Source organism: Sturnira hondurensis, unplaced genomic scaffold (assembly GCF_014824575.4).
Source record: "Sturnira hondurensis isolate 20B ecotype Veracruz unplaced genomic scaffold, ASM1482457v3 Scaffold0006496, whole genome shotgun sequence".
Taxonomy (NCBI): domain Eukaryota; kingdom Metazoa; phylum Chordata; class Mammalia; order Chiroptera; family Phyllostomidae; genus Sturnira; species Sturnira hondurensis.
The window spans coordinates 22,452,478-23,029,193 of NW_028079127.1; the positions used below are offsets into that span (position 1 = coordinate 22,452,478).

General features: G+C 38.7%; 3 protein-coding genes, 1 long non-coding RNA gene, 4 other non-coding genes and 2 pseudogenes across 24 annotated transcripts; 4 read left to right on the forward strand and 6 right to left on the reverse strand.

The window, feature by feature from the left end:
* Positions 1 to 328: 328 nt before the first annotated feature.
* On the reverse strand, positions 329 to 178,216 carry EPB41L5 (erythrocyte membrane protein band 4.1 like 5). 9 transcript variants are annotated; one of them, XM_037049873.1, is made up of 26 exons: positions 178,057 to 178,216; positions 175,866 to 175,949; positions 169,329 to 169,516; positions 155,672 to 155,776; positions 136,920 to 136,962; positions 135,881 to 135,959; positions 134,682 to 134,726; positions 134,450 to 134,502; positions 132,663 to 132,783; positions 132,437 to 132,524; positions 131,583 to 131,671; positions 127,924 to 127,993; positions 118,669 to 118,838; positions 117,562 to 117,668; positions 116,197 to 116,224; positions 100,266 to 100,299; positions 99,880 to 99,995; positions 63,067 to 63,230; positions 50,146 to 50,243; positions 43,349 to 43,477; positions 37,691 to 37,755; positions 29,344 to 29,434; positions 27,502 to 27,576; positions 12,610 to 12,651; positions 12,124 to 12,254; positions 329 to 5,057 (listed from the first exon to the last, which is right to left on the reverse strand). In XM_037049873.1, the coding sequence occupies exons 3-26, from the start codon at positions 169,506 to 169,508 to the stop codon at positions 4,991 to 4,993; spliced, it is 2,190 nt and encodes a 729-aa protein (XP_036905768.1). In that variant the 5' UTR covers positions 169,509 to 169,516; positions 175,866 to 175,949; positions 178,057 to 178,216; the 3' UTR covers positions 329 to 4,990. The 9 variants fall into 9 exon arrangements, with proteins under 9 accessions (XP_036905768.1, XP_036905769.1, XP_036905766.1 ...); XM_037049874.1 differs by lacking the exon at positions 175,866 to 175,949 and having other exon boundaries at positions 12,124 to 12,251; XM_037049871.1 differs by lacking the exon at positions 175,866 to 175,949.
* On the forward strand, positions 31,456 to 33,547 carry LOC118989570 (heat shock cognate 71 kDa protein-like; annotated as a pseudogene).
* On the forward strand, positions 168,454 to 168,637 carry LOC118989664 (U2 spliceosomal RNA). The gene has a single exon (XR_005067044.1). It is a non-coding gene; the product is annotated as a U2 spliceosomal RNA (small nuclear RNA).
* Positions 178,217 to 188,854: 10,638 nt separating the features above from the next.
* On the reverse strand, positions 188,855 to 461,656 carry PTPN4 (protein tyrosine phosphatase non-receptor type 4). Of its 3 annotated transcripts, none has more exons than XM_037049881.1 (28): positions 461,572 to 461,653; positions 461,270 to 461,399; positions 422,189 to 422,343; positions 360,784 to 360,891; positions 330,452 to 330,494; positions 330,274 to 330,352; positions 325,561 to 325,605; positions 325,252 to 325,304; positions 324,537 to 324,657; positions 317,614 to 317,701; positions 303,299 to 303,387; positions 285,700 to 285,763; positions 277,943 to 278,115; positions 262,517 to 262,585; positions 256,029 to 256,154; positions 253,199 to 253,357; positions 245,294 to 245,453; positions 238,878 to 238,961; positions 238,729 to 238,785; positions 232,895 to 233,051; positions 229,268 to 229,434; positions 228,382 to 228,472; positions 228,241 to 228,302; positions 223,646 to 223,792; positions 207,652 to 207,780; positions 204,386 to 204,534; positions 203,469 to 203,604; positions 188,855 to 196,943 (listed from the first exon to the last, which is right to left on the reverse strand). In XM_037049881.1, the coding sequence occupies exons 2-28, from the start codon at positions 461,313 to 461,315 to the stop codon at positions 196,857 to 196,859; spliced, it is 2,844 nt and encodes a 947-aa protein (XP_036905776.1). In that variant the 5' UTR covers positions 461,316 to 461,399; positions 461,572 to 461,653; the 3' UTR covers positions 188,855 to 196,856. The 3 variants fall into 3 exon arrangements, with proteins under 3 accessions (XP_036905776.1, XP_036905775.1, XP_036905777.1); XM_037049880.1 differs by having other exon boundaries at positions 330,274 to 330,373; XM_037049882.1 differs by lacking the exon at positions 461,270 to 461,399 and having other exon boundaries at positions 330,274 to 330,373; positions 461,572 to 461,656.
* On the forward strand, positions 323,665 to 323,767 carry LOC118989676 (U6 spliceosomal RNA). Its single transcript, XR_005067053.1, has one exon. It is a non-coding gene; the product is annotated as a U6 spliceosomal RNA (small nuclear RNA).
* LOC118989670 (U6 spliceosomal RNA) lies at positions 330,111 to 330,217 on the reverse strand. Its single transcript, XR_005067047.1, has one exon. It is a non-coding gene; the product is annotated as a U6 spliceosomal RNA (small nuclear RNA).
* On the reverse strand, positions 336,836 to 336,941 carry LOC118989679 (U6 spliceosomal RNA). The gene has a single exon (XR_005067055.1). It is a non-coding gene; the product is annotated as a U6 spliceosomal RNA (small nuclear RNA).
* On the forward strand, positions 415,830 to 434,063 carry LOC118989544 (uncharacterized). The gene is made up of 3 exons (XR_005067021.1): positions 415,830 to 415,903; positions 428,654 to 428,658; positions 434,051 to 434,063. It is a non-coding gene; the product is annotated as an uncharacterized LOC118989544 (long non-coding RNA).
* Positions 461,657 to 466,218: 4,562 nt separating the features above from the next.
* Positions 466,219 to 466,992, reverse strand: LOC118989654 (40S ribosomal protein S6-like; annotated as a pseudogene).
* Positions 466,993 to 519,998: 53,006 nt separating this feature from the next.
* TMEM177 (transmembrane protein 177) lies at positions 519,999 to 551,892 on the reverse strand. Of its 7 annotated transcripts, none has more exons than XR_005067024.1 (5): positions 544,386 to 544,453; positions 538,967 to 539,032; positions 527,905 to 528,050; positions 524,160 to 524,277; positions 519,999 to 520,699 (listed from the first exon to the last, which is right to left on the reverse strand). XR_005067024.1 is itself a non-coding variant. In XM_037049884.1 (2 exons), exon 2 carries the CDS (start codon positions 544,443 to 544,445, stop codon positions 543,510 to 543,512), a length of 936 nt encoding a protein of 311 aa, XP_036905779.1. In that variant the 5' UTR covers positions 544,446 to 544,467; positions 551,888 to 551,892; the 3' UTR covers positions 543,196 to 543,509. The 7 variants fall into 7 exon arrangements, 2 of the variants coding, with proteins under 2 accessions (XP_036905779.1, XP_036905778.1); XR_005067023.1 differs by lacking the exons at positions 538,967 to 539,032; positions 544,386 to 544,453 and adding exons at positions 534,976 to 535,036; positions 537,122 to 538,861; XR_005067025.1 differs by lacking the exons at positions 538,967 to 539,032; positions 544,386 to 544,453 and adding an exon at positions 546,007 to 546,042 and having other exon boundaries at positions 520,000 to 520,699.
* Between the last annotated feature and the right edge of the window lie 24,824 nt (positions 551,893 to 576,716).

Here is a 576,716-nt window from a genome sequence, read left to right on the forward strand (position 1 = left end):
GAGGCACAGCTTTGTTAAACACTGATCTAGTCTCAGGGCTATTAAGTTGTAGAAATATGTGTCTACTGTTCCACGCTGCTCCTGGGAATCGCCACTGTGACCTCCAGGATATGCTACGTATAACCAATGAGGTTCTTAAACTGCCAAATGCCTCTATTCCCAAGTTCACACCAAACATACTAAAATGAATACCCCAAACCATGGTGCTACTTCTGTTCACTCCTTCATCTATCTTCCTATTAACAGCAACTCTGATCTAATAGTTCTGTTGAGAGAAAATGGCCAACATATTGGTATTACACTTCCAAGAAACAGAGATGTCTCATAAAAATGTGTTTCAAAAAAGCTTTATTGTAGACACAGCTACAGCTGTAACTCTAGCATACAAACACACAGTTCAGTGCAGTACTTCTAATATATAAATCTGTGGACACAATGAGTGAACAGTGCACTTGATGTAAAAATAAATTACACTTTAAAAGCTACTGCAAAGCTTTACACATATAAAAAGTAAACCCAAAGTGGTTAGTGAGGTCCTAATTACTGTCTCTCCTATCCAGATATGAAGATAAAAAGAGCCAAGGATCTGTGATAAGATGCCTCTCAGGTAAAGGAAAATCCTCAGAAGTGACTGACTGTCTCAAGCAATGTGATAAAGGGACCTATGATCCTGTCTTAGAACTGAAAACAGTCACAGCTCTACCAACATGATAGCACAGCAGAGTTCAGCTCAGGGTGTGTTTGTATAATCGTAACAAATTTCCTTATCCTGGCTAAGAGTATGAAAATATTCCAACTTTCTTCTGATCATTCAAGAACCGGAGTGTTTCAAGTTTTGAGGGGAGGAAAAGGACACATTATACGGAAATACATGTACATTCTTTAGTGTACAGAAGATTCCAGTTTTCTCAGCAATTAAAAGGCTAAGGGCAAGATGAATGAGAAACTGATGACTCCTCGCAAAGACCTTCAGAGCTGGAGGCCCACGACTACATGTTGTTCATGTGTGAGGGAAGACCCAGCATCTAGAAATGTCAGGTGCCCCAAAAGGCAGATGATGCTGAAGAATGCATGTGAATAACTCCCCGACTCCCAGGCAGCCACTCCACCAACCTACAAAGCTTGAGATCAGGAATCAGCACCTATTTTTGTAAATGAAATGTCTCTGGAGCTCAGCCATGCTCAGACATTTTCCGTTGCTTCAGCTACTTCTGCACCAGAGCAGAGTGAATTGTAAAATGTTAACCACCCCTGCTTTCTACAAGAACGTTCTTAGAGCAAGAACGTTCCCTGACCCTTGCTCTAAATGAGAAGACAAGAACTTTGTTACTCAAGACCCTCACCTGTAGAAAAATATCAAAGATTTGTAAGTGACTGCCAAATACTTCTGCTCCAACAAGATTCCTGGCGTGACACTTGTGCTTTCATTCTGAGGCTCATCTAAAAGAGAAGGCAGGGGGCCCGTTTTAGTCCGAACTGAGAAGCACACAGGGATAAGCGGTCATGATGCAGCCACACCCAGGGCTTTCATCCTGAATTGTCCACAGAACAACTGGGTTTGTGCAAAAGAAGACAAAAAGTTAGCAGACTGCAAGGAATATTATATTTCTAAAAAGAATTTTTCTTAAAACAATATAAATATTTTAGGAAAGCTGCCAGTCTAAATGTATCAAGATCAAAGGAACCTAATAATTTCTTTGTTCAGTAGTTTCCAGGAAGGCAGGAATGAAAGAGCCGTGAGCCCTCCTTTGTGCACAAAGGCGATACTCCCAACAATTAGTAAGAAACAGGATCTTCTCTTCTTCGAGTTCTGAAGAAGAGTCTAGGGCAGAAAGCTGAAACCTACCAATTACACCACCAGGACAACTACCCCCCACCCCAGGGCTGTAGAGTGGACTGCTCTGCGGTCCATGTCCTTCCTGCTCTGCCAGGCCTGGCTGTGGCAGAGCACTCGGTGAGTGTTCCCAGAGCCACTAGAAAGCAGTGACAGCAACACCTCACAGACCAATGAAGCAATGGCCAAGAGAACAAAAGTACTACCACTTTCTAAGTGCCTGCCTAAAATCCACTCCTAATCACAGGTTATTTATTCTTAATGAGTTACCAGAGTCACACTGTTATTCTTAATCAGTTACCAGTAGTGGAAAATCTGGGAAGAAAGTAACCATTGAGTCGTTGAGTCTGTGGCTAAAGCAGCCTTGCGTGATTTTTTGTGATTTGGGTGTTACCTCAGCTATAAATCACCTCCAAGCTGCCTTCCACTTGAGGAATTTGAACAGCTTTCTAGCTGGAGTGTTCAAGCAAGTTGCTGTTCTTACTCTTTTCAAAGATGTTCTCCATACTCCAACTGAATTAAACGTTGCCATTATTTCTTTTTACCTACATATATTGTGCTATTGAATGAGAACCTCATCTAGATACAGAAAAACTACCTGCCCAACTCAGTCATTTTGAACAGGAAGTAGGGCTCTTTTCCTCACCTGAGGATCAGACCTTTAATTCATCAGGTGATATACATGTGCAGTGGGTTGTAACCTTTTGGAATGAGGCTCTATGCCCGGAAGGTCAGCCTGTAAAGCCACCACAGCTGTCCCTCTTCCCACTTCAGTGTAACCAGCCTGCCCTCTTAGCCAGCATTATGTCAAAGCCCTCTCTGCTGGCATCCTGTACTGACGCACTGGCGCTTCCCTCTCCTCGGAGACAGACTTCTCCCCCCACCCCCACACATTCACAGATATCCCCAGTCCTCCGCCCCCCTTCCCATTCTCCAGTAAGCAGAACAGGATGAGCTTCACAGCAGCTCTGGGATGACAGGAACAGCAGATATGACAGGAAAGGCATAGCTGATCTGTCAGGGCTAATTCATCATTCAAGTGTTCACTTCTATGTTTACCACTTCATGTCAGGACATGAGACCAAATTTCCTCTTAGCTTGAGATTCACATGAATTGTAAGAAAGCTCCTATCAATATTTGGACTGGCAAGAGTACAGGTACTTGAAGACACAAGGTCATAGAATATTTTCAACAATTTAATTTCTAAATTTTAAAAAGTTTAAAATGAGGATGGTCTTACTATCTACATTGGATAGAAAATTTAGGCCTTCCAAGCTAGTAATGCCTTAGGTCGTTCTGTAGTTAAAATTACAACGTAAACCTTTCAGTACATCCAAGGTTGTCAGCACACTGAAAATTTGATGTCCAGTCCAGTATATCCTGGGCCAAGCCCCTTGTTGTAAGTATCACTTGCAGGTGCAAGAAAATTTGTTTACAATGAAGAACTGACAAGAGCTCCACCAATGAAATCCACAAGCCTGGCATAATGGCTAAGGGGAGGCAGCCAGCAAGAAGTGCCAACTTTCTTCCCTTCAGCAAAAATGCTTTGTGTAAAAGTGGTTTCCAGTCTCTACAGCTCCCTGGGAAACAGCGCAGATCAAAATTCCAGATCAAAATTTCCAATTAGATGCTGCTGTGTGCTTGCCTGAGCACATGAATAGCTCAGGAAAGTCCAAACCATGAGTTTTAAAGATCATAAACTCTGTTCTTTTATGCTGAGCAGCACAAATTAGCACTTAATTACATATATTTCACAGGGTAGAAAACTAAAAAACAAATTCCAGGAGGTATAGTTTAACATTAGTCCTTGACAACCGGGATTAACAATGACATTACCAACATGGTTTCCACATCATCCTCATTCCCAACAGCAACTTAAGTTTGTGTTATGCATTCTAAGATTTAAAGCTAAACAGTGTTTTTCTGGGTGTTGGAACTTCATGTGGTTATTTTTACACTTTTCTTTATTTTCTATAATGGGCATGCACCACTTTAACATCCCGAATTGTTTTGTACAAACCAAAAGAGACAAGGAAATTCTAGAGGACTTTTTAAAAACTAACATAAAATTCCTAATGTGGGATGTGAGTTCTTTCAATATGTAGTATATATTTTAGACATGGTATGTGTTTAAGAAACAAAATTCCCCATGCCCTGATTACCTATTTCTGTCCTGGTATGTTTTGTTTCACTTTCTTCAATTTGTAATCTCTAAACTTAGTTTATATTAAAAGGAAATGGAGCTTATGTCCCCACAGGCACCTGCATGGAGCAGTGACAGCCCAGGGAGAGCTGTGCCGCTCCTCCATCACCTGTCTGTGAGGGCTGCACTCACCACCTGGCTCAGGAAGAGGTCTGGGGGCCTGAAGGTCAATGCCCCAGGGTTTCCTTAGTCTACTCTACCCCTCTGGGCTGAACAGTTAGAGAAAATGTGTGTTGTGCACAACAGTGCTTTCTGCAGGAAGGCAGAGCTAAAAACGACGGGCACTTGATTGCTCTGTAGCTCTTCTCAAGGTATATCTTATCTTAATGTAAACTGGGAGTACTAAGAAAGCAGATCCAGTAAGAATTCAAAAGTATGGGCAACATTTGAAAACCCTCTAGTGTTCTAAATTTCTTTTTAATATTGTGATAACTGTAAAAAAAGCTAGCACTTCATCTACCCACATAATATCCTCATTAACTTCCTGAATACTTTATTTCCAGTTAACACACAGAAAAGCGCAATTTTTCCATCAGGTTAATAACCCTCACCCTGATACCAGAGAGAGAAGTAACTTTGATACCGGTGACTGCTGCATTACGAGGCTTTATGAACAATTACAACCACTAGGTGGAGCCAAGAGTTTGAGGGAGAACCACAGGGAACGTAATTCCCTTGTTTCAGGAATTTAAAACATCAATAAAATTAAAGAAAGCAAAAGACCAGATATCCTCATTTGGGAAAATATGCAGTGTAATTAAACCCTTCCAGTAGGACAGAAATGTAGCTTTTTTTTTTTTTATGGAACTGAAGTCAAATCTAGGCAAACTTTTTTTAGGAGACAAGTAAAGGGCAACCTCCTGAATCCAATACATTCAGCAGAAATTGATTTCTGGAGAAACTGCTGGAGGGAGCTAAACATTCCAGTTACAGGAAAGGAGGAGGCAATCCCTTAGAGCTCAGTTGTCAGTAAACACTTCTGCTTCAGGATGGGTTCTTCAGCTAAAGTTGGAGCAGAGCTGAAAGAAGAGAATGAATTATTCAATTAAACCATTTGAGATACAAATAACATGCATTTCTTCCCAAGTGCCACATACAACATGATGAGAGTAAATTACAAACCTAAGTGACTATGTTGTAATACCTAATTTAGCAGTGAGGTATTCCACAGAAGGGAATTTTTCTAGATAACTGATGCATATTTCATCCTGAAGTAAAATTTAATGATATTAATTTCCCTTACTTGCTCGAATAAAATATACCAGCCAGACACTTAACCAGTTCTTAATGAGTCAGAATTATTACAAATATCAAGAACAGTACTGTGCTGAGCATGGCAGCAACCTGCTCAGGAAATACCAACTGTGCTGTTCCGTGCTTCTTTACGTCTCAGATGGCTGTGTCTCCATCCCTACACAGTTAATAACTTTTGTTAGAACTATGAGAAAAAAAAAAGTATATGGGCTTTGCATGAGGGCTCAAGAGTCTCTGCTGTAAGTGAAGAGCATGAATTTAGGCACAAGGATGTAACAAAAAAAACTTAATATCAAAACATAAGGTACAAAGGACATATAGGTGACCCCTGAACAATGCAGAGGTTAGGGGTGCCAACCCCCATGCAGTTGAAAATCTGTATATAACTTTTGACTAGCCCCCAAACCACTATAACCTCTCAGTATTTATGATTGGTTCCAGGACCCCCATGAACACCAAAATTCCACGGATGCTCAAGTCCTTTGCATAAAATACTATAGAACAATGCATACAGTTGGCACTATGCATCTGTGGATTCTCAACTGCAGAAGGAAAATGCTGTTTACCATCTGCAGTTGGTTGAATTTGTGGATGTGAAACTCAGAAATATGGTTGGCTGACAGTATATTTATTTTTAAAATCTGCACATAAGTAGACTAGTACAATTCAAACGCATGTTGTTCAAGGGTCCATTGTAGTTTTAAATATCAAAAGGAAGCAGCAGTCACTTACATCACTCTCTCTGTTCCTACTCCTTAGAGATGAACACTTTCAACTGTATAGTTTAGATATAAAACTCTAGGTGAAAAATGATTTTCCTCCAGAATTCTGAAGGCATTGCTCCATTATCTTCTAGCCTTCAATTAAGTCTGCTGTCTTTCTGATTTCCTATCCTTTGTATGGTACTCTACCCCACCCTCAGAGGACTTACGTCCTGTGTGAACTTTGACATTCTGAAATTTTATGATGTTCCTTGGTCTATTTTTATTCTCATTGCATCCGTTATTCTCAGTTATGAAAATAACTGAGAATACACACCAGTTATTCTCTATTTTAAACAGTGGGCCTGTTTAAAACTCAAGTACTTTTGTTATAGAAAATCTTGATTCCTTTGCTTGACAATTTTCTCACTTTCATTTATTCTGTTCTTCCTTCTGTATCTTTGATGACTCATACATTGGATTTCCAAGACCAATCTTCCAATTTTCTTTTCTCTTGCAGTTTTCATTTTTTTCTACTTTTTGGTATATTTCTTCAATCTTATCTTCCATGTATTTTTTGGATTTTATTTTTAACATGATTTATAATTTCTAAGAATACTTTGGTTTCTGTTCCTTTTCTTTCAGATTTCCTGTTATTGTTGCATGGATGCAGTATCTTTTCCCTAACGATACTATCATTTTGTGAACTTTCATTTCCTAATTTCTTTTTCATTTAGTTTACCTGTTTTGGTCTTTCCTCAAACATCTGATAATCTTTGCCTCCTGTCACATTTAAGAGGGAAGCGCTGGGATGCTGTTTGGAAACTACTGATATGGGCAAAACTGATAAACCAATGGGCTTCCAGGTAGATTAGGCAGATTTCATGGCAATTCCATCAGGGGATCCACAAACAGCCTTGTGGGCTTTTTCTCTTTGGTTGTCCAGTTTCTCTAAAAATACCCCTTTTAAGTTCTCATCTGAGAAATTTCTACTTAGCCAAAGACACTCTGGAAGCTGAACAAAGAAGGAAGGTTGAATGTCTCACCTTTCAGTGTGTGAACTTTGAGTTTATATTCCTGTTTTGAGTTCAGGGCCTTATTATAAAAAGAAACACCCTAACTCAGAGCCTCTCTGGCCCAGTACCTCCAGAGGGAATACTCAGAATCATACTAACATGGGTAGATGGGGGAGGGGGAGTGTTTATTTTTTTCACATTTTAAAAATTGTTGTTCAAGTCAGTTGTCTCCATTTTCCCCTCTGCACTCCCCTGATCCCAGGCATCCACTCATCCCACCCTTGATCCTAACCCCTTTGGCTTTGTCTATGTGTCCTTTAAACATGCTCCTGACAAATGTTCCCCCCATTATCCCCTCCCACCTCCCCTCTGGTTACTGTCAGATTGTTCTTAATTTCAATGGCTTTGGCTATATTTTGCTTGCCTGTTTGTTTTGTTGATTAGTTTCCACTTGTAGGTGAGATCATATGGTATTTGTCTTTCACTGCCTGGCTTATTTCACTTAGCACAATGCTCTCCAGATCTATCCATGCTGTCATGAAGGGTAGGAGCTCCTTCTTCCTTCCTGCTGCATAGTATTCCATCATGTAAATGTACCACAGTTTTTGATCCATTCATTTTCTGATGTGCACTTAGGTTGCTTCTAGCATTTGGCTATTGTAAATTGTGCTGCTATGGACATTGGGGTACCCAGGTTCTTTTGAATTGGTGTTTCAGGGTTCTTAGAGTAAAATCCCAGCAGTGGAATTGCTGAGTAAAAAGCAGTTCTATTTTTAGTTTTCTGAGGCAATTCCACACTGTTTTCCACAGTGGATACACCAGTCTGCAGTCCCACCAACAGCGTGCTAGGGTTCCCTTTTCTCCACATCATCTTCAACACTTGTTGTTTGTTGATTTGTTTATGATGTGGTTTGTCTTTTATATTTGATAAATTTTATTTTCAGATTTTTAAACTGTAAAATTTACATGCAAGTATAACATGTTATATAATATATCTCCCATATAACTAAGTTGAAGAAATAGATATTATTAGTGCCAGAAACACCCTACCAAGCACCCAATTCCCTACTGTATACCTCTCTGGATTTGGCCCTTCTCCTGACAGCTGTCCTATCCAAAACACAATTATAGCTTTTGTGATAATCACTGAGTCCAATTTTTCTTTGTGGCAAATGCTATGCTGAAATGAGTGTGCAGCAGATTTCAGCAAAAGCTGTCTTAGAGCCTCACCTGGGAATCTCCTACCTCACCCTTAGCTGTCCCTCTCCACCTTAATGACAGATAACATAATAGTAAAGCATTAAAGGAAAAGAAAAATCAATGTAAAAACAAATATAAATTCTAAAGGATAGAACTGTAACATTTTTATCTAACAAAGACTTCATTAAAAACCATAATAAGGAGGACTTCCGCTAAGATGGAGGCATAGGTGGAAACACTGTGCCTTTTCCCACAACCAAGTTTGAATACAACTAAGGTTTGGAGAACAAAGACACAGCCAAAGAACAGAAAATTGAATTATACGGAAGTGCGACTGCAACTAACCGTGCATCTGGGACGGTAAGAAGGGCCGAGCCAGCAGGGGAGCAGGGTCAGGCAGGAAGGATCCCCCGACCTAGGCACGCAAGTGACCCGGACCCAGTCAGGGTGCGGGGCAGACTGACTGCGGTCGCACATTCGCACAAAGTGAGATGGACCACGCAGGGCCCAGGGGGCGAGGGCTGACGGTGGTGGCACACTCACGTGCAGTGAGACGAAACCCGAGGGCCCCGGTGATGTTGGCAGCTGCCACACCTGTGGCGGCAGCAGCGGGAGGCGGCAGACAGGACGCCATTGTTCCTCTTTGACCCCGCCCCCACATACAGCATCACAACCCAGCAACTGAGTTGCCCTGCTCTGGTGAACACCTAGGGTTCTGATCCTGCTACGGAACAGGCACGAACAGCCCAAAAGATGGCGCAAGAAGAACTCAAAGTCCCAGAGCCTATAACTCTCAGCAACTGAGAAATTGCCAGCCTCTCAGAAGCACAATTCAAGACACTGTTTATCAGGATTCTAACAGAACTGGTTGATTATAGTCACAAATTAGAGGAACATATGAAGGCTAAACTAATTGAAATGAAGGGAGATGTTCAGGAAACCAATAGCAATGGAAAGGAAACTGGGACTCAAATCAATGGAATGGACCAGAAGGAAGAACAAAACATCCAACCAGAAAGGAATGAAGAAACGAGAATTCAAAAAAATGAGGAGAGGCTTAGGAACCTCCGGGACATCTTTAAACGTTCCAACATCCGAATTAAAGGGGTACCAGAAGGGGAAGAGAAAGAGCAACAAGTGGAAAAGTTATTTGAACAAATAATAAAGAAGAACTTCCCCAAATGGGCAAAGAAAATAGAAAATCCAGGAAGCTCAGAGAATCCCAAAGAAGTTGGGCCCAAGAAGGAACACACCAAGGCACATCATAATTACATTAGCCAAGACCAAAATGAAGGAGAGAATCCTAGAAGCAGCAAGAGATAAGGGGACAGTTACCTACAGAGGAGAACCCATCAGACTGTCAGCGGATTTCTCAAAAGAGACCTTACAGGCAAGAAGGGGCTGGAAAGAAGTATTCCAAGTCATGAAATCCAAAGACTTACAGCCAAGATTGCTTTATCCAGCAAAACTTTCATTTAGAATGGAAGGACAGATAAAGTGCTTCTCACATAAGATCAAATTCAAGGAGCTCATCATCACCAAGCCCTTACTATATGAAATGCTAAAGGGACTTATATAGGAAAAAGAAGATGAAAATATGAACAGTGAAAGGACAGCAAACTCGCAGTTATTAACAACCACACCTAAAACAAAAGCAAACCAAGAGGACAGCTAGATCAGGAGCGGAACCATAGAAATGAAGAACACATGGAGGGCTAGCAACAGGGGAGTGGGAGGAGGAGAAGAGGGGAGAAGGTATAGAAAATAGCATAGATGGTAGGTAGAAAATAGATAGTGGGGGAGGGCAAGAATAGTCGGGGAAATATAGAATCTAAAGAACTTGAGACACGTGGTTATAAACTAAGGGGGGAGAATGGTGGGGGAGGGAGTGTGCTGGTGGAGGGGAATGAAGGCGGGGAATAGAACAACTGTAATGGTATAATCAATAAAATATATTTTTAAAAAACCATAATAAGGTCTACTTCATAATTTTATAGAAAATTATGTTACTGACAAAAAAGAGAAAACTGTTCTAGTAAAAGAGAAAAAGAATTATTAGGCTGAATTAAGGAAGAGTTGACATTATTTCATTAATAGATTCCATTTTATTTTTTCTACTAACAGATGCCTAAAAACTGCAATTGAAAAAATTTCCTGAGTTCTAGCTAAGATGGAGGTGTAAGGTAGAAACCCTTCACTTCCTCGCACAACCAAAAGGATAACAACCAATCTAAAATCAATAAACAGCCAGAAGTGCCAGAACATGAAATTGAATGGAATTCCAACCACCAAGGAATGAGAGAAACAGTCAATCAGACCAATCAGACCAACCAGATGGATGGAGAGAACCTGCAGCAAGGTGACAGACCTCAGGGGTGGGGCTGGCTGAACAGGAAACAGACTCAGAGCTGACTGTGGATTATGACAGGGGTTGCCACTGTGGGAAAAATTCCCAGTCTCACACAAGGGTTCATTGGAAAGTGGGGCTAGAGTAGAGCAAGTAAGTTGCATTGTTCCCTCTCTGGCCCCTCCCCCACAGACAGTGCCTCAGCACAGCACAGCAAGGAAGATTGCCCTGCCCTGGTGAATACCTAGGGCCCCACTCCCTTACAATTTAACAGGTGTGCTGAGGCAAAGGAATAAGGCCCAAATGAAAGAACAGAGCAAAACTCCAAAAAGAGAGCTAAATGATGAAGTGATAGCCAACCTATCTGATGGAGAGTTCAAAGCCTTGGTAATCAATATGCTTAAAGAACTGATATGCTCACAAAACTGTCTGAACCTGGTTGCAAAATGGAAGAACAAATGCAGGATACTCGACGTGAAATAAAGCAAAATATTCAGGGAACCAACAGTGACAGGAAGGAAGCCAGAACTCAAATCAATGATTTGGAACACAAGGAAGAAATAAACATCCAACTGGAACAGAAAAGAAACAAGAATTCAAAAAAAATGAAGAGAAGCTTAGGAACCTCTAGGACAACTTTAAATGTTCCAATATCTGAATTATAGGGGTGCCAGAAGGAGAAGAACAACAGCAAGAAATTGAAAACTTACTTGAGCAAATAATGAAGAACTTCCCCAATCTGGAAAAGGAAACAGACTTCCAGGAAGCCCAGGAAACCCAGAGAGTCCCAAAGAAGTTGGACCCAAAGAAGAACACACCAAGGCACATCATCATTAAGTTACCCAAGATTAAAGACAAAGAATCTTGAAAGCAGCAAGAGTAAAGGAGACAGTTACCTAGAAAGGACTGTCCGTAGACTATCAGCCAATTTCGCAAAAGAAACCTTATAGGCAAGAAAGGGCTGGAAAGAGGTATTCAAAGTCCTAAAAGGCAAGGACCTATATCCAAGACTTTCTCTATACAGCAAAGCTATCCTTTAGAATGGAAGGGCAGATAAAGTGCTTCTCAGATAAGGTCAAGTTAAAAGAGTTCATCATCACCAAGCTCTTATTATATGAAATGTTAAAGGGACTTATCTAAGAAGTTGAAGAGATAAAAAACTATGAACAGTAAAATGACAACAAAATCACAACTATCAATAACTGAACCTAAAACAACAACAATAATAACAGCAAAAACAAATACTAAGCAAACAACTAGAACAGGAACAGAATCAGAGAAACGGGACATCACATGGAAGGTTTTCAGTGGGGAAGGGGAGGAAAAGAATAGAGGGGGGAAGGTACAGGGTATAAGAAGCATAGTTGGTAGACATAAAATAGACAGGGAGAGGTTAAGAATGGTATAGGAAACAGAGAACTCAAAGAACTTACATGTATAACCCATGAACATGAACTAAGGGGAGGAGGGATGCTGGAAGGTTAAGGGATACAGGACAGATGGGGGATAAATAGGGAAAAACTATAAAGCATAATCAATAAAATACACTTAAAAAAAAGTACCTCACCTGGTCACAGCATCCACCAAGAATGGTGCTGGGGGAGAGATCAGCAAGATTCCATCTCTATTACCATGTCCTTCACTCTCCACCAAGGACGGTCCATTTCCTGTGAGTCCATTAGAAAGGACACCACTCTGCTGAGGGAGACATACAACATGTGAGTAGAGGTGACAATACTTATCCAAGGGCCAGCACTTCAGTACTATGTCTGTCATCTTCCCTAATGAGTATGGTAATAAGGAAGATGATATTGATCATCATTATTGTTTTGGTTTGTGTTTAACCATCCTTCCCCTTAGATTTTTGTTTTTACTTTTGTCATCATCTGTAAGCATTTAAAACAGAAAAGTTAAATCACTAGTTTGAAGCCATTAAATCAGTTAAGAGAACTTTGAAAACAACCCCTTGTTTTTAAAGAAATACAAGAGCCTGATAATCCTTTAGGCCTCACTCTGAAAGGGTAACCAACAGAAAATTACAATATCAACTTACTGGCACAATCCACCGGGGTGTGATCTTGGATGCTGAAGGAACCTAAAATAAATTTTATATGTGTATTTATTTTTAGGGAACACTTGAGTTATTTTCATAATTATACTCATCACCCTTTCATCTACTATGAAATGCACTGACGGAGATAGTTCTTAACAGTTCCTTTGAGCTGACAGGAGCTTAATCCAAGAATCTTTCCTACAACACAGATACCATACCTCACCATTTAAAAGACTCAAAATTTTGAGGATCTCTTTAATCTAAAAATTTACTACTTCAAGAACGTTACTACTTTTAGTTCATTTATTTTTAATTATTTTATTGTTGCTCAGTTACAGTGTCTGCATTTACCCCTCACCCCAGCCAAACCCACCTCCCTCCCTTGCTTTCACCCCACCCACTGGTTTTGTCCATGTGTCCTTTAAACATGCTCCTGACAACCATTCCCCCATTATCCCTTACCTCCTCCTCTCTGTATACTGTCAGATTGTACTTAATTTCAATGTCTCTGGTTATATTTTGCTTGCTTTTTTCTTTTGTTGATTAGGTTCCACTTAAAGGTGAAATCATAGGGTATTTGTCCCTCACTGCATGGATTATTTTGCTTAGCATAATGCTCCCCAGTTACATCCACACTGTTGTAAGGGTAGAAGCTCCTTTCTCTCTGCTGCATAGTATTCTACTGTGTAAATGTACCACAGTTTTCTGATCTGCTCATTTACTGATGGGCACTTAGGCTGCACCCAGCACTTGGCTATTGTAAATTGTGCTGCTATGGACATTGGGATGCACAGGTTCTTTTGCAGTGGTGTTTCAGGGCTCTTAGGACCCAGCAGTGGAACTGTGGGGTCAAAAGTTAGTTCCATTTTTAGTTTTCTGAGGAAATTCCATACTGTTTTCCACAGTGGCTACACCAGTCTGCATTCCTACCAACAGTGCACTAGGGTTCCCTTTTCTCCACATCCTCTCCAATACATGCTTGTTGCTTTGTATATGATTGGCATTCTGACTGGTGTGAATGGTATTTCATTGTGGTTTTAATTTGCATCTCTCTGATGGCTAATGATGCTGAGCATCTTTTCATATGTCTCTGGGCCCTCTGTATGCCCTCCTTGGAGAAGTGTCTGTTCAAGTCTTTTGCCCATTTTCTAATAGGGTTTTTTTTTTCTTCATGGAGTGGAACCATGTGAGTTTTTCTTTTTTTTTTGGAGATCAAACCCTTGCCTGAGGTATCATTAGCACATATGCTTTCCCATATAGTTGGTTCTCTTTTCATTTTAATACTGTTTTCTATAGCCACGCAGAAGCCTTTTAATTTGATGAGATCCCATTTGTTTATTCTTTCCTTTATGTCCCTTGCTGTAGAGGACATATCAGTGAAGATGTTGCTATGTAGAATGTCTGAAATTTTCCTGCCTATATTTTCCTCTAGGACTTTTATGGTGTCACAACGTACATTTAAGTCTTTTATCCATCTTAAATTTACTTTTGTGTATGGTATAAATTGGTGATTAAGTGTCATTTATATTTCATTGTTTTAATTTAATATTTTTCAAGTACAGTTTTCTGTCTATTACTCCCATCCCATCCCACCCCTTTGGTCCCCCCCCTCCCTCCCATTTCCACCCTTCTCAGTTGTTGTCCATGTATTCTTTATATATGTTCCTCTAAATCCCTCCCCTATTTCCCCTTCCCTCTCCCCTCTGGTCACTGTCAGCCTGTTCTCTATTTCAGTGTCTTTGGTTATTTTTTGCTTGCTTGTTTTTTTTGTTGTTTAGCTTCCTGTTAAAGGTGAGATCACATGGTATTTCTCCTTCAACTCCTGGCTTATTTCACTCAGCATAATGCTTTCCAGTTCCATCCATGCTGTTGCAAAAGGTAGGAGCTCCTTCTTTCTTTCTGCAGCATAAAATTCCATTGTGTAAATGTACCATAGTTTTTTGATCCATTCATTTACTGACGGGCACCTAGGTTGCTTCCAACTCTTGGCTATTGTAAATTGTGCTGCTATGAACATTGGGATGCATATGTTCTTTGGGACTGGTGTTTTAGGGTTCTTAGGATACAATCCTAGCAGTGGAATTGCTGGGTCAAAAGGCAGGTCCAATTTTAGTTTTCTGAGAAAATTTCATACTGTTTTCCATAATGGTTGTACCAGTCTGCAATCCCACCAACAGTGGACCAGAGTCCCCTTTTCCCAACACCCTCTCTAGCATTTGTTGTCTATTGCTTTGTTTATGATAGCCATTCTCACCAGTGTAAAGTGGTATCTCATTGTGGTTTTAATTTGCATCTCTCTGATAGCTAGTGATATTGAGCATCTTTTCATGTGTCTCTGGATCCTCTGTATGTCCTCCTTGCAGAAGTGTCTGTTCAAGTCCTTTCCCCATTTTTTAATTGGGTTAGTTGTCTTCTTAGAGTGAAGTCGTGTGAGTTCTTTGTATATTTTGGAGATTAAACCTTTGTCTGAGGTATCATTGGCAAATATGTTTTCCCATACAGTTGGTTGTCTTTTTATTTTAATGCTGTTTTCTTTAGCTGCGCAGAAGCTTTTTATTTTGATGAGATCCCATTTGTTTATTCTTTCCTTTATAGTCCTTGCTCTAGGGGACATATCAGTAAAAATGTTGCTGCGTGAAATATCTGAGATTTTCCTGCCAATGTTCTCCTCTAGGACTTTAATGGTGTCATGGCTTATATTTAAGTCTTTTATCCACCTTGAATTTATTTTGGTGTATGATGTAAGTTGGTGCTCGAGTTTCATTTTTTTGCATGTAGCTGTCCAGTTCTCCCAACACCATTTGTTGAAGAGGCTATCTTTACCCCATTTTATGATACTGCCCCCTTTGTCGAATATTAATTGACTGTAGAGATTTGGGTTTATTTCTGGGCTCTCTATTCTGTTCCATTGGTCTATGTGCCTGTTTTTATGCCAGTACCAGGCTGTTTTGATTACAGTGGCCTTGTAATACAGTTTGATATCAGGTATTGTGATCCCTCCTACTTTGTTCTTCTTTCTTAACATTGCAGCTGCTATTCGGGGTCTTTTATGGTTCCAGATAAATTTTTGAAGTGTTTGTTCTATGTCTGTGAAATATGCCATTGGTACTTTAATAGGTATTGCATTGAATCTGTAAATTGCTTTGGGTAGTATGGACATTTTGATGATGTTAATTCTTCCAATCCATGAACACGGTATACGTCTCCATTTGTTTGTGTCTTCCTTGATTTCTGTCTTCAGTGTTGTGTAATTTTCTGCATACAGGTCTTTAACCTCCTTGGTTAGATTTATTCCCAGATATTTTATTTTTCTTTTTGCTATATCAAATGGGATTTTTTTCTTGATTTCTGCTTCTGCTGATTCATTGTTAGTATACAGAAATGCCTTTGATTTCTGGATATTGACTTTGTATCCCGCTGTTTTGCCAAATTCATTTATTAGTTCCAGCAATTTTTTGGTAGAGTCTATAGGATTTTCCATGTACACTATCATGTCATCTGCAAACAGTGACAGTTTTGTTTCCTCCTTTCCGATTTGGATGCCTTTTATTTCCTTTTCTTGTCTGATTGCTGTGGCTAGAACTTCCAATACTATATTAAATAGAAGTGGTGAAAGTGGACAACCTTGTCTTGTTCCTGATCTTAGTGGAAAAGCTTTCAGTTTTTGCCCATTCAGTATGATGTTGGCTGTAGGTCTTTCATATATGGCCTTTATTATATTGAGGAATGCTCCCTCTATTCCCACTTTGCTGAGTACCTTTATCATAAATGGGTGTTGTACCTTATCAAAAGCTTTTTCCGCGTCTATTGATATGACCATGTGGTTTTTGTCCTTGCTTTTGTTTATGTGGTGTATTACATTTACTGATTTGCGGATATTGAACCATCCTTGCATCCCTGGGATGAATCCCACTTGGTCATGGTGTATGATCTTTTTGATGTATTGTTGGATGCGATTTGCCAATATTTTGTTGAGGATTTTAGCATCTATGTTCATCAGTGATATTGGCCTAAAGTTTTCTTTCTTTGTTGTGTCTCTATCTGGTTTTGGAATTAGGATAATGCTCGCTTCATAAAAAGAGTTTGGGAGTTTCCCATCATTTTGGATTTTTTGGAATAGTCTGTGAAGAATAGGGGTTAGCTCTTCCTTAAACGCTTTGTAGAATTCTCCTGTGAAACCATCTGGTCCGGGGCTTTTGTGTGATGGGAGTTTTTTGATTACTGCTTCAATTTCATTTGCTGTTATTGGTCTGTTCAGGCTTTCTACTTCTTCTTCATTGAGTTTTGGAAGATTATATTTTTCTAGAAATTTGTCCATTTCACCTAGGTTTTCAAATTTCTTGGCATACAGTTCTTCATAGTAATTCCTTACAATCCCTTCTATTTCTGTGGTATCAGTTGTAATCTCTCCTCTTTCATTTCTGATTGTGTTTATTTGTGTCCTCTCTCTTCTTTTCTTAATGAGCCTACTTAAAGGCTTGTCTATTTTGTTTATCTTTTCAAAAAACCAACTCTTGGATTCATTGATCCTTAGAATTGTGCTTTTAGTCTCTATGTCATTTAATTCTGCTCTGATCTTGGTTATTTCCTTCCTTGTACTTGCTCTGGGCTGTCTTTGTTGTTGTTCTTCGAGTTCTTGCAGGCGTCGGGTTAGGTTGTTTGTTTGAAATGTTTCTATTTTCTTTAGGTAAGCCTGTATTGCTATGAACTTCCCTCTCAGGACTGCCTTGGCCGTGTCCCATAAGTTTTGGGTTGTTGTGAGTTCATTTTCATTTGTTTCCAGAAACTTTTTGATTTCTTCCCTAATTTCAATCTTGACCCATTCGTTGTTTAATAGCATACCATTCAGTCTCCATGATTTTGGGTGTTTTGGGTTTTTTCCTTTGGGGTTGGTTTCTAATTTCAGTCCCTTGTGGTCAGAGAAAATGCTTGGTATGATTTCAATTTTCTTGAATTTGTTGAGGCTCATTTTGTGTCCTATCATGTGGTCTATCTTTGAAAATGTTCCATGTGCATTTGAAAAGAATGTGTATTTAGCTTCTTTGGGATGAAGCGCTCTATATATATCAGTCAAGTCCATTTCATCTAGGGTGTTGTTTAGTGCAGCTATATCTTTGTTGATATTTTGTTTGGAAGATCTGTCCATTTTTGACAGTGGGGTGTTAAAATCCCCTACTATAATTGTGTTGCTGTCAATATCTTTCTTGAAGTCTTCTAGGATTTTTCTTATATATTTGGGTGCTCCTATGTTGGGTGCATATATATTTATGATGTTAATGTCTTCGTGCTGGATTCTTCCCTTGAGCAATATGAAGTGACCTTCTGGGTCTCTCTTTATGGCCCTTTTTTTGAAGTCTATTTTGTCTGATATTAGAATTGCTACCCCGGCTTTTTTTTCTTGTCCATTTGCTTGGAAAATTTGTTTCCAGCCTTTCACTTTTAGTCTGTGATGGTCTTTTGTCCTGAGGTGGGTCTCCTGTAGGCAGCATATGTGTGGGTCATGCTTTCTTATCCATTCAGCTATTCTATGTCTTTTGATTGGAGCATTTAATCCATTTACATTTAAGGTTATTATTGATAGGTACTTATTCATTGCCATTTTTGTACCACAGTTCCTCTCTGTCTCTCTCTTTTCCTTCCTTTCCTTAAAGCAGTCCTTTTAATATTTCTTGTAGAGCTGGTTTGGTGGAGGTGTATTCTTTTAGACTTCTTTTGTCTTGGAAGCTCTTTACTTGGCCTTCTATCTTGATTGAGAGCCTTGCTGGGTAAAGTAGCCTTGGTTGTAGGCCTCTGGTTCTCATTACTTGAAATATTTCTTGCCATTCTCTTCTTGCTTGGAGTGTTTCCATTGAGAAGTCAGTAGCCAACCTTATTGGGGCTCCCTTGTATGTTACTTCCTTTTTCTCCCTTGCTGCCTTTAAGATTCTCTCTTTGTCTTGGAATTTTGCCATTTTCATTGTGATGTGTCTTGCAGTGGGGCTCTTTGGGTTCCTCTTGAATGGGACTCTCTGTGATTCCTGGATTCTTGTCACGTTTTCTCTCATCAAATTAGGAAAATTTTCCATCATTACTCTTTCAAATAGGTTTTCTCTCCCTTGTTCTTCTCCTTCTCCTTCTGGTATTCCTATTATTCAGATATTGTTACGTTTCATATTATCTTGCATTTCTCTTAGTCCCTCTTCATCCTTTTTGAGCCTCTTTTCCCTTTCTTGCTCTTTCTGGGAGATTCTTTCTACTGTGTCCTCCAACTCGCTGATCCGATCTTCTGCCTCATTGATCCTGCTTTTCATTCCTTCTACTGTGTTCTTCAGTTCCAAAATTGTATTCTTCATTTCCTCTTGGCCTTTGCTGATAGTTTCTATTTCCTTTTTCATGTTGATATAGTTTGTGGAGAGCTCATTGTTGCTCCCCTCTAGTTTCTGGTAGCTCCCCTCTAGTTTCTGGTAGCTCATTGTGAGCTCTTTGAATTTCCTGATAACAAGTGCTTTGAATTCAATATCTGATAGCTGACTTGCCTCTCTTTCATCTGAGATTTTTTCTGAGACTTCCACCTTTTCTTTCATTTGGGCATTGTTTCTTTGTCCTCCCATTGTTCACAAGAGTCTTCTTGTTAGCTTCAGCTTCTTAAATTGATCTGTTCTGACTCCCCAGGTTTATGGTGTGAACTTCTGTGGCAGAATACCTGTGAAATTCAGTGGTGCAGTCTCCTGCCGGTATCTTGATGTTCTCTGCTTCCACCTACTCCTTTCTTTGTGTGTGTGTGTGACAGCCGGCCCGCCGTCTTCGCAGACACGTCCAGCTCCTAAGGTCCTCCTAGGCGCTTAAGTTTCATTTTTTTTTGCATGTAGCTGTCCAGTTCTCCCAACACCATTTGTTGAAAAGGCTGTCTTTACTCCATTTTATGTTATTGCCCCCTTTGTTGAATATTAATTGACTGTAGAGACTGGGGTTTATTTCTGGGCTCTCTGTTCTGTTCCATTGGTCTATGTGTCTGTTCTTATGCCTGTACCAGGCTGTTCTGATTATAGTGGCCTTGTAATCAGTTTGGTATCAGGAATTGTGATCCCCCCTACTTTGTTCTTCTTTCTCAAAATTGCTGAAGCTATTCAGGGTCATTTATAGTTCCATAATTTTTGAAGTGTTTGTTCTATATCTGTGAAATATACTATTGGTACTTTAATGGGGATTCCCTTGAATCTATAAATTTCTTTGGGTAGTATGCATATTTTGATGATGCTACTTCTTCCAATCCATGAGCATGGTACATCCTTCCATTTATTTGTGTCCTCCTTAATTCAATGTGGTGTAGTTTCCAGAGTACAGGTCTTTTACCTCCTTGGTTAGGTTTATCCTAGCTACTTTAGTTTTATTTTTGTTATAGCCAATGAGATTTTTTCCCTGATTCCTGTTTCTGATATTTCATGGTTGGTGTACAAAAATGTCTTTGATTTCTGAATATTGACTTTGTATCCTGCTGTTTTGCCAAATTCACTTATTAGGTCAAGTGGGTTTTTTGTGGAGTCTATAGAATTTTCTATGCACACTATCATGTCATCTACAAACAATGACAGTTTTGCTTCTTCTTTTTCAATTTAAGCGGCTTTAATTTCTTTTCTTGTCTGATTGCTGTAGCCAGGACTTCCAACACTATGTTGAATAGAAGTGGTGAAAGTGGGCATCCTTGTCTTGTTCCTGATCTTAGTGGGAAAACTGTTAAGTTTTTGCCCATTGAGTATGATGTTGGCTGTAGGTCTCTCATACATGGCCTTTATTATATTGAGGAATGCTCCCTCTATACCCACTATGCTGAGTGTTTTTATCATGAATAGGTGTTGTACCTTATCAAATGCTTTTTCTGCATCTAAGGATATAACCATGTGATTTTTGTCTTTGCTTTTGTTTATGTTGTGTATTACATTTATTGATTTACGAATATTGTACCATCCTTGCATCCCTGGGATGAATCCCACTTGGTCATGGTATATGATCTTTTTAATGTATTGTTGGATGTGATTGCCAATATTTTGTTGAGGATTTTAGTGTCTATATTCATTAGTGATATTGGCCTGAAGTTTTCTCTCCTTGTTGTGTCTTTATATGGTTTTGGGATTAGGATGATTCTGGCTTCATAAAAATAGTTTGGGAGTCTTCCATCTTCTCGAATTTTTTGGAATAATCTGTGAAGGATAAGGGTCAGCCCATCTTAAATGCTCTGTAGAATTCTCCTGTGAAACTGTCCAGTCAGAGCTTTTGTGTGGTCTCAGGAGGTTTTTGATTACTGCTTCAATTTCATTTACTGTTATTGGTCTTTCCAGGCTTTCTGCATCTTCTTCATTGAGTTTTGGAAGATTATATTTTTCTAGAAATCTGTCCATTTCACCTAGGTCTTCAAATTACTTGGCACAGAGTTCTTCATAGTAATTTCTTAGAATCCTTTGTATTTCTGTGGTATCAGTTATAATTTCTTCTCTTTTGCTTCTGATTGTGTTTATTTGGGTCCCCTCTCTCTCTTTTTCTTTGAAGGCTTGTTGGTTTTGTTTATCTTTTCAAAATACCAGCTCCTGGATTTCTTGATCCTTAGAATTGTGCTTTTAGTCTCTATGTCATTTAATTCTGCTCTGATCCTGGTCATTTCCTTCCTTCTACTTGCTCTGGGCTGTCTTTGTTGTTGTCTTCAAGTTCTTGTAGGTGTGGGGTTAGGTTGTTCATTTGAAATGTTTCTATTTTTTTTTTTAGGTAGGCCTGTATAGCTAGGAACTTTACTGTCTTCACTATGTCCCATAAGTTTCGGGTTGTTGTTAGTTCATTTTCATTTGTTTTCAGAGACTTTTTGATTTCTTCCTTGATCTCATCTTGATCCATTCATTGTTTAATAGCATACTATTTAATCTTCATGAGTTTGAATATTTTTGAGTTTTTCTTTTGGGGTTGGTTTCTAGTTTCAGTCCCTTGTGGTCAGAGAAAATGCTTGTTGATATGATTTCAATTTTCTTGAATTTGTTGAGGCCTGTTTTGTGTCCCATCATGTGATCTATCTTTAAAAATGTTCCATGTGCATTTGAAAACAATGTGTATTTTGCATCTTTGGGATGAAAGACTCTCTCTATATTAGTTAAGTCCATTTGTTCAATGACACAATATCTCTGTTGATATTTTGTTTGGAAGATCTATCCATTTTTGACAGTGAGGTGTTGAAATCCCCTACTATAATTGTGTTGCTGTCAATATCTTTCTTGAAGTCCTCCAAGGTATTCTTTATGTATTTGGGTGCATATATATTTACGATATTTTTGTCTTTTCAATGGATTCTTCCCTTGAGTATTATGAAGTGACCTTCCGGGTCTCTTTTTATGGCCCTTGTTTTGAAATCTGTTTTATCTGATATGAGTATTGCTATCTTGACTTTTTTTCTTGTCCATTTGCTTGGAAGATTTGTTTCTAGCCCTTCACTTTCAGTCTGCGTAAATATTTTTTTCCGAGGTGGGTCTCAGGTGTAGGTCATGATTTCTTATCCATTCAGCTATTCTATGTCTTTTGATTGGAGCATTTAATCCATTTATGTTAAAGGTTATTATTGATAGGTACTTATTCATTGCCATTGTAATTCCTTCACACCTGTGTTCCTCTCTCTTACACTGTCTTTCTTCCTTTCGTTAAAGCAGACCCTTAAGCATCTCTTGCAGTGCTGATTTGGAGGAGGTGTATTCTTTGAGTCTTCCTTTGTCTGGGAAACTCCTTATTTCGCCTTCCATTTTTTTTATTTTTTTAATATATTTTATTTATTTATTTTCAGAGAGAGGGGAAGGGAAGGAGAGAGGGAGAGAAATATAAATGTGTGGTTGCCTCTCATGTGTCCCCCACTGGGAACTGGCCTGCAACCCAGGCATGTGCCCTGACTGGGAATCGAACCGTGATCCTTTGCTTCACAGGCCCGCGCTCGATCCACTGAGCTACACCAGCCAGGGCTGGCCTTCCATTTTAATTGAGAGACTTGCTGGATACAGGAGTCTTGGTTGCAGGCCTTTGGTTTTCATTACCTGGAATATTCCTTGTAATCTCTTCTGGCTTGGAGTGTTTCCATTGAGGAGTCAGCTGTTAGCCTTATTGGGGCTTCATTGTATGTTACTTCCTGCTTCTCCTTTGCTGCCTTCAAAATTCTCTGTCTTGGAATTTTGCCATTTAATTATCATGTGTCTTGAAGTGGGCCTCTGTGGGTTCCTTTTGATTGGGATTCTCTGTGATTCCTGGATTTGTGTGACCTTTTAATCTCATAAAATTAGGAAATTTTCCATCATTACTTTATGAAACAGGTTTCCTATCCCTTGTTCTTCTTCTTCTGGTATCCCTATAATATGGATATTATTCTGTTTCACGTTGTCTTGCATTTCCCTTACCACCTCTTTGTTCTTTGAGTCTCTTTTCCTTTTCTTGACCTTTCAGGGTGTTTTTTTCTACGTTGTCCTCCAGCTTGCTGATTCAATCCTCTCCTTTATCTAGACTGCTTTTGATTCCTTCTCCTGTGTTCTTCAAATTAGAAGTTATATTCTTCATTACCTCTTGGTCCTTGTTGATAGTTTCTATTTCCTTTTTCTTGTTGATATAGTTTGCAGTGAGTTCATTGTAGTTTCCCTACAGTTTTCCATCATTCTCTGTGAGCTCATTGAGCTTCCTGAAAACCATTGCTTTGAACTCAGTATCTGATAGCTGACTTGCCTCTATTTCATTTAGCATTCTTTATGAGGTTTCCTTCTTTCCCTTCATTTGAGGGTTGTTTCTTTGTCTTCCCATTGTTTGTGAGACTCTTCTTGCTAGCCTCTTAAATTAATCTGTTCTGACTCCCGGGGTTTATGGTGTGAACTTCTATGATAGAAGACCTGTGAGATTCACTAGTGCAGTCTCCTTGATCTCCTGAGCTTGCTGGTCTTGGGCTGTTGTTTATGTTGGCTCTCTGTATATCTTTGGGTTTTGATTGCTGTTGGTGGGTCCTTCCCTCCAGCTGCTTAACTGAGGGTCACTCCATCCCATCTTGTATTCTATTGTGCAGGTGTGGACAAGTTGTGTTGAAAGTGGTTCTTCTGTCTGTATGAGGTTTTGAGGCTTCTCTCTTGCTATTGTTCAGTTGTTTGTTTTGGGTAATTTCTCCACCATTCAGTTGTATTTCCAGATCAGTCCTGGATGGAGGTTAGTGTGGCTTCCACTTGCTCCTTAACCTTCTTCTGTTGTTATCTGTTGTTGGTTCCTTTGTTAGTGGGTTTTTTCTTCCATCAGGTGTACTGGTGTTCACAGCTCCAACCTACTTTATGCCCATCCTGCTCCCAGCTTGGTAGCAATTTGAGGACAGTGGCATGTGGTTCTCTGTATGGGACTCTGGGTCTCCAGTTACAGAGAGAGAGAGCAGACCTTGCTCTCTAAGTACTGAATGTGTTGGTTTTGACCAGTCTGGGGCTGTCTCTACTTTCAGTTCATTTAATAGAACTTTTCCCCACTGTAGCATCAATTTAACATTTTATTTTCTGAAATTTTAGTTAATCACAAATCATAGCCTTCTTAGTAGGATTCTGAAGAATGAGTTGTTACAAATCAAAATGAATAAAACAAAACATACATAGGAAAAAACATCTGTTTACATATGTTTATGTGTATAGATAACAGCAATAAGAACACCATGTTGGTCCTGCTTCATAGGGCCCTTTTTAGATTCATTTTAGTGTTTAATTTTCTAGATCTTTTATTTGTAGAATTATAAGCTAATAAATTCCTCAATTTCATGGAAACTTAGACTAGACTTTGCACTGATAGTCTTAATAGTGTTCTGATTAAAAAATCAATATAAATCCAGATCTTAATAAGTTGGGTAATCATCAGCGGAATACAATTCCAAAGCATGGTTTCCCAAATAATATTAGGAAATGAACTTTTACCACAAGACATAAAAGAGAAAGAGAGAAAAGAAAACAAACAAACAAAAAATAGTTTGGCAGACATAGGTCCTATAATTACCATACTTAAAGTAAACATAAGTGGATTAAACTCAATCAGAGAATGCAGACTCTCAAAAATATTTGAAAACAAGATCCAGCAAAATATTGTTCACAAAAGGTCCATTTTAAACCAACAAATCCAGAAAGATTAAAAATAAAAAGACAGAAAACTATATAGAAGGGAATACAAACTTAAAAGAAAGCTAGGGAATTTGGACTTCCAGCCAAGATGGAGGAGTAGGTAAGAGACACACTGTGCCTCCTCACACAAGCAAAATAAGCACATCAAAAATTTAGAAACAAAAAAGCAACCAGTACTGAAAGAAAACTGAACTGTATGGAAGTCTGACAACCAAGGAGTTAAAGTACACACATTCATCCAGATTGGTAGGACTGGTAGGAGTTGGGTGGCTGTGAGGAGACGGGTCGCTGCAAAAAATGCAGTGGCTGGCGAACCCCAGGCCCAAGGCAGCAGCTGGCGAACCCTGAGCACCTGGGGTAAGTATGGTAAATCAGCAGTGGGAATACCCAGCAAGGTGGTGGATTGTGGAACATGGCGCAGTGTGCAAGGTGGCTGGTGGACTATGTGGTCCCACATTCCTATGCCGATAAACCAGGCAAAACTGGGGAGAGAGATAGACCACACAACTCAGGGCTCCAGTGCGGGGAAATAAAGCCTCAAAACACCAATTAAAAACACCTGTGGGAGTCTCTTCAGTCTCACAAGAGAATTTGTTGGAGAGACTCACAGGGTCCTAGAATGTACACAAACCTACCTACATGAGAATCAGTACCAGAAGGGCCCAGTTTGCTTGGAGGAAGTGGTGGATGGGACTGAAATCTGGCAGAGAGAGGAGCAAGCACTGTTGCTCCTTCTCGGACCCTTGCCCCACATACAGTGTCACAACCCAGCAACTGAGGTGCCCTGCTCTGGTGAACACCTAAGGCTCTGCCCCTCACTACATAACAGGCACAAGAGACAAAAAAAAATGGCCTGAATGAAAGAACAGATGAAAGCTCAAAAAAAAAAAAATACAACTAAGCGATAAAGAGATAGCCAACCTATCAGGTACACAGTTTAAAGCACTGGTGATCAGAATGCTCACAAAATTGGCTGAATTTGGTTGCAAATTAGGTGAAAAAATGAAGGCTACACTAAGTGAAATGAAGGAAAACACACAGGGAAACAATAGTGATGGGAAGGAAACTGGGACTCAAATCAATGGAATGGGCCAGAAAGAAGAAACATCCAAACAGAAATGAATGAAGAAACAAGAATTAAAAAAATTGAGGAGAGGCTTAGGAACCTCCAGGACATCTTTAAACGTTCCAACATCTGGATTATAAGAGTACCAGAAGGGGAAGAGGAAAAATAACAAGTGGAAAAGTTATTTGAACAAATAATAAAGGAGAACTTCCCTAATCTGGCAAGGGAAATAGACTTCCAGGTACTCTAGGAAGCTCAGAGAGTCCCAAAGAAGTTGGACCCAAGGAGGAACACGCCAAGGCATATCATAATTACATTAGCCAAAATTAAAATGAAGGAGAGAATCCTAGAAGCAGCAAGAGAAAAGGAGACAGTCACCTACAAAGGAGTTCCCATCAGACTCTCAGTGGATTTCTCAAAAGAGACCTTACAGGCAAGAAGGGGCTGGAAAGAAGTATTCCAAGTCATGAAAAGCAAGGACCTACATCCAAGATTGCTGTATCCAGCAAAGATTTCATTTAGAATGGAAGGACAGATCAAGTGCTTCTCAGATAAGGTCAAATTCAAGGAGTTCATCATCACCAAGCCCTTATTCTATGAAATGTTAAAGGGACTTATCTAAGAAAAAGAAAATAAAAAATATGAACAGTAAAATGACAACACACTTAGTTATTAACAATTGAACCTAAAATAAAACAAAAAAAGAAAAAAACCAAAAAATGAACTAAGCAAACTACAACAGGAACAGAATTACAGAAATGGAAATCACATGGAAGGTTATCAGCAGGGAGGAGGAAAGGAGAGAATGGGGGAAAAGGTATAAGGAATAAGAAGCATAAGTTGTAGATACAAAATAGACAGGGGTAGGTTAAGAATAGTGTAGGATATATAGAAGCCAAAGAACTCATATGTATCAAAACCACAATTGATATCCCTTCCCCCCAACTCTCAACCTGTTCAAATGGGTTAAAATTCTAAATGTGAAAGATGTAATAAAATTATAGCTAATATAGAAAAACAGAAAGTTTCTTGGGCCCCATCCTACACTTACCAAATCAGAAACTTTGAGGGTAGAGTCTAGCAATAGAGTCTGCAGGTGATTCTATTCCATATCCAAGCTTGAGAACTAAGGTTCTAAGCAAACATCCAGCATCATAAAAAGTACCATCTGTACTTCCAAGCCTTTGGAATGATACCTAGTTCCTACAGGAATTCTTGTCATACTATTCATAAGGCACTAAATGAGTTATCTGTATACCTTTCATCCAACAAGGTTTTAAGTCTCAGGGGGAAAGGAATTATTGTATTATGGTCACAGTACTGTACATACTATCTCCCATACTGCAGCAATGATTAATATGTTCAATGCCACCCATTCTTATGCTCCCAGCTTTCTGTAAATTTTTTAAAAAATTAAACACGTCCTTACTGTCTTAACTCTTTTGAAGCTGGTTTCTCACCACATTTCCTGTTATTTACAGTATAGTGCTGAATTACAAATAGGCTTATTGTGTGACACTGCAGAGTGCCACACACATTCGAACTGGCAGAATTTTACAGCACAGAAGGCGATGCTAAGTGGTTACTGAAATATGAGCTCTTAAGTAAGAGACAAAAATTGTAAAAAAGGCAAAAACTGGAATATAGTGGCAACATTTTCAAAACAGAAATTCCTTTCCATTTGCTCTTTTAAAGCATATTTACCTGAGGTGTGACTGTATGGTCAATTAGGTTCTCAGTTAAAGATAAAAGCAAAGCATCCAATTCATCTGCAGCATCCTATGAAGACAAAATATATATAGTTGTTAAATGACCCACTAATCAATCATCAGACAAATTTTTTCCACATCCCTTCAATTTATAATTCTGACGCAGGTTTAACTGGTGTTAAACTTTAAACAAACAGGGACATCCAGGAATCATGGTTATTGATAATCCATATGGTTATCCATAATTATGGATTCTACTTTTGCTTGTAGGGAAACCTAGACTACAATCAGAATGTTAAAAAGCTAGCTGTTATGTGAATTTGCAGATACTATTCCTTTTGGTGAGACAAAACTTGGGTAGGGTTAAGAGTATCAGGCTCTTAAACTAGTAGAGGTAGAAAGTTCAGCACAGGAGACAGGTGAATAAGGAGATGCTTCCTCTTTTCTCTTTTTTTTTTTTATATAAAGGAGATGCTTCTTTATCCAGATGCATGGGAGCTTCACTGTTTGAAAAAGAGGACAACATGAACTTCTCCCATAAACTTTAATGAACACATTTGTTTAATTATTATTTGAGGCACTTTATGGAAGATGTAGTTCTGTACTGCAGAGTGTGTGTGCACATGTGCATGTGTGTATGTGTGTTGTTTGTAGGGACAGAAAGAACTTTAAAAGTACAAAAGATAAAATTCCAATCTGGAAATAAGGGACATAAGTATCTAAGGTATAGTAAATAACAAAAAAGGCCTTTCATTTATACAATTCCATTTTTATCTACCCACTTTCAGGCCATGGTGAATTTCCTGTTCATGTTTCAATATTCAATTTTAATCACAAAATGGAAAAAGTTGTTCTCTCTTTTCTTCATCTCCCTCCTCCTATCCCATGCCTCCCACCGTGTGGCCTGAGTGAGTGAACCAAAACAGCTTGTGCAGACTTCTACCACAATGTATTAAAATTCTCCCTCCCAGTGGACTATAAGCAAAAAGAAAAACATGTTTCATTCGATTTTAATTTCCAAAGCCTAGCATGATGTCTAGTATATATTACATATGCACAAATCTTTTAACTAAATGTCCTTCTCTACTCCAAAAAGTCTTAGGTTCCACCTAACATTTTCAGTGATCAATAAAAGGTATCACTATATCTGTTTAGAATTCTAATGAGCAGAAAGGAAGCTCCTGGTTGTTTCATTTTTTAACCCCAAATTCTGAAAAATCATACACCTCAATGATAACTAGACTATTTTAGGATAGTGGGAAGAATCTATTGATTTCTACTTTTTTCTTTTTTGAAATAGTTGGTAAATTTCTACAATAAATGTTCTTATGCAATAAAAAAGCATGTTCATTTACAAGAACAATTTTTCATTTAACTCACAAATTAAAACATTCACTTGGCAGTGAACTAGGTTCTATGATGTCTGAACTGGTGAGGGTGTGGCAGCTCTGATGAGCTGGTTACACTGCAACATAATGACAAGTTGCTGCTATTTCAGAAAGTTTATTCTGAATAATTAGTGTCTACTATGTGTCATGTACAGTTTGAGACACTAGGGAAGCACTGCCAGCATCTCCCCCGCCAAAAAACCAAATAAACAAACAAAGGCCACCCCAAACCCAAAACAACAAATAATAGAAAAACTGGAGAAAAATCCCTGACATCTTATTGTGAGGGATTTGACAATAGGATTCTCCCTAAAGAATTCAGGCTCAATGCTTTTCTCATGACTCAAGTTCTGGTGTGAATCAGAAATCACCAGATGTCCATGGTTGTACTACAGGATTCAATTCAGTATGGTCTTTGGGGAAACCTTAAAAAGTAAAAGTGTTGTTACCTTTAGAACAGAACCACTTCCTGCAGGTGTCGTGTGCACTGGAGTAAAAGAATCTTCAGGGAGGGGCATATGATTCTCGTTTAATATGGAACTGGGAAGAAAATATAAATTCATATCATGATGACCTATATGGGTATAGGCATTATTTTCAAAGAAAGGGTTTGGGAAAGAAGTATAACAAATTCATTGGGAGAATAAGAAATTATAATTTGTGAGGAGCATGATAGCAGTCAAGGTCATACTAATATGCTTCTGTTAAACCCTTTCCCACCCACCACACAACAGTTTCAAATCCAGGTTAGACTCACTCACAGATCAATCAAAGTGTAGGCTACCTTCCCTCCTAAATCTCACTGAAACGACAAAAAAGATTTATCTTGAAAAGAAAGGCAGTTATACAAAAAAGACAGATCAACAGATTAATTTTTAAAAACTGTTACCAAAGACACGAATGAGAAAGCTCAATGGAAGAGAAATTATACAGAATACCTGAGATATGGGAGAACTGTTAGGAAATCATAAGGAGAAGCCCCCATTTAAGGACACAGGTTGGAGACCTCTGCTGAGAAGGAAGCAACACCTAGAATGCTCTGTTACAACAGGACCGGCCAGGGGAGAGGATGCCAAAGAATATGTTACTGGTAGGCGCGGTAGTAATGACAAGGGGGTCTAACCCAGATAAGAACACGAATAGGAGAAATCTTACAGACAGATTAAATACCAGGGAGAAAGGGGGGAAATGTACAGCCAAAGGTCATCATCCAGTAGGAAATCCCAGTCCTCTCCAGTATCACTGAAAAGTATGCAAACAACAGGAGCACTTCTGTCCAATCCTAGATTGGAAAAGTCAGACATAATTAGTGAAGTGAAAGCTAGGACTGTTGCATCCATAACACTGAGGCAAATAACGGCAAAGAGATAAAAAGAAAGAAGGAATAGTTATGAGAAACACAGAAGATATTTCAACTAATGGATATTCAAAATATAATGGCTTATGATTTTCCAGAACTGAAAAAAGACACAGGTCTTCAGATTGAAAATACCAACAAGAATTTTAAAAATAAATCTATTCTTGGGCATACAGTAATGAAAATGCAGAACGTCAAGAATAAGAAGTAAAATCTAAAGGCTACCAAGGAGAAAAAATGACTGTGCTTTGGAAAGAAGAAACAGTTCAGACAAAAGGAGTTGATGTAAGAAAGAGCGGGCATCAAAAGAGTGAAGTATGTTTTACAATGAATTCTCTCAACTCTTGGACAAAAGATTAGTCCCAAGTAGTTTGCACTGTTGCCAAACATGGAAGGAAGCAGAGGAAAAGTGTCTGCATCCATTCTGCTCCTAGGTACAAACCTTAAATAATCCTCATAACAGCCCTTGCCAGTGTGGCTCAGTTAGTTGGAGCATTGTGCAGCAACTGAAGGGTTGCAGTGCAGGTTCAATTCCCAGTCAGGGCACATACCTAGGTTGTGGGTTCAATCTCTGGTCTGGGTGCAGATAATCCCCAGTCCAGTATTGTACAGGAGGCAGCCAATTGATGCTTCTCTCTCAAATTGATGTTTCTCTCTCTCTTCCTCTCTCCCTAAAAGTAATTTTAAAAATGTCCTTGGGTGAGGATAAAAAAAATCCTCCTAATACGTGTGTATACAGAGGAGCACACACAATGTTAACTTGGAACAAACATCTGTCCACCAACAAAAGAATGAATAAAGTGTGCCAATGAATTAAGTGTCATCACTCATGTAATGGCAGTTAATATGAACGACCAGAGATAATTTTTAAAAACACAAATATGTAAAAACCCCCACTGAATTGTGCACTTTAAGTGGGTGAATGGCATAGTATTTGAATTATATATCCATAAAACTGTTACTAAAAAAAAAGATCTGAATAGACATTTCTTCAAAGAAGAAAAGATATTTAACATTTTTAGTCCTTAGGTAAATGAAAATCAAAACTTCAAGGAGACACCACTTCATATTCACTAGAATAAATATGATTTTAAAAGTGGAGAATAATAAGCATTGGCGAGGAAATGGAGAAACTGGACCCCTCATACATTGCTGGTGGGAATGGAAAATGTAGCTGTTTTGGAAGACAGTTTGGCAGTTCCTCAGAACATTAAACAGTCATCACATGATTCAGCAATACACCTCCTGGGTATATATTAAAGAGAACTCAATGTGGGGATAGATGTTCCATTCAATCTGGGCCTTTGCAAGCCCTGTGTGCACTGAAGCAACCATGTTTAACGGACCTGCAGTTGGCGTTGACCTTGGCACCACCTACTCTTCCATGGGTGTCTTCTAGCATGGAAAAGTGGAAATAATTGCTAACAATCAGGGAAAATGAACCACTCCAAGTTATGTCATTTTACTGATACTGGATGATTGAATCAGTGATGCTGCAAAGAATCAAGTTGCAATGAATCCCACCAACATGGTTTTTTGATGCCAAAAGCTTGATTTGACAATGTCATTGTCCAATCTGACATGAAGCACTGGCCCTTCATGGTGGTGAATGATGCTGGCAGGCCCAAGATCCAAGTAGAATAGAAAGGAGAGACAAAAAGTTTCTGTCCGTAAGAGGTGCCATCTATGGTTTTGACAGAGATGAAATCACGGTAGCCTACCTTGGAATGACTGTTACCAATGCTGTCATCACAGTACCTGCCTACTTCAATGACTCAGCATAAGGCTACCAAAGATGTTGGAACTATTGCTGGTCTCAATGTACTTAGAATCATCGATGAGCCAACTGCCACTCTTGTTGCTTACAGCTTAGACAAAAAGGTTGGAGCAGGACTGGAAAGAAACATGATGTTTGACTTGGGAGGTGGTACTCTCGACGTTTCAGTTCTCACAACTGAAGATGGAATCTTTGAGGTTAAATCTGCAGCCAAGAACACTCCAGTGGAGAAGACTTTGACAGTGTCTTCTCCACGAAATGGTCAACTATTTTATTGCAGAGTTCAAGGGCAAGCATAAGGGAGACATCAGTGAGAACAAGAGGGCTGTTCATTGCCTCTGTACTGCTTGTGAACGTGCTAAGTGTACTCTCTCTTCTAGCAGCCAGACCAGTATTGAGATTGCCTCACTCTATGAAAGTATCAACTTCTATACTTTATCACTTCATGCCTGATTCGAAGAACTGAATGCTGACCTTTTCCATGGCACCCAGGACCATGTAGAGAAAGCCCTTCAGGATGCCAAGCTTGACAAGTCCTAGGCCCATGATGTTGTCCTCATGGATGATTCTACCTGTATCCCTAAGATTCAGAAACTCCTACAGGACTTCTCTCATGGAAAATAGTTGAATAAGAGCATCAGCACTGATGAGACAGTTGCTTATGGTGCAGCTGTCCAGGCAGCCACCCTCTCTGGAGACAAATCCAAAAATGCTAAAGATTTGCTGCTCTTGAATGTCACTCCTCTTTCCCTTGGCGTGGAGACTGTTGGTGGAGTCACGACTGTCCTCGTCAAGTGCAACAGTATCAATCCTACCAAGCACACACAGATCTTCACTACCTTCTCTGACAACCAGCCTAGTGAGCGTGCCATGACCAAGGATAACAACTTGCTTGGTAAGTTTGAATTCACAGGCATACCTTGTGCACCCTGCAGTGTTCCTCAGATTGAAGTCACTTTTAATACTGATGCCAATGGCATCCTCAATGTCTCTGCTGTGGATAAGAGTACAGGAAAAGAGAACAAGATTACCATCACTGATGACAAGGGGCATCTGAGCAAGGAGGACATTGATCTCATGGTCCATGAAGCTGAGAAGTACAAAGCTGAAGGTGAGAAGCAGCGGAACAAGGTGTCTTCCAAGGTTTTCCAAGAATTCACTTGAATCCTATGCATTCAACATGAAGGCAACTGTTGGAGATGAAAAACTTCAAGGCAAGATTGATGATAAGGGCAAACAGAAGATTCTTGTATGCAGTTAAATCAACTGGCTTGATAAGAACCAGACTACAAAAAATGAAGAATTTGAACATCAGCAGAAAGGGCTGGAAAAAGTCTGCAACTCCACCAGTACCAAGCTGTATGAGAATGCAGAAGGAACCCCAGGAGAAATGCAGGGGGTGGCGCATCCTAGTGGTGGATCCCCTCTATCTGATGATGCCTGCTCTGGTTCACCACAGAAGAGGCTGATGAAGCCAACCTTAAGCACAGACTTAGCATTGTTCCACACAAAACACTGAAAGTATCAAATTTGTAGCAAATTCCATGCCAGTTTTAGAAGTTGAGCTGCTGTATAGTAAATAACCTAGCATTCTTAATCCCTGAACAATGACTACACGCTCAGGAAAAAGAAATAATGCACTTTATAAGCACTGTATAATAAAGTAAAAAATGGGATGTTTTAAATAAAACTAAAATTGGCACCACAAAAAAAAGAGAACTGGATGGGAGTAATAGACAGAAAACTGTACTTGAAAAATAATTAAATAAAAAAATTGGAAAAAAAAAAGAGAACTGAATGCATGTCTATAAAAATTCTTTATTTTTTACTTATTTTTATATATGTGATTGATTATGTTATTACAGTTGTTCCAACTTTTCACACATTGCCCTCCTCCACCCAGCACCCCTCACTCCCTCAGGCAGTCCTACCACCATTTTTCATGTCCATGGGTCATGTGTATAAGTTCTTAGGCTATTCCATTTCCTATACTGTACTTTACATCCCCATGGCTATTCTGTAACTATTTGTACTTCTTTTTAAAAAAATATATTTTATTGATTATGCTATTACAGTTGTCCTATTCCTCCTTTCATTCCCCTCCACCCTGCACACCCCTCCCTGACCAATTCTCCCCTTTCATTTATGTCCATGTGTCACAAGTTCTTTGGATTCTATATTTCCCACACTATTCTTGCCCTCCTCCCCATCTACTTTCTACCTACCATCTACCTTCTCCCCTGCCTCTCCTCCTCCCACTCCCCTGTTGCTAACCCTCCATGTGTTCTTCATTTCTATGGTTCCACTCCTGATCTGGCTGTCCTCTTAGTTTGCTTTTGTTTTAGGTGTGGTTGTTAGTAACTGAGTTTGCTGTCCTTTCACTGTTCATATTTTTCATCTTTTTCTTAGATAAGTCCCTTTAACATTTCATATAATAAGGGCTTGGTGATGATGAACTCCTTGAACTTGACCTTATCTAAGAAGCACTTTATCTGTCCTTCCATTCTAAATGAAAGCTTTGCTGGATAAAGCAATCTTGGCTGTAGGTCTTTGGATTTCATGACTTGGAATACTTCTTTCCAGCCCCTTCTTGCCTGTAAGGTCTCTTTTGAGAAATCCGCTGACAGTCTGATGGGAACTCCTTTGTAGGTGATTGTCTCCTTTTCTCTTGCTGCTTCTAGGATTCTCTCCTTCATTTTAATCTTGGCTAATGTAATTATGATATGCCTTGGTGTGTTCCTCCTTGGGTCCAACTTCTTTGGGACTCTCTGAGCTTTCTGGATTTCCTGGAAGTCTATTTCCTTTGCCAGACTGGGGAAATTCTCCTTTATTATTTGTTCAAATAAGTTTTCCACTCGTGGCTGTTTCTTTCCCCCTTCTGGTACCCCTATAATCCGGATGTTGGAACGTTTAAAAATGTCCTGGAGGTTCCTAAGCCTCTCCTCATTTTTTTGAATTCTTGTTTCTTCATTCCTTTCTGGTTGGATGTTTTGTTCTTCCTTCTGGTCCATTCCATTGATTTGAGTCCCCGTTTCCTTTCCATCACTATTGGTTTCCTGTGCATTTCCCTTCATTTCAATTAGTTTAGCCTTCATATGTTCCTCTAATTTGTGGCTAAAATCAACCAGTTCTGTGAGCATCCTGATCACCAGTATTTTGAACTGTGCATCTGAGAGGCTGGCTATTTCTTGGTCGCTTAGAGTTATTGGCTCTGGGGCTTTGAGTTCTTCTTGAGCCATATTTTGGACTGTTCCTGCCTGTTACGTATCAGGAGCGGAGCCCTAGGTGTTCACCAGAGCAGGGCAACTCAGTTGCTGGGTTGTGATGCTGTATGTGGGGGCGGGGTCAAAAAGGAGCAATGGCGGTCCCATCTGCCACCTCCCGCCACTGCCACTGCAGCTGCCACCATCACCGGGGCCCACACGTTCCGTCCCACTGCGTGCGAATGTGCGACTGCGGTCAGTCCTTCCCCACTGGGTTAGCCCGCTGGGGTCTGCGTGGTCCGTCTCACTGTGTGCGAATGTGCCACCGCGTTCAGTCTGCCCTGCACCCCGACTGGGTCCACGCTGCCTGCGTGCCTGGGTCGGGGGATAGTTCCTGCCCGACCCTGCTCCGCTGCTGGCTCAGCCCCCCTTACCGGTCCCAGTTGAATGGTTCGTTGTTGTCAGATTTCCGTATAGTTTAATTTTCTGTTCTTTGGCTGTGTCTTTGTTTACTAAACCTTTGTTGTGTTCAAACTTGGTTGTGGGAGAAGGCACAGTGTTTCCACCTATGCCTCCATCTTGGTGGAAGTGCCCTGAAGACATTGTGTTAGATGAAAGAAACCAGACACAAAAGCCACATATTGTATGACTGCATTTGTTAGAACTGTCTGGAGTAGGCAATTCCAATAGAGGCAGATGACAGAGTAGTGGTTGTAGGAGCTGGGGCAGGGGTGAGGTGAGCAGGATGTGGGGGAACCAAATGGGTGTGGTGTTTCTTTTACCAGAAGAGGGGTGATGACAATATTATGGAGTTAGTGGTAATAGTTGCAAAATTCGTTAGTTTAGTAAAATGCACTGAATTGTATATTTTTAAAAGATAAATTTTAAGTTTTATGGAATGGGAATTACAACTCAATAATAATATAAAAGAATAAATGGTCTAAATCTACAATAGCAAAATGTGAAGGTAGGATAAAGCTTGGTATTTGGTATATAGATAAGTATTATATAATCTCCATAGTTCTCTCTTTGACTGAAACATTTCATTTCTAAAAGAAGGACACAGTAACTTTTTAAAAGTGTGGTATGGCACGAACAAAAATACCAGTTTCACAGAAGAGGAATAGGTCCAGAAATAGACCAATGTTTAAATTAAACAAGAACTTAGTATAAACAAGAACTTCTTTTAAAAAATGAATTTCAAGTCCTGGCAGAAAAAGATTATTCAAAATATCAACAGCCATTCAGAAAAACAAATCTGGAAGTAATTTTGGAGTACATTCTATGCTTTGTCCAGCTTTAAGAGTTCGATGAAACTGAGAAGCTCTATCCCCATTATTTTTCCCTTGGCCAAAAAAAAGAAAAACAATGAGGTTATTCTAAAAGGCTCCGTTAATAATAATAGTATTAAAAATGTTGTGGGTCAATTGATTTACTGGAGTGAATTTAAAGGTTAAGTTGAAAATCCATTTTTACACTGACGACCAACTAGTATGTTTGTTGAATACTAACTATAAAGTCCTATATACAAAGCCTGCTATATTCTTACGTGTTATATGCATGACAGTATCTGGAACCAAATATAATTAATCAGAAAACACTCCACTAAGTTTATAATGAGGAAAAAACAGCATTCATTCATTCAACACTGTTTAGCATCAACTAGGTACAGAACACTGGGTATGCAGTGATGAAACAAACAAATTGGCATATAGCAGGGAATAAAAGCCTAGCAAGATAAATAAATAGCATAATAGTCACTAAAGAAAAGAGGCAGAACAAAGCTTTCAAAGAAAAGCAGAAAAATGTGCTTGAATATGAGAACCCATAGTAAAAATTTTTTTTATAAGAACAATGTCATTGTGAACACAGGATGGTACTGAAGTTAATAATTTAAGAGAAATAATACATATTCCTCCCAGGTACCTTATAAGATTAAAAATACCTGCAGCTTGGCTGATGTGGCTCAGTGGGCTGAGTACCAGCCTGTGAACCAAAAGGTCACCAGTTCGATTCTCAGTGAATATACATGCCTGGGTTGCAGGGCAACTAATAGATGTTTCTCTCTCTCTCCCTCTTTCTCCTTCCCTTCCCCTCTCTCTAAAAGAAGTAAATAAAAATCTTTTTAAAAATATCTATAAAAGTTGTTTCTGCTCTGTAGTTTAAAGCAATTGAAGAAGAATGAAACTGTAGAGACTAACCAGGAGTATCTTCAAATAATCTAAAACTAGGTACTAACCAGCTGTGTAATGGAAAGAAGAGTGAATTCAAGCTGTATTTCAAACAGATATCCTGAAACCATGTGGTAATAGGTTGGGAAAGAAGAAAAAAGGCCAAAAAAAGTTAAGAAGAAGAATATTTGATTCAGTCGAATCATCTGGTGATAGACTGAAGAAGAGGGAAAAAGGCCCCCCAAAAAGAAGAAAAAATAATTTAATTCAGTTTAACCAAAACTGTACCTTTTTGTGGCAGCATCCTGAACATTGGTGTTTTTATGACTTAATAAGCAATCATCTCTTGTAACCTAAGAAAATGAAATAATAAATATTAAGTCTTTGTTGAGGACACTAAAGTAATAAGAAACTTGTATTTCTTTCCTGTAAAAATAGAAATATCAGTTTGTTTCAGTTCCAAAAGAGGTAATCATATCTTATTTACAGAAATATCAATACTGCACCTAGTGCAAACCCATCCCATATCCATGCTTCCACTTCAATATACTAGCATACAAATCCACACATTTTACTAGATAGCTTTCAATTATTTAAGACACCATGATATGTTAGTCTATAGATACAGATTCCCAAAATATTCCATGCCAGAATTCTTCAAATATATGTGATAAGAAGAAGAAACATGTTAATTGTATACATTTGGCTTTTTATTTTCCCTGAATGCAAGGAATATTTTAGGAGTGAATTCTAAGAAAGTTTTCTGAAGACATCAGTTTTTTCCCTTCAACTTTATTAAGGTATCATTTATATGTAGTAAAATGCACACATTTTAATGTACAGCTTGATAAATTTTGAAAATATATACATGTGCATAACCAACACTATGATGAACATATAAAACATTTTTGCCATCCCCCAAATGCTTGAGGCTTCCAATGCAATCCCATCAAAACCCTTACACATGGTGCCCTGGCTGATGTGGCTCAGTTGGTTGGAGTGTTGTCCTGTAACCAAAAGGTTGCAGGTTTGATTCTAGGTTGGGGCACATGCCTGGGTTTTGGGTTCAATTACCCATCTGGGCACCTATGATCACCAGTCTGGGTGCCTATGGGAGGCAACTAGTCAATGCTTCTCTCTCGTATCGATGTTTCTTCCTCTCCCTTCCTCTATCTCTAAAAGCAATGAAAAAATGTCCTCAGGTGAGGAAAGAAAAGAATCTTACACACGGCAAACAATGATCTGTACTTTCTATAGTTTCTTATAAATTAAATCATTATACCCATCTTTCATGTCTACCTCTTTAGAATAGCATGATGCTTTGGAGATTCACCCATGGTATTACACTTATCACTAATTAATTCCTTTTATGTGCTACGTAACATCCTACTGTATGGATACACCATACTCTGTTTATCTGATAATGAATATTTGGGTTGCTCCTAGTTTTTAGCTATTACTATAAAGCTCCTAGAAACTTTCCTGTACTAATATCTGTTTGAACCTACATATTCATTTCTCTTGGATAAATACCTAAAAGTGGAACTGCTGGATGATATGGTAAGTGTATGTTTAATACTTTGCCAAACTCTTTTCTAAAGTACTTACTAAGCATTTCTTATTCTCATCAGCAATATGCCTTGCAGGAGCTCTACCACCGATAACATACAGATGGTCAGTTTTTATTTTTAGCAGCTATTTTAGTCAAAGTATCTTTTGCATGAAGTATGATGCTAGCTGTAGACTCTTTCAAAGATGCCCTTTGTCCGCTGAAGAAGTTCCATTCTATTCCTAGTTTGCTGAGTTTTTATTATGAAGGTGGGGTGGATTTTGTAAAATGTCTTTTCTATAGGACTTGAGAAAATTTTCTTATTTTTTAGTATGGTGAACTATACTGGCATATGAGTGACAAGCCAATTTTCTTCCTGTGACAAACCCTATTTATTTGGTCATGATGTACTATCCTTTACATAAATTGTTGAATATGATTTATTTATATTTTATTAAGGACTTTTGAGTCTATTTTCAAGAGGGACTAGTCTATAATTTCTTTTCTTGTAATATCTCTTTCTGGTTTTGGTACTGGGGTAATACTAGTCTCATAAAATGAGTTGGAAAGTGCTCTCTCCTACTTTCTTAAAGAGTCTCTGTAGAGCTGCTATTATATCTTCTTTAAGTGTTCAATAGATTTCAATGATAAATGCATCTTTTCCTGGATTTTTTTTTCATGGGAAGGTTTGTAACTATAAAATAAAACCTCTTTCATTAAGAGCTAAAAGAGATCCAATGTATAACTGAAATGTAAGGTAGTAACGACTGCTACCACGACTTGCAGTTCCAACATGAAAACATGTAGTTCCAACACTGGGGATCAACACATTAAATATTGATTCTGTGCCAGGCACTGTTCCAGGTCCTTTACATTTATTATCTCATTTCATCCTTATAACCCACCTTAAGGTGGGTACTACTACTATCTTTTTTTAAACATAATTAAACTGGGGCTCAGAAAAATTAACTAACTTGCTAAGTCACAAAGCTGGTAGGTGGTGGATTAAAAATACGATTCAAACTCAAGCTGCCTGATTCTGGAGCCTGTACCATCATATTTTATTAAGTTGGCCAAAAGGTCAATTTAGTTTTTTCTGTAAAATAAAAGACACATTTTTCATTTTCACCAATAACTATTGATTTGGATATTTTGAGTATGTCGGCTATCTCCTGCTATTGGCTTTTAGTGGGTAGAGGCCAGGGGTGGTGCTTAACATCTTCCAAAGTGTAAGATCGCCTTACAGCAAAGAATTATTTGGCAAAAATGTCAGTAGTACCAAGAAACGTCACAAACCACTTTTGACACGTTCCATCAGTCACAGCACCTTCTCCATACACTGCATAAATCTTTTTTTAGTTTCATTTTTACCTTTCTTGAAATAATAAAGCATAATATGCTGAAAACGTTGTGTATCTTCTACCATCTTCAATATTAAAATGGCTTCCCCCCCAATACACCAATTTTTATAAGTTATTTTTAATGCATGCTAATATGACAGCTGTCAAAATACAACCTAATAAAACTGTTTTGAATGAAGTTAAAAACAACTAAGTGCTACTAGAGCCATTGTATGGAAGAAACTGAATGAAGTTTCTGGCCAGCCCAACATAATTATATTTATATGTAAATATTATATTTTATGTCTGTATTGGGAGAAGAGGATAAATAAAAAATATAAACAATATTCTTCAAGTACTGTCAAGTTCTTTCCAAGGCTTGTGTCCGGGGACAGGATGGATAAAATACATCTTCTCAACAGCATTTTGAAAATCCTAGTTGGTTTTGAAATCCTAGGTGACAACATGATTGTGGGACAGGATTCTGTCCTGGTTTACTATAGAGGGTAAGTTTGAAAGTTAGGAAGAGCCAAGGAAAAACTGATTTGGGGAGCATGAATGCCATAAATTTCATGGAGGTGGTCCCACCCCAGTACATGCTTCACGATGTTACAGTCAACTCTTTTACCTTCTAACTTCCACTCCTGTTGCTAATAACATCACAATTTTGCCAAATTGGTGGTAGATGGGGAGGGAGGTGGGGAGTAGCAGATTAATGGAAACCCCTAAAATGATAGACTTAATATTGACAGGACAGGAGCCTTATAATCTCTAGAGTTTTTGGCTATAAAAGTGGAAAAGGTTAGGGATTCACTTCTATAGAAATTTTACCTTTTAAAAAAGCTTAAAACTGGTAACATTCTTGGGTCTGGCAAAGATGGAGGCGTAGGTGAAAATACTGTGCCTCCTTGCACAACCAAAATTAAGGACAACGAAGATTTAGAAAGAAAAACACAACCAGAACAGACAGAAAATTCAACTGTATGGAAGTCCGACAACCATTCAACCAGACCAGTAAGAGGGGCGGAGTCGACCGCGGGAGGAGAGGGATCACAGCAAAAAAAAGTGGTGGCTGCCAGACCTGGGAGCGCAGGCGGCATGGGGCTGACCACAGTCACACATTCACGCTCAGATAAACTAGGCAAAAATGGGCAGCGAGACAGATCGCACACCCCCGGGCCCAAGAGATGGGAAATAAAGCCTAAAAGCACCAATTTAGGCTGGGTGCTGGGAGAAAAGGTACTGGGAGAAACTCCCAGCCTCATAGGAGAGTTCGTTGGAGAGACCCACAGAATCCTAGAACCTACACAAGCCCACCCACCCAGAAACCAGCACCAGAAGGCCCAATTAGCTTGTGGGAAGTGGCAGAGGGGACTGAAATCCGAGAGTGGAACAAAGGCCATTGTTCCCTCTCTGACACCACCCCCCCCATACAGCGTCACAACCCAGCAACTGGATTGCCTGACCCTGGCGAACACCTAAGGCTCCGTCATTCATACATAACAGGCGCAACCTGACCAAAAATTATGGCTCAAACAGAAGAACAAATCAAAGCCCCAGAGCCAATACTTCTAAGTGACAAAGAGATATCCAGCCTATCAGATGCACAATTCAAAACACTGTTGATCAGGATGCTCACAGAACTGGTTGATTTTGGTGGCAAATTAGATGAAAAAGTGAAGGCTACATTAAGTAAAATGAAGAAAAATACGCAGGGAACCAATAGTGATGGAAAGGAAACTGGGACTAAAATCAATGGAGTGGACCACAAGGAAGGAAGGAAAAAAACAACCAAACAGAAAAGAATAAAGAAATAAAAATTTTTAAAAATGAGAGGCTTAGGAACCTTCAGGACATCTTTAAACATTCCAACATCCGGATTATAGGGGTACCAGAAGGGGGAAAGAAACAGCCACGAGTGGAAAACTTATTTGAACAAATAATAAAGGAGAATTTCCCCAGTCTGGCAAAGGAAATAGACTTCCAGGAAATCCAGGAAGCTCAGAGAATCCCAAAGAAGTTGGGCCCAAGAAGGAACACACCAAGGCACATGATAATTACATTAGCCAAGATTAAAATGAAGGAGAGAATCCTAGAAGCAGCAAGAGAAAAGGAGACAGTCACCTACAAAGGAGTTCCCATCAGACTGTCAGCGGATTTCTCAAAAGAGACCTTACAGGCAAGAAGGGGCTGGAAAGAAGTATTCCAAGTCACGAAAGGCAAGGACCTACATCCAAGATTGCTCTATCCAGCAAAGCTCTCATTTAGAATGGAAGGGCAGATAAAGGGTTTCTCAGATAAGGTCAAGTTCAAGGAGTTCATCATCATCAAGCCCTTATTATATGAAATGTTAAAGGGACTTATCTAAAAAAAAAGAAGATAAAAAATATCAACAGAGAAAGGACAGCAAACTCACAGTTACCAACAACCATACCTTAAACAACAGCAAATAAGTGGACACCTAAAACAGGAGTGAAACCATAGAAATGAAAATCACATGAAGGGTTAGCAACAGGGGAGTGGGAGGAGGAAAAGGGGGGAAAAGGTATAGAGAGTAAGTAGCATAGACAGTAGGTAGAAAATACATGGAGGGAGGGCAAGAATTGTATGGGAAATATAGAACCTAAAGAACTTGTGACACATGGACATGAACTAAAGCAGGGAAATGGGGGGGAGGGGGTGTGCGGGATGGAAAGGAATGAAGGGGTGGAAATGGGACAACTGTAATGGAACAATCAATAAAATATATTTTAAAAAATAAAATAAATATATTATAAAAAACAAAAAACCCTTAAAACCCTCGAGTGTCTTTACTCTTACTTTTTGTCTCATGACTGCCCCCTCTTAATGTAGCTGGTATTTAGAGTTGGGAAGCCATTTCCCAATCTTGACCATGCTTCTTGGTACTACTCTCTATCTCTAATCACTAGGTAGGCTCCTCTTGCTTAACATTCATGTATTTTACTCATGTATTTTATTTGTTCTTCAGAGTCTCTGGACTCTCAGTTTCATGTTCTTTTCACTTCAGCAGAGCTATCTCCATTAAAGGCAGCTTACCTTATGCACTGCTTCTACTTGAGCCTTCAAAATGTTACTCTTCAAGTCAAGAGGAACTCTCCTAGCATTCAATCCTGGGCTTTCAATGGCATTATTAAGACATTTCTCAGTCAACTTCACCACTTCCTCCTAGATATTAAAAATATACTATAAGCAACTCTGATACCTATATGGAAATAGAGAAGGCACTGATAAAAGTTCATCTTTATACAACCAGGAAATCACATGACTTAAACAGTCATGAGTTTTCAAACTAACGCTCAATAATCACAATCATGAAATACGAATTCATAGGGACTGCTAGACATCTAGCCCAATTTCCTGTCCCTAAGCAACTGAAAAACCAACTATATTGTCTGGGACAAATGCCTGAATTAACCACAGCAGAAGAATGTGTGTCATTTGCTGTAGAGTAGTCCTCCCTTATCCAAAGAGGATATGCACCAAGAACCCCACTGAATGCCCCAAACGGCAGATAGTACCAAGCCCTCTCTATATAATTTTTCTCTCTACATACATACCTATAATTAGATTTAATTTATAAATTAGGCACAGTAAGAGATTAAAAATAATATCAATCATAAAATATAACATACTGGAATAAAAGTTATGTGAATATGGTCATCTCAAAATACCTCATGGTAGTGTACAGACCTTTTCACTTAAAGGAAGCATTTTATGTCTTTGGTATATCTGAATTGCCAGCATCACTATTCTTGCACTTTGGGGCTATTATTGAATAAATAAGAGTGTTCTCTGAACAGATGCATTGGGATACCATGGCAGTTGATCTGATAACTTAAGTGACTATCAGGTAGCATATACAGCATGAATATACTGGACAAAGACATGATTCATATCCTGGGTATGACAGTGCGTATGAGAGTATATCACTCCTCTCACACTGGCATGCAACTTAAAACTAATAAATTGTTTATTCCTGGATTTTTCCATTTAGTATTTTTTGGACTGCAGTAGACCACAAGTAACTAAAACTATGGAAAGCAAACCCACAGATATCAGAGGACTACTGAAATTAATTTCAATCTGATTTTGGCTTATCCTAATCCCTGTAATTCTGGAGGTGTCATCAGGTAGATGGTTATGTTTATTTTATTTTTTAAATATATTTTATTGACTATACTATTATAGTTGTCCCAATCTTTCCCCCTTTGCTCCCCTCCATGTGGTATCCCCATTCCCTTCAGCCAGACTCCACCCTTAGTTCATGTCCACAGCTAATGTATGTAAGTTCCTTGGCTTCTCCATTTCCTATACTATTCTTAGTATCCCCCTATTTTGTACCTACCAACTTGTACTTCTTAATACCTGCACCTTTTCCTCCGTTCTCCTTCTTCCCCTCCCCTACTGATAACCCTCTAAATGATCTCCATATCTATGATTCTGTTTCTGTTCTGCTTGTGTTGATAGTTAGGAATTTATTGCCATTTTAATGTTCATAGTTTTGATCTTCTTTTTCTTATATAATTCTCTTTAACATTCCACATAATAATGGCTTGGTAATGATGAACTCCTTCAGTTTTACCTTGTGTGGGAAGCACTTTATTTGCCCTTCCATTCTACATGATAGCTTTGTTGGGCAGAATAATCTAAATTGTAGGTCCTTGCTTTTCATGACTTTGAATACTTCTTGCCAGTCCCTTCTGGCCTGCAAAGTTCTTTTGGGAAAGCAGCTGACAGTCTCATGAAAACACCCCTGTAGGTAAACCATATGCTTTTCTCTCTTTATCTTTAAATTTGGCATTTTAAGCCCTGGCTGGTGTAGCTCAGTGGATTGAGCGCAGGCCTGTGAACCAAACAACTGCGGTTTGATTCCCAGTCAGGGCACATGCCTGGGTTGCAGGCCGGTTCCCAGCAGGGGCCTCACCAGAGGCAACTAAACATTGATATTTCTCTCCCTCTCTCCTTCCCTTCCCCTCTAAAGATAAATAAATAAATTTTAAAAATAATAAATTTGGCATTTTAATTGTGTTGTGTCTTGGTGTGCTCTTCTTTGGGTCCATCTGGTTTGGGACTTTCTGTGCTTCCTGGACTTATATGTCTATTTCCATCACCAAATTAGGAAAATTTTCCTTTCATTATTTTTTCAAGTATCAGTTTTCAATTTCTTGCCTCTTCTCCTGCTGGTACCTCTATTGCCCTTTTCTAATCATGGCTAGTTCACTCCATATAATCCAACAATCCCACTTCTAGGTTTATACTCAAAGGAAAGAAAATCACCATCTCCAATAGATATACTCCCATGTTCATTGCAGCATTATGTCAAGTAGCCAAGATATGGAAATAACCTCAGTGTACACTGAAGAATGAGTGGATAAAGATAATACAGTGTGTGGCTGTGTGTACACACACCAAATATCATTCAGCCTTTAAAAAGAAGGAACTGACATTTGCAACAACATGGATGATGCTAGAAAGGCATTATGCTGAGTGAAATGTCAGACAGAGAATGGCAAATACTGCATGATATTACTCATATATAAAATCTAAAAAAAATATTCCAACTCATAGAAACAAACAGAGTAGAATTAACTGCCAGAAACTGTTGTGGTAGTGGTGGGGACAGGGAGAGGTTGGGAAAGGGTTCAAACTTTCAGTTGTAACATGGATAAGTTCTGAGGATCAAATGTATAGCATGGTGACTACAGTTTGCTATATTGTCTGTACACTTGAAATCTGCTGAGAGAATAGATGTTAAGCATTATCACCAAAACCAAAACAAAAAATGGTAACTCTGTGAGGTGATGGATGTGTTAATTTGATTGTAAGAATCATTTCACAATGTATACATGTATCAAATCACCACATCATATGCTTTAAATATTGTATATTAATACTATTTTATTTGTCTACTTCATTTCAATAAAGCTGGAAAAATAGCTAGTTCAAATGTTTTGACATTTTCTTTTCAGAGACACTTATGTTGCAGACTTTAGATGACTTGTTAATCATATTGCAGGATTCTCAGAGCAATCTGCCTCTAACACAGGCAGATATTTCTTTTTCTGCCTATATTAAAAACAAAAACAATATTCAATAAGTATATCAAAGGTAAAAGTATTAACTGTTAGCATCTTTCTGGAAGGCAATTTTGCAAAGGTACCAAAAACTTTCAAATTCTGCCTGTACTTTGACCTACCACTTTACTTCTCAGGAAAAAGAAATCAACAATTGCAGATATTTATATAAGACTGTTTGTCACCACACTGATTATAACAATGAAAATTAGCAAGAATCTAAATGTCTAATAGGGGACTGAGTGAACACATTGATGACACATGCATCCATTGATGTGTCATTGATGACACATGCATCCATTACAATGACATGTAATGTCATTGAAATAAAGATGTTTACAACTGATAGGCTTTAAAAAGCAGTGTTACTGAATTTTAATTTTTAAAAATATATCACATTAAATGTTTAAAAGGATGTATCTTAAAACTGTTAACTATAGTTACTTCTTAGTAGTAGGATAATGGAGGATTTATAATTTCCTGCTTTTTAAAATATGCTTTACAAGGCCACTGTAATCAAAACAGCCTGGTACTGGCATAAAAACAGGCATATACACCAATGGAACAGAACAGAGAGCCCAGAAATAAACCCAAATCTCTACAGCCAATTAATATTTGACAAAGGGGGCAGCAATATAAAATGGACTAATAATAGCCTCTTCAAATGGTGTTGGGAGAACTGGACACCTAAGCGCAAAAAAAATCAAACTCGAGCACCAACTTACACCATACACCATAAATTCAAGGTGGATAAAAGACTTAAATATAAGCCGTGACACCATTAAAGTCCTAGAGGAGAACATTGGAAAGAAAATCTCAGATATTTCACACAGCAACATTTTTACTGATATATCCTCTAGAGCAAGGGACATAAAGGAAAGAATAAACAAATGGGATCGCATCAAAATTAAAAGCTTTTGCATGGCTAAAGAAAACAGTATTAAAATAAAAAGAGAACCAACTGTATAGGAAAACATATTTGCCAATGATACCTCAGACAAGGGTTTAATCTCCAAAATATACAAAGAACTTACACAATTCCACTCTAAGAAGACAAGCAACCCAATTAAAAAGTGGGCAAAACACTTGACCAGACATTTCTCCAAGGGGGACATACAGAAGATCCAGAGACACATGAAAAATGCTCAATTACACTAGCTATCAGAGAGATGCAAATTAAAATGACAATGAGATACCACTTTACACCGGTCAGAATGGCCATCATAAACAAAGCAACAAAATAACAAGTGTTAGAGAGATTGTGGAGAAGAGGGGACCCTAATCCATTGTTGGTGGGATTACAGACTGGTACAACCACTATGGAAAACAGTATGGAATTTTTTTTCAGAAAATTAAAAACACACCTGCCTTTTGACCTAGCAATTCCACTGCTGGGATTGTATCCTAAGAACCCTGAAACACCAATTCAAAAGAACCTATGCACCCCAATGTTCATAGCAGCACAATTTACAATAGCCAAGAGTTGGAAGCAACCTAGGTGCCCGTCAGGAAATGAATGGATCAAAAAATTATGGTACATATACACAATGGAATTCTATGCAGCAGAAAGAAAGAAGGAGCTCCTACCCTTTGCAACATCATGGATGGAACTGGAAAGTATATGCTGAGTGAAATAAGCCAGGTGGTGAAAGACAAATACTATATGATATCACCTTTAACAGGAAGCTAAACAACAAAACAAACAAGCAAAATAAAAACAAAGACACTAAAATAGAGAACAGGGGGACAATGACCAGAGAGGAGAAGGGAGGGAATTTCAGGGGGAAAAGGGGAAGGATTTATAGGAACTAGTATAAAGGACACATGGACAACAACTAAGGGAGTGGAAATGGGAGGGAGGTGGGGAGCACTGGGGGAGGTGGGCTGGGATGGGAGTAAAAGACAGAAAACTGTACTTGAACAATAATTAAACAAAAAAATAAAAATAACAAATAATAAATATGCTTTAGTTTTCTACAATGGTCATATTTGTGTATGATAGGGAAAAATTACTGAAATGCAAGTTGAGTAATAGCTTTAAAATATTTTCACTTTATTTTCTTATAGCACATAACTCCAATGGCACCTGGTTACCATACTGCTGATATATCTGCCTTTGATGGCCAAAATGCTGCAAGTAGAAGACCAAAAAGGATTAAAAGGACACCCTGATTCCTATATACCCCAAATTAGACCTAAACAGAAATGACTATGGACATTCAAACCCTCCTGTAGAGCAGTCCTTGGCTGTCAGGGTCTGCTGAGTGAGGAGCATCTATCTGTCAAGGGTTAAAGGCAATCCAAAGTCTGCTAAGTTCTCAACCAGTGTAATGGACAACTATGCTTATTCTCCCCTCCCCAAGATGCACAAGGCTTCATTCTTTTTTAGTTTCACTCCAGTCCTCCATTAAATTTGTGTCAAACTGCTAATCATCTAGAGCTTTCATCTAAATTTTCAATTAACCCTTCTGTCTCTGACTCTGCATTTCCCTACTTTACAGAAGTAGTAAAAAAACCTGACAATGTGAAAGCAAACTAATGTAATTAAAAATATTGAGGGAGTTGAGAAAATAAAAGCCTTCCTGAAATCTAATAATTTTCTAAAAGATATTTCTAAGACAAAAATACATTAAAAAAAGACTTGGATTCAAAAGGACAGCTTTAACCATTACTATGCAAGAAGGGGAAAAAACACTCTCTATACACTGGTCTCTGAAAAAAATTTCAGTTATTCAAGGATGAAAGAACTGCAGATCGGCTGTTCCCTTTCCTCTTTAAAGCCAAACTAAAACAAGATTCATTGAACAGATCCTTGCTATCTGTTGTCCACATATACAGAAAATAAGGATGTCTCCAGATCATTACTTAAAATTGACTCTTCCATTTAGTGAGGACATCTGGTAGCTAATACATTTATTTTTACCTCATTTGATTGATTTTAGATATTTTGTATAGAAATAATCAAAATTTTTAATTAACTAAAATTTAATGGTATACTCTCCCCCTCAATGCCTTAAAAAGTCAAAGGAAAAAGGGTAGTGAAAAGTGTGAAAGACAAAGTTGAAGCATCTGAAGTTCTACTCTCTTCCTTGTTTATACTATAGAGCAGTTCCTTTCAAACCAATCCTACAATTTCAAAAGGCATTTGCCAATTTCTGCTAAATCAAAATCCACTGAATAGAATCAAGAGAAAGGATAGGTTGAATCAAATAAAAGGTTAAACACCCATTTCACTTTTGACTGTGTCTAAAAAATTATTGAGATGACCTTACAGTTCTTAATGTTGTGCCCAAAGTTCTACTATCTCTCTTAAACATCTACAAATTTGTTCTCCTTTTTCTTCATTATTATTATTATTGTTTTAATCCTTATCCAAGGATATTTTATTATTGATTTTAGAGAGAGAAGGGAGAGACAAAGAGAGAGACAGAAACATCAATGTAAGAGAGAAACATCAATTTGTTGCCTCCTGGATGCACCCCAACCAGAGATCAAACCTTCAGTCTAGGTATGTGCCCTGACTGAGGGCACATCCAACCCACAACCTTCTGGTGTACAGGATGGCACTCCAAGCAAGTAAGCCACCTGGCACCAGGGCACATCTACAAATTTCTCCTTTTTAAATGACAAAACAGGTTTGTAAGAGTTCAGCACAGGCAGATTTCTTAGCAAAAGAAAAAAAGTATTAGCTCTGGAAAAAAAGGATTTCTGGGAGGTCTGGATATTTGTGACAGGTATACAGAGGAGAAATCGGAATACCTGGTTATTGATGTTAACATCAATGTTGGGACATGGAGACAGCAGTGAACTGTTTTCCATCTCAAGGAGTTTCAGCTTCTCTGATGTATCTTTTAATGCTAAAAAAAAAAAGGCAAAATAGTCCCTTAGTCTGCTGTGCTCTCATAGCTGTGTGAGGGCACCATCAGTTAAAGGTAAGAATCCAGATGACCACAGAATAAATATATTTTCTTACTTTAACCAAGTAACTCTCCATTAATTTAATTAAGACTAAACTAATAAACAAAATAAAACCAGAGGCATGGATACATGAAACAGATGGACAGATCTCAGAGGGGAGAGTGTGTGGGGACTGGGAAAAACTAGCTAAAGAACACATATGCATGTATGCATAGCCCATGGACACAGATGACAAAGTGGTTGAAGGCCCAGGGGTGGGCAGGGGCTAGGTAAAGGGGAGGAAAGAGGAGGAAATATCAACAATAAAAAATAAAATATAATATATATTTACACACACACACATATATATATAATGAACAGTTGTACTGGAGACTTTAACAAACCTCTCCCAGAAACCAATAAATAAATTAAACACAAATAAGAAACAATTACAATAAATAGAAACACTGGTCTGTATCTGCACCACTCCTAAAAGGGCACTAGATATGGAATTTCAACAGCAGGTGTGGTTAAGGAGGCTTAGTAACCAAAAGATTCAATGAAAAGGCAGAGATTACCTGTGCAACATTCCTTTCTTTCATAACCACAACTCAAGCTCCTCCTGACAACCTCAATACTTTGCCATTTTCCCTCTTGGCCCAGAATACACACAGCCTAGAAGTAAACTATAGGGAGCAAACTGATGAAGCAAAGACAATTATTCATTCTCTGATTCAACATAGTACACATTGGTAACATCAGGTGTGATGCAGGACAAGCATTTTTGTCTTCATTATGTTCCACCTTAGCAGCAAAACACACTACAAATAAATCCATCTAACACTAAAAAGATGATAACATTAAACACAATTCAGCTTTAAACGAATTCTACTTAAATTAACCACTCTGTAATAATTTTATATAGAGACTAATTTGGTATGAGTTGGATTCTTATATGACCAAAAAAGCTGTTGAATGCCTAATAATTCTATATAATCAGACCGAAGAAAAGCTATGAAATCATTTCCTCCTGGTCAAATGGATCATGGTCATCTAAAAGTTATCCACCAGACTTCTGGTCAAGATGGGGATATAGGTAGACAAGCTTCTCCTCCTCCTGCAACCACAAAAAAACATTACAACTAGACCTCAAAACAAGTAACACGCAAAACTGTCAGAAAATTGAGCTGTATGGAAGTCGACAACCAAGGATTCAAAGAAGCCACATTCATCCAGATGGGTAGAAGGGGTGGAGTTGAGGACATGGACAGAGAGGTGTGGAGACTATAGCACGAAGAGGCAGCTGTGGTGGCAGAATGGATAGTCCTACATTCACTTACGCTGGATAAAATCAGGAGGGATACCTTGGGAGTGAGTGATCCCAACCTCAGACCAGAATGCATAGCCCAGGGTTCTAGTGCCAGGAAGATAAATCTGGCTGTAAAAACTAGAAGGGGTTGGGGCAGCAGAAGAAACTGCTAGATTTTCAGGAGACTCTGTTTAAGAGGCCCAGAGGGACTTATAACATCCACAAACCTACCCACTCTGGGATTCAGGACCAGTGCAACAGGGCAACCCCACCCAGTTCCTACAGGAAGTAGAAGTGACTGGAAATGGAATGAGTACTAGGCAAACCTCCAGAATCCAGACAGCAGTACTGTTCCCTCTCTGAGATCTCCCCCAACACAGAGCCAAAAAGCAGTGAAGGGGATTGCCCCACCCTAGCATTTACTTAAGACTACCCCACAAAACTTACTACAGGTGTCTTTTCTACAATAGGCCACCTATTAAGACAACAAGTCTAAGCAGCTCTACTGAATACACAGAAACAAACACAGGGATGTGGCCAAATTGAGGACACAAAGAAACATGGCTCAAATGAAAGACCAGAACAAAACCCCAGTAACAGGACTAAATGAATCAGAGATAATCAACCTATCAGATGTGGATGTCAAAACACTGGTGATGAGGATGCTCAAATAACCCACTGAGTATGGCAACAACATAAAGGAAGAAAGGAAGCTTGCACTACATGAAATAAAGAAAAGTCTTCAGGGAACCATCAGTGGAGGGGAGGAAGCCATGATACAAATAAACAATTTGGAACATAAAGAAGAAATGAGCATTCAATGAGAACAGCAAGAAGAAACAAGAATTCAAAAAAAAAAAAGAGGATAATTGGTCCTTATAAGGTCCCTATAAGGACCCCCAGGAACATCTCCAAACATACCAACATCTGAATCATAGAGATGCCAGAAGGAGAAGCAGAACAGCAAGAGGTTGAAAACTTATTTGAAAAAATAATAAAAGAAAATTTCCCTTATTTGGCAAAGGAAATAGACATACAAGTCCAGGAAGGACAGAGAGTCTGAAATAAGTCAGACCCAAAAAGGACCAGACTAAAACACATCATAATTGAAATGACAAAGTTTAAAGATAAAGAAAGAATCTTAAAAGCAGCAAGAGAAAAGCAGAGACTTACCTACATAGAAGTTTCCATAAGACTATCAGCTACTTTTTCAAAAGAAACTTTGCAGACTAGAAGAGACTGGCAAGAAATATTCAAAGTGATGAAAAGCAAGGACCTACAAGCTAGATTACACTATCCAGCAAAACTATCATTTAGAATGGAGGGGCAGATAAAGAGCCTCCCATACAAGTGCCTCCCATACAAAACTGAATGAGTTCATCATCACCAAGCCATTATTACATGAAATGTTGAAGAGACTTTTACTGAAGAAAAAGATCAAAACTATGAACATTAAAACGGCAACAAATTCACAACTATCAACAAATGAATCTAAAAAGATAAACTAAGCAAATAACTGTAACAGGAACAGTATCACAGATATGGAGATCATTTGGAGGGTTATCAGTGGGGAGAGGGAAGGGGGAGAATAGCAAACAGGCATGGGGATTAAGAAGTGTAATTGGTGGACATAAAGTAGACAGGGGGAGGTTCAGAACAATATATGAAACAGAGAAGCCAAAGAACTTCTGTGCACAACCCATAGACACAAACTAAGCAGTGAGAATTGCTGTAGGGAATGGGGCATACCAGGCAGAGTGGGGCAAAGGGGGGAAAATTGGGACAAGTCTAATAGCATAATCAATAATATATATATAGGGAAGCAATCAATACGTATAATCAATATATATAATCAATATATATAATATATATACATAATCTATATATATCAGGATATATATATGTGTGTGTGATATATGATATTTTTAAACATCCACCAATTTACTCAGTGGCTCTCTCCATTGGCTAAACATTAGAATCAAATGTGGAGCTTTTAAATAATACTGATTTCCAGAGCTGACCTCAAACAATAATATCAGTAGTTCTGGAGGTAGTTTTCTGGCACTTGTAGTTTTTAGGTGATTCTCATCACCTAAAACTCTCCAGGTGATGAGAAACACTAATTCAACACTAATCTTAAATTTTTCCATACTCATTTACTTAATTGCCATCTACTGGCTATATGCTTCAAAATTATTTCATACTAAATTTTAACATAATGACATTGAGACCATAAATGCTTTAGATTATACTGATAAATTAATACTGTTGGGTCTGGCTTTGTTGTTCTTAAAACAAAGCTTCTTCTGCTATATCTGTTTGGTGGAGAAACACCCTGAGATTGCAGGATAAACTAATTTTTTGTTTTGGGGATAAGATATCTTTTAAAACTTTACTACTTATAACAACTCAACTATGTGAATCAGAATTTTCACATTACAAACAAAATAAAATAAAGACTAAATCAGGTACCAAGATTCAAAGGTCTTAATTTTTAACATCAACACAGTCAATTTTCACTGACTCTGAGCAAATGACATAAAACTGAACTGAGTCTTATTAATGATACCTCCACACTATGCAAGAATTTCTTCTGTCACAACTTCAACAGCATTTAAGCTCCACTTGAATGCCTTCTGTACTAAGGCACTCATTCACCGCTAAGTATCTACTTCTGAAATATGGCAGAAACATTTTAAAAAGTTCTTTCCTATACTACATTCAAATCTGCTTCCCTATATTTTCAAATTACTGATTCAAGATTCACCAATAAAGTGACATAAAATAAATTCTTTACTGTATCAGGCTTCCAAGTCTTTGAAGAGTTATTATATCTCATTTGATTTTTTCCTTTTCTAGGCATCCCTAGTCCACTCTACCACGTTCCCCTAAAGCAATACAATTTCCTAGAGAGTAGGTACAAAATAAATGTTGTTTGCTAATAATATAACACAACTGCAGCACTAAAAAAACTTTGTAAATTCAGCCCTGGCTGGTGTAGCTCAGTGGATTGAGCATTCGCCTGCGAACCACATGATCACGGTTTGATTCCCAGTCAGGGCACATGCCTGGGCTGCAGGCCAGTTCCCAACAGGGGACTCACAAGAAGCAACCATACATTGATATTTCTCTCGTTCTCTCCTTCCCTTCCCCTCTAAAAATAAATAGATAAAATCTTTAAAAAAATAAGTTGAAGACTTGTCTAAAAAAAAACTTTCTAACTTCACATAAGGAACATAAAATGGAATGTAAATAAAATTAATATTACCATTTCAATAATGGAGAATATTTTTATTTTAACCCTGGAAATACTCCATATTAAGCTAGCCCTGGTTCTGGTTGAATCTAAATTTTAATGGCCTTGGTTTCTTGTCTCACATACTTCCACTGACAAAGAGACAGTAACGAAAGGCAGCGTCCAGAAGAGGGCTGTAAAAACTGGATACTAACCAGAAGAAATTATGACAAAGAAAGTATAAGACAAATATTAATGGAGGATGTCTTCCTAATCCAACAATTAACTACTACCTTTAAAATAAAATTAGAACATTATTCTGAAATCACCAACATAATAAATCAAAACTAATTTTTGTTTCTCTGACCTCAGATTCATAAGAACAATTCAGACATCATAGATGTCAATATAAGCATAAAACCTCGAACATATCAGAACTTTTGTTTAACTGTTCATTTGTAGTAGTTACTAAGAGAACAAAAGAACAAACTTTTAATACCACGTACCACTAGTACTTCTGCATGTCCTATTAACCAGAAGCACAGTGTAATTTTTCATTAATACTTCCTATCTCTAAATTACTAAATGTTACTGCTATATTTTATATTCTTCAAAGAAAACAGCATACTCAATGGCAATTACCTATGACATGTTTACAGATGGTGTCTAATTTTACTGACAGGAATCATAATCGACAAGACCCACATATATATGAGCTGCTTTTAAATGAACATAGATTATACCAAGATGCAATAGAAAGCATATGTTTAAAGACAAGTGATATTTTAATTTCAAGCCAAATTCATAAATATAGAGAGATTTTCAATATGCAGTTTATTGCCAGGAACTGTGGATGTGTTGTAGCTTCAAGCAGGTTGCCAAATGCCAGGCATAAACAGTGTCTGACCTGGGTCTGTGCCAGAGGCCATCCCAAGGAGCCCAGAACCAATAAACAAAATGAAGAGCTTCAGACAACATTGAAAGAGGATCCAAAAATTTCACAAATAGCATGTTCAAAAAGAGATTGCAGAAGGCACTAAGCTGCTGAGACAAATTTTACTTTTTTCTTTGTTTGTTACTTTTCTATCTCTTTTTACTCCTTTTCCTTTTCTTATCCTTTTGTTTTGATTTTCTTTTCTTAATTCTTTTTAAATTTATTTTTATTATATTTTCTTTTTTATCTTTTTATTTCTATTTATTTACTTCTTCATTTTTTATATTTTATTCATTTATCTTTAGAGGGCAAGGGAAGGAGAGAGGGAGAGAAATATCAATGTATGGTTGCCTCTGGTGGGTCCCCTGCTGGGAACTGGCCTGCAGCCCAGGCATGTGCCCTGACTGGGAATCAAACCGCTATCATGCGGTTCGCAGGCGAATGCTCAATCCACTGAGCTACACCAGCCAGGGCATATTTCTTCATTTTTAATTATTTTTATTTACTTCATTTTCCATTTCCTTTCCTTCTTTTTTTTTCTTCATAGCATGAGCACAGTAGCTTGTATGCTATGGTGGGGCTGAGCCTCACAGTGAGTAAACCTGAGGATTGATTCCATACACAAATGGGCCAAGAGCAATCAAAACTCAGTTATAACAGGAGGGCCCACAAGACATTCCTAGAGCATGCAGTGGAGATCAAGGAGACTGCACTATTTGGTCCAACAGGTCACCAACTACATAACCCGCCCCCCCCCACCCACGGAGGTTGGGAGTCACTGAAGATCTATCTAAAACATATTAATGAATACAAAAAGCCAAAATGGGGAGACAAAGAAACAAGTCCCAAATAAATAAAAGCAAAAATCTCCAGGAGAAAAGCTAAATAAAATGGAGGCAAACAATCTATTAAATACAGAGTTCAAATTGATAGTTATAAGTATGCTCAAGGAACCTAGTGAGAACTACGACAGCATGAAAAGATACATAGAAATCATGAAAAAGCAGCAGTCTGTGAAAAACAGTATGGAATTTCCTCAAAAAACTAAAAATGGAACTGCCTTTTGACCCTGAAATTCCACTGCTGGGATTATACCCTAAGAACCATGAAACACCAATTTAAAAGAACCTATGCACCCCAATGTTCATAGCAGCACAATTTACAATAGCCAAGTGCTGGAAGCAAACTAAGTGCCCCTCAGTAAATGAGTGGATGAAAAAACTATGCTACATTTATGTGATGGAATACTACATAGCAAAAAGAAAGAAGCAGGGTTAGCAACAGGGGAGTGGGAGGGGGAGAAGGTACAGAAAATAGCATAGAGAGTAGGTAGAAAATAGATAGGGGGGAGGGCAAGAATAGTGGGGGAAATATAGAATCTAAAGAACTTGAGACACGTGGTTATAAACTAAGGGGGGAGAATGGTGGGGGAGGGAGTGTGTGGGGGGAAGGGAATGAAGGGGGGAATAGAACAACTGTAATGGTATAATCAATAAAATATATTTAAAAAAAAAAGAAGCAGCTCCTACCCTTCGTAACAGCATGGACGGAACTAGACAGCATTATGCTAAGTGAAATAAGCCAGGCAGTGAAAGACAAATACCATATGATCTCATGTATAAGTGGAACCTAACCAACAAAATAAACAAGCAAGCAAAATATAACCAGGGACACTGAAATTAAGAAAAAAACAGAGAGTAAGCAGAGCGGAGGAAGGAGGAGAATAACAAAGAAAGAAGGGAAAGGCTCATCAAGGAACATGTATAAAAGACCCAAAGGGGGATAGGATTGAGGGTGGGAGGCAGGGATCAGTGGAGCAGGGGAGAGTGGTGGGGGGAAAATGTATACAACCGTACTTGAACAACAATAAAAAAAGAAATAAAAAGGCTAGTATACAGAGAAATGATTGTGCATTAATAATAAAATAAATTAAAAAAAACAGTCTGAAATGAAAAATACCATACATGACATCAAGAAAACACTGGAAAACAGTAGATAAAGCAGAGGATTAAATGAATCACCAATTTGGAAGACAAGGTAAAAAAAAAATCAGAGCAACAAAAAGAACATAGAAGTAAAAAGAATGAAAATAGTTTAAGGGAACGTTGAAACAACATAAGCATAACAATATCTGCATCATAGGAGTACCAGAATGAGAAGAGGGACACTAAGGGATTGAGAAGCTATTTCAAAAAATATGACCAAAAACTTCCCTAACCTGGTGAAGGAAAAAGACACACAAAAACCCAAAGAGGCCCCGACCAAGACATACCATAATTAACATGGTAAAGGTTAAAGACAAAGAGAGAATCTTAAAAGCAGCAAGAGAAAAGCATGTATTTACCCATGGAGGGAGCTCCCATAAGACTGCCAGCAGATCTCTCAGCAGAAACATTTCAGTTAAGATGGGACTGGCATGAAATATTCAAAGTGATGTAAAGTAAGGATCCAAAACAAAGAGTACTTTACCTAGCAAGGCTATCATTTAAAATTGAAGGAGAAATAAAGAGCTTTCTAAACAAAAACAAAAAAAAGCTGAAGGAGTTTGTTACCAACAAACCATTATTACAACAAATATTAAAGGACCTGCTTTAGGAGCAGAAGAAGGGATAAAAGGAACAGAATTAAAAGATAAAATGGCGCCCTGGCTGGTGTAGCTCAGTAGATTGAGTGCAGGCCTTTGAATGAAAGGGTTGCTGGTTCAATTTCCAGTCAGGGCACATGCTGGGGTTGTGGGCCAGATGCCCAGTAGGGGATGTGCAAGACACAATCACACATTGATGTTTCTCTCCCTCTCTCCTTCCCTTCGCCTCTCTATAAAAATAAAAAGAAAAAAAGAAAAAAAAGGCAATAAATAAATACCAATTAATAATCACTTAAAATGTAAATGGCTTAAAAGCTCCAATCAGAAGACACAGGATAGCTGAATGGATAAGAAAGCAAGACTCATACATAGAGTGTAGCAAAGTAGGTTTACAGTTATTAGTATGCAAATCAGAGTTTATTCTTTTTTGTTTTTTAATTTTTTACTTTTCATTGCATTTTTTCCATTATCACGTTGTTCCCTTACACCTCTCTCCTCTTCTGCAATCACCACACTGTTGTCCATGAGTTCTTTTCAGAGTATATTCTTGTATTACTATTTATTAATTATTTTATTATTCTTCCCTATGAACAACTATAAACCTACTTCTGCCCCACCCAGTATATGCTTTCTACAAGAGACACACCTCAGAACAAAAGATAAACACAAACTACAAGTAAAGGGAAGGGAAAAGATATTTCATGCAAATGGAAGTAAAAAAATGTTGGTTTAGCAATACTTATATCTAACAAAACAGACTTTTAAAACAAAGGCTATAGTAAGAGACGAAGAAGGACACTCCAAAGTGATAAAGGGAACAGTCCAACAAGAGGATATAACTCTGGTTAACATTTATGCACACAAGATAGCAGCATCTAAATATGTAAAGTAAATCCTGATGGACATAAAGAAAAAGATAAACAGTAGGGGATTTTATTTTATTTTTTAAAAATATTTTATTTATTTATCTTTAGAGGGGAAGGGAAGAAGAGAGGGAGAGAAATATCAATGTATGGTTGCCTCTGCGGAGGACACACAATGTATCGTGTGTCCCCTGCCGGGAACTGGCCTGCAACCCAGGCATGTGCCCTGACTGGGAATCCAACCATGATCCTCTGGTTTGCAGGCCGGTGCTCAATCCACTGAGCTACACCAGCCAGGGCTTAACAGTAGGGGATTTTAACACCCCCCCCCCACTCTCTGTCTCCCTTCTTCTTTCTAAAAACCAATAAAAACATATCCTTGGGTGAGAATTAAAAAATAAGGAATAAAAAGATCAATGAAACCAAGAGCTGGTTCTTTGACAAGATGTACAAGACTTGGCAAACCTTTAACCAGACTCATCAAGGAAAAAAAGAGAGAGGATCCAATATACATAATCATAAAAAAAGAAGTAACAACGAACACCAAATAAATACAAAGAGTTGTAAGAGAATGTTACAAATAACTATACGCCAACAAATTGGACAATCTGGAAGAAATGAATAAATTCCTAGAAACATGCCATTTTCCAAAACTGAATCAAGAAGAATCAGAGAATCTGAATAGACAGATTACAACTAATGAAATTAAAGCAGTAATCAAAAAACTTCCAACAAATACAAGTGCTAGACTGAATGGATTTACAGGGAAATTTTACCAAACATTCAAAGAAGAGCTAACACCTATCCTTCTTAAACTATTCCAAAATAATTCAAAAGGAGGAAAAATGCCCAAGCTCATTTTGCGAGGCCAGCATTATTGTAACTCCAAAACCAGATAATGACACCCTAAAGAAAAAAAAATTGTTTTTTCAGCATTGTTCCCTCTTGGACCCCTCCCCCACATACAGCACCATAACACAGCAATGGTGGGTTGCACCACCTTGGTCAATACCTAAGGCTCCGCCCCTTACTATGGAACAGGCATTCCTAGACAAAGAAATATGGCCCAAATGAAAGAACAGATCAAAGCTCCGAAACCAGAACTAAGTGATGAAGAGATAGCCAACTTATCAGATGCAGAGTTCAAAGCACTGGTAATCAGGATGCTCACAGAAATGGTTGAGTATAGTCACAAAATAGAGGAAAAAAAAATGAAGGCTATGAAAAGTGAAATAAAGGAAAATGTACAGGGAACTAACAGTGACAGGAAGAAAACTGGGTCTCAAACTGGGTCCAACAATTTGGACCAGAAGAAATAAATAAATATTCAATCAAAAAAGAATGAAGAAACAAGAATTCAAAAAAAAGGAGAGGCTCAGGAACCTCTGGAACCATTTTAAATATCCCAACATCCAAACCATAGGGGTGCCAGAAGTAGAAGAGGAAGAATACGAAATTGAAAACTCATTTGAAAACATAATGAAGGATAACTTCCCCAATCTGGCATAGGAAATACACTTCTAGGAAGTCCAGGAAGCTTAAGAGTTCCAAACAAGTTGGACCCAAGGAAGGACACACCAAGGCACATTATCATTACATTACCTAAGATTAAACATAAGGAGAGAATCTTAAAAGCAGCAAGAGAAAAGGAGATAGTTACCTACAAAGGAGTTCCCATAAGACTAGCAGCTGATTTCTCAAAAGAAACCTTGCAGGCAAGACGGGGCTGGAAAGAAGTATTCCAAGTCATGAAAGGCAAGGACCTATATCCAAGATTACTCTACCCAGCAAAATTATCATTTTGAATGGGAGGGTAGATAAAGTGCTTCCCAGATAAGGTCAAGTTACAAAAGATCATCATCACCAAGCCCTTATTATATGAAATGTTAAATGGACTTATCTAAGAAAAAGAAGATAAAAAATATGAACAGTAAAATGACAACAAACACAATTAATTATCAACAACCAAACCTAAAAAACAAAAACAAAAATAAACTAAGCAAATAACTAGAACAGAAACAGAATCACAGAAATGGAGATCACATGGAGAGTTATCAGTGGGGAAGGGTAGGGAGGAGAATGGGAGCAAAGGTACAGGGAATAAGAAGAATAAATGGTAGGTAGAAAATAGACAGGGGGAGGTTAAGAATAGTATAGGAAATAGAGAAGACAAAGAACTTATACGTTTGACCCATGGACATGAACTAAGGTGGGGGAATGCAGGTGGGAGTGGGGGTACAGGGTGGAGAAGAATAAAGGGGAGAAAAAATGGGATAACTGTAATAGCATAATCAATAAAATATATTAAAAATATATATGAAGTACTTATACAATTCAACACCAAGAAAACAAATAATCCAATTTAAAAAAATGGGTAAATGACCTGAACAGACACTTCTCCAAAGAATACACACAGATGGCCAACAGACACATGTATAAAATGCTCAACATTACTAATCATTAGAAAGATGCAAATTAAGATCACAATGAGATATCATCTCACAACTGCTGGAATGACCATCAACAATAAAGCAACAAACAGCAAGTGCTGTCAGGGAAGTGAAGAAAAGAGAACCCTAGTACACTGTTGTTGGGAATGCATACTGGTGCAGCTATGCAGTTTCCTCAAAAACTTAAAAATAAAACTGTCTTGCCCTGACTTTTTGGCTTAGTTGGTTGGGTGTCATCCTGCGTAGGAAAGTTTGATTCCCAGTCAGCGCACATACCTAGGTTAAAGGTTCGGTCCAGGTAGAGACGAACGAGAACCAAGTGATCAATGTTTCTTTCTTACATTGGTGTTTCTCTCCTCCCCTTCCCCCCCTTAAAAAAAAAGAAAAAAGAAGCTCTCTTGACTCAGCAATCCAACTGCTGGGAATATATGCTAAGAATCCTGAAACACCAATTCTAAAGAATGTATGTACTCCTACATTAACTGTAGTATTATTCACAATAGCCAAGATGTGGAAACAGCCCAGTGTCCATAGGTAGGGGAGTGAATAAAAAAACTGTGGTACATTTATACAATGGAATACTATGCAGCTTTAAAAATGACAGAAATCTTACCTTCTGTGACAGAATGGATGGATCTGGAGATTATTATGCTAAGTGAAATAAGCCAGTCAGAAAAAGACAAGTACCATATAATCTCACTTACATATGGAATCTAATGAACAAAATAGAAACAAGTAATGGAAACATGGAACGGACTGACAGCTATCAAAGGAGAACTGATGAAAGAAGGTGAAAGTATTAGCCAAAGATCATATATGCATAACCCATAGACACAGACAACTATGTGGTGATGGCCAGAGGAAATGTAGGTTGCGGGTGGGTAGAAGTAGATAAAGAGAGAGAAAATGTGAACATCTGTAACAGTGTCAATGATTTAAAAAATAGATAATGTATCGTTTCCTTCTAATCTTTAAAAAAGTAAGGAAAGAGCTTTCTTTCTGGATTATTTTTTTGTGGGTCTGTACAACAACAGTCCTCATGACAGCAAAATATTTTCTAGGAGCTAACAGGAAGTCCTAACATGTATTCAATCCTGTGCCCTAAATATCTTTAAAGAAAATTTTTCTTTTAACTGTCACTCTAGGAGCAGTGAAAAGGCAAGTTTGAAAATTCATAAATATTTAATGATTTATAAATGATACAAATGTTTAATGGTCTCAGTTATATAATGTTAAATATTTCAATGCATCCTTAAGCAGAAAGAAGCAAGAAGGCATAACTCTTTTACATTCAATTTTAAAATTCAACTATTACATAAAATATTCTTGAAGGAACTGACTTAAATAGCTCATTTAAAAAGGATAAAATAAAAAGATGACATTAATGTTTTATAGAACATTTACTTACCTCGGCCTTCAACTTCATTTTCCTTTAATCCGGTTTGCCTGGGGGCTATGTTAATTTCATCTGGTGATTGTGAAGTTTCCACAGTATCAGATGTCCCAATTACATCATCAATGGTTGTTTCCAATAAGGCTGGACTATCTAGCAAATCAATATTCAGAGGCAAGCTGTAAAGGTAACAGAAAACTTACTTAGACCAAGAAATTTATCATAAAAAGAATTTAAAATAATAACAAAAATCTTTGTTGGAAAAAATTTCATAAGAGTTCATATCCCAACTAGTTTATTCATTTGACAAAATATTTTGGGCAGATTTTTCTTCCAGCCAGGATGAAATAAATGGCACTGAATTTCATTTCCTAGTTGAAATAACCTAATGGGTGTGGGGTGTATTGTTTTCAAGACATCAGATATCAGAAAACAAAGGCTGGTGATTGTGAAATTTGGGAAATAAATGAGGTGATCCCTACAATGACCTTGAGAGAATTTCCATGCCGTGGTGCAGAGAGTGTGATATGAGACAGAGCAAGAGGACTCCTTTAGTCATCTCAATTAAGAAGATGAAGCTAAGAGTCCAGGACCAAGGCAGCTAGAGTTCACACAACAGAGTACTAGTCAGGAGAGAGCAGCACTTAAAAAAGGGACTTTTGGAGGTCTGCAGAAGTTCCCCCTCTCAAGTATTCAGCAGAGTACTGATCAGAGAATGTATGTGAGGAAACACTCTGAGGCTAAGGAAAGAACCATTCAAAAGGATTTCCTCCTTCCTTCCAGATGGGGAAAGCACTAGTGGCATTCATACTGGGCCACAGTGCATGTTTCTAAAAACTGTAAGAACACATAATTCACAGGGCATCGAGTATTCAGGAAGGTCTTCCCTAAAGAGTAGAAAATAATTTACTTAGACTGAGCATGGCAACAAGCCAATCTACCACATCATAAAAGAAAGACTCCCAAAGGATCAAACTATTTTCAAATAACTTAGCTATGTCCTAAAACAAAGTTCAAGCAGATTTAGAGGAATATAAATTATCTAGCATCAGGCAGGAACATTAAATTTGTTAAGTGAAGAACTTGATAGAATGTCAAGTATTCACTCAAAGCTTACCAGAAAGTAAAGAGGCAGAAAAAGACATCCCACACCAAAGAGAATAATCAACCAATAGAAACTGAATAGAATTAGCAGAGAAGGACATTAAACAGTTATTATAACTGTATTGCTTATGATAAAAAGTTAAGCAGAGACATGGAAAATATAAAAAAAACAAATCAAACTTCTAGAGCTGAAAACTACAATACTTGAGGTATAAAATACATTAGACAGAATTGACAACAGATTAACATTAGATAAAATACTGTATTTGAAGACATAGCAACAGAAACTATCCAAATTAAAATACAAAGAAAAAGAATCCCCCCAAACAAAAAAAGTATCACTTAGCTGTGGGACAACTTCAAGTAGACCACTGTACAGATAAACTGGACTTCCAAAGTGGGAGTGCAATAGAACAAATATCTAAAGAAATCATTGGGGGAGGAAGAAGATGGCAGCAAAGTAGGTGGGAGCTGAGTCCACTTTCATGCACCTAACTGGGACACTTAGCTGATCTTCTGAAAAACAAAGAGAACAGCCAACAGAACCTTAGCTGATTTGAAGTTTGGAAGCCAAAGTGTGCAGAGGACACCTCAAAATGGGCAGTAAGGAGGTTGTATAGGCAGACGAGGAAAGTCCAGGGGCCTAGTGCCAGAAACCACAGCTGTGGCAGTGAAAACATTGGAGGAGAGCAGGTCAGTGATAGAAGCCTAGCTGCTCCCTCCCCTCTCAGGGGGGCAAATCACAGACCAGCACCAGGAATGACTTGAACATGTTAAGTCACCAGGGAAAAACAGCACACACGCACAGAGCTGGAGGCGCACCCAAGCTGGGGCATGGGTCCCTGGCCAGGATAGTTCCAAAGAGTTGGGGAGGTCCTGGCAGCTCCTGGAGCTGGGAGAAGGAATGGGCAGCGACTGGCCCTGACTGAGATAGACTCTTGACTTGCCAGAGTTGGAGTGTGTGGAAAGTCAGGCAGTGGCTCCTAAAGGCAGAGTGCCCACAGAGACTTTTTTCAAAAGGGGAACTGAGGTATGCTAGGCAGGGACCTTGTATATACAGCTGCCCAGCCAACAAGGAGGGAGGGTTGTAGGCGCAGTTTGCTCCCATTCAATGCACCCTGTGGACTGATGAAAGGGGTGCAAAGCAGTGGCTTATCAGTGCCAGACAGGAGCAGAGTGGAGACTGCGTGCTGCACAGTGCGGTGGGCTGGGAACTGAGCACCTGTGATTATTCCAGCTCAGACTGAGGACCCTTCCTTAGAGGAACCACCGGAAAGGGAAAACTGAGCCCAACCCCCCCACTGCCTACCTGAGCTGGGAACATCTGCAAAACTGGGTAGGCAGGCTTAACAACCACCCCCAGCCCCGCTTTGAACTCCCCACAGGGAAACAAAGGACCTGGGCCCTAGGTCCCTATTTCACTGAGGCCATCAAAACAAGAAGTTAAGAAAGCATGCAACGAGGGGGATTCAGGGCACCACCCAGACTTGCCTAGCATGCAGAGTTATAGACTATGCCAAGCAGGAGACAGCTGATGCTCTTACATGGACTGTCCCCCTGCCCACTCCCCATTGAAACAGACAGCTATTTAGGCAGAAGCTATACATTTTTGGAAACAAACTGGAACAGATTAAGACGGGAAGAGAGAGGCGGAGGAATGCACTCAGAATTTTCCCAGAAGACTGAACAGTGCCTCCTAGGCAAGACACAGACCTCCCTATTAAAACAGAAGTCCCTCTAGAGGCAGAAGACTAAGACACAGGCAATGTTGCCCAAGTTAAAACAACCCATCTGGGATCTGGAGCAGAGAGAAAACCAGAGACAGATCCAGAAAAAAGAGAGAAGGTGAACACCAACAGCTGTACCTTACTCTTCGTCAGAACTTGCTTATTTTATTCTCTTTCTTCTTTTCTTTCTTTTAGTTTTGTCTGTCTTTGCTTTTTTTGTTTCCCTCCCTTTCATATTGCATTTTTCTTCTTTCACTTCACTCGTATGCCAAATAACACGACTCCTGCTTTTACTTTTTATTCCAATCACATTTTTTTTCATATTATTGTTATTCCAAATCCCACACAGAACCCTCCCCTGGTCTTAATCCATTTCACCATCTTTCTGAGCCTTATTACTGTGGTTGTAAACTTTATTTCTCACACTGCACCATTTTCCCTATCCCTGACTCTATTTCTCTTCCATCTAACCTCCCATAAGTGCTCTTCTTTCTTAAGTCAGCTCACATTCTTTTTCCCCTTATGAGAGTCATATCTCCTTTCCACCTTTTATAAACAGTGGCTAGTTGGGTGAAATACTGTGGTTATTGCTACACTTCTATGGAAATCCTACTTGTTCACAATTTGTATTTTATCCCATAGAATACTCTCCCCATCCTACTCTATTTTGCTGTCCGCATGCCCCAATCAGTTGAGTGAGGAATTTGATTTCATTTTCTTCATCTCTCAACCTGGGCTTTATTCCTTACTCTTATTAGTTTGCTTTCCCCATCCTCACAAAATCATTTTTATTTACTGTAAACATTTCATATTCACTTTTCACATTTGTACAATATTCTTGCTCCTATTCCACCTTTATTAAACTTCATTCAACTGCTGTTGCATTTGACCCTATTGTGATTTCTCTGCACTTTTGCTCCCAATGGTCCAATAACTTTTCAATTTTACTTCAAACCTCATAGTATACTCTTCCATTTCCTTACCCCATTGCTCCCATCGCCCTTCCATGTTATACTTATGTTTTAAATTTTGTTTTCTACATTTCTTCACCTCGGTTCTATCCCTACTCATCAATTTCCCTCCCTTTCCCACTCAGTAACATTTTCCCCTTTTAGTCATCCCATATTCCCCTTGTCATATCTTACAATATCTGTAATATCTCTGCACTTTTATTAATTTTTGCTCAATTGCAGTTGAGATTGCTGATGTGGTAGGGGAATTCTTTTGCTGGCATAGGTTTTGTTGTTTGGTAATCCTGCTTTGTTAACTAACACCTGTACAACAGCATACAAGACAAGGCGGGAGTTGTGACTACCAGTAAGCCTACCGGAGGGGAGAACCCAATAACAAAGAAGATACCAACAGGTAAAGCTTAAGTACAACAGGAGAGCTGACACAAAGAGAAGAAGGGGCAATCCCAGAGCATCCAGACGAGGAAATAAAAAAGGATGTACCACTGAGTACCACAGAACTCCTATCACAGAAGTCTACCCCACAAAGACAGGCAGGCAAAACCTGGGGAGACACAGAAAGAACCCTCAATTGAAAATAAAGGAGGGACACCTGGAAAAAGAGCTAAAGGAAATTGAGGCAAGCAATCTATCAGACAGAGTTAAAAAACAATGGTTATGGACTTCCGCCAAGATGGAGGCATAGGTGGAAACACTGTGCCTTCTCCCACAACCAAGTTTGAATACAACAAAGATTTGGAGAAACAAAGACACAACCAAAGGACAGAAAATTGAATTATACGGAAGTCCGACTACATCTAACCGTTCAACGGGACGGTAAGAGGGGCGGAGCCAGCAGCGAGCAGGGTCGGGCAGGACAGGGCCCCGACCCAGGCGCGCAGGCAGACGGGAACCAGTTGGGGTGCGGGGCAGACTGACCGCGGGCGCATATTCGCGCACAGTGAGACAGACCACGCAGGCCCCAGGGGGCGAGGGCTGACGGTGGTGGCACACTCGCGTGCAGTGGGACAAAACGCCTGGGCCCGGTGAGGGCCGTGGCGGAAGGCGGCGGCGGACAGGACGCCATAGTCCCTCTTTGACCCCGCCCCCACATACAGCGTCACAACCCAGCGACTTAGTTGCCCTGCAATACCAGTGACAGCCACTGTCTCTCTTTGACCCCGCCCCCACATACAACGTCACAACCCAGCGACTTCGTTGCCCTGTTCTAGTGAACACTTTAGGGCTCTGATCCTGCTATGGAACAGGCACGAACAACCCGAAAGATGGCACGAGAAGAACTCAAAGTCCCAGAGCCAATAACTCTAAGTGACCAAGAAATTGCCGGCCTGTCAGAAGCACAATTCAGGACACTATTTATCAGGATGCTCACAGAACTGGTAGATTATAGTCACAAATTAGAGGAACAAAGTCACAAATTAGAGGAACTTATGAAGGCTAAACTAATTGAAATGAAGGGAGATGCACAGGAAATCAATAGTGATGGAAAGGAAACTGGGACTCAAATCAATGGAATGGACCAGAAGGAAGAACAAAACATCCCACCAGAAAAGAATGAAGAAATGAGAATTCAAAAAAATGAGGAGAGGCTTAGGAACCTCCAGGACATCTTTAAACGTTCCAACATCCGAATTATAGGGGTACCAGAAGGGGGAAAGAACAGCCACGAGTGGAAAACATATTTGAACAAATAATAAAGGAGAATTTCCCCAGTCTGGCAAAGGAAATAGACTTCCAGGAAATCCAGGAAGCTCAGAGAGTGCCAAAGAAGTTGGACCCAAGAAGGAAAACACCAAGGCACATCATCATTACATTAGCCAAGACCAAAATGAAGGAGAGAATCCTAGAAGCATCAAGGGATAAGGGGACAGTCACCTACAAAGGAGTACCCATCAGACTGTCAGCGGATTTCTCAAAAGAGACCTTACAGGCAAGAAGGGGCTGGAAAGAAGTATTCCAAGTCATGAAATCCAAAGACCTACAGCCAAGATTGCTTTACCCAGCAAAGCTTTCATTTAGAATGGAAGGACAGATAAAGTGCTTTCAGATAAGGTCAAGTTCAAGGAGTTCATCATTACCAAGCCCTTATTATATGAAATGCTAAAGGGACTTATATAAGAAAAAGAAGATGAAAAATATGAACAGTGGAAGGACAGCAAACACACAGCTATTAACAACCACACCTAAAACAAAAGCAAACCAAGAGGACAGCTAGATCAGGAGTGGAACCATAGAAATGAAGAACACATGGAGGGTTAGAAACAGGGGGGTGGGAGGGGGAGAAGGGGGGAGAAGGCACAGAAAATAGCATAGATGGTAGGTAGAAAATAGATAGGGGGGAGGGTGAGAATAGTGGGGGAAATATAGAATCCAAAGACCTTGAGACACGTGGTTATAAACTAAGGGGGGCAGAATGGTGGGGGAGGGAGGGTGCGGGTGGAAGGGATTGAAGGAGGGGAATAGAACAACTGTAATGGTATAATCAATAAAATATATTTAAAAAAAAAAACAAAAAAACCCCCAGAAAGCTGTACTTGAATAAGATTAAATTTAAAAATAAAATAAAATAAAATTGAAAGCCAAAAAAAAAAAACCAAAAAAACCCCAAAAAAACCAATGGTTATAAGGACGCTCATGAAACTCAGTGACAATTACAAGGAACTGAGTGGGAAATACAACAGCATGAAATAGAAACAAACTATAAATAAGAACCAGGAAGAAATGAAGAATACAGTATCTGATCTAAAAAATAGAGTAGAGCCCTGGCTGCTGTGGCCCAGTGGACTGAGCACCAACCCACAAACCAAAGGGTTGCAGGTTTGATTCCCAGTCAGGGCACATACCTGGGTTTTGGGCCAGGTCCCCAGTAAGGTGCATGAAAGGCAACCACACATCACTGTGTCTCTCCCTCTCTTTCTCCTTCCCATTCCTTCTGTCTACAAATAAATAAATGAAATAAGTAGAAGGAATCACAAGCATGCTGGATGAAACAGAGGACTGAATTAGTGACCTGGAAGACAAGGTAGAAAGAAATAACCAGGTAGAACAACAAAATGTAAAAAGACTCAAAAAGTATGAGAATAGTTTAAAGGAACTTCAGGACAAGATGAAATGTAATAACATACATATCATAGCAATATCAGAAGGAGAAGAAAAGGAGCAAGGGTTAGAAAAACTGTTTGAAAAAAAATAATGACAAAAAGCTTCTCTAACTTGGAGAGGAGAAAAGCCATGCAAGTTGAGGAGGCAGAGAGGGTCCCAATCAAGATGAACACAAAAAGGCCCACTCTGAGATACATCATAATTAAAACATCAAATTATAAAGGCAAAGAGAGAACCTTAATAGCAGAAAGGGAGAAACAGGAAGTAACATACGAGGAAGCCACGATAAGGCTAGCAGCTGACTTTTCAATGGAAACACAACCAACCAGAAGGAAATGACAAGAAACATCCCAAGTAATGAAAAGCAAAGTCCTGCAACCAAGACTAGTATACCCAGCAAGGCTGTCATTTAAAATGGAAGACAAAATAAGGAGTACCCCAGACAAGAAAAAGTTAAAAGAATACACTTCTGGTCAAACCAGCACACCAAAGGACTGCGTTAGGAAGATGGAGAGAGAGAGAGAGAAAGATAGAAACACAGGTACAAAAGGAAAAAATGGCAATGAATAGGTATGTATCAATAGTAACTTTAAATGTAAATGAACTAAATGCCCCAATCAAAAGACACAGAATAGATGAAAGGATGAGAAAACATGATCCACAAATATGCTGGCTATAAGAGACCCACTTCAGAACAACAAACCTACACAGACTGAAAGTAAAGGGCTGGAAACAAAAATTCCAAGCAAATGGACAGGAAAGAAAACATGGATAGCAATACTTATAACAGACAAAGTAGATTTCCAAACAAAAGCTGTAAAAAGAGATAAAGAAGGTCATTTCATATTTCAAAAGGGAAGAATCCACCAGGAAGTTATAAACACTGTAAACATATATGCACCCAATTTAGCACCACCCAAATATATAAGGAAAATCTTGGAGGACTTCAAGAATGAGATAGACAGCAACACACTTATAGTAGGGGATTTAAACACCCTACTATCAGTAATGTACAGATCTTCCAACAAAGAATCAACAAGGACACTGTGGCACTGAACAACACATTAGGTTAAATGTGCTTAACTGATATATACAGAATCTTTCACCCCAAAGAAGCAAAATACATTCCTTTCAAATGCACATGGAACATTTTCAAAGATAGACCACATGATAGGACACAAAACAAGCCTCAACAAATTCAAGGAAATTGAAATCATATCAAGCATTTTCTTAGATCACAATCACTTGAAACTAGAAACCAATTCCAAAAAGAAACCCCTCAAAAACATTCAAATACATGGAGACTGAATAACATGTTATTGAACAATGAATGGGTAAACAATGAGATCAAAGAAAAAATCAAAAAATTTCTAGAAACAAATGAAAAAGAACACACAACAACACAGCAAAGGCAGTCCTGAGCAGGAGTTCATTGCCATACAGGCATACCTAAAAAAGACAGAAAAATTTCAGTGATTTTAATTTGCATCTCTCTGATGGCTAGTGATGCTAAGCATCCTTTCATATGTCTCTGGGCCCTCTGTATGTCCTCACTGTGTGTGAGTTCTTCAAATATTTTGGAGATCAAACCCTTGTCTAAGGTATCCTTGGTGAATATATTTTTGTGTATGGTTGGTTCCCTTTTTTTTGTTGACATTTTCTTTAGCTATGCAGAAGCTTTCTAAAATCACAATGAGATACCACTTCATACCAGTCAGAATGGCCATAATAAAAAAAATCAAGAAACAAAAAGTGCTGGCAAGGTTATGGAGAAAAGGGAACCCTAGTGCACTGTTCTTGGAACTGCAGACTGGTTCAGTCACTGTAGAAAACAGCATAGAATTGCATCAAAAAACTAAAAATGGAACTGCCCTTTGACCTAGCAATCCCACTGCTGGGATTATACTCTAAGAATCATGAAACACCAATTTAAGAAAACCTAGGCACCCCAATATTCAGACTACCAAGATTTACAATAGCCAAGTGCTGGAAGCAAACTAAGTGCCCCTCAGTAAATGAGTGGATAAAAAAAAACTATGCTACATTTACACAATGGAATACTATGCAGCAGAAAGAAAGAAAGAAAGAAAGAAGCAGCTCCTACCCTTCATGATAGCATGGATGGAACTGGACAACATTATACTAAGTGAAATAAGCCAGGGAGTGAAAGACAAATACCATATGATCTCACCTACAAGTGGAAACTAATCAACACAACAAACAAGCAAGCAAACTATAACCAGAGACACTGAAATAAAGAACAAACTGACAGTAACCAGAGGGGAGGAGGGAGAAGGATAATGGGGTAAAGAAAGGAAAGGGTCATCAAAGAATATGTATAAAGGACACATGGACAAAGCCAAAGTGGGTAGGACTGAGGGTATGAAGTAGGGGTGGGGGTGGGTGGGGGAGAGTGGTAGGGGAAAATGGATACAACTGTACTTGAACAACAATAAAAAAACCCAGATAGAATAATTTCAAACAAACAACCTAACCCTAAATCCACAAAAACCAGACCAACAACAAAAAACAAACCCCAGAGTAAATAGAAGGAAGGAAATAATCAAGACCAGAGCAGAATTAAATGACATAAATGCTAAAAGAACAATCCAAAGGATCAATAAATCCTGGAGCTGATTCTCTGAAAAGATAAAAAGAATCAACAAGACTTTAACCAGATTCATTCATTAAGAAAAAAAGAGAGCTGACCGAAATTAATAAAATCAGAAATGAAAAAGGAGATATTACAACCGATAGCACAGAAGGATCATAAGAAATTACTATGAACAACTACATGCCAAGAAATTGGAAAATCTGGGCAAAACAGACAAACTTCTAGAAACATATAATTCTCCAAAACTGTGTCAAGAAGTAGAAACCTGCATAGACTGATAACAGCTAGTGCAATTGAAGCAGTAACCAAAAAACTCCCAGCACACAGAAGCCTTTGGCCGAACAGATTCACACGAGAATTTTACCAAACACTGAGAGAAGCACTAACTCCAATTCTTCTCAAACTATTCCAAAAAATCCAGTAAGAGGGAAGACCCCCAAACTCTTTTTATGAGGCCAATATTATCCTAATTCAAAAATCAGATAAAAACAATACAAAGAAAACTGTAGGCCAATACCACTCATGAACATAGATACTAAAATCCTGAACAAAATATTGGCAAACTGGATCTAGCATTACATTAAAAAGATCATACATCCTGATCAAGCGGGATTCATCCAGGGATGCATGGATGGTACAATATACGCAAATCAATAAACATAATACAACACATAATATGAAAGACAAAAATCACACAATCATCTCAATAGATGCTAAAAAAGCATTTGGTAAGGTAGAGCACCCACTTATGATAAAAACACTCAGCAAAGTGGGAGTAGATGAAGCAGTCCTCAACATAATAAAGGCCCTAAAATAGAAACTTAGAGGCAATATCATATTCAACTGGCAAAAACTAAAACCTTCCCCCTAAGATCAGGCATAAAACAAGGGTGTCCACTTTCACCACTTTTATTCAACATGGTATTGGAAGTTCTAGCCACAGTGATCAGACAAGAAGAAGAAATAAAATGCCTCCAGATTGGAAAGGAGGAAGTGAAGCTGTCACTGTTTGCAGATGACGTGATAGTGTACATAGAAAACCCTATAGACTCCACAAAAAAACTGCTCGACCTAATAAGTAAAATTGGCCAAATGACAGGAGACAAAGTCAACATTCAGAAATCAAAGGCATTTTTGTACACCAAAAATGAAATATCAAAAACAGAAATTAGGAAAAAATTCATTTTGATATAGCAACAACAACAAAAAAAAATAAAGTATCTAAGACTAAACCAAAACAAGGAGGTAAAAGACCTGTACTCAGAAACCTACAGAACACTGAAGAAAGAAATTAAGAAAGACACAAACAAATAGAAGTATGTACCATGCTCATGGATTGGAACAAGTAGCATCATCAAAATGTCCATATTACCCAAAGAAATTTATAGATTCAATGCAATCCCTATTAAAGAACCAATGGCATATTTCACAGACATAGAACAAACACTTCCAAAATTTATATGGAACCATAAACAACACCAAGTAGCCGCAACAATCTTGAGAAAGAAGAACAAAGTAGGAGGGATCATAATACCTGATATCAAAGTGTATTACAAGGCTATGTTATCAAAACAACCTGGTACTGGCATAAGAACAGACACATAGACCAATGGAACAGAAATAGAGAGCCCAGGAATAAACCCAAGTCTCTATGGTTAATTGATATTCAACAAAGTGGGCAGAGTATAAAGTGGAGTAAAAACAGCCTCTTCAACAAATGGTGTTGGCCTAAAACCAAAACAAAAACAAACTAAGCAAACAACTACAACAGGAACAGAACCACAGAAATGGAGATCACATAGAGGGTTATCAACAGGGGCATGGGAGAGGGACAGGGGGGGAAATGTACAGAGAATAAGTAGCATAGATGGTAGGTAGAAAATAGACAGTGGAGGGGCGGGTAAAAATAGCATGGGAAATGTAGAAGCTAAAGAACTTATAAGTATGACACATGGACATGAACCAAAGTGGGGGAATGTGAATGGGAGTGGTGTGCTCGGTGGAGGGGAGTGAAGGGGGGAAAATGGGACAAATGCAATAGCAAAATCAACAAAATACATTTTAAAAATGGTGTTGGGAGATCTGGACAGCTACATGCCAAAAAATTAAACTCACCCACAAACTTACACCATACAAAAAAATAAATTCAAGGTGCATAAAGACTTAAATATAAGTTGTGTCACCATAAAAGTCCTAGAGGAGAACATAGGCAGGAAAATCTTAGATATTTCATGCAGCAATAGTTTCAGATATGTTCACTAGAGCAAGAGACATAAAAGAATAAGTAGGATCTCATCAAAATAAAAAGCTTCTGCATAGCTAAAGAAAACATCAGCAAAATAAAAAGGGAACCAATCATATGGGAAAATATATTTGCAAATGATATCTCAGAGAAGGGTCTGATCTCCAAAATATATGAAGAACTCACACGACTCTACTCCAGGAAGACAAACAATCCAATTAAAAAATGGGCAAAGGACCTAAACAGACACTTCTCCATGGAGGACCTATGGAGGGCCGAGAGATTTATCAAAGAATGCTCAGCATCACTAGCCATCAGAGAGATGCAAATTAAAACCACAGTGAGATACCACTTCACACTGTTGAGAATGGCCATGATAAACAAAGCAACAAACAAGTGTTGGAAAGGATGTAGAGAAAAGGGAACCCCAGTGCACAGTCGGTGGGAATGCAGACTGGTGCAGTCACTGTGTAAAATAGTATGGAATTTCCTCAGAAAACTAAAAATAGAACTGACTTTTGATCCAGCAATTCCTCTGCTGGAATTATACCCAAGAACTATGAAACACCAATTCAAAAGAACCTATGCACCCTAATGCTCACAGAAGCAAAATTTACAATAGCCAAGAGCTGGAAGCAACCTAAGTGCTCATCAGTAAATGAATGGATCAAAAAACCATGGTACATTTACATGACAAAATACTACACAGCAGAAAAAAGTAATGAGCTCCTAATCTTTGCTACAACATGGATGGAACTGGACAGCATTATGCTAAGTGAAATAAACTAGGCTGTGAAAGACAAATACCATTGATCTCGCCTATAAGTGGAGCCTAATCAACAAAACAAACACGCAAGCAAAACATAAGCAGACACATTGAAATTAAGAACAAACTGACAGAAACCAGAGGGAAAGTGGGAGGGGATAATGTGAGTAAAAGGGGAAGAGTTTTCAGGAATGGGTATAAAGGACACATGAACAAGTTCTGGCCAAGATGGAGGTATAGGTAGAAACCCTTTGCTTCCTCGTACAACCAAAAGAAGGATAACAACCAATCTAAAACCAATAAACAACCAAAGTCGCCAGAAAAGCAAACTCAATGGAACTCTGGCACCCAAGGAATTAAAGAAAAAATCAACCAGAACAACCAGACCAGTAAGGCAGACCATGCTGGCCAACTAAGAAAAACTAAGGTGGGGTGGCTGAGGGGTGGGGCTGATTGCCAGGTCAGCAGTGCTGTACACAAGAGACTGACTTAAGGAGAAAACTGAGACTCAGAGCTGACTGGGCTAAAGCTGGGGTTGCCTTGGTGAGAGACAGTTCCAGTCTGATAAGAAAGTCTGTTGGAAAGTGGGCTACAGACAAGCAGGCAAGCTGCACTGTTCCCTCTCTGGCCCCTCCCCCACAGGGAGCACCCAGAGCAACAAAGGGGGTTGCCCTGACCTGGTGAATACCTAAGGCCTCACCCCTTATAACCTAGCAGCTGCACCAAGACAAAGAAATATGGTCCAAATGAAAGAACACAGCAAAACCTCAGAAAGAGAACTAAGCAATGAGGAGACTGCCAACCTATCTGATGGAAAATTTAAAGCCTTGGTAATCAAAATGCTCACAGAACTGATTGAGCTTGGTCAAAAGATGAAAGAACAAATGAAAGATACCCAAAATGAAATAAATCAAGATATTCAGGGAACCAACAGTGACAAAAAGGAAACCAGATTCAAAGCAACAGTTTGGAACAAAAGGAAGAAATAAACACCCAACTGGATCAGCATGAAGAAACAAGAATACAAAAAAATAAAGAGAAGCTAAGAATTCTCTGGGGCAACCTGAAACATTCCAATATTCAAATTATAGGGGTGCCAGGAGGAGAAGAACAGCAGCAAGAAATTGAAAACTTATTTGAACAAATAATGAAGGAAAACTTCCCCAATCTGGCAAAGGAAATAGATGTCCAGGAAATCCAGGAAGCTCAGAGAGTCCCAAAGAAGTTGGACCCAAAGAGGAACACACCAAGGTACATCATCATTAAGTTACCCAAGATGAAAAACAAAGAGAAAATCCTAAAAGCAGCGAGATAGGGAGACAGTTACCTACACAGGAGTGCCCATAAGGCTATCAGCTGATTTCTCAAAAGAAACCTTACAGGCAAGAAGGGGCTGGAAAGAAGTATTCCAAGTCATGGAAGGCAAAGAACTACATCCAAGGTTACTCTACCCAGCAAAGCTTTCATTTAGAATGGAAGGGCAAATAAAGTACTTCCCAGGTAAGGTCAAGTTCAAGGAGTTCATCATCACCACGCCCTTATTATATGAAACATTAAAGGGACTTATCTAAGAAAAGCAAGATAAAAAATATGAACAGTAAAATGACAACAAACTCACAACTATCAACAAATGAACCTAAAAGAAAAATAATGAAAACAAAAACTAAGCAAACAACTTAAACAGGACAGAATCAGAGAAATGGACATCACAGAGAGGGAGCTCAGTAGGGAGGGGGAAGGGAGGAATGGGGGGTAAGGTGCAAGGAAGAAAAAGAGTAATTAGTAGGCATAAAATAGATGGGGAGAAACAAAAAATGGTATAGGAAACAGAGGACTCAAAGAACTTATATGTACAACCCGTGGACATAAACTAAGAAGGCAGGAATATTGGAGAATTGGGGGGGGGCAGGGTGGAGGAGAGATAAAGGGGGAAATATTGGAAAAACTGTAATATGTTATTAATGAAAAATATAATAGCATAATCAAAAATACTTTTTTAAAAAAGGACACATGGACAAAACCAAAGGCAGTAGGATCAAGGGTGGGAAGTGGGGATGGCTGGGTGGGGTGGAATGGTGGGGGTAAAATGGAGACGAGTATACTTGAACAAACATTTTAAAAACATGAAAAATAAATAAACAAACTTTAAAAAATGGGCAAAGGACCTGAACAGACACTTTCCTAAGGAGGGCATACAGAGGACCCAGAGACACATGAAAAAATGCTCAACATCATTAGCCATCAAAGAGATGCAAATTAAAACTACAATGAGATTTCACACTGGTCAGAATGGCCATCATTAAAAAATCAACAAACAACAAGTGCTGGTGAGGTTGTGGATATGGAACCCTAGTTCACTGCTGGTGGGAACGCACACTGGTGCAGCCACTCTATAAAACAGTATGGAATTTCCTCAAAAAACTAAGATGGAACTGCTTTTCGATCCAGCAATCTCAAAACTGCAACTATACCCTATGAATCCTGAATCACCCACCAACTGGGAAGGACCTAGGCACCCCAATATTCAGAGCAGTGTTATTTACAATAGCCAAAGGCTGGAAAGAACCTAAGTGCACATCAATAAATAAATGAGTGGATAAAATAACTGCTACATTTACATAATACTATGCAGTGGAAAGAAAGAACTCCTACCTTTTTGTGACAACATGGGTGGAACTGGAGACATTATGCTAAGTGAAATAAGCCAGGCTGTGAAAGACAAATACAATATAATCTCACCTAGAATGGAACCTAATCAACAAAACAAATGAGCAAAACAGAACCAAAGACTTGGAAACAAAGAACAAACTGACAGCAACCAGAGGGGAGGCAGAAAGGGTATAACAGGGGAAAGAAGGGGAAGGGGCAAGCAAAGGAAAACAAATAGAGGACTCTTGGGCATGGACAATGGGGGGGATTGACTGTGGGGGTTGACTTGGGGCAATCGGGTAGGGGAGAGCAAGGGTGAAAAGGGTGGGACAACTGTAGCTGAACAACATTTAAAAAATTAAATTAAATTAAAAAAATAATTGCTTAAGTTTTTTCAAACTTGACGAAAACTGTAAGCCCACAGAAACAAGACTCTCAACAAACCCTAAAAAAAGAACATAAAGAAAACTATAGCAAAGCATATCATAATCAAATTGCTTAAAACTAATAATAAAAAGAAAATCTTAAAAGCAGCCAAAGACATCATATGTTCAAACAAAGAATGATAGCTGACTTCTCATGAAAAACAATGCAAAATAGAGGACAGTGAATGAACAACTTGAAAGCACTGAAAGAGCCCTGGCTGGTATGGCTCTATGGATTGAGTACTGGCCTGAGAACCAAAGGGTTGCAAGTTTGATTCCCAGTGTAGGACACATGCCTGGGTTGTGGGCCAGGTCCCCAGTGTGTGTAGGGGGGGAACCATGCATTGATGTTTCGCTCCCTTTCTTTCTCTCTCCTTTCCCATCTCTAAAAAAATAACTAAATCTTTAAAAAAATAAAAAATAAACACTGAAAGAAAAAAAACTATCAACCAACATTTTATAGCCAGCAAAAAAATAAATAAAAGCCTTAAAAAGCAAAGAAAAACCTAGGTGTGCACCAAAAAAAGATGAAAACACACATCCACACAAAAACCTGTATATAAATGTTCATAGTAATATTATTCATAAAAGTCAAGAGTGAAAATAGCTTAAATACCCATTAACTGAGGAATGGATACATAAAATGTGGTATATCCATACAGTGAAATACTAATCAACAATAAATGGAGTGAAGTACTGATATATGCCATGACATAAGTAACACTTAAAAACATTAAGGGATGAAATCCAAACACAAAATATCACAAAACATTATATGAGTATATTTATAAATGTCCAGACTTAGAATATCCATAAAGACAGAGAGTAGATTTGTGGTTGCCAAGTGCCTGAGGCACGGGTGAGGAATGATTACTGACTGCTGTGCTGTAAGGTCTAAAATTAAGATTCAATAAGTGCTGATTTGACATCCTTCAGTCCCACAGGGTCCCCCAAAGGCCTACCCACGAGTTCCTGTGCTCTCACCAGATATGTCCCCTCAATCCAGTGGAAGAGGTTCCCTCTTCAGTTAGTTGTGCTCTCAACTGTACCAGTTGTTCTACCAGCTTCTTAACCTAGCAAACTTAACTCCCTTGCCAGCCCATAAAATTATTCAAACAGGGTAATCACATCCTCTGGTGGAAACTAGGGATTACCTCCTCCTCAAGTTATTATAAAGCCTGACTCCCTCAGCCCATGTTTGTCCACCTTGCTCCCAAGAGCAACACTCATGTGGCCCTATATGTTATGAGGTTTCCTCCTACCTTGAGCTATGAGTATATGTGACCAATAAATTGCAGTCTATCTCACCTATCCAGTGTCGGGTGCCGTATGTTCCACTACTTTGCAGTATTTACAGTGGGTGGTCCTTCCCTCACCAAAAGGGTAAATAGCAGATATTTGATGAAAACAAATGCTAATGAGTAAGGGTTTCCCTTAGGGGGAAACAAAAAGTCGAAAAATAAAATTCTGATAAAGGTTGCACAATCCTATGAAGGTACCAAAAGTATTGATTTGTTCATTTTATTTTTTTTAATATAAACTTATCTTTTCTCTGATACAATGTTATTATTCATCTTTATTTTTTAAAGATTTTATTTATTTATCTTTAGAGGGGAAGGGAAGGAAAGAGGGAGAGAAATATCAATGTATGGTTGCCACTCATAGGTCTACTGGAACTGACCTGCAACCCAGGCATGTGCCCTGACTGGGAATCAAACCATGATCCTCTGGTTTGCAGGCCCGTGCTCAATCCACTGAGCTACACCAGCCAGGGCTTGACTTGTCCACTTTAAATAGGTAAATGATATGGTATGTAAATTATATCTTAAATCAGTAAAAAAAAAGCTGAAATAAACATGCTGTCATTCATACAAAATAATTTATAACTGAAAGACCTGTATTAAAAAAATGTTAAAGAAACTGACTGGCAGAAGTAAAATAAAAAATGTATTATGGGGTTTAAAACACATAAAAAGGTAAAATGCGTGACAAACGATAGTAAAGAGCCTGGGTGAGGAGAAATGAAAATACACTACTCTAAGATTCTTATACTCGTATACATGAAGTAAGTAGACACTGAAAGTAGACATTAAGTTAAAGTTGTACATGCTAAAGCAAACATTAAAGTAAAATCAACAAAGAGTCATAGCTAAGAAGTAAAGAAAGGACATATACAGAATATTTAAAAACACTTGATTAATGAAGGAGACAGAAAGAGGGCAAGACAGGAATAAGAAACATTTGGGATGAATAGAAAACAAATAGCAAAAGACAGACTCAAACTTAGTCATATCAATAATCCCATTAAATAAAAATGGTCTGAACATACCAATTTTTAAATAGTAACACTGTCAGTTAAAACTATAAAAGAAAAAGCCCATTATATATGGCCTATATAAAACATAAATATGAAGAAACAGAAATTGAAAATAAAGGGTAGAAAAAGATATACAATGCTAACATTAGTCAAAAAAAACCTGGTCAATATATTTATATCAAAGGAGAGTTTAGAAATAAAGAACAATAATTAAAATTAAGATGATAATTGGATAAGAATAAAGGAGTCATTTAAGAATACAAATCTGAGACTTCCAACCAAGATGAAGGCATAGGTAGACATACTCTGCCTCCTTGCACAACCTAAAGAAGAACAACAAATTTAAAAACAAAAAATGACTGGACTGCCAGAAAATCAAACTGTATGAAAGTCTGACAATCAAGGAATTAAGAAACATTCATCCAGACTGGTAGAAGGGGCAGAGAAGGGCAGCCAGGGTGGAGAGGATTCATGGCAAGGTGTTGGCTGGAAGACCAGGGCAAGAAAGGAGGAGGCTGGCAAAAGCAGAGAGTCCCACTTTTGTGTGCAAACTGTGAGGAACAACTGGGGAGGGGGACATACCAGGCAACCCAGAGTTCCAGTGTCAGGAAATAAAGCCTCAAAATCTCTAACTGTAAAAACTCATGTGGGTTGCAGCAGTGGGAGAAACTCCCAGCCTCATAGGAGAGTTCACTAGAGAGACCAACAGCGTCCTAGAACGTACGCAAGCCCACCCAGCTAGGAATCAGCACTGGAAGGGCTCAATTTCATTGTGAGTACTGGGGGAAGTGACTGAAAGCTGGCTGAGGACTGAGCAAGTGGCATTGTTCTCTCTTGGACCCCTCCCCCACATACAGCACCACAACACAGCAATGGTGGGTTGCACCACCTTGGTCAATACCTAAGGCTCCGCCCCTTACTATGGAACAGGCATTCCTAGACAAAGAAATATGGCCCAAATGAAAGAACAGATCAAAGCTCCAAGAACAGAATTAAGTGATGAAAAGACAGCCAACTTATCAGATGCAGAGTTCAAAACACTGGTAATCATGATGCTGACAGAAATGGTTGAGTACATTTGCACAATAAAGGAAAAAATGAAGGCTATGAAAAGTGAAATGAAAAAAATGTATAGGGAACCAACAGTGACAGGAAGGAAACCAGTACTCAAATCAATAATTTGGACCAGAAGGAAGAAATAAATATTCAATCAAAAAAGAATGAAGAAACAAGAATTCAAAAAAAGGAGAGGCTCAGGAACCTCTGGAACCACTTTAAATATCCCAACATCCAAACCATAGGGGTGCCAGAAGTAGAAGAGGAAGAACAAGAAATTGAAAACTTATTTGAAAACATAATGAAAAAGAACTTCCCTAATCTGGCAAGGGAAATAGGAATTATTTCTGGACTTACAGGAAGTTCAGGAAGCTCAGAGAGTCTCCCAAAATTTGAACCCAAGGAAGCATACACCAAGGCACATAATAATTACATTACCTAAGATTAAAGATAAGGAGAGAATCTTAAAAGCAGCAAGAAAAAAGGAGACAGTTATCCACAAAGGAGTTCCCCTAAGATTACCAACTGATTTCTCAAAAGAAACCTCCCAAGCAAGAAGGGGCTGGAAAGAACTGTTTGAAGTCATGAAAGGAAAGGAAAGACCTACACCCAAGATTATTCTATCAATTATTCTATCCAGCAAAGCTATTATTTAGAAGGGAAGGGCAGATAAAGTCTTTCCCAGATAAGGTCCAGTTAAAGGAGTTCATCATCAACAAAATGTTATTATATGAAGTGTTAAAGGAACTGATCTAAGAAAAAGAAGACAATAAAAAAAAGTGAACAGTAAAATGAAAACAAAATTACAACTATCAACAACTAACCTAAAATAATACAAAAACAAAAATGAACTAAGCAAACAAACAGGACAGGAACAAAATCACAGAAATAGAGATCATGTGGAGAGTTATCAGCAGGGAGTGGGAGGGAGGAGAATGGGGGCAAAGGCACAGGGAATAAGAAGCACAAATGGTAGGTAGAAAATAGACAGGGGGATGTTAAGAATAGCATGGGAAATAGAGAGCCAGAGAACTTATATGCATGACACATGGACATGAACTAAGGTGGGGGAATGACGGTAGGAGGGGGAATAGGGCAGCAGGGAATAAAGGGGAGAAAAAATGGGACAACTGTTAATACCACAATCAATAAAATATATTTTAAAAAAGAACACAAGAACCCTAAATATTTATGAACTTAATGACAGAACTTTCAAAATACATGAAGCCAAAACTGAAAATAACTGCAAAGAGTAATAGGCAAATACATAATTATGAAGATTTCAGTATATCTCTCTCAATAATTGATAAAACAACATGGCAGAGCCTTGGCTGGTGTAGCTCAGTGGATTGAGCACGGGCTTGTGAAGCAAAGGGTCACTGGTTCGATTCCCAGTCAGGGCACATGCCTGGGTTGCAGGCCGAGTCACCAGTAGGGGACACATGAGAGGCAACCACACATTGATGTTTCTCTCCCACTCTTTCTCCTTCCCTTCCCCTCTCTCTAAAAATAAATAAATAAAATATTTTTAAAAATATGGCATAAAATCATCAATGATATATTAAACTTGAACAACACTGACTGTAACCTTTAATTAACAGTTATAGAACATTTACACCAAAAAAGAGCAAAATACACTTTCTTCTCAAGTGGACTCAGAAAAATCACTAACACAGACAAAGTTCTGGGCCATAAAACAAGACTTAATAAATTCAAAAGCATTCAAGTTATACAAAGTATGTATATTCTTTGACCTGAACATAATTAAATTAGAAATCTAAAATAGAAAGAACCTTGGAAAAATCCCCAAAATATTTGGAAACTATGTAAGGCACTTCTAAATGGCCTCTGGATCAAAAAAGATACTGAAAGGAAACTAGAGAATTATTTTGAACTAAATGAAAATGAAACCACAACATATTAAAATTTGTAGGAAGCCACTATAATAATATTTAGGGGAATATTTATAGCACTAAACATCGATAATAGAAAAGAAAAAAGTTCTCAAATCAATGACTTAAGCTTATACCTTGATAAACTAGAAAAAGCAGAGCAAATCAAATGCAAAAAAATGGAAGGTAAGAAATAAACATCAAAGGGGAAAAACAATAAAGGAAAAGAAAATGAATTAAACCTAGAGCCACTTCTTTGAGAAGCTCAATTTAATTAACAACTCTTATTAGCCTGATAAAGAAAAAAAAGAGAAAATACATATTTACCAAGTAACAGGGATGATATGTTAAAGATATTATAATTGTATAAGGAAATATGAACTTTCTGCCAACAAATTCAACAATTTAGGTGATATAGAAAAATTCCCTTGATGACAAACAAGAACTACAAAAGATCACTCCAGAGTAAACACAAAATCTGAATGGATCCAGAGTAAATAAATTGAGTTAGAAATTAATAATCTCCTCACAAACAAAAGCTTTGGCAGAGATGACTACCCTGATTAATTCTACTGAATCTAAAAGAAGAAATAATGCCAATCTTCAAAAAATTATTTCAGAAGTAGAAGAGGTGGCAACATTCCCCAAATCATTCTATGAGGCCATCATTCTCTTGATATTGGAGAGGTACTAAAGACACAGCAAAAAATCAAGCAAGAATAAAAAGGGCTGCCCACCATGAACAAGTGGGATTTATCCTGGAACATAAAGTTGGTTTAACATTCCAAAATCAATTAATGTAATATGCCATATTAAAAGAAGAAAACCATATGATCATCTTAATACACGCAGAGGAAGCATCTGACAAATTGAACACCATTGATGGTAAAAACTCTCCAACAAACTAGGAACAGACAGGAACATCCTTAATCTGATAAAAGGCATTTACAATAAACCAACAGCTAACATTGCATTTAATGATAAATAGCTGAATGCTTTCTCCCTTAAGTCAGAAATAAGATAAGAATGTCTACTCTTCCCATTTCTATTCAACATTTTACTGGAGGTTCTAGCTATTATAAGGAGAAAAAAAAGGAAATGAATCAAAAAGAAAATCAAAGCTCCCCACTTAAAAAAGAAAAGGTAAAAGAGTTTTTATGTGCAGATTATAGAATCCTGTATGTAGAAAATGCAGTGGAATCCACCAAATGTTACTTGAGAATAGTAACTGAGCTCAGCTAGGCTCACCAGGTAGTACACAAGATCAAGATGCAAAAACCAGTTATATCTATACACTAGCAATTAACAATGGGGAATTGAAATTAAAACTATTTCATTCACAATCGCATCAAAAAGAAAACTTTGGAATAAATTTAATAAAGGACATGCAAGACTTGTACACTTAAAATAATAAAAACATTAAGGAGATCTAAATACTTGGAAATATATTTCATGTTCATTGACTGGAATACTTAGTACTGTCAAGAGGACAATTTTCCTGTAACTGATTTATAAATACAATGCATTGACTATCAAATTCCCAGCAGGCTTTTTTTCAGAAATTGACAAGCCGACCCTGAAATTTATATGGAAATCCAAAGGAGCTAGAATAGTCAAAACCAATTTTAAAACAAGAACAAAGTCAGAGAGTGTACACTACTCTATGGTAGTGTACTCTATGGTAGTGTACTACTTTACAGTACGTAATTTCAAAACTTACTGTAAAGCCATAGCAACCAAGACAGTGTGGTACTGGCATAAAGACAGGTGTGTAAATCAACAGAACAGAATTAAGAGTTCAGAATGCTTTACATTTATGGTTGACTCTGCCAACATAAATAATGGGGAAAACAGTCTTTTTAAGAAATGGTGCTAAGATAAGTAGATATACATGGAAAAGTATTATTTTATATCCTACCTCATACCATACATAAAAATTAAATCAAAATGGGTAACAGATGTAAGCATTAAGAGCTAATCCTGTAAATATTTGAAGAATGCATAAGGACAAAAACCTTTGTAACTTTCAGTTAGCAAAACTTTCTTAGATATAACACCAACGGTACCATCTATTAAAAAAACTTGATAAACTGGACTTCATCATAATGAAATATTTGTGCTTCAAAAAACACTACTATGAAAAAGAAAAGGTAAGTCAAGGATTAAAAGAAAATTTTTGCAAATCATGTATCTAATAAGAGACTAGTATTAAAAGTATATAAAATACTCTTAAAACAATAAATAAAAAGAGCATATAAAATGGACAAAATGTGTGAATAAACATTTCAGAGACAATATACAAATAGCTGATAAGCACAGCAGAAGATGCTTGCTAGCCCTCAGGAAAATGTAAATTAAAACCACAGTGTATATCACTATTCTGTTCCCATATCACTATGGCTATAATAAGGTAGAAAATAACAGGTGATGAAGAGGATGTGGAGATATTGGAATCCTCATGCATTTCCACTCTGGAAAAATAGTCAATGACTTGAAAGTCAAAATACAAATTTACCATACAACTCAGCAATTCTCCTAGGAATCTATCCAAAATAAATGATACCTATGTCCAACAGACACATACAGTAACATTCATAACATTATTAATAGTAACCAAAACACAGAAAAGATCCAAATTTCCACCAACTGGTGAATGGATAAACAAAATGTAAAATATCCACACACGGGACTATTATTAGGTAATTAACATAAATAAACTAGGATACATAGGTGAACATCAAAACATTTTGCTAGGTGAAGCCAGATTAAAACTCTGTATTTCGTATGAGTCCATTAGTAGGAAATGATTAGAAAAGGTAAATTTATAGAAAATGAAAGCAGATCAGTGCTTGTAGAGGGGATGGGAGGGTAGGCGCATGACTTATCTACAGTCCAACATGAGGAAACTTTTTAGGATGATGAAAATGTTCTGAACGTAAACTGTGGTTATGATACAATAACCACAATTGTTGTACAATTCTGTACATCTCTAAAAACCATGGACTTCTATACTAATAATAGTAAATTTTATAATACATAAAAAATCTCAATAAAGTTGTTTAAAGAAAAATCTTAGAGAGTGGTATTAGCACCACGGCATGAATGGACCCCTCAGTCTCCCCCCTTGAAGTTACAAGTTAGCTACAATTCAACAAAGGATCCCCTTTTAAACACAAAAACAAATCCCAGTCATCGCACAGAGAGATATATAGGTTGAGTGTGTCTGAGCTGGATGGGACATGGAGGGACATGGAGGGAGATGTAGAGACAGGAGCCATGCAGCCCCGCATATGCTGTAGACCCAGTGGACACAAGAGTAGTTAAGCGCTGGGCTGCAGCCCTCACTCGGCAGACCAGACCAAAGGGGCAAGACACAGCAATCCAGCCTGGATGGCTGGCAAACACTGAGGTTGGGCAGAGTGAGGGGCAGAGAAACATGCAAAAAATATTGTAGCACTCCAAAGCCTGACAGAATCAAATAAAGATTCTACAGCTGGGAAATTTGCCCACACCACACCCCTGTGGCACTCCAGGGAGTAAAATCTTTTCTCGGCATGTTGTGAAAGGACTGAAAAATAACTTTCAAGCTTAACTGATCGGTACTCATTGCAGCTAAACCCATGAGGAAGAAAAGAACCAAGGACACCTGAACTCACTTCTCCCCACCTCCATACATTGCTGCACATCTTAGTAGTAGCAGGTGGGTCCACTCAGAACAACCTGCTGTGGCTTCTGGCTACAGGAAGGCGGTACCAGGAAAACACAGGAAACACATAGCCTGCCCCTTCCAACCCATGGCAAGTGGTATTCTGAGACAGAAGTGACCAGGCCTGAAAGGGGACCCCCACCTCTGGGGAACACCAAGTGTTTTCCACTGCTGAGGTGACGACAGATCCTTTTCGAAAACACAGTTAAGCAAGAAAAATTATTTTTAAAAAGCAGCTTTCTTTTACACAAATGACAAGCAGAGAAAAAAAACCCCATCAAGCACAACGAATAACCAAGATACTAAGGGAATTCTGAATGAAAATTAGAAATTTCCAGAAAATAAAGTTAAATAAAAATATGTGATTTAGATGACAGAAAAATCAAGATTGCAGTTTTGAAAAAATTCAGTGAGGTACAAGAAAACTCTAAAAGACAATTCAATAATCTCAGAAATAAAATCAACGAGTACTTTGTCAAAGAGAGTGAAACTAGAAGGAAGAACCGAACAGAAACCCTGGAGCTGAAAAACTCAATAAAAAAAAAATGAATAAACTAGAGGGCTTAGGAGAGGGAGCAGACCAAATGAAGAGTTAGTGATATAAAAGAAAGAAATCTAGAAATGACTCAAGTCAAAGAAGAGAATCAAAAGAAAAGAAAGAAAAACAAAGGAAGGGAGGACTCTAAAAAATTATCTGACTTTGTTAGATAAAGCAATATAAAAATAATGGATATACCAGATGAAGATCAAGAGAAGGGAACAGAGAGCCTATTTAAACAAATAATTGATGAAACCTTCCTAAACTTGGATCTCTAAAAACTTGGATCCTCAGATACAATAAGCTAACAGAAAAACTGTCTCAACCCAAAAAGGCCTTCTCCAAGGCATATAATATTAAAACTGTCAAAAGTTACCAATGGCAGTAGGTAACATGGCTCACCTCCTCACACAACTACATGAAAATTACAACTAAACTGTAGAGCAACCATTACTCATAACCATCAGAAATTGAGTTAATGGAAGTCCTACAACTACAGAATTAAAGAAACCAAATCAAAACCAGTAATGGGTGGGGGGTTGCAGAAAAGACTCATCCCACACCCATGTGTGGCAGATAAAAGATCAGCAAGGAGTCCCAGACCCACTCTATGCTCCTCAGAAGAGGGTCCCAGTGGCAAGATGATAATTCTCCAAAACCAACAGGGATTGAGGCTGTGGAAGACAGAAATTGAAATCTCAGATAGTTCCTTTTATTTTTAAAAAATATTTTATTTATTTATCTTTAGAGGGGAAGGAAAGGAGAGAGGAAGAGAAACATCAATGTATGATTACTTCTCATGCATCCCCTGCTGGTAACTGGCCCCTGCCAGGAACTGGCCTGCAACCCAGGCATGTGCCCTGACTGGGAATTGAACCGCGATTGTCTGGTTCACAGGCCCATTCTCAATCCACTGAGCTACACCAGCCAGAGCATAGGCAATTCTGATATACCAATAATTATGCTAAGTGTAAATGGAATAAACTCACTAATTAAAAGGCAAAGTAGGAGTTCCAGCCAAGATGGAGTAGGCAGAAACACTTTGCTTCCTCGCGTGCATGCGCACGCGCGCACACACACACACACACACACACACACACAAAGCCAACAAATTTAAAAATAAAGAACCATCAGAACTGCCAGAAAGCATTTACATGGTCCAACAATCAAGGAGTTAAAAAAAACATTCACCGAGATAGTAGGAGGGGCAGAGACGGACAACCTGGCTGAAAGAACATGTGGCAAGGCAGCGGCTGAAGACCGGGTGGGCAATTCCACATTTGTGCACGGAAAAGCCTAGGGGAACAACAGGGGAGTGAGAGACTGCACAACCCAGGCTGTGAGCATGGGAAACTGAAGACTCAAAACCCCAGGCTAAAAAATCTGGGGGCAGTGTGGAAACTGCAGAACCCTCCAGCCTCACAGGAAAGTTTGTTGGAGAGACCCACAGGGACCTAAAACATACACAAACCTACCGAACTGCAAACCAGCACCTGAAAGGGCACAATCCACTTGTGGAAAGTGAGGGAAGTGACCGAAAGTGGGACTAGATGAGAGCAGGGGATTGCCCCGGCCTGGTGAATACTTAAGACTCCACCCCTTACGACACAACAGGTGTGCCGAGACAAAGAAATATGGCCCAAATGAATGAACAGATCAAAATGCAAAAAAGAGAACTAAGCAATGTAGAGATAGCCAATGTATCAAATGCAGAGTTCAAAACACTGGTAATCAGGATGTTCACAGAATTGGTTGAGTATGGTGGAAAAATTGTGAAAAAGTGAAGGCTAGATAAAGTGAAATGAAGGAAAATGTACAGGAAACCAACAGTAGTGGGATGGAAACCAGTACTCCAATCAACAATTTGGACCAGAAGGAAGAAAGAAATATTCGACCAGAACAGAATGAAGAAACAAGAATTCAAAAAATGAGGAGGGGCTTATAAACCTCCAGGATAACTTTAAGCCTTCCAACATCCAAATCATAGGGGGGCCAGAAGAAGAGGAACACCAAGAAACTGAAAACTTACTTGAAAAAATAATGAAGGAAAACTTCCTCAATCTGGTAAAGGAAATAGACATACAAGTCTGGGAAGCTCAGAGTCCCAAACAGGGTGGACTGAAAGAACACACCAAGACGTCATAATTAAATTAAGGAAGATTAAAGGGAAAAAAATTTCAGGAAATGCTTTTATTTTTAAAAAATATATTTTTATTGATTATGCCATTAGTTGTCTCATTTCCCCCCATTCATTCCCCTCCACCCTGCACAGCACATCCCCCCCACCCCGGCACATTCCCCACCTTTAGTTCATGTCCATGTGTCAAAAATTCTTTAGCTTGTACATTTCCCATACTATTCTTGCCTTTCCCTGTCTAGTTTCTACCTACCATCTATGCTAGTCTCTATACCTTCTCCTCCTCCCACTCTCCTGTTGCTAACCCTCCACGATTTCCATTTCTATGGTTCCACTCCTATTTTAGGTGTCGATTTTTGTTTTAGTATGGTTGTTAATAACTGTGAATTTGCTGTCCTTTCACTGTTCATATTTTTTATCTTCCTTTTCTTAGATAAGTCCCTTTAACACTTCATATAATAAGGGCTTGGTGATGATGAACTCCTTGAACTTGACCTTATCTGGAAAGCACTTGATCTGCCCTCCCATTCTAAATGAGAGCTTTGCTGGATAGAGCAATCTTGGATGTAGGTCTTTGGTTTCCATGATTTGGAAAACTTCTTTCCAGCCCCTTCTTGCATATAAGGTCTCTTTTGAGAAATCAGCTGACAGTCTGATGGGAACTCCTTTGTAGGTGACTGTCCCCTTATCTCTTGCTGCTTCTAGGATTCTCTCCATTTGAATCTTGGCTAATGGAATTATGATGTGTCTTGGTGTGTTCCTTCTTGGGTCCAACTTCTTTGGGACTCTCCAAGCTTCCTGGATTTCCTGGAAGCTTATTTCCTTTGCCAGTTTGGGGAAGTTCTCCTTTATTATTTATTCAAATAACTTTACCACTTGTTGCTTTTTCTTCCCCTTTTGGTACCCCTATAATTTGGATGTGGGAATGTTTAAAGATGTCCTGGAGGTTCCTAAGCCTCTCCTCATTGTTTTGAATTCTTGCTTCTTCATTCTTTCCTGTTTGGTTGTTTCTTTATTCCTTCTGGTCCACTCCATTGATTTTAGTCTGTTTTGTTTCCATCACTATTAATTCCCTGTGCATTTTGCTTTGTTTCACTTAGTGTAGCCTTCATTCTTTCATCTAATTTGCAACTAAAATCAACCCGTTCTGTGAGCATCCTGATCACCAGTGTTTTAAATTGTGCATCTGATAGGTTGGCTCTTTGTCACTTAGAAGTATTGGCTCTGGAGATTTGAGCTGTTCTGATTGAACCACGTTTTGGTCTGTTTGCACCTGTTACGTATGAGGGGCAAAAGCTTAGGTGTTCACCAGAGCAACCCAGGTGGCTGCATTGTGAAGTTGTATGTGCAGGAGGGGTTTGAAAAGGAAGGGTGCCACTTGTTCTGCTCTCTGCCAGTTTCCAGTCACTTCCCCCACTACCCACAATCTAATTGGGCCCTTCTGGTGTGGATTCTCAGTGTGGGCTTGTGTATGTTGTAGGAACTTGTGGCTCTCTCCGATGAGCTCTCCTGTGAGGCTGAGAGTTTCTCCCACTGCCGCCTCAATCCCCACAGTAGTTTTCAGTCAGAGGCTTTATTTCCCCACAGTGGAACCCTGAGTTGCATGGTCTATCCCGCTCCCTAGTTGTTCCTCCCAGTTTATTTGCACTTGAATGTGGGACTGCCCAGTCCACAAGTCTTCTCCACAGACCGCTCATCTCCACCCCTCCTACCAGTCTGGATGAATGTTTCTTCTTTAATTCCTTGGTTTTCAGACTTCCTTACAGTTCGATTTTCTGTCAGTTCTGGGTTTTTTTTTTTGTTTGTTTTTAAATCTGTTGTTGTCCTTCTTTTGGTTGTGCAAAGAGTCACAGTGTCTACCTACACCTCCATCTTGGATGGAAGTCTGATCATTTAATGCACGCTGGTATGACAGCTGTCACAATACAATCTAGAAAAATTGTTTTGGATGACATTAAAGACAACTAAGTGCCAATACAGCCAATTTGTAGAAAAAAAAACTCATGAACTTTTTGGCCAACCCAATATATAAACAGAGGATGAGAAGTTTTTTTATGCTCTTCAAAAAAAATGGAGCTGAGGAAAAATACTATAAATTCACAGGACTCACCTGCATCTAGAAAGGATATGACAAATCACATTTTATACATGAGACAGAGGAACACAGAGAGACACACACAGAGAGAGGAACAGAGACAGAGGTTTCCCCAACTCAAAAGCACCTTCAAATTCTCTCTTATGTAAAAGCATCTCATATGCAAGCATTCACAACAATTCCAGGAGCAAGAAATAATTGTTATTAAATTGTGGTGTAATTTATATTAAAATATAGGAAATTTGTGGTGGTGAAAAGAATAAGTGTTAATGGTGCAAGATGATTTTGTTTTTGCAAATCCATGTATAATGCAAGTATACATGGATTTGCAAAATGTATGTATCCTACATACAAAATGATAAAAAGAACTTGAATTTATTTTCAAAACCAATATTCAAAAGCCTAAGACAAAAAATAATGGCCTTTCAAAGCAATAAGTATGTTTTAGAAATTAAGAGTATATCCGAAACAAAACAGATAAAGTACCATGGTTCAAAGGATTACCACTTCCACCACCAAAAGATGTTGCCCTAACGTAGGACAGTCATTTCTCAATTTTTTCAGTTTACGTTTGTGAATACATATGAAAGTTAAAAGGATCAAAGTTCAGAAGTAGTCTTCTTATGCTTGTGGAGCCAACTGTCTCCACAACATTCTTCCTCCTGAAACCCAAAGATACCATACTTCTCCATTCCTTACCCCCTTCATCGTTTTTCCTGTTTTGGCAAGATGGAAAGAAGAAATGCATGACATATCAGGACATATAACAGTGACAAAGCAAAGTTGATAATCAAAATAATTATTACCACACTAACCAAGTAAATATGCAAAAATCTAGTAAATAAGAGAAACTACTCTAAGTAAGGCTCAGCTAATTGTTTTATCCTATGAAACAAGCTGCCTCCCCACCCTACATTCAGGAGACACTTGTTTTACATCTTGACATATTTACATGGTACCTATTACACCATGAATAATTTTAACAATAAAGTTCACCCAAATATATAATATTTTCTGGATCAACAATTTAAATAAGTTTAAAAAGCCCCCTCTTTCAAAAAAATTATTTGAATTATACTGATATAATTTTAGAATGTTTGTATACTAGCTGCTTTTTAAGATATACACATATACATAGTAGGACAGTTTTTCTCTGTAAATTCATTTAAAAGTATATCTATAATTACCCTATCAAGGTCAAAAAAGTTAGATGATCAGAAATGGTAATACTGTTAAAGTGTTTTTACTAGCAAAAAAAATAATGATTTTTTAAAAAGCTTTATTTTTCATGTGTGAAAGTGTGAAGGTCACTAGCTTTGTTGTGTTTGTAAGTTTTCCTTTCAATAACCATTAGGTTGAAACACAATCAACCTAATTTATGAAAACTAATTGTGGTAAATAAAATTAGCCAAGGTATGGAAGGTGAATCAGATGATCCTCAAGTTTTGTGGTGATGGCTTCCTCTGATCAACAGGATAGTGATATTAGTTCTCTAATCTAGGATGTATGAGCACTGGCCTTTTGAGCACAATAAAATAGAGTACAAATAGGTGGATGACCATATATTTATTTTTATTTTAAAAGATTTTATTTATTTATTTTTAGAGAGAAAGTAAGGGGGAGAGAGAGGGAGGGAAACATCAATGTGTGGTTGCTGCTGGCATGCCCCCTACTGGAGACCTGGCCTGCAACCCAAGCATGTGCCCGGACTGGGAATCAAACCAGTGACCTTTTGGTTTGCAGGCCAGTGCTCAATCCACTGAGCCACCTGGCTCTCAATCCATCAGCCAGGACTGATGACTATATATTTAATTTAGGTTGAGCTACCTATTCTTCACAGCTCTAGAAACATAAATATCCATCTTGAAAATATAGGCAAGGAGAAGTATTCACAATATATAATATGAAATCTGGAGCATATGGAAACTTTTGTAATATAAACAAATTTGATTCTACTACTATCCAGACTTATCATTTCACTTACGCTCACCTCCTTTGCTGCCTTCTCTCTCCATCATCCCTCCAACCCAGTGCCTATTACCAGGAATTTACAAATGAAGTATTATGTATTAAGGTTTTCAAAGAAAGAAAAATCATGTGATTTTTCAATCACTTAAATGTAACAGTATTAATTCAAATTGTAAGTACAGATATGACCACTTTCAATATAAACTGAATATTTCACTCTTTAATTACAATCCTCCCATATTTCCCAAAGTTAGGGTTCTGCTAAGAATCCTATGAGACTGCCCTTCATATTTCAAGATTAATTTTAAAGTGAAAGAAGTCAAGCCTTGGGACTTTCTAAGAGACCAGAAAAGCTTTGTTATTATTATGCCTCATTCACTTCTATCACAGAAATGGTAGGTTCTTAATCATATTCACACCCATGAAGTCTTTCCTCGAATGGCACAAACCAGGGTTTCTATGTTTAAAATGTTATGACTCAAATTCCTTTCTTTTAAAAATATACCACCATCAACAATACTTGACAATTGTAATCCAAGGTATGTAAAGTCTAGAATATTCAGGGGGGGATATACATTAGTGGCCATTTTTTTAAAAAATCCTCACCTGTGAACAAGCTTATTGATTTTAGAGAGAAGGGAAGGGAGAGAAAGAGAAAGGGGGAGAAAAGTGAATGTGAGAGAGAAACATCAATTAGTTGCCTCTTGTATGTGCCCCGACCAGGGACCAAACCTGCAACCTAGGCATGTGCCCTGACCAGGAATCCAACCCATGACTTTTTGGTTTATGGTATGATATTCCAATCAACTGAGCCACACCAGCCAGGGCAATGGCCATTTTTTAAGTATAATAAATAATGATAGACTTATGTAGTAGGGAGCTGGGCTATTTAAGATATGGATCTGTTTATATTTAGAGGATGCACTAAAGAATGCCTTGACCATACATGACTTACATATATGATGAAAACCTGCCTATAAATATTATTTAGTTCTTCTAACTTATGTCTCCTATTAACAAGTTATATTATATTTGCAACCAACAGTCCACTAATAAAGCCCTTTGAAACTTTTATTTTTACCTAGCAGAGAGTGCTGAGACTGTTGGTGAGTAGGATGATAATCTGGTTAAGCTGTTTATAATGAAGCTTCATTACCTTGAAGTGTTATGAATTCTCAAATTATATCTCCAAATTACTTTTCATATAGTTCAAAAATTCGAAAATTGTTAAAATTCTTAAAAACTGTAAAAAAATCAAAGGAAATACTTCCCTTATATCAATTCCCATTACATCAGAAATGTGCTTTTCCCCATTAATTTGGCTCTATGAATTACACTGAAGAGCTTGGATAATTACATTTTGGAGTTCACAGAGGACCGAAAATAGCACATATACAATCCATTTAAAAGTGATATAGTTTTGGCTTCAGAATTTTATTTTAAAGGTTGTACAGGACCAGATTATGAGGCTGTTGCAAACCTGGACAATCTATCAGATGTATGAGATTTAAAAAATTGGAAAGACTAAAGTGAATACATTTTCCATTTGTACAACCATTCAATGGTAATGGAACCATTCAGTTAACCACTGGTTAACTAGTGATTTATGCAAAAGTAACAGTTCAGATTTCTCTCTCTACATGTGTCACATTACTGTGATTTCTAGAACTTTTGGTAAGTTAAAATACTTGTTTATTAAAAAATAAGTGTTTTAATAAAACATTATATTAATTAAAAGCATAAAATCTCAGGCACTTAACTGAAATTAAGGTATGGGTCACTGTAGAAAAAATATCACTAAAGGCTGCTATATTGTGCCAGGACATGCTACCTTGTGAGTGTCCAATTCTTTTAACCTCAATCTATTTGGATAGCACAGAGCAAGGTGAAAATGGGCAGCTTGTTTACAAACACATAACTCATAAGGTGTCCACGAGAAGGTATGCATTAACATGTTAAAATCTTGAAAAACCTTTCCAAAATTACAATGATATACATACCCTTTAACACAAAAACATTTGTCATTATCATTGATAGCATATAGCTTCTTCAGATCCTTTTCCCTTTCACAGAATTCAATTATTAAAACCATCACACAACTAGCGGCTCACTATAAAATAACTTCTAAATTGTCCTAAAGTAATCAGTTCTCTATAAACACTAGAGAACATATACCATCAACTTTCATGACAAAGAGTCCTAATGCCTAAGAGGCTTAACACTCATATATCAGTCATGGCTGAATGGCTGGGAAAATGAACATCATGATGGACTCCTGCATTCTTCACACTGTGCTCATGGACAAAGACAGTGTAGTTTCTATGTACAGGCTGGGGTGGGGACAAGGCCCTTGTGTTCCACTGGTTTCCACCACGTTGACTGCAGTCACTGGCAGCAGACAGCCTGGATGGTTGGGGAGTGGGAGGGGAGCACAGTTAGTCAATAGGAATAGGAGAAAACTGGTGTGCAAGAGGTAATAAAGGAGAAAGACAATGCAACCAGCATGCACCACTACAAGCAGTTATTGAGATCTCCATGCAAGCATATTCATTCACGAAAAACAAAGGTAGGGAAATTCCACAAATTTACATGTAATGGAAAATGTCTACATGGAGATATGTATAGGTAATCAGTCTGTTAAGTGATTAAATAAAAAAGAAATTTCACAGACAGCAAGACACTCTTTATCTGTCCCTGATGTTGCTACCAAAATCAAAGCAGAAATGTTGTTTGAGGTTCTAATGAGAAGAAAAAATATTATAATCTAACAATTCAAATATTTGATAGGGCAATTTTACATTAAGGACAAAAGCACATGTAAAAAAGAGCAATTGTAAAAATTACTTCCCACATTAAGTGGTTTCACAAAACTGAAATCCAAGAAACAAAATTCAGAATAAGCATTTTTTAAAGTCTATCCTCAGAGGACATCTAATTTTATATCAGTTCCCAATTATAATAAAGAACCACTGTTCCTTCTATAATCAAATTTCACAGGAGCTCAGAATGAAATTCAACAGGTATGGATAATGCGATGAGATTGTAAGCCCCCTCTAAGAGTAGCTTAGTAAGTGTATTAGATGCCTTTTAACCACAATGCTACAGAACAGGCCTTTAGAACTACGAGAGTGAAACACACAAATAAGCAATTCCTGGTTAGAAATTATCAGAGTCCTCCAGTAAAAAGAAAACATTTGCTAAGGTTGAGAAAATTGAGGTATCATGACATGGCAAAAAGGCAGCACATATTTAAAATAATGACAAAAAAATCACTTCAATTACAAAAGATGTCGAAGGGTATTTAATTAAACACAGTATTTTTCTAACTCAACCAAAACATGAATTCACTATTTTTCTTTGGGGAAACTGAAAATAATTTGCTAAAAGAATTTTTCAGAACAAACTTGAAAGTCTTTTTTACAATAAAATCATCTTTCCTGCAACTGAAATACAATTTCTTCATCAGGTCTAACCCATATAATTCATGACCCTCAAAATAGGGTCATGGACAATTTAGGACATTAAATTAAGGTTATGCTTTCTCCAATAAATACAAGATTTTCCAAATACTATTCAGTTTTGTTTTTGTTTTTATAAATGACTTAAGGAGTTAAAAAAAACCTTTCTCAAAAGTTGATACTTATTAGATAATTCTAAGTTACTGATATACCAAATCATTTACTGAAATAATGGTATCATTTAGAAGGTATTAGACAGAAAACAGGGAGTAGGTTTAGATTACTTAAAAGTTATCTGCCAGGAACAGAATAGTCCATTATTGTGCCCAACTGCTCAAACCTAGGGAACACTTCAAAATTTTATTAATGTTTCACTTTCTAAAGGAGGACTTTTATATTCACTTAAAAGTATAAGAATCAAAGCATGCAGAAACAAAGAATGAAATGCAGAATGTATTTTAAATTAAGGCTGGGGAATCCATTAACTCTAAGACATGTTGGTTCTGTATTCTGTTTCATGCTACTATTGACATACTCTGAGGCTCCTTAGGTTTTAAAGGTCATCATTTTACTCCTTCTCAGCACAATTACATGAAGAAAGGACACACAGCTCCAAATGTTTCATTTTTCTTTTAAGTCAATACCCTCAAATTCAATACTCTTTCTTTAAAGGATGCATCAAAGGAACTAAGTAATGCCTAACAAATCAAATTAAACAGATTTAAATATGTATCCACAGAAGTTGGAAAACTCAGTAAGAATTTAGTGTCATAATACAGGATGCAAACAAACCACAGACTCTTGTTCCATATTAATATAAAAGGTTAGCACCTATTAAAGGAGTTCTTTTATAGTTGAAGTCTCAGTACTGTTTCCTTGCCAACAGACTTGGTGGTAACATCAAGGACAAAAAAACACAACTGCTTACTGGAACTGTGTTTTCAGTAAGAAACTGAAGAAATTTTTAATGGCTTAAAACAATAAAGACTAAAATTTGACATTTAGAAGCTTCATTGCTCATACTTTAAGTATGTTGCGCCCACATGCACACACATGGATTCCTCCCCCCAACATACACACCACACTCTCAAGAGAAAAAAAAGAGAAAGAAAAATAGGGTGGATCTCCTCAATTTCAGAAACTAATCAAGTTATCTGGAACTGAAGTAAAAATATGAACAACCATCAAGAGCAAAGCACCTTGCAATTAGTTAAGCCGAAATAACAGTGAAACACAAATTACATAGAAAGACTGAAAAAGATCACCAACCACTGTTGACCCACCACCATGGAGAAGAACTGGTTGCACAGAAAGCTGACCAAAACCTTGAGATCACCACAGAAAGTCATTAGATTTCAGGTAGTAAACAAACTAAGAGCAAGAAAAAAAGAAAAATTCTATGAATTATTAAAGTTCATTTCATAAATAGATGCAAAACTTGAACAGATGATGCAATTAACATGACCACTCAATCACATAATTCCCAAGGAGCCCCCCAAAGCTAGAATTAGTTGGGAAAGAATCAACCCACTGATTAACCCCAGTAAGCCACAAAGTATCCATATTTGTACACTTCCCTGGCATCAGATTCTCTCTCCATCCCTCCAGTAGAGTATTTTACACTTTGTGTTATTGGACTATGGTCATGTTTCCTTTTTGGCTTTATCTTCAGTCTTTAAAGAAGAAAACACACCCAAAACACTAGCACCATGTTGTGTGGGATAACAGTTAACAACAATATTTCCCTTATGGATCTGGGAAAAGGTTTTACTATCACTGAAATATTTTTAAACAGAGAGCCCCAACCCCCACCACTCCCAGACCATGCTAACCAAAATAAAAAGAGCTGTCTGACATTTGTCATTTAGACAACTGCACTCTGGAGCTTCTTCATCTGTATCTTTTTTTCCCCATCCCAATAACTTAATATGACTCTTTTCAGCTTACAAATATGAATAATTTGCTTTCAATCATATTTAAAGTACTATATAATTATAGCTGGGCATTTAGAATATGAATAAGCAAGCAGTATTTTATTTTAGTTTACGGAGTTTAACAAACCATTTCCTGTCATGCTGGTCTGTTCCAGGACTCCTTGGAAGATTCTCTATCTCCACCAGCATAGGACCAGAAGGAATGGAAGGAGTCACAAGCAGAGTAGATCTCACACCCCAAGCCTTTGGACACAAATTATAAAAATCATCTCTTTTGCCTAGAAAGAAGATCTCTTTACCAATGAAAAGAACATTACAATAAAATACTATGTGCATAGTGACCAAATATAATGTAAACAAATGCTTTAATATTATATATCACCTTGGAGATAAAAAGAAAATGTACAAAAATTTTCCTGTTATACCACTATGAAAATTCAAGTAATACTAGTTTTTGTCATAATTAACTACAATATTCTAGTGCTTTACAAACTTAATACTAAGAAATCTTACCTGCTGGGAGCCATTACTTTGAGTTGAAGCATTACTGTAAAAAATGTATGGAGGGAAAAATCTATTAAAAAACCATATATAGTGCTTCACATGGTCAGATGACAATGAAAGTAGCTTTTGTTTTTAAATACATTAATTTTGTTTCAAATAAAAAATTACTGTTGTTTAAAACTAAGAATATAAGATGCTCAGAAAACATTTCTTTTTATAGGCACACACTTGCTTTTCTGTAGTCTGCTCATTTCATATTTCCATATATTTTAATTACACTTTAATTCTATTTTAATTTTACTTTGGATGTACTAAATGTGTTTTAGATGTACTGCTAATCTTGTTTAATCATTGGACAATATATGTCAAAGATCACAAAATAAAGATAGTAGGACGAACGATGCCTTAAATTCAAGGCAGTAAGCACAAACACCCACATAACCTTACCTGTCACTTTTTTATATATTCCTACCCTCTAGAGATTTTCCAGTGTGAGCAATAGCTCAGCATTTTGTACCTCAAAAGGTCTTAGTATAAACTTAAAGTTAGAAACTTATCTGTATACCTCCCTTACAAATGATTTATAAGTATTTTTTAAAACTTTAATTTAGGTTGCACTCTTTTCCACTGTCCCCCTCTCAAAGCACTTAAAAAAAAAACTAAACCTATAGTACAACAAAATAAACAACAACAACAAAAACTCCAGAACAGCTAAAAGAAAAAGAACAAATATTCAATAAAATATGAACTCAAAGAGGAGTTAATACCACAAAAAAATGAGGAAAAAATAAAATATCTGACTTGAGACCTCCCAAGCATAATCAGTATTTTGAGGAAAAGAATTCAATGGAGGCAACAAAAAATATATTCAAAGTCATCTAAAAAGTTCATTGAAAGTAAGAAAATAATGTACAGATTTAATGAGAGCACTATATTCCAGAAAAATGAGATACAGAATTAAACACATTCAGTCCCTACTGTTAAAATGACCTACAAGGAAAAGGAAAAAATATTTCAGGTACCCCAAAGAGACTTAAAAGCCAACCACTGCCAATACCAGGTTGGCACACACTTTTCCATAGCAATACTCAAGAATATTATACCCAGCTAAGATGTCATTTTAGTAAAGGAAAAGAGGCAAAGCTTCTCAAATACAAATTCTTAATGCATCCAGGAGCCTTTCTTAGAGGACAGCAAAACAAAAACTATCTGATGATGAGAGAAAACCAATTAAGAAAGAACTCAAGAAAGAAGAGGTCTTGCCAAAATGCTGGGTGATGAGGAATGAAACCATTTGATGCTATTTTTAATTAACTGCATCTTTATTACAAATTAAGTCACCAAAACTTGCACTACCATTGCCTGGGTTCAAATCTAAGCCGCAGCACTAGCTGTGCTCTCAGAAATCTCAGGTTCCTCATTTGCATTAAACTGTTAGAAAGATTAACTGAGCTGATAGCAGCAAAGGACAAAGAACAGTGATAAATAAAATGGACCCCTCCAAAAAACAACCTGAAAAATATATTAAATGTAGATCTGTTGGCAAGAAAAATGTAAAAATTATACCTGCCAGGCAGCCCTGACCAATCTGGCTCGGTTGGGTTTTGTCTCACAAAGTGAAGGGTCACCAGTTTAATTCCCAGTCAGGTGCCTGGGTTAGAGGTTTGGTCCCCAATCAGGTTTCATACAAGAGGCAACCAATTGATGTTTCTCTCTCTCTTTCTCCCTCCCTTACCCTCTCTCTAAAAATAAATACAATCTTAAAAATACACACACACATCTACATGTACACACACACATCTTTCAGGGACCAGTTCTTTTTACTAATTACATTGCTCTTCTCAGAGTACACTATATACTGGTTTAAGTAATCCCAAATATTAATGAAATCTCATCCAACCTGTTTGATACAGAAATTAGACTATTCCATGATCCACTGGGTTCCTCTCTGGAGCTTTTCTTTAAATTGGAAATAACTTCAGGTGGTGACATAAAAAACTGAGTAACAACATGAGAAAAAATTACTCTCATGAGTGATGTTACCTGGATCAGAGCTCCCTGTTTCCAAACACTTTGAAATGTAAAAGTACTATTTTCTCACAATTATACATACTCTTCCACCCCCACTAATATGAAAGTAGGATGGAACACTTATAATTACTGACATAATCCAAGCTTCCCCTTTAAAGAATTACCTGCAATAACTGCCTCTATTTATCATTTCCTCCACCATTTCTTTTCCTCTCTTTTCTGTTAGTAAAATTCTATCTGTTAAGCTTGTACAAACATGTGAACTATTCTTTAAAATATCACCTCTTCTTAAGATACTTGTATTAGTAAAGACTCAGAGAAAATAGGAAATAAAACAGTACAAGCAACATGACTAACATCAGCCAATTTGCAAACCTGTTATTCAGTCCTTGCCAAGTGGTTCAGCTGGTTGGAATGTCATGCCATGCATCACAAGGTTGTGGATTTGATCCCTGGTCAAAATATATAACTAAGTTTTGGGTTCCATCCCCATGTAGGTCGTGTATGAAAGGCAACTAATCACTGTTTCTCTTTCATATCAATGTCTCCCCCGACACCCTTCCTCTATCTCTAAAATCAATAATCATATCACTGGGTGAGGATTATAAAAACTACCGGTCACTCAAATTGGCATAACTAGTCACTCACTAGCATAACTAGTGCTTTGAGGTCAAAGCATCAAAACACTATGAGGTCAAGAAGACTTTTCTAGACCAAATAGTTGTGCTGTTTTTTTTAAAACAGTACTGTTTTCCATGGTTCATTGTATCAAAACTGTTCAAGCAAATAGAATTACAAGGACAAGACTGAAAGGGCAATCATGCTAGTCCAAACTCAGACTCTCGAGCACCATTAGGAATAGTGCTCAACAATGTTCAGTCAGGAAAGCTGGGTTCCCCATTACACTTGATTTCTAAAAGTTTATTCTAAAAAAAAAAGTATCATCATTTAAATATCCGATTTCTGATGTTTTTTCCAAAGCCACAGGATTACTAAAGAACAGATTTAAAAATTAGTTATTAAATTAATTTTAATTCTAGGAAAGAGATTACATAGTCACTCACTTTTTAGTCAGAAATGTGCTATTTCAAAAAAATTTTTAGAGAAGAAAATGGGAGCGGAGTAGGACGGAGTGACTCCAGTTCTCGTACCCCTGGGAGAAAATCCTGGCAGATCTACTGAGGAACAGCGCAATCAATTCCCCAACCAACAATTCCCCAGCATTTATGAAAATAAGAGACCAGAGATAGTGACGGACCAGAGAGCTACAGGTTGGTGGGGTCTCAGGGACGTGAATAAGAACGAAGGTAGCCAGGCAGGCAGCAGCCCTGGGCCAGCACATAATGGCCTTGAGCCATGGCTGCCACAGCAGTCGAGGCCCAGAGGCTTCTGTGTGTGCCCAATGACAGGGGCGTCTGCCACAGAGGACTCATCAGGAGCCAGGCACCCCAGAGTAAAGACAAAAGCAGCAGCAGCAGGGCTGGCTGCCCTCGGCCAGCCGGTAACGCCTCGGAGCCACCGCTGCCGCTGCATTAGGGGTGTAGAGGCTTCCGTCTGCGGCCACTGCCACGGAGGACTCATCGGGAGCCTGGCACCCAGTGGAGCCTTGGGCTGGCTGCAAAGTCCTTAGAAGAGCTGGCTCCGTCCCTTCCCATCTAGGCGGGGCTGGGTGGCAGAGACCTGTCTGCCTAGGTTTGCAGGGAGGGTGGGAAGGACAGGGGCCCGTGTGCAGTTGCGATCTAGGTGGTCGCCAGCCCACCAGCCCAGGAAATTTGGGAGGAGCACTGTCCTAGCCGGTCTGGTTGGGGATTGGGCTGGGCTGACAGGCAGGCTTTCTGGAGAAGTTTTTATTGGAAAGTGGACTGAGGTGTTCTCCTCTGAAGACAGCTTGACTTGCTTCTCACCCAGCCACAGGACTGGGAAGGACCAGTACCAGATCCCATGGGACCCAGGCAGCGTGTCAGGTGGGCGGGAGCCCATACCCCAGTCTGGTAGGCTGGCTGGCGAACGGGAGTGTGCCTGGGCCTACAACCCAGCCCACAGAGAAGTCCTGACGAAACCAGAAAAACCGGATTGGACAGTTTGAAACCAACAAAGGAGGTTTTCCGTTTTCAACTTTCTTTTTCAGTAATCGAATATTTTTAAAATTTTATTGTTGCTGTATCTTTCAGTACTTTGTTCCTCTCCTTTCTTTTTTCCTGTTTTAGTCCTTCTTCCTTTCATTCCAAACTTATTGCTTTTTCCTCACTTCTCCTGCCCTTTTTTTCTCCATTTGATTGTTTGTTCCTTTACATACCACTGTAAATACTTCACAACACATGTCTTGGGTCTTAGGCCACTTTACAGGTTCCTGAATTCTATTACTGTAGTGATTAACTCTACTTGCTCACATGCTACGCCTATTTACTATTCTTCACTCTCACCTTACCTCAAAATCTGACCACCCGCAAACTCAATGCTTTCTAGATACAACTCACAAGCCTTCCCTCACAAACTGGAAATCTCAGAAATAATGTAAGATGAAAGAAAGGCAAGTCAGCTATCAGATATTGAATTCAAAGCACTAGTTATCAGGAAATTCAAAGAGCTCACAATGAGCTACCAGAAACTAGAGGGGAGCTACCAGAAACTAGAGGGGAGCTACAGTGAACTCACAGCAAACTATATCAACATGAAAAAGGAAATAGAAACTATCAGCAAAGGACAAGAGGAAATGAAGAACACAATTTTGGAACTGAAGAACACAGTAGAAGGAATGAAAAGCAGGATCAATGAGGCAGAAGATCGGATCAGCGAGTTGGAGGACACAGTAGAAAGAATCTCCCAGAAAGAGCAAGAAAGAGAAAAGAGGCTCAAAAAGAATGAAGAGGTATTAAGAGAAATGCAAGGCAATATGAAATGTAATAATATCCGAATAATAGGAATACCAGAAGGAGAAGAAGAACAAGGGAGAGAAAACCTATTTGAAAGAGTAATGATGGAAAATTTTCCTAATTTGATGAGAGAAAAAGTGACAAGAATCCAGGAATCGCAGAGAGTCCCATTCAAGAGGAACCCAAAGAGCCCCACTTCAAGACACATCACAATGCAAATGGCAAAATTCCAAGACAAAGAGAGAATCTTAAAGGCAGCAAGGGAGAAAAAGGAAGTAACATACAAGGGAGCCCCAATAAGGTTGGCTACTGACTTCTCAATGGAAACACTCCAAGCAAGAGAGTGGCAAGAAATATTTCATGTAATGAGAAAAAGAGGCCTACAACCAAGGCTACTTTACCCAGCAAGGCTCTCAATCAAGATAGAAGGCCAAGTAAAGAGCTTCCAAGAAAAAAGAAGTCTAAAAGAATACACCTCCACCAAACCAGCTCTACAAGAAATATTAAAAGGACTGCTTTAAGGAAAGGAAGGAAAAGAGAGAGACAGAGAGGAACTGTGGTACAAAAATGGCAATGAATAAGTACCTATCAATAATAACCTTAAATGTAAATGGATTAAATGCTCCAATCAAAAGACATAGAATAGCTGAATACATAAGAAAGCATGACCCACACATATGCTGCCTACAGGAGACCCACCTCAGGACAAAAGACCATCACAAATTAAAAGTGAAAGGCTGGAAACAAATTTTCCAAGCAAATGGTCAAGGAAAAAAAGCCGGGGTAGCAATTCTTATATCAGAGAAAACAGATTTCAAAAAAAAAGGACCCTAAAGAGAGACCCAGAAGGTCACTTCATAATACTCAAGGGAAGAATCCACCAAGAAGACATTAACATCATAAATATATATGCACCCAACACAGGAGCACCCAAATATATAAGAAAAATCCTAGAAGACTTCAAGAAAGGTATTGACAGCAACACAATTATGGTAGGGGATTTTAACACCCCACTGTCAAAAATGGACAGATCTTCCAAACAAAATATCAACAAAGATATAGCTGCACTTAACAACACCCTAGAAGAAATGGACTTGACTGATATATATAGAGCCCTTCATCACAAAGAAACAAAACACACATTCTTTTCAAATGCACATGGAACATTTTTAAAGACAGAGCACCTGATGGGAAACAAAACGAGCCTGAACAAATTCAAGAAAACTGAAATCATACCAACCATTTTCTCTGACCACAAGGGACTGAAATTAGAAACCAACCCAAAAGAAAAAAACCCAAAACACCCAAAATCATGGAGACTGAATAGTACGCTATGAAACAATGAAAGGGTCAAGACTGAAATTAGGAAAGAAATCAAAAAGATTCTGGAAACAGAAGAAAATGAACTCAAAACAACCCAAAACTTATGGGACACAGGGAAGGCAGTCCTGAGAGGGAAGTTCATAGCAATACAGACTTACCTAAAGAAGATAGAAACATTTCAAACAAAGCCCCTAACCGGACCCCTGCAAGAACTCAAGGAATAACAACAAAGACAGCCCAGAGCAAGTAGAAGGAAGGAAATAACTAAAATCAGAGCAGAATTAAATAGAGACTAAAAGCACAATTCTAAGGATCAATGAATCCAAGAGTTGGTTTTTTGAAAGGATAAACAAAATAGACAAGCCTTTAAGTAGGGTCATTAAGAAGAGAGAGGACCCAAATAAACACAATTAGAAATGAAAGAGGAGAAATTACAACTGATACCACAGAAATTGAAGGGATATTAAGGAATTACTATGAAGAAATGTATGCCAAGAAATGTGAAAACCTAGGTGAAATGGACACATTTCTAGAAAAATATAATCTTCCAAAATCAATGAAGAAGAAGTAGAAAGCCTGAACAGACCAATAACAGCAGATGAAATTGAAGCAGTAATCAAAAAAGTCCATCACACAAAAGCCCTGGACCAGATGGTTTGACAGAAGAATTCTACAAAGCATTTAAGGAAGAGCTAACCCCTATTCTTTACAGACTATTCCAAAAAATCAAAAATGATGGGAAACTCCCAAACTCTTTTTATGAAGCCAGCATCATCCCAATTCCAAAGTCAGATAGAGACACAACAAAGAAAGAAAACTTCAGACCAATATCGCTGATGCTAAAATCCTAAACAGAATATTGGCGAATCGCATCCAACAATACATCAAAAAAAATCATACACCACAACCAAGTGGGATTCATCCCAGGGATGCAAGGATGGTTCGATATCAGAAAATCAGTAAATGTAATACACCACATAAACAAAAGCAAATACAGAAACCACATGGTCATATCAATAGATGCAGAAAAAGTTTCTGATAAGGTACAACACCCATTTATGAGAAAGGTACTCAGCAAAGAGGGAATAAAGGGAGCATTCCTCAATATAATAAAGGCCATATATGAAAGACCTACAGCCAAAAACTAAAATCTTTTCCACGAAGATCAGGAACAAGACAAGGTTGTCCACTTTCACCACTTCTATTTAATATAGTATTAGAAGTTTTAGCCTCAGCGATCAGACAAGAAAAGGAAATAAACGGCATTCAAATTGGAAAGGAGTAAACAAAACTATCATTGTTTGCAGATGACATGATAGTGTACATGGAAAATCCTATGGACTCTTCCAAAAAACTGCTCGAACTAATAAATGAATTTGGCAAAACAGTGGATTACAAAGTCAATATAGAGAAATCAAAGGCATTTTTGTATACTAACAATGAATCAGCAGAAGCAGAAATCAAGAAAAAAATCCCATTCAATATAGCAAAAACAAAAATAAAATATCTAGGAATAAACCTAACCAAGGAGGTGAAAGACCTATATACAGAAAACGACACAATACCGAAGAAAGAAATCAAGGAAGACACAAACAAATGGAAACATATGAAACTGTATTAAAGGCCACTGTAATCAAAACAGCCTGGTACTGGCATAAAAACAGGCACATAGACCAATGGAACAGAACAGAGAACCCAAAATAAACCCAACTCTCTATAGTCAATTAATATTCAACAAAGAGGGCAGTAACATAAAATGGGGTAAAAATAGCCTCTCCAACAAATGGTGTTGGGAGAACTGGACAGGTACATGCAAAAAAATGAAACCTGAGCACCAACTTACACCATACACCAAAATAAATTCAAGGTGGATAAAAGATAAATATAAGCCGTGACACTGTTAAAGTCCTAGAGGAGAACACTGGCTGGAAAATATCAGATATTTCACGTAGCAACATTTTTACTGATACGTCCTCTAGAGCAAGGGACATAAAGGAAAGAATAAACAAATGGGATCTCCTCAAAATAAAAAGCTTCTGTGCGGCTAAAGAAAACAGCATTAAAATATAAAGACAACCAACTGTATGGGAAAACATATTTGCCAATGATACCTCAGACAAAGTTTTTTTTTTTAAATAAATATTTTATTCATTTATTTTTAGAGGGGAAGGGAATGAGAGAGGAAGAGAAACATCAATGTATGGTTGCTTCTTGTGCATCCCCTGCTGGGAACTGGCCCCTGCTAGGAACTGGCCTGCAACCCAGGCATGTGCCCTGACTGGGAATTGAACCGCGATTGTCTGGTTTGCAGGCCCGCGCTCAATCTACTGAGCTAAACCAGCCAGGGCCTCAGACAAAGGTTTAATCTCCAAAATATACAAAGAACTCACATGACTTCACTTTAAGAAGACAACTAACCCAATTAAGAAATAGGGAAAGGACTTGAACAGACACTTCTCCAAGGAGGACATACAGAGGATCCAGAGACACATGAAGAGATGCTCAATATCACTAGCTATGAGAGAGATGCAAATTAAAACCACAATGAGATACCACTTTACACTGGTGAGATTGGCCATTATAAACAAAGTAATAGACAACAAATGTTGGAGAGGGTGTGGGGAAAATGGGACTCTGGTCCACTCTTGGTGGGACTGCAGACTGGTACGACCATTATGGAAAACAGTATGGAATCTTCTCAGAAAACTAAAAATTGGACCTGCCTTTTCACCCAGCAATTCCACTGCTGGGATTGTATCCTAAGAACCCTAAAACACCAATCCCAAAGAACACATGCATCCCAATGTTCATAGCAGCACAATTTACAATAGTCAAGAGTTGGAAGCAACCTAGGTGCCTGTCAGTAAATGAATGGATCAGAAAACTATGGTACATTTACGCAATGGAATTCTATGCAGCAGAAAGGAAGAAGGAGCTCCTACCATTTGCAACAGCATGGATGGAACTGGAAAGCATTATGCTGAGTGAAATAAGCCAGGTGTTGAAGGACAAATACCATATGATCTCACCTTTAACAGGAAGCTAAACAACAAAACAAACAAGCAAGCAAAATATAACCAAAGAGACTGAAACAGAGAACAGGCTGACAGTGACCAGAGGGGAGAGGGGAGGGAATTTCAGGGGAAATAGGGGAGGGATTTAGAGGAATATATATAAAGGGTACATGGACAAGTGAGAAAGGTGGAAATGGGAGGGAGGGGGGAGCATGAAGGGGTCAGGTGGGAGTAATAGACAGAAAAGTGTACTTGAAAAATAATAAATTTTTAAAAAAAAGAAAGTGAAAAAAAAAAAAGAAAGAAACACCGATGCATGGTTGCCTCTCATGTGCACTACATTGGGGACCTGGCCTATAGCCCAGGCGTGTGCCCTAGACTGGGTATTGAACCAATGACCCTTTGATTTCCAGTCCAGCACTCAGCCACTGAGCCACATCAGCCAGGGACGGATATTAACTATTCATCAGATATATCAGCGAATATGTTCTCCCATTCTGTGGGTTTTCGTTTTATTTTGTTGATGAGTTCCTTTGCTGTGCAAAAACTTTTTAGTTTGATATAGTCCCATTTGTTTGTTTTGTCTTTTGTTCCTCTTACCTAGAGAGATATATTCAATAAAAATTTGTATAAGCAAAAAAAATTTTTTAAAGACAAACTTACAAATCAAAGCCTTAATTTTGCAATTAATTATCACTGCCTGAATGCTTTGTTGATATATTTCTGCTAACATCAACAGATTATCTTAAATTCTAATATCTTGTCCTAGCTTCCCTACCAGGAAAGGCATAATCCATTAAACAAACAAAGAAACAAATCAATAAAAACTGTTTGCCCTGCCTGATATGGATCAATAGATTGAGTGCTGGCCTGTGAACCAAAAGGCCAGTAGTTCAATTCCCAGTCAAGGTACATGCATGGGTTACAGGCCAGGTGCTCCGTTGGCGGGATGACAGATGTAAGCAATCTATGTATCTCTTGCACACTGATGTTTCTATCCCTCTTTCTCCCTCTCTTTCCCTTTTTCTAAATGTAAACAGATAAACTCTTTTAAAAAACTTTGAAAAACTACAGAATACCTCCAACATTTCTCCTTCATTATCTCAACAGCACAGCTTATATATAACTACAAGAAAAATATTTTATAATCAACAGATAAAGAAACTTCAGGAATAGTTTTTCAAAAAGCAGAATGCTTTTGTGGTGAATCACTAATTGAAAACTGGTTTTAGTGTCTTTCTAGGTGAAAAAACAACTGAACAGGACACGGCAAGGTGAGGCTGACCATAATCAATATAGACAAATTTTAAAAAGGAATTGATTTGAGAGACTTCTGGCCAAGACGGAGGCATAGGTGGAAACACTGTGCCTCCTTGCACAACTAAGTTTAAAGACAATTAAGTATTAGTAACAAAAACACAACCAAAACAGACAGAAAACTGAACTGTTAGGAAGCCTAACAACAATGAACCACTCAGCCAGACTGGTAAGAGGGTCGGAGACAGCGGCAGGTGGAGAAGGGTCATGCAGGGAAAAGTTGCCAGACCGATCCAGGCCCAGGCAGTGGTTGGTAGATCCCAGGTGTGGGGTGGCAATGGGCAGATCCAGTGAGGGCGCAAGGCAGCTGGCTAACCGAGGTCACACATTTGTGAGTGCAGATAAACCAGGCAAAGGAGCAAGCAGTGAGACAGACCATGCGAACCAGGGTCTCAGCTACAGGAATTAAAGCTTAGCACCAGTTGGAAAAACTTTTCGGGGTCAAGGTGCCAGGAGAGGCTCCAAGGCTCACAGAAAGTTCTTCGGAGAGACCCACAGGGTCTGGAGGGTGCACAAGCCCACATACCCAGGAACCAGCACCAGGGGGGCCCAGTTTGCTTGCGGGAAGCAGCAGTGGGGACTGAAATCCTAGAGAGAGCAGAACAAACACCACTGCCCCTCTCTGACCCCACCCCCACATACAGCGTCACAACCTAGCAACTGGGTCGCCTGCCCTGGTGAACACCTAAGGCTCCGCCCCTCACAGGTAACAGGCACAAACAGACCAAAACATTATGGTTCAAGAAGAAGAACAGCTCAAAGCCCCAGAGCCAATACTTCTAAGCAACCAAGAGATAGCCAACCTATCAGATGCACAATTCAAACACTGGTGATCAGGATGCTCACAGAACTGATTTTAGTTATAAATGAGATGAACAAATGAAGGCTAAACTAAGTGAAATTAAGGGATATGCACAGGAAACCAATAGTGATGGAAAGGAAACTGGGACTCAAATCAAGGGAATGAATCAGAAGGATGAAAAAAATGACCAAACAGAAAAGAATGAAGAAACAAGAATTCAAAAAAATGAGGAGAGGCTTAGGAACCTCCAGGACGTCTTTATAAACATTTCAACATCAGAATTATAGGGGTACCAGAAGGGGAAAAGGAAGAGGAACAAGTGGAAAACTTATTTGAACAAATAATAAAGGAGAACTTCCCTAATCTGGCAAAGTAAATAGACTTCCAGGGAGTCCAGGAAGCTCTGAGAGTCCCAAAGAAGTTAGATCCAAGGAAGAACAAACCAAGGAACATCATAATTCCATTAGCCAAGATTAAAATGAAGGAGAGACTCCTAGAAGCAGCAAGAGATAAGGGGACAGTTACCTACAAAGGAGTTCCCATCAGACTGTCAGCGGATTTCTCAAAAGAGACCTTACAGGCAAAAAGGAGTTGGAAGGAAGTATTCCAAGTCATGAAATCCAAAGACCTACATCCGAGACTGCTCTATCCAGCAAAGCTTTCATTTAGAATGAAAGGGCAGATAAAGTGCTTCTCAGATAAGATCAAATTCAAGGAGTTCATCATCATCACCAAGCCCTTATTATATGAAATGTTAAAGGGACTTATGTAAGAAAAAGAAGATAAAAAACCTGTACAGTGAAAGGACAGCAAACTCACAGTTATTAACAACAATACCAAAAATAAAAGCAAACTAAGAAGACAGCTAGATCAGGAGCAGAACCATAGAAATGGAGATCACATGGAGGGTTAGCAACAGGGGAGTGGGAGGAGGAGAGAGGGGGAGAAGGTACAGAGAATAAATAGCATAAATGGTAAGCAGAAAACAGAGAGGGGGAAGGTAAGAATAGTATGGAAAATGTAGAAGCCAAAGAACTTCTCTGTATGACACATGGACATGAACTAAGGGGGGGGGAGGATGTGTGTGGGAGGGAGTGTGTAGGGTAGATGGAAGTGAAGGGGGAAATTGGGACAATTGTAATAGCATAATCGATAAAATATATTTTAAAAAACTACATAATGTAATAAATACTACTACAATTTATTTATTGCTTTATCAGAAGCAGGACTCCTAGAATGGTTGTTTGAGCAGCCTCTCCTGAGCAAAATGAAGATTTAGCTGGTGACAATTTTTTTTTAAGATTCTATTTATTTATCATTAGAGGAGAAGGGAAGGAGAGAAGGAGAGAAACATCACTGTATGGTTGCCTCATGTGAGTCCCCCACTGGGAAACTGGCCTGCAACCCAGGCATGTGCCCTGACTCGGAATCGAACCGTGATTGTGTGGTTCGCAGGCCCGCGCTCAGTCCACTGCGCTACACCAGCCAGGGCTGGTGACAATTATTTTTAAAAAATCATGAAAAGGCATACATGAAGTGGAGAAACATTTATCAAGAAAATCTTCTAATGCTCAAGAGCTAAGTCATGTCAGCCTTAATTTGCTCTCCTTCCCCATCGTCCCAAGTTTGTTGTGGAAGCTCTACTCCAGTTGGTGCAGCCAATAAAATAGTTCTCTCTGCAAACAATGCAGACTTTAAATCAGACATTTTAAATATGTTCAGGAACTAAAGATGTAAAGGAAAATATGAGAAAAATGTCCCCATAAGTAAGAGAATATCAATAAAGAGGAAAATTATAAAAAAGAACCAAACAAATTCTGGAATTAAAATATACATAACTGGAATAAAAATTAACTAGGAAAACACAACAACAGATTTGGAGCAGCAGGGAGGAGAATAAATGACTTGAATATAGGTTAAGTGAAATTATCTGGTCTGAGCTACAAAAAGAAAAATAGTGAATAAAAATAAAATAAATAAAGACTCGAAGACTTGTAGGACAACATCAGGTGTAGCAACGTATGTATAATGGGAGCCTCATAAGAAAAGAAGAGAAAAGAACAAAAAGATAATTTGAAGAAATAATGGCTGAAAACTTACCACATTTGATGAAAATGATATACCATAGAAAAGCAACCACCTCTGGCTGGTGTATCTCAGTGGATTGACTGAGTGCCCGCCTGCAGACCAAAGGGTTGCTGGTTCCATTCCCAGTCAGGGCACACGCCTGGGTTGTGGGCCAGGTCCTCAGTAGGGGGTATGCAAAAAGCAACCACACATTGATGTTTCTCCCCTTCTCTTTCTACCTCTCTTCCCCATCTCTTAAAAGAAAAAAAAAAGCCCTGGCTGGTGTGGAACGGTGAATTGAGTGACAGCCTGTGAAAGGTTGCCAGTTTGGTTTCCAGTCAGGGCACATGCCTGGGTTGTGGGCTGGGTCCCTGATTGGGGGTGTGTAAGAGGTAACCAATTGATGTATCTCTCACACATTGATGTTTTTCTCCCCCCATTTCTCCATCCCTTTCCTTGTCTCTAAAATAAATAAATAAATAAATAAATAAATAAATAAATAAAATCTTAAAACAAAAAAGCAACTAGAAAGAACTGGATTGGCAGTACTTTTAACAGATAAAATAGAGTTTAAAACATAAGTTACTAAAGAAAAAGAGGAACATTTTTTATCGTAATAAAAGAATCCAACAATTATAAATATATATACACCTAACAAAAAGCTCCAAAATATATGAAGCAAAAACTAAAAGAACTAAAGAGAGAAATAGAAAATTAAAGAATAACTGAAGACAACAATACCTGAAGACAATAATACCCTAGGTCTTAATAATGAATAGAACAAGGCAAAAGATCAACAATGAAGTATAAGTCTTGAACAGTATAAACTCATTAGACCTAACAGTCACTATAGAACATTATACCAACAACAGAATATATATTCTTCTCAAGTTCACACAGATCGTTTTCTAAGAAAAATCATACATAGGACATGAAACAAGTCCCAATAAATTTAAAGGGATCAAAGTTATATGAATCACATTTTCTAACTATAATGAGTAAAATTACCAAAAAAGGAACTTTTAAGATATTCACAAATATGCAGAAATCAAGTAACACCCTTTCAAGTAACCAATGGATCAAAGAAATAACAAGAGAAATTAGAGTAATTTGGGACAAGTAAAAATGAAGAAATAACATACCAAAACTTAAATTATATGTTAAAGCAGTGCTTGAAGGGAAATTTACAGCTATGTTATATTAAAAAAAATAAAGATGCCCTGGCTTAAAGGCTCGGTTACTTGGAGCATCGTTCCATACACCAAAAGGCTGAGGGTCTGAGTCTCTAGTCAGGACATGTGCAAGAGGCAACTAATTGATCAATGCTTCTATCTCTCATCAATGTCTGGTCTCTCTCTTACTCATTCGCTCTATCTCTCCCTCCCACCCTACCTCCTTTTTGTCTAAAAATCAATGAACATATCCTTAGGTGAGGGTTAAAAAAAAAAGAAAAGAAATATCACATATCAAAAACTTCATCTTCTACCATAAGATACTAGAAAAAGAGATCAAATTAATCCCAAAGCAAGCAGAGGAAATGAAATACCTCATAGTGGAAATGCATAAAAGAGAAAAAATGATGAAACCAAAAGGTGTTCTTTGAAAAGGCTAACAAAACTGACAAACTTTACCTACAGTGACCAAGGAAAAAAAGGAGAAACTCAAATTACTAAAATAAAAAATGAATAAGGGGTCATCACTACCAATCTTACAGAAATAAAAAGGAAAAGAAAATAATATGAACAACTGTATGCTGCAAATTATATATCTTAAATGAAATGGACAAATTCTAGAAAGACAAAAACTTCCAAACTGACTCAAAATTAAAATGAAACATGAATAGACCAGTAACAAGAAACTGAATTAGAAAATTTAAAACTTCACACAGAAAGTCCAAGCAAAATGCCTTTAATAGTGAATTCTACCATATATTTTAAAAATTCCAATTCTTTACAAACCCCTCACAAAAAAATAGGAGAGAAGGAAATATTTCCCAACTTATTCTGTGAAGTGACTATTCCTCTGATACCAAGCCAGAAGACATTACAAGAGAACTGTAGGACAGTGTGTTGGATGAATACAAACGCAAATCCACAACAAGATATTAGTGAACCAAATGCAGCCAATATGTATTATAAAGTAGAAATTATACACCATGACAAAGTAGAATTCATCCCACAAATACAACTGCCTATTGTCAAATTAACTTTTCTTCTTTGAGCTCCTCGTGTGTAAGGATAATGAGTCCTTTATCTCTAAATGTTCAGTCATGTGCCAATAACAAATGTATGTCATTCTCAACATAAATTGCACATCCACACCCATTCCACTCCTTATTTTTTTCAACTGCTTTATTTCTCTTTTGTCAACTTTATCTGGCATTATATGTTGTTGCCAAACGCTTAGAAACAACACCTTGACAGATTTTCAACAAACACATTTAATTAATGACAGCAACTACATGAATTCTTAAAAATTCTGTGTCAATTCCTAAGTTTCAAGGCATTACCCACCTGAGTTCTTCAGGTCGTGCCGTACTTGCTGGTAGAACACAAAAAGAAAACACCCAATTAGTTTTCTCTGACATGGTAAACTGCATCACTACTCGTAAAAGTAAATCTGGACTAACGGCTTTGTAAGTCATGTTTCCCAAACACAGATTTAAAAACCTTCATTTCACAAAAGTGTTCTAGGATTCACATCATTAAAGTCAATATGACCATTACTTCCATTTTTAAAATAAAGCAGTAAATTAAGCATACATCTTTTTGAGCCATGTAGAGTGAGCTGAGTGACAATGGAGCATTGTTAGTTCAAAGTAAGAGTTCACGTAGGGTTTTAAATGATCATAAATTGAAATGGCTTAACTAATACCTATTATTTAACTTATAACCATACCAAACATTATAAATATAAGTCAATTATTTTAAAACATTGAGGGTATTGCGCTGGCCAGGTGGCTCAGTTGGTTGCAGCTTCATCCCATACACCAGATGGCGGCAGGTTCAACCTCTGGGTCAGGGTACATACCTAGGTTTGCGGGTTTGATGCTGTCGAGGCACATATGGGAGACAACCGATCAATGTTTCTCTCTCACCATGTCTGTCTGCCTGCCTGTCTCTCTCTCTCTTTCAATCTCCCCTTCCTCTGTCTCTAAAACCAATAACCATATCCTCAGGTGAGACTAAAAAAAAAAAAAAAAAGCTAACAATGCCAAGTATCAGGTCATGGTGGTTATTTCTAGACAATTGGTGATGACCTAATACTGGACATACTTAAGTTCAATCTGTATTTTAATACAAACTTAGTTTTGAAATCAAACACTACTTTTGGTAAAGCATGTCTGGGATTATGTAATTAAAGTAACTCACAGGAAGTAACATTTAGAAATTTGTAAATGTCAGTATATGATACACTCTAATGACTTACATTCAGACACTGTTATGGAATTCTTAATCATATTATAATACCATATAATGTAATTTTTACTTAAAATGTGTTCATTATTTATCAGTGTTTTGTTAAGTTCTTAAGGGGATTTTGAAGATTATTATGAGTAAGATCTAAAAGTCAAAAAGAGAAAGGATAATGTTGCCCTACAGAATAACTATAATAGTTAATATGAACATAAACTGAACACTAATTCAGGACAGTGTTTACATTCAGATTAACATAAAAATTATTCTCAGCAACCACATAAGCAATTATTCCCTTTGTGTTCTATTAAATTGATTATATCCAAACTAAATTCAATAAATAAGAGTACTTTAGTTGACTGGAATACACTTGAAATTCAGACAACATCCTCTCAAGTAAATAGCAGCAGCACCATGAACTGTCAAGAAAGAAGAGTCCTTTAAAAAAGTATTGCATTTCACCTTTCATCTGTAGAGTTCGTCGAGAATATCGTTTGCTGGGCCTTCTTTCAAAGGATGTTGATCTTCTTGCTTTATTTGTTTTTGTGGTCTGATACTCAGTTTTCCCACTAAAATAAACAAGCATATTAATAGAATAAGAGCATTTACGACCTATAGTAACCAAATACATATAAATGAAAGAAAAGTCTACAGTGGGATTCTTCTTCAAAAAACTATCCAGAATTTCATCCTGAAGGAACTGCTTTCAATAACAGTGTTGACATCTCTCTTTACCACGTCATTCTTTCATCTTTAGGCTTGTGTAAAATATGCAACACAGAAAGTACATTGTTTTCTCTTAAGCATGCACTCACCTAAAAACATATTAAATCAGTTTGAGATATCTGTGCTTTTATGGAACTTCCCTCCCCATTCATACTCCTCAATGGGAAGTATGCAATTACCTCAAGATTTTCAGTTACTTTTTCTAATAGTGATAGACTTTCCAGAATAATTTTCCAGAAATACTTAAAACTATTGTCCCACTTGCTGTGATTTCCATTTAAATTCTGTTAAGAAAATGTCTCCCCACTTTCAATACAGATCATCTTGCAACATTATTTATATTCCTTCTTTAAATCATATTAACTGAGTCTTATGACATGCTGAAAAGTCACAACCAATAATCTACTCTCAGGTAAACTAAAATATTCCTAATTTACCAACAAACAAGGAGTCTGTAATAATGGAACTTCAGGTTTAAAAAGGACCAGAAACGTTATCCAAATTAATTTCCCACACAGTGTAGGGCACCCTTTTTCTATATGCTCTTCAATCTTGGATCAGGATGCCTTCAAGTTCTTGGTGTATGGATTTAAATTGGAGGCTAATTAATATATAAAGTAAATATCAATGGGGATACAACATCTGTTGTACTATTATAATGTTTCCTATCTATTCTGGAAATTACAATCAATAATAATAAACTATTATTTTGGCCAATGGAAAACACTGGTAAGCCACTTTATATCTCTATGCCCTAATTACCACATCTATAAAATGAGAGAGTGGCGTAAATTTTCTGGACTCTATGCAAAAAAGACAGAGCAGGCAGCTATTAACATCAACCTGTATCTAAATCGTGATCCTAGCCGAATAAATCCTGATCGTTGAGAACCCTTTTGGACAGGGCCTCTAAGGCGGAAGAAGGCATGATGCTCCACAGCACATTTCCATAAGTGTTTGCATGCTTTTGGATGGTCCAGTCTAAAGACAAATGTATGCTCTTGCTCTTTGCCCTGAAAAAGAAAAGAATGCAAAAAGAGGTAATTATTGGGTTTAACATTCCTATCTCAGATACAGATAAAACTCCAGTGATACAATGAATCAAATAAAGCATTTGGCTTGCTCCCTGAAACTCACACACTCTTACAGCTACCTATATAAAAAGAGTCGAAATCCAGCTATCTATTTTCTCAGCCAAAATAAAATTATTCCTAAAAGGACCCTCTCTATTTATGTACTCTCATTTCTCAGAGATACATAAAATAAGATTTTATCTGCCACACATTGGGATAAACGTATAATACCAATTTAAGGGATTATACAAGATCTGGTAATACGTATCAACAAACTTGAAAATGTCCATATTCTTCGTCATAGTAACCACACTCCCAGGAATCTGATTATGACAGTTAACATTCATAGGCACTTTCCTATGAATTACTTCAACAAGCAGTTACTACTATTAGCCCAATTTCACAGGTAAAGAAACTAAGACTTGAGAAAGTAAACCCAAGATCACAAAGCTAGTAAGAGAGGAAACCAGAATTTGAACCTAACCCTTCAGGCTCTAAAGCCTAAGTTTATAATATCTAAGGTATACTGGTTCTCCAAAAAAAAGAGATTTTCTAGAAAAACAAAATTTACACCCAAAGATTTTATTTAGCGTCATCTATAACAATAAAAATAGGCCAAAAATTTTAAAAACCTAACTGTCCAAAATAAAAAAGTAAAGAATGGTATATTTGAACTAGATCTACAAGGCTACACCTGTTTTAGGTATAATAAGTAAGCTATATTTACATATAAATTACATATATATAATTTATGTATATGTTTAAGACCATTCTACCATGTATTTATATTTGGAAAATGTTAAAGAGTATGAGAATGATACCCTCCTCCAAGAGCAGTAACCAGCTACAGGGAAGGAAGAGACAAGTTGCAGGGATTAAACCTTAGCTGTATCAAATACACTATTATTAATTTATCTATCTCTAAAAGTTAATTTAGAAGGAACAATGACAAAAATGTTACCTAAATGAGTGAAATGAATATCAGTTTTATAGTTTCTTTGAATTTTTCAGTATAATTAAATGTGTAACTTAAATACTTTGTCATTTTCTACTCTGGGATGAGGACAGTCTATATTCCAGTGCCAGAAATCAGGGTTTGCACCTTTGCACATGGGACATGGCCCTGGGGGTGGCATAGTGCAATCCCTTGTCCAGTGTCCAGGGCATTTACACTTAAAATATCTTTGATCTTTTTGCTCTGGACATTTTTGTGGCTTTCCTGGCTTACCCTGAGGTGGCTGCACATTGACAATGGCACTACTAACAGCTACACTATTAATTTGGCCTGCCTTTCCGCCCCCCTTTTTCCTATGCTGGATCCGTTCCTTCCTTTCCTCAAGGTATTGGCTGTTAAAAACCAAGAAGGCAGTGTCTATTAGTTGGGCCATAGGAGTTTGTGGACCCACTTATAACTTCCAAAAGCTTTCTACAAATCTCTGGTGCTGACTGGCTAATGAGATACAGCCCCATTAATACTTGACCTTCTGGAGAGGATGGATCGAGAATAGTATTAGGCATTACTAATCTAGATTAGGATTAGGCATTCAACTTTCTGAATGCCTCAACCAGCCTATTACAGAACAAAGCATAATTATCTTCCTTTCCTTGTATTATTTCTCTGATCTTATCATAATTTACAGTCTTTCTAATGTATCACTTCAACTGAGCTAATAAATTTGAAATCGTGGTGAAAAAATATTTTATAAATTCTATATGTAGTTTTTAAAAAACTTTATTTATTTATTTTTAGAAAGAGGGGAAAGGACAGAGAAAGAGAGGGAGAGAAACATCAATATACAAGAGATACATCCATTGATTGCCTCTCACACATCCCCAAGTGGGAACCGGGCTAGCAACATAGGCATGTACCCTGACTGGGAATTGAACTAGCAACTTTTAGGTTTGCAGGCCAGCACTCAATCCAGTGAGCCACAAGTTTATTAGGGGACCAAATGAACAAATGGAGGCTATACTAAGTGAAATGAAGGAAAATGCACAGAGAACCAACAGTGATAGGAATAAAACTGGGACTCAGATCAATGGAGTGGACCAGAAGGAAGAAAGAAACAACCAAACAGAAACGAATGAAGAAACAACAATTCAAAAAATGAGGAGAGGCTTAGGAACCTCCAGGACATCTTGAAATGTTCCAACATCCAAATCATAGGGGCACCAGAAGGGGAAGAGGAACAGCCACAAGTGGAAAACTTATTTGAACCAATAATAAAGGAGAACTTCCCCAGTCTGGCAAAGGAAATAGACTTACAGGAAATCCAGGAAGCTCAGAGAGTCCCAAAGAACTTGGACCCAAGAAGGAACACACCAAGGCACATCATAATTACATTAGCCAAGATTAAAATGAAGGAGAGAATCATAGAAGCAGTAAGAGATAAGGGGACAGTCACCTACAAAGAAGTTCCCATCAGACTGTCAGCGGATTTCTCAAAAGAGACCTTACAGGCAAGAAGGGGCTGGAAAGAAATACTCCAAGTCATGAAATCTAAAGACCTACAGCCAAGATTGCAGTATCCAGAAAAGCTTTTATTTAGAATGGAGGGCAGATAAAGTGCTTTTCAGATAAGGTCAAGTTCAAGGAGTTCATCATCACCAAGCCCTTATTATATGAAATGTTAAAGAGACTTATCTAAGAAAAAGAAGATAAAAAGTATGAACAGTGAAAGGAAAGCAAACTCACAGTTATTAACAACCACACCTAAAACAAAAGCAAACTAAGAGGACAGCTAAATCAGGAGTGGAACCATAGAAATGGAGATCACATGGAGGGTTAGCAACAGGGGAGTGGAAGGAGGAGAAGGGGGAGAAGGTACAGAAAATAGCATAGACAGCAGGTAGACAACAGATAGGGGGGAGGACAAGAATAGTAGGGGAAATATAAAATCTAAAGAACTTGAGACACGTGGTCATAAACTAAAGGGGGGGAATTGTGGAAGAGGGGGTATGCAGAGTGGAGGGGAATGAAGGGGGGGAATAGAACAACTGTAATGGTATAATCAATAAAATATATTTAAAAATTAAAAAAAATAATTTCATTTTGAACAAAAAAAAAAAAAGAAAAAAAGCTCCACAAAAAATACAACTAAGCAATGAAGAGCTAGCCAACCTGTCAAGATGCACAGTTCAAAGCACTGGTAATCAGGATGCTCACAGAATTGGTTGAATTTAGTTGCAAATTAGATGAAAAAATGAAGGCTACACTAAATGAAATAAAGGAAAATGTACAGGGAACCAATAGTGATGGGCAGGAACCTCCAGGACATCTGGAAATGTTCCAACACCCGAATTATAGGGGTACCCAAAGGAGAAGAGGAAGAATAACAAGTGGAAAACTTATTTGAACAAATAATGAAGGAGAACCTCCTTAATCTGGCAAAGAAAATAGGCTTCCAGGAAGCTCAGAGAGTCAGTCCCAAAGAAGCTGGACCCAAGGAGGAATACACCAAGGCACATCATAATTACATTAGCCAAGATGAAAGAGATGGAGAGAATCTTAAAAGCAGCAAGAGAAAAAGGAGACAGTTGTCTACGAAACAGTTCCCATCAGACTGTCAGCTCGTTTCTCAAAAGAGACCTTACAGGCAAGAAGGGACTGGAAAGAAGTATTCCAAGTCATGAAAGACAAGGACCTACATCCAAGATTGCTCTATCCAGCAACGCTTTCATTTAAAATGGAAGGGCAGATAAAGTGCTTCTCAGGTATGATCAAGTTCAAGGAATTCATTATCATGAACCCTTACTTTATGAAATGTTAAAGGGACTTACTTATCTGAGAAAAAGAAGATAAAAACCAAGTATAGTAAAATGATAGGAATATCACAACTATTAACCACCACATCTAAACCAAAAACAAAAATAAAGAAAACAACCAGAAACGGAACAGAACCACAGAAATGGAGATCACATGGAGAGACAGCAACAGGGGAGTTGGAGGAGGAGAGACAGCAAAAGTTACTGAGAATAAGTATCATAGATGGTAGGTAGAAAATACACAGGGGGAGGGCAAGAATAGTATGGGAAATGTAAAAGCTAAAGAACTTAAGACTCATGGACTGGAAATAAAGGAGGGGAATGTGGGTGGGAGAGGGTGTGCAGAGTGGAGGGGAATGAAGGGGGGAAATGGGACAACTGTAATAGCATAATCAGTAAAATATATGAAAAAACAAGAAAAAATAATAATATCAATGATGTGTTACACAGATATAAAAGAAACATTTCAGAAATTTAAAGAGAACCATAAATGACCCTGAATAGCCTCAGCAATTTTGAGACAGAAGAACAAAGTAGGAGAGATCACCATACCTAACATCAAACTATATTATAAGTCCAAGGTAATGAAAACAGTCTTGTACTGGCATTAGAACAGACATGGATCAATAGAACAGAATACAGAGCCCAGAAAAAACCTCAAGTCTCTACAGTCAAATAATACTGGACATAAAAAAGGAAGAAGCATGAAATGGAGTAAAAATAGCCTCTTCAACAAATGGGGTTGGGAGATCTGGACAGCTACATGTAAAAAAAGGAAACTCAACCACCAACTTACACCATACACAAAGAGAAACTCAAGATGGATAAAAGACTTAAAAATAAGTCATGATACCATAAAAGTCCTAGAAGAGAACACAGGCGGGAAAATACTGCACAAAGCAATATTTTCACCGATCTGTCCCCTTAGAGTAAGGGACATAAAGGAAAGAATAAGCAATGGACTTCATCAAAATAAAAAGCTTCTGCACAGCTAAAGAAATCATTAAGAAAATCTAAAGGGAACCAACTGTATGAGAAAATATATTTGCCAATGATTACCTTTGATAAGGGTTTGATCTCCAAAATACATAAAGAACTCACACAACTCCACTCCAGGAAGACAAATAATCCAATTAAAAAGTGGGCAAAGGACTTGAACAGACACTTCTCCAAGGAGGACATCCAGAGGGCCCACAGACACATGAAAGAATACCCATGATCACTAGTCATCAGAGATATGCAAATTAAAACCACAATGAGATACCACTTCACACCAGTTAGAATGGTCATCATAAAGAAATCAACAAAGGAGTGCTGGTAAGATTGTGGAGAAAAGGGAACCACAGTGCACTGTTGGTGGGAATGCATAGACTGGTGCAGCCACTATGAAAAACAATATGGAATTTCCTCAGAAAACTAAAAGTGGAACTGCTTTTTGATCCAACAATGGCACTGCTGGGATTACACCCTAAGAACCCTGAAATAGTAATTCAAAAGAACCTATGCATCCCAATGTTCATAGCAGCACAATTTACAATAGCCAAGTGCTGGAAGCAACCTAGGTGCCCATCAGTAAATGAATGGATCAAAAAACTGGCACATTTACATGATGGAATACTACATAGCAGAAATAAAGATGGAGCTCTTACCCTTTGTGATAGCATGAATGGAACTGGAGAGCCTTATGCTAAGTGAAATAAGCCAGGTGGTGAGGAGTAAATACCATATGGTCTCACCTGTAAATGGAACCTAATCAACAGAACAAATAAGCAAAATATAACCAGAGACACTTAAAAAAAAGAATAAACTGACAGAAACCAGAGGGTAGGCTAGAGGGAGATAATAGGGGAAAGAAGGGAAAGAGTCATCAAAGAACGCGTATAAAGGACCCATGGACAAAGGAAAAAGTGGATTGGATTAAGGGTGTGAGGTGGGGGTACATGAGGTGGGGTAAAGTGGTGTGGGAAAATAGACACAATTATATTCAGACACCAATAAAAAATGATAAAAAAGAAACCACTCTGGAAAACAATTTGACAATACCCATAAAAACTAAGCACATGCATAGGCTAGTGTTTAGAGCAGCACTCTTCTTAATAGCTGAAAATTAAAAAGAATTCAAGTGTCTATCACAGATAAATAAATGTGGTCTGCTCAAGAAATGGGGTACTATATACTATGTAATAGTATACATTATATATACTGCATAACAATAAGCCAACTACAACTACTCACTGAAATGGGGCTAATGCTCATAAATACAATGTTGAAATAAACAAGCCAGATACAAATAGAATGTTCAGTTTTCATAAGTTTAAAGTAAGTGTAAATAAAAACTAATCTACAGTGTTAAAGTCAGGAGAGTGGTTACCCTTGGGGGACTATACTTGGTGCGGGGGGCACAAAGAAGATTCTATTATTATGATACCATTGTTTTTCTTCATGTGGATGCTGGTCATACAGGTATATGTGAAAATCCAACAAGCTGTGCATTTATTTTTGCACTTATCTGAATGTAATACTTCCATGAAATTTACCAACAAAAACTACACACAGAAAAAAAACCAGGAAAAACATAAACTCAAAGTAGGAAAACCATTCATTCTATGACACAAAACCCAAAAGCCATAACTGACTGACAAATTCACCTATTTAAAATTTTAAAATAAAAGGCCAAAATCAGAACAAGCAGTGCTAAAAGACAAATAATGATTAGATGAAATATTTACAATTCTACAACAAAGGGCAAAACCTGGAAGAAAAAAGGCCAACATTCCAAAGGAAAATGGGCAGAGAATACAAATAGACAATTTGGAGAAAAGGAAATACAAGTAACTCAAATGTATGAAAAGATGTTCAATATCACTCATAATAATATAAAAAACTAAACATGTAATGAAATTTCATTTTTCACCTTTCAGATTATGTGATAACTCCTGGAAACAGGTCTATACAGATAAATAGTGCAACTTGAGAAGCTCTTTCTATATTCATGACAAATGCACATAACCTTGAACCGGCAAATCCACCTCCAGGATATTATCCTATAGATAACTGAGCATGTACAAATTAATGTCTATACAATGAATTTCAACTAACTGAGAACTGATTAAATAAATTAGGGTACATCCTGGAATATTATGCAGTTTTAGTTTGTGTTTTAAATAAGAACAAAGGAGCACTTTATCCACTGACACGAAAAATTTCAGGTTATAATGTAAAATTAAAAAAGGGTAAGAGGACAGTATATAAGCACACTAACTTGTATTAACAAAAACTGATATACACACATTTGTGTGCATATATCTACAAAATAACTTATAAAAAATCCAAGAAGCTAATACTGTATTATGTATTAGAGCTAATCTAAATGCTATCAACTATAAGATGCAGAATTATTTTATAGCCTAAAAAGAACAAGTGTCACAAATTAAATTATGACCATATTTTCTTAGCACATAGAATATTTTATTCATTTTGAAGGACTACCTTTAGATTTACATACAAGTATCATTTAATCATACATGTGATTACATAAAAAGGGAAATATTGGTAAAACATTTTTAAATGTGACATCTGCCTCTTCTGAATCATTTTCAACTTGTTTGCTAATGATACAATGATTATCCTCTATGCCACCAAGAGATTCCTTTTTAAAATAACCTATGATTTTCTTCCAGGATATGTCATAGGGAAATCCTTCATATGTATTTCAGTAATAGAACTTTGAAACTTAGCACTGTTTCCTCTAATTTTCAGAATCTTCTTTTTTTTAATATTTTTAAGATTTTTTATTTATTTATATTTAGAGGGAAAGGGAAGGAGAGAGGGAAAGAAATATCAATGTATGGTTGCCTCTCATGCATTCCCTGCTGGGAACTGGCCCACAACCCAGGCATGTTCCCTGACTGGGAATCGAACCGCGATACTCTGGTTCGCAGGCCCACACTCAATCCACTGAGCTACACCAGCCAGGGCTCCAGAATCTTCTTTTTCTTAGGTGTTGCTAATGTAGTCCTTCCCAAACTTAATTGTGCATATAAATCTTTTTAACATTCTGCCCAATTTGTTTTTATCTACCATGCATATTTACCAATATGTATCTGCTTTTCAAATTTATTTCTTTGCATGCATTAAAATTATTTTTATTTACTAACAATTCTGACAAGTTTTGACAAATGCACAAAGCAGTGATTTTCAACTGAGGTTCCACAAGAATTTTTAAGACATGCAACACCTGACTATTTATTTAGTCACAGGCACTGACCTCTTTTCCCTTAGACTGTCAAATGAAAAAAAAAAAGACAAAAGTCAACACAACAATAACTGTTTGGTATGAATAAATCAAAATAATAACCTCTTTCTGTTTGTCTGATTGGCAAAAATATATATTTCTTTGTATGCTGCAGAATTTTGGCGATTAATTTGTATGTGCCATGAGATTTAAAAAAGGTTAAAAATAGCAGCCACCACCAAAATTAGGATACAAATTGGTTCTCTCATTCCCCAAAATTCACTGTGCTTCACTGTACCTAGTCCCAAACAACCAGTGATCTAATCTCCATTCCTACAGGTTTCCCTTTCCCAGATTGTCATATAAATAAACTCATATAGTCATGATCTTTTGAGTTTAATGCATTTGAAATGAACCCATGTCACTGTGTGTATCAGTTAGGAACTGTATTTAACTGAAAAAAAAAAAGTAATCCTTAGTTCAAAAAACTTTATTTAAAGATATTACTAGGTAGATCTTTTTGATTAATCTTTTTGATCAGGTACTAAAGAATAGTTATTTAAATGTAATTCGTACACACATGAGATATATTATCAATGAAGGAAAAAGAAGAGTCTTTTATATTGCCTTTAATCTTAGGGGCAGAAAAACCGCAATTTTAGGATGATGTGACCTGAAGCAAGAAATTATTTAATTAACTTATCAATTATATTAAACTCTATGGCTCTATAAAACAAGTAACATTTTCTTCTTTTAGAAATTTAAGCCCTGCCTGGTTAGCTCAGTGGATTGAGCACAGGCTGTGAACCAAAGGGTCGCTGGTTTGATTCCTGTCAGGGCACATGCCTGGGTTTCAGGCCAGGTGTCCAATGGGGGGCACATGAGAGGCAACCACACATTGATATTTCTCTCCCTCTCTTTCTCCTTCCCCTCCTCTCTCTCTAAAAATAAATAAAATCTTTAAAAAATATATAAATTACCACATAACAAAGTCATTGTTAATAAGTAATGAAATGTAATTCCCACCTGATCATCATCTTCTACCACCACCAGGGTTAATTTATTCTTCTTAAAATCCAATCTGGTTATCTTAGGCCTGTAACAATATGAGAATAACAGGTAGATTTCAAAAAAAGTCACAAAAATGTTATTGTTAGTTCAAACACATTAATCATCTAATTTCTGAATTGAACATTGGTAAGGATAAACATGACCTGCACTGCCCATCAAGAAGGCCTCCAATCAAAATAGTTAATAGGAGACAAAAAGTTTCAAAACCAATTAACTCTAGCAAATTAATGCTGCACATTTATCAGGCATTAAAAATGTTACGGAGCCCTGGCCCAGTGGCTTAATTGGCTGGAGCACTGTCCTGTGCTACAAGAGGTTGTGGGTTTGATTCCCGGTCAGGGCACATAACTAGGTTGAGGGTTCAGTACCCAGTCAGGGCATGTACGGGAGGCAACTGTTCAATGTTGCTCTCTTACATCAATATTTCTGTCTCTCCCTCTTCCCCCCTCTCTCTGTCTAAAATCCATAAACATGTCCCTGATGAGGCTTTAAAAAATATTAAGGAAAAACAAATGAAGAAATCCATATAAATATTTCAAAGGCTCCTGCCCTGGCTTGTGTGGGTCAGAGGATTGAAAGCAGGCCTGCAAACTTTAGGGTCACCAGTGTGATTCCCAGTCAGGGCATATGCCTGGGTTGTGGGCCAGGTCCCCAGTAGGGGGGCATGCGAAAGGCAACCACACATTGATGTTCTTCTCCCTTTCTTTCTCTCTCACTTTCCTTCTCTCTACAAACAAAATCTTTTTTAAAAAAATACACTCCATAGGCTCCCAATTACAGCATAAAGGACCCTCAGGTTTAGTGGCAAAGCAGCAACCCAGGAACTGGATACAGGAAAGACTATAAAGCTTTTTAAAAACATAGAGGAAAACAAATGATCAATTAGGGTCTTCAACTCTATTTTCTACAGCAATTTTGGTTTGAGGAAATACATCTTTAATTAAAAACATAAAATTTTAACCTCACTTTAGGGCCTAATTTCCAACTCTATCTCCTGTACTAAAACCCTAAACAACCTATCACATTTGAACTTTCCACTTCTATGAACTATAAAATGCCAAAACAATGAAAGTCTCACTGATTTTAAACATAACTTACATAGAATATAACTGTAAAAGATAGCTGTTTACAAGAGCTGTACTAAAACAGTGAGTAAGTGTAATAGGTGGAGGAGGGGCATCTATCACTTATTTAAGTGTAACAAATACTTACATAATGCCTACTAGGTATCAGGTAGTCTTCTAAGTGTTTTATATGTATTAATTCAATCCATTTTAACAACAATCTATGAAAAAATGCTTTATTTCTCTGCCTAGAGAGCATTTTCTGACGATGAAGCATCTCCGATTAACCCACTGGGAATGCTGGAAGTGTTAGAGAATTAACACTCAAGGACTGGGGGAGAATTCACACTCAAGGACTGGGTAAATAAACAAACACCGCTGCTCCCTCACCCAGCAAGGTACAGTAATGAAGGTGCTCTGCTCAAGTCTCTCAGGAAAGTCCCTAGCAGGGAGACCCGGATGCAGAAGCAAAGGAAATACTATCCTCAACTTCTTAAGGGGGAATACTTTTCAACCTAAAATTCCATTCTTGGCTCAATTATCAAGAAAGCATTAAGAGAAAAATACACCATTTTAAGGCATCCAAGGACTCAAATATTTTACCTCCTACACCTTTTTCTCAGGCAGTTACTTGAGAAAATATACATAAATATATATAAAATCAGAAAAAACAAAGGCACAGAGAGGAAAATAAAGGAAGAAAACACAGGAGCCTGACTGTGGAACAGAAAACTGGAAGTCCCAAGATAAAAACTATAGAGCATCTTGGATAGCAAACAGGTCACAGTGAAATAGAAGAATCATTTCATGTAATTTTTTTTTACTGTTACCTAATCTCTTTGGATTTTATTTTATTAATATTTTTTTAATTTAATTCTTGTTTAAGTACAGCTTTCTGTCTTATATTCCCAACCCTGCCCGCCCCTCACCCCATGCTCCCCACCTCCCTCCCATTTCCGCCCCCTACCCTTCGTTATAGTCCATGTGTCCTTTATACTTATTCATGTGAGTCCATCCCCTTTTCCCCTATGATTCTCTCCCCTCTCCCCTCTGGACCCAGTCAACCTCTTCCATATTTGAGTGTCACTGGTCAGATTTTGCTTGCTTGTTCGTTTTGTTTAGATTCCTGTTAACGGTGAGATCATATGGTATTTGTCTTTCACCACCTAGCTTATTTCGCTCAGCATAATGCTTTCCAGTTCCATCTATGATGTTGCAAAGGGTAACTCTTGAGAATTTTAAAGTTGAGGAGAACACAAAAGCAGGTAATTTAAAGGGATGTGTGTGGTGCTGTGCAAGACACTGCAGGAGGGGGAACCAAGAGCATTAGTAAACACAAAAAGCTACAGTAAAGAAAGGTAATCCAAGTTGTGATTTCAAGGATTTTAGATTTGGGGATACATCAGGAAAAAGAGACAGCAGGACTCCACAATGAGCTTTACTGAGAGGTGCTTGGAGGGGGTTGCACAAGAAGGGAAGTCCTTCGCAGGCGGAGAACATCCAGAGACAAATGGCACAGGACACCACCTAGAAAGAGAAGAAGGCATGGGAACTGCTAGAAAGGAGGGGAATCAGAGGGGGACCTTACGTGTCTAGGCAATGGCATTCAGCAACAAGGATGTCTTCGGCCAGAGAGCTCTGAAGGGCAGTAGTGGTTTGGAGTCTTACATAGCTAAAAGATTTGTTTTATCTATTGCTAGCAGTTTTCAGTAGGATATGCAAAAAAGACAGGCTCTAAATGGCTGAAAATACACGCTCTGGGCTATATGTAAAGCAAATGGATGTGTAAGAATCTGAGTTTTATGCTGGCAGACTTTGAGCTAAGTAACTGTCCTCACACTCTCACATCCTCACATCCTCACATAGGGGACAATACACAGGGCCATCTTCAGCCCACATACAAAACACCAGTATACTACTAAAGTCCATAACAGTTCTGACACAGACATAGTAATGTAAACACTACTTCTTGATTTTCAGCTTTTAAAACCAACCAGACAAAACCTGAAGATCTTAACTATGGTTATACATCTATCCTTGATGTAAAACACAAATATAATTTAAAAGTTTGGATGACAGAAGTTGGGACACAGAAGAGAAGCATAGCTTAAAAAGAGATGTGAAACTACTAATATCTTCCTCTCATACAATAAGGAATAGGGAGTAAAAAAGCTGTGAAAAAAATTACTAAATATACTGACATAACTACATGACAAGAGTAAGTATAAATATAGGCTGTGGGAAAAAAGTACTAAATATACTGACATAACTACATGACATGTGAACGTTTAGTACATAAAGAAATATGCAATATTTATATTGAAACATACATTTTGACATACCTTAAAACTAATGGAAAATGCGGGCAGGAGAGTTTTACTGGGACTAAAGACGGGTAGGATTATGAGAGGAGACAGTTTCAATTCATTTAGAAGCTTTTCAGAACTATTTGATTTCCAAGTTCTATTTTATGTATTAACTTCATATAAATGTTTTTACACATTAAAAAACAAAATAACAATATAAATCTTTGACATTAACTCTGCTTACCAAAAAAATAAGCCAATTTTGGTTTCTCCTTCAAAAACGAGAACTCCTGTTGGGGTTAGTCCCAAGCTATAGTCATTCCCGTCTCTAGCCTAATTTAAGGAAAGTGAAATGTGTTACCTTTATTTGCATAAAATAAGTTTCACAATTTTATACAATGGTTTAATTTTATAGTTACAGTGAATTATATTAATTATATACCACTAGTATTAATTCACAAGGTATTTTCAACAACTAGAGTATCCACAACAACATTCTCAGGAAAATTAACGTGTACATTTAGCTCATTGAAATGCTATAGTTTAAAGGTATGTCTTCACTGAAAATAGCTACACTCGCACTACAAAAGCTCTTTCCAGATTCTTTCCATATTCTATTCACCACTTAAATCACAAATTTTGAAAAAAACTGTTTCTGGGAAACTTTAGCTACTTAAACTAGAAATATCTTAAATCATACATAAACTATACTACAGATTGCCAAAGTCCTCTAAAGTTACAGATTTTCAACTTTGCTTCCTAAATTACTTTAATTTTTTATAGAACCTGCTTAGGTTACCTGATGTAAGATGATATGAATATGAAGTCAAAGAACAAAAAGTGGTTTTAAAACACTAAAAAAAAGCTTAAAAGAGAAGATATACTTTCTGAAAATTTTGTCTGTCTTCTTTCTCATAATTAACCTGTATGTGAGATTCTTATCATTCAAGTATTTAATCTCAGCCTTTATAAACAACTCATCTAAAGTACCCACTGATATCCCATGCACACTCGCTGGCCTTTCTCAGCTTTAAAATTTTCATAGCTTGAGTCTTGAAGGAATATTTTTTTTCAAAAGCATCACAACACCGTGCTTACCTTGACCACATGCATATCAACCCCATACATTTCTAGCCATTTGGCTTTATTCAAATAATTGGTTTCAGCTTGTGCTGGTGTCTGACCTCTGAAATTAAAAAAAATAAGCTTTTTAAATAATAATAAATGTAAACTGAATTATATACCAAGTATAGAAATACAAGAAAACAAGTATCAGATCATTATCATAGTGATGTTAAAGAAAGTATGATAAAATGTCAAGTACCTGTATTCCTTCCATTTCTCAAAAATAGCCAGCTCCATCTCTTCAGTCTGAATGGGCATGAACCTGAACTCAGATACAAGTTCAGGAGTATGCTCAGCAAGATCATAGTCACCAAGTTCAGCTACAAATGTAAGTTTCACAAAGTTATATTTTGCTAATAAGTTTATTTCCTTCTGAATCTTCCTCCACAACCAATTTTATTAATAAATACTAAGATTATAAAGATCATAATCTTTCTTGGATTATAATCCAAGATTACAAAGATTCTTTCTTAAATTATTAAGAAGTGTCAAAACCTAAACCATTTCCAAAAATTAACCTAGTTTACACTGATGACTTCATTTATTCATTCTTTAGTTGTATTTTATTTTTTAAGTATATTTTATTGATTATGCTATTACAGTTGTACCATTCCCCCACCTTTATTACTCTCCGCCCTGTATACCCCCTCCTACCTGCTGTCAATTTTTCAGCAGGAAATTCCTAAGTTTAACAGTATATGATCAGTTAAGGTACAAGATTTGAGGTTTTCTTTATTCTCATTTACTGGAAAACATTTTTATACTCAAAATAACTATCAGAAACTTTTAAATACACTCTAAGTAATTCCTTCATGGATTCATTTTTAAGAATAAGACTGTTGGGAACTGCTCTGCCTGAGTTGAGGAGTTGTAACTGCCCCCCCCCATGGCTAAGGCTGAGTGAGCGACCTCCAGACTGTGAGCCACTAAGGAGACAAAGCTTATCTCTGGCAGCAGCGCTGCTTCTGCTTCATCCATCTCTTCCCCCAGTGCTTGGTCACTTAGTCAGAGATGGGTAAGACCCCTCAGAGGGGGAGCAACCTAAGCCAGACACGATCACTTGGGAGGCCCTCAGAGAAGGGCTCGGGGGGCTGAAGCAAAGAGGGAGTGACGAACCCTCGTTCTCCGGCTATTCTGACATAGCCCAAGTCCCCATTTCCTCTGGGAAAAGTGCTTCCTGGCTCTAATCCACCTAAGACTAAAAACCTATGATGGGGAAGGCGGTGCAGCCCCTTGCTGACTAGAGCAGGATCCGGGGTGATGAGGCATAAGAAAGAATTCCTAAAGTCCTGTGAGGCCTGCTTTGCTAAGAGTGCTTTCATTCATATGATAAGGGTCCAAGCAGGAAATGAGTATGTCTCCCAAAGTTTTTGCAATCCCCTTACCTGACAGACACTGACTCAGACTAAGCTCCCAGATTTCTTTGAAATGCTATCTATCGTTTGATCCTTGCCGCCTGACATTGATTGATGAGCTTTATCTATATTCCTGTGTATTACAACCCAATAAAAGCCATTGAGGAAGGGGCTCTTGGCCCTTCTCCTCTGAGAGATTGACCACCTCTCCTCCCCAAGCAGATCACACGTCTTGGTAGTTTCACTTTCATCCGTGGCGGATGCGGGGACTTGCTGGGAAAGTTGCCTCCACATAAGACTAAACTAAACCATATGCCAAAAGCAAGTTACTAATATATAACTGTATTCAAGAAAAAATTACCTGAGTGTCAATTATAACACTTACTGAATTATCAAGTAGACTACGACTTTTGTTTGAAAACACTATTGACAGAAAAAAACAGAAAAGGAAAAATAGAGGACAAGGTTCTAAAACAAGTGAAAATAAAGTCAGAGTTGGATACTGATACAAATTTGCACAAAAACAGTGCTGGTTTTCTTCTTGCACATGAATTTAAATCTTTTGAAATTTTTAAACACACAATGAAAAAATGATGCTTAACTCCTAACAGTCAACATGAGAATTCCTTACCTTGCAGATTATAAGCTGCCAACTGAACTGCTGTATCAAAGGGACACTCCAATCTGAGACCAAACAGAAAATTGGTTAAACAAGTCAATTTCACAACCCTCATTTTAAGAGAAATGGAAATACATACTTTATCTTAACTGTTTCTTTTTCATAATTAATTACAATTTATTTTTCAAAAACATTTTTCAGCTACTGAAGAAAAAGTTGTTTACCTTATGCAACTAATACTCACTTTCCACTGAGAATATCTTGTTTTAATTGAAGAACAAATAAATATCTAAGAAAAACAAAAGGCACAAATTTAACTAAACAGAACAATCTACTGTAAAAATAATCTTACCCTTCTAATTTGAGAAGAAACATTCTTAATTACAGAATTTTACCCACAATAAAATCCATAAAAGAAAAAAGTGGCAATAAGCACAGGAGATGGTAGCACTTGTGCAAGATAACAGCAGGAAAAAAAGCAAGCACAGAATACTACAGTACAGAGAAAAGGTTTAAGGCGAATTACTGAGAATAAACTCTGTGAGATGATATAACTTTCTTCTGACACTTCATATGTGAAGGGATACAAGTGTGAATATAATTGAGGATGACAACTACAACCTCATTGGCAAAGTAGTCAAGAGGAAACCCCTTCTGAAGGTACTCAGTAACTCAATTTTTCACTTAATACTATGTGGAATGAGTCATGGATTTGCTGTACCATCAATGAGTAATACCAAGAGTGCAGGAAAAAAGTAAAGTAAGTATATATAACCTACTTAAGGTTTATTCAAAACTATTCAAACCAAATTAAATCTAACATTTTTTATTAATCAATGGCATTTCAATAGGTAAAGAAAACCAGGAGCTAACTTGAATAAACTACCTGTGGCCAAAGATAGATCATTTTGAACATCAATAAACATGGCAATGTTTTAAAACATATCTACCCTGATTAAAATACATGAATTGATAATGATACTTAAAAAAATGAACTCACTAGTGCCCTGGCTGGGTGGCTCAGTAGTTTTGAGTGTGGTTGGTACACAAAAAGAGTGTGGGTTCAATTCCTGGTCAGGGCACATACAGGAAGCAACTGATCAACATTTCTTTCTCACGTCAATGTTTCTCTCTCTCTCTCTCTAGTCAATAAGCATATCCTCAGGTGAAGATTAAAAAAAGAAAAAAGAACCCACTAGCTACCTTTGGAGGATGCTAGGAAACCATTTAGTCTTTATTTTGAAAACTGACAAATAAAGAAAAATAATTCTACAGTTAAAAAGCACTTTTCCAAAAGAAAATTCTATTGTCTGAGGCCTTGTAATGATTAGGAGCAAGGAATTCACTGCATTAGCTGGAAAGAATTATGGATAATCATCCAACATTTTAGCTAGCCTGACCAAACTTTACCCACGTACATACAACTTTGGATAATAGTCTTACCGGGTAAGCTCTTCACGAAGATTATTTGGTTCTGAGGAATAAAACTTAACTCGAAAATGCAGACAATAGGGTGAACCAACTGCCATTAAAAAAAGAAAGAAAAAAGCTTTAATTGTTTTATAATTGTTTAAACAGTAAGAATTTACAGTCATTAAATTTGTCAAAATCCACTGAACTGGAGCCAAAAGATAACAGGTTGTGACAATACTTCAGTTTACACTAGAGGCTTGATTAAACACAAAAAGATAAATCAACAGTTTTTTAACTGTATTAATAGTTGTACAGTATAATCATAATCATGCATCCTCTGAAGAATATATGGCTCTAAATTAATTCTAACAGTTCAGGGCCAAATACATCAAATAAAAATGTTTTGACTGTGTGACCTAACCACCCTAAAAATCTGTGGAGCTGTGTTTCTCCAGAGTACAGAAGAATGCCTGTTATTAATTGTTCCTGGCAAATCCTCCCACACACTTTCCAAATCACTTAACCTACTTCATTAACCTCTTTATTCTAGTGGTTCCCTTACTTTGTAAAGCCTAGAGTTGAGGTGCCCTGAAATCTGTTACTATACGCAGGACAAGATATATTATGAATTGAACACTGGTATTTTCCCAACTATTAATAGGAACAATACTGATGTTTTATATGAATTGGTTTTTTTAGCTATTCTTAATTTTTTAAGAAGTTACTGCTTTAAATTGTCAAAATATTTTCCACAGCTGGGCAAATATAAAACAAGAAAAGTCTAACATAAGAGGTTACTAAATAAAAGTTAAGCATCTCATGGGAACTCACACTCATTTGCAAGGTGCAAGGCTTTCTCCTGGAAATAAACTGTAAGGCACTTGAATCTAATTACCATCAACCCAATATAACTTAGGATCAGTGTATCAGGTTGAAATTATTTTTAGACAGTAGAGATGCTAAGAAATTCATCTGAAACATGATTTCTTATGTCCCTACTATTAGAAATCAGTTACTAACATATAATTATATAATTCAATTTTTATTTCACAATTTTTTCAACACTTACTTTTTACTTGCTTTTTAATACTCTTTGTACCATCCAACCAATGCTGAAAACAAAAACAAAAATTGAACTGTCAAGCAGATGACTGAACTTAACATTTTAATTACTAAAAGTTAATTTTCACCATGCTTTTAATGATAACCACAATGAAATACAGGGTCCATTACAAATAAAAAAGATTTTGCAAAAAAGAGAGGCCTTACCCTTTTATTACAAGATCTTTTATTATAAGCATGTAATTCTCTAACATAACAATATCACACTCAAGCACACCATATATTTTAGGTGAAATGTTCAAATTAAAACCACAAATTATCAAACCCACATTATTACCCTACCAACCACATTCAAGCAGGCGTTGCTTCTGCCAGACCCCATATTTCACAAGGAAAAAAACCCAAAAATTAGGAACCCTGGCTGGTGTGGCTCAGTGGATTGAGTGCATGCAAGCCTGCAAACCAAAGGGTCGCAGGTTTAATTCCCAGTCAGGGTGCCAGTGTGGGCCAGGTCTCTGGTGGAGGGTATGTGGGAGACAACCACACATTGATGTCTCTCTCCCTCTCTTCCACTTTCTCTAAAAGTAGAACAAAAATGAGAGGGTTATCTACCCAAAATCCACAGCAAGTTTATGATACAGATGAGCAAAAAAAGGCCCTGGCTGGTGTAGCTCAGGGGATTGAGCATGGGCCTACAAATCAAAGGATGGCGGTTCGATTCCCAGTCAGGGCACATGCTTGGGTTGCAGGCCAGTTCCCAGCAGGGGACTCATGAGAGGCAACTGTACATTGATGAAAACAAACAAACAAACAAACAAAACCCCAGCAAACAGATGAGCAAAAAAAGACCTAAAACCAGATATGATTACTTACATTACCTTTATTCTCTCAGTAACAAAAATGATATTCTAACTTTTCCCCTTAGTTCTCAAAAAATAATAATAAATTACTTGCACTGTTAAAATCAGATTAAAAAGTATCTTCATATTCCCTATTCATATAATAAAAATTTAAGATCAACAGATCATAACCCCAAATTAGGTGAAATAAAAATGACAGTTATATTTTATAAAACAGACACTACTCAGAAGAGCCTGCACAATAAAATAAGATTTTTCTCATAACTAAGGTCATATGAAATGAAAGTCTTTGCTCCTTTAACAAATGTTAACATTGTGACTAGTACTTCTGCAACCTCTTCACTCTGAAATGTCCATAATACAAACAGACCTAAAAACCAATTCCAGAGACTTCCATTCATAAACCATTCCCACCTCATTTCTTTTATTTTTTAGTTTATTGATTATGCTATTACAATTGTCCCATTTCCCCCCTTCACTCTCCTCCACCCTCCCTACATTCCCCCTTTAGTTCATGTCCACGTGTCACACTTGTAAGTTCTTTACCTTCTACACTTCTCATACTATTCTTACCCTCCCCCTATTTTCTACCTACCATCTATGCTACTTATCCTCTGTACCTTTTCCGCCTCCCACTCCCACGCTGATAACCCTCCATGTGATCCCCATTTCTGTAATTCTGTTCCTGTTCTACTTGTTTGCTTAGTTTTTTTTAGGTTCCATTGTTAATAGTTGTGAGTTTGTCATTTCACTATTCACATTTTTTATCTTCTTTCTCTTAGATAAATCCCTTTAACATTTCATATAGTAAGGGATTAGTGATGATCAACTCCTCTAACTTGATCTTATCTGGGAAGCACTTTATCTGCCCTTCCATTCTAAATGAAAGCTTTGCTGGATAGGGAATCTTGGATGTAGGTCCTTGTCTTTCATGACTTGGAATACTTCTTTCCAGTCCCTTATTGCCTGTAAGGTCTCTTTTGAGAAATGAGCTGACAGTCTGATGGGAACTGTTTCGTAGACAACTGTCTCCTTTTTCTCTTGCTGCTTTTAAGATTCTCTCCATCTCTTTTATCTTGGGTAATGTAATTTTTTAAAAAATATATTTTACTGATTGTACCATTACAGTTGTTCTATTATCCCCTTCATTCCCCTCCAACCTGCACACTCCCTCCCCCACCATTCTCCCCCCCTTAGTTTATAACCACGTGTCTCAAGTTCTTTAGATTCTATATTTCCCCCACTATTCTTGCCCTCCCCTCTATCTATTTTCTACCTACCATCTATGCTATTCTCTGTACCTTCTCCCCCCTCCTCCTCCTCCCACTCCCCTGTTGCTAACCCTCCATGTGTTCTTCATTTCTATGGTTCTACTCCTGATCTAGCTGTCCTCTTGGTTTGCTTTTGTTTTAGGTGTGGTTGTTAATAACTGTGAGTTTGCTGTCCTTTCACTGTTCATATTTTTCATCTTCTTTTTCTTAGATAAGTACCTTTAGCATTTCATATAATAAGGGCTTGGTGATGATGAACTCCTTGAATTTGACCTTATCTGAGAAGCACTTTATCTGTCCTTCCATTCTAAATGAAAGCTTTGCTGGATAAAGCAATCTTGGCTGTAGGTCTTTGGATTTCATGACTTGGAATACTTCTTTCCAGCCCCTTCTTGCCTGTAAGGTCTCTTTTGAGAAATCCGCTGACAGTCTGATGGGTACTCCTTTGTAGGTGACTGTCCCCTTATCCCTTGCTGCTTCTAGGATTCTCTCCTTCATTTTCATCTTGGCTAATGTAATTATGATGTGCCTTGGTGTGTTCCTTCTTGGGTCCAACTTCTTTGGGACTCTCAGAGCTTCCTGGATTTCCTGGAAGTCTATATACTTTGCCAGACTGGGGAAGTTCTCCTTTATTATTTGTTCAAATAAGTTTTCCACTTGTGGCTGTTTCTTTTCCCCTTCTGGCACCCCTATAATCCGAATGTTGGAACGTTTAAAGATGTCCTGGAGGTTCCTAAGCCTCTCCTCATTTTTTTGAATTCTTGTTTCTTCATTCCTTTCTGGTTGGATGTTTCGTTCTTCCTTCTGGTCCATTCCATTGATTTGAGTCCCAGTTTCCTTTCTATCGCTACTGATTTCCTGGACACCTCCCGTTATTTCAATTAGTTTAGCCTTCATATGTTCCTCTAATTTGTGACTATAATCAACCAGTTCTGTGAGCATCCTGATAAACAGTGTCTTGAACTGTGCTTCTGAGAGGCTGGCAATTTCTCGGTCGATGAGAGTTACTGGCTCTGGGACTTTGAGTTCTTCTTGCACCATCTTTTGGGCTGTTCATGCCTGTTACGTAGCAGGATCGGAGCCCTAGGTGTTCACTAGAGCGGGGCAACTAAGTCGCTGAGTTGTGACGTCGTATGTGGGGGCGGGGTCAACGAGGAACAATGGCGCCCTGTCTGCCGCCTGCCGCCGTGGCCCCCACCAGTACCACAGCTGCCACCGTCACGGGGCCCATGCGTTTTGTCCCCGTGCACCTGAGTGTACGGCCCCTGGGGCCTGCGTGGTCTGTCTCGCTGTGCGCGAATGTGCGACCACAGTCAGTCTGCCCCACACCCTGACTCGGTCCGGGCTGCCTGCGCGCCAAGGTCGGGGAATCTTTCCTGTGCAACCCTGCTCACTGCTGGCTCCGCCCCTCTTACCACCCCTGTTGAACGGTTAGATGTAGTCGGACTTCCGTATAATTCAATTTTCTGTCCTTTGGCTGTGTCTTTGTTCTTCAAACCTTAGTTGTATTCAAACTTGGTTGTGGGAGAAGGCATAGTGTTTCCATCTATGCCTCCATCTTGGGTAATATAATTATGATGTGCCTTGGTGTATTCCTCCTTGGGTCCAACTTCTTTGGGACTGACTCTCTGAGCTTCCTGGACTTCCTGGAAGTCTATTTTCTTTGCCAGATTAAGGAGGTTCTCCTTCATTATTTGTTCACATAAGTTTTCCACTTGTTATTCTTCCTCTTCTCCTTCGGGTACCCCTATAATTCGGGTGTTGGAACATTTCCAGATGTCCTGGAGGTTCCTAATCCTCTCCATTTTTTTTGAATTCTTGGTTCTTCACTCTTTTCTGGTAGGATGTTTCTTTCTTCCTTCTGGTCCACTTTATTGATTTGAGTCCCAGTTTCCTGCCCATCACTATTGGTTCCCTGTACATTTTCCTTTATTTCATTTAGGGTAGCCTTCATTTTTTCATCTAATTTGCAACTAAATTCAACCAATTCTGTGAGTATCCTGATTACCAGTGCTTTGAACTGTGCATCTGACAGGTTGGCTAGCTCTTCATTGCTTAGTTGTATTTTTTCTGGAGCTTTGATCTGTTCTTTCATTTGGGCCCCCCTTTTTTTGTCTCAGTGTGCCTATTACATAGTGAGGGGCAGAGCCTTAGGTGTTCATCAGGATGAGGCAACCCACGTGGCTGTGTTGTGATGCTGTACGTGGGGGAGGGGTCCGAGAGGGAACTATGGCACTTGCTCCACTCTCTGAGACTTCAGCCGCTTCCCCCAAACAAACTGGGCCCCTCTGGTGCTGATCCCGGATGGGTGGGTGGGCTTGTGTACCTTCTAGGACCCTGTGGGTCTCCCCAACAAACTCTCCTGTGAGGCTGGGAGTTTCTCCTGGGACCTCAACCCCACAGGTATTTTCAATAAGTGTTTTGAGACTTTATTTCCCTGCACTGGCACCCTGGGTTGCCCTCAATCCCCAGTTTCTCCTGGTTTATCTGAGTGTAAATGTGGAACCATCTGGTCCGCCACCCACCTTGTGAGTTGCACCCTTCCACAATCCACCACCTCGCTGGGTCTGTGGCCTTGCCATGACCCCTCTCTGCCCAGCTGCCAGATCCCACCCATCCTACTGGTCTTGATGAATATGTCTACTTCAACTCCTTGGTTGTGAGACTTCCATACAGTTCAATTTTATGATGGTACTGGTTGTTTTTTGTTTCTAAATTGTTGTCCTTATTTTGGTTGTGCAAGGAGTCATAGTGTGTCTACCTACGCCTCCATCTTGGCCAGAAGTCCTCACTTCTTTTTATTAATCCTTTTATACCACATCAAGTCCTAACAGTGACATGATACACTTATCTAACTAAGATACACATAATTGTGTTCTCCTCTGCATGCTTAAAATTCCAAGCACCCTAAACAAAAAGAGTGCTCTTGTGCTAACCAGTTCACAGAGCTAAGGAATCCAGTTTCAGAAATGCAGATAGGTGAAGAGTTGGTAAACAAGGCTGCATTGTAAATAGACTTGTAACCATTTGCTTTTCTTGCCAATTATGTGCCCTAACCTCTTCTCATTCTCTCCCAAGATCCAAAAGTAAAATTCACAAAACTACCAGTATGCTAGCAAAGTAGCTCCACACAATGACATCAGATGGTCAGTAAATATTTTCCAAGGCAATTAAAACTGTAATATTTTCCCTGGATTACAAGTGTATAGCCTACTTAGTCAGCCATCTCTCATCTTTTAATAAATTCAGTTGGATATACACTTATAAGCATATTTCAATCTAAAAATTGTTCAGTTTACACAGACCTACATTAGTAGAATGCTAGGTCAGCCAGTAGGCAGAATACAACTCAATCTATTTGCAGAAAATATTTCAATGTAGGACAGCAAAAATTCTATCCATCTTGGCCAAGCCCAACAATCCAATATCAAAAAATCCTAGGTTTAAGTGCACAAAATACCTACTATAGCCTGGTATCAATTACATATAGTGTATAATATAAAATTAGTTTTATGACCCAGACTGTTTTTGCCCCATAACCATGGATCTATAAGTTGCCCTATCTTCAGGTTTTACCCATTATACTACATTAAATTAACAATTTTATAGCTGGTCACCTGGGCAGTTTCTTGTAGCCATGCTTAGGGACACTCTCATACACCATGAGTGCAAATGAACACAACCCTTACAGGAGGTAATTTGACAATGCCTTAAATATAAATCATTATGGATATGTGCTCATTTACCTAGAAGGAATTATATCAGAAAAAGGTAAGATAATCTATATGTCCAACAATAGTAAACTGCCTAAACAAAGAATAAATATGAAAGAATGCCACACAATAATTAAAATGAATGAAAGCAAATACTTAAAAAACTGGGAAATTACTTACAATATATTGTTAAATTTTAAAAGGTAGGTTATAAAATATCATAAAATATTTTGTCAAAAGGTACAACTCATATAAACATGCATTTTCTTTTGGACTGAGACACTCTAACAAAACAGTAACAGAGATATTATCTAGGTGGTTGAGATTACTGGTAGTAATTTTCTTTTTTTTTTATATTTTACTTATTTATTTTTAGAGAGAGGGAAAGGGAAGAAGAAAGAGTGGGAGAGAAACATCAATGTGTGGTTGCCTCTCATGTGTCCCCTGCTGGGAACTGACCTGCAACCCAAGCATGTGCCCTGACTGGGAATCGAACCGAGGTTGTTTGGTTCACAGGCCTGCACTCAATCCATTGAGCTACACCAGCCAGGGCTCTTTTTTTTTTTTTTTAAGATTTTATTTATTTTTAGACAGAGGGTAAGGGAGGGAGAGAGTTAGAGAAACATCAATGTGTAGTTGCCTCTCACATGCACCCCCTACTGGGGACCTGGTTTGCAACCCAGGAACATGCCCCCACTGGGAACCAAACTGGCAACCCTTTGGTTCGCAGCCTGTGCTCAATCTACTGAGCTACGCCAGCCAGGGCAATCTCCTTCTTCATTGTTTCCTATATTTTCAACTTACTCTACCAAAAGAACATTATTATTTAAAACAATAATCATGAACTACCTCTTTTAATATTTTATATAGCCAATATATTCATATAGTTTAATTTTGGGTGATACTAAGAGACATATGGTCAACAGTCCCTTCAATCCCTGCAATAGGCCACCCCCCCATATACCAAATTTCTACGATAACACTTACAAACATACCCCACCAGGTGTTACGGGTTTCTAGATTCTTTCAAGAATTTTTTTCAAACAGGAAAGAAAGAAAACAAAAGCAAAAACGTGTGTTTGTGTGTTGGGAAAGAGTAAAGAACAACAGACTAAAACTGAACGGGCTAAATAGAAATTTTGACAAAATAAACTTTCAGGAATATAAAGGAAACATTAATACAAGACAGACCACTTACTATTTCAAGAACAACCTAAAGTCTTCTTAGACTAAACTTAAATTTCATTCAGTTTAAGAAATTTGGGGTAGTCTCATAAATTTTCCTTTAATCTCTAGCTTGTTCCCTACTATTCTAAGAAGCACATTAAACATAAAATCATCCCAGCGAGTTAAAGGATCAGAGGTTTGTCCCAAGTAGGCATTTTAGTCTCTTTTCTACCTGCATATAATTAATAACTTTCTAATATCTGGTATGACCCTAAGACAACCCAAAATTCAAATGAAGCACCAAGCATTTTAAAGTGAAATTTAGTAGCTGGGGGAGTTCTGTTTTTTTCCGGGGAAGGTCTGAGCTCATGTTTGTATATCCTCAAGTCTGTTTTCTTTCATCTCCTCCACATTCCAAGCCCAGAGACTGGAAAATTCAGAGCTCTGAGACAGGATCTTTAGGAGTTGAGTTTAAATTACATTAGAAGATAAAGATGAAAGCATACAGATAGATTCTTGGTTATTTAGTGTGAAACTAACATGGTTCTCTTTCCTTATGGTAAATTAAAAAGAAACTTCCTTGTAATTTTCTACTTCTAAAGGTTGGTTGATAAACATATATATCAAAGGATGTGGAAAGCTACATTTCTTTCCATGCTATGAAGCTGGGCATGAAAGAACATTTAGTATTTACTTGTATGTCTTAAAATATAAATAACATATAATCGCAAACACAATATACACTAACTAAACCAAAGAAATTAGCTAAGGAGCTTCCAAAAGACGAATATACACACACCTTCATCCCAGGCCCTAATGTGGAATAGTCTATAAACAGTTTTTCATATAAATCTGATTTCTAACGACCTACATTACTCTACTAAAGAAAAGCACCACTTTTGCTTGAAGAGCCAAGACCATAAGGCAGAGAAAGGTTAGTCATTTTTCAAAACAATTGCCTCTACAAAAAATATTCCTCCTCTGAGTAGAAGCTTATGGTCTGAATTATATAATTGGATTAAAGCAAATTTTAACACAGTTAACAAAATGTTAAAAAAATCTATACTATGAAAACAGAGGACAAATGTTTTGCATTGCTGTACTAACTGAAAGTACTTCAATTTAGTCTAGATTCCACTATAAATTTTTCTAGATAATTACTTTTTTCACAGTAACAGTCTGCACTATGAGACATCCTAAAATGAGGACTTAAATGTGCCATTAAAATATATTTTCCACTGTGCCTTTCTTATATTACTAGTATACTCTCGGGATTCTTGTGGAAATGCAGGCAAATTAGGTAAAATATATAGTCACTCTCTAGAAGTAGAGCAAAAGTCTACTTCAGAAATACCTTTCCTTATAGTTCCTCCTTATTTAGTAAATGTATGTTACAATATGCACATATACAAGGTCTGTCCAGAAGGTATCCAGCATGTAATATGAAAAATAGAGACATTTACTAAAGAAGTTATAAGAAACACTGTACACAGGATGATGGCACATCAGTCCCCTTCAAAGTAGGCACCTGAGGACCTCACAGAGTTCTCTAATCACCATCAGTTCCCTGTTGTATTTTCCTGAATCATACTGATGGTCTGAAATCTCTTCCTTTTAAAAGGTGATGGCAGTTTTCAGAAAAGCCAGAAGTCACAAAGTGCCAAATATGGGCTGTAGGGGGAAGGAAGGAGGGAGCTTAGTGACCTGGGTGATTTGATGTTTCACAAAAATATTCTGCACAAGACATGATGCATGAGTGGATTCACTGTTGTGATGAAGCTGTCAATGACCAGCATCCACAGCTGCGACCTCCTGAACCATCCAAATAGTTTCCACAGAGGAATGTTCAAGCTTAACGTAAAATCTGGTACAGATTCATTGCTCTACTCACTCATTTTGAATGCATGGCCACACAGTACTCAGGTCCACTCAACAGTACCTAATGGCCCTCAATGAACAGTACAGTGAAGTCAGCACTGTTCACACATGCTCAATCCAGTTCTCTCTCCTTGGCTGCCATGTTACATCAGTATAATGCATAAGTGACAAACACAAGGCCTGCAGGCTGAATCCAGCCCTCTGCCTTGTTTAATCTGGCCCTGCACCTTGTTTCTACCCAGTGGCAGCACCAAGCTCTCACTTAACTGTGAAGGAGTAGTTACATTTATACAGTCCTAACATTATATTCCGCCCTTTGAAGGCAACCACAAGGCTGATGTGACGCCCCCACCCTGTGAAAACGAGTTTAACACCCCTGAATTACAGTACAAACAGTTCTCGCTATGTTAACAGTGGCTGGACTTTTTCTAGACAGATGTTGTATATTTAACACATACATATTTATTTCTATATATTTTTCCCTTCCCACTATTTTATTGCATCTTATTGTGTTTTCAGTTACAATCCAATCCAATCACTTTATAACAGGGAGCGTTTCACCTCCTCCTTTCTAACTAACCTTTATAACCTCAATAACTGCATTTGTTGGTATTACTAGTATGAAATTAAACAGCAGTAGTAATAATGGGCATCCTCATCACCTTTCTGTCTTTAGTATGAATGCTTCTAATGTTTCTTTATTAATCTACTGTTATGGTTTTAAAATAATTAAATTTAAAAAATCAGAACCACTGAGCAACCACGGGGTCTGTTCTCCATAGGTGCTGCCTGTTGGGCCACCTGTCTACCCAGCACCCACCACCACCCCTGAATATGGACACCCCCTTCCAAAGGTTGGCTAGACCTACACAGAAATGTGAACTCCATACAGTCCAAAGTCCATTAGGTTTATCCAAGGTGTTAGCATACTACAAAGAAGAGGCTTAACAGGCCACCAAGAAAAAAAAAAGATAAGAATTCTAGACTAGAGTATTATTAACTGCCCAACATCTGATGAGTGAAGTCAGCAAGCCAAACTGGCAGCTCACCACATCATACATACAGTACCTGAAATAGCTGAAAATTCTAAATTTTATACAAGGATTGCCTCTTTAACTCACTGATCTTGGATTTGTCCTGGAGGGAATTCACTGTTGCAGCATTAAGGTGTACACTTACAAAACATTTACTCAGGACTTCCGCCAAGATGGAGGCTTAGGTGGAAACACTGTGCCTTCTCCCACAACCAAGTTTGAATACAACAAAGGTTTAGTAAACAAAGACACAGCCAAAGAACAGAAAACTGAACTATAAGGAAGTCCAACAAAAACGAACTGTTCAACCGGGACGGTAAGAGGGACAGAGACAGCAGCCGAGCAAGGTCAGGTAGGCAGGATCCCCCGACGCAGGCGACACAGGTACGCAGGCAGCCAGGGTAGCATTGTGGACCCAGTGAGGGTGTGGGGCAGGTTGAGCGCGGTTGCACATTCATTTGCGTGCGCACAGATAAACCCAGCAAAGGAGTGAGCAGTGAGATGGACTGCGTGCCCCAGCGGCAGGAAAAGGCAGAGGGGACCGTCATTGATTTCCTTTGACTCTGCCCCCACAGTTGTCACAACCCAGCAACTGAGTTGCCCCGCTCTGGTGAACACCTAGGGCTCTTCTCCTCATACGTAACAGGCATGAACTGTCCAAAATATGGCTCAAGAAGAACTCAAAGCCCCAGAGCCGATAACTCTAAGCGAAAAAGAAATAGCGAACCTCTCAGATGCACAGTTCAAAACACTGGTGATCAAGATGCTCACAGAACTGGTTGATTATAGTCACAAATTAGAGGAACATATGAAGGCTAAACTAATTGAAATGAAGGGAAGTGCACAGGAAACCAATAGTGATGGAAAGGAAACTGGGACTCAAATCAAGGGAGTGGACCAGAAGAAAGAAAAAAAATGACCAAACAGAAAAGAACGAAGAAACAAGAATTCAAAAAAAATGAGGAGAGGCTTAGGAACCTCCAGGACATCTTTAAACGTTCCAACATCCGAATTATAGGGGTGCCAGAAGGGGAAAAGAAACAGCCACAAGTGGAAAACTTATTTGAACAAATAATAAAGGAGACCTTCCCCAGTCTGGCAAAGTATATAGACTTCCAGGAAATCCAGGAAGCTCAGAGAGTCCCAAAGAACTTGGACCAAAGAAGGAACATACCAAGGCACATCATAATTACACTGCCCAAGATTAAAATGGAGTAGAGAATCCTAGAAGCAGCAAGAGATAAGGGGACAGTCACTTACAAAGCAATTCCCATCAGACTGTCAGTGGATTTCTCAAAAGAGACCTTACAGGCAAGAAGGGGCTGGAAAGAAGTATTCCAAGTCATGAAATCTAAAGACCTAACAGCCAAGATTGCTCTATCCAGCAAAGTTTTCATTTAGAATGGAAGGACGGATAAAGTGCTTCTCAGGTAAGATCAAATTCAAGGAGTTCATCATCACCAAGCCCTTATTATATGAAATGTTAAAGGGACTTATGTAAGACAAAGAAGATTAAAAATATGAACAGTGAAAGGACAGCAAACTCACAGTTATTAACAACCACACCTAAAACAAAAGCAAACCAAGAGAACAGCTTGATCAGGAGCGGAACCATAGAAATGAAGAACATATAGAGAAGGTTAGCAACAGGGGAGTGGGAGGAGGAGAAGGTACAGAAAATAGCATAGACAGTAGGTAGAAAATAGATAGGGGCGAGGGCAAATATAGAATCTAATGAACTTGAGACATGTGGTCATAAACTAAAGGGGGGGAATGGTGGGGGAGGGGGTGTGCAGGGTGGAGAATGAAGGGGGGGAATAGAACAACTGTAATGGTATAATCAATAAAATATATTTAAAAAAACCCAAAACAAAAAACCCCAAAACATTTACTCAGTGTTCCACTAGCCAATTTAGAATTTTCTAGCTCTCCACTTTGCATCTAACATCTCCATTTCTATCTGTGTTGAATTTTGTCTTTAAACTAAAAGCCATAAACTTCAACTAATCAAATTACTCACTGTTCTTTTGTGGTGAAGATTTTAGTTTCAATCTTGTTGAATGTTGTTTCATTTAAGTACACAATAAAGCAGTAACAGCATAAATGAAGGGTTAGTTAATCTGTTTAGAATTGGCAGGCATCACATCAACTCACATTCCATTACCAAAAGCAAGTCACAGGGCCAAAACTGGTATTAATCGAGCAAGAAAGTATAATCCCCTTATCAGTAAAGGCAAGAAACAATCTCATAATATACCATATACCATATATAATAAATTATATACTGAATCATCTTTGCATTTCTGAGAATAAACTCCATCTGACTATAATGTATTATTTATACTTTCATTACGCTGCTGACATCTTATTCAGGATTTTTTTCATAGAGAACAAGGAAAGTTTAAAATACACATATAAAACAAACCAATACAAGCTATCAAATCAATTTGAGAAAAAGGCAAAATATATTTACTATGACATGTTAAGTTCTTTTTCCTTCTTTCCAGGTATTAGGAGAAATGCTACCTACGTTTCCCTTTTCTGAGTAAGTGTCTACAATCTAGGTAATGCATTCTTCTTTAAAAACCAGCCAGACTGGACAGCTAAAATTTTAATCTCTAAATGTGAACTTAGAAATACTTTACCAAGTAGAGGTCACAAATACATATAGGTCAGAGGGTTGAATCTTGGCCCAGAGACATGTTTTGTTTAGCTCATACTATATTTTTCTTATTACTTTGAAAATAACTTTATTATGAAACATTCACAAAAAGTTGCAATAGCAAGAGGTCTTGTGGACCCTTCTCCCACTTTCTGCCATTGCTTATATCTTACATAACTATAATATGCTATTAAAATCAAGTGACATTGGTACAATGTGCATAAAATAAGTCCTCACTGCAACTTTAACCAAAATGACATAATGAAAACCAATTTTACCATAAGCTGATTGATATAAACGAGGGTTAAGCTCTTAACAGAATATTTCTGGCCATAAAAACACCAACCTCCTAAATAAAGACCCAAAACACTTCTAATATCAAACATTAAAATAAATGTGAGCTATACATACATTTACGAAGATAAATAAAAACATGTAAGATAATCATTTTCCAAATGCTTATTCCAGTTCAGGGTCGCAGGTGGCTGGAATCTGTCCTGGCAGCTCAAGGTGGAAACCCACCTGAACAGAACATGCTCACACACATCCCACACTCACTCAGACGAGGACAATGTAAACATACCAGTTCACCCAACTCCAATTTACCCAACTCGCACATCTTTGTGTTGTGGGAGTTAACAGGCATCCCAGGAGAAAACCCACGCAGTCATGGGCAGGTCATGCAAACAATGCCCTGGCTGGCAACTGTTATTTTTTTTCCTCATCAATGTTAGAACAAAACAACATTGAATGAAATGACTTTATTCAAGGACCTGCTGTATGCAGTTCTGTGCCACTTATCACACATTTAGATTTCTGTAACTAAGACCACAATCAAAATAAATACCTCGTTATCACAAAGAGCTCTCTCATACTATACTCCTTTATAGTCATACCCATCTCCTATGTCCACTAATCTTATACCCTGGCAATCATTAATTTGATCTCATCTCTATAATTTTGTCAATTCAAGAAATGTTATACACTCCTGACTGGTGTGTCTCAGTGGACTGAGCACCAGCCTATGAACGAGAGGGTTGCCAGTTCAATTCCCAATCATGGCACATGCCTGGGTGGCAGGCCAAGTCCCCAGAGGAGGGTGTGCTAGAGGCAACCACACAATGATGTCTCTCTCCCTCTCTTTCTCCCTCCCTTCCCTTCTCTCGAAATATAAATAAATAAATAAAATTTTAAGAAAAAAGGATGTTATATAAATGGAACCATACAGTATGTGACCTTTAAAGATTGGCTGTTTTCAAAATTTGTCCAAGTTGTCTATCAATTAATTTTTCTTTTCTATTGCTGATTATTATTCCATAGTATAAATATGCCAGTTTGTTTAATTATTAACCTACTGTAAAACATTTTATTTTTCTCAAGTCTTTTCTATTACAAATAAAATTGCTATGATCAATCATGCACAGGTTTTAGTGAGAAAATAAGTCTTTATTTCTCTGGGATAAAAAGCCAGGCATACAACTGTTGAGTCACATGGTATTGTATGTTCAGTTTTTTATGAAACTGCTAGATAATTTTCCACAGAGGCTGTACCATTTTCACATTCCCCAAACCATTATGAGATCCAGTTTCTCCACATCCTCACCAGCATTGAGTTGTCACTATTTTTTATTTTATTTTAGCTGTTCTAATAGGTGTGTAGTGATGATGTCCCATCAAGATCTTAAACTTGCATTTCCCTTTTGTCTAGTGATGTTTAACATTTTTTTAAGTTTTCTTTTTTAAAGATTTTATTTATTTATCTTTAGAGAGGAAGGGAAAGAGAGAAATATCAATGTATGGTTGCCTCTCATGAGTCCCCTGCTGGGGACCCAGGCATGTGCCCTGACTGGGAATCAAACTGCGATCGTGCGGTTCGCAGGCCCGCCCTCAATCCACTGAGCTACACCAGCCAGGGCTTAACATCTTTTCATGTGTTTACCTGCCACCTGAATTTCCTCTAATCCTACTTTAAAACTCTAGAGGAGATAACTGCACAACACTATCTGCAAAGAAGTGCCAGCATTTATAAAGCAACTGGAATATCAGAAGTTGAATAAGCCCTTCCTCTTCCCAAACAGCTCAGTCCAGAAGTAATTAGGTGATCTGAACAAAGTCAGCATCAGTGCAGAGATGCTGAGGATAAAGATGAATTCCATACAAAGTAATCAGTCAAGTAAATACTATACTGATGATAATCAAAGCCTGATTGTAGAAGAGAACTACAAATATGGAAAAGAAAAACTGCAGTAAGTCCTGTGGTACTGAATTAAAATCAGAGTTATTGGTGTGAAATCATGGCATTCTATCTGAGAGTGAGAGCAAGAACGAAAGAGTGAAAGAGTGAGAGAGTGTGAGAGTGAGAGAAATCTAGCCACAAACCTCATTGGAAAACTGGCAAAGTCCAGGACTGGAAAAGGGAAATACAAGATGAACATCTTCTCCAGACACCAGTCAGGAACCAGCAAAGAATGCTGTGTGCATCTTAAATAAACAATGGAGCCACGTTCAAGTGGCTCCCACTGGCCAAACCAGAGGAAATTTGAGCATCAAAATAAATGAATAGTTAACAGATTATGACCCACTGAATAAAACAAGAATCTAGCCCTGGCTGGTATAGTTCAGTAGATTGAGTGCAGCGGGCCTTTGAATGAAAGGGTTGCTGGTTCAATTCCCAGTCAGGGCACATGCCTGGGTTGTGGGCCAGATCCCCAGTAGAGGGTGTGCGAGAGGCAACCACACATTGATGTTTCTCTCCCTTTCTCCTTCCCTTCCCCTCTTAAAGTAAATAAATAAAACCTTTAAGAAAAGAAAAACAGGAATCCATTGGTTAGTAAATAAATAAAGTTTGATGAGAAACAGTATTAAAGTAACTGTCCACAAAAAATTATTAATTACAAAGAGTAAAATAACTTTATAACAGAGACAACCTGCCAGACACCACCTTAATCAAGGGGTCAGAATTAGGTAATATCACCAGTACACGGAAAAAATGAAATTAAATGTCACTCAATAGGATGGAATGAGAACACAGGATCACTTCTCTGTTATTGCCTGCCAAAGTTATCTAATATTAACCTACTGTACAAGGAAAAAGCAGACGAACCCAAATTGAGCAACAGCCTCCAAAATAACTGGCTTATATCTTCAAAAGTGTAACAGTCATGAAAGTCAAAGAGAGGCTGAGAAACTGCAATATTCTAGTTTAAAGACCAATAAAAAGACATGCCAACTGAATGTAAAGTGTGATTCTGAACTGGACCCTATGGCTATGAAGATCACTCAAGGAGCAATTGGCCTAACTTGAATGGATGGCGGTAATATCACAATGTTAAATTAGCTTCCTGGTTTTGATCGTTGTACTGAGCTATACAAGAAAATATGCTTGTTTGTGGGAAACATACACTGAAGAATTCAGGGGTGTTGACACATCTTACTTCAACTCTCTCTTAGATGGTTCCAGAAAAATATTTATAGTGTCATGCAACTTTGATGTAAATACAAGATTGTTTCAACTATAAAATTAAATATGAACACATAGTCACATGTTCACATAAAATAGGCTATTATAAGCAAAGGTAAACAACTTTAAAAAAAGCAAAAAATAATGTATCATGTATATGATTACATACATATTAATCACAGCAAATATATTAATCACCGTAAACTCAAATTATGTAATACAAGGAAGAAAAGTAAACTATGGATTCATCAATTTACTAATTTTGGTTACCTCTACAATAGATGCATAATTCCAGTCATACATATGTTGGACTGATTTAAAATGCCCAATAAACAAAACTTTAACACACTAGTTTTACATACACGGACACTCCATATGCTCAAGGTTAAACTACAGCCTGTTAATTCCTTGGTCATTTTCTTATCCTGCATCAACCCCTTTAGATTCTATAATTCTGTCAACCCAGCAAATAGGACAAAGAAATATGGAAATAATCGGGTTAACATAGTTTACACTGATGATATTGGTTAGAAAATCCACTGGATCTATCATGTTCCCTATCTTCACCAATAACTTATTTTACAAAGTTTCGATTTTGCTTCATTCTGGGGTTAAATCTGGCCACACAACAAATAACTGAAAAGTCTTCTCTCTCTTCTTGCTTAATGTCATAAGTAAGACTGTATGGAATCAAGTGAGTTAGTACTTTCAGAATATTCAAAATGCTATCGAGAATTTGTTTTTAATAGTTTTCATCTACCAATTATTATTTGATCTCAGCTTACCTCACAGTTTAGAGCAGCGATTTTCAGCCAGTGTGCCACAAAATTTTTAAGTCATGCAATACCTGATTATTTAGTCAGGGACACTGAGCTCTTTTCCCTTAGATTATCAAATAAAAATGTAACAGCCGACATAACAATGGCTGTCTAGTATGAATGAATTAAAATTCATCCATGTCAGATCTGCTAAAACTATAATACAGTATATTTTTTGGTGTGCCACAGACTGTTAGTAATTAATTTACGTGTGCCATGAGATGAAAACAGTTGATCGTGTGCTTTGCAGGCCCACACTCAATCCACTGAGCTACACCAGCCAGGGCTGAATGATATTAAACTAAATAGTCCACCAAGCTTTATCAAACTAAGTAGCAGACCAGGACTGAATTCCATAGGCTGGGCAACTGCAGTAAGACTCATTCCCTGCCCAAGTGTATTTAGTCTAGTAAAAGAGAAATAACATTAAAAAGGAAAAGGAAGGAAACACCTGCTATACAGAAGCCATCCAGAGATCAGAACTCTAAAACTGGGAAATAACTCTGCAAATTTTTTTCATGTATGTGTGTGTGTGTATATCCAGATTCTTTAAAATAGAAACTTTAATTACAGTGTTTCTTTCCACTGTTTACTTCACTGTATGTCAATTAGTATTCTTAAAATTCACCATTTTTAATGAGCTGGAGTGTATGCCAACTATAAAAAAATGGTATTTGTGTATCTAAACATATCCCAACATGTAAAAAGTACAGTAAAAGCATAGTATAAGCCCTGGCTGGTGTAGCTCAGTGGATTGAGCACGGGCCTGTGAAGCAAAGGGTCACTGGTTCAATTCCCAGTCAGGGCACATGCCTGGTGGCAGGCCAGGTCCCCAGTGGGGGACACATGAGAGGCAACCACACATTGATGTTTCTCTCCCACTCTTTCTCCTTCCCTTCCCCTCTCTCTAAAAATAAATAAATAAAATACTTTTTAAAAAAGCATAGAATAAAAGAGAACAAATGGTTACACCTGTAGCACTCACTGAATGGGGCTTGCAGGACTAGAAGTGGCTCTGGGCGAGTCAGTGGGGCAGTGGTGAGTGAATGGGAGGGTCTAAGATATTACTGTACAGTACTGTAGACTTTATAAACACTAGACACTTAGGCTACACCAAATTTATTTAAAACACCTTAACAATGAATTACTACATCACCAGAAAATAGGACTGCTCAGTTCCATTATAATCTTATGGAACAGCTGTCATATATGTGGTCCACTAGTGACTGATATTGTTCTTGGTGTATTACTTTATTCAACACTTTTGGTATTCAATTTGGATGATTATCAGCATGAAATCACCTTCCAATCTTACCTACTTGTTTCTTTAAATATCCTCAAGTTAAATCCTAGTATTACGCAACACTTAATTTTTGGAAAGCCTCCAACTTCCTACCGTACTACACACACTGTTCTCTCATCTGAAATGCACATGTCAAAGAACATCTATTTATCCAGAATCATAGATCTGGAAGAAATCTCAGGGAAGAATATCCTAATTTACTCACCTTAATTTGCAAGTTAGAAACTTCTGTCACTTACCTATAAAAGTCTGCATTCTTTCCACTTCAGAGTGCTTCTCAAAGTCTAATATGACCACAAACCAACCCACTGGTTATAAAAAACAGATTTCCAAGCCTCATCCACAAAGGGCATGCTCTAATAGTTTGGGTTAGGAGCAGACCTTTTTTTTTAAACAAGCAAATCATGTTATTCTGAAGCGAGGAGTCAATGCTTCAGACCTTAATAAGAAAACCACAAGAAAGAACGAACATTAAGAATATGTAGCCTTTAAACAAATTTAAAAAGAGTATGTAACCTTGTGGCACTTAGCATGTCATTTGAAATTTTCCATTTCTGCCCCCATATTGACCTCCAAAAAAACCAGCTACTCACTGCTACTTGTGCAGAATCCATAAATCTCAGTCCAAAATAGTCACTTTCAATGAGATCCAAGTGGTACGTAATCTGATCAAACAGCTCTTGACCTTTGGCTTTTCTCTGAAATGGCAAGAAAATAAATGAATCAGTATGTGGCTTGCAAGATGAACAAGCCTGTATTGAAGATGGCTTTAATTATATAAGATCTCTTTACAGTGGTAGGAAGGAGATTATTAAAAGGAAGAGAAGCACAGGGCAGAGGGTGACAAAGGGGGGAAAATTGGATAACTGTAATAGCATAATAAATAAAAAGTATTTTTAAAAAGATATCTTTTTAAAAAAGCATTACTTGTAATACAAAAATTATTACCATGTAGTAATACTTTTCCAATAAACTATTTAAGGCCAAAAGAGAATCTGTGATCTCTATGTGCTTTCCTGGAAAATATTACTTCCCATCAACCAACAAATATTACTTTGTACCTAACACTATGGAAGGAAAAATTCCTGTTTTGTCTTGTCAAGTTTTAGAGTCCATACTTTGTAAAGGAGGTTTATAATGTAACTGGAGACAGAAAACACACAAGAAAATGTAAACATTTAAGTATAAATCATGTGGAATGAACTATATTTGCCAATAAATTTTAGAAAACAGAGAGTTAGACTAGAATTATCAGCGAAGACTTAAAGATCAATCTAAAACTAAATAACAACAAATAAGGCAGGAAGTAAAAAAAGGAAGATGGGAGGAAATACGGGAAAATGAAAAACCTACTGTAATCAATGCAACCCCCACAAAAAAACCCCCACCAAATTGGAGAGGGACTATAGCAAAGAAACCTGTATAGAAAAATTAGTTGTAGCTGGTCCGAAGGTTGTGGGTTATTGTTAAGCTGAAAAATTAGTTGTCAGTGTGACCCCTGAGCATTCTCCAGATTGTTTCAAAAGATCCACAAGGCCCTTGGATTCTTCTCATGCACCTCAATCAAAACAAATATTGCAACAGAGTGAATGCAGAAGCAGATAAGAGACTCTGTTTTCTTAAATTAGACATTTAAAGAGATTTGTAAAAGTGCATACATGCCCCCCCTCTCACTAAATTATTTGTTGGTTAGGCAATAGTTATTTTTCATTAAAATGTTACTTATGTTAACATATAAGGGGTATATAACTACTATTTTTTAATTAATAATTTTTTTTACTCTTCAATTTTAATTTCTAATATGGTAATTATCAATAGATATAACCCTCATAAGCAAATGCTGTTAGGATCCTCAATTTGCAAATATTTTCAAATACATCCAATCCATGCTTCTCTCTCCATATAATTTTAAAATATGATTTAAGATATTTCAAGTCATGAAATCCAAAGACCTACATCCAAGACTGCTCTATCCAGCAAAGCTTTCATTTAGAATGGAAGGGCAGATAAAGTGCTTCTCAGATAAGGTCAAATTCAAGGAGTTCACCATCACCAAGCCATACTTATTATATGGAATGTTAAAGGGACGTATCTAAGAAAAAGAAGATAAAAAATATGAACAGTGAAAGGACAGCAAACTCAGTTATTAACAACCACACGTAAAACAAAAGCAAACCAAGAGGACAGCTAGATCCGGAGCTGAACCATAGAAATGGAGATCACATGGATGGTTAGCAACAGGGGGGTGGGAGGAGGAGAAGGGGGAGAAGGTACAGAAAATAAGCAGCATAGATGGTAGGTAAAAAATAGATGGGGGGGCAAGAATAGTATGGGAAATATAGAATCTAAAGAACTTGAGACACGTGGTCATAAACTAAAGGGGGGAATGGTGGGGGAGGGGGTGTGCAGGGTGGAAGGGAATGAAGGGGGGGAATAGAACAACTGTAATGATATAATCAAAAAATATATTTTTTAAAAAAGATATTTCTTACAAAAATACATATAGTTGGATTTTTTTTATTGAATCAATCTCTGCCTTTTAACTGACTTTGTTATTTCAATTTGTCCACTGCTTTTTCTGTACTTCTTTAGATTTTATTTACTTTTTAGACAGAGGGAAAGGGAAAGAAACATAAATGTGCAAGAGAGAGAGATATTGATCAGTTGTCTCTCACTTGACCCCAACTGGGGAACCTGGCCCTCAACCCGAGCATGTGCCCTCACTGAGAAACCAACCAACCTTTTGCTTTGCAGGCCAATACTCAAGCCACTGAGGCATGCCAGCCAGAGCTATTTCTTTTTGATAAATAAAAATGTTATCTCATTATAAAGACAAGAACTTCACCAGGCCCTCATGTCCCTCCTTCTCTCCACCCAATCGTCATCATGTTTTACCAATATACTTCCTGTTTCTTTTTATTTGGTCATGGCTAATTTTTTAAAGACAACAATCTTTGGTATTTGATTATTCTTTACGTGTCTTACATGCGTAAATTACACATCTAGCAGCGTCTGCCAGACTTGTTTGTTCATCTGAGTTCTTCCTCAGCAATGATCCCCATGTTGGACTCTGCATGGCTGGTCTTTAATATTTAATAGTCTTTTATGTTTGAGAATAGGTTAATCATGTCTATCTGAACAACAGTTGGCTGGATACAAAATTCAAGGCTCAAAGTTATTTTCTCTCAATAACCTCTTCAATACACAAAATGTATTATTCTATCATCTTCTTAAAGTCTATACTGCTGTTGAAAAGTGTGATGTCAATTTGAATCTTGTTCTTCAAAAATATTATTTATTTTCTTGGGTAAGCTTTAGACTTTTCTCTATCTCCGATAGTCTTAAATTTCACTATAATGTGTCCAGGTATGGGTTTTTCCTTAACTCTACTTTGTATTCTATTGGGTCTTTTTAATCTAAGATCTTTCTTTTTAATTCTGGAAAATCAATCCATTATTTCCTCAAATATTTCTCTCCTACTTTTGTCATTTTTAAGTTTCCTACCTAAGTGCTGGTACTTTGAGATTTTTCTTTTTCTACTTATTTATTTTTTAAAGATTTTATTTCTTTAATTTTAGAAAGAGAGGAAAGAAGGGAGTATGAGGGAGAGAAACGTCAATGTGACAAAGATACATCAATTGGTTGCCTCTCTCACACCCCTAACTGGGGACCTGGCCTGCAACCCAGGCATGTGCCCTGCCTGGGAACTGAACCAGTGACCTTTCAGTTCACTGGTCAGCAGTCAATCCACTGAGCCACACCAGCCAGTGCTGAAGATTTTTTATTTGTTGTTTGTTTTTTTAACATACAGTCACTTATTCAATAATCCTAATAACTACAGCTTATTTGTCCATTCAATAAATACAATACAGACAAAAGTTCAAAAAGCCTTAGTAATATGACAAAATGACAAAGCTAAAAAAATGACAAGGCTAGAATTTGAATTTTGCTGTCTCCCAAGCTCAGATCCCCTAAGAGTTACACATTGCACCCAGATTTTATCTGGAATTTCACCTCTCGGATCAATAATCAGATATGCCAACTTATCACAACTTCCTCTTCTAACTTGTTCAAATTACTCTCAATACCTAGGTTCTCAACCACATGGGAACTTCCAGGACACTGACTCCACTTAACAAGCATCGGCCTCAGCCACCACTTCTCCTCTTTAACATAAAATTTATCATTTTCACCATTTAAAATAATACAATTCAACACCATTAGATATATTCAGAATTATGCAACCACCACTCACTATTCCTTTCCAGGGCTCTCCCAATCATCATCCCAATCAGACACTTTTTACCCATTGAATAATTGCTCCTTATATCCCCTCCTCTCACCCCCAATAACCTTGTTCCTACTTTCCCCCACCAAATGGTTGTTAGCATCTTTGTGGAAAATCAATTGACCATGTATTTCAGGGTTTATTTATAGACTCTCTATGCCTGTCTGTATGCCAGAACAACAAAGTTTTGATTACTACAGCTTTGTAGTAGGTTTTGAAATAAAAACACATAAATCTTTTTTTTTCCTTCAAGTTTTGGCTATTTGGATTTCTTTAAGATTCCACATAAATTTTAGAATAGATTCTCCTATGTCTGCAAAAACTGTCCTTGGAATTTGGTCAGGGATTACAGAACTTCTATAGATTACTGAATCTATGGATGGCTTTGAGTGGCACTGTCCTCTTAACAATTTGTTTTCCAATCCAACCCTGGCTGGTGAGACTCAGTGGATTAGGAGCCGGCCTGCAAACCAAAGGGTTGTCAGTTTCATTTCCAGTCTAGGGCACATGCCTGGGTTTCAGGCCAGGTCCCCATAGGGGACACACAAGATGCAACCATACATTGATGTTTCTCTCCCTTTCTCCCTACCTTCCCCTCTAAAAATGAATAAGATATTCAAGAAAAAATATTGTTTTTTAATCCATAAACATGGTATATCTTTCCATTTTCTTCCTTTTTAATATACTTTATTGATTATGACATTACAGTCCCATTCCCCCTCTTCATTCCCCTCCACCCCACACACCCCCTCCCCCACCATTCCCCGCCTTTAGTTTATGTCCATGGGTCACAAGTTCTTTAGATTCCGTATTTCCCATTCTATTCTTGCCCTCCCCCCCGTCTATTTTCTACCTTCCGTCTATGCTACTTATTCTCTGTACCTTCTCCCCACTTCTCCTCCGCCCACTCCCCTGTTGCTAATCCTCCATGTGATCTCCATTTCTATGGTTCTGCTCCTAATCTAGCGGTCCTCTTACTTTGCTTTTGTTTTAGGTGTGGTTGTTAACAACTGTGAGTTTGCTGTCCTCTCACTGTTCATGTTTTATCTTCTTTTTCTTAGATAAGTCCCTTTAACATTTCATGTAATAAGGGCTTGGTGATGATGAACTCCTTGAATTTGATCTTATCTGAGAAGCACTTGACCTGCCCTTCCATTCTAAATGAAAGCTTTGCTGGATAGAGTAATCTTGGATGTAGGTCTTTAGATTTCATGACTTGGAATACTTCTTTCTAGCCCCTTCTTGCCTGTAAGGTCTCTTTTGAGAAATCAGCTCACAGTCTGGTGGGAACTCCTTTGTAGGTGACTGTCCCCTTATCTCTTGCTGCTTCTAGGATTCTCTCCTTCATTTGAATCTTGGCTAATGGAATTATGATGTGTCTTGGTGTGTTCCTCCTTGGGTCCAACTTCTTTGGGACTGTCTAAACTTCCTGGATTTCCTGTAAGTCTATTTCTTTTGCCAGATTGGGGAAGTTCTCCTTTATTATTTGTTCAAATAAGTTTTCCACTTATTGTTCTTCCTCTTCCCCTTCTGGTACCCCTATAATTCGGATGTTGGAACATTTCAAGATGTCCTGGAGGTTCCTAAGCCTCTCCTCATTTTTGAAGTCTTGTTTCTTCATTCTTTTCTGTTTGGTTGTTTCTTTCTTCCTTCTAGTCCAGTCCCTTGATTTGAGTTCCAGTTTCCTTTCCATCACTACTGGTTTCCTGTGCATTTCCCTTCATTTCATTTAGTTTAGCCTTCATTTGTTCCTCTAATTTGTGACTAAAATCAACCAGTTCTGTGAGCATCCTGATCACCAGTGTTCTGAACTGTGCATCTGATAGATTGGCTATCTCTTGGTTGCTTAGAAGTACTGGCTCTGGGGCTTTGAGCTGTTCTTCTTGAGCCACAATGTTTTGGTCTGTTTGTGCCTGTTACCTATGAGGGGCGGAGCCTTAGGTGTTCACCAGGTGGAGCGACCCAGTTGCTGCGCTGTGATGCTGTTTGTGGGGGTGGGGTCAGAGGGGGGCAATGGCCACACACTCTCTCAGATTTCAGTCCCCTCTGCTGCTTCCCACAAGCAAACTGGCCTCCCCTGGTGCTGGCTCCCGGGTGTGTGGGCCTGTGCACCCTCCAGGACCCTGTGGGTCTCTCCAACAAACTCTCTGTGAGCCTGGGAGCTTCTTCTGGCACCTGGACCCTGAAAGTCTTTCCAATTGGTACTCTTAGGCTTTAATTCCCGTCACTGGGGCCCTAGCCTGTGTGGTCTAACTGCTCGCTCCTTTGCCTGGTTTATCTGCACGCAAATGTGTGACCGCAGTCAGCCAGCCACCTTGTGCCCCCACTGGGTCCGCCTGTTGCCACCCCACGCCTGGGATCTGCCAACCACTGCCTGTGCGACTCTTTTCTGCCAGCCACTGTCTCTGCCCCTCATACCACTCTGGCTGAATGGTTTGTTGCTGTCGGACTTCCATACAGTTCAATTTTCTGTGTTTTGGTTGCGTTTTTGTTACTAAAACTTTGTTGTCTTTAAACTTGGTTGTGCGAGGAGGCACAGTGTTTCCACCTATGCCTCCATCTTGGCCAGAAGTCCCTCTTTCCATTTATTTAAATAACCTTTCATTTTTCTCAGCAATGTTGTGTAGTTTTCAGTGTATAGGCCTATCTCAGAGATATGGTTCCAGACCATCACATTAAAGCTGAATATCACAAAGTGAGTTGATGAATTTTTTTTTGGGTTTCGCATTGCATATAAAGGTTATGTTTACCCTACACTGTTTATTAAATGTGCAATAGTATTATATCTAAAAAATTTACATTCCTTTATTTAAAAACACTTTATTGCTAAAATATGCTAATCATTATCTCAGCCTTCAGTGAGTCATACTCTTTTTCCTGGTGCAGGGTCTTACCTTCATTTGTAAAAAATACAGTTTCTGCAAAGCACAATAAAATGAAATAGAATAAAGTAAGGTATGCTTATACTATACAAGTTTTTTGCCTCCTCAGTTAAATGTATTTTTAAGTATTTATTCTCCTTGATGCTGTTGGAAATTAATTTTCTTAATTTCAGTTTTGAATTGTTCAGTTAGTGTACAGAAGTACACTGATTTTTGTTGATTTTGTATCCTAAAATGATGCTAGATTTATCAGCCCAAATAATTTGTTTGTTTTGTATATGAAATCTTCAGGGTTTCCTACTTTTAAGATCATGTCATCTGAAACAGAAATAATTTTACTTTTTCCTTTAGAATCTGGATGCTTATTATTTCTTTTTCTGCCTAACCTGCTCTGGCTAGAATTTCCAATTCTATGATGAATAGAAGTGGTGAAAGCATGCATCCTTGTCTTATTCTTTATCTTAAAGAAAAAAGAACTTCTACTCTTATCTTCCATTTTATAACTTATCTTTTATGCCTCTAAATTCTGTAGTTTCTTTCCTCCAAGAGTGGTCCCTATATATGATCTACACACTCACTGACTTATACTTTACCTTAATTCATTTTAGTCTTGTCCCATTGATTGTTCTTTATACTTTTCATACTTAATTTTTCTGAGTCCTTTTAAGTTTTCATTCTTCTTTCATATTTCTAATATTGTCCTTATCTTCTAGAAAATGTATTAGACTTTCATTTTTTCCATCTGCCTTTGCATCCAGTGCTGTCTCTAATACTGTTTGATGTATTTTGTCATTTGACCTTTGAAATGCTTATGCTTACTTATCTCCTTACTTTGGCCATAGTCACTGGGAATGAGTTACTTTCTGTAGATCACATATAACAAAACAAAGCTCAATCTAAGTCTGTATCAGCTTCATTAAACTGAGAAATCAATGGGGATATAAGGAAGTTCTGAGGAGAGAGCCCCAAGAACCAAAAAAAAAGTTAATCATATCACATTTCCTGGAACAACTCCTCAGGTCAGTGATTCACTCCCACTCTCACGGGAAAAGTTAAGTCACATTGCGAAGGAGACATTCCTTTCATTATAATTTACTACTTCCTAAGAGTTTGGTGAAAGAGGGGTATGAAATTTGAATAAGAGAATTTTAGGGGTGAGAAATTTTAGAGGCAGGATACTTCAGGCAGCACTAGTCTGATTTACCTTTGAGGACACCTGCACCCACTATATGAGATACTGCTATCACACCAGTTAGTCAGGGGCCAGATACTAATTATCAGGGAAATAAGGGGTAAGGATCAAGACCTGATCAGATGGCAGTTTTCCTCCCAAGTTCTACTTTACAGTCCCACTAACCTACCTCGGCCACCATACCACCACAAGCACCATTCCTAGTGCACGTTTGCGCACACACGCGCACATACATACACACACACACACACCAACACCTCCTCCCTGGGGCTTTCTAATTATTCTTTTTACTTCTTAGATTTTTAAAGTATTTCCTTCAGGGGTTAATCTTGGGGGAAAATGTTAGCATCTGGCTGATTCCAAGATTAACAAGTTCAGAAGCTAAAGCCAAGTGAACAAGAGCAAAAATGTCCAACAATGGGAGAGAAATCAGCAAAAGACCATGAAATCTTAAATCTACATGGGCAAATAAAAGAAACTTAATTCAATATTTGAAGATATTTATCTATTAATTAAAAAGAGAAATTTGGACTAAGGAAGGGAAAAACAGCCTGTCCCTACTGAAAATGACAAAACATTTTACTAACTTTGAAAAATGTTAAAATTTATTAACAATAGTTACCATCAAATAATTAATTCAAATACTTGTTTATTTTACATGACAACACCTTCACTAGACTGAGTGCTCAAGAATTTGATGTGATCTGCTATTCAGCATATCCTTATCCAAATTTGAGATCTGCTGTATTTTACACCAGGCATCAGCAAGGAACTGTCACCTAACTGTGGAAACACAAACATTCATTGAAAATGCATTTGCCAAGTATTCCTTTTTGGGAACCAATAACACAGCTTTCATAGCCACACATACATCGGTACCTTTTTAAAAATGAACAGTATCATAGATGGAGCCCAACTGTCAAAGTTTAAAAGCAAAATTCACCTCTATTTCTTGGGCACCCTTTAGTTATACACAAACTTAGACACTGTTCTCAATACATTCGATAAATGTGCAAAAATCGGGTGATACTGAATTGTGCTTTTCCACCTTTCTGTTTTGACCCTTGAATCCTACTCAATAGTGTTACAAGGCTATTTTTCTTCATAATTAAGTACTCAGGTTTAATGTGTGTGGGGAAAACTTGATTTGAAATCTTACTTATAATAACTAGGTCACAAAGCACTGTTAACTTAATTAGCAAATACTAATTACATAAAACTTTGCAAATGGCAATGACCTTAAAAGGAACACAAAATATTTCTGAATTATAACAGAAAGACCCACAGAAATCACCTGCAGCATTTATCCATCTGATACCAAACTTACGGTGATACTTTCATCACCTTAATTCTAAGGTACAATTCTAGAATCAATTTCATTTCATCAACATTGTTTATTTGCTTCAAAGACCAGAAGGAAACACAACTAAAAAAATAAATAACTCTCATCATTATTCTGCCAAGCATCATTTGCCAGCCTCTTGAAATGTGTCAGCTGTGTTCAGAAAGAACACAGAATGTACTTCTGCTAACTGGATGGATAGCTGCTTCCTCAGAATAAAACACCTCTTAAGGGTATGTACTGACCCCTCAGCAGAAGCTAACTGAAGACCAACCAACAGTGAACACAAGGTACTTGCAGGTTCCTAATGTTAATAATGCTCAATCTAACTGAAATCTGACCTCTCAAAAGAGAATCTCTCAAAACACTTGAGGAACTAACTGCCAGACTATTTTCCAAAGCAGCTGCACCACTTTGCATTCCTGCCAAAAAATGGGAACAGAGTTAAGATTTCTCCACAATCTCACCAACACTTGCTATTATGTACTAGCATAATGTGTATGCAAATACTTTCCCCCATTTTGTGAATCTTTTCACTTTCTTGATGGTACCCTTTGAGGTGCAAAAGTTTTAATTTTGATAAAGTCCAATTTATTTTTCCTTTTATTGTTCATGTTTCTGGTGACATATCTAAGAAAATGGTGCCAAATCGAAGGTCATTAAGATTTATCCTGATATTTTCTTCTAAGAATTATATTCTCTTAGCTCTTATGTTTAAGTCTTTGATCAATTTTGAGTAAATTTTTATATATGGTATATGAGATGAGGTTCCAACTTCATTCTTTTGCATCTGGCTATCCAGTTCTCCCAGCATCACTTGCTGAAAAAATTATTCTTGCCCCAATGAATGGTTCATTGGGGGTACCCCTGTCAAATATCAAATGATCACCGTTGTATGGATTTATCTGGGGTCTCTATTCTGTTCAACTCATCTGTGTGTGTCCATCCTTTTACCAGTAGCACACCACTGTTGATTACCATTGCTTACAGTAAACCTTAAAACTGACAAGTGTGAGCCCTACTACTTTTTAAAAAATTTTTATTTTTAGAGAGAGGGGAAGGGAAGGAGAAAGAGAGGGGGAGAAACATCAATATATGGTTGCCTCTCACACACTCCCTACTGGGAACCTGGCCCACAACCCAGGCATGTGCCCTGATTGGGAATCAAACCAGCAGACTCTTCAGTCGACGGGCTGGCACTCAGTCCACTAAGCCAAACCAACTAGGGCTACTTTGTTCTTTTTCAATGTTGTTTTGGCTATTCTGGGTCCCTTGCAATTCCATATGAATTTTAAAATCAACTATCAGTTTCTACAAATAAATCATCTAGTATGCTGGTGGGGATTATGTGGAATTTGTAGATCAGTTTTGAGTATATTGCTATCTTAACAATGTTAAGTCTTTCAGTTTGTGCACATGAGATGCTTTCTCACTTATTTAAAGGTATAACAATATATGATCTACATAAAGACTTCAACATACATATCAACCAAGTCGGTATATAAAATTACTATCTACTGGTTAATCAAATATTTTCTATTAATTTAAAACTTAGGAGATACTAAGTTTTGAAAGACAGGCTATTTACAAAATAATAATCAACTCAAAAATCAAAAGAGTCACTGTGGCATTTCCAAAAAGAAAATTTTTAAATCAGATAGAAATTTCCACTCAATGCCTTTATCACTCACTGAAAGCCCTTAACACTGTATTAGCTCTTCAAACAAAAAAAAAGGAAAGGAAGAAATTAGTTTAATAAATCCCTCTCCTAATTTGAGACAAAAGGAGAGCAGAAAGAAGAATATGACCATTACTACTTATATATATTAATTTGAGATCCACTGATTTGAATTCTTCTGTTTAATCACTGATAATTCTTAATAATATTTCCTGGGCAATCATCTTAGTTGCGTGGTGGCTAGCAACAATCACTAGTGACCCTAATCTTAATAGGAAATGAGTATGCGCTTCTTTTAATTTCTAAAACCAATTCTAGCCCTTCTTTTAAAATCATACTAGACTGGTTGAGGAGCTAAATAAGAAAAAGGAAAGACCTTTTCTTGTCAGAAATTAATATTCCTCTGGCCTTTTTTCCTTTAGTAAAGCAGTTTAGCTGGCAGGCCAATGCCCATTTTATATCCATGCAAGTATCTAGAGTTAGTTTACTAACTCTAGGATTTCACCTACAAAGCTGAAAAGGCAATTGTTCTAGTTCCACAAAGAGTTAACTCTAAAATTCTTGTCTTTTTCGCTACAAATGTCTTGCATTTCTAGCTTTGGTCAAGAATCACATATACCATACTGAGCATACCAAGCACAGGAAGCCATTCTATACCAGTCGCTAGCCATCCGTTCTATTACTTTAAAACCTAGTTCTGTTTTCCTCCACAATACACTGCCTTTTATAAAAGCTCCTACAAATTCTACTTTCCTAGTATCAGCCTCTCCATCAACAACCCTGAGACTTCATAGTTCAAACATTAGGTAATAAGAAACTTCTTTCCAGTCTCTTACACAACAATCTCGAGCTTTTCACCACATACCTAATATTTTAATAGAATAATACACACAAATCTTAAAAATACTTAACAAATAAGAAATGAATAAGAAAATTATTCTCACAAAGCATCATATATTGGAACGTCTGACAAACCCTCAAGAAGCCCTTATAACACAGGTGGCCATCACAAGGCCCATGGGCTGAATCTAGCCCCTCCCCCTTGTTTTTTCCAGCCCAGCACCCTCTTCCTACCTGACGGCAGCACCAAGCTCTCGCTTAACTGTTGTAATGACTTTAAAACACTTTAAGAAATTCCGGCCCTGGCTGGTGTGGTTCAGTGGATTGAGCGCCAGACTGCAAATTGAAGGGTTGCTGGTTCCAATTCCAATCAGGGCACACACCTGGGTTGCGGGCCAGGTCCCTGGTTGGGGGTGTGCAAGAGATAACCAACTGATTGATGTTCCTCTTGCACATAACCATGTCTCTTCCTCTTTTTCTTAAAAAATAAATAAATAAAATCTTAAAAAAAAATTGCCTCTTCAGCCCTGGCTGCTGTGGCTCAGTGGATTGAGCACCAGCCTGCAAAGCAAAGGGACACCAGACTGATTCCCAAGCAGAGCACATGCCTGGGTTGTGGGCCAGGGTCCCAGTAGGGGGCGTGTGAGAGACAATCATACATTGAAGTTTCTCCCCCGCTCTTTCTCCTTCCCCGTTCCCCCCACCCAGGTCTAAAAATAAATAAAACCTTAAAAAAATACCTCTTTTAAAAAAGCACAGAATTCCTGTCTTTAATTTTATATTGCATTATTTTGAAAAAGTATAAGGTACATACTTAGTGTATTCTAAGTTATTTAAGGATCACAACATTCATTTGAATAAAAGATCCAAATCCTTAAAGCTCTTACTCTGTAAGTTTATGGCCTTTCACAGTTTATTCAACTAATGTTGCAGCAACCAGAATATCACCTCTCACAAAGACTTTTTTTTTGTATTTTGGGTAAATGAGTGTGTACTAAAGAGAGTTTGTGAGGAGGAAAGACACTGTGGAATATCCAATTATGTTCACGTCAAATCACACACTTTACAGCTTAATTATGTAAATCTTTTAATGCAGAACAAAGACAAAAGAAAGATTTGACATTAGTAAAAAAAAATAAAACAGAAAAGAATGATCACTTCTAGGCCTTTTAGCTAAGATCAAGTGTAGTATCTGTTCTTATCAGTTTAATATCTGGTATGTCCTCTGTCCGAGGAGATTATATTAAATGGATTTTTGGAGCTGGGAGATAGAACTGCTTCCTTCACTCTGTGCATTGACCCAGTATTCCACTACTTCCAGGAATAGTGCACCAGAAGAAAAAAAAAAGCCTGTAAAAAGTAAGTTAATGCCTTTCAAATGTATTGAACTGATTCACACTCTGAGTTAGGATTACTTATAACTGTGAAAAATCTATCCAAAATTTGAATATAATTACAATGTCCTGTGTTGAAATAAAGATCAGTATATGAAAAACCTCCCCCACAAAAGACCACAGTCAGAGCTGAGGAATATAACAAAAATCCCTTTTCTCACTGCATTTCACTAAAATTTCTGCAAGCATGCCAAACTGTGGAGGAAGTATTTGTTTTGAGGAAGGTAAGGAATGTTTTGAAAACTGCAAAAAAATATAGAAAAATAAGTCTTACAGTATATGTGGAAGTATCATTCTGGTTGCCAAAGACTTGCACTGCTATGATTACTGCTCAACAACTACTGTGTGAAATCCATCAGTGCACTATGTACTGCCATTGTAAAGTATACCCACACAAATGACCTGCATCAGTAAGTTAAATATTATAATTTAAATGTTTAGATAATGGCCACTAATTCCAGAGAAATCTATCATGCCAGGATCCTAAAGTTATGTGATTCATGTACCTGTATGTTTCAGTGCCTGACCCACACTAACCCTTATCACCCTCTCCCCCAGGAAGTTATCAAGTAGAAAGCTCATATGAAAAAAAATGATCTCATTTAGATTCTTCAGGTCAGCAAGACCTACTTACCGGCAAGTCTACGCTAACATCAGTACCATCTAGAAGTGACACCCGACATGTGATGACGGACTTAGAATCTCCAGCCGCAGGAATGTGTGTGGCAGCTCGTTGAGCTTCTCGGAGTCGTTCCTTCTCAGCATGTTTACGCATTGACCGACGCCCAAGTGTTCTACGAAAGAAGCTCAGCATTTTTGTCACTATATAATGGGGAAAAAAAATATATCAGAAGGCTCCTGGATTTGCAGTTAGAAAAATGATGTTATTTAATATGGTCCTGTGGACATTAATAGATATGTAATTTAAACGGGCACCCAGTGAAGTCAATTTGAAAAAAATAATTAAAACTGGCCACTTCAATTCAAAGTTTTTAAAGACTATATAAAATAGAACTATGGCTTACAGTATTTCTAAACATAGTGGACTATTCTATAAAGAGCTTATCTGATAGAAAAAGGAAAACATTTATGAAGTCCATCAGGTCTTCGAATAAATTATTTGTACAATAACCATATATCCCCACAAACATTAGGGAGACAATGCCATATAAGAAGCTATTCTTTGCTGATAATAATCCTAAGAAGTTCCATTTCCCTTCTGAACTTTCATATAAAAATACAAAAATAATCACCTATTTCAACTAAAATACATATATTTCAAATATGTTTTTATCAAATAGTCTACTATTACTTCCAGATTTTAAACTGCTACTTAATACAAACAATTCTTTATAATATCAAATTAATGTTACTTTGTTCCTTACCTCTGTTATGAACACCAAGGTTAAACCAAATAATCAAATGGGTATTAGAGATTTTAAAAATATAACACAAAAAGTGGAAGTGTCACAAAAACTACTTTGCTAACCTCGTATTTGAATTTTCAAAACCAAGAGTTTGAGAAAAATAAGCACATATGACTAAGCTAACAAACAAAAACAAGGCAATTATTCCTTCCAGAGAAAACAAAAGGTGTACAGAAAAGGGAAAGTAATCACAGTACACTACATGACTCAGGTAATAGTTTACTTATACTATAAATACTAAGTATTGACCTAGCCATAACCATGTAATACTATAAATATGAAGCTCTGACTTAACCATAACTACACATATACACACACATGCACACACATATATATATCCATAACTAACTGAATGAAGGGTATAATAGAGGCAGATATGGACGGAGAACTAATTCCTCATCTTATGTAGCAGGAATAGGTAATTCCTAAAACTAAAAATGAAGTAGCAGTAAAAGCATGTTATTTTTTTAAATATATTTTATTGATCATGCCATTACAGTTGTCCCATTTCCCCCCTTCATTCCCCTCCACCCCGCACACCCTCTCCCCAACCATTCCCCTCCCTTTAGTTTATGTTCATGGGTCACAAGTTCTTTAGATTCTAAATGTCCCTTTCTATTCTTGCCCTCCCCCCCGTCTATTTTCTACCTTCCGTCTATGCTACTTATTCTCTGTACCTTCTCCCCACTTCTCCTCCGCCCACTCCCCTGTTGCTAATCCTCCATGTGATCTCCATTTCTATGGTTCTGCTCCTAATCTAGCGGTCCTCTTACTTTGCTTTTGTTTTAGGTGTGGTTGTTAACAACTGTGAGTTTGCTGTCCTCTCACTGTTCATGTTTTATCTTCTTCTTCTTAGATAAGTCCCTTTAACATTTCATGTAATAAGGGCTTGGTGATGATGAACTCCTTGAATTTGATCTTATCTGAGAAGCACTTTATCTGTCCTTCCATTCTAAATGAAAACTTTGCTGAATAAAGCAATCTTGGATGTAGGTATTTGGATTTCATGACTTGGAATACTTCTTTCCAGCCCCTTCTTGCCTGGAAGGTCTCTTTTGAGAAATCCACTGACAGTCTGATGGGTACTCCTTTGTAGGTGACTGTCCCCTTATCTCTTGCTGCTTCTAGGATTCTCTCCTTCATTTTAGTTTTGGCTAGTGTAATTATGATGTGCCTTGGTGTGTTCCTTCTTGGGTCCAACTTCTTTGGGACTCTCAGAGCTTCCTAGATTTCCTGGAAGTGTATATACTTTGCCAGACAGGGGAAGTTCTCCTTTATTATTTGTTCAAATAAGTTTTCCATTCGTGGCTGTTTCTTTCCCCCTTCTGGTACCCCTATAATCCGGATGTTGGAACGTTTAAAGATGTCCTGGAGGTTCCTAAGCCTCGCCTCATTTTTTTGAATTCTCATTTCTTCATTCCTTTCTGGTTGGATGTTTCGTTCTTCCTTCTAGTCCATTCCCTTGATTTGAGTTCCAGTTTCCTTTCCATCACTACTGGTTTCCTATGCATATCCCTTCATTTCATTTAGTTTAGCCTTCATTTGTTCCTCTAATTTGTGACTAAAATCAACCAGTTCTGTGAGCATCCTGATCACCAGTGTTCTGAACTGTGCATCTGATAGATTGGCTATCTCTTGGTTGCTTAGAAGTACTGGCTCTGGGGCTTTGAGCTGTTCTTCTTGAGCCACAATGTTTTGGTCTGTTTGTGCCTGTTACCTATGAGGGGCGGAGCCTTAGGTGTTCACCAGGTGGGGCGACCCAGTTGCTGCGCTGTGATGCTGTTTGTGGGGGTGGGGTCAGAGGGGGGCAACGGCCACACACTCTCTCGGATTTCAGTCCCCTCTGCTGCTTCCCACAAGCAAACTGGCCTCCCCTGGTGCTGGCTCCCGGGTGTGTGGGCCTGTGCACCCTCCAGGACCCTGTGGGTCTCTCCAACAAACTCTCTGTGAGCCTGGGAGCTTCTTCTGGCACCTGGACCCTGAAAGTCTTTCCAATTGGTACTCTTAGGCTTTAATTCCCGTCACTGGGGCCCTAGCCTGTGTGGTCTGTCTAACTGCTCGCTCCTTCGCCTGGTTTATCTGCACGCAAATGTGTGACCGCAGTCAGCCAGCCACCTTGTGCCCCCACTGGGTCCGCCTGTTGCCACCCCACGCCTGGGATCTGCCAACCACTGCCTGTGCGACTCTTTTCTGCCAGCCACTGTCTCTGCCCCTCATACCACTCTGGCTGAATGGTTTGTTGCTGTCGGACTTCCATACAGTTCAATTTTCTGTGTTTTGGTTGCGTTTTTGTTACTAAAACTTTGTTGTCTTTAAACTTGGTTGTGCGAGGAGGCACAGTGTTTCCACCTATGCCTCCATCTTCGCTGTAAGTCTCAGCATGTTATTTAAAATGTGACAGTGGTTGACCTAGAAGGAAGTGAATTCAGGAGAGTGCTGATTTTCAAAAGAAGCCTTCCCATTCGATGACTCATTCAAAAGATATACTTATAAACTTGATAAAAATAAAAGCTAGTTTTAAATAAATACCATCATACTAAAAAATAATTCCCTCCCTCCCTCCCCCCACCTCCTCTCTTTCTAAAAGCAATGAAAAAATGTCTTTGTGTGAGGGGAAGAAAACTGCGTAGCCCTGGCGGTGGCTCAGTTGGTTGGAGTGCTGTCCCATACACCAAGAAGTTGTGGGTTAAGTCCCTGCTCAGGGCACATACCTAGATTATGGGTTTGATCCCCAGTATGGAAAGCAACTGATGGATACTGTTCACATTAATGTTTCTCTCTCTTCCTCACCCTCACTCTAAAATCCATAAACACTCTCAGTTGAAGATAAAAAAAATAAATGCTATAAATTAAAGGTTATCATATACGTATTACAAGCATAGATACTCCTACCTAATTAGGTGAACTGGAAAAACCATGATACCTGTCATTTATATATTCAACTGCTTAGAATAACTAAAATTTTAGATAGCTTTCAAGTTTACAAAGCATTCACACAGTAACATGTGGCTCCAGTCTCCATCTCTCCAGGGTTTTTTCAGGCAGCACTCCCTCTGCATCTTACTATCCAGTCTCATTTCAGCTGCCTATGAAAGGTTGTGCTGTACTTGTTATTCCAGACTTCTGTCAGAGAATATCGCCTTATTCCTATTAACTCAACAACTCCACCTATATCTTCCTGGAAAGACAAGTTAGATCTGAATCCTGAAAATATTTTACTACTTCATTAATCAGATTTTAACTATTCATTTGCAAGCCCATCTCCTTTACTGTAAGTCCCTTGAGGAAGTGATTCTTACTTTGAACAGCAAGCTACCCAGCACATTTCATCATCATGTACAATACAACAAATGTTTGGTAAATACTCTTATTTGGTCCTCACATAAACTACTCAAAGTAGTGTCTTATTTTCATGAATAAAGTATGAGTCAGAGATATTAAACCACTGGCCAAGTAGTCCATTATTTAGTAAATAGTGGAGACAGGGGCTCGAACTCTAATTTTCTGATTCCAAATCTTGTTCTTTCTTTCTACTACATCATAACAACATTCAGGTAAAGCCTCATTTTAGAGATAAGAAATTATCCAAGACCACAGCTAAAAATAAGCTGAATGAAAATACAAACAAAACATACATGATTAATTTATTTAAAAAATTTAATTCAGCTTATTTAACAAATAGCAAGGGGAAAATAAAAAGATACACAGGAAAGTACAGATTAAAAGACACTTAAGGCCCTGGCTGGTGTAGCTCAGTGGATTGAGTGCGGGCCTGCGAACCAGACAATCGCGGTTCGATTCCCAGTCAGGGCACATGCCTGGGTTGCAGGCCAGTTCTCTCAGCAGGGGCCAGTTCCCAGCAGGGGCCAGTTCCCAGCAGGGGATGCACGAGAAAGGAACCATACATTGATGTTTCTCTTCCTCTCTCCTTCCCTTCCCCTCTAAAGATAAATAAATAAATATTTTAAAAAAAAGACACTTGATATACACATCAAACAATCACAATGTATGGACCTGTTTTAGATCCTAATTAAAAAAAATTTTTTTTGAAGACGTCCAATGTTATCATTTGGGAAAGCTAGGTAACAGATACATGGATCTCTGTACTACTGTTCTACATAACTCTGAAATTATTTCAAAATAAAAAAATTTAAAGAAATATTTGTTATTTATATAAAATTAACAAATCTTGCATAACTACTTGATGATTTAAAATAGATGCATTTGTAAACATGGTAAATATAAAAGCTGAACCATTAACATGAATACCAACATTAAAAATAATTCAATAGTTATAAATTGAGCATTATGTACTCCTTTTACAAGAATGAGTACTCCTAGGTAATTATGTAAACTGGCAAAGCCACTGACTCAACTGTTTATGATAATCAAGGAATTACTGTCTGTTTTAGATAAAACAGTGGATTTAAAGATATGTTAAAAAAAGTCCTATGTTAAAAAAATGCTTATCTTTTTTTTAACCTCTAAAAATGTGTCCTCCTTAATGTTAGTGAGAATACTATACACAGAAGAGACATAACTTATACATATTGCTTTGATCTGGGTTTACATATTACATTCTTAATTACTAAGAATGTTATTTCAACTTGTACTGTCATCAGGAAAATGTAAAAAAGATATGGATATATTTTCTGTGATATTTATGCTGCAAACCACTGTTTAGTGCATTATTTAATATGGAACAATTACACTCATATGTCCTGTTCCATTTTCCCATTGGACAGAAATACAACTTTATAAATCTTCTTAGAATAATCTGAATGATTATATTTGAGTCTTTATCACTTCAAAATACATACCAATATATTTATAAAAGAAATGGTGTAATATCTAGTATTTACATTAAAATAATACAAGAAAGGGAGTTGGAAATAGACATGCAACAAACTGGCCAAACAACTGGCCATAACTGTTGAAGCTGGATGGTGGGTACATGGGGTTTATTATATTCTTGTGACTACTCCTGTATATGTTGAACTTTTCCATAATACAAGTTTTTTTAAGGAACAAATTGTTCAAAATGCACAACTTTGAGGTTCCTGGAAAGCAAATGAATTATAAAACAAACAAGTTTTTTTGACTGTCATTTATCCTATACCTTTAAAATAAAAACTCACTATACAGAGTTAACCTGTTAAGGAAAAACACAGCTTCTTTCAGATTTAGAATTTATAACTATGTATTTTGCACTATGAAACCCAATTCCACAAATAACAAGTTCTTTTTACAAAAATATGAAAGCAACTTACATGAAATAAATCACAAACTAAAGATTAAAAGTGAAAGAAATGAATACTGGAAGGAAACAAACAGTATATTTAAGTGAGGAGCTTTTAAAAATTTTTCTGCAGAAAATTTTTTGAAGGATTAACATGCAGTTTAAGAGCTATCACAAATCATTAAGAGATATACAACCCAACAGAAAAACAAATGGGAAACATATGAAGAAACAAGCTCTAAAAGGTAATTTGCAATGAAAATATTCATTAAAAAGATGTTCAACCTCAACATTAACCAAGAAAATCCTAATTAAAAAAAAACTTTAAATATGTCCCTCCACATGCAAGTAGTTAAATTATGGTACACGCAACGGCACACAACACAGCTATTTTCAAAATACAGTTGACACAAATGAAATCATTAGGGAAAAACGAAATCAAGAGGAAAATGAATATAGTTTTATCCCACACTGAGGTGGAATCGATACATACATATTTACTTACATCTTATACACACCAAAGGACTAGAAGGACATGCAAACTTAAGCGGGTTATCTTGAGAGGGTCTTGAGGTGGTAGTTAAATCTTCTATAAGAATATATAAACATGTAAAAAGTGTTTCTAAATTTTTGTTAAAAAATGTGTTCCCATATTCACTCTTTTCCCACCCCATCTACATTCATGCTGCAGCAGTGGATTTTTTTTTCAAGACTTTATTTATTTATTTATATTTAGAGGGGAAGGAGAGAGGGAGAGAAACATCAATGTATGGTTGCTTTTCATGCATCCCCTGCTGGTAGTTGGCCTGCAAGGAACCGGCCCGCAACCCAGGCATGTGCCCTGACTGGGAATCTAACTGCGATCCTCTGGTTCACAGACCCACGCTCAATCCACTGAGCTACACCAGCCAGGGCCAGCAGTGGATTTTTTGCAATCACAAATCAGATTCCTGTCTAATAATTTTTAATGTCCTTGCTCCGGGTTCCTACACCTGGCCTGATCCTTCTGGGCAGCACACTGCCAGCTGCTCACTCTGCTCTAGTACCCTTTCTGCTCAGTTCAAGAGTCTTACTTTTCTTCTTATCTGTTTCATCTCTCTGGAACGCTCTTTTCCACTTCTCTCACACTCCCCCACCCTCTCCTACTTCACTTGGCTAATTTCAGATTTCTGGTCGAAATGTCTTTTCATCAGAAAGGCATTCCTGACTCCTGAGTCTAAATTGGGTGCTCCCTTTAGTACCCTCAGCCTTTTCTTTACAACCTTAAAGAAACTATAATTAAACATCGACCTGTTTAATTACTTGTTTTGGTGGGCACTTCCCCCACTAAGACACAAGGACAAAGACCTACTCTGGTTTAACAAGATGACCCAGTTAGCACAACAATATGCATATTAGGCACTTAATGAAAAATCTGTCTGAAAAAATGATAAAGTGGAATTGGATGGCAGAGTCTTACAGGTTTTTTTAAAAAAATACTTGTTTTCAGCCTGTTGTTGCTAATTCTTTCGGCAGTGAACGCACAAGGGTTCCCTTTACAATTATAAAAATACAAACTGCCATTACTACCTAAATTAACTTAAGCTTTTTTATACATATCTAAAACTCAAAAGTTTGTTATGAAATGTGTAGACTCTCATATATGACTGGTGGCCACAATCTTTGCTAAGCAATTGTTTAATAAAAAATTATACCAACATACAGCAAGTACCATAAAGATATTAATATCTTCTGTCCTCATAATCCCAAAATACTTTCCTGTAAGATAAATTTTTATTTGTAAGAGAATAATTCAACAAATGTTACAATGTTCATATCGTCTTCTAACCAAGTTTATTTATAAAAAGAAAACCCTGCCAATCAGATGATATGCACAAATAACACACTGTTAGACAGGGTTCAACGTGCTCGTTGTGTTACAAATCCAGTTATGAGCAATTTTCCCCTTAAATCTTAAAAAATTGCTTTTGATATTAATTTAAAATTACTTCAAATGGCTTAAAAGACTTGGGTCTCCTACTCTTTAGAATTCACGACACTTGGTAACCATAAAGATAGTGAGAAATACAATTCATGTTTACACGCCAAAGAACTCATCATTAACTCGCCCAATGCCAACACGGGGGCGGGTAGGGTCCTCCTGACCCTGTCATTCCAAAGACCACACCTGCCTCGCAATTTCTAAGTAGCTGAAGTTTTAGTCAAACACAAACGATCTCCAAAAGTGTCCCCGGACTTTTGTCACAAGACCCTGACAAATTCAAGTTGTGTTTTTTCTCTGACCAGCCACATAGCTCCCCAGCTGGGCGGCTAAGCAGCGGACTCCGAGGTGAAGGGCAACCCCGCCCCGACCAGGCCCGGGACCCCCACCTCCGGCTACACGGGAACGAGGCTCCGCGGGCCAGTGAAGCGGTCTCCGCCACAGCAACCGGCTTCGCCTGGGGCACTCCGCTCCAGCCCCACCGTCTCACCCGAAACTCCGCGGCCACGCCCCACTGGCCGCCACCACCCCTCCCCTCTCCGCAGGTTTAATTCTTAGCCGGCCAGGTAGGAAAGCCGAGGGCAGCCCTAGGGTCCCGAGGCGAGGCCGCAGCACCGGTCACGAGCGCAGAGCACCAGGGCAGGGGCCCCGGGGCTTTGAGGGGAGTGGGGCGTGGACAAGCCAGGCGAGGGCGCTGGGCTTTGCGCTTGCTTACCTGGGCTGGAACGGCGCAGCGGCCAGCGAGCAAGACTGAGGACAGCACAGCTCCCCCGCGAGTGACCAAGAAATGGCGCCCCGAGGAGCAAAGACTCACCGCGCTAATCCCCAGAACGACCCGGGTAGCCAGCCGGTCAGCCCCCAAAGTCCCCCCTAGGCTCCGCCCTTGTGGGCGGAGCGCGCTGTTCTTAAATGGGCAATGACACCGCCCCGGAAATTGCGTGGCTAATCGAGACTCCGATTAAAAGGGCGATGGCGGACCGTGGCGACCTAGAACCTATGATCTGGCCCGGCACTGATGCAGGTGGCTGGTTTAAAGAGGCGCTGCCTAGCCCTGGCTGGTGTGGCTCACATGGTTGGGCGTCATACCGCCAGGGGGAGGTCGCTGGGTAGATTCCCGGTCAGGGCACATGGCAGGTTTGCAGGTTATTCCCGGTCAGGGCGCATGGAAGAGGCCAATTGATCCATGCTTTTCTCTCACGTGGATGTTTCTCTCTTTCTCCCTCCCTTCCCCTCTCTCTAAAAATAAATAAATAAAATCCTTTCGAAAAATAAATAAATAAATAGAGGCGCTGCCTGAAACCCATCCCTGGCTATTAGACCTCAGCCCTGAGAGATGGTGCAGACTAGCAGCTACCCTTAAAATTAGTCCTATAACAAAAGGAGTTTCGTGGTGCTAGTAGATTCGTTCATTTGTTCGAGAAATTAATTCATTTAGCAAATATTTACAGCCCTGCTGTAAGTATTACAGCCCTGCAATAAGTATTGTGGAGAAAAATAAAGCAGAGAATGATAATAGGAGATTCCTATTTCATCTAGTGTAGTAAGAAAGATCCTCTATGACAAGAGGACATTTCATCTATTCTCTACTTACAGTTTATGGAAGTGCCTGCTATGGGTCAGGCTGTGTTCTAGACACTGGAGATAAAACGCATAAAGAAGATAGACAAAATTCCCTCGTGCAGCTTAAGTGCTAGCAGGAGAAGAGAAAAAACAAATGAGATCAAATTGGTTAAATTAAATACTAAGTTAGACACCATTAAATAATAAAGAGAAAATTTAAATCAGAATATGGAGATGGGGAGTGACATGTGTGATTTTTGATAGATTGGCTAAGTTAGAAAGAAGACGTTAATCAGAAGGTGGTATTTGAATATTCACAAAGTTGTGCAGCCATCCCCACAACTAATTGTAGATTGTTTTGTCACCTCTCATGTAAAGAATAGCATGGGTGTACAAGGGTGGGAGGAATTGTCGGGGGTCATTTTCACATTTTTATCTCAGTAAAAAAGCAATGATGATGATGATACAGGAAGGAGTGAAACTGAGCATATAGATGCAGGGAGAAAGGATCATGGATTGAAGGTGGGTAGATAGGACATTAAACTTATATTTTATGTATGTATTTAATTTTTTTCCATAATGAAAAGTTTTTATAAAATACTATCAGGACCATGTACCCCTTGGAAAGCCTTCATGACTCCTGAGGGGTCTAATCTCCTTGTCGGAAAACTGTACATTCTTGGGAATCCACTCAAGTCTACCAAGGCCACCTCCCTCCAGGTGTATATATCTGAAAGCTGTATGGTAATATATCTGTTTACTAATTTTTTTTAAAAGGAAGCAGTTTTTATCAATTCTTATAAACCTACCTCATTGTCCTAAATTGTTGCATAGCACACCAGTTTGGAGAAAATGACTTTTTCTCCTCTTCTGCTCAATTTTTTTCCTACATCTTATCAAGGGGTAAGGTTGACAGAGGCTGTGAATGGGGTGAGAGAAATAGGTTGAGAAAGATGGTGATAGGCTTAAGGAAAAATGAGACATAAGGACCCAAGTTATACAAAGTTGTACATGATCTAATCAGGTAAGATTATTCCTAATAATAATTTATCACTTCCCCAAATCCTCTCTTTCAGACATAAATAACCTCCGCGGCACCCATGTTTTGTGGTAAATTAGCCCGCTGACTCCCACCAGAGGCAGAGAAGTCTCTCCTCTTGAGGACAGCTGAATTAAGTAAAAAAATGCAGTTGGCTGCAAGTAATAGGGAAACAGTGAACAATACTTAACAAAATAAGGAACTTAGTTTTTTTCACATAAGTAATCTAGAGGTAGGCAGCTGCCTACTGTTACTTCAGCTCCTCAACAATGATATAGTATCCTAAACTCTTTTGCCCTCTCTGGTCTCTCATCCTTGGCATGTTGAGCCTGGTTTTTCTGCTTGTAGCCTACTGGCAACGGGAGGGCTGCAATATCTCCAGTTTTGAGTTTCAGAAATGAAAAAGGAGAGGGGAGAGAATCACAGGGGAAAAGGGGAAGGACTCACATGAACAAGTATATAGGACACATGGACAATAAGTAAGGGGGGGCAGAGATGGGAGGGAGGTGGGGAGCACTGGGGGCGGGGGGCAGGGCTGGGAATACAAGAAAGAAAACTGTACTTGAACAAGAGTTAAATAAAAAAAAGAAATGAAAAAGGGAAAAAGATCTGTTTGTTTGTTTGTTTTTAGAGAGAGGGAAGGTGGGAGAGAAACATCAATGTGTGGTTAGCTCTCACATGCCCCTAACAGGGGTACTGGCCCAAAACCCAGAAATCTGCCCTTACTTAGAATCAAACCAGACACCTCTCAGTTCACAGGCTGTTACTCAATCCACTGAGCCCCACCAACCAAGGCTTGAATGGTGTATTATTTTAAAGATTTTATTTACTTATTTTCAGAGAGAGGAGACAGGAGGTGAGGGGGGAGAGAGAGAGAGAGAGAGAGAGAGAGAGAGAGAGAGAGAGAGAGAGAAAGAGAGAAAGGGAGAGAAAACCTCAATGTTCGAAAGAAATATCAATCGGTTGCCTCTTGCATGCCCCCAGCCTGGGATCTGGCCCGCAACTCAGGCATGTGCCCTGACAGGGAATTGAACTGGTGACCTTTTGGTTTGTAGACCAGTACCCAATCCACTGAGCCACATCAGCCAGGGCTTGAATGATGTTTTTAAGTGGATTTTTATGTCAGGCAGTTAAGAAACCTGTAAGTTAACCTGATCATTTTGAGGTTTAAAGATCTTTTCAACAAAAGCAAAGTAGCCTTTTTACTAAAGCTTGTTTAGACTCACTTCTACATCTGGCTCTTTTTGGGGGTTTTTACTGAATGTCCTGTATTTTCAAAGAGGCTTCTCCACTGGCTTGAAAGGAACTTGAATTACTCCCGTCATTGTGGCCAGCTCTGGGGCTATTCATGTTACAACTTGGTAATTGTTCTTCCTCAGATGTTTTACTCTGGCCTTATAGAATTTCACCATAGGCAAAGATGAGCATTCAGTGCAGAACTCAAGGGGACTTTTATGTAAATTTCTTGAATTCCCTCTCTATGTAGTTCCTCCTCTGGGAATTTGCTTTATGCCTTCTGACAGCCCCAACTTTCTAAAACGTTGATATATCTCCCAAATAGCAAGATTACAGTCCTTATTTGGGTTCTGTATTTCTGTATCAGTTTATAAATGTCTCCACATATGGCTTATGGTAGGGCTCACCTCACCTACTTCTTTTTTCTCAGGGATTATAGCCTTGTTCTGCTTTGGTCTAATATTGTACAAGTTTCCTATATTCTGTCAAGTTTTGTAGTTGTTCACACCAGAAAACTGATTCTGGGCTCATGAAGCAGAAGTCCAAATAATATTTTTGTTAAGTAGACTTACATTATAAAAACAAAAAATTCAAATGAGGAATTCACCAAAAAAGAAATATACGTGGTCAACAAACACATTAAAAGATATTCAGTCTTGCTAATCATATTTAATATATACATCATTAAATAAGAGAACATATAAAAGTCATAATATCCACCAGGGTTAAAGACACACATTATTGATGAGATTTTAAAGTGATATGTGAGGTCTGTCCAAAAGATACCCAGCCATGCAATATGAAAAAGACATTTGTTGAAGAGTATACAAGATACAAGAAACATTGTACACAGGACAATGACGCCTTAGTCCCCTTCAAAGTAGGCACCTTGGGACCTCACACAGTTCTCCCAATCACCTTCAACTGCCCCATTGTATTATCTGAATCTCACTGAACATCTGAAATCTCTTCCCTTTCAAAGGTGATTTCAGATTTTGGAAAAGCCAGAAGTCACAAGGTGCCAAATCTGGGTTATAGCAGGGTTGAGTTATTTGGGTGATTTGATGTTTCACCAAAAAATTCTGCATGAGATGGGTTATTGTGATGAAGCTGCCCATCACGAGTTGCCCATAGTTGTGGCCTTCTGAACCATCCAAACAATTTCCACTGAAGAATGTTCAAGCTTAATGCAAAATTTGATGCAGATTTGTTGCTCTACTTGCTCAGTCATTTTGAATGTGATGGCCACACAGTACACATGCTCATTCAACCTCATCTACTGCCCCAGCTGACTAGTGCAGTGAAGTCATCATTGTTCACACATGTGCATTCCAGTCCACTCTCCTTGGCTGCCAGGTTACATCAGTGTCACTCAAACCATTGTTATATTAACAATTGTTGGGTGTTTTCTGGATGGACCTCATAAATATATTTAAATATATATTAAACATATAATTTTAAAAATGTTTGCATGTATTTATTTAAATATATATTTAAAACATTAAAATGGCAGGTTTAATATTTACTTGTTTTACTGATAAAAATTTCTTATTAAGAAAGACAATTCAGTTAGTGAATACTAGTTAATGATTTGCATGCTGAGGTGCTCAGGAGTGAAGTGTTCAGATGTTAACAACATTTTATGAAATGTGTAAGAAAGGATGGATTGATGGATTAAGAGAGGCTTGGTAGATGAACATGTATGCAATAAAGCAAATACAGCTGGGTGTTAATTGTAGACTCTTGGGAATATATTTCTTTCCTTACATGTGAACAGTTTTATAATACAATGTTTGAAACTTTACATATGGTTCACCCATATGTACAAGCATGCTTTAAAAAAGGATACATAAAAGCCTAACTGTAGCATAATTTTTAATGTTTTTTTTCAAATTTTTTATTTAATTATTTTTCAAGTATAGTTTTCTGTCTATTACTCCCATCCCATCCCACCCCCCATCATCCCCCCTCCCTCCCATTTCCACCCTTCTCAGTTGTTGTCCATGTATCCTTTATACAGGTTCCTCTAAATCCCTCCCTTATTTCCCCTGAAATTCCCTCCCTTCTCCCCTCTGGTCACTGTCAGCCTGTTCTCTATTTCAGTGTCTTTGGTTATATTTTGCTTGCTTGTTTGCTTTGTTGTTTAGCTTCCTGTTAGAGGTGAGATCATATGGTATTTGTCCTTCAACACCTGGCTTATTTCACTCAGCATAATGCTTTCCAGTTCCATCCATGTTGTTGCAAAAGGTAGGAGCTCCTTCTTTCTTTCTGCAGCATAAAATTCCATTGTGTATATGTACCATAGTTTTTTGATCCATTCATTTACTGACGGGCACCTAGGTTGCTTCCAACTCTTGGCTATTGTAAATTGTGCTGCTATGAACATTGGGGTGCATAGGTTCTTTGGGATTGGTGTTTTAGGGTTCTTAGGATACAATCCCAGCAGTGGAATTGCTGGGTCAAAAGGCAAGTCCAATTTTAGTTTTCTGAGAAAATTCCATACTGTTTTCCATAATGGTTGTACCAGTCTGCAATCCCACCAACAGTGGACCAGAGTCCCCTTTTCCCCACACCCTCTCCAGCATTTGTTGTTTATTGCTTTGTTTATGATAGCCATGTTTAAAAACATTTAACCAATGTTTAAAAATTAAGTATTTAACATATCTAAGTATCCCATATATCTGATGGGAAAAGTAATAGTTGGTTGATCAAATAAAAAACATTTAAAGGAGAAATTTAAAAATTCATGCATTTTGTTCTAGCTTAAGATATTTCATTTGCGCCCTGGCTAATGTGGCTCAATGAGTGGAGTACCAGACTGTAAACCACAGGGTCACCAGTTCAATTCCCAGTCAGGGCATGTTCCTGAGTTTCCGGGCAGGTCTCAAGAAGGGAGGTGCTCAAGAGGCAACCACACATTGCTGTTTATCTTTCCCACTCTTTCTCCCTCCCTCCCCCTCTCTAAAAAGAAGTAAATAAAATTTTTAAAGAAAAAGATGTTTCATTTGTGTCTTTTTATGTAAGACCAAACCTTTTTACTTTGAGTTCAAGACTGGTTATAGCTCCTTAGTCTTTGTGCCAAAAATCAGAGTCAGTGAGATATCTATCTTTGTGCTCTAGTCTCTCACGTATGTCACCTATTCTTTCTTAATTAATCTATCATAATTGTCTAGCTTTCACTATTTTTAAAATAGAAATTTAAAGAATAAAGTTTATTTTTTAATTTTATTTATTTTTAGAGAGAGGGGAGGGGAGAAAGAAGGAGACAGAGAGAAATATCAATGTTTGGTTGACTCTCAAGTGGCACCCACTGGGGACCTGGCCTGCAACCCAGGCATGTGCCCTGACTGGGAATCGAGGCAGCAACCCTTCGGTTTGCAGCCCACACTCAATTCACTGAGCTACATCAGCCAGGGCTAAAGAATAAACTTTAAATGACATCTTATAAGTCTTTGCAAAACACCTTACCCTTTTCACGCATTTTATTGTTTTATGTGATAAATAATTAATTAAATTGATATAATGAAGGTAAACACATACGCATGTGCAGGTTAGCAAATAAACAACTTATTTGCTTAAACTAGAAGAGCTCCAGCATAACTGAGAGCTGTTGATGATAGCAAAGGGAGGGCACAAGAGGGAAGAGCATTAGTGTCCTGAGAAGGTCATTTCGATGGTGCTTAGAAAAGCTTTAGGCACAGATGGAATGTTAACAGAAATTAAAAAAAACTTTTGCAGGTATACCCTAAACACAAAAGTCATTAAAAAGGTTGATACATTTGTTTATAAAAGTACTAAAAATGTGATCATACTACTTACTCCAGCCCTCAAAAAGAAGTCAAACATAACACCATAAGAAACAGGTTTTGTAACATATGACTGACAAATGACTAATTTCTTCAATTTCTAACATCTCATACTGAATTAAATACTATACAACTTGATATAAGAAAGAGTAGCAATAAGAAACTTAGAAATAAAAAATACATAGGGTTAATAAAAATGAAAATCTATTTAACCCAACATAAGAAATACACAGAAATAAAATATCTCATTTATAAGATGAGCAAAAAATTAAATTTGATAGAAGTTCTAATAATAATGTGAGGAAACATTTTCATTTGCTTTGGTTGGGAGTATAAACTGGTATAATCTTCTCTCAGAGCAATTAGACAAGGTTCACTAAAATTTAAAAATGGCCCTGGCTGGTGTAGCTTAGTGGATTGAGTGTGGGCCTGTGAACCAAAGGATTGCGGTTCGATTCCCAGTCAGGGCACATGCCTGGGTTGCAGGCCAGTTCCCAGCAGGGGACAAACAAGAGGAATCCATACACTGATATTTCTCTCCCTCTCCCCTTTCCTTCCCCACTAAAGATAAATAAATAAAATCTTTAAAAAATAATAAATAAATAAAAATGCAGGTGCCCTATGACTTAGCAACTCCACTGCTAGAAATTTATCCTATGCATTACTTGTGATATTTAATGAAAATATTTGCATGAGAATGCTCATTGGAGCATTGTTTGTACAGTATAAACTAGAAACAAGCTAAGTGTCCACCAAGAAGTTAAATTATGGCATACCCATATTATGGAGTATAAGCAATAATTAAAAAGAATGAGGTAGACATGAATATGCTGATACAGAGATATTTCCAAGATGACAGAGCAAGCTTAGAATATATATTCAATCTTTTGACATGAACAAAATGTATATGTACACACAAATGCATGCACATATTTCTCCCCCAAAGAATACAAGAAATTTAGCAGAAGCTGCCATTGATTTGAGGGGAACTATCTTTAGTTGTGGTGAATGTGGAAGAGGCTTTTAGAACTCCTCTTGGGTCATCCTTATATTTATATTTTTAAAAAATATTTTATTGATTATGCTATTAGTTGTCCTAATTTTTCCTCCTTTGCCCCCATCCACACTGTACCATCCTTCCTTTCAGCAATGCTCCCCCCTTACTTCATGTCCATGGGTCATGCATGTAAGTTCTTGGGCTTCTCCATTTCCATACTATTCTTAACCTTCCCCTGTCCATTTTGTACATAGTAATTATGCTTAATCCCTGCACCTTTTCTCTCATTGTCCCCCTCCCCGCTCCCAGTGGATAACCCTCCAAATGATCTCTGTATATATGATTCTGTTNTGCATGCACATATTTCTCCCCCAAAGAATACAAGAAATTTAGCAGAAGCTGCCATTGATTTGAGGGGAACTATCTTTAGTTGTGGTGAATGTGGAAGAGGCTTTTAGAACTCCTCTTGGGTCATCCTTATATTTATATTTTTAAAAAATATTTTATTGATTATGCTATTAGTTGTCCTAATTTTTCCTCCTTTGCCCCCATCCACACTGTACCATCCTTCCTTTCAGCAATGCTCCCCCCTTACTTCATGTCCATGGGTCATGCATGTAAGTTCTTGGGCTTCTCCATTTCCATACTATTCTTAACCTTCCCCTGTCCATTTTGTACATAGTGATTATGCTTAATCCCTGCACCTTTTCTCTTATTGTCCCCCTCCCCGCTCCCAGTGGATAACCCTCCAAATGATCTCTGTATATATGATTCTGTTCCTGTTCTGGTTTCCTTAGGGTTTTTGTTTGTTGGTTTCTTTTTTTTTTTAGATTCAGTTGTTGAGAGTTGTGAATTTATTGCCATTTTAATGCTCATGGTTTTGACCTTCTTTCTCTTAAATAAGTCTCTTTAACATTTCATGAAACACTGGCTTGGTGATAATGAAGTTCCTTAGCTTTACCTTGTCTGGGAAGCACTTTATCTACCCTTCCATCTAAATGATAGTTTTGTTGGATAATCAAGGTTGTTGGTCCTTACTTTTCATCACTTTGAATATTTCTTGCCAGTTCCTTCTAGCCTGAAAAGTTTCTTTTGAGAAATCAGGTGACAGTCTTATGGGAACTCCTTTGCAGGTTACTCTATGCTTTTCTCTTCCTGCTTTTAAGATTCTCTTTATCTTTAACCTTTGGCATTTTAATTATGTGTCATAGTGTCATCCTCTTTGGGTCCAACTTGTTTGAGACTCTCTGCTAACTGGACTTGTATGTCTATTTCCTTTGTCAAATTATGAAAGTTTTCTTGTTATTTTTTAAAAGATTTTGTTTATTTATTTTTAGAGGGGAAGGGAAGGAGAGAAGGACAGAAATATCAATGTATGATTGCCTCTCATGAGTCCCCTGGCTGGGAACTGGCCTGCAACCCAGGCATGTGCCCTGACTGGGAATCGAACTGTGATCGTGTGGTTTGCAGGCCCGCACTCAATCCACTGAGCTATACCAGCCAGGGCGTCTTGTTATTTTTTCAAATAAGTTTTCAACTTTTTGCTCTTCCTCTCCTTCTACTGGCACCCCTATGATTCGGATGTTGGTACATCTGGAGATGTCCCAGAGGCTTCTTATACATTTTCGGGAAGGAATTCTTGTTTCTTCTTGCTATTTTCATTGAATGCTGATTTCTTCCTTATGTTCCAAATAATTGATTGAATCCTGGCTTCGAGTTTTTTTCCCTGTAGATTTTTCTTTTATTTTCATTAGTGTAACCTTTGTTTCTTCCTGGGTGTTTTTATGCCATTGTCATACTCAGTGAATTCATTGAGCATCCTGATTACCACTGTTGTGAACTCTGCATCTAATAGGTTGGTTATGTCTTAATTCTTTTTTCTGGAGTTATGTTCTGTTTTCATTTGGGCCATACCTGTCTCCTCAAATTTGGAAGCCTTCTTGTGTTTGTTTTCGTGTATTAGGTACTGCTGCTTTGACTCCCTTGGTAGTGTGGTATAGTGTAAAAAAGGCAGCTGTATATTGTGTGGGGCAGTCTTAGGTAATTGCCAGGATGGGGCAACCTGCTTCACTGCTTGTGCCTGTGTGTGCGGAGAGCTCACAGAAGGGACAGTGCCACTGCCTGGCTTCTGGAGGCTTACTTGAACACTCATCCCATTTCCAGTCACTTCAACTTCTCCTGGCATGTAACTGGCATCCTTAGAGCTTGTTGCCTTAGTGCTGAATATGAGTGGGTGGGTTTGCACACATTCGAAGACTGTGTGGACCCTCTAAGCAGTCTACTGAAAAATATAGCAATTTCTTCTGCTGCCCTAAGTCAGAAGTTATGGGGTTTATCTTCTTGGTGCCTGCAACCCTGGGCTATGAGGTCTGGCCTGGGGCTGGGATCACTTGCTCCCAAGGTATTCCTCCCAATTTTTATCCACCACACCCGAATGTGGTACTGCCCATTCTGCCACCATCACCACCTCCGTGCCACACTGCATCTCCTTGTCTCTTTGCCCATCTGTGTCTCCGGCCCTCTTACCCATTTGGCTGAATGTGGCTTCTTTAAATCCTTAGTTGTTGGACTTGCATACTGCTCAATTTTCTGAGTTCTCAGTGTTGTTTTGAAGTTTAGTTGTAATTCTCTCTGGTTGAGTGAGGAGGTGCAGTGTGTCTACCTATGCTTCCATCATGATCAAAGGTCTGTTTATAGTGTTATAATCTTGTAGGTAAGAACAGACATGGCATAATCATAAATCTGTATACTTGAATATATTAATTATATATTCATTAATATATAATTAATGAATATTTTCCCCAAGAAATTATTTTCTTTCTGATGAAAAGTGGCAAGATTAATTGCACTTGGGACAGATATGAAGCAAACTGACTTCAGGAATAGGAAGTTTCTTTATTTTGATTGACAAGGTCTTATATTAGAAATACCAGACTGTAGGGGCTGGTGCTGGGAGAACACCAGGCATTATTCTTCTAAATTTCTTTTAGTTCCTTACTTATCCCCACCCCTCACCCAATACAGCCACACTGTGAACCAGAAATTCTAGACTTAAATGTAGTACTTAGCATTCTTATAGAGTCTTCCGATCACACATGAATGAATATAACCACTGACAGAAAAGTCCAACAAATAAACTCCCATAAAATAATCTTTAAAACTCCTATACTTTAAATTACTAAAGCACATCTTTATTTAGTAATTGAACAATTTAAGTCACAGCTCAAGTTTTTTCACGTTTGTACCTGAACAAATATTTCTCAATCAAATGAATATGGCCAACAAAGTATGACATAGCATTTTACATAATATAAATCACTCTTACCACTAAAAGTTTTAATGCAAATCAGCATTTTAATCCTATTTGCTATTGGTATTCATATTTTTACATGAATAGGAATTATAATTTTTCACCAATATTCAAATACACAAGGTCTTCCAAGCATACAGTAGGTGGAAATGACACATGAATAGTGACATTCAGATTATCCAGTGTTGACCAAATCCAAGCTTACACATTTTAGGTAAACCCTAAACTTCTTTGCCTCTTAATTAGGGAACAAATCCTATCAAAACATATTTTTGTAAAGTGATAGAAGAGTTAACTTAAAAAATTAGGGGTAATTCCATTTGCTATGAGTTCAGTACAATGAAATGTGAAATGGCAGAATTGTAAAACTATTTTAATTAGGAAATAAACTATTTTTAACTGACATTTTGCTCTTCATATTTACATATAGCACCTGATACAAGGGAAAAAACCCAAATTAAAACACCTGCTACATAGAAATAATTATTTTAAAAACTACTGCTTAGAATATCACTTATGAGTATATAGTAAACTATTTGTCCTAAAACCAAGCCTACACTGTAGAAAATAAAGACTAGCTTTTCTTATCTGAAAAGATTACAATATGAATTGTAAATGCAATGTCCTGATGCTATAGAACACTAGGTTGGACAGTTTTAATTTTTTAAAGCACATATATTCTAATGATAGAATATAAAAACAGCTTAATGTAAACTGTTTTTAGTTTCTTAAATCCTGTCCCTTGATATGTCCTTATAGTGTCAGGACCTTGCCCCCTCAACTTACTTGTGGTGCAATATTGACTTAACCCCTAGGTGCAACACAAAACTAAATGAATGGATCTCCAAGTATTTATGTAATATACAAAAATGCAAATCAGAAATGATTACAGTAAACCAAACTTGGTTGAGCTAGCTGAGAGAACTGAGTCCAGCAATACAGTCAACTGGGTAGCCTTTATTGTACTAAATAAATTACAGAAAAGTGGCAAGGCTAAAATCACATGTTACTTTTTAAGTATCAAATGATCAAAAGATCACTGTAAGCATTTATATTGGGTCCAAATGAGCTCTACATACTAATCCATTAATTTTTTCCATATTTACAAGACACTAGTATATTTTCAAATGTATAAATTAAGTCAGTAGTAAGCATGAAATAAAGTGCTACTATTTGAAATTCCAGGAATCAATATCAGCACTGAAATTTGGCCTACTCTACAGAAAACAGCAATGAATAACCTTGTCAACTCACTGAGGGGTGGGAAAAGATGGAGGTAAGGGAATATCAGAACTGGGTTGAAGTTTTCTTGCCCAGAAAGGCAAATAAACTGGAACACTATAATTCAAAAGTAAAAACTAAAAAGCTTCTTTTCAAATAAAAGGTAAAATGGGTTCAATTGTGACTGCAGTGGATTTGGGGAAACCACAAATCAGTACCTATTTGGGTCTACGACTGTAAGCAGAGATGAGCCTTCTTGATGGCTTCGTGGTGATCCTTTTCATTTAGCAATGTGCCATTGCAGTTAAGGTCATCACAAAGACTACTGCTAAATTTTGGAAACTTCCAGGATTAAGGAGGCCTAATCCAAATCTTTTAGTAACTGTTAATAAAACTTAACAAGGAAGATATCATCTTATAGTTAGTTATTCAGGGTATGTACTTCACAAAGACTCTACTGTAAATGAAAATCAATGATATTTTACAAGTTAGAGGGATGGAAGCAGGTGTCAAAATAATGAAGGCTCCATTGAGTCAAGTTTAATGAGTTATAAATAACTACTACTTTTCAAAGAAATTGTTGAATAAATAAATCATACCTAAAGATGTTGGTTTAAAATGTAGGCTTTCTGGTTTTTTGTTTTCAGTAGACTTAATAAACCCTTAAACACATAAGACAGCACTGCTACAAGGCAGAGTTGGGCTCATCTAAGATACTGAGAATAAAAAGGCAAAACTCTTTGTCAGGGGCCTCTGCACATGTTTACTGGGGTAAATCTTAGGCACAGTTTTCTGGCTTCATCAAAGTCATGCTCTTACAATGATGTCCTCACTGTTGCTGCAATAGTGACAAAGCCTGAGAACTTTCATTCACGGTAAACACATTCAGCAGAACACTAACCCTCACACAAAATGAACCTCCTACACTCTAGAGAAGTCTAGAAATCAGTTATATTACACTTAAAAACAGTATGCACAAATTTCCTTGAAATTTACTATTCTAAAACTAAAACAAAACAAAATGAAAAAGAATGTACACTATATTTGAAATATGCTTCAATAATGATTGCTCTTATTTATTACAAAACTACATTTTCTTCTAAAATTGCATTTTGTAGAGTTAAGTGAAATACCTCTTCCTTTCCTTTTCCATCCCTCACTGACTTTTTTTTTAACAAAGAGTATCCTTACAATGAAATCATAATTCTAAGAACATTTAAAGATACATTCATTTTCTTTACAGCATGAAAGACATACAAATATCATTTTTTCCTTTTTAAACAATGAAATAAAAGTTTCAATCTTTCGCCCATAGAAAAATACTATCCATGTCATTTACACCATAAGAGGAAAATTCAACAGTGTTTAACTGAAACTTTTATGAGTACTACAAGGTTTTAAAACATTTTCACTCTTATGGTTGAAATTTTAAAAGGTTTCAGGAAGTTAAACATTAAGACTTCCTGCTAAAATTGTAGTCTTTAACTTCCAATATTGCTAGTAACTTTCACTTAGTAAATTAAAAAAAAATCAGTTTACTTATTTATACAATGAACCATATTTAGTCAATGTTGATGAACTGCCCCCAGGTAGATACTACTTTGGCTACTCATTTAGCTTGCATTACTAAAATAAAAAGAATGAATATAAAACTTTAGAAACTGACAGTAAACTGCCATGGAAAAACAGAAATAAATAGCAGCAAATTTAGATAGGAAACAAGTAACAGTTTGGTGTTTGCCCATTACAACTTCACCAAGATTATAAAAATTAAATGTCTCAATTCTGACTGACATAGGGCATGCTTTTTCCTGATAACATTGAAAGGCTTATTGTAATTGCTACTAAGAACGGTATCTGTACACAATAAAAAAGTGTGTTGGTAATTGCTGCAGACATTCTAAAGTAAATTGAACACCTAAAAATACAACTTAGAGATTAATTTCATAGGCTCTTTATAAAATGGCTAAAATTGTCTACTAACAGCCCTAAAAGGTTTTATTATTTAAATGTACTTGTATCTATATGATTCTTAAAGAATTTTAAAAAGTGGTTGCTAAAGTTGTGTTGTGATCATACTGAGGCACCAATAAGTCTTTACCAACAGATCAGTAATTTTGATTTGATGAAATTAATCCAGTTGGTTTCAATAACAGCCATTTTACTTGGAAAGAACACACAAAATAATGCTTGCAGAACTTGTGCTTGGACAGCTGAAGCAAATGTGGGAAGTAAGCAATGCTAATACAGCTACTTTGTTGATGTGACATTAAGTAAAGCAGGCTGCGGCAGAATTCCTCTTGGTCTTGTCATATTATTAAGACATGTTTATTCCAACATATTTTACCATAGTGCATTTATTCTAAGTGACTTAAATACACATGAACTACACATTAACTGTAACAAAATAAAAGATGTAAACATATCCCACACTATTATGGTATAATTTTTATGAATTCAAACCTACTTTGGCAAACTTACCATCAGAGTATTTTAAATATTCAAAACACAGATGTCAAATAGAACATTGTTAAAAATTTCTTGTTTCCTTCTCTCTTCCTGATAAGATTATAAAACAAGTAATGCTGTAATTCTACTACATGTTCACATTATGAACATAAATTGATTCCAAGTGGACGTGTATTTTAATTCTTAGTTTCATGTTAAGTCTTTTTAAAAATTAGTCTTCTAATTTGCATTTTAGAATGTTTTCACACTGCAAGTATATCAGCTTAAATACCTCCCAAAAGCTCATGATCTGTCAAGGAAGCATGGCTAGCAAATTGAGTCAAGGTCCTAATTAGGATTACTTTAAAAAGTCTACTCATTTTATAAATTCAGTGACATCTTCTAAGGTCATCATAGTTATTGAATGAAAGAACTGCCTGAGTGTAATTCTTGTGCTGAAACAGACTAAAATTCCTGCAAACTTATGATGATCACATATATGTTGTCTAAGATAATAGAAAGTGAGATTGGATAAAAATCTTTCAAGTTCCTTTTAGCTCTAAAGTTATAGTGCTGCTAATAAAAACAGGAGAATTTTGCCCAAATGCCTGACTAGACGTGGTTAGATCCACCAACAAATTATAAAAAACTCTATACTTAAAATAGCAATCCTTTACTTCTGTTGGCATTAGCTTTTGTGAAGCACAAATATATAAACACAGGAAAGTGTCTCTATGTGTAATATTAGTACTGGAAACCACCAGGCAACTGTCTTAATGGTTTAACATATCTTTCTATAATATTTGAAACCAATTTTTATATATAAATTTTCTCTTTACTCTTAATCAAAATGATCAACCTTTTCCCTACCCCCTACTTGTGCTAGCAGGCCAAAACAAAGAAAATTATTTCTTACACTGTTACTCTGCCTCTATTTTGAATGAATGCACTGGTTTAAAAAATACTACTAATTCTTCTTGTGAACGTAAAGTCTATTTCAAAATATTCCTCCTCTTATGTACGCTGTGCTGACTCAAATCAGATGCTCAATCAAAAATTTGAAACAAACACAGTAGAACCATCATAAATTAGAAAGGTTTTCACAATCATTTCTTAGCATTTACAAAAGCCTATTCACCAATATCTATTTCCACTTGTGAGAGTAACAGTCAGCATTGAAAGAGAGAGAGAGAGAAGGGCAGGGGAAGGGGAGGGAGAGAGTAGTTTAGATACAAGAAATTTGGCATTTTTATCATTCAATGTTACACTGATATGAATGACATCTAGAACTACTTCATGTACCAAAAATAGGAGTATTCCTAGATTATTATATAGATTGATAAACAGGTTAAAAAATTCTTAGGTGTAATGGGTAAAGTCTTATCTGTTGCATGAACAGGGAAGCATAGTTAGCATATTCATTTTAAGAAACTGTAAAGGGTAATTTATTTTAAATTTAAGATCCCAATATATATGCCTTTACAAAAGAATTTTTTTTTACATAAAAATACTGACGGAGACTAACTCCCAGATGAAAAACTGATACATGAGAAATTTAAATACAATCCTAAACTTCTAATATATTGTCATTTAAAGACTGGCATTAATGATTAAAAAAAGCAGCAGTGCTCGCTGCCAAAAAGTTATTAGAGTTAACCCAGAAGTGTAAACAAAGCCCTAAACTGAAGAACACGCTAGTATGCCATTTATCTGTTTATATCTATATAACTGCATACTTTTTAAAAACTAGGGTTGTCATATTCTATCCACACAGAACACAATTTCTTTATAACTCATGTGAAAAACTGCCAGAACAGTTGTTAATTATGTAGACCCCAAAATGATTTTACTTTTTCACTTTTCAACTTATCATCATATCATATATAGCAGCCTAAATTACATTTATCTGTTGGTAAAGAATGGAATGTTCAAATAAAACTACAGTTATTTACTCACACTGTCTTGGTTATGAGATTCAGAAATAGATAAGAGAATTTCTCTTTGACATAAAGGTTATGTTTACTTGCCTCTTAAAAAAACTTAAAATATTTTAATGTAATAATTTATTTGGTATCTTGGCTATTAATGTTTAGGAATTAACTTCTTAAAATTTATTATTATAGATCTTAAATATGTGAAATAACATTATTTAGATTATACTGTAGATTTTAAAATGTGCATTTTCCCCCTCACACTAAATGGCATTCCAAAATACCTATTATTCAACTCTAAATTTTTATCAACACTATTCTGAAATATTCAGAAACCACTAGTAAAGTCTATTTTGACTATAATCCATATGAAATAATTGTGTAATACAACATTTCAAAAGGTGAGAGATTGCCACTTACATTAAAAGTGGGTGAAAGAACTTACATTTAAAGTTCTTTCTCTCAAGGTTTAAAAACATAGAACAAAAAAAACGAACCTGAAAGGAAAATCTATACATCCCTAAAGGGAATCAGATCCTCCTCCTATCAGGCAGAAAAGTCAAAATTCTCCATGAATTAACATGCTTTAACTTAATAAGTACTTACAAAATGGAGAATTTAATTATACACAAAAATGACAAGAAAACTCTCACTTCAGTTACTGGGGGATTACATTTAGAAACAAGTCAATAATGTTCCATTCCTTGCTCAAAGTATCCTGACCAACAGACCAGTGTAAACAAAACTTGACACAAACTGAAATGAGTGCTGAAGAGTTAGTGATAGAAATGTCACAACTAACTGCTCTAACTTTTAGCTTAGAGTATCAATATGTTTAACTTTAATGTGCATATTAGATGCCATTTCTAAAGTTAGGAATAAAATAAATATTAAATTTCAAGAATAAAACATCTCTTAACTTCAGCTGCTGAACTGTAACCCTTGTCCGTCAGGAAAGGAATGTGCAGATTTAAACAATTCCATAGCAGCAAAGTGCTCACTCAGTAGAACACAAATTACGTTTGCTTCGTGTGACAAAATACAGGAATTGAGTGAGAAACAGAACTTCTTTATCCTCCTTTGACCATATAACTCTCAAACAAGAAGTTATTTTCAAATGTGAACGGGTTCAAAATGCATACAAATCTAAATGTACAATATACCTACATACTTCCTAGTGGGGTCAAATGAGTGCCTTTTCGTTAGACATACAGATGTCTGAAGGCACTTAAGGGGTTAAGACACAATGCATGCATTCCTTTACATCAAGTATGTGAGACCACATGATTTGGAATAAGCCAACCTTATGCTAAATATAAGTTACATTATTAAATTTAAGAAAATGTATATATTCATATTCATACTTTCTCTAAGATGCTGGTAAATGGACAATGTGCAGCATTTTCTGGGAAAAGCAATTCCACTTTTCTTCTTATGAACAGCAGGTATGAACAAGGGAGTAGAGGGAAAGATGTGCTGCATCCATAGGCAGTGTATTGGCTAATATTTAAAATGATATTGCTAAAATTTAAAAAATAAAATCTGGTGTTCAGTATAGTAAGTACATGAATCACTGAAAACACCAGAGCTAACACCTGATGTTTCCTTCTTTTTGCTTTCAGAATACAGGTGTGTAACAGAGATAATGAGAATTCTAAGCCTTGTTTGTGGCTTTCTACCAGAAGGGGACTGCATGGCACCACCGTAAAACTTCATAAATTGCCCTGAACATAGTCAGTTATTCACTGTATGTTCTGAGCAAAGCATGAAACAGTCTTCAAACACATGAATTCTAGGTTTTGATACAGTGACTTTTTTAAAACATAAAGTGCAACAGTGCTGAAATTTTCAGTTTTTGTTAGTTCTTCATTTTTTTGTTTAGATGCCATTTCCCACAAGCAGTATTATGGCACAGAGAATGTAATGGAAAGCAGTCTTCCAACACATATCCCAGAACTTTTGTTTTCTTATTTATTTGATGATGTTGTTAATGGCTTAACAAATCCTTCTTCATAAACTTTCAAAATAGCTTCACATACAAATCTGTATTGACTCTGAAAAATACAATACAAAAAATAGAACTGATTAGAAAAACTAGAAAACAAAAAAATGACAAACAACTCACTTGGCTTGCTTATAAAAGAAATGCGAAAAACTGCACAGAGATACCATTCTTCATGAACCGACTAGCAAAAAAATGAAAGTCTAACAACATTAATTTGTTGGCAAAACTCACTCATGCATTGTCAACATTGCCACAATCCCCATGGATGGCAATTTGTCCGGATCTAACAACATTATATTAATTTAGCTATTGACCCAGCAATCCCACTTTTAGAAATCTATCCACAGATGAACTAGAAAAGGGAGTTGAAAAGACATATTCATAAGTAAGGCTATTGAATGCAGAATTATTTATGGTAACAAAATAAGCCAATCCGACTCGCCTCCAGGTGAGTAGTAACCTGCAGTGCGTTCTCACAGCGGAATACTCTGCAGTGGGGGCGGCAGAAAAGTCTAATGACTACTATAGGATGGATTCCGGGATATTTCGTTAAGAGAAAACTGCATGTAATATGTTATCTTCATAAAAGAAAGGGGGGTATGAATATCTGTCTCAATATACAGGGTGGGGCAAAAATAGGTTTGCAGTTGTGAGGATGTGAAACACAGAGCTTACTCATATATTATTATTTATTAATTATTGTATTATTTTCCACATGAACAGCTGTAAACCTACATTTGCCTCACCCTGTTCTATGTTTTTAAAAAAGCAAGGGAAGGATAAATCATTAAAAAATGATTTCCTACACAGAGAAAGAAGAAATCAGGGGCAGGAGAAGGATAGAGACTAGACTTCATTGGAATATATTTCTCCTTGTTTTAGAGATTTTACTTTGGAACCACATAAACACATCCCATAATTAGATAGTTAATTTTCAAAAATATACAAATTGAAAATAACATGAAACAAATCAATGTGTGTATTTAGTTGATGGCAGAACTACACAGAGAGGAGCTATACCAAGGGACTTTGAAACAGTAATTTGTATACCTTTTGTAGAATATATCTAGAAAGCAAAAAGGACTGAAGAAAAAAATCAAAATTTTTTTTCAGTAACCATACTGTTTGTGGTAGTAGTGTTAGTTTAGTTATTCTGAGATTGTTGTTGTGTAATATAAAATAAAACAAATGAGCACTTGTGATATTCTAAGTCTTTCACTGCTGGTATTGTAAAGAACCATAATTTTTGGTAAAGAACAAAGTCAATAAAGATGTAAGGTTGAAGACATTAAGTAAAAACGCTATGGTCCTGATTGTGTATTGGAAACATCAGTATTAATCCATAACTTTGTTTTCCTACCTCTGGCTATTAAAGATTTTTTTACAAACAAATACTAATACTAACCCCAGAGCAATAAAACACCCTAGTTCTCAGAGGTGCTTCCTAAACTAATTTGTCAATAAAAAGAACTAGTACATTTTGGAGGAATTACAGATTCTAAGTTTGGGGTAGAAACTGTACAAAGCTGGAGCCGTATCATCTTTATTCACAGTAAGTTACTAGGGTCTTGACAGGAAAGCCCAGGAGCCAAGTTGAATAGACTCCCACTGGCGAAAAATGGGATAATTTAGGAATTATGAAATATAACTTCAAAGGGTTGAAACATCACACATGTATAAATCCATGATTTCCAAGTAATACCAAAACAAATGAAGTAAGTGCTCACCACTGGGAGAGCTAAGTAAACCAACTCATTACATAAACAATTTTACAAATAAAGGTTAACTTTATTTGTAAAGGGTTTACTTTGGATTTAAACTTTTTATTTGTAAAGGGTTTATTCAAAGGTTTATTTTGCCTTTTCCATACACGCTGTGCCACAGGTTAACCAAATAGCAGATGCGAAGTTCCTCTTTAAAGAAGTATTCTAGCTAGTAAATAAATAAAGGAATGACAGAATATCATCATTTCAAAAGCCCAATGAATTAATGATGCAGACACTGCTCACTCAAATCTGCTAATATCACAAAGAAGAGACAACCAGACATGTGCTGCTTATACAAAGAACATAAAAACACTTAGGCTGCTCAGACCTACTGATCCAATTTACCACTTCTAGAAAATAGAGACCACCACCTTGGGAATGCAGTCAGTAAAATTCAGACTGTGGAAAACAATGCAGCACTAATGACCTGGTTTGTTCATCAAATAAATTGCAAGTAACAAGAAAAAAGATGTAGAAGGAAGCAAGAGATTAAAAGATTTAGGAGACATATAAACCAATCAAAATGTGGGACAATCATGACTTTATATACAATGTAAAAACAAAACCAAAACTCATTATATGTCTGATATGATCCAGTGATTTGAATTCTGGGCATATATCCAAGAAAAAAAATTGAGAAAGCAGATTCTCAAAGAGGTATTTATATATCCATGTGCATAGCAGCATTATTCATAATAACCAGAAGCTGAAAATAATCGAAATATCCATCAACAGATGCAAGGATAAACAAAATGTGGTCTATACATATACAGTGAAGTATTTTTTAGACTTAAAAGAAATGAAATTGTGACAATGTTAGAACATGGATGAACCTCAAGAATATTATGCTAAGTGACACAAACTAAATACAAAAAGATGTAGAATTCCACTTATATGAAATATCTAGAGTAGTCAAATTCATAAAAAACAGAAAGTACAATGGTGGGTGCCAGGGGCTGGGAGGAAAGGGAAATGAAGTGTTGTTGTCTAAGGAGAAGATTTTAGTTTTGCAAGATGAAAAAGTTCTAGAGACTGGTTACATAACAGTGTGATTATACTTAACACTACTGAACAGTAATCTTAAAAACTGTTAAGGTGGAAAGTTTTATGTTGTGTATTTTACTATAATTAAAAATAAAAAATCCAAAGCCCTGGCTGGTGTAGCTCAATGGATTGAGTGCGAGCCTGCGAACCAGACAATCGTGGTTCGATTCCCAGTCAGGGCACATGCCTGGGTTGCAGGCCAGTTCCCAGCAGGGGCCAGTTTCCAGCAGGGGATGCATAAGAAGCAACCATACATTGATGTTTCTCTTCCTCTCTCCTTCCCTTCCCCTCTAAAGATAAATAAATAAAATATTTAAAAAATAAAAAAAAATAAAAAATCCAATATGTGTGAATACAGATACAAAAACCTCCAGAAAATACTAGCAAATCAAATGAAGCAACATACTAAAAGAATTATATCCCATATCCAAGATTTATCCCAGAAATTCAAGGTTAGTTTTTTTTTTAAAGATTTTATTCATTTATCTTTAGAGGGAAAGGGAAGGAGAGAAGGAGAGAAACATCAATGTGTGGTTGCCTCTCATGGGTCCCCTGCTGGGAACTGGCCTGCAACCTAGGCATGTGCCCTGACTGGGGATCGAACCACGATCGTGTGGTTCGCAGGCCCGCACTCAATGCACTGAGCTACACCAGCCAGGGCTTCAAGGTTAGTTTAATATCAAAAAATCAATGAATGTAATATATTACATTAATAGAATAAAAGACAAAAGCCACATGATCACCTCAATAGACACAGAAAAAGCACTTGAGAAAACTGAGTACCTTTTCAAGATGAAAACATTCAACAGACTTGTAACACAGGAAACTCCCTCAACTTGAGAAAGAGCATTTATTTAAAAAACCCATGGCTAACACAACACTTAGTGGTGAAAAACTGAAAACTGTCCTTCTAAGGTTAGAAATATCTTATTTAGCACTTTATTTAATATGTTGCACAGGTTTAAAGCAAGGAGAAAAAAAGAAAAAATAAGATAAATAGAAAACAAAGGCACCTTAATTGGAAAGGAAGAAGTAAGCTATCTCTACTTGAAGATGATATGATCTTGTACATAGAGAATCCTAAAAAATCCACTCACACACAAAAAAACTAATATTAGAGTTAATCAATGATTTTAGCAAGGTTGCGAAATACATGACTAATATATAAAGTGAATTTTATTTCTATACTCAAGCAATTATCAGTCCCTAAAATGAAGAAAGAAAACAATTTCACTTACAATTGCACCTAAAAAGACTAAAATGCGTCAGAATAAATTTAACAGAAGTGCAAGGCTTACACACTGAAAACTATAAAACATAATCAAAAGAAATTTAAATTAAAAGACATTTAAAAATGGGAAGACATTTTGTGTTCATGACTTGGAAGATGGAAAATAATTAGGATGGCAACACTCCCCAAGATGAGCTACAGACTTAATGTAATCCCTTTCCCGGTTTTTGTGGGGAGGGGGATTGACGAAAAGATAAAACTAATTCTAAAATTCATTTGGAAATGCAAGGGACCTAGAATGGCCAAAACAGTCTTAAACAAAAGGAGCTGGGATATTCACAACCTGATTTCTAGTTTTATTACAAAGCTACAGTAATCAAGACAGTGTAGTACTAGCATTAGATTACACATCTGAATCAATGGAATGGGGTTGAAAGTTCAGAAAGAAACCCTTTCTGTAGCAACTGATTTTTGACAAGGGACCCAGAGACAACTAATGGGAAAAGAACAATCTTTTCAAAAAATGGGGCTAGGACAACTGAATATGCACATACAAAAGAATAAAACCTAGAATCCTACCTCAATCCATATGCAAAAATTGACTTGCAATGGATCAGACACCTATATGTCAGAGCTAAGCTATACAACTCTTGGAAGAAAATAAGAAGAATAAATCTTTGTGACACTTCGTTAGGCAATGATTTCTTAAATATGACACTAAACACATATGTGATTAAAAAACTGCCTTGTATCAAAATTAAAAACCTTGGTGCTTTAAATGGCATAATCAAGAAAGCGAAAAATAGCATGGGAGAAAACATTTGAGATTTGTATTCAGAAAATATAAAGAACTCTTTAAAAAAAAATCCTCATTTGAGAACATTTTTTTCATTGCTTTTAAAGAGAGAGAAGGGGTTGGGGGAGGGTGAGAGAGGAGGAGAGACAGAGCGAGAGAGAAAAACATTAATGTGAATGAGAAACACTGACTGGTTGCCTTCTCGTATGCACCCTTACTGGGATCAAAGCTGCAACTGGGGTATGTGCCCTGACTAAGACTCGAACCTGAGACCCTTTGGTCTAAGGGATGACACCCCAACCAACTGAGCCACATCGGCTGGAACAGAAAATATAAAGAACTCTTACAACTCAACAACAAAATGACAAAAAAAAAAAACAAGTTGAGAATGGGCATAAGATTTGAACAGATAGTTCGCCAAAGAGGATACATGAATAAATAGACAATAAGCACACAAAAATATACCTGGTATCATTAGTCATCAGGGAAATGTATATCAAAACCACAATGAGATGATCACTTTATATTCAGTAAAATGGCTAAAATAAAAAAATACAGACAATAAGAAGTGTTGATGATATGTGGAGGAAAATGGAACACTCATATACTGCCAATGGGATTGCAAATGGTGGAAACAGTTTGAAAGTTCCTCAAAAGTTTAAACAGAGTTACCATATGACCCAGCAATTCAACTTCTTGATATATACAAAAGGGAAATGAAAACATGTTGATACAAAAACATACACAAATGTTTATAGGACCATTATTCATAAAAGACAAAAGGTGGGAACAATCCAAATGTCTATCAACAGATGATGAATGTATAAACAATTTAATGTGGTATATTCATGCAATGGAATATTCTTCAGCCAAAAAAAGGAATGAAGTACTCACAAAGGCCACAGAATGGATAAACCTTTAAATATTATGCTAATTAAAAGAAGCCAATGACAAAAGATCAAATGAAATAAATTATATTTCATTCATATGAAACAATATGGCAAATGTTGTTGGGTCTGAGGACTCAATATAGTGTTCATTATGTTGTCTACTTTTTTGCTTGAAAATTTCCATAATTTAAGGCTAAAAAAAAAGACAGGTATTTATCGGGTCATAGAGGTCAATTCACCTCAGTAACTGTAATGACACCAACATTTCACAATGGCTTACTATAATAAGTTATCTTAACGTTAAATCTAAAATTCCATGATTTCTCTGGTGATCTTTGAGCATTATTCAGGGTCAGTGTAAAATATAGTATGTTAGTAGCTTAATTTCTATGGTTTTTGTTGTTGTTACAATCAAAGTTCTTATGTAAAAAGGAAAGGCATTTCACCACAGCTATTTCACTGAAAGCAGGTCTATCAAGAGTCTTCAGTTCAGGATACTATCATTCCCAGAGTTCCACTTGACTAAGTAATACAGGGCAAGTTCTTCTGCGACTGTTTAAGCACTCAAGAATTAATATGCTAGAGTGGTGTTAACAAACATTTTCTGTAAAAGACTACATAGTGTGAAAGCAGCCATAAATATTATGTACAAATGAGCATGGCTATATTCCAATAAGACTTTACAAAAACAAGTGACAGGCCAGATTTAGCTCACAGGCAATATCTGACAAGCCTCTGTGTCAGCGGTTATTAGCTCCTTGCATATATTAAAAAGCTATAAATATACATGGACAACAAGAATCATCATGTTGAGAATACACATGTATACATGAAGTACAGTACTTACAGGTGTTTGGATCATCATGGCTCGTTGATCTCTCATTGTTCTGACAATGTCTAGTGGATAAACTGGTTGATTGCATTCAATGAGACACATGGCTGTTTCCATAGTAATAAGAACCCCAGTTCTTCCAATCCCAGCACTAAAGAAGAGAAATATGGGGCAAGGTCTTACTGATACTATTCCATTAAACTTCTGTGGATTTGGGCAGAAAATTAAAGTACTGAATCATATGTGTTCACCATTCTTGCCATTTGCCTTTCAAATATTTGATCTATAATCTATTTTTGATGATTTGAAAGTCTGCTGTTAATAACTGTTGGGAGGTTTAAAGATAAAGAGATACTTTAATACATCCTTTGAATAATCACTTAATAATAGAGGTGGCCAGGATATGGAGAATATACTTTGTCTCCTAATCTCTTGGGTGGTAGCACTGAAGGCTAGAGTCCCTATACCTGGCCCTGTAAGGATAGAAGAGGGCATGATGAGTCTGAAAGGAAGGAAGGGTAGCTTATCATTACTTACCTGGAGCTCCTGAAAGTGGCTTATCCTGTGATGGACCACAGTAGTACCTTGCTGGGAGGTACAAATCTAAACCTTAGGTTGCAGCTCCTGCCTACATTATTGTATTTCATTAAGTCTAAAATGCTATCCATTGTAAGACAAATCCAAATTGCAGATATGTTAAACTATGAAGAAGACAAACTTCTAATAATCAGTGCAATAAAGTACTGTTTTCACTTCTTATGATAATCTTTCTGCCAGTCATACTAGAACATACCCGGTGCCTTCTACTTTCAAGCAGAGCTTTGAGTTGTTTCTAATTAAAACAGTTGTGACAATCACAACTTAAGGACAAAATACATATTCCCTTAAAAAAATGTCAGCTATTCAATCATAAAAGACAGAAGATAGAATACCTGCAATGAACAACAATAGGCTCTTCTTTGCTGGCCCTCTTATTTCGTACATGACAAACGAAGTCCAGAAAGTCACTTGAATCATCAGGGACCCCATGGTCAGGCCAGGCTATGTACTGGATCTGAGTGAGTTGACGACTCTCATTTTTCTACATGTAAATGCAAAATTATGTACCTTGATTTAGGAATTATTAAAATATAAATAAATGTTCATATCACTTTAATTTTAGAAGGAAAGAAAAGAAACTACTCCCATTATCTTCCCACAAAGTAATATACTATATAAAACCCAAAATACTAAATAAAACCCAAAATTCAACAAAAAAGGAAGAAACCATTTTATAGAAATAGTTATGTAACAGAATAACAACAAAAGAAACAATCGTATCCATTTAGGTATATATTACTTGGATCATTTCTATATTGGTAAAGCATGTTTCAAAATTATAGTTAAGTGAGCACAAAAACAAGTTTAAAGAAAATTAAACAAGTGGTGGGTGAACAAATATGGTTAAAGTAAAAAAATATTTTTTATGAACAAAGTTGGGCTAATCTTAAAAACCAAGTGAAATAATAGAAACTAGGAAAATAAAATCTCAAAATAAATGTGGATTAAAAACTGAAGATCATAAAAACACAACAGTCAAATCAGGCCTTAATTATTTGGGGGGAGCCAGAAGTTGATATAAGAAAAAGATTTTGAATTTATACATCTCAACTCTTGTCAGAAAAGGCATTTAATACTTCAGAGCCTCACTTCCTTCAGTAAAAAATTAAACAACATCTACACCTCAAAAGAGAAAGGATTCTGTGAGAGAACCTACAAATCTCCCAATCAGCTGTTTGGAATCTTATGATCAATGATCAGTAGCCATAGTCATCCAACACTAAGAAATCTGGTTATCGTCTGTTATTTATATTACAGGGTATTTCCATAAAAGATCATGAAAGCAAGAGGTAATTAAAAAATGGATGTAGGGACCTACATCCAAGACTGCTCTATCCAGCAAAGCTTTCATTTAGAATGGAAGGGCAGATAAAGTGCTTCTCAGATAAGATCAAATTCAAGGAGTTCATCATCACTAAGCCCTTATTATATGAAATGTTAAAGGGACTTATCTAAGAAAAAGAAGATAAAAATATGAACAGTGAAAGGACAGCAAACTCACAGTTATTAACGACCACACCTAAAACAAAAGCAAACTAAGAGGACAGCTAGATCAGGAGAGGAACCATAGAAATGAAGAACACATGGAGGGTTAGCAACAGGGGAGTGGGAGGAGGAGAAGGGGGGAGAAGATACAGAAAATAAGTAGCATAGACGGTAGGTAGAAAATAGATGGGGGGAGGGCAAGAATAGTAGGGGAAATACAGAATCTAAAGAACTTGAGACATGTGGTCATAAACTAAAAGGTGGGGGGAGGGGTGTGCAGGGTGGAGGGAAATGAAGGGGGGAATAGAACAAACTGTAATGGTATAATCAATGAAATATATTTTAAAAAATAAAATAAATAAATAAAAATGGACCTACAATTAGCCAAAGAACATATATGCATAACACAGACACAGACAAGTACCATGATGGCCAGAGGGAAGGGGGTGAGGGTTGGGTGAGAAGTTGGGGGAACATGAGGACATCTGTAATAATGTCAACAATAAAAAAAAATAATTAAAAGGGATGAATAAAAGAATTCCTAAAGATACCTCAGTATAATTTAATAACTAATTTTTCAGAATTCTGTAATTGTATAAAATGAATTAAATGCATCTAATATAGACTACCTTGATTTTGACTAACAAAACAATTTAATGGTATCAATAACCTATGAAAATGGGTAATGTATAATCATATTTTAATCAGTTTTGATATACTGTTTGTCTGTATTTCCATCTAAGTATGTATGTATTTATGTGTACATGATAGCAAATTAATTTTCTCAATTATATTTGGGTCTCACTTTAGAAACCACTTTGTGTCTTAGCACAGTTCTGAGATATTCAGGGTGTGCAAAGAAAAGCCACTATAGTATATAAAACTGCTGTGGATAATCTATAGGTGGAGTATAATAGAGACTATGCTGAAGATATAAATATATTTTATGTAAGCATATACATCCTATCTGTCATACTTACTTGAGAAAACAAAGAAAAACCTTATTGGCTTGCCTTGTTGCATTAGAACATGAGCTATATGGTACATGTCCCTCAACACTAAATTCATTCTGATGGAATCTCTAGCCCATAAGATTTTGAAACTATTTAATTTTTAATTTCTTGTAAGTTTAGCTGTATTCAATGTCTGATTCCTTTAATATAAATCAGAACAACTTCTAGCTCCTTCCCTTTGGGTAAGGCTCTATCTTGGTCATACTCAGGGAGTAGGTGGGTGAAAGAGGAATGGAGTTCTTATTTCTAAAGGCTTAAACATTTGATAGGATAGGCCTGAGTCTTCAGTCTGTGTTGTTTGCACTTCTCTAGCAATTGCTTCTTTCTTCTTACAGCCCCTTCAAAAGCAAAGGTTGAGTGGCTTGGGAGTATCTAGTTGAAGGCAATAAAAGTGGATGCACTGTCTCTAGCAGACTAACATGACTGACAGCATACTGCCCTCCACACACATCTTCCCACTGGGTTATTAAGCCATCATTCATTAATAAGCATCCATTTCTGGGTCTGGATTTAGAAGCCAAGGAGAGCCGACTAGCAATTAGAAAACTATAATCTATCTTCTATGGGAGGGTCCTGCCTATGATCTTTCCCTCTTAATACTGAGGAGACTGAAATTTCTCTTCTCTACCCTTTTAAAGAGGGCTATTTAATTCATTTTACACAGTTATAGGATTCTGAAAAATTAATTGTATTGCCCAATTATCAAATAACTTGATAGCTTACAATTAATTGCTCTTTCCATTTCCACAAAGTACTAAAATACTTTATTGATATTGTTTGGAGAAAAAAATCTTTCTAACCAAAAACATCCCTGCTGTAATTTTTATGAGCATACATAGTTTTAGGAGTATAGTATTGATTTACTAGATTCTTTTTGCACTGACCACTCATATTTAACTATAGAAACTTGAAATATATTTATTATGGAAAGAAAATATACTTCATGAGATTCCAAAGCAACCCAATGAAGCAAATAGTTCAGTCACTTACAATGATATTTTCTAGTAGCAAGAACTCAGACTAAACACATTTTCAGCTTTCAAAGCCTTCATCTTGAACATAAAAATGCCAATAAACAGATGGATGTCTTGCCTTCCTACCTCTTGGTTAAACAGTGTCATCTTCCTGAAGACATATGCAGTGTTTCCTTCTTCTGAGTGGCAAGTGACTTGGTAGCACCCATAGGATAAACTTCCTGTGGGTTCTGGCCAATATTGGTGACACTTCACCTAAAATCAATAGATTAAAAAATATATTAAAACTTATAATATTTTAATATAATATTCCAACTTACAGAAAAGTTACAAAAATTTAATAAACTCTCATCTGTTTCACCTAGATCTGTCAACTACTAAAATTTTTTTCATTTTTTCCTTTTTATAATCTGCTTGGATATATTTTGAGACTGTAAATATCCTGTCTTACAACAAGCTTTCACCCCAGTGTTTTACCATTTGTGATGAATTCTTGCCTAAATCAATTACAACTATAAGGATGGCAAAATGGTGCACTGACTTTGATATTTTTAGATTTAAGTTACCAAGGAGAAAGAATCTTTAACTAAAATGCCAAACACAATCCATTAATTTCCACAATTACAATGTAAAAACACAGCTTTATTAACATAATTCATACATGATATAATTTACCCATTTAAAGTACACAATTCAGTTTCTGATCAAGATGGTGGTTTAGGTAAATGCTATATTTAGCTCCTTCCACAACCACATCAAAATGACAACTGATCTATGGAATAATCATCATTCAGAACTTCCTAAAGTCTAGCTTAACAAAAATCCTATAACTAAGGATATACAGAAGAAGCCAGGTCCAGACTGGTATGAGGGGCAGAGACATAGAATAGGCTGATCCCATACCCACATGTAGCGGTTAAAAATCAAGAGGGATTACCTGGGATGTGGAGGAGCACCTTGAGGAGTGAGGAGTCCCAGTCCCACACCAGGCCTCCAGACCTGTGTTTTGGTACCAGGAAGAGAAGTCCCTATAACTTATGCCTATGACAACCAGTGGGTAAGATAGAGGGCTTCTGAAGTCACAGGCATTCCTTTTTTAAATTTTTATTTATTTATTTATTTTATAGAGCAAATAGAAGGAAGTGGGGGTGAGAGAGAGAGAGAGAGAGATTTGTTGTTTTACTTATTTGTGCATTCATTGGTTGATTCTTCTATCTTGTATGTGTCCTGACTGGAGATCAAACCCTCAACCTTGACGTATCAGGATGACACTCTAACCAACTGAGCTACCTGGCTAGGGATTCCAGGCATTCCTTTTAAAGGGCCCACACAAGGACCTACTGACTCACAGCAACTCAAAAGGCACCAGGGACATATGGGGAGGAGTGGAATTGTCCAGTGAGAGCCAGAAGGACAGCTTTCTCCCAGACAAAAGTGTTAACAGAGGCCATCATTCCTTTGCTGAGCCCTCCTCCCCAGAGAGCCAGGTCTTCATCAACCTGGTTCACACTGTTTGCGCTGCCCTAGAGATTGCCTGAGACCCTGTCCCACCCACCTGTGGGCCTACCCAATCTGTTTCCAGTGGCTTCTCCATACAAACAGCCTGTCTTGGCTCAGGCTTCAAACTTTCCTAAAATTACTAAAACAAGAATCATCTGGCCTTGGTACACCCTGTAGCTTTTGCTATGTGGCCCTAGGCTCAGTATTAGTGGCAACTGGCCTTGGTTAGCAGCTTGGCCTCTCCAGGGCACCTCCAAACCCAGGTCAAGTAGCATTCACTTGCAGCTCACTTTGTGCTCTAGCCTGCCCACCCTAGGCAGGGCACCTAGCGAATATAGCTTCAGAACATGCCAAAGCATCACCCAACCATCACTACAACTGACACACTAAAAGGGGAAATTTAGCAGGCACCAGAGACCCACTGATGCCAGCCTTGCTCTGTACAGTTTGCCCCTGCATAGCAGATCCTCCACAGTGGTTGTGACGAGTCCTTGCAGCTGACTGGCCTGGGGGTGAATACCTCAAACTGATGTACTAATAGCAATCAAGCCTCAACTACAACAGGAGGGTACACACAACCCACATGGGGGATGCAATGCCAGGCTTGAGCAGAGAGTCCGAGCCACTGGGCCCTATAGGACACTTAGTATATACAGCAACTCTACCAAGACAGGGAATGTAGGAGCTCTATCTAATACACAGAAGCAAACACAGGAAGGCAGCCAAAATGAGGATACAGAAACATGTCCCAAATAAAAGAACCGAACAAAACTCCAGAAAAAGATCTTAACAAAATGGAGACAGACATAGATGCAGAGTTCAAAACACTGGTTATAAGGATGCATGCAGATCTCAGTGAGAACTTCAACAAAGAGAAAGGAAACATAAAAATGGGGATAGAAAACCTAAAAGAGAACCAGTAAGAAGTGAATACTACTATATCTGAAATGAAGAACACATTACAGTGAATCGACAAGAGTTAGACAAAGCAGGGGATCAAATCAGCAATTTGGCAGATAAGGAAGCAGAAAACACCCAGTCAAAACAGCAAAAAGGAAAAAAAAAGCCCCCCCAATGAGGACAGTATAAGAAGCCTCTAGGACAACTTCAAGTGCACTAACATATGCATCATGGGGCTGCAGAAAGAAGACAGAGAACAAGAACTTGAAAACTTATTTGAGGAAATCCAAGATGGCAACAGAGTAGCTGGCAGCTCTGTCCACTTGCTCACAGACGTGTACCCAACTTTGCAGTCAAAACACAGAGCAGAGAGTGCGTGAGAGCATGTGTGACTATGTGCGTACATGGACAAGAGCATGGGGAGGGCAAGAACTAGCCTGCCTGCAGGGCACCTGGGAGTCAGTGGCCCAGGCTTTCTAAGTGGAGCCTCCATGGCTGCCCAGCCCAGCAGTTCTAGCCACACAGAGTTGGGGTGGCTGTGGAGAGGCTCAGGAGCCATGGGGTCCATAAATAGTGTCATGGGAGTAGGTCTGCCCAAGGCTAAAGATTTCTGGATGGAGTGGGGTCAGCACTCCACCACCACCTGGTGTTACAGTATAGCTGCGAGGTTCTTCCCAATGCCATCTGAGAAAGATCCGGAGAGAAACTTATCTAAAACTGTCCAAGGCTGTGGAAGGTGGTAGCCAGCCCTGACCATGAGACAACCTGTGATCTTAGGGGAGGGGAAACACGTGGAGAACAGGCCCCCCAGGGACTGGTGCTACAGGGTGGGGACCCCACAGAAACTCAACAGGAACCTGGGGCTCACATGCCTGTGTATATGGGTGCAGTAGATGTGCTAAACAAAAACTCAGGACTTAGTACACTGCAGGAAAGGTGGGACCGAACATAGCACGGCGTGTAAGCAGAGGGCTGTTCAAGAGTGGAGAATCCGGGCCAAAACTCCTATGAGAGAGCAGCAGGCTTGGGACTGGAGGGCAGGACCTGAATGCCTGAGATTTGCTGCAGCAAGCCAGATCCTCTCACAGACAGGTGAGTCCAACCCTACCTGTGGAATTACAGGCTTGGCAGAGCAGGAAGTTCAGGCTCAGGATTCTCATGCTGGGTACATTTCCACAGGGGAAAGAAGAAAAAGCTCTGAAAGGGCCCCAATCTACTAAACTCAGAAGCATAGAGAGAATAGAGACCGGCAACAAGGTGCTATCTTTTCTCCTGCATAGCTTTTTCACATTCATTTCTTATCCTTCAAGTTTGGGTCTAATATGTCACCAGGTTTTATATTATACTTTATTTCAAATCTTGTATTTTGCTCTTCCTGTCTTTGACTCCATTTTCCCTTCTTCCTTCCTTCTCTTACTTTTGTTTTCAATTCTATTTTCTCTCTTGCTATGACTTGTTTCTATTTCACACTCTTACTATTTCTCCCTCCTCCAAACTCTCAAAACCACTTGTGATTGTCATTGGTCATCTCACACTCTTTTTCCTGTTTTTACAATACTCTTATCTTTTCTCCACCTCTATCGATCTTTACTTATTGGTTGTGGGTAGGTGGTTGTTGTTGTAGTACTTCAATCTTATTTCCAAATAGTCATTATTTTTGTATTTCAAATCCCAAATTTTACCATTCCCATCTCCTACTCCATTTTGCCTTCATCCTGCTTTGTTTTATTTTTGGTTTTGTTTTAAATGTTAATTTTTCCCTGTCTTAGCCTGGTTTTCATTCCTTACTCTTAGTATTCCTTCTCCCTCTATCCTCTCAAAATAACTTCTCCTTACTCTAGACATTTCGAAAGGTTTTTTCCTTTTTTCCCCTCTTATTCCCATCCACACATATAAATCTTAGCTCCTTTGTAGTTGATATTCCTGTGGTCAATATTTTGGTCAAATTAAGCTCCTTTTATTTTATATATGTTCGTTGTTTCTCTCTCTCTCTCTCCACACACACACACACATTTTTGGTTTAAACCTAAAACTATATATATTCCTTCTCTTACTCCATTCCACTTTTTCTCCTCACTTTTTTATTTATGATGCAAATTTTATTTCCTTTCTCTCTTTGCCTTGTCTATATTCCCTACTCTTATTATTACTCTCTCCTCTGCTTTCACAAAATCACTCTTCTTTCAGTTAGTCATCTTATATTCATTTTTCCTTTCTTACAATAGTCTTAATCTCTTTACACCTTTATTGATGTTGGCTCATTTGTTGTTGATAGTGTGGTTGTGGGTAGGAGTTATTTTTGCGGGTGTGGTTTGTTTCCTGGGCTGTTTGGCATTGTTTTGGCAGCACCTGTACACAGTATACAAGATGTGGTGGGCAGAGTGACTCTCAGGCAGCCAGCTGGAGAGAAGGACCTACCAAAGAATGACCTGACAACAACCAAAACCTAATTACAACCAGCAAGTTCACATAAACAGAATAAAGGGCAGCGCAAGAACATCAGCTCAGGAGATCGAGGAGACTGCACAACTGAGCTCCATAGGTCTCCTACCACAGAGGGTTAAGCCACGAAGACAGGCAGTAAAAGCAAGTCAATCTAATATGTACAAACAAGAAGAGTCAAGTAAAATGGAGAGACAAAGAAACATCCCCCCAACTAGAAAGGAAAGGAGAAATCCCCCAAAAGACTGCTAAACAAAAGTGAGACGAGGAAACTATCAGACATGGAGTTCAAAATAATGGTTATAAGGATGCTCAAGGAGCTCAGTGAGAACTACAAACAGCTCCAAGGAAGCTATAAGAAATTTACTGTGAAGTATACCAGAATGAAAAAGGACACAGAAACTGTTAATAAGAGCCAGGAAGAAATGAAAAATAAATTATCTGAAATAAAGAGCACAGTAGGAATTAAAAGCAAGTTAGATGAAGCACAGGATTGAATCAGCGAGCTGGATGACAAGGTAGAAAAAAATTCCCAGATAGCAACAAATGCAAAAGACACAGAATGAAGAGGGGTTAAGGATGCTGCAGGACAACATGAAACTTAATAATATCTGTATAACAGGGCTATCAGAAACAGAAAAAGAGAAGCAAGGGAAAGAAAACCTGCTTGAAAAAGAATGACAGAAACTTCCCAAACTTTACAAGAGAAAAACTCATGCAAATCCAGGAGCACAGAGGGTCCCAACCAAGATGAATGCAAAGAAGCCCCACTCTAAGACACATGATAGTTAAAACGGCAAAATTCAAAGACAAAGAGAGAATCTTGAAGGGAGCAAGAAAGAAACACACATGGAGCTCTGACAAGACTAGCAGCTGACTTCTCAACAGAAATATCACAAGCCAGAAGAGAATGAAACATTCCAATAATGAAAAGCCAAGGTCTGCAACCAAGACTACTCTACCCATCAGGCTGCCATTTAAAATGGAAAGTGAAATAAGGAGTTTCCTGTTGGGAACCGCCCTGCCTGGTTTCAGGAGCTGTAAACCCCCATGGCTAAGGCTGAGTGAGCAACCTTCAGACCATAAGCTTATCTCCCTGGCAGGAGCACCGTTTCTGCTTTTTTCATAACTGGCCCCCAATGCTTGATCAGTTAGCCAATGATGGGTAACATTCCCCAAGTGGGGAATGACCTAAGACAGGCATGATCACATGGAGACCCCAGGGAAGGACTTGGGGGGCCATGGAGAAAGGGACCCTCACCCCTCGGCTTTGACAAAGCCTGAGTCCTCATTTCTCCTAATTCCTTGTAGGGTGGTGCAATTCTATGCTGGAAAGGGCACGCTCCCTAGATGATCAGGCCTGAGAAAGTATATGTAAAATCCTGTGAAGCCTGCTTTGCTAAGAATGCTCTTAGTTAAATGATAAAGCCCAAGCAGGAAATGAGTTTGTTTCCCAAAGCTTTGTAGCCTTTTAGCTGATAGACCCTGATTTAGAAAAAGCCCTAATAGTTCTTTGTATGCTATCTACTATTTGACCCTTACTGCCTGGCAATGATTAATGAGCTATACCTGTATTCCCGTGCAAATTAAACCCAATAAAAGCCTGTCTAGGCAAGGGTCAGACGCTCTCCCCTTGAGAGGGTGGCCAAGCCGCTCTGAGGCACTCCCCCTTTGAGGGAGTAGCTGTGCCATCCCTTTTCCTCCACAGGACTCAGTAGTCTGTGTGAATTTGTCTCCTCATATCTCATCCAAGACACCGCGGGCACTGCAGGCTGGTGTCCATGTCAGTTTCCCAGACATGAGAAGGCTAAAAGAACACACCTCTGTCAAACCAACACTCCAAAACATGCTAAAGGGACTGCGTTAGTACAATGAAGAAAAAGAGAGAGTGACAAGAACAAGGAACAAAGGGAAAAGGGCACTGAATAAGTACCTATCAAGAATAACCTTAAATGCAAATGGATTAAATGCTTCAATCAAGACACAGGGTAGCTGAACAGACAAAAAAAACACAACCCACATATATGCATGCTGTCTACAAGACACCCACCTTGAAACAAAAGACCTATACAGACTGAATGTGAATGGGTGGAAACAAATATTCCAAGCAAATGGACATGAAAAAAACTGGGGTAGCAATGCTTATATCTGACAAAATAGATTTCAAAATGAAAGTCGTAACAAGAGACAGAGAAGGACACTTCAGAAAACTCGAGAGAAGAATCCAAGAAGAAGATATAACCATTGTAAACATGTATGTACCCAACATAGGAGCACTCAAATATATAAGGAAAATCTTGGAGGACTTCAAGAAAGACAAACAGCAACACACTTATAGTAGGGGATTTTAATACCCCATTGTGAAAAATGGATAGATCTTTTAAACAAAGAATCAACAAGGATATTGTGGCACTGAATGACACTCTAGATCAAATGGACTTAACTGACATATATAGAACCTGTCACCCCAAGGAAGCAAAATATACATTGTTTTCAAAAGCACATGGAACACTGAAAATAGACTACATGGCAGAACACAAAACAAGGCTCAACAAATTCAAGGAAACTGAAATCATATCAAGCATATTCTCAGACCAAGAACGATTGAAACTAGAAACCAACCTCAAAGAAAAGACTCAAAAACATTCAAATTCATGGGGACTGAATAGCATACTATTAAACAATGAATGGGTTAATAATGAAATAAAAGAAGAAATTGAAAACTTCTGAAAACAAATGAAAATGACCACAAAACAGTCCAAAACCTATGGGACACAGCAAAGGCAGTATGAGAGGGAAGTGCATAGGGATACAGGCTTATCTAAAAGAGACAGAAAATTTTCAAATAAACAACCTAACCCTACATCTACAAGAACTAGAGGAATAACAACAAACAAAGCTCAGACGGAGTAGAAGGAAGAAAATAATGAAGACCAGAGCAGAATTAAATGACATATAGATTAAAAGAACAACTCAAAGGATCAATAGATCCAGACCTGCTTTTTTAAAAAGATAAACAAAATCAACAATCCTTTAACCAGACTCATCAAGAATAAAAAGAGAATCCAAATAAATAAAATCAGAAATAAAAAAGGAGAAATTACAACAGAAATACAAAGGATTGTTACGACTATGAACAGCTATATATGTCAAGTAATTTGAGAACCTGAGCAAAATGGACATTGTCCAATCTTTTAAAACTGAATCAAGGATAAGCAGAAAGCCTGAATAGACTGATGACAGCCAGTGAAATTGAAGCAGTAATCAAAATACAGGAGACAAAAGCCCTGCACCGAACTGCCTCATAGGAGAATTTTACCAAACATTTAGGGAGTGCTAACTCCTATTCTCAAAATATTCCAAAAAATTCAAGAGGAGAAAAGAGTCCCAAACTGTTTTATGAGGCCAGTATTAGCCTAATTCCAAAACCAGATAAAAACACAACAAAAAAAGAAAACTACAGGTCAACACCACTGATGAACACAGATACTACAATCCTCAACAAAATTGGCAAATCAGATTTAGTAATACATTCAAAGATCATATACCACAATCAAGTGGGATTCACCCCAGGGTGCATGAATTATAGAATATTTTCCAATCAATAAACGTAGTATATCACATAGAAAAAAAGAAAGAAAAAAATCACATGATCATAACAATAGATGCTGAAAAAGCATTCGACAAGGTACAGCACCAATTTATGATAAAAACACTCAGCAAAAATGAGAGCAGAGGGAGCATACTCAGCATAATAAAGGCCATATATAACAGACCTATAGCCAACATGATACTCAAAGGGTAAAAACTAAAAGGTTTTCCCCTAAGATCAGGAACAAGACAAGGGTGCCCGTTTTCATGGAAGTTCTAGCCATAGGAATCAGACAAGAAAAAGAAATAAAAGGCATCCAAATAGGAAAGGAGCAAGTGAAACTGTCGTTCTTTGTAGACGACATGATAGTGTACCTAGAAAATCCTACAGAGTCCATCAAAAACTACTTGACCTAAAAAGTGAATTTGGCAAAATAGCGGGATATAAAGTCAATATGCAGAAATCCAATGCACTTTTGTATACCAGCAATGAACTATCAGAAACAGAAACTAGGGAAAAATACCATTTACTATAGTGACAAGAAAAATAAAGTACCCGGGAATAAATTTAACCAAGGAGGTAAAACCCATACTCAGAAAACTATACAACACCTCACAACAACAAAGATATCAAGGAAGACACAAATATATATAAGCATATACTGTGTTTATGGATTGGAAGAATTACATCATTAAACTGTCCATACTATGTCTTGTCTGGTGTGGCACAGTGGACTGAGCGCTATCCTGAGAACCAAAGGGTCACCAGTTTGATGTCCTGTCAGGCCACATGCCTGGGTTGCAGGCCAGGTCCCCAATAGGGGGAATGCAAGAGGCAGACACACACTGATGTTTGTCTCCTTCTCTTGTTCCCTCCCTTCTCCTCTCTATGAAAATAAATAATAAAATCTTTTAAAAAATGCCCATACTACCCAAAGTAATCTATAGATTTAATGTAATCGCTATTAAAATAACAATGACATACCGTACAGATATAAAACAAATATTTGAAAAAATTAAATGGAACCATAAAATGACCCTGAATAGCCTCAGCAATTTTGAGAAAGTACAAAGTAAGAGGAATCGTAATATCTAATATCAAAATGTATTTCAAGGCCACTGAAATCAAAATAGTTTGGTATTGGCGTAAGAGCGGACACATAGATCAATGGAACAGAATACAGAGCAGAAGTAATCAATGACAGAACTAAACCCATGTCAATATGGTCAATTATATTTGACAAAGAGGGCAGGAGGATAAAATGGAGTAAAGACAGCCTCTTCAATAAATGGTGTTGGGAGATCTGGACACGTATATGCAAAAATATGAAACTAGACCACCAACTTACATCATAACCCAAAATAAACTCACGATGGATAAAAAACTTAAATATAAATTGTGATACCATAAAAGTCTTAGAGGAGAACACAGGCAAGAAAATTTCAGATATCCTAAGAGGCAATATTTTTGCTGATATAGGGATATAAAAGAAAGAATAAAGAAACGGAACAACAATAAATGAGAAAGCTTCTGCATGGCTACAAAGAACACAAAAATGAAAACGACAAGTTCTTTTTCATCGGTCCTTTGTCAATGATAACCTGGACAAGGGTTTGATCTGCAAATACATAGAGGACGAACATGACTCCACACCAGGAAGACAAACCATACAATTTAAAAAATGGGCAAAGGACTTGAATAAGTAGTTTTCCAAGGAGGACATATAGAAGGGCCAGAGATATATGAATGAATGCTCAAAATCACTAACCATCAGAGATACAAATTAAAACCACAATGAGATACCACTTCACACTGCTCAGACTGCTTATCATTAAGAAATCAATAAGAAGACTTCTGGCCAAGATGGAGGTGTAGGTGGAAACACTGTGCCTTCTTGCACAACCAAGTTTAATGACAACAAAGTTTTAGTAACAAAAATGCAACTAAAACACAGAAAATTGAACTGTACAGAAGTCCAACAACAATGAACCATTCAGCCAGACCGGTACGAGGGGCGGAGCCAGAGGCTGGCCAAGAGGTGTTGGCTGGCAGAGAGGGGTCCCGCAGGAAAAAGTGGCCGGACCGACCCAGGTGTATAGATGGCAATTGGTGGATCCCAGGTGTGGGGTGGCAATGGGCAAACCCAGTGAGGACACAAGGTAGCTGGCTGACCTCAGTCACACATTGATGAGCAGATAAACCAGGCAGAGGAGCAAGCTGTGAAACAGACAATGCAAACCAGGCCCCGGTGCTGGGAAATAAGCTTCAAAGCACCATTGGAAAAATTTTTGTGGCCGAGGTGCCAGGAGAAGCTCACAGGCTCACAGGGAGTTCATTGGAGAGACCCACAGGGTCCTGGAGGGTGCACAGGCCCATATACCCGGAACCAGCACCAGAAGGGCACAATTTGCTTGTGGGAAGAAGAGAGGACCGAAATCTGAGAGAGAGCAGAAAAAAACACCACTGCCCCTCTCTGACCCCACCCCCCCATACAGCATCACAACCCAGCAACTGGGTCGCCCCACACTGGTGAACACCTAAGGCTCCACCCCTCACAGGTAACAGGCACAAACAGACCAAAACATTGTGGCTCAAGAAGAACAGCTCAAAGCCCCAGAGCCAGTACTTCTAACCAAAAGATAGCCAACCTATCAGATGCACAGCGCAAAACACTGGTGATCAGGATGCTCACAGAACTGGTTGATTTTAGCCACAAATTAGAGGAACAAATGAAGACTAAACTAAATGAAATGAAAGGAAATACATAGGAAACCAATAATGGAAAGGAAACTGGGACTCAAATCAAGGCAATGGACCAGAAGGAAAAAAAATGACCAAACAGAAAAAGATAAAGAAACAAGAATTCAAAAAAATGAGGAGAGGCTTAGGAACCTCCAGGGCATCTTTAAACATTCCAGCATTCGAATCATAGGGGTACCACAAGGGGACGAGAAATAGCAACAAGTGGAAAACTTATGTGAACAAATCATAAAGGAGAACTTCCCTAATCTGGCAGAGCAAACAGACTTCCAGGAAATCCAGGAAGCTCAGAGAGTCCCAAAGAACTTGGACCCAAGTTAGGAACACACCAAGACTCATCATAATTCCATTACCCAAGATTAAAATGAAGGAGATAATCCTAGAAGCAGCAAGAGATAAGGGGAAAGTCACCTACAAAGGAGTTCCCATCAGACTGTCAGTGGATTTCTCAAAAGAGACCTTACAGGCAAGAAGGGGCTGGAAAGAAGTATTCCAAGTCGTGAAATCCAGAGACCCACAACCAAGATTGCTCTATCCAGCAAAATTCTAATTTAGAATGGAAGGACAGATAAAATGCTTCTCAGATAAGATCAAATTCAAGGAGTTCATCATCATCAAGCCCTTATTATATGAAATGTTAAAGGGACTTATCTAAGAAAAAGAAGATAAAAAGTATGAACAGTGAAAGGACAGGAAACTCAGTTATTAACAACCACACCCAGAAAAAAAGGAAACTAAGAGGACAGCTAGATCAGGAGCAGAACCATAGAAATGGAGATCACATGGAGGGTTAGCAACAGGGGAGTGGGAGGAGGAGAAGAGGGGAGAAGGTACAGAGAATAAGTAGCATAGACAGTAGGTAGAAAATAGACAGGGGGGAGGGCAGGAATAATATGGGAAATACAGAATCTAAAGAACTTGTGACACATGGACATAAACTAAAGGGGGGGATGGTGGCGGAGGGGGTGTGCAGGATGCAGGGGAATTAAGGGGGAAATGGGACAACTGTAATGGCATAATCAATAAAATGTATTTTAAAAAAGAAATCAATAAACAAGCACTAGCAAGGATGTGGAGAAAAGGGAATCCTACTGCACTGTTGGTGGGAATGCAGACAGGTGAAGCCACAATGGAAAACACTATAAAATTTCTTTCCTCACAAAACTAAAAATGGAACTGCCCTTTGACTCAGGGATCCACTTCTGGGATTATATCCTAAGAACCCTGAATCACCAATCCAAAAGAACCTATTCACCCCAATGTTCATAGCAGCACAATTTACAATAGCCAAGAAGCAACCTAGGTGCCCATCAGTAAATGAGTGGATCAAAAAACTGTGTTACATTTGCACAATGGAATACTACACAGGAAAAAGAAAGAGGGAACTCTTACTCTTCACAACAGCATGGGTGGAACTGGGGAGTATTATGCTAAGTGAAATATGCCAGGTGGTGAGAGACAAATTACCCTATGATCTCATCTATAAATGGACTAATCAACAGTTGAAACAAATGAGCAAAATAGAACCAGAGACAGGAAAATTAGGAACAAACTGACAGTGACCATAGGGGAGAGGAGAGGAGAGGAGGTAATGGGGAAGAGAAGGGGAATGGTCATTCAGGAACAGGTATAAAGGATCCATGGTCGTGAACAACAGGGTAAGGAATGACTATGGAAGGAGGGAGTGGGTAGGGCAGGGGAGAGCAATGGGGAGAAAATTGGGACAACTGTAATTGAAAAACAATAAAAAGAAAGAAACTCTATTTGAAAAGATAATGACAGAAAACTTCCCTACCTTGGAGAAGGAAATAGACATATAACTCTGGGAAGCGCAGAGTTAGAAACAAGTTGAATTCAAAGAGGCCAATCACACCAAGACACGTTACAATTAAAATGGAAGAGGGTAAAGAGAAAGAATGTTTTCTTAAAAATATATTTTATTGACTATGCTATTACAGTTATCTCATTTACCCCCCTCACTCCCCTCCAACCTGCATACCCCCTCCCACCCACATTCCCCCACTTTAGTTCATGTCCATGTGTCATAAGTTCTTTAGCTTCTACATTTCCCAGACTGTTCTTGTCCTCCCCCTATTTTCTACCTACCATCTATGTTACTTATTCTCTGTACCTTTTTCCCCTCTCTCCTCCTCCTACTCCCCTGTTGCTAACCCTCCATGTGATCTCCATTTCTATGGTTCCGCTCCAGATCTAGCTGTCCTCTTAGTTTGCTTTTGTTTTAGGTGTGGTTGTTAATAACTGTGAGTTTGCTGTCCTTTCACTGTTCATATTTTTTATCTTCTTTTTCTTAGATAAGTCCCTTTAACATTTCATATAATAAGGGCTTGGTGATGATGAACTCCTTGAATTTGATCTTACCTGAGAAGCACTTTATCTTCCCTTCCATTCTAAATGAAAGTTTTGCTGAATAAAGCAGTCTTAGCTGTAGGTCTTTGGATTTCATGACTTGGAATACTTCTTTCCAGCCCCTTCTTGCCTGTAAGGTCTCTTTTGAGAAATCCGCTAACAGTCTGATGGGAACTCCTTTGTAGATGACTGCCCCCTTATCTCTTGCTGCTTCTAGAATTCTCTCCTTCATTTTAATCTTGGCTAATGTAATTATGATGTGCCTTGGTGTGTTCCTCCTTGGGTCCAACTTCTTTGGCACTCTCTGAGCTTCCTGGATTTCCTGGAAGTCTATTTCCTTTGCCAGACTGAGGAAGTTCTCCTTTATTATTTGTTCAAATAAGTGTTCCACTCATGGCTGTTTCTTTCCCCCTTCTGGTACCCCTATAATTCGGATGTTGGAACATTTAAAGATGTCCTGGAGGTTCCTAAGCCTCTCCTCATTTTTTAAAATTCTTCTTTCTTCATTCTTTTGTTTGGTTGTTTCTTTCTTCCTTCTGGTCCACTCCATTGATCTGAGTCCCAGTTTTCTTCCTATCACTGTTGGTTCTCTGTGCATTTTCCTTCACTTCACTTAGTGTAGCCTCCATTTGTTCATTTGGTCCCCTAATTTGGGACCAAATTCAAACAATTTTGTGAGCATCCTGATCACCAGTGCTTTGAACTATGCATCTGATAGGTAGGCTACCTCTTTGTCAGTTAGTTGTATTTGCTGCAGAGCTTTGATCTCTTCTTCTATTTGGGCCAGTTTTTTTTGGTCTCGTGGTGCCTGTTACTAGTGAGGGGTGGAGCCTTAGGTGTTCACCAGGGCGGGGCAATCCACGAGGCTGGGTTGTGGTGGTGCATGTGGGGGTGGGGGTCCAAGAGGGAACAATGGCGCTTGCTCTGTTCTCTGTCGGATTTCAGTCCCTTCTGCCACTTCCCCCAAGCAAACTGGGCCTTTCTGGTGCTGATTCCTGTGTGGGTGGGCTTGTATAGTTCTAGGACCCTGTGGATCTCTCCAACAAACTCTCCTGTGAGGCTGGGAGTCTCTCCCTGTGCCTCAACCCCCACAGGTGTTTTCAGGCATTACTTCCCAGCACTGGGAACCTGGGTTGTGCAGTCTGTCTAGTTCCCCAATTTCGCCTGGTTTATCTGCATGCAAATGTGGGACGGCCTGGTCAGCCAGCTGCCTTTCACACAGTGCCTTGCTTCATAATTGTTGCTTCGCTGGATCTGCCTGTTGCTGCTTCCCTGTGCCTGGGGTTGCCACCACTTTTTGTGCCACGAACTCTCTGCACCCAGCTGCCCAACTCTTCCCAGCCTACCAGTCTGGATGAATGTGTCTATTTTTATCTCCTTATTTGTCCGACTTCCATACAGTTCAATTTTCTGTCAGTTCTGGTTGTTATTTTGTTTCCAAATTGTTGTTGTCCTTATTTTGATTGTGCAAGGAAGCACAGTGTGTCCACCTACGCATCCATCTTGGCCGGAAGTCTCAGAAAGAAAGAATCTTAAAGCAGCATGAGAAAGACAGTTATTTACAAGGGAGCTCCCATAAGACTATAAGCTGATTTCTCAACAGAAACTTTGTAGGTTGGAAGGAATTCGCAAGAGATAACTCAAACTGATGAAAAGCAAGGACCTTCAACCCAGATTACCCATCAAAGCTATCACTTAGGCTAGAAGGACAGATAAAAATCTTTCCAAATAAGAAAATGCTGAAGTAGTTCATCAACACCAAATCTGCTTTACAAGGAATGTTAAAGGGTCTTCTTTAGATGAAAGGGGGAAAAATGAAAATATGAATGAAAAATGGTAATAAATACAGTTATTTACCAAAAATGACTTTAAATACAAATTGATTAAATGCTTCAATGAAGAGACTTATGGTAGTTGAATGAATAACAAAACAAGACCCTACGTATGCTGTCTACAAGGGACTCACTTTGTATTAAAAAACATACACAGATCCCTCGCTGGTGTGGCTCGGTGGTTGAATGCCAGCCTGAGAATCAAAGGGTCACTGGTTCGATTCCTAGTCTAGGGCATATGCTTGTGTTATGGGCCAGGTCCCCAGTAGGGGGGGCATGTGAGAGGCAACCACACATTGTTCTTTCTCTCCCTCTCTTTCTCCTTCTTTTCTCTGTCTAAAAATTAATAAATCTTAACAACCAAAGCAACAAAACCATATACACAGACACAGTAAAAAGGATGGAAAAACATTAGATGAAAATGGAAAAAAAGAAAAAGCTGGGGCAGTAATATTTATACCAGAGAAAATATACTTTAAAACAAAAGCTGTAACAAGAGATAAGGAAGGACCCAGCAATTCCACTTCTGGTTATTCATCTGAAGAAACCTGAATACTAAATGGAAAGGACATATACTATCCGTATGTTCATTGCAGCATTATTTACAATAGCCAAGATACGGAAAGGTTACAAAAAAGACTAAATCAATGTGGATATTTTGACTATGGTATATGCATTGTAATTTGAAGAAGGCCGAAACAATGGGTAAGATTGAAGTATGACTTACTCTGCCACGTTCAACTTGTGTGGTCAACATTACAACCATGGAGGAACCTTGTTCCCAAGTCATCTGCCAAAAATCTGTACAAGTGTGGGGTAATGGCCCTTGACAAGCAATATACTGATTTATGATGCTAGAAGAAGGAATTTCCATCTAAAAAGAAAAAGATACAAAAATAAAATATTTTATGACTACTTTTTATATAATCAAGCATATGGAAATAATCCACTAAATAATAATTGAATAATACTAATTTCAAAAAACTAGAAGTTAGTATAATAAATCTTTAAGAACAATTTCTCATTTTATCTGTAGAAGAAATTTCTTGCCAATGGCTGATATTTATACAAATATATTTTTCAATTAGTAGAAACAGAAATTCAAGTGTTTTCCAAAGCACTGTTATAGTTTTAAGAGCAGTTTTACATAGAACCCAGTTTCAGAGGCAGAGACTTGGCCTCTCAACACTTATTTAGGTAAAATTTGTGAAGGGCAAAATTTTTGCCATTTTAGTTTAGATTTTACATAAAAAATGTAACATAAAAGAATATTAGGGAAACATTTTAAATTCATTATTTTCAGAAAGAGGCAAGATCATATTTGGGTAAGATGATACTACATTTTGAGATCAAATTTTAAAAAGCGTGACACACGCACACTGCAACTGGAAGGGTGAAAACAGAAGTCTCCCTTCCACCCCAGCCTGTAGTTTCTGTCCAGGAGAGCAACCCTCTCTTCTGGTTGCTAGTATATCCATCCATTTAGAGATATTCTATATATAACACAAAAATGAACATGCAAAACTATTTTCCTCCTTTTCTGTAAAACATAAGTGGTAGCATATAATGTTATTCTACCTTGTATCTTTTTTCTTCACTTTATCACTGAGATATTGTCAGATTTGTGCATAAAATTTCCCTCTTTTTAGTGGCTCTACTGTATAAATTTACCATACTTTATTTAATAGACATTTATATTGCTGCTAATCTGTTTGCTACCATAAACAAAGCTGCAATGAATACTTCTGTAAACCTAATATTTTTGTGCACATTAAGAAACCTATTTGAATGGGCAATAGGTAGATATGAGAATGTTGGATCAAAGTGTTATGTGCCTTTATAATTTTGTCAGATAGTACCAATTTGCTCTCCAAAGAGGTTGCACCTATTTATACCTTTACCAATAATGTATGAGAAATGCTTGTTTCCTGACAAGTGGCCTTAACACATTCACAATCCACAATTCACAATTCTGGAACTCCCAATGCGCTAAAGCAGGGGCGTCCAACCTATGGCCCATGGGCTGCATGCGGCCCAGGATGGCTACGAATGCAGCCGAACACAAAACCGTAAATATACTTAAAACATTACTTAGTTTTATTACTAAGTTTTACATTAAGTTATATTACTTAGATATGTACATTTTCTATATTAGTGATCACAAACTTGGGACCAGTTTCATGATTTTAAAAGATTACCAAAAGAGCTGCTGCATAATTAGGGTTATTATGTGAGGATTTTTTCCTTAGCTGTGGTGGCAGATATCACAAAAATTATGCATGGACCTTTTTTTGCTCATCAGTTTTCATTAGTATTTGTGTATTTAATATGTGGCCCCAGACAACTCTTCTTCTATTGTGACCCAGAGATACCAAAAGGATGGATTTTCCTACTCTAAAGTGTAACTTTGCCTTTTTCTTTTGGTACACCTAGCCTAACCTGGACTCATTTTACAGCAATATCTAACTTGAACTCATCTAAGACTATTAGTGGAAATATCCAGTTAGCTGCTGAATACCAATATGGCTTACTGATCATGGCTTGCTAAAGATATTACCTGTATTATATATGGCATATACACTTAATAACTAAAATTTAAAAAATATGAATTCCAAAGCACATTTGATCTCAACCTTTCAGATAAAGAATATAGACTTAAGTGTGGTATTATCAAACTTTCTGATATCTCAGTCTAATAAGTAAAAAATGCTAATTCCCAAAAGTTGTGATTTGCACTTTTCTTTTTGTGAATTTGAGTGTATTATTTAACTGAGATATTTTTCCAAGTGCTATAATTGAGGTTTTGCTAAAAAATAAAAATAAAAAAATGGTTGTCAGAGATAGATACATATTAAAATAGTGAATTGTCATTGTTCACAGATTCTGTGTTTCCAAGTTTACCTATTTACTGAAATTTATTTGTAACCCCAAAGTACCTGCAGAACTTTCATGGTTATTTACAGACATGTTAACAGAGGAAAAATCTGAGCCACCCGAAGTGTGTATTTCTAACTAATATGGAATAAGATGTTGCTGTCCTGTCTTCCTATTTCTGCTCTCCTATTGGAAACAAGTGCCCTTTTTGCAATCTATTTAATTTTTGTGCTTGTTGTTAGTGATTGTTGTTAGTGTTGTTAGTGACCACTGTTTAAAGTGATCCCCAAGGGTAGTGCTGCATACTGCATGGTGTTCTAAGTGTAAGGCCATGATACGCCTCATGAAGAAAATGAATATGCTAAAGAAGCTGCCTTCAGGTATGAGTTATAGTGCTGTTGGCTGTGAATTCAATGTTAATTAATCAACAATGTGTATTAAATAAGGTATCTTTAAACAGAAACAAGATTTATGTTTTGATCAGCTGACAAAATGTTGCAACGAGAGGGTCATGGGCACCTAACCTTATATTTCCCCTTGGAGCAAGGATTCAATATTTGCTCATTCAGGGTTAATGAAGATTTTAAAGACTATCATAAATAATAATAATGAACTCTATTTACAAACAGTGATATATCTGCACTTAAAAATAATCTAGGGGTGTAGTGTTTATATGGAACAAGACTGGCCATTTGTTAACTGTTCTTCAAGCTGGATAACAGGTTTATGGTGTGGATCTTCAATCCTTTCTACTTTTGTATAGAATTGAAAATGCCATAAAAATTTTTAAATGTCATTTGCAAGACCTTTCCTATGAACTATATCTGCATAGCCTTTATTATTTTCATTGTACTGCATTTATTTGTCTTATTCATGTATAGGACTCTTTACATATTAAAGAAATACAACTGTTGTAGTATTTTTTTTTACAGATTTATTTGTTTTTAGAGAGAGGGGAAGGGAAAGAGAGAGCAAGAGAAACATCAGTGTGTGGTTGCCTCTCAAGTGCCCCCTACTGGAACCTGGCCCACAACCCAGGCATGTGCCCTGACTGGGAATTGAACCGGCAACCCTTTGGTTCATAGGCCCATGCTCAATCCACTGAGCTATACCAGCCAGGGCACCTTTGTAGTATGTTAAAAATTCAGTTTCTCATTTGATTTTATAGTACTTTTTAAGCATCCCTTGAATTAAACATTTCACATTGCCAAATCCATCAATCTTCTCTTTATAGCTTAGGCGTGTATATAAGCTTAAAAAAAAACCTTCCCCTTTCTGAGACATTATTTTTTTCAAATATTTTATTTATTTATTTATTTTTAGAGAGAGGGGGAAGTAGAAGGAAAGGCAGGGAGAGTAACATCAATCAGTTGCCTCTTGTATGTGTCCTGTCCCAGGACTAAACCCACAACCCAGCCACATGCCCTGACTGGGAATCAAACTGGTGATCTTTCGCTTTGTAGGATGATGCCCAACCAACTGAGCCACACTGGTCAGGGCCCCTTTCTGAGATTTTAAACAAGTCTCACATATATCTTCCAAGTAGTTTCATGATTCCATTGTTTACATTTATATTTTGATATATCTAAAATGTATGCTGGCCTCAAAAGAGTGTGAGGGTAAAGTGTTTATAGATAAATGATATGATGTACAGATTTGTTTCAAAATAATTTGGATGTGTGGGGGCATGGTAGGGGTATAGGTGAAACAAAGTTGGCCATAAGCTGGTAATTGTTGGAAGTTGAGTCACGTGTATAAACAGGTTCATTTTACTTTTTGCTTGACTGTTGTATGTTTGAAATTTTCTGTAACACAAAGTTAAGGGAAAAAGTAATAATTCTTTTTTTTTTTGCTCTATGTTGGGGGGACCCTCCTTACAACGATATATTCTGGACAGACCTAACTGATTCACTACATAATCTGTTCTATCTTCAATGATTTAAAATGCTATCTGAGCCCTGGCTGGTGTAGCTCAGTGGATTGAGCGCAAGCCTGCGAACCACATGATTGCAGTTCAATTCCCAGTCAGGGCACATGCCTGGGTTGTAGGCCAGTTCCCAGTAGGGGACTCATGAGAGGCAGGCAACCATACATTGATATTTCTCTCCTTCTCTCCTTCTCTTCCTCTCTAAAGATAAATAAATAAAATCTTTAAAAAAATAAATTAATTAAAAAAAATAAAAGGCTATCTCTACCGTAAACAAAATTCTAGTCTTTATTTTAGCTTGTTTTTGGACTAGACTATTCCACTCCAGTGCTGCATGCGTAGATTAATATGCCACTTCCAAACAATTTTTTAAAATTAATTTTATGATATTTTTCAATATCTGAAAGTTTCAATATTCTCTCAAGGTTAGGCTGTTAACAAAAAGGCTTTTAACAATAAATCTCAAAGTCTATAGTGGCCCCTCTAAAGCAATGAGAAAGATATAATAAAAATAAACTTACATTTATATAATTTGCATTGATGTAGTCTTCATTACCCTTTAAAATGACCCGTGTAGCATCATCTGAAAAAATTTGAAAAAAATGTTTTAATAAAGTTATACTTAAAAAATTAAACAACATACAGAGATCATAAGTACTTACAAGGTGAAATATCTCTGTATCTATTTTTGGAAACGTTCTGAGGTAATTTGGCACATGACATTGTCATTCCAGGTTTTTTCCGATATAGTTGCTAAAAAAAAAAAAAAAAAGGTACAAATCCAGTGAGACATTAAGAGTTTCTTTTTCATTTTTCCAACTTGTTTCTATGCTATGAAACAGGTTTTATTCCTTAGAATACTTCATCTATATAGTGATGTACCTTAGGCTGATAGGATAATAAACCTGATTCCCAAAGCTAAATTTGGTATAATTTCTGACATCAACTATATATCATATTTTGAAGAATGGCAAGAAAGTGGAAACAATTTGACTCACAGCAAAAAGGTATCTGGAGTTTTGAACAGAAAATCTGTAGAAAACATTTAGCCTTCATTTAGTTTGTAGATGTTTATAGTACATAAACCCAACTTCTTAAAAAATAAAAACTGACAGACCCTAAATGTTTTTTCATCACAAATGTTTTAGTCAGTTATCTATAACACAGAATTCAAAGCAACAAATAGTAATAACTACACTGACAAAAATTAGAGGAGGATTAAATATTACAAAGTACAAAAGTTATTTTCCTCTAACTCAGGATTTTTAAGTCTGCAATCATCTATATTCATCTGCCACCTTTCATAAAAACAGCTATTTAATTACAGAAAGAAATTTAGTTTGATGAATTAAAAAATTCATTAAAAAATCATTAAAAAATATGTACTAAAATTTCCTTATTCTTCTTTAAATAGGCATGTAATTTATGTAACAATAGCTGGTATTTTGGCAATTTTAAAAACTTTGTATTTTAGAACTTTTATCTCAACTATTCTCAGAATACCACTTTAGTTTGTAGGCAGTTAAGAAATCATACGGTATTACTTACATCAAATTGTGTCAGGATTGTTCCAGTGATGAGCCCCTCAGCCAGCTGGACCATCGACTCCCGCAGGGAATGGTCGTCCTGGTGGATGCTGTCCAGTGGGGTTTTCTCAGGAATGTACTGGAAGTCTGGCTCATTTTCTAGCTTTTCTTCCACTACATCATAGACAGCTAACACAAAACAAAACAAAAAAACCCACATGAAAAACTTAATGAATTGGTGAAAGGAATTTAGCAGATTTACTCTTTAATTATGTGTCAGGAAATACTTTACTTATTTATAATTTATCACATCTGAGTCTGATATCATGATGTAGGGACAAAGAGTGACTGTGGAGATGAATAAATTTGCTGTACCTTTGGGGAAAGGAAGAGTTCTTGGCCATTTTGCTAAAAATGTCTATGACTTGAAGAGACATTAGGAAAAAGAGGAGTTGCCAAAATGCAGCTCTGAAGAGACCTGCCCTAATTCGTGGGACCTAGGGCGAGAGGACAAATAAAAGCCTTTATCTTGTATGCCTAGATATGAATGGCTACAAATAAAATGAACAGTGTTCTAACCAAAATGTTTTATCCTCTCTCCTTGACATCTATAAAACAACCTGAGAGTCTAAATTTGAAATGAGACACTAGGCCAGAATTCTCTATCATGGTTGAGTGAGGAGAGCTAGTCCCTAGACCCTGGCCTGCAGACCACCCTACTTCTTTCTTACCCTCAGCTCCATTATTTAACATGGGAAAATATAAACATTCCTATGAACACCCCAGTCCATATGTAAGTTTGTTCTACATAGCTCTGCAATGACTTCATTTTAGTTACTTCCCCTGGTGCAGGGGTACATACATCACTGAGCCACCGTGGGAGAATGGATTTGGAGAAATGGCCACACAGACCCAAGAAGTGGGCTCAGAGCTATTTGAACAGAGTATCGAGGGTTTAAAAAAATCGTCTAGGAAGGATAGGGAGGTCTGGCATGTACCCTTGGCTCCTACAAAATCTTGGCAATGTGGTAGTGGGCAAAGCTGGAGGAGAACCAGAATGCAAACTTCTAAAGGGTAAAGCCAGCTAGGGGTCTATTATCCCCTTGACTAAGAGGTTTGGTTCCTGCTTAGATATATATGAATTTTCAGGAATAAATTTCTAAAATGAAGACCAAAAAGACAAAAAGGTATACATGTATTTTGTCTAAGAAGAAATAAGATTTAATGGGGAAAAGACCAGAAAAAAATAAGCTATTTGTTTTTTGATTATACAGTAAGCCCTTACTTAGTATTAGTGACAGGTTCTTGGAAACTGAGATTTTAACAAAATGACATACAGTAAAACCTAATTGATAAAAACTAGAGTTAAGTTCCTATAGCATATTTCTGGTCACAAAAGCATCACCAAACTTCTAAATAAATATCCAAAATACTTCTGATATTAAACACTGTCATATATGTGAGCTATATACACATTTAATAAAAATTAATAAAAACAAGTAAGATAATTATTTTCCAACCTGCTTATTCCAGTTCAGGGTCGCAGGTGGCCAGATACTCTCCTGGCAGCTCAGGACACAAACACACCCTGAACAGGACAAATTCCATCACAGAGCCACTTAGACACACATTCACACTCACTGAGACTGGGACAAGACAGACATGTCAGTTCACCTCATGTGCACATTTTTGGGATATGGGAGGAACCCAGATTTCTAGAGAAAACATATGCAGACATGGGAGAATGTGCCAACTCCACACAGTGGCCCCAGCTGGGAATTATTTTCTTTTTTCTCATCAATGTTATATTAAAATGATGTTGAACGAAATATTGTTCAAGAGTCTGCTGTATGTAATTTTAAGTAAAAATGGACATGATAAATCACAATGAAAATGAATGCAGGTCCTGCCCAGATTTTGACAATAAAGTAATATTAGAAACATCATTTGTCACAAAGTAAGGCCCGGGTGGATTCTTCTCCAAATTTAAAGTATAGATGAAGAACTGCAAAAAGGTTAAGACTTCCATTACAGGGACTTTTGCTCATGTTCTGGGTCTGTACTAGTCATGCATTTGTGAGCAGATAACTGAATGTCTAGGTGCCAAAGTGTCTTCAACTATAAAATGGGGTAAGTCATTTGTTGCATTAGATGACTGTAAAGATTAGTAAGAATACACAAAAGAGTTGAGGTATGTGGAAAGCATTTAAAATGATTATTAAGTTCTTTAGTATCTATTATCAAGAGAAAACAAAACAAAGAGAATATTATTCTTGGTATAAAATTTAAGTGGCTTTATGCAACAGAAGATGCCTAATAATAAATCACCTAAATATCAGATCTAAATGAATGAGTTCTCTGAAAAGTCAAAATAGAATGTTGTGTTGAAATCCCCTAAATTTTCCTAGAAAGCAAATTCCACATCATGAAAGCAAAAAAAAACACAAAGTAGAAAAGATGAAATGAAAATGCCTATTTGTATCCAACAAGCAAAATGAGTTTTGCAATTTTTTTCTTGCAAATTTTACAGGGTTGAGTGTGGTGTGAAAATAGAGTTCTAATTACATTTTATTTCCCTATGGTATATATTCAGCAACTGGTAACAGGGCATTAACCATAAGTTACTCTTGTGGCTAAAACTATGAATAACAGCAAACTGTTCAGAACAAAGCTAGAAGAATATGTCTAATGCTGGGATATAGGCATACAAGAATTTTTTCTCAAAGGAGAGTAATAAAGTTGCAGAAACTTGAAACAATGCCATATGAACACTGGCTGAAGGATCTGGGACTAATGAACTGGAGGAAAGAGGGAGGATTTCTGATAAAATCAGCTCTTGTCAAAAAACTGAAGGGAGAAGGATTAACCTTATTCTGTATAACACAAAGTGATAGAATTAGGAACAATCAGACTGAAGGAAGTTGGATTGTTAGTTCAATTAACAGTTTAAACTACACAAAGAAGGAATGACTGCTTCGGGAGCCAATGACTGCTCCACATCAGCAGGATGTTCTTGAGATTATTATAAAGGAACTCAAGTAGTCAGCAAAGGAGCCAGAGTTTACAGTATTAGGGTATCTACAAGCCTGGGACTGACTCTGGACAAACACATCAGCTGTCCAGAGCAGGAGATGACATGATTAGGCTACGAGGCACTCTACCAAAAACACAGACAAGATTTTTTTAAAAAATGCTTTAACTAAAGCTTGTTAGAGTTTTCTAAAAGAGGAACAAAATTCAAAATTTACTTGTTTATTCAACAATTATTTAACTGATCACATACTACTACTATTAGAGCAAGTGGGGGGAAAAGGAGGCCATTTTAGCTATGGTAGCCAAGCAGGAAGGACTTTCTGAAGATGACATTCGAGCAGAGATTAGAAGGGAGTGAGGGTATAAGTCACACTAAAATCAGGAAACAGTGTTTTAGGCAGCAAGAAAGCCAGCACAAAATAGAGTGAGCAAAGCTGAGTGGTAGGTGAGGAAGTCTAGAATTTAGATTTTATTCCAAGTGTAGATGGAAGCTACTACTGTGCTTTGAACAGGAAACTGACAAGAGTTACGTTTTTAAAAGCCTACTGCAATCACCATGTCCAGAAATAGGTACTAATAACTATGAAAAATATTCAGTACTCCAAAGAGTACTTACCATTCGGTCGAACTAGAAGTATGAGTTCCCCAGAATGTCTCTCACAGATAGCTTTAATAAACAGGACGACCTGATCATGGGTATATTCTGCAATGTCCCGACCATTGATCAATACAACTTGGTCCCCTTCATTCAATCGAGGGACACAGAGGTCAGCCTGCAATGTAATGCAAATAAGGTTTCAGATTTGTACATAGCTTTCTAAAAGTAAAGCACAAAAATTTATATTTATAGACTCTTTAGTATGAAAACTAAAATTACATATAGCAAAGCATCTATCCATTCACTCACTTACTTAAAAAAGAATATAAATCTAGCTTTCCCTTGAAGATACCTTATTTTTTTCCTTCTTTATTCAACAACTTTTCCCCTGATGCTCTATTATGTGCATAGCTACACAGATAAGACTAGTTATCTCAAGGTGACTAGATACAGTCAGCCTTCACTTTGCACTGTCCAGATATGCACAAATTTCAGTTAGCACAGTTTAGTCAAATAATACCCATCTCTAAACAGCATGGTACAAATTTCAGTCATTATTGTACATTCATTGTAAATAATTGCATAAAATACAATCTTTGCTGGTACTATAACAGTCCAAAAATCACTACATAAATAATAGACATACATCTTAATCAGTGACCAAACACATCACTTCTTTTAATGTCTGTTGGTAACTTCTCACTGTGCATCTCTTATTTACTTCATGCAGAGACAACAAAGTGTGTACTTGTGTTGTCTCCTGTCTCCCAATGATAAACCCACAAAAAATGGATAATCTAAAGAGAAAACTAACCAAAAAAGTTAAAAGTGCAGCAAAGAAACAAAAAGTAACACTATAAATGAAATTAGAGAAGAAACAGCTGATGATGAAAATATACACTACTATTGTGTAAGAGACTATATATATATATATATATATATATACAGAGAAAGGGATTTAGTGCAGGTGAACTTATCAATATAAATGACGACAGTGATTGTAATAAAAAGGATAAAGATGTCCGTCAGGATGTGATGCTGCCATAAAACTTTTCATTAAAGAAACTCTTGGAAATACTTTACAATATTAAAAATGAAGAGGACAAAACACTGGAAGTAAATTCAAACTTAGAAAAGATTATGACAATTTGCCAAGGCAAGGAAGAATGCTCACTCTGTATTTTAAGTTAAATGACATGAGGATACAAACGCTATTCAAACTACTTGTGATTACTTTTTACAAAGAAATAAAATACTTAAATTCTCCATGTTTCTAATATTTAGACTTACAGGACACTAAATCAGTACTATATACTTATCAGGACACTAAATCATTTCCCTATAAATTTATAAAGGAAAGTAAGAGAGATTTTAATGTTTTGATATAAAATTTAAAGTTCATAGAACCAACCATAGTTTTCTCCGTTGATTAGCAAGGTCACTTTGCACAGTTTCAGCTTCAAGGGTCATTTTTATGGTCCTGTACAACTGTGCAAAGTGATGACGGCCTGCATTTGATTGAGAAAACAATGAAAATAGAAGAGATAAACAGAAATATGGACAGCACGTATGAGAGACAAGTTTGAAGGATGATAGGTCAGACACAGAAGGAAATAATGGGGTTGGACCTCACACAATAAGATACTTCCTGTGGCAAAAGCTTGAAGAAATAAAAGCATGACTACTCAAATTCACTACAAATACAAAGTCAATAAAATACAACATGATATTCCCATTGGTGAAAAAGAGCACTGGTGTAGAAGCCATGCTCTTCCTCTGCTTTTATAGAATATGTGATTTCAGACATCTGAAACTCTGAAAATGGAGCAGATATCTGCCCTAATTATTTCAAAGAGCTGTAAAGATAAAACTGATATAATTATGCAAAGTGTTAAAACACGAAGAATTCAAAATTAGGTTTACGACAATTCTTTCCAGCTGCTACTTCTGCTAGTGCTTGTAGCGAAGCAGATGACATTGACATAGTCCTTCTGTGCATTAGCAGTGTCATGCTTTTGTGCACCAGTTTGGTCCAAGGTTTTGTAAATGTCTCCAAGATATCCAAAGAGTGGTAAATTGGAAGATATTAATAGTACTGAGAGAGACATAATGGGTTATAACAACAAAAGTTATCCTTTCACCTTAATTTGTGGATAGTATAGTTAATGGAAGGGAGGAGATAGTCTATGTGTTAGGGAGAAGAGAGTTAGGAATCTCTAACTGTACCTTACATATATCCACTGATATTTCCACAGGATTGAGGCTAAAAGGGTAGTATTAACTAAAATACTATAACATGCACAGATTTTTTTAAAACCCATTATCACTGGAGGAAACTCTCTCATGCTTAATCTGCTTTTTTAGGTACCATATTTTTTGGGCTAGAAGACACACCCACAAATCTGGGAGGAAAGGCAGGGTGAGTCTTATAGTCCAAATGTAGTTTCCCTGGCTTGCTGTGTGTGTGTGTAGGGGGCAGCAGTGGAGAGAGGTCACAGGTTATTAAATATTTTACCACATTTTTTTGCTTGAAAAATTTTTTCCCTATTTTCCTCCTCTAAAACCTAGGTATATCTTATGGTCTGGTGCATCTTATAATCCTAAAAATACAGTATGTTTACGATTTTTATTAGCATATCATTACGATCTGGGAAGTCAGATGAACACTATACAATTAACATAAATTCTGTTGGGGCAACAGTTGTTGGCTCAAAGATGATCATGTAGGAACTAAAATATTACTTTAATTGGGAATTATTTTTTATGTATTTCAGAAGAAGTCCAATATAAAAAAAGACATTAAAATATTTAACTCCCTGTTTTTCCCAGCATCACTTAAAATGGGGTTTTTAAATGGAAGACTGTGATGGTCTCTAAATTAGTAAAGTAAGAGAAAATTGATAAATTTCTATTGCTTTAATTTGTTCTAAATTCAGCCAATATATATGGACCATTGTTCTGTGTGGCAGAAAAGAAAAATTTAACAATAATTTGTACAGCCAAAAATTTTTGTATACCCAAAAATTGAGAGCTAGAGAATTCTGTTTGGAAATGAACCATCTATAGAACATTCCCTAAATATCATTTATTTAACTGAAAACCGTACATATTCATTGCTCAGAAAAATCATTTGTTTCTTTTGTGTCATCTCTGACTATTACAATTGACTTAACAAAAAAAGATTTATTAATCCCACTAACCTGATGAAATTCTATCAATGTCTTAAGCACGTTTCCAGGCTTTTTAAATGCACATAACTCAATTAAAAAACTGTATCAAACATACATGTGGAATTACAATACTCATTTTATAATAGCTTTTTATGAATATATTTCCATACAAATATAGAGCTACATTATCTATGTCAATAGCTGCAAAGCAACACATAATTTATTTCATCATCTCAAATGATGTAAGTCTGATTTCCCCAATTTTTAAATGTTATAAGCAATACTAAAGTGAACACCTTTGTGCATCTTTTGTTCTCTGGTCCAACTGTTTCATTAGAGACCTTTACTAAAAGTAGAACTGTCAGGTCAAAAGAAATATATATGATTTTAATAAGTTTTAGTTTAAATTTTTGTTTTTAGCAAAGTCAAACATCACAGTTTAAAGCACAGGTGGCAAACACGAGGCCCAAGGGCCAAATCTGGCCTTCCCCCTTGTTTTATTTGCCTTGTACCTTGTTTCCACCTGGTGGCAGCACCAAGCTCTCACTTAACTGTTAAGGAGCAGTTACTGTTATACAGTCCTAACATTACATTCGGCCCTTTGAAGGCAACTATAGGGGTGATGTGGCCCCCAGTGAAAATGAATTTGACACCGCTGGTTTAAAGAGTTAACTAGGTCTACTATAAAATTAAGACCAGAAACCATTTCTTATGTTCTACCCTACCATTTCCCCATCTCTAGAATCAACTTCTTTCAACATTTCAGCTGTATCTTTTGTACCTTTACATCATAGAATGTAGTATCTTTACATAGCACCCCTATTTTCCTTTAGTTTTCAATTTTAGACATATCTAACTTTCTGCTTGATGAGAATTTAGCAATCTTTCACCTCTTCGTCTGCAGTCTCAAACACATATTTCCCATTAAATATATATTAAACAAATAATGTTGGATTATTTCTTCCATCTTTGTCCCCATCCTTCATATGCATAATAGATTCAAGAGTCATTTTATATATTATATCCATGCATACATTATGTCCTTTAAAAGGGGACACTGGATCCAAACTGGATCTCTGCTTGGTTTCTTTCCCAGGAGTCTGGGGAAGAAACAAATTTGTACAAACTTAATCACAATGGGGTGTGCTGAGCTGGTAATATATAAATGTGGAAGTTACTAGCAGTCATATCCTACCACACAGACTGAGGAACAAAACAGTAGTAGCTACACAATTTCTATTTAGCAGAGATTTAGGAGTCATATTTATATTTGAAGGTACAGTGTGTCTGGTAGTGAGGTTACAGGATTTGACCTGAAGCTACTGCTAATTACACTGTTTTTATTCAAACTAATGTATTTGGAGTGGCTTGTGAGAGGAGGCCAATTCAACGTACAAAAGGGTTTGTACTGAGAGAGAAGAATGGAATATTCACATAAAAAATTAGAGATAAAAAATAGTGACTGATGAGTTCTTTCTAGAGGTCTGAGTGTATTCCTGTCCTTGGGTTTTATGAAATACCTATATTATAGCTCCATGATAATTTTTCCTCTTGATGGAGTAGTAAGAACTATTTATTTTATTAACCTCAATCCTTGAATATGTACCTTTTAATATGTGGAATTATGGTGGTTTTCTAAGGAGAAGCTGTATTTATGCTTAAACCAGAGATATTCCACAAGTAAGTACCCTGTTATTTGCACCCAACAAAGCCCTTAAAAACTAAAACCATATATTACAATATCCTTAATTAATCTTGGCTGTACTCTTCAAACCAACTTTGAGGTTGCTGAAAAGCACCAAAAAAGAGGCACATCTGGCGTCTTTCTCTGAGGCTGCTGACTAAAAAGTCCTTGAAGACCATTTAGGTAAAGTAGGCAACAACACAAATGGAAATGTGCTACATATAAGAGTAATAAAGATAAGGCAGCAATAATTAGAGTTGTCCTTACAATGAGCATAAGGTTCATGAGTACTGAAGCTGAATGGGTACCTAAAATGTTTTCTCTATTTCTGTTTAGAATGTTCATAATAGAAAGCTAAAAAAAATTGTCCTTAGAAGGAAAAAATAATCACTGGTACTATTTCTATTTAAAGTAATTTTTTTAAACATCAGAAGGCAAACAGACTGTAAGTAAATAATTCTAAATGAAAAATAAGCAAATAAAATAGCAAAATGAATAAAAGATATATCTGTCTACATTTTTCTGTTTAAAGGGTTATGCTGTTAGAATTTACCAACACTTTAGAAGCACAAAGTCATAAACAGCTTCTTTGTAAAGACAAGGGTTTTAAACACTTTTATAGACAGAATAAATAAAAACTAACTTCTTAGCAACTTAAATATTCAGCCACCAGCATTAAATACTTGACATATTGCCCTGGCTGGTGTAGCTCATTGGATTGAGTGCAAGCCTGCGAACCAGAAGAACTTGGTTCGATTCCCAGTCAGGGCACATGCCTGGGTTGCAGGCCAGTTCCCAGCAGGGGACTCATGAGAGGCAACCATACATTGATATTTTTGTCCTTCTCTCCTTCCCTTCCCCTCTAAAGATAAATAAAAAAAATACTTGACATATTAAAAGAAATGATTTAGTTATTTCCTTTATTAATTAAACTAATAAAAATAGAATAAGTATACGTTCTACAAAACAGGATTTACTTGCAAGATTTAGTAACTCACAGGTGTTCCTGGTGCTACTCGGGACACAATCACAGGCATCTTCTGATCACATCCTCCCTAAACACAGAGCAAATCAAATATTAGTCAAGTACCAGCAAAACAGACACACCTTAATTTATAAATTGAGTGCAATATAAAATTTAGATTACCTTTACATTGAATCCAAATCTTCCATTTTCATCAGGCTTCATTCTGATTAGAACAAGATTATCATGTGGAATACCACCATTGGGCTTAAAAATACAAAAATAAATAGCTTGTAATTTCCTTCATTTATAATCTATTCTTTGTATACACATGAAGCATGCTTTTTTGTATGATGATATTAAATAGTATATAAAGAATCATAATATAAATTAAAATGTTAACTCAGAAAAGTAAATTTTAAATAACAGGACTTAATGAATGGCATGTTACCACAATTAGATATATTATCTCATGCCTCTATGTTACTGCATGCTAGATTATAAGTGCCAAGAGGAACAGAAGCTTTGCCAATTAATTTTAACTGATTAATCACAATATCTCTACAACCTGGCTTAAAGCTTTATATGTAGTAAATGTTCATAAGTGTTACCAAATTCCTGTTACTCCCTCAGCTTCCTAGAAACAGCTTTATTGGGATATAATTTACATACTGTATATTTTACCTAATCAAGGTGCATAATTCAATCATTTTTACTATAGTGAAAGAATCATACAAACACGGCTATTATTTAATTTTAAAATATTTTTGAACTTCTAGCCAAGATGGAGGTGTTGGTAGATACATGTTGCCTCCTTGCACAACCAAAAAAAAAAAAGACAACAAATTAAAAAAATAAAAAATAACCAGAGCTGCCACAAAATCCACCTGTATGAAGTCCAAGACAACTGAGGAGTTGCAGAAGAAACATTCATCCCAACTAGCAGGAGGGGCGAAGATGGGCAGCCGGGTGGGGAGGATTCGTGGCAAGGCAGCTGCTGGAGGACCAGAGCCAGTAAGGTGGCATCTGACACAGCGGGTGGTCCCACATTTGTGTGCAGATAAACTGGGAGGAAAAACTGGGGAGCAAGACAGACCATGCAACCCAGGGATCCAGTGTGGGGAAATAAAGCCCCAAACCTCTGACTGAAAAAACTTGTAGGGGTTGAGGCAGCAGTAGAAACTCCCAGCCTCATAGGAGTTCACTGTAGATACAATGCACACAAACCCACCCACCTAGGAATCAGCACCAGAAGGGCCCAATCTGCTTGTGAATAGTGAAGGGAGTGACTGAAAGCCCTCAGAGAGCTAAGCAAGCAGTTCCGATCCCTCTCTAACCCCTTCCCCACATACAGCACCACACCACAGCCAAGTGGGTTGCCCCACCCTGGCAAATACCTAAGGCTCCACCTCATACTACATAACAGGCATGCTGAGACAAAGAAAATATGGCCCAAATGAAAGAACAGATCAAAGCCCCATAACAAATACAATTAAGTGATGAAAAGACAGCCAACCTATAAGATGTACAGTTCAAAACACTGGTAATTGGGTTGCTCACAGAAATGGTTGAGTATGGTTTAAAAATAGAGGAAAAAGTGAAGGCTATGAAAAGTGAAATAAAGGAAAATGTACAGAGAACCAACAGTGAAGGGAAGGAAACCAGAACTCAAATCAATGGTTGGTAACAGAAGGAAGAAATAAATATTCAAGCAGAACAGAAGGCAAGAACAAGAATTCTAGAAAATGAGGAGAGGCTCAGGAACCTCAGGGACAACTTTAAATGTCCCAACATCTGAGTCACAGGGGTCAGAAGGAGAAGAAGAAGAGCAAAAAAACTGAAAACGTATTTGAAAACAGAAGAACTTCCCCAATCTGGCGAAGGAAACAGACTTCCAGGAAGTCCAGGAAGCTCAGAGAGTCCCAAAGAAGTTTAGATCCAAGGAAGCATGCACCAAAGCACATCACAATTACATTACCTGAGATTAAAGACAAGGACAGAATTTTAAATGAAAGCAGCAAGAGGAAAGGGGACAGTTACCTACAAAGAAGTTCCCATAAGATTCTCAGCTGATTTCTCAAAAGAAACCTTGCAGGCAAGAAAGGGCCAGAAACAAGTATTCCAAGTCATGAAAGGCAAGGACCTACATCCAAGATTGCTCTATCCAGCAAAGCTTTCATTTAGAATGGAGGGGCAGATAAAGTGCTTCTCAGATAAGGTCAAGTTAAAGGAAAAGGAGTTCATCATCACCAAGCCCTCATTACATGACATGTTAAAAGGGACTTATTTAAGAAAAAGATGATAAAAAATATGAACAGTAAAATGACAACAAACTCACTTATTAACAACTGAACCTAAAACAAAAACAAAAATGAACTAAGCAAACAACGAGAACAGGAACAGAATTAGAAAATGGAGATCACGTGGAGGGTTATCAGCAGGAAAGGGGAGGGGGGAAATGGAGGGAAAGGTACGGGAAATAAGAAACACAAATACTAGGTACAAAATAGACAGTGGGAGGTTAAGAATAGTATGGGAAATGGAGAAGCCAAAGAACTTGTATATATGACCCATGGACATGAATGAAGGTGGGGAAATGCTGGTGGGAGGGGAGATGCAGGGTGAAGGGGAATAAAGGGGAGGACAAAAATGGGACAACTGTAATAGGAAAATCAATAAAATATATTAAAATAAAAAAAGAATATTTTAAGTACTCCCAGAAGAAATCCTGTATCTATCAGCAGTCATTCCCCAACCCCTTGCCCATTTCCTAAGTCTATTGAACCACAGATCTATATTGTTTTTATAGATTTGATTATTCTAGACATATCACATATATAAAGTTATATAATATTTGTTACTACATTCACTCACTTACCATGTATTATGCCTGCTCTTTGAGGGTATCTGTCTAATTCTTATTTATCCCTCAAGATACACCTCAGAAATGATTACTTCTGGGAAGGCTTTCCTTAACTCCACAGATGGCCAAGTTATTTTAATACACTTGTGAATTCTCTATAATCACTTCTAATTATAGAACCTATATTGCCTTCAAATTGTCTTCTTTCTTTTTTTAAATATGTTTTATTGATTATGCCATTACAGTTATCCCATTTCCCCCCCTTCATTCCCCTCCACCCTGCACACCCCTCCCCCCACTACCCCTCTTTAGTTCATGTCCATGTGTCACAAGTTCTTTAGCTTCTACATTTCCCAGACTGTTCTTGTCCTCCCCCCTGTCTATTTTCTATCTACCATCTATGCAACTTAGTCTCTGTACCTTCTCCCCCTTCTCCTCCTCCCATTTCCCTGTTGCTAACCCTCCATGTGATCTTCATTTCTATGGTTCCTCTCCTGATCTAGCTGTCCTCTTGGTTTGCTTTTGTTTTAGGTGTGGTTGTTAATAACTGTGAGTTTGCTGTCCTTTCACTGTTCATATTTTTTATCTTCTTTTTCTTAGATAAGTCCCTTTAACATTTCATATAATAAGGGCTTGGTGATGATGAACTCCTTCAACTTGACCTTATCTGGGAAGCACTTTATCTGCCCTTCCATTCTAAATGAAAGCTTTGCTGGATAGAGCAATCTTAGCTGTGGGTCTTTGGATTTCATGACTTGGAATACTTCTTTCCAGCCCCTTCTTGCCTGTAAGGTCTCTTTTGAGAAATCAGCTGACAGTCTGATGGGCACTCCTTTGTAGGTGACTGTCCCCTTATCTCTTGCTGCTTCTAGGATTCTCTCCTTTATTTTAATCTTGGCTAATGTAATTATGATATGCCTTGGCGTTCTTCCTTGGGTCCAACTTCTTTGGGACTCTCTGAGTATCCCCTCTTTCATACTCAAGAGTATTGCTATAGCAATTCTCTACTCTCCTGCATTATCTATTTCCCCCTTCTCTGGGAAACACTCTTATTTCTCCCATTAAAACAAACACACACACATACACACATCTCTTCTCTGGACTCCATTTCCCCATCCAGCTACTGACCTATTTCTCTCCTTCCTCTTACCACTAAACTTCTTGAAAGAGTTGTTCACATTTCCTGTCCCTCTCCTACTATCCTCTTGGAGTTGGGTTTTCACCCCTACACTCCATCAAAAGTTTTCCAATTATGTTCACCAAAGGTTTTCATGTTGCTCCTGTGTTCAATTCTCAGTCTGCATCTTACTTGACTTACTAGTAGCATTTGACAAAGTTGGTTATTTTCTCTGTGACTTTCTTCCCATCAATCAGTTGGCTACCTTTCTATCTGCATCTCCTAAGTCTCAGTTGCTGGTTCTTTCATCTCCCTCATGTTTACAATTTAGAGGACTAAAGGCTCAATTTCTAGAATCTCTTATTTAGAAATCTACACACAGCACATTTCCTTGGTGATGTCTTCCTATGTCATGGTTTAACATATGGTACTATCTATATGTCATTAGATCTCAGTCATAATCTAGCGTGGTCCTCTCCCTTCAACTCCAGGGTCATATCTCCAAATGGATTTCTAACATACATCTCAAACTTAACATGTCCCAAGCTGAGCTCCTGATTTTCTACCCATATCCACTCCACCTGCAGCCTTTCACATCTTCTATACCTGCTCTATCTGTAGCCTTTCACATCTTAGCAAATGGCAACTTAACCTCCCTAGTGGTTCAGGGCAAAAACCTTGCTGTTATCCCTGAATTCTTCTTCTCTAGCACTCCTCATCTTATCTATTGGCATATCATGTCAGCTTTACTTTAAAAATATACCCAGAATAAAGACATGTCTTATTCCTTCTGTGGCCACCCCTGGCAAATCACCATTGCTTGTCTAGAATATTTCAATACATCATAAGTATCTCTACTACCTTGCTCTCAGTCTATTAAATAGAATAGCCTGAGATAATACTAGATAGAAATAGATACTGCCAAAATGTAAGTGACATTATGTTAATTCTTTCCTCAGATTTGTATTTGCTTCCTATCTCACTCAGGGTTAAAAAACAAAGTCTCTGTAGGACAAAGCTTTTAGGATCTGACCCTGCCCTATACCTCTCTCCTCCTCATTTGCTCATTTTGCTCTAGCTGCACTGACTCCCTTGGTGTTCTTGACTGTATCAGTCATACTCCTATCTTTGTACCTATTATTTTCTCAGCCTATCTATATGGCTTATCACTAAGTTCACCCCTTGCTGTACTACCTAACATGCTATATACTTAAATTATTTACCTTGTTGATTGTTTATCTTGCCCTTTCCCCAGAATGTAAGCTCCTTGTAGGGAGAGGTTTGTTTTTTCTACTTTATTCCATTAAATCCCCAAAGCCAACAACAATCATGGCAATAGCAGGTACTCAGAAAAGTTTTACATGAATTAAAAACAAACCATATTATAGATAATTTTCCCTCTGCCTTCCCTCCCTTCCCTTCCTCTCCTCTTTCCTTCCCTTGCCTTTTTTTCCTTTTCTTTTTATTGATACCAGAGAGAGAGGAAGGGAGGGAGAAAGAGAGAGAGAGAGAGAAACATTGATTTTGTTCATGCCCTGACTGGGGACAGAACCTAAAATGCAGGCATGTGCCCTGATCAGGAATGGAACCCGTGACCTTTTGGTTTGCAGGAGGATGCCCAACCCACTGAGCCACACTGGCCAGGGCTACACAGCAGATTATTTAGCAGCTGGGGCCATGTCTCATTTGTCTCAATAGTCCCACTTTCCACCAAAGTACCTTAGCACACAGAAAAACCTCAATAACTATGAACCCATGAATAAATGAACGAAACAAAAGAATCACCACAGAGAAAACACTAAAGTTGCCACTTGTGGTAAGGATTCTGCTCTCTTTTTGATGTGCCTATGGTGGTGGAGCAGTAAGTGTGGGAGAATAGAGTGGCTACCTCTTGCTTTTTAACTTTAGTTAATGTGGGAGGGTCACAGGTGAAAATATGAAAGGGCTACATGTGTAATGGCCACCAGAAAGTTCTGGCACTGTCAGTACCTGCTGTGAACTCTCTTCTCCCTGCATCTCATTTTATTCCTCGATGTTCCTGTAAGTTTCCTGAAACATATGCATATTTTGTCTGACCTTATCTGTCTTTATGATCACAGTGTATCCTTAAACTTTATTGACAATCTCACTTTTGGTTTATTTACCTCTATCTAAAAAAAGCAGTAACAATTTGTAAATGAGGGGATTATAACAATTTACCATTTGTTGTGGTAAAAGTATGTTTTCTAAGGCAGCAGTGCCAATATAATTCACAAATATAGTCTGTAGAACAGAGACCTATACTCAGTTTCAAAAGGCTGATGAAAATGACAGTCTCTGCACACAGCAGATTATAATTAAGTTAATGGTATTTAATAGATTATTAGTATCTGTTTTGGAAATGTGTTAGACTGAACTCAACATAAATTTATTAATTTACTTCTAAAGAATGTGCAATTTTATAAATGATGATAAAAGGAAATTCCAGTTAAGTTATATCATGGTACAATTAATGTGCAAATATATGATGAAAAAGAGAAAATAGTACAATACAATTTACAGATAAAACATGCTACTGTACAAAAATTCATTTATGGTTTAAAAATTCTAAGAAATGTGAGAATATATGAAGCTACTTACAGTAGATTTTTCAGGGGAAGATGGAACATCAAATGCTTCATTAATATGGTTTTCCAGATCTTGTTGAGAATGTGAATAATGAATTTGGTTCCAACTGTTTTTCTTTGATTGTTTCGGTGGTAAAGCTGGAGGCTGCCCATCTCCAGGGGCCTCTTGTGATCTAGACAGAATTAAAAAAAAAGAATAAATATTTTGAAAGTTGTCTTATAGAATTGCTATTTTAAAAGCTAGAGTCAGGCAACTCAGGCATTTACAATGTATAATAAGAGACAGCATTTAATACCATATTGATTTGCAATTGCCACTGTTTAATGAAATCTTTTCTAAATTTAATGTTTAAGTAGCAAATCCAATTTCTTACTTTATGAAATCTGTAAACAATTCTACATATAGCATAATATACTTTAAGAGTATCCATATGGAGATATTTATTAATCTACTCTAACAGTGTACACACCTTTCCAAAAAATGTTTTAAAGGTTTTCAGTGGAGTAATATGGGTAGCCGAGAAACAAGGCAGGCAAAGAGAAATCAGACCTGAGACTTGAGCCATTCACAGGTAAAACAACAGGGAGTCAAGAGAAGTTGTGATTGGCCTGATTTATTTTAAAATAAAACATGATCCATGAAAGTAATGAACTCAATGCTATAACAAGGATTAGAATCTGAGTAAGAATGCTGAGATCACTGAATTGAAGAGACAAAACTGAATGAGACATTATCAGAGTATATGATTTAAAGTGAGAAAGAAAAATCCAAATTAACATTAGAAAACATAAGCCTCGCCCTGGCTGGTGTAGTTCAGTGGATTGAGCGCAGGCCTGTGAACCAGACAGTTGTGGTTTGATTCCCAGTCAGGGCACATTCCTGGGTTGCAGGCCAGTTCCTGGCAGGGGCCAGTTCCCTGCAGGAGATGCACAAGAAGCAACCATACATTGATGTTTCCTTCCTCTCTCCTTCCTTTCCCCTCTAAAGATAAATAAATAAAATATATATATATATATATACATATATATATATATATATATGAAAACATAAGCCTCAAACTGTTGCAGCAGGTATTGATAAAAAGAGCTAGGTATAATAGGGAAGTTTCAAGGTAAAAATCATAACTTTTAAGAACAGAGAATAGATTAATGGTTGCCAGAGAGGAGAGGGGTTGGAAGACTGGGTGAACAAGGTGAATGGATTAAGGAGTACAAATTGGTAGTTACAAAATAGTCAGGGGGATGTAAAGTACACCGTAAGGAATATAGTCAATAATACTGTAATAACTATGGATTGTGTCAGGTAGGTACTGAAAGTATCGGAGAGAGTACTTTCTAAAATATATTTGTCTAACTACTATGCTGTACACCTGAACTAATAGAAAATAATATTGGGTGTAAATTGCAGTTGAAAATGAAACTAAACCAAATAAATAACCAAACAAGCACAGTGTATGTTGACATTAGTTGTGAGTTTTTCACAAAGACCAGAATGGAGAACAGAACCAGTGGTTCCACCTATATGCTAGAAGGCACACATCCATGAAGTTGTGAAGTTGAGGAGAACAGGCAAGGGGAAAATGGTTCTTGAGAAGAGCACTGACCATCACTTGGGTTATTATTTATCTGAGATGGCAGGTCCTTTGAGGGACCTGTTCAAAAATTATTCTTCTCTACCCCTTTCCATTTGACATTAGGCCTGGCCACTAAAATAGCCAATAAAATCAGAGTCGAAGTGGTATGCTTCTACTTTTGAAAAAGGGAGCTCTAAGAAATAGCTCTGGAATCATTATTCTTCTTTCTTTCCTTAGCCATGATCAGCCATGTCCCCAAAAGGGGCTGCTGTCAGTCTGGGCCCTGGAATAAACATGACACGGAGTCAAGCCACAGCTGATTCCTGATTTTTATATAATGTAAGAAAGAAATAACCTCTGTTTTAAGTAACTGTAAATTGGGGTGATGTGCTACCTCAGCATAATTTAGCTCAAGATAACTAATAAAAAGATTACTGTTCTAGTGGCCCTTAGACACATATACTCGCACTTGGTAGAGAAGCTGTGAACTTATTTAGCGGCTCACTGCTAGATATCTGGTAGATATTGGCAGTGAGCTAAAAATGTGATTAGTGCCAAGGAAGTCAGCTAGGATTAATAATGAATGGTGTAACTTGATGGTCCTCCAGGGAGGCATCTCCTAATGAGAATATAGCCCTTCTGAAATTTTATAAGCTAGTATAAAATATAATAATTTAATAAGGATTTAGCAAGAATGCCCACACAACCTATTTTTGTACATAGTAGTCTGCAGAACATAAAATGCTCTAAATTCTGATAAGCCTATTAAGACTGCTTCAGAGAACATATCTCTCCTTTTTAGCAAAAGCTTCTTTGAGGTCTACGTTGATGGCCAGGGATTCCAGATACCAAACACTCGTTTTTACTCCATTAGTTTCAAATGTCAAGAACTCATGCCTCTAAGATTCAATACAATCGAATGCTGAGGGTCCAAGAAAATGTTTTTACATGGATTTCAATACAGACATGAATCTCAACCATGCCCTGACATAAGAGATGAAGATGGACACCCCTTGGCAGAGCCTAAAAGATGTGACATTTCTAAAAAGCAGTTGATTAAAAGCCTCTAAGACTTCAAAACTTCCGGTCAAGATGGAGGCATAGGTGGAAACACTGTGCCCCCTCCCACAACTAAGTTTAAAGACAGCGAAGTTTTAGAAACAAAAAGTCAGCCAAAACAGTGAAAATTGAACTGGACGGATGTCCGACAACAACAAACCACTCAGCCAGACCTGTAAGAGGGGCGGAGTCAGTGGTAGACTGGGGTTGGGCTGGAAAGACCGTTTGGTCCAACCGACCCGGGAGCAGAGGTGGAGGCGGTTGGTGGATCCCAAGTGTGGGGTGGCGACGGGCGGACCCAGTGAGGGCAGGCGCAGGGCAGCTGGCTGACTGCGGTCACACATTCGCATGCAGATAAACCAAGCAAAGCAGCAAACAGTGAGACAGACCACTCAAGCTAGGGCCCCAGAGACAGAAATTAGAGCCTGAAAGCACCAACTGGAAAGACTTTCTTGGGGCCGAGTGGCCAGGAGAGGCTCCCAGGCTCACAGAGTTCGTTGGAGAGGCCCACAGGGTCCTGGAGAGTACACGGGCCCACACACCCGGGAACCAGCACCAGAGGGGCCCAATTTGCTTGTGGGAAGCCACAGTGGGGACAGAAATCTGAGACAGAGGAGAGTGGAGCAAAGCGCCATTTTCTCCCCTCTCTGACCCCACCCCCACATACAGCATCACAACCCGGAGAATGAGTTGCCCCGCTCTGGTGAACACCTAAGGCTCTGCCCATCATACATAACAGGTGCGAATAGACCAAACATTATGACTCAAGAACAGCTCAAAGCCCCAGAGCCTATAATTCTAAGTGACCAAGAAATAGTGAACCTCTCAGATACACAGTTCAAAACACTGGTGATCAGGATGCTCACAGAATTGGTTGATTTTAGCCACAAATTAGAGGAACATATGAAGGCTAAACTGATTGAAATAAAGGAAAATGCACAGGAAACCAATAGCAATGGAAAGGAAATTGGACTCATATCAAGGGAGTGGACCAGAAGGAAGAAAGAAACAACCAAACAGAAAAGAATGAAGAAACAACAATTCAAAAAAATGAGGAGAGGCTTAGGAACCTCCAGGACATCTTTAAATGTTCCAACATTCTCATCATAGGGGTACCAGAAGGGGAAGAGGAAGAGCAACAAGTGGAAAACTTATCTGAACCAATAATAAAGGAACACTTCCCCAGTCTGGCAAAGGAAACAGACTTCCAGGAAATCCAGGAAGCTCAGAGAATTCCAAAGAAGTTGGGCTCAAGAAGGAACACACCAAGGCACATCATAATTACATTAGCCAAGATTACATTAGAAGCAGCAAGAGATAAGGGGACAGTCATCTACAAAGGAGTTCCCATCAGACTGCCAGCGGATTTCTCAAAAGAGACCTTACAGGCAAGAAGGGGCTGGAAAGAAGTATTCCAAGTCATGAAATCCAAAGACCTACAGCTAAGATTGCTCTATTCAGCAAAGCCTTCATTTAGAATGGAAGGGCAGATAAAGTGCTTCCCAGGTAAGGTCAAATTCAAGGAGTTCATCATCACCAAGCCCTTATTATATGAAATGTTAAAGGGACTTATCTAAGAAAAAGAAGATAAAAAGTATGAACAGTGAAAGGACAGCAAACTCACAGTTATTAACAACCACATCTAAAACAAAAGCAAACTAAGAGGACAGCTAGATCTGGAGCAGAACCATAGAAATGAAGGTCACATGGAGGGTTAGCAACAGGGGAGTGGGAGGAGAAGGGGGGAGAAGATACAGAGAATAAGTAGCATAGACAGTAGGTAGAAAATAGACAGGGAGGAGGGCAGGAATAATATGGGAAATACAGAATCGAAAGAACTTGTGACACATGGACATGAACAAAAGGGGGGGAATGGTGGGGGAGGGGTGTGCAGGGTGGAGGGGAGTGAAGGGGGGAATGGGACAACTGTAATGGCATAATCAAGAAAATATATATTTTTTAAAAAGCCTTCAAGACTTCACAAAAGCCAGAAATCTGTGGACTCCACCTATTTCAATCTGTAAGTCTCATCAGAAATAATAGTTGGTATCCTGAAAGAAGGGATGGATAACTTAATGAGAAGCTAGCATCCACTATCAGGGATTTTGGACAGGTCTAGAGAAATAGAAACCACAACCTTCTGCTTAAAAATCTTAAAAAATACAGATAAAATTCTAGTTTAAAATTCAGGCTTCTCCCCACTTTGGCTAATTTCCAATGATATTAAGAGTATTTCAAACTAAAACACCATTTCAGACAGATTACAATGTAATGCTCAATGGGATTAAAAAAGTGTGTATATACACTCTCAGGGATGTAATTAACATAAGAATAGAGTTGAAATATCCCATTATTGTATTTATAGGAATCTATTCCAGAATTGAGGTCCAAGACCTGAGATTCTGGGTTTCAACCAAATTCCAAGTCCCTGGCCTTAGCTGCCAAATGCAAGTAATGGAGACTTTTGCCAGAGACAAAGGGTAGGTAAGTTCAGTTCAGCCTGGGGACCTGCAATCAGTCTCATCACAAGTACAACATACAAAATGGTACATCCTCTGAGTTCCTACAGCTGATACTTTTATCTGTACCTTCTTTGGGTTTTTTTATTTCCTTATCCTAAGGCAGTCAAGTACTACTAGCAGGTCTGTAAGATTAGAATGGAAATTGGGTTAAGTGGAGTCTGGTGAAGTTATCTGTGCCAGTAGTTCAGAAGGGCAGAGGGAAGGCACATCTTTGAGGACTAAGTTAATGAACTGATGTACAAACAAAGCTGTGGTGACTCATTAGGTAAGACAAGAATGAGACAGGCCAGGAAAAAAAATGACTCAGGGAAATGGATTAAACACTGGAGGATTATGAAGTCTGCATAGAGTTTCTCATGATTAGGGACCTAAGGACAAAGTGGAGATTTGGGGAATTTCTCATTGTGTTCCATCAGACACTCCATAGTTCAAATGTGCAGACAGATGAATGGTTGATAAATACTTATAAGCTGCCAGTATAAATCCTCCTAAAAATTAACTGAAAAAGTTACATAGCTATTATAGTTAATATCTACTAAGCATTTTCTCTCTGCTGAGCTATGCATCTCATTAAATGTTCACAGCAATTCTATGAGATACATACTATCATCCTGTTTTTACAGTAGAGGAAATTGAGGCTTACAGAAGTAAAATAATTCACTCAAGGTCATCAAGTCAATTGGTGGAACCAAGTTTCAAACCCAGTCTGAATTCAGATCCTGTGCTCTTAACTCTATGTTATAGTTGTACCTCAAAGGAAACAACTGCAAAAAGCAGGAGCAAAGTTATTTTATTTAAAGAATTTTAAAAATTAAGTTAGCTTTAGTGATACTGGTTAATGAGATCATATAGGTTTCAGGTGTACATTTCTATGATACTTGATCTGCACATTGCATTGTGTGCCCACCATCCAAAGTCAAATCATCTTCTGCCACCATGTATTTGGTGTATTTTACCCTTTATGACCCTCCACCTTCTTCCTTCTGGTAATTGCTATACTGTTATTTGTTTATGAGTTTCTATTTTATTTATTTATTTATTTCATTTAATTCTTATTCAAGTACAGTTTTCTGTTTTATATTCCCTGCCCTGCCCTCCCGTGCTCCCTACCTCGCTCCCATTTCCACCCCCCACCTTAATTATTGTCCATGTGTCCTTTATACTTATTCATGTGAGTCCCTCCCCTTTTCCCCTATGATTCTCTCCCCTCTCCCCTCTAAGTTTCAGTTTTATAAGTAAAGTTATTTTAAACCAGTTTCCAAACTTTTGGTAGCAGTGAACTCTTCTTCAAATAAAATATTTCAAATAAAAAGCCAATTTATACAATAGACAAAAGCTAAGCAACTCTCTTATCTACCAGTATCTGAAGCTTCAACAGAATACAAGCAGACCTATATTCTATCATTCCATTTTGGTTATACATGGTAATACTGTTATACTTTATATTCTAGTAGAAACTACTTATATTTAAATGAACAGAATGTAAGATCAATAGCAACTGGGGCTCTAATAGCATCCATGTTTACTTTAATTATTAATACATTTTAATTCAATGACTTTTAACATATTCAAAACCAACAATTTGCCTAAAATAACCCAAAGAGGGGATAGGAACCAGGGCTCTAAACAGTGTTCAAATTTTACCCACATCAAAAAATTCTGTGGACCAATCACTATCTGTGTTAATTTTTGGATGCTTAAAAAGAAAAAGGGGAAGATGGGAATATATAGCTGACCCTCGAACAATGTGGAGGGGTTAGGGCACTGACTCCTACACAGTTGAAAATCCACATACAACTTCTGACTCCCCCAAAGTGCCGCTATCTCTTGGTATCTGCAGGGGAATTGTTCCAGGACTCCCATGAATACCAAAATTCACAAATACTAAAGTCCCTTACGAAAAACAGTGTAAGAGCAATGCCTTTCATACCTGCAGACTCCTCCATGGATCAAAAATACTGTTTTCAGTTTGGATCTCTAAGACCTACTGACATTTTTCTAGAGCACCTATAATAACTGCTTTCCTGATGATTATCTACTTTTCCACCCACCTTTTCTTGAACCTTGATCATATGCACTATATCTTATACCCCTTTCTCCTCAACTAATGGATCTTCTTTACCTATCTGTTTATCTTATAAAGTACTTTACTTTTTTCTAACTCTTGTATTGCATTTTTACTTGCATATGAACTGCATTATATAAGCCGATAAATATAGACACTAGATATTAACATGAGAAAAAAATCACTTTGTACATTAAAGTGATGAGATATAAATACTAAATTATGAAGTTTAATTTGTGTTTCAGCATATAACATGAGACAGGAAAGAATTTTAGAAATAGGGTGTTCATGCTTTCTATAACTTTTTTTCCGTATGAAGGTAGTTTTGCTATATAACATTTCCAACACTGTCTAGTCATTTTATGGGTCGCTTCCTGAAAAATATTTAAAAAAAACTCTACTCTTCACTACCTTACTGACTGACCACAATGAAACATTATCTACAAAAATATTTAAGCGTATGCACTAAAAGTTCAAGAACATATTGAGTCACAGAAATAAGAACATTGATTTCTTTTTGGTAGGGGGAGCACCAAAGATTCTCAGGGACAAAGAAGCAGATTTACAAATATATAAACTTTTAAAAAATGGCAAAATTAATCTTGTGTCATATACTCTAATTTCCCAGAGTTTTTCAAATAAAACAATTTGGGGTATTAGTACTTAGAGGAAAAAAATTAAATGGAAAAAGTTCTTACGGTGACGATTCCAAAATGATGCTATTAGCTTGCGTTGAAGATGGAGATCTGTTATTCACAAATACTTCACTTGGGGAAGTGTGAACCACATGGTCTACCAAATGACCAACTGAAGATGGTCGTAACCGGGTTCCCTCTTGTGTGAATGCAGAATTTCGACTACACAAAGAAGAAGAAAGTCAAGTGACTATGTGCTTTAATTCAACTTTTAAAATTGTCTTATTTATATGATTGCATCAAAAAGTGGTTGTGTGTTTCTAAGACTAACCACCATCGACTACGCAGAGTCTCTGACAATAATAGTGTGATGTAAGCAGAAGGAACACAGAATAGGAAATCAAAATTTGAGCTATAGTCAACCACCTGCCACAGGATTTTACCTATTCAGTCATCTATTATCTCTACCAACCTTAATGTTTCTAGGTTTTAGTCATTACAACATTGTGTCTTAATCAGCATTAATAAAATAAAGGGATAGAATAAGTGATTGAGAAATAGCTACTGATCTGAATTCTTTTTTAAATTAAATTTATTGGGGTGACATTGACTAATAAGATCATATAGGTTTTGTGTACACATTTATTTCTTTATAGTCCTAACAAAATTTGATTGAGAACCAGTAAGTCAAATACTTTACAGAACATAGAAATACATATGATCCCAGCCCTTTCCGATAAATGCCAATATAGCATTGGGTGGGTTCCCTGAATACTTCAAACACTTTTGTTTTATACCTATACAGGAGAAGCAGTTCTATAGCTTAGCAATACAGAAATGGTGTATTCTGATCTTTTAGGGGAAGCAGAAGAGGAATCAATCCAGTATGCATTTCTATGATCCATGATCTGTACATTGCATTGTGTGCCCACCATTCATAGTCATATCGTCTTCTGTCATCATGTATTTGGCCCCATTTCCCTTTACTACCCGCTACCCCCTTCCCTCTGATAACCACTATATTGTTTGTGTCTGTGAGTTTCAGTTTTATATGTCATATATGAGTAAAATCCTATGAATTTTAGCTTTTCCTGACTTATTTCCCTTGGCATGATACTCTTTTTTTAATCCTTATGTTTTAATTTATAGGACTTTCTTTAATTTCTAAGAATACTGAATAACAAAGTTCCATCCTCCTAAGTGAGACATATGAATTACTTTTATTACTATAATTAATTATGATAGTTAACATTTGAGCATTATGTGCCAGGCATTGTTCAAAGCATCTTACATATATCACCTCATAGTATTAACACACTATTATTATAAATAAAGAAAATAGGACAAAGAACCCTGGCTGGTGTGGCTCAGTGGATTGAGGGCCAGCCTGTGAGGCAAAGGGGTCATTGCTTCAATTTCCAGTCAGGGCACATGCCTGGGTTGTGTGCCAGGTCGGGCTCCCAGTAGGGGGCACTCAAGAGGCAACCACACACTGATGTTTCTTTCCCTCTCTCCTTCCCTTCTCCTCTCTCTAAAGATAAATAAAAATAAAAAGATACAATTTCCTTATTTAAAAAATGGCACAAATTAACTTGCTCAAAGTTTTAATGCACTGTGGCTCAAGGGACCATGCTCTTAATTGCTACACTGTACTGTCTCTTTAAAATTTAGAAATAAATACTTTTTTCAGATCATAACTAACTGTTTCATTAATCAGAGCTACTACTAATTAGTTAATTCAATCATCTGGTTTAAATTCTTGTTCCTGGTAACAAATGGAGAAATGGCTGTTTGGAAAGGGACCAGAAAAAGAAATTTCTGGATCTTCTTCAAACAAGCTAATCAGCCCTTTAAGAATACAGGTAGTCAAAAGAAAGATGATTTAGCAACCTGCAATTAACAAGATAAAAACTTTTTAGTCTATTTTTTTCTAGTAGTAAGGAAGACATCTAGGTATTAGGTATTCTTCTGTGAATCAAACTTTTTATGTATACTTTACTTCCAATAAGGCAGAAATTTATTCTCTGGCTGACAAACACCCATCAGAATACAACTTTTAATTTAGCGCACACTTATTGGACATTAATGTGTATAAACTATTTTTTAAAAACACTCCTTCAAATATTATATTCCATACCAAAATTCAAATATTTTTATATCAACTTATGGGTTAACAAGGTCTGACAATATGCTGACTTACATTTGTTAATTATTATATAATTATGTACATATGTTAACAATACATTTGAAAACATAAAATTAACATCTTTGGCTAGTACAAGTGGATCTTATTATTATCTATACCAAAGTACACAGCTTTTGTGAGAAAACCTGGAGTGAAGTACATATAGAATAAGTGCTGAATAACACATTGCTTATTAGCATAGCTATGGCTAAGCTTGTGGGAACTAATGTTTGAAATCTGTTTTTCTAGACCACAGAAAATGGCAGAGCAGTGGTTGGGGTAGGAACTTAAGTAAGAGAATCATAATCACTTAAGAATTTTCAGAAAATATATACTCTTTTAGAAATTCTGTTGGAGATCCACATGGAAAAGGATTATGTCAACAACAACCATATTCCTAGATTTTAACTCTAGTAACAAATCTTGATTTATTGGCTAGGGACCCTTTAAGTCAGCTGTGAAAGAAAGTGAGTATCCTCCTTGAAAGTTTTTTCTACTACTCACTTGCTAAAGCTTTTCCACACCACTTATGCAATGAGCTGTAGGCTCCGAGGAGGGCTAAGAGAAAAAAACGATCTGGAGCAACAAAAATTGTAATTAACCAAAGATTTAAATTAAAAACATTTATATAGTTTGATCTTCAAACAATGGACATATACAAAAAATTTAGAAACGAGCCAAGTGTACACCTGATGTGAGTCTACTTACTGATTAGGAGTTCCAGGTGGAGATCGTGATGGAAGGCTCTGTGTTTCTAACCTGTCATCAGATACTGAATTTTTGCTTACTACTTCCCAATCCATTAATTTCTGTGCCAAGGGCTTACTTGGGGATCTAAAGAAATAATTTAACAAGTAAAATTTTAAATTTTATACACCAAAGCTAGGGACCAACTCTTAGAATTTGTATTAATACATTACATTCTAAATGAGTAAACGTAAAGAGTTTACTTATAAGAAATTAGTGCATTCACTAATAGCCTCTTTAGTAAGAGGCTACTTACCAAATAATTTCCTAGAAAAGTAAATCTGTTTTATGTGAAGGAAGAAAAGATAAGCTAGAAAAAGCAGGAGAACATAAAAGAGAAAAAGAGATGAAATAAAAAATTGAGAAAGAAAAACACAAGGGAACAGATGGCTACCAAAAGTTTTCTCAAATATTGTCAATATTGTAGATATTGTCTATTCCTATTCCAGAACCTCTGTAACTCTACCTTATCTCAGATGTATTAATTGCTAGTGTATTATCTCCTGAATGTCCTTAAATCTAAACCCTGAGCCTCTGCCTCAGTGAGAACAGGGCAAAATGATAATCATATATACTACATTTTACTTGTAATATTTTTCTTTTTATTTGTAGTAGGCCAGTGGATATTTTCCTTTTTAAAAAACACATTTGGAAGGCTAACTATTCTGTTCTATGGAGGGGAGTAAAAGAATATGTTTTGTCACCTATTTATATATTGTCATCTATAATAGTGATAAAGATGCGAGAACTAAGTGACCTTTTCAGAGAAGATACTGATCTATGCAGAGATTAAACACCCTTAGAATTTTAGGCAAGTTAACAATGAAAGTGTTTTTTACATGCAAAATCAGATAGTGTCCAAAATTCATGGAAAATATGTGACATCTATTTAATAAGGAGGCTAATGCTATAAATAAGCTACTTATATAAAACACTGGACCAAAGAGCATGGAAAAAATTATAAAGAATATGCAATAAAATTTATTTATAAATTAGGAAGCATTAAAATAATGATGGATAGGTACTCTAAATTCTAGTGTTGACCTTCCAATTAAACAAATAACTTAAGTCTCTACATCTAAATATCTATACTAGTAGTACAATATATAATATTAAGGTCCTTCCCTACCTTCCAAATTTTATAATATACAAGTATCTAAGTTTTCAGTGAGTGTTTTAGTCCATTAATTTTACTAAGCCACAAATAACTTAAATTACTTAGGAATCCAAACCACACAAATGCCTATCATTTCATATATTTATAGCCAAAAGCCTTTTTAGTTTGGTCAAATGACATCTTAATTTAAAAACATTTAACACTTGCTAGGAGATGTAAATATTATGGATTTAAGAAAAGGATGTTGACTCAGATTTCATTCTGCATAAGTAAATTTAAAGTTATTAAAGCATGAACATTTCCAGTTATCATGAGTTAAAATTTTAGAATTTTCTAACTTGAAGATAACTCAAAACATCATTTAGTCTAATCCTTTCATAGTGCAATGCAAATATTCCTTTCAGTTATAATAAAATTAAAAAGTATATTATCTCATGTATTAGATGTTTAAAACAAAGTACAAAAGTTTAGAAGAAACCTTAGCATTTGTGGCTCTTTATTAATGCTAATTCTTAATCTTAATAAAACTATTCATTCTCATTACCAACTATAGCCAGGAGATCAACTACCTTCATTTTCTAAGAGAGAAAAAAAGTGATTAGAAGGAAGAAAAAAATCAGTTATACTCACCTAGAATAAAGCATCAGAACACTTTGCTGTTGTTAATACACTAAGCATGGTTGTAAATGCTTTGCATTTAAAACTAAATTTCAGGTGTTTGATTTTATTAACAGTTTTAACCTCAGAGACGCACCCACTCACGCTTGCTGTCTATGTTTCCTGTTGAGTGTGGCAATTTCAGAGAAAAAAATACCACACTTCATCAGTATGTTTGCAATGTGGTAAATTTATTTTCTGACCATGGCGCCTTATTTTTCTGTTGCATGGGAACATTCTTTTGCTTTCTTCTTACATATATGACAATTGAAAAAGTGTGAAAGCAATGCAAAGAGTAGATACATAAAAAATTAAATAAGTAATATTTATTATTGCTGAAAAAAACCTTACACTGCTGAAAAAAATCCACCCCAGAAAAGCTTAATCTTTCAGAGTTAGCAGGATCACTAAAACAGTACTACTAAAATCTTGTCCAGGTGATAATTACTATCTCAAGGAGGATCCAGACAACTCTGGCATGACAAAAGAAATAGGACAGCTATTTGGGACTTATGGTATTGGAATTTTAGCTTTACTATTCATTGACTAATGCATATCAGTTTTATGAAATCACCTATTAAACAATTTCACAGTTTAACAATGCATATATAAAATGAAGAAGAAAGATGAAGGTACAACTATATGCATGTTTCTCTAAACCTGATATGATCAAAATATTAAAACCTTAAGATATCATACTACAGTAGAACTAGTTAACAAATCACGTTCAGTATTTTATAAATATCAAGCAAAAAAAAGAATAACATGTTAGTATTTTGTTATGGTGTGATCTTAAGAAAAAGAATAAAAAAGCATTTACTTTGATTTTAATAAGTCTGAAAGGAGTGTTTAATAAGAGCTAGGACAAATACATTTTAAATTGAATTAAAACAACAAAATTGATAGGAAGTAAACTCTTTCTCAAGAGTAATTCCAAGGAAAACAATTTCAAATTAACATTTCCCTGTACACTTTACCTTTGTATACAGGTCCTTAGTACTTTCTAACTGGAAACAAGCATATTTAAGACAGTAAAAGGGAGGATTTTGAACAATTTCAGTAGCCATGTCTATTAAAGTAAGGCATCTCTGTGTAGTTTCTTTTTTTCTCCTTTCTATTACAGCCACTAATATGACACCAATATTTATATTTAATAACCAAGCCACTACTATAACAATATTTATATTTAATAAATAGAATATTTCCCTCACAAACCTAAAAATAAAAATAAACCAAAACTTAAAAAAATGCTGAGATAAATTACATCATTATAATTCAAGTAAACTTATCACAGCAAAAATGCTATAGCTCTGACCAGCTAAATCTATGTATATCAAGTGCTTTTTACTGGGTGGTATTCCTGCTGGATGGATTACACATAGACAAATAAGGATGAGGATAAGCCAGGGATAAATTTTAAAATGCAAGCAAATTTTATTATTCAAACACATACAAAATCAGGTTTTAATGATTTTTTTCCTGTTTCAAATGTTCTTCAAGGAATTTATTATAATATTATTTTAAGTTTACTTTTATGAGAATTCAGGGCATAGTACTTGCAAAGCCTTGGATAGTCTTAGCAATGATGTGGACTCCAGAAACAGGGGTTTGCAGGGTACAGAATTCTAAACTTATATCTACAGTTCAGGAAAAAAATTTAACTGTTTAAATATTTACTGACATTATAAATGACTGTAGACTTTTCAACATCTAAGAAAATGCCAATGTAAGTTATAAATATAACCAACAAAAGTATAAAACAACTCTTTTTTTTTTTAAGATTTTATTTATTTATCTTTAGAGGGGAAGGGGAGGGAGAGAAACATCAATGTATGGTTGCCTTTCGTGCGTCCCCTGCTGGGAGTTGACCTGCAGGGAACTGGCCTGCAACCCAGGCATGTGCCCTGACTGGGAATCAAACCGCGATCCTCTGATTCGCAGGCCCTCGCTCAATCCACTGAGCTACACCAGCCAGGGCTAAAACAACTCTTAAAGCCAATAAAATACAAAGATACATACACAAAATCTCTGTGAGTATATGCATGGCAAAATCTTGACCACGGATTATCAAATTTTTTAAAAAATAACCAATGGGGGATGTCACAATTATTGTGTGACTTGGCATTGTTGGAATTTTAAAAAAATAATGAATTATCACTTAATGAAAAGAAAGAAGAAAGCAATTTGCACTTTTGGATAGAAGAAAAAAATTCCTTTCATGTCAGAAACACAAAGCAGGAATGTCTATGGACAAAGTAAAATTAAAAGCAATTTTGCTAGTTCTCATTTATTAAAATTCTCAGGCCTCCAATGGCAGTAGATACCAAGTACATAAAATTTTAAATATAAGAAATTACCCTCACTAAGCCATTTTCATCAAAAACACATTACTTCATTTAAAGAAAACATCTACCATAACGCACATATTTTTTAAAAGCTGTATCTATTGCACAGAATAAAATAAACTCCTGCCCTCACACAGCTTACATCCTAGTGGGAAAGAGACACAATAAACAAGATTATCTCTCATACTTCTGGGTGGGAAAGGAGTCATGCACAATGGCAAAACTATTCCGTAGAAGTTAAATGTATGGCTAAGAACCTGAAAAGGCCTGCATTAAAATTTTGCCTAAGTCTCTTACTATCAATATAATCTCAAAATAATTATTAAAACTTGTGCTCAGTTTTTTCCTCTATAATGGAATTTACCTCATGGAATTACAGGGATTATGAATTAATATAAAAACTGCCTGGCATGGGTAAGTACAAAATAAATGTTACTCATTACAGATTAATTGATCAACCTCTTTCTATTCATATCCCCATACAGTTGATTCCACCACAGAAGCCACAGTGATCTCCTAATCCCCAACATTTTTATTATGGAACATTTAAAACATAAACATAAGTAGAGAGAATAGTTTAATAAACCCTATGTATCCAGAAATCAGGTGCCACAATTATCATCATGGTCAATCTTGTTTCATCTCTACCATTTACTCTAACTCTCTCTCCCCAATTATTTTGAAGCAAATCCTAAAAATCATGTATTTGTAAATACTTCAGTGTATTACTCTACTAGATTTTTAAAATGCAAGTGTGTTTATATCCCTTCCACGCTCTCAGCCTTCACTGGCTTCCACTTAAAATCCAAAACCCTTCCATTCCCAGCATGGGATCACACAGGTTCCGGATGCTGCCTACCTCTCAAACATCTCCTCTACCCCTGTGGTGCTCCCTCTGGTCCATTACTGGCCTCCTCTTCCTGAAACATAAGGAGGCTCCAGTTTCCATGGCCTTTACTGGCTCAATCTTTTACTTACATGAGACATTTGTAGCACCAATTGGAATTTAAACTCCATGGGAGTAAAACGAGTGTGTTATATACTATATTTCCAGGGCCTGAAACAATGCTCAGCAGAGTAGGTCTTCAACAAATATCTGCAGTCACTAATTTGGTCCCTCTCCCTCTTCCAGAGCTCTGATTCTGAATATTTAATCATCCACAGGGTAATCGTACTAAGGGTGTTGCTCAGGCATATCAAACTAGGCCTGTGCCAGTGTAACGCCTTCTTCCATTACAGATTTGTTCTCCCTCCTGTATCCCATCTGTTGTATGTCACTTAAATCTGAGTCTTTCCAGATACTAGTGTTGCTAACACATCTCTATCCAACTGGTTTACAACTGCTAGTTCTACTTGAAAAATGCTCCTCAAGTTTGATTCTCTTCTCCCTTTCTTCGCCAGTGTTTTAGTTCAGGCTTTCATTAATTTTACTTGGATTACTACAATAACCTGGTTTCTGCATACTCAGTCTTTACTTCTAATTTATTGTCTCATAAAACTGTTTTCTAAAACATAAATTTGATGATGTCACTTCACTTGTTAAAAGTAAATTGGCTAATAACAGATCTTAAAAAGTGAAGATAACTAAATGGCACCCAAATAAAAGGCAACTTACTTATCAACAATACGATTTAAAAATATATGGACCTTGTCCAGGTTGCTCAGTTGGTTGCACCTTGATTCCCAGTAGGGGTGTGGAGAGGAAGCCATGGATCAATCTTTCTTTCTCTCTCAAATCAATAAATGTATCTTTGGATGAGGATTAAAATATATATATATATTGAAATGGCTAGATAAAATATAAAAATAAATCATAATGCTTCTCAAAATGTTTTGAAAAGAATAATAAACCATACAACAAAATGTTAGATTAATAATATAATGCTTGCCCAGCTGGTGTAGCTCACTGGATTGAGCACAGGCCTGTGAGCCAAAGTGTTGCTGGTTCGATTCCCAGTCGGGACACATGCCTGGGTTGCAGGCCAGGTCCCTGGTGAGGGGCATGCAAGAGGCAACCACACATTGATGTTTCTCTCCCCCTCTTTCTCCAACCCTTTCCCTCTCTATAAACAAACAAATAAAATCTTTAAAAATATATATAATGCTTGGTTTAGCCTAGTCAGAGCTACAATGCTTGGCACAGAGTTAATTGAGCTCATGTAAAAAATATGAATGAATAAACTAGACAAACTATTTCATTATTCCCTCAAAATAACTTGTTTAATTAAGGAAAGGTTATGTGATAATTCTATAATCATATGTGGAAAAAGAATTTCTGGTAATTTTACTCTTTCTTTAAAAAAATAAACACTGAAATAGAAGTGGCTTACCTTGCAAAGACCCTGTCTTTATTTGCCTTTTCTTTGCCATACTGAACTGACTGCACTTCAGTTCTCCCACTGAAATACAAAAATACGTCCAATAATAAAATATTAAAGAGAAATAGATAATAACCCACAATATGATTATATTACAATTTCATAAAAGACAAGGTATTTCTAGCAGAGAAAAGGGAACAGAGGATAGGAAGACAACTACATTCGAGTTCTACCTGAACAGATGAAGCTTAATTACAGTTTTTCCATTAATCAACAAAGATGTGTTCCATAGACACTTCATTTTCAGGTACCTCTTTATTTGAGAGTAAATGTGAGAGAGATAATTTTGCACGAGAGAATTCCTTCTCTGCTATGCCTTGGAAAAGCATGCCCCCTAGACACCCAGAGATAGGTCGTTGTCTCAGCTTGTCTATGCCCTGCCTTCACCCTATAGGTCTGTGACTTGGCCAGCATCTCCACTACTACTTAATGAAGGATCTAAACACAGGCAACTTAAGAACAGCTCTTTCCTTAGGCAAGCTTCTCCTCTTTGTTTACTGGCAATGGTCATTGACATAAAGATTGGTTATATCCTCAAATCCTTCCATGACCAGACAGGCAATCTCACATTTTTGGACAGGAAGGAACTAAGGACAGAAATATGGTTGGGAGTTAGGCACTACAGGGAATTTGTCTCGAAGCTGATTTGTCTAGCAAGCACACTGTTTACAAATGGGAACTGATCATCCTTGGTTGTACACTAATGTTTTCAGACCCAATTTGTCAATTAAAAACTTGGTTCTCAGAGAATTTTTTACCTGACACATTACATTAATGAACATAAATGTTTAGTGTATCGAATATAAACAGTTACATATATAAATATCTAGTACACATTAAAATCAGTCATATAGGATTTCAAAGCTCAACAAACAATTTTAAGATAATCTTTCATGGATAAGTATTGATAAATATGAACAGAATAGCGTGTCTGTTGCAGCTTTAATGGCAAAGTCATAAATATTACTATGACTTTCAAATTTAGATAAACTGAAGTTTCTTAAGAAATTATATTTCCTTTAACAAGAATAAACTGTACTTGCAATTGAGAAAAGGTATCAAATTAAGATTAACCACTGTTTTGTATATCCACGTTAGAACAAATATTTCAATTCTCTGGATATGTTGGAAGAGAGATAATAAAGGCATATGTATGAGGAAGTTGGTGGAAGATGTATTAAATCCTCTGATATCCTGAATTCCATGTCTTGGTTAAAACTGTATATCAACATTTTAAGTATTACAATAGCTCTTGTATTCCCAACCATTGTTTATTATGAGGGGAAAAAAACATTCACTTAATGCATACCCTTCAGGAATAAGACAATGTCCAGGTAAAAATTTGTTATGCTGCTTTCCCCACTTGATTTACATAATTACTTAATCATTTTGTTTTTTAAAAATATATTTATTATGTTATTACAGTTGTCTCATTACCCTTCATTCCCCTCCACCTTGCACACCCTCTCCCTCCCACATTCCCCCCCTTTAGTTTATGACCATGTGTCAGAAGTTCTTTAGCTTCTACATTTCCCATACTATTCTTGCCCTCCCACTGTCTATTTTATACCTACCATCTATGCTTCTTATTCTCTGTACCTTTCCCCTCCTCTCGTCCTCCCACTCCCTGTTGCTAACCCTCCATGTGATCTCCATTTCTGTGGTTCTGTTTCTGTTCTAGTTGTTTCCTTAGTTTGTTTTTATTTTAGGTGTGTTTGTTAGTAATTGTGAGTTTGCTGTCATTTTAGTATACATGTTTTTTATCTTCTTTTTCTTAGATAAGTCCCTTTAACATTTCATAAGATAAGGGCTTGGTGACGATGAACTCCTTCAACTTGACCTTATCGGAGAAGCACTTTATCTGCCCTTCCATTCTAAATCGTAGCTTTGCTGGATAGAGTAATCTTGGATGTAGGTCCTTGTCTTTCATGACTTGGAATACTTCTTTCCAGACCCTTCTTGCCTGGAAGGTCTCTTTTGAGAAATCCGCTGACAGTCCGATGGGAACTCCTTTGTAGGTTACTGTCTCCTTATCTCTTGCTGCTTCTAGGATTCTCTCATTTTAATCTTGGCTAATGTAATTATGATGTGCCTTGGTGTATTCCTCTTTGGGTCCAACTTCTTTGGGACTCTGAGTTTCCTGGACTTCCTAGAAGTCCATTTCCTTTGCCAGATTGGGGAAGTTCTCCTTTATTAATTGTTCAAATAAGTTTTCCACTTGTTGCTGTTCCTCTTCCCCTTCTGGTACACCTATAATTTGGATGTTGGAATGTTTAAAGATGTCCTGGAGGTTCCTAAGCCTTTCCTCATTTTTTTGAATTCTTGTTTCTTCATCCTTTTCTGTTTGGTTGTTTCTTTCTTCCTTCTGGTCCACTCCATTGATTTGAGACCCAGTTTCCCTCCCATCACTATTGGTTCCCTGTGCATTTCCTTTCATTTCACTCAGTTTAGCCTTCATTTGTTCCTCTAATTTTCAACCAGTTCTGTGAGCATCCTGATCACCAGTGTTTTGAACTGTACATTTGATAGGTTGGCTATCTCTTGGTCGCTTAGAAGTATTGGCTCTGGGGCTCTGAGATGTTTTTCTGCTTGAGCCATGTTTTTGTCTGTTCGTACCTGTTGCCTATGACAGTGGAGCCTTAGGTGTTCACCTGGGTGGGGCAACCCAAGTCACTCGGCTGTGATGCTGTGTGTGGGGGCAGGGTCAGAGAGGGGAAAAAATGGAGCTTTGCTCCACTCTCTATTGCACCTCAGTCTCTTCCGCTGCTTCCCCCAAGCAAACTGGGCCTTTCTGACGCTGATTCCCATGTGTGTGTGTGTGTGTGTGTGGGGGGCTTGTGTGCATTCTAGGACACTGTAGGTTTCTCCAACAAACTTTCCTGTGAGGGTGGGAGTCTCTCCCTGCACCTCAACTCCCACAAGTGTTTTCAATCGGTGTTTTGAAGCTTCATTTCCTGGCGCGAGGACCCTGGGTTGCGTGATCTGTCTTGCTCTGCAGCAATCTGCACTGGAATGCGGGACTGCTTCACTGTCAGCCAGCCACCTTGTGCATGGTGCCCCACTTCTCAATCGCCGCCTTGCTGGGTCTGCCTGTTGTCACCCCACGCCAGGTGCCTCAACTCTTTTCTGCTCAGCTGCCTGACTGTGTCCCGCTACCAGTCTGGTTGAATGTGCCTGTTTTAATTCTTTGGTTGTCCAACTTCCATACAGTTTAATTTTCTTTCAGTTTTGCTTGTTACTTTATTTCTGAATTGTTGTTGTCCTTATTTTGGTTGTTCGAGGAGGCACAGTGTGTCTACCTATGCCTCCATCTTGGCTGGAAGTCTTCTACTTAATCATTTTGATAATTAAAAAGTTCTTTGGTAATGTTCTTAAACTTCTTCAGGACTACATATATGAAACTTAAACTTTTACAACTATAAAATATATGGTTAATATATACATTAATTTAATGTTAACAGAATTGTCATAGGCATCAATCCAGTCCTTCTGTGTTCTAAGTTTTGTAGGAGGCTAAAGCCAACAAACTATTTTCTAGGTTCCTTTGCAAGTTGGCTCTCAGTGAGGTTCTGCTTTTTATTTGGTGGGAGATTAGAAAGCAGACCAAGTCAAAAGCAGAAGACTGGCAGATGATGGTAGCTGCTGAACAATATTGGAGCTAGAATTCAGGGATAAACAGCACCTTGTAGATGGTACCATTCCATATCAAAGCAGCACATTTGTGGCAGCTACAGAACTGACTGCAAGAGTGGCTTTAAGAATGTGGTAGCTAGTGAAGGCTTGTGGACCTTGGCCGACAGCACAAGCTTTTGATCTTTAGGCATTATCCTTTCTTCCTATTTACTTCTCCAAAACTATCTTCCTCCATTTTGCTTCTCTAGCCTAACACCTGTGTAATCAATTCCCCCAATTAACTGCTTTTACTTGAAAACTCAAAACAGTTGATTCTCTGATAAATGATACTTCACTGAAGTGTATTCAAATTGAATACAAGTTGAATTTCATAAAGATATAATTGAAATATGAGCAAACATTTTAAGATTTATATTTGGTATTATCCATATTTTTCTTTAGGGGTTCGAGATTATTATTATTTTTCAATTACAGCTTGCGCTCAGTAATATTTTGTATTAGTTTCAGGTGTACAGTAGAGTGGATAGACAATCATATACTTTACAAAGTGGTCCCTCCTCGATATTTCAAGTATCTACCTAGCACTGTACAATACAGTTATTAAAATATTGACTATAACCCCTATGTTGTACTTTGAATCTCTGTGACTATCTTGTGACTACCAGTTTGTACTTAATCCCTTCACCCTTTTTGCCCAACACACCCAACACCTTTCCCATCTGGCAACCATCAGGCTGTTCTCTATATCTCTAAGTCTGTTTCCAATTTGTTCATTTATTTGGCTCTTCAGATTCCACATATAAATGAAATCATATGGTATCTTTCTCCGAATTATTTCAGTTAGCATAATACTCTCTAGGTCCATCCATACTGTTGCAAATGGCAAGACTTCATTCTTTTTTATAACCAAGTAATATTCTATCACACACACTCCCATCACTTTTTTATCTACTCATCTATTGATGGACACTTGGGTTGCTTCTATACACTGGCTATTATAAATAATGCTGCCCTGGCTGGTGTAGCTCAGTGGATTGAGCGCAGGCCTGCGGACCAGACGATTGCGGTTCGATTCCCAGCCAGGGCACATGCTTGGGTTGCAGGCCAGTTTCCGGCAGGGGTCAGTTCCCTGCAGGTGATGCACGAGAAGCAACCATACATTGATGTTTCCTTCCTCTCTCCTTCCCTTCCCCTCTAAAGATAAATAAATAAAATGTTTAAAAAAATAAATAATGCTGCAGTGAACATAGGAGTGCATATAATTTTTCAAGTTAGTATTTTGGGTTTCTTCAGATAAATTTCCAGCAGTGAAATTGCTGGATATTAAGTCCATTTTTAAATTTTTAAAAGAACTTCCACATTGTTTTCTATAATGGCTGTACGAATCTGAATCCCCACCAACAGTGTATGAGGGTTTCCTTTTCTCCATATCCTTGTTAACACTTGTTTGTTGACTTATTTATTTACTTTTTAAAAATCCTCATCCGAGGATGAGTTTATTGGTTTTAGAGAGGAGGGAGAGAGAAACATCAGTGTGAGAAACATCAGTCAGTTGCCTCTCATAAATGTCCCAACTGGAGATCAAATCCACAACCTAGGTATGTGCCCTAATGGGAGCCAAACCAGTAACCCTTTGATGTATAGGACGATGTTCCAATCCAATGAGTCACCTGGCCAGGGCCTTTGTTGATTTATTAATGATAGCCATTTTGACAGGTACAAGGTGGTATCTCATTGTGATTTTACTTTCTATTTACCTGATGACTAGTGACTTTGAGCATCTTTTCATAGTCTATTGTCCATCTTTATGTCGTCTTTGGAGCAGTGTCTATTCAGGTCCTCTGCTCATACTTGCTAATTTTTAGTATGGATTTTATAGAGAAGCAAAGCAGGGAGAGAGAAAGAGGAAGAGAAACACTGATGTGAGAAACACTGACTGTTTGCCTTCCTTTTGAACCTGCAACCCAAGCCATGTGCCTTGACTGGGACTTGAACCAGTGGCCTTATGCTTTGAGTACGATGCCCAACTGGGCCACACTGGTCAGGGAACCTCTGCTCATTCTTAAAACTGGAACGTTTTTGGACTTCCAGCCAAGATGGAGGCATAGGTAGATACACCTTGCCTCCTCGCACAACCAAAAGAAGGACAACAGCAAATCTGAAAATGAAAAATAACTAGAACTGCCAGAAAATCAAACTGCATGAAAGTCCTACAACCAAGGAGTTAAAGAAAAACATTCATTTAGACTGGTAGAAGGGCTGGAGATGGGATGCCGGATTGAAGAGGACACACCGCAACATGATAGCTGTGTGGGACCAGGTAGGTCCCACATTTGCATGTGCATAAAACAGAAGAAACAACTTTGGAGCAAGACAGACCACACAACCCAGGGTTCTGGTGCAGGGAAATAAAGCCACAAAACCACTGGCTGTAAAAACGGTGGGGGTTATGGCGGTGGTAGAAACTCCCAGGCTCATAGGAAAGTTTGTTGGAGACCCATAGGATCTTAGAACAAACCCACCCACCTGGGAATCAGCACCAGAAGTGCCCTATTTGCTTTTGGGTAGTGGGGGAAGTGACTGAAAGCTGTCCAAGAGCCCAGCAAGCGACCTAGTTCCCTCTTGGACTCCTCCTTCACATACTGAGCCACAGTGCAGTGACATGCGTTGCCCCACACTGGCAAATACCTAAGGCTCCACTCTGTACAACATAACCAGTGCACTGAGACAAAAAAAATATGCCCAAATGAAAGAAGAGATCAAAGCTCCAAAAACAGAACAAAGCAAAGAAGAGATAGCCAACCTATAAGAGGTAGAATTCAAAAAACTGATAATCAAGAGGCTCACAGAATCAATTGTGCTTGCTTGCAAAATGAAGGAAAAAGTGAAGGAAGGCCACAAAAGTGAAATAAAGGAAAATGTACGGGAAACCAACAGTGAAGGGCAGGCATCCTGGACTCAAATCAATGGTCTAGAGCAGAAAGAAGAAATAAACATTCAACCAAAACAGAATGAACAAACAAGAATTCAGAAAAAATGAGGAGAGGCTTAGGAATCTCAGGGACAACTTTCAAAGTTCCAACATCTGAATCATAGGGGAGCCAGAGGGTGAAGAGGAAGAGCAAGAAACTGAAATCTTATTTGAAAAAATAATGAAGGAGAACTTCCCTAATCTGGTAAAGGAAACAGACTTCTAGGAAGTCCAGGAAGCTCAGAGTCCCAAAGAAGTTGGACTCAAGAAAGCACACACCAAGGCACATCATAATAAGATTACCCCAGAGTAAAGAAAGATAAGGAGAGAATCTTAAAAGTAGCAAGAAAGAACAGAGTTACTTACAAAGGAGTTCCCATGAGACTAGCAGCTGACTTCTCAACAGAAACCTTGCGAGCAAGAAGGGTCTGGAAAGAATCAAAGTCATGAAAGGCAAGGAACATATATCTAATTATATGGATAGATTGCTCTAGCCAGCAAAGGTATCATTTAGAATGAAAAGGCAAATAAGGTGCTTCCCTGATAAGGTCAAGTTGAAAAAGTTCATCATCACCAAGCCCTTATAACATGAAATGTTAAAGAAACTTATTTTAAAAAAAAGATGATAAAAAATATGAACAGTATGCTCTGGCTGATGTGGATCTGTGGACTGAGTGCTGGCCTGCGAACCAAAGGGTCACTAGTTTGATTCCCAGTGAGGGCATATATATGCCTGGGTTTGCAGGCCAGGTCCTCACCTGGAAGTGTGCAAGAAATAGCTGATCAATGTATCTCACACACAAATATTTCTCCCTCTTTTTCCCTCCCTTCCCCTCTAAAAATAAATCTTAAAAAAGAGACAAAAAAAGAAAACATTTTAAATGCAAAAGTACTTCAAAAGACATACATAAAAAGATAATTTTAAAAAGTAGGAGGATTAGTACTACTGAATTTTAGACTTATCCTTTCTGTTAGATCTTATTCTACAAAGCAAAAGGTCATTAGTTCAATTTCCTAGCCAGGGCAAATGCCTGGGTTGTGGGTTTGGTCCTGGCCAGGGTTTGCTGATCTCTTGCAATGATGTTTTTCTCTCTCTTCCCCTCTCTCTAAAAACAAATAAATAGAATCTTTAAAAAAAAACCTAAGGGGGGACCCAAAAACAGAATTTATAAAAAATTGTGTATTTATTCTTACATGTTTAAATTTTAGGCATCTTCAAAATACTCTCCATTTGATGCAATGCACCTATTGAGATGCTTTTTTCCATGGCTCAAAACAGTTTGTGAACATGGATTGATACCTTTTAGTGCTTCTGCTATTTTTTATTTCATTTCTTCCACATCAGGAAAATGTTTCCCTTTGAGAACTTTTTTCATCCGGGAAAACAGGAAAAGGTTGTTCAGGATGAGATTGGGTGAACAGGAAGGGTGGGGCATGTGGGTCATGACATTTTTGGTCAAAAACTGTTGGAACACTCAGCATGGTGTGGGTAGGTGCACTCATAAATCACCCATCATAAACAGGCCAATGTACTGAAAGAGTCTTCAAAAAACATTCACTGAAGTCAAATGCAGCCTCTCACAACAACTCTAACTGGTACACTAATGCAGATGGGTTCCTAGAACACTCACCTTGCAGGGGAGGCCTGTGCTACAAGGGGTCTGCCCTTCAGAACACAATTCCACTTTTTGGGTGGTTCTCCTCATATCATAAGTCCAGACATAAGTTCACACAAATCTGAGTAACTGATTTTCAACAAAGGTACAAAGGCAATTCAGTGGAAAAAAGGGTAATCTTTTCAACAAATTGTGCTGTAACAACTGGATATCATATGCAAAAGAAAACCCCAAAACAAAAACTAAACTTAAACCCAAACGAATATCAGTCCATACTTCACACATACACATAATGTGATTCATTATTTCCAAATGAATCACAACCTAAATATTAAGAGGTAAGTCCTGACTGGGTATCTCAGTTTGTTGGTCATCCATAACACCAAAAGGTTGCAGGTTCAATAGCTGGTCAGGGCACATACCTAGGTTTCAGGTTCAGTCCCTGGTTGGTGTGTGTACAGGAGGCAACCAATTCATGTTTCTCTCTCACATCGATGTTTCTCTGTTTCTGTCTCTCTCCCTTCCTCTCTAAAAGTAATAAACATATCCTCGGTTGAGGATTTAAAAAATATCCAAGTAGTGAATGAATGAATGAATGAATGTATATTAACCCTGTGGAGGTTGTGGTAAAAAAAATTACAGCATAGGTCACGTGTATCCAAGACACACACTGATAACTAGTATGTGCTGAAATACAAAAAACAAATTTAAAACCACGTGTTATAACCAAACTGATGCCTTAAATGTTATGGCTTAACATTAGTCATGTACAAGTGCACAGCTAGTCATAACCTTGAACTTATGCACCCAATATATGTAACAATATTTAAGAAAAGAGTTTATATCTCTCAGATCAGCCATGACCTCCACAGGTTAAGACTAAATCTACACAACTCAGAGAAGAAAATTTCTTCAAAGAAGAAAACAGGAATAAATCTTTGTGACTTGGGATTAGGCAAAGATGTTTTTAGATAGGAAAGCCCCCCAAACACCAGAGTCATAAAATAACAAATAGGCAAGTTGAACTTCATTAAAAGTATATGCTCGACAGGTCACATTAGCAAAATGAAAAGATAACAACAGGTTTTGGTGAGAATGTGCTGAATGGAACGCTCATACTTTGCTGCTGGGGAGAGTTCATTTCAAGATGGCAGTGTAGGTAAACACTGCACGCCTCCTCACATAACCACATCAAAATTACAACTAAATATAGAATAACCATTATTCAGAACCACTAGAAATCTAGCTGAAAGTCCTGCAACTACGGAATTAAAGAAAAAATCACATCAAGAGTGGTAGGAGGGGTGTAAACATGGAACAGGCTGGTCTCATACCTATGTGTGGCAGACAAAACTCAGGAGAGGTATCTCAGGAGTGAGGGGTCCCAGCACACCCCGAAAGGAACCCCTTTCAGGCCAGGGATCCAGTGCCAGAATGATAAAGTACCATAATCCCTGGCTGTAAAAACCAGTGGGGACTGAGGCTGTGGAAGAAAAACTGCCAGAGTCCCAGGCAGTTCCACTTAAAGGAGACTTACTCTGACTCACTCCCTCTGAGATTCAGCACAAGAACAGCAGACTAAAAGGAACAAGAGGTATATGGGGAGGAACTAAAAGGTGAGAGAAGAGGGGGCAGCTTTCTCCCAGAAGAAGTACTGGCAGAGGTCACTTTTCCTTTTAGAGACCTGCCCCCCACAGAGCCAGTAGATGGGTGCCATATCTGAGACTCCACCAAACTGGCTCACACTGTTTGCCCCGTCTTGGTGATTACCCTCAAGTGGCTCTGCCAGACCCAACCAAGTTGCTTCCAATGGCTTTTCCATACAAATGGCTCATCTTGGCTCATGCTTCATTTTCCTAAATTCTCTCAAACAAGCAACATCTGGCCTCTGCATGTCCCATGCCTATTACCAGTGGCCAAAGACCCGGCATTAGCAGCAGCCTTAGTTCACAGCTTGGACACTCTTGGGTACCACTGAAGCTAGCACAAGATGTAGCTACCTGCAGACTGCTCTGTAGCTTATGCTGGGTGGCCCTGCACAGAACACAGGTGGTGGCTGACCTTGGCCTGCACTTCCCAGGAGGCCCCAGAACCTGCACACCCAGTGGAAAGCTACAGACCATGTCAGAGCACCACCACCCAACCACCTCCACAAGTGACACACTCAAGGGGCAGACTCAGGTACACCAGGGCCCTGCTGAAATAAGTTCTGACGCATGGAGTGGGCCCCTGTGGTAGACATCTGATCAAATTACTGGGGAGGAATAGGGAGAGACCACAGAAAGAGATGACCTGAGGCAATGGTAAATAGTCTAGGATGGGAGTGGCTGACAAGCTAAGTGCCTGTGGTGTTCACAGAGTTCTGGACGAGAAGATTTAAACAAAAGGAAGGCAGAAATTGGCTCTCTTTCTCTTCCTTGAGGATACATGGATGATTGTGCTGTAGCCACCTACTTTTTCCAAAGGATGACATTTTTAAATGAGAGAAGGAACTCTGAGGGCAGCCTAGGAGTGGTCTGGCATGGCAGAGGGTGACAGGGTTATTTCTCTTTGGGTATTGTAGAGCAGCAGTCCCCAACCTTCTTGGCACAAGGGAGACAGGTTTCGTGGAAAACAATTTTTCCAAGCATGTGGGTGTGGGGGGAGGTGTAACAGGGTGCAGCCAAGAGGGGAGCCCCCAAAAGAATGTGGAATGGGGCCCTGGCTGGTGTACCTCAGTGGATTGAGCGCGGGCCTGCGAACCACACGATTATGGTTCGATTCCCAGTCAGGGCACATACCTGGGTTGCAGGCCAGTTCCCAGCAGGGGACACGTGAGAGGCAACCATACATTGATATTTCTCTCCCTCTCTCCTTCCCTTCCCCTCTAAATAAATAAAATCTTTTTAAAAAAAGAATTTGGAACGGGGTCCAGAGCTCAGGGTGTCCAGGAAATATTAAGATGTCCTCACCCCACCCCCCAGGTGTCAGTTGGGGAAGGGACAAATGGAGCAGGGGCACTGAGAGCTGTTCTGCATAGCAACAGTTTCGCAGCTAACCTCTAGAATGGTCATTTAATGTATCTATAACTTGAACTGGTTTCATAGATATGTTACATAGATGTGGCCATGCTTTGAGTCAGGGAGAAGGGAGTGGCTTCTACCCAGGATGTAACTGGAGGCTGGTCCCCTGAGTTACAGCGCCTGCGTGAGAGCTTGGAATTGACTGGCTCCACACCACGGGGCCACACCTGCCCAGACTCACTATGGCAGCTCAGTAAATTTGTAATACGGGAGTCCTGGCAGGTGTAACTGATTGTAGGAGGAGTCAGAAATGGGGCTGCAAAGGAGGACTGGCACGGGGGTTTAAACACAGACACGGCAGCCATTAGAGAGAGCCATGAGGTTTGGGCAGAGTTAGGACCCCCTCTTGCCCAGGTGAAAGAGAACCATGCGCTTTGCCAGAATGGGGACCCCTGCAGCCAGGTGAAGAAGAAAGCCGCACGCTTTTGGTCAGAGTGCTGACCGCTGCAGCTTTGGTAGAAGAGGCACACACGGCTTTGGGGTGCTCCCTTTGGCCCTGTAGCCTGGGAAGCAGGCTGTGCCACTGGCCCCTACAGAACATTTACTACATTAAGCAGTTCTCCAAGCCAAAAAGTTATAGCAGCTCTACCTAATATGTAGAAACAAACATAGGGAGGCTGACAAAATGAGGAGACAAAGAAACATGGCCCAGATGAAAGGATAGCACCAAACTCCAAAAGAAAAACTTACAGGGAATCAACAGTAGAATGGATGAAGTTGAGAATCAAATCAGTGATTTAGAACATAAGGAAGTAAAAAACACCCTATCAGAACAAGAAGAAAAAAGAATCTCCCCCCANACACACCCCCCCCCCCCCCCCCCCATAATGAGGATAGTGTAAGAAGCCTCTGGGGACAACTTCAAGCATTCCAACATTTCGCATCATGAGGGTGTCAGAAGGAGAAGAGAAAGGGCAAGAAATTGGAAACCTAATTTAAAAAAAATAATGACAGAAAACCTCCCTAACTTGGTGAAGGAAATAGACATCCAAGTCCAGGAAGCTCAGAAGCCCAAAGAGATCCATATGAAGACACAACATAATTAAAATGCCAAAAGTTAAAGACAAAAAGAAAATTTTAAAATCAGGAAAACCAGTTAGTTAGCCAAAAGAGAACTCACATAAGACTGTCAGGTGATTCCTCAAAATAAACTTTGAGGATCAAAGAAATTGACAAGAAATATTCAAAGTGATGAAAACCAAAGAAACCAAATTACTTTACCAGCAAGCTATCATGTAGAAAGAAAGGACAAAGAACTTTCTAGACAAGAAAAAGTTGAAGGAGTTCATCGTCACCAAACCAGTACTATATGAAATGTTAAGATCTTCTTTAAGAAGATCAAAGATATGAATAATAAAATAGTAATAAATATATATCAACAATTCAATCTAAAATACAAAATAAACAAAAAGCAGAACAGAAACAGAATCATATAAACAAGAGAAGTTTTGAGGGTTGCCAGATGGAAGTGGGGTTGGGGCAATGAGTGAAAAAGATGAAGGGATTGAGAAGTACAAATTGGTTCTTACAGATTAGTCATAGGGAAGTAAAGTACAGGATAGGGAATATAATAGCCAAAGAATATATGTGCCTGACCCACTGTGCAGGGATGGCCTGAGGGAGTGGGTGGGGGTCTGGGTTAATGGAAACCAAAGCGGGAAAATTGGGATCACTGTAATAGCATAAAATATTAAATATATTTAAAAACAAAACAAAACAAAAAACATTGCTGGTAGGAACTTAAAATGATACAAACTCCTCTGAAAAAAACTACTGGCAGTTTCTCCAAATTACATACACATGTACTACATAATCTGGCTTTTCCTCTTTTAGATGTTTAATTAAGGGAAATTAAAGCAAACACCTATACAAATATTTCCACATGAATGTTCTCAGAAGCTTAATTTGTAATAGTCCAAACTTGGAAACAACCCAAATAAATGGGGAAACAACCCACTTGATACTCATAAACAAGTGAATGGATAAACTGTACACTTGTTGAATGGATAAATTGTAGTACATATATACAACAAAATACTAACTACTCTACAATAAAAAGAAATAAGCCATCAATGTGGGAAACAAAATGAATCAATTTGAGAATAATTATGCTTTGTAAAAGAGGCCAGGTTAAAAAGAATATGCAATATACATGGTTAAATTTACGTAAAATCCTAGAAAAACAAACCACTTACATGTATGTACATATAAAATATATATACAAACCAACCAGGTGGTTGCATGGGAACAAAGAAGGGTAAAAGAAAGGGGCTACAAAGGAATGTGGGGGAAGATTTTGAGTGGATATGCTTGCTATCTTGAACAGCAATGGATTAACAGAGATATATCTATATCTCCAGACATCAATTTGAAAACTTTAAATATGGTAGCTTAATGTATGCCAGTTATACCTCAATAAAGCTGTGAATTCTGCCAGTACTAGACGCATTTTCCCCAAGGAAGACAGAGTTCTGCTAGAGATAAGTGTAGTCCTTGTATAATAACTCTAGGGGCCACTTAGTTTGGAGTTAAGTTTATTAAGGGAGTACCTTTATGGTCTGCATTGCTGTCTCACTGGAAATTACTTTTGTCTCTGCTGAGATGCAGTACCAACCAATAATTCTTCTTAAATTTTTCCTTGACTTTCACCTTTTATTTAATGTTCTATTTACCTTTAAATTTGTAACTACCACCAACTTACTTTTCCCAATACTGCTTTTAGGAAGGTGCTAGAGGAGTTAAACATGACACCAAGCCACTTAAAAATCCTCTGTGCCATTTTTGTGGTTAAAATTTCCCTAATTATTTCTTCAAAAAACTAAAAGTGGAACTTTCAACCCAGCAATCTCACTGCTGGGACTATATACCCTAAGAATACTGAATTACAAATTCAAAAGAACCTATGCACCCCAACGTTCATTTACAGTGTTATTTACAATAGCCAAGTGCTGGAAACAGTCTAAGTGCCCATCAGTAAATGAGTGGATCAAAACACTGTGGTAGAATTATACGATGGAATATTATGCAGCAGAAAGAAAGAAGGAGCTCCTACCCTTTACAACAGCATGGATGGATCTGGAGAGTATTATGCTGAGTGAAGCAAGCCAGGTGGCAAAACACAAATACCATATGATCTCACCTATAAGTGGAACTTAACAAAATAAATAAATGAGCAAAAAAGAACCAAAGACTTGGAAATACAGAACAAACTGACAGTGATCAGAGGGAAGGTAGGAAGGGATAATGGGGGAAAGAAGAAAGGAGCAATCAAAGGAACATGAACAGAGGCCTCATGGGCATGGACAATGGGGGAGGGATTGACTGTGGGAGTGGGGGAGGGAGACAGGGTAGGGGTGAGCAGTGGGGAAAAAGGAGGGACAACTGTAACTGAACAACTACAAATTTAAAAAAAAAACAGTTTTTCCTGATTCTGTTTGTGCTGCTACAGAATTTTTGGGCTATTTTTACTACTTCTTTTGTGAAAGGAGGGAAGGGCATGTATTTTTAATGAAATAGCCTGAAAAATAAGCTTGACGATGTTATTTTTTCTGGTTAGAGTTATCTCACGAAGATTATTGCATTCAGGGGGAAAAAAGCTATTATGAATAAATAATATGACAATTTTAGGAAAAAGAAACTGGGGTTATGGTTTATGATTAAACCTGGTTTTGTACGAGCTGTTTTGAAGTAGTTACAATAAAGGGATGTACTACTTAAACATTAAAAAGCAAAGTAATAATATGCTTATGCAGAAGATAGCTTAGTTTTCACAAATAAAATAAAGGTATCTTAAAACAAAGAAGTTTTCTACAAAATATTTAATAGAAGCACAATAGAAATGATACCATTTCTAGAATATAAGTAATCAAATATCATTAGCTTCAGAAAATAATGAACTGGATAAAGCAAATGGAACCGGTTTCTAGTCTGGTTATATCACAAGAACCAACACATCTTTGTGCTGATATAAACATGGAGATTTTAATTCACTAGATATGTATGAGTAACGAAATTTCTATGGTTCAATAAACTACACATTTAATTTAAAGGGAATAAAAATCTAGCAATAGAACATTAATGCATAAGGAATACTTACCAGTATCGGAATTTTGAACCTAATGTAAAGTAATATGCAAAAAAATTCTTTTGAGGTGGAAGTGGTCTGTCCAAACGGAAGAATGTGTGATGTTCTACACATACTTTCCACAAATTTTTGCATGCTCTGTAATTCACCATATTAAATCCCAACAAGGTTTCTCTAGATTCAAGCTGGAAAAAAAAATAAAAGCAGAGAATACCAGAAAATATCAAGAAATAATACTCCATTTGATTGATATTTTAGCCTTAGAAACACTAATCACTCTAGGGTTTGTTGCTGTTGTTGTTATTTAATAAAAAAGGCAGCAGAATAAAGGTAAAAGTTTGCAAAATGTGGAATCTTATTCAGTAATATTACAATTCTCAGGAGCTTTATTTTAGAACATAAAAATAAGTTTAAAAATCAATATCCTTTTTCAAAATTCACTAGCTATAATTGTTTCAAAATAATCCTGGTCCATAAATTAACTTTAAGATATATCATCACATCTTTTATCAACATTTCTAAGCTTACAAACCTCTCTAGGTATTAATCCTGCAGTGGTTACCCTTCTGAATGGAGAATAAGAGGTGGCCTGGATGACATTGGTCATCTACTTTAAAAGTAGGAATTTAAATCAACACAAAATTTTAAAACTTTTTATTAATAACCATCTAAGTAACTTCTTTGAGAAAGTTGGACTTTGGACTAAAACTTGACAATTATTGTGCATGGATAACTATTGCATTCCACAGGACCACTTGAGAGTTAAGTAAGTAAATAAAAATATTCAGCACTTCTAAACACTAATGAAACTACAATTTATTTTTTAAATATATTTTATTGATTATATCATTACAGTTGTTCAATTCCCCACCTTCATTCCCCTCCACCCGCACACTCCCTCCCCCACCATTCTCCCTGCCTTAGTTTATGACCACATATCTCAAGTTCTTTAGATTCTATATTTCCCCTACTATTCTTTGCCCTCCCCCTATCTATTTTTTACCTATCGTCTATGCTACTTATTTTCTGTATCTTCTCCCCCCTTCTCCTCCTCCCACTCCCTTGTTGCTAACCCTCCATGTCTTCTTCATTTCTATGGTTCCACTCCTGATCTAGCTGTCCTCTTGGTTTGCTTTTGTTTTAGGTGTGGTTGTTAATAACTGTGAGTTTGCTGTCCTTTCACTGTTCATATTTTTTTATCTTCTTTTTCTTAGATAAGTCCCTTTAACATTTCATAAAATAAGGGCTTGGTGATGATGAACTCCTTGAATTTGATCTTATCTGAGAAGCACTTTATCTGTCCTTCCATTCTAAATAAAAGCTTTGCTGGATAGAGCAATCTTGGCTACATGTAGGTCTTTGGATTTCATGATTTGGAATACTTCTTTCCAGCCCCTTCTTGCCTGTAAGGTCTCTTTTGAGAAATCAGCTGACATTCTGATGGGAACTCCCATGTAGGTAACTGTCCCCTTATCTCTTGCTGCTTCTAGGATTCTCTCCTTCATTTTCATCTTGGCTAATGTAATTATGATGTGCCTTGGTGTGTTCCTTCTTGGGTCCAACTTCTTTGGGACTCTCTGAGCTTCCTGGAAGTCTATTTGCTTTGCCAGACTGGAGAAGTTCTCCTTTATTATTTGTTCAGATTAAGTGTTCCACTCATGGCTGTTTCTTTTCCCCTTCTGGTACCCCTATAATTCGGATGTTGGAATGTTTAAAGATGTCCTGGAGGTTCCTAAGCCTCTCCTCATTTTTGAATTCTTGTAACTTCACATTTTTCTGTTTGGTCATTTCTTCCTTCCTTCTGGTCCACCCCCTTGATTTGAGTCCCAGTTTCCTTTCCATCACTGTTGGTTTCCTGTGCATTTCCCTTCATTTCAATTAGTTTAGCCTTCATATGTTCCTCTAATTTGTGACTAAAATCAACCAGTTCTGTGAGCATCCTGATCACCAGTGTTTTGAACTGTGCATCTGAAAGGTTGGCTATTTCTTGGCCACTTAGAATGATAGGCTCTGGGGCTTTGAGCTGTTCTTGAGTCATAATGTTTGGTCTGTTTGTGCCTGTTACCTATGAGGGGCGGAGCCTTAGGTGTTCACCAGGGTGGGGCGATCCAGTTGCTGGGTTGTGACGCTGTATGTGGGGGTGGGGGTCAAAGGAAAGCAATGGCAGTCCCCTCTGCTGCCTCCTGCGGCTGGGGCCCGTGCAGTCTGTCCCACTGCGTGCAAATGTGTGACCGCAGACAGTCTGCTGCCTTGCGTCCTCACTGGGTTCGCTGCTGGGGCCTGCGCGGTCCCTCTCACTGCTCACTCTTCTGCTGGTTTATTGGTCTGGTTGAATGGTTGGTTGTTGTCAGACTTCCATATAGTTCAATTTTCTGTTCTTTGGCTGCGTCTTTGTTTACTAAACCTTTATTGTATTCAAACTTGGTTGTGGGAGAAGGCACAGTGTTTCCACCTACGCCTCCATCTTGGTGGAAGTCCCAAAACTTCAATTTAAACTGAGCAACAAAATAGAAGCATTTCTTTAATTTATAAGTCTGACAGAAATTAATATTTAAAAAGCTTCACTGAAGTCAGCTATATATATAGTGAGGCACACATGTGAAAGATGTACAGCTCTGATTTTCACACAATGAATGCAACCATTTAACCTCCAACCAGATCAAGAAACAGAGCATTATTAGCACTTCTGAAGTATCCACAGTCTCCCCTTTCAATCACATTACCTTTTTTTGAATCCTGAATACATAAAATCATACATATGTGTCTTTAGACCTGACTTTGGTTAAATACTATGTTCTATACTCATTCATATAGTTACAAAGTAGTAACTCACTAATTTTCATTCTACATAGTATTCTATCATATGAATGTATCATTATTTACCCATTTATTGTTGATAAACACTTAATGTTTTCAGTTTGGACATGAATAAACATTGCCATATATATTCCTGCATGTTGTCTGATGCACATAAGTATATGTTTCTGCTGTTGAATCATAAGATATGCATGTGTTCACCCTCAGTGGATAATGCCCAAACAGTTTTCCAAAATGGTTACACACACACACACACACACACGCTGCCTCCCACCAGCAGTGTGTGTTCCATGAACTCACTACTGATTTTAGCACTCTTTTCATTACACTATTCTGGTGGATGATAAGTATCATATTTTGGTTATAATTGGTACTTCCCTGATGATTAGTGATGTTCAACATCTTTTCCTGTCACTGGCCATGTGGATATCCTTATTTCTGGAGTGTCTGTGAAGCCACTAGCATATTTTTGGATTCTGCTGGATATTCAACCAAGGATGTGGTATGTGTGTGTTAGATACATATTCTGTGATACTTTATTCTCTTAATGATGTCTTTTCATGAATACAGTTCTGAATTTTAACACAATCCAAGTTATTAAATGTTTCTTTAAAGGTGGTTTTCCTTCTATGTCCTGTTAAAGAAATCTCTGCCCATCAGAAGGTCATGAAGATATTTCCCGTAACTAAAATACAATAAAATGCCCATGTATAAGTATTAAATTACCATGTTAAAAGATAATATACTTAAAATATCACTCCTTGATCACCAGAGAATTCTTAATTCTGACTAAGAGTTGCTTTGAATGCATTAACAAGTATACTTACATGTTGTATCACATATTACAAACAATGAAAAATGACAGTGAATATCTCAGAGTATGACTGCAGTAATTGTTCTCAGTGGAGGCAAAATCTTAGATGCCTTTGTGTTCTCCCTTTTTAACACTTCAAGTCCAAATGTGATTTTAATGTTTTACGAACTGTACTGGGAATGTAACAAAAATTTCCCACCTGTATTGTAAAAAACAGATATAGAAAACAGGAAACTGAGATAAGTAGATTCTATTGCCCTGGTTGGAGTGGCTCAATGGATTGAGCGCTAACCTGTGAACCAAAAGGTTGCCGGTTCAGAGCTGGGTATGTATGAGTTGTTTCTTTCCCTCTCCCTCTCTCTCAAAAATAAATAAAGTCTTTTTCAAAAAAGAAAGTAATATATCAGAGAGAAACATTAACAAGGCACCATTCTGCAGGGTATGCCTGTACAGTATTAAATCCATTATTTTTTAAAATATATTTTATTGATTATGCTATTACAGTTGTCCTATTCCATCCCTTAATTCCCCTGTGTCCTGCACCTCCCACCCGCATCTCCCCCACTTTAGCTCATGTCCATGGGTCATATATTCAAGTTCTTTGGCTTCTCCATTTCCCATACTCTTCTTAATGTCCTTCCGTCTATTTTTTACCTACCATTTATGCTACTTACTCCCTGTACCTTTTTCCCCATTCCCCCCTCCACCTCCCTGATGATAACCCTCTATGTGATCTTCATTTCTGTGATTCTGTTCCTGTTTTAGTTGTTTGCTTAGTTTGTTTTAGCTTTTATTTTTTTAGGTTTGGTTGTTGATAGTTGTAAGTTTGTCGTCGCTTTACTGTTCCTATTTTTGAACTTCTTTTTTTTGGATAAGTCCCTTTAACATTTCATATAATAAGGGCTTGAACTCCTTTAACTTGACCTTATCTGGGAAGCACTTTATCTGCCCTTCCATCTAAATGACAGCTTTGCTGGATAGAGTAATCTTGGATGTAGGTCCTTGCCTTTCTTGACTTGGAATACTTCTTTCCAGCCCCTTCTTGCCTGTAAGGTTTCTTTTGAGAAATCAGCTGAGAGTCTTACGGAAACTTCTTTGTAGGTAACTCTTTCCTTTTCTCTTGCTACTTTTCAGTTTCTCTCCCTATCTTTAACCTTGGGTAATATAATTATGATGTGCCTTGGGGTGTGCTTCCTTGGGTCCAACCTCTTTGGGACTTTCTGAGCTTCCTGGATTTCCTGGAAGTCTGTTTTCTTTGCTAGATTGGGGAGGTTCTCCATTGTTTTGTCAAATAAGATTTCAATTTCCTGCTCTTCCTCGTCTTCCCCTGGCACTCCTATGATTTGGATATTGGAATGTTGAAAGTTGTCCCTGAATTTCCTAACTCTCTCCTCATTTTTTAAAATTCTTGTTTCTTCATTCTGTTCCTGTTGAATGTTTATTTCTTCCTTCTGTTCCAAAGCATTGATTTGAGTGCCAGTTTCCTTCCCTTCATTGATAGTTCCCTATGAACATTTTCCTTTATTTTACTTTTCATAGCCTTCACTTTTTCCTCTAGTTTTCGACCATACTCAACCATTTCTGTGAGCATCCTGATTACCAGTGTTTTGAACTCTGCATCTAATAGGTTGTCTATCTCGTCATCACTTAGTTCTATTTTTTCTGGAACTTTGATGTGTTCTTTCATTTGGGCCATATTTTTTTTGTCTCAGTGCACTTGTTATATGATAAGGGGAAGAGCCTTAGGTATTTGCCAGGGTGGGGCAACCCGCTTGGCTATGCTGTGCTCTGTGGAGGAGGAGTCTGAGAGGGAGTAATGATGCCTGCATAGCTCTCAGCTGGCTTTCAGTCACTTCCTCCACTACCCACAAGCAAATTAGGCCCTTCTGGTGCTGATTGCCAGTTGTGGGTTGGTGTATGTTCTAGGATCCTGTGGATCTCTACAACAAACTCTCCTGTAAGGTTGGGAGTTCCTTCTGCTGCCTCAACTCCTGCAAATTTTTATAGTCAAAGGTTCTGAGGCTTTATTTCCCTATGCTGGAACCCTGGGTTGTGTGGTCTGTCTCACTCCCCAGTTTTTCCTCCCAGGTTATCCTCATGCATATGTGGGACTGCCTAATCCACCAGCTGCCACCTTGTCAGCCCAGGTTTTCCAGCTGCCACCTTGCCGTGCAACCTCTCCAACCCAGTTGCCCATCTCCACCCCTCCTACTGGTCTGGATGAATGTTTTTTTCTTTAATTCCTTGGTTGTCGGGCCTCCATACAGTTCAATTTTCTGGCAGTTCTGGTTATTTTTTGTTTTTAAATTTGTTGTTGCCCTTCTTTAGGTTGTGTGAGGAGGCAGAGTGTACCTATCTACACCTCCATCTTGGCCAGAAGTCTTTAAATAAATTATTAGTTGACTTTTTGTTACTGATATTACCTGAGGTTAAACACATTCCTAGTAATACATTACCTCGGACAGTGGTTGTGAGGATTAAATGATATAAATATGATTGATATATTACCAGGCACATAGGAAGACTGCAATAAATGTTTGTTACTAATAAAATAGTACTATCATGGCACATAAATTTAAAAAATTAACTTCTTTACTGCCATCTGTGCATATAAACATTTAAAGTACATTATCTGTATTTTTATTTTATTTCTTTAAACATTTATTTTATTTTTTATTTCTCTAAACATTTTTTTGAAATGTATAAAATGTTTCTCTAAACATTTATTTGAAATGTATAAAAATGTTCCTAAGTAGCATTAATCATAATAGCTACAACTTGAAAATGGCAAAATTGTTCACTAACGTAAGAATGAATAACTAACTTATGGTATATTCATTCAGTAAAATACCATACAAAAATGGAATAAACCATTGCTACGTGCAATAACATGGATGAATCTCACAATGTTAAGAAAAAATAAGCAGACAAAAACAGAACATTCTAAGGCATTTCTTTTTTTAAAGTTCAGAAATAAACCAATCCATGGTGATACAAATAAGAATAATGTTTACCTTGTGGAAGGGTTAATGACTACAAGTGGGCATCATCTCTATTAGTAATAATACCAGCTTCTGGGGTGATAGTAATGTTCTACGTATTAACATTATATATCATATACTTATTAAGCACTATACTTAATGTCTGTATACTTTTCTATTTCAATAAAAACTCTGTAGAAGAAAACTTTCATATTTTGTGAGCACAAAAGATGAATCATTATGACTTGGCAGATCAATGTCTTCTGATAAAATGCAGCTGAGCCTAATACATTTAAGATTTTGAATACATTTTTACACATACACAACCATGTTGAAAAATCTGCATTAAGTTGTCAATATCTTTAAGAAATAATGTTAAGTCAAAGGATAACATTAGTTTAATTTGATAAAATAGAGAAAGCTGCAAGATAAAATTCTTCTGAACACTGTATTTTTCATGATAACTCAATGCACTGTATTTAATACATAAAAAGAACATTACCGCTACAAATAAGAGAGAAATGTACTATAGGTTCATGAATTAGAAACTAAACCAAACACTCAGGTTCCCTAAAATGAAATGAGCTCATGTATGAAAAGAAGCAGATTTAGTTGTAAAAAGAAACAGGATATATAAAATGTTCTCTCACTGCCCTCATGAATGGGGCCCAGGGGACTGATAATGAACATCATGATGGAGATCAGTTTCTAAGGTAAAGAGACGGTAGAATGGATAACTAGAAGAACTTTAAATAGTAATCAGAGAAACACTGGGGAAATCAATTCACCTTGTCATAAAATGTGAATTAATTAACTCAGGAGGCAGTTATCAGTAGTAGTAATAATACTTTCACTTGCAATAAAAGTTCTGTCATAAATGATTTATCATTTCTTAAGATTTCATTTATATTAGCCCTGGCTGGTGTAGTTCAGCGGATTGAGCGCAGGCTGGGAACCAAGGGGTCACCAGCTCGATTACCAGTCAGGGCACATGCCTGGGTTGCGGGCCTGGTCCCCAGTGGGGGCTAAGTAAAAGGCAACCACACATTGATGTTTCTCTCTCTCTTTCTCCATCCCTTCCCCTCTCTCTAAAAATAAATAAATAAAGTATAAAAAAAGATTTCATTTATATTAATAATTATTATCTTAATACTCACCAATTCTTTTCTAAGTTGAATAAAAAACTGTTTGCACTTAAATGAAATTTTTACAATCTTCAACCTGGATAAAAAGTGAATGAATTGAAGTATTTAAAATACTGAATATAGATGTAAACATTAGCAAATTCAGAAATAAATTTTTGAAAAGATCAATAAAATTGATAAGCTTCTAGCCAGATTAAGAAAAACAGAAAGTACACAATTACTAATATCAGGATTAAAAGAGGAGACATCACTACAAATACCACTAATATTAAAAGCATAATAAAATAACACTATGATTAAGTCTACATCTACAAATCTGATAATCTCAATGAAATAAACCAATTCTTTGGCAAAACTCACACAGGAAGAAATACTTGATCTAAATAGGCCCACACAGAAGTTTCCCTTTAGCTGTAGGGTATAGATTCCAACACCCCCGTGAATGCCTGAAATCATGGATAATACTGATTCCTACCTATGCTATGTTTTTTCCCTATACCTACTTACCTTTTCACTTAAAGGAAGCAATTTATGGCCTATCTTTGGCATACGAAAATTGTCAGCAACACTACTTTGGTACTTTGAAGCCATTATTAAAGTAAAATTTAAGGGTTAAACACAAGCACTCAGATTTGATAACTGTGAGGGCTTCGAAGTGACTAACAGGCAGGTAATGTAGAGTGAGAGTGCTGAAAGAGGGATGATTCACATCTTTGGCTGGATGGACCTGGAGAGCTCAAGATTTCATCACCCTACTCAAAACGGCACACAATTTAAAATTTATTTTTGTTTATTTCTGAAATTTTCCATTTAGTATTTTTAGATGATAGATAACTGAAACTGTGGAAAGCAAAATGAAGTTGAGAAGGGAATACTATAGCTATTAAATAAATTTAATTAATAACCCTCCCCCAAAAGTCACCAGCTCAGATATGTCCACTGGTGAACTGTACCAAACATTTAAGTAAGACATTATACCAATTCTTTACATCCCTTTTAGGGAAGCAGAGGGCATACTTCTAAAGTGATTCTGTGAGGTCAGCACTACCCTAATAGCAAAACCAGACAAAGACCTTATAAAAAAACTACCAAACAGTATCTCTCATAACCACAGATTCAAATATACTAAATAAAATATTATGAAATGGAATTAACAATGTTCAGGTGAGATTGATCCCAGAAATGCAAGGCTGGTTCAACATTAGAAAAATCCATTAATATCAACCAACACCTCAAAAAAGTAAAAAAGAAAAAAAATAACAAGATCCCATCAATGCATTCAGAATAAGCACTTGACAAAATCCAATGCCTAGTTATAATGAAAAACTCTCAATAAAGAAGGGATGAAGGGAACCTCTCTCAACTTGATAGCTTCTACAAAAACCCTATAGCTAACACACTTAATGGTATGAAACTAGAAGTCTTCCCACTAAGATCAGGTAAAATGCATGGATGCCCCCTTTAACCACTCCTTTTCAATATCATATGTGGAATTCTGTTGATGCAATTAGGCAAGAAAGAAAAATGGAAGATACACTGACTGGCAAGGAACACATAAAACTGTCTTTGTTCACAGATGACATGGTTATCTATGTAGAAGATCCAAAAGAATTGACAAAAAACCTGAAACTAGTAAGTGATGATAACAAGATTGCAGGTACAAGGTTAATATACAAAATCCAATCGCTTTCCTATATACCAACAATGAACAGGTGGGAATCTGAAATTAAAAGCACTATACCATTTATTTAGCACCCCCAAAATGAAATACTTAAGTATAAATCTAAAGATTACATATTAGAACTATATGAACTCTGATGAACAAAATCAAAGATTTAAATAAATATAGAGAAACTCAGTTTGTGGATAAGAATCAGATATATTTTCTGATAATTGTTTGTCAAGTTGTCAATTCTTTCTACTTTGATCTACGAATTCAATACAATCCCAATAAAAATCTCACCAAGTTATTTGTGGATACTGACAAACTGATTCTAAGGTTTATACAGAGAGGTGAAAGACCCAAAACAGCCAGCATAATATTACAGGAAAAAAAGTTGGAGGACTGATGCTACCTGAGTTCAAAACTTTCTATAAAGCTATAGTAATCCAGAGAGTGTAGTACTGGTGAAGGAATAGAGAAAACAAATCAATGATACAGAACAGAGAACTCAGACATCCACAAGTATAATAAAATGATATTTGAGAAAGGAACAAAGCTAATACAATGGAGCAATGACAATCTCTTCAACAAATGGTGGTAGAACAACAGGACATCCACAGGCAAAAATAAATAAATTTAGACAAAGACATTATGCCCTTCACAAAAATTAACTCAAAAATGTATCAGAAACCTAAATATAAAATGTAAAACTATTAAACTCCTGTATTTAACATTGGGAAAGATCTAGATGACCTTGGGTATAAGACCAAAAAAAATCTAGATGACCTTATAACACTGAAAATCATGATTCATTAAAGAAGTAATTAATAAGCTTGACTGCATTAAAATTAAAAGCTTCTCTGTGTAAGGCAATAAATTAGAAGACAAGTCACAGACCAGAGAAAATATCTGTAAAAGACACATCTGATAAAGAACTATTACCCAAAGTACACAAAAAACTCTTCAAATTCAACAATGAAACAAACAATTCCATAAAAAATGACCTAAGCCCCTTTACAGACACCTCACCAAAAAAGATAAACAGTTAGCAAACATGTACAGGAAAAGATACTTCACATTAAATATCATCAGGGAAATGCAAATTAAAATAAGATACTACTACATACCTACAGAATAGCCAAAATCCAGAATACGGACAATAGGAAATGATGGCAAGGACATGGAGCAACAGAAACGCTCACCCATTTTGGTAGGAATGCAACATGGTACACAGCTACTCTGGAAGACTGGCAGCTTAAACTGCTAAACATATACGTACCATACTGTGTAGAAATTGCACTCCTTGGTATTTAGCCTAAGAAACTGAAAACTTATGTCCACATAAAAATGTGCATATGAATGTTAACAGCAGTTTTATTCATAATTGCCAAAACTTGGAAGCAACCAAGATGTCTTTCAGTAGGAAAATGAATTAACAAACTGATACATCCAGACAATGGAATATTATTCAGCTCTAAAAAAGATGTATCAAGCCATGAAAAGATATGGATAAAAAGTAAATACATATCACTAAGTTAAAGAATCCAATATGAAAAGATACAAACTGATTCCAACTATGTGATATTCTAGAAAAGGCAAAACTATGGAGAAAATAAAGGGATTAGTGGGTGACAAGGGTAGGTGGGGAGAGGATTAGGCAGAGCACAGAGGATCCCTAACGCAATGAAACTTCTCTGTATGATATTATAATGATGGGTACGTCATTTATACTTGCATTATTTGTCCAAAGCCATAGAATCTATAATACCAAGAGTAAACCCCAATGTAAATTATGGACTCAGGATGATTATGATGTGTCAGTGTCAGTTTTATCTTGGCAAACAATGCAACATTAAACTAAGTGTTGTTACAGGGAAAGCTATGTTGTGTGGGGGGCGGATATATGGAAATCTCTGTATCTTCCTCTCAGGTTCGTTGTGAATCTTAAACTGCACTAAAAAAACCAAGTCTTAAAAAATTAAATAAACAAAAACTATATGCAACATTTGGAGAAAAATATTAAAGACTTCAAGGTTTTATGCAATGATTCTGAAGTATTTAATACAGTATTTTTAAAAATCACTTTTAAATATTACCTTTCTAGATTGCCTTTCTTCTTATATGCAACTCATATTTTTAACCTTATATAACACAGATATTTTTAACCTTCACACCTAAAAGTCTGAGGCCAAGAGATTCAATGCCTCTTAACAAAACTTGCTTTGGGATCCTGGCCCAATCGCCTAAATATTTTCATGGTAATTCTTAGGTTGAATATTTATGAAGTACAGCACTATCCATTCAAGAAGTTCTCAAGAGAAGAAACAAAGATTTAAAAGTAGTAAACAAGTAAAAAAGAAGGATATCTTACCCCTTGGGACACCATGGATGGTTCTGAAGACAATTATGTTAAGTGAAATAAGCCAGTAAGAGAGAGACCAGTATCATATGATTTCACTCACATGTGGAATCTAATAAATAAAAGAACTCACAAGTAAAACAGTGGTTGTAGACTCATAGATAAAGAGCAGGCTGTCAGTTGTGTGGAAGTATAGAGGGACTGGGGGAGAAAAGAGAAAAAAACGCATGGACACAGACAACAGTGTGGCAACTGCTTGAGGGGGGGGGTGGAAGCAGGTGGAGAAGGGTATAGAGGGATAAATGGCGATGGATGGAGACTTGTTTTGGCACAATGAACAGACAACATTGACAGATACAACAGTATACAGATGAGTGTTGTGGAACTGTGCATCTGAAACCTGTATAATTTTGCTAACCAGTGTCACCCCAATAAATTCCATTAAAAGGTTGAAAAAAAGTAGTAATGAAAGCCTATGGGAGCTAAGGGATTTCAGCAAAAAGATTCATATTAGAATAATAGGCAGCAAAGAGTTTATTTAAAGAAATAAAGCATAGAACATTCCAAATCTGGGGAAAGTAGATCAGTGGTTGCTTGGTGCTGGTGGTGGGTGGGAGGAAGAGGAGGAGATGGAAAATGACTCTTAATGGTTATAAGGTATCATTGAGGGGGGAATAAAAATGCTTCAAAATTAGGTTATGGTGATGTTGTTCTCTGTAAATAAACTAAAAGCCATTACTTTATACTTTAACAAGTGAACATATGATATGTGAGCAACATATACATCAATAAATCTATATAAAATGCAGTTTCTTAATCTACATCTTTTAATTTTAAGGTTCAATACATTCATGATTTTAGTAACGCATGTAACTGACATTTGCATTTATCACTGTCATAACATTTTTTGCTTTCTATTTGTCCAAAGTTTCATATGTTTGTCCTGGAATAGTAACTATATTAATTATTTTTATTGTTTTAGTGATTACCTTTTATCATTACTGTGTTTATTTGATTCCCTCTTTGAAAACCATTTTATTAAGTACAATTTGACATTCAATGAATTGTGCATATTTTAAGTATACACTTTGATGTGACATTTTTATATATATACTTGTTCAATCATAACAATCAAGACTGACTATATCCATCACAGCCTAAAGATTCCTTCCACTACTGTAATCTCACCCACCCTACCCCAAGGTAACAACTGACCAGCTTTCCTTGACTAGAGTTTGTATTTTCTAGAATTTATATGAATGGAATTATGTTATGTACTCTGCTTTATCTTCTTATTTAACTCAGCTTAACTATTGAGAGATTCATCCATATTGCTGTTTTTCTATAATTCTCTTTCTTGGCAAGGAGTATTCCATTCTATGGATATATCACATTTAGTTTATCTGCTCAATGCATAATGAAAATTTATGTATTTTTTTCTAGTTTTGGCTATTACAAATAAAGTTGATATGACAAATTTGAGTGTAAGTCTTTGTGCACACATTTGTTTTAATTTCTCTTGGGTAAAAACTTAGGAATAAAATGGTTCAATCATATGGTAGGTGTATGACTATATTTGTAAGAAACTATAGAACAGCACTGCAAATAGGCTGTACCAATGTATATATTACTATAATCACACTAGTCTTCTTATGAGTATGTGGGGACAACTGTCCTTGCAAGTCGCCCGACTGCCATGGATGAGAATGAATATGACTGAGACATGATGTGATCTGCTTGGGGAGGAGAAGTAAGCCCTGGCCAGTTTCTCAGGGGAAAAAGGCCAGCAGTGGCCAGTTTCTTTGAGGAGAAAAAGGCCTTGAGCCCCCTCCTCCAGGGCTTTTATTGGGTTCTAATACACAGGAATACAGGGCGGCAAGGATCAAACAGCAGATAACATTTCAAAGATATCTGAGGGCTTACAATGAGTCAGAATCTGTCAGAAACAGAGTTTTAGGGTTTCCTGCTCGAACCCTTAACATATGAATAAAAGCACTCCTAGCAGAGCAGATTTCACAGGTTTATCAGGAAGTCTTTATGATGCCCAATTTTTCCCCAGGACATGCTCTAGCAAGGCAAGGAGCTGCACCTCTCCCCAACAGGTATTCAGGCTTAAGGGGATTAGAGCCAGGAAGTGCTTCTCCCAGAGAACATGGAGACTTGGGCTGTGTCAAATCCGGGAGCGGGGAGGGAGCCCCGAGAGTCCGTTGCTCTTTGTTGCAGCCCCCCACCCAATTCTTCCATGAAGGCCTCCCAAGTGATTGAGTCTGGCTTAGGTTGCCCCCCACTGTTAAGAAGTCTTACCCATCATTGACTTCTGACCAAGCTTTGGGGGTAGGGGGAGGAAACTGAGGCAGCGTTTGCTACCAGAAACAAGCTTTGTCTCCTGCAGCTCACATTCCAGAGGTTGTCCCTTGCCCTTAGCCACAAGGGGTAGAACAAGGGGTAGAGATACAATTCCTAAAACCAGGCAGAGCAGTCTGCAACATGAGTACAATTTCCATGTTTTATCTTTATTTTCAGCCAATCTACATATGTAGTCATATCTGCAAATAAAGCAGTTTTTCTTTTTTCTTTTCAATCTGTTTGCCTTTTATTTCATATTCTTGCCATAATATGTTGGTTGGGACCTCTGCAACAAAGCTGAGGTAGGGAGAATAAACACTTTTTCTTGACCTTACTTACATAAAAAGCATTGACACTTTTACCAGTTAGCACATTGACAGATTTTCCACAGATGTCTGTAATCAAAATGTCCTTTTATCTTTTATTATTATTATTTTTTAATCCTCACCTAAAGACACTTTTTTCATTGCTTTTAGAGAGAGAGTGAGAGAGAGAAACATCTATGTGAGAGAGAAGCATCGATTAGATGCTTCCCATACATGCCTGGATCAGGGAATGGATAACCTGACTGGGGATCGTATGCATCTGGACTGGGAGTTGTATATGCTCTTGTTGGACCAGGAATGAAACCTGCAACCTCGGTATGTGCCCTGACTGGAAATTGAACCCATAGCTTTTTGGTTACAGGATGACACTCCAAATAACTGAGCCACACTGGGCAGGGCTCAAAATGCCTTTTCATATAGTTAGCTAAATTTTAAAAATTATGAATGAATGTTTAATTTTGTCAATTTCTCTTACTGATCTACTTGAAACAATCATGAGGTTTTTCTTCATTATAATAATAAAGCTAAATGTACTAACTGATCTTCAAATGTTAAAGTAACCTGGAATAACCTCTATTTGGTCCAATAAATTATTATTTTTATATATTATTGAATTCAATTTGGTTAAGTTTTATTAACAATTTCTGCATCCATGTTCATAAGAAACTATTCTGCTTGTGAGGCCTTTGGTGCTAGAATTAAGGTAATAATTAGATGGAATATGTTCTCTTCCTTCCTCCTTTATTTTCTAAAAGACATTATGTAAAACTGGTATTACTTTTACCTTAAATGTTTGATAGACTTGACAAGGGAGTTCTGCTGGTCAAAGGTTTTTAATTATAAATTGATTTAATTGATACAGGAGTATTCAAATTTTCCATTCCTTCAGTTATTTTTGTTCATTCAGTCTTTCAAGGCAGTTGCCAATTTAATCTAGGCTGTGAATGTATTTGTGATATTCAAATCTGTTCATATTATTCTTTTATTATGCTTTTAACATCTGTAGGATCTGTAGTGATGTTCCCTCTTTCATTCCTGATATCATTCCTTATATCTTCTGTCAAGTGCAACCACAGACTTTCATTAATTTTTCTCTATTTTGTGTTCACTTTATATTTATTTTTCTTCCTTCCATCACTTTGAGACATACTTGTTCTTATTTTTCTAATTTCTTAGGATGAGAACTCAAGACAACTGATCTTAAATTTTTTTTCACTGAATATACATACTTAAGTTTTAAAATGTCCTCAAAACACTTCTGCTGCATTCTCAAAACTTAATGTTATATTTTTCATTTCTGTTAAAGCTATTTCTAATGTCTTGTGATGTTTCTCTCTCTGATTGATGATTTATTTAGAAATATTTATTAATAAGTCTTTGGATTTTTCTACTAATCTGATTATTATAGATTTCCAATTTAATCTCACTGTCATCAAAGAATATACCCCACATGATTTAAATTTTAAAGCTTTTGCTTATTGACTGATTTTAGAGGGAAGAAATGGAGGGAGAAAAGAGATGAAGAGGGAGAGGGTAAGAGAGTGGAAGAGAGAGAGAGGGGGGAGGGAGAAGATAAAGGGAGAGGGAGAGAGAGCGAGAGAGCTTGAGGCTGAGTAATTTGTTGTTCCACTTTATGCATTCATTGGTTGATTCTTGTATATGTCCTGACTGGTGATCAAATGGGCAACCTTGGTGTATGGGGACTATGCTCTAACCAACTGAGCTACCTGGCCTAGGCTGTTTTAACACATTAAAAAAATTATTTAGGCTTGCTTTACGGCTTAGCATATTTTCTCTCCTAATAAACAAAGCATGAGCACTTGAAAAAATATGTATTCTGCTGTTGTTGGGTATACTGCATAAATATCAAGTTAAGATGGTTGGTAGTATTAAGATCTACTCCAGCTGATTTTATTGTCTAGTTTTAGTAGTGATTGTTTAGATGCTCACATCTTTAAATACTATTGTAGAAGTGTCTATTTCTCCTTTAGTTTTTGCCTCATGTATTTGGAAACTCTGTTACTAAGCACATACACACTTGTAACTGTTTCTTGCTTTTTTTTCTGGCCTATGGGCCATAGTTTCCTTCATCTTTGCACGCCTTTTAATAGTTTTTTGGAAACTGAATGCTACCCATATTGCAGTGACTCTGATATTGATTTTACCACTGCTTGTTATTGTTATTTGTTGGATTATTTTCATGAACTCTAACGCCACCCATCAACCCCCAGTGTTAAGCATCTGCTGATATTCTTCGGGAAAGCACAGCTTTGGATATGCCCATAGTAATTCTAAAATGACAGTGGTACCAGTCATCCCAGACTTTCAATAAGCACACCCAGCTGTAACACTCCCCTAATATCCATACTCCTCTAGTAACTGCAATGATGCTCTGGGGAATAAATTCCTTGAGAAACTAAAGCAATCAAATCGTAGCTTCCTTAAAGGAACACTTTGTGAGGTAGATGTTTGAGCTTATATCCTCTTCTGTCTTTGTTTTTGTCTCCCCGCCCTTGTCTCTGGGTTGTCCTAGAGATTACTTCTTAAGTAGTGTGAACCCATTATTTAAGTTGTAATCCCCTGTTATACAAAAGACCTGTTGATATGGTAGTAAGATGTAGGTTGGGAGGAATCATCATTCTTTAATCCTATGATTAGATCTAATAGTTTAGTGGCTGGTGATCCTTGGCTATGACCTTCAGTGCTTTTCAGCTCACCCACTTCTTAGGAGAGACAATAAAGAGGGAACTACAAATGGGTATTTCCCTTCCCCTACTTTGATTAGGCTCTTACTGATAAAACCCCCTGTTGGTTAAATATTGGTAAAACAGATTTCCTTAAGGACACACCTTTATTAAAAAGATCAAGAAGTGCACTGGCTGGTGTGGCTCAGTTGGCTGGAGTGTCATCCTGTAATCAAAATGTTGTGGGTTTGATCCCTGGTCAGGGCACATTACCTAGGTTGCAGGACTGGTCCCTAGTCAGGGTATGTGATATTTCTCTTTATCTCTCTTTCCCCCTTCCCTTCTCTCTAATCTCAACAAATGTATATGTGTGGGGGGGATTAAAAAAAAGAGAACAGAAAGCTCTGAGCACATTTTAAATGGTTACTTCCCTGCTTATCAGCACTACCACCCCCAATTATTCCAGAGCATGAGTAGATTTTTCTCCAGTTTTCACCTTGAGAACTGTATGGGCACCTGATAGTAAAACTTATAGAAGCCTGGGGGCCTCGTTAAGGACAAGACTTCAAGAGTTTTCATCTCTCAAGCTAGTCTCCGCTCAGTCTCCGGCAATTAGTCAATTACCTTTTAAATATTCCTACCAGTTACTGGCTGCAGCAGTGGTTTTTAGTCCTGGTAAACTGTCATTTATTTTTTAAAGATTTTATTTTTTTTCGTTTTTAGAGAGATGGGGAGGTAGGGAGAGAGAGAAAGAAACATCAATGTGTGAGAGAAACATCAATGTGTTGCAGGCACGTCCAACTGGGGACCTGGCCTGCAACACAGGCATTAGCCCTGACTGGGAATTGAACCAGAGAAGTTTTGGTTCTCAGGCCAGCGTTTAATCCACTGAGCAACCTCAACCACAAGGTGGTGAACTGTCATTCTTTATATTCTCACCTGTCTCTCCAGTTTTCAGGGCTGCAATCTTCCTTGTGTCCTTAATTGTCTGAGGGATCTAAAAAGAACTGTCAATTTTCAGTTTTGTTTGTTTGGGTTTTTTTCCTTGTAAAGACGGGAGTGATGACTTCCAAGTTCTTTGCCTGCTGGACTAAGAACCAGAACTCTCTGCTTCCCATTTTATTTTTTTAATGGTGTTTTATTGATTAGCATTAATTTTAACAAAATCTAATTTACAAAATGCAAGTAACCCCAAATCACTATTTAGCATTTTGAAAGTATGAACCTGAATAAGAAAATTCAGGGATAACCATACAAGGGAAGATATGAGGCAGCATATTTATTACGTAATACACTACTTTTCTACATGCAGCTCTAGTTTTGATGGACGAGGTAAGTGAGAAGCTTGTGTTTTAGATTCTGAAAGACCTGGGTTTAAAGTTCTTTATCACACTTACCAGTTTTTTAACCTCACACCAGTCAGCCTCTCTGCCATTTCTCATTCCTTATCTGTAAAAACAGTGCTAGTAACACCCAACTCACAGGGTTCTAAGCTACAGATAAAAATGCATGAAAATTCATGAGTGATTTTTTTTACTTCCTTTGGTGTTATAAAACTATCAGTTCTAAAACTTTCAACTTTAAACTCTTCATTCATGTAGAAGTTTCATTAATTCCACCATTTAGATTTTGGTTTGAATATATTATTTCAAACATTAATATAAAAGTAGCTGAAATGTACGTGATATCACGTTAGAGCTGTAATCATTATCAGTTTTCATCAAATGGTTTTTTAATACAATACTTTGCTAATATGAATTTAAAGGCAATGGCAATTCTATCAACACCAACTTAATACAGGTGATGAGAATAATATGTCACTTATTCACATAGAATATTTTCTAAATTGTATTCATTATGCTATTACAGTTGTCTTGATTTTTCCACCTCTGACCCCCTCCACCAGCACCCCTTACTCCCTCAGGCAATACCCCCACTATTGTTCATGTCCATGGCTCATGTGTACAAGTTCTTTGGCTACGCCCTTTCCTATACTGTACTTTACATGCCTGTGGCTATTTTCTACTTATTTGAACTTCTTAATCGCCTCACCTCTTCATGCATTTCCCAAGACCCCCCTCCCATCTGGCAACCATCAAAACACTCTTGTATCCATGATTCTGTCTCCATTCTTCCTGCTTTCTTAGTATGTTTTTTAGGTTCAATTACTGACACACAGTATTAATAACTATATTGCTTTTTAAAAAATAGATCCATGTTTTAAGGACAAAAAGTAAGCCATATATTTAATGATTATCACTGGCCCTATTAGTTATCCTTAGAAATAAATTAATATTAGATTGTAAATCATGTCTACCTGTGGTATATTTATAAATGTATTTGTTGTGGTATGTATTGTTATGAGTAGTCAAGATCACAAGAAACTCTTATGCTCCATGATAAAGTAAATTTAGTAGCTTTAAGAACTTGAAATCTGGGACTTCTTGCCAAGATAGAGGCTTAGACACACTGTGCCTCCTTACACAACTAAAAGGACAACAAATTTAAAAACAAAACAAGCAGAAGTGACAGAAATTGAAGTGTGTGGAAGTCCAACAACTAAGGAGTTAAAGAAGAAACATTCATCCAGACCACTAGGAGGGGCGGAGACGGGCAGCTGGGCAGAAAAGACTTACAGCAAGGCGTCTGGTGGAGCAGGCAAGGTAGCGGCTTGTGGACTGGGTAGCCTCACGCTTGTATGCAGATAAACTGGGAGAAACAACTGGGGAGCAAGATAGACCACAAAACCCAGGGTTCCAGTACAGGGAAATAAAGCTTCAAAGCCTCTGACTGAAAAAACCTGCGGGGTTTGAAGCAGCAGTGGGAGAAACTCCCAGTCTCACAAGAGAGTTCTTCGGAGAAACCCACAAGGTCCTAGAATGCATATGAACCCACCCAGATAGGAATCAGCACCAGAAGGGCCCAATTTGATTGTGGGTGTCAGGGGCAATGAGTGAAAACTAGCAGAGAGCCAAGCAAGTGGCACCGTTCCCTCTTGGAGCCCTCCCCCACATACAGCATCACAACACAGTGATGTGGGTTGCCCTGGCCTGGTGAACACCTAAGACTCTTTCCCTTACTATATGACTGGCATGCTGAGACCAAAAAAAAAAAGGCCCAAATGAAGGAACACATCAAAGCTCCAGAACAAATACAACTAAGTAATGAAGACATAGCCAACCTGTCAGATGCAGATTTCAAAACACTGGTAGTTAGGATGCTCACAGAATTGGTTGAATATGGTTGCAAATTAGAGAAAAAAATGAAGGCTATGAAATGAGAAATACAAGAAAAATGTTCCTAGGTAACTAACAGTGACTGAAGGGAAACCAGGACTCAAATCAATGGTTTAGAGCAATAGGAAGAAATAAACAGTCAACCAGAACAGAAGGAAGAAACAAGAATTCAAAAAAATGAGGCAGGCTTGCTTAAGAAGCTCTGGGACAACTTTATACGTTCCAACATCCAAATCAGAAGGGTACCAGAAGGAGAAGAGGAATAGCAAGAAATTGAACACTTATTTGAAAAAATAATGAAGAAGTTCCCTAATCTGGCAAAGGAAATAGACTTCCGGAAAGTCCAGGAAGCTCAGCGTGTCCCAAAGAAGTTGAACGCAAGGAGAAACACACCAAGGCACATCATAATTACATTATCCAAGATTAAAGATAAGGTGAGAATCTTAAAAGCAGCAAGACAAAAGGAGAGAGTTACCTATAAAAGAGTGCCCATAAGATTATCAGCTGATTTCTCAAAAGAAAACTTGAAGGCAAGAAGAAGCTGCAAAGAAGTATTTCAAGTCATGAAAAGTAAGGACCTACATCCAAGATTACTCTATCCGGCAAAGCTTTCATTTAGAATGGAAGGGCAGTTGAAGTGCTTCCCAGGTAAGGTAAAGTTAGAGGAGTTCCTCGTCACCCAGCCCTTATTATATGAAATGTTAAAGGGACTGATCTAAGAAAAAGAAGTTCAAAAATATAAACACTAAAATGACAATGAAGTCACAGTTATTAACAACCAAACCTAAAACAAAAACAAAAAAAAACTAAGCAAACAACTAGAACAGAGTCACAGAAATGGAGATCACATGGAAGGTTATCAGTGGGAGAATAGGAGGGGGAGAGAACGGGAAAAAGTACAGAGGATATGTAGCATAAATGGTAGGCAGAAAATACACAGGGGGAGTTTAAGAATAGTATAGGAAATGTAGAAGCCAAAGAACTTACATGTACTACCCATGGACATGAACTAAACGGGGGAATGTGGGTGGGAGGGGGTGTACAAGGCAGAAGGGAATAAAGGGGGGGGAATGGGACAACTGTAATTGCATAATCAATAAAATACATTTAAAAGAAAGAAAAACAAAGAACTTTCTTTTTTTTTTTTTCTTTTTTTTTTTCATCAATGTATGGTTGCCTTTTCGTGTGTCCCCTGCTGGGAGTTGGCCTGCAGGGAACTGGCCTGCAACCCAGGCAATGTGCCCTGACTGGGAAATGAACCGCGATCCTCTAGTTCACAGGCCCGTGCTCAATCCACTGAGCTACACCAGCCAGGGCTAACAAAGAACTTTCAATCCCATCTACTTAGCTAAATTTCATGAAAATAAAATTTAAAATGAACATTATGTAAGGTTTTCCAATCAATATCTTAAATGCTCATGCCCCCTTTTTTCTAACCTAAATTTATGATAAAGATTTGGAAATATCTATTTCTCAACATTAAACGAGCTCCAAGCATATTTACCAATAAAATAATATACCAACTCCTGAGTTTATAGAATATATAAGATCCTTCATAATCTGAACCCTATCTCCTTTCTTAAGCATCATATTCTTAAATTCTTGTTCTCTTGCTTGTATACTCAATAATGAAAACTGATGGAAAAACCAAACGAAATAGCTCAACATTTCTTCAACTTGCCATGTCCTTTCTAATCAGTAGGTCTTTCCACACTCGGTAACTCTACTCTGAATTCACCAACTGAACCTTCTACACACGTTTCTTTTATACTTCCTTTTCACTGAGGAAAATTTTATTTATCCTTTAAAGACCATCTCAAATATCACAGAGCCATTAAAATTTTCTCTAGAGACATTGTATCCTTTGTGTTTCTAAAACAATTTGCTACTGTTTTAGAATCACTATTTAATAACAATAGTGTATAAAATATAGAACTTTGACAATACAGAAAAATTAGACTATCATGTTATTTCAACTCACATAATCTGAAAATAATTTATTTCTGATTTTGACATTTATATAAAATATAAAATAAAAATATAAAAAGTATTGCCCTGGTCTGTGCGGCTCAATTGGTTAGAGCAGCATTGCATAAACTGAAAGGTTGGGAGTTCAGTCCCTGGTCAGGGCACATGCCTAGGTTGCAGATTTGATCCCCAGTCACGGCATGTGTGGGAGGCAACCAATCAATGTTTTTCACATGCATGTGTCTCTCCTTCTTTCCCCCTTCCTCTCTATCTAAAAACAATGAAAAAAATGTCCTTTGATGAGGATTAAGAAAAAAAGCATTTAAAAAACACTGTCTTTAGTGAAATTATAAGGCACATCTATTAAAATATTTCTTATTGTGTTTTATAATGAATTTTTATGTGTCCACTTTTAGGCAGAGGCCATATATTGAATTGTTTTATATTCTCCTTTAAACATACCAGTTTAAATTATATAGGAAGCATTTAGAAGATGTGACAGGAAACACTAACTGATCTTTAGTTTTCTTTTATGAGCTATGTAGAAGTATGATTTACATATACAATGAAATATACCAGTCACAGGAGAACAAGTCAATAAATTTTAACAAATGTTTTGGATTGTATAATTTCCCCCACCAAACTCACCATGTAACATTTCTACCACCTGAATACATTTACCTGGAACCTTTAGAGTCAACTGTCTCCTCCTGTTTTCAGTCTCTGGCAGCCATTGGTCTGCTGTATCCATAATTTATGTTTTCTAGAATTTCATATAAATCGGAACAGATAGTTTTTTTGTGTCTAACTTCTAATAATCAGCATAATGGTTTGTGGATGGATGGGGGTCATCCATATGGTTTAGTTTATCAATAGTTCATGTCTTTTAATTGCTGAACACTTTTCCTTTGTGTACACATACCGTAATTTGCTTATCCCTTCATCAACTGATGGACATCTGGAATTGTTTTGTGCTATTATGAATAATTTAGTTATGAACATCAAATGTACACATGTGTACAAATCTTCATGTAAACTTTGTTTTCACTTCTCTTGGATAAATATCTAGGAATAGAATTGCTGGAGTATATGGTAAATCTATGTTTAACTTTACTGTTGTTGTTGTTGTTGTTGTTGTTATTATTTATCCTCACTTGAGGACATTTTTTTTTCATTGCTTTTGGAGAGAGACAAAGAGAGACAGGTAGATGGACTGGGAATGTGCCCTGATTGGGAATCAAACCTGTGACCTTTTAGTCTACAGGATGCTGCTCCAAACAACTGATCCATACCAGCCAGGGCTCTGTTTAACTTTAAAGAAACTGCCAACTTTCCCAAAGTTGATGTACTAGTTTGCATTCCCAGCAGCAATGTATGACATTTCTAGGTGCTCTGCTTCCTTGTTATCACTTTGCACTGTCATTCTTCTTAATTGGAGCCCTCTAGTGGGTATAAAAGAAGATTTCACTATGGTTTTAATTTGCATTTCACTGATGACTGAGCATCTTTTAATGTGTTTATTGGCCACCTGTATATCTTCATTGGTGAATGTGTGTATTAGAATATTTTGCCTATTTTTAAAATCAGGCTGCCTTCTTATTATGAGCATTAAGGGTTCTTTATACATGTTTGATTAATCCTTTATCAAAGATATGTATTTTTAAAACACTGTCTTCTCATCATCTTTAGAACGTCTTTTGAAAAACAAAGGTATACATTTTTATGTTCATTTCATTAATTTTTAATGTTATGACTCATGCTCTTGTGACCTACAGGAAATTGTAAAATAATTGCTTCTGTCAGTTATCATAGTTCTAGTATAGCAATATTAAAGTGACTAATTAGAAAAACCTATTAAGTCAAAATCATGGATATTAAAAAATCAGTACTAAATATTTTAAGAGCTATAATATAGAGACAGATTAATACAAGTTATTTTGTATGTTTCTTTTTTTTTTAAAGATTTTATTTATTTATCTTTAGAGGGGAAGGGAAGGAGAGAAGGAGAGAAGTATCAATGTATGGTTGCCTCTTGTGAGTCCCCTGCCGGGAACTGGCCTGCAACCCAGGCATGTGCCCTGACTGGGAATCGAACCGCGATCGTGTGGTTCGTAGGCCCGCGCTCAATTCACTGAGCTACGCCAGCCAGGGCTTGTATGTTTCTTTTTGTGTTTAATTCTAAAAACTTGACTTATTATATGATATATATATACAATAAATATGATAAATGTGATTTTCATGTTATTCTCATTAAAGGAAAGTGGCAGATGCTACTTTTCCTTTTTCTTAAATTTTATTTATTTATTTTAGATAGAGGGGAAGGGAGGGAGAAAGAGAGAATCATCAATGTGTGGTTGCCTCTCATGGCACCCCCTACTGGGGACCTGACTTGGCCAGCAACCTCGGCATGTGCTCTGACTAGGAATTGAACCAGCGACCCTTCGGTTCACAGGCTGGTGCTCAATCCACTGAGCCACACCAGCCAGGGCCTTTTTTCTTTATTCTAGGATATAGAAGTGACAGTGGGCGAGTCATCCTACCCAATGAGGACAAGGATAATATGCTATGGACAGTAGAGCACTAAGACAAAAACAAACATACAGAAACAGGAGTTTTATATCCCATGGAGTCACTATAGTTTCTTAGCACCAATTTAAGTCACTGTAATACTGGGTATTTGTTGCAGCAACCATACCTGTGCTTCAACTAAAAAACTAGTACCTCACTGAATGCATTTAAATGAAATACTGTATTTAAAGCCATTAGCATACTGTAAAACAGTAAACATGATGTTAGCTATTAGATTTCAGTACAAATTTATAGAGATTCTCTACCAGAAAAATTCATAAAGTAATACTTTTTATAAGTTAAGCAATTTTTGAAATAAATAACTCAATTATTTTGTTATCTTTTGGTAGATTTTAAGTGAAATAAATTTGTATCACATTAATATACTTGAACAGCCACTTTCTTTAATATGAATTATCATTAGTAATATAAAAAAGCAAAAGTATTGATGAAAGTCTTACCATGGAAAGGTATTCATTCGTACCCTGTTCTTATATATCAGAATTCCTCCTGACATTACTCCAATCATAATTTCATTGTTACTTTGATCCTTCAAAAAAAGAAAATGACAAATCTAAAATACTGGGCTTTAGATAAAAATATATTTTAAAAACAGGATTAGTTTATTGTTTTTTACACAATGAGGCATTTTCAAAGGCAGCAGCACATAATAGCATATTTACAGACTATTTGGTAATTGTTACCTCATAAAAATAAATGGCAAACTTCAAACTTAAATGCTGCACTATTAAAAGTCATTATGATCTAAGAGTTTCCTGTAGTTTATAGCTGGGGCTGACTCTTTGGGAGAGGAAATTAGAATGATGAGTTAATATCCATCTTTACATTCCTAAAATTATGTTCCAATCACTGTGTAAATAAATATAATGCTGTGATTGCAAAAGGTGAATGAAACATGGAGGAATTCAGAGTCTGGTGAAAGGCAGCCTGTAATAAAACAGTATTTCCAATATAGTGAAAACTCTTATAGCTCATATAATACAACAAAAACATCATGGAAGTGCAAAGTGAGGAACACTTGTAGAGTTTGGAAGACTCCAGAGAAGAAAATTTGAGTTACACTTTGAAGACTAAGAGTTTTCATGCTAATTGATTCAACTTGAACAGATAATGTGCACTCTTGAGAAAAATGAGTAGAATTAGAATACTTTCAGATGCTAATCAACCTTGAAATAGTTTCTGCTTCTTGACTTGAAAACAATATAGCAGTAACGTTTTTACCCCCTACTCTTCATTTGCTCACAAAGACAGAATTGATGAAAATAGAATCAAGATTCTATAATTGTCTCCGTAGGAAAATAAAAACTTTAAAAATGTAGTTTCAGTAATTTCAAATTAAATAGGACCTTATTAAATTAACCTGTCAGGGAGGGTATACATAATAAGGCCAACACAACAGTGTATGCTAGTTTTCCTGGCTGCTCATTTTGTTTAATAACCAGAAACATTGTACCCTATTATTACAATCTTAAATCATTTTTCAAAGGTCATCAATTGGCAGGTTAAGGCTAAAAGATGGCAGACTTAATATATACTATTACTCTCCTGCTCCCAATCTTAAAAGACCAGAGTACATGAACAGAAAGAATTGAAGGTACATAATCAATGCACCAGACATTTTAAGGATCTGTAAAGATATAAAGAAGATACAGTCAGATCTATGGAGAGAAAAAATGACAGAAAACCACAGCTCAAACTACATATACAAGAGAAAATTCTATGCAGAGCTGGAAAGAGCAGAAAAGTTAATGGACAAAAGTTCAAAGACAAGGAAGAAAAAAAATAAAGGGATACCTCAAATTACTGTCAGGGTCATGAGGAAGCGCACATCTAAGGTGATTAGCTTTTACCAACCCTACAGTCTCGCCCCACGTGGATTGAGCTATAAGACATGGAAGTGTGTGCCACCTGTCTAAAATAGCAAGCGTGGATACTATTGCTATTTAGGGACAGGAATTAAGAGTGATCCCCAGAAAAGATGGAGAACCTCAAACTGAAAAAGGCAAACTATAGTCACATTCTCTCTGGTAATACAGTCATTTCTTCCTCCACTATCATCCGAGGAAAGCTATAGTAAAGACAAACATCATCCACAGCCAAGTATAGTAGGAATCACAAATGTAAAAGTAGTACACAACCAGGAATCACCAAGCACCTCAGCAGAACTGAGACAGAGTACGTAGCAAAATGGCTGTAAACAATTAAGGGCTACTGGTACTCGCAAGTGTAGTAAGACCAACACTCAACAAATTCATGGCTTAGAACCCACAGAAGACCAGCTCCATCCATCATGGTGATTGGTTTCAACTTGTGGTAATCACTAGCCTCATTATACAGTCATTGTAATCCATCAGCATTCTAAATAACCCATCTGGTTGCACTATGATCAGGAAGGGAAAGTCCATATAAAGACCCAAGGTGGCTAATGAGGTTCTTCTAAGAAGTCTCCACCCCTTTCCAGAAAAAATCTTGAATATTCCTCCTCCTTGATTACATGAGCCTCAATAAAAGAAGTAAATTCCACCAAGGAGGAGGGCTGCTCTGCATGTGGAGTAGCCTTCTCTCTGCCCTTTACTCACTTATATTTTAAACTCAATGTTGGCTTGTCTGAATTCTTTTCTGCACAATGCCAAGAACCCACAGTGGGTCGTGGACCTTTAGGTTCCTGGACCCCAGAATGTCTGCATCAAAACCAATACCATAAAAGATATATACAAAACTCAACAAATAGACAAATCAATCAAGCTGATGCTACACTGGGAAAAAACATGTTTAAAAAACATATTCAGGGACATCTAGCAGGCTCTGGTTCTTAAATTTGAGCTATTGAGACTGAAATGGCAGTTCCCAAGGTACTGTCAGAGGTAGTCAAGACAAAATATGCTAAAAGAAGAAGACAACTACTGTGCTTCATGGACACAAATGCTATTAATTTAATGTACACAAAATGCATGTTGATGACTTTATTTTAAATATCTTACTCTGCTTTTCCTCTTATCACTTACTATTTAATACTGTGCTATAAATTGACTTGTTCGATCTGTTTCTTTTTTCTTTTCTTCACTAGAAGCTAAGTAGCAAAGTATCAGACCTTTGTTTTGCTTTTCATAATCACAGAAAAGTGCCTTATACTCAATTTGTGGAATGAATGAATCTCTATCACCTACAGGAAAATATTATGACTGTTTAGATAGGTATTGACGACCACCTGATTTTATTTCCCCTACTCTAACTAGTAAAACTCTTCTGTTTCCTGTCAAGCCAATTACACAATGTGTTTTTTCTACCCATAATTGCATGTTTTGTCAATGCTGTTTTCATCCCTTTTTCCTGTCTGACAAAAGAAACCAAAGTCTAGATCAAGTCCATCTTCTTTGAAAATTTCATTAGTCTATATCTATGTTTTTCCCACAGAAATTTATCTATCTCTTAAACTATGTATCTGAAATACCTAATTACTGTCAGCTACATGATAATGGTTGGATTGTATATAACAGTGGCGATCTATAATAAACTATCTGTGGTAATGGAGCAGTTATATTTGTTTACTTCGATTAAATTTCCAATCAGTCAGGTATTAATACTTTTACAAAATATACCAATCACATGCTTGATGTCAGAGTGCTATAAAATTTTCTAATTGTTAACTCTCAAGTTCTGTATGTATCACATTCATGGATCAGCACCAGTCTATGGTCATACTGTGAGAATCAATGAACCATTGTATTTTACATTCTTCCACAGAGAATAGTTCTCAAATAAATATTTCTTAATTTATTGCTCATGGAAAAATGCTAGCCAGTCACACTAACAGAATATGTTTCATATAATCTAATTACAAAGACTTGTGATACGCTTTAAATATATATTTACCTATGAAGTTAACATTAATGAGGACTAAAAGTGGGAGATCATTAAATGAGGACCAAAAGGCTGTAGCCATAATGACTTGACAATGTAAATTTAGAACAACCATCTAAATCAGATAAAATAGGATAATATTTCCATTTTTTTTAACTGTCCAGTAATAACTGATGTGGTAATGATACAATTACTGTTTTAAGTGTGATGTGAGATAATAAATTAAATTATGAGGTATTCTAATTCTAGAATTCCTTGAGTCCTATGAAAATCAAAATATCCTGTATCTCAGTATAGCTATGTAGAAACAATATAGATTTCAACTCTGTACACTTAAAAGACCTAGAAACAACCAAACCAGTAGGAATGAGCATTCCTAACACTGAGACTGGGGTTTTAAACATCATTTTCCATTAAAAGAAATCAGGGCTTGAAGAAATAGTTGATTTCAGGTCTGTACAGAAAACAGGCAAGATACACCTGAAACATCTTAAAATACTAACAGCATGGAAGCTATTAAAGACTACAAAGGTATGTCAAAAGGACATAAGGGCCAAAATAAGAGACTTCCAGTGGCCAAAGATGAGACAGTTTGAGCTTCAATAAGGAAAAGAACTGTAATATTTTGGAACCTATCATGTACAATATTTAATCCATGAATTCATAATGATATTGCTTAAAAATATATTTGTGTATCTCCTCAGGATAGTGGTGAACCAACTCACTGCCTTAAAAACTAGGTAAATAAAAGGAAAGAACAAAACACTTCTGCTGCCTTTCCCATGTGAACTGTTCTACTGGGCAGTCAAATAGTGAAAGAAGGAAGTGACTCTCTATAAAATTATCCCAGCAAATAAGTAAAAACAAAAATAACTAGGGTATTTCTATTTTGCAGCCTCTAATGAATCAATAGATCTAGACACTGAACATCAATGGCTACTAACACTGAAAATAATGAAAAACAGATACTGTGTGCCTCCTGATAAAAATACAACAAAGGGATCGATACCAAATTTGATCATGATTCCAGATCAAGCTTGCCATGATCTTGCAGGAAACATAGAACTGCAGAACAGGTTGAACTGCACCATAAATATGTGAACAGCAAAAATCCAGACTGAGAATCTACAGGCGAAATGGCCCAGTTCTTTAACAAGAAAATTCCAAGGAAGAGTAAGGGAAAGAGGAAAGGAAGGATTGAAAGATATAGAAAGGTATCTAATGAAACAAAAAGCAAGACCAGAAAGGCACACTTAGGTGAGAAAACCATAAAGAATACAACGTAGGGATGGGCTCTATTAGGGCGGGGTACAAAGAGGGTTCCAGGAATGGTTGGATAAATGCTACTGGTTGACCTAGGGGGTCAAGTTGCAGATCTTCACCAAGATATACTCTTCTGTCTGTGTTTTATTTTATAATAGAATAAAAACCAACAATGTAAAATGTATGAGGTTTGGATGAATAGGAATAGATGTTCAAGTAGTTTCTACCCATACCTCAATTGTTCATCTCATGTTCCCCTGTAGTGTCCTCCTTTCCTTTCCTTTGACGACTACTCACTCGTAACACTATTTAAATATCCTATCCTCTTTATTGTCACAGGTCAAGAGTTCACTAAAATTTTACGGTGTTGTGGATAGGAGTAACAATAATTTTAAGTTATATGAGACAGCTATTAAAATAATTTTCTTAATTATTTTTACTAAAACATTTCAAAATAATATAGAAATATCAATTAAGAAGTCATCCCACACCTTCTCTACCTTGCTCCCCAGAGACAGCCACTACACTATTAACACTTTAGTATACATTCTTCTAGTTTTACAAAATATAAATAGATATTATATAAACTATACAATTTCCTTAATCAACAAAAACTGGGGCCCATTATTCTGCAATTTTATCTTTAAGCAGTCTGTACACATCTTTTCATATCAATATACAGATTTTCCTCGATTTATGATGAGTAAGTTGAAAACACATTTAGTACACCTACTTTATGAAACCTCATAGTTATGCCTAGCCAACCTTAAATGCAGACTCAAAACATTTACATTAGCCTACAATCGGCAATTATCTTGAGTTTCATCTCAAAAGTAATTGCCTTCCTCTTCTCCCCAGAAGCAGGAGATGCACACAGACAAGTGTTTTGTAGACACGCTGGGATGCGAAACCCAAAACACAATATCCAAAAAATGCTGGCAACACAACAAACGATCTATTATCAGTCATTTACTTGTGTGACTTGGTGCTGCAATTTTCTGCCACTACCTAACATCACCAGAGATTATCATATCATACATCATTATCCCAGGAAAAGGCCAACATTCAAAATTCAAAGTATGGTTTCTACTAGCTGCATATCGTTTTTGTACCACTGTAAAGTTGAAAAACCCTCAGCTGAACCACTGTTAGTCAGGGACCGCCTGTACCTCTAACTCAATCTTAATGGCTGTGCATTATTCCAAAATATGGATTTGCCACAACTTCTTAACTATTTCCATTTATTCATTTAAGTTTTTCTAATATTCTAATATTATAAACAATGCCAAAGTGAAAATCCTTGAACACATTATTTGGCACCTCTATAAATACTGTAAAAATTAGAATCTGAGAAATGGAAGTTACCAAAAATTATATTCATATTAATATTTGCACTCTAAAAGGGTTCTACCAATTTATACTTCAACAATGTATCAGAATGTCCACTTTCCATATGCCGACCAAGACAGGATATTTTTAATCCTTTGAATTTTTCCTCTTCTAATAAAATTAGTATCTCATTTTCATTGTTATGTTTTAGAGTATTAGGGAAAACAAGCAATTTTTCATAATAACGGTCATTTGAATTTCTCCTGTTAAGTGATCGTCTCTATTTTCCCTATATTTCTAATTACATGTTTTTAAAAATTATTCCTTTGTGGGAATTCTTTATAAAACATTGTAACATATCTTTTTCCTTTATGTTTTCTCCTGTATCATTAGTTTAAAATTTTTATTTTTAATGTAGTTAAGGTGTTCGGAGCCAACCTGCCTGGTTTCAGAAGCTGTAATCCTACCCTCCCCACCCCCCGCTACATCGCTAAGGCTGAGTAAAGAAACCTTGGGACCATAAACTCCTAAGGAGACAAAGCTTATCCTCCTGGCAGGGGCTCTTTACTACACCCTGCTTAGCCCCAGGCAGATGACTAGTTAGTGGTGTGTAAGATTTCTCAAGGAAGGAACAACCTAAAACAGGCATAGTCACTTCCGCCAAGATGGAGGCATAGGTGGAAACACTGTGCCTTCTCCCACAACCAAATTTGAATACAACAAAGGTTTGGAGAAACAAAGACACAACCAAAGGACAGAAAATTGAATTATACGGAAGTCCGACTACATCTAACCCTTCAACGGGGACGGTAAGAGGGGCGGAGCCAGCAGCGAGCAGGGTCGGGCAGGACAGGGCCCCCGACCCAGGTGCGCAGGCAGACGGGAACCAGTTGGGGAGCGGGGCATACTGCAGGCGCATATTCACGCACAGTGAGACAGACCACGAAGGCCCCAGGGGCGAGGGCTGACAGCGGTGGCACACTCGCATGCAGTGGGACGAAACGCGTGGGCCCGGTGACGGCAGCAACTGCGGCACCAGTGAGGGCCGTGGCGGCAGGCGGCGGACAGGATGCCATAGTCCCTCTTTGACCCCGCCCCTACATACAGCGTCACAACCCAGCGACTTAGTTGCCCTAAAATACCGGTGAGAGCCATTGTCCCTCTTTGACCCCGCCCCCACATACAACGTCACAACCCAGCAATTTAGTTGCCCTGTTCTAGTGAACACTTTAGGGCTCTGATCCTGCTATGGAACAGGCACGAACAACCCGAAAGATGGCGCAAGAAGAACTCAAAGTCCCAGAGCCAATAACTCTAAGTGACCAAGAAATTGCCAGCCTCTCAGAAGCACAATTCAAGACACTATTTATCAGGATGCTCACAGAACTGGTAGATTATAATCACAAATTAGAGGAACAAAGTCACAAATTAGAGGAACATATGAAGACTAAACTAATTGAAATGAAGGGAGATGCACAGGAAACCAATAGTGATGGAAAAGAAATGGGGACTCAAATCAATGGAATGGACCAGAAGGAAGAACAAAACATCCCACCAGAAAGGAATGAAGAAATGAGAATTCAAAAAAATGAGGAGAGGCTTAGGAACCTCCAGGACATCTTTAAACGTTCCAACATCCGAATTATAGGGGTACCAGAAGGGGGAAAGAAACAGCCACGAGTGGAAAACGTATTTGAACAAATAATAAAGGAGAACNACCACACCTAAAACAAAAGCAAGCCAAGAGGACAGCTAGATCAGGAGTGGAACCATAGAAATGAAGAACACATGGAGGGTTAGAAATAGGGGGGTGGGAGGGGGAGAAGGGGGGAGAAGGCACAGAAAATAGCACAGACAGTAGGTAGAAAACAGATAGGGGGGAGGGCGAGAATAGTGGGGGAAATATAGAATCCAAAGAACTTGAGACACGTGGTTATAAACTAAGGGGGGGAGAATGGTGGGGGAGGGAGGGTGCGGGTGGAGGGGAATGAAGGGGGGAATAGAACAACTGTAATGGTATAATCAATAAAATATATTAAAAAAAAAAACCAAAAACCAGGCATAGTCACAAGGGGGCCATTAGGGAAAGACTTAGAAGACTATAGAAAAAGGGTGATGGACCTTCAGGCCTTGGCTTTGTTATAACCCGAATCCTCATTCTATCTGTAATAAGTCTCCTAATCTCTTGGCTGCCTGCATCCCCTACCTAATTCAGGCCTGAAACAATGCTGGAGGGTGGAGCAGCCCTGTGCTGGAAAGGGTGGTTCCCCGGGAGACAATCAGGCCTTAGAAAGAATGCATAAAATCCTGTGAAAAATGCATAAAAATGAAAAAAATGCATAAAATCCTGTGAATGCATAAAAACCTGCTTTGCTAAGAATACCCTCAATTTAAACGATAAGGGTCCCAGAATAAAATGAGTTTGTTTCCCAAAGTTTTATGGCCCTTTGATGGCACTGTATCTATCTGACTCTGACTCAGAATAAGCCCTTATAGTTAATTTGAGTTCCTTCCTTGGTCATTACTGCCTGACAATGATTGATAAGCTTTATGTATACACCCTGTATTCATATGCAAATTAAACCCAATAAAGCCCACTGAGGAACAGGCTCAAGGCTGTTCTCCTTTGAGGGACTGGCCACTTTTCCTCCCCAAGCAGATCATGTGGTGGTAGAATTATTCTCATCTGCGGCGGCCTAGAGAAACTCCATAGGCAGAGCCCCCCGCTCCACATCCAGGCTTAATACACATTCACTAATAATTTCTTTAAAAGGTTTATGTGCCTTACACAGACCTAATAGTGTATATGAACTCAAACAAACTGTTCAGTGAAAATCAATACAAGTAGTGATCTATTGATCGTTTCATAAAGATGCCTGATACACAAGAAAAGGAGGGAGGTGGAGAGGAGAGGGAAGGGAATTTAATACACATGTTCTTTGTAATAATTTAATATATTCAAGTTGTTTTACATTCAAGATTACTTTGATACCCAATATATCATCAGCCAATCCTAACCACAAACTTAGGCGCAACTAGTTATTATTCTTTCCAGAGGAGTATCTGAGAGAAAGCATAGAGTGCTGGGTAGAAAGAATGATAGTATTTGTACCCAAGGCTTATATAGAAGTGTTTGTTAATTTTGAAATAGTTTGGAGAATTTTTAAAGCTATCTTTCTGTCATTGTTTTTAGCTTAACTACACTGTGCTCAAAAATTACATTCTGCATTTGAAAACAATGCACACTCCGAAACTGCTGGAGTGTTCCACATGGATCAATTAAGCCAAGTTTGCTGATTGTAGTTTTAAAATCTTCTATATCTTGCTGGTTTTCAGAATTTATTGGTAACTTAATAAGGGATATTAGAACCTATCAGTTTTTTAAAAAAGTACAATGTTAAGAGAATAAAAGGGGAAGCCAAGAGTGAGAGAAAATATTTCCAAATCACATATCCAATAAAAACCACGTATCTAGAACACATAAAGAGTTCTCAAAACACAAGAGTAAGAAAACAAATGGGCAAAACACACGAACAGACACTCCCCAAAGAAAATAGCATGTGCAACATCATTAGTCATTAGAAAAATGCCAAGTAAAAACATGATGAGGGGTGGTGAACACCCAATACAGTATACAGAGGATGTGTTGTAGAATTGTGCACCTGAAACCCATAACATTTTGTTAAACAGTGTTACCCCAATAAAAAGGAAAATTCAATAAAAAAGAAAAAAAGAGAAAAGCTTAAAAAGAAACAAAACCAAACAGTACCACATGCTAAAAAGGATGTGAAACAGTTGGAATTTGCAAATATTGCTGGTGGGGACACAAAGTAGTTCAATTACTCTAGAAAATAGTTTAGCAATTTGATATAAAGCTAAATATGCACTTACCATATGGACTCAGAAATCCTACTCTGTGGTTTTTATGTTATAGAAATGAAAACTTAAATTTTATATAGAAACCTGTAAATAGGTGTTTGTAGTAGGACTATAATATAAAAATGGAATCAATCCAGATATCCTTCAAAGGGTAACTGAATAAACAAACCATGGTACATCTATATAATGGGATACTATTCAACAATAGAAGGAATGGACTACTATTGATATACACAATAACTTGGATAAATCTCAAATGCATTACTGGAAATACAAGAAGCCCGTTTCAAAAGAAACATAATATAGAATTCCATTCTATAAGACATTTTGGAAAAGACAAAACTAGAGTCAGAAAATAGACTAGTGTTTGCCAGGCATCAGGTATAATTAGAAGGTTGGGGCAGCATGAGTCAGAATTTCTGTGGGTGATGAAACTGTTCTGCATTCTGATAACAACTAGGGTTACATGGACCTATAGGTGTGTTAAAATGCATACAACTGAGCACCACACACACACACACAAAAACATTTACTTTAAGTTAAAGAAAAAACAAAAACAAAGTATCTCCTTCCTCCCAAATCCTTTTTTCTTTCCTTTTTATCCAGAGGTTGTCATTCATTCTTTACTTTTTCTACCCTCTCCCCTTACTCATAAAATCTTCTAAGCATATAAACAATTTTTATTTTCTCAAATATTCCATATTCTCTGATGATTTAGTCTTTATTCATGCTGATGGCATTATAGTGAAAACCACTCTCTTATTCTTATTTAGTCTTCTGGCTTCAGTATATTATTTCTTCTCAGAAAGCTTCTCTACCTTTTGCTCCCAGATTGGATTAGATATTCTTGGCATATGATCCCATACTTCCGGTATTCTGTACTTTCCCCTTCATATCCTCACATGCACATATTTAATTGTTAACATATGTTCCATTTCTTTCTCCTCCACTACACTGTGAACTCCATAAGGACAGAGCTAACTGATGTTTTGTGCACTAAATAACCTTTAGCACCAACACTGTGCAAAGCACATAACACAGCCACCACAATGAATGCAGTAGGACTTATTTGTATTTTGCAGATTGCTATAAGTAACTTGGTTCTCAGCAGACAGAAAATATCTTACCTGGATTTCAAAATAAAATGTCTCAAACACACTTCTGCTTTGTGATATTCAATTAAAATGTAAGTGTTCTATTTATGTAATCTCTCCCCTCTACCTTTTTGTTCCTGATACTGCGAAATTCCCCTTTACATTCACTGAACATTTGCACATTTTGTTCTTAAGCTCTCTGTAACCACACACAACAGAAACAACACTTCCTAGCTTTTTTATAATTTGACTGTACAAAATAGGTTTCTGAATGACTCTGACCATTTAAAATTTAAATTACATTAATCTGGCACACATAAATTACATTTATGACTTTCTGAGAAAAAGTCTTGCAATCTAATAATTTAAATAACAAAAAAATCTTACTATAAATAAATAAACAACAATATGGTTAATTATGTGTGAGATCGAGCCATGTCACGTAAAAAAGGAATGTACAAAGCTTCTGTAGGGCAAAAGAAACCTCCAACAGAAGAAAAAGAAAGCCAACCTAATGGGAGAAGATACTTGCAAATAATAGCTCCAACAAGGGGTTCATATCCAATATACATATATAAAGAACTCATGTAACTCAACACCAAAAAACCCCTAAAACTCCAATTAAAGAATGGGCAAAGGACCTGAACAGACACTTCTCCCATGGAAACATATAAATGGCCAATAAATATATGAAAAGATGCTCAACTTCACTAGCTATTAAGAAATGCAAACCCAAACCACAATGACATACCATCTCGCACCTGTTAGAATGGCTATTATCAACAAGACAAGTAATAACAAGTGTTGGAGAAGTTGTGGAGAAAAAAGAACCATCATATACTGCTGGTGGGAATGTAAACTGATACAGCTACTACAGAAAACATATGGAGATTCCTCAAAAAATCAAAAATAGAGTTACAATATCACCTAGAAATCCTTCTTCTGGTATCTATCTGAAAAATTTGAAAACATTTATTCACAAAGCCATATGCACCCCTGAATGTTCACTGAAGCATTACTTACAGTGGCCAAGACATGGAACCAACCAAAGTGTCCTTTGATAGATGGCTGGATAAAGAAGATGTGATATATATATACACACACACACATATATATATATATGTATATATATATATGTATATATATATGTATATATATATATGTATATATATGTATGTATCACATCTTCTTGCAAATACTTGCAAAATGTATATATATACACTTTGTAAAGTATATATATATACACACTATGGAATACTACTTAGCCGTAAGAAAAGATGAAATACTGCCATTTGTGAGATGGATGGACCTTGATGATATTATGCTAAGTGAAGTAAATCAGAAAAAGTTAAAAACCATATGATTTCACTCAGATGTGAAATATATGGTGGTTACCAGAGGGAAGGGGGGAGTGGGAGGTAGTAAAGGGGACCAAATATATGGTTACAGTAGATGATTTGAGTTTGGGTGGTGGGCACATAATGCAATAGATAGATTATGTATCATAGAAATGTACACTTGAAACCTGTACAGTCTTATTGACCACTGTTACACTAATAACCTTAATAAAGAGAAAGAAAAAAGGAAGTCTAATATCCTTTGTATTTCATTGACAGCAGTTACAGATAACAGACAGCAGTCTAAACTACCTTTAGAAAACAGGTAAGAGTTAAAATGACTGGAAGTAGCTGTCTTTTTCTTGTTAACCATAGTTTACTTCAGATACTAAATTTCTATTGATTTTAAACTTCATTATAATAAAAAACAAAATTTAGCTGCACAAATACTGACCACTATGTTATATTTTAGAGAACCATGTTCAAAGGCAATAGTTCTCCAAAAGGAGGGAAGGTGAAAGGGTACATTTTAAATAAAACAGAAAGCTCAGCCCTGGCTGGCGTAGCTCAGTGGATTGAGCACAGACCTGCACATCAGAGGGTCGCTGGTTCAATTCCCAGTCAGGACACATGCCTAGGTTGCAGGCCCGGTGCCCAGTGGGGGGCATGTGACAGGCAACCACACACTGATGTTTTTATCCCTCTCCTTCTCCTTCCCTTCCCCTCTCTCTAAAAAATAAATAAAATATTAAAAGAAAAATCCCAGAAAGTTCAAGAGAGACTTACAGATTTTAAATGGTATTAGACAGATTTCCAAGTCACAAGCACCCAGATAGAGTTATGTGATGAGAGTAAGTCGAATGAAGGAGTTCTTAGAAGTTCAAAGTAAGTTCTTTGAAGGAGAGATCAACACAAGCACTGAGAAGCGTAAGAATTAGTGCTCTTCTTGGAACATAGCCAGGTGAGGCCTTAAACAATAAAACCATTACATGAAATAGAACTGAAGCATTCTCAAACCGCTATTTGTGTATATCTATAAATTAAAATAAATAAAAAATATATAACTAAACAAAACTCTCTTTCAGGCTGCTATCCTTATTAGGCTTGGCAATTTGTTCCATGAGAACAAAAAACCTCTAACAAACTTAACCAATGATTTCCTATAATTCCACTTTTCACTGGTTATGGAGAATAGCTATAGATACTCCCAGTACTTCTAAAGAAACATACCGCTTGCTAAAAAGAAGAAATCTAAGTGTAGAGACACATCAATGAAGGTTAGCTACTCACATATATGCTTATGGAAGGAGGACAATAGTCTTTCAGAAGCAGCCAAGGTTGACCCAATGAAAAAAATTTCAGAGTGTTGTGTAAGAAGCCAGTGACTATAAATCCCATTTTGATGAAGGGATTTGGGGAGAAACAGCCAAAACACATTATATTTCATTTTGTGCTTTATAAAATAAAAATTTTTAATGTCACTAAATGAAGAAAATAAAAACATGAAGTGAGGTGAAAGTATCTTTTATGATAATGCTTTTATCACAAAAGTTAAATATACAAAAAAGTACTTTTCCTATAACTAAATCTTTATTTTGTAAAATAATTTCTAAAGGTCCTGTCTCCAAGTCTGCAAAAATTATCTTTATAACATAAACCAGGTACCTTAGGCAAAATAAAATGAAAAATCTATTTCAACCATTTTTCTCATCAAGTATTGAATCTTGATTGTGAAAATACATATTCTCAAAGGAAATTTTTAGCACAACTACCATATTTTGCTGTGCATGATGCCCACTTTTTGCTCAAATTTTTGAGGAAAAATAAGAACGCACATTACACGTGGGCATAATGATTACATACCATGGGGCATAATTCCATGTATAATGCACACAAAAACCATGGGTGTGCATTTCTTACCTAATGATATCAGGATACTACTGAGTGATACAAACTAACTCAACACCACCAAAGCAAGTTTTCTTCACTTACCCTTGCATAGTGGAATTCAACTCCATAGAGTTCCAACGTACGTGCTTTGTTCAGGTAATTAAATTCTGCTTCTGCAGGAGATAAGCCTCTGTAAAGAAATCATTTGGTTAAAAATTATATCAATCACAAACATGTCCAAATTAGAAAAAGCTATTTATCTTGAAATTTTTCAGCATCCTAAATATTTTACAAAACACCATGCATGACTACTCCACTTAGTTACATATGGTAACATCTAACTTATCTAAAGAGTACATTTTCAGCAACACAAATTATTGCTTCGCACAATATTTTCTTATTTTTGAGACTATAAGAATGCATCAAGTTTTAAGTCTGTAGCTGTTCTTATAGCTGTCAGAAATCAGTCATCCTGAGACATAAGTAGTGTTTTTCAAAATTTGGTCTATATACCATATCTGTATTTAAATCACACAGAATGCTTCTGAAACATGTGGAGTCTGAGAAAACCTCCAAGCAGTGTTTCTCAGAGAACAGTGCACAGATAGATACCGACTCATAATAAATACAGAAAATGAGAGTGTTAGAGTCTTTTATAGGACCTTGGTAGAGTAATTTTATGTCTGTTGAATCTATCAATTAAAAAAAGCCTTGTAACTTTTTGTATCTGTTCATTTCTCCCCTTTACTTTTCTATTAATTCATTTTTGTATTTTTTAGAAGTGTTGTTCCATGACAGATTAAGATGAAATTGGTCTTTCACAAAAGATACTTTCAGAAGTACTGTTTTATAGTCTGATAATAGAATGAATGGGGTCCAAATTCCTTATGTTTAAGAAATATCCCAGGTGATTCTTATGAACAGAAGCTTTAGAGCTATGCAAAGCATTTAAAATTGATTTACTCCTACACAACATACCGTTCTAACAACCTTAGTGATCTGTTATTATCAGACTTCAGTTGAGCAAAAGCAGTAAATAACAAAATCGAAGATATAAATCTTTCATTCACTAATGATACTTAAAAAAAAGGAGCCAACACCCTACCAATGCATGATTACTAATACTCCTTTAAAGGGATTCCTTAAAAAAAAAAGCAAAAAAGCACATATACTTCAACTCTCTGTAAAATTCAGTTAGGTTAAATATTCTACCTTCCCCACCTCATCCCCAGTTAAACTACATAATTCTATTTCTCTTTGTTTAAAGACTTAAAGAATTATTTCTTTAAACCAAATACAAATATATCAACAATATCTTGTCAAATGTATAATCCTTCTCATTGCAGAAGAGACTTTTTATTAGTAGTAAATTTTTCATAAATTGGGTTTATCTTCAAACCCTTGATTCAGATATTATAAATGGCATTTACCTTTAGACCAAAATAGCCCCCTCACAACATCAGGCTAGCCTTAAAATTCTTTTTTTTTTAAATTGTTATAACAACTTTATTTGTAATAGCCAAAAACTGGAAGCAACCAAAAAGTCTCTCAACAATCAATGGCCTAACCAGCTGGAGCGCACCCATACTGTGGAACTACTCAACAATTACAAAGAATGAATTATTAATACAGACAACTTGGATAAATCTCAAAAAGGCAGTATGCTAAGTGGAAAAAATATCAAAAGTCATGTACTATGAGATTCCATTTATATAATAGTCTCTAAGTGAAAAAATTATAGACATGGAAAAGAGATGACTTATCAGGGTTTCAGGATGGAGGGAAGCAGAGAGGAAGAGAGCAGGTGTACTTAACTACCAAAGGGGCCCAGTGGTGGTTACCTAAGTCCCCACATGTGATAAAATGACACAGAACAATATACAAACAATGTTTCAATGTCAATTTCTACCACATTGTGTAAGGTGTAAACACTGGGGGAAACTGGGAGAAATGGACATGGGTCCTCTCTACACTCGCTTTTCAACTTTCTGAGAGTCTATAACCAATTTTAAGTGAGGTGTTCTTTTCTTCAAATATAAGAACAGTTGATTTGATTTGATTTTTTAAATTTCTAGAGAGGTCATTCACTTTTATTTTTTATTTTTAAATTTTAGTTCTTTTTAAAAAATATATTTTATTGATTATGCTATTACAATTGTCCCATTTCCCCCTTTCACTCCCCTCCACCCTACACACCCGTTCCTGCCAACATTCCCCCCTTTAGTTTATGTCCATGTGTCATACTTATAGGTTCTTCAGCTTCTACATTTCCCATATTGTTCTCACCCTCCCCTGTTTTCTACCTACCATCAATGCTACTTATTCTCTGTACCTTTCACCCTCTCTCCTTCTCCCACTCCCCTGTTGATAACCCTCCATGTGATCTCCATTTTTGTGGTTCTGTTCCTGTTCTAGTTGTTGGCTTAACTTTTGTTTTTGTTTTAGGTGTGGTTGTTAATAATTGTGAATTTGCTGTCATTTTAATATACATGTTTTTTATCTTCCTTTTCTTAAATAAGTCCCTTTAAAATTTCATGTAATAAGGGCTTGGTGATGATGAACTCCTTGAATTTGACCTTATCTGAGAAGCATTTTATCTGTCCTTCCATTCTAAATGAAAGCTTTGCTGGATACAGCAATCTTGGATGTAGGTCTTTGGATTTCATGACTTGGAATACTTCTTTCCAGTCCCTTCTTGCCTATAAGGTCTCTTTTGAGAAATCAGCTGACAGTCTGATGGGAACTCCTTTTTAGATGACTGTCCCCTTATCTCTTGCTGCTTCTAGGATTCTCTCCTTCATTTTTACCTTGGCTAATATAATTGTGATGTGCCTTGGTGTGTTCCTTCTTGGGTCCAAGTTCCTTGGGACTCTCTGAGCTTCCTGGATTTCTTGGAAGTCTATTTCCTTTGCCAGCTTGGAGAAGTTCTCCCTTATTAGTTATTCAAATAACTTTTCTACTTGTTGCTCTTCCTCTTCTCCTTCTGGTACCCCTATAATTCGGATGTTGGAATGTTTAAAGATGTCCTGGAGGTTCCTAAGCCTCTCCTCATCTTTTTAAATTCTTGTTTCTTCATTCTTTTCTGACTGGATGTTTCTTCCTTCTGGTCCACTCCATTGATCTGAGTCCCAGTTTCCTTCCCATCACTATCAGTCCCCTGTACATTTTCCTTTACTTCAGTTAGTGTAGCCTTCATTATTTCATCTAATTTGGAACCAAATTCAACCAATTCTGTGAACATCCTGATTACCAGTGTTTTGAACTGTACATCCAATAGGTTGGCTATCTCTTCATCACTTAGTTATGTTTTTTCTGCAGCTTTGATCTGTTGTTTCATTTGAGCCTTTTTTTTTTGTCTTGATGCAACTGTTGTTACATAAGAGGTGCGGAGGCTTCAGCGTTCATCAGGGCGGGGCAATCACGTCACTGGGTTGTGACGCTATATTTGGGGCAAGGGTCTGAGAAGGAACAAAGGCTCTTGCTCAGCCCTCTGCCGGATTTTAGTCACTTCCCCCAAGCAAATTGGGCCCTTCTGGTGCTGATTCCCATGTGGGTAGGTTTGTGTACATTCTAGGACCCAGTGGATCTCTCCAACAAACTCTCTTGTGAGGCTGGGAGTTTCTCCTGCTGCTTCAACCCCCACAGGTGTTTTCAATCAGTGTTTTGAGGCTTTATTTCCCTGAGCTAGGACCATGGGTTGTGCAGTGTGTCTTGCTTCCCACTTTTGACTGGTTTATCTGCGCGCAAATGTGGGACCTGGTCTGCCAGCCACCTTGTGCACAGCACCTCTCCACAATCTACTGCCTTGCGCACCTGGGTCTATTAGCCACCTCTTTGCCAAGAGCCCTCTCTGTCCTGGCTGCTGGACTGTGCCCCTCCTACCGGTCTGGATGAATGTGTCTACTTTAACTCCTTGGTTGCTGGACTTCCATAGAGTTCAAATTTCTATTGGCATTGGTTGGTTTTCATCTCTAAATTGTTGTTGTCCTTATTTTGGTTGTGTGAGGAGGCACAGTGTGTGTACCTATGCCTCCATCTTGGCTGAAAGTCTAAAATTCTCATTCATTATTCTTATTCTAGATCAGGGGTCACAAACTTTTGCTGGAAAGAGCTAGACAGTCAATACTTTACACTTTCAGGCCACATGGTCTTTGTGGCAGTACTTCATTCTGCTGTTATGGGAAAGCAACCACAGACAAATGAGGGAATGTGTATTACAGTAAGTGTTCATTTATGGACACAGAAGTTGAAATTTCTCAAAATTTCACGTGCCACAAAATGTTATTCTTTGTTTATCTTTTTCCAACCATTTAAAACTAACAAACCATTCTTATTCAATGAGCCATACAAAAATAAGCAACAGCTATAGTTTACTAACCTGTTTTAGATACATCGGCCATTACCAAATAAAAGTAAGTTTCTTTCATAATAAGAGCTAATATTTCTCCAGTGCTTACCATGAGCTAGGCATTGTTCTGAATACTTTATATGTAAAAATCCTTAAAGTAACTCCAGAGGTCCATAATTCTTCTTACTCCCTATTTACATATAAAAAATGAGAGCAGCAGAGACATAGATAAATCTGGCCAAGGTTATAAGATAGTAAGTAACCTTACCAGAATTTCAATCCAGACAGTCTGGGTCAAGCTAACATTCTTAGACAATATGCAAGTGCCTTAGTTCCTACATGAATATTTTGACTAGTACATTAATGCAAAACTGAACTCTGACCCAACAAACAATATTCCCTTCTATTCAAAATAACAGATGTCTTCTTAGAAAAAAATATGTAACAAAATCAGACTCACAATATATCAAAGTTGAATACTGTAATGAGAGAAAAATTGCTACCTTTTAAAGGGTTACTTTTTAAATTGTTTCCCTCCCACCACTCCTCCCTACCCCAGCCATCCCCACCTCACCCCCTCCAGCCTACCCGCCTTTGGCTTTATCAATGTATCCTTTATTACCTATGTTCCTGACAACCCTTCCTGTCTTTCCCCCATCATTCCCCCCTACCTCCCCTCTGGCTCAGATATTCCATGCAGCAATGTTTTCACTGATGTGTCCACCAGAGCAAGAAACATAAAGAAAGAATAATCAAATGGTACTTCATCAAAATAAAAAGCTTCTGCCAGGCTAACGAAAACATCAGCAAATACAAAGGGAATCAACTGTATGAAAAAATATATTTGCAAATCATACCTCAGAGAAGGGTTAGATCTCCAAACTACATAAAGAATGCACAGGAAGACAAACATTCCCATTAAAAAATTGGCAAAGGACCTTAACAGACATTTCTTCAAGAGTCACATATAGAGGGCCCAGAGACATATGAAAAGATGCTCACCACCACTAGCTATCAGAGAAATGCAAATTAAAACCACAATGATGTACCATTTTACACCACTCAGAATAGCCATCATAACCAACAAACAAGTGCTGGAGAGGGTTGTGGAGAAAAGGGAACACTATTGCACTGTTGGTGGGAATGCAGAATGGGGCAGCCACTGTGAAAAACAGTGTGCAATTGCTTCAGAAAACTGAAAATGGAAATGCCTTTTGACCCAGCAATTCCACTGCTGGGATTATATCCTAAGAACCCTGAAACACCAATTCAAAAGAACCTATGCACCTCAATGTTCATAGCAACACAATTTACAATAGCCAAGTGCTGGAAGTGAACTTAAGTGCCCATCAGTAAATGACTGGATCAAAAAACTATGGTACATTTACACAATGTAATACTACACAGCAGAAAGAAAGAATGAGCTCCTACCCTTTGCAACAGCATGTATGGAACTGGAGAGCATTATGCTAAGTGAAATAAGTGAGGTGGTAAAAGACAAATACTATATGATTGAACCTATAAGTAGAACTTAATCAACAAAACAAACAAGCAAGCAAAATATAAGCAGAGACAATGAAAATAAGGAATTAGTTTTTATCAATTTAGTATTACATAAAGTTCCTTTTCTCCTCTTTCCTCGTTACTAAACAGAAATGATTTCCTTCACACAGATAAAACCTGAGAAAAAAATTGCTAAGTAGACTGTAACATATTAATGTTCTAAAATTCCTGGCAACTTTGTATAATAACAAAGCTTTACATATTTATTCCTAGCAACTTTATATTAAAAAAAACCCTTTATGGTGCTTACTTCAGCAGCACATATACTAAAATTAGAACAATAGAAGATTAACATGACCCCTGAGGAAGAATGATACACAAATTCTTGAAGCGTTCCATATTTTTAAGGTGACTAAAAAATTGAAAACCGGCCCTGGCTGGGGTAGCTCAGTGGATTGAGTATGGGCCTGTGAACCAAACAAACGCATTTCAATTCCCAGTCAGGGCACATGCCTGGATTGCAGGCCAGTTCCCAGCAGGGGACACATGAGAAGCAACCATACATTGATATTTCTTTCCCTCTCTCCTTCCCTTCCCCTCTAAAAATAAATAAAATCTAAAAAAAAAAGAAAAGGAAAACGAAAAACCCTTTATACACACAGACACACACACACACACACACAAGGGCATATACACACACACCTTACAAAGAATAAAAAAGTTTAAGGGGCAAGCCAAAGAACACAAATAGAGGACTCATGGACATGGACAATGGGTGGGGGGAGACTGACTGTTGGGAGTATGGGGTGGAGGGATGGGGCAGGGGGGAGCAACTGAAGGAAAAGTTGAGACAACTGTGACTGAACAACAATAAAAAACAAAAACTTTATATAATGAAACTGGAAACCAGATATAATAGCGAATAAATTTGTTACATATAACTTTCTAGTTCTTAATAGAAATGAAAACAAGTCTCACATGAAATAAATGATGATTTTTCTTTTACCTAGATCATCTACATTTCTTTATAACAGTAATATCATATTATTTGACATAATAGTAACTGTTCTACATTAAATAAATACAACAATCACATTAGAAATAATTTCAAATATTTCTCTAGAAAAGTGTGATTAAGTTTACCAAATAAGCAGAAAAGTAACTAAATCCTTACGTATGTTGCTGATGTAATTTTGCAATTTCTTTTTTAAAATCTTGAGGTTGATTAGGAATGAAAGAATAATCTGAGAGGTAGCCTGGCAAATTTTCTGACTGATTGAAGTCTCCAAGTTCAGCTAATAAATAAAAGAAAAATATTCACTTTAATACACATTTTTAAATTTCTACAGCCAAATCAGCAATGTCATAAATTTCATATTTCCAGAAGTAAATATTTGTTTCTGCTGTTATCATTCAAACAAATTATAACACTGCATATAACATTCTTCCAGATCTCAAACAACTTTAGAATATTTTTTCTGGAATCAAAGTAATTGCTAACTAATTGATATTTCATTACATTTCCTCTGCAGCAACTTTCTTCGGTATAATAACTTATTCCTAAAGGACTTATTTATTAAAGGCAATATATTATCAACACAAATAATGCAATTACACATGTTATTTGCCTTAAAATTTGGCTGATACTGCCCTGACCAGTGTGGCTGAGTTGGCTGGATGTCATTCCACAAAGCTAAAGTTTGCTGGTTTGACTCTTGAGGTCAAGGCACATGCCTGAGTTGCGGGTTTGGTTCTCTTGTGGGACACGTACGAGAGGCAACTGATTGATGTTCCCCTCTCACATCCATGTTTTTCTCCCTCTTTCTCCCTCCCTTCCCCTCTCTCTAAAAGTAAACAAGATCTTTAAAAAAAAGTGGGCTGATACTTACACTGAACAGCAAATGAAGCCAAAAGGGCAGCAGTATTATAAGGACAGGGCAATCTAACAAAACAAAACAGAAATACATACCCCAAATTTAAAGACAATAATTTCAAAAGCACTGTAATTTATATTATACTATTCACACTTGAAATTTCCATGACTTATATTTTAACTATTAAGCTATAAATTTGATGAAAGGAATTCATGTTTAATGTAACCATTTTTCTATAGATTTTTTAAAGATCATGAATTACTTAAATAATATAGAATTAAAAGTATTTTTAAATCCCATTACTAAGAATTTAAAATAGCCCACCTTCCAGTAAGTATATCTTGTTTAATTTGCAAAAAATACTGGTACCTTAAAAAAGAAAAGATAGTTAGCATTTACTACAATTGTAACATTTAGAAATTAAAAACTATATAGTTACATGAACAAAATCAAAATATTAAGTATTGATCCTATAATATGCATATTAAAACATGAAAATATTTTAAAATAAGCTTTCATAAATTTATGAATCCAAGTTTTAAAATTTATTGATAAATAATATTTTGTATTGCAAATATCTTGTTCCCATTAGATTCATAATACAACTCCTAAAGTTTCGTAAGAGTTACACAATTGAATGAGAAGATTAGAGATAAATACTCTAAGAATTGGTGTATGCAGAAAGTAATAGGCCTGGGAAGCACAGCAAAGAGACACAGTAGACAAGCTGAAGAAAACCATTCTTTCTGCTAATACAGGAGGTCAACTGCAAGGACAGGCCTATGTGTTGATTATCTTATTAGGCTGCAAGAAACTACTAATTATAAAAAAGAACCTTTCCATTTTCATTTGAGTTAAGAAAGTTCTCTTTGATCAGAAAAAAACCCCAAACATGTAAGTTCCTTTCTCTACTACTGCTTTACTATTATTAGAATTACCAAGTACCCAATTTCCTTTAAAATCAACAAATATAAGAGTAACCTATAACAGGAATCCTGAGGTTGCTTTCAAGATAACATTGTCCTGTCCCTGGCTAGTGGGTGAAGTCATTTCCTCATAAATGTATCCAAGCTGGGGCAAAATCAACTGTGTTGCATGTCCACTGAAGACCAAAATTTATGGCTTTACATGTTTAAATAGAGAACTTACAGACTTTTATTTCAACCCACTAAAAAAAGTATATATAGTCCAAGAGACAAAAATTATTAAAATTTTTATTAATTATTAAAATATATTTTATTGATTATGCTATTACAGTTGTCCCATTTTCACCCATTCACTCCCCTACACTCAGCATAACCTCTCCCACCCACATTCCCCCCTCTAGTTCATGTCCATGTGTCATACTTATAAGTTCTTTGGCTTCTACTTTTCCTACACTATTCTTACCCTTCACAGGTTTATTTTCTACCTACCATCTATGCTACTTATTCTCTGTACCTTTCACCCTCTCTCCTTCTCCCACTCCCCTGTTGATAACCCTCCATGTGATCTCCATTTTTGTGGTTCTGTTCCTGTTCTAGTTGTTGGCTTAACTTTTGTTTTTGTTTTAGGTGTGGATGTTAATAATTGTGAATTTGCTGTCATTTTAATATATGTGTTTTTTATCTTCTTTTTCTTAGATAAGTCCCTTTAACATTTCATATAATAAGGGCCTGGTGATGATGAATTCCTTTTCCTTTAACTTGACCTTATCTGAGAAGCACTTTATCTGTCCTTCCATTCTAAATGAAAGCTTTGCTGGATAGAGCAATCTTGGATGTAGGTCTTTGGATTTCATGACTTGGAATACTTCTTTCCAGCCCCTTCTTGCCTATAAGGTCTCTTTTGAGAAATCAGCTGACAGTCTGATGGGGACTCCTTTGTAGGTGACTGTCCCCTTATCTCTCGCTTCTTTTAGAATTATTTCCTTCATTTTAATCATGGGTAACTTAATGATGATGTGCCTTGGTGTGCTCCTCTTTGGGTCAAACTTCTTTGGGACTCTCTGAGCTTCCTGGACTTCCTGGAAGTCTATTTCCTGTGCCAGACTGGGGAAGTTCTCCATTATTTGTTCAAATAACTTTTCCACTTGTTGCTCTTCCTCTTCCCCTTCTGGTACCCCTATAATTTGGATGTTGTAATGTTTAAAGATGTCTTGGAGGTTCCTAAGCCTCTCCTTTTTCTTCATTCTTTTCTGATTGGATGTTTCTTTCTTCCTTCTGGTCTACTCCATTGATCTGAGTCCCAGTTTCCTTCCCATCACTATTAGTTCCCTGTACATTTTCTTCTATTTCACTTAGCATAGACTTCATTTTTTCATCTAATTTGCAAGCAAATTCCACCAATTCTGTGAGCATCCTGATCACCAGTGTTTTGAACTGTGCATCTGATAGATGGCCAAGGCAAGACCTAATCTAAGTGATTCTGATTTGTAATCAGTAGAGAATCACTGATGCACAATATGTACTATGGTAATAAAATTGAAGTAGCCACTTAGCTCACTTTACCAAATAGTTTCAGTTACAAGATTATAAATCCACTATTGAGGATTTTTGAATAATCCATTATTCTGGTGGAAACACAGATAATTTTCTAGACTGATGGAATGAGTACAAATGAATTCCTTAGTTACTATCAAACTTGATTTTACTTTCTTCTACTTTCAGAAGACATTTCAACTTAAATATCAGTGAGACACATTTATTCATTGGTTATGTTTTCATCATAGGGTAAGGAAATCAATGCATTCAAGTTCCATTAAGTAATTCAAAGACAGGTTTTTTGGTGAAGTAAATTATAAATATGTCTATAATTGGCAATATTTTAATTGTTTATGCTAACAAAATTTTCCATTAGTATTCCATACATTAGAAATCAAAATTTAAATTTACTGATCTCTTAATTACAAGCATGTGTTATGCACTTAAAATCTGATTACTAAAACATTATAGAATGCTTTGCTACTTGATTTAAAATTTTATGTACCATATGTACCAGGAAATAATAAAATACATTTAACAGTGTCTTGTAACTCACAATTTTCATTAATTCAGACTAGTTTCCTTGAAGTTCAACCAAAACTAGGTTTTGTTTTTTTTCCAAATCCTTACCCAAGGACATTTTTTCATTGCTTTTAGAGAGAGAGAGAGAGAACAAAGAGAAAGAACAACTGGTTGCCTCCTGTACGTGACCTAGAAATTGAACCCAAAACCCAGGTATGTGCCCTGACTGGGAATCGAACCCTGTGGGGTAGCTCAGGACATATGGCCGCTCCATGACCTCAGAGAACAGGTGGCTGCCTGGTCAACAGCCATGAAGGAGGGAGGAAAACAGTCTGTATCTGGAGTTCCAACCTTCTCAAAGCCTCTGTGTTTATCACAACCTTGTAGCATTTTTACACACTAGCACAGCTCTTTCTCCACTGCCACTACTTCCTCCCTAACCCAAGTAGCACCAAGGCTGGAGGTTGGGTGTGGTCTCTCTCACCTGACCCACCACCATCAGTGTACTTCCCTGTAACATGAGTAATAAATGGCATGTCCACAGCATTTCCATATTTGCTGGTCCTCCGGGTGGTTTTTTCAGAGTATCATGAATGTAAGTACAACTAACTCCCCAATCTGCATTCCTGCATTACAAACTTGCAATGTTTTGATAACAGGACAATCCTCCAACCAACTTAGCCACACTGGCCAGGGCCAAAATTAGATTTTACTATATTAAAAATCTTGTTTTTTAAATTAACAACAACAAAACCTGACTAAGAGCTACAGTATTAAACTAAAAGGCATTCATATAACACAATTTTGCTTTTCAAGATAAACTAACTTGAATATTATTAGTTTCAAATATTAGGACTGCCTAATCCAGGGCCCATATACTCTTGAGTTGTCCTATTATAAAACCAAAGGACCCCCCACAACACCCCAACACAAAAACAGAAGAGGATTCTAAAGGATGACCATCTAATTTCTCTTACTTGGTCTACTGAAAACCCTACTTCACAGATACCTGGGGATTGGCAGGTAAAGGGAAATTTTAATTTATTCTTTTGTTTTTCTACTTCACCACAGTACTCTAAAGGATAACCAATAAATTAACATCTAGTAGCCTATCTGGAGGTAGCTTTAGGTACAGAGTTTAAATCTGGCACCTATCTTTTAGAATAATTCTCAATGTAGTCACTGACCTATATTCTTATATCTAATACTTTTATAGACGGTATAATACGCTAATACCCATTCTCTCTTATTATGTTAATGAATTACTAATTATGTCTTTCAAGCAACACACAATTATCATTAGATTATTTTAATACCAATGGTTACCACACAGGTTATTTCCACTACTTCTAACTTAAACAGTTCACCTGACTTTCACACACTATCAAAATGCTTATCTAGGCCATTCTTGCATTTTCAATCTGTACTTGGGAATCAGCCAATGCAGAGGGCCAACTTGTTTGTTATACGCAGATTTCTACTGCAAAGGTGGTCGATGTCCCTAACCTCCATATTTTTCAAGAGTCAACCATATATAGATTATGGTTTTTCATGGGGAAAAAAGGCAGGCACAATTCTCACTATGTAGCACTACCTAAATTGTCACATCATCTGATTACTTCAATTAGTTACAGCAAGGCTGCTTAACCATTTTTCACAAGTAGAAAATTTTAATATTTATATAGCCCAGGAGAATGCTTGTGGCTGGATGGGGTAGCCCCGGGGTTCCAATCTCCTAAAGCACTCCCAGATGGAAGCCCATTCAAGATGGAAGGAAACTGTTTTCTTTGAACATCTATAACCTATTCGGTATGCTGCTGGTAAACTCAGAATTATGTCATGGCAATCTATTTTTCCCTAATTAATTATAAAATTTCAAAATAATTTTTTTTAAATATGGAACGCTTCATGAATTTGTGTGTCATCCTTGCACAGGGGCCATGCTAATCTTCTCTGTATTGTTCCAATTTTAGTATATGTGCTGCCGAAGCGAGCACAAATTTCACAATAATTTTGACAATATTTTCAAAAGAAATATACTCTATAAACTCACCTTGTATATTCTTCTTGTAACTTGTTGGGGTCACTTACAAAAAACTTGACTCTAAAGTTCAAATTGTAAGGAGATCCTCCTAGAAGTAATAAAAGCAGTTCTAATTAATCAGATTATATTAAACCCTTTATCTTTATAAAGTATACTTGCAAAACATCAAGTAAATATGTATGCTCACTCTTCAGCTGCTTCCTTATTGGTTTGTTTGGATCCAGCCACCTCTGAAAAATAAAAAAATGAGACTGATTTCATTTTTCCTTGAAGAACTAATATACAAATGCATGCAGATCTGTTCCAGTTGAAGACTAATGATAAAAACTTCCTTTTTTAAAAGACCTAGGTAGAAAAAAATCATTAACTTACAGATTTTGATATCAAATTTAACAAAATTATGTTAGAAAGTACTGAATGTACTCGTGGTGGCTTTAAGACTTTTATTTTAATTGCACATCAAATTATAAAGTGTGTAATAACCTCTATTCCAAAAGTAAAAATGCTTAATAATTACTGTAATCTAATGTGATTTCTGTTCATTTAACTATATTATGTACAGTCTGGCAAATTAAAAAAAATTCTCTTATCTCATCAAACTACGCTTGGCCTTATGCTCTCATTCAGACATAATGTATACATCACAAAAATCTACTCTTAAGAAAAATGTTTTAGTCTTGGCCAGGTAGCCCAGTTGATTCAAGTATCATCCCACACATGAAAGTTATGGGGGCACATCCCTGGGTTACAGGCCCAGTCACCCCACTGGAGTGAGTATGAGAGGCAACCAGTCAATGTTTCTCTACCTCTCTTTCTCCCTCCCTTTCCATCTATCTAAAAATAAATAAATAAAATCTTGAAAAAAAATGCAACCAATAAATGTAAATTGATGTTTCTCTCTTCCCCCTTCCCCCTCGCTCTCAAAAAAGTAAATTTAAAAAAGATTTAAAAATTTGTAACTTCTACCCTATTTCTTAAGAAATAAATAAACTACTTCCCCAAAAGAAAATCGCACTAGTTTTTTAAGAGGCAATGTTTAGTTTTGAGAAGGACTGCTTTTTGTGTGTGAGAATTTTAAGTAGCCTCAACACTTCTGAATGCCAGTTAGGCTCTCTTTTAGAAAAAATTAACTGAATTCAGAAAATATTTCAACTACCAACATGTTTCAATTAAAAAAACTAAGGAACTCAAAATGAGGTTATAGATGTGCCAATATTTTCAAAGTGCTACACAAATATAAGCTTATATATCATTATTCATAATCCTTACCTCCCATATTTGATTCCACGAAGAGCACACAAATAGATAAATTTTAATAGCAAATGGTTGGAAGTAATCCATGTATCTTTCCTTTTCATTACTCGTAATATCCAATATTTCAAATCCAGCTGATTCTACCTTCAACCTATACCTAGAATTTAATAATTCTTCTCCACTTAGTCTGCCACCATCCTTATTTCTAGTTTGGCTCTGGCCACAGACTCTTAATTACTGTCTTTGCTTCTTTTCTTATCACCTTCTACCTCCTCTATCTAGAAGCTGGAGCACTCTTTTAAAACGTAACATCACTCCTTTGCTTAATATCTCCTGATAATTTATCAACACGAGGTCCAAAGTCCTTAGCATTCTCTCTTCTTACCTCTGCTACCCCAATTTATTAAGCTCTAGCCATACATGCCTCCTTTCTGTTACTCAATCATGCAATCTTAGGGCCTTCAATTCCACATTTCCATAATACACAGAATGTCCGTCTCCAGCTGTACCATGGCTGACTCCTTTTATTACCTGTATCTTGGCTCAAATGTTACATCCTCAGAGAGGTCTTCACTGACCACACTATCAAAAGTATGTCACAAAGCTCCTATTTACTTAGTTATTTTCCAGAAACAGGCACAGGACATTAAGTTCTCTCATCTAACACTTTGTCTTCATTATAATATGTTTATTTTACCTTTTTATCACCCATTTTTTTCACTTAGATTATGGACTCCATGAGGTAAGGGATAAAATCTAATTCATTCAAAGCTGTACAGTCAGCACCTAGCACAGGATGTGGCATATATCTATTAAAAATATTTTGTGAAGAACTGATTACATCTGCTGAATAACTCAACAGTCAAGGGGGCATGGGGTGTTTCTGTGGCAAAAATAGGCCCATTTTCACTCTTGTTTAATAAACCTGTTTCCCCTACACAACCACACATTTATCCACCTTCCCACCCATCTATTTACTAATCTAGTGACTTTGTACTTCACATTTTAGACTAAGAGTCAGAAATTACTTTTACTTTAATACTTTAAATACTTTTCTTTAATACTTTTACTTTAATACTAAAATAAAAATTGAGGATGAATTAATCTATCCAAAGACTTCCTTCCTCCCTCACTGAGTTCCCCTTAAAAATATTGTGATATCAGACATACAAATACATTGACATACACAAATCGATGTGTTCATTTGACATCATTGAGAAGGGGTACAATGATAAGCACTGGAAAACTTAAGAGACCTCATCAATGATGTCACTGAGATAGAACTTAGGATCTTTCAGGCTTAAAACAAGAAAATGGGGCAATACTATAATGAGCACCACTAGTGAGTAAAGATACAGTTCACAGTAAAAACACATCATTATGTCAAAAGAAAAACAAAGTAGGGAAAAGGAAAACATATAAAGCAGGCCTACAAATCAGTAAGAGATCACTGCTAATAGAAAAACAGACAATAAAATAAAAATAAAAAATAGAAAGTTTACAAGAACTATAAATGGCATTTCAGTATACAAAAAGCTATTCAATCTTGATCATAATTAGAGAAATAGTCTTCATTAGGTTAACATTGTTCAACAATAACATTGACAAAGATTAAAACTTTTATTTTTTTATTATTTTGTAATACATTTTATTGATTATGCCATTACAGTTGTCCCATTCCCTTCCCTTATTCCATTCCACCCTGCACCTCCACTTCCACCAGCATTCCCCTCCTTTGGTTCATGCCCATGGGCCATATATATAAATTTTTTGGCTTCTCCATTTGCTATAATATTCTTAACCTCCACCTATCTACTTTGTAGACCATTTATGCTTCTTATTCCCTGTACCTTTTACCCCCATCTCCTCCCTCCCTCTCCCTACTGATAACCCTCCATGTGATCTCCATTTCTATGACTCTGTTCCTGTTCTAGTTGTTTGCTTTGTTTTGTCTTCTTAGGTTGGGTTGTTGATAGTTGTGAATTTCTTGTCATTTTACTGTTTATATTTTTGACCTTCTTCTTCTTCTGTAAGTCCCTTTACCATTTCATATAACGGTTTGGTAATGATGAACTCCTTTAACTTGACTTTATCTGGGAAGCAATTTACCTGATGATAGCTTTGCTGGTGCTAGATAGAGTCATCTTGGATGTAGGGCCTTGCCTTTCATGACTTGGGAAACTTCTTTCCAGCTTCTTCTTGCCTGCAAGGTTTCTTTTGAGAAAACTGACAGTCTAATGGTAACTCCTATCTAGGTAACTGTCTCCTTTTCTCTTGCTGCTTTTAGAATTCTCTCCTCTTTCATCTTGGGTAAAGTAATTATGATGTGCCTTAGTGTGTGCTTCCTTAGGTCCAACTTCTTTGGGACTCTCTGAGCTCCCTGGACTTCCTGGAAGTCTATTTCCTTTGCTAGACTGGGGAAATTCTCCTTCATTATGTTTTCAAATAAGGTTTCAATTTTTTGCTCTTCCTCTTCTCCTTCTGGCACCCCTATAGTCCAGATGCTGGAACATTTAAAGTTGTCCCTGAGGTTCCTAAGCCTCTCCTCATTTTTTAACAATTCTTGTTTATTCATTCGGTTCTGATTGAATGTTTACTTCTTCCTTCTGAAAATTGTTGATTTGAGTCCTGGTTAGTCCCCTTCACTGTTAGTCCCCTGTGAACATTTTTCTTCATTTCACTTTTCACAACCTTCACTTTTTCCTCTAATTTGTGACCATATTCAACTAGTTCTATGAGCATCGTAATTACCAGTGTTTTGTACTGTCCATCTGATACATTGGCTATCTCTTCATCACTTAGTTGTATTTTTTTAAGGAGTTTTGATCTGTTCTTTTATTTGGGCCTTTTTTTTGGCCTTGCAGGCCTGTTATGTAGTAAGCTGTGAAGCCTTCGGTATTTACCAGGGTGAGACAACCCATTTCACCGTGTTTCAATGACGTATGTGGGGGAGGGCTCCAAGAGGGAACAGTGCAGTTGCCTCAGCTCTCAGCTGGCTTTCAGTCACTTCTTCCACTACCCACAAGCAAATTCGATCCTTCTGGTGCTGTTTCCTGGGTGGGTGGGTTTGTGTATGTTCTAGGACCCTGTGGGTCTCTCCAACAAACTCTCCTAGGAGGCTGGGATGTTCTTCTGTTGCCGCATCAACCACAAGTATTTCAGTCAGAGGTTTTGAGGCTTTATTTCCCTAGGCTGGAACCCTGGGTTGCACAGTCTGTCCAGTTCCCCAGTTGTTCTTCCAGGACCCTGGCATGTCCCACACTGGCGCGCTCCGCCAGCTGCCGCCTTGCTGTGGGTCCTCTCTGCTCAGCAGGCCACCTCTGCCCTGTCTACCAGTCTGGGTAAGTGTTTCTTCTTTAACTCCTTGGTCATCAGACTTCCATAAAATTTAGTTTTCTGGCAGTTTAGGTTGGTTTTTGTCTTTAAATTTGCTGTTGCCTTTTTTGTGGTTGTGTGAGAAGGCACAGTGTATCTACCTGCGCCTCCATCTTAAGATTAAAACTTTTAAGAACATACCACAATGGCAAGAATGTGAAGAAAACAGCACTCATACATAACTTGTGAGAATATAAGTTATATCATCACCTCAATGTAGGACAACCTGGTAATATTTATCCAAATACAAAATGTATATCATCATGGACTCAGCATTATTTTTATGTAGCATTTTAACTGATATATCTCACACAATATAAAAACTCACCATTTTAGAGTGTAAACTTTAGTGTACGTTAGTATATTCACAATGTTATTCAACCATGAACACTAGATAATGTCAGAATATTTGCATCACCCTGCCCCCCTGACAAACCCTATTTCTTTCTATTAGCAGTCAGTCCCAATATTGCACTACCCACAGGACCTAGCCACTATTAATCTACTTACTGTCTGTATAGATTTGTTCTGGACATTCATATGAATATAATTATACAACAGGTAATCTTTTCTGCCTACCTTCTTTCACTTAATACAGCAGCCTTCCCCCAGCCATCCACAGATACAGTCCAAGACCCAACTGGATGCCTATGATCTTTCTTATGTATCTATGATAAATTTTAACTTATAAATTAGGCACAGTAAGAAAATAACAATAATGAAATAAAACAATTATAATACTATACTTTAATGAAAGTTATATAAATGTGGTCTGTCTCAAAATATTTTATTGTACAATATTTACCCTTCTTCTGGTGATCATGTGAGATAATACAATGCCTACATGAGGAGATAAAATGAGGTAAATGATATAGGCATTGTGATGTAACATTAGGCTCCTACTGACCTTCTGGTGATATATGAAGAAGATCACTGGCTTCAGGTAATCATAATTACCTGAAGGTGTTTTGTTTTTTCAGGTAATCATAATTACCATAATCACTGGCTTCAGGTAATCAAGCCATGAGGAACTGTTAAGGACTTACAGGCAGGCAGTGTGTACGGCAGGGATATGCTGGACAAAGACATGATTCATGTCCTGGGTAGGATGGCATGAGATTTCATCCTACAACTATGAATGGTGAGCAATTTAAAACTTAAGAATTGTTTATTACTACAGTTTTCCATTTAGTATTTTAGGACTGCAGGTAACTGAAACTGTGGAAAGCAAAACTATGGATTAAGGGGGTACTCCTGTATAATGCTTTTAAGGTTCACCCATATTTTACATGTAACAGTACTTCACTATACTTTTATAGTTGACATTTGGTTGTTTCTATCTTTTGTCTATTATAATAATACTGCTACGAACACTTGTTTACAAATTTTTTTGTGTAAATATGTGTTTCAGTTCTCTCAGGTATATACCTATAAGTGATATTTGGTAAATGGTAACACTGCATTTACATTTTGAAGGATTTGCCAATTTACTTTCATAATGGCTGCAACTTTTCACATTCCCACCATCTATTCATGAGGTTTCTAATGTCTCCGCATCCTCATCAATACATGTTCCTGTCTGCCTTTTTTATTATAGCCTTCCTACCAGGTGTGAAGTAATATGGCATTCCTTTTTATTGCTGACTAATACTCCATTGTACAAATAGACACTTCTGGTTAATCCATTCATTAGTTGATGAATATGTGCGCTGACTCCACTTTTTAGATATTATGAATAATGCTGCTATGAACATCTCAGTACTAGCTTGAGTGCGTAGGTATGTTTTCAGTTCTCTTGGGTACATATCCAGGAGTGAAATTTCTAACAGTAACTTTTTGTTACATCTCGAAAACAAGTACTATGAGCTTTCTAATTTTGTTCTTATACAAATGGGCATTGAGATTATATCACTCTTTATTTATTTATTCACTCATTGTTTTTTAAAATACGAGATGCTTCACAAATTTGTGTGTCATCCTTGTGCAGAGACCACGCCAACTTCTTTGTATCATTCCAATTTTATTCTATGTGCTGTTGGAGTGGGCACTCACTATCTATATTTACTAACATACCATAATTTTCTGTCTGAAAACTTTTCTACTAACTAAATTACTGATATATCTGAGAGAACATTTTAACTGTTTACAATGCAATATGAGTTTAAAATGTGTTTTATTAGAAGTGGTTTATATATAGGGAATATCATTTTATGTTATTATATTTTTAAATAAATTTTTACTTTTCAATTGCACTTGACATATGATATTAGTTTAAGGTGTACAACATAGTGATTAGACATTTATGTAACTTACGATATGATCACCGCAAGTCTAATGCCCACCTGACATCACACACAGTTATTACAACATGGACTGTATTTTCTATGCTGTACCTTACATCACTGTGAATGTTTTTATAACTGGCAATTTGCAAATCTTAATTTTTATACCTTGCTCACCCGTCCACCCAACCCCACTCCCATTTGACAAGCATCAAAATGTTCTGTGAACAACTGAGCATTTGTTTTTTTGTTTGAGATTCCACATATAAGTGAAACCACATGGCATTTGTCTTTGACCCATTTTACTTAGCATAATACCCTCTATGTCAATCCATATTGTTGCAGATGGCAAAATTTCACTCTTTTTATGGCGAAGTAATATTCCATTATATGTATGTACCACTTCCTCCTTATCCACTTCTTCATCTATAGAAACTTACACTGCTTCCACATTATGGCTACGGTAAACAATGCTGCAATTATCACAGGGATATAATATGTTTTTTGAGATTAGTATTTTGGGTTTCTTTGGATAAATACCCAGAAATGGAACTGTTGGGTCCCTTCTCTGTCTCTTGTTATAGTCTTTGTTTTAAAGTCTATTTTACTTAAGTTCTGCTATCCTAGTTTTTAAAATTTCATAAATATATTTTGCCATCCCTTGACTTTCAGTCTGTATGTGTATCTCATTTGCAGTATACATATGGGTGAATGGACAAATTCACCCACTTTATCCTTTGACTGAAGCTATTCATATTTAACATAATTATCGATAGGTATGTACTTTCTGCCCTTTTATTTCGTATTTTTTCACCTCTCTTTTTTTTCCTTCTTAAAGACAGTCCTTTAACTTTTGTTGTTTCACCAGTTTGGTGGTGATGAACTCCTTTAACTTTTTCTTGTCTGAGAAGTTCTGTCTTTCAATTCTAAATGATAGCCTTTCTGGGTAATCTTCATTATAGGTCATTGTTTTTCATCATTTTGAATATTTCATTCCAATCCCTTCTGGCCTGCAAAGTTTCTGTTGACAAATCAGCTGACAATTATATGAGAACTCATTTGTATATAACTAACTGCTTTTCTCATGCTGCTTTTCAGATTCTCTCTTCATATTTAACCTTCAGCATTTCAATTATTATGTGTCTTGGTGTGGGTCTCTGGGATCATATTGTTTGGTACTCTGCACCTGTATGTCTATTTCCTTCTCTATGTCAGAGCAGTTTTTTGTCATTATTTCTTCAAGTAGGTTTTCAGTTCCTTGTTCTCCCTTTTCTCCTTCTTTTATCCCTATGATGCAAATGTTGGTATGTTTGATATACAAGAGGCCTCTTAAACTATCCTCATTTGGGGAATTCCTTTTTTTTTTGCTGTTCTGATTGGATGTTTTGTTTTTTATCCTCCAAATCTCTGATTAGGATCCTCTGCTTCATCTACCCTTGATTCCCTCTAATGTACTCTTCATTTCGGTAATTACAGTCTTCACTTCTGACTGGTTCTTTTTAACATTTTCTATCTCCACTTTTATGTTTCCTACCTCTTTGCTTAAGTTCTCAATTAGTTCATCTATTTTCCACTTAAGTTCATTGTGCTTCCCTACAATGAACATTTTGAACTCTGCATCTGATAGACTGTTTGTCTCCATTTTGTTTATATCTTTTTCTGAAGTTGTGTTCTATTCTTTCATTGGGGCATGTTTTGTCCTTTCCTCATTTTGGCTGCCTGCCTGTGTTTGTTTCCATCTGTTAGGCAGAGGTGCTACTTCTCCTGGTTTTAGAAAAGTAACCAACCTTATGTAGTAAGTGTCCTGTGGGGCCTGGTGGCATAGTCTTCCATGTCACTTGAGTTGAGTGTTCCAAGTATGTCCCTGTGTGGGCTGTACGTGCCTTCTTGTAGTTCAGTCCCTCCCATGGGAGGGACTGACCTTCAGGTTGATTGTTTGCAAGGACTCGCTATGACTACAGAGAAGAAGCTTGGGTGCAGGAGCTAAAGCCACAGAGCAGGAACTACTTTAGTGGGGCTCTGCTGGCTGCCAAGTTTGCCCCTTGGGTGTGTCATCTGTGCAGGTGGTTGGGCATCTGATGTGGTCTGAAGCTTCTCACCAGGTATACTGGCTCTGTGGCCTCATGGGAAGGGCCCTAGTGAGGGCCAATTTCAGTTGCTGCCTGTGTCCTTCCTGGAGCCACTTGATGTGAGCAACAATGTGATCTGACGGTGACTGCCACTATGCTGGGCTTGGGGGTGTTTCTAAGAAAGGAGCTTGCATACACATGTGGAGCCTTGACTCCTGTGACCTCTGCCCTCAATATCCTGGCTCTGGTGACCAGTGGGATTTGTGATCATGGGTTCAATAGGAGAGTAGAAAATAAAAAAAGTTATTAACTGCCTATCACCCCAGGGTTTGGCATAGAGGAGGCAAAGAGCATTGACCATTTCCTAATTTTCCCCTTAAAGAGGTATATTTGCAGACTTTAACAGCTGTTGCATAAAGGTCTCAGTTCCAATCAGCCTGAATCCAGATGCTAACTGAAATCCTCTTCTTCATGACAGTGGCAGGTCTTAGCACACATTTAACTACTGAAAGTCACTAAAAATAAAACAGGCTGCATTAATTACCAAGGTTTCAGAAACAACCAAGACCTAGAGCAAGGTTGAGAAGATAAGGCTCATGTCCTTAAAGACTGAGAGAGGTGTTGTTTCATGTAGTGAATAGAAACTACCCTTACTTAGCTGATGTGACCCAGTGGACTGCGCATTGGCCTACAAACTTAAGGGTTGCTGGTTCGGTGCCTAGTCAGGGTGCTTGGGATGTGGGCTAGGTCCCTGGCTAGCTGCATGCAAGAAGCAACCAGTCAATGTTTCTTTCACATACCGATATTTCTTTCCCTCTCATTCTCCATTCCTCCCCTCTCTCTAAAAATAAAATCTTTTAAAAAGAGAGAAACTAAGAGAGAGTCAAGGAAAATGAAGAAACAGAAATATGTTCCAAATAAAAGAATTACATTAAGACTTTAATGAAATGGAGATTAAGTGATTTACCTAATAAATAATTCAAAATAAGTCTTAAAGATGCTCACTGACCTCTACAGAAGAATAAGTGAACATAGTAAGAATTTCGACAATGAAATAGAAAATATTAAAAAGTACCAAATACAAGCCCCAAACTGAAGACTACAATAACTCAAAAATACAATGGAGGGATTCGATAGCAAATCAAATGATGCAGAAGAAAATATATCAATGAACTTGAAGACAGGACAGTGAAATTCACCCTATCAGAACAGTAAAAATAAAAAAAGAATGAAAAAGTTAAATAGCTTAAAGGATTTATGAAACATCAAAGTGAACTAAAATTCCTATTGTATAAGCCCCACACTTAGAAAAAAGAAAGAGGCAGAAAATCTTTTTGAAGATCTAATGGCTGAAAACTCCCCTAATCTGGAGAAGGAAACAGATATCCAGACATAAGAATCTCAGAGTTCCAATGATGAAGAATCCCAAGACATGTTAAAATTAAAGTGTCAAAAGTTAAAGGCAAGGGAGAATCTTTAAAGTAGCAAGAAAACAAACAAACAAAAAACAATTGGTTATGTAAAAAGAAAACACCCATAGGCCTATAAGCAAATTTTTCAGTACAAACTATGGAGACCAGAGGGAAATGGCACAATAAATTCAAAGTGCTGAAAGAAAAAAGTGCCAAGCAAGAATACTCTTTCCAGCAAAGCTGTCCTCATAACTGAAGTTAAGAGAGTTTTCCAGACATACAAATGCAAGGAGTTCATCATCATCCGACTGGCCTCCAAGAAGGACTAGAGAGACTTTTAAAAACAGAAACTGAAATCATTAACAGGAAAGCATAAATCTCATTGACACAGGTAAATATATAATTCAGATAATCTCATGTTGTCAAGGTGGTGAGTTAATTACTTATACATTTAGGATGAAGGTTAAAAGACAAAAGTAGTACAAATAAATATAACCACAATAATTTGTTTAACAGATACACAAATTAAAAGCTGTAAAATTGTGACATAAAAAGTATAAAATGTGAGGGGAAAGAAAAAATGTAGAGGTTTAAAATGTATTCAAACTTATTATTACCACCTTAACATAGACTGTTAAAAATATAAGTTGTTCCCCTGGCCTGTATGGCCTACTTTGTTGGGACATTGTCCCACAACCAAAAGTTTATGGGTTTGATTCCTGGTCATGGCACATACCTAGGTTGTGGGCTCGATTCCTAGTCCGAGCACTGTCACATGGGACCCTGTCCCAGATACATACAATTCCCTATTTGGGTGTCATATCTGGTCTAGGCACATATAGGAAGCAACCAATTGGTGCTTATCTTATGTATTAATGTTTCTTTCTCTCCTTTCCTCTCTCTCTCCGCCCTCTCTGAAAAACAAAGAAAAATTTGTCCTCGAGCCCTGACTGGTGTGGCTCAGTGGGTTGGGTGTCATTCTGCAAATCGGAAGGTCACTGGTGTAATTCCCAGGTCAGGGCACATGCCTGGGTTGCAGGCCAGTTCCCAGCAGGGGACACACGAGAGGCAACCATACATTGATATTTCTTTCCCCCTCCCCCTCTCCTTCCCTTCCCCTCTAAAGATAAACAAATAAAATCTTTTAAAAAATATTTTTTTCTAATTTTTTTAAAATGTAAGCTTTATGGTAACCACAAAGCAAAAACCTATAGTAGATACACAAAAGATAAGAAGAAATGAATCTGAGCATTCCACTACAGAAAATCATCAAACCACAAAGGAAGAAAATAATGAATAAGTAACAATAATTACATACCTATCAATAATTATTTTATATGGTAAATGGACTAAATTCTCAATCAAAAGACTCAGGATAGCTTAATGGAGAAAAAAAGACTTATTTATGCTATTGACTTGAGACACACTTCAGATGCAGGACACATACAGACTGAAAATGACAAGATGAAAAAGATATTCCCTGCAAATGGAAACCAAAACAAAGCTGGGTGGCTATACTTACATAAGACAAAGTAAATCTTGGGACAAAGACTATAATAGGTGATGAAGAAAGTCATTATATAATGAGAAAGGCATAAATCCAAAAAGAGAATATGTGTAAAATATTTATGCACTTAAGTAGATACAACAAATGTTAATGGACCTAAAGAAAAAAAAAGACACCATTACAATAATAGTAGGGCACTTTAATATGCCACTTTCATCAATAGGTATATTATCCAAATAGAAAATCAATAAGGAAACATTGGCCTGAAACAAGAGATAACAAATGTTGGTGAGAACATGGACAAAAGGGAACCCTTGTACACTCTTGCTGGGCATGTAAATTCATGCAGTCACTACAAAAAACAGAATGGAGGTTCATCAAAAAAGTAAAAATAGAATTACCATATGCTCCAGCAACCACTTCTGATATTTATCCAAAAAAACCCAAAACACCCATTTGAAAACATGTATGTACCTCCATGTACACTGAAACATTATTAACAATGGCCAAGATATCGAAGCAACCTAAGTGTTCATCAATGGATGAATAAAGAAAATTTGGTACATATTAAAAATAAAATATTATTCAGGCATTAAAAAGTAGAAGTAAACCTTACCATTTGTGATGACTTGGATAAACCAAGATGGCATTATGTTAAGTGAAATAAGTCAGACACAGAAAGACAAAAGCTATTATGATCTCCTTTAAATGTACAATCTAAAAACAAACAAACAAACAAACGAACAAAAGACAAACCAAAATGCTGAACTCATGGATACAGAGAACAGACTGGTGGTTGCCAGAGGTGAAAGCCATGGGCAAAATGAGTAAAAAGGGTCAAAAGACACAAATTTCCACTTACTTATAACAAGTAAACTTGTTACTTGTGTTATTAAAGTTTTCTATGATTTTTATTATTTTTACTACATTCATAATGCTGAAAGCATGGTCTTCCAACAGTATCTACTCTCTCTTTTTTAAATCCTTACCTGAGAATACATTCATTGATTTTAGAGAGGGGAAGGAAGAGGAAGAAAGGGAGGGAGGAAGAAGAGGGAAAGAGAGAGGGAGAGAGAAACAGAGACAGAGAGAGGGAGAGAGGAGGGAGGGTGGGAGGGAGGGGGAGGAGGAAGAGATAAACATAGGCTGCCTCCGGTATGTGCCTCCATCAGAAATCGACCCTGCAACCTTTGGTGTAAAGGACAATGCTCTAACCAACCAAGCCACACAGCCAGGGCCACATCTACTCTTATTTATCCTAACCAGTGAGTTTTTTTAAATTAACAATTATATTTTTAATCTCCTTCTATTGGTCCCTTTGCATGGATACAATATCCTCTCTAATCATAACAATGTAAATTATAGAATCCTTTTCAGTTTGTTGTTAAATTAATTTATTGAGCACTATGTTCCAAGCATTGTTCTCAGTAAATATGTAAAAATTTACATACATTTATATGTAAAAATTCACTTCATCTCCATATTAAGCCCAAGATTGGCACTGTTTCCATTTTTAGAAATTGCTCTCCTATTTCTGTAAGTGTAAAATTTGCTTACTTGGGTGAACCTCTTAAAAAAAGTGTTTGTTGGCTTTCCTCAAATGTTGGTGTCTGCTTTGACTGCTTATTTTTATAGCTAAAATTCTCTGTAGCTTCTTTATGAATCCTTTATGTATCTGTCTCCTTTTGGAGAAAAGGGAAGATACAAAGCCTAGTTTTAATAGTTGGGAAGGACAGATATTCTGTGCTGACAGCAGGCTGTGATAACTAGTTTGGGNTTGTTAAATTAATTTATTGAGCACTATGTTCCAAGCATTGTTCTCAGTAAATATGTAAAAATTTACATACATTTATATGTAAAAATTCACTTCATCTCCATATTAAGCCCAAGATTGGCACTGTTTCCATTTTTAGAAATTGCTCTCCTATTTCTGTAAGTGTAAAATTTGCTCACTTGGGTGAACCTCTTAAAAAAAGTGTTTGTTGGCTTTCCTCAAATGTTGGTGTCTGTTTTGACTGCTTATTTTTATAGCTAAAATTCTCTGTAGCTTCTTTATGAATCCTTTATGTATCTGTCTCCTTTTGGAGAAAAGAGAAGATACACAGCCTAGTTTTAATAGTTGGGAAGGACAGATATTCTGTGCTGACAGCAGGCTGTGATAACTAGTTTGGGCAAAGGTGTTTTTTTTTTTCTTTTCATTTTACTGTGGGTCATCAGCCCCTCTGCAGGAATTCAAGTAATTCAAGTACTCACATTTAATAGTACAATTAGGGGCAAACACTGCTAATTGCTACCACATGGCTCATGGGTAGGGAATGAATAGTTAATAGCAGTCCACCTGACTGCTTCTACACACATATACCTCCTCCCAAACACCCTGAACATTTCCGCAATCTGCCCCAACCCCTCATCACCAAATTAGGCACGCCTTTGGAACCATTCTCTCATTTACTAAATTTGTAATCACTTTTCAGTACCTTGATTTTTCCATCTGTAAAACAGGATGACAATATCAAACTATGCTTTCAGTATTCAAGTTGGTAAGAAATTTAAATATTTAGTGCACAGTGTTTAATACTGTTAGCATTGTGCACTTAGTCTGCCATCTTGCTACAGAAGCATTAATTATCCACCTTTAAAAAGAGGATGCTTAAATATTTTTAAAGAACATAAATACAGGATCTTAAGATGATTCTACCTTTGAAGCAATCCATGGAACAATGATAGATATACACATGCAAATAAATGAAACAAAAAATTTAGAGTCAGGGAACCAGACTAGGATAGCTCCTAGAAACTGAGTAACTAAGACAGCCTTTCATCTGTTTACTGACTTAAGGAGGCTGTTACTACATAGAGCTCCTAAAAACTACATACTAGAGTACTTTTCAAATTTTGTGTGTCTTTAGATGTAAAGTTAGTCTCTATAGTCTCTAGCCTATAATTAGATCCTGGTTTTTTTAAAAATCCATTCTACCAATCTATGTCTTTTGACTAGGGAATTGACCCATCTGCATTTAAAGTAATTACTGAGAGGGAAGCACTTACTTTCCATTTTGTTATTTTTTTTTATGTCATGTAGCTATTTTTGTCCCTCATTTCCTCCATAACTGCTTTCCTTTGCATGTAGTTGACTTTTTGGTAATGTTTTGATTTCCTTTTTACTTCCTTCTGTGTATATTTTATAAATATTTTCTTTGTGATTAACACAGAGATTACATATAACTTCCTAAAGTTATTACAACCTATATTAAGCTGACACTAACTTAACATTAATTGAATTCAAAAACTCCACTCCTGCCCTGGCCAGTGTGGCTCAGTTACCTGGAATGTCAAACTACAGCAAAGGGTTGTGGATTTTATAACCCATTCAGATGCTTAAGATCCCTAGTCCAGGCATGTACGGGAGGCAACCAATTGATGTTTCTCTCCCACATCAATGTTTCTCTTTCTCTCCCTTCCTCTCTCTCTAAAAGCAGTGGGGGAAAAACTGTATTCCTTTATTCATAGATGTCACAAATGATATTATTATATATGGTGTACTGTTTAATACAAATTATAATAATTTATAACTACTCTTTATGTATTTGCCATTTAAATCCTATGGGAAATTTAAAAAAATGAATTTACAAAGCAAAGTTACAATACCATTTTTTAAAATGTCTTTACATACAGTTTTCATAAGCCTTTGAGATGCTGTCCAGCAACTTTTCATTTCAACTTGAAGGAATTCCTTTAGCACTTATTGTAGAGCAGGTGTAACGGTAATGAATTCTCTCAGATTTTGTCTGAAAATGCCTAATTTCATTAACACTCATTTTTAAAAGAGTTTTGCTGTATACAGTCATGAATTGCATAGTGACAATTTGGTCAATGGTCAACTGAATAAGATTATAATGGATCTACAACTTATCAGCTACACCAAGACAAAGAAATATGGCCCTTTGAAAGAACAAAGCAAAACCTCAGAAAGAGAACTAAGCGATGAGGACATCTGATGGAGAATTTAAAGCCCTGGTAATCAAAATGCTCACAGATCTGATTGACCTTGGTGGAAAAATGAAAAAACAAATGAAAGATACCCAAACTGAAATACAGCAAAATATTCAGGGAACCAACAGTGACAAGAAGGAAACCAGGACTCAAAGAAACCATTTGGAACAGAAGGAAAAAAAACAAACATCTAACCAGAACACAATGAAGAAACAAGAATTCAAAAAGTGAAGAGAGTCTTACAAACCTCTGGGACACCTGAAATGTTCCAATATCCAAATTGTAGGGGTGCCAGAAGGAGAACAACAGCAGTAAGAAATTGAAAACTTATTTGAACAAAGAATGAAAGAAAACTTCCTTAATCTGGCAAAGGAAATAGACTTTTGGAAGTCCAGGAAGCCCAGAGAGTCCCAAAGAAGTCGGACACTAAGAGGAACACACCAAGGCACATCATCATTAAGTTACCCAAGATGAAAGATCAAGAGAGAATCCTAAAAGAAGCAAGAGGAACGAAGATAGTTACCTACAAAGGAGTGTCCATAAGGCTATCAGCTGACTTCTCAAAACAAACCTTGCAGGCAAGAAGCAGCTGGAAAGAAGTATTCCAAGTCATGAAAGGCAAGAACCTACATCCAAAATTGCTCTATCCAGCAAAGCTATCATTTATAATGGAAGGGCAGCTAAAGTGCTTCCCAGGTAAGGCCAAGTTAAAGGAGTTCATCATCACCAAGCCCTTATTACATGAAATGTTAAAGGGACTTATCTAAGAAAAGTAAGATAAAAAAATATGAACAGTAAAATGACAACAAACTCACAACTATCAACAAATGAACCTAAAAGAAAAACAAAGAAAACAAAAATTAAGCAAACAACCAGAACAGGAACAGAATCAGAGAAATGGACATCACACGGAGGGATTTCAGTGGGGAGGGGCAAGGGAGGAACGGGGAAAAAGGTATAGGGAAGAACAGGCATAATTAGTTGGCATGAAATAGATGGGGAGAGAGATTATAATGGAGCTAGAAAATCCCTATCACCTAATGTCATAATAATCGTCATGTCATAGCACAATACATTACTTGTGTTTGTCGTATTGCCACTCATAAAAGTACAGCACATACAATTGTGTATAGTACATAATACTTGATGATGATAAATGACTGTATTAGTGGTTCATGTACTTATTATACTATACTTTTTATTGTTATTTTTAGAGTATACTCATTCTACTTATTTAAAAAAGTTTGCTGTGAAATAGTATGCCATGTTACACCAGCAGCAGCTTCATATAATATACTTGTGTTTACGTCACTTTATTGAATTTGATTTAATCTCATGTTGTTTTGTATGGTAGCATACTATACAGGCTTGTAGCCTAAGAGCTATGGGCTATACCATATAGTCCTTTAGGTTATACAATAGTACAGTAGGTTATACTACCTAGCTTTGTGTTAAGTAGACTCTATGATGTTCGTGCAATTAAGAAATTGACAAACGACATGTTTTAAGACCATAAGTCTGCGGTTAAGAAGAGCTTTGACTCCCCCGACTAGTGTGGCTGAGTGGATTGATCTCTAGCCTCTGAACCAAAGCATCACCAGTTTGATTCCAGTCAGGGCACACTCGTGGGTTGTGGGCCAAGTCCCCAGTTGGTGGCATGCGAGAGGCAACCACACATTGATGTTTCTCTCCTTCAATTTCTCCCACCCTTCCACTCTCTAAAAAAATAAATAAAATCTTCAAAAAAAAAAGAAGTGTTGACTGTATAGATTCTGGTATGACAATTTTTCTCTCAGCATTTTAAACATAGCATCTGACTGCCTTTTGCCTTGTGAGGTTTCTGCTGAAAAATTTGTTTTATTTTTATTTTCTCTTTTTTAAAAAATATATTTTATTCATTATACCATTATAGTTGTTCTATTTCCCCCTTCATTCCCCTCCATCCTGCACACCCCTCCACCATTCCCCCCCTTTAGTTTATGACCACGTGTCTCAAGTTCTTTAGATTCTATATTTCTCCCTACTATTCTTCCCCTCCCCTGTTTTCTACCTACTGTCTGTGCTATTTTCTGTACCTTCTCCCCCCTTCTCCTCATCCCACTCCCCTGTTGCTAACCCTCCATGTGATCTCCATTTCTATGGTTCCACTCCTGATCTAGCTGTCCTCTTATTTTGCTTTTGTTTTAGGTGTGGTTGTTGATAACCGTGAGTTTGCTGTCCTTTCACTGTTCATATTTTTCATCTTCTTTTTCTTTAGCATAAGTCCCTTTAACATTTCATATAATAAGGGCTTGGTGATGATGAACTTGAATTTGATCTTATCTGGGAAGTACTTTATCTGTCCTTCCATTCTAAATGGAAGCTTTGCTGGATAGAGCAATCTTGGATGCAGGTCTTTGGATTTCATGACTTGGAATACTTCTTTCCAGCCCCTTCTTGCCTGGAAGGTCTCTTTTGAAAAATCCACTGACAGTCTGAAGGGAACTTCTTTGTAGGTGCCTGTCCCCTTATCTCTTGCTGCTTCTAGGATTCTCTCCTTCATTTTAATCTTGGCTAATGTAATTATGATGTGCCTTGGTGTGTTCCTTCTTGGGTCCAACTTCTTTGGCACTCTCTGAGCTTCCTGGATTTCCTGGAAGTCTATTTCCTTTGCCAGATTGGGGAAGTTCTCCTTTATTATTTGTTCAAATAAGTGTTCCACTCGTGGTTGTTTCTTTTCCCCTTCTGGTACCCCTATAATTCGGATGTTGGAATGTTTAAAGATGTCCTGGAGGTTCCTAAGCCTCTCCTCATTTTTTGGAATTCTCATTTCTTCCTTCTTTTCTGCTTGGTCATTTCTTTCTTCCTTCTGGTCCACTCCATTGATTTGAGTCCCAGTTTCCTTTCCATCACTATTGGTTTCCTGTGCATTTCCCTTCATTTCAATTAGTTTAGCCTTCATATGTTCCTCCAATTTGTGGCTAAAATCAACCAGTTCTGTGAGCATCCTGATCACCAGTGTTTTGAACTGTGCATCTGAGAGGTTCGCTATTTCTTTTTCGCTTAGAGTTATTGGCTCTAGGGCTTTGAGTTCTTCTTGAGCCATATTTTGGACTGTTTGTGCCTGTTATGTATGAGGAGCAGAGCCCTAGGTGCTGACCAGGGCTGGGCCGCTCAGTCCCTGGGTTGTGATGCTGTATGTGGGGGCGGGGCCAAAGGAAAGCAATGAGGGCCCCCCCTCTGCTGCCTCCTGTGGCCACTGCAGCCCGCAGGGTCTGTCCCACTGTGCGCAAATGTGCAACCATGGTCAGGCCGCCGCTGGGTTCGCCCCCTGGGGCCTGCGCAGTTGGTCCCACTGCTCACTCCTTTGCTGGTTTATCTGCAAGCAAATGTGTGCCCACAGCCAGCCCGCCGCCTCGAGCCCTCACTGGGTCAGCCCCATGTGGTGCTGCCTGGGCGCCTGGGGTTGGGGGATCTTTCTTGCTTGTCCCCGCTACACTGTTGGCTCCGCCCCTCTTACTGGTCTGGCTGAATGGTTCGTTGTTGTCGGACTTCCGTATAGTTCAATTTTTCTGTTCTTTGGCTGCGTCTTTGTTCTCCAAACCTTTGTTGTATTCAAACTTGTTTGTGGGAGAAGGCACAGTGTTTCCACCTACACCTCCATCTTGGCGGAAGTCCCGGAAAAATCTGTTGATTGTCTTACTGAGCATCCCCTTTTTGTATGATTTACTTTTCTCTTGCTGCTTTCATGATTTTGTCTTTAATTTCCAACAGTTCAATTATGTACCTCTCTGTGTTTATCCTTTATGCAGGTAGGTGGGTTTCTTGTATTTTTACATCCATGGTTTTCCTCAAAATTGAGAAGGTTTTTGCCCATTAATTCTTGAAATAATCTCTATTTCTCATCCTCTCCTCCTTCTTGGATTCCACAATGCATGGACTCCATAATGCATATATTGGTCTCCTTTGCTGACACATAAGTCCCTTGGGCTCTTTTAACTTTTTTCATTCAGCTCCTCATACTCAATAATTTCAAATCACCTTTCTAAAAGTCTGCTGACTCTTTTTGTTTATCCAAGTCTATTGCTGAACTCCTCTAGAGAATTTTTCAATTCAGTTATTGCCTTTTTCAGCTCCAAAATTTCTTTTTGGAGAACTTTATTATCTTTCTTGTTATTCTCATTTTGTCTGTAAATAGTTTTCCTAGTATCCTTTATTTCTTCATGCATGTTTTTTTTATTTCTTTTTTTTTAAGATTTTGTATTTATTTATCTTTAGAGGGAAAGGGAAGGAGGGAGGGAGAGAAATACCAATGTATGGTTGCCTCTCATGCATTCCCTGCTGGGAACTGGCCTACAACCTAGGCATGTGCCCTGACTGGGAATCGAACCGTGATCCTTTGGTTCACAGGCCCACGCTCAATCCACTGAACTACACCAGTCGGGGCCTTTCATGCATGTTTCCTTTCAAGCTCTCTGAATATATTTAAGATAGTTGTTTTGAAATATAAGTCTGGTAAGTCTGATATATAGGTTTCTTCATGAGCTCTTTCTAGAGATGTAATTTGTTCCTTTGAATGGGCAATCCTTTGCTGTTCCTTTGTACTTCTAGTGACCTTTTGTTGAAAACTAGACATTGAATAAAACAGCCACCTCTCAAACTCTTTGCAGACTGGTGTAGAAGACCTTCACTAACCAGTGAGCCATTAAGCCTTAGGATGAGCCCAGCATAAAGGCTTAAGGTTTTTTCAGGTCTTTTCTTGCATTTGTTCTGTCTGGACATACATGTATGCTTTTTTAAACCCCCTACCTTCCTTTGTCTGCTTTTAAATGTCTAAGTTCCCAGAGTATCATCTCAGCTACTTGGATGCTCTGTAGATGTTCAGAGGTATTCCTGTCTGTACTTGTTCATGTCTCTGCAGTAACCTCTGCAGTTTTCATGTGCTGCAGCTCTTGCAACTACCTTTTGTGCTTTCCAGTCTGAGATACAAACTATGCTGTTGCTCCCTGTCTAATCTCCAAGTCCGGTAGGAACTAAAGCAGTCCTTCGGACAGCCATAAGACAGAACAGAATGTTGTTCTACCTTATAAACTAAGTTTTATCCTGCTTCTTCTGTCCCAAGGAAAGGAATAAAAAATTATGCTGCTTTCTACTGGCCATAGTGTGCACACCAGGGAAAGGGCAGGGCAAGTGCAATAAAACACCACAAAAATAATTGTTTGCTTAGTTGTCGTAAACCTCTGACTGGTTTCCATGGCTGCTATATGGTTACTTTGATCAGTCTATAGTTATTTTCTGATTTTGCTATGGGAGAATGAGGAAGTGGACCTTCCTAGTTTTCCATCTTACACACATATTCTATGTCTTGAGCTGTTTTCTCCCATCCAAGTACTAACCAGGCCCAACCCTGCTTTGCTTCCGAGATTAGATGAAATTTGGAGCGTTCAGGGTGGTATGGCCACAGACTGTTTTCTTTTTAAATTTTCTATAATGTTCTGTATTTTTAAAACATTTCAAACTAAAAATGTTTGGAGTGGTAGTTATAAATAAAAAAAATTTATACTTTTTTGAAGACTTCATCTTAAGGGGAAACAAAGTTAAAAAGGAAAATAAAAAGGACTTTGTGCTAAAGATATTATTCTGAGTTGATTATTCTGAGTCAAAGATAAAAAACATTTAAATGGTGAGTTATATTCAAAACCTCAAAAAAATTCTGTACAATTTCCAAATACACTGTAACATTAAGGAATACAGATATCACAGAACTAGTTCTTTAATGATTTTATCCAAAGTACGAAAGCAGCAACTGAGTGCTTTTTAATTTCTGTCACTATATATCAGTTCTGTTTGTTCTACAATTCAATATAAATGGAATAATATAGCATAGCATATAGGGTTCCACTGTATAAAAGAACAAAAATTATTTTTGTTTGTCCCTTTATTTTTATTGTTGACACTATTGGAGATGTCCTCATCCCTCCCTGTGCTCCCTGCCTCCCCTGACAATACATCCTTTCTCCCAGCTCTAGTTTCTCCTTCAATCTATGCATCACCACGCAGTTTGTGTTGATGAGTTATACATACACATTCTTTGGCTAATCCCTTCACTTTCACCTAGTCCTCCCTTCCCTCCTCCCCTCTCACAGGTGTTCCATGTATCCATGCCTCTGTTTCTATTTTGTTCATCAGTTTATTTTGTTCATTAGATTAGATTCATTAGATTCCGCATATATAAAAATGATATTGTATGGTATTTCTCTTTCTCTGACTGGTCTATCCTGCTTAGCATAATAATCTATAGGTCCATCCATGCATTCACAAAAGGTAAGAGTTCCTTCTTTTTTACAGACACATAGTGTTGTTATGTAAATGTACCAAAGATTTTTTTATTCACTCATCTACTTATGGGCACTTGGGCTGTTTCCAGATCTTGGCTATTGTAAATAAAGTTGCCATGAACATAAGAGTATATGTATACTTCTGGATCGGTATTTCAGGATTCTTAGACTACATCCCCAGAAGTAGGATCACGGGGTCAAAATGCAGTTCCATTATTAATTTTTGAGGAAACTGCATACTGTTTTCCACAGTGACTGTACCAGTCTGCATTCCCACCAACAGTGCACCAGGGTACCCTTTTCTCCACATCCTCTCCAACACTTGTTTGTTGATTTTTTGATGGTAGCCATTCTGGTACATATGAGGTGATACCTCCTTGTTTAAATTTGTATCTCTCTGATGGTTAGTGATGTTGAGCATTTTCCCACGTCTTTTGGCCATCTGTATGCCCTCTTTGGAGAAGTATCTATTCAGATCCTTTGCCCGTTTTTTAGTCAGATTGTTTTTATTCTTAGTGCTGAGTTGTGTAAGTTGTTTACATATTTTGGAGATTAACCCCTTAGTACCAATGGCAAATAAGTTCTCCCACACAGTGGGTTATCTCTTCATTCTGGTGATGGCTTCTTTTGCAGTGCAGAAGCTTTTTAGTTTGATATAGTCTCATTTATTTATTTTCTCCTTTGTCTCCATTGACCTAGGAAGCATACTGGCAAAAATATTGCTCTGAGAAATGTCTGAAATTTTACAGCCTATGTTTTCCTCTAGGATTTTAGACTTACTTTTAAGTCTTTTATCCATTTTGAGTTTATTCTTGTGTATGGTGTAAGCTGGCAGTCTAGCTTCATTTTTCTGTATGTATTTGTCCAATTTTCCCAACACCATTTACTGAAGAATCCTATTGTATGTTCTCACCTTCTTTGTCAAATATTAATTGACCATAAAGACATGGGCTACCTGTTCTGTTTCACTGATCTACGTGCCTGTTCTCACGCCAGTGCCAGGCTATTTTGATTACAATGGCTTTGCAGGATAGTTTGATGTCAGGTATTTTGATATCTTCAACTTAGTTCTTCTTTCTCATGGTTGCTGAGGTTATGAGGGTTTTTTTAAGTTTCCACATAAGTTTTTGGAATATTTGTTCTAGATCTGTGACATATGCCATTGGTATTTTAATAGTTATTACTCTGAATCTGTAGATTACTTCAGGTAGTATGGACATTTTAACAATTTTAATTATTCCAATCCATGAACAGAGTATGTTTCCACTTACTTGTATTTTCCTCAATTTCTTTATTCAATATCTTATAGTTTTTCCGAGTACAGGTCCTTTATCTCCTTTGTTAAATTTATTCCTAGGTACCTGGTTTTGTTGCTGTTCCACTACTAAATGGGACTGTTTTCTTACTATCTCTTTCTGACAGTGCACTGTGGGAATATAAAAATGCCACCAATTTCTGTATATTAATTTTGTATCCAACACAACAATTACTTTTCATTCATTTGCTTATTGGTGGATGTTAGGGTTAATTCAGGTTTGGGCTATTACAAATAAAACTGCTATGATCATTTGTGTATAAAATTTCTTACAACATTTCTTGTAAATGTTTTCATTTCTCTTAATAAATACCAAAAATTGGGGTTGCTGGGTGGTATATAACAAATCCACATTTAATTTTACTAAAAAACTGCCAAACTATTTCCAAAGTGCTTGTATCCTATTCAAGTCCTACCAGCAATCACTTGTCAACTCCTGTTTGTAAGACTATTTAATCTTAACTATTCTAGTAGATGCCTACTAACCTCTCATTGTGCTTTTACCCGACATTTCCCTGAGGCACCTGTAAGTGTAGAGAGGTCCTTTATCAGAGTAAGATGTCCTTTGCTTTTCTAAGTTTGTTGAGTTTTCATTATGAATGGATATTGAATTTTATTCTAAGTAACTTATGTCTTCATTACACTGACTTTTAAAAAAGACCCTACAGCTAACAGTAGACTTAAATACTGAATACGGTCCTCCTAAGACAGGGGACAAGGCTAGGTAGTCTGCTGCCATCACTTCTATTCATCATTGTCACAATTGTCTTGGCTATGCAATAAGAAATGAAAATACAAAAGGAAAAAAAAGAATATAGGCTGCAAAGGAAGACGTTAAACTGTCCCTATTCTCATATGACATGATTTAAAATGACAATCCTAAGGAATCAATAAAAAATTAGAAGTAGTAATTTTTTAGTAGACCTTCAGTAATCCTCTGAAGGTTTTAGGATTCAAGGTTAATACAGAATCAATTGTCTATCCTGGGACTTATCTCAGAAATACAGTTTGTTTAAATTTTTAAAACAAATGTAATTTACCTTATGTTTACATGATAATGTATGTAGAAACCCATATGGAATTTACAAAAATTGACTAGCATTAATAAGTGAGTTTAGGAAGGCTGCATAATACAAAATCAATATACAAAATAAATGGTATTTTTATATTCCAGTAACACTATTTGAATAATCCTTCTAACTGCCAAAGACAGAATCTGAGACATTAACCAATTTCTCTCTTTCCCTTGTGAAATTACTCTACCTTAATCAAACCAGCAAGTTCTGTCAACTTTATCTCCTAAATATCTCTAACACCCACTTTTCTTCATTTCCTAGCCCATCACCTTTCCTAGTAAAACCAGGACCTGAAACATTTCTGAAACTAGAACTTAATGGTCTCTCTTTCTTTTTTCTAGTTTTAAGTATTATTTAGGAGAAAACAGTAGGGTCTCCTCAAAACTTTCCAGAGACCAGAGGTCAAGCTGGATCAGACTGGCCCCAGAGGCACGAGCAGGCCCCGGTAGCTGCTAACCAACCCCAAGCTGACAGCCTCAAGAGCACAGCAGAACCACAATTCATAGAATTCAAGTAGAAGAGGTGCTCTTTTACACAGAGAGCCCTCTAAGAAGTGAGGGACCTACCAATAAGAAAGATCTGCTGCATCCGAATCTGGTCACACACAGGAAGGATAAAACAAACTCTGCCAGATTGTGATTTCTTTGTTCTCTGTGGTCCCTTTCACATTCCTAACCTTAGATAACTTAGATCCAGTTAGTTCTAATTCACACCCCTTGATTTAGAATTAATAAATATGCACCACCTCTCCTTAACTCTTACCTCTTAAAAATGATCCCGAGTCTTTATTGGGAAAGGCTAATTAGAACTTTGTCTCTCATCTCCTCATTTAGCTGCCCTACTGAATGAATCCTACTTTTCTGTGAAAACCTGCTGCCTCAGACTTCTGGTTTCTCTGTAAGTGGCAGGCAACAAACTCACCACCCTTGTTGGCCTTTGTTCTGGTAACACTAGTAACTTCATTACTGCGACTATCTCTAGTTTGTAACTCTATTTGTAACTGCCTGCACTGTAACCAGAGTGAGGTCTAAAATACATTCAAGTCTAATGTTATCTATGTAAATAAATCCTTAAGTGACTATAATCTTATCATAGATTAAAAGGCACTTCATGTTCTGATACACTACTCAAACCTTATCTTTAACCCATTTTCTCTCCTTGCTCTATATTCCATCAATATGAAAAAATGTTTTCAGTTCCTTAAATGCAATGTTCCTCTCCTTTCACTCTGTAATTCTATACATTGCCCATTCTCTCTGAAAGACATCTCCATACCCCAGATCCCAGTGTCATTCCCCCCTAAAATGGAACAAAGTTAAAAAAGACCAAAAGTAAAAAATGTAACATTTGGCAAGCAACTAAAGAGGTTTATACAGATAGGTAAAAAGAGCCTCAGTTAAGGTTTTACAGTAGAAATAAATGAAAGGAATATGAAAGAAATACTGGCATGTGAAATAAAAGCAAGTATTTTAGCAACCATGTTGAATTAAAACATGACTTGTTTCTTACTTTAGTAGTCTTAATCATTAGCCTATTGGGTTAAAGCAGTGATTTTCAAAATGTGGTTCCTTGGACTAGCAGCATTATCATTTTAAGGGGAGTTGATTGGTGCATATTATTGAGCTCCACACCAGATTTTCTAAATCAGAAACTCCAGGCAGAGAGGCCCAGAAATCATTTTAAGAAGCCTTCAGGTGATTCTAATGTAAGTTAAAGTTTTAAAGCAACAAGGATTACAGGATATGGAAACAGTAGTAAATCATCGTGACTCCGACACAAACAATCAGAAGAATGAAACTGCAGAAAAATATGTCAGTAGTAATTATAACTTACTCTTTATCCTATTGAAAGGCACTGTAATTCACTTTGGGGGAAGAAAAAGTAAATGCACAGGAATAATACTCTCATATAATCTCAAGGCTCTAATAAATATTATGTTGATAAAGGCCACTAACAAACAGCCACTTTCAGCCCTGGCTGGTGTGGCTCAGTGCATTGAGTGCTGGCCTGTGAACAAAAGGGTCACTGGTTCAACTCCCCAGTCAGAGCACATGCCTGGGCTGCAGGCCAGGTCCCTAGTAGGGGGAATGTGAGAGGCAATCCCATATTAATGTTTCTCTCCCACTTTTTCTCCTTTCCTTCTCCTCTAAAAATAAATAAATAAAATCTTAAAAAAAACAGTTACTTTTATGTTAAAAACTGAAGAAATTGTGCATAATAAATTATAACCACATTACTCATTATTTTGCTCACTCAATAAACATTTACTGAGTATTGTTATTATATAAGACATTAAAAAGCTATAGCCGTGATAGACAGATTTTAAATGAAAGCAAGAGAATTTTCAAAAAAGTCAAAGCTTTGCTTTAAGTAATTTTGTTTTTCACAGTGGAACTCATTACCAAGGAAGGGTCTAAAGAAAAAAATAGTCAACTATGAATCTATATCTCCTATGTATAAGACCTTAATAACACCCTAGGTTCTTTCAGTTTATCAATTATAAATTAATTTTAATGTATGTTTATTTATAAGGCAATATTAATTCTGATTCTCTAAAAATATGTATACACATGAAACATATACATTATATACATGTATGAATAATACACACAAGCTTTAAGGAAAAAAACTTTGAACTAAGGAGTAACGAGAATTCTTTCAGAACATTACCAAATTCTTTTTGATCACTGCTGGTAATTTTATTGCATGGTTAGCTCCTCTGCACATCTATATTATCACCTCTTGGGAAGCAACATTTTGCAGTAGGGAGCATGTGGGATTTTGAGTCAGATACATGTGAATTCGAATCCTTTCTCAGCTACTGAATTATCTGTGCCATTTAACAAGTTTGTAAGTCTCAGTCTTTCTGAGTCTTTTCTCAGTCTTTTATCTTTAAAAGAATTTCAATGACACATTCATAAGATTCAAATTGAGAGAATTTGGCTCATAAATCCACAGTAGATGTTTCATAAAAGTTACTCCCTCACTCCTTGCTCTTTTTAAGAACTACTTCCATTTCCCTCAGTCCATTATTTATCCTAGAAGTCTTGATATATTTCATGCTGACAACCAGAAATGAGACATTACTCACATTTGTACTCTAAAGGTCCTTGCTTGGACACATTTTGGTGTTTCACAGATTCTTCTGAATATTTAAATATTGTAATTGTAGTGCTATGAAAAAACTTGTGTGGGGAGGCAAGAGACCCAAGTCTAGTTTCATTAATGCTTGGACTTTTTAAAAAACTTTTAAAATATTTTATTTATTTATTTATCTTCAGAGGGGAAGGAGAGAGGGAGAGAAACATCAATGTATGGTTGCCTTTTGTGTGTTCCCTGCTGGGAGTTGGCCTGCAGGGAACTGGCCTGCAACCCAGGCGTGTGCTCTGACTGGGAATCGAACCTCGATCCTCTGGTTCGCAGGCCCGCGCTCAATCCACTGGGCTACACCAGCCAGGGCTAATGCTTGAACTTTTTATCCCCTTGGACTGAGATAACGTTCCACGAAAAATAAACATGTTAGACAAGATAATCTCTAAGGCTTTGAGTCTTTAAAATTCTATTATTTGGTGGAAGAATTATTTTGGATCATTAGCAATTGGATCCTTGGACCTGGGAATATATCTTATTTGGGAAGGAATGCTCAAGATAGAAAAGAATGATAAACAGAGGAGAGCAAAAAGATCAATCCAGCTCAAATGCCTCTGCTTCTCCACATTCATCCTGCTGTAATTGTTTTAGAAGAGAAATGTCTTCTTGTATACAAATTTATGTGATATAATTTTTATCTCTTATAATACTTATAATCTTTTATCTCTTTTATGTGAGTGATCTCAGTCCTTCCAGAATACTTTCTCAGGAATGATGGTGTTTCATACTCATGGCAGTGACTATGGTAGTAAGAAGCTGGTCTCTCTTTCATTTGTTGTCTTGTCACTTCTCCAAGCAATCTAAAGATAGGATTATACAATAAACGGTCTGACCTATCAGTGTCAGCAAGATAATCTAAGGATTATCAGTTTTTACCCCAAATCTGCTTAGAGTGAGGTCTAGCAGTCACCTTTCAGATGTTTGCCTGGCTTACAATTTACCTTTCTGCAAAAAGTTTCACTGCTGACATTTGTTATCACTTCTACTTTCACATGTGTTTACTCATGGAGAAATAAAACTTTTCTCTAGGCCCTTTGAGAAGCTCAAGTCATCTGGTAAAGACTTCAAAGTTTGAGGAAGGTTTGTTTATATTTTAGTTCAGTACAAAAGGGTTTATTTCCATTGAGACTAACTGGCCCCTTGCTTTGTTTTATCCACATCATCCTCACAGTTTTCAATAAAAAATCAGTAAATTATGCCAAGAATAAATAATATGCAACATTTCATATTTATTTCCTAGAGCTAGGATCATGACTGAGAGAGCAAGAGAGAAACAGGAAAGAGAGGGAGGGAGGAACAGATGAAGGGGGAGAAAGAGAGGAAGACCCTAGTCATAAGAGTTACTTGTATATTTGCATTTTCTATAGCCATTCCATCAATATAGTCTTATAAACTAGTTTCTAGGCCCTGGCCAGGTAGCTTAGTTGGTTAGAGTGTTGTCCCAACGCACCAAGGTTGCAGGTTCAATCCCTGGTCAGGGCATATACAAGAATCAACCAGTGAAGGAACAAATAAGTGGAACAACAAATCAATGTTTCTCTCCCCCATCCCTTTATCTAAAATCAATAAATATAAATTAAAGAAAAACACAAAAATGGATTTATAAAGTACTGATCCAGAGAACCATTTTTTTATCCTCAGTTTTTTTTAAACTATGAAAAATAGTTCCTTCAAAACAGCCATTCTCTTGTACTAGTCAAAAGGTCATCACATTCTTTTGTAAAAGATCTCACTGTATAATCATATAAATTTACAAAGAATGCAACATTTCTATTATTTATCACATGCTAACTTCAATTTCTATGATGTGATCTTTCCAATAAACAGAACCACTACTGCAATTAGTGAGGCATCAGTAACAATATGAAAAACTTAATAATGCCCAAGAACTGCAGAGCTCTGAAATATAATCTATCGCATTTGTGTCTCCATTGAATCTCCCTATTCGTAAAATTTACACAAACAGCTCACAAATTCCACAAAAAACCAGTATCTTATTAATGCAGGCTAACATTTATAAGACTCAAGATCCAGTAATATTTTTAAATATTTTACATCAACATTATAGTATTAAATTTGTATTTTAATCTATGCCAATTTTCTGAGTTAAGAAGCATATTTAGATATACTTCTTAGTTGTCTGAGACACATAAATAAAGAAAATGGAACTAGTCTGACTGACTTATAAATATAAAAAAACTTAGGGAAAAAACTTACAGATTAAAACATTAAGAAAATGAGAAACAAAGGCAAAGAATAACCTCTGATCATTCAAAAACTTTTGTCTTTCTTGTTTTTGAGGTTTTTTTTAAAGATTTTATTTATTTATCTTTAGAGGGGAAGGGAAGGAGAGAGGGAGAGAAATATCAATGTATGGTTGCCTCTGGTGAGTCCCCTACTGGGAACTGGCCCGCAACCCAGGCATGTGCCCTGACTGGGAATCGAACCGCAATCGCCTGGTTCACAGGCTTGCGCTAAGTTCACTGAGCTACACCAGCCAGGGCTGTTTTTGAGTTTTTAAAAAAATCATTAAAATTATTGGGGTGATCCTGGTTAATAAATTTATACAAATTTCAAACGTACAATTCTATAATACATCATCTATATATTGTTTTTTTCCCGTCAAATTTAAGTCACCTTTCATCATGTCACAATTGTCAATTTTTTTTAACTCACTACAATAGTGAACATTATAAATCACAAAGAACTTCATATTAGGAACAAAGAGAAAACCTAAAATAAAAATGAAAGGCAACAGCTTAAACTTACTGGGTTATCTGTGGAATCATCAGCCAACTGTAAACCAAAATAGTCACGCTCAGTCAAATCAAGATGTTTGAAGACTATATCCAACAGAACTTGCCCCTGATCATGTTTCTAGAAGAAAAATAAAAGGAAATCAACACTGATAGGCTACATGCACTTTCATATTTTTAACCTCTTGGACTTTTCTTCTCTTGTATTAGATTGGCAGCTGTTTCCATCCCATGACTATTGAGAATGAAGATATGTTACACACTATTTAAAAAACTGTCTGACTTACTTTCACTTAAACTGATTCAAAGACTACATAAAAAATATGAAGATACATGGAAAACCTCTAAATGAAAATGCCTTCTGCTTTCACAATAGTATGGTATTTTTGTAATTTTATATTGTTGCCATATTAACATGTATATATTCACATTATTTATCATACTGTTTATTTCCTACATTTAAATTGACTGGAAAGTGACATATTTGACTAAATTCAATTTGAAATTTGTATGTCTAAAATAAATAATGCCACAAAAAGGGAAATAAAAATGGTGAACATTATTTGTAGCAAACTGATAAACTGATAGATATTTTAGTTATAAAAGTACCCAGAGAACTTTAGAAAAATTTAAACCTCATACCAATTCTATCATGCACACATTATTTATTATCCTGCTGTTTTAGTAAGAGTAACAATAAATTCCCTAAGTCCCACACTTAGTAAGTTGTGGTGAAAGGGCACAACTAGATAATTCCCTTTAAATTTAACTAATAAATAAAAGCATGAAGAAATAATAATCATGTTCAGTAATAAAAAAAATCAAGGTGGAAAACTATAATAACCATCCAAAAAATAAAACTCAAAGAATTAAGATAAACACTTATTGCTAATATTATAGATACACATAATCATTAGGAAAGCAATTTGAAAATAATAAACAAGAACAATAACAGTATTTACTACTTCCAGTATCCTAACCTGAGTGAAAAATAAAACCCAATATTAGGGGGAAAAGCTATACATGTCAATATGTTCACTGAACTATTATTTATATAAGACAAGTATTAGAAAAACATGTAAGCAGTGGCATATTTTACCACCAATTTTTCCTGTCATTAGCTATGCCAGTTTGATAGCTTCCAAATACAAGTTAGAATCAAAACTTAGAGCTGAAACAATATGGACATATATTTTGTTTTCATATATTGGAAAGTACAGAGGTACTACAGAACCCAGAACCAGCTAATTCAACAGAGGAGAGATGTAATCTAATACAAGGTTTTTTTTTCCATCTCTCTTATCTGCATTCCTGGTGTTGACTGCATTTGCAGGCTGCAAGCAAGATGATCATGGCAATTTCAAAATTCAGAGCCATACATAACAATGTTTAAAACAACAACCTTCCTTGTAAGGTTACCTTACAATGAGCTTCCCTTCATGTCTTATTGACCAGGCTGAGTTGCAGAATTCATCAATGGCAGGAAGTACCATATTTTTCAGACTATAAGACACTCCCCCTTGGGAGGAATAATGGTTGTTAATGCTGCTGTTGAGTTCTGTTTACATTTACATTGGTGAAATATTATGTTATTTACATTATTAAATATTTTACATTTTTTGCTTCAAAATTTTTTCCCTACTTTAAAACCTAGGTGTGTCTTATGGTCCAAAAAACACAGGGTATGTGCTTCAAACAGTGCTTTACAATGGTGGTTCCTATTCAAATAACCTGTGCATATTTTTATGTTGATGCAACTCACCACCCTGAACTCCCTCCCATTCTCATTAAATTGATGGAGATCAAGCAGTAACCTGTTTAAAAATGTACTAAGATAATTTTAATTTCTAGAGATAAGAAAATAGACCAATTTCTCCCTATACTCCACCGAAGTGAAGCATTAAAAAAAAATCTTAAAAAAAATTTTTTTGAAAGGTACAAAGAAGGCAGTAGCCTGGCTAGGGAATTCTCTTAGTTTTCTTTGCATTTTTTTTTTATTGAGGTAAAATTCACACATATAAAATTAACTGTTTTAAAGTGTGGAATTCAGTGGCATTTAGTACATTCATGGTACTGTACAAATATATAATGTCTAGCTAGTCCCAAAACATTTTATCACACCAAAAGAATACCATATCTATTAAATAGTATCCCTTGCCTTCCTCCAGGGCCTGGCAACCACTGCTGTATGTAAAATTTACCTATTCTGCACTGACTGATGTGGCTCAGTTGGTTGGGCATCATCCTGCAAAGCAAAAGGTCACCAGTTCAATTCCCAATTAGGGCACATACCTAGGTATGTGGGTTTTGGTCCCTGGTCAGGGTGCATGCAAGAGGCAACCATCAGTATTTCTTTCTCATATCAATGTTCATCTCCCTCTCTTTCTCCCTCCCTTCCCCTCTCTAAAATAAAAAGAAAACAAAAAAATTAAAGTTATCTGTTCTGTATATTTCACATAAATGGAATTGAACAATGTGTGACCTTCTGTGTCTGGCTTCTTTTGCTCAGCATGATGTTTTCAAAGTTGATGCATGCTGTACCATTATACCCATACTTTATTTCCTTTATATGGGTAAACAGTATTTTATTTATATGGCATATCACAATTTGCTTAGCAGTTGTTGGACATTTGGACAGTTGTTGGACATAGTACCTTTTGGTACTATGAATAATTCTCCCATAAATACTGATATACAGGTATCTATTTGAGTATCTGCTTTAGATTCTTTTAGGCATATCACAGAAGTAATATTGATAGACCATATGAAAACTCTGCTTAACTTTTTAACTCCTTTCTACAGCAGGTATACCTATTTTACATTCCAACCAATGCATGAGGGTTTCAATTTCTACACATCCTTGAAAACATTTTTTATTTTCTACTCTTTTGATCACAGCCACCCCAGTAGGCATGAAGTATTACTTCACTTTGGTTTTCACTTGCAATTCCATAATAACTAATGATATTGAGCATTTTTATACGCTTCTGGCCATTTGTATACCTATGAAAGCATGTCCAATCAAGTAATTTGCTCACTTTAAAAACTGGGTTAATAATCTTTGTTACCAAGTTCTAGGAGTTCTTTTCATAGTCTGGATGCTAGATTCTTATCAGTTGAGAATTGGAAATATTGTCTTCCATTTTGCAGGTTCTCTTTTCACTTTCTGCATCACATACTTAGATATACAAAACTTTTTAATTTTTGTGAAGTCAATTTATTCACATTTTTCTTTTGATGCTTGTGCTTTTGGTGTCATATCTAAGAAATCATTGTTAAATCCAAGGTTCTAAAGAATTATCCTTGTATTTTTTCTAAACACTATAGTTTTAGCTCTTACATGTAGTTCTCTCAGCCTTTTTGAGTTTTCTTGAAATAAAATCCTAGAATATACCCATAATGAATCACATTTGAGAAACTGACCACAGTTAAAAGAGAAAAAGATTTATAAACTCAAGTACCATATTGTTTTCAGTTAGGCCTCTGGATAACACACACGTGAAGTTGACCAGAATAATATCACAAAGGTTCTGGATACCAAATTGTCATCATAACCACAACCTACAAATTCAGGCCAGGACTTTGTGACTCCGTGAAACAAAATAGACTGAATGTAACTCAAGAGTCACATAGTGCCCAAAATATCCAGGATACTACCTAAAATCACTCATCATACCAAGAGCAGGGGAGAAAATCTCAACCGGAATGAGAAGAAATAATCAACACATGTCAATCAACATTGACATGACTAATGGGGAAGATGGCCATGCAGTAGGACAAAGAGTATTCCTCTCCCCACCACACATGGGAGAAAAACCCGGCCGATCTGCAGAGGAACACAGCAAATAGCCAACAGTGCCTCAGCATACGGGAAAACAGGAGTCCAGAAATTGTAGCGGACACTGAAACACCAGACGGTGAGGAGATGGCTGTAGGTCAATAAGGTCCAAGGGCCCAGGGCAGAGGCCGCAGGCCAAGGCTGTGGACTCCGCAGTGCCAAGAGCCAGGGGCCTGGGCCAGATCTGCCCTGGACTCTTTGGGAGCCGAGGGCTGGCAGCAAGATCCTTGGGGGAGAGCAGGGTCATCAGCTCCCTCCCTACAGGACCCCGAGCAGTTTGAAAAATACTGGGAGAGACCTGTTTGCTTGAAGTGTCAGACCAAATGAGAATAAGGAAGCAAACAAGGGGGACTTGAACACCTGTGGAGTCTCTGGTCGCCGGCTTGAGAGAACTGAGAGTCGCCCTTGCATTCCCTTGCATTCCTGTAGCACTGAGAAAGGTTCATGCACAAGCCTGCAGGACCAGGGAAGCCTGGCAAGGCGTGTGGGGCCGCACCCCAGCTCCCAACGGTGACTCCCAGGGAGAAAAAGTGCTCCAAAAAAGGACCTGGGTTCCCTCAGTGGAGCTGGGGAGAGGAGCCAGTATGGATCTTGGGAGAATGCTCATGAGACAGGCTGAGTTCAATGAGAAGGGGGAAAAACCAATCGGTGCTCAGCCTGCTGCAGCCAGTAAGACCAGAAAAACTGGTTTGGCCAGCAGAAAGGCAACAAGAAGTGGTTTTTTTGTTTGTTAAGTAATCTTTTATTTTTTAACTTTATTATTGTTTTATCTTTCAATACCTTTTCCTTCTCTTTCCTTCTTTCTTGTTTTATTCCTTCTTCCATTCTTTCCAAACCTAATGCTTTCCCCTCCCTTTTGCTACCTTTTTCTCTTCCCCTGACAAGTGAGACAAAAAACTTGGAACAGCGAAAAGACCAGAGTTGGACCCAAAGAGGGGGCATCCCAACCGTAGAGACAGAGACACAAATTTCACTTTGCTATAGCAGAGAAACTACAAGTTACTGTATATTTCTATTATTGTTATTTTTCATTATTCTTACATCTTTTATTTTAATAGTATCTTTGCATTCCTCCACTTTCTGTATACTCTTCATTGCCTTGGCTGGTTATACTGTATCATTTGACAGGTTTCCCCTGTCCCCTCATTCATAGTCTATTCCTAAATTACTGTCCTTTACTTTACCTGTGCAACATCAACACAATATTGAAGGTCCAATACTCCCTATTCTTGGTATCGCATACACTCTGTCATATGATTGTTGCTTTAATATTATTGTAAATAAAAGCTGTTCCATACTATTGTAAATACTATACAACACCCCTCCCAGGTCTTAGTCCACTCCATTATTTCCTGAACTATAATACTGTAGAGGTTAACATTATTCTCTATTACACTATACCTATTTACCTTCCTTTATTATCACATTACCTCAGAATATGACCACCCACAACCTCACTGCTTTCTACATCCAACTCACAAGCCTTCCTTCCCCAACAAGAGCCCTATCTTCTTTCCATGCTTTCAAAAAAGTCGCTAGGTGGGTTGAAGATTATACTTATAAATATACATACCCAAAGGATCTCCTATCTCTTCTCTACCGGCTGCTGCTGTAATTATCATAGAATACTCTCCTGCTGTAATAAACCAATTTGCCTTCCCCTCCTACTAATGACACACACACAAAAAGAGTAGGTGGAAGCAGTGAACATCAGGATACCCACTGGACGAAGAAACCCAACAACAAAGGAACCACCAACAGATAACAACAGAAGAAGGTGAAGGAGAAGATGGAAACTACACAAACCTCAATCCAGGACCTATCTGGAAATACATCTAAACAGTGGAGAAACTACCCAGTGCAAACAACTGAACAAGAGCAAAAGACAATCCTCAAAAACCTGTGCACATAGAACAACTACCTTCAACACAACCTGCCATCATCACCAGCACAACAAATTAAAACGGGTGGTCGACAGAGGCATTCGCTAGTGGAAAGGACCTGCAAAAGAAAGACCCAAAACAGACAAAACCTAAAGACAAACAAAGAGACAATGTTTGTCTCTTTGACAAACAAAGAAACAAAGGACAGCCCAAAACCAGTGAGCTGGGGAGATCAAGGAGAATACACCACTGAATCTCACAGGTATCATATACATAAGTTGACACCATAAACCCAGGGAGCCAGAACAAATCTATTTAAGACGCTAAAGCTAACAAGAAGAGTCGCATGAACAATGGGAAGAAAAAGAAACAATCCCCAAATTAAAGGAAAGGAGAAAACCTTCAGAAAGAATGCTAGATAAAATAGAGGCAAATCAACTATCAGATATTGAATTCAAATGGTTATTCAAATGGTTACCAGTGAATTCACTGGTTATCAGGAAATTCAAAGAACTTACAACGAGCTACCAGAAACTAAAGGGGAGGTACAATGAATTCACTGCAAACTATTTCAACATGAAAAAGGAAATAGAAACTATCAGCAAAGGACAAGAGGAAATGAAGAATACAATTTCTGAACTGAAGAAAACAGTGGAAAAAATCAAAAGCAGGATTGATGAAGTAGAAGATGACATCACAGAGTTGGAGGAAAAAGAAGAAAAAAGCACCCAGAAAGAGCAAGAAAAAGAAAAAAAGGCTCAGAAAGAATGTGGAGGGATTAAGAGAAATACAAGACAATATGTAACGTAATAATATCCATATTAACAGGGATACCAGAAGGAGAAGAAGAAGAGCAGGGGATAGAAAACCTATTTGAAAAAGTAATGAGGGTAAACTTCCCTAATTTGATGAGAGAAAAAGTCTTACAAATCCAGGAAACACAGAGATTCCTAATCAAGAGGACCCCAAAGAAACCCACTTCAAGACACATCACCATTAAAATCGCAAAATTCCAAGATAAAGAGAGAAGCTTAAAGACAGCAAGGAAGAAACAGGAAGTAACATAAAAGGAAGCCCCTATAAGGGTAGCTACTGATTTCTTAATGCAAATGCTACCAGAAGGAAGAGAATGGCAAGAAATATTCCAAGTAATGAGAACCAGAGGCCTGCATCCAAGGCTACGTTGCCCAACAAGACTCTCAATCAAGATAGAAGGCCAAATAAAGAGCTTCAAAGATAAAAGAAGTCTAAAAGAATACACCTTCACTAAACCAGCTCTGCAATAAATACTAAAAGGACTGCATTAGGGAAAAGAAGGAAAAGAGAGAGAGAGAGAGAGGAACACAGGTATGAAAATGACAGTGAATAAGTACCTATTAATAACCTTAAGTGTAAATGGATTAAATGCTCCAATCAAAAGATATAGAATAGCTGAATGGATAAGAAAACATGACCCACATATATGCTGCCTACAAGAGACTCACCACAGGACAACAAACCTACACAGACTAAAAGTAAAGGACTAAAAACAAGTTTTCCAAGCAAATGGCAAAAAAAAAAAAGCCGGGGTAGCAATAACTGTATCAGAGAAAACAGTCTTCAAAAAAAGGGCCATAAAAAGAGACCCAGAAAGTCACTTCATAATACTCAAGGGAAGAATCCACCAAGAAGACATAAACATTGTAAATATATATGCACCCAACGTAGGAGCACCCAAATATATAAAGAAAATCTTAGAGAACTTCAAGAAAGATATTGACAGCAACACAATTAAGTTGGGGATTTTAACACTCCACTGTCAAAAATGGACAGGTCTTCCAAACAAAATCTCAACAAAGATATTGTGGCATTGAACTACACCGTAAATGAAGTAGACTTAACTGATATATATAGAGAGCCCTTCATCCCAAAGAAGCTAAATACACATTCTTTCTAAATGCACATAGAACATTTTCAAAGATAGACCACAGGAGAGGGCACAAAACAAGCCTGAACAAATTCAAGAAAACTGAAATCATACTAAGCATTTTATCTGACCACAAGAGACTGAAACTGGAAATGAACCCCAAAGGAAAAAAACCAAAACACCACAAATCATGGAGAAAGAATGGTATGTTACTAAACAACGAATGGGTCAAGACTGAAATTAGGGAAGAAATCAAAAAGTTTCTGAAAACAAATAAAAATGAACTCTAAACAACCCAAAACTTATGGGACACAGTGAAGGCAGTCCTGAGAGGGAAGTTCATAGCAATACAGGCCTATCTAAACAAGATAGAAACATTTCAAACAAACAACCTAAACCTAAGCCTACAAGAACTCGAGGAACAACAACAAAGACAGCCCAGAGCAAGTAGAAGGAAGAAAATAACCAAGATCACAGCAGTATTAAATGACATAGAGACTGAAAGCACAATTCTAAGGATCAATGAATCCAGCAGCTGGTTCTTGGAAAAGATAAACAAAATCAACTATCCATTAAGCAGACTCATCAAGAAGACAGAGGACCCAAATAAACACAATCAGAAATGAAAGAGGAGAGATTACAACTCACACCACAGAAATACAAAGTATTGTAAGAAATTACTATGAAGAACTGTATGCCAAGAAATTTAAAAACCTAGGTGAAATGGACAAATTTCTAGAAACATATCATCTTCCAAAACTCAATGAAGAATAAGCAGAAAGCCTGAATAAACCAATAACAGCAGATAAAATTAAAGCAGTAATCAAAAAACTCCCATCATACAAAAGCCAGATGGCTTCACAGAACAATTCTACAAAGCATTTAAGGAAGAGCTAACCCCTATTCTTCACAGACTATTCTAAAAAATCCAAAATGATGAAAGACTCCCAAATTCTTTTTTATGAAACCAGCATCATCCTAATTCCAAAACCAGATAAAGACACAACAAAGAAAGAAAACTTCAGGCCAATATCGCTGATGAACATAGACGCTAAAATCCTCAACAAAATATTGGCAAATCACATGCAACAATACATTAAAAAGATCATATACCATGACCAAGTGGGATTCATCCCAGAGATGCAAGGATGGTTCAATATTCGCAAATCAGTAATTGTAATACAACACATAAACAAAAGCAAAGACAAAAACCACATGATCAAATCAATAGATGTGAAAAAGCTTTTGATAAGGTACAATACTCATTCATGATAAAAACACCCAGCAAAGTAGAAATAGAGGGAGTATTCCTAAATATAATAAAGGCCATATATAGGAGACCTACAGCCAACATCATCCTCAATGGGCAAAAACTAAAAGCTTTTCCACTAAGATCAGCAACAAGACAAGGTTGTTCACTTTCACCACTTCTATTCAATATTGCATTGGAAGTTTCAACCACAGTGATCAGAAAAGAATAGGAAATAAAAGGCATCCAAATCAGAAAGGAGGAAACAAAACTGTTGCTGTTTGCAGATGACATGATAGTGTACATGGAAAATCGTATAGACTCTACCCAAAACTGCTTCACCTAATAAATCAATTTGGCAAAACAGCAGGGTACAAAGTCAATATCCAGAAATCAAAGGCATTTTGTATATCAACAATGAAACAGCAGAAGCAGAAATCAAGGAAAAAATACCATTTGATACAGCAAAAAAGAAAAACAAATTCCCAAAAACCTATGACTAAACCTAACCAAGGAGGTAAAAGACCTGTATGCAGAGAACTACATAAGACTGAAGAAAGAAATCAAGGAAGACACAAACAAATGGAAATGTACACAATGTTCATGGATTGGAAGAATTAACATCATCAAAATGTCCACACTACCCAAAGCAATTTACAGATTCAATGCAACACCTATTGAAGTACCAATGACGTACTTTGCAGACATAGAAGAAACACTTCAAAAATTTATATGGAACCATAAATAACCCTGAATAGCAGCCTCAATTTTGAGAAAGAAGAACAAAGTAGGGGGGATCACAATACCTGATACCAAATTGTATTACAGGGCCACTGTAATCTAAACATCCTGGTACTGGCATAAAAACAGGCATATAGACCAATGGAACAAAACAGAGAGCCCAGAAATAAACCCAAGTCTCTACTGTCAATTACTATTTGACAAAGAGGGAAGCAACATAAAATGAACTAAAAATAGCCTCTTCAACAAATGGTGTTGGAAGAACTGGATAGCTACGTGCAAAAAAAATTAAACTTCATCACCAACTTACACCATTAAGCAAAATAAATTCAAGGTGGAAAAAAGATGTAAATATAAACCATGACACCATTAAAGCCCTAGAGAAGAACACTGGCAAGAAAATCTCAGATATTTCACGCAGGAACAGTTTTACTGATATGTCCCCTACAGCAAGGGGACAAAAGGAAAGAATAAACAAATGCGATCTCATCAAAAGTAAAAGCTTTTGCACAGCTAAAGAAAACAGTATTAAAATAAAAAGAGAACCAACTACATGGGAAAACATATTTGCCAACGATACCTCAAACAAAGGTTTAATCGTCAAAATATACAAAGAACTTACAGGACTCCACTCTAAGAAGACAAGCAACTCCATTAAAAAGTGGGCAAAGGACTTGAACAGACATTTCTCCAAGGAGGACATACAGAAGATCCAGGGACACATGAAAAGATGCTCAATATCACTCGCTATCAGAGAGATGCAAATTAAAACCACAATGCGATATCACTTTACACCAGTCACAATGGCCAAAATGAACAAAGCGACAAACAACAAATGTTGGAGAGGTTGTGGGGAAAAGGGGACCCTACTTCACTGTTGCTGGGATTGCAGACTGGTACAACCACTATGGAAAACAGTATGGAATTTTCTAAGAAAACTAAAAATGAATATGCCTTTTGACCCAGGAATTCCACCGTTAGGAGTATATCCTAAGAACCCTTAAACACCAATCCAAAAGAACCTATCCATCCCAATATTCAGAGCAGCACAATTTACAACAGCCAAGAGTTGGAAGCAACCTAAATGCCCATCAGTAAATGAATGGATCAAAAAACTATGGTACATTTACATAATGTAATTCTACGCAGCAGAGAGAAAGAAGGAGCTCCTACCCTTTGCAACAGCATGGATGGAACTGGAAAGCATTATACTGAGTGAAACAAGCCATGCGGTGAAAGACAAATACCATATAATCTCACCTTTAACAGGAAGCTAAACAACAAAACAAACAAGCAAACAAAATACAACCAAAGACATTGAAATAGAAAACAGGCAGACAATGACCAGAGGGGAAAGAAGAGGAAATTTTAGGGGAAAAGGGGCAGGATTTACAGGAGCTAGTATAAAGGACACATGGACAAAAACTAAGGGGGGTAGAAATGGGAGGGAGGTGGGCAGCACTGAAGGGGTAGGCTTGGATGGGAGTAAAAGACAGAAAACTGTACTTGAACAACAATTAAATTAAAAAAGAAAACATTGACATGACTAAGATGTTGAGTTGCCTGATGAGGATTTTGAAACAGCCATCATAAAAATGTTTCAATGAGCCATTATGAATGCTATTTTTAAGTGAAAAAAGGAGAATATTTCTGTAACAAATCAAAAGATATAAATTAACCAAATAAAAATTATATAACTGGAAAATACAGTAATAAAAACTGACTGGATATACTCAAGAGAAGAATGAAGATGAGAAACAATCAATGAATTTCAAGACAGACAGACCAATCTAACAACAAAGAAAACAGACTGAAAAAAAGAAAATGACCAAACTTCAGAGACCTCTACCTGTGGGACAATGAAAAAAGATATAACAATTACATCACTGAAATCCCTAAAACAGAAGAGATTCAGGATGAGAAAATGTTTGAAAAAATATTAGCTGAAATTTTTACAAAGTAGACAAAAAGCAGAAACATAGGCTCAAGAATCCAAGTAAATTGCAAACAAAGTAAATCCAAACAAATCAACTCAAAGACATATCATAATCAAACTATTGAAATAAAAGAAAAAAAATCTTGAAATCAAGTAAAAAAAACATTAGACATTTAGCTATAGAGAACAACAACTTCATTTAGAACAAACTTCATTCATCTGCAACCATAAAAACATAAGGAAGTAGTACAACATATTCCAGATGCTGAAAAAAAAATTGTCAACCCACAACTTGCTACTAATAGAAGATATTTTATAGGAATGAAGGATAAATAATGACATTCTCAGAAAAAGGAAAATTTAAGGGAATTTATCGCCAACAGAATTTATTGCTAAGAGAATGCCTAAAAGAAGTTGTTCAACCATAAATGAAATAAGATAAACAAAAATAAAAAAAAGAGCAGTAGAATTAAAGAAATTGAGGAAAATATAAAAGTCCATTCCTCTCTTCATTAAATTATGTTTGATGTTTAAAGCAAACATTTTAACTTGGGGGGACTGCCGGCCAACATGGAGGCATAGGTGGAAACACTGTAGCTCCTTGCACAACCAAATTGAAGGACAACAAAGACTTAGAAACAAAAACACAACAATGAACCGTTCATCCAGACCAGTAAGAGGGGTGGAGTCAGTGGTCATCAGACAGAGGCCTCGGCAAAAAAAAGTGGCAGTGGCTGCCGGACGGACCCAGGTGCACAGTCAGTGGTTGGCAAATCCCAGGCATGGGGTGATAACGGACAGACCCAGTGAAGGTGCAAGGCAGCTGGCTGACTATGGTCACACAGTCACATGCAGATAAACCAGGCATAAAAATAGACAGTGAGATAGACCATGCAACCGAGGGCCCCAGCAAAAAAAGTTAAAGCCTAAAAGCATCAATTGAAAAAACTTTCAGGAATGGAGGTGCTGGGAGAGTCTCCCAGCCTCAAAGGAGAGTTTATTGGAGAGACCCACAGGGTTCTAGAACATACACAAACCCATACTCCCGGGAACCAGCACCAGAAGGACCCAATTTGCTTCTGGGAAGTGGCAGAGGGGACTAAAATCTGAGAAAGCAGAAAAAACACCATTGCTCCCTCTCTGACTCCGCCCCCACTTACAGCATCACAACCCAGAGACATGGTTTGACCCACCCCAGAGAACAGCTAAGCCTTTGCCCCTCATACGTAACAGGTGCAAACAGACCAAAACATTATGACACAAGCAGAAGAACAGCTCAAAGCCCCAGAGCCAATACCTCTAAGTGACAAAGCAATAGCCAACCTATCAGATGCACAGTTCAAAACACTAGTGATCAGGATACTCAGAGAACTGGTTGATTTCAGTCACAAATTTGATGAAAAAATGGAGGCTACACTAAGTGGAATGAAGGAAAGTGCACTGAGAAACAATAGTGATGGAAACAAAACTGGGACTAAAATCAATGGAGTAGATCAGAAGGAAGAAAGAAACAACCAAACAGAAAAGAAGGAAGAAACAAGAATTCAAAAAAAAATGAGGAAAGGCTTAGGAACCTCCAGGACATCTTGAAACGTTCCAACATCTGAATTATAGGTGTACCAGAAGGGGAAGAGGAACAGCAAGAAGTGGAAAATTTATTTGAACAAATAATAAAGGAGAATTTCCCCAATCTCGCAAATGAAATAGACTTCTAGAAAGTCCAGGAAGCTCACAGTCCCAAAGAAGGTGGACCCAAGGAGGAACACACCAAAACACATCATAATTACGTTAGCCAAAATTAAAATGGAGGAGAGAATTCTAGAAGCAGCAAGAGATAAGGGGACAGTCACCTGCAGAGGAGTCCCCCTCAGACTGTCAGCTGATTTCTCAAAAGAGACATTACAGGCAAGAAGGGGCGGCAAAGAAATATTTCAACTCATGAAATGCAAGGACCTACATTCCAAGATTGCTCTATCCAGCAAAGCTTTTATTTAGAATGGAAGGGCAGATAAAGTGCTTCTCAGGTAAGGTCAAGTTCAAGGAGTTCATCATCACCAAGCCCTCATTATATGAAATGTTAAAGGGACTTCTCTAAGAAAAAGAAGATAAAAAATATGAACAGTGAAAGGACAGCAAACTCACAGTGATTAACAACCACACCTAAAACAAAAGCAAACTGAGAGGACAGCTAGATCAGGAGCAGAACCATAGAAATGGAGATCACATGGAGGGTTAGCAACAGGGGAGTGGGAGGAAGAGAAGGGGGGAGAAGGTACAGAGAATAAGTAGCATAGATGGTAGGTAGAAAATAGACAGGGGGGAGGGCAAGAATAATATCAGAAATGTAGAATCTAAAGAACTTGTGACAGATGGACATGAACTAAAGGGAGGGAATGGTGGGGGAGGGGGCGTGTAGGGTGGAGAAGAATAAAGGGGGGAAATGGGACAACTGCAATGGCATAATCAATAAAACATATTTTTAAAATATTTTTTAAAATTTTATCTTTGGTATGATGATGTATGAAGAGAAAAAATTTTGAGACAATTAGAAAGAGGAAAAGGTAAAGACCCCTAATGGTAGGTTTTACTGAAGGTCAAAAATGTGGTTTTATAACCTTATACTTATGACACTACAGTATGATAACTTATATATATAAAATATAATAATAATAATGAGCAACCACCCCTCCAAAAAGCTATGTAAATAGATACTCTTAAAAATACTGAAATAAACAAAAATTAAACTCTAGAAAATGTTTACATAATATATTAGAAAGGCAGGAAAAAATAAATCAAAGAAGCCCTGGCTGGTGTAGCTCAGTGGATTGAGCGCAGGCCTGCAAACCACACAATCATGGTTTGATTCCCAGTCAGGGCACATGCCTGGGTTGCAGGCCAGTTCCCAGCAGGAGACTCATGAGAGGCAACCATACACTGATATTTCTCTCCTTGCCTTCCTCTCTAAAGATGAGTAAATAATCTTAAAATAAATAAATAAATAAACAAACAAACAAACACAATACAGTTCTAACATAAATAATTACATGAAAGTAAAAGGTCTAAATATTTAAATAAAAGACAGAGACTGTTAGAGTGGGGAAAAAACCATGACCTGTGTATTATCTAAAAAAAAAATAACCTGACTTCAAATATAATGGTATATGTAGATTAAGAGTAAAAGGGCAAAAAAAGATATAATATGAAATATTAACTTTTAAAAGACAAAAAAAGCAAGTAATTTTACTAGGGGGGACAAACAACATTATGAAATGTTCATCCACAAAATAAATGAAACAAAAATTAACAAAAGGGAAAGAAAATAGAAAAGGCACAAATATAACTGGAAATGTCAACAATTTAGCAATACTTGGAATTATTCAACTGAAAATAAGCAAGAATATAGAAGTCAACAATACATTAACCCATGGAATCTAATGGACATTTACAGAATACTCGACTCAATAAAATACTAATTCTTTTCAAATATCTACAGAATATTCAGAAAACAATCTTGGGTCATAAACCAAACCTTACTAAATTGAAATGAACTGAAGCCATACGGAGTACACTCTACAACCATAATGAAAATAAAATAAATCATATCAGAAGAAAAAAATTTTCGAAACTAAATACTTAGAAATTAAAGAACATATTTCTAAATAATCAACAAGATAAAGAGTACTTGGGGAAATAAAAAAAATACAGTAAACTGAAAAATAAATTCAACATAGCAAAGTATGGCTGTGGGACACAAGTCACAGCGGTGCTAAAAGAAAATTTAGAAACTGGTATGTTTAGAGTAGGAATAAAGTCTCAAATCAAGACTAAAACTCCCTCCTAAATAAAACTAGAAAAAGAGCAAAACAAACAGAAGGCAAGTAATATGGTTAATAGCAGAAATCTCTGAAACTCTGGTTCTTTGAAAATATCAACAAAATTGATAAACTCCTAGCAAGCATAAGTTTTAGAGGAGGAGAGGAGACACAAATTACTAATTACAGAATTAAAAATAATTACAGAATTAAAACTGAGGCTATCGTTACACACTCCAAAATCATTTACAATGTAAGAAAATAGGAGAGAAAAATCTAAACACATATATATAAAAACCTGGGTGAAACAGACTAAGTCCTCAAAAAGAAAAAAAATACTAAAATTCACCTAACATGAAAGATACTTTGAATAGCTGTATAATTTATTTACTTATTTAATCCTTACCTGAGGATATTTTCTCATTGCTTTTTATAGAGAGAAAAACATTGACAGGTTGCCTCCTAGGTACTCGTGGACTTGGGATCAAACCTGAAACCTTGGTTAAAATATGTGGCCTGACAGAGAAGTGAACCTGAAATCTTTCAATTACGGGATGATGCTCCAACTGAGTCACACTGGCTAGGGCTATTTTTTAAAAATAAAGTAATACCAGAAAACACCCCCCCCAAATTTTCTGGGCCCAATGATTTCACTGGAGAATTCTAGGAAACATTTTTAAAAGAGTTGAGAAGAATTCTTCCTCATCTACCTCCAGAACATCAACTCATTCTCTGAAATTGATATTATTATCCTTCTCAAAGCCAAAGACAGTTCGAAACAGAAAAGTACAGACACGTACCCGTCATGAACATAGAGGCAAAATTCCTCAACAAAATACTAGCAGATGGAATTTAGCAGTATCTCAAAAGGATAAAAGAAGGGCTTCCCAGCTCTTGGGCTGGCTCTCTCTGTTCTCCCTTGAAGACACCTGGATGATCGGGCTGCAGCTGCCCGTTTCCCAGAGGGACAGTATTTTGGATGGGAAGAAGCTCTGGGCACAGCCTAGAATCAGGATGGTTTGGCGGAGGGTGGCAGGGTTACTCCCCTTAGGGAGTTCTAGAGGGGATGACCTCTGAGGCAGAAGCCTGCCATTCTTCCAAAACTGTAGCTTTTGTATCTTATGTTGTTTTATTTGTAAACTAACCCTATAGAAATAATATAATTAAAACTAACAGGCATTAAAGAGAAGCATTAATTGACAGGCTTAAGTTGACTAATATGGACATGTGGAAAGCTGTTATTCCAAAATTGTCAAGTGTTTTTGAGTAAAGACTCCTTTCCTTTACCACCAAACCTTTGCCTCTGGAATTTTGCCTACTAGGTGGCAGCTGGCCAGTACCACTTGCTTTTTGGTAACATAACAACTAAGTGGGGGTTTACCAGAGATACAAATCTGGTTCAATAACCCCAACTGAATCAGTTAACAATGCCAAGGAAATAGCTCTAGGAGCATGCTTCCCAGCAAAACAACTATTGCTGGTGAAAATAATTAAAACACACCCTAACAAAACACCTCAAGAATTTAGAGTCTCAGGGAATCATCTTAAGAGCATATAACAAATAAAACAGCATTTATTCAAGGAATTCTACTAAATCTTGGTAAAAATAGTGACAGTCTGTGACTATTGTTGACTATAGTTGAGCCATGTTCATGATCTACTTCCTCTTCCTTCTTCCCAAACACCATGGAAGCTCCACTCCAGGCAAATGTGGAGAATATAGGAATTTCTCTACTGTCACATTTCTCAGGCATCACAACTCCTTATTAACAGATTTTAAATCACAGGACAGGTGGCCAAGCAGTTGGAGGCCTCTACCCAGCCCTGACACATGGGGCAAAGATTCTATTTCAATCAAAGAAAATGAAAAAATACTAAAGCCATTAGGCATATGAGCTTGCTCAGGGTCAGAAAACAACGTGAGAAAACAACTTAAAAAGACCCCTGACCGGCATATCAAAATCTCTAGTAGGTAGAACAGAGACTGCAGAAGAAGGAAATCAATAAATATTTGGTTAGTTAAATGAGTGAACGATAAAATGACCTATGGAATAAACCTTAAAGTTTCTATGGCTTTTAGTCTCCTCATAGGCATTACTGATCCTTTAATTTTTCTTACTTCACAGGTAGAGAAGGCTTTTGAAGGAATCTCTAAAACACAAGGGATTGCACATCTGTTGAGAAACTAGCTTACTGGAAATAGTTTCTCTAAAGATAAAGAGATTATCTCTAAACTTCTTTAGGCTTATCACTAGAAATTTAAGGAACAACAGCAGCCAAGCAAAACTGAGATTCTTACTCGTTCGCAGGCCAAATACAATAAATGTGTTGAATAGATGTGTTCAACAAGTTTGTAAGAAACACTAAGCAGCCGCTGGAGCTGCTGTCTGTAGACAGACAGTAAAAGTACTTTGGAAGGTAGCAGGGTAAAATGGAAATAACAAATAGTTATGCCAAGTTTTCATCTGGCCAGCTGGTATGCAGTTTTGGATAAATTTTGTTTCCACCTAGGCCAGTTTCACCAACTCTGTGCAGTGCGCCTAGGAAATCACTGAATATACTTAGGTTTAGACAATGATGCATTGAGGGGAGAAAATCCAAGAAAGCAAAATCTGGGCTTCCTGTTTCAACTGCAGTAACTATAATTAGTCCATTACAACCACACATATAAACGTGTGCGTGTATCTTCACCAGGGTGGTGGGGAGAACGATTTCACATTTTTAAATGTCTGAAAACAACTAGATTAGATGATCCCCAAGATCCCTTCTGGCTCTAAGTTACTTTATTTTTAAACATGATCTCTTGCAGTCCGAAAGGAAGAATATTTGCACATAAGAAAAAACACAACTATGTAATAGGTTATGCCAGTCAGAAAGACTGAAAGACTGTAGGAAAGAGTTAACTTCCATTATGTTTAGACCAAAGGCATATAATAACACTTAACAATGTCTTTTAGATCCCTCTTAGAGTAAGGACTTTGACTATCTCCTTGGATAAAGAATATACCACAGGAATAGATTTTCATTAGGGTTTTGGAAAGAACAGAGATTAAGAGACCACATAAACACATTAATTCTGATTAAGAAAAGGAGGTTACTTACTGATGGACAATAGAACCTTGAGTAGCTTAAAGAAGTAGACATACTTTCTTTTTTTCAGCCTAGAACTACTTTATGAAACATGCAGAGAGGACACCAAATAATATGGTACTCAAAATATAAAGTATGGCTTCTACAGGCAAAAAACCAAAAATATTTTCTACATATAAATCAGGACAAAAGGTTTTGTGTAAAGAAAAACAGAGCCCCAAGAACTAAGAGTTATAGCTTCACAAATTAACAACAGTAAAAACAGCTGACACTTACTATGTTAGACACAGTTGTAAGTGTACCAACCCTATGAGGGAGGTACTATTGAGAATCTTTCAAGATGAAAAAACAAAAACAAAAAACTGAGGAACATGAAGGAAACACAGGTTTCTAAGGATCACACACGTAGTAAGTGGCAGTGCTTACATTCTGTCCCAGATTATCTGGCTCAAAAGTCCATGTTTACAGACACTACATGATACTATGCTTCACAGAATTATTTTGTTGTTGTCAGTAATGGAAGATTATTTATATTGAGTATTCCCATCTGAAAGGGAAATTATTTAAGCTGACAATATACAACTGCTCTGTATAGCCTATTTAAAAATAACAACTTCCCTTTACAGCAATATGGCAAACTAGATATAAAAATTCTCTGTAACAAAATCCCTTGAGATGCTGGATAAAATGTAGTAAACATTCTTTTAGTTGAATAACTAAGCTGAAAAGAAATCAACATGGACTAAGGAAGAGACAGAAAATTTAAGAAACTGGGTGTAAACTGTGCTTGGGCTGCCATGGAAAGGCTTCTTACTAAGTGGTCTAGATTTATCACACAAAGCTGAGACAAGAAGCGGGACTTAAGCTCAACCAAGTGAGATACAGCACTGAAACCTGCCCACTGAAACCCTGGATCCTGGGTAGCAATACTCTGAGTGAAGGGAAGACTATGCAGGCAGGCAGGCCCTGCCCGAAATAAGATCAAAGTTGTTTTTCTGCCTTCACCTGAGATCTGAATGAAGAAAAGTCTCCCATGAAAAATTCACAACCACAAGGCTGCCCTCACATGGGTCTAAAATTTGATTTTACACTATCATCTACAGAACCTAAAAGGTGAAAAATTATGAGTAAAAATTAATCCTAGGTAAAAATGAAACATTTCTCAAGGAAAATATCCTTGATCCAGACTACAGATGATTCCCAAATTTAACGCTTATCTAAAGACAAGATACACTCCAAAATTATAAAACCCAAGATGAATCAAGAGCAAAGGTCAGCCAAGCTAAATTACATCCCATTAGAACTTCAAATAATAGAACTATAGACCACAAACTTTAATGACTGAAAGTATTAAAAATATAAAAAGATTTCCTCTATCAAATACAAAAGTGTATTATAAACCTAAAATAATTAAGACAGTGTGGATTGGTAAAGATAGACGAAAAGACTACTCGAATAGGAGAAAAATCCCAGAAAACAAACCTGACAACAAAGTAGTACTAAAGAGCAGTGGGAAAAAATGGTCTTTTCAATATGATTGTTACAGAACAGAGGTCCAAGGAGGGTGGGGCAATGTTTGGCCCACCGAGGGATGCCAAAAACTGTTACAGAAAACAGGGGCCCCTCCCAAGGATGGTATACTAATACCTACTGGGCTCATCTGTCCACCACCACTATGTTGCCATCCAGGCAGAATCTCCAGTTAATCCTAAATCATGGGGCACCTTCTCATGGTCCACTGGCAAGAGTTCTTTGTACCCATTTTTCCAGTCAAAGTCTCTCCTGCATCCCAGGCCACGTGGCCAAAGGGAACACCCCGAGGCCACATGGGCCTCTTCTACCAAAGCTGCAGGGGGCTGCACTCTGACCAAAAGTGTGTGGCTTTCTTCTTCACTTGGCTGCAGGGGTCCCCATTCTGGCAAAGCCGCATGGTTCTCCCTTTCACCGGGCTGCAGGGGTCGGCACTCTTCCAAAACTGCGTGGCTCTCCCCTTTCACCTGGGCAAGAGGGGGTCCTAACTCTGCCCAAAACACATGACTCTCTTCCACCTGGGCAAGAGAAGGTCCTCACTCTGCCCCAAACCACATGACTCTCCTTTCACCTGGCCAAGAGGGGACCCTTACTCTGCTGAAACCCCATGGCTCTCTCTCCAATGGCTGCCACGTCTGCATTTAAATCCCCATGCCAATCTTCCTCTTTACCCCTATTTCTGAATCTTCCCACAATCAGTTACACCTGCCAGTATTTCTGTATTATTACAAGTTTACTGGGCTGCCATCGATAGTCTGGGCAGGTATGGCCCCATGTCCTAGAGCCAATCTTCTCCAAGCTCCAACCCAGGTGCTGTAACTTGGGGGACCTGCCCCCAAGTTACATCTTGGGGGGAAGTGATTTCATCCCCCTAGCTCCAAGCCTGACCACAGCCATTTAACATATCTATGAAACCAGTTCAAGTTACAGATATGTTAACTGACCATTCCAGAGGTTAGCTGCAAAACTGTTGTCACGCAAAACAACTCTCAACGGCCCTCCATTTGTCCCTTTCCCCGAACTGACACCTGGGGGAGGGGGTGAGGACATCTTAATATTTCCTGGATACCCTGAGCTCTGGACCCCACTCCAAATTCTTTTGGGGGGCCCCCCTCCTAGCTGCACCCTGTTACATGATGACGAGGAGGCAACTGGACATCCATGTGGAAAGAATAAAACTTAGCCAAAATCATAACTTCACCATACCCCTAAATTACTCATACATGGATTAAAAAGATTAACAACACACAAACCTCCAACAAGACTTGATAAGCACATTTAAAAAATAAAGAAACAGAACCACTGATATAGACTACAGACCTACAAAAATGAAAGAAAACAGTAAGCAGCTTAAAACCTCTCACATAACACATACTAAGCACAGATACCTTTACTTTGTTTGTGAAGATCCAACAACCTTCAAAGAACACACAATCTCCAATTTACCTAAACTATGCCAAAGACTGGAGAGGCAGAAAGTGTTATTCAGTTACTCTAATATTCTAATTCAAGAGGGAATACCAGTAAAAACAAAACAAAAAAACCCCACATATAAAGACAAATCACTATATTGGATAGGGATGCAAAAAAACAAATAAATAAAGTATCAGAAAACTGAATTTGGCATCATGGAAAAAATAAGAAACAAGGATTCTGTGGAGAATTTACTACCACAAAAGCTGTACACATATAATTAATGATTTACATTAACAGAATAAAGGAGGAAAAGTATATAAATATCTCCTTACACACAGGGAGAAAAATCAAATGAAAACAAATGTTGATTCATATCTCGTATCACACTAAAAATTCTGAAATTAATTTAAAACAACTACAAAATTTCTGGAAGGAATTATATGAGAATATATTTAAAAGTTTATCTTTTGAAAACTTTTTGCCTCAAAAGGTCCCAAATTATGAATAAAGGAAAACAAAGAATGAATCAGATTATTTTAACATAAAAGCTTTCTGTGCAAATAAAGATATCCACAAATATGACTTCTACTTCTGGCAATACATTAGATTTATAAACTCTAAAGAAATCCCTCCAGCACTTCTGGCCAAGATAGAGGTGTAGGAAGATACACTTTGCTTCCTCACACAACCAAAAGGACAACAACAAATTAAAAAAAAAAAATCAGAACTGCCAGAAAATCAAACTGTATGGAATTCCAACAACCAAGGAGTTAAAGAAGAAACAGTCATCCAGACTGGCAGGAGAGGTGGAGATGGCAGCCCAAGTGGAGAGGACCTGTAAACAAGGCTGCAGCTGGCAGACTGGGTGGGCAAGGTGGCAGCTGGTGGATGGGGCGGCCCCATTCATGTGTGGATAAACCAGGAGGAAAAACAGGGGAGCCAGACAGACCACGTAATCTAGGGTTCCAGCTTCGCAAAAAAGTGTCAAAACATCTGTCTATAAAAACGTGTGGGGGTGGCAGTGGGAAAAACTGTGAGTCTCACAGGAAAGTCTGTTGGAGGGGCCCACAGGGTCCTATAACACACACAAGCTCACCCATGTGGGAACTGGCACCACGGCAGCACCTGAAAGGGCACAGCTTGCTTGTGGGAAGTAGGAGAAGTGAATGAAAGTGGGGCAAGAGCTGAGCAAGTGGCATTTCTCCCTCTCTGATCCCTCCCCCACATACAGCATCACAACAAAGTGGTTGCCACACCCTGGTGAAAACCTAGGGCTCTGCCCCTTACAACATAACACGTGCACTGAGACAAAGAAATATGGCCCAAATGAAAGGACAGATCAAAACTCTAGAAAAAGAACTAAGTGATGGAAGAGATAGACAACCTATCAGATACAGAGCTCAAAACACTGGTAATCAGGATGCTCACAGAAATGATGGAGTATGGACATAAAATAAAGGAAGACATGAAGGCTATACAAAGTGAAATAAAGAAAAATATACAGGGAACCAACAGTGACAGGAAGGAAACTGGGGACTCAAATCAATGGGTTGGATCAGAAGGAAGAAACATTCAACCAGAGAACAGAATATAGAAGCAAGAATTCAAAAAAAATAAAGAGAAGCTTAGGAACCTCTGGGACAACTCTAAATGTTCCAATATCTGAATCATAGGAGTGCCAAAAGGAGGAGAGGAAGAGCAAGTAATTGAAAACTTACTTGAAAAAATAATGAAGGGCTATGGCTGGTAGCTCCACTGGTTAGAGTGTTGTACTGATATGCCAAAAATAATGAATGACAATTTCCCCAATCTGGCAAAGAAAATAGACATGCAAGGACAAGGAAGCTCAGTCCCAAAGAAGTTGGAGCCAAGGAGGAACACACCAAAACACACATAATTAAATTACCCAAGATTAAAGATAAGAAGAGAATCTTAAAAGCAGCAAGAGAAAACGTTACCTACAAAGGAGTTCCCAGCTGAAAAGACTATCAGATGATCTGTTTCAGCTGATTTCTCAAAAGAAACCTTGCAGGCAAGAAGGGGCTGGAAAGAAGCATTCCAAGCCATGAAAGGCAAGGACCTACATCCAAGGTTGCTCTATCCAGCAAAGCTTTCATTTAGAATGGAAGGGCAGATAAAGTGCTTCCCAGATAAGGTCAAGTTAAAGGCCTTATTGTCTGAAATGTTAAAGGGATTTATCTAAGAAAAAGAATATAAAAAAGGGGAACAATAAATTGACAACAAACTTATAACTATTAATAACTGAACCTAAAAAACAAAAACAGAAACAACCTATGAAAACAACTAGAACAGGGAAAGAATCACAGAAGTGTAGATCACATGAAGAGTTATCAGTGGGGAGGGGAGAAGGGAGAATGGGGGAATGGAATAAGAAGCATAACTGGTAGGTACAAAATAGGTTATGATTAAAAGTAGTGTGGGAAAGGGAGAAGGCAAAGTACTTATATGTAGGACTCATGGACATGAACTAAGGGGGTGGGGAATGCTGGAGGGAGGGTGTGCTTGGCAGAGGGGGTTAATAGGGGAGAAAAAATGGTACAATAGCATAATTCATATGATGTACTTAATAAAAAAATCTTTCCAAATGCAACTAAATTACTAGATAAAATACTTTCAGAAATGTTTTGTTTTAACCTGTTATTGAGCTAGTATTAAAAAGGGTGGAAACAAAGTGAAATTAGAAAGGCCAGCTATTCAAAAATGCTAAAATCAGTTTCTAGCAGAGTTTTCTAGGTTCTACTTTGACCACAGGATACATACGGGAACCATAAATGATCAGGGTCTATTTAGGTTGTAAATATAACAAGAGAGCCACAAACTTTAAGATGACTATACTCACTCAGTAAAAGTAAACAGCAAAAATCATGCCATGTGGCATGGCACAGAAAAACAAAACAAGAATTTAAAAAACGTAAAAATAAAACTCATCTATCTGGTCAGTACAGTATTTGTGCTATGCTATAGTCTCAGAAGCCCAGCTGAAAAACTTAAGAGTGGTCTTGCAATTACCATGCAAAAATTCAAAACCAAATAAAAGTCTTCTTTGGAGGAAATCAATTTTCCATCATGACTCGAACAGAGATTGGCAAAAGGGATATAAGAAATATGACCAAACAATATATTATCTCCAAGGAACTTCAAATATAGAGATACAGGTAGGTTGAAAAATAACATTATAGAAAAGATACAGCATTTAAAACATTAGTAAACAAAAGTAGAAGTACCATATTAGTATCACTTAAATAGATTTCAGAGAAAAAAAGTTTACCAAAGACAAAAACATTACATTACAGGAAGAAAAAAGGTGCAATCCACCAATGACATTAGCAATCTTAAATGTACATGCACCATACAATCTTGAATGTACATGCACCATACAACAAAAGAAAAACATATGTTGAATAATTTACACTTCCCAATTTCAACATATTATGGGACTACAGAAGTCAAGTCAATGTGGTACTTGAGTAAGGACAGACAATGGAATAGAAAAGAATACAAAATTGAGAGTCTTCAAATAAACTATTACACTTACTATAGATTGGTGTGACCAGGGTATCAAGACCAATGGGAACAAATTATCTTTACCAAAAAAAATGGTGTTGGGACATCTATTTATCTACATATAAAAAATGAAAATACATCCCTCCTACACACTGTACTTAATAAATGAACTCCAAATGGGCCACAGGCCTAAAGTTAATAACTAGAACTATAAAAGTTTTAGATAAAAACATAAGAATAAACCTTTGTGACAATGAATCAGGCAATGGTATCTCAGACATAGCACAAAAATCACATGTGAGAAAAGTAAAATAGAGAAAAACTGGGATTCATTAAGGATTAAAACTTTTTTCCCAGAGGATACCATCGAGAAAGTGAAAAGACAACATACTGAATGGGAAAAAATATTTACAATACAGTTGTTTAAAAAATACATAGTATAAAAAGTATACAGGTCCAGAAAAAGAAATTGACAAACCTTCCCTTACAAAGATTTTAGCAAAGGAAAATAAAAATACTGACAAATCATAAGAGTGAGATAAGAATGGAAAACCTAAATGATCAATAATTATGTGGAAAAATCACCAATAAAAAGGTACAATAAAGTGGTGATACTGGACATTTTTGTCTTGTTCCCAGTTTCAGGGGAAACTGTTCAGTACTTCATTTCTAGGTATGATGTTTGTTTTAGAATATTTTATAAGTGCCCCCCACCAGTTTACACCAGTTTGTTTGTTTTTTAATACAACTGAAAGAAATGATCATATGGTTTCTCTCCTTTATTCTATTAATGAGATAAATTACATCTTGCATCCTTGGAATAAACCTAACTTGGTAAAAATGCATTTGGATTAGTGTGTATGAGTGTATACATTTAATCTGCTGTGATATTTTGCCACTTTTGTTCATAAAAGATTGATCTATAATATTCCTTTATTGCATAATGGTATTATTTACTGTTAATATGAAGGTTATGCTGGTTTCATAAAATGAGTTGTAAAATGTCACTTCTCTTTTTATTCTCCAGAACAGTGTGTGAGATTAGAATTATTTTTTACATGTTGAAGAAATTCATTAACAGAATGTTAAACCACAGTGAGATATTACAACACAAGCAACAGAAAGGCTAAAATTTTTAAAATAGCAAGTGTTGGAAAGGATGTAGAACAAATATAACTCTCAAACTGCTGGGTCAAGTGTACATACATACAGCCACTTCGAAAATTTTTCACAATATTTTATCGAGCATCCAGCATTTTCCACTCTTAAATATTTGCCCAATAGATGTGTGGGTGTGGTGTGTGTATCACAAACATATACCAGAATTGTTTAAAGCTGCAGTATCCACAGTAGCCTAAAACTATAAACAAACCAAGGGTCCATTAACAGTAGATAAATTTTGGTATACTCATGCCATGATGCCTCCCTATTTATTTGTGTGGTAAACACACCAAAATGTTTTTTTTAAGGATTAATATCTCTCATATTTCTGTGGGTTGACTGCCCAGTCATCTTGTGGTTCTCACTTGTGGTTGCAGTTAGATGGCAGCTATTAAAGTCATCTCAAGTTTCGACCTGGTATACAAGATGGCTTACTCATGATTGGCGACTGATGCTGACTACTGCCTGGAATCAGCTGGCAATTGTTAACCACAGAGCGTACATACAAGGGCCTCTCCATATGGTCGGGACTTATACAATGACAGCTGGATTCTGAGATGGTCTGTTCCAAGACTTTGTGTGCTAAGAAACCCAACTAGAAGATGGCAGGCTTATTATTACTAGGAGTCAGAGTCTCTTTACTGCCACGGACATAAATCAGTCACAAAGGTTAGGCAAGATTCAGAGGTAAGGAACTCTGCAATGGTGTGAACACCAGAAAGTGTGGTTCACTGGGAGGCCATCCTTGGAGACTATTATAAATGGGCCATTATACAGAAATTGGGGGAAAATAGTTAGGTTGAACAATATATGAAATTCCAGATTATTATGACCTATGAGAATACCAGTTTCAAAGACTTCTTCCAACAACGTTCAAAAACAATCTTACATTTAGGATGATTTTTACCCTACGTATGCTATACTTCAAGTACAAAGCTACTTCTGTTCACGTGTACTACCGAAACACTCAATACAGCAGTAGCCCACACTCATTCATAATGGGAACATTTTTTATTTAACCAGGGAAAATTAGTGAGTAAACAGCCCAATGGAAATCTCATGTACTGCTGATGCACACTCAACTTGCAAATTTTACTCTTTGCACATTAGAAACCCCCTACTTCAAAATTAGTACCCAACACATTCTACTTTTCCACCTTGACTTCCTTTAAAGCTGAACGCAGATCATTTTCCTAGGGAGCAAACATATTTGTGCATTGGTTTATCTGAATTTAGGCATTCCCATTTATCCAGCGTGTCATTAATATGCAAATGAAAAATACAAACTATCAACTTAGGAAACAAATGTATATGCATGGGTACACGCTAAGGGACAAAATATCTCTTGAGTCTTTCAACTTCTAGAAGTAAAAACTCCTAACTGGTAGAAAACTGCAGCTAAAAAAAAAGATTTTGTAAAAAATTATCCATCAAAAATTGTTATTGAAAAGTAACTTTGGAGCACAGTTTCTCAACCAACCTTGCCACTGCTGACATTTTGTGTCAGATAATTCTCTGCTGCAGGGGTTGGGGCGGGGGAAGTGCTGTCCTATGTACTGTAGGATATTAACAGCATTCCTGGTTTCTACTCATGAGATGCCAGGAACTTCCACCCAAGCTGTAACAACCAGAAATATTCTGATATTGCCAAATGTCCCCTGGGAAAGGCGGAGCAGATATGAAATCAGCCCCATTGGAGAGTCACTGTTATGTAGGTACATTTACAGTCCCAGATAATGGGCTCAAAGGTTTTTATTAAAGACAACTCTTATACAACTACAGATTAGTCTCTCCTTCAGCTTTAGAAAAACACTAAACATGAAATCTTTCTCCATGAGTAAGGAAAACAATAAGTATAATATAGCTGGGATTTAACATGGATTTTGATTCTGTCCCAAACAGTATATGTATGCAATGAACAAACAGGAATATTTCCTCTACAAGTAATAGTTAATTTTAGAGTGTTAATGAGGTCAAGGCAATCTCCTTCCTTTCCAACTGTGTTTTTCTGTAAGGGCAGACACTATATTCATCAAAATGATCTCATGTACTCATTTAAAATATAGATTCCTAGGCCCCAAAATAGACCTATGAAATTCAGATGTTGTGGAGGCAGCAATCTGAGCTTCTAATAAGAATTTCTTAAGAGCCCACCATTAAACTGCTAATTATACAAAAATATATTTAAAAACTATTTATCTCTAATCTTTCATGACCATAAGTCATAATATGCTTAAAATTACTGTTACTGATCACAAAAAGATATAGAAAAAAAAACCCAAAAGACCATTCAAACTGACAGTAAATGGTATGGAAGACAGAAATACCAATTTTCAATTTCTGGCCTAGATGGAGGCGTAAGTAGATATACTTTGCCTCCTCACACAACCAAAAGGACAACAACAAATTTAAAAATAAAAAATAACCAGAAATGCCAGAAAATTGAACTGTGTGCAAGTTCAAAACCAAAAAGTTAAAGAAGAAATATTCATCCAAACCGATAGGAGGGGTGGAGATAGGCAGCCCTGATGGAGAGGACTCAGCAAGGTGGTGGCTGGAAGACCAGGTGATCCCACATTTGTGTGCAGTTAAACCGGGAGGAACAACTGGGGAATGAGATAGACCAAGCAATCCAGGGTTCCAGTGCAGGAAACTAAAGCCTCAAAACCTCTGGCTGTAAAAACCTCTGGGGACTGAGGCAGCAGGAGAAACTCTGAGCCTCACAGGAGAGTTTGTTGAAGGGACCCACAGTGTCCTAGAATGTACACAATCCACATATCCCAAAATCGGCACCAGAAAGGCTCAATTTGCTTGTGGGTAAGGGGGAAGTGACTGAAAGGGGTTGGAGAACTGTGCAAGTTGCATTGTTCCCTCTCCAACAGTCCACCCACATACAGCACCACAACACAGAAATGTGGATTGTCTTACCCTGGCAAATACCTTAGGCTCTGCACCTTACTAAGTAATAGGTACACTGATACAAAAATAATACGACCCAAATGAAAGAACAGACCAAAGCTCTAAAAATAGAACTAAGACACTAAGGAGATGGCCAACCTATCAGAGGCACAGTTCAAAACACTGGTAATTAGGATACTCACAGAAATGGTTGAGTATGGTTGCACAATAGAAGAAGAAGTGAAGGCTATGCAAAGTGAAATAAGGGAAAACGTACAGGGAACCGACAGTGACAGGAAGGAAATTGGGACTCAAATCAACAATTTGGAGCAGAAGGAAGAAATAAACATTCACCCAGAAGAGAATGAAGAAATAAGAATTCAACTAAATGAGGAGAGGCTTAGAAACCTCCGGAGATCTTTAAATGTTCCAACATCTGAATCATAGGGGTACTAGAAGGAGAATAAGAAGAGCAAGATACTGAAAACTTATTTAAAAAAATAACGAAGAACTTCCCTAATCTGGCTAAGGAAACAGATGTCTAGGAAGTTCAGAGAGTCCCAAAGAATCTGGAACCAAGGAAGCACACACCGAGGCACATCATAATTACATTAGTCAAGATTAAAGATAGGGAGAAAATCTTAAAAGCAGCAAGCGGAAAGGAGACAGTTAACTACAAAGGAGTTCCCATGAGATTGTCAGCTGATTTCTCAAAAGAAACCTTGCAGGCAAGAAGGAGCTAGAAAGAAGTATTCCAAGTCAGGAAAGGCAAGGACCTACAATTAAGATTACTATATCCAGCAAAGCTATCATTTAGAATGGAAGGGCATATAAAGTGCTTCTCAGATAAGGTCAAGTTCAAGAAGGTCATCATCACCAAGCCCTTATTATATGAAATGTTAAAGGGACTTATCTAAGAAAAAACGATAAAAAATATGAACAGTAAAATTACTACAAACTCAAAACTAAACCTAAAAAAAAAAACCAGACTAAGCAAATAGAACAGGAACAGAATCATAGAAATGGAGATCCCATGGAGGGTTATCAGAAGGGAGGGGGAAGAATGGGGGGGAAGGTACAGGGAATAAAAAGCATAAATGGTAGGTACTAAATAGATACGGTTAAGTTCAGAATAGTATGGGAAATACTATTCTGAACTTATATGTATGACCCATGGACATGAACTAAGGCGGGCAATGCTTGAGGGTGGTGGGAGGCACTGCAGGGTAGAGGGGAATAAAGAGGAGAGAAATGGGATAACTGCAATAGCAAAATCAATAAAATATATTTAAAAAGATGTAGCCCTGGCTGGTGTAGCTCAATGGATTGAGCACGGGCCTGTGAAGGAAAGGGTCACCAGTTCGCTTCCCAGTCAGGGCACATGCCTGGGTTGTGGGCCAGGTCCCCAGTAGGGGGCATGTGAGAGGCAGCCAAACATTGATGTTTCTCTCCCACTCTTTCTCCTTCCCTTCCCCTCTCTCTACAAATAAATAAAATAATAAAAATAAAATAATAAAAAGATGTAAAAAAAAAGGAAACACCAGTTTTAAGAGTCAAAGGTCTAGGATTCTAGTCTTCGTTCTACCACTTACTTGATACGTAGCTATGAGCAAAGCACAAAATCGCTGGGTTTGAATTCTCCACTGTAAAGAGATAATTGCTGTACCACATTGTTATTGACGAGAGGAACCAAAAAGATGTGAAAGCTCTGAGGAAATACTATAGCATTAACAAGAAAGATTAGTATTTCTTAATAGTTATTTATACAAAATTACCAGTGAGTAGAGAGCTATATTTCAGTACAATTATCCAATGCAATATTTGCATATATGAAAAAGTATTATTTCTAATGAAATATATCTTAAATACTATTCAAACTTACTAAGAATAAAAGCATATTCATGAGGCATCTAGATTAAGCAAGTTGAAAGACGTGAACCATCAACAAGCAGGAGAATTTCTACAGATGAGAAGCTAAGAGTTAAGTCAAGCATCACTTCATAGAAACAAGTCTGCTAGTAGGAAAAAACCTAACGGGAAACCTGCTTTGTTTAATGTAGATTAAAAAAAGTCCTTGTGCAGGCCAATAAAATAAAATAAGCACCCGTGATGATACTATAGGAACTAAAATCTGGACAACACCCATCTCTTTGCATAGAAAAAAGAAGACAGAGAAAATGAACCCAATTTTTGAAGGGAGTAATCTGTTTCATTTTGGTGTTTTTCCCCATTTATCCCCTCAATACTGTACTTCAAGGCAGCCCCAATCCTGCAGGACTACCCAAGCACAGAAGTCTTAAAGGTCTGAGAGAACTTCAACATTCTGGCCAAAATAACTAAGAAAACTGGTCACTGGGAGACAGTGTGGAGAAAAGCCTGAAGAGTATAAATCAACACAAGTCCTGCGTTCAAGGCAAAGCTGTGCATATGCAGAATACATCCAAAGGACAGCAATGACTATGAGAACTGAACTACAACGTAAGCTCAAATGCTGCACATAAAGGTCAAACCCAAACAACACTGAATTGACATTGGAACTATTGTCAAGAAAACAGTGAGACAAAATTTGACCAGTAGGTTAATCCCCTGCTTAATAAACAGTAACAATAAAATCAACATTATATAATAGATTTTAATGAGATACAACATAATCTTCAAAAATGTCCACAGTATAATAAAAAATTACTTCATACACTAAGAACAACATGAATAATTTTCAAGGGAGAAAACAGTTAATTGATGAACACACTGAAATAAATCAGATGTTGGTCATGAGACAAAGACTTTAACATAGTTATTATAACCATCTTCTGAGTAAGGAAGGTGAATGCTCTTAAAAAATGAGGAAATATATAAAAATTCTAAGCAAAAATAAAAATTAAATTACAATGAAATGGAAATTTTAGAACTTTAAAATACAGTATCTAAAATTAATCACACTGGATGAGCAAAATAGCAGAATGATAAGTATTCGGTCAGTTAATTTGAAGGTAAATGAATAAGATATATATATATTCTGAAATAAAAAGAATTTTTATTAAAACTAACAGAGACTCAGGGACCTGTGAGACAATTTAAAAATTTAAAAAGCACATTACTGAAGTTCATGAAGGTATAAAGAAAAAAAAGACTCGTTCAGAAAACACATTTAAAGTAATAGCTGGAAAGTATCCAAATTTAATGAAAGAAACAGTAAAGATTTAAAATCTCAGTTAAATAAAACAATGCCCTGACCCATCAATATCAAACTGTCACAAATGAAATACAAATTTTTAAAATCTTAAAAGATGCCTGAAAAAAACAACATATTTCATATATGGAAACAATTATTTCAATGATTAGTAGAGTTTGAATCAAAAACTACGGAAGTCATGAAAAATTGAACTACAAAATTAAAGTACAGAGACAAAAAAATCTATCAACCCACCATTCTACATCAATTGAAAATATTCTTCAGTTATGAAAGTGACTCAAAATAGTCTCACAAATACAAATTAAGAGAATTTATTGCCCAATGCCCAAAGCTTTGCTCTAAAAGAAATGAAGAATTTCTTCACTGAAAAAAAAAACAAAACAATACTGGAAGAAAATATGAAAGTTCAAGCAAAAAAAATAGTTGTTAAAATACACTAGACTATTTTTTATGCTGAAGTATTTAAAATACTCATTACTTTCTTTCTCAAACTGTAAGAGAAAGTTTATTTAGAAAGTTACAGAGGCAAAAGAAGAACTCCTGGAAGAAATGGGCTCAGGGAACAAGTTACAGAGACAAAAGAAGGACCCTTGGAGCTTCGGAGAAAGGTAAAGGGGGGAAAAGAGAGGGGAAGAAGAAAGGCGCTGACTTGCTCCTGGGGAAGGAGGAAGTACATGCTGGGTCCTTTTGTTAACGAACAGCAAGCAAGTGCAGTCTTGTTGCCCACTGTCACACTCTAGGAAAAATTTCAGAGGCAAAGGTTTAGTAACAAAGGGAAGGAGTCTTTACTCAAAAGCTACACAAGTTTAGAATAACAGCTTTCCACATGCATTAGCCACTTAAGCCTATCAATTAAGGCTACAACATTTAATTCCCAAGTTCCTCTACCATTCCCATTAGTTTTTAATTCTTATTTCTATGGCATTTATTTGCCAACTGAAACAGAAGACACAAAAGCTACACAACTTTGGAAGAATGGCAGGCTTCTGCCTCAGAGCCTGTCTGCTCTGAAACACCCAAAGAATAACCCTGCCACCCACTGCCAGGCCAGCCCCATTCTAGGATGGGAGTTCCTTTGGGAAAGGCAGGCAGCTGCAGCAGGATCATCCAAACATCCTCCAGGAAGAGAGCCAATTTCTGCCCTCCTTTTATTTTAAATCTTCGGGCCCATAATTCCATGCAATCAGGGGGCGTTCAGATTCTCTGCCAATCCCTACTAGACTGTTTACCATTGCCTTGAGCAACCTCCTCCCACTCCTCCCCGGGGATCTGATCAGATCTCTCCGGACCAATTTATCTTAAGGGGTTTAAAGGTTGGTGGTTTAGGCAGGTCTTCAAGAAGGATCTCAAAAGAATATTCATCAACTTTATGCTGACGGGCCATAATAAGATTTATTCCCTTAACTTCATCTGTCTCAGGATGTGGTTAGCACAAGTAGCACTAATTGGATTTCTCTTATCTATATCCCGGAGCACACTGACTTAGGCTATTCATCCTCTAGTTGCAGAGGAAAAGTGTAAACCATTTACTCTTAAATGGTCCTTGGTTAGAGAAGATTGGATTTTTCAATTGACTAGATGGCTATAAATGGCTTGGCTGTTTAACCAAGTGTCTCAGTTTCCCTATTACACTTGTCCAAGCGTACTGGCCTGTCTCATTCTCCCCTCAGAGACTTTCATCCCTGAAATCGTTTAGGGGTGATAAGGGAGGAAGGTCAGTCTTTGGTAAATGCTTCCCAGGGACAAGAGCCACTGTGGTCTCTGCCTACAGGGTGTGGAAGCTTCTCCCTGCCTGACCTATGGGAGACAAGGAATCCAAGACTGGAACACAGAGGCTGTTAGCTGATTCCTCCTAACTAGGAATAGGATGGAATCCCTGAAGCATGATCTTGATACAGAATTATTGTATCCAGAAGCAAACTGCTCCATATTTCATTGATTCAATTATGTAGTCCTGAAAATAAGTCAGTTCAATTAAATTGTTGTGCCTCATTTCAGGATGCAGTGGACTTCCCAAGTGAGACATATTGTGTAGACAAGTAATCAGGCATTTAATAAGGAGTATATGCCTTCCATCTCAGTATTAAAATATGAATTACTTTTGAAAGCAAAAGTTATGCCCTGGCTGGTGTGGCTTAGTGGATTAAGCACCAGCCTATGAACCATAAGGTCGCTGGTTCAATTCCCAGTCAGGGCACGTGCCTGGGTTGTGGGTCAAGTCCCCAGTAGGCGGCATGCAAGAGGCAACCACACGTTGATGTTTCTCTCCTCTTTCTTCTTTCCTTCACCTCTGTCTAAAAATAAATGTAAAAATTCTTAAAAATAAAAAATTTATGTCTAGGAACATTTCATTCTATATAAAAATAAAACATGATAAACATAAGCAAAAATGGGAACTATAAGGATGGAAGTGCCCAGGTTTAATTGAAGTGCTAAAATATGAACTCTCAGTACACTGTAAAAATAGGCACATATATTGTAATTCCCAGAGCAAACTCAGAAAGAGCTAAGACATATATTAAAATGGAAAAATACAAATATTTAAATAATCCAAAGAAGGTAAGAAAGGCTAGGGGGAAAAACATAAAACACAGGGGACAAACCAAAAAAAAATTTTTCAGTGGAAGGACTACATTCAACGAATTTAATAATTTCATTAAATTTAAAGACATTGTGACTGTCAGATTGTATTTTTAAAAAGATGTAATTATACTCTATATGAAACATATTAATCTACGTATTTTTATAGTAATAGTAAAAATGACGAAAAGAAATATAGCATGCAAACACTACTCAAATGGAAGATGGAGTGTACTATTAGACAAAATAGATGTTAGAACAAGGAAAATGTCTAGGGATAAAAAAATTGATAATACATAATGATAAAAGAGTCATATCACTAAGAATAAGTAAAACAATCATAGATGAACAATACCAACTAAAGAGGTAATACAAATAAATTAAGTATAATTAATATAAATGAAAAATACACAAATGTTAAATTACACGATATAGTTAAAGATTTCAATAATTCTCCTTGAATAAGTGATAGAGCAAGCAAAATTAGCAAGGATACAAAAACACTGTGAGTCAACTTAAGCTAATAGACACTTAAAGGACTCTTCTACTAAGAGTAGAATAGACAGATATTCTTTTCAAGTGCACATTAACATGCTAGATACACCAAGAAAAAAAAGGACTGAAATAAACTAAAAAATAAAGAAAGAAATGTTAAAATTGATACCACAGAAATACAAAGCTCGTAAGACTAGTATCAACAATTACATGCCAACAAACAAGACAACCCCCCAAAAATGAATAAATTCCTATGGAAACATACAACCTATCATAACTGAATTATGATGAAATAGAAAATCTCAACAGATTGATTTCTAGAAAGAGAATAGAATCAGTAATCAAAAACTTCCCAATGAACAAAGCTTTCAGAACCAGACAGCTTCACTGGTGATTTCCAGTGAACACTCACAGACTATCAGTTCTTCTCAAACTCTGTCTGAAAAATAGGAGGAGTGAACACTTCTGATAGGGGAACTCTGACGGAGTTAAAGACTTTAGCCTTAGTTGAGAGGCTTAAGTGACTAACACACTTGAAAAGCTATTATTCTAGTGACTGGAATGTGTGACCTTGTGACTCCAGGAGCTCCACAGGACCTTCAACCTTTGTACCCCAGGGAGTCTACAAGCCTCAAGGAGATGGATCCGAGCCACTGTTCTAGGGAGGAATGCTTATGATGCAGATAAAGAATCACTGATCAACAGATAGTGAAGTACAAGGAAAAATCACCTCCACACTGCGACTCTTATCCAATTAACATCTTTTCCAAATCCCTTACCCACCCTTTTTCTCCTTATAAAAAGGCTTGAAATGAGATGTTAAGACAGTTTTTGAGGGTACATATTCTGTTGTCTTCTCAGATCATCGGCCATCTGAATGTGAGGCAGAAGATAGAACAGGAAACCCCAAGACACTGTAGCTGTCACCAGCATCCTGATTTCTGAGAATGCCTTGTGACACTTGGTAATTATTAGCATTGTAGTTTCCTCCCTGAGTGGGCAATCAAGGATTGTGGGAAATTGCATGTATGGTAGCTTAATTTAAAAACGTATAAAGCCTGTAACCCTTCAATAGAAGGGAGCCGTTCCCTGGCCAGAGATGGTCCACTCCCATTTCTTGGGAAGTGTACCTTCCCTAGTAAATTTCTGGCTAGCTTTCCTTTATAATAATATCTGTGTGGTTAGTACAATTCTTTATTCATGTCACCAAGAGCCTGGACTTTGTTCCAGCTGCAACAGTTTGGAGAGTCAGCCAAGGGAACTTCTGTGAAAACACTGGAGTGGTAAGACAACCCCTTTCACCCTCCCCAGTGGTTGGAGTAGACTTTGGTTCTCTCTGTCTTATGCTTTGGGACACTCGAGTTCCTTGAAGAAAGTTAGTCACTTTTGTGTGGGCATGGGTCGGGCAGTTAAAGGCCAATAGGGTGCTTGCTGCATTAAAAGATTCCTGTGTGAGGATTAAATAACCCTGGTCATGGACCAGGGTTAGAGACTAGCCTCCCACCAGGCACAAGACCATATCCACGCAACAACAAGGCACACTGTCAAAAATAACTCTGTCCTTTCCCTGTGGCTTTCCATTCAGGACTACCAAATGGAAAGGGTTGCCGGGCACACCTCCCTTCTTCACAAGCCAACCATGTTCCTCTTAAAGCATGCTTCACCCATTGCCTCTCTGTTTTGCACCTCTTTCCTATAAATGTTTGCTGCATTTGCTGAACATAGGTCAAAGACCATCAGCCCTTTAAGACCCTTTGGGAGGCCTTCCCAGTGCAGGTTAGGTTCATAAAACAGATAAACTGGAATGCTCCTGTTTCCTATAGAGAGGAATCAATTACAAGGAGGTGAGTTAATCAATTATGAGAAGCACAGGAGCAGAGGAAACTAGTTAAGCAATTATGAAAGGAGCAGGAGAAACTAGTTCAGGTTAATCAATCGCAGTCCCCTTTCTACAACTCCCTGCAGGAGTCCAACTTAAAAGCATCAATTCCCAAGTTAATCAACTACAAGGAAACTAGTGCAAGTTATGTAAACTAGCCCAAGTTAATCAATTAGGATAGGACCATAATACTCCAATTAGAACTGTTTTATAAAAGGTAGGGCAAATAAGGCTCTAAATTAGATACCAGGAAAAGAGAGTAAAATTAATCCAAGTAACTCTAGTTTGTTTTCCCTCTTAGTTTTGCCAGTCCGGTAGCTTAGAACTGTGGGATAATCAGGGACGCCATATAACCCACTAGCTTACGGTGGGATAACTGGCGGCCCTGTAAACCACTAGGGAATTCCTAGGGAAAATAAAGAGGAACACCTCTAGGGAGCCAGGAAGTTCCACTCTCTTCCTCAGGTATGCCATGGACAAGATGACCCCTCTATTCCCTTAGGATCCCTGTTAGGATGCATCCTTAGAAACGGGAAAATTTGACCCTGAAAACCTCAAGGAAAAAGAGGCTAATTTTCTTTTGCAATATAGCTTGACCTCCCAACTGGGAGGTTGGGAAGTTTGGCATAAAAGTGGGAGCAACAATTTTTAAAGGTTGGGCAAATGGCCAGAGGTTCTTTATGTTCAAGCCTTCATGGCACTCTCTCTCAATCCAGCCCTTCTGGGCCAAGGGAGGCAGTCCTTCTAGAGGTCAACAATAACATCCTGGATGACCCCCTTCTAAGTTCCCACCTGTCTGTCTCTCAGGGGGAACCAAGTAGGCCCCAGAATCCTAGAGTCTCTGCTCTCACCTCAGAGAAATTAACCTCCCCTCCACCTTACTACCAGTAACCTAGTACAGCAGGGCATACTCAACATGGAGACTTTCTCCCCACCTCTCCTGCCCTCCTGCCCCTAAGGAAAGTAACAGGTACAGAAGGACTCGGATACATGTACCTTTTCAAAAACTGACCTACAGCAGTGCAAAGATAGACTAGGAAACTTCCCTGCACACATCACTCGTAATTTCCAAACTTTAACCCTTGCTTTTGATATGTTCTGGACATAACTTTATACAATGCTGAGCACCTGATGCTCTCCAGAAGAGAAGCAACAAATTTGGAAAGAGGCCCACAAACATGCAGACCAATGACATGCTCAACACCCCAGTGATGTAGGATTTGCACCCCAAACAGTCCCTGATCAAGAGCCCAATTGGGACTATAATATTCAGGAAAGAAACAGAAAGAGGAACACCATGATTCAGTATTTATTAGCTGGGATGAAACAATGCATTAAGAAGCCTGTAAATTATGACAAGGTCAAAGAAATAACACAGGAAAGGAAGAGATTCCTGCTTTCTTCCATAATAGTCTGGTTGAGGCATACAGGAAATATACTAATCTCTAGAGAGTAAAATATTAATGGGGCAGCATTTCATTAGCCAGTCAGCACCAGATATTCACAGAAGGCTTCAGAAATCACAAATGGATCCACAAACTCCTATGGCCTAACAATCACTGCTGCCTCAGTTTTTAACAACTGAGATCTTGAAGAAAGAAAGGAACAGATCCAGCATAGGAGAAAGGGGGAGAAAGAGCAGGCCAAGTTAATAGAATAGCATGTAGCTGTTAGCAGCACCATTGGCAATGTCCAGCCACTCCAAGGTAACCCAGGAAAGCCACAAAAATGCCGAGGGCAAAAAGAATGAGCACCTAAGACCATGCAGCACTTGAGGACTGAGGGTGCCCACGGAACAGAATGACCTCAGCTTACACCAGCATTTCAATTTCTAATAGGAACTGTGGGTAACCCTTGATGTAACAAGTAAGAAAATTAACTTTCTTGTTGATACTGGGGTCACTTAATCTGTCCTCAATTCTTACAATGGATCTCTCTCCTTTAGGTCAATTAATATTATCAGGATTGAAGGAAAAATCTCAAACTTGTTCTCATATACCCCTGTCACCTGTCAATTTGAAAGGCAAATTATTAAATATTCTTCCCTAATTATTCCATAATGTCCATGTCGTTGCTAGGACAAGACCTCTTGACCAGAGGGGCCACTTTGAAACTCCAGGAGGTCCCAGTTAAGATCTTTAAAATTATGTTAGTCGATAAAAGAAAATTAGAAAATGACATCCCAAAACAAATTTTACAGAAAGTAGGTGCCCTACTTTGGGACTCTGGAGTTGCTGGAAAAGCAAGGACTTCCCAAGGAGTTCAAATTCTCTTAAAACCTGGGGCAGCCTATACCCATAGGAAAGAGTGTCCTGTCCATGGGAGGCCCTAGAGAAGCTGCAGCCCATCACAGAGAAACTTGTAACACACCGACTACTAGGATCCTGTCCACCCCCCTGCAACACTCCAATCCTCCCAGTTCTTAAACCAACAGGGGATTACAGATTGGTCCAGGATTTAAGGCTAGTTAATAAGGCTGTTGTTCCTCTCCTCTTGGAGCCAATGCTTACATCATACAAAAGTCCTGAACTATACTCAGCGGTATACAGTTTCAGACTTAAAATATGCCTTCTATTGCATCCCTGTCCACTCAGGTTCCCAATACCTGTTTGCATTTGAGTGGGAAGACCCAAAAACAATGACCCATTGGCAACATACCTGGACAGTACTACCACAAGGGTTTAGAGATAGCCTTCACCTGTTTCCAAGAGCATTAGAAAAAGATCTAAGGAATTACAATTACAAGAGGGAGCTGTCTTACAATATGCAGATGATATCTTAGCCTGCATCACCTCAAGGGAAGCCTCAGATAGTAATACTGTCCAAACACTGAACTTCCTTAGGGACCAGGGATACCAAGTCTCTAAGTAAAAGGCCCAAATTACCAGAGAGAAAGTAAACTATTTAGGATGTATCCTAACCCCAAGATCTTGACAAGATTGATTCTGTCACAAGAAAGAATAAAAGCAATCACCGAGCTAACACCACTCTCTGCCAAACAATAATTCCACTCTTTCTTAAGAATGGTTGAATATGGCAGAATTTGGATCCCAAGCTTTGGATGAATTGCAAAACCTTTATACGAGGCTACTAAAGGACCAGACACCAAACCCATTATATAGGGAAAGGAACATGATCAGGCTTTTAATAAAATCAAGCAGGTCTTAGGCACCCCTAACTTAAACAGGTGTTTCTCTTTATACTTAGCAGAGAAACAGGGAGTAGCCTTAGAGGTCCTGTCCAAACAGTAGGAAAAAAACCGACTGTTGCATATTTCCCTAAAAACCTAGACAATGTAGCAACTGGGTGGCCTCTGCATCTATGAGCAGTTGCAGCCACAGCCATGCTAACAGGAAGCTGCTACCATTAACTCTTGGGCAGAAGTTAAAGGTCTTAACCCCATATCAGATACAAGAGGTATTAGAAATGAAAGAACATCTCTGGCTAACAGGAAATAGATTCACCAGATATCAGGCCCTTCCGCTGGACAATCTTGAAGTAACTGTAAAAACCTGTAATACCTTAAATTTAGCCTCCTTCATGCCTACAGAATCATCTTCAGACTTGACCCATTACTGCTCAGAAATTATTAATCTTACCTATTCCAGTAGAACTAGCTTGCTAGACCAACCCTTAGGAAACTCATGAAGTATGGCCCATAGATAGAAGCAGCTTTGGACAGAATGTGCAGTAAAAGGCAGGATATGCAGTAGTTAGTTTATATGACACCACTGAGGCATGACCCCTTCTACCCTTGACCTCAGCCCAAAAGGCAAAGATTATGTCCCTTACCTGAGCTCTTATTCTAGGACAAGGAAAAAAGGATTAAGATCTATACACATTCCAAATACACCTTCCTGTTCTGCCGCTCATGCTGCCATATGTTAAGAAGGGGCTCCTTACTGTTAGGAATTCCCCCATTAAACATGGACCAGAAACCCTAAACCTGTTAGAAGTGGTTAAGCTCCCTGAGCAAGGGGCAGTCATGCATTGCACAAAGGTCACCAGAAGGATATGTCTTCTATCTCTCAGGGAAATAGAAGGGCAAATCAAGAGGCAAAGAAGGCAGCATTAGGGACTGCAGAACAAGTAGCCGTATCCCCTTGTGTGAACAGCTCAGATATCAAGTCCAACTATACATCTGGGTGATACCGTGGGCTTTGGAGCAAGGGGACATCCAGGAAAGACCTTGGATACACATTGGCCAAAATCTCTTCCTTCCCCAGACCTCCCAGAGGAAAGTTTTAAAGGCTTTGCATGACTCCTTCCACATAGGAAGGGATGCCACAACAACAATTAACAAATTATTCGTAGACAAAGGACTAACAACTACTATAAAAAATATTTGCTAGGCCTGAACCCTTTCTGCCTACAACTACCCTGGAGAAAAAAAAAATCTCGTCCTCCACTCTTAGAACCTATTCAGTGAAGCAGGACCTATTCAGAAGAAGATTGGCAGATTGATTTTGTCAAAATGCCTCCCTTTAGAGCAGCAGTCCCCAACCTTTCTGGTACCAGGGGCTGGTTTCATGGAAGACAATTTTCCCCCTGGGGGTGGAGAGAAGAAAAGGGAGCAGAGATCAGGCATTAATGCAAGTGAAGCTTTGCTCACCCACCACTCACCTACCCTGGCTCCTAACAGGCCACCACTGACCGGTACAGGTCTGCAGCCAGGGGGATAGGAATCCCTGTTGTAAAGGATATAAATACTTATTAGCCCTAATAGATTCCTTTACCAGATGGACTGAGACTTTTCCAACAAGGACAGAGAAAGCCACAGAAGTAGCAACCCTCCAATAAAGAAAATAGTATCCTAATATGGTCTCCCATGCTCCCCACAAAGTGATAATGGGCCATCTTTTACATCTAAGCTCATTCTATCAATCTCAGGCTCTAGGCATAAAATATTACCTTCGCTCCACTTGGAGACCTCAGCCAGAGCTCTGGGAGGGTAAAACAGCAAATCGGACCTTGAAAAGTACTTTGGCAAAGCTCCATCAAGAAACTTCTGAAAAGTGGGTTTTAAAGTACTACTTACTGCACTCATGGAATCAGGGGCTCCCCTAAGGTTAATACTAGATTCAGTCCATTTGCTATATGGTATGCCTTTTTTAACTCTAGACCTGATATTTGATACAAAGACCTATCAAGCAGTTACGTATATAATAAACTTAGGACAGGTACAAAAAGCACTGCAGGAACACGGAAATAAGGTCATACCTGCTACCAAAAGAAAATTCCAGGCCACTATATCTCAAAATTTGGAAAGAGAGATTCCCTATAGACCAGCTTAGCCCTAAATGGAAGGAACTGTACCAGGTTGTCCCAAGTACTTCCATGGCTGTGAAGCTGCTAGGTAGGGGTAGATTAGCTCAGTCCACATTTCTATAGTAAAATAAGCAGATACTCCCCCAGACCAGCACAAAAATCCAGATTCCACCTATGCCTGTGAATCCTTCAAAGACCTCAAATACCTGTTCAAGAAGAAGAAACATTAGAGATAAGTCAATATGAAACCTCTTCTTGATAATCTGCACTCTTGCTACTCCTTCTTGGGCCAATAACTAACTCTCTTTTCCAAATTACCCAGCATTTGCTCTGGGGCAATACATTTAAAAATTTCTGGGTTTGCCACTGTCAACCACAATACAGTGGGAGACCTGATAGAGAAACAAATCAGTCATGCCAACTTCAGCACCCAGACCTGGGCCAAGACAGAGAATCTGGGCAATGTTAGGAAAAATATTCCTACCAGTACTTTGGGCTAAATGAACTAACACCAATCTGAGTCTCAAAGTACTCTTGCCAGCCCAGAAACCTGCATAGACTTTTAAGTAGATTACTTACTGGCCCAGGAGGTTAGGGTTTGTGCCCTAGCTAATCCTTCTTGGTAAATTCTTCAGCACAAATAGAAACAAATATTGACAAAATATTACAGCAAGCAACATGCATATAATCCAGGGTTCCCAGGATTCTATCCTGGGGATAGCATTAAAGGATACATTCCTTCAGTATAACTTGATTTCTACCTCGGGTGGGCCTTAGCAATCTTTGGAATCTTCTATCTTCCAGACTTGCCACATCAGTATGATGATTCTCCAGGGTTTTCAACCAATCCCTAAGGAATGTGATGTCAACACTTTACAACACCCAGCAACCACGTCATTCTCAGTAATTCCTCCCCAACAACCAGATAAAATAGGGTGAGCATTTCAGGGTTCTCAGCAGGCAGGGCCTAATGTCTCGTTTCAGCAGGAAGTAGATACGAAGACTGACCATCCCCCTTCGGCAATCCAAAGAACAATTTTTGAGAACCATGTCTCTCAGAAGAAAGTTGAGGTAGAAGATAGAATATGAAATCCTGAGACTGATGACCGTAACTGTCATCAGTCAACATCCTGATTTCTGAGGATTGCCTTTTGGCACCTGATAATTAGCACTGTGGTTTCCTCCCTGAATGGGCAATCAAGAGGGATTATGAGAAATTGTATGTGTAGACGCCTAAGTAAAAATCCTATGAAGACTGTAACCATTCAAGAGAAGGGAGCCATTCCCTGGCAAAAGATAGCATGATCCCCTTTCTTGGGAAGTGTACTTTCCTTAATAAATTTCACATTTGCTTTACTTTACAATATCTGCATAACCTGTCCAATTCTTTGTTTGTGACCACCAAGAACCTATACTAACTACAACAAATATAGCACTCACAAAAATTCAATCCTTGTCTCTAGTTATTGGATCTAGTAATGACAGGCATCACAAATGCCAACTTTTCCAATTTCACTTCCAAGTAAACATTTCTGAGGCCAGCATTTCCTTGATGCCAAAACCAGACAAGGACACCAGAAAAGAAGTAAAATACAGGCCAATATTCCTGAAAAACATAGATGCAAAAATCTTCAACAAAATATTACCAAACCATGATATAAGTCCTTCTTGTATGAACACAACAATAAATTAAAAGAATCACACCATGATCAACAGGGACTTATTCCAGTCACCCAAGCAAGGATGGTTCAACGTTCACAAATCAATCAATGTGTTACACCACTGTAACAAAAATAAAGGATAAAAATCATATGATTATCTCAATAGTTTAGAAAAGCATTCTACAAAATTCAATTTGTTTGATAAAACCTCTAAACAAATTCTTAATAGACAGAACATACCTCAGCATAATAAAAGCCATGTATGACAAGCCAACAGCTGACTTCATACTCAACTGTGAAAGGACGAAACCCTTTCCTCTAAGTTCAGCAAAAACAAAAGGATGCATTCTCTTACCACTTATATTCAACACAGAATATTAGAAGTCCTGGCCAGGGGAAATAGGCAAGAAAGAAAAAAGGCATCCTAACTATAAAGAAGCAAAATTGTCACTGGTTGCAGATGACATGGTATTATATATAGAAAACTCTAAGCACTCCATTAAAAAACTGTTAGAACAAATAAACAAATTCCATAAAGTTCCAGGATACAAAAGTCAATATGCAGAAATCAGTTGCATTTCTACACACTAATAATGAATAATCAGAAAAAAGTAAGAAAACAATCCCATTATGAAATAGCCAAAGTGAGGAAAAGCAAGAACCTACACCAAGACTACTCTATGCAGAAAGGCTATCATTTAAAATTGAAGGAGACACAAAGAGCTTCCAAGACAAACAACAACAATGACAACAAAAAGCTAGAGGACTCCATTACTACCAAACAAGTATTGCATGAAATATTAAAAGGTCTTCTTAAATAAGAGAGAAAAATAGAGAGAGTAGGGACATAAGTATAAAGAATAAAATGGCAGTAAATAAGTACTAATTAGTAATAACTTTAAGTGTAAAGAGATTAAATGCTGCAATCAAAAGATACAGAGTAGCTAAATGGACAAGAAAAAGATGACACATATGCAATGCTATCTACAAGAGACCCACCTCAAAACAAAAGATACACACAGACTGAAAGTGAAGGGATGGAAAAGATATTCCATGCTAATAGAAAGGAAAAAAACAAAGGCTGGAGGAGACATACTTGTATATCACACAAAATAGACTTTAAACAAAGGCCATAAAAAGAGATAAAAAAGGACATTACATAAAACAAAAGGGATCAACTCAACAAGAGGGTATAACCCTTCTGAACATATATGCACCCAATAGAGGAACAAATAAACATATAAACAATAACTTGTTGGATAAGAAAGGAGAGATCAAAGTAATATAGTCATACCAGGAGATTTTAACATGCCATTGACATCAATGAATTTATCTTCCAGACCAAAAAAACCCCCCAAAAAACCAGAAAACAAGAAACCCCAAATCAATAGAACAACAGCAACCTTTATAAGCCAGATAAAGTTCATTGATATTTAAAGAGCTTTTTACCTCTAAGCAGAATATATTCTTTTGAAGTGCACATGGAACATTCTCTAGGAAAGATCACGTTAGCACACAAAGCAAGTCATTAAATTCAAATCATCTAAAATCATATAAAGCATCTTCTCCAAGTACAATGGTAGGAAAGTAGAAATGAATTTAAAAAACTAAAAAACACAAACACATGTAGGCTAAATAACCTGTTACTAAACAATGCATGTGTTGACAATGAGATCAAGCAAGAAATCAAAAGGTACCCTGAGACAAATGTAAATAAAAACACACCACAAAATATGTGGCATGCAGCAAGAGCAGTCCTAAGAGGGAAATTCACAGCATTACAAGCGTACCTCTGGAGGCATGAAAAATATCAAAGAAACAACCTCACACCTAAAAGAACTAGAAAAAGAACAACAAAGCCCAGAGTAAGTAGAAGGTAGGAAACAACAAAGATTGGAGCAAAAATAAATGACACAGAGACTAAGAAAATAATACAAAAAAAATGAATAAAGTCAAGAGCTGGATTTTTAAAAGATAAACAAGACTGATGAACATTTAACAAGATTCAAAAAAAAAAAGAACCCAAATAAAATCAGAAATTAAAAGACAACTGATACCACAGAAATACAAAGGATAGTAAGAAAATTACAAACAGAGCAACTTCCGCCAAGATGGAGGCATAGGTGGAAACACTGTGCCTTCTCCCACAACCAAGTTTGGATACAACAAAAGTTTTGGAGAACTAAGACACACTCAGAGACCAGAAAACCGAATTATACGGAAGTCCGACAGCTACGAACCGTTCAACGGGGACGGTAAGAGAGGCAGAGCCAGCAGTGGAGCAGGGTCGGGAAGGACAGACCTAGGAGCGCAGGCAGCCCGGACCTAGTCGGGGTGCGGGGCAGACTGACCAAGGCCGCACATTTGCGCGCAGTGAGACGGACCATGCAGGCCCCAGGGGGCGAACCCAGTGGTGGAGGGCTGACAGCGGTGGCACACTCGAGTGCAGTGGAGTGGGGCGCGTGGCCCTGGTGATGGTGGTGGCTGTGGTGCTGGTGGGGGTGGCGGCGGTGGCGGGCGACAGAGGGAAGCCATTGTCCCTCTTTGACCCTGCCCCCACATACAACGTCACAACCCAGCGACTTAGTTGCCCTGCTCTGGTGAAAACCTAGGGCTCCGAACCTGCTACTTAACAGGCACAAACAGCCCAAAAGATGGTGCAAGAACTCAAAGTCCCAGAGCCAATAACTCTAAGCGACCAACAGATTGCCAGCCTCTCAGAAGCCCAATTTAAAACACTATTTATCAGGATGCTCACAGAATTGGTAGAGTACAGTCACAAATTAGAGGAACTTAGTCACAAATTAGAGGAACATATGAAGGCTAAACTAATTGAAATGAAGGGAGATGTCCAGGAAACCAATAGCGATGGAAAGGAAAATGGGACTCAAATCAAGGGAGTGGACCAGAAGGAAGAACGAAACATCCAACCAGAAAATAGTAAAGAAACAAGAATTCAAAAAAATGAGGAGAGGCTTAGGAACCTCCAGGACATCTTTAAACGTTCCAACATCCGGATTATAGGGGTACCAGAAGGGGGAAAGAAACAGCCACGAGTGGAAAATGTATTTGAACAAATAATAAAGGAGAACTTCCCCAGTCTGGCAAAGGAAATAGACTTCCAGGAAATCCAGGAAGCTCAGAGAGTGCCAAAGAAGTTGGACCCAAGAAGGAACACACCAAGGCACATCATAATTACATTAGCCAAGACTAAAATGAAGGAGAGAATCCTAGAAGCAGCAAGGGATAAGGGGACAGTCACCTACAAAGGAGTACCCATCAGACTGTCAGCGGATTTCTCAAAAGAGACCTTACAGGCAAGAAGGGGCTGGAAAGAAGTATTCCAAGTCATGAAATCCAAAGACCTACAGCCAAGATTGCTTTATCCAGCAAAACTTTCATTTAGAATGGAAGGACAGATAAAGTGCTTCTCAGATAAGGTCAAGTTCAAGGAGTTCATCATCACCAAGCCCTTATTATATGAAATGCTAAAGGGACTTATATAAGAAAGAGATGATGAAAAATACGAACAGTGAAAGGACAGCAAACACACAGTTATTAACAACCACACCTAAAACAAAAGCAAACCAAGAGGACAGCTAGATCAGGAGTGGAACCATAGAAATGAAGAACACATGGAGGGTTAGAAACAGGGGGGTGGGAGGAGGAGAAAGGGGGAGAAGGCACAGAAAATAGCATAGATGGTAGGTAGAAAATAGATAGGGGGAGGGCGAGAATAGTGGGGGAAATATAGAATCTAAAGAAGTTGAGACACGTGGTTATAAACTAAGGGGGGAGAAGGGTGGGGGAGGGAGTATGGGGGTGGAGGGGAATGAAGGGGGGAATAGAACAACTGTAATGGTATAATCAATAAACTATATTTAAAAAAAAATTACAAACAACTATATGCCAACAAACTAGACAACCTTGCAGAAATTCCTAGAAACATACATTCTTCCAAAACTGAGTCAAGAAGAAACAAACTGAATAGACCAATTACAACTAATACAATTGAAGCAGTAATCAAAAACCTCCCAGCAAACAAAAGGCCTGAACTGAATGACTTCACAGGTGAAGTTTACCAAACATTCAAAAAACTAACACCTATCCATCACAAACTATACCAAAAAAATTCAAGAGGAGGGAACAATCCCAAGCTCATTTTAACAGGCCAGCATTATCCTAACTCCAGGATTTAGTTTTTAAAATACATTTTATTGAATATGCTATTACAGTTGTCCCATTTTTTCTCTACCCTTTATCCTCTTTAACCCTGCACTTTCTCTCCCTCCAACACCCCCTACCACCTTAGTTCATGTCCATGGGTCATATATATAACTTGTTTGATTTCTCCATTTCCCGTACTATTTTTAATCTCCACCTATCTATTTTGTACCTACCAATTATGCTTCTTATTCTCAGTTCCTTTTCCTCCACTCTTCCCTCTCCCCTCCCCACTGATAACCGTGCATGGGATCTACATTTCTGTGATTGTCTTCCTGTTTTTGCTTTTTAGGTTCAACTGATAATTGTGAGCTTATTGTCATTTTACTGTTCATACTTTTGATCTTCTTTTTCTTAGATAAGTCCCTTTAACAGTTCAGATAATAAGGGCTTGGTGATGATGAACTCCTTTAACTTGACCTTATCTGGGAAGCACTTTATCTGCCTTTCCATTCTAAATGATACCTTTGCTGGATAGAGTAATCTTGGATGTAGGTCCTTGCATTTCATGATTTTCAATACCTCTTCCCAGCCCCTTCTTGTCTGCAAGGTTTCTTTAAAGAAATCAGCTGATACAAATAAACTCACAGTCTTATGGGAACTCATTTGTAGAGGACTGTCTCCTTTTCTGTTGCTGCTTTTAAGATTCTCTCCTCATCTTTAATCTTGGGTAATGTAATTATTTTTTTTAAAGATTTTATTTATTTATTTTAGAGAGATGGGGAAGGGAGGGAGAAAGAGAGGGAGTGAAACATCAATGTGTGGTTGCCTCTAGCACACCCCATATTGGGGATATGGCCTGCAACCCAGGCATGTGCCCTGACTGGGAATCAAACCTGTGATACTTTGGTTTGCAGGCTTGTGCTCAATCCACTGAGCTATACCATCCAGGGCTTGGGTAATGTAATTATGATGTGTTCGTGTGTTTGTTCCTCCTTGGATCCAACTTCTTTGGGACTCTCTGTTCTTCCTGGACTTCCTACAAGTCTATTTCCTTTGCCAGATTGGGGAAGATTTCCTCCATGACTTTTTCAAATAAGTTTTCAATTTCCTGCTTTTTCTCTTTTCCTTCTGGCACCCCTATGATTCAGATGTTGGAAAATTTAAATTTTCCCAAGGTTCCTATGCCTCTCTTCATTTTTTTTGTATTCTTGTTTCTTCCTTCTGTTCTGCTTTAATGTTTATTTTTTCCTTCTGTTCCAAATCGTTGATTTGAGTCCTGGTTTCCTTCACTTCATTGTTGGTTCCCTGTATATTTTTCTTTATTTCACTTTGTATAGCCTTCACTTCTTCCTTTATATTGCATCCATACTCAATCATTTCCCTGAGTATCCTGATTACCAGTGTTTTGAATTCTGTATTTGATAGGCTGGCTATCTCCTCATCTCTCAGTTCTTTTTCTATATAACTCTTTGGTTGCTGGACTTCCATACAGTTCGGTTTTCTGGCAGTGCTGGTTGCTTATTGTTTTTAAACTGGCTGTCCTCTTTTGGCTATTCAAGGAAGCAATGCATATCTACCTATACCTCCATCTTGGCCATAAGTCCTTATGCTAATTTGAAAAGCAGATAAGGACACTACAAAGAAAAAACATTATAGCCAATAACTCTGATGAATATAGATGCTAAAATCTTCAACAAAATATTAGCAAATAGGATCCAGGAATACATTAAAAAGATTATATACCATGATAATGTGGGATTTATTCCAGGGATACAACGTTGGTACAATATTTGCAAATCAATTAAGATGACACACCACATAAACAAAAGGCGAAAGAAATCACATAATCATATCAAAAGATGCTGAAAAAACATCTGACAAAATCCAATGTCCATTCATGATAAAAACCATCAGCAAAGTGGAAATACAGGGAACATACATCAATGTAATAAAGAGATAATAAGTCTTCAAAATTAAGACTCAGAAATTCATCATTAAGTAACTGCTGAGAAAATCACTCAAGAGAAGCAAATTTCAAAGTTAGTAACAGACTTATATATGACAAACATGATACAAAACCTGACAACCATACAAGTCTGATGAAAGAGCAATAGGATCAAAGAATAAACCAAAAATATGGTAACCTTAATTGTATACAACTATAAATTTGATTAACAGCATTCTAGAGCTTAATATGACAGTTGAAAAAACATTTCAAAATGGGGAAAATATCTTCAAATATCAATCACATATTATAATGTTTGAATTTTCACACACTATAAAAATTTGCAAATTACCATGTCTATTTGTACTACAGATGACCACTTCCATTTTAACATCTAATTTTACTCAAAAAAAAATCTTGGTAAACAAGTAAATTCTCCTTTAATATACACTGAAAACAGATTTGAGAGGTGTCAAAGTTAAATGAGGCAGACTGAATGTACAAAATGTTTGCCAAAGACACACTAAAATAACAGTGAAGGCAGTAATCAGCCCTTTGATGAACCAAAGCTCCTTCTCACTTTCCCCTTTTTACTGCCAATTCCAGGAAAAACTAGAGATTTCCTCTCTGAAGAAAATGACCTAGGTAAGACTCTGGACTCAGGGACATCAGGTACAGTGAATTTTTACTGTGCTGAAAACAGGGAAAATCTATATAATAAATGAACTTAGGAACTTTCAGACAAGATGGCAGCATAGGTAAACACGGTTCACCTGCTTACACAACCACATCAAAATTTCAACTAAATTCTAGAACAACCATCACTCATAACTCTCAAAACTCAAGCTGAATCAAGTCTGACAACTACAGAATTCAAGAAACCACATCCACCCAGACTGGTAGGAGGGGCAGAGACACAGAACAGGCTGGCCTCATATCCATGTGTGGTGGATAAGAATTCAGGAGGGATATCTGGGAAGTGAATCCCAGACCCACACTGGGCTCCCAGCCCATGGCTCCAGTGCCAGGAAGATAAGTCCCCATAACTCTGGATGCAAACACCAGCAGGGACTGAGTTGGTGGAAGAAACTACTGGAGTTCCAAACACCTCCCCTTAAAGAACCCACACAGGGACTTATTCAGACTCACTCCTTCTGAGCTCCAGCACCACGGTAGCAAGTTGAAAGGCACCAGTGGCATACAGGGAGAAACTGAAGTGTCTGATATCAAGGTGGGAGCAGAGGGACAGCTTTCTCCCAGACAGAAAGATAGGCAGAGGACACTGTTCCTTTTCTGAGCCCTCCCACCAGAGAACCACAGAGCCAGCAGGCAGGTGACATATCTGAGACTCAATCAACCAGACTAACACTGTTTCACATGCCATGGAGATCCACAAAGACTCTGCCCTACCTAACTTATAGGCCAACCTAAGCTGTGTTTGCATGTGAATGGCTCATCTTGGCTCATGCTGCACAACTTCATCAATCCTCTCAAACAAGCAACAGCTGGCTTAACTGAGCCCCAGGCCCAGCACTAGCAGTGGTCCCCTAGGTTAGCAGCTTGGCTTTGCCTGGGAATCTCCAAGCACAGCAGAAGTAGCAGCCATCTCCTATGCTTTATATAGCTCAGAAAGGGTGGCCCTGGGCAAGATATAGGTGGGGGTTGAACTTGGCCTGCTTCACCCAGTAAACCCCAGGGCCAGTGCACCCACTGGACAGCTACAGAATACACTGGAGCACCACCACCCTACCCCAAAGCTGTTTCTCCAAGGAGGGCAGAGGTTGGTGGTTAAGTGGTCACTGCCAATCCTTGCAGCTGACTGGCCTGGATAAATCCCTCCCATTCATTTAACAGCAACCAAGGCTCAACTACAAGAAGAGAGTGTACTCAGCCCACACAAAGGGTGCACCTCAGGTACTGATTGGGGAAGCTATGCCATTAGACCCTACAGGACACCTAATTCATTAGGCTGCAGAGTCAAAGTAACTCTACCTAATTACATGGCAACAAATACAGGGAGGCCCAAATGAAAGAACAGATCAAAATGCCAGAAAATAAACTAAGCAAAATGGAGATAAGCAATATATCAGATGCAGAGTTCAAAACCCTGCTTATACAGATGCTCAAGGAACTTAGTGAGGACCTCAACAGCGTAAAAAAGATCCAGTTAGAAACAAAGGATACACTAATTGAAATAAAGAACAATTTACAGGGAAACAACAGAGTGGATGAAGCCAAGAATCAACTCAAAGAAGCAAAAAACAACCAATCAGAATAACAAGAAGTAAAAAGAATCCCAAAAAATGAGGATAGTATAAGCAGCCTCTGGGACAACTTCAAGAGGTCCAACATTTGCATCATGGGAATGCCAGAAAGAGAGGAGAAAGACCAAGAAATTGGAAAGCTATTTGAGAAAATAGAGAAAAGTTCCCTAATTTGGTGAAGGAAATAGACATGCAAGTCCAGGAAGCAGAGTCCCAAACAACACAGATGCAAAGTGGCCCACTCCAAGACACATCATAATTAAAATGCTAAAGGTTAATATAAAGACAGAATCTCAAAAACAGCAGAGAAAGCCAGTTAGTTACCTACAGGGGAGTTCCCATAAGACTGTCAGTTGATTTCTCAAAAGAAATTTTGCAGGCTAGAAGGGATTGGCAAGAAAGGGACCTACAGCCAAGATTGCTCTACCCAGCAAAGCTATTATTTAAAATTGAAGGGCAGAAAAAGAGCTTACCAGACAAGAAAAAACTAAAGGAGTTCATCAACACAAAACTAGTATTATATGAAATGCCAAAGGGACCTATTTAAGGAAAAGATCAAAAGTACCAACAATAAAATAGCAATAAAATATGTATCAACAGTTCAATCCTAAAAAACTAAGCAAACAAGAAAAAAAGAGAGAGAACCAAGTACATGGAGAGTGTTTTGATGGTTGCCAGATGGGAGGTGTGTTTGAGGGAATGGGTAAAGAGGAGGGGATTAAGAAATACAAATCGAGCCCTGGCTGGTGTAGCTCAGTGGATTGAGCACGGGCCTGCGAACCACACGATCGCGGTTCGATTCCCAGTCAGGGCACATGCCTGGGTTGCAGGCCAGTTCCCGGCAAGGGGACTCACGAGAGGCAACCACACATTGATATTTCTCTCCCTCTCTCCTTCCCTTCCCCTCTAAAGATAAATAAATAAAAATTTAAAAAAATCTTAAAAAAAAAAAAAGAAATACAAATCGGTAGTCGCAGAATGGGCATAGGGATGTACAGCATAGGACAGGGAATGGAGTAGCTGAAGAACTTACATGTATGACCCATGGACGTGAACAATGATGTGGGGATTGCTTGAGAGAGTGTGGGTGCTGGATGAAGGGGGGCAAAAGGGGAAAAATTGGGACAACTGAAACATACATCCATATATATACATATATACACACACACATATATAAAAATATAGTTACCAGCCCCTGTTTTTCAATGAGAATTTCACCAATGAAATTCTCTCACTGAGCTCTAAGAAGATGCAGTGAGGATCCTCAAAGTATAGCCATGTCATTGGGGGATTTCTCCTTAGGGAAAAGAAATATTGAACTAACCAAATATTATTATATAACTACTTTGCTTATGGACAGGATGACAGAGAGAGGAAGTATGCGTATGAGGGAGGGAAGGAATAAAAATCTAAATTCTCATCCTCCAAAGTCAATACATAATATGAACAACATCAAAGCACCCCCCCCCCACCTTAGTTGATGTTCATGGGTTGTACAGATAAATTCTCTGAGTCCTGTTTCCTATACCATTTTTAATCTTTCCCTATTTTTATGCCTACTAATCTTCATCTTCCCTCTACCTTTTGCCCTCTATTTCTCCCTTCCCGCTCCCCACTGAAATCCCTCCATGTGATGTCCATTTCTCTGATTCTGTTCATGTTCTGGTTGTTTGCTTAGTTTTTGTTTTCATTGTTTTTCTTTTAAGTTCATTTGTTGATAGTTGGGAGTTTGTTCTCATTTTACTGTTCATAGTTTTGATCTTCCTTTTCTAAGTCCCTTTAACATTTTATATAATAATGGCTTGGTGATGATGAACTTCTTTAACTTGACCCTATCTGGGAAGCACTTTATCTGCCCTTCCATTCTAAATGATAGCTTTGCTGAATAGAGTAATCTTGGATATAGGTCCTCGCCTTTCATGACTTGGAATACTTCTTTCCAGCCCCTTCTTGCCTGGGAGGTTTCTTTTGAGAAATCAGCTGATAGCCTTATGGGCACTCCTTTGTAGGTAACCATCTCCTTTCCTCTTGCTTCTTTTAGGATTCTCTCTTGATCTTTCATCTTGTGTAACTTAAATGATGATGTGCCTTGGGGTGTCCTCTCTAGGTCCAACTTCTTTGGGACTGTTCTTCTTGGACTTCCTGCAAGTCTATTTCCTCCACCAGATTTGGCAAGTTTTCCTTCATTATTTGTTCAAACAAGTTTTCAATTTCTTGCTCTTGTTCTTTTCTCTCTGGCACCCCTATAATTTGGATATTGGAACGTTTCAGGTTGTCCCAGAGGTTTGTAAGACTCTCTTAACTTTTTAGAATTCTTGTTTCTTCATTCTGTTACGGTTGGATGTTTATTTTTTCCTTCTGTTCCAAATTGTTGCTTTGAGTCCTGGTTTCCTTTCTGCCACTGTTGGTTCCCTGAATATTTTGCTTTATATCACTTTGGGTATCCTTTATTTGTTTTTTCATTTTTCAACGAAGCTCACTCAGTTCTGTGAACATTTTGATTACCAGGGCTTTAAATTCTTCATCAGATAACTTAGCTATCTCCTCATCACTTAGTTCTCTTTCTGAGGTTTTGCTGTGTTCTTTCATCTGGGCCATATTTCTTTGTCTTGGCACACCTGATAAGTTGTAAGGGGCAGGCCCTTAGGCATTCACCCAGGCAGGGCAACCTTCTTTGCTATGCTGCGGCACTGCCTGTTTCCCAGGGAGGAAACAGTGCAGCTCTCCTGCTCCTCTCTAGTGCACTTTCCAACTGACCCTCATGTGAGACCGGGAGTTTCTCCCACCGTGGCAACTGCTGTCCACAGTCAACTCTGAGTCTTAGTTTCACCTTCAGCCAGCCCCTCCTGCCCAGTCCGCCACCTTGCCGCAGTTTTTCTGAAGTGGGTCCGTGAGTTCTGCTGCCTTACTGGTCTGGTTGTTTTGGTTGATTTTTTCTTTAATTCTTTAGTTTTTGGAATACCATGCAGTCTGATTTTCTGGTGCTTTTGGTTGTTTACTGATCTTAGATTGGTTGTTATCTTCCTTTTGGTTGTGGGAGGAAGTGAAGGGTTTCTACCTATGCCTCCATCTTGGCTGGAACTCTCCTAGTTAGTATTTTAAAGATAATTTTATTTCCAAAAAGTAATTGAGGAAAAATCCAATATGGACAAAAATAGAAACAAAAAGCAATCCCCAATTTATAAGCTTTGTTCTCATCTTTAAATATGGTTACCTATGAGGTGCCTCAGAATTGTGCAATAATAATTGAATAATGTGTTGAATAAATGATCATATATTTTGAATATTCTTTCAGTTTTTTGATATGTAACTGTACACAGATATATATATATATATATATATATATATATATATAAAATAAACATATAAATCCAAGAAAGACAATTTAAATGACCAAAAGGAAGGGGGTAAAAATCAAACCTCCCTGTCATCTCTGACCTCTAAGATGTTAGCTACCCTTCAAGTAGCAAGGGAGACAGTTCTGCAAAGATGTTTCTCTCCTTCTTTCCTTCCCTTCCCCTCTAAAGATAAATAAATAAAATCTTTATTAAAAAAAGATGTTCCTAGGTATATATGAAGGCAGAACACAGGTGTAGTTATGTAGCCACCAGGGGGACCTATTGTCAAATTATACTTTCACAAAAACTCCACAGCAATATTTGATCCCACATGATCTTCTAGAATCATACCACTTTCCATCAAGACAACCTATTTCCCTTTTTTGATCCTGAGTGTGACTTTGTGATAGCCTTGACAAATAAAATAGGGCAGAAGAGACATTATGTGACTTTCAAGGCCAGATAAGAAAAGGCAATATGCCTACAGCCTGACTCCCTCAAGGATGCTCAGCTTTGGAATGAAGCCACTGTGCTGTGAAGAAGCCAGGATATGTAAAGAAGTCATATGTAGCTGTTTAAGCCCCGGCTGAGATCTCAGATACCAGTTATAAGTGTGAAAAGCCTTCAAATGATTCTAGCCTTCAGCTGAGGCCCAACACATGAAACAGATATAATCCATTCCTGTGTAAGTCCTTGACTCACAGAATCTGAGGATAATCAACATGCCATTACATTTTAGGACAACTTGTTGTAAAATCCTAATAACTAGAACAAGCTAGTTTCCCTCCAATTCTTCCTTGTCACACAGGCTACTGCTAAATAGCTGTCCTAAAGTAAAAATAAAGCCAAAAATTAGGAGAAAATCCTCATAGGATTTTCACCTAATAGGATGGTGATTCACCTCATAGGATGGTGAATTCAATCCATGTAGAATGTATATTATACATTTTAAGGTACTTAATAGAGACACATTTTGGTGAACTGATGGCAAATTCAAGACATAAGGGAAACAACACACTTATTTTACTGTATGCTGGCTAGAGTAAAATAAGTGGCTGTTTGGAAGCCAGAGTGGAAACAGAACTTGAAACTGATATACCACTAATGAACTTACCTCACCCCTATATCCACAAAAAAGAAAGAGAATGAAGAACTAATGAAGTTATATGAAATTCTTCATTCCACCATTTTCTCTCAGGAAAATACACAGAAAAAGCTTTGATGATGTCACAAGTACTAGAAAAAGAGCAGGCTTTGACAAAAAATGAAAATTTCACCTGTGGTACAGATGTTACAAATCATTACTTGCTAATCTTCAGAGGAAAGTGAGTGGTTCTCCTTTCCAGTGAATACAGTGTGCTGGTAAACCAAGCAACTGCCCACAATGGAGGTTTCTGAAATTCAATTTTATTTAATGGACTTAAGAGAACAAATATCAGAGGTTGAACTTCCCTATTAATCTGCAGGCTACATATACCACTGCACAAGTTGCAAAATGCATAACCAGGGAGCCATTCAGCACAGATTAAAATATGTAGCATTTATACAAAAGTATAAAGCAACTCAAACACTCTGAATGACTTGGGAGCAAATACCAGGAAGAATAAATGTATTATATATCCAACAATTAATTTCTCATATTCCTGTTAAGCTTATTTTTTCAACCACAATTTACATTCAGTACCATTCTGTACAAGTTTCAGATGTACACAAAGTGGCCAGAAAATTATGCACTCTATAGAGTGGTCCGCCTGCTGCCCCAAGCACCCACCTGGCCCATATCCCACTATCACTGACTATATTCTCCATGCTGCAACTTGCATCTTTGTGGCTATTCTGCAACTACCAATTCGTACTGCTTTATCCCTTCATCTTTTTTCACCCAGCCCCATGAACATCCCCCATTGACAGCTGTTAGTTTGTTCTCTGTAGCTATGAGTCTGTTTCTATTCTTGTTTATTTTGTTCATCAGATTTCACATATAATTGAAATCATATCATATTTGTCTTTCTCTGACTGGCATATTTCACTTAGCATAATACCCTCTAGGTCCACCCATGCTGTTGGGAAAGGTAAGGTTTTCTGAAAACCTTATCCTAAGGTTTTCTGCCAAGTAGTAATCCATTGTTTAAGTGTACCACAGCTTTTTGTCCACTCATCTATTAATGGGCACTCAGGTTGCTTCCAAATCTTGGCTACTGTAAATAACATAGCAAGGGCCTATATTCTTTCAAATTAGTGTTTCAGGTTTCTTTGTGCATACTCCTAGAAGTGGAACCACTGGATCACAAGTACAATTTTATTTTTAATTTTCTGAGGAACCTCCACACTGTTTTCCATAGTGGTTGAAACAATCCGCATTTTTCATGACCTGAGGTAATGATAGAAAAGGTTTCTAAATACCTTAGGAGCTATCATTCTAGTAATGTACTGTATTAGAACTGGTTTTTAAAACACAAACACATATAAAATATATTAAATAAATGTCTTCAAAAAGAGTAATTAGCACATTGGCTACTATATTAAAAACTAAAACACTATTTTTTTAATCCTTACCAGAGAACATTTTTTCATGTTCTCAGAGACATGCTTTTAGAGACAGAAGAATGGAGGAGTCAAAAGAGGAAGAGAAGGGGAGAGGTAGATGGGGAGGGGGAGAGACAGAGAGAGACAGAGAGAGACAGAGAGAAACATGAATGTAACAGAGAAACATCAATTAGTAGCCTCTTGGAGGCTCTCCAACAGGGATCACACCAGCAACCTTGATGTACAGGATGATGTACATCCTGTACATCCTTTCAGTGTACAGGATGATGCTCCAACCAAAGAGCCACACTGACCAGGGCAAAAATAAAATATACTATTATAAACTAAAGTACCCAACAGAAAAATTATATTAGATGAGAAGCATAAAAAAGCCCTCCCACAGCCCTGGCTGGTATAGCTCAGTGGACTGAGCACCCGCATGTGAACCAAAAGGTTGCTGGTTTGATTCCCAGGCAGGGCACCAGTTGGGAGTGTGCTAGAGGCAACCAACCAATTGATATATCTTGCACATCAAAGTTTCTCTCACACATTCATGGTTCTCTCCCATTCTTTCTCCCTCCCTTTACCTCTCTGAAAATAAATAAGTAAAAAAAAAAAATCCTGCCGAATTTTGAAACAAATACAGAACTGTAAGTTAAAATAAAAACTAAATATTAACTAATTAAATAAACATTAACTAACATTAAATTAAAGCAAGAATTATTAAATGCCCCCAAAAGAAGTCTAAAGAGTCAATAAGGGGGAAAAGGCTCATTTTCTTCTATCAGTTCTCTAATACATTAGCGTTTCCATTAACCAGAAATTTTTATATAACAGGAGTTTCCTACTTTGAATATTGTCTCTGTTTGGCAACTATACTCCAACTATATACTAATAAGTGACAAAACACAAAAAATTAAAATGTTAAACTTTTTGGAAAAGCACATTAGTTGGGTATGTTAGATAATATCCTTAAAGGTACTACTCTGCAGCCCCTTTTCCAATGTAAAATTGCTTGGAATTGAGGATAAAAGAGACAAAATCAGTAATCCTGCTATACAGTATACATACATATAAAATTTGAAGCTAAAATTTTACAATACTGGTAAAAAAGCATATTTTCTTCTTCCAGCTTTGAGATATAAATAACATAAGTTGTGTAAATTTAAGATTATTTCACTTAGCATAATGCCAAGGTCCATCTATGCTGTCACAAATGGCAGGATTTCAGAAGATTAATAACATATTACTTAAAGATTTCAGAGTACAGAATCAAAGCCCTCCCCCAACCCCATCCATGGGGAATACTGTTCCAAGACCTCTGGTTACCTAACACCAAAAACAGTACCAAGCTCTATATATACCATGTTTTTTTCTATCTATACATACCTATGACAAAGTTAATAAATTGGATACAGTTAAGAGATGAACACCATTAACAATAAAACAGAACGATTATAACAATATACTGTAGTAAAAGTTAAGTGAATGTGGTTCTTCTCACTCTATGTGATAACCAAGAAAGCTAAGGGACTGATAGGTGGGTAGCGTACACAGCGTGGATTATGCTGGACAAAGGGATGATTCATGTGCCAAGTGGACCAGAGAGATGGTGTGAGATTTCATCATGCTACTGAGAATGACATGCAATTTAAAACTTAAGAACTGTCTATTTCTGGAATTTTTCCATTGAATATTTTTGGAGCACAGTTGACCAAAAAAAAAAAAGAAAAAAAGAAAAATCACAGATAAGGGAAAACTACTATATCTGGGGAACACAACAGAAACCTTACGAAAATGTTATCTTGGAGATGCAGATATGAGAAATGAGGAATTCCAGTTTGAATATGAACTACATATTAGTTACTATTAAATTCATGACATTAAATTTCGGTGTATGATAATGGTACTGTGGTAATTTATAAAACTCTTAGGCTGCTGAAGTGCTTCCAGGTGAAATGTACCGCTGTCAGAAATTTCAGAATAATCAAAGAGAGAAAAAGAAAGAAAGTGTACAAAATGCTAGTAACAGGTCAATCTAGGTAAAGTAGGTATGTGTGTATTCATTATATTACTCTTTCACCTTTTCTGTTGGGCTGAAATTTATTTTATTATTATTTTTAATCCTCACCCAAAGATATGTTCTCATTCATTTTAGACAGAGAAAAAGGGAGAGAGACATAGAGAAATATCAATGTAAGAAACATTGGCCTCCCATACATGGCCTGACTGGGGATTGACCCTGAAACCTAGATACATATATGTCCTATCAGGGATTGGACCCAACACCATTTGGTGTACAAGACCATACTCCAACCAAATGAGACACCTGGCCATAGGGTAGCCTGAAAATTTTTAACAAAAAACAGGAATACAATTGTATATGTCAAGACATGCCCAAGAACATTCACCAGCAACATTACTGGTAAGAGCCCAAAGTGCAAACAATCCAAATATTCAGCAACAGCATATCTGATATGGTAATAAATAGACAAGTATATAATAGTACATAATTTATACTATATAAATACTATATACTACATACATAACATGTAGTATATATGTGTAACATATACTATACATAGAACATAACAAAGAGTGCTATAGAGCAATGAAAATGCAACAACTACTGTCAACACATCACATGAATGAAACCCACAAATAATGATGAGCAAATACAGCAATACACAAATAAGATGAATATTTGATAAATAAATATTTCAGATAAGACTCAGATAAAATTAGGGCTGTCATTTCTCTTTGTTCAGCAAAGGTTTTACTGACAGACAGTTTAAGTAAGATTAAAATGAAAATGTATAAATTATTTAGAAGAACATATTCCTTTCAAGCATTCTCAAGCACATTTATAAAAACTGCCCACATACTATTGATCAGCTCCACTAACTAATCATAATGCCCTGATCTGTCAGCTTTCTTAAAGACCCAGTTTCAATTAGAACTTGCATTTGACAGTTACAAATCCACACTACAAAGACTTTTCTTCGCTGAATAAGGATTTTAAACTGTACTATAAGTAAATAATGTTAATTTTAAAGTGTAACCTGAACTCAGATTTATAACCAGAGATCACTGTAAAAAGAGACATAAAATACTTACATTAACTTTGAAAGCTTGCACATTGTTGTCCAGAAGAAGAATGTTGCAAACCACCTCTGTATGCTGTCTGTCTCGGGCCAACTCTGATGCTCGTACATTGTAGGTTCTGCCAGCAGGCAATCGGAAACGTGAGGTCATTACTGTCCACACAAGGTCTAATTTGGGAAAAAAATTCACTAAATAAAAGAATAGTTCAAGATACAAAGCAGTTTAAAACACAAATTTACTATGTATTTTTCAACTAACACTTTGGTAAAAAGCAGTTTCAAATTTTTAAACAGCCAGATACAAATTATAGGTATAAAAAAAGATACTGTGTGTGTGTTATCTAAACCAGGGATGTCAAACTTTTTGGCATCTCTGGGTCACATTGGAAGAAGAGTTGTCTTGGGCCACACATTAAACACACAAACACTAACAAAAACTGATGAGCAAAAAAGAAATGTCCATGCACAATTTTTGTTATATCCGCCACCACAGATAGGCAAAACAGTCCTCACATTAATAACCCTCATCATTGCAGTGGCCCTTTCGACAATCTTTTAAAATCATCAAACCAGTCCCAAGTTTGTGATCACCAATATAGAAAATGTACATATCTAAGTAATAAAACATTACTAATTTTTTATATTTAATTATAAAAATCAAAGAAAAGAGGGCATCATAAAAGTAGTAGGATATTTGACATTGTATTCGAGAAACTAGTGCATCAATACCTGGTTTGATAGTAGTTGAAATTCTCAGAGTTCTCAAGGAGCTCATCAGATATTTTGGTTCTAATTTTACTTTTGATGTGTTTCATTCTTGAAAATAATTGCTTGCAAATGTAGGTGCTGCCTAATAGTGATGGCATGAATAAGGCGTGATTGTGAAGCAAGGGATATTTGTCTCAGGGAAGACAGGTTCTATAAAAGTCCAGTAAAGGGACACAATCAAATTTTTCTTTAAATTGAATGTCAGACAGCAGCTCCATGCATTCCATTCGAAAATTGGCAGGTAACATATTCATGTCAACTGAAAATGGGAGTTGGAAATATAGCAAAATATTAATTACTTTCCTGTGTTAAAATCTGCTTTCAAATTCTTGTTATCAAATCGAAAAGCAATGCTGCACATTTTTCATTGTTCACAGGACTGTGTTTTGCCAATATGTCAAAATGCATAACACTGTCTGCCTTAATTTTAGCTTGCCATAATTTCAGTTTCATTTGGAATGCTGTTATTATTTGAAACATGGTATTAATAACTTGGTTTTCACCTTGAAGACATACATTTAGCTCTTTTAAGTGACCAGTTAAGTTCACTAAAAATGCTAAATCTGTAAGCCAGTTTTTGTTGTCAAGTTCCAGCACAAATATGTTTTTTAATACCATAAACAACTTGGTAACATGTCACACATCATGAAATCTTATCAATATTTGGCCTCAACTTAGTCATCTTACTTCCAAAAAGCAAATGATGTTGCCATAATCAGCATCAATACTTTTAAGAAACTCCTGGAACTAGCGATGATTCAATCCCTTGGCTCTTAGGACACTCAGTCTTTTCTTCTAAATATATTTTATTGATTATGCTATTACAGTTGGCCCATTCTTCCTTCACTCCCCTCCACACTGCTCACCCCCTCCCACCCACATGCCCCCCATTTAGTTCATGTCCACGGGAAGAGCAACAAGTGGACAAGTTATTTGAACAAATAATAAAGGAGAACATTCCCAATCTAGCAAAGGAAATAGACTTCCAGGAAATCCAGGAAGCTCAGGAAGTCCCAAAGAAATTGGACCCAAGGAGGACTACACCAAGAAAATTGAGTCTTGATGATGATTTGCATGACATTATCCATTTTTAAAGCTTTTGTGCATAAATTTTCTTGATGTACTATGCAATGATACTTCATCAAACATGAGTTTTGGGCAGCAATTGCATCATCTTCTATTAACTGTATAAGCCCCTCCCTTTTACCTAACTCTGCTGGGACACCATCTGTAACTATACCAGATATGCTGACAACAGACAAAGAAAATTGCTTTAACATATTTTTTACTGCTTCATATAAATCTCTTGATTTAGCTGTGCCTTTTAATGGCACTAAAGAAGCCATTTCTTCAGTGACATTATATTCATCATCAATACCTCTAATAAAAATGGCAAGTTTTGCCATATCTGCAGCATCAGCACTATTATCCACGCCAGAGAATAAAATTTAAAATGAGCAGCTTTACCCTCCAAACTTCTTTCGTTAGATTTTCCAATTTCTTCAGTTCACCTGGCTATAGCCTGGTGAGACAAACTGATCTTAGAGATACCCACCTCTTTTCCAGGGCAAATTACGTATCATGCTTTCTATACATTGCTTAATAAACTCACCATCAGTAAACAGTTTTGATTTTTTTGCTGTTAAATATGATACCACATAACTAGTTTTTACAATGGAATCTTCCCAAGTTGTAACTTTTTGGAGAAATTTTTGAGAAGATACTTTTTCAGTTCCACTATTTTGTCCTTACGACACAATCCTTCGTACACACTGAATTTCACAGTATGTTTTTGCACATAATGTCTTTTCAAATTATAGTCTTTGAAAACTGTTGGGAACCGCCCTGCCTCGCTTCAGGAATTGTAACTGCCTCCCATGGCTAAGTGAGGGACCTCTGGAATGCAGGCCACAGGAGACAAAGCTTGTCTCTGGCAGCAAGCGCTGCTTCTGCTTCTTCCCCTGCCCCCAAAGCATGGTCAATGTCTATGGCAGGTACAACCCCTCAGAGAGGGCCAACCTAGGCCAGACACAATCACTTGGGAGGCCATCATGGAAGGACTCCGGGGGCTGTGACAAAGAGGGAGTGATGGACCCTCATCCCCCCTGGCTATTGTGACATAGCCCCCATTTCCATCTGGGAGAAGTGCTGCCTGGCTCTAATCCACTTAAGCCTAAAAACCTATGATTGGGCCCTGTAGCTCAGTGGATTGAGTGCAGGCCTGTGAACCACACAATCGCAGTTCGATTCCCAGTCAGGGCACATATCTGGGTTGCAGGCCAGTTCCCAGCAGGGGACTCACAAGAGGCAACCATACATTGATATTTCTCTCCTTCTCTCCTTCCCTTCCCCTCTAAAGATAAATAAATAAAATCTTAAAAAAAAAACCTATGATGGGGAAGGAGGTGCAGCCTGTGCAGCCCTGTGCTGGAAAGGGCTGGTATCCAGGGGGTAAATCAGGCATAAGAAAGAATATGTAAAAGTCCTGTGAAACCTGCTTTGTTTAGAATGTTCTCATTTAAATGATAAGGGTCCAAGGAAGAAGTTTATTCCTCACAGTTTTATGGCTTGTTACCTATCTGATCCTGACTGAGAATAAGCCCTCATAGTTCTTTGAATGCTATCTATTGTTTGATCCTTACCTGTATTCTTGTGCAAATGAACCCAATAAAAGCCCCTTGAGCAGGGGGCTCTTGGCCCTTCCCCTTTGAGGGATTGGCCACCTTTCCTCCCCAAGCAGATCACATCATGTCTCAGTCATGTTTACTCTCATCTGTGTCACAGGGGGGCACTTACGAGGAAAGTTGCCCCCGCAGAAAACTTGTACAAATTCCCTACAAATTAGGCAGAGTGCCTTACTACTTGTGTCAACAAATAAGTAGTCATCTGTCCATTTTTTTAAAGATTTTATTTATTTATTTTTAGAGCGAGGGGTAGGGAAGGGAGAAAGAGAGAGAGAAACATCAATGTGTGGTTGCCTCTCTCGTGGCCCCCACTGGGGACCTGGCTTACAACCCAGGCATGTGCCCCGACTGGGAATTGAACTGGCGACCCTTTGATTCACAGCCCGCGCTCAATCCACCGAGCTACACCAGCCAGGGCTCATCTGTCCATTTTTAATTGAACAATCTCCCTTCATCCATAATTTTTCTTTTTTGAATTCTCTTTTATCTTGAGACGTTGTAGAAGCCACGCTGGGATTAAAAAATAAGAACAGATAAGAGACTTTATTTACTTTTATTATGAAAATTAATTGACAGGAAAACAAAAAGCAAGGTTTGGACTCTTCCACAGCCCTCTCGGCTGCCAATACAAGGCAAGTGGGAGGGCCAATTGTAAAGTATGGTGGGTGATGTGTGAGGTACCAGGAGGTGTGGAAGTACCTGCAGTAATCAAGTAAGAATGCTTACTTGACTTCTAAATAACATTAAACATCTAACATTGCAATGGTAGGTTGAAATATTATTGATAATCGCTGCCTTGCTAAGTCACCATGAGCACATGCAATGTCTGATGATGTTAATTCTACTGTCTGCACTTGGAAGAAAAGACACAGGAAGCCGAACACTGCCATAAAACTGAGCCACTCATGTGTTCAAGTAGTGATAGCATGCATATTTTATGTGACAATGCGACACACAATCACAAAGAAACCTCATGTTTTAAGTAAATTTACGATTTTGCATTTGGGCTGCATTCATAGCCATCCTGGACCATACATGATCAATGGATTGTGGGGTTGGACATCCCTAATCTGAACTAAAATTATAAACTACCTGGAAGATGAGCTTTATTTTTAACTTTTCCCATTAAGAAAACAGACAAATTGTTCAGGGAGTCATTCCAATTCAAAATATATAATTTTAGGAGTAGCCAAAGGGTGAAAAGAGAATATGCTACCTCAGGAAGTCAAACATTACTCAATGGTACAAGTATTAAAAAACATGGTAAGGTGGCAACAGGAGGAAGTATTTAACTCTGAAGGTCTCCTCCCTTTATTAAGCTTAATATTTAAGGAAAAATAAATGTGTTTAAAAATGTGTTCCATTTTGAAACACAACAATACCCTTCATTTTAACTATCCTCAAATTCAAATTCATTCTGATAGGATTATTCTTATTAAGAACACAAAAACTTAAGGCTATGGAGCTTTACTTTTTGATTTGTTACCTAAGAGGTTAAAAAGTATATTGCCTATGGAAAAACATACATAGTGGTATCAGCAACACTTGATGCTAAAAGACAACAAAGATGTAGCTTTGAAGTCTGAAAGAAAATTATTTGAAACACAGAAGTACATACAAAAATAAATTAGAATTTATGTTGTGGACCCTCAGAAAGAAGACACCTGTTAAGAAGGGCTCCTAGCCATAGCTGGTTTGGCTCAGTGGATTGAGCATCAGCCTGCAAATCAAAGGGTTGCCAGTCCAATTTCCAGTAAGGGCACATGCCTAGGTTGCAGGTCAGGTCCCCAGTGCATGAGAGGCAACCACACATTGATGTTTCTTTCCCTTCTCCTCTCTCTAAATGAGTAAATAAAAAATTTTAAAGGTTTTATTTATTTTTAGAGAAGGGAAGGGAGGGAGAAAGAGAGAGAGAGAACATCAATGTGTGGTTGCCTCTCCAGTGTCCCCCACTGGGGACCTGGCCCACAACCCAGGCATGTGCCCTAGACTGAGAATCAAACCAGAGACCCTGAGATTCGCAGGCCAGCACTCAATCCACTGAGTCACACCAGCCAGGACTAAAGCTAGACATTTTCAATCATTAAAGAATTTAAAGTTTAAAATCTATAAAACTTCCCTCTTAAAGGTGATTAGAGAAAGAAAACTACATTACAAATATCAATATACAGAATTTGAAAATATGAATAAACAGTAAGTAGTAAGACGTCTGAATGAGTAAACAAAAAAGTACTAAGAAATAGCAGTTAAAATCAGTGCTTTTCAATAACTGCAGTTGACAACATGGACTCTTCATGTCAAAAGGATTCAAGCTAAGCCCTACCAGGGGTGGCTTGGCTGGCTGAAGCATCATCCCATGCACTGAAAAGTCATGGGTTCAATTCCAGTCAGGGTACATACCTACGTTGTGGGTTTGGTCCCCGGTCAAGGCACAGTATGGGAGGCAACTGATCAATGTTTCTTTCTCCCTCCAAAAATCAATAAATGTATCCTGCCCCCAAGAAAAAAATGTTTAAAAAGAGGATTAAATCTAAAAATAAAAGTCAATGTTACATAAGTATAAAAACAGTATAGAGAAAAAGATCTTTGGCATATTGACGAAGTAGAGCTAGCCAAGTAAGATTCATCAATTAAAAGGGAGTGATTGGCCCTGGCTAGTGTGGCTCAGTGCATTGAGCACTGGCCCAAGAACCAAAAAGTAATCAAATCAATTCCTGGTCAGGGCACATGCCTGGGTTGTGGGCCATGCCCCCTCTCCTTGGGGGTGTGCAAGAGTCAGCTTAATCAATGCTTTTCTCCCTCTCTTTCTCCCCCCTTTCCCCTCTCTAAAAAGTGGTGGTTTCTATAAGGAGCTTTAAAGTCCCCAGTCCATCCTAACAAGTAAAAAGCAGATCAGCCTGGAAAACCAGCAACTTTTCTTAAAACCATGAGAGAGAGAGGGCACAGCCTTGACCATGGTGGCTCAGTTGGTTGGGTGTCATCCCACTCGCTGGTTTGACTTCCAAACACACTTGAGATTCCCACAGGTTGGGTGGGATAGGTAGCCACTATGAAATAACACCAGAGCACTCTGTTCCTCTCAAAATGGCCTACTTACCCTCAGAAGAATCTAGTTAACGAGAGCCTAACTGGCCTGGAACAAGGAATATACCCAACCCCATCCCACTCTAGCCATGTTGTCTACCTAAGTGGAGAGAAAAAGAAAAGAACATTTACATTCACAGTCCAAATGCATACGTTCACTAAAATGCTGAGAGCTAATCATAGGACCAAAGAATGTTTCCCCTATCCCACTACTCACTACCACATTACTAAAGTCCTATTTATAGCTGTTCCTTTTTAGCAGGACACCATGCCTGCCTATCAAGAAAAATTTACAAGGCATATCAAAAGGCAAAAAACACACTGTGAACAAACAGATAAAGCATCAAACCCAGACATGGAAGGGATGTTGGAATTATTAGACAACAATAAATATGTTAAGATCTCTAATGGATAAGGTAGAAATGGCATGCATGAACAGATTGGCAATGTAAGCATACAGATGGAAGCCCTAAGAATGAATCAAAAAAGAAATGTTATAGGTGAAAAAAACAACAAATATGAAGGATGCCTTTGACAGGCTTGTTAGTATATAAAACAGAAAGAACTTGAGCTAGAGAATGTATTAATAGAATCCTCAAAATTGAAAAGAAAACAAAGACTGAAAGAAAAAAAGAACAATATCCAAAAACTGTGGGACAACTATAAAAGCCATAACATACACGTTATGGGAATACCAGAAAAGAGAAAAAGAATAAAATAATGACCAAGAATTTCTGCCAAATTAATACTGGACATCAAACCATAGATCTTGGAAGCTCAAAGAGTGCCGAAAAGGAAAAATGCAAAATGACAAAGTATAAAACAAAACAAACAAACCCTCCCACGCCATATCATTTTTAAATTACAGAAAACTTTTTAAAAAAAGAAATCCTAAAAGAGACTAGAGGAAAAGAGCACCCTATCCATAATAAGAACAAATACAATTACAACTAATTTCTTAATCATGCAAGCAAGAAGAGTGAAATATTTAAAATGTTGAGGGGGAAAAAAGCCTACCAACCTAGAATTCTGTATCCTGAAAAATTACCTTTCAAAAGTGAAATAAACATTTTTCTCAAACAAAAAGAGGGAGAGGAGAGAATTTGTTGCCAGTGGACTTGCCTTGCAAGATATTTTAAAAGAAACTCTTCCAAAAGAAAGAAAATATAGGTCAAAACACATCCATATAAAGGAAGAGCATCAAAGAAGGAATAAGTGAAGGTAAATTTAAAACTTTAAAAAAAATTATTAATTGATCAAACAGATAAAAGTACAGCACCCTCCACTTGAGTATAGGGAAGGGCTCAGGGATTTGATGGGAGTTTCCAAATGTGATTATGGTCCCAAATCAGCTAAATTAACCAAAAGAGAGATTACTCCTGGTGGGACTGACTTAATTAGGTGAGAGCCCTTTCAAGACCGGAACCTTCCAGAAGTGAAAAAAATTCTGCTGCTAGCTTTAAAATTGTGATATTCCATGTAGTGAGAGGGCCTACAACAGAGTCCATGTGGCAAGAAAGTACAGGGGCCTCTAACAGTTGACAGCTAGCAAGGAACTGAAGACCTGAGCCCCCACAGTGGACTGTTATTTGTCAGCGATAACATGAATTTGGAAAAGAACCCCAAACTCCTGAAGTCCAATCAACATGTAGACTGTAACTTTGAAAGTTCCAAAACCAAGCTGTACCCATACTCCTGAGCCACAGATAATGGGATAAAAAATGTCTGCCGTTTTAAGCTGCTAAATTTTCAGTAATTCATTACATAACGGAAAACTAATACATCTTTCAGAGTGGTACTAATTCACAAGAGATAGAAAGAAAATATACACAAAGAATGAAGCAACATACATGATGGTCTCTTTGTGCAAATTCCACTCTTTCCAGTGATGGATCTATATTTCCCCCGCCCCAACCCTGCCTTTCCTTTACTAGGTATGAGTGGTTTATCGAAAGTGACCAAAGAAATAAGGATATATGGGAGTAACAGCAGAAACAAGTTAGTCTTAATAGTAGGAGGAGCTACCAAAAAAATGGTCAATGTTACAAAGATATCCCAAGGTAGAGGAATGACAAGATCAAACGATATCAATACATTTTGCCAACACTAATCTTTCCCATTTACCAGCACACTTACTTCAATCCTAAAGCATAAGTGCACTAATCAGCTCTTGAGATCTCCCCGCAAATAACAATATTTTTAATTAGATGCCAAATATATTCGCCTTTTCGCCACACTTGCTTTCAATTTATAAAGTAATATAATTCTGTTTCATTTCATGAGAATTTTACTACTTGAAAATTCTAAACTTATAAGAATAAATCTTCATGTTTCCAAAAGGGAAAAAAATCAAATAAAATCCTCCATTACATTTTTTTTTCATTTGAAAGGTGTTTCAGTGCAATTTATATATAGATTAAAAAACTGCTGTCGGTGGAGCCCTGGCTGGGTAGCACAGCTGGCTGGAGTGTCATCCCATATACACCATAATGTTTCAGGTTCAATTATCAGTCAGGACACATACCTAGGTTACAGGTTCTAACCCTGGTCAAGGCACATATGGGATGCAATCAATTGATGTTTCCTCTAACATTGATGTTTCTCTCTCTCTCTCCCTCCTCCCTTTCCTCTCTTTCTAAAATTAATAAACACATTCTTGGGTGAAGATTACAAAAAACAACTGCAGTCAGTGGAAAACAGCCCATCTCCACGAAGGAAAGATTATAAATTATGATCTATAAAAATGTTCATCTTTAAATACACTCAATGTACTAATAAAATCTAAAATATTCTAAAAGATTATAATAAATTTTTTTGTTTCTGATATTAAAATTTTATATACATGTTCAAACAATAAAAATTATGGACAAAGATATAAAGGTGAATCAGTACAGAAAGGATAGTCATTATATGCAAAAAAAAAAAACAACAACAACAACCAGGACCTTCAACCCCTACCCTGCACCATTTGCAAAAATTAACTCAAAATGTATCACAAATAAAAATAAAATAATAAAACTCTTTAAAGAAAACACAGGAGAAATCCTGGGGACCTTAGATTAGGCAAATATTTCTTAGAAACATCATCACAAGCTCAATCCTTAAAAGAATAAGCTGATATGTTCAATGCCATCAAAATTAAAACATCTACTTATCAAAAGACACTGTTAAAGAAATAAAGGCAAGCCCAAGGGTGGGAGCATATATCTGATAAAGGACTTGTATCCACAATATGTAAAGAATGCAAAACTCAGTAATAAAGGGGAAAAATCCAATTAAAACACAAGCAAAAGATTTGAACAGATACTTCACCAAAGATATATGGACGGCAAACCACCATATACGAAAAAAGGCTCAACATCATTAGACATTAGGTACATGCAATTTAAAGCCATAATATGGTATCACTGCATACATAATGGCTAAAATAAAAAATAGTGGCAATACCAAAAGGGGCAAGGACCAGGTAAAAATGGATCTCATTCATTGCTGGTTGTGGGGTTAATGTTGGGCATGGCCTTTCCAACACCTGTGATGGAAAGTGGGCCAAAGGGCCCCTGGCCAAAAGGAATGTGTGTTGTCCTGAGGGACAGAATGTAGTCCCCTCCTTGTGTTCCCAGCCAATCAGTTTCTGGTGACTGCTTCTTGACCTTTCCCTCTGCCCTATACAATGATGTAATTTGGCTCTAGGCTACACAAGGTTTGTGCAACTTGAACTCAGACCCCTTTGTCTGGAGCCCGTTATAACAAGCCTCAGACTGGGTGAGGTACAGTCCTGCTTTGCTCATTTGCCACCATTGGTGCTCCCTGTAATGTGAGTAATAAAGTCTATGTCTGCTCCATCAGGTCCTCCTTGTAATTTTTTCAGTTTATCAAAACAAGTGGTCTAGATTCCTGGGCTCAAACTCCTGCATTACAATTGGCGCAGTAGGCAGGACTCAAATACTCTGAAACCCCCCCAAGTTGAGTCAACTGTGGACAGCAGTATGCCAAGTGTTGGGTTGCCAAAAGGAAGCCTGGGCAGGCCAGCAAATTCTATGTGGTTCAAGGTAGCCAACCTTCTTAATTCATGAAGACCTCTGCGGGTCTGGGGGAATGCCCCTGAAACTCCTGCTGTTATACCATAGGCTTTGCGACATGTAGGAGAGCACTGCACCCTAGGAATAAAGAAAGACCTTTGTCATATTGATGCTGCTGTTGGTTGGCTGATGCTGCCAGCACTGTGGAATGTGACTGAAAAGCAGATAGTGGCAGAGACACACGCTTCACATTTACAAGAGAAACTGAAACTAGAAAGGGACATGTGTCTACAGGCAAACAATAAGGACACCCTAGGGAGACAATTACAACAGACCAGTGAACGATTATAGTGTGCCATTTCGCCAGGATCAGGGTAGGGGGGAGGGTGACTAGCACCCACCTGTATATGAGTGATTGTGACTGGAATCCCCGAAAGTGGGATCCTATGGCTGAAAGTGAAAGTGACTCAGATGTACAGATTATAGTGGATGAGGGCTGGGAGGATGTAAAAGACGAAGGAAAAAAAGAACAGAATTTAACTGAAAAGTAAGCAGAAAGGTCCTGTGAAGGTAACCTAAAAAACAGCTATGGAATGACCTGGTAAAGGCTGGGGTAGACAAAGACAAAATTGACAAAAAGCCTACCGTGTCCTTGTAAACCTGCAGCAGCAACTGAAACCTGAGCAACAGTTCCAGCCTACAGTGGTATCTACTGTGCAGACATTGGAATGGACACCATCAACTGAGATGGTCCCATCAGCACCCTCAGAGCCAATACCCCGTTTGGCTTACGTTATGGCTACCCTGCTTGTGGAACTGACTCTGGCCCATCTGGAGAACAATCCACGGGGAGGGGCCTGCTTACAGGGACCCCGTGCGAATTGGAGTCCTCATGTACAACTTGCTATTTATTAGTCTCCAAAGAAGGTACAAAGAGTGTTGGCTCCGGCTGACACTGATGCAGAATGTACTGTTATTTATGGCAAACCAGAGAAGTTTATAGAGGACCCATAACTGCCACTGATGGCTATGAAGGACAATCCAGTCAGGTGTGAACTATGACATTAACCTTGGGGTAGGCGTTTGGCACTACACCCCTATAAGGAATATGTTTCCCCTATCCCAGAGTGTATTCTAGGAATTGACATTCTAGCCAGCATGTGCCTACAGACCACCATGCGGAGGGGGGTTTGCCTCCAAAAATGGGTTGTGAAAGCTGTTCTGAGGGAGCATGCCAAACACCCCCGTGTCACTTTCCACTAACCATAGAGTAGTGGCCACCAAATAATACTGCATTCCAGGTGGCCAACAGGAAATCAGGGGGGACCATAGAAGAATTGGCAATGGTGAACATCATCAGACCAGCACACAGCCCCCATAACTCACCTGTGTGACCAGTCTGGAAACGAGATGGAACTTGGCACATGACTATAGATTACAGAGAACTAAATAAGGTAATTCCCTTCCTTTGCAGCTATGCCTAACATAGCTGGCCTCCTAGACCAGCTCAGCCATGAGCTGGGAATATATCATTATGTATTAGATTTAGCTAATGCCTTTTTCTCAATAGACTTACACAATGATAGCCAGGACCAGTTTGCTTTCCCCTGAGAGGGCTGCCAGTGGACACTTACGGTTGTACCCCAGGGTTACTTGCACAGTCCTGCTGTTTGCCATGGCCTTAAGGCTGAAGATTTAGCTGCATGGACTGTTCACTAGTTTGTGAGATTGTACCATTACACTGATGATATCATGCTAACCTCTGATTCCCTTACAGAGTTAGAACATGCTGCTCCTCTGCCACTAGCTCATCACCAAGGCCAAGATAGTCAAGTTCAACAATATCCAGGGATCTGTATTGTCTGTCAAATTCCTGAGGGTTGTCTGGCCTCTGGCAACAGCAAGTATGCACCAAAGTGCCAAATGGTTTCTGGTCGAAGCTCTGGACAGGAGCAGAGGCTCGACACTGACCAACAGAACAAGTGAACACTGTTTACCAAACTCTCCCGGCTACTGAAGCCATCACCAAACCTGCTGAGGTTTGAGTACATACTACCTATCCCATTGCTGGGTGAATACAGGACCTTGTAAATTGACCCAAGAGCTCAGTAACAGAGGAGTTACAACACAGGAGCAAGCTGGTGACAAGCCCTCTGAGTCAAGAACTGCAGCAGTTCTTGGGCCCAGTTACTTATCAAGATGCAGACAAAAAAGCCCCCACTCCCCTTCCCATGCCTGAATCTACTATTAAAGAGGGACGAGCCCTTGTACCTGAGGACACCTGGTACACTAATGGCTCTTGCTGGGGCCAGCCACTCACCAGGAGAGCAGTAGCCTATAAGCCCAGCAAGACAGCACATGGATGGAAGATAACTCAGGACAAAACAGGCAGTGGGCCAGGCAGGTTGAGAGCTGTCTGGATAATCATAACCTGATAACCAGAACCAGTAACGATTTGCACAGACAGCTGGGCAGTATACAAAGAACTAACTCAATAGTTGCCCCATTAGAAACAAGATGACTAGGAAGTGGGTTGGCGACCCTTATGGGACAGAACCTATGGAAGGACATTTATGAACATAGCCTGGAAAAGGTAGTAACTCTACCATGTCAATGGACACCAACCTCTCTGCAGCCCAGGCAATGCTGAGGCTGATGACCTGGCATGCCTGAGCTGGCTATAAGAGGCCCCAGCAGAAGACACAGCAGAGTGGATCCACAGAAAGATGTGCCACTCAGTACAGAAAACTTTAGAGGAAGTACTAAAGCTTGGGGCCTACTGCTCCATGACTCCAACGCAGTCACGGCCTGTCAGTAATGCACACTCTGAAGTACCCTCACTGGCTACCCAAGGTACGGGTTGCCTGAGATGGGAGGGCACCATGCTAACCTGCTGGCAGGTCAACTAAACTGGCCCCCTACCACTATCCAAAAGCTCACACTGTGCCCTAACATGCGTTGACGTGACCACTGGCTTGCAACAAGCATACCCATGCAAGCGGGTCATACAATGAGCCACCATCTGAGGCCTAAAACAGTTACGTGCTGCCGATGGGACCCTGGACAACAATGAAAGTAACCAAGGCACCCATTTTTATGGAACATCAGGTACAAGACTGGGATACCCTCAATATAGACTGAAAAGTCCCTCTACCATACCATCCTACCAGAGCTGCCCATTGAGGGATATAACAGCCTCCTGAAAGAGGCTCTGAAGACTGAGTCTGGCTCATTCTAGGGGTGGACAACCATCTTTCCAACTGCTTACAAGCTTTGAATGAACAGCCTTGGGTAAGACAAGCATCTCCCCCGTCAACCTCCTCCATTGACCTTGGGCAGCACCTATTCACCTACAATTAAGCACCCAGGAGCCTCTGCTGCACCCTGGACCTGGACAACAAAATTACATGCTCTTGCCAGCATCCAACAATATACCCTTGGGGAAAAGTACCCTCATCTGGCCTTGGCAGGCACACGTAGATTCCCACTGGTGTTCCTTAGTGGCTTCTTAGGGAGAGGGACTTGCATTGGGGTTATAGCTAGCACCCATGGTAACAGCCTCCTGGCCCCTTAACCTTGTTTGTTATAACCCACAGCAGACCTCAATTCCTAAGAGAACTTACATAGCCTCAGTTTGGTGAATACACACACTTCCCCTGACCCTCCAAGCACAGGGGGACCTCAGCCTAGGGCCAGATAGGGCATGATACCAATGGCCAGGGCATCCTTACAATGAGTCTCAGAGTCAGGGAGATGTGGTTCTGCTTCGCCAACCTGCTACCATTCATGCTCCCTGCAATGTGAGTAATAAAGACTATGCCTGCTCCATTAAGTACTCCTTGTAGGTTTTTTGTTATTGTTATTTTGTTTTGTTTATCTGGAATGAGCAGTCAAGATCCCTGGGCTTGAGCTTCTACATTACCCTGGTGGGAAGATAAATTATTTCCACCATAACATGATGAAGTAATTTCTACTTTATGGAAGCATCTAAATTATTGAGGACATCACTGAAAAAGAGTCATCACCATTTGTGAGTTTTACAAATCTTCAATCAGATTCATTGCATTCTCTTCATTCTTTCCTCAATTTCTACCTCAATACTCCCCCAAAAAACTGAGGAGGAAGATTAATCACAACTAAGGATCCATGATGCAAGAGAAATAGGTGGGAGTTACACTCACCTTTTTCCAGGACCAAACTGGAATCACACCTAATTTATAGAACAATCATCCTAAATAACCAACTGAAGACTAGTTGAAGAGGCTTATAAACAAGGAATTTAAAAAAACAGCACATCAAGACTGGTAGGAGGGATAGCAAAAAGTATATGGCTGGCCCACTCCCACGAGAGGAGGCTGAGGTTCTGCAGGGATGTCTCAGCTGCTGGGTGGTAAGGCAGTTCTTGGGGTGTGGGTGGTTCTCAGAAGGGAGAAGAAAAAGGGAAATAATAAAGATCAGAGCAGAGATAAATGAAATAGAGTCTAAAAAACACAAAATATCAATGAAACCAAGAGCAGACTCTTTGAAAAGGTAAATAAGACAAGGGACAAACCTTTAACCAGAGTCATCAAGAAAAAAAGAGAGCCCTGGCTGGTGTGGCTCAGTAGATTGAGTGCCGGCCCAACTCAATCCCTGTTCAGGGCACATGCCTGGGTTGCAGGCCAGGTTCCCAGTTAGGGGCACGTGAGAGATAACCACACAGTGATGTTTCCCTCTCTCTCTTTCTCCCTTGCTTTCTCCCTCTGTCTAAAAATAAATAAAATCTTTAAAATAAAAAAATTAAAAAATAAAGGATAGCTTTGTTGGATAAAGTAATCTTGGATGTAGGTCCTTGCCTTTTTTCATGACTTGGAATACATTTTTCCAGACTCTTCTTGCCTGCAAGGTTTCTTCAGAGAAATTAGCAGCGAATCTCATGGAAACTCCTTTATAGGTAACTATCTCCTTTTCTCTTGCTGCTTTTAAGATCTTTAAAAGATCTTTAATCTTTAATCTCATCTTTAATCTTGGGTAATGTAATTATGACGTGCCTTGATGTGTGTACTTCCTTGGGTCCAACTTCTTTGGGACTCTCTGAGCTTTGTGGACTTCCTGGAAGTCTATTTCCTTTGCCAGATTAGTGAAGTTCTCCTTCATTATGTTTTCAAATAAGGTTTCAATTTCTTGCTCTTCTTCTTCTCCTTCTGGCACCCCTATGAGTTGGTTGTTGGAATGTTTAAAGATGTCCTGGAAGTTCCTAAGCCTCTCTCCTCATTGTTTTGAATTCTTGCGTCTTCATTCTGTTCTGGTTGAATGTTTATTTCTTCCTTTTGCTCCAAAGAAATTGATTTGAGTCCTGGTTTCCTTCCCTTCACTGTTGGTTCCCTGTGCATTTTCCTTTATTTCACTTTTCATAACTTTCACTTTTTCCTCTATTTTTCGACCATACTCAACGAATTCCATGAGCATCCTGAGTACTAGTGTTTTCAACTGTGCATCTGATAGGTTGGCTATCTCTTCATCACTTAGCTGTATTTTTTGTGGAGCTTTGATTTGTTCTCTTATTTGGGCCATTTTTTGTTGCAGCATACTCATTCTCTTCTATTAACAACTGCTGTTATATTATTAAACCTGGTAAGCTGTTAAGTCACAGTAAATTTTCACATTCTAATCCTATTATCTATTTCTGATTTACCTTGGGGAAGTCACTTCATCTTTCTGAGCCCCAATTTATTCATTTATAAAATAATAAAACTGTGTATAACGTATAACCGGCATTGTCCTAAATAGCAGCCAGGCCACATATGACAACTAAACACTTGAAATATGACCCATGACTAACAAATTGTTCTAATTAATTAGGGAGACACTGGCTAATTACATTATATAATTTTCGAGTGTACAATTCTATAATACAATAAATCATCTGTATTATTATATTGTGTTGTCACAACCCAAAGACTAGCCTCCTTCTGTCACCATGTATTTGCCCCTCTTTACCCTCTTCATCCTCCTCTGACCCTCTTCCTCTTTGCATCTATGGGGAATAGATGTTATTTACATCTATGAGTTTGTTTCTGATGATTTTTTAAAATTGAGTTAAATTTAAATGGTCACATCTGGCTAGTGGTTGACTTACTGGGTAATGCAGGACTACATGATTTCTAAATTTACTTTTAGTTCTAGAATTTACATGATCTCTAAATTCTATTCTAGTTCTAAAATTCAATCATTTCTAATTTCTAACATTAAAAAAATTACCTTCTTCCTAAAGTAGAATAAATGAACCATATATCAAATAAATGACTTAACTACACATAGGAAAAAATTTTCCAACCCTAGTCAAGAATATTGAACATGCCCTAGCTGGTGTGGTTCAGTTGGATGAAGTGTCATCCTGTAACCAAAAAGTTGTGGGTTCAACTCCCAGTCAGGGCATATGCCTAGGTTGCAGGTTCAATCTCTTGTCCAGGCACATTTGATCCCCACTCCAGGTGAGTACAGGAGACAACCAATTGATGCTTCTCTCTTACATCAATGTTTTTCTCTCTCCCTTCCTCTCAATCTAAAAGCAATGAAAAAATGTCCTCAGGTGAAGAAAAAATAAAAAAGAATATTGATTACAACCTTCTTGACTAGGGTAGACAGAAGTTTTATATAAGGAACCAGACAATATTTTAGATGTTACAGGCCATAATGATCTCCCACAACTATTCAATTCTACCTTTGTAGCAAGAAAGTAGCCACAATCAGTATACAAAGAAACAAGCATGGTTTGGTCCAATAAAACAATACTGAGGTTCAAATTTCATATAATTTTCATAATTGTGTTATGAAATATTATTTCATAAACATTAAAAATGTACAAACCAGTCTTAGTTCATAAGGCATACAAAAATAGGTGGCAGGTCAGATTTGACCAGAGGACCAGTTTGCTAACACCTGCTCCTGACTATATAAATCACAATAGGATTCAGTCTCAGAATAAATTGAAAGAAATGTTAAAAAGAAAAAAGCATAAACTTTACTTAGTAAGTTTGTTGTTGGTAGTGCTCTTGATGCAGTATTCTGAAACTATTTTGTGTGTATTATATGATTGAACAAATGTATAAATATATTAATGCTGTTGGGAACCAGGGACCTCACTATTGGAGACAGGATATCAGTTATGGCATGGGGGAAAGTTGTAATATTAAACTCGAATTAAAGATACTGATATCATCTCATTTAAAAACATGGATTTGTGACCTGACTGGTGTGGCTCATGGGTTGGGCATCGTCCTGGAAAACAAGGGATCACCAGGTTTGATTCCCTGTCAGAGCACATGCACGAGGGGTTGCAAGCTAAGCCCCTGGATGAGGGAGTGGGAGAGGTGACCGACAGGTGTTTCTCTCGCACATGGATGCTTTTCTCCCTCTCTTTCTCCCTCCCTTCCCCTCTCTCTAAAAATAAATAAATAAAAGTTTCGAAAGAGAAAAATAAAACCATAGATTTGCTATCTCTGTCCACTAATAGAACCTAGAAGCAAAAATATTCCAGTAACAATGAAGATACCTAATGCCCTATAAACTATTTCACATTAAAAGGAATCAGACCTCCTTGGGAGAAATGGTTGATTCCAGATCTGGGGCAAGAAAAAAAAAATACAAGGTCAGGCTAAATATATTGTGCCAGTAAATAAAGAAGTCCTCGAAATCAGATGGGAACAAGTCAAAAAAAACACATGAGAAGCAGTTTAAAAGGACTTTCACCAGCCAAATGAAACAATTTAAGTTTCAAAATAAGCAACAACAAGAATAGACAATACTCTGAATAAAACAAGAAGCAATAGGTCTAACTTGATACTAATTTTTAAAGGGAAAAGAATAACCCTTCTTTGTAGAATAATGCCAAGTGATAAATGTCTAAGGAATAACAGAAATAGAAATTTACCATTTTACAGCTACTGTAACTGATTCAGGCAGAAATTATCAATGAATGTTAAAATCGCTGGGTGCAAGTTTGTTGGGGAACAAGATACACACATAATCTGAAAGCATGGTCCCAATGACTACTTATTAATTATAAAGGAGAAAGTTACCTTTAAAATAAAACCCTGTCAAATCCTGCCTTAACCAAATGATCATGTTTAATATCACCAAAATGAATGTCATAAGCATCATGTTACACAGTGAGAACAGAAAGTCTATGTAATATTCCTGCCAAAAATGACTACCCTGAATCTAATTATGAAAAAACTGAAATTAAAATAATCAAACAAAACCAAATGATGGACATTCTACAAAACAACTGGCCTAGACCCTGGACGGGTGGCTCAAATGGTTGGAACGTCATCTCATACATACACCAATAGACTGTAGGTTCAATATCAGGTCAGAGCACAACCTAGGTTGTGGGTTTGATCCCCCATTCAGCACAGGATCAATGTTTCCCTCTCACAAAGAGGTTTCTTTCCTCTCTTCCTCCCCCTTCTACTCTCTCTAGTCGCTAAACATATCCTTGGGTGAGGATTAAAAAAAAAAAAAAACTGGCCTGGATCCTTTGAAAATGTGAGGAGGATGAAGGAGATGTAGAAGAAGGCTGGGAGAGTGCTGTAAAATAAACAGACAACTGTTACTGACCTGTTAAGAATACCAAATTTCAATGTCAAATGAATTTAATCCTCACTGTAAACTATCTCAACATCAGAATCTGATTTGAACTATTTCTCACATCAAATTTATTTACCTGAGGCTTCTCCTTTGCTTCTTAATCTTTTATGTCATTATTTTCTATTTATACATTACAGTATTTAAAGTACAAGTGTGTATATGTGTGAGAGAGAATAAGAGAGAGAAAGAAATAGATATAATAGAGAGATAAAGACAGACAGACACCTAGAACCACTAAGGCCCACAAATATTTCCCTAATTCTGTGCCTTCAATAAACCTATTCATTCATACAAACATGTCAACAGCTTCTCACAGCTAGAGACTAAATGCTAGAGATATAAATATGTATACATCTAGATCTCTGCCCTTAAGGAGCAGAGACTTTATATTATTCAGTAAAACAGTACACTAACAAAGATATAAACAAATTGTTTTCAGTGAGTCAAAGAACTACTGTCTCTCCTGTCTGTAGCTCATTACAGACCTTAGTTCTTGAACATCTTCCATCTCGAACACTTTGGTTCTCGACCAAGTTGTTCACAATAAAAATGTTGTGGTTGTCAAACAAAATTTCGGTTCTCAACCTAACAACACTTTCATGCTGTTATATATTTATAATAGAAAAAATGATTAGGTTTTCGAACAAATTGCTCCTGAAACAAACATCCAGAAAAATTAAGTTCAAGAACCAAGATTCCACTGTACCTGACTGCCACTAGTGCTTTCCCTCTCTCTCCCTCCCCACTTTCTAAATTTCTGTTCTTTAGTCTCATCTAGATGAGATTCCGACAATGAAGTTAGTCGATCTTCCACAAATACCACCAGTCAATGAAGACATTCCTTTTTTTCCTTCTCTAAAACAGGCCAACCATGTAGCAGCAGTGTATGTTTTGAAGGCTTTGGTGCTCCTTTATTCAGCAAAAATTGATTTTAGTTATGGGATTAGTATAGAGCATTTTTAGATGAAAAATAAAAGAATGCTGGTCTCTAGAGTTTTTATTCTTTCTTTAGAAAGCAATGCTCTCATACAAGCATAGTTTCCTATGTAACTGCACACAAACAATAAAGTTTATAGCACCTAAATATTTAATGAAATGTTTCAGACTCCAGGTTGAGACTCATTGGCTAACAAATCAATTTAGTGGGTCAAAACAAATATTTTTAATAGAATAGAACAAATTAGAATAAAAAAATTAAAGATGGAAATGCCTTATGACCCAGTGATTCCACTTCTGGGTATATATTTGAAGAAACCCAAAATACTAATTTGAAAGAATTATATATACTGCAGAGTCATTTATGGTCACTGCAATTATTTACAATAGCTAAGATATGGAAGCAACCTAAGTACCCATTAATAGACAAGTAAATTAAAAAGTTATGATTTTGATACATATAAAAATATAATAGATTTATATATATGATGGAATATTATTCAGGTATAAAAAAGAATGAAATCATACTATCTGTGATAGGATGGATGGACCTGGAGTACATTATGCTAATTGAAATAAGTCAAACAGAAAAAGACCAATACCGTATTATTTCACTTATATGTGGACTCTAAAGAGCAAAATAAACAAACACAAAATAGGAACAGACTCATAGATACAGAGAACAGACTGATGGTTGCCAGAGAGAAAGGGGGTTGGTGGACTAGAAAAAGGGTGAAGGGATTAAGAACTACAAATTGTAGTTCTTAGAATAGTCACAGAATAGTCTTGGGTATGTATAACACAGCACAGAGAATACAGTCAATGATACTGTAATAACTATGTATGGTGCCAGGTGGGTACTTGAAATATCAAAAGGAACACTTTTGTAGGGTATGATTTTTTAACCACTACACCCAAAATCAATACAAAATAATACTGAATATAAACTGTAATTGAAAAATAAAATTTAAAAAGGAAATAAAATAAGCAGGAAATGTAGGAATAGGGATACAATTTTAAAGAGATTATTCGAAAAAGATATAACTGAGTATTTCATTTATGAGAGATTTCAAAGGGAGTGAGGAAGTGAAACATGTGGACACTCTGCCTGGAATACTTGGGAGAAAGGTGCTTTAGAGGACAGAGAAGAACAAGCACAAAGACCTGAAGTTGGGCATATCTGGCCTGTTTCAGGAACAGCAAAGACACCAGTGTGTGTGCCTTGAGACAAGGAGAGTGTTCCAAATTGAGTTCGGAGGAACAACAGGAGGCACAGACCACGTAGGGCCTCATTGGCCATGGTAAAAACTGCAATCTTTGCTCTAAATAAGATAGGAAGCCATTAAAGGACTTGGAGCAAAGGGATATGATCATTTCCCTCCTAGGGGTGTCTCTGGGCATTTCTGGGCCACACTGGAAGAAGAAGAGCTGTCTTGGGCCACACATGAAATACACAAACACTAATGAAAACTGATGAGCGAAAAAAAGGAGTAAGTAAATTTACAAGTTTGCGTTGGGCCGCATTCATAGCCATCCTGGGCCACAGGTTGGACACTTCTGCTAGATAAGTTTTCAACTTGCAGCATTTCTTATTGACAGGCTAGAAACATATAAAGCTCAGAGTATGTCACAAGCATGCAACTAACAGAAAAACAGTTCATTATCTACAATACTATACGCTGATTTTTAAAAAATCACATTAAGACCCTGCCAAATAATAAAAAATTTGAAGAATGTATGTAATGAGAAATGAAATTAGTAAAAAACATGAAAATATTCAACATCACTAAAAAGAAATTCAAATAAAATGAAGTACCATTTATCACCAATTGCTAGGGAAACTGGTGGTAGTGAAAACTGGTTCATGCCAACAATCCTATATCTGAAACCTACAGCTTCAAAACACTTTCAGAAGTTTTGTAAATTTCACAACATTTGGATTATGGAGATGTGATGTGGCACAAATATATTAACATTCTTGGTTGGGTCTAAGGTAACTCCCGGTATTAACCATACTGCTAATTTAAAATTTCTTATAGAACCTTAAGAATGTTCACCATAAGTGGAATAAGTTAAAAACTAAACAGTCTCCCAACTGTTTACATCAAGTTTGGCTAGCAACTTAATGAAAAATTTTGTTTTCAGGACCTTGGGGACCTCAGAATTGCATACATGGAACTGTAGACCTATATAATTATTCTGCAAACATTTATGCTAACACAGATCAAAAACCATATACTAGCCAGATGCAAGATCAGTCACAATATCAGAACACCTGGGCAAACTCCTCCAAATCACAAAACCCTTCCCAATGAAGATTACCCATTTCCCTACTAGCTCCTGTTAGTAAGCCACTACAACTCGCAACAGTATGTATTGGGCTGGAAAAGGCGTAAGTTTGACATGAAAATAAACCAAGTATACAGATTTTTAAAATTCCAATGTAAATAAAACAGTATGGGAATCCTTGGAGTTCGTAAAAAATATTTTACTGCCAAGAAATAAGAAATAGCCAAAAAAGAAAAAGACAAAAAAAAAATCAACATTACTTTAAAATCTGGTCTTTCCCAAATAACGTTAATCTTCTTGGAAAATTCATTCATTTTATCCACTCCAAGTATAATCAGTATTAATTAGCACAAATGTGCAAGGCACTGTGCATTCCAGGGAATACCTTGGAGAGGTAGACAGGGGCTAAACATGAGTTTAGATTTTTATATTAACATGCAGATGGTGAGGCAATCAAAAATTCTGAGCAAGGGTGTAATGTGATCAGATGTGCAAGTGAGATCACTCTAGCTACAATTTTGAGGAAGATTAAAAAGGGCAAGACCACTCGCAGAGCAGAACGTACTTTAGGAGACTATTGTACAAGTCCAGATGAGACATGATGATCTTTGTTTAAAACCATCCCCCAAAATTTCAGGAGTTTTGAACAAGCTTCTTATTGCCAAAATGAAACTCAAGTGGTGACAAGGCTACCACGGGGAAAATTATGGGAGAAGAGGAAACTCAATAGTACTGATGAGAGCCAATCCAGACAAAGGGAGTAAAAAATGGTATCCAACATTTACAGTAACATGCAAATAGGCAGTGATCCTGGCAAGCAGGGCCTTATTGTAGAGGTCAGATAAACAGGTAGCCTCCCAATAATCAGAAAAAATACAACAGCAGAACATATCTAATTTTATACTTCTTGATGAAAGGCTTATAGCAGATAGCAGACAGGTCCAGATGTAAGACTGGAGTTCAGGAATTCAAAAATAGGAGACAGAAAATAGGACAGCAGCAGAAAAGATACAGATTCTAGGCTGAAATTAACCTATTTTCAAAACCTAACTCTGCCATTTTATAGCTGTAAAGTCTGGACAACTCAGCTTTTCGAGCCTCAATTTCTTCATCTCTAAAAAGGAAATTACACTACCCACTCCACAGGATTGCTGGAAGAATTAAATGAGATATACTTCACAATACCCAATACGGTTCAACAAATGATCAGTTTCATCCCTTTCTCTTTTTCTTCCATTTTCCACCTACGCTACTGAAATAGGGAAGTATTTTGCTTGACCACAAAGTTTGAAAGGCTTATCCAAGAGGCAACAGAGGACTGAACAAAGTAAGGCAGGTAATGCAAAATGCCTTATGAAAGCACTAGCTCATACAGAGGCGAAAGTGTCGCACAAGTAAAAGGACCTAAAAAACTGAAGGAGAGTTTTAATTAGAATTAGCTTAATAGTATATCCACACAATAGACATATCACTATATTTTAAAAAAAGAAGAAGAAGAAAGGAGAGCTCTCTGTATACTAAAGTCAAAAGATCTCCAAGGTATATTTTAAATAAAAATTATTATATAAAGCATTAATATAGTATGCTGCCTCCCACATAAAAGGTAGAGGAGGAAAGTATTCATCTATATTTGTATTTTGTTTCTATTTGCATAAATACTGGTAAAATATACAAAAAATAAAATTGGTTACTGTAGAGAGAGGAGAGGGACGTACAGAGTAGTACTGAGACTTCTTAGTATAACCTTTGTATATTTTTTAAAATTTGTCTTGGGTGGTGTGGCTCAGTGGACTCAGTGCCAGCCTGTGAAGAAAAGGGTCACTAGTTCAATTCCCAGCCAGGGCACATGCCTGGGTTGTGGGACAGGTCCCCAACAGGGGGTGCACAAGAGGCAACCACACATTGGTATTTCTCTCCCTCTTTTTCTCCCTCCCTTCCCCTCTCTCTAAAACTAAATACAATTTTTTTAAAAACTGAACAAAGTTGCCATATTACCAATTAAAAAAGGAAATAAAATTTAAATTTTTTTAAAATATAATTTTTATTTAATTCTTGTTCACGTACAGGTTTCTGTCTTATATTCCCAACCCTGCCTACCCAAAATTTAAATTTTTAAAAATACTTAACAGACCTGAGTGTTCTGATAATATATTCCACTACACTTATTAAATATGTATGACTTATCTGTATATATTTTATCTGTATAATAGATTTTAAGTTCCTCCAAAGAAAGAACTATAATCTCCTTGAGGATAAAGATCATGTCTCATTCATTCTCTAATTCCACTGCCACCCAGTGTATAGCACTCAGCTGGTGCTCGAAGAATACATTAAACTGACTCTGGATTGTCTAAATACTTTCCATCCAAAGTCATCTCCAGTCCTGGATATATTTTTAAATTGTACTGCTGGTGACTTGTTTATGTACAGGACCACATCTATAATTCAAAATGGACACTTGACTTGGAGGGGTAAACACAGAATACAATATACAGATGATGTATTATAGATGTGTACACCTGAAAGCTATATATGCTTAATTTTATTGACCAACATCACCCCAATAAATGCAATTAAAAACAAATCCAAGTTTTTAAAAAAAAACAGGAATGGTGTTAACAATTATTTAATGAAAAGTCAAGATATTAAATTTAACTACTAATAAAATAAGATTAACAGTGACCCCTGAACTACTCCAAAGACTCACCATAAGATGGCAATCATTTGAAATGGCTCAGGGAGCTAGCCCAGATACTTACCAAAGTTGGTTCATTCAGGCATATCTTTGATAGTAGGTAGGTATTGCTACCTAGTTTTACTTACCATCTTTCAAAAGCCATTATAGTTTCTTTTTCTTAATTCAAAAAAAATATTAGGCTAAATGTATCCGTTAAAAAAAAAGAGGTATTTTTCTTGATTCTGTCACCCTGCTCTCCATGACTCAAAAGATCTTCCTTCTTCCCTTATGACCAAATTTCTCAAGTTTCCTTGTCTATACTCATTGTATGTCATTTCCTCAGTTTAGTTTCTTATCACACACCTCTACTGTAATTGTTATACTAAAACAACAAACCTCAAACTTCAGCATACTTCAGAATAACCATAGCAGCATTTAAGCAACCACTTCCCCACTCCACACCCACCCTTTTGAGACTCTATAAGGTGTACAATAAAATCTGAGGAACTGATCATTTTAATCAGTATCTCATTTGATTCCAATTCAGGCAGACTGCCTGAACACACCAGAAAACCAACTAGCTTTTAGGTCATCGATAACTTTCCAATAGTCAAATCCAAAACACTTTATCTCTTTTAGCAGCATTAACACCTTTCTATAAGTCCTTCCTTCACCACCTTCCACCAACACAACTAGACTGTCTTCTCTCACCATCGTTCCATCTTCTTTACTTGCTTCTCCACTTCTGAGATTCTTAACCTTTAAAAAATAAGAATGGTTGGGGGCTCTGTCAGTGACCCTCTTTCTAACTTGACACAAACTTCATATGCAGTACAGTACCACCCATTGCTTCAACTACCACTTACATACAACCCTAAACCCTGCATTCTGAATTCAAACTATTTTCAGGGAGAGGTTATGCAGTATGAAAGAAAAAAGAAACAGAAAAGATGCTTCAACATCACACATATTTGAATTCAAAATATTTGCTCTACTATTTATATGGTAATATGCCCAGAGTCACACACCCTTCTGAATTTCAGCTTTGTTCTCCTTTAAAACCGGAAATAACATGTGTCTAACAGCTTTTTGTTCAGATTAAATGAGAAGTTCCATTCCCTTACTAGCACATCCTGAGGACCCTGTGGCATAGGCCTCAGAGGTGGCGGACAAAGGACAACTAGCCTAAGGTTGGGAGGCTGGCACAACGAAGGGGTTTGAGCAAGTTAAGTAAATATACTGAAAATAATGGGAGCCAATCTCTCACTGCTGGAGAAGGGATTTATAAATACAGAAAAAAGGAAGACAAGAAAGAACCCTGATGTGTTGGACTGGAATTGGATGTATCAATGTGAACTTCTTAAATATATACATACAAAGATACGGAAAGAGATGCAGAGGTGTACCTCCACACGCATACTTCCTAGCTCTCCCCGCCTTGGAAGTAGTTGTACTCCATAAGAAATGAGCACATTAGACATCCAAATCTTCATTTCTAAGTACCGCATCCACTAAAAGAAATCAGGATTCCTCAGAAAAATGCATGATTGCAGAGCTGAGACAGGAAAAGAACAAAATAAGTCTGAAATATCTTATTGTGTCAGAAAGTAAGGAAGTTCTCAAAGGATGGGGACATGCCAGAAAGACACAGGGACCACCTTAAAGGGCTCCCACTAGCCAAGTCTAGGACGAATCAAACATCAGACTAAAATATAACTAATAAAATCCACTGAATAGGGACAGAAATCCATGAGTACATACTGATGTAACTGAATGAATGAATGTATGAGGGGAAGGGAAATATCTGTTTTCAGTAGAAAATCAACTCTTAAATACAGAGAGCAACCTTCATAGGAGCAACTGATTTGGGCAGAAGTTATTAGTGGACCCAAAGGCTAGTGGGCAGAGTTTGATGAGGAACACAGTATTAGCATAGTCTTAGAGATGTTCACACAAGAGTTAGCAGTTACAAAAGGAAAAATGATGATTTTATGATAGATGTGAACTTACCAAGGTGTTCAAGGTTACATATCACTCTATGTCTCGTAGTAATACTCTAAGAATAACACACCATTTCTACGATATTCCTGCCGACAAGTGTTCAGTATGCACATGAGCAACCACTGGATGGACAGAAGTTAAGGGACATCTAACAGAATTTAAAAAGTCAAGGTCACAAAAGATAGAGAAATACTGAGGAACTATTTCAAATTGAAGGAGACTAAAGAGACATGACAACTAGATGCAATAGGTGATCCTGAACTGAATCCTGGACCAAAAAGGAAAGAGACACTGTTGGGACAGTTGGAAAATTCTGAATGGCATCTGGAAAATCTCAAGGTAGTGTTGCATCAATGTTAACTTCCTGAGTTGGTGATTACATAATCACCACAAGATCACCAGTACAGACTCTCCATGTTTTGGTAAATATATACCAGATTATTTAAGAGTGATGAGCATCTTGCTCTCAAGTGGTTCAGAAAAAGTTTCATGAAATTAAAAATGGTGCATTCCTCTGAAATGGCTGAAAGCAGCGATAAAAATGAGAGACCAGAAATGAGATATTTGGGTAGTTTCACTGAAATTTGAGAGTCCAGTAAAATCCAGTAGAAAGAGGGAAAGTGTTAAAGATGACATTAAGGCCCTGTATGGAAAGAAAGGCCTCACTGAGCTCACCACAGTGAGGCAAGCACAAGATGTTGCAGGCTCATCCCATATATACTCGCTCATATGTAGTACAATGGTAATATTTGGTTGAAGTTCATCTGTGGGGATGGGGTTTATGAGAAATCTCTATACCTTCTCAACTTCTCTGTGAACCAAAAAGTGCTTTAAAACAGTCAAGTCTTATTTTTAAGTTGCAAGTAATAGTTCAAGGAAAAATAAGTGAAGGGAATATGGGAGCTCTTTGTGCTGTTCTTGCAAGTGTTCTGTGTTTAAAATTATTTTTGAGTAGGATAATTTTATAAATTCAGTAGAACTTATGATGACTTTGGTGCCTAGCAAAATGCCTAGCTTACTAAAGGTATTCAATAAAAATTACCTGACCTTCCCTTCCCAGCTGTCCAAAAGAAAATATTTTTTAAAATATATATTTTATTGATTATGCTATTACAGTTGTCCCATTTGCCCCCCTATATCCCCATCAACCGTACACACCCCCCTCCTACCCACATTCCCCCCACTTTAGAGTTCATGTCCATAGGTCATACATATAAGTTCTTTGGTTTCTACATTTCCTATACTATTCTTAACCTCCCCCTATTTTCTACCTACCATTTATGCTACTTATTCTATGTACCTTTTCCCCATCTCTTCCTCCCACTCCCATGCTGATAACCCTGCATGTGATCTCCATTGCTGTGATTCTGTTCCTGTTCTATAGTTGTTTGTTTGTTTTTAGGTTCTGTTGTTGATAGTTGTGAGTTTGTTGTCATTTTACTGTTTGTATTTTTTATCTTCTTTTTCTTTGATAAGTCCCTTTAACATCTCCTATAATAAGGGTTTGGTCATGACGAACTCCTTCATCTGCCCTTCCATTCTAAATGAAAGCTTTGCTGGATAGAGCAATCTGGGAGGTGGGTCTTTGGATTTCTTGACTTAGAATACTTCTTTCCAGCCCCCTCTTGCCTCCAAGGTCTCTTTTGAGAAACCAGCTGACAGTCTCATGGGAACTCCTTTGTAGGTAACTGTCTCCTTTTCTCTTGCTGCTTTGAAGATTCTCTCCTTATCTTTAAATCTTGGCTAATGCAATTATGATGTGCCTTGGTGTGTTCCTCCTTGGGTCCAGCTTCTTTGGGATTCTCTGAGCTTCCTGGAAGTCTATTTTCTTTGCCAGATAGGGCAAGTTCTCCTTCATTATGTTTTCAATTAAGGTTTCGATTTCTTGCCCTTCCATTTTCTCCTTCTGGCACCCCTATGATTTGGATGTTGGGATGTTTAAAGATGTCCTGGAGGTTCCTAAGCCTCTTCTTCTTTTTTGAATTTTTGTTTTTTTCATTCTTTTCTGGTTGAGTGTTTCTTTCTTCCTTCTGCTCCAAACCATTGATCTGAGTCCTGGTTTCCTTTCCCATTACTGTTGGTTTCCTACAGATTTTTCTTTAATTCACATAATGCAACTTTCATTGCTGCCTGGGTCTTTTTATGCTGTTGATGTACTGAGTTCCTGGAGCATCCTGATAACCAGTGTTTTGAACTTTGTATTTGATAGGTCGGCTATCTCTTTGTTGCTCAGTTGTATTTTTTTTTAATTTTTAAATATATTTTATTGATTATGCCATTACAGTTGCCCTATTTTCCCCCCTTTCATTCTTCTCCACTCTGCATACCCCCTCCCCCACCATTTAACATTTCATATAATAAGGGCTTGGTGATGATGACCTCCTTGAATTTGATCTTATCTGAGAAGCACTTTATCTGCCCTTCCATTCTAAACGAAAGCTTTGCAGGATAGAGCAATCTTGGCTGTAGATCTTTGGATTTCATGACTTGGAATACTTCTTTCCAGACCCTTCTTGCCTGGAAGGTCTTTTGAGAAATCAGTTGACAATCTGATGGGAGCTCCTTTGTAGGTGACTGTCCCCTTATCTCTTGCTGCTTCTAGGATTCTCTCCTTCATTTTAATCTTGGCTAATGTAATTATGATGTGCCTTGGTGTGTTCCTTCCTGGGTCCAACTTTTTTGGGACTCTCTGAGCTTCCTGGATTTCCTGGAAGTCTATTTCCTTTGCCAGATTGGGAAAGTTCTCCTTTATTATTTGTTCAAATAAGTTTTCCATTTGTCACTCTTCCTCTTCCCCTTCTGGTATCCCTATAATTCGGATGTTGGAATATTTAAAGTTGTCCTGAAGGTTCCTAAGCCTCTCCTCACTTTTTTGGAATTCTTGTTTCTTCATCCTTTTTTGTTTGGTCATTTTTTTCCTTCCTTTTGGTCCACTCCCTTGATCTGAGTCCCAGTTTCCTTTCCATCACTATTGGTTTCCTGTGCATTTCCCTTCATTTAAATTAGTTTAGCCTTCATTTGTTCCTCTAATTTGTGACTAAAATCAACCAGTTCTGTGAGCATCTTGATCACCAGTATTTTGAACTGTGCATCTGATAGGTTGGCTATTTCTTGGTCGCTTATAGTTATTGGCTCTGAGGCTTTGAGTTCTTCTTACGCCATAATGTTTTGGTCTATCTGCACCTGTTGTGTAAAGGGGCGGAGCCCTAGGTGTTCACCAGGGCGGGGCAACTCAGTTTCTGGGTTGTGATGCTGTATGTGGGGGTGGGGTCAGAGAGGGGCAATAGTGGTTCCCTCTGCTGTTTCCCGCTGCTGGAGCCTGGGTGGTCCATTTCACTGCTTGCTCCTTCACTTGGTTTATCTGCGTGCAAATGTGTAACCACAGTCAGCCTGCAGCCTTGTGCCCTCACTGGGTCTGCTCCTCGCAACCCCACGCCTTGGTTCCACCAACCGTCCCCTGTGCGCCTGGGTTCCTCTGGCCGAGTTTTCCTGCGCAACCCCACTCCGCCAGTCGCTGGCTCCGCCCTTCTTACCCGTCTGGCTGAACGGTTGGTTCATTGTTGTTAGACTTCCATATAGTTCAATTTTCTGTGTTTTAGTTGTTTTTGCTACTAAAACTTTGTTGTCTTTAAACCTGGTTGTGTGAGGAGGCACAGTGTTTCCACCTACACCTCCATCTTGTTGTATTTTTTCTTGATCTTTGATCTGTTCTTTCATTTGGGTCTTTTTTTTTTTTATGGTCTCGGTGTACCTGTTATGTATGAAGGGGCAGAGCCTTAGGTGTTCGGCAGGGCAGGGCAACCCACGTCACTGTGTTATGATGCTGTATGTGAGGGAAGGATCTGAGAGGAAACAGTGCTGGTTGCTCCACTCTCTGCTGGTTTTCAATCACTTACTCAGCTACCCACAATCAAATTGGGCTTTTCTGGTGCTGATCCCTGGGTAGGTGGGTTTGTGTATATTCTAGGACCCTGTGGGCCTCTCCAGTAAGCTCTCCTGTGAGTCCGGGAGTTTCTCCCACTGCCACCTTTACCCCCACAGGTGTTTTCACTCAGAGGCTTTGAGGCTTTATTTCCCCACAATGAAACCCTGGGTTTTACAGTCTATCTCATTCCCTAGATGTCCCCCCCAGTTTATCTAAACATAAATGTGGGACCACCCAGTCTGCAAGCCACCGCCTCACCTGGTCCACGAGCTGCTGCCTTGCCATGAGTCCTCTCTATCTGGCTGCCTGTCTCTGCCCCTCCTACTGGTCTGGATGAAAGTTCCTTCTTCAACTCCTTAGTTGTTGGACTTCCTACAGTTCAATTTTCTGTTAGTTCTGGTTGTTTTTTGTTTTTAAATTTGTTGTTTGTTTTTAAATTTGTTGTTGTCCTTGTTGTGTGAGGAGGAACAGTGTATATGTCTACCTACACCTCCATCTTGGCCAGAAGTCCCAAAAGAAAATATCTTAACATCATTGTCAACTCTTTTCCTCTTTCCTCTACATCCAAATAGACTCTCAGTTCTAGTCAAACTACCTAATCAGTTTTCAGTTTTAGTCCCTCATCCTCATCTTTATTTCCAGATCTCCATTTCCAGCTTTTACCACCTCTCACCTAGTCTGCTGCAACAGCATCCTAACTGGTCTCTCTGCTCCATTTCTAACTTCATTGTTACACCATCCTTACATCCTTGCATCATTATCTAAAAACTCCAGAGTTACCTTTCAAAACTTACATCTAATTTCATCATTCCTTTATTTAAATACCCATAATTGCTCCCCAACGTAACTGTCAATTTTCCAAGAGGCAGACGAAATATGCGTGGAAGGCACTCACAATGCAAGAGCACCAAAAAGATATTTCACACACACAAGAATGAAGTAATAATTGCTGGGGGGGGGGGGAGTAGACTTTGACTTGATTTCCTTTATGTTTATTTTAGGATTTGGTATTGGTTTTATCTTTAATTACATAGTAGGAATGTGAGGGATGAGTAAATACCATAAACTTTCCAACAGTTAGAACCTCTAAAACAGTGCTTTTCCCAATCTTTTTCCCAACCTGGCACCAAAGAGAAACTTTTAGAACTCTGGGACAAGCCAAGGAGACCATCAATGTCGAAACAAACTATCCTGGGAGCCCCAAAATGCCCCAGTCTCATGGACTGATAGGTATTTCTTGCTCTCCAGCACAATGGCAAACCATTCATGGCCTACCAGCAGGGAAACACTGTTCTAAAGGTCTTAATATGATCTCACTCATCACCCAAAGACCCTCACAAGGTATCCTCTCCTACCTCAGTCAACACACATATACAGGCACACAGATCCATACACAAAATCAGACACCAACACCCATCTCACAGACAAAGACAGACATATATGACAACCTGCATTTCTCCAAACACATTATGCCTTCTTGTTTGCATAACATAATATATATCTGACTTTTTGTACATGCTGTTCTCTCTACCCAGGTCAATGCCAACTCATCCTCCAAGATACTGCTCAAACACTATTGCTCATTTCCCCCAGATCTTATGACACTTGTTGCTCTGAACTGTAACTGTTTGTTGACATGTGTTACCACCCTAGAATTTGAGCTTGAGGGCAAAAATAATGTTTATTTGCCTGTATACCATTCACTACGTGATTCACCAATAAAAAAAATTTTTCAAAATACATTAATTAAAATAAGTACAATTTTACAAATTATCATTTTTTCCAAAACAAGAACACCCATTGTTTTTTAAGACAAAGATCTGGCCTAAAAATATTCACACCACTGGACCCTTTTCCCAGTCCTAGGGTTTTAGACTGAGGAAATAAACACAAACACATTCAATGCAGATTATAACAGTGGAAACTTTAGAAACAACTAAAATGATGAACAGAAGGTAAATGACTAAATCAATCATCTGATCAATAAATTAATGTCTATGCAACTGTTTAAATTGTACTTATGACAATAGGAATGAAAAAATGAGGAAAATGTCCTTGGCTGGGAAGTTCAGTTGGTTACAGCATCATCCCACTATGCTAAGGATGAGGGCTTGATTCCCAGTCAAGGCACATACAAGAAGCAAACAATGAAGACATAAATAAGGGGGACAACAAATCAATGCTTCTCCCCATTTCTCTCTCTCTCTCTCTCAAAAAAAAAAACAAATCAATCAGCCTGGCTGGTGTGGCTCAGTGGACTGAGTGCCAGCCTGTGAACCAAAAGGTCACTGGTTCAACTCCCAGTAAGGGAACATGCTTGGGTTGCTGGCCAGGTCCCCAGTTGGGGATGTGCAAGAGGTAACCAATGAATGTATCTCTCTCACATTGATGTTTCTCTCCTTCCCTTCCCCCTCTCTAAAAATAAATAAGTAAAAATCTAAAAAAAAAAAAAATCAATCAAAGTTTTTTAAAAGAGGAAAATGGTAACAGCTACTATTTATTGATCACCTCTTCTATGCACAGAATAGTGCTGGATGCTTTCTATTACCCTAATCCTCACAACAATTCAAAGTCAAGTACTATCCTAACTTCACAGACAAGGTAGTAGGCTCAGAGGTTATGTAATTTACCCAGGTTTTTGACACCAGATTCCAACACAGATTCATCTAACTCTTAAATGTCAGCTTTTCTCTACATTGCACTGCCTCCACTATACAATATTTCCAATATACTGAACTCAAATTGCATCTCTACCATACAACTTAAAAAGTATATATATGGCCAACTGCCTGGAAGGAAACAAAAACACCTACTGGAGTGGTGATTAAGGAGAATGTTGTTACAGTATTTATCATTCTTCTTTAAACTAATAACTTTTAAAAGTAGAACTGGTGAACAGTGGACTAAACTCATGAGGCAATACAAAAGAAACAACCCCATTTAGTTGTTTTTTTTGTTTTTACATTTTCATTAAATACAGAGTAGGTAACATAAAACTTAAGAAGGGTGTAGTCAACTACCTATACCTAAACAATCTCAAATTAACTCCAAGGTACATATTACCAGGATTCAAAACCTGCTCATTATGATTGGATTATAAGCAGCATTCTTCCAGAAAAAGGTGAATTTTGAGGAATACTCAAAAAGAAGGCACATGGATTGGAGACAGGAATGTTTAAACTGAGGAAACAAGGGCAAAAGAAAAAACAAGAATGTTTTCTTTTTAAGCAAGAATGAGAACAGGGTGAGATGAAGTTGGCGGAAAGCCTTCAAGGCCAACCAGATAAGTTTGGGATTCACTTGATAAGAACAGGGAACTTCAGTATATTCTCACATGGGAAGGTGATGAAACATGGTCTTTAAAGATCCAAACTTTCTTCGTTTCAAGGTACTACATTTGGTTACACAATGTTTCACCAAACAACTGAAAGGGAAAATAACTCAATACCCTTTGTTTTAATCCTCCCCTGAGGACACATTTATTGATTTAAGAGAATAAGGAGGAGAGGGAAATATGGATTTGTTGCCTCTTTATGTATGTGCCCCAACATAGAAGCTACAACCTAGGTATGTGCCCTGACCAGGAAAAGCAACCAGCAACTTTTGGTATATGGGACAACGCTCCAACCAAATGAGCCATCCAACCAGGGCTAATCTATTATCCTTTATGTATGCTTTATACATATTCTGATCAAAAAGAGAAACTGAATAAACAAAAGTCTTTATATAGGGATGAGTATCTTGGGGAGGAGGGCCTTTCAGATATGCTTGTGACTATTAACTGCCACTGCACATTTTAATAAGAATAGTTTAGAGCAAGAAGGAATACTGAAGAGGTGGTCTTTTACTGACCACCTCTTCATTTTCACAATGAATTAAATTGAAGCTCAAGAACTAAATAACTTACCTAATGTTAAAAATAAGATCCAATACCAAAACCCAAAATAAAATAGTTAAGATCGAATACCAAAACTCAGATTTTCTAGGTAGCAAGATCTAAAGCTCTGCTGTCCAATACTGTAGCTACTAAGAACATCTAGTTATTTAAATTTAAACTGGTTACAATTAACTTTAAATTCATTTCCTAAAGCATGACAATGACATTTTTTAGTGTTCCATGACACACATGGTTAATGGCTACCATATCAAACAGTGCAGAAAAAGAGTAAAGTTGTTTGGTTCAATGCTGTTTCTTTAGTAAGATGCCTTAGGAACTTAACACTTTTTTTATATCAGTTTTCCTATGGTAAAATTGGTTTTGTTATACATCGTTTTCCTTAAAATCACAGGAGCTATGACTTGAAGTATTTCCATCATTGCAGAAAATTTAACTAGACAGCATGATCTAAAGAATGAACTTCAGAGTCAGACAGACCTAGTTTGTATTCTACTTACTACCAGTGTGATCCTAGACAAGTTAATTTATCCTCACCCCAACTGGAGAGGCAGTGAGTTGGAGTGGGCGGGGGAAGCAGGAGATTAATAATACCTACCTCACAAAGTGTACTTGATGATTATGTGGGATAACATGAAAAGCCCCTTTACACTGTCTGGCACATGAAAGACAATAAACATTTCCCTTCTGGATTCTTTTTTCTTCCTACTCCTCAATACAGTAACTCACCCAAATTAATGTCTTCCTTCCCCTGAAGATAATCCACACTACTTAATTTTCTTTCTGTTCCTGACAATTACTTCAAGTATTTCCAGCTCTCTTCCAGTGTTTCTACTTAGGAATAATGAAATGAAGAATGAATGTGGGGGGAAATGCCTCTAATGAAGATAAATTTCCCATTTTCCATCCTACTTAAAATATGACTATACTGACTGATCACACAAAGGAAAATATATTACACTCTTCCTAAATACTGTACTTCCTTCCACACCAATAAGGAAGATTCCACACTATTTCTGCACTATATTACTTCTCACCATCTGTACTAATTGAATATTAAATGAAGAAATAACACCTTCCCCCTACAGTATATTCATGGGAAACAATAAGAAGGATTCCCAGAACACTGAACTTATCTTCAAGGCCTCACAACTTAATCCAGTAAACTGACAAATTTAACAAATTTAGACTATAGCATATAAAAATTTCATTGACATGCATATTATTACTCAGAAAAACAACTTTCAACTCAGTCTGTAACTAGTAAACTTTTGCCAATACTAAATTTTATTTAGGAACAATTCATATTTAGTCATATAAAGTCACATAACTTGCTGTTTCTAGTGAGGTTACCAATTTTACTTTCCTAATAACTAACAAAGAATTAAAGCAGAGCCCTGGCCTGGTGGCTCAATTGGTTGGAGCATCCTCCCATACACCAAAAGGCTGTGGGTTTGATGCCTGGTCAGGGCACATACGTAAGCTGTGGGTTCAATTCTGTGTCAGGGCACATATAGGAGGCAACTAATAGATGTTTCTCTTTCTCAATCTCTCTTCATCTCTCTTCAATAAAAGCACATCCTCGGCTGAGGATAAAAAAGGAAAAAAGACGAAAACCATGGATGAGCTGTTTCATCCATTTAAAAAAGAGAAGAATTAATGCAGAACTTTTAAACATTCATCTTCAAACTTCCACCAAACAAGATTTCTAAATATTTTTTAAAGCTTCTTTGTTGTTTAAAACTGACCATATTAACTTTCAGATTGGAAAAACAAAAGTATTCTCAATAAATCAGTAACAATGTCTTATTGAAATTATCTCATAGTCTCTTATTTTGTTCCTTAAAGATAATTTACTCAAAAATACGATCATTGATCCCCCTTACAGAATTTAGAATAAGTCATAAATACTAAATAGGTAACACTGCACATTGCACTGTCCTTAACTCCAATTATGTTTAGTAGACAAAACTATTTTGAATATACATATCAGGGTTTAATAATAATCCATGGGGACTCACATATGTTAAAAAATTCTTTTTAGGTTTTTATTACTATCCCACATAAAGTATTTTATACATTAAAAAAAAGTTAGGCATCTATGCCTGAACTTTAAAAATCTAATTTGTGAGAATCTATAGTTTTTTTAAGTCATTCAATAATAATGAACTGTACATTGGTCACAGTAGTTCAAATGAATTTTCCTGAGGCTGCATTCTGAGTACCTCTGACCCAGAAAGTATTTTTAGCAAGTGTGTTCAATCAATGCTGGTTTTATGCCTAGCCTAAATTAGAAATTGGGTGTCACAAATTTAAAGTAACAAAGTTACTAGGGACATTTTAAAAGATTTTCAATTAGAACATAAGAAAAAAACCACAGGTCTGAAACAATTCAATACACACAATCTAGGACCTAAGTAGGTTAGAACAGCGATTTTCAACCTTTTCCACCTTATGGCACATATAAACTAATTACTAAAATTCTGGGGCACACCAAAAAAATATATTTCTCCCGGATCTGACAAGAAAAATAGGTATAATTTTGATTCACTCAAACTGACACCTACTGTTGTATTAGCTTTCTTTTTTTTTTTTTTGACAATCTAAGGGAAAAGAGGTCAGTGTCTCTGACTAAATAGTCAGATATTGCACACTTTAAAAACCCTTGTGGCACACCAATGTGCTGTGGCACACCGTTGAAAATCACTGGGTTAGAAAACAGGCAATAAGAAAGTCACATCCTCACCCATTACTGCTTTTGAGGAAACTAAAGTTTTCTAACTTTAAACTACTCAATTGATATTAATTAAAAAGCCATCGAAAACAAAAGTTGTGATGGCTTCTTGTGTTTTCAAAATCTCTGGCCAGATATTTAAAACAGACCAGCTAAATAAATATTCCCATGTACAAAAAAATAAAAGACCACGTTTCTCTTCTTATAAATCAGTCAAGATCGTACTATGGAACCATGTGCACATTCCACTGCAAAATGGTAACAAAGATATGTGTGCCATTAAAAAAAAAATGAAAGATGCCCTGGCTGGTGTGGCTCAGTGGATTGAGTACCAACCTGCGAACCAAAGGGTTGCTGGTTCAATTCCCAATCAGGGGGCATGCCTGAGTTGCAGGCCGGGTACCCAGCAGGGGACACATGAGAGGCAACCACACATTGATGTTTCTCTCCCACTCTTTCTCCTTCCCTTCCCCTCTCTCTATAAATAAACAAATAAATAAATAAAATATTTCAAAAAATTAAAAAGACATAATAGTTTTTATGGTAAGAGCATAAATTTATTCTGACCAAAAATTGGTACACTCCACCAAATTACTTAATAAAATTACTTTTATTATGAGTTAGTAAAGAAATTCTGTACAATACACAAACTTCTGCTTACAAAAAAATCTATAGGTTTAATTTATATTCATGAAATGCAACATTTAACTGAGATGTCAGTCCTATTCCATAAAAAGCACACTTTGGGCTCTGAATAATCATTTAAGGTTATCTCCCCGCTTAAGAAAATGAGAAATTATTTCTTCTCAGGTGTCTTAAGATAAAAAATCAGTATAAAAAAATTCCCTAGCTTTTACTGTTCCACAGTCCTTTCTACTTAAAATATCTTTTACAACTAAATAGGATACAGTGGCTTTCTAGGTGGGGGGGGGGGTTCCCTATAAACATGGTTTAAACTGTATTGTCTCAACTGGGCTCAAGATCTGGTCACTTAAACCTAATATTACTCCAATTTCCTGATTTGTCAAGCAGATGGTATACTGCATATATATGCACGTTCTTCTAGAACAAGGGCTTCAAAATCCTACAGATCGTCCCGGTACATACATGGTGCTGTCACTATATAATGCAATGCCAGCAAGTCTCCCATTCTAAGTTTCTCCGAAAAATATAATCATACATCTGTGCAACTGTAAACTGTTCCATTTTAAGGAAACCCTGGGAAATGCATCGGTATATCTATTTAGCTACATCTCAACTTCTTTTTGCCCTAACTACAGCTTCTTAAATACAAGTAATACCAGTAAAATCATAAGAGGCTTAAAACTTCAATGGTAGGAACAGTTTGCCCATGCAGTATGCTGATAGCGCTCCTATGAGACAATTTAATTAAAAAAAAAAAAAGGAAAGCTATCACCAATGGAAAAACTCAGAGGATTCTAAAACCTCACCTAGAGTTTGTGTATCGTGGAACATTCCATCTCCGCACCTATTCATTCCATCCTTCTTTGGCTCACCCAGAACACAGATTCCAACTCTTACCCCCAAGAGCTCCGAGGGCAGAGGTCCCGGAAAGAGGAACTAGGGTGGGAGTCGACGGCAGAAAGGCCGGGAAGGAGCATCAATTTTTATTTTTCCTTTCTTTTAAATCAATGGTGTACCTACGGCTTGCCCTACCTTGTTCGCCTCCCACGAGGCACACACGCCCCAGATAACAGGCTCCCGTACAAGTGTAGGGCCGACAGCCTCTTACCTCCTTATCACAGCCGCGTTCTCTCGGCTGGAGAAGAAAAGCGTGGAGGCCCGGGCGCGCCGGGGAGAAGCGCGTCCGCCGCGCCGCTCCCGGGGGGGTCCCTCAGCGTCCTCCTAGCAGCAGCCACCGCAGCGGCGGAGCCACCGCCGGGAGCTGCCAGCACCTCCTCATATTGCAGGGCTGCCGCGGATCGGCGCCGCCGGGAAACGAGGAGGGCGGCCGGCGCACACTCCTACCTCCCTGCGGGGATGAGATAATCCACACCCCCAAAAGTGCCGTGGGGGAGGGGGACCCCGAGAGGGGGTCTGGCCCCCAACCTCCGACCCGTTGGCCAAAGCCAAGTCTCTTCCCTCCCCGGCTCAGTCCCCGAATTCAACCCCTGGAGACCCAGGGGTCCTGAGAGAACAACGTTACGGGGGAACCTGAGGAGCAGAAAAGCGCGCAGCAAAACGTGAGCAGGCGGGTATTCTTGGGCAGCGTTTGTGGGTGAGAGTGCAAGAGGCGTTCCGTCCCTCGCCTCTTTCCCCTTCTCCTGTCTTCTCGGTCTCCTCCTCCTCCGACTCCACCCCCTCCCTCAAGCACACCCGGTCTCCCGGGCCAAGCGTAGCAACCGAACACGGCGACTGCGCAGAGGCCGCCAGTCAGCGACCGGGAGCGGCGGGAGCGGCGGCGGCGGCAGCGGCGGCGGCGGGAGGCGATCTCGCGAGAGGTGAGACCAAAACCCTTCCCTGTTAGCGCGGGGCTGGAGAGACTGCACCAGCCCGTAAGCCGCAGGACACGGAGGTGCGAGGAAGGCCGACCGAGGTATTAAGTTCAGGAGAGTGGGCTGGGAGGAGGAGGCGGAGAGCAATGGCTTCGTCCCAGGGCTCCGCAGCGATTGGTTTCTAGGACATTTTCCTTGCAGGACCTACTGACCTAAGGTATCGGTCAGATGAGTAAGAAACCTAAGGTTTAAAGGGGAAAACCAAACCTTTGGGCCCAGGTCCTCCCACCTTAAGTGCTTATAGCGAATATAGGTTTTAGGATACAGTTTTGAATCATTTGCTCTCCTAAATATAGCCTCTAAAACGAACAAAAACGTTCATTTATAAAATACGTTTGTGTGCAGTCTATGTGCCAGGATCCGTGTACTTTCAAAAAATGAATTAATGTAATAACGCATATGAGTTTGGTGTGATTACGCCAGGATTTTTCCCAGGTGCCTTTTCATATTTTATTGATGATACACACATTGTTGATAAGACAGGTGCAGATGCCTACAGGCTGAGCGATCTCAGATGAAAATGATGGGAGGAGGAATTTGGGAACAATCACACTTCTTTTGCTTTTGTGCTCTTCTTACTCATCTTCAGCACCTCACCACAGCTAACCATCATAGAAGCATTCTTTCAACACTTTCCCTCCAACCTGACAAAATGTCTATTTACTAATCAGGGATAGTTCATCCAAAATAAATCTTGAAAACTGGTACAAATCTGTGACAGACAGTTTTTTTATTGACCCTCTTCTCCCTTGCACCCCGCTTCAGTTTTTTTCCTTATTTTAAAAAGACAACTTGTCCGTCCATACTTTTAGAGCTTCACCTGTTCTTGCTTTCCCTCCCACAGCTTAGTTCCAGCCAGTGCTCCCTCATTCATCCTTCCTCTCTCTAGCTCTTCATTTTCTATTGTTACCAAACAAGAATTGGGGACCTGCTGCCCTCTGCCACCCTCTGGGTAAAATTCCAGGGGCAAAGGTTTGGCCATAAAGGGAAGGAGTCTTTATTCAAAAGCTTCACAATTTTGTAGTAACGGCTTTCCCCATGCATTACTCAGTTAAGCTAAACTCTTTAACTCTTTGGTTACAGCTTTAATCACTTAAACCTATCAATTAAGGCTATAAACTCTTTAACACCTGAGTTCTATCATTTCCGCCTGTTATTTTTAATTATTTCTATAGGGTTAATTTACAAACTAAACCAACATAAAATACAAAAGTTATACAATTTTGTAAGAATGGCAGGTTTCTGCCTCAGAGGTCATCCACTCTAGAACACCCAAAGAAGAATAACCCTGCCACCACTGCCAGGCCAGCCTGACCCTAGGTTGTGCCCTGGGTTTCTCCCCATCCAAAATACTGTCTGTTGGGAAACACAGGCAGCTGCAGCATCCAGGCATCTCCAAAGAAAAGAGAGCCAGAGAGAGCCCAGGAAAGCCAGTGCCTCTCCGAGATCCCTTCTTTTATTCCAAATTGTCAAGCTCATAATTCCGTGAGCTAGAGGCATTCAGCTTCTCGGTCAATCCTTGGTAGACTGTTTACCATCACCTCAGACTGCATCTTCCTAGTGATATCAAACCTCTCTGTATTACTGTCTTTGTTCATGCTATTCCCTCCACTAAAATGCTCTTCCCTAAATTTCTACCTATCATCAAGTCATCGTCTAACAACAGATTACAAGGGACTTCCACCACAAATAAGAAGTAATCTCTTTCTCCTCTTACATAGTTCTAGGTTTATACCTCCCTTTTTCTTATCTCAGTGTACATTTTTAATGATATTATCCCGGTGTGAATCTTATCACCATTACTGCAAAGTAAAATACTTGAAGGAAATGACCTTGTCTTAGTTATATTTGTATTCCCTATAATGCCTCATGACACTGCCTGGCATCAAAAATGTTTGTTGAAAGAGAGAAATGCTTAAATCTAAATTGGTGGGATTTTAGGGAGTTACTTGGGACAGAGCAGGCTCTTCCTGAGCGTCAGTCTGGTAGGCTGTTGTGTCTCAGGGTGATACTGGTACAGTCTATGTCCTTGTTGATGCCTTGTAGACCCTTGTTACTAGTCCACCAACTAATCTTCCTATCTCCAGACCTTCCCTCTCTAGTCCATTTCTCCCACCCCCATCCATAAAATGCTGTGACCTTGTATACAAATATTAATCTGAGTTATAATATAAATACGACAGTAGTCTCAACATTTGAGGAGCTAAAGGGGAATACCCTTTGTTTTGAGAAACACCACAGGATGAACCCTTAGATAAATAAAGGTAAGCCTCATATCCATCTACTATTCTTTAGGAAAACTGTAAAGTCACTTTTTAGAATTTGGTATATAATTTATGTATCATAAAATTAACCCATTTCAAGTGTACAAGTCAATGCTTTATATTAATTTACAAAGTTGTGCAGCCATGGCCACTATCTAATTCCAGAACATTTCATCAAGAAAATGAAATCCATACCCATTAGTGGTCACTCTCCAGCCCCTGATAATCACTAATTGGCTTTCTGTCTCTATGGATTTGCCTATGCTGGACATTTAATATAAATGGAATAATGTATATTGCAAGTTATCTATATAAACTTTGTTCTTATTTAAATTGTAATTTAAAAAAAAATTAATATATGCTTATTCTGGATCATTTTGATGACCACTTTATAGGGAAACACAGCCACTCGATTTTGTATTTGGCCCAAAAATGTGTAACTAATTTTCTTGGGCTATCGAGAAAAGAATAAAATACTTTTTGTGGAGATAACAGTGTTCTGGCTAAGTGAAGATCAAATGTCGAAAGAAACAGCCACAAGTGGAAAACGTATTTGAACAAATAATAAAGGAGAACTTCCCCAGTCTGGCAAAGGAAATAGACTTCCAGGAAATCCAGGAAGCTCAGAGAGTCCCAAAGAAGTTGGACCCAAGAAGGAACACACCAAGGCACATCATAATTACATTAGCCAAGATGAAAATGAAGGAGAGAATCCTAGAAGCAGCAAGGGATAAGGGGACAGTCACCTACAAAGGAGTACCCATCAGACTGTCAGCGGATTTCTCAAAAGAGACCTTACAGGCAAGAAGGGGCTGGAAAGAAGTATTCCAAGTCATGAAATCCAAAGACCTACAGCCAAGATTGCTTTATCCAGCAAAACTTTCATTTAGAATGGAAGGACAGATAAAGTGCTTCTCAGATAAGGTCAAGTTCAAGGAGTTCATCATCACCAAGCCCTTATTATATGAAATGCTAAAGGGACTTATCTAAGAAAAAGACGATGAAAAATATGAACAGTGAAAGGACAGCAAACTCACAGTTATTAACAACCACACCTAACACAAAACCAAACCAAGAGGACAGCTAGATCAGGAGTGGAACCATAGAAATGAAGAACACATGGAGGGTTAGAAACAGGGGCGTGAGAGGAGGAGAAGAGGGGAGAAGGCACAGAAAATAGCATAGACAGTAGGTAGAAAATAGATAGGGGGGAGGACGAGAATAGTGGGGGAAATAATAGAATCTAAAGAACTTGAGACACGTGGTTATAAACTAAGGGGGGGGAAATGGTGGGGGAGGAAGTGTGTGGGTGGAGGGGAATGAAGAGGGGGAATAGAACAACTGTAATGGTATAATCAATAAAATATATTTTTAAAAAAAGAAGAAAAAAGATCAAATGTCCATGTGGCACAATGTACAAAAGCTTCACAACAATCCAAATGGAGAAGGATATTGGGGTAATTGAGTTGATTATAAACATGTATTTAAAAGCCTATACAATAGCAGTACATTCCGTATTCTCATTTCAAAGGACAATTTAATTTCAGCAAAACATCATCATCAACCACATTACATAATAGTGTTGATTGAAATTTTTTAATGTTTATCATTATTTATTTGTTACTCTTAGGAGACCTCATTTTTGGCTGGACTCAGACTTAAAGGTAGAAGCTCTCAGAGAGAACAGCCTACATCTCTTGGCAATTTGTTCCCGGCATTTTTCTTTGGCTTTCTTTATCCTCTTAGTGAAGGATTTAGCATACTCTGCAGCCTCTTCCTTATTTTTTTAGTACATTGCTTCTTCAGAGTGATACGCCAACATTTGTGTTGCAGGACACATGGAGTACAAAGACGCTGAACCTAGGTGCTTTGGTTCTAGGTTTCTTATCTTTCTTGCTTAAGGGTTTTCTCACAACGTATTGGCAGACATCATCATCTTTAGAGAGGTTGAAAAGTTTGTGGATGCTGCTAGGTCTTTTGGGCCCTAGGCGATGAAGCACAGTAGTATCAGTGGGACCAGGAATATCTTTCTCCCCTTTTTTTTTTTACAATGACCGAGTTGAGAACACTGAGATTGGAATCTACAATGTAACACTGAACGGATCCGCACTTTCGCTCTTCAGTCCTCCTTGGTCTCTAAGAGGAGTGCCCCTTGCTCAACAGCAGGCAGATGCAGCCATGGGTGGAGACACTCTGCTTCATGGGGAAACTTTGTTTGTTGTTCCCACCACTGATTCTAACCACATAACCCTTCCACTCTTCACCCAGAGTGTCAGCAGCAACTTCTGTGGCCATATGCTTCTCATAAAAAGTGTGAATTTTGCGTTCATCACCCACTTCAATGCATTTCTGACAGCCAGTGGCTGGGAAAGAGTTCAACTTCATCTTGAAGCAGCTGACCACCTCTGAGACACCACGGAAAAGAGTCAAATTTTTAATTTTATTAATTTAATTTACAAAATTGTTTCAGTTTTATGGATGTAGAATTGCTGTGAGAATAAGGTATACCTAGTTTTATGTTTACACTTAATTAAGAAACATAATTTAAATAATTTAACATTCCAGAGTTAGCAAGACTGTTTTTATTTAAAAGTGGCCTCACTCCAGGTTGGTGTAGCTCATTTTGTTGGACATTGTTCTGTAAACCAAAAGGTCACTGGTTTGATTCCTGGCCAGGGTACATGCCTAGGTTACAGGTTTGGTCCCCAGTGGGGCCCATATAAAAGTCAGCCGATCAATGTTTCTGTCCCTTTCTTTCTTCCTCCCTTCCCCTCTCTCTAAAATAAAAAATAAAAATAAAGTTTTTTTAAAGAATGGCCTCAAACATGACTAGATATTAGCAGACACTGCTATTGACTGTGATTTTCCCCCCTTGTCTGCAGCTTGCCCTTGACTGTGCTTTGGGAGAATAAAAGCAAGTCTGTGTCCATACTTGGAGAGTATTGGCAGGGAAGGACTTGTCTTCACTGTGTGGTTGACATTAGGACCTCTCCTAACCCTGGGTAGCTACAGCCAAGAGGGAATAGACATTTGTTTTAGCCAATTTGGCACTGCGCATTTGCTAATTTTTTTTAGAAACTGGTTATAAAGCAAAGGTCACTCTCTTTTTAAAGCAACTATGCCTTCTCAGACATCAGACACTGATGTTTGCATTAAAGATGCTGTCATCTTTAATGAGTATGAAGGTCTATGGGCATGAGAAGGTTATTTAGGAAACAGAATGAAGATCTCTTCATGTCCTACAATAGAGCCCCTCACTAGTGATGGCAATACTCATGCCCACTTGATGCATCTCTCTCTCTATTAAGTACATGACAGTGCTTGATAAACACTGACTGACAGTCTATTACACTTCTGGATGTACCCTCTTATACCACTAGCAAACAGGCTCAATATACCAGGTTAAGTTAACCACATTCTCTGATTTTTAAACCACTTCTGGTCTTAGCTGGTGTGGCTCAGTGGATTGAGCACCAGCCTGTGAACCAAAGGGTCACTAGTTCGATTTCCAGTTAGGGCACATGCCTGGGTTGTGGGCCAGGTCCCCAGTGGCCAGGTGCAAGAGGCAATCACCTATTGATGTTTCTCTCCCTCCCTTCCCCTCTCTACAAATAAACAAATAAATAAATAAATAAACTGCTTCTTAGGATATTCCAGGTTACCTTGACTGGACTTGAATGATCCTCAGGTTTTCATCAGCAATATATTCATCAGCCATCCCCAGCACAGGTTTCATCCACAGATGACTCATCCATCCAAAGCTGATTACTCCTCACCTTTTTATATGCAGTCTTTTCCTTCTGCCTATAATGATGCCCTGCCTTCCCTTTGTTTGCCAAACGTTTACTCATCTTTTGCATTTCAGCTCTCAGGTGGCTCCTCTGAGAAGCCTTCCTTGATCTTTCTCTCACAGGGGGCTCAATTCTGTTCCCCCAGCAAAGTACGTCCACAATGTCCACAACGCTACAATGAGCCAGTTTTTTCCCTTCTCCCCAAATAACTTTTAAGCTTCTTAGAATAGTGATCCTAGATTTCATTTACTCTTGGGTTCCCAGAAGCCATACATAGTAGAGACTAAAAAAAAATCATTTGGTGAAATACACTGACTTTTTAGTTCCATTCTTCTTCTTTATTCCAAGGAGCTCAGTGGTGGTGGTTGTGGGCATGTTGTTTCTAGAAAGTCAGGTTGGAGAGTTTGAGCATTAACTGGTTGATGATGATGTAAGAAGATGAATATTATGATAAAATCTATGACTTAGGAAAAATTGTTCTCATGCTATTGAGGAAGAAGAAATTAGATTTAGGCAGAGACTAAACATGAATGACCAGTTAAAACAGTGACAATATTTATCCATGAGGGGTTTCTCAGAATCATTTGAGATGCTATATCAGTACTGGCTTTCACCCTCCCTTCTCTCCTCTCAGTTCTGATAAGTCACCCACATATCATTATGATAATCAATCAGTGGGATAATTCTGACTTGTGGCAGACCCTGACATTGGTTAATAATCACTGCCATGCACTTGGTACAGAGAGGAGTCTGCCCTGTTCCTCAGGCGCAAGGAAAGAAAATTCAAGTCTATTGTAATAGTCTAGATATGAAGTGCTGGAAACTCGAGGTGTGACTGTTACATATTTATCCATTTTAAATAATGACTCCAACTTTATAACTGAGCCTTTGCTGGTAGCAAAGCAAAACTAATAATGAATGATAACAAATGGTTATCTTAAAAGCTCATTACCTGACTAAGTTCCTGTTGATTTCCAGTGAAGGCAGCTAGCCCTTGATCATTTATTGCATTTGTTGTAGACAGTGATCTTTTCCTGAATGTGTGCCAAATAATGTGGTACGCTACTAGTGGTAGGAGTTTTCTTTGGAAAAATTATCTATATTGTATTTGTACACATTCAGCAAGTTAAACATTTTTTTCCTTCTATCTCACCACCTGGTAATATGTTAAACCAAAAATTAATGTCATGCTTCAGTCTCTTTAAGTTGTATTTTCTCAGAAATAGGTAGGGGCAGGAGGAACCTTCCTACCATGAATGAGCCAAATAATATTTCTTTGGCCAAAATCAATTAGTTATAAAGTCTTGTCATTGCCAATCCAGGTTTTTCATTTCTAGTTTCTAACTTCTTTAGATTCTTCTGATACTAATAGTTGGTATTAGAACACTCTCCTTTCTAGGCATTGGGTAAGAGAGAGAACAAGCATGCAGGGCAAGCCTTAAACCTGAGGTTTAAATTTTTGTGTGTATAATCCCGTCTTTTTAATTGTAGTCTGACTAAAGGACCAGTCCAAACGTCTATCTATATATCTTGCTTAAATACAGACTCAGGTGTCCCCCCTGCTATGCAAAAAGGATACTATAGGATATAGAAAATCATATGTAAAGGCAATTTTCAATTAGAAGAACTTGAAAGTTCTGATGAGCCATTAAGATTTAATCCAGCAGGAATTTATAGGCTGTTAAAGTCAAATTTAGAATTAAGTGAAACAATTTGGAAATGGGAAAAAATCTAGAATATTTGACAAGTCAATCTCAGAGACTATCACTTTCCTTTATTAGGCTTCTGGAACAGCATCAAAACTATCAGCCTGTATCTGGTGTGGGAAGTGGGGTGTGAAGAAAAATTTATAGCTGTTTACTATTTACAATGATTCATTTCTTCAGAATTGAGAAGAACTTATTCTAAAATCCGAGTTGGGGGTGAGAAGAGAACACCACAGGTGGAGAGGGGGAAGAACAAGTACACTTACAGGTTAGAAATAATGTACAGAACCAAGAGTTGTCAAGTTTCTAACAGGCAGATTATGGATGTTAAAAATAGCAGCAGCAGTACCTATTTGGGGAAGCTGATGCATATTCTTGGACAGATGTACACAAAGATGCTGGTTTGAGTTGCCAAGGATTCCTCACCCCCACTCCAGGGCTTTATAAGAATCCTGGTGGGAAAACCTTGACACCAAATGATATTAATAATAGGGGAAACTGGTGGAGGGGGTGTGGTGGAGGGAAGAGTGAGTATACAGGAATTTTCTGTACTTTCTGCTAAGTTTTTCTGTAAACCTGAAACTGCTTTAGAAGTACACACACACACGAAGAAAAAGACTAAAAGGAAATAAGACAAAATGTTAGCTAGATTGTATAATCCGTAAAATGGTGATTAAATACTTCCAGCCAAGTTGGAGGTGTAGGTAGACACACTTTGCCTCTTTGCACAACCAAAAGAAGGACAACAACATTTTTTTTAAAATTGCTGCAACTGCCAGAAAATTGAACTGTATGTAAGTCCAAGAACCAAGGAGTTAAAAAAAACATTCATCCAGACTGGTAGGATGGGCACAGACAGGCAGCTGGGGCAGAGAGAACTCCCAGCAAGACGGGGCCTGGCTGAATGGGCAGTCCCACATTTGCATGCAGATAAACTGGAAGGAACAACTGGGGAGTGAGACCTTGAAACCCAGGGTTCCAGTGTGGGGAAATAAAGCCTCAAAGCCTGTGACTGAAAAAACCTCTGGGGCTTGAGGCAGTAGGAGAAACTCCCAGCCTCAAAGTACAGTTAGTTGGAGATACCCAGAGGGTCCTAGAACGTGCACAAAACCACCCACCCAGCCAAGAAATCAGCACCAGAAGGGCCCAATTTGCTTGTGGGTAGCAGGGGAAATGACTGAAAGCCCACCGAGAGCGAAGTGGCATTGTTCCCCCTTAGATCCCTCCCCAACATACAGCACCACAACACAGTGAGGTGTGTTGCCCCACCCTGGCCAATACCAAAGGCTTCATCTCTTACTACATAACAGGTGAGCCCAGACCAAAAAATATGGCCCAAATGAAAGAATAGATCAAAGCTCCACAAAAAAATGCAACTAAGCAATGAAGAGATAGCCAACCTACCAGATGCACAGTTCAAAACACTGGTAATCAGAATGCTCCCAGAAATGGTTGAGTATGGTCACAAAATAGGGGGAAAAGTGAAGGCTATAAAAAGTGAAATAAAAGAAAATGTTCACAGGGAACCAACAGTGATGGGAAGGAAACTGGGGCTCAGATCGACAGTTTAGAGCAGAAGGAAGAAATAAACATTCAACCAGAAAAGAATGAAGAAACAAGAATTCAAAAAAAATTGGGGGGAGGCTTAGGAACCTCTGGGACAACTTCAGATGTTCCAACATCTGAATCATAGGGGTAGCAGAAAGAGAAGAGGAAGAGCAAGAAATTGAAACCTTATTTGAAAACATAATGAAGGAGAACTTCCCCAATCTGGCAAAGGAAATAGACTTCCAGGAAGTCCAGGAAGCTCAGAGAGTCCCAAAGAATCTGGACCCAAGGAAGCACACTACCAAGGTACATCATAATTACATTAGCCAAGCTTAAAGATAAGGAGGGAATCTTAAAAGCAGGGAAAGGAAAGGAGAGTTACCTACAAAGGAGTTCCCATAAGACTCTCAGCTGATTTCTCCAAAGAAACCTTGCAGGCAAGAAGGGGCTGGAAAGAAGTATTCAAAGTTAGGAAAGGCAAGGACCCACAATCAAGATTACTCTATCCAACAAAGCTTTCATTTAGAATGGAAGGGCAGATAAAGTGCTTCCCAGATAAGATCTAATTAAAGAAGTTTGTCCTGACCAAGCCCTTATTATATGAAAAGTTAAAGGGACTTATCTAAGAAAAAGAAGAAGATCAAAAATACAAACAGTAAGATGACAACAACCTCACCACTATCAACAACTAAACCTAAAATACAAACAAAAAAAATGAACTAAGCAAACAACTAGAACAGGAAGAGAATTACAGAAACGAAGATCACATGGAGGCTTATCAGTGAGGAGGGGAGGGAGGAGAATTGGGAAGCAGGAGCAGGGAATAAGAAGCATAAATAGTAGGTACAAAATAGGGGGAGGTTAAGAACAATATGGGGAATGGAGAAGCCTAAGAACTTATATGTATGACCCATGGACATGGACTAAGGTGGGGGAATGATGGCAGGGGGGGAATAAAAGGGAGTAAAAATGGGACAACAGTAAGATGACAACAAACTCACAACTATCAAAACCAAACCTAAGAAAACAAAAACAAATGAACTAAGCAAACAACTAGAACAGGAAGAGAATCACAGAAATGAAGATCACATGAAGGGTTATCAGTGGGGAGGGGGAGGGAGAGGGGGGAGAATGGAAGAAAGGAGCAGGGAATAAGAAGCATAAATGATAGGTACAAAATAGACAGGGGGAGGTTAAGAATAATACAGGAAATGGAGAAGTCAAAGAACTTGTGTGTATGACCCATGGACATGAACTAAGGTTGGGGAATGATGGTAGGAGGGGAGTACTGGGCGGGAGGAAATAAAGGGGAGAAAAAAGGGAAAACTGTAACAGCATAATCAATAAAATATATTAAAATTAAAAATGTTCATCTTTAAAAATGGTGATTAAATAAATACTGTATTTTTCAGACTATAAGATGCACATTCCCCTCCCCCTGCAAATTTGGGAGGAATAATGGTTGATAATGCTGATGTTGAGTTCTGTTTAAGTTTACATTGGTCAAATATGTTGTTAAATATTTTACCAAATTTTTTGCTTCAAAATTTTTTCTATATTCCTCCTCTAAAACCTAGGTGCATCTATGGTTCAAAAATTATGATACTCAGATTATAGACTCAGATGGCCTGGGGTCAAATTCTGTCTCCTTTTCTTATGGCTTAGGCAAGTTACTTTAGCTTTCTGTGTTTCATTTTCCTCATCCATTAAAATGGGGATTATGCCATTGTGTACCTCCTAAAGTTTGTTGTGAGTATTTAATTATATAACACATATTGCACTTAAAATAGTGTTTCGAACATAGCATTATCATCTCTGGAAGGGTGGAATTGTGATTCTAATTTACTTCTCAATGTTTACTAATATTTCTCCAGTAAATATATATTCTTTTGATACTTATGGAAAGTTATATGTACATGTATAAGTTTTGAACATATATGGAAATATTTGTGTTTACAGGCTTCCCGAAGATCCCTTGTCATGCTAATGAATCAGTACCTTGTTGCACATAACAGGTGGCTGAGTCTGGTATGGTGTTCACCATAATCACTGGGAAATCAGAGAAAAACATACTCAAAACACCTCAAGAGGGACCAACTAGCTTCCTGAAAATCCAACATAGACCAGAGAGCCTAATATTTTAACCTAAGATTTTCATTTCCTTATAACCATAAACCTCCAAAGATTAATAAAATCTGAGTTTGGATAGCTTACCATAGTCATTAACAATAGAGCACTGAAAAAATATGTGGTCTGTGAGACACTTTAGAGGCTCACAGAGAGGAACAGCTCAGATCTATGGCTCAGCTTCAGTCCCCTTTTCAGCCCAGTAGAGGGGCTCCTTGAAGACATAATGCAGAGGCAGAGAAGCAGCAAAATTGACAAAAGAATCTGAGAGAGACTGAGATGGCCCCCTTCTGAGCTCTCTTGGCCTGACATATTTATCCCTTTAGTAGCAGCTATTACATCATATTGCAATTGTCAGCCAACTTGTCACTCCCCACCCCCTATAGTGGCAGCAACTGTTAATAGCCAAGAATGCTCAGTACAGAGTTGTAGGTTGTGGGAAGGTGTCTCTGTATGTGCTCTTGTTTGTTTGTTTGTTTTAATTTGGGGATAATGTATATGATTGTTGTTTGGTGGAGAAGAGGAAGGAAAGAGTAGATTGCTGTGGTTTTAAAAGTGTTTGAAACCATTGATGTAGATGTTGTCTTAGGATTCTTCTAGACTTAATCTAGACTTCTGGATTCTTCTCAGAATCTACAAGAGAGGCTAGAAAGTTAAATGAGACTGGCATGTGATAGTGCATAGTAGGATGCCTGGCACACAGTGGGCCCTCAGTAGGGTGAATCTGAATCTGAGAAGGGAAAGTGAAAGGGATGCATTTGACAGAAAATCCAAAATATAGTGGCTTATACAAGGAGGGGTTCACTTCCCTCTCTTGTGAAATATTGTGGGGTAACTGGCAGTCCTGGAATGACATGGCCTTGCTGTGAAGTCCTCAGGGACCCAGGCTCTTTCCAGCTCTGCTCTGCTGTTATAGGTGTGCCTATAATTTTCATGGTCAAAATCGATGACTAGAGCTCCAGTACATCTGCAGTTCAGGTACATCCACAGTTCAGGCAGCCACCGGAGAAAGGCACAGAGAAAAGGGAGCAAAGCCAGGTGCCTGCAATTTAAAGAAAGGTTTCCTGAAGCCTGCACATATCACTTCCTCATGGGCTGGTGCTTACTCTGGTGGCCACACTGAGATGCAAGGGAGCCTAGAAAGTGGGGTCTCCAATCTGCAGCTGTCATAGTCCCAGCTAAAATGTGGGGCTTCTTTCCGTACAATACTGAGGGACAAAGTGAGAGTAAATGCTGGGAGAGAAGCAGCACCTGCCACCATGGAGGACAGATTGCCCGTAATCCAGGCCTCAGGGCCACTTTCTCTCTAGCACCACTCTGTCACTCTCAAGTATAATACTTACGCTGTTCTATATTTGACCAAAAATTTTCACATGCTCACGCACCATTTTTATTGCATTTTGATTATACCAATATTAAAAAACTATATGCTTCTTGTTTAAACATTCTATGACATAAAAGGCAAATATAGCTCTGTCAAGACCATCTCTCAAGAGTTTACGACTGTCATCAGTTTGGTTTTCTGCCAAGTCTCTTTTATCAGGATGCCCTGAAGAGCTGCTGCTAGCCTTAGGAGCTTCCCTACAGTCCCTATAAAAAGGACTCTACACTCTGTGCCCAGCATTCAGTGATAGTTACTTAGACTGTCAGACAACATTTTCCCCATACCTACTCCTTGCTATCTTCTCCCAGCCCCCCTGGTCTTCACTGAATCTCTACCTAGCCCTACTGTTCAGAGCTCTGGACTCAGTTGCTCTGGGTAAGGCAAGTTTTCACCTTGGTTTTCATTTCTCTGTCTTGGATCAGGTGTCTGACCAGGTAACTGTCAGGATAGCACATTTCCTGTGGCCCTATCTTAACCTGTGCTGAGCCTCTTTTCTGAGCACTGCCCCACCACTTGGACAAACTGGTTTGTCCTTCCCTGCATGGACTGTGTCTGTATCACAGCAGAAATGGTGATTGAGTGCTTACCACATGCCAGACACTGCTCTCCGCTCTTCTCAACTGCACAGCTGTTAAATACACCTTCACTAATACTGCCAGGCTCTGGGAAATACTGCTTCTGTTGAGGGAAGCTGAGCTTTGGAGCATGGCAAACTTATTTGATGTATGTTCTTAGGCAAATTACTTAACCTCTAAGAGGATTATTGATACATACAAAGTTGTGGTGAATATTAAAAGAGGTAAGCACTTAGCCCTGTGCCTGGCACATTGTGTTATCAATTAATGGTAATACTCTCTTAGATGGTCGAAAAGTAATTCAGTCTTGTCTGATAGGAGAGTAGGTTATTTTAGGGCCCTGAGATTGCGAGTGACTGGGGTGGGGAGGAGTTTCACCTTTGTACCTCCACGTGCTCTCCTTTCAACTGCCGGTTTTACTTCTGCAATTGTGTCTGTAAGCTTTTTATTTTTATTTTTTCAGTACTTTAAGATTCTTGATTTAATTGCAGTAGTAAGCGGAGAGTTTTTTTCATTGCTGTACCTTGTTCCTGTTTTGGGCTTGCAACACTCAGGATTATCATATGTTCCAGAATCTTTCCATATATAATTGTTTCATATGCTTAGGTGATAAGCACGGGAAGAAAGGGTTTTACAGAATTGCAGATCTAGTCTTAATGGGAAAAGGGTAGGAGAAACAGCAACCAAAAGAGGAGAGAATTGGAATTGTATCTTCACCTAGTTTATAGGTAAGAGGGAGCATGTGTCTTTAGAGTGTGATAACTATAAGGCGTGTCTTTTTTTTTTACAGGTATCTAAGAATCTACACATTTAAATTAGTACAGTCCTCCAACTTAGTGATTTTGGGAAGCTATTTGGTTTTCCAACAACTTGACTACTTTCAAATATTGTCAACCTCCATCTTATTTCATCTCTACCATCCAGGTTCTACCTGGGAAGATGCTGCTCCTTGTAAGTATTCTGCCCGCCCCAACCCTTATTCCAAACCCTGGTTGAAATAGGACCTCTAAGCTCACCAGCAGGATTGAGCATTTGGTTTAGTTGAGTGTCTTTTTTGTACCAGGTACCATGCCAGGATCTGGGTTTGCAAGATGAATATAACACAGCACCTGCCCAAAAGGGCTTTGTAGAGTAGTGGGGAAAAGGTTGATCTAAAAGCCTGTACACCAAGACTGTACTTTCAGGGATCATTTCAATAGTTTGTAAAAGCCTGTACACCTATTTTCCCTCTTTGTGAGGGATAAAATTTCCAAGTGTTCATGGAGTTGAGGGAAAGTTCTGGGAGATCTGTTTTTATATTGACATAAAGCACACATTCTGGTTCCTGAAACACCTTTAAAGTTGTCCTTGAACACCTCTGATTCTTGAAAGTTTGGCTGAAATCCAACCCAAGAGAACCTGGGTAAATACTATGAGTGAGGAGCACTTTGCTCCAGCTAAAAGTCAAGTTCACTCAAATGGGCAGCCACAAGTGTCTGCCTTTTAAAGCTCCTGAAAAATGGAACCAATGTGAAATGGCAATTTTTATTTGATTTTTTTAAAGATTTTATTTATTTATTTTTTAGAGAGTGGGAAAGGGAAAAAGAAAGAGAAGAAGAGAAACATCAGTGTGTGGTTGCCTTTCATACACCCCCAACTGGGGACCCGGTTTGTGCCCTGACTGGGAATCGAACTGGTGACCCTTTGGTTTGCAGGCTGGCACACCATCCACTGAGCCACACCAGCCAGGGCTGAAATGGCAATTTCTAAAAGAGTAAAAACATCAAAGTGTCTTTTAAATAATTTCTAACCTCCTTTATTTACAGAATAATAGATTTAACTTTGGTATGAATTATTTTGGTATTGATGACATAAAACCAATTATACCAGATCAATTCAGTGGATAAAAAGAACTTTCTTTGTACAAATAATTTGTATCGCATTTATTGGGAACTTCAGTGCATATAGCTAAAGCATCTGGATTAATTTAAATGGTCACAGCCATGAAGAAGAGATGGAGTTACATAATTGTTCAGAGTACTGAGTGCTGTAGCTCAGTTGGTTGGGCGTTGTCCCTCAGGGTGAGGGGTCGCTGGTTCAATTCCTGGTTGAAATACATGCCTGGGTTGTGGGCCAGTCCCCAGTTGGGATGTGAGCGAGAGACAAATAAATGATCAATGTTTCTTACTCACACATTGACATTTCTTTCCCTCTCTTTCTCCCTTCATACTCTACTCTCTAAAAATAAATAAATAAAATCTTAAAATAAAAAAGAGAGAGAGTGCATTGTCTGGGGTTTCCCTGCCAGGATTCAAGTCCCGTCTCTGACACTCATTATCTTTTCATATTGGGCAAGCTACAATACTTGTCATGGGCTGAGTTATGCCGCCCCCCAAATTCATGTATTGAAGTCCTAATCTTTACTACCTCAGAATGTGACTATTTAGAGATGAGGTGTTTAAGGAAATGAGATAATTTGGGTGGCCCCAAATAAAGTACGACTGGTTTCTTTATAAAAAGAAATTTAGACACAGACACACACTGCAAGAAGGTGGTCATCCACAAGCTGAGGAGAGAGACCACAGGACAAAACAAACTGCCAGCACTTTGATTTTGGACTTCTAGCCTCCAGAACTGTGAGAAGATAAATTCATGTTGGTTAAGCCACCCTGTTTGTGGTACTTTGTTACGGCAGCTCCAGGAAACTATAGTCATACCTTGGTACTCATCAGCTTCAGAACTCATCAAATCCAGTACTAGTTGCATTTTGACAAGAAAAAATGTCTCAGCACTTGGCTCTTGCTCACCACTCACTGCACTTACTAGAACTTGTGTGAGTCATGACACCACCCCTTAAGAGAAAGTGCTTTGTCACTTGTTGCTTGCTTGCCACTCCGAACAAATTGACAAGTATGGAGGCACCACTGTAATACACTGCTCAAATTCTCTGTGCTTGCTTCTCCATCCATAAAAAGGGAATAACACATACCTCAAAGGATTGTTATGAAGGTCAAGGGAAGTAGCAAATAGAAAGCACCTGGAGCTGTCCCGGCCCAGAGTAAGACTGCTCCATAGTAGTAGCTGTTGTCATTTTTCAGACACTTATCATGTGTCATGCCTATTATATATGCTGTCAAAATTTTCACTTCCTAACTCCCCACTGAACAAGTATTAGTATCCCCATTTTGCAGAGAAGGAAGCTTGAATTTAGAGGTTAAATTAGCCAGCCTAATTACATTTAATATTAACCTTCCAAAATGGAGTTGTAAAAATCAAATAGTACTATACATAAGTGCAAGTAATTCAAGTTATTAAAGGTAAAACAATATGATGTCAGCAGCCAGCATGGAGAGAGAGAAAGGACAGGAATAGACAGTGTGGACTGGGGGCACCTTTGCATTTACATGCCATGAACTCTGCACTGGCGGCAGAGAAGAGCCATAGAAAGAGATGTGATTATCTGCATATTTTATAAAGACCATTGTCCTGGTAGTGGAGCATAGCCTGGGGGGCAAGGGAAGCATAAAGCTGGGGAGACCAGTGTCATGCCCTTACTGTAACCCAGAGGGTTACAGTAAATATTTCAGCCAGGGTGGAAAATGTGGATATAAAAGAGAACAGAGATACTTGAGATACTAAGTTGGTGGAAGCAAGATGACTCAATCATTTATTATATGATTCAGGTGGTTTCTGGCTTGGCCAGGTGGTTGGATGGGTAGTAGTGCCGGTTGACAAGCTCAGGATCACAAGATTAGGGAGTAGGTTTGAAACGGATGATGATAAGTACAGTTTAGAGGAAATTGAACTTGAGATTCTGGGTAGAACCATCCAGAACTCAATTAAACATACAGGTCTGCAGCTCAGGCTCCCAGCAGACCCTGGAGTTAGAGATTTGAGACGATAGCACAGATCATAAGGGCCACTATCTGGAGATGGAAGAGAAGTAAAGGAAAGCACCCTGGGAAGTAAGGGTCAACATTTGGGAAAAGGCCCCTGTGGTAGGCCCGTCAGGGTAAAGAGCGAGTAGCGTCACAGGCCCCAGAGGAGGAGAGCTTGTCAAGACTGTCAAGGGTGGGTGGTACTATGTGCCACAGAGGTGAGTGAGCTGAGGGTGGAAAAGTGTGCCAGGGACTGAGAGTTTAATGTTCATTCGTGACCTTTACCAGACAGTTTCAGGGAGAGGTGGGGATGGAAGGCAGATGACAGTGAATCGAAGAGGGAGTAGGAAGTACAGACAGAGTGAAGATAGGTCACAAGAAACTTAGGGAATTAAGAAAAGTGAGAAAAATAGACAGGATCAAGGGTAAGCTTTGGTTAAAACATAGTACTAATGATTCTATCTCATGAGATTCAGGTCCCCATGGGAGACAATTAGTAGTCTCTTTTTAAAAGCCATACTTAATAAATGCTAACCCAAGGTAACCATTTGGTAAATGGATAGTCTATACTTCACTCACTCCCCTGTGATCTTGGATGGCCTTAAAGGGTTGTGGTAGCTCTGTTGATTATCTATTCAACAGCTGTTGTTTCTTTTTCCTTGCTAATAGAACCCAATTTTACGGTGTGGCAGTTTGCCCAGACCATAGTGTAAGTTGTGGTTGCTCTGAGACGATTAATGCAATGCTGTTTCCCTTGGCCAGTAAGTGGTGTGGAGTGTGTGTATGACCCAGTCCTAGCCAATGGGAAACTTAACCTCCGGCTTCTAGAGAAGGTTTTCTCCTTGCCTCCCAACCCCAACAAGGAGAGAAAAGGGGGGAAAGCCCTTTTTACCTTCCGTCCTGTTTAGGACAAATATAACTGTAAGGAAGTTCCACAAAGTTCTGATTTTTCCAACACTGATTCCTTTGATGCAGTCTTAGAAAGTCAAAATTTTGAAGTATTTTAAAAGTGAAGTATTTATTTATTTATTTTAAAATGAAGTTTTTAGATGTTCCTGCTTTGCACATAGCCTAAGCAGACTTTTAATCAGCTTATTATACAATCTAACACCTACCTTCAGCAATTGACTTGTATGAGCCTCAGTTTCCTCTTCGATATCTTGCAGGCAGGTGAGAATGGCTACTAAATATGCCTGTGGTGAGAACTAAGATAGCATGTGTGAAATTAGCACAGCATAAAAATGATGTGCCCCACTCCTCTATTCCTACACTCTCCCAGGAGAGACTAGGAATAGCCAAAGCCATGAGTAAATAACTGACAACCAATCCCCTCCCTAAGGGCCCCTGAGAGACCTGGATGCCACCCTTCACAGATCTAGGTTACCAATTGGCTGCCAGCTCCCTGATGGTTTTCTTCCAGGTCAAATACAGCCTACAAACTTTCTCCTGCGCTCCGCCTCACTGGCCACGTTCCCCAGACTGTCCTAGGCTGTTAGTTTGTTGAGCCCACAGACAGAGTGACCAAGCCTTGCACCCCATCCTGCATTAGGCCTGTAGCAGTCCAATTTCCCCAGCTCTTGCCAGCCTGTTCCTAGCTATGGCCCTGCCCACTACCCAGGCAGCCACATTTTCCTGGGCCTCAGCCTAGGCCTGAATTACAGGAGGTACTAGGGAGCCACCCCACTTTCTGACCAATAAGCCACAAAATAAACTCTGTGGCCAGAAGGTAACATCAACTGAACCCATACTGTGCGCTACTTTGATATTTCCTGGCAGCAAGACAATAGGGTATCTCTGTTCATCTGTCTCTCTGTTTATCCTCAGCTTGGAAAGACAGTGCTGAGTAATGAGGAAAATGTATACTTTGAATGAAGACAAAAATGCAAATCCTATCTTCAGCATTTAAGAGCAATTTTAGTTTGACCAAGCTCTAACTTTTAAATCATAACAATGGTAATAATGGTACCTAGTATTTATTGATTGCTTATTCTCTGCTACACACTTTACAATATATTATCTCAATTCTCTCAGTTACCTTATTATGTTTGGGAGTTTTATTATTCCTCCATTTTACAGATGAGGAGCCTGAAACACAGAGAGTTAAGTAACTTGCCAAAAGTCAGGAGTGAGTAGAAAAGCTAAGTGAGCTTGATTCTGGACTCCAGACTCTTTGGGACTCAAACTTCCTTATCTGTGGGTATGCACAATAATAGCAACCTCATAGAACCAGTCAAGAATAAGAGACATAACTTCTACATGGCCCTTAATAGATGCCTAGAGGTGCTAGTTCCCACCCATTGTCCTCTCTTTTAAAGAAATCAATGTAGACCATTAAGATATGTGCTCTCAGTAAAGATTTGTCCCCAAGGCAGGCATTCTCTGAGAGGAACTGATTTTCAGGAATTGCTGTTATTACTTTTGAGGATCCTTAATCAGCTTTTTTGAAAGAATTCTTGCAGATGCTAGTTCCTTTTCAATACAGCATGTTGGACATGCAGAAACACCATAGGCTGTTTTTGTGCTCTAGCACTTCTAACATCAAACGTGTGGGGTTTTTCCCCTAACACCAACTATTCTCTACCTCTCCAGACACCAAGTGGGTATTCTACTATGTAACTCAGTTCTGACAATAACTACCTTAAGGTTAAGGGCTCAGTCCCACAAGACTCCCCCACACTTCACACATGAGTTGTAAGTCACCAGCCTCCTATATTTCTGATTGGTTGTGAATAGGGGGTTCCCAATGACTCCATATCCTTGGGTTTAATAATTTGGTAGAATGGCTCACAGAACTTAGGAAAACAGTTTACTTACTACTACTGGTTTATTATAAAGGTTACAATTCAAAAATGGCCGAATGGTATAGGACAAGGTATGGTATGGGACATGGAGCTTCCATGACCCCTCTGGGGCCTCCAGCTTCTCACCACCTCAATGTGATCACCACCCCAGGAACTGGGGGTGGTGAAAAGCTAGAGTTTTTTTATGAAAGTTACCTTATGTAGGCTATATTGACTAAATCACTGACCACTGGCGATTAACTTAATCTCCAGCCCTTCTCCCTCCCTAGAAGTCCAGGGGTGGGGCTGAAAGTTCCAATCCTCTAATCACACGGTTGGTCTTTCCAGCCCCCATCCTGAAGCTTAGTAGGAGCTGAGCAGCCGAGTCACCAAAGTAATACACTAAAGGCACCTTCATCATCTGGGAAGTGTCCAGGATTTTAGAAGCTGTTGTGCCAGGAATTAGGGACAAAGACCATGTATATGTTTATTTTGTCTCAACACCACATACCACACTGCTGTTGGGAATGATGTCTGCCAGAAACACACTTACTGTTAGAGACAACCAATATGAGTGAGGGCAGAACACAGCCTGTTTAGTCAGGGCTATGAGAAGGAGGAGAAGTCAGATACCAATCTCATGTGAAGTTCCTCAGAGTTGACTCAAGTCAAGTCTCTAATTTAGAACCACACATAAAAATTACTTTTTTTCAGAAAGACTCAAAATTACTGAAATGAAACTTCTCTTCTTCCATAATATGAAAGCAAAGCACTCCCGGGCCCACCCACACTCTGATCTCCATCTTCTCTTACAATCATTTAGAGGTTTGCTCCCCTCCCCTCTCCCCTCATTCATGTCTTTCCTGGCACTGTTAATAGCATGATTTGGAGCGGTTTTCTTTCTTTCTTTTTTGGTCCATGTGAATGGTTTGTGGGTTTATTTCATCCCAGATGTTTTTCCTCAAAAGCCTGCTGTAAGAAATCTGGAATTATTTTTAATGTAATTTAGAAGCTTCCAAATAAAACAAATATCCTAATTGCCCATGGGTTCCTAAGTTGCAAGTCCTTGCTTGGTGGTGAGGAGAACAGAAGACAGAAGCTAACAGGGTTGGCCCTAGGACAAAGCAAGGCCTCTGAGGCTGACCCTGTGGGCTGGCCTGTCTTTCTCTTCTCTTTCCCACTTATTAGGCATTGTCATGGATTGAATGTTTGTGCGTCTTCCCAATTCATATGTTGAAGCCATATGACAACAGTTTCCCATATGACTATATTTAGAGAAAGGGCCTCTCAGAAAGTTAGAAGATTGGGGCTCTGATCCTATAGGACTAGTGTTCTTATAAGAAGCTCCCTTTCTCCATAAACCCTCAGAAAAAAGGCCAGCCCTTTGTGAGAACAAAGTGGCCATCTGCAAGCCAGGAAGACAACTCTCATCAGAAATTGAACCCTGCTAGACCTTGATCTGGGACTTCCAGCCTCCGGAACTATGTAAAAATAAGATTCTGTTGTTTAAGCCATCCAGTCTGTGGCACTTTGTTTTGGCAGCCCTAGCTGACTAATGCAGACACCAACCCCAGTGCCCTCTGGCTGCTCTGGAGTACCCTATTGAGCAACTCACTTTTACCCTGTGAAACATACCATACAGGTCTCCTGTTGAATTTTTTCAGCCTCCTTTTTTTTTCCTCAGAAGCTAATCTTGGAGAATGATTCATACATTAATGAGGACCCTTAATGCCTTAATCCATTGGTTCTCAACTCTGGCTACACATTAGAATTAGCTGAAAAAGTTATTAAAATAAATATTTCCAAGTCCTACCCATCCCAGATTAGGGGGCAATGCCCTGGAAACTGGATTTTTTTAAAAAAGTAGTTTCTACTTTTTATTATAAAGGTAATAGGTACTCAGATTTTGTTGTTAATGTAAACATTAACAGCAGTCCTTAACTCCTAAGGAGGTAGCATCATTAACAGTTTTGTGGTGTTTTTTTTAGAAGTTGCCAGGACTTCTGGCCAAGATGGAAGCATTGGTAGATGCACTTTTCCTCCTTGCACAACGAAAAGGACAAGAAATTTCAAGACAAAAAATAACCAGAACTGCCAGAAAATCAACCTGTATGGAACTCCAACAACCAAAGAGTTAAAGAAGAAACATTCAACCAGACTGGTAAGAGGGGTGGAGATAGGCAACTAGGGTGGAGAGGACTTGGCAAGGCAGTGGCAGAGCAGGAGGTCTCACGTTGGCATGCAGATAAACTGGGAGGAACAACTGGGGAGCAAGACAGGCCATGAAACCCAGGGTTCCAGTGTGGGGAAATGAAGCCTCAAAGCCTGTGACTGAAAAAACCTCTGGGGCTTGAGGCAGTAGGAGAAACTCCCAGCCTCAAAGTACAGTTAGTTGGAGATACCCAGAGGGTCCTAGAACGTGCACAAAACCACCCACCCAGCCAAGAAATCAGCACCAGAAGGGCCCAATTTGCTTGTGGGTAGCAGGGGAAATGACTGAAAGCCCACGGAGAGCGAAGTGGCATTGTTCCCTCTTAGATCCCTCCCCAACATACAGCACCACAACACAGTGAGGTGTGTTGCCCCACCCTGGCCAATACCAAAGGCTTCATCTCTTACTACATAACAGGTGAGCCCAGACCAAAAAATATGGCCCAAATGAAAGAATAGATCAAAGCTCCACAAAAAAATGCAACTAAGCAATGAAGAGATAGCCAACCTACCAGATGCACAGTTCAAAACACTGGTAATCAGAATGCTCCCAGAAATGGTTGAGTATGGTCACAAAATAGGGGGAAAAGTGAAGGCTATAAAAAGTGAAATAAAAGAAAATGTTCACAGGGAACCAACAGTGATGGGAAGGAAACTGGGGCTCAGATTGACAGTTTAGAGCAGAAGGAAGAAATAAACATTCAACCAGAAAAGAATGAAGAAACAAGAATTCAAAAAAAATTGGGGGGAGGCTTAGGAACCTCTGGGACAACTTCAGATGTTCCAACATCTGAATCATAGGGGTAGCAGAAAGAGAAGAGGAAGAGCAAGAAATTGAAACCTTATTTGAAAACATAATGAAGGAGAACTTCCCCAATCTGGCAAAGGAAATAGACTTCCAGGAAGTCCAGGAAGCTCAGAGAGTCCCAAAGAATCTGGACTCAAGGAAGCACACTACCAAGGTACATCATAATTACATTAGCCAAGCTTAAAGATAAGGAGGGAATCTTAAAAGCAGGGAAAGGAAAGGAGACAGTTACCTACAAAGGAGTTCCCATAAGACTCTCAGCTGATTTCTCCAAAGAAACCTTGCAGGCAAGAAGGGGCTGGAAAGAAGTATTCAAAGTTAGGAAAGGCAAGGACCTACAATCAAGATTACTCTATCCAACAAAGCTTTCATTTAGAATGGAAGGGCAGATAAAGTGCTTCCCAGATAAGATCTAATTAAAGAAGTTTGTCCTGACCAAGCCCTTATTATATGAAAAGTTAAAGGGACTTATCTAAGAAAAAGAAGAAGATCAAAAATACAAACAGTAAGATGACAACAACCTCACCACTATCAACAACTAAACCTAAAATACAAACAAAAAAAAAAATGAACTAAGCAAACAACTAGAACAGGAAGAGAATTACAGAAACGAAGATCACATGGAGGCTTATCAGTGGGGAGAGGAGGGAGGAGAATTGGGAAGCAGGAGCAGGGAGTAAGAAGCATAAATAGTAGGTACAAAATAGGGGGAGGTTAAGAACAATATGGGGAATGGAGAAGCCTAAGAACTTATATGTATGACCCATGGACATGGACTAAGGTGGGGGAATGATGGCAGGGGGGGAATAAAAGGGAGTAAAAATGGGACAACTGTAATAGTATAATCAATGAAATATATTTTTTAAAAAGTTGTCTACATTCATCTTGTCAAATGATATGTTTATTTCTTATGCAAATGTCATCAAATTATCACACTTGCTTTCTTAATTTCAAATAAACTTTGTAGAACTTTCCACATCACTGCAAATTGAGCACCCTCAATCTTTCTAAGATTTGTCTTGCATGGTACCCTGTGGAGGGTGTTGGGGAGGGCCTACTGGAGATATAATTCCTCCATGGGAGGGGAGTTGAGCCAGTACTGACTAAGATACCCTTTAACCTCAAGAACCTTAGGTCTTTTGTTGAATTTCTTTAGCATCTGTTTTGTCTCAGAGTTAATCTTAAAGATTGCCTATAAGATAACACCACAACACCAAGGTGGCACCAGAGCATCCATTTCTCCTAGGTAACACACTGATAAAAGCCTTCGTATATTGCAGGAAACTTCAGATACACCCTGGCTCTCTGCAATGCTCATTCGCTTGCATATGAACCTCAGGACACTGTAGAGTACTATGGGTGTGAGGTCCACTTGGACTGTTTCTCGTTGTGAAAAGAGGAAAACGTAGGCACTTCTTTGGGAACTGTTTTGAGAAAGAACCTAATACTTCACAAAGACAAAGACTAGAGTATCTGTGTGATTTGATTTCTTAGATAATTAAACTAATAATCTAGTTTCTCACTTGTATCAGAGGGATTCCCTCTAAATTTTTGGACTATTTTCATCATCCTTTCCCATGTGGCAATGTGTCAGTGTGGAGAGAAAACCTCCCTCTAGTCCTGGTTCTGTCATTATGATGGTGTGGGGTATTAGACAGATCTGCAAACCTAAATAAATACCAGTTTCCTTATCTATGACATGAGATGAATATGTTAGATGTTTTTTAAGATCCTTTCTGGCTTTAAAAATTCTAGGTACCATGGCTATGACCATACATAAACCATATAGGAATTTTTTTAATCAACTAAATTTAATTATTTTGGAAATGGGTGGAATCCCATTACCCAGCTGGTTGCTTCTGATTTACACTACTGTATCCTGACTTGAGTACTGCTCTTCAAACCTTTCTTAAATGTGGAGATTTAGAACATTGCATTTGACCTTGATGGTTTGAGCTTGGTATCTTCCAGAAATACCACCACCCTGCCACTTATTTCAAGAAGATACTGTTCAATTTAATGTGTTATAATAATAATTATGTCTTATATGTATATAAGCTTTAACAGTGTACCATGAATGGTGTTTTAGAAAGCATATGGGTTTTTCAGAAAGTGATACCTGGATTTGAATTCTCCTTCATTATTGGGGAGCTTCATTATTGGCAGCAGAGTTCCCCCAGCTGCTGCCAATGAGAATGAGTCTACCAAAACATGATCTGCTTGGGGAATAAAGGTCGCCAATCTTTCAGGAGAGAACGGTCTTGAGCCTCTTCCTCAATGGGCTTTTATTGGGTTTAATTTGAATAGGAATAGGGGTCATATACATAAAGCTCATCAATCATTGTCAGGCAGTAATGCTCAAGGAACTCAAAGAACTATAGGGGCTTATTCTAAGTTAGGGTCAGATAGATAGAGTGCCATCAAAGGGCCACAAAACTTTCAGAAACAAACTCATTTTATTCTGGGACCCTTATTTAAATTGAGGATATTCGTAGCAAAGCAGGTTTCACGGAATTTTATGAGTTCTTTCTCAGGCCTGATTGCCCCTGGAAACTGCCCATTCCAGCACAGGGTCACACCTGCCTCTGGCATTGTTTCAGGCTTAAAATCAGGTGGGGGATGCAGGCAGCCAAGAAATTAGGTGGCTTTTTACAGATAGAATGAGGACTCAGGCTATGACAAAGCCTAGGGGTGAGGGTCCATCACCCCTTTTCTACAGTCCCCTAAATCCTTCCCTGATGGTCCCTTTACAACCATGCCTGTCTTTGGTTGTCCCTCCCTTGAGGAATCTTACCCATCACTGACTAACCAGCCATCCTCCAGGGGCCAAGCAGGATGAAGTAAAGGGGGCAGAGGCTGCACCCCTGCCGGGAGGATAAGCTTTGTCTTCTTAGTGGCTTATGGTCCCAAGGTGTTTTTACTCAGCCTTAGCCATAGGGGGTTTACAGCTTCTGAAAACAGGCAGGGTGGTTCCCAACAATTCATAGCAACTGGGGATTTGGTTGCAAACAGAAAGTATTCCTGGTTAACTGCATCAAAAGAGGAATTTGTGTGAGAAGCAATGGGCAAGTCACAGAACCACTGGCTGTTGGCAGGCCCTGGTTGGGGCAGGATCCAAAAGAAGAGAAGGATAGTGAAGAGGCTGCCTTGGGAGGCACCAAGTTGGTGGTGGTGGGGGCGGATTTGGGGGCAGCACTTGTTGCTCTTCCTTCAGGGCCCCTCCTGTAATTCCTAACTGACCTTGAGCCTTGGCTTATCTCCCTCAGTTTTGAGCAGCCAGAAACTGGGACGAGGAAATATCTTCCCCTTCAGCTTGGTTTCCATAGTGTGCAGTGGAACCCTCCTCTTGATGTTCTTCCCACATAAGTATATCTACAATTGGACACCTATATGCAAAGGAAAAGAACCTTGATTCTTACCTTTTTTCATATACAGAAATTAAGTTGGTTTAGACTATCGACCTAAGTATATCCATATGCCAAGCAGCCAAAATGAAAAATGTTCACCACATGGCTCTACCACCTACTACCAGCCAAATGACCTGGTAAACTGAGGAAGGGGGCAATACCAATCTCTGAGATAGCCGTGTGGATTCAGTGGGAGCATGTGTAAGACCTCAGCCCAAGACCTGGCACTGCTCTCCCACCCCTCTGTGTAGCATTATTTCTCTGAGCCTAACCTGAAGATTGGCATTTCTGGATTTCTGGGCATGTCTGGGGTGTCAATGGCGGCCTCCAGGTCTCATTCTGCAGGATGTTGGGGGGCTTCATGTCTGAGTGGGAACATTTTGATACCTCTTGGTTTTTGTAGCTTTGAGAGCCCTGAAATTCAGCTTCCCCAAAGAGTATGGGTAGCTGTAGGGAGGGCCTCTCAGGCTCTCGAGGAGCTTATGTGGGTGTCCTCCTAAGACCCCCAGGAGTTCCCAAAAATATCTGATCAAACTAGTGTGAGCAAAGTGGAGGCCCTGTGTCAGCAGGTGGGAAGCATGAGCTGTGACACCTGTTAATGTGGGTTCATCTGTTCTCCCGGCTGCCAGAGCCTGAGAGAATGTGGAACACACAGGCACCCTTTCAGTGGATTCCCATTCCATCCCTCTGAGGCCAGCAGAGCAAGTACTGGTAGGCTCATTTTTTCCCTGGAGGAAGAAAAGGAGGCTAGTGAACTAAAGGAGACTTGATGAGTTTACTCAGCTCAGGCCTAAGAGGCTAGTTTTCCTGATCCTGAGCCCAGAATAATTTCCACCATCCACACTTCTTCCTGTGTTCGTACCTCCATTATTAGAGCACCTCGATATTCTTAGCTAACAATGGATGATGTAAATAAATGCATGGCCATTTCCCCACATTTCCGCCAGGTCCACTGCAGATGGCAGAGTCCTTTCTGAATGCACAGCATGAAAAGGCATTTCCCCAAGTGAAAAAGAACTTCAACATTGATCACTATGAAGCTGTGGAAACTGGCTTTGCAGGGGATGAAATGTCCTTCAGGCAAAATAAGAGCCCAGGCTCACAGCCAGGGGACCCCTAGTGACAGAAAGTCAGAGCTGCCATTCCTGGGCCTGGGCAATGGCTTCTGCTGTGCCAGGAACAGGTGTTTGCCCTCAGTCCCCCAGGGAGAGCACCCACTGCTGCTGTCTCTTGTAGAAAGTCGACTGAAGTTCTGAGTGCTTTATTAGTAGGCCAGGCTCTGGCCCCGGCCCCAGGCTGGCTGAGGTGGAAGTGGGGGAGGGGGGTTCCTGCCTGTAAGGTCTGGTCTGAAAGTCTCCATACATTTACTGAACCAAGGAGTTGGACTAAACATAGACAGAAGAAGAAAGAAGAGATCAGAGGTTAAGAAAGACTACTTTTTGTATCAGGCTGGAACGTTATAGTAGGATTGGGGTACAGGGGCATAGTGTCAAGAGCCAGTAGGGATGAAGATGAAAGTGAAGAGTCCCTCTCCTACAACTCTTGTGCCTAGCAGAAGATAGATGATCAATGACTGTTAAGTAGTTACTTTAATAGTTCAGCAACCAAGGACAGTGTTTGGGGTGAGAGTGGCTCCTAAAAGGGGCTGCAGTAGGGAGGGTGCAATCTATGTGGATGTCCCCTCAAACTCCAGTGTTAAGGCTCCTTCAATGCCAAGCCCCGGTGGCCTCCCCTCTATTGTTTTTCTCTCTGCCATAGGGGAAATTATGTCTCCCACACAGTGCACAAACCCCCACAGTGAGGGTACCTTAACATTTGTCAGCCAAAAAGGAACAACTAGGCATTTGTCTAATGCTATGCAATTAGACTAGAAAGCATGTTTTAAATGAAGAGAGAGAGAGGGAAGGAAGGGAAGGAAGGAAGGAAGTTGAATTTGTTCCGTTACTCAGCTAATGAATAGGTTGATTTGCTTAGATGTTGACTTTTAGAAAACAATCTGTATATGTAGAAACTGTGTACATTTAGTAACTTCGAAAACATGTTTACCAATCATGGAAGTGGATGACTGGGCACAATGATGCGTGCTCAGTTTGAGGTCTAGGCAGCGCTGTCTATTTGGTGTGTGACTTTGGTCATCTGGTTCTTTGCTAGGGGTTACAATTCCACTTCCCCATTTCGGCTGCTTTACTCTCAGGTACCACTCTCCTGGAGCCCTCGTGAGTACTGGGATACTGGCTTTGTTGACCCCTCAGGGAAGTCCTCTTGGCTGACTGGGCCCAGTTTCCTTTAGCTTTCAATTCTCCCTGCCTTCTTGGTTTTGACATCACTCCATCCCATGGGATCCTGTTGGCCGGGCCCACCCCTAAAGAGGGAATCTGAGCAGTTGACCTCAGCTTCCTTCCTTCCCTTCTCCCATGTAAAGTGACACAGTTGGACTGGACTGGCTCCAAGTCCCTTCCTGCTCTAATTGCCCATATGGCTAACAAAGGTGCCATTGAGGTATTCGAGCAGGGGCCCTCCCTGAAACCACAGAGGGAGGTTCATTTAAATCCACATGCTGTGTCCACACAGACTCTCTTGTACAAGAAGAGTTGAGATGCTTTCTGGACAAAGTTAAGAAAGCCAAAAGTCCCAGACAGGGAGCCACAGAAAATAAAGGCAGGGCAGAAAGCAAGTTTTCAAGGACTAACTTGCCATCTGAGGGCATGCCTGTCAGACTCAGGGCTGCTTGCAAAGTGGATTTGTCATCCTGCTTTCTCAGGCTTACAGGCAACTCATTGTTCTCTTAACACAGCAGCTGCTTCTGGGGAGCTTTCAGCATTTGGAATTTAAGGAAGCTAGTTTTCAGCATTAGGCAGAGGCCTTCCTGTCACAAGGAAGGGGGAAGCCATTCTGGTCAAGGTATTAGTTTTCTGTTGCTGCTGTAACAAATCGCTAACAAATTTAGCAGCTTCAAACAACACAATTGGTTATCATGCAGTTCTGTAGGTTAGATGTCCTGCGAGGGCCCCTACACGGCCCCAAGATAACATTTCTTTCTGGAGACCCTGGGGGGAAATCCCTCTTCTCATTCATGAGGTTGTGGGGCTGAAGTCTCCATTTCCTTCCTGAAGGTCAGCTAGGGCTGCCCGTAGCAGCTGAGGCCTCTCCCTGCTTCTTGCACAGAGGCCTCTACATCTCAGAACCAACAAGACTCTTTCCCCTGCTTGCCCCATCCCTGACCTTTCTTCCATTGTCATAGCTCTCCCTCTGGCCATAGCTAGGAAAGTCTCTCCACTTTTAAGGACTCCTGGGATTAGATTAGGCCCACCAGCAAAATCCAGGATAATCTCCCCATCTCAAAGTCACTTTTGCCACAGGAGGTAACATTCATAAATTCTGGGGATTAGGGCGTAGACATCTTTATGAGGCCAGTATTCTGCTTCCCACAGTCCAAGTTAGGCTCTGTGATTTGCTGATGTTACACTGGGACAGTAAGCCTTCATCAGGTGACTCAGACCTTTTACGCATGTTGAGACACAGAGTTGTATGAACTGCAGCAAGCTAGTGCCAGCTGGGCATTGTGCAAAGTGAGACTTGCAAGATACTTAATGGTCAAACCATCAGATTCACTAAGTGGTTAATGTTCAAATGGCTTTGTGAAATGCAATTACGTAGGCCAGGTCTTAAATCATTTTTTTTACAAGATGTGACACAAATGGAACCCACTCATCCTGCTTTTCCTCTTCTAGCTTTGCCATAGGCAGGACCCTCCTGGAACTCCATCCACTACTGACTCCCCACCCACCTTCTACCAGTGTAGTTCGGTCCCTTTCAGACTCTGACCTACAGGTGGAGCCCACAAAGTCAGTCTTGACCTCAGCTCTGTCTCAGCATTCACACTTGCTGTTCCCCTGCTGCAATGCCCAACCTCTTCCACCTCCCCCAAAGGCCTGGTAACTCTTCCTACATGTCCTTCTAGCCCCTCTCTGCTCAAAGTGCTTGTGAAGACATCATCTGAGAGCTGTGGGAAGTACAGAATCTCAAGCCCCACCCCAGACCTACTAAAGCCAAATGCTTTTTAATTTCATCCCAAGGGATCATAGGCACTTTAAAGTTTGAGCAGTACTAAGTTAGGGCCTCCTCCTCCATGAAGCCCCAGACCCTTCCCAGTTGCCCCAGACTCAACTAAATAAGCTCTTCCCATGGACCCATTTGTGCCCCATTTGGGCTTTTTCATAAGAAGGGAATATGCCCTGGCTGGTGTAGCGCAGTGGATTGAGTGCGGGCCTTCAAACCAGATGATCGCGGTTCGATTCCCAGTCAGGGCACATGCTGGGGTTGCAGGCCAGTTCCTAGCAGGGGACGCATGAGAGGCAACCACACACTGATACGTCTCTCCCTCTCTCCTTCCCTTCCCCTCTAAAGATAAAGAAGGGAATATAACTGGTTGTTTAAAGGGACTTTTCCTGTTAATCTAGAAATTTCATCAGAGGCAGAGAACAAAATAGTGCCAAGAAAGCTCCAATCCTCACGAAGTGCTGAGACCCCACACAGGACAGACTCAGAGACTGTGAAACTTCTCTGTCAGTGTCTGCCCTTTTCCGCTTTCCACCTACGAACACAGGAAGGTTTCTGTGGACAGGATTGACTGAGGGCCTGTGTTCCCACCAACCCCAATGCCCTACCATGGGGGAAGGGAGACAGGTGCTTCCTTCTCAGCTCAAGGTAAGTGAGAAGGGCTTCAGGGGAAGCTTTCCTTTCACTTTTAAGTGTTTGGGGAAACATGAGGACAGATCCAAGAGGTCAGGGCTGTGCTGTGCTTCAGAGGGCAGTGAAGCAAAGATATATGGTTCCGTGGACCAGGTGTGGGTCAGGAGGTGGGAAGACTACCTGGAGCCTCCTTGAATGGAACACCACCTGGGGGGGCTGCCGTGAGGTTGGGGAAGGCAGGCAAAGAGACCCAGCAGAGAGATGAGCCACTGGAAAACCAGAGGCTGAAGGGCCACTTCAGTTCCCCCTCCCCAGTGTGCAAATGCCCTAACCTCACAGTGAAAGCTGCAGTTGGGAGAGGGTAGCCAGATTTAATAAGTAAAAATACAAATGGCCATTTCAATTTGAATTTCAGATAAACTTTGGATGAGTAGTTGACATCACATGTAATATTAGAGACATACTAGTACTAAAAAGTTATTTATTGTTTACCTGAGCTTCAAATTTAGCTAGGCATTCCCTAGGTTGGAAGCTTGGCTCACAGCTTCACCAAGAAATCCACAAAAGTGTCCCAGATAGAAGTTAGTTATAGAGGCTCAATGTCAGGTCACTCCTGAAACCATCAAATAAGGTTGTTCTGCCCGCATCCGTGTTCCCATCCCCACTGCTCCCTCCCCATCCCTTGTCCAGACCCCTGGCTAGTTCTGTGGCAGATGGAAGAAGAGAGGGTGCCTGGAGGAGACGGCCCCATACCCAAACTCTTCCACCACAGCAGACACTGCAGAGCTAGAGTAGGGAGACCCTTTAAATGAAAGTGAGCATTTTGAGTATTACCTAGACTAGACTACTGGACAACTACTATTCTGGTGACTTAAAGGGACCTATGTCTGATGTCTGCCTGAGACGACATGCGGGGGTGGGGAAAGAGGCAAACTCTGGAGTCAGGTTGGAAAGACATTGGCTGAAAGGGTAAAGCTGCTTTATGATTTTACCTTGCTGAGTAATTTCTTGTTTCCATATCCATCTGTCTCACTAGTGTCCTATTATTCATCTGAGTCCCCAGTGCCTGGCATTATGTAGTAGATGCTCAGTAAATGTTTGAGTGTTGAATGACAAAAGCCTCAGTAAATCAACCCAGTTTTCCACCTATAGAACCTATAGAGAGATTTTTCTGGGTGCATAATCCTCCCCAAAGGTATTTTGGCTGTGGTAAGCTTCTTTTTCACTTTCCACTTGTTATAAAACAAGCCACATGTGATGGTGGAGATAAGCTGAATTGGATTCGGAATCTCCCCTAAGAACACTTGCAGGCTTATCCAAATGTAGGCTTTCACAGCAGGGTTTTGGGGGACCAGAAACTTACACAAACTGGGACCCTTTCTAAGAAAAAGATGATCAAATTATAAAGACAAAATTTAGCATAAATATGGATATTAATATAGGGAAATCATAACAAATTACAAATTTATAAAAGCTAACAAATATCACAAACATGACAAAATACAGAAAAACAACATAATATTACACATCACTATAATACTTTTTAAAAACATTTTTTGGCCCTGGCTGGGGTGCTCAGTTGGTTGGAGTGTCGTCCCATACACCAAAAGGTTGTAGGTTCAATTCCCAATCAGGTCACATACCTAGGTTTTGGGTTGGCTCCCTGGTCAGGGGGTGTTCAGGAGGTAGCCGATTGATGTTTCTCTCACCATCCTCCTTCTTTTCTCTAAAATCAACACACATATGCTCAGCTGAGGATTTCTAAAAAAATACTTTTGGGGGGATATATATTTTTCCCTACACTATTGGCTCAATGACCTGTGGTAGTGACCTATTATAGGTCTGTTATTCTTGTTGATGTTGGAATTTTGTGGTCAAGCTGCCAAGAATGCAAATCTTTATTATATTCATGATTCACTTTTCTTCATTAAATTGGGTTGTTCAAATAATCTGTTTATGCTCAAAATGTATTTCCTTTTTTTTGAGACTTTTTATTTATCTTTAGAAGGGAAGGGTATGGGAGAGGGAGAGAAACATCAATGTATGGTTGCCTCTTGTGCATTCCCTGCTGGGAACTGGGCTGCAACTCAAGCATGTGCCCTGACTGGGAATCGAACCATGATCCTTTGGTTTGCAGGCCTACGCTCAATCCACTGAGCTACACCAGCCAGGGCTCAAAATGTATTTCTTTTAATGAAGTACTGCTTTTGGCATAATCTGATTCTTATAATCTCTCTCTCGACATTTTCAATATTTATATTTTCTTAGTTGTGATGATTTTCTTTAACATTTTGCTTGTGTCCACCAGAATGTTTAGCTTTTATTATAAGAGAACAAGAGAATTTCTGACATTTTGAAGCTTCTTTTAGTCTTTTTTCTTTCAGTTTTTGTTTGGGGCTTCCATGGAGATGCTTTTTTCTTAATACATTTGAATTTTGTATAACTCAATAATTCTGAAAAATATACAGAATTAATCAGAAATAAAGGCATGCTCAAGGGCAATCCAAATGCACTTGATAATTGCTCAAATGCTGTGCTAAGTTCCACATTGTGTAATCAAATTCCTCTTTTGCCACACAGAATGAGCTGCTGGTTACCATGAAGTCCTTTTACCTCCCACCCCATATCCATGGCGATTTGGTGCACAGTTTTATCTGGAAACACCAAGCTCCATCATACTGGGGGATCAGTTACTATCAGGAGGATCTGCTTGGCTGCAACAGTAAGCTTATGACAGGTATCACAGGAACAGTGAAAAGTGAACAAGCATCAACTCCAAGTCTCGTGTGATTTGGTATAACCTTATTCTAAAGCAGTGCTATTGAAAGACTTAAAAATACAAATATTCCCCTCCAACACACACACATACATTCCTATATTTTGATCTAGTAATTGGACTTTGGGGAATTAATCTTAAGGAAACATTCCTTTAAAAAAAGTATTATGCACAGAGATGTGTGGGGGCAACTTTGCCCACAAGTCCCCCCGTCTGCCACAGATGAAAATAATACTACCAAGACATGATCTGCTTGGGGAGGAGAGGTGGTCAGTCTCTCACAGGAGAAGGACCAAGAAACTCTTCTTCAACAGCTTTTATTAGGTTCAGAACACATAGGAATGCAGGTAAAGCTCATCGATCAATGTCAGGTGGCAAGGATTAAACAATAGATAACATTTCAAAGAAATCTGAGGGCTTAATCTGAGTCAGTGTCTGTCTGGTAAAGGGGTTGCAGCAACTTTGGGAGACATACTCATTTCCTGCTCAGACCCTTAACATATGAATGAAAACACTCTTAGCAAAGCAGGCTTCACAGAATTTTAGGAATTCTTTCTTATGCCCGATCACCCCAGATCCTGCTCTAGCTGGCAAGGGGCTGCACCGCCTCCCATTTATAGGTTTTTAGGTTTAAGTGGATTAGAGCCAGGAAGCATTTCTCCCGGATGGAAATGAGGACTCAGGCTATGTCAGAACAGCCAGGGGGTGAGGGTCCGTCACTCCCTCTTTGCTGAAGCCTCCTAAGTCCTTCCATGGTGGCCTCCCAAGTGATCATGTCTGGCTTAGGTTGCCCCTCCTCTGAGGGGTCTTACCCATCATAGACTAACTGACCAAGCACTGGGGGCAAGGGATGAAGCAGAAGCAGTGTTGCTGCCAGAGATAAGCTTTGTCTCCTTAGTGGCTCACAGTCCAGAGGTTGTTCACTCAGCCTTAGCCATGGGGGACAGTTACAACTCCTGAAACCAGGCAGAGCGGTTCTCAACAGAGATGTTAACAATATCACCCAACAAAAATCCATTTGGAATAAGCTGTTCAACAATAAATGACTGGTTATTTAAATAAAAAAATTAATGTGATGGCTATTACTACTATTGGAGCTTATAGAAGCATTGTCATATGTTGCAAAATAGTTTTTACAAAACATTAAGCAAAAAAAGTCAAGATACAAAATTATATACATACTTTTATATTGACTAGATTATAATCCCTATACTAAGAAAAATCTTGGAATATATATTATTTTACATGTATACTCTACAAATACATATACTCTGCATAACATGAACATTCACCCATGTCAATAAATATAAATTTATGACATTGTTGTTAATAATTGTATGATGTTCTATTGTAAGTATGAACCAAAATTTAATCAACTTCCTCTTCTAAGACACTTACATTGTTCCTAGTCTTTTCCTGTGTTAAGTATATTGCAACAAATAATCTTGCACATTAATCTTTAACCAGTTTTTTAATTATTTCCTCAGGATAAATTCCTAGAAGTGGAATTGCTAGGTCAGAGGCATTTTTAGGACTTTTGAAACTTATTGCTAAATGAACTTCCAGAGAGACTTTAAACCAGCAGTGCGAGAGAGGTATGCGTGTCCTTCCCCTGACACCTTTACAATACTGATTCAATCATCTGCTTAAAAATCGAGAAAATAGCTTAAGAAAATATGCCTGCCACAGATTTGAAACATATCCAACTTTGTATCACACAATTCCAGCTTACTGTAATAATATTGGTAGTGGTTACCAGGTCCCAAACACTGAGTTACCTGAGTTAACTTTTGTAATCCTCCAAATAATTCTGTGAAGTAAGAAGGTACCGTTATCAATTTATTTCACATGTGTGCAAAGTTAGGCACAAAGGTGCTGAATAACCTGCCCAAGGTAGCACACCCCAAAGGATAAGCTGAGATTTGAATCCAGGCCACAGCCTACATCAAACTGCAGTTTCTCTCTTGAAGAGCTCTGCTGAGATGTTCATAGGCACCCAGTGAAACCCTTCAGGACTCACTGTGGCACTGGAAATCCCTCTCGGGGGATTTGAGGATGGGTTTCAGTTTAGGCAGAGGTCACAGAGAGGACCATTTAGATTAGAAGTTTCCAAGAAGCTACATCTGAGAATGAGGCAGACCCTCTCTGCAGGATCTAAGAGAGTATAAAGTTAGCCTACTGATTCTAGCCCACTGGTCACACCAGTTGGAAGAGTAAGGAAGAGTAAGGAAGTTACTAGTATAATGAGCCCCCGGCCCCCCACCTCCACCCCAAGAAGGTGACCAATTCTTCCTGGTTCACCTGGGGCTATCTTAGTTTCAGCACTGAAGGCCCTGTATCCTGGGAAAACCCACAGTCCAGGGCAAACTGAGACCTTCGGGTACCATAGCCTTGGGAGGAGGGTCTGGCACTTCCCTTTCACCTCAAGACAAGTGCAAAAGGTTTTTGAGGATCCACTGGGGAGCCACAGGCTAACTCTGTAAATCAGACACTCAGAAAACCCAGAAGTCATGCTGCTGTGCCTTCTACTATCCCCTATCCCTGAGGGTCTGACATCAGATGCTCTGAAACCTAGATAGTGAGTATGGGGACTAGGGGTGGAGCTGGGAGAGAGAAGAGACCAATGACAGGGACCACCACTTCTCCCCACATCCACTTCTAAGCTGGAAATAGGCCTCAGCTTGCAGAAAGAGGGAGCAGAAGCTAGCAATCTAACACAACTTAGAAGTTGATTATTACACTGGCTTGGACAGTGTAGTCACTAAAACAAGACTTGAAAGGGCGCAGAAGCATGATGGGAGGGTTGGAAGATGGTCCCTGGAGATGAGGAAAGATGATTGCAGAGGGCTGTCTGCTTTATCATTGCACACTGCTGAGTTTAGCCCTTTCAATAACAGGGTTACAGGGAATAGCTGCTGTCGACCCCACCCTGTGCCCTGTTCCTCTCGGCCACGGTGGGACTGCAGCTGCTGCCACTTCTACCTCCTAAGGAGCAGGGGTGAGGGCCAAGAACCCAGGACCCCCTCACTGCCTCTTGTACACAGGCTGCAGCAGGAGTCTGTCTCCCCTAATGGAGTGTCTCGGCCCCCCACACTGCCAAGGGCCATCTTCCTCCACCCCCAGGCAGCTATAGTAGTAAATGGTAGCTTGTTATACAAGTAAGACACTCTAATAAGTCTGTTTTAATGCATTGTCTTCTTGTGCTTATAATTTACTTGGGAGGTATCATAATCATCCTCATTTTTCAGAAGCTCAAAGAGGTTAAAGAACTAGTTCAGCTATTAACTAGCAGAGGTGACTCAAAACAAGCTTTCTTTCCATCTAAAGCCTGTCCCAAGTTCACTGTCCTATGGGCCTCCTCGCTCTTACCTGGGAGGGACCATTTCCTGCTGGCACCGTGGTGGCCTAACTGTGTTTTCGTGATTCCCACTTGAAATTTGGAATGTGCCTTTGCTTGGAAACAATATGATACAGGATTGCTTGTCTCCCCTGTGGTTACTTACTGGTTGAGTCGCCCTTTGTGACCTGCCCTGAGGTTCTGACCACACTTGATCTTGTGATTTCCCAGGAAGAAAACACATGGTGAGTTCTAAGTAGCAAATTCCAAACACACTGTTAGAATGCAGCTTATTTGTGAGTTAGGAGATGTCTGCCTATAAACTATTTTATTTTGTAAGACAAGAAAAATAAGCTGGGCTCTTAAACGGCATCAGTTGGGTTGCTGGTTCACAACAACAGAAGCAGTGGAGCTGCTCCACAGTGTGTCCTTCAGCAAGGGCAGCACTGGTTCGAATTATTAAATCTCTTTCAAGAATTTGTGAATATGTTCTTATGAAAGAGTCTATAATGAAGTGAGTAAAGACTGGGTTAGGAGTTAGATGATGGGGGTCACTCCTGCTCTTGCCTTTAACTGGTTGTGTGACCTTGAGTGAGTCACTTTACCTCTTTAGGCATTGCCTCTCAATCTGTAAAATATGGGGTTGCATTAAAGGGTCCTCAGGTTCCCTTCCTGCTCTCAGATTCTATGTGACACAGACAGCCTCAGGTGCAGAGTCACAAATGAGGATTCTGCTCCAAAATTGTGTTTCTTTCTTTTACTTTCTTATGTGATTTTTAAAAAATCTTTTAGTAGTAGGATTCTCCTTAAGCCATGGCAGAAGAGAAAAAGGGAAAGTCAGGTTCTTTTGCATTAAGTGGAGCATTTAATGATGGATAAGCAAAAAGATGTATGATGGGCCTCTCTCTCATGTCAGATATTTGGCGAATAGTTCAGCAGATCCTGGCATCTGAGTGACAACCTGCATTGAAAAGGGCGGAACTTGGCTCTCCTGCCCTTCCAGCTGTGAGAGCTTGAAAGGGAAGCTATGGGGGGAATGTCTTTCATTTCCCCCTGTAAGTTGGGTGAACATTCAGTTTAGCGGTGCCAACTGTGCAATGTTGGCTTGCCTCTAAATGAAGCCTTTTTCCTTGGATGTCTTTCAGGCCTCAGTATTCCCTTTGCCATCCCCACCCCCTTGGAACAAATCCTAATGTGAAGTCCGGGTGCTACTTTTCCAGACCAGCCTAGGAAAGAATTCATTTCATAAAAAGCATCAGTATGTTGGTTTTTTAACCTAGGAATCGATATGTCTACTTGTTTTTGCCCCATCCCTATCCCTCTTAACAAAAACAGTTTACAGCAAAGACACTCGCAACAAAATGCTCCTGGGAAAACAACAACAAAAAAACAGAGGTAGAAACTAAAGCTCAGGAAAATAGAAATAGGAAATCAAGATAGAGTAAAAGAAGAGCACAAATGTGTAGACCATGAAGGTAAAAGAGTTGTTATAGCCGAAATTCATATTTAGCTAGCGAAAATTTTTCCCAGTGTCAAAACAAGAATGGGCTACACAGATAGTTGCATACTTCTTCATGTCACGGAGAAGAAAGAGTTCCAGTTATCCAAAGGAATGTCCTCTCATCCATTCACGTAATAAACACTGATTAAATGTGCGCCATGTGCCAGGCACTCTTTGGGGTAATCAAAGGGGAAAGGGCTGTGCTCACCCTCCAGGAGCTCAGCATCTATGGGGGCTGGATGAGGAATATTTGTGTATCCACTGTATGTCAGGCATTATGCATTTATTATGTACCCGCTGTATCTCACACACATTTTTGTTTAATGCTCATATTACAAACATTCATTCAGGTAGACATTATTACCTCTTTTTTACAGATAGTAAACAGAGCCTTCTGAGTCTGTTCCCACAACTGATAAATACCGAAGTTGGGATTCAAGTCAAAAACTCACTGTTGGTGGTCTCCCTGACATCCCATATTTGTCTCTCCTTTTCTTTCCTGTCAGAACCTTAACTTTGTTTAGTTATTTAATGCTCCTCAAAAAAAGAAACAAAAAAAGCTTATGGAAGCCAAGGGGTGATGATCTCATTTTTTAAAGTTTATTTAGTTATTTGTTTTATTTCTTAAGAAAGATTTTATTTATTTATTTTTAGAGAGGGGAAGGGAGGAAGAAAGAGAGAGAGAAACACCAATGTGAGAGAGAAGTATTGCCTCTCATATGAGCCCCCAAAGGGGACCAAACCCTCAACCTAGGAACGTACCCTGACCGGGGATTAAACTGGTGACCCTTCACTTTGCCAGACAAGGCCCAACCAATTGAGCCACACCAGTCAGGGCAGAGAGCCCATTTTTAACTCTTGGGGACAGATTGATCAGTCTAGATCAATCAGTAATCCCTTATGCTTGCCAGTAGTTGATTTAAGAACCTGAACATTTAAATCAATCAATACATGACGTAGTCCTTGTGACTATCTTAGGGTTAGGATAAGTGGTCACAGTGAGACTCAGGGAATGACTATATACTCCATCCTTGGGGAATACACATATCTTTCTTGCTTGCTGGAAATAAACTAGTAATTATAGTCCTGTTGGCAGTCTTTTTGTGACCCTGGGCAAGCTGAGCATTCTGATAAAGTGTTGTGACACTCTATCAGTGTTGCAATACAATTCCTCAGATACAATCCCACCTGTAGCTATTGCAGATTGCCCAGGTTAAAGGGCACGGTCCCCAGCAAGACTGCTCACTCTATTTTTAAATATTTTATTTACTCATTCATTTTTAGAGAGGAGTAGGAAGGGAGAAAGAGAGGTAGAGAAACATGAATGTGTGGTTGCCTCTTGCATGCCCCCTACTGGAGACCTGGCCTGCAACCAAGGCATGTCACCTGACTGGGAATGGTTCTAGCAACTCTTTGGTTTGCAGGCCAGCGCTCAATCCACTGAGCCACACACACCCTCAGCCATGTGCACTTATGATCAAGTGGCTACAAATCTCTAATGTTCCTACAACACCCCTCATGTTCAATAATTTGCTAAAATGTCTCATAAAACACAGAAAAGCATTATACTTATGATTATAATTCTATTATAAAGGCTATAAAACAGGAACACAGGGCAGGGTCTGAAAGGATCCTAAATATGAAGCATCTATGTCCTTTCCCCATGGAATCAGGGTGCATCACCCACCCACCCAACTAGGAAGCTCTGCTGAACTTAAACTTTGGCATCCAGAGTTTTTATTGGAATTTCATTGCATAGGTATGATTGATTAAACATTGGTCAAATGATTGAACTTAATCTTCAGCTCTTCTCCCCTCCCTAGAAGTGGGATGGCTTCAAAACCCCAACCCTCTAATCATGTGCTTGGTCTTTCTGGTGACTGGCCTCATCCTGAGCTATCTCATTAACATCAACTCAGTTGTGATTCACGGGGTCCATGAAAAACAAAGACATTGCCATCACTCAGGAAAGGGTTTTGGAAGCCCTGTGCCTGGAACCCAGGACCAAAGCTAGGTACGGTCTTTATTCTACACCCCTGACCTTCAGACAAACCTCAGAGAGGAAAGTATGTATAGGAGAACAGGGCAGAAACAAAGCTGGAGGCTTGATTAAACTGCTCCTGGAGCCCACCTTACTTTAGACTCTCTGAAATATGAGATAATGCCTTTCCTCACTGGTTAAGCCAATTTCAGTTGTTTTTAGAGATGGGGAAGGGAAGGAGAAAGAGAGAGAAACATCAGTGTGTGTGGTTGCCTCTCTCATACCCCCTACTGGTGACCTAGCCTGCAACCCAAGCATGTGCCCTGACTGGGAATCGAACCAGCGACCCTTTGGTTTGCAGGCTGGCACTCAATCCACTAAGCCAAACCAGCCAGGGCTAATGTAATATTTTTAAAAATGAAAGTGAATGCAGAAATTCACAATGAACAAAAAAGTGATATTTTAAAGAATATTTTATTTATTTATTTTTAGAGAGGGGGAAGGGAGGGAGAAAGAGAAGGAGAGAAACATCGATTGGTTGCTTCTTGAATGAGGGCGCACAACCCAGGCATGTACCTTGACCAGGAATTGAACCAGCAGCCTTTCACTTTGCGGGATAATGTCCAACAAACTGAGTTACACTAGCCAGGGCAGAATAGCAACATTTTAAAGATGTTATCAGTACTGTATTACTAACTTCTTTTGTCTCAAGCTTTTTGATCAGCCCCACATTATTACTATCCCTGCGTTTATTTCAATGTTTGCTATTTCATTCATTATAAATTTTTGCACTAGCTTTTATTTTTAAAATATTGCTTTAAACATTTTTACCTCAATTATTAAGGTCTTTTTCTTTAAAGATTTTATTTATTTATTTTTAGAGAGGGGGAGGGAGGGAGAAAGAGAGAGAGAGAAATATGGATGTGTGGTTGCCTCTCACTCACCCCTTATTGGGGACCTGGCCTACAACCCCAGCATGTACCCTTACTAGGAACTGAACTAGCAACCGTTTGGTTCACAGGCCAGCACTCAATCTGCTGAGCCACACCAGCCGGGGCTCAACTATTAAGATTTTTGACACCCCTTAAATTTTGTACCCTCAACAAGTGCTTTGCTCACCTCACCTTTGTCCCAGCCCAGTTTTCAGTATTAGATCCTCAGAAAGTTGACTTTACTTTTTTAAGTAGTCTTTTTTAAAATTTGCACCCAAGGATGTATTTTTATTAATTTTAGAGAGAGAGGAAGAGGGTTAGAAAGAGAGAGAAACATTGATGTGAGAAGGAAACAATGATCTTATGCCTCCCATACACACCTCAAATGGGGATCAGACCAGCAACCTGGGTATGTGCCCTGACTGCGGATCAAACCTGCAACACTTTGGGGGGATGATGCTCCAACCACCTGAGCCACCTGACCAGGGAAGAATGTTGACTTTGGAGCTCAGATTTAGATTCTTTCATGGTTGTAAAGTGATTGCTACAATTCCAGGAATAACAACATCAGACAGAAACAAAGGAATATTTTATTTCTGTGCATCTTTTTCATAAACAAGAAAAACTTTCCCCGAAGCCCCTAGCAGACTTCCCTTATTAGTCAGAATTGTACCACATGTCCACATCTAAACTAGTCACTAACAAGGGTGATGGAAGACTCATACTTGGCTTAAAAGTAATCAAGGTCTGTGCCTATGGAGAGTACCACCTTCCCTGACCACATGCCTTGTGAAGGTTGGATCTTAAACAGGCTAGGAGTTTGCCGTGTTAGTCAGCTAGGGCTGCCATAACCAAATATCACAGACTGGCTGCCTTAAACAACAGAAATTTATTTTTCACAGTTGTGGAGGCAGAAATCTAAAGTTCTTGTTGAGAACTCTTCCTTGGCTTGCAGAGAGCTGCCTTCTCAATACATCCTCAGTACATCCAGGTCTTTCCTAGGTGTGCTGTGGAGACGGGAAGAGAGAGAGAAGAGGGACAGCACAAGCTCTCTGTTGTCTCTTATAAGGACACTAATCCTATGGGACCAGGTCCCCACACTGAGGACTCCAAGCCTTAATTACTTCCTTAGAGGTTCAGTCTCTAAATATGTTCACACTGAGGGGTAGAATTTTAAGATATGAATTTTCAGGGTTGGGAAGACACAAACATTCAGTCCATAACACATGCTATCTAGTGTTCAAAAACAAGCCACATTAATCTATGGTGTTAGAAGTCAATAGTTGTTGCCTTTGGAAAGGTGGGAGGGAACAGTGATTCGAAGAGGGCACTGGCATCTTCTGGGGTACATATAATTTTCCATTTCTTAATCTGGGTTGCGGTTCATGAGTATGTTCATTATCAGGCTGTATGCTTATGGTTTGTGCATTTTTCTGTATGTAGACCCACTACTCAAAGTGTGGTCCATGGCCAAGCAGTACCCACATTACCTGGGAGCTTGTTGGAAATGCAGAACCTCATGCCCCACCTACTGAATCAGAAACTGTATTTTAACAAGATTGCCAGGTGATGCACTCACACATTAAAGTGGGAGACACGATATCATACATCAGTTTTAAAACTGCTTTTACAGAATATATCAGAGCTTTGCCAGCAAGATTGGCAGTAAGTACTGGGTGCTGAGCTGGTCTTGTGGCAAGGACGGCATAGAAGTAGGGAATAAGGTGACAATTTCCTCTGCAACATTACCCCCATTCCTTTGAGAGATAATAGTTGCCCAGAGATTTGGGGGAAATGGCAACAAAATCTAACCCTCAATAAGAAACAGTGAAGTCAAAGGCCCCATGTAACTCGTCCCATTGACTGGAACCAAGCACTTGCCCACTTCAGCTGGAGCCATCAGATTATAAATAGGGCCCCAGTCCTTGGTCAGGTTGCTTACCTCAGCATTGGTGGGGATGGGGAGGTCTGTGGAGGTGGGGTGTGTGGCAGCACATGTGGCTAAATCTTTCACTCTCATGAATAGGGGGAACAACTCAAAATTTCTATCAGCTTAATTGTGATTCCAGACACTGTTGCTTGGTAAGGGATAATGGTTCTGCAAGAATATATGTTTTGCAAGAAGGAACACAAGCTGATACTCTAAACTCCAGAAACATTAATATTTTAGAAACAGTACACTTTATTCCTTTGGCTCTGATTTAAGATACAAATTCTGCTGATGATTCCTGCCTACAATCTGAGCTCTCTCAGGCCTGTTTGTGCTCCCACCTGTTGGCGCTGTAGAGTCCTGAGCAGTGGCAGAAGGAAATGCTCAAAGGGTGGTCTGGCAGGCAGGAGCACAAAAGACTTCTATTGATACCTATCAGGCACATCCTCCTTTAATGTCTCGGGTTAGAGGCAAAGGTCGGCAGTGGGGGGCAGGTTCAAGGGAGCTGTGGCTGTGGCCAGACGAAGGGCTTATCCACTACTGACAGACCAAATAAAAGCCTCTGAATAACCCGGGCTTATGTCGGGGAAATGACAGAGTGGCCACTAGGAGCAGGGCTGGCTTCATGGGCATGTAGCCAGTGCAGTCACAGAGAGCCCCAAGTTCAGAAGATACTTTTCACTGTCTCAAAATTCTTAATAGATTTGAAAATTTTCAAAATTCTAACATTGCATCACTTTGGTCCCCCTCTTCCACTTTCCAGGGCTCTTGTGATTATTGGGCCCTCCTGCCTCATCTCCCTATCTTAAGGGCCACTGATTAGTGATCTTAATCTCCCATTTGCTATGCAACTTCACACACTCTCAGCTCTGGGTGTTAGTATGAGGACATCTGGAGTGGACAGGAGTCGCCATTCTGCCTACAACACCATTTTTCCTTTCATCCCAGCCTGTCTTGTCCCTTGGCACACTTTCGCCCAGGGCTTTTATAAAGGCTCCTCCACACTAACCATAAAAGAAATTGATGCAAAAAGAAAGGAGAGAAAAAAGGGAAGAGGGAGGAGATAGAAGAGGTAACATTTTGATAGCCTCTGGATTCATGACTTTCCATTTTGCAACTCCCTTCACCATCTTCACCTCTCTTTAGCACATCTGTACCTGGCATATTTAAAAGTCATCAAAACTTTTTAAGTTTGAAAAAGAAATTAGTAATGAGAAAATGGTAGGAATTATACCCACTGAGCAGACACAATAATTGAGAAATTGCCTTTTAGAAAATGTTTTTTTTAGAAAGAAATGTAGGAGAAATCCTTGAATAATTCCATTTCCCTCTTCCACTTCTGAATGTGAAATTTATGCTCTGGACCCTACATTTCTATGGAAAGTCTTCATTTCTTTCCTCCTTCCAAGGCCAGGACTCACCTTCCTTGGGCGGGATAAGGAGCTCTGAGGTGAGTGCAAATGTGCCTGTGTGTTCCTTGCACTGCATTTGTCCCCCAGCTGGGGTTCAGACATGGCAAACGAGAACTCTAGGGCAGATTGCTAAAAGAGGATCCTGGCTTGGAAAATGTTGCCAGCTGGTCTTGTACCCACATCTTTTCAGTAAATTTCTCTCAAGCATATGTACACATACAAATATGCCTTCTGTCAAAGGTAGTGAAATAATCTTTCACCATGGAGGCTGCAGAAAATGTGCTGAGCCATGAGACTGAAGCAACACTCTCAGGTCTGGGTACAGATTTTCATGGAGCAAAGATCCTGTTAGCACCATCACTGAGCAGTGCACAGCTTGAATAGTCAGCAGATTGGAGTGGCCCCTGTGAGCACAATCCAAGTGTGAAAGTCCTGCTGGGACATGCTAATCTTCCCTGTCCACCTGGCTACGGAGGCTCCAGAGTCAGCCCTGCTGCATTCCCATTTTACTTCCTTCACTGCACAAACATCTCTCAGAAATCGCCTGCCTGGTTTGTATACATGTTGTCTCTCTCCCCACAGGAATGTAGGCCTCATGATCTGTTTAGCTCATAGATGAATTTCTGGTACCTGGAACCTGGCTGGTCAGTCCATACTGTTACAGGCCTGTCCACAGCCAAAGCTGGTCTCTGTTCTGAACCATCAGTCATTGTACCTGCCTTGCCCACAGGGAGTTGGGCCCCCCAGCCACTCAGCCACAGGGGCCCTGGGCAGTGCATTCTAACCCACCAGCTTCTCCTTCCTGGGAGTCCAACCTAAGATACGGGTAAAGGCTTATGTCAGAGAGGTGACAGAGTGGCCACCAGGAGCAGGGCTGGCTTCATAGGCATGTGACCAGTTAGAGGTCACCCTGCAGGAGACCTGGGCCAGCCCACGACACAGGGTTGCAGAGGACTCTGGTGCTGCTGGGCTGGGAGACAGGAGGAAGCTAAGAGTCCACTCTTCATGGGCGTGCAGTCCAGTGCGGGAGACACAAAGAGCCATTCACAACTCACTGTGATGCATGCTCCCAAAGCTGACTGCTCTGTGCTGCTCGGGAACACAGAGGAACAAACTGCTCTTCACTCTGGGGTAGTCTAGGAAAGCTTCCAGAGGAGATGCCCTTGAGTAGAAACTTGAACAATTAGTGGGAGTTTGCCAGGAGCAAGGAGATTCGTGCAAAGGAATCTGGGTTCAAAGCCCATCACTGCCACTGTGTAAGATACGCTGTTCGTGTCTCCCTCTGTGAGAGAATGCTAATAGCCTTCATGCTCTATGCTTGTCAGAGTCACAACAATGGAACAAGAGGTTGGGCTCCTGCATTCCTATGAGGCAGCTCTCATTCCAAGTGTAGGGGGACACACATTTCTTGTCTTCTCTCTGCCCTCCATTATCGCCTTGTCTGGGTTTAAACCCTCCCCCTGACTAGGCTTGTACCTTGACTCTTGCCTGGGCCAACTTTATGGTTAAGTCCCATGGGCCTCAGACCACTACCTGAACCCCACCCAGCATGACTCCTGACCAGCAGCCTCAGCTTGTCTTTATCACCTAGACTTCGTCTTAGCAGCTTTTAGTGACCCAGCCCAGCTGCTGGTGAGGCCTGTCCAGCTCTGCTTGTCCTGTGGATGCCCTCCCTTCTACCTGTGCTGCTGTGCATCCACGCCCCTAACCAGTCTGTGTTTGAGGAACAGGGTGGAGGAGCAGATTGAAGACATGAACATTCAGGTGGCATCCATGATAGAACCTTTAGCTGCCATTTTGGCTGCTTTGGGGAAGTCACCCATAGTTGTTCCCACCTTCCTCCTTCCTTGTATTTCTCTCAGGGCTCTGGAAAGAGGATTCATGAGCTCATGCCTGAAAATGCTTTTGAAGATGAGAAGCACTGAGCATTTCCCCAACAGCCCTCAATTTACTTTTTCAACATTCTCTCTGGGTTGTCAAGCCTTTGTAGTTATTTTTATAAATAGCAATTGCTGGCTGTTTCCATTTTTACTCAGGAAAACTTCACCTCTAGCTGGAACCGGCTACCAACCTATAGCAGACCAGCCATGGGGCCGGATATGCCCTGTTTCTCCTAAACAATCCCATCTTTCCACATCCCTCCCACCCCTGCAGACCCCACTCTCATTGCCTCATGTGCTCCCAATGTCACCCCATTTCTTTGTTGCTAAGCCACTCATTTGTTCTAGTTACTTCCCTCCACACAGAGCCCAAGTTCTCCAATAAGGGGCCTGATGTTCTCCGTGGCCTGGCCGTGGGGGAGGCATGCTGCCAGCAGATTGGAGGACGAGGCTCAGTCACATCCCTTGCCTCGTCCCCTACCATATCCTTGGCTCAGACATCCTGAGCCACCCGCTGTTCCCTAAAGCACCAGGCTTCCTCATACCTCTAGGCCAGGAGAGAAGCCAGGTCCTGGAAAGCAGAGACTGAGTCTGGTGGTGGCCCTGCCACAGCGTGGAGGGGAAAGCAAGTTCCTAGACTAATTAATGTGTATTTTTTAATACAATGCTTACATCATACAAAAATGTATGGGGAATAGAATAATGAACCACCTGTTTCATGGAATGAAATGCTACCTTTATGTCTATGGACCATTTTTCCCCCCCAACTTTCCCCATCAGAGAAAAACACTCTCTTAAATTTGGTGGTATTTCTAGGTAAGTATTTATGCTTTTGATATATATATAACATATATACAACACACACATATATATATAATCTATGTTATATAGGTTATATAACCTATGTTATATACACACACACACACACATATACATATATATATATCCTATATAAAATATGGTATTGTTTTGTATGTTTTTAGACCTTACATAAATGCTAATTTACTATACATATATGTATGGAATTTACTTACTGACATTTTTGTCACATATTCAACAAACTACTCCTTGCTTTCTTGATAATTCCAGTAATATCTCTTTATCATAGTCTTTAAAATTTTTTAAAAATATTTTATTTATTTATCTCTAGAGAGGAAGGGAAAGAGAGAAATATCAATGTATGGTTGCCTCTTGTGAGTCCCCCGCTGGGAACTGGCCTGCAACCCAGGCATGTGCCCTGACTGGGAATCGAACCGCGATCATGTGGTTTGCAGGCTCACACTCAATCCACTGAGCTACACCAGCCAGGGCTAAAATTTTAAAAAACATTTTATTTATTTATTTTTAGAGAGGGAAAGGTGGGGAGAAAGAGAAGGAGAAAAACATCAATGTGTGGTTGCCTCTCACAGGTCACCCACTGGGGGACTGGTCCACAACTCAGGCATCTGCCTTAGACTAGAAATCAAACCAGCAAACTTTTGGTTTGCAGGCTGGCACTCAATCCACTGAGTCACACCAGCCAGGGCATCTTTTTCTCACAGTCTTAACAAGAGTCATGTCAACCAGAGATGTACCAATGGGTGTGATTTAGGCTGTAGGAAAATACTTTATCACTGATATTCTTTAGAATTGCCAGTGCATGTTGGTAATAAAAGGCAGACTGACTTTTAGTAGTGTCTTTACTTAGGCTGCCATGACAAAATACCATAGACTGGGTGGCTAAAGCAACAGGTATTTATTTCTCACAATTCTAGAGGCTGGAAATCCAAGATCAAAGTGCCAGCAGATTTAGTTTCTGGAGAAGGTCCTCTTTCTGACTTGCAAGTAGCTTCCTTCTTGCTGTGTCTCAGAAGGTAGAGATAGGGTGTTGGGGTGTGGGGTGATGGTGGCAGGGGTGCAGGGGGGAAGAGGGAGAGGAGAGAGGAGAGACTTTGAGAAAACTCTCTAGTGTCCTTTCTTATAAGGACACTAATCCTATTATGGGGGCCCCATCCTTAGGACTTCATCAAGATCTACCTCTCGAAGGTCCCATTTCCAAATACCATCACATTGGGGATCAGGGCTTTAAAATATGAATTTGGGGAGGGGACACAATTCAGCCCATAGTAAATGGTTTTACTGGTTTTAAGTTCTGTACAGACAACAGATCCCTTACTGCCTGCAGTAGGGTGGCTCATTGCCCCCACTCCTTCCACTGGGCACACCACTGGTACAAACACATTCTGTTTTTTTTAATGTAGAAAAGGGACACTTTCAGAGAAATATTCAAAGGATTCAACACCTCCTTCACTTTGCCCTACCCTTGTCCCATCCACCCTTGTCAGATTTGCCCCTAGGCCTTTGCTTCCAAGGTTCTCTCCTTCTTGAGAGCCCTTTGGACTTTCCCTCCCTCCTCCGGATCTGGCCAGCAGCCATCTGTCTTTCACAGCTCAGCTCCAGCTTCACCTTCTGTGTAATTCTTTTTTCATATGTCACCAGTGAAGTACATTTCTGTCCCATCAAGCCTTCATTATACCAACTCCTGGCAGCATGCCACAGACTCCATTTCCAGGAGGCAATATGCTTTGGAGTTAGATAAACCTGATTCCCAAATCCACCTCAACTGCTTATTAGCAAATTGCTCCTCTGATCTTCAGATTTCTCATCTGTAAAGTGGGGGAGAATAATAGCTACCTCATAGCATCATGGTGAGGATTTGATTAAATGAGGTACGGTCCCAAAGTTGAGGGGCTGGGTGAGAGAAGGGGAAAGGTATAAAAACACCAAAAGCCCTATTTGTAATTTATTTGGGCCCCAGTAATATGAAAGGTGGCCAAACTTAGCAGTCATCAAGAGGAATTCCTCTGTGGGTCTAAAATAAAATTTGCAGAGGGGACATCCAGAGACCAGTGGGAGAGCTAGTTCCTGCCAGGGTTGAGGCCGTAACCATAACATAAACAACATTTTATAGTATTAAACTCTGATGAGTACTAGTTATGTATGTAACTTGAAAGTAAGACAGCTGATCCTTTTAAAAATATTTTGTAATCCAGGTTCCTCACTCTCCTCATTATCATTAATAAACACTCACTACGTGACCACTATTCAAAGGATGTCAGTGATTATTTCTCCAGGTTGACTGAATGAGGCTTGATCTCCTCACTATAAAACAATACCAGTGTTTTCACATATTATTCATTTAGTTCTCACAGCAGATCCATGAGGGAGCTTTTCTTTTCTTTTCTTTTCTTTTCTTTTCTTTTCTTTTCTTTTCTTTTCTCCTTTCTTTCTTTCTTTCTTTCTTTCTTTCTTTCTTTCTTTCTTTCTTTCTTTCTTTCTTTCTTTCTTTCTTTTTGTTGACGACTTTGTCAAACCTCAGTGGTATAGAACAGTAAGTGTTTACTTCTTTCAGATGGGCCTGTGGTTGGCTGTAAGGCACCTGGACCAGGCTGAGCTCCAGGCTGTGGACTCCTGGCTTTGACCTCAGGCTGATGCTGCTGGTTGGGTTGACATCTGCTCCACATTCTCTGCTCTTCCTTGGGCCAGTGGGTGCCCAGGGCATGCCCTTTTCATGGCAAATGGCAGGGGCACATGAGCATGGGCAGAAATGTAGGATGCTTCTTGAGGTTGTGAACCCTGAGAAAAATTACATATGTCAAAATGATCTTCTCATGGTTACCTGGGCCCAAATTCATAACCAGAGTCTAACGGCTGTTGCTGAGCAAGGACTCTCATGCACTGCATTTTGGGAAAAGCCACAGGCTGAGCTCTCAGCTTCCTATGCTATTTCCTGCCTGTTTACAGTGCAAGAATAAACCACTAGAAGAAAATTCCTGGTTTTATCTTTCAACCAAAGGACTGAGACCTCCCCCATCCAATCATAACTGCAAAAATTGTATACTTATTTGGATCTATACTGACCAACAAGAACTGCACAATTTGAACCAATCACACCTACATGATTTGGAAGCCTCATTTGTATGAAAGAAAACAAAATGGGAGCTATGGGCTGTAAGTTTCTCTATAAAAGGTGGCCTCTCCTTTGTTTCTGCAGAGCACAGTTTAGGTTGCTACCTGAATCTGTGTCTCGTAAGCAACAGCTCTTTGTGCTCAGGTAAATGCTTTTATTCTTTTAACTTTTTTATATTTTATAAATCCATTTAACAAGACACTTTGGAGACCACTGATTTATTTATTTTTTAATCCGCACCCAATGACATGTGTATTGATTTTAGTAAGAGAGAGAGAAACATTGATGTGAGAGAGAAACATCAGTTGGTTGCCTCCCTATATGCCCCAACTGAATCCACAACCTAGGTACCTAGGGCACAGGTTGCTAGTTTGATACCAGTAATCAAATCTGCAAACTTTCAGTGTGGGGGACAATGCTCCAACCAAGACACCCAGCCAGAGTAATGCTTTTTTTCTTAAGATTTTATTTATTTTTTTAGAGAGAGGGAGGGAGAAAGAAGGAGAGTAAAACATCAATGTATGGTTGCCTCTAGCACACCCTCTACTGGGGACATGGCCTGTAACCCAGGCATGTGCCCTAACTGGGAATCAAACTGGCCCGGTGACGCTCTGGTTTACAGGCTGGCACTCAATCCACTGAGCCACACCAGGCAGGGCCTTTGTTATTATTACCTTTTAAAATTAATTTCAGTCCACAAGACTTCAGATAGGAGCTGTCACTTCTATTTATATTCCACTGAACAAAAAACATCTTTAACTGTATCAGTCTGCTCAGGCTGCCATAACAAATATCACAGCCTGGTGGGCTTAAAAAGCAAAAATTTATTTTCTTACAGTTTTGGAGGCTAGAAGTCCAAGATCAAGGTGTCAGCTGATTTGGTTTCTCCTGAGGCCTCTCTCCTTAGCTTGCAGGTCGTAGCCTTCTCACTGTGTCCTCCTCATACGGTCTTTTCTCTGTGCAGCTTTTCAATCAGTAAAAGAAGCCTTTCTTAGGAGGAAAAATTATCCATATTTTGAGTCCCAAGGGATGAGAAAAGCTGAGCCTTGTTCAAAAGTATTAACTTCTTCGGGATATGAGTGTTTCTGCCAAGAAAATTTACCTGCTTTCTGAAAGCTGCTGCTCCACTTCTCATTTTATGGCTGCCTATGTGCCGGGTGCTTTACAAATATTAATTATTCCATTGAACATTTGCAGCTGCCCAACAAGAAGACATTACTTTCCTCACTGTACAGATGACAAACAAACTCAGACTAAGCAACAGTTGAATTCCATGGAACATAAACATGGAATGTTTTTTTTTCTCTCTAAATCTTTTAGAGATTTATATCAATATCTTTCTCACAATTCTTAATAAAATTTTGGGCTGGTCCCAGAACTTTTTTGTTGCTTTCAAGTACTAAAGAACAAACCAACAAAATCTACCTAGTCTAGTTCCTTTTCAGTATCTTAAATCTTGAATCTAATATAATGTCCACTGCCTGCCCTCCTCCCAGCACCAGCCTGCCCTTAGCCAGGAGCCTGGGTGTGAGGGGGAGTGAGGCTGTTCCAAATAGCTCTCCTCACCCTTTTGGTTCCTTTCTCTTCCTGTGCTTGGGGACTTGAAGAAGGGGTGGGGGAGCGGATAAGAATCTTTTCACTTTACTAGGCAGATGATTGTAACCTCTGTGGGTTCTGTGGGTTCTCTATTGCTGTTCTCAGGATGTCAGGTGTCCAAATGCTATCTCCCAAGAGGAATAACTGTGGGGCCCTCCTTCTGCCTCTCCTCAGCTTCCTCTGACAGCGGGAATCCCTTTACCCAGGTTGGCTTTCTTGGGGAGAGGCGGAGCTGGTAGTACAGCCCCGGAAACCTGCTGTCCCATGATACTCACAGGTGCTGCTCAGGTGCACAAGCTGTGCTACTGCAGCCTCTCCAACTTGCCCCAAAGCCTCTCTCCAACCCAGGAATGTCCTTCTAACAGGCACCTCTGATCCATATCCACGTGTGATCCTCTCAAAGTGCTTCACTTGACTAAGGGGGGAAGAGCCAAAATACTCCGCATACAGTGCTTCCCCTGCCTCAAATCTCCTCTTCCACTTGCATAGTCTGAGATGGTGGGAAGGCTGGGGAGTGGATCTAGAGGAGCTGAGTTGAGACACTAATTCTGTTAAGTGTACTACATTTATTTTTATTGGGCTGAAATCCACATAACAAAATTAACCACTTTAAAGTGAAAAATTCATTGGTATTCAGTACATTTACAACATTATACAACCATTACATTGATATAATATCAAAACATTTCCATTACTCCGAAGTGAAACCCTATGCCCATCAGTCAGTTACTTCCATTCCTCCCTCTCCCCCGGCCCTGGAACCCTCAAACTGTTTTCTGTCTCTGTGGGTTTACAAGTGTAGTGTATTTTGATACTTTCTTTTTGGGACTCTTTCTCCTAAGATTAGCTGGCTGACTATTACCCATCACTAAAGTCTTCTGGTTCCCAGTGGGTCAAACACTCCCTGAAAATTCAAAGGGATAGTATAGAGTGGGATTTTTAGCCAGAAACTACCAATCATTTACTTTCAACAACTATCTGTAAATAGCCACGATTTCACTCATGTCAAGTAATTAAAAATTAGACCCAGAGCCTTAATACCTGTGTTAGGCAACAGCTGTTTAGTGAGCATTCTATGTTTCAGGAGAATGGGAAGACAGAGGTGCATGGTTTGGTGGGAAATCCACTGCAAATGGATTGCACGCTGTGCAACCAGCTGGCTGCGTGTCCTTGGATAAATTATGCAATGTCCCTGGCCTCAGTTTCCTCACTTGTAAAATGAGTGATGTCTGACTTATATATAGAATTTGTAAATCTATTAAAAAATAGCCATGACTTAGATGAGATGAGCTTTAAGATCCCTTTGTGGTTAAAAGTCAAGAGTCTTAGTTATTGCTTCTGTATGGCTTTACACACTATTAGGAAAACAAAACAAAAAATTATAGAAAAAATTAAAAAGAGTTTAATACTAAGCTGTGGCATAATGACTTATAGTCTGTGGGGTCCAGAGTTCGGTGTGGGAGGAGAGGGTCTGTGCCTTGTGAGAGGCTGTGGACTGATGCTGAGGAAGCAGTTTGTGTAAAAGGCTCTGGGAGAATGGGGCACAGATGGGGGAGTCAGAGGCCCCGTATGGCTGTGCTCCCAATGTGTGTGTGTGTGTGTGTATGTGTGTGTGTGTGACATCTTGTAGCCAGGGGACTGTTCAAGATGAAAAGCCACTCAGGAAACCTACCTACCAGATCTACTATGTGGACCTTGTTTAAATCATCATTTGAACAGACCAACTGTAAAATAAATACCTTTGGAACAATTGGGAGAATTTAAATATGAGTTGGACATTAGATGACCATAAGAAACTTGCTCATTTTGTTAAGTGTGTTAATGTGGGAACATAGGTGGGAACAATTTAAATATGCTTGTTATGTAAGAAAATGTCCTTATTTTTTTTAGAGATACATACTGAAATCATTTAGCAACATCATGATGTCTGGAATTTTTTTCCCTACAAAAATAAAAATATATGAAGTAAGGTAGAGTGGCAATCATTCTTAAATCTAAGTGACGAGTGTTTGGGTGTTTATTGTACTTTATGTGAGTCAGGACCTAATGAGCAGGCAAAAACCACTTAAATATTTAAAACAGAAGGATTTGAGACAGTGTATTAGTCACACAGGAGATGGGAGACTGAGGAGCCCAGGAGAGAACCCAGAGATTAGAGGCAGGCACTGCCAGCCCCCAGCTGGATGGCTAGAGGGACAATGCAAGAAGGTGCTGTCCCTGGAGCCCAGGGACTAGGGTTGCTTAGCAAAGTAGAAACCACATCAGGCCTTTGGTGGTGGTGGTGGTGGTGGTGGTGGCAGGTGGGGAGGAGGTTGGGGGAAGTGCTGGAGTTACTGTGGAGCCAAGGCTGCTGTGGTGATACCACCCACAGTGAAAAGGAGGGGAAAACCCCACCTCCTTCCTCCCATCCTCCAGTCTCCTGCCAGTGCTCCCTCTCAGTCAAGCATAACCTCCCATCAAAAGGAAGCTATCAGGGGTAGCCCTCACAACGCAGAGCAGAGAGGAGGCAAGTGGCCTGAGGGCCAACAGGTTTAGGGCTTGTGTGGGACTCTCTCAACATTTGTGTGTGTGCGTTTTTTAAAGGGAAGGAAAATTGATCTCTACCCTAAAGTACTGTTTACCCTAAAGCATGGAAGCTGGCCATGGATATCCCTTACCACCCCACCAAGTGCTGAATGGCAGGCTCTTGAGGTGAAAGAGCACTAGTTCTATTTTCCAGCAGCTGCTGGTTGCTCAGGTGATGCCTTTCTGATAAATAAACCAAGAGCCTCTCTGTGTCAGCACAGCCTGCTGAAAAGGTCCCAGAAAGAATCAACTGCCATCACTGCAGAACTGTCAGCTGTGGACCATGGAGATTAGGCCTAAGGTCCCACAGTGGTCTTACTGATGACCTACCCTAAATCCATTTCCCATTTTCCTAGTAACAGAACCTGCTGGCAAAGTGCCCAGTTTAAAAATTTACTTCCCTAGTTCTTTTGGAGTTACTGGTGGCCATCTGATCAAGTTCTAGCTAATAAGATGTACCTGGAAGTTCTTGGGGAAGGTGAGCCTTTCAGAATAAAAAGGCGAGTCTCATTGCTTTCCCTGCTTCTGCCTATGTAAGACATGGGAGCAATGCCTGGTGAAGTAGCACCAGGCCTGTGACAATGAGGACTAAAGTTAGATGCTGGAGCAAGAGGGAGTCTGGAATAATGATGATGATGTTTTTGGGCAGCTGCACGAGCCCTGGCCTGCCTACCCCTGGACTTCTTGGTAGGTGATTCAAATAGATCCCTTAATTAGCCACTGAAGGGACTGAAGGGTTTTATGTGATTTGCAATTGAACACATACCTTGCCTCAAAGCAAAGAAATGTTTCCACTCAACAGAAGGAAAAGAAGTAAGTTGGCTATGAAGGAAGAGACTAGAAGCATGATTTCTATGTATAGCACACAGCAGATGTTCAAGAAATATAAGCCAATAACTGGGTGAATCAATGTGGATAAGTGAGTAGTGAATCTGAAGAGTATAACGGCTTCTTCCTGGGGTGAGACAACCTCTTCCACTGTCAACCCAAAGGAAACCAGCAACAACCAACCAGTATACCTGCTATTATCACAATTATCTTGGGATAAAGAATGTTATTTCCTGAATGTCCTGATAAAAGTGCAAATAGTGTTCATGGAAGGATAATACGTGTTTGTTCATCACCCAAAGGATAACAGGACTCTGAGGGGATAGGTGTGGTTCACATACACTGACCCCCAATGAGTCACACTCTGTGTAATTCCCACTCTCTCCTACTGAGTGTGGGAAGGACCCGGGACTCACTTCCAACCAATAGGATATGGAAAAGGAAATGGACTGTCACTCCCCTTATAAGGGTACATTAGAGGCATACCTTGTTTTATTGTGCTTCACTTTATTGTGCTTTGCAGCTACTGCCATTTTTCAAATTGAAGGTAAAACCCTTCACCAGCAAAAAAGATTATGACTAACCGAAGGCTCAGATGATGGTTAGCATTTTTTAGCAATAAGGCATGTTTAAATTAAGGTATGTACATTGTTTTATTAGACATGATGCTATTGAGCACTTAATAGACTACAACATAGTGTAAACATACCTTTTATATGCATTGGGAAACCAAAAACTTATGTGACTTAGTTTAATGCAATATTACTTTATTGCGGTGGTCCTGCAGTATCTCCATGGCATGCCTATATATGGCAGAGGTGACCACATATATGTGTGTTACACACACACAGCTCTAAGCAGACTGGAGAGAGATTCTTTTATGCTGACTTTGGAGAAGGAAGCTGCACATGGTGAGATGGCCAGTTGGCAAGGAACTGTGGGCAACTTCTAGGTGCTGAGAAGGGGCTCTTGTTGACAGCTGTAAGAACACAGGGACCTTCATCCTACATCTCAGAAGATGAATTCTGTCAGCAAGCTGAGTCAGTCTGTGTGATCTTGAGAGTCTACTGCCTGTGTCCATGTCTGGGACCAACTCCAGTCAAGCCTTCAGATAAGAATGCAGCCCCATCAGTCCCTTGATTGCAGCCTGTCACCCGAGCAGCAGTACCAGCTAGTCTGTGCCCAGAAACTCTGAGATGATAAATGTGTTGCTTTAAGCCACTAAGTTTGTGAAAATTGTTTTCACAGCAATAAAAAAACGAATACAATGGGACAGAGAATAAAGATCCTTTGGGGAAAGAGATGAGGCTATGGAGAGTTATCTGGAGTGCAACCTGGGGAGAGAAGATCTGGGTAAGATATTATTTTTCCTTCACTGGTTTGTCAACTATTTATTAAGGGCTGCTATTGTGTGCTGGACACTAGGTCATAGTATAAAGCTTTTGCCTATCACACCTCATTTTTTCTTTACCAGGCAGCCACAGCAGTAACTTTTCCTCTCTTGACATGGTTGAAGGATAGAAGGGGAAATCACAGTTGTAGAGACCTGGGCACAGGACCAGACACTTTTTATACACTGTCTCATCATCACCACAATGACCCTTACAATAAGTATTAATCTGATCATTTCACAGATTTAAAAAACTGAGGTCACACAGTGGTGGAGCTGGGATTCTAAGAAATTAAGTCCCCTCCTATTCTGAGCTGGGTTAGAATTTGTTGCAGGGAAATATCAGGTCATCTGAGCTCATGTGGCCTACTTTAACAAGCAGCCTCTTCCTCCTCTTCTCAGAAACACATTCTTGAAAGAATTAAAATATTATGCATTAAAAAATACAATCTGTAACTTATGGCAATTTTAAAATGAAATAAATGTTGTGTGCCTTTTTAACTTTCCTTTGTCAGCATATTCTTCCCTTTTAATAAAGACATTGAATATCCCTTCAAACGCTTTCTAAATTTGAATCTGGGATCAATGCTCCTTTCAACTGCATGCCACCACAGTGCTGTGAGGGCTCAGGAGAACAGTGCAGACAAAGCATCTGGTCTTTTCTTCTGTACAAAGCTTTGTATCCTTTTCTTTTCATTTAACATGTTGTCAGAGTCCTGACAGGAAACAGCACTCACTCTGATGGCTCAAATGAAGAGTCGTTTAGTGAAGGGTGATTTACTAAGATGCAGGTAAGCTAAAGGGGTCCAACAAAGGATGCTGAGGCACCCAGGAGCTGGCCACAGCAGGGAGCTGTTAGCACCTTGGCTGAAAGGGCAAGAAAGTAAAATGGTGGTACCAGAGCCCAAAGGAAGCTGCGAGTTTTGAGGAGGGATGCCCAGCAGCAGCTATAGTCCTAGAGGTGCTGAGACAAGGAGAGTGGAGAAGACACAACCTGACCTCTCCCTCCTACTACCCTTGCATCTCCTGCTGGTGTCCTCAGTGGCTGAATCCAATTCAGCTGGAAGGCAACGGAGTCAGGATAAAGCAGTCTGCTGGGGCTGACTTCCTGGGATGCACAGCAAAGCAGAAAATGCTTCTGCAGGAACAAAGGAGGAAGAATTAGCACATAGCACATTATATTATGATTGCTATGCCAGGTCATTAAATATCCTTTGAAGACAGAATTCTTTTAAAAAAAGGTTTTATTTATTTTTAGGGAGAGGGGAAGGGAAGGATAAAGAGAGAGAGAGAAACATCAATGTGTGGTTGCCTCTCACATGCCCCACACTGAGGACCTGGCCTGCAACCCAGGCATGTGCCCTGACTGGGAATTGAACTGTCAATCCTTTATTTCATAGGCTGGTGCTCAAGCCACTCAGCTACACCAGCCAGGGTTAAAGACAGTATTTCTTTTTTAAAAAATATATTTTATTGATTATACCATTACAGTTGTTCTATTCCCCTCTTCATTCGCCTCTACCCTGCACCCCCCCATTCCCCCCCTTTAGTTTATGACCACGGGTCTCAAGTTCTTTAGATTCTATATTTCCCCCACTATTCTTTCCCTCCCCCTGTTTTCTACCTACTGTCTATGCTATTTTCTGTACCTTCTCCCCCCTTCTCCTCCTCCGACTCCCCTGTTGCTAACCCTCCATGTGTTCTTCATTTCTATGGTTCCACTCCTGATCTAGCTGTCCTCTTGGTTTGCTTTTGTTTTAGGTGTGGTTGTTAATAACTGTGAGTTTGCTGTCCTTTCACTGTTCATATTTTTCATCTTCTTTTTCTTAGATAAGTCCCTTTAACATTTCATATAATAAGGGTTTGGTGATGATGAACTCCTCGAATTTGATCTTATCTGAGAAGCACTTTATCTGTCCTTCCATTCTAAATGAAAACTTTACTGAATAAAGCAATCTTGGCTGTAGGTCTTTGGATTTCATGACTTGGAATACTTCTTTCCAGCCCCTTCTTGCCTGTAAGGTCTCTTTTAAGAAATCCACTGACAGTCTGATGGGAACTCCTTTGTAGGTGACTGTCCCCTTATCTCTTGCTGCTTCTAGGATTCTCTCCTTCATTTTAATCTTCAGTAATGTAATTATGATGTGCCTTGGTGTGTTCCTTCCTGGGTCCAACTTTTTTGGGACTCTCTGAGCTTCCTGGATTTCCTGGAAGTCTATATACTTTGCCAGAACTGGGGAAGTTCTCCTTTATTATTTGTTCAAATAAGTTTTCCACTCATGGCTGTTTCTTTTCCCCTTCTGGTACCCCTATAATTTGGATGTTGGAAAGTTTAAAGATATCCTGGAGGTTCCTAAGCCTCTCCTCCTTTTTTTGAATTGTTGTTTCTTAATCTTTTCTGGTTGGATGTTTCATTCTTCCTTCTGGTCCACTCCCTTGATTTGAGTCCCAGTTTCCTTTCCATCACTATTGGTTTCCTGTGCATTTCGCTTCATTTAAATTAGTTTAGCCTTCATTTGTTCCTCTGATTTGTGACTAAAATCAACCAGTTCTGTGAGCATCTTGATCACCAGTATTTTGAACTGTGCATCTGATAGGTTGGCTATTTCTTGGTCGCTTATAGTTATTGGCTCTGGGGCTTTGAGTTCTTCTTGAGCCATATTTTGGACTATTCATACCTGTTACGTATGAGGAGCGGAGCCCTAGGTGTTCACCAGAGTGGGGCCACTCAGTTGCTGGGTAGTGACGCTGTATGTGGGGGCAGGGTCAAAGGAAAGCAATGGCAGTCTGGTCTGTCGCCTCCCCCTGCTGGGGTCATGCATCCGTCCCACTGCACCCAAATGTGCGACCTCAGTCAGCCCGCCACTTTGCGCACTCACTGGGTTTACCGGCTGGGGCCTGCGTGGTCTGTCCCACTGCTCACTCCTCTGCTGGCTTATCTGCGCACAAATGTGTGACCTCAGCCAGCCTGCCCCGCACTCTCACTGGGTCCACACTGCCACCAGCTGCTACTCCAGCTGCCTGCGCTCCTGGGTCAGGGGATCTTTCCTGCCCGGCCCTGCTTCGAAGCTGGCTCCGCCCCTCTTACCATTCTGGTTGAATGGTTCGTTGTTGTTGGACTTCTGTGTAGTTCAATATTCTGTTCTTTGGCTGCGTCTTTGTTTACCAAACCTTTGTTGTATTCAAACTTGATTGTGGGAGAAAGCACAGTGCTTCCACCTATGCCTCCATCTTGATGGAAGCCCTCAACTTTCTTTTCTTGATCCCATAGGTTGGAGGTCTGGCACACTAATAACCTCACACAGTTGTCCTCCCGGAAGCAAGGCGTGGGAGAGGGGGGCAGTGTGACTCAAATACTCTGGGATTAGTCAGTTCATTGCATTCCAGGGAGCTAAAGACAGTATTCTTAATGGCTAAGTAATATTTCATCATTTGGTGGGTCTACAATTTATTAGTAGTAGTAGCTGTGATACTGAGAGACCCAATCAAATCACTGGGGAGGAATAACAAAGGTTAGGGAGGGGCCGTAGGAGGTGTTTGCCCAGGGCAGTGGTAAACAGTCTAGGACAGGATTGGCTGAGAAGTTGAATGCCTTCAGAGCACATGGAATTATGGGCCAGAAGATTTGAAATAAAAGAAGGGCTCTCAGGCTGCCTCTCTCTGGCTTTCTTCCTCCTCGAGGATGCCTGGATGATTATGCTGTGGCTGGCTGCATTTCCCAACTGATTGTATTTTTGGATGGGAAGAAACTCCAGGCACAGCCTAGGGTCTGGCTGGGCTGCCAGAGGGGTGCAGGGTTATTCTTCCTTGGGTGTTCTGGAGGGGACAAGCCCTGAGGCAGAAGTCTGCCATTCTTACAAAATTGTGTAGCTTTTGTATCTTATGTTGTTTTAGTTTGTAAACTAACCCTATAGAAATAAGAAAGTTAAGACTAACAGGGAATGGTAGGAGAACTCAGGTGTTAAGAGCTTAGCCTTAATTATTAGGTTTAAGTGATTAAAGCTGTAATTAAAGAGTGAGTTTAGCTTAAGTGACTAATGCATGTGGAAAGCTATTACTCCAACATTGTGAAGCTTTTGAATAAAGATTCCTTTCCTTTAGCACCAAACCTTTGCCCCTGGAATTTTGCCCAGACGGTGGCAGAGGGCAGCAGGATGCTAATTCCCAATTGGTAACCGCTGTAGCAGCAGCAGTAATAATATCAGTGGAGGCTTAGATTGTTTTCTGTTCAATTTACAAGGGGCATCTTTGCCCATAATTATTCTTCTGTACCTTTCATTTTTAGTGATGCAGTTCATGGAGGTCTCTCCAGGGAGGCTTGGGGAGTCTAGGTGAGAAATACCAGAAGCTTGGCCATTCCAGGATCCCTGGAAACCACTTTGGGCCATTAAGTCCTAACCTTGCTTTGCCCATTTGCAAGTCAGGAGAAGGCTTGGGCAGCACCTGAAAGAACAGTTCTTCAGAAAATGCGAGGCTGGGCTCAGGGCTGAGGGAAGATGGAGGGACACCCAGGGTCGAATCTGGCACTCACAAATGTGCCCACTCCCTAGAAAACTACTAAGTGCCAGAAGACCCAGAATTCTGGGCTTCCCCTTAACCTTTCTCCCTGGGGCTCCTGGGCCTTGGGCTGTGGTGAGCTTGCTCCCTCTGCTGGCCAGCCATGGCATCCTCGAAAAACAGTGTCCAGAGGGACTCCTGCAGTCTTGTGCATCATACCTGTGTAAGAGGGTGCTGCCAGGGGGCCCCCAAGAGAAGGGTTTGTAATGGGGTCCAGAACTCAGGGTGTTCAGAAAATATTAAAAATATGGGATGTCCTCACCCCCACAAGTCTGAGCTGGGGGATGGAATACATGGAGTAGGGCCACTGAGTTGTTTTGCATAGCAACGGTTTGGCAGATAACCTCTAGAATAGTCATTTAACATATCTATTACCTTTAACTGATTTCTTAATATGTTAAATAGCTGTGGCTTTGCTTTGAGCCAGGGAGAAAGGAGTGACTTCCACCCAAGATGTAATTGGGAGGCAACTCCCCTTGTTACAGAGCCTGTGTGAGAGCTTGGAGACGATTGGCTCCACGGCAAGCCATGGGGCCATGCCTGCCCAGACTTACTACGGCAGCCCAGAAAAGGCAAGTGTAGCTGATTGTGGGCGGAGTCAGTAATGGGGCTGCAGAGGAAGATTAGAGCTGGGAGTTAAACCCAGGGGTGGCAGCCATGACAAGAACCATCATGTGGCTTTAGCAGAAAATTGCCACGCAGTTTTGGCAGGGGAGAATCATGTGGCTTTGGGTCTCCCTTTGCCATGCAGGTAAGGAAGCCAGAAAGCAAGACGTAGCAGCGATGCAGAGCTCTCTCTTAGCAGTTTGGAAGAATGCAGGAGACACTGCAGGAAGGAAAGGGGTGAAAGGACTCTTGCTGGGTGCCATGTGGTTTTTGGAATAAGAACTGGAGATCCCAGTGACACAGCTGATGGTGCCAGGAACCAAGGGAGGCCTACCAGCAGAGCATGGATTACTGGGAAGAACCAGGGGCTGCCTGAGCTCTGGACTTCTATTTCTTTTCCTGAGATATGGTACCCCAGACTGGGCAAAGGGGGGAAGGAAGGACTATGTGTGTTTGTGGGTGTTTTAAGGGACTTTGGGATTTTGGTGAAGACATTAAGTCATTACTCATAAGTCTGTATAACTTGAATAAATAATTCCTTTCCTTTCACCAGTCTCTAACATGGAGAAGTATAATTCTCTGGTGAATGGAAAGGTGAACCTAGTATAGGAGGACCCCGTTCCCTGGTGGCCAATCAGGGAAAGCCCTGGGAGACCACATGGGCAGCACCTTTAAAGTAATACAACGACTTGCACACGTGCAGTAAAAGCCTGCCAAGACTAACCAAGGAGGGTCCGCCCTGTAAGAACAGAGTCCCTCTGTTACTGAACAAGGGTCCGAGGCGGGGGCAATACTTGGCCCACCCAGGGATGCCAAAAACTGCTTCAGAAAACAGAGGCCCCTCCCAAGGACGGTATACTAATATCTACTAGGCTCTTCTGTCCGCCGCCAATTGGAAAGACATCTCTCAATGCCAGAGATTTGTGAAAAGGAAACAAAATGCTTATTTAATGCCACTCAGGCCTAATGCCTACATTAAAATATTAAAGTCTTTAAGGGTATACACCTACACACACCCACACACAGCACTCCCTTCTCCCACTGTCCCAACTCTGGGTACCGTAAATCAGGAAAGGAGCACACGTCCATTTTTTTCAGGTTGCTGGCACTGTGAGCTGTGTCGCCTGCCTGTCCAGGCAGGATCTCCAATTAATCCAAAGTCATGAGGCACCTTTCACTGGCAAGAGTTCTTTGTACCAAGTTCCAGTCAAAGTCTCTCCCGCTTTCCAGGCCACTCGGCCAAAAGGAGCACCCCAAAGCCACGTGGGCTTCTTCTACCAAAGCTGCGTGGGCTTCTTCTACCAAAGCCACACTCCACCAAAAGCGTGTGTCTTTCTTCTTCACCTGGCCACAGGGATCTCCATTCTGGCAAAGCTGCGTGGTCTTCCCTTTCACCTGGCCAAGACGGGGTCTGCACTCTGCTGAAACCATGTGGCTCTCCCTCCTAATGGCTACAGGGGTCTACATCTTTCTAAGACAGTGTGGCTCTCCCCCTCACCTGGCCAAGAGGGGGTTTCTCACTCTGCTAAAGCCACATGGCTCTCCCACAGGCACTCTCTCAGAGAAGCAGCCAACAATTACATCCTGGGTCGCAGCCACTCACTTCTCCCTGGCCCAAAACTTGGCCACAGCTATTTAACATATCTATGAAACCAGTTAAAGGTTATAGATATGTTAAATGACCATTCCAGAGGTTAGCTGCAAAATTGTTGCTATGCAAAACAGCTCTCAGTGGCCCTGCTCCATTCGTCCCTTCCCCCAACTGACACCTTGGGGGGAGGCGGGTGAGACATCTTAATATTTCCTCCAATATTCCTGTACAGTTTGAGTTCTGGACACCATTCCAAATCTTTTCTGGCCCCCCCCTTGGCTGCACCCTGTATCACCTCCAGCCCGTGAGGTCAATCTCTGCTTGGAATCAGCCTGCTCCCATGTTCTCTGCTATAAACTCTGGGTGTTCGGTTCAATTCTTTGTTCTGATCACCAAGAACCTGGTTACCTGTGCCCACCTGTGACACCTGGAGCACAGTCACCAGTATGTGCTCAGGCTCTGGGACTACCATGCTGAGAAGTTCCCACAGGGCTTTGAGCACCCAAGGGGTGTTTGTCTCCCTGGGATGGAAAACTGTCTTGGTTAGAACAGGGTGTCTTGGACACTGGTGGAAATTTAAATTGGCATACCTAATGAGAACCTTCATATTTTTGACTTGGCCTCACCTCCTCTGGGAAGCCTTCCATGGCTACACTCCTAACCTCCAGTATAATCTATATACCCCTTTCTCCAGCTTCTGCAGGATTTCTGCTTGTCTCTGACTCAGGTGAACAAAGGTTAACTTTATTTTGCTCTAATTTTTAACATTTCTAACTCCAATTCTGCCAAGAAATTGTAGTAACTTGATTTCAACCATTTCAGGGTTTCCTCTGTGCTCTTTTTGTGGGATTATGAACTAAAGGAGGTGGAGGGAAGAGGGAACGCCTACATAGCCATAACACCGGGGATGTTGGCAGCCATGAGGCCTCTGTCATCTGTCCTCAGGCACTTGCTGAGATGCCCCTGGGCAGCAGCCAGGGAGCCCCCGTGGAGATTCCCTGCATTTCTGACTGAAGGCTTCTTCACTGGGAACCCCTCTGAGGCCCTCGTTGCACAGGGGCAGTGGATTTTCTGAAAGAATAGCTAAGGAATGGAAAAAGCCACTCACTTTTCAACCTCTCCCTTCCCCCTCCCTGGTGCCTCCCTAGAAATGAGGGTTGCTACCCTCTACTCTCACATCCCATTTCCTTACTTGGTCCTGTCACAGCCCAGGGGCCCAGCTCAGAAAGCAGGGCTCAGAGCCTACCTTTGAACTCCTCCCCTCTGACTAGCCCTCTTCTCACAGTCCTGAGAATCTTACCCCCAGCAGGAAACTTTGCTCTCATTCCCCAGCAGTTTCCTCTCAGATCTTTTGTCCCTGCCCAAGGGACTCTTCCCCTAACAATCTGGGAGGGCTTTTGAAAAACAAAAGCCAGGAAGTGACTGCTTTTATTTTGCTGCTCTCATACTTCTTCCTGTCTTTCAGAAGGAAAGGAACCCTGGTGTAACTGGGGAGAAAAAGGGAAAAGGAGGTGAGAAAATGGAGGAGAAATCCTCTAATGTTTTAGTAGTCATGCCACTTCATACTCCTGCACTTATTCTCGTCTTACCTGTCCTCACCCTCCTGTCCCAGGATAGGGGTGGCCCTCAGGTGGAGGAGGAGGTGGGGGTGTGCCCTTGATGGCATGCCGGTCCTGGTGCCCCCAGCACTATCCTGGCCTGTGGCACGTCTTCAGTGTAGGCCATCAGTAAGGATCTTAAGACAGTCAGAAAAAGCAAAGAGGTAATCTAATCCCCAAATGGAGAGGCTTGGAGAAAAACAAAGAGAACTCTGCCAGGAGAAAGGGCCTTTAGAGAAAAGAACACTTCAATAGGAGCTGGGAGACCTGTGTGCAGGGAGACCTTAGAAATGGTGCTTCCACCTTATTTGGGGCAGATCCTACCACTGAGTCTGGGAGGCAGAGGGAGACAGAAGAAATCATGGACTTTGCAGTTGACCCTGCCCTATGAAACAACCTACTGATGGATGTGACCATGGGCAATCACTTAACCATTCCAAAGTCTCACTTTCTTCATCTGCAAAGAATATTCACATTGCAGTGCTGTTGTTGAGGATTAAATGAGAATTGGTGTCAAAGTGTTTGCAGTGAAATGGCACCAGGTGTTAGAAAGGTGGAGTCAGACTGGACCTTGGTTTAGCAACCTTGGTATTTGAACTCTGGCTAAGAAAGAATTCAGAACCAATGTTACCGAACAAGGGCCTGAGGGGGTGGGGGGGGCGGCGATACTTGGCCCACCCAGGGATGCCAAAAACTGCTTCAGAAAATAGGGGCTCCTCCCAAGGACGGTATACTAATATCTACTAGGCTCTTCTGTCCACCGCCAATTTGAAAGACATCTCTCAATGCCAGAGATTTGTGAAAAGGAAACAAAATGTTTATTTAATGCTATTCAGGCCTAATGCCTTCCTTCAAATATTAAAGTCTTTAAGGGTATACACCTACACACACCCACACACAGCACTCCCTTCTCCCACTGTCCCAACTCCGGGTACCGTAAATCAGGAAAAGAGCACACATCCATTTTTTTCAGGTTGCTGGCACTGTGAGCTGTGTCGCCTGCCTGTCCAGGAAAGATCTCCAATTAATCCAAAGTCATGTGGCACCTTTCACTGGCAAGAGTTCTTTGTACCAAGTTCCAGTCAAAGTCTCTCCCGCTTTCCAGGCCACTCAACCAAAGGGAGCACCCCAAAGCCGCGTGGGCCTCTTCTACCAAAGCTGCACTCCACCAAAAGCGCACGTCTTTCTCCTTCACCTGGCCGCAGGGATCTCCATTCTGGCAAAGCTGCGTGGTCTTCCCTTTCACCTGGCCAAGAGGGAGTCTGCACTCTGCTGAAACCATGTGGCTCTCCCTCCTAATGGCTACAGGGGTCTACATCTTTCCAAAACAGCATGGCTCTCCCCCTCACCTGGCCAAGAGGGGGTTTCTCACTCTGCTAAAGCCACATGGCTCTCCTGTAGGCACTATCTCAGAGAAGCAGCTCCCAATTCCAGCCTGGGTCGCAGCCACTCAGTTCTCCCTGGCCCAAAACTTGGCCACAGCTATTTAGCATATCTATGAAACCAGTTAAAGGTTATAGTTATGTTAAATGACCATTCCAGAGGTTAGCTGCAAAATTGTTGCTATGCAAAACAGCTCTCAATGGCCCTGCTCCATTCGTCCCTTCCCCCAACTGACACCTGGGTGGGGTGAGGACATCTTTAATAATATTTCCTCCAATATTCCTGTACACTTTGAGGTCTGGACACCATTCCAAATCTTTTCTGGGCCCCCCCTTGGCTGCACCCTGTATCACCAACACTAAAACTTGTAAGAGAAAGTTGATTTAGAAAGTCACAGAAGTAGAAGTGAGCCACAGCAGGAATGGACTCAGGAAACAAGTTACAGAGGCAAAAGAAGGGACCTTGTGTTACCAGGAGAGACCTGGTTCTTATGGATGCTGTAAAGAATTACAGATCAGCGAATCTATTAGTGTGCAAGTAGGGTTTATTGGTGATATGTTCTCATGGAACAGAATGGGCCTTGTTGAGGTGGGAGTTGAAAGGCTTTCTTAGGCTCTGCCGAGGAAGAAATACCAATCAGCCACAAATTTAGGCAGTATAGAGCTTTACTGGGGTTTGTGCACCCGGGCGAGGTTCTCCAATCCACACAATGGGGCTGGGGAAGTCGTGCCCAAGCAGGGAATATGACGGGGTTTTATTTTGGTTGGCTCTTTTCGTGGGAGCTGAGGATTGGTCTTCTTTGAACAAAGCGGCAATATATCATTGGTGGTTGCTATGCGGATATCCGTTTTGGCAAAGCCCGCCCTTTCGGCTCTCTGGTTTGACATCAGCTGTCTTTTCGGGTTGTAGTTCAGCCGCCATTTTGTCCTACCCCGCCCATCCTGACAGGGGTGGGGTGGGAAGGCATTGGTTTAGGGCAAAGCAGGGTAAGGACAACCAAAGGCTGTGGCGGCAAGTGTGCGAGTTGCGGGGTGGGGGGCATAGCAGGGCGGGGGTGGCCAGAGTGAGTCCTTTGTTCTGAGGACTTATATAAGTTGGCAGGATGGGGGAGATGGGGGTTACATATTGATTGACAGGTAAAGGTAGTGCCAGCTTTGGCGGGGGAGGGAGGGGCATGAATAGCCAAAGGTGTTAATGGACTTCCTTTGGGCACTGTGAGCCCTCACATGCCTTTCAGGCCTTAGGATGAAAGCCCAGTTTCAAATATTTTCTTTCCTAGAGAGTGGAAATGATGCATAGAATTTCAAGGGCTTCCTTCCTGCCTACCATTACTTCTCCCTTGGCTCCTCATTCTACTGTAACTTTCTTCCCTCAAGTAATGGGAACCCAAATCTTTGGGAACTTTGGGCTCAGGACAGCTGGGTTAGTGGGTGAGGCATGTCTCCCTTCTCTTGCCTGTCTTGGTTTGCCATCTATCCCACCTAACGCTTGGAATTTAGGAGAGAGAAAAATAAACGTAAAGTGCAGCGGGCAGGGCCATAAGGAGAAGGGGAGGAGAAAGGTGTGGGTGTGCTCCCAGGATGCAGTCACCCTGGGTCCTCCATCTTGAGAATATTTATCAGGAGGTACCAGAGGAGGATCTCCACAGAATATTCATCAGTTTTCCTGGTGTGTCCTTTTAGGGCCAAGGTCTCTACTGACTGGTCTGTGCCAGGGCAGGGGGTCATTAGTCCCTGCAGCTGGTCCTGCTGTCAGCTCTGCCATCACTTGTCCGGTTTTGCGACTTTCCTGGGCCTGGAGCTGACACAACTGAGGCCTGGGTGTTATCCCTAGGGGTTAGTGTTTAAAGGCTATTCTCCAGCCCCCTTCATTGTTCCCCTTCTAAAGAGGTCTAACCCACATGACTTGCAACATGCGGTGGGAGGAAAGACCAGGGGAGGGTGCAAACAGCATGACCAGCAATATGCTGGGGAGGAAGGGGCTGAGGTAGTAGTGTGGTAGATACATGTCAAGATGTCACCACCCCCAAGTTGGTGGTTACTGTGAGGTGAGTGACAACACCAGCAGCTCAGTCCTCCTGGGATTGACAGGGCTCTCAATGATGACCTCAACAGCTGCTCACCCAGCCCCATCCTCCCAGGGCATGGAACCTTGGGTCAGATTTAGTCTCTGAGCATCGATGTCTGACCTCATGCTCTTGAAAAGCTGGGATTTCTGGCCACTGCCCCATCCAGGCTGCCCATTTCCCGATCATGAATTTATTCACTGTGTGCCTCCTCAGCCAGGCCCTGAAGGGGGTCTGTGGACCTGGAGATGAGGTGGTCCAGGCCTGCAGCCCCTCTCCCTGGTCCCACCTGACCCCAGGCCTGAGCCTGCCATGAGACTCATGGCACTTGGTCATCTCCTGTTCAGTGAATCGAGCAGTCCCGGGGTTCAGGCCAGGCCAGGCGTGGTGGGAAGGGTGTGGGTGCAGGGCCAGCACCCCTTCTTTTACCCTGAGGTCGCACTTCCACTGGGGGCAAAGCCAGGACTCAAGGCAGGTACATGGCCCAGGCCACACCCCTTTTTACCATATCTGACATAAACTCTATAAACCCACCCTCTTCTAGGTGAAACAGGATCATTTATATACAGCTCACCTCACCATACTGTTGAAAAGTAAAATATGTGTGTGTGTGTGTGTGTGTGTGTGTGTGTGTGTGTGTTTGTAAACTGATTAATGCATCTGGACTTGTCCCCGGCACCTTGCACCGTGACTGTACATAGTGGGTGCTCAGTAAATGCTTTTGGGATGGGTTACTCTTGGGCTTACAGGGATCCTCTTCTCATGGTGCCTTTTTTTTCATGTATGCTGAATTCTACTTTAAAAAAAAAGGTTTCATTTATTTATTTTTAGAAAGAGGGCAAGGGAGGGAGAAAGAGGAGAGAAACAACAGCATGTTGTTGCCTCTCATACACCACCCACTGGGGACCTGGCCCACAACCCAAGCATGTGCCCTCACTGGGAATCAAACTGGTAACCCTTTGATTCACACACTGGCATTCAATCCACGGAGCCATACCAGCCAGGGCTCATGGTGCTGTCTCCTGGCCTCTCTACTTTTACTCTGCTCTCCTCTCACCTAAAATGCCAGGTGCTCAGCCAGGTGGCCTAGATGTAGGAAGGAAGGCTCTACCCTTCTCCAAGAGACATTCACAGCCCAGTTGGCAGAGACTGACAAGGTACCAGACAAAATGTGGTGTGAAAAGTGCATGGCAGATCATGCCAGGCTACCATGGGAACCAAGGGGGGCTTGTTCATTCTTGTTCACAAGAATGAACACAGCTCCTTACATCTGTGCATTGCTTTCAGCTTTTCAAAGAAATGGGTGTGAAGGGCGGGGGTGGGAGACAGAAAATTGAGAAATGGAGCTTTCCCAGTCCTCTTTTGTTCACATTCCAGGATTATCACCTTTGCTGAGCTCTTTCAAGGGAGAAAAAAAAGAAAGACACAAAGACACTCTCCCACTGATAAATGAAGCATTTTTAGCAGCTCTGTATTGCATAGTCATTGCTTGGTGTTTGTTTTTTAGCAAGGCTTTTCAGCATCAGCTGACAATGGCTGTAGAGGCCTAAGCATCTAGAATCTGCAGTACTGCTTCCAGTGAGCAGAATGATCACCTCCTATTAATGAGCCACTCCACAACCCCCTTCTCATTTAGTGCCCACATTACATGAATTGTCTAAGCAGAGTGAGTTTAACCCTTGTGGTGGTTTGGCTCTTAAGTGTGGTATTGCAGCAGGAGGGGTAGATAATTAGGTGGTAACAAATAACCCCGAATGTGTGCCGTAAAACCACAGAGATTTACTTTTGCTTCCACTACATGTCTGTCCATGGGTTGCCAGGTTTCTGCTCTATGCCATCCCCACTTGGAGACCCAACATCAGGAGGCCCATTGGGACAAGGGAAGATGGAGACCTCCTGGCTCTTGAATTCTTTCATATGGAAGTGACCCTGCCATCTATCAGAACCACTGGCCAGAGTGGGTCCATGTGGCCATGCCTACCTTCAAAGGGGTAGGGAGTAGCTGGGAACAGAACCTGGTCCACTGTGGTGTTCACACAGGTGGCAAAGAGCACAACCCACTCACAGTGTGGGCTCCATCCCTGCTAGTCAATTAGGGTCCCATGACTTTTCAGGGTCCACTATATATGACCAACTCTCTCCCCACATCTCTGCTTTGACTACCTGAGAGAGAACGTGATGGGACCAGGGAATTAATAGCACCCTTATTTGCATTAGACTTCCAAATGCTGCCTGGGGCAAGACTGTCTGTGTGTGTGCTGTGCGTGTCTGTTCTTCAGGGCTCCTGCTGGTGTGCATGGGTGGGCCACTTGGTTTCTACAGGAGACCTTTGCTTCCTTCAGGTGTGGCCAAAGCCTTTTCCCCGCAAGCGGTTGCGTCGATTTGAGAGGCTCCACTCCTCAGGTATTTAAAGAACATTAACCTAAATGCTGGCTTATCTAAAAGCAGCGATTCTCAAGCTTTAGGGTACACACAAGTCACCTCAGAGACAAGCTCCAGTGCAGCTTGAAGGTTGAACACTGCAGCTTCCTGCGTCTTGCACAGTCTCATGCAGTGGTTCTCAGGTAGGCCTGGGAATCTGCATGTAACAAGTGCCCCAGGTGGTTCAGAGCTTCCTTTTCTGAAGCCGACTTAATTTCACTCTCCATCTTTCTCTCCTTAGAGGAAGTTTTACAAAGAACCAAACTTTCAGAAGAGAGAACTCAGGACAGCATCGTATCATATCCCTATGTGACAAAGCAGTGAGTTAGTGACTGAAATGCTCCTGTCGGGGCTCCTGGGGACCCCATGTACTAATGCTTCAAGTACGTTCAACTAGAATGCCCAGCAGGGTAGTGGGGCTCCCTGGGGTCTCCAGGAAGCTTTGTCACTTCACCAAAGGGTGTCGCTGTCTCAGCTATAGAAACCCTAGGCAGTCCGTCCTTTCCCAGTGAGGCTGCAGCCTCATTAGAAGAGCAGTGGCTTTGCATTGGGGCTCCAGGAGTCTCATCCTGGCCCTACCAGCAATAGCTGTGTGTCCACAGGCAAGTTACCTGACCTCTCAAGCTGCTGCTTCCCATCTGGACCAGGGGACTAATACCTGCTTTTCTTTAATGGGTTTTGGCGATTAAACAAGGCAATGTAAGGAAACAGCCTTGCACAGAGCAGCTGCTCCCTGCGTGGGAGCTGTGCTATTGTTCTGTGGCGGGAGTTGCATATGGGACTGGGCAGAACAGGCCTAGGGCAAGACTTCCTGTGAGGGCTGGGGAGATGTGAAAGCTCTGCTCACCTTGGTGAGCACAAAGCCACCTCTGCCGAGGACCAGCCCAGCATCAGCCCAGCCAGGGGAACATGGGCCCAGCACTGTTATAAGGGGCCACAAACCTGTGGCTACAACACCACAGTACCTTCCTCCTTAGGCCACAGGGCATCCTGCTTGCTGGTGTCCTTGGTTGTCTCTCAGCTTCTAGCTTCTGCCTTTCCCCTGGGCTGTTAGTACTGCCTTCTTCAGGTTAATGTAACCTCAGAATAATTTAGGAAATTTCCCCTTGCTCAACTGAAGTTCTTAATATGAGGGAAAACAAAATTGATTCATATGTATGCAAGCATTTTCCCAACAGCTGTCAGTGGCTTACCCAGCAGATGGCTCCGGGCATTCATTTGGCTAGCAGGAAGAGCCTTAGGTCCAGATCCAACCTGGATCAAATGGGAGTTAGGACATGAAGGAAGCTCTGGTCTGCAGTTAGAAGGCAGGCCAGGGCCAGACCAGAGCAGCTTGGGCCCAGCTCCCGAGTGCCTCCACAGCCCAGGACCCCTGCCCATGCAGGGGCTGAGTCCAGACCTCAAGGCTGGGACACCTTCCTCCCCAGGGACCAGCACAGGACAATCAGTGTGCCATTCAGCTGGTCTGGACCTGGGGATTGCTGCCTGAGGGCGGCCTCCAGCTGCTACTATGAGCAATGACAGAAGGTACTGGGGGCCACTTTGTAGGTACCTTTTCCAGAGGGACAAAACTGGGGTTCAGAGCCCTTACCACATCAGCCTCTCTCCTGTGGGCCCCTGAGAAATGTGGGCTGAGCTGACCTTTCCAGGCCAGCACCTCTGGGTCTGCCCACTAGTCACGCTCCTTGACTCCCAGCACAACTCGGTCATGTATTCCACAAACGCTTCCTGAACACCGACTCTAACAGGTACTGGGACTAGGGGGTGGGAATGGCCCTGTTGCCCTTGGAGAGGTTCCCAGCTGGTGGGAGGGTGGGGAGTCAGACATGTGAATAAAACTCTGCCAGGGGGCTGGGAACACAGTGGAGGGCAGTACTGCCAGCCCTGGCTTACGTCACCATCACCTGAACATTTCCAAAGGTGCCACCTGGACCACTTCCCAACCACCGAGCCTTCCTGAATAAAGATCTACTCATTTCCTCAATCTGTCACTGTGCCAGACACTGCTCAAAGTGCTTTACAAATATCAACTCATTAAATTCTTAAAAAAAACACCTCAGGCCCTGGCTGGTGTAGCTCAGTGGATTGAGCATGGGCCTGTGAACCAAAGGGTCACTGGTTTTATTCCCAGTCAGAGCACATGCCTGGGTTGCAGGCCAGGTCCCCAGAGGACACATGAGAGGCAACCACACATTGATGTTTCTCTCCTAGTCTTTCTCCTTCCATTCCCCTCTCTCTAAAATAAATAAATAAAATATTTATTAAAAAAACAAACAAACACCCCAAGAGTGTGCATTATCATTATTACCATTTATAGATGGGGAAACTGAGGTACAGTGAGAGTTGGTAACACGCTCAGGGGCATAAGCTGCAGAGCCAGGATCTACCCACGTGTCTGGTCCTGAGGCAAAGGCTGCCTGGAGTGGCACAGACTCACACCCTGGCCAATAGCACCGCAGTGGACCCAGCCTCCTGGGACCCTGATTCTGCCTCTTTCCTGCCCCAGCAAATTGACAGAGACACATTTTAGGGCTACAGGATGGCTCACAAACAATGGGAAATAGCATGGGCCTTCCATGTTTACCTCTGGGACTGATTCAGGAAAATTAAGTTCAGGGGTCCAGGAAAGTGAGGGTGTCCCTCTGTTGGGAAAAGAGCTAGGACCTTCATTTTTTCACATGTGAAAGATGGTGGGAAAATTCTTAAGGTCTTGGAAAACTAAGCTCGTGAGCAGAGGGTGTCCACCTGACTGTGCTGTGTGAAAGCAAGCAGAATCACAGCCAGGCTGTTTCGTGTCCTTGCCTGTCCAGCTGGTCAGTGTCAAAGGGTCAGACTCTGGCAGGTCTTGTTTGATGACATCAGTAGAATCTATAATAAATCAGAGGGTCTGACTTATGAAGCAGTGACACTGCTATGTGCTCTGTGGGTGCTTGTCCCCCTGCCTAATTCCACGTGGCTCTGGCACCAGTTTGTTCCTTAGGCCAAGGAACCAGCGGAAGGCCCCCCAGTCCTGCACCATGCCTGCAGGTGCTCACAGCCATCACGCACAGCAGGTGGGATGAGAGGGAGGGTGAGAACTTGTGTCTGGAACCACTGATATGACTTTCCTTTGATTTATAGCAGGGAGCAGGGCCTGTTAGGGAACAAATGCTCTAAGGGGCTGGATTGGAAGAACTCCACAGCCAGGTAGGCTTTGAGTCCAGGTGGCTCAAGCAATGCAAAAATAAGCTTGTGTTCCCAGGCCCGCTAGATTTCAGCAGGGTTGAATTGGAGAGGCAGGGGGAGAGGCACACTTGAGGAAGGAGTGGCAGGATCCAGCCCACAAACACCAGTATTCACCTCCATTAGTCTTTGCTCTGAATAATCTTACTCATTCTTTTTGGTCAGGAAGCTCTCAAGCATCCTGGTGGGTTAAAGGCTTCAATCATCATCATTATTATCGTTCTCAGCAACACTGTCTTTCCAAAGAAGCATAATCAAGAGGAAAGACATCCCAGGAGACAGAGAATGTGACTTAGCATCAGTAAGTTCTGCAGGGAGAGAAGGGGCAGGGGGTGCACCCCAGACACCCAGCTGTCAAGCCTAAACCCAGGAGACATTCCTGACCATGACTTCTGGCATGGCCCCCCCACCCCCACCGCAGACCCAGTGCACCGCCACATTTCAACAAAACCACCTCCTAAATGTAGCCTGGGTCCCGCTTCTTTCCATCTCCACTGCCACTGCTAAATTCGGCCACCATATCTACCCTGTTACTACAATGGGCCCTTCCCCAAACTGTCACTCTGCTCGCCCTCAACCAATTGTCCACACTGAAGTCATTTTCTAAAATCCAAGCATTACTATGGCCTTCTCTTGCTATAACATTCTCAAGGGCTCCCACTGCAGTTACAATAGACTGAATATCTCACCACGGCCCACAAGTCCCTGTGTCCTCTGGTTCCTGCCAGGACCCTCAGGTCATGTCTTCCTATTCCCTCCCTGTAGTCTATGCCATCATGCTGGGTTTTATTCTTTGACAATTGGACCAGTTACTAATTTATTGCCTCTCAATTTCAAAGCCATCATCCTTCATCGCCTGCTCTGAGAAAATGGAGATGGACACTCTAAACATTTCTCCCCAGATGGCACAGTGTTTAATTTTTTTAGTTGAGGGTGCTGGATGGACACAGAGGCAGGACTGGATTTTTCTCTTCTTGGCTCGTGTGCTCCGCTTGCCAGGCTCTTGCAGGGCAGTTTCTCCAGCAGTGGGCTCCTCCACGGTGCTGGAACCCTGCAGCTGCCCTGGCTTTCCCAACGACTTCAAGGCACAGCACTACTGCTGAGGTCCCTCACCGAGGACCCCAGCATTCCCTCAGGTGGCTTTGCATTGCGTGCCAAAGTGGGGCACCTGCGGTGGATGTCTTCCCTATTACCCCAAACAGGGTGTTTCCAGCAAGTTATGCCAGTGTAGCATCTGACTAGCACCTTCTCCACACCATGAGCCATGTTGGCACCGTCTCCACTGAGGTCTGGATCTCAGACTGGGCAGGGGCAGGGGTTGCTCCTCATGCACTCCTAGAGTTCTCTTGATTTCTTAAAAGCTAATCCCTAATCACTCCAACCTCCTGTTGTAATAGTAACAAGAATTCCTTACAGGATAATAGTAACTCTTCATATTGAACTTTCCATGTTCAAATTACTATGTGGTTTCAGTCTCCTGGTTGGGCCCTGACTGATACAAAACCACACAGACTATCTCATTTCTGGCTTTTGTTCAGGCTATGCACACAGCCGATTTCACCTGGCTAATACGGTATAGTGGCAAAGAGCATCGCACTAGAGCCAGACTACCTTTTTCAGATCCCAAGTCTAGCACTAGCTGGTGGGAAACCATTTACTCTCTATGCCTTGATCTCCCCATCTGAAAATGGGGATGACAGGATTGTTGTGGGGATTACATAAATTAATACAGGTAAAGGGTGTGGCACATCACTGTTACACGTCTGGTGTTATTAGCATTAGCTTCTTTAACTCACACGTAAGGGTTCCAGCACCAGGGATCCTCTCTTCTGAGAAGTCCTTCCTGCACACCTCCCATCCCAGACTGTTGGGTGCCCCCCCCCCTGTGCTTCCACACTGGCCTGTCCCTCTCACACCTCTACTGCACTGACCTCACTGTGTTGTCACTGCAGGGTCACCTACCAGTCTCTTCTGCAGGACTGAAAGCTCCACGAGGGCAGGGCAGTCCTTAGGGCGCCCCATACCTGACTGAGTGAGGGAGTAAACTGTTAGCTCAGGTCCCCTGAGAAGTAGACACTGAGACAGGATTACATGGGTAAGAGAGGCATTACTGGGGAAATGCCTGTGAAGGACTAAGGGGAAGAAACAGGATTAGGCAGGAGGAAAAGCCTTCTTAACCACAATGTAGGCCTGACACCTGTGAAGGAGAGACGGAAGGAAGGAGGGTTGGGTAGGAGGGGTTTCAAATTTCAGAGAAGTTCTAAGAAAAATCAGCCCAGGCCACTGGGGTGTCCTTGAGCCTTAGACACTCATGGGGGGCTCCTAGAATTCAGTGGAGGAGGCCTGCATTGGTACTGCCACAGTGATCAGTCCCTGGCTGAAAGCAGCCAGCAGGAGGCATGGCCTCAGTGAAAATGTGGTGGTGGATCTAGAGGAAGAACAATTGGGACTGTCAGTCAATGCTGCTCCCACAGCAAATCTGAGCAGCACACTGTCATGACCTGCCCACTAACTGACACACTGAAGGTTGGCCACACCCCAGGGATACAAGTCCAAAAGCAGTGATGCCAGAATCTGTCACCTTGATGCAGGGAGAGGGATGTACCCCCTTCCCTCCACTCTTGAATAAACCTTTGTGTATATGCATATATAAATACAGATGGTGTTAAGTGCTTATATATATTGAATGAATAAAGTCATCCAGATTTTCACCACAAAACAATGACTTTCTTTTTCTTTTTAAGATTTCATTTATTTATCTTAGAGGGGAAGGGAAGGAGAGAGAGAGAGAAATATCAATGTATGGTTGCCTCTCGTGCATCCCCTGCCGGGAACCAGGAACTGGCAACTGGCCTGCAACCCAGACATGTGCCCTGACCGGGAATCGAACTGCAATCGTGTGGTTCGCAGGCCTGAGCTCAATCCACTGAGCCACACCAGCCAGGGCAAAACAATGACTTTCAATATCTTATGTTTACATCATTGCAATCATCATGCAAGTGGTACTTCATATTTTTTAAAGGTTCAATATTTATAGTTAATATTTCCATGTTTCTACCATAATCTTCATAATTATACTTTTTCATGACTGAACAATATTCAACAAATAGATGTACCACGATTTCCTAAGTCATTACTGTGCATGATTTCCATTATTCCCATGTTTTTTGTGTTATAGCTAATGCTCATATACATCTTTGGGCATATACTATTAGTTCCTGTTGGATTGTAGCTCTAGGGTAAATTTTAAGGTCTGAAGTTACTAGATCAAAAAATGCAGTTTTATAATTGTATCAAATTTTGCCACGTTACTTTGTAAAAATATGTCAATTAATGATATGTATTAGTTGTCTATTGCTGCATAAAAGACCCTACAAAACTAAGTGGCTAATACAACCCACATTTATTGTCCCACTACTTCTATGGATCAAGGATGCAGACATGGCTTAGCTATGTCTTCTGCTTCAGGGTCTGTCACTGGCTGAGATGAAGTTGTCGCTGAGGCTGAGGTATCACCTGAAAGCCTGACAGGGGAAGGATTCTCTTTCATGCTCACATGGTTGTCGGGGGCTGTTGGACTGATGCCGTCAGTTCTTAGCCCAGTGTTGGTCAGACTTTCCATGTGGGCCTCTCCAACAGAGCAACTTGGTTCAATAAAGCATGCATCCAAGAAGACAGCATTCTGCAAGCAAAGACAGAAGTCAAAATCTTTTCCAGTTTAATAACAGAAGCGATACCTTCTCAATGTTGTGGTAGTCTATTGTTTCAAAACCAAGGGGAACAGGGAAAGGATGACCCCAGACTAAGAACACAGGAGCGGGGAGCAGTGGGGGCAAAACTGCCTATTACTAATGTCAATAAGAGTGTATGCTCATGCCAATTTCACCACAACCTTACGAACACTGAATGTTCTAGCATCTAAAAATTACCAGGATAGTAGGTGCAAAGACTACCTCCTATCTTAATGCCCCTTTCTCCAGTCAGACATTTCCCCCTGGGGCTGGCCACCTGGGTCCTGTGCTTTCAGTTGCTGCCAAGTACGATAATTTCCCCAAAAGTGCCAACCAATTGTAACCTAAAGAACTGCCCTAACTGGCACTTGAAAAGCTGTACGCACACACTTGTATTAAGCAACAGTGAGTTCCCTGTGAGGGTTCAAGTCTCAAGAATTACTGGTATTTGGGCAGCAACTCCAAGGCCTGAGCAACCTGGTACTTGTGCCACATAAAAATACTAAAATATAGGAAACCAACCTTCCTTTAAAGCTTACTGTATACCCTTACTGGGCTTCACATTTTGCAAACTTTATTTCAATGAAACTTTATTTCATTGTTGTCAAAACAATGCTGTAAGATACATGTTAATATCCTAATTTTACAAATGGGAAACGAGATCAGATGTGAAATCACTTGTTCAAGGTCATTCTACTAAGATGGGAGGACCAGGATTTGAACTCATAGTTCTTTCTGCCTCCTAAGTTGCCCTCAGCTGGGGCTTCCTAAGACTCTGCCCTTCCACCCCATTCCCACTTCAGCACAAACTGTATCTGGTGGCCCTTCCTTGTCAATTAGCTGAAAGGGTCTCTACCAGACGTTCCAGAAGGACCTGCTCAGTGATCTTTTCTCTCCCCCCTGATAAAATACGTGGGGCTGGAAAGTCGCCTCTATCCAGCATGGGGAGAAAGGCTGTAGAATCCCAGTATAAATCTGTGCTATGAAAACCTCAGGATAAATAGGACAGTATAAATGTAGGGTTTCAGGAATGGGATCTGGAGCCAGGCTGCTAGCTTTAAATCCTGGTTCTGCCACTTACAAAGCTTTATGATTTGGGGCAAATTTATTTACCTTTCTGTGCTGTTTGCTTGTCTGTAAAATTGAAATAATCTCACCAGCTACATGTTGGAATTGGGGGGGTAAATTTTTAAAGATGCCTCTATAAGAACCCAGCACTGTGTCTGGGCACATAAGGGCCCCATAAACATTACTGTAGGAATAGGGTGGGCAGGAGGCCTCACTAGGTAAGGACCCTCACATCCATTTGGAACCCAGTCTGGGATTATATACATGTGGGGATTGGGCTCCGGGTGCATGTGCTCAGCTCCAGGCATAGCCACATGGGGCCCTGCACTATGGATGCTGGCTGGTGCGGATGGAGGAAGAATAGGGTCAGGGATGGGCAGAGAACCAGCACCATGGCCAGCACCATGACTCTGCGACTCCCCTCCCTTTATTATGGCTGTGTTCGGATGTGCATGTGTGTGGTGAGGGTTATATTTACGTACTGATGTAGCTCTGAGAACCATGAATGTGTGGGGGGCAAGACTGAGTAGAACAATGCCCCCAGCGATCCAGGCAGAGTGCAGATGACTGAGGTACACAGCAGACATCTGAGAATGAAGATGAAGGGCAACATTCATAGGGCAACCTCCTGTCACATGGCCCATCTGCACAGCCTTAGAGCAAGTTTTTAATCTTTCTGGATTCAACCCCCAAACTGTGTGCAGGGGCCTAAGGCCTCCTGGGGTCCCTGAGTAGTCACTGTGCCCTCTAGGAAGTGACCAAGAAGTGTCCTGCTTTCCCCACTGAAATCAGAGGGCTGAAGGAAAACAAGCTGGCCAAAGATGTGGGACACCAGGCCAGGTCCACTATCTACCTCCACCCTGCTCTGTAAGCCAAGTTCATTCATCCCATCTCCATCTCCCCTTATGCCCTCACCTCACTCCCTCTGCTGTCCCAGCCCAGAGCATGCTCTGTATCACATTGGTGGCCCCCATCCCTGCAGGGTCATCGTTTGGCATTGGTTTGTTCCTTACCCTTCCTTTGGCCAGAGGTCCAGCCAGGTCTCCCTCAACCTAGGTCTTGCCAGTTTCCAGCAACACCTCCCCTTCAGGCCTAGGGGCTCTCCTGGGGCCCACCACACCTTGTTGGCTGCCTAGCCTTCTCTGAGCATGCCGGCTACACTGGACACATCACTCTTAAAGCCCCACCGAAAGCTCATTATTTCCCAGCCTCTCAGGCACACATTGGCCTCTCCTCTTGGCCTCTCAAAGCCTTTAATCTCTACCACAGTAGAAGGAAATTAGGATCTGACCAACAGGAAAACTATGTTGTAGTTCTTCACTGTAAAAGTGTTTACATCCTACCAGTACCTCTGGTGGTGAGATGTGTTCTGACCCCTAGAGCCCACTGGTATTCAAAGACCAAGGAGAAACATCCTGTTTATTTACAGAACACCCTTTCTGCCAGGAGACCCCACAATCCTGCCAGAAATTTACATCATCCCCATTTTACAGTGAAGGAGACCAAGGCTCAGATTCATAAAGGGATGTGCCCAAGGGTACTGAGATGGTTAAGAACTGGGCTGGGGTAGGATCTAGGCTGTTTAACTCCAAAGCCTATGATTTTTTCTAACACTGGCCTGTGGGTGCGGAAGCACAGAAAGAGCCCCCAGTGTCAACGACAGGGTGATGCCTGCGTGAGCTGGAGCTGCCTGTGAGATGGGCCCCTCATGAGCGGCCTGAGTTGAGAGTTGCCCTCCACATTTGCAGCAAAGAGTCCCGGCGGGTCGTGTAAGGTAAATGTTTGATACGGAACCAATGTCTGGGAACGACATTCCCACTGGGAGTATACAGCTTCTCTCCAGGCCTGCCCAAGAGACTGCGCAGGGCTAGGTTGCCCGACAAAACCTTCTCATAGAACTCCACTCCGCCCAGGGTATAGGCTGTAGACAGGGAGGCTGTGCGTTGGTCCAGCCAGGCTTCCAGGGCATGAGTAAGCGAGTCGGTGGAGAAGGCATAAGCCACAAAGCCTGCTACTGCTGCCGCCAGGTTGAATGCTGCCCGTAAGTTCATGGGGCCTCCATAGAGCCCCAGTGCCTGCTTCACACCCACGCTCAGTGTCCAGGTTCCTGCTAGGCAAGCTGGGGCCACCAGGGCCTGCAGGGCAGCGGCACTGCTCTCCAGGTACACCACCTCCCTGGCCAAAGCAAACTTCTGAGCACCGTGAGACAAAGTTAGGGCATCTCTCAGCCGGGTACCTTCTGGGCTCTTCCAGTCCACTCTTTGCCCATGTACAACCACAGAATGGTTGGTGTTGGTCACTGGGTCACCCAGGAAGCTGGCAGGGATGCCCACCACAGCCCCAGCAGGGAGTCTTGGGAAGCCAGCACTCACAGGCTGGAAGGTAAAGGTGGTGAAGGCCTCATAGCAATGGCCTGATGGGACACCTATGTCCTCTAGCACCTCTTGGAAGAGTCTCTGTAGCTTTGGGGAGAGCGGGGCTGGCCGGCCCTGAGGCCAGTACTGGTATAGCCATTGAACCACAGGATCTGGGAAAAGATGGTAGGAGATTTGGACCCCAAACAGGCCTGCACAGGAACCCACCAATAAGACTGTCCTGTGTCTCTGCACAAATGCTGCTGCCCGCCACAGGGGACCTGCCATGAATGCTGCCACCGCTGTAAACCTGGGCCAAGAAAAAGAGAAGTCAGCCAATAGTTCCCTAGGTCTGCCTGCTGACTGAACACCCTCCCAGGCTACATCCTTTTTAACTAGGGCAATACAACACAGTGGTGAGGACCCGAGTTCAAATCTCAGTTCCATCTCTGTGTATCAACCTCTCCATCTGCCAAATAGGCATGTGATAATGGCCCACTGCTAGGGTGGCTGTGATTAGTAAACGAATGAACACAGGTAAAATGTCTGGCACAGTGGTGGACACCCTGGTGATAATATCTGTGATTATTATTTTTATTCCCACAGCACTAAGTACTCAACTGCATCACTCCACTATTTATCCACAGTGAAGCGCTATGACCACTAATTTACAGATGAAGCATATGTTCAATTTATTGACTATGACTGTATACTAGGACAGTTCTGACAGCTTCACATTTATTATCTCACAACTCCATGACCTAATTACTACTACTGCCCCTATTTAAAGGAGGGGCAGTGAAAATGGAGGCACAGACAGGCTAAGTAAATTGGCTAAAATTCCAAACTAACAAAATGGCAGTTAAGGGCTGAATTAAGTCCATTCAAATTCATATGTTTAAGTCTTAAACCCCCCTCCCCCACCTCCAAATATGACTGTATTTACACATGGGGCCTCTAAGGAGGTAATTAAGCAAAAATAAGGTCATTAGGGTGGGCCCTAATTCAATATGATGTCCTCATTGAGAACAGATTAGGACACAGACACAGGAAAGACCATGAGACGTGACAAGCCAGAAGGTGATCATCTGTGAGCCAATGAGAAGTGTCAGAAAAAAACAGCTCTGCTGACACCTTAATTTGAGACTTCTAGCCTTTAGAATCATGAGAAAAATAAATTTCTGTCACTGAGTACATGTCATGGCAGCCCTCGCTAACTACTACAGGCACATTATTTGAACACAGGTTGTCAGGCATTCACAGCAAACTTAATTTTAGAAAAAAAAGTTTAATGCCAAATTGTAAACGTATACAAAAGCAGACGAAATATTACATTAACTTCAATCATCAACTCATAGCCAATCTTGTTTTACCTCTACTCCCACCCACATTCCTTCATCAACTAGTTTATTCTGAAACACATCTCGGGGGCATCCCATTATTTCAGAAAAATTCACAACTACTTAACTTTGAAACTTACTGTCTTCATGTCTGTGAAATGTTTAATTGGCAAGTAAGTTACTGCAAATAAGAACGCGGGGTACTTATTTTAATAAAAAATTCCTGAAGAGTCACAAAACTTGGCCCTTTTTTCCAATAATAAAACTGAGCCTAGCTAAGGAAGGGTCCTGGCCTTGGTACCAACGGCCCCGGGCCCACCCGCGCCAAGGCCACGCGCTGCCGGTCGGCCTCGGAGCCAGTGCCGCGCACTCCTCAGGCAGCCGTGAGGAGAGGAGTTGCGGTAACCTCACTGAGCTCTGCCCCCTCGGCCTCCATCCAGGCCCCCCAGGCCACGCCCGGGGTTCCATCGAGTAGCCTAGAGCGGGGGTTCACCCAACCGCGCGCTCACCTACTAGCCGTAGCTGGAGACGCGGCAACGTGGGCGCAGGGTTGCGCGGGAGGGAGTCAGGGGGGCGGGCTCAGGGGCGTGGCCGGCGCAGAGCACGCCGGGCCAGGGCGGGAGGCTCCTCCCCAACTGAGCACTTTGGACGGGGCTGCAACCTGCAAAGTCCTGGCGGCGGGTTAGCGGTTGAGCGAACAACAACGACTCTGCGTGATTTAGGAGGCAGCTTGGAGCAAAGCCTCCATTGGACACTATGCCCGCCTGACTGCCAGGTCCATGTGACTTTTCCTGTGTATTAAGCTCACCGCCGGCGGGTGCTCTGGGCTTCATTTTATTTACCACATCCTTTGCTCCCGCACCCCAATTCCTCTCGTGATTCACCGTCTACAGTCCACAGAGCAGCGTCACATCTGTCACCTCACCTTCCCACAACTCTATGAGTAGGTCAGGAATGGGCTTGCCTGTGCACCAGGCTTGCCACCTATTTTTGTAAGTAAAAGTTTATTGGAATATAGCCACAGTCATTCCTTCACAAGTTGTCTTTGGCAGAGTTGAGAAGGACAGACTTGAGAAGCAAGGACAGAAAAGGCCTGGCCCAGGAATCTTAAAATATTGACTAATCCGTTCCAGAAAATGTCTCTAGGCCTTTGCAGCAGATCATTCCCATTTTACAGATGAAGAAACAAACATTTAGCTTGAGCAGGGTACCTAGGTCTCATATACCAGAACAGAATAGGACTCATTCTCTGTGAGTTTTCCAGTTTAGCTCCTGCCTTCATACTGTTAGAAGAAATGGGCAGTTATTTTAAAACATAGCACAGCACCCAGAGAATGACTTGTTTATGGCTTGGTTTTTTTTCCTTTGTTTCTTGCTTGTCCCTGTGAGCCAGAGATAACCATATCCCCTGTGTGCTAGAGATAACATTTCGCTTTTTGCTTCTGTAAGCTGCTTCTTGCTTTCCCACCAGAAGTAACGGTCTAAGTGACAGACCACCCCTCACCCTATATAAGCAATTGCTCCCCACTGATCGGGGCCCAGAATATGGAGACTGCCTCCTCTGGGTCTGCATGCGTCATAAAGGTTTCACTTCGCTTCCTACAGTGTTCGGTCTGAGTCTTTCCCGTAACAATACAAATTCAACCTACTGAGTCTTGCTAATTTTCCCAAGTGGGTCTGGCTTCTGTGTTTTGCTTTCTCTTCCACCCCAGGAAAGTGGGAAAGGAGGGCTTAATTTCTGGACAGAAAGGTGAGGATGAAAGGAGACCATACCGGTGCATACAGGTGCATACAGGTGTTGAGGTGGGGCTTTGGCAGATGAGCAGCCTGTAGACCGTCATGTCTCCAGACAAATCACCAGCTCAGCGCTCTCTACAGTGCACCTGACCACACAAGGACCAGCTGCAGTGGGCCAGTTGGGATCATATTGGATGGCTTGCTAATGCTTTGTGTGTAGCTTCCTTTGGGAACACTTTGGGGTCAGCATTCCGTGTTTCAGGCTTGGCTCAGCAGCCCCTTATGATATCATGGACTGGTCAGGCAGCGAGATCTCTGCTGACACTAGAGGAGAAACCCAACCTGGCCTGGCTGCCTCTGGACCTGGGCCAGCTTCAGCCTAGAATCAGCGCTTAGGAAGACTGCAGCCCAGGAAAAGAGACCTTCTTCGGAGGCTCTTGGGTACAAAAAGGTCCCCCCTCTGGATCTCCATTTCCTCATCTGTAAAGTGAGGAAAATACCTGTTTCAAAGGGCTCTGTTACACTCTAACCCTAGAAACCACCTTGGCACTCCATTCACATAACAAAAGAGGCGAGAGAATGGTACTTCAAGTCAACTGTTCTAGAAAGGACTTGGGGTCTTCCTTCAATCTTGGCTTTGAAAAGCACTCTATCTGTCCCCAAACTTCTGTGACCAGCTATAAATCTGGCAACCGTGAAGAGCACAGATGCTGGAGCCAGATGGCTGGGGTTAGGTCTGGCCCCACCCCTACCAGCTGTGTGGCTTTGGGCAAGTTAACCTTGCTGGGCCAAGTATTCTCAATGAAATGGAGATGAGAGTACCAAGTACTTCCTAGGGTAATTGTAAAGATTCAATGAGTTCATGTATGTATAGTGCCAATGCAGCTGTGCCATATAACTGTTAGTTATTATTAAGATCTGTTCTGGTTCTGAGACTCCAACTTTGGCTGCTCAGTTGTTTGTATATAAATGAGGCTAAAACATCTTTTAATATGTAACCTCAGCCAGGTCCAGAATGTGGGAAATACCTGATGAAGCAAGTGATGTGGTTTGTCTAACAAATCAATGACATGAAAAAGATGGAGGGAAAGGAGACTGTTATAAAGAAGAGACTTGAAAGACAGCAGTTAAATGCAATTTGTGGCTTTTGCTGGGATCCTGAATCAAGTCAGTTTACTAACTATAAAAAAAGACACCTTTGAGACAACTGGGAAAATCTGAATATGGGTTTAGTATTAGATGATATTAATAACTGCTTATTTTGTTAGGTGGAATAAAGCATGATGTTTATGTAAACCAAAGAGTCCTTGTCAGAGATGCATACTAAAGTACTTACAGGTGCAAAAACATGATGTCTTCTATTTAGTTGGAAAGATTACAGCCAAAACAAAACAACCGCGAAAACCAGGGATGTCGGGAGCCAACCAACAGCCATCCCTTGACACAGTCGGACGGATGAGATGCATCTGCACAGCAGAGGCAACTGTGGCTGGATTTCCTGTCTATCCCTCCCTTGCATGTTTGTTGTTGAGATTAATAGGTGGTGGGATTTTTAGACACCTGCATTTCAGGCCCAGAGATCCACATAATTCCAATGAAGCTGTACAAAATAATTTCTTGGTCAGAGAACAAAGTTACTCCCTAATGAAATAGTCTCTGACTATCTAAAAGTTGATGGAGTAACAGCCCCTCCTCTACCTTGGACAGGAATATGTATTAATTGGAATTAGACAGGCAAAGAAACAGGAGAAGCTGGTTAGCTACTACAAACTAAGCACGTAGAAACAATTACCAAGGAGTCAGAGTCCATATTACATAAAGAAACATTTTAGGCAGAAAGATAGATAGCTAAGGCCTTATAATGAATTTCCTAACCTCTGCTTGGTCTAGCATACCCTTTTGCCCCATGTCAAATTCTAAGAACTTTAATAAACAATAAGACATTCAAACTCTGTACATACAGCTATTTCAAATTGTCTGATTAATGGCTCTCCTGGTCAAAACAACCTTTGTTTAACATAACTGAAACTATGGAAATTCTTGTACTTTTCCCGGTTACCTCTGTATTGGCTTTTTCTGCTTAACTGATCACGCCATGCACCTGTTCCTTTAATGTTATACAACAATCTCTAAAAATAAAGCCTAACTCAAACTATGAGAATTTGGTCAGACCCACAGAGGCGGGCTATTCTCCGGCATCCAATCAGGTGTCTGACTTTTCATTTGTTGCCTGCGCCTTCCATCCTTCAGGGACCCTGAACCCTTCCAAGGCTGGACCCAACACAGAGATATGTATGAAATAACATCGACAAAATGCTGGTAGTTGTTGAACTTCATGACAAGGTTAGGGGATTCATAAGACTGCTTATATGTCTGGAAATTTCCATAATAAAATGTTTTGTTTAAATATCTTTTAAAGTAGGCTGACCAATTAGAGTTCATCAAGTTAAAAACTTTGGGGCATCAAAGAACATTATCAAGAAAATGAGGAGTTCTGGCCACGATGGAGGCGTAGGAGGAAATATTGTGCTTCCTCGCACAATCAAATTTAAGGACAACTAAAATTTAGAAACAAAAACACAACCAGAACAGACAGAAAATTGAACTGTACCGAAGTCCGACAACAACGAACCATTCATCCAGTCTGGTAAGAGGGGTGGGGTCGGTGGCTGATGGAGAGGGGTCATGGCAGGAAAAAACAGTGGTTGACAAACCTGGGCGTGGGGAGGAAACGAGCAAACCCAGTGAGGCACACAAGGCGGTTGGCTGACTGTGGACACACATTCGAGTGTGCAGATAAACCAGGCAAAGTAGCGAGCAGTGGGACAGACCATGCAACCCAGGCCCAAGTGACAGGAAATATAAGAAATAAAGCCTAAAAGCACCAATTAAAAAACTGGTGGGGGTTAAGGTGCTAGGAGAGAGTTCCGGCCTCACAGGAGAGTTCGTTGGAGAGACCTAAAGGGTCATAAAACATACACAAGCCCCATTCCTGGAAATCAGCACCAGAGGGGAGCAATTTGCTTGTGGGAAGCAGCAAAGGAGACAGAAATCAGAGAGAGAGCAGAACAAGCGCCATTATTCCCTCTCTGACCCTGCCCCCACATACAGCATTACAACCCAGCAACTTGGGTTGCCCCACCCTGGTGAACACCTAAGGCTCCACCCCTCATATATAACAGGCACAACCAGAACAAAAAATTATGGCTCAAATGGAAGAACAGATCAAATTCCCAGAGCCAATACTTTTAAGTGACGAAGGGATACCCAACCTATCAGATGCACAGTTCAAAATACTGGTGATCAGGATGCTCACAGAACTGGTTGATTTTGGTCTCAAATTACAAGGAAAAATGAAGGCTACACTAAGTGAAATGAAGGAAAATGCACAGGAAAGCAATAGTGATGGAAAAAAACTGGGACTCAAATCAAAGTGGACAAGAAGGAAGAAAGAAACAACCAAACAGAAAAGAGTGAAGAAACAAGAATTCAAAAAAAATGAGAGGAGGCTTAGGAACCTCCAGGACATCTTTAAACGTTCTAACATCTGGATTATAGGGGTACCAGAAGGGGAAAAGAAACAGCCATGAGTGGAAAACTTATTTGAACAAATAATCAAGGAGAACTTTCCCAGTCTGGCAAATGTAATAGACTTCCAGGAAATCCAGGAAGCTCAGAGAGTCCCAAAGAAGTTGGACCCAAGAAAGAACACACCAAGGCACATCATAATTACATTAGCCAAGATTAAAATGAGGGAGAGAATCCTAGAAGCAGCAAGAGATAAGGGGACAGTCACCTACAAAGAAGTTCCCATCGGACCGTCAGTGGATTTCTCAAAAGAGACCTTACAGGCAAGAAGGGGCTGGAAAGAAGTATTCCAAGTCATGAAATGCAAGGACCTACATCCAAGATTGCTCTATCCAGCAAAGCTTTCATTTAGAATGGAAGGGCAAATAAAGTGCTTCTCAGATAAGGTCAAGTTCAAGGAGTTCATCATAACCAAGCCCTTATTATATAAAATGTTAAAGGGACTTATCTCAGAAAAAGAAGATGAAAAATATGACCAGTGAAAGGACAGCAAACTCACAGTTATTAACAACCACACCTAAAATAAAAACAAACTAAGCGAACAGCTAGATCAGGAGTGGAGCCACAGAAATGGAGATCAGATGCAGGGTTAGCAACAGGAGAGTTGGAGAAGGAGAAGAGGGAGAAGGTACAGAGAATAAGTAGCATAGACGGTGGGGAGAAAATAGACAGGGAGAGGGCAAGAGTAATGTGGAAAATGTAGAAGCTAAAGAACTTATGACACATGGACATGAACTAAAGAGGGGATTGTGGGTATGCAGGGTGGAGGGAAATGAAGGGGGGAATGGGACAACTGTAATGGCATAATCAATAAAATATATTTTTAAAAAATGCAAAAAGACTAACAGGGAAGATGGTGACAGAGTAGGAGGGAGTGGATTCCATTTCCCATACACATGGGAGAAAATCCTGGACGATCTACGGAGGAACAGTGCAAACAGCCAAAAGTTCCCCAGCATTTATGAAAATAAGAGACCAAAAATTGTAATGGACTCTGAAAAAATCAGACGGTAAGGAGACAGCTCCAGGTCAGTAGGGTTTCAGGGACCGGAGCAAGGACAAGACCAGCAGTGGCCTCAGCCGGGGCCCAGCAGCCTTGCTTGGTGTCCCGCACCCGGCGCTCCCATTCTCCGCTGGTGACCAGCGCCCGATGCATCTGCCACAGACTCTTCAGGAGCCCCGGCAACTGGCAGGTATACAGCAGAGTCTTTGGGAGCCTTGGGCCTGCTGCAGGGTCTTTGGGAGAGAGCCAGGTCATCAGCTCCCTCTCTCCCCGTCTAAGGAAGGTTGGGCAACACCTGGGAGAAACCTTTCTGCTCGAATTCACAGAGAGGGTAATAAGGACAAAAGGCTGTGTTCAACTGCGGACTCTGTGGTCGCCAGCCCAGGAGAATTGAGATGTGCATTGTTGGGCTCCAACTCCTATAGCCATGGGTCTGGCTGGGGGATTGGGCTGTGCTGAGAGGCAGGCTTTCTTGAGAAATTTTTTGGAAAGTGAACTGAAGGATTCTCCTGCAACAGCCACCTGGCTTACTCCCCACCAAGCCTGGCAGCAATCCAGAGAATGGGCGGAAGCCCTTGAGTTCCCCCACAGAACTGAGAAGGACCATGCCAGATCATGCAGGACCCAGAAGGCCTGACTGGCATGTGCGTGCCTGCACCCCAGCCCATAGTGAGGACCCCCAGGGAAAGTGCTCTGAAAAGAACCTAGACCACCTCTGTGGAGCCCTGGGGAGAGGCGCCAGGCTAGCTTTTGGGAGAGTGTCCCAAGAAAGACCACACCAATCAACCCTTCAGCCTGCTGCAGCCAGAAAAAGCGGTTTGGCCAATTTAAAACCAACAAGAGATTTTTTAAAAAGTAATCTTAATCTGACCACCTGCAACCTCACTGCTGTCTAGATCCAACTTACAAGACTTTCCTCCCCAACAAGAGACTTATCTTTTGTCCATCCTTTCTTAAAGGTGGCAAGTTGAGTTGGAGATTACAGTTAACACTATATATAGCCTAAAGATCTTCTATCTCTTCCTTACTGGCTGTGACTGTAAATATCACAAAATACTCTCCCACTGTCATAAAATGTATTGCCTCCTCCTCCCACTGATCACAAACACACACACAAAAGGAGTAGGCAGAAGCAGAGAACATTAGGATACCTAAAGGAGACTGCACCACTGAATTTCACAGGTATTCTACCACAGAAGTTTACACCATAAACCCAGGGAGTCAGAAAAATCAATTTAAGAAGCTGAAGCTAAAAAGAAGAGTCTTACAAACAATGGGAAGATGAAGAACCAATCCCCAAATGAAAGGAAAGGAGGAAGCCTCAGAAAGAATGCTAGATGAAATAGAGCAAGTCATCTATCAGATATTGAATTCAAAGCACTGGTCATCAGGAAGTTCAAAGAGCTCAAAATGACCTACCGGAAACTACAGGGGAACTACAATGAACTCACAGCAAACTATATCAACATGAAAAAGGAAATAGAAAATATCAACAAGGGCCAAAAGAAAATGAAGAATACAATTTCTGAACTGAAGAACACAGTAGGAGGAATGAAAAGCAGGATTGATGAAGAAGATCGGATCAGTGAGTTGGAGGACAAAGTAGAAAAAAAACACCCAGAAAGAGCAAGAAAAGGAAAAGAGGCTCAGAAAGAATGAAGAGAGATTAAGAGATATGCAAGACAATATGAAACGTAATAATATCCAAATAATAGGGATACCAGAAGAAGAAGAAGAAGAGCAAGAAATAGAAAACCTATTTGAAAAGGTAAAGAAAGAAAACTTCCCTAATTTGATGAGAGAAAAAGTTGCACAAATCCAGAAATCACAGAGAGTCCCAATCAAGAGGAACCCAAAGAGGCCCACTTCAAGAAACATCATAATTAAAATGGCAAAATTCCAAGATGAAGAGAGAATCTTAAAGAAAGTAAGGGAGAAACAGGAAGTGACATACAAGAAAGCCCCAATAAGGTTAGCTACTGACTTCTCAAAGGAAATGCTCTGAGCAAGAAGAGAATGGCAAGAAATATTCCAAGTAATGAGAAACAGAGGCCTGCAACCAAGGCTACTTTACCCAGCAAGTCTCTCAATCAAGATAGAAGGCCAAATAAAGAGCTTTCAAGGCAAAAGAAGTCTAAAAGAATATGCCTCCACCAAACCAGCTCTGCAAGAGATGCTAAAAGAACTGCTTTAAGGAAAGGAAGGAAAAGAGAAAGAGACAGAGAGGAACACAGGTACAAAAATGGCAATAAATAAGTACCTATCAATAATAACCTTAAACATAAATGGATTAAGTGCTCCAATCAAAAGATATAGAATAGCTGAATGGATAAGAAACCATGACCCACACATATGCTACCTACAAGAGACCCACCTCAGGACAAAAGACCTACACAGACTAAAAGTGAATGGCTAGAAACAAATTTTCCAAGCAAACAGCCAGGAAAAAAAAGCTGGGGTAGCAATACTCATGTCAGACAAAATAGACTTCAAAAAAAGGTCCATAAAGAGAGACCCAGAAGTCCACTTCATAATACTCAAGGGAAGAATCCACCAAGAAGACATAAACATTGTAAATATATATGCACCCAATGAAGGAGCACCCAAATATATAAAGAAAATCTTAGAGAATTTCAAGAAAGATATTGACAGCAACACAATTATAGTTGGGGATTTTAACACCCCACTTTCAAGAATGGAGAGATCTTCCAAACAAAATATCAACAAAGATATTGTGACATTGAGCAATGCCCTAGATGAAATGGACTTGACTGATATATATAAAACTCTTCATCCCTAAGAAGCTAAATGCACATTCTTTTCAAATGCACATGGAACATTTTCAAAGATAGACCACATGATAGGACACAAAACGAGCCTCAACAAATTCAAGAAAATTGAAATCATACCAAGCATTTTCTCTGACCACAAGGGACTGAAACTGGAAACCAACCCCAAGGGGAAAAAAACCAAAACACCCCAAATCATGGAGGTTGAATGGCATGCTATTAGACAATGAATGAGTCAAGAATCAAAATTAGAGAAGAAATCAAAAAGTTTCTGGAAACAAATGAAAATGAACTCACAACAACCCAAAACTTATGGGACACAGTGAAGGCAGTCCTGAGAGGGAAGTTCATAGCAATACAGGCCTATCTAAAAAAGATAGAAACATTTCAAACAAACAACCTAAACTTAAGCCTACAAGAACTCAAGGAACAACAACAAAGACAGCCAAGAGCAAGAAGAAGGAAGGAAATAACCAAGATCAGAGAAGAATTAAATGACATAGAGACTGAAAGCATAATTCTAAGGATCAATGAATCCAGGAGTTGGTTCTTTGAAAAGATAAACAAAATGGACAAGCCTTTAAGAAGGCTCATCAAGAAAAGAAGAGAGAGGACCCAAACAAACACAATCAGAAATGAAAGAGGAGAGATTACAACTGACACCACAGAAATAGAAGGAATTGTAAGAAATTACTATGAAGAACTGTATGCTAAGAAATTTGAAAACCTAGGTGAAATGGACACATGTCTAGAAAAATATAATCTTTCAAAACTCAATGAAGAAGAAGCAGAAAGCCTGATCAGACCAATAATAGCAGATGAAATTGAAGCTGTAATCAAAAAGCTCCCAACACACAAAAGCCTTGGACTATATGGTTTCACAGGAGACTTCTACAAAGCATTTAAGGATGCTTTGACTTCTATTCAAACTGTATTACAGGGCCACTGTAATCAAAACAGCCTGGTACTGGCATAAAAACAGGCACATAGACCAATGGAATAGAACAGAGAGCCCAGAAATAAACCCAAATCTCTACAGTCAATTAATATTCGACAAAGGGGGCAGTAACATAAAATGGAGTAAAGATAGCCTCTTCAACAAATGGTGTTGGGAGAATTGGACAGCTGCGTGCAAAAAAAAAAATGAAATTCAGGCACCAGCTTACACCTATTCTTCACAGACTATTCCAAAAAATCCAAAATGATAGAAGACTCCCAAACTTTTTTCATTGAAGCCAGCATCACCCTGACTCAAAAACCAGATAAAGACACAACACAGAAAGAAAACTTCAGTCCAATATCACTGATGAACATAGATGCTAAAATCCTCAACAAAATATTGGCAAACTGCATCCAACAATACATTAAAAAGATCATACACCATGACCAAATGGGATTTATCCCAGGGATGCAAGGTGGTTCAATATTTGCAAATCAGTGAATGTAATACAACACATAAACAAAAGCAAAGACAAAATCACATGATCATATCAATAGATGCAGAAAAGCTTTTGATAAGGTACAGCACCCATTTATAATAAAAACACTCAGCAAAGTGGGGATAGAGGGAGCATTCCTCAATATAATAAAAGCCATATATGAGAGATCTACAGGTAACATCATACTCAATGGGCAAAAACTAAAAGCTTTTCTACTAAGATCAGGAACAAAATGAGGTTGTCCACTTTCACCACTTGTATTCAATATAGTATTGGAAGTTTTAGCCACAGTGATCAGACAAGAAAAGGAAATAAAAGACATCCAAATTGGAAAGGAGGAAACAACTGTCACTGTTTACAGATGACATGATAGTGAACATGGAAAAGTCCTATAGACTCTACCCCAAAAGTGCTCAACCTAATAAATCAATTTGGCAAAACAGCAGGATACAAAGTCAATATCCAGAAATCAAAGGCATTTTTATATACCAACAATGAAACAGCAGAAGCAGAAATCAAGAAAAAATCCCATTTGATATAGCAAAAACAAAAATAAAATACTCCTAGGTATTTTAAACCTATATATATATATAAACCTAACCAAGGAGGTAAAAGACCTGTATACAGAAAACTACACAACACTGAAGAAAGAAATCAAGGAAGACACAAACAAATGGAAATATATACCGTGTTCATGGATTGGAAGAATTAACATCATCAAAATGTTCATACTACCCCGCAAAGCAATTTACAGATTCAATGCAATACCTATTAAAGTACCAATGGCATATTTCACAGACATAGAACAAACACTTCAAAAATTTATATGGAACCAGAAAAGACCCCGAATAGCTGCTGCAATTTTGAGAAAGAAGAACAAAGTAGGAGGGATCACAATACCTGACACCAAACTGTATCACAGGGCCACTGTAATCAAAACAGCCTGGTACTGGCATAAAAACAGGCACATAGACCAATGGAATAGAACAGAGAGTCCAGAAATAAACCCAAATCTCTACAGTCAATTAATATTCGACAAAGGGGGCAGTAACATAAAATGGAGTAAAGATAGCCTCTTCAACAAATGGTGTTGGGAGAATTGGACAGCTGCGTGCAAAAAAAAAAATGAAATTCAGGCACCAGCTTACACCTATTCTTCACAGACTATTCCAAAAAATCCAAAATGATAGAAGACTCCCAAACTTTTTTCATTGAAGCCAGCATCACCCTGACTCAAAAACCAGATAAAGACACAACACAGAAAGAAAACTTCAGTCCAATATCACTGATGAACATAGATGCTAAAATCCTCAACAAAATATTGGCAAACTGCATCCAACAATACATTAAAAAGATCATACACCATGACCAAATGGGATTTATCCCAGGGATGCAAGGTGGTTCAATATTTGCAAATCAGTGAATGTAATACAACACATAAACAAAAGCAAAGACAAAATCACATGATCATATCAATAGATGCAGAAAAGCTTTTGATAAGGTACAGCACCCATTTATAATAAAAACACTCAGCAAAGTGGGGATAGAGGGAGCATTCCTCAATATAATAAAAGCCATATATGAGAGATCTACAGGTAACATCATACTCAATGGGCAAAAACTAAAAGCTTTTCTACTAAGATCAGGAACAAAATGAGGTTGTCCACTTTCACCACTTGTATTCAATATAGTATTGGAAGTTTTAGCCACAGTGATCAGACAAGAAAAGGAAATAAAAGACATCCAAATTGGAAAGGAGGAAACAACTGTCACTGTTTACAGATGACATGATAGTGAACATGGAAAAGTCCTATAGACTCTACCCCAAAAGTGCTCAACCTAATAAATCAATTTGGCAAAACAGCAGGATACAAAGTCNAAAAAATAATAATAAATAAATAAAAAAGAAAGATTGTTTGGTTGGACCGATCCAGGAGCGTAGGTGGCGGCAGTTGGTGGATCCCAGGTGTGGGGTGGCAATAAACGGACCCAGTGAGGGCACAGGGTGGCTGGCTGACCACGGTCACACTTTCACGTGTAGATAAACCAAGCAAAGGAGTGAGCAGTGAGACAGACCGCTCAGGCCAGGGCCCCAGCGATGGGAAGTAGAGCCTGAAAGTGCCAATTGAAAAGACTTTTTGGGTCAAGGTGCTGGGAGAGGCTCCCAGGCTCACAGAGAGTTCGTTGGAGAGACCCACAGGGTCCTGGAGGGTACATGGGCCCACACACCTGGGAACCAGCCCCAGACAGGCCCAATTTGCTTGTGGGAAGCCTCACAGGGGACAGAAATCAGAGAGAGAGCAGAGTGCAGCAAAGCAACATTTTTTTCCCTTCTCTTACCCCGCCCCCACATACAGCGTCACAACCCAGCAACTGGGTTGCCCGGCCCTGGTGAACACCTAAGGCTCCACCCCTCATACATAACAGGTGTGAACGGACCAAAAAATTATGGCCCAAGAACAGCTCAAAGCCCCAGAGCCTATAATTCTAAATGACCAAGAAATAGCTAACCTTTCAGATGCACAGTTCAAAGTACTGGTGATCAGGATGCTCACAGAACTGGTTGGTTTTAGCCACAAATTAGAGGAACAAATGAAGGCTAAACTAATTGAAATGAAGGGAAGTGCATAGGAAAGCAATAGTGATGGAAATGAAACTGGAACTCAAATCAATGGAGTGGACCAGAAGGAAGAAAGAAATGACCAAACAGAAAAGAAGGAAGAAACGAGAATTCCAAAAAATGATGAGAGGCTTAGGAATCTCCAGGACATCTTTAAACGTTCCAACATCCGGATTATAGGGGTACCAGAAGGGGAAAAGAAACAGCCACGAGTGGAAAACTTATTTGAACAAATAATCAAGGAGAACTTTCCCAGTCTGGCAAAGGTAATAGACTTCCAGGAAATCCAGGAAGCTCAGAGAGTCCCAAAGAAGTTGGACCCAAGAAGGAACACACCAAGGCACATCATCATTACATTAGCCAAGATTAAAATGAGGGAGAGAATCCTAGAAGCAGCAAGAGATAAGGGGACAGTCACCTACAAAGAAGTTCCCATCGGACCGTCAGTGGATTTCTCAAAAGAGACCTTACAGGCAAGAAGGGGCTGGAAAGAAGTATTCCAAGTCATGAAATGCAAGGACCTACATCCAAGATTGCTCTATCCAGCAAAGCTTTCATTTAGAATGGAAGGGCAAATAAAGTGCTTCTCAGATAAGGTCAAGTTCAAGGAGTTCATCATAACCAAGCCCTTATTATATAAAATGTTAAAGGGACTTATCTCAGAAAAAGGAGATGAAAAATATGACCAGTGAAAGGACAGCAAACTCACAGTTATTAACAACCACACCTAAAACAAAAGCAAACCAAGAGGACAGCTAGATCAGCAGCAGAACCATAGAAATGGAGATCATATGGAGGGTTAGCAACAGGGGAGTGGGAGGAGGAGAAGGGGGGAGAAGGTACAGAGAATAAGTAGCATAGACGGTAGATAGAAAATAGGGGGAGGGCAAGAATAGTAGGGGAAATATATAATCTAAAGAACTTGTGACACATGGACATGAACAAAAGGGGGGAATGGTGGGCGAAGGGTGTGCAGGGTGGAGGGGAGTGAAGGGGGGAATGGGACAACTGTAATATCATAATCAATAAAATATACTAAAAAAACCCCAAAGCCCTGCAATCAAAACAGCCTGGTACTGGCATAAAAACAGGCACATAGACCAATGCAACAGAACACAGAGTCCAGAAATAAACCCAAGTCTCTATGGGCAATTAATATTTGACAAAGGGGGCAGTAACATAAAGTGGAGTAAAAATAGCCTCTTCAACAAATGGTGTTGGAAGAACTGGACAGCTATGTGCAAAAAAAGTGAAACTCTAACACCAACTTACACCATACACCAAAATTAATTGAAGGTGAATAAAAGACTTAAATATAAGCTGTGACACCATTAAAACTCTAGAGGAGCACACTGGCATGAAAATCTCAGATATTTCACACAGCAATATTTTTTATTGATATGTCCCCTAGAGCAAGGGACATAAAGGAAAGAATAAACAAATGGGATCTCATCAAAATTAAAAGCTTCTGCATGGCTAAAGAAAACAGTATTAAGATAAAAAGACAACCAATTGTATGGGAAAACATATTTGCCAATGATACCTCAGACAAAGGTTTAATCTCCAAAATGTAAAAAGAACTCATACAACTCCACTCTAAGAAGACAAGTAACCCAATTAAAAAGTAGGCAAAGGACTTGAACAGACACTTCTCCAAGGAGGACATACAGAGGATCTAGAGACACATGAAAAGATGCTCAATATCGCTAGCTATCAGAGAGACGCAAAGTAAAACCACAATGAGATACCACTTTACACCAGTCAGAATGGCCATAATAAACAAAGCAACAGACAACAAATGTTGGAGAGGTTGTGGGGAAAAGGGGACGGTAGTTCACTGTTTTTGGGACTGCAGACTGGTACAAACATTAGGGAAAACGGTATGGAATCTTCTCAGAAAACTAAAAATGGACCTGCCTTTTGACCCAGCAATTCCACTGTTAGGAGTATATTCTAAGAACCCTGAAACACCAATCCAAAAGAACCTATGCACCCCGATATTCATAGCAGCACAATTTACAATAGCCAAGAATTGGAAGCAACCTATGTGCCCACCAGTAAATGAATGGATCCAAAAACTATGGTACATATACACAATGGAATTCTATGCAGCAGAAACAAAGGAGCTACTACCCTGTGCAACAGCGTGGATGGAACTAGAAAGCATTATGTTGAGTGAAATAAGCCAGGTGGTGAAGGACAAATACTATATGATCTCACCTTTAACAGGACCCTAAATAACAAAACAAATAAGCAAGCAAAATGTAACCAAAGACACTGAAATACAGAACAGGCTGACAGGGACCAGAGGGGAGAGGAGAGAGAATTTCAAGGGATAAGGGAAGGAATAACAGGAACAAGTATAAAGGACACATGGACAAAAACTAAGGGGAGTGGAAATGGGAGGGAGGTGGGGAGCATTGGGGTGTGGGCTGGGATGGGAGTAAAAGACAGAAAACTGTACTTGAACAATAATTAAATAAAAAATAAAATAAAAGGAAAAAGAAATGCAAAAAAAATGCACACACACATACACAAAAAAGAAAATCAAAAGACAGTCCATGGAAGGGGAGAAAGTACTTGGAAATAATAGATATAATGAGGCTCTAGTATTAAAGATATATAAAGAACCTCTAACAACTTAACAACAAAATGATAAATAACCCAATTAAAGAATGAACAAATACCTGAACGTGCCCGATCTCATCTGATCTCGGAAGCTAAGCAGGGTTGGGCCTGGTTAGTACTTGGATGGAAGAATGAACAAATGACTTGAACAGACACTTTTCCAAAGAATATATACAAATGGCCAACAAGTACATCTCAAGGTGCTCAGCATCATTAGTCATTAGGAAATCCACAATAAGATACTAAACACAACTACTAGAATGGCCATGGGAAAAACAAAACAAAACAAAGTATGGGGGTGTGCAGAAACTGAAACTCTCATACATTACTGGTGAGAATGTAAAGTGGTTCAGCCACTGCAGAAAACAGTTTGGCAGCTCCTCACAAAGTTAGTCATAGAATACCGTACCATCAAGAAATTTCACTTTTAGGAATATACCCAAGATAATTGAAAGCATGGACTTAAACAAATATTTATATGCAAATGTTCATATGATTACAATATCCAAAAGGTGGAAACAACCCAAATGTCCATTAATTGATGAATGGACAAATAAAATGCAGCATATGGACAAATAAAATGCATCAATGAAATATTATTTGGTCATATAAAGGAATGAAGTGCTGACACACACTGCAACATGGATGACCTTGAAAATATCATGCTAAGTGAAAGAAGCCCACCACAAAAGACCATATATTGCATGATTCCATGATTGCATTTGTGGGGAATGTCCAGAATCTACAGGCAAATCTATAGAAACAGAAAGCATTTCTGTGGCTGTCCAGGGATAATGAGGAATGGCTGCTAATGGCTATGGGATTCCTTTTAGGAGTGAAGCAGTCGAAACATTTATTGAATATGCTTATTTACTTAGCAGCTTATTTATTTAGCAAGATAAGAAAATACTATAATTTGCAGCAGGGATTAGGCTACTCAGAAACTAAGCCAGTACTAGGATAAAAAAAGATAGGGCAGGGGAATTCTTTAGCTAAGGTGATTAGGGAAGCTCCTCTGCAGAGGTGATGTTTGGGCTGAGTCCTGAGTGACAGGACAGATAAGATGGAGATGTGTCAGCTGTCCCTAGTAGGGAAGACAGCTAGTTCCATGGCCCCAGGACAGGAAGGAGAGTGTTTGAGTAGTGAAAATTCCAGTGTATTGGCAGAGACTAGGATGCCAGGGCCTTGTAAGCCTGAGAGAGGCCGTTGCATTTTATCCTAACTGCAATGGTAGGTCATTGGTGACTTAGGCAAGGCTGTTCAGTGGAAGGTGAGGAGGGTAGTTTGGTTGAAGACAGAATGGAAGCAGGGGTTGAGGAAGTGGAGGCAGGGAATGTAGCCAACTCTTTTAGTTGTGAAAGATAGGGTCCAAGAATGGTTTTGTGTGGTATGTTTATATGATAATTATCTCACTGAGAAATATTATTATTGAGATGATCTCATTGAGAGAGACAAACTGATATTCCCAGGGAGAGGGGAATCCCTGCAGGTTGGAATTCTTTAGGTGGTGAGAGAGCCCAGGATATGTGTGGGAGGAGGAGGGGGATCAGGACCAACTCCGCACTCTAACAAGAAGGAATCTGCTATCAAGTCAACACTTTGTACACCTTAAACTTAATGTAATGTATCAATTACATTGCAATAAAGCTGTGGTCAGTGGGTCAAGATTAGAGGATAAGCAGGAAATAAATACAGGAACAAGTATTGTGGAAATGATGGCTTCCAGAACATCTGATGAGGTTTTTTTTTTCCATTGTAAAGTGAAAAAAAGACGAATAATATTTACCATCTTAAATATACCTAAGTGCACAGTTCAGTGTTGTTAAATACATTCACAAGGTTGTGCAACCATCACTATCACCCACCTCCATAACTTTTTTACATTGTAAAGTGGAAGCTCTGCGTGTTAAACACTAAGTCCCTACTTCCCGCCCTCGAGCCTCAGGCAGCTACCATTCCACTTTCTCTCTCTGTAATTTTCTGTAATAGTTTTTGTCTTTTTATAACTGACTTATCTCACTTAGCATAATGCCCTCAAGCCTAAAACTTCAGTTTAAAAATATTGTTATGTTATTATAAATCCAGCAATTTTTGTATAAAAATAAGATTTTTTCTATCTCTTCTTTGATCTTCCACTAGCCATGGGCTTTACAGATTGAATCTTCCTTAATGACACTACACCACTTCTGCGCTTAATGGATCAAATTCCCTTTGACATTTCAAGTCATACTTTCAAAATTAATTTATCTGCTTCTTTCAAATACAGCCCCCATGGAGTCTTTCAAATCCAATAAGCAAAATCTTCCTTAACTTTAAAGCAACTCTTGTAAATCTATAAAAATGTAAAAGATTCTCTTACCTATTTCAAACATCTTAAATCAATGTACATATAAAACAGTGGAATAAGACTCCTTATTACAGGTAACCGGCACCAAAATATCAATTCAGGTAGATTCTTTTATCCATCCTGACACTACAAATGTGCTTTCCCAACCCAGGGGGACAGAACAGTCCTCTCAGGCCACTTCACACTGAGGCGTTATGGGTGGGATTCTTGGTGGGATATTCTTGTCCAAGGACATGAATCCAGATTTCTTGGATGATTCATCATGATTTAGTGTTTATTAGGTTGAGTCACTGTGGAGATCATTGGACTTTTCCAAGGTTATGTCATGTTTTTTTTTTAAGAGTAAAATCTATAATTTTTTTGTTGCTTGAGTTGACCTGATAAGATTCTGCATCTTCTACCAGGATTGTAATTAACCTTTTAGCTGTTAGATTTGCAATGATGAAGTTCTGATGTTGACCAAAACTTCAGTATAGTATACACATAGTTTAGCTTTATCAACATACTATAAACATCATTTAAAAAATCGTGCATGTCCTTTTTTTTAACCATGCATCATACAGCTCTACAGAGACTGTTGCTTTCTGTCTAATGACAAAATTATCACAACTTGCTCAGTGGGAGCCCCTTCCAAATGGCCCCTTTACCCTTTAAAATTGCCCTGGATCATTTTGGAAGCATACTTTCTTTCTGGCAAAAAATTGATGCTTCAGACCCATCTTAATTATCTTTGCTCCAATATATAGAATCAGATGCTTTCCAAGGCTTCCTGGTTCCTTTTGCTGTGAAATTGTATTTGAGGCCAAAATCTCTGTGCTTTGGGCCCATGTTAGATCACTCTGCTTAATCCGGGGGTGACAGCACAACAGGCCACTTTGGGGGCAGACTCAGAAAACCTAAGTTTTTAAAATGTCATGGAATCATAGTTATTTTCAATTTAACTCTAATTTAACTGAGTTCTTGAACAAACCTTGTTCTATTGTAAAATAATTTCCTCTTTTTTGTCTTTTCTGTGATACCAGCTTCCCTTATTGCCATAACATACAACATTGTTTACTCACTTTAACATGCCATGCTGTATATTGTAATATTGACCAAATTAGACCCTGGAGCTTTTGCCTAGGCTGTGCCGCACACTCCCCTTTTGCTTTTGTGATCCTATTTTTCCACCGAACTACCATTGCTTAGTGTCTTTTTGCCATCAGAAGCTGGGGCTAATGTGCTTACTCACCCTGATTGCAAAAATTTCCAAAATACATCATCAAAAGCTGGTGATCACTCTGTCATGAATGGTTAGATTAAGTAATATCAGCTCACTGGATATCAATGAAATGACATTATTTTCCCAGTAATTGCTATGCACTACTCTTCAAACCATGTGATTTCCTGCTTCCTGGCAGGCCCCCTTAATGATGCACAGTTCAAGTCTATAGTTTGTCCATCAATATCAGTTGCTGAGACAGTTATCATTTTGGTTAAGACTCAATCTCATTGTCTGCTTTAAAACTTCAGTCCTATATATTCACATAAAGCTGCCCCTACCACATTTGCACCCCACCTCCAGTGCAGACTAGACTTGTGGCTCTAACAGCTGGGAGTAGGGTGTGTGGTCTGCTATCTCTCCCATGACTACTAGCTCTTCTGCTTGTGTGACGTCTCCTTGGTGGTCCTCCTACTTGTCTGTCATACTGTGAACAGTAGATGTTGGTGGCAACCAAGTTTCTGCCTCCTGTTAGTCTTTCTGCTAATTGAACTTGATTTTTGGTGATAGTGGTATGGGAAGTAAATAGCACTCTGAGGCGAGATGAGATTAGTTTAGTTAAAGGACCACAACAATTAGCTGGAAGTTACAGGATAGGTCCTCTGGACATCTGGTCAGCTTGTAATGGGAGGTGAATACATCAGCCCAAAGCAGGGTGAGAGCTTCTGGAAGGTCAGGGTAGGAGGAGGATGAGCCACAGAACCATTGGTGTCTTAGGGTGGCCAGCTTGGAGCTCCAGGCCATCTGGATCTTGAGAGTAGCCTGTCCCTAGGTTCAGCCCAACTCAGGTCAACTGCTGCCAACAGGGAAAGTAAATGCATCATGAAGGGCCCATCTTTTGTGGGCCACTAGCTGTTGAGAGATTGACAGCTGGCCCTGGGGCTGTATGTGTGTGTGTGTGTGTGTCAGAGGTGTTGGTTACTGGGGGAGTAAGCATTGTCTGACAACCTTCTGCGTACATCTTAAGGTCTTTTTTTTCTTTTTTGAATCATTTCCTCTACATTATTTTCACAATGCCTTTAACAAACTTCCTGCAAACAATGTATCTGAAACAAAACAAGTATTTGAAGATACCACTATTGGAGGATGTGTCACCAGCCCCCCTGTATCCATGCCTTTGTAAAATTCTGTGATCTGGTTAGGATCTTTGGAGGTAAGGAAAACAGATTCCCTTAAACTTCTTTAAGGGAAAAGGGGGTTTTGATAAGTCTGGGAATGGGGCAGCTCAGGGATAAGTTCCATCATGACCTGCCTTTTGTTGTGTCTTGGTACATCTGCTTTATTTTCTTTGTTTTCCAAATGCTATAAACCCACTTCCTCACTGCCTAACTTCATTTGCTCAAGGCCCATTATGGCTGCCCCACCCAACTTCCCTACTTCATAACTATCCAGCTTCTGTCTCTGCTGCTAACTTGTTCAACCTCTTTCTACTCCCTGGTCCAGATTCCTGAAAAAGGGGCTCAGCTTGTCTTTTAATGCCAGGTCTGTTCATTGTTCCTGGTCTGCCTGTTGATCAGTAGCCTTTGGGTAAAGTGCTTGCTTGCTCTGATTAGATTCACTGTAAGAAGGAAGGGGAGGGGTGCCATGTACTTTCTACCTCCGAGGTAAGTGGCTGCACCTTTTATTGGTGCTCCTGGATAAAGAGACTTTCTGCAAGGTGTTCTCTAGGAGAGGTGGGTCTCCTTGCCTTCACAAAACAAAACCTCTTTCTGTGAGAGAAGGGTAAATGGGCTGTGGTCTGACAGAGAAGGAAAGGCTGCAAGGTCTGGACAAAAAGACCCGAGACTGACTCTGCATCTTTGGATGGGTGGGAGAGAGCAATGAGACAACCAGTCTACTCACCTGCCTTCAGGAAGGTTCACACCTTACCTACCCAATTCTTTAGTAAAAGCCAAAATATTTGGGTATTCTGAAGAGAAACCAGAGTATGCCAATTCTTTAAAAATTTACCCCCAATCCCTGCTGGAAGAGAGAGACTTAGTGTTCATAAGTTCAATGTTTCATCCCCGTCACCACCTCTTTCATGCCCCCATCTCAACTTATCTACTGAAGAATAGAGATGAATAATGGAGGATTTTGTTTTGTGAAGACAAGGAGACCCACCTCTCCTAGAGAATACCCACCTCTTCCAGAAATTGAGGAAGATGGGGTGGTGGGTAAAGACTCAGCTTTACTCCCTTAACAAATAAATATTGAAATCTTAGTAATAGGTAATATTTATTGTGTGTTGTGTTGCCAGTAACATCTCACTTAACCCCATAAAGCTGACACTGTTATTTTTCCCTATTTAATAAAAAGTAAGGATACTGCATGACCTTGCTGAATTTGCAGAGATTAAACCCACATTCACCAGGTCAGGACTAGATGACCTTCTATGCCCTCCCATTTCTGATGTTCTGTATTCTAAATTCACCTCTTGGGTTTAACTCCTATTTTGACTATAGCAAATATACTCTGTGAACATATATGTCCATAGAAAGGTAAATAGATATTAAACACATAGTTTTCATATTTCTTTTACATTCTTTGATCCAACAAATATTTGCTGAGAGCTTACATTGCCCCAAACACCCTACTGTGTGCTGAGGACTGCAGGAATGCACAAGTTGTGGTCATGGCACTTGTGGGACAAACTTACCACCTGATTTTTAAATTTTGTCCAAAATGATCACTTTTAGAGGCAAAATGCTTACCAATTTGTATTTTTCTACATTTCTTTAGGTCCAGACTGGTTGCTTTTAGAGCCAGGATGTATTTTTTCTACATGACCTATTTTAAAGAATAAATAATTAGGTAAAAGATAAATATTATTATGTAATATTTTTATGCTTAGAGACCCAAAATTTGAAAGTTAAAATAAAAAAGGAATATAAATCTGTAATATTTCCATTAATTTTCATGTGGTAAGGAGAAGTATGGACTGGGAATCAGGATATTGACATTCTGCCTAAAGCAAGTCCTTTCATTAATTAGCCAAATCCATAATCACCTCTGGCCTCAGTTTCCCCATATGTAAATCATCATAATAATAGCTACTATTGTGTGTTTGAGAACATTGTGAGGATTTTGCGAAAATACTTCATAAACTAAAAGGAAGCAATTATAATTTCTGTATTTTGCTGTGTATAATGGGTACCCATGTTTTGAGCCCAAACTTTCAGGGAAAAAATCTTTCATTTTAATTTTTTAATTCAAGTATTTATTTTTTTATATTCAGAAGCAAAAGTGATGATCATATTCCAGGGTATTTTGCATACGGATATTCTTATTGATTTCTAGAGTTATACTTCTAATGCATAAGCATAAATAAAATAATTGAAAACATTTGTATAGATACAGAATTAGTACTACCCATGTATAATGCACATCCTTATTTTTCTCTCAAAAATTTGGGCAAAAACTGTGCATTATACATGGCAAAATAGGGTACTTATAAATGAAGTAACTGTACTGAATTATCCCCAGGTTATTTGGTTTTATATATTTTGGGTTTCAGAGAGAGAATGATAATTTGACTAATGTGTGAGAGGGAGAGCTGTCATGTCTTCAGAGATAGCTGTTTAGTCCTGGCTGGTGTGGCTCAATGGATTGAGCACCAGCCTGCAGACCAAAGAGTCACCTGTTCAATTCCCAGTCAGGGCACATGCTTGGGTTGTGGGCCAGGTTCCCAGTTGGGGGTGTGTGAACAGCAACCACACATTGATGTTTCTCTTTCTAGCTACCTCCCTCTCTTCCCCTCTGTAAAAGTAAATAAAAAATAATATCTTTAAAAAAAGGAGAGAGATAGCTGTTTAACCCTCATTCACTCAGCCAACACTTGATTATATCCACAATCTCTATGGAACCTGGCTAATTGATTCCACAGGAAGCCCCCAAACTTCACCTGTGTGGTCAGTGATTTCACTGAAGAAACTTTTCCTATGCAGTTGATTATGGAAGATAATACATATAAGGTCTTACTGCCTTTTCACACCCAATATTTGTCTGATAAAAGGAAGAAAAACACAATTGATCATTCATATTTGGAAGTTGCTTTGCTTCATGGAGGGAATCTGAGGCTACAATTCACGAGGAAGAAGAAACCTTTCTTATGGCATCCATAGGTGGCACCAGATCTCCAATTCACATACACAACCATTCCAAGGGGCCACAATCATAAGATGGCCCTTGGAAGACAGGGAGAGAAAGGAAAGAAATTGGTTCTCGGCACCACAGGAGTATCATGCTGAGGCTAGAAGTGCCATTGGCTTGGAGCACCTGTGCAGTAGCTCACATGTCATGGTTGGGAGTGGTCCTTAGACACACAGCATGACTGATGATCCTACATACAAACAGACCAACAATCTAGACTCAGTTATAGCAGGAGGCCCCATATAACCCACAAAGGGACATTCCTAGAGTACCCAGTTCAGGAGATAAAGAAGACCACACTACTGGATCCCACAGGACACCTACTACATAAAGCCACCCCATGAAGACTGGGAGTCATAGCAGATCTATATAATACATAGAAACAAAATATAAAGAGACAGCCAAAATGGGGAGACAAAGAAACAGGTCCCAAATGAAAAAACATGAGGGATCTCCAGAAAAAGAATTAAATGAAATGGAAGCAAGCAATCTACCAGATATAGAGTTCAAAGTAATGGTTACAGGGATGCTGAAGGAACTTAGTGAGAACTATAACAGCATAAAAAGGACATGGAAATCATGAAAAAGAAGTAAAAAATGAAGAATACCACATATGATATCAAAAATGGGCTGGAGGGAATAAAAAGTAGTTTGGATGAAGCAGAGATTCAAATAAGTGATTTAGAAAACAAGGTAGAAAAAAACACCCAACAAAGCAGCAAAAAGAGAAAAGAATCAAAGAAAATGAGGATAGTTTAAGGGATAATTACTTTGGGATAATTTGTAGTATAACCACATCCATATCATAAGGGTACTAGAAGGATAAGAGAGAGAGCAAAGAATTGAAAACCTATTTGAAAAAATAATGAAAGAAAATTTATCCAGCCTGATGAAGGAAAAAGAAACACAGGCCCAGGAAACACAGAGAATCCCAAACAAGATGAACCCAAAGAGGCTCACTCCAAGAAACATCATAATTAAAATGGCAAAGTTTAAGGACGGAAAGAGAATCTTAGAAGCAGCCAGAGAAAAGCAGATAATCACCTACAAGGGAGCTCCCATTAGATTGTCAGCTGGTTTCTTAACAGAAACACTTCAGGATAGAAAGGATTGGCATGAAGTATTCAAACTATTGAAAAACAAGGACCTGAAATCAAGATTACTCTATCCAGCAATAGTATCATTTAAAATTGAAGGCAAGATAAAGAGCTTCCCTGACCCCCCCCAAAAAAAAAGAAAAAAGAAAAGAAAAAAAAGGAGCTCATTATCACTAAACAAGCATTGTAATAAATGTTAAAGGGACTACTTTAAGAAGAAGAAATAGAAAGAGGAACATAGATATAAGTACCTATCATCCTGATCAGTGTGGCTCAGTTGGTTGGGTGTCATCCTGTAAAGTGAGGATCCTAGTTTGATGCTCAGTCAGGACACATGCCTTATTTGTTGGTTCGGTCCCAGATCAGGGCATGTAGGGGAGGTAACCAATAGTTGTTTCTTTCTAACATCAATATTTCTCTCCCTTTCTTTCTCCCTCCCTTCCCCTCTCTCTAAAAGTAAATAAATAAAATATTTTTAAAAAATTAAAAAATAGCCAAGAGTCAATTAGCTACATGCTCACTCAACTATCATCATTTAAAGGAAAAGAGAAAAATTGAGAATTTTAAAATACTTTAGAAAGAAATAGAATTTTTTCTCTCAACATAACTAGGTGAAGCAGTCAACTCCAGGTGGAAACCACTCATGCGTTGCATGAGGAAATGAATGGGAGTGACTTTGGGGCTCCCAGTAGGAAAATTGGGGCTGTAAGTGCAGTACATCATTCATTTTACTGTGAAATGTGAACAACCCACATGGCAAACCGGAAAACTTGTTTGCATGACTGATTTGCTTGGCAAATGTTTTCTGTTCAGAACCAAAGTAAACTCTGGCTAGGCTCTCCAACAAATATTAGGTTTCAAAATCAGGGCATCTAAATATCCATTAGTTTTACATGTATCAGTATTGACTTCTTGCTATTGCCTTAACAAGTTCAGAGCTGTATGGGGAGAAGTGTTCCCAAACAGACTTTCTTTTTTTGTTTTTTTAAATATTTTATTTATTTATTTTTAGAGAGAAGGGATGGAGGGAGAAAGAGAGGAAGAGAAAAATCAGTCTATGGTTGCCTCTCATGCTTCACCTACTGGGGGCCTGGCCTGCAACCCAGGCATGTGCTGTGACTGGGAATTGAACTGGAGACTTTTTGGTTCACAGGCTGGTGCTCAACCCACTGAGCCACACCAGCCAGGGCCATAAATAAAATCTTAAAAAATAAGTATCTATCAATAATAACCTTAAATGCAAATGGATTCAATTCATGAATCAAACAACATAGGGTAGCTGAATGGATTTAAAAAAAAGATACACACACATGAGATGCACCTCAGAAAGAAAGATACAGACTAAAAGTAAAGGTATGCAAAAAGATATTGCATGCAAATAGAAAAGAAAAAATGTAAGGTAGCAATACTTTTATCTGAAAAAATAGACTTTAAAACAAAGGCTATAGTAAGAGACAAAGAAGGATACTCCATAATGATAAAAGGAGCAATCCAACAAGAGGGTATAAACATTTATGCACCCAACATAGGCATACTTATGTTTGCTTTACATATGTAAAGCAAATCTTGATGGACATACAGGAAGAGATAGACAGTAATAGAGTCATAGTAGAGTATTTTTACCACCACGTTGCATCAATGGTTAAATCTTCTAGACAGAAAATCAACAAAGAAATAGTGGCCTTAATTGGCACACTAGATCAAATAGATTTAGTTGCTATTTCCAGAACATTTCACCCCAAGGCAGCAGAATGTACATTCTTTTTAAGCATGCATGAAATATTTTCTAGGTTAGACCACATGTTAGGACACAAAAAGAGTCTCAGCAAATTTAAGAAGATTGAAATCATACCAACCATCTTCTCTGATCTAAATGGTATGAACTTAGAAATCAACCACTGAAAAACCCTGAAAATCACATAAAGTCATGGAGGCTAAATAACATGTTACTAAACAATGAATAAGTTAAAAATGAGATCAAGGAAGAAATAAAAAAGTTACCTTGAAATAAATGAAAATGTGAGCACAACAACCCAAAACCTATGGGACACAGTGAAAGCAGTCCTAAGAAGGAAATTCATAGCATTACAGGCTTACCTTAGAAACAAGAAACAAGAAAAGCCCTGGCTGGTGTAGTTCAGTGGTGAGCCTACCTGCCAATCAAAGGGTCGCCAGTTTGATTCTTGATCTAGGGCACATGCCTGTGTTTTGGGCCAGGTCCCCAGTAGGGGGCACATGAGAGGCAATGACATATTGATATTTCTCTCTTTCCTTTCCTTCCCCTCTCTAAAAAAAAATAAGTAAATAAAATCTTAAAAAAAAGAAACAAGAAAAAACTCAAATAAAAAATTGAACTTTACATGTAGAGGAAGTAGAAAATAACAACAAACAAAACACAAAGTTAGTAGAAGGAAGGAAACAATAAAGATCAGAGCAGAAGTGAATGAAACATAGTCTAAAAAAACAATAGAAATGGTCAATGAAACCAAGAGCTGATACTTTGAAAAGATAAACAACATTGACAAACCTTTAACCAGAGTCATCAAGAAAAAAGAGGAGGATCCAAATAAATACAATCAAATGAAAGAGAAATAACAAATGACACCAAAAAATACAAACAACTGTAAGAAAACATTAACAACTATATGCCAACAAATTAGATAATCTGGATGAAATGGATAAATTCCTACATGTTGGGAACTGCCCTGCCTAGTTTCAGAAGCTGTAACCCCCCAAGGCTAAGGCTGAGTGAGAGACCTTGGGACCATAATCATCAAGGATACAAAGCTTATCTCCCTGGCAGGGGCACTACCTTAGCTCCCTTTTACTTCACCCTGCTCAGTCCCAGGCAGATGATTGGACAGCCAATGACGGGTAAGATTTCTCAAGGGAGGGATAACCTGGACCTCAGGAAAGGACTTGAGGGGCTATAGAAAAAGGAGGGTGATGGACCCTTGTCCCTCAGCTTTGGCGTAGCCTGAGTCTTCATTCTGTCTTCGAGAAGCCTCCTAATCTCTTGGCTGCCTTACTTCTTCTGCCTGGTTTAAGCCCAAAACAATGCCGAAGGGCAGTTCCCTAGGACGACCAGGCCTAAGAAAGAATACACAAAATCCTGTGAAACCTGCTTTGCTAAAAATGCCCTCAATTTCCTGATAAGTGTCCAACCAAGAAGTGAGTTTGTTTCCCAAATTTTTTTTTCTAAGATTTTATTTATCTATTTATCTTTAGAGGGGAAGGAGAGGGAGAGAAACATCAATGTATGGTTGCCTTTCGTGCGTCCCCTACTGGGAGTTGGCCTGCAGGGAACCAGCCTGCAACCCAGGCATGTGCCCCGACTGGGAATCGAACCGCGATCCTCTGGTTCGCAGGCCCATGCTCAATCCACTGAGCTACACCAGCCAGGGCTGTTTCCCAAATTTTTATAGCCTTTTAGCTAACTGACCCTGACCCACTACACCCTCATAGTTCTTTGTATATTATCTATTGTTTGATCCTTACTGCCCAACAATGACTGATGAGCTTTTCCTGTATTCTTGCGCAATTTGAACCCAATAAAAGCCCATTGAGGAAAAGGCTTCTGGCTCATCTCCTTTGAGAGATCAGCCACCTTTCCTCCCCAAGCACATCATGTCTTGGTAGACTTATTCTCATCTGCAGTGGACAGGGGCCTCTGCGGGCAAAACTCTCCCACACCTAGAGACATACAATCTTCCAAAAGTGAATCAGGAAGAATTAAATTAGAAAAACTTAACAGGCCAACTACAACTAGAGAAATTGAAGCAATAATCAATGAACTTCCAACAAATAAAAGTCCTAGACTGGATGACTTCACAGGTGAATTTTATCAAATGTTTAAGAAGAACTAACACCTCACCTTCTCAAACCATTTCATTAAATTCAAGAGAAGTGAAGCCTCCCAAATTCATTTTACAATACCACCATTATTGTATTCCAAAACCAGATAAACACATGATGAATAAAGAATATTATAGGCTGATATCCTTGGTGAACATAGATGATAAAATCCTCAACAAAATATTAGCAAACCAGATCCAGCAACACATTCATAAGATCCCACACCATGATCAAGTGGGATTTATTCTGGGGATGCAAAGTTGGTATAATATCTGCAATTCAATAAACGTGATACACTACAAACAAAATGAAAAACAAAAACCACATGATCATATCGATAGATGCAGAAAAAAGTGTTTGATATAATACACCATTTATGATAAAAACTCTCAGCAAAGTGGGAATAGAGGGAATATACCTCATAATAATAAAGGATATATGACAAACCCACAGCCAATATCATATGTAATGGGAAAAAAACTACAAGAGTTTTCCTTAAGATCAGGAACATGACAGGCATGTCCTCTTTTACTGCTCTTATTCAACATTGTACTGTAAGTCCTAGCCCCAGTGATCAAACTAGAAGAAGAAATAAAAGACATCAAAATTGGGAAGGAGGAAGTAATACTGTCATTATTTGCAGATGACATGATATTGTACATAGAAAATCCTAAAGATTCCACCAAAAAGCTACTAAAGCTAAGACATGAATTTGGCAAAGGTGTAGGATAAAAAAAATTAATATTCAGAAATCAATGACAAGATTCTATACACCAATAATAAACTATTAGAAAGAGAAACTAAGAAAAAATCTCATTCACTATTGCAACAAAAAAAAATAAGGTATCTAGAAATAAATTTAACCAAGAAGGTAGAGGACCTGTATTGGAAAACTGTAGGATATTAAAGAAAGAAATTGAGAAAGACACAAATAAGTGGAAGCATATACCTTGTTCGTGAAGTGGAAGAATTAACATAATTAAAATGTCCACATTACCCAAAGCAATATATAGACTCAACACAATTCCTGTTAAAATATCAATGGGCCCTGGCTTGTGTGGCTCAGTGGATTATGGGCTGGCCTGTGAACCAAAGGGTCGCCAGTTAAATTCCCAATCAAGGAACATGCCTGGGTTTGGGCCAGGTCCCCAGTAGGGGGTTGCAGAGGCAACCACACACTGATGCTTCTCTCCCTCTCTTTCTTTCTCCCTTCCCCTCTGCTTAAAAATAAATAAATAAAATCTTTAAAAAATACCAATGGCATATTTCATGGTTCCAGAACAAATATCCCAAAAGTTTATGTGAATTTAAAAAAAAAAGATCCTGAATAGCCTCAGCAATCTTGAGAAAGTACAAATTTGGGAGGGATCACAACATCTGAAATCAAACTATACTACAAAGCCATTGTAATCAAAACTACCTGGTAGTGGCATTAAAACAGGCATATAGATCAATGGAACTGAACAGAGCCCCAAAGTCAACTCATTCCTATATGGTCAGTTAATATTTAACAAATGAGTCAAGAGCAGACAATGGAATAAATATATTCTCTTCAATAAATGGAATTGAGAAAACTGAAAAGGTACATGCAAAAAAGAAAAAAATAAGACCAGAGCACCTTTTTACACCATAAACAAGAATAACTCAAAATGGATAACAGACTTAAATGTCAGTTGCAAAACCATAAAAATCCTAGAAGAAAACACAGACATCTCTTGTAGCAATATTTTTGCCAATATGTCTGCGAGAGCAAGGGAAATAAAGGAAAAATGAACAAATGGGACTAGATCAAACTGAAAAGCTTCAGCACAGTGCAAGGAACCATCAACAAAATGAAAAGGGAAGCCATTGTATGGGAGAACGTATTTGTCAATGATACATGTAATAAGGGGTTAATTTCCAACTCAACACCAGGAAGACAAACAATCCAATTTAAAAATATGAGCAAAAGATCTAAGTGTCTATATACTTCTCCAAAGAAGTCAGACAAACGGCCAATAGATATATGAAAATATGCTCAATGTCACTAAAAATCAGAGAAATGCAAATTTAAACCACAATGAGGTGTCACCTCCTACCTGCCAGAATGATTACTGTCAATAAATCAACAAACAAGCATTGGTGAGGATGTGGAGGAAAGGGAACCATAGGGCACTGTTGGTGGGAATGCAGACTGGTGCAGCCTCTGTGGAAAATAGCATACGGTTTCTTCAGAAAATGAAAAATGGAACTGCCTTTTGATACAGTGATCTCAATTCTGGGAATATATCCTAAGAATCCTGAAACACCAATTTGAAAGAATATATGTACTCCTATGCTCATAGGAGCATTATTTACAATCCAAGCAGCATTATTTATAATAGCCAAGATCTGGAAAGAGCCTAAGTGCCCATTAGTAAATGAGTGGATAAAAAGCTGTGGTACATTTACACAAAAGAATTCTATGTGGCCATACACAAGAAGGAAATCTTACCTTTTTTGACTGCTTGGATGGACCTGGAGATTATTATAGTAAGTGAAATACACCAATTAGATAAAGACAAATGCCACATGATCTCACTTATATGTAGAATCTGATGAACAAAATAGAAATAGAGATATGGATACACGGAACAGACTGAGAACTGCCAGAAGGGAGCGAGGAGGTGTGGACTGGGTGAAAGAAGGTGAAGGGATTAATCAAAGACCATATATGCACAACCATAGACACAGACAAAAGTGTGG

Bases quoted from the DNA above. Each gene is read 5' to 3' on its own strand.
- PTPN4 (XM_037049880.1), bottom strand. From the start codon at position 461,315: ATGAATAGGTGCGGAGATGGAATGTTCCACGATACACAAACTCTAG. The intron at 228,473-229,267 runs GTAAGTAATACC...TTTTTTTTTTAG, and splicing joins CAATCCTGACACAATTTGAT to CAACTATATCGGAAAAAACC. The intron at 196,944-203,468 runs GTAAGTACTGTA...TGTATTTTTCAG, and splicing joins CCATGATGATCCAAACACCT to AGTCAATACAGATTTGTATG.
- TMEM177 (XM_037049884.1), bottom strand. From the start codon at position 544,445: ATGGCAGGTCCCCTGTGGCGGGCAGCAGCATTTGTGCAGAGACACAGG.
- EPB41L5 (XM_037049871.1), bottom strand. From the start codon at position 169,508: ATGCTGAGCTTCTTTCGTAGAACACTTGGGCGTCGGTCAATGCGTAAA. The intron at 132,525-132,662 runs GTACTTGACATT...TTTTAATTTCAG, and splicing joins GAGAAATGGAAGGAATACAG to AGGTCAGACACCAGCACAAG. The intron at 12,652-27,501 runs GTAAATATGCTT...AATTTATTTTAG, and splicing joins ACCATACAGTCACACCTCAG to GTTCCTTCAGCATCCAAGAT.